Raw genomic sequence first — 576716 nt, 5'->3', positions numbered from 1 at the left:
CCTACGGCCTCGTATTCCTCTGCGGTGCTGGTACACCTGCCAAACACGGTGCCAACCACAGAGGTGACTTGAGGCCCAGGCCTTGGCAATCAGGGAGCTCCCATCCCTTGACTGCAAATTAGACCATCAGTCAGATACTTAACCCTCACTCAGGCAGGCAACAACGACAAAAAAAAAAAAATCCTTCTTTGAGATTTATCAGATGAAAAAACAAAATAAGTGTCACCTTTCTTTTCTGGGATCTGGCCATGTTTAGATGCTGGGGACCACACGAGACAACATGGCCAAGAACATGGCAAAAAAGAAGAAAAGCAGCAGAGACTAGCAGCCGTGAGAGAGAGACAGAGAGGGAGAGAGGGAAGGCAGCTAAGAGGTGGGTCCAGTGGGCTTGGCGCTGTGACAGATTACACAGTTGCCGCCAGTTTTCTCCCTGTATCCACCACTTCTGCCCTGAGACTCTGCACTTTCCCTCACCGCCACGGGGAGCATATATTTTCCCACTCCCTGCCTCTGGGCTTGATCAGGGGACTGACTTTGCCCAGTGGCACGGTAGCACACACGACCCAGCGAGGGCTCCGAGTGCCCTTCCCGTCACCAGGAAACCCTGCTGGGGGAGAAGCCGAGGGACCCCGCTTTGCACCACAGACTCCCGCACCCCATCTGCTGATGCCTGAGCACACAGTGAGACCAGCTCAGCTGGGAAAGCCACCCTCAGATGTGTAAACTAAGTCACTGCTCGCCGTCCCAGGTCACTGACATGTGTGTGGTTGTTCGTTACACAGAAATGGCCCCTGTGAGCCAGGAGATCACTCCCCGCTTTTCTTCACCTACTGTCTGCCTGTTTGTTTGTTTTTGATCACCAAAATGGAGGCTTCAAACGGGGCAGGGCTTTTTGCCTATTTTCTGCTACATTTCTAATACCAATAAAAAGGACTGGGACACTGTAGGCACTCAGTAAATATCTGATGAATAAAGCAAGTTTGAGCTGTGCTGCTGTCACCTCAAGCCCAACCTCTGACTAATACAAGCCACAGATCAGACAGGGTTTTTTCCCCCCTTTGATTTTACAGCATATATTTACGTCACAAAAATTACATCAATAGAATTTAGTCTAGTGGTTTTCTCCCATATTGAAGGATTTTCAGGGTCAACAAATCATTAATGTATCAAGGGCTGGCACAAAAGTACAGATTAGCACTTAATGAAGTCAATCCTCAACTATTTCTTGACAGAGAAAACACAAGCCATAAAGCCCTAAACGCCACACTAACACGCTACACAATGCTACTCTTTTCTTACCTACACCTCTGCGTGTTATTGAGACCAGAGACCGCCGTTTGGTTTTGGTTTCTTAATTTTTATTTCACAAAGAAAAGTTTGATGAATGGCACGAAGAGCTCCTTCGGGCCTTTTACCCAGACTCATCCACGGTCAACATTTTCCTCCATTTGCAGTATCATCTGCTTGCTCCATTTCTTCCTCTGAATCAGAGGAATTGCAGACATGTTTGTGTGTGTGTGTTCAATCGCTCAGTCATGTCAGACTCTTTTCAACCCCATGGACTGTAGCCTGCCAGGCTCCTCTGTCCAAGGGATTTTCCAGGCAAGAATACTGGGCTGAGTTGCCATTGCCTTCTCCAGGAGATCTTCCCAACCCAGGGACTGAACCTGCATTGGCAGGTGGGTTCTTTATCACTGAGCCACTAGGGAAGCCCCGTTTTCATGAGTGCAACATTTTAAAAAATTTGTAATTGAAACTAAATTTATCTGATAGGATTTATTCTTTCTTGAGCTTTGCACAGAATTACATATTTAAGTTCTCTGACTCTAATAATTGATTTAGGGTATAGTACCAAGGAGTTTTATTAATCCTAATTTTTTAAAATTGTGGTAAAATGCATGCAAGCTTTATAATCTTAACCATTTAAAAAATATATACTCAGTAATGTTAAATATATTCACATTGTTATACAACCATCATCTATGCATCTCCAGAACACTTTTCACCTTAAAAACTGAAGCTCTGTGCCTACTAAACAATAATTCCCCATTCCTCCTTCTCTCCAGCCTGTTGCAACAATCATTCTGTTTCCATCTTTATGAATTTGACTATTCAAGGTACCTCATATAAGTGGAACCAAGTGGACTCATTCAGGGCTTTTTTGAGGGAAGGGTCAACTAGCTTATTTCACTTAACAAAATGTCTTAAAGGTTTAACAATGTTGTAGCTTGTGTCAGAATTTCCTTCCTTTTTAAGGCTGAGCAATATCCCATTGTGTGTATGGACCATCTTTTTTTATTCATTAATCTTTCCATGAACCCTTGGGTTGCTTCCACATTTTGGCTATTGTGATTAATCCTGTTATGAACTTGGGTGTACCCTGCTTTAAATTTGGGTGGAATTGCTGGATCATCTAATAATTCCATGTTTCATTTTTTGAGGAAGTGTCATGCTGTTTTCCATAGAGGCTGCACCATTTTACATTCCCATCAGTAATGCACAAGGATTCTAAAGGATTCTAATTTCTATATACCCTGAACAACACATTATTTTCTGGGTTTTTTTTTTTTCCTTTTCTTTTCCTTTTTCTCCCCCTAATCATAGCCATTCAAATAGGTGTGAAATTGTATCTCACTGTGGTTTTGATTTGCATTTCCCTAATGATTAGTAATGTTGAGCATATTTTCATGTGCTTACTGGCTATTTGTTTATCTTTTTGGGAGAAATATTTGTTCAGGTCTTCTGCCTATTTTTGAATTGGGTCATTTCTTTTTTTGTTGTTAAGCTGCAAGAGTTCTTTATATATTCTGAATATCAACTTTTTATCAGATACGACTTGTAAAAATTTTCTCCCATTCTGTGGGTTGCCTTTTCACTGTATTGATTGTATCATTCTATGCATAGATGTTTTAAATTTTGATGTAGTCAAATTTATCTATTTTTCTCTTTTTTTGTCTGGGATTTTAGTGTCATATCTAAGAAACGACTGCTAAATCCAATGTCATGAAGCTTTCCTCCTATGTTTTATTCTAAGAGTTTTAGGTTTTAGCTCTTGTAATTAATACATTTAGTTAATTTTTGTGCACAGTTGTGTAAAAGCCCAACTTAATTCCTTTGCATGTGGATATCCAGTTTCCCCAGCATCACTTGTTGGAAGGCCTGCTCTTTCCCCACTGAATGACGCTGGCATCTTACTAAAAGTCATCTGAGCATATATGTTCTCTACTGGGTTCCCTATCATATTCCACTGGTGTATATATCTCTTCATGCCAGGACCACACTATATTGATTGATGTAGCTTTATAATAAGTTCTGAAATCAGGAGGTATTGAGACATCCAACTTCAGTTTTCCTTTTCATATTGTTTTGGCTAGTCAGGGCCTCAAAAATTCATATGTATTTTACAATGGATTTTTTTTATTTTTATGCAAAGAATACCATTAAGATTTTGATGGACTGAACTGATCTATACGTTGCTTTAGGTAGTGTTTGACATCTTTGTAATATCAAGTCTTCCAACCCATAAGTACAAAATTTCTTTTTATTTATTTGTGTCTTCTTTAATTCCTTGCAACCATGTTGTGTACTTTTAAGTATACAAATCTTGCACCTGCTTGCTTATGTTTATTCTGAGGAATTTTATTATTTTTATGCTATGGTAAATGGAGTTATTTTCTTAATTTCCTTTTCAGATTGTTCATTGTTGGGGTACAGAAATGCAACTCATATTTGCGTGTCAATTTCTTGCAACTCTGCTGAATTGATTAGTTCTAGTGGGTTTTTTGTGCAATCTTAGAGTTTTCTACATATAAAATTACGTTGTCTACAAACAGAGATAATTTCACTTCTTCCTTTCCCATTTGAATGCTTTTTATTTCCTAATTGCTCTGACTAGGACTTCTAGTTCTATGTTGAATAAAAGTGATAAGAGTGGGCATCCTTTTCATGTTCCAGATTTTAGAGGAAAAGCTTTCAGTCTTTCACCATTGACTGTGTTAGCTGTGGGCTTTTCATATATGACCTTTATTACTTGACCATTATATATGACCATATTATTTTCATCTATGACCTATATTCATATGTGATTTTTATTGAGATAGCTTCCTTCTATTTCTAGTTTATTGAGTATTTTTTATGAAAAGAGTTGGATTTTGTCAAATGCTATTTCTGCATCAGTTGAGATGAATATATGCTTTTCTTCCTTCATTTTGTTAAAAGCAAATGGTAAACAGCCTATTCTCTTGCTCTTTGATTAAGAAGGTAAAACAAGTTTCTGTAACAGCAAAATATATAACCTGCCTTCAAAGATAGTGCAAGTTCATTCATTTATTTAGTCAAATATTTATTGAGAAAATGTTCAATGTGTGGCAAGTGACTTTCTCGGCACTACAGTTCAAAGATTGAAAGCATATATCCTTTCCTTCAAGAGTATCTTAGTCTACTGAGGGAGACAGGCCCTTCCTCAAGCAACCCCATTAACTCTATGCTCTAATCACAACATTATATCAACCACATCCCCTGTCTGTTTATGGAGTTCCCTGAGATCATGATTTTCTGACTCTCCTCCCTTCTTTGCCTGTCAAAATCATAAACATTTTTGCAGTTCTAGTTGAAATTCTACTTCTGAGAAATACTCTCTGATCACCTTGTCCAGAATTAATTTCTCTACCTCTGCAATCTCTATTATACCCTACTTCAGTTCAGTTCAGTTCAGTCGCTCAGTCGTGTCCGACTCTTTGCAACCCCATGAATTGCAGCACCGCAGGCCTCCCTGTCCATCACCAACCCCCGGAGTTCACTCAGACTCATGTCCATTGAGTCCGTGATGCCATCCAGCCATCTCATCCTCTCTTGTGCCCTTCTCCTCCTGCCCCCAATCCCTCCCAGCATCAGAGTGTTTTACAATGAGTCACTCTTCGCATGAGGTGGCCAAAGTACTGGAGTTTCAGCTTTAGCATCATTCCTTCCAAAGAATATCCAGGAGTGATCTCCTTTAGAATGGACTTGTTGGATCTCCTTGCAGTCCAAGGGACTCTCAAGAGTCTTCTCCAACACCACAGTTCAAAAGCATCAATTCTTCGGCCCTCAGCTTTCTTCACAGTCCAACTCTCATATCCATACATGACTGCTGGAAAAACCATAGCCTTGACTAGATGGACCTTTGTTGGCAAAGTAATGTCTCTGCTTTTCAATATGTTATCTAGGTTGGTCATAACTTTCCTTCCAAGGAGTAAGCATCTATTAATTTCATGGCTGCAATCACCATCTGCAGTGATTTTGGAGCCAAAAAAAAATAAAGTCTGGCACTGTTTCTACTGTTTCCCCATCTGTTTCCCATGAAGTAATGGGACCAGATGCCACAATCTTCGTTTTCTTAATGTTGAGCTTTAAGCCAACTTTTTCTCTCTCTTCTTTCACTTTCATCAGGAGGCTTTGGAGTTCCTCTTCACTTTCTGCCATAAGGGTGGTGTCATCTGCATATCTGAGGTTATTGATATTTCTCCTGGCAATCTTGATTTCAGTTTGGGCTTCTTCCAGCCCAGCATTTCTCATGATGTACTCTGCATATAAGTTAAATAAGCAGGGTGACAATATACAGCCTTGATGTACTCCTTTTCCTATTTGGAACCAATCTGTTGTTCCATGTCCAGTTATAACTGTTGCTTCTTGACCTGCATAGAGATTTCTCAAGAGGCAAGTCAAGTGATCTGGTATTCCCATCTCTTTTAGAATTTTCCACAGTTTGTTGTGATCCACACAGTCAAAGGCTTTGGCATAGTCAATAGAGCAGAAGTAGATGTTTTTCTGGAACTCTCTTGCTTTTTCGATGATCCAGCGGATGTTGGCAATTTGATCTCTGGTTCCTCTGCTTTTTCTAAATCCACCTTGAACATCTGCAAGTTCACGGTTCACGTATGGCTAAAGCCTGGCTTGGAAAATTTTGAGCACTGCTTTACTAGCATGTGAGATGAGAGCAATTGTGCAGTGGTTTGAGCATTCTTTGGCACTGCCTTTCTTTGGGATTAGAATGAAAACTGACTTCTTCCAGTTCTGTGGCCACTGATGAGTTTTCCAAATTTGCTGGCGCATTGAGTGCAGCACTTTCACAGCATCATCTTCCAGGATTTGAAATAGCTCAACTGGAATTTCATCACCTCCACTAGCTTTGTTCGTAGTGATGCTTCCTCAGGCCCACTTGACTTCACATTCCAGGATGTCTGGCTCTAGGTGAGTGATCACACCATCATGATTATCTTGGTTGTGAAGATCTTTTTTGTACAGTTCTTCTGTGTATTCTTGCCATTCCTTCTTAATATCTTCAGCTTCTGTAAGGTCCATACCATTTCTGTCCTTTATTAAGCCCATCTTTGCATGAAACGTTCCCTTGGTATCTCTAATTTTCTTGAAGAGATCTCTAGTCTTTCCCATTCTGTTGTTTTCCTCTAATTTTTGCACTGATCACTGAGGAAGGCTTTCTCATTTCTCCTTGCTATTCTTTTGGAACTCTGCATTCAGATGCTTATATCTTTCCTTTTCTCCTTTGCTTTTCACTTCTTTTCTTTTCACAGCTATTTGTAAGGCTTCCCTAGACAGCCATTTTGCTTTTTTGCATTTCTTTTCCATGGGGATGGTCTTGATCCCTGTCTCCTATACAATGTCTCAAACCTCATTCCATAGTTCATCAGGCACTCTATCTATCAGATCTAGTCCCTTAAATCTATTTCTCTCTTCCACTGTATAATCATAAGGGATTTGACTTAGGTCATACCTGAATGGTCTAGTGGTTTTCCCTACTTTCTTCAATTTAAGCCTGAATTTGGCAATAAGGAGTTCATGATCTGAGCCACAGTTAGCTCCCGGTCTTGTTTTTGCTGACCCTACTTACTACTCTGAAAATTAAGGGCTCCTTTCTCCATGGGATTTTCCAGGCAAGAGTGCTGGAGTGGATTGCCATTTCCTTCTCCAGGAGATCTTCCCAAACCCAGGAATTGAACCTGGGTCTCCCGCATTGCAGGTAGACGTTTTTACCGTCTGAGCCACCAGGAAAATCTTAGAGAAAGCATCAAGTATTTATCCTGCCTTTCCTATACCATAATGCTTCAAGAGAGCCAAAGAACAGATGGTAGAAAGTTATTTAAAGAAATATTCCAGTCATAAATGCAGATGAATGATAGAGTTAGAAAATAACCATTTATAAAGCTCTAATGAAATGACAGATCTTCTAGGCAACAATCATCAGTGGATCCTAAAACCCTTAGATGAAAGGCTAATAGAAAAATTAAGTTGACAATCCCTGAACCCAGTCATCACTGCAATCAGCATAACCAGACATTATGTGCTTCAAGAAATGATGCCAAACAAGTACACTACAAAGTATTTCTGCTGAAATAAACTGAACCTATATCTAATCAAGCCTCTAGGTCTAATCACCAATCCATAAGAAATACAAGTAAAGGAACAGAATAAGCAAGACAACAATGAAAGCAATCCGCCAAATCCATAGAATGTGGCACATTCTACAAGGATGATAAACGTTCTGGTTTCGCTAACAAGACCATTAAACAAAAAAGGAGGACAGATAGTTATAGAATAAAAGAGGCTGCGAGTCACAATGATTTACAATGTGTAGACCTTATTTGGATGCCAGTTCAAACCAACCAACCATGAAAACGACATCAATGATACTGTTAGAAAAATGTGAATAATGAGTAGGTATCAAATGATACTAAGGTTTACTGCTAATTTTCTTAGGTATGCTAATAGCATGGTTACGTTTTTTAGAAGTCTTTATCACTTTGTGTTGCATAGCAAAGTATTTACTGATGAAATGATATGGATACGGGGATTTGCTTTAAAATACTTCAAAAATAAATAGATAAATAAAAACAATGACATAGATGAGAAATAAGAGTGGTATAAGCTAGACTATATATATAGAGAGAGAAAGACAGAGGTAGAGAGAGGTTCATTATACTAGCCATTCTTTTTTCATACATATTTGAAATTTTCCATAATAAAAAGTAAAACAAAATTTAAAGCAAACAACAGCAAGGAAAACCCTCTGATGTGGAAGGGCCCTGGAGCATCAGACAGTGGGCATCTGTGTCAAAGTTCAGATCTGCTACTAACTAGGGCTCTGGGCATCAGCTGTTTTATTCTTAGTGTGAAAAGCTGGATTTGGACTTCTAGAAGTCTCTTCCAATTATAACATATTATGACTCTGTTACTCTGAAATCCCCATCTCTGGTTCCTTCTCAAGAATCCTTTCCCAACTAAGTAACTGTAAGCAAGACAGGAGTTTCCTCTAACTCTCCCAAGACTACTCTCTCTGAGTATATGACTTGCCTACCTCACTTTCTATTCACTCATACAGAGAAAGCACCACAACTAATTTCTGTATATCTAAGTCATTCAGCACTTGCTGTACCCCATATATACATCTGCTTCTGTTTTACGTGTACATATACATGTCGATGTTGTAAGTCGGGGACTGTAAACTAGGACACTGTCAACCCAGCATATGGGTGTTTGCTTTAATCACTGTGATGACTTAGCACATTGTCAGCATGAAGCAAACATATACAATCATAATACTACCGTGTAAATAGTGACCTTTCCAAGCAATATGTTGCAGCTGGCCTAACTGTCCATAGACAGAACACAAACCTGTATATTCTGGCTTAATTTGCTTCTTTTCCTCCTGCCCAACATTATGATTTGTCATTTAGTGAATTTTATTTCCAGGGATGAGAAATGTGATTTAAGGAATAGGTAAAATAGGCCATTCAGTATTGACTTAATCCATAAGATTTCTCTTTTCCCTCATGAAATCAGAGTGTATGACCCTCTTTCCCGAGTAAGGACTGCAAACTTCTTCAATTCTGTCTTTTAGATAACTTCTAAAAAACCAAGTAGTGATCATATGAAAGCTTATGTGGATTTCTTTTCTATTTGGGGTGGGGAATGGGGTGAAGAGAGGGAATAAGACAGATGGCTGTGTTATGAGTGTTTGGCTTACTCCAACAGAATCATCTTATTTTGCCTACATGTAAATTTGCTTATAGATAAATTTTCTCTAATCTATCCTCTCAACTCTAGAGTGACCTGATCTAAGGGAATTAACCACTACAGGTTAGTGATAAAGGTTAGTGAATATAGCAGAATTTTCTTAAGGAAAAAAAAAAAAGTGACCGTAAATTTCCATCACAGATTGCAAAAGAGTAGCTCTGTACTCTTACAAGTGACCTCACAGGGCTATGTTGCTCAGGTAGTACCTCGCTTACTGAATTGCATACAAACTTTTCAGCTCACATTCTATACACAGGCTAAGGATAGTTCCTACTTTCAGGGATCTGTTACAAGTATCTAGTGAAGTATATACATGAAGTGTTTAACACAGCACCTGGGAGCAGTTGGCACACAAGATAGTTCTTTGTAGGCACTCCCTTATACCCCCTGAAGTCCCTAGAACGAAGACATTTTCAACAAACATTTGTTGAATTAATATACTGAATGATATCATGAGAATAAGTTGTTCAATAATCATGAACAAATAGAGGCTTCCCCTTAATCCAGTCATATAACTTGTCAGCAAGTTTTACACCAAGTGTTAAGAATGCCCCAGCATAGAACTTTAAAATCAAATAACTCAATTTTGAAATTTTAACAGAGTTCATAAAAGGAAGGCCCATTTATTCAGATGAATCAAAGATGAATCTAAGATATAATCATATTTTATGTGTACAAGTCATTCACCCTAGAATCAAAGCACTCACCACTATCTCATTAACCCTTGTAACACCCACAGGAGGCAGGTAGATGTCAGAGAGGATCCCCTTGTTATTGATGGAGAGAGAGCCTGAGGCCCAGGACAGTGAAGGGACTTGTCAGAGGCCACATCAAGTGAGTGAGTAATGGAGCAAGAAACGGAACTAAATTCTCCTCTTTATCCTCAGTGCACTATTAGGTTTTACCGCGAAGTTACCTAACATCTCAGTTATTTTTTATTGTAAAATCCATTTTTAGATAAACCCTCCTCTTTTAAGAAAATTAGGCAAGGGTATGTGATTCAATAAGTTAGAAAAAATGTAAATCTATTAGGTTTTTTGTTTGTTTGTTTTGTTTTAATGGTTCCATGATGTCAGTTAACAACAAGAAAATGGAAACAAACGTTGGTTCAAAAACAAACTACTTCATAAGGCAAATCGCTGCCTTTTAGGGCAATTAACGTGAACGCTAATTTGCAACTGGAAACAGAGAACTTGGTTTTGAGTTTCCGAATAGAACTGTAGAGGTTGAGCATATTTCTTCATTGATTCCCCTAAGATTCTACCTGGGGAGGGGGCGGTGCATAAAGGAACTCTTCTTAATTGACTCATTAGAACAAAGATTACCAGAATTTTCAGGTATTTTCATCTCCACATTTCCCCCAGAAACCTGCAGGATGAGTAGTTACCCCGAAGTCGGGGGCGCAGGGCCAGAAATTTGGAGTTTCCGTTCGCTCCATCGCTGGAGTAACGGGAGAAAAACGGGCTCACAGAGTCAACCACTCCATTTCCAAGTGCGTTCTCTGAATGAGAACGAGGAACTAGGTGCCAGGGCCTTGCAGCTCCGCAAGTCTCAACCCCCGCTCCCCAGCGCCCCCGCGCTCGCCCCGCCGGCGCCGTGTCCGCGAGTCCCCGCCGGAGCTAGGCGCCCAGACCGCCCCGCGGAAACCCGCGCCCGAGCTCGCCCCGCACGCCAGCGGCCGAGGGCAGGCAGGCTCTCGGTTCCCAGAGGAGTAGTTCCCAGTTTCTAGTTTCCTTCTCGACACGATTTCACCCTCGGGGGCTTCCACGGGGACTGGATGGTAGCCGCGCCCCAGGCTGGGGAAATCCGCGCCCGCGTCGGGCTCGGTCTATCTGGCCTTGTGTGGCTTATTCCTACCCGGAAACTTCGAGTCGCGTGGGCCCCGGCTGGGACTTTGGAGGGAGGGAGTCTGAGAAGAGACTTCTCTTACTCTTCTGGGCAGTGTGCTGGGCCCACGCCAGGCCCTCGTTGGCTTCGGAGCAGCTCGGCCAGAACCTCAGACACACCCGGTAGCCGAGGAAGCGCAGAAAATGTTTGACTGGCCGGAGCCTCTGGCTTTCTCTCCACCTTCAGACCTTCAGAATCCAGGCCTATTGTGCCTGAGGCTCGCGATCGTCTTTGCCTTCTTCCCAAAGGAAGGTTGGGACTTCGAGCCTGGACCCACATTGCGGGGATTCTGGCCTCTGCCCCACCTCAGCTCCACCTGAGCAAGTTACTGACTCTCACTGCTCCTCAGCTTCTCTGTGAAGCGGGAGTTTTCAGAACACCAGCTTCAGAGGGTTGTGAGAACGATATGAGATAAAACATTTACAGCGCTGGGGCACAAGGGCTGTTCTCATGTCAGGGGCTGCTTGGCAGAGATCAACAAGCTCAGTATATAAGGAATTTATTGACCCTGTATGCCAGGACCTAACCTGAAACTGGAAAGAAAGCGGAGAATGTAGCAGGCAAAAGTAGCTGTCCCCTTGGAGCTTGCCTGGCTGGGGTGGGGGGGGGGGGAAGGTTAGGGAGAGGGCAGGGGGTGATCTTACACAGCAAACATATAGTGTGTACAATGTGAGAACAGGCAGTGGGACCCAGATGCACCTTTAAACAAGGCAGGCAGTTGAGCAAAGTGAGGGTAGGCAGGGAGTCATCGGAGAAGGTGGTCCAACTAGCGGGAAAATCACAATGGACCTACTCTCCAATTTGCTTCTAAATCCTCTCATGCCCTTCCCACTTTCTGGACCTCCGTCCCCCCCCCCCCCCCCCACCTCAGCAAGCATGTAACCCAAGACCCCTCTCTAGGGAGCTCTGCCTACAGAAACAGGCTGGGTGACTGAAGGGAAGCCAAGTTAGAGCACCAGTTCCAGCCTACTGTGTTTGTCAAATGCCCCCTCTCCATCCCACCTCACAGTCTGCAGCCCATCCTTACACATCATCAAAAGAATTTCCCTGATAGAATCATAAGGGGGGAAAATTCACATTCTTGAATCCATCTTCCCCTTCTCCCTTTCCATGGAAGATGATGGTGCTGACACAAATCAAATAGAAGTGGCCCCCACCCCACCCCAGAGCTCTCAGTAGGAGCAGTGACTGGACACCTCCCAGACACTGTACCCAGAAGCATCAATAACAGAGAAACAACTTCAGCTGATGCTACATTCTTCTTCACACTGCACCATCACAAAGAGAGAAACAGCTTCTAAAAGCTAGGTAAGGCATAAGGCATGTATGCACCCTTACCGGTCAGGCGGACCACACACTATCAATCTCATATGTCAGTAAAAATCACTACCATTTACTGTGCTCTTCTTGTATGTTTAGTGTTCTGAGTGTATTCACTTATTTAATATCATTGGTAACCCTATGAGGTAGTATCTACCTTCATTTTACAAGAATACTGAGTTTCAGAGCGGTTAAATGACTTGCCCCAGGTCACAGAGCTAGGGTTTTGTTGTGAGTTCCTTCATAATAAAATAAATATTTATTGAATGCCTTCCATGTGACAGACACTATTCCAGATACTGGAGACACTGCAATTAAAAAAAATTAATCCCTGCTCTCCTGTATGTGATCGTCATTCTTGTGGAATAAGAAAGAAAAGTAAATACAGGATATGAGAAGTAAAGTACCGAGCAGAAAACTAAAGCAGGGCAAGGGGAAAAGGAGGGGATGCAGCCACCATGATAAACAGGTGATCAGGGAGAACTTCACTCAGAGGGTGATACTTGAGAACAGAACAGAAGCAGACCATGACTTTGTGAAGAAAAGTGCTCCAGGACTTCCCCGGTAGTCTAGTGGTTAAGAATCCACCTGCCACTGCAGAAGATGAGGGTTCAAACCCTGGTCTGGGAAGATCCCACATGCCATGGGACAACTAGTCCATGGGCCACCACTGATCCCAGGCACCCCAGAGCTCATACTCCTCAAAGAAGAAGAGCTCCCTGCTCACCGCAACTAGAGAAAGCCTGAACACAGCAACGAAGACCCAGCACAGCCAAAACTTAAAAAATTTTTTTTTTAAAGAAAAGTGCTCCAGAGGGCACAGCAAGTGCAAAGACCCTGAGGCATGACTAACAGGAAAGGCAGGGTGGCTGGGGAGAGTGAGCTTGGGCCAGAAGACAGGGAGAGAAGGGGTCAAGGAGGGGTGGTCACTCAGGGTGCAGACTCTGAAGGACAGAGGCTGTGACCCTGGGTGAGGTGGGGAGTCACTGGGGGCTTCTGAACTCCTAGAACAAGGTCACTCTGGCTGCTGTGCACTGCAAGGGGACAAGGCAGAAATATGCAAAGCGATTGAGAGGTTGTCATAACAACTTAGGTCCGAGAAGATGAGGGTGTGGACTAGCAGAGGTCGGATTCTGAGGATACACGGAAGAATGAGGCTCAACGTTTTCCAGTAGGCTCCAAACCAAGTGTAGAGGGAAAAGGACTCAAGGATGGTGCCAAGGTTTTGGCCTAAGCACCTCCTGGTGGGGGGGCGGGGGGGGGGGGAACCGACTTGCTGTTAAGGAGGGAGTAGGTTTGGGGTCAAAGCTTTCCAACAAGTTACATTTTAGTATGTTGTAAGCCTTTGGGTGGAGATACAAATGCAGCATGCAGTATAATAAACAAAACCGGAGGTTGGAGCTCAGGGTAGTTCTGGCTGGAAACATGTATATTTTATTTATTATTATTTTTTATACTGGGAAATATGTATATTTTAAATGGGGGGGGGAGAAGCTGGAGTTGCTGTTAACTGCCAGAGATCACTTAAGGGGTGAGGGCAGTAGGGGAAAAGAGGGCCAAGTGCGCCTCTACTTTCCCCACTTCGGCAGAACTGAAGAGTGAGGGAGAAGAGCACAGCCTTGGGGATTGGCTTACTAGGTGTTTCCACTGTTGAAGCTCTGCCTGCTCAGCTAAACAGAGATAATCCTCCCTGAGGCAGCTAGGAGGGAGCAAGAGATTGGGGAGCCCCACTGGGTATGAAACAGCCACACGTCCAGGTGTCCAGGATGCCCCGAAAGTCACTAAATCTCTCATGTCAGTATACACGGCTGTAAAATGGGGATACTAATACTCTCTTGGGCTTCCTAGTGGCTCAGCTAGTAAAGAATCCACCTGCCATTCGGGAGACCCTGTTGGATCCCTAGGTTGGGAAGATCCCCTAGAGGAGGGCATGGCAACCGACTCCAGTATTCTTGCCTGGAGAATCCCCATGGACAGAGGAGCCAGGCGGGCTACAGAGTCGGACACGACTGAGCGACTAAGCACAGCACAGAACAACATGCTCTTACTGAGTAGTAGTCTGGGTTGCGTGTGCCAAAGTAACCCAGAAAACCAACTCTTGCCTCTTTCCTGTTACTCAGGGCTCTCCCCTGCACTGCACGTCCTATCTCCCTCCACGCACTGTCCCCTCTTTGTACAGGCCTCCCCGGTGCAACATTGGTACAAAATAAGTTTTTCGGGAAAACATGAATGAAACCAGAAAAGGGGAGTGGACTCCAGAGCCCAGATCGGACGCCTGGGTACCGGAGCAAGCCCGCAGTTCACCCACCTTGAAGGGCAGGGATCGCGGGCACCGAATCTGGTGCGGAGCCTCTGTGGCGTGGCTCTGGCTTGAGCCTGGAAAGGAGACGCGGTCCCCGACACCACCCACTCAGCCCTCGGACACACAGCCCCTACGCGAGCGCCTTCTTCTACCGGCAGACTAGGCGGGAGGGGTCCCGGCGCTTCCGCCCAGCAGCGAGGGGCGCAGAGCCGGCCGCGGTTCTCCCGGAACAGCTCCGGGAGGCTGGCGGCCGTCGCGCTGCGGCTGTGCCGCCTCCTGCACGCGGGGTCAGGGTCTTGAAGAGGACCGGGAGACGGGCGCGCAGGGAACCTGGGGATCGCGGCGCCCCAGCTCCCGTCGCGCCCGCCTGAGCGCACCGGGAAAGGCGCTTTTTATATATATATTTAAAAAAAAAGGGGACTCCTCTCCTTACTACGGTCCCTCGGATTTCTAAAGGGAAGGAGAACCTAGATTTCCTGTAGCCAGTCAGCCGAGGAAGATCGTGTAGAACCCTCTCTGATCTGAGACCAGACCGTTGGTCTGGTAGAAGCAGCCCGGGCCCCCAGGAGGCATGGAGTTTGCCCGAGAGACTAGAACGTCCGGAGAACTCAAACCTTGGGACCATTTCCCATGCCCGCGGGTGAAATCCTCGGGGGATGGTGCTGAGGATCTCACCCGTTATTGTAGAAATTCATTAAACCGAATTTACAAGGCATCTTTTCAATACCTTCCAGCGAAATGGGCCTAGAAATGGAGGAATTGATGTAGGTGCTTGGCGCGGTGGTTCTTCAACTTCTGAGGGTCACAAATTTCTTCAACATTTGACGCAAGCTATGGATCCTAGCTTGAAAACACACAACACTTTGGGATGCATGTTTGACATTTCAGGAACACACACACACACACACACACACACACACACCCCTCTGTGATAGAGGAATCACACCTGGAGCCCTGGGTAAGGACGGTGCCTGACAGAGTATGCACGGACTTTGTGATCTCTGCAGAGGAAAACAGAAACAAAACATCTACAGGGGTTGTTTGGGTGGTTGTTTTTTTCCTCAGTAACAAGTGGACAACAGCTAATCAAGCGATCAAGTGAGTTTGGTGGATATGAAAGGACACAGACCTCCTGGAAAAGAAAAGATGCAATTAAAATAGAATCTTTCTCTTAGGTTGTCCTGCCCTCTCCAAACCACCAACAAAAAATGTAATTAGAGCAAAAATGTTTTGGAAGGAAGTTAGGAAACAGGGAAGATTTCCTCAAATGTAATGGTGACAGTTCTGTAATTTTTTTATTCTGTTAACCAAGATATGTCTAAGTTATAAACAAAAAGCTTTGATGGCCTCAGAGAAGCAGTCCATGTGCTGTTTTAGGGGTAGAGGAGAGAGGGTAATGGGGAATGCCTTCCATACTACTCCAAGGACAGCAGCAGCCCTCCACCATCTCACTGGCCTGCTGGTGATGTTTTTGTGTAACAGTGGAGGATAACATATCTGTCTTGTTTTATTTCACCAGATGGAGAAAATGCAACAATATTGAAAAAAAACATTTCCTGTCTTTTTGTTCTTAACATAAAAAGTACTTTATGGCTATTTTTTTTTTCAGCATATTTTCTCCTCCTCTGGGGCACTTTTTAAAGCCTCAAAGCATATATTTGCAAGGAGTCTTTGGATTTTCACAATATTCTTAACTCTCTATAACCAAGACTTGCTGGACCTGCTCCATTAGGGAAACTTGTGTTTTACAAGCTGTAGCCGATAACTGCAATAGCTAAAGCTTTTTTTTTTTTTTTTTTTGAGGGAAAAATCTAAACTTAAAACACTTAGTATTTATGGGCCATCGCTTCTTCTTTTATTACCCATTTAACCATGTCTTTTCTTTGACGCTCATCCAGAGAGACTCTCATCATCCATGGCTAGATCAGAGAAGCCAAAAGGAAAGGTCTTCATCATCTCTAATCTCCATCTCTCACCTCCCTCCAAAGCAGTTTACAATAAAGAGAACTCACTCCCACATCCTGATCCCTGTGCTGCTTTGATCTTCCCCATCATTTTCTTATTAAAAACAACTGCTCTGTTGCCACCACCACCAGTATTAAGTTGTCTGAGTAACTATTTTCATCCTTAAATTTTTAATTTTGAAAATCAAGTCATATATTAGAGTTATTATGGCAAATACAATATCCCCACTTGAAAAACAGGGGAAATCTGTAGAACACAACCTATTAATTTTCCACCAGTTAGAAAGCACTAAAATGCTACTTTCTGAATATGGGTCTCTGGTTTTCCAGTCTGGCTTCTTCCTGTCTCAGTCACACCACCTTCATGGTTTCCTGGATTATTTCTTCCACTGAACAGTAATTAAAAATGAGCAAATATTAAATTTCATACCCATCAACAACCATTTTAAAATGTGCATTCTGTAACAAGTTACCAAACTCTGCCAATGATGCAATATACCACCAAATTCCAGAGAAACAAAATAATCTGAATAAACCTTCAGATTTCAGTCTTAGAATTTAGTAACTACACGTTTCCTCTTTACAAATGAGGGGGATCAAATAATTTAGCAAATAAAACATGTAAAACAAAGGTTAGAAAGCTTATGCCATAGATTTTATACATAAAGACTATAATCAAATTTTGTGGAAAGGGCATTAACATTAGTCAAAGTTAAAAAAGAAATTAACAAAGCAAGGTTCTTTAGATTTTATATGATACCTAGACTTGTATACAAGTCTATAGGGAGTTCTTTCATTCACAGTTAGACATATACCTCCAGATTCTGAATTTCAGGGTCCCTAAGATCACAAGTACTTTCCACTTAGAATTATCTTCCTCCAGGAAATATGTTCTCATCCTACAGCTTTCACCAGGTGGGGTGGCTGGGTCAGGAACTGTTGCTACAATTCTCTCAGCCACATGTTGGCCTTTCAGCAGAGCACTGACTGAACATTTCTGCCTTTGCTCAGACAACTGTGAGTCTTCCCTGATAATGTATAAAGTGTACCAGGGAAGGGATTACATCTGTTTTGTTCACTATTGTATTCCAAAACTTACTAAATATTTAATGAATTAATAGTAGACTTGATAAGTGTCTTTTTGTTAAACCTAGGGAAGCAAAGAGCAAGAAACAGAACCAGAGATGAATTCCCTCCATCTCTTTCATTCAGTCTAACGAGGAAGCCTCATGAGTAAAAGGAAGGCTGTGTAACAACTGGCCAGACACCTGTGTTTATTTTTTTTTTAATGTACAATTCTATTATTTTATCTGTATGTATCCCTTCAAAATATACTGTAGTCACATGATTAAATCTTATACATCAATGAAAATGAATGACAACTATATACAACACAATGAATCTTAGAAACATAACCAAGAGTGAAAAAAATAAAATCCCCATAGGCTACGACACCTGCGTTTAAAACCCAGCTCAGACACATGCCAGCTGTGTGACTTTGGAGAAGTTACTTAACCTCTCTAAAGCTCATCTCCTTTTCTGCAGAATAGGTGTAACAAAGCCCACCTTGTAGGATTGTTTCAAGAACTTATAAACATAGAAAACACATGACACATGTAGGCAGTCTATAAACAAGCATTATAGAAACAACAGGGACCTACTATAGAGCACAGGGAATTATAGTCAATGTATTGTAATAACCTAAAGTGAAAGAATCTGAAAAAAGAATACATAGATAAATGAGTCACTTTCAGTTCAGTTCAGTCTCTCGGTCGTGTCCGACTCTTTGCGACTGCATGGACTGCAGCACGTCAGGCCTCCCTGTCCATCACCAAATCCCAGAGTTTACTCAACCTCATGTACATTGAGTCGGTGATGCCATCCAGCCGTCTCATCCTCTGTCATCCCCTTCTCCTCCCACCTTCAATCTTTCCCAGCATCAGAGTCTTTTCCAACGAGTCAGCTCTTCGCATCAGGTGGCCAAAGTATTGGAGTTTCAGCTTCAGCATCAGTCCTTCCAATGAATATTCAGGACTGATTTCCTTTAGGATGGACTGGTTGGATCTCCTTGCAGTCCAAGGGACTCTCAAGAGTCTTCTCCAACACCACAGTTCAAAAGCATCAATTCTTCAGCACTCAGCTTTCTTTATAGTCCAACTCTCACGTCCATACATGACTATTGGAAAAACCATACCCTTAACTAGATGGACCTTTGTTAGCAAAGTAATGTCTCTGCTTTTTAATATGCTGTCTAGGTTGGTCATAACTTTTCTTCCAAGGAGTAAGTGTCTTTTAATTTCATGGCTACAGTCACCATCTGCAGTGATTTTGGAGCCCTCCAAAATAAAGTCTGCCTTTGTTTAAAACTAGCATATTAAAAACTGTGACCAAAATTAGCACATTAAAATTAACTATGCTTCAATTTTAAAAAGGTTAATTTTAAAAACATTATCATCATTCATTCATTGATTGTGGGTCTGCTATGAGCACTGGGGATACAAAGATGAATAAGCCAAAACTCTTCCTCAAGACATCAGTCTCATAACTAATACAGCAAATGTGGTACCAGAGACAATCAAAAGGAATTGTTGGAGCAACTCAGGGGAGAGAGGGGTATAATCCAAACAGAGGGGAGCATATGATTAGAGATAGCTTCCCATTTACTGCAAAATGAGCCCCCAGTTTATTACAATGACTGATGGGAACCCATCTAAAATCACACTCACATACACTATCTTCTCTCTGACCTCATCTGGTATTATTCCCTTTGCTCTCTCCTCTCCTGGATGTGCTAAGCACACTACACCTTAGGGCTCCGCACAGGCTGTTCCTTCTGCCTAGATTTTCTTCGTCTGTTTATCCATGTCTCACCTCCTTTCCTGTCTTTGCTTTAATGTCACCTTTTCAACAAAGCCAACCTTGATCAGCCAATCTAAAATCACACTCCCCCCAGATGCTATAAAATGTGCTTGCTTCTTATGTTCATCGTCTACTGTCACCAACCACCCCCTTCCATATAAACTCCACAAGGGCAAAGGTCTTAGTTTTGTCCCCAAGGTATGCCAAGGGCCTAGCACTCAGGCTGGCACACACCAGTGTCAAAGGAATGAATCAAGTGTGGCTGGAATGTGAAGTCAGGGCAGGAAGCGGAGAGGTAAAGCTGGAGAGATGTATGGAGGCTTGAATGCTGCAGCAAAGAGCTGAGATTTTTATCTGGTAAGTAAGCGGAAGCCATTAAAGGTGAGCAGCACGTTTAGATCTGCTTTTTAGATAACTCACTCAGGGAAAGGATTTGAAGGGAATAGTGGCCAAGCCTTAGTGTTAAGAGCCTACAGCAGCAAGTGAGCTAGAGAGTTAAGACGGGAAAGCCTTATGTAAGAGCAGTGGAAATAAGGAAGAAAAGGGAGGGGCATATCTGAGACAGAATTAGGAGGTTAAATCAGGCAGTACTTGATAACTGAGTTAAAGTGCAGGGAGCGAGAGAAAGAAGACTCAAAAATCACTTGGCTGTGCAGCATGTGTGACTACCCAGTGAGGTCTAAAATATGGAGAGGGAGAAGGGTGGTGGTGGGGGAAGGGAGGGAGGGGTGATGAGTTCTTTCCATATATATCCATACATAGTGGTCCCAGTGTCATTGTGGAAGAGGAAATTTGGAGCTTAGGAGAGAGGTTTAGATCAGAGATATTCTTTCTACCTAGTGAAAATGACATTAATTTTAAAAGGAAAACAACTTTCATTTCACACACCCAAATTTACTTCCAAAAGCAACAAGAATTAAAACAGCTGTTTCTTAAAATTTTATATATTTACATAAATATCTCTGATTTTTCCACCAGATAGCAAAGAAAATCTGATTTGTTGTTTTTTAATTGACTCTTACTCCAGATTTCATTTATTGTTAGGAGATGTTTCACCTAACTGCCCTGAGAAAATAATAATTTCTCCCCACCCCCTCAAATTACCTTGTTTGGTTGTGAAATAACTAGTGGTATAATACAGAGAACATACCCTTTCATTTTGTAAAAGTGTAAGGGGGAAGTTAAAGAAATTCAAAGGCAATATTATATATGCAAAACAAATTTGAGGAAATACTTTCAAAATGACATGTAATTAGTTACTGGAAGTTACTATCACAACATATGATTGAAACAAATTGCTTTATGAGCTTTTCTTTCTTTCCAATCAAACCTCTATATAAAGCATGAAAGGGACAACACTACATTGTCACTTAAAATTACAAACAAGAGGAGGTGTAAATTGTCTCACTTCAATAATAATAATTTACTGAGCATTTACTTTGTGCCAGGCACTGTGCTAGGCAGCTGTCCAAGCTTTACCTGATTTCCTCTTGAAAAAACAACAAAACAGGACTTAGACGGTTGAGCAACTTGCTAAAGGTCACTTTGCTATCAAGTGGCGAAATCATCTTTTAAGAGAGGGGAAACAAAATTCTTTTTTCTTTCCAAGACCCAATTATTAGTTGCAACTTGCCTTGACCTGTTCCAGACGGGCCCTGTGAAAGCACTGTATGTGAAGCAGTCTAACTGGTTCACAGGTTGCTGCTATACCCAGCACCTAGCAGGGCAGGCACTTAAAAATATGTATAATGTATGAGTGAGTGAAGTCACTCAGTCGTGTCGGACTCTTTGCCACCCCATAGACTGTAGCATACCAAGCTCCTCTGTCCATGGGATTTTCCAGGCAACAGTACTGGAGTGGATTGCCATTTCCTTCTCCACGGGATCTTCTCAACCCAAGGCTCGAACCCAGGTCTCCTGCATTGTAGACAGACGCTTTACCGTCTGAGCCACCAGGGAAGTCCATCCTGTATAATGTATAATGTATAATAACTTTGTTATATAAATAAATTACCACATGAATGGGCTAAGCCCATGTAAGTTGCCCCACAGTGTTTGTAATAATAAAACTGTTTTCACTACCTCAGTATTCTGAAACAGTATCTTTCTAAAGGTGAATTTATTATTTAGGACTCTGGAGATAATGTTTTTAACTCAACAGACAGCAACTAGCCACAACCACGGAAAACAAGTGCCCAAGCACACACATTGGATGTTAGCTGGGCCTGGGTTACACAGACTCACAAGCTCATCCCTGAGAGCCAGCGCAGAGCCCTGTCCCTACAGTTTGGATGAACCGATTCCAGCCAAGTTATCCACGGATTAGGAGTGAGATGAATGCCATTGTCAGTTGTTTTTTTTAAACCAGCGCTGCGTCCTAGTTTGTGTTAATAAGCTAGCATCGGTGGTCCCTTACTTTAACCTCATAAACTGCGTGGAGGACTTTGCTCCTCAAAATGAAACGACCAAATCATTGCTCCTCCTGCTTTCTATTTTGGATTGCGATTCCCGCGGCCCTTGTAATTCGCTGAACGTTTCGCAGACCTGCTGGTTCACTTTTACCCTTGCAAGGCGGTAAACACCCGCTTCCCAGTCCCTCTCCTTCCCGGAACATGGACCCAGGATGAGCACCCCCGCCACCAGCACGTGCAACCTTTATTTCTTTAGAATGCCTCCTATTTGTACCGGTGACCTCAAAATCCTTTTTAACCCCCTCCCCTTTCCACAGCATCGCTGGGTTCTGATCCCCACTGCCGAAAGTGAAAGCCGGCGCGGGGCCCGGCCACTGCCTCGGAGCGCGCGCGGGGGTGGGGGCGGGGCGCGAGGACGTCTTCACGTGACACGCGGCTGACCAATCCCAGCCCCGCCGCGCCGCGCGCGCTGTCTGGGCCTGGGAAGCTCTTCTCTGTCAATGAAAGTTGTCATTTGGGCTGTTACCGCCTAAACGCAGTGTAAAGAGGGCTTGCACCTTTTTCCGCTTCACGTTTCCCGACCCCCCACACCGCCTGTGGACGTGGAGAGTCAGACGTCCCGAACTCGGGGCTCCTGGAAACCATCCACAATTGCTTTCATCATCCGCTACCTACTTAAGGCGGGAAAGAACACTTTCCTTTAGGTGTAAGTCCCCAGGTGGGCCCAGGAAGGACTTTGGCCTCAGTTCTCTCTATAGTTTGTTTGCTGGGGAGGGAGCTAGGACTGTACGCTTTGTTCCTCCAAAGCAGAAGAGCAAAGTGATAGTTAGAAGGAATCCGAAGCCTTTGGGCCCCAACTTGCGACCCGGAGAGTCTCCCTGTCTCCACCTTCCCTAATTTGAGAGCGGCGACCCGTGAGCCCCTGAAAAAACAGCAGATAAATGCAGACGTCAGCCCTTCTTTACAATATTTTTAATAACTGAATCTTTTTCTCCACTGGAGTCTTAATGCTTAATTCGGCATCTCAAACCATTTCAAAGAACTGGAGACCCAATAAATTAAAAAGTTTTGCCCTTTCCAAGACATCTGGGAAGCTTCACGGTTTTTGCCCCCAGTATCTACCACGAAACAAAACCCAGCTTTCCCGAAGTGAATGACAATAGGAGAGCTGGTTTAATCCTCCTCCGGTTAGGCAGTCCTCCCCTGCCCCCCTCCCAAACCCTCCTTCACACTCCAACCTGCCCTTAGGTATGTTTGTGTAATCAGAGCCTGATTGTAGCTGTCTTGTCGCTTCTCCCGAGGAAAGCTTAGTTGGCATTCACTGAATGCTTGTTTTCTAGGTTAATCTAGGCCAGCAGGGAAGATGCTACTTGGAAAACAGCCGGGTTCCTGCTGGAAGTCTTCGGGAGCGCGCCCAGCTGCGCAGGTGTGCAAGTTTTGACTGCCACGAAGAGGGTGAAGTTACAAGGTCTTTAAAACGTTACATTTGAGATTTTAGGAAATACAGTTTCCAAGACTACGATGGCTATATATACATATAGCTAGGATTTTAGTGAAGAGACTCACTCCCGGGGTTAGTAAGAATAGTGGTGGTGACTTGGCGCTCTGTTCTTGTGTCATCTGAAACCCTAGCGATGCATATGGGTAGCTCTCGGCATTTATTATTCGGTATTTTAAAACGGTGTCGAAAGAAAGACGTTAGAATTGATTATTTCAGTTTGTTTGAAGGACAGAGTTCCGTGTCGCCAACGTGTAAGGGTAAATGAAATGCAGAATCAGATACACTCTATTTTTGGAGTGCTGAACTTACCGAATTTATGAGTTGGGAAGGGGAGCAAGGATGTCTGCGTTAGCTGAACCAGGGCAAGAGCGTTTATTACTCTCCAGCCACGGAAAAGCTGCGCCCAAAGTTTTACAAAGCTTTGGGACAGTGGCGAGGGAGGCGAGGCGCGGGAGTGGCTCCGGGGACCGGGCTCCCTGCCGGCCTGCGGTGGACGCAGTTGGGAGTGGAACGTCCCCCGGAGACGCCGTGGGAGGCTGGGGGGGTCGAGGTAAGACACGGCTAACGGGGGATCCCGCTCGAGACAGGCTTTCTCCCCCAGGGTCACTTGAAGAAACACTTTCCATGGCGAATTCTACCGAGCTCAGCGTGTGTGCAACTAGCGGCTCTCGATTGGACTATGTTAGCCTAAATTGCGTAATTAAAAAAAAAAATCTTGCAGTGAAGCTTCCCCTCAAAGACAAGCGAGGACCTGTGACCGGAGATGGCTTCTCAGTTACGCACCTTTACTTGGTGCTCGAGCTCTTTTAAGTCACTCACCCCTCAAAAAAGCGGGTAGGAGAATGAGAATCACCAAAACGTTGTGTTCCTTTGGGTGAGATGAGAAGGAAGGAATTAGGGGTCCTGCCAACAGGTCCAGAGTACTCTCGACATGGGTTGAATTAGTCATTTTGTCTCGAGGTCCACAGGGCTCCTTCCAGGACAAGCTTCCAGAGAAATCCTTTCCCGGATGCCCTTTAAGTCACAAGCCCCATAATTTACTAAGAGGAGCTTTCTCGGAGTAGATTTCGCAGCTAGGATGACTGGATGTAGAAACTGTAAGATCAATTTCAGCGCGCGCGTGCCAGGCTTAGGTGGGGAAGGAATTCCCGCGTCCGGGCCCCTGGTCGCGCCTTTCGCCCCAGTCGGGGGGTAGTGGGCAGGTCTCAGGAGCTTCCGCAGACTTCGGAGCATCTCGAAGCCTTGATTATTGTTATTTTATTTACTTATTTATTTTTGGCTGGGAGAGAAGAGGGCCCCTAGATGAGAGGATTAGCGTGCGCTTTTTCTCTCCCTCCTGGCGTGCAGCCTGACTCCTTAGCAGCCGCGCACTTCCCTCTTCCCGGTTTTGAAAGCCAAAGAAATGAGTCAAACTCAAACGCCACAGAATGACAATCTGAGCTTCTCGCCCAGTCTCTTCCAACTTCCCCCAACCCCGCCCCCGCCCCACTTTCGTTTAGGTCTTGGATTCGAGGCAAGTCTGTAGGTTAGTCTTGGGCGGAAGAGAGTCTGGACAGGTGCCATCGGGGGCACCTACCCTGAGTTGTCACATTCTCCTTGGGGGTTAATGAGCCACTGACTGCGTCTCCCTTTGATAACCTGGCTGGGCACGTGAACTCAGCCATCTAGGCACTGAGGGGGACGGTCCCGTAGAGTTTCTCTTTTTCCTTTTTCTCTTTCAGCGGAGACTTCTAGGAAAAAAACATTTTTAAAAAACTTTAAATATTTTGGTGTATATAGAAACGAAAAACAAATTTCCCAAATGGGAGGCGGGGAATCAAAGGAAAAAAAAAATGACAGCGGTCATTGCCTGCGCTACCCCGGTGCAGGAAGAGGAACCCGCGTTTCAGAAGAGAATTGGTTAAGTAGATCCTTTGGGGAAATAATAAAATACACAATAGATACACGATACAGATGATTTGAGAAGTTCTGCTCCCACTGAAAGCCTTGTGGGGAGACATTATTTGGTTGATTTCACTGTATTACATCTCCTTTTGAATTTTTTTTTTCCATCAGCGTTGGTTCTTTAATTAGGAGGCACAATGGAGTTTCTAACAGATGTAGTCAGCCACAAACTCTGATCCAGAAGAATCAGTATAATTAATTTTAAGGGACATCTTTAGTTTATAAGGCCTGAAATTAAAATATGATGTGTTTTAAACACTGTGGTTCAAAAACACAGGGAAACATATTTGTTCCAGAGTCTTGTAGTGACACCATTTCCCTGCTCTGGGTTCAGTGAAAAAGGCTTCAGAAGGAGATGGCTCCTCTCCTCTCTAGCGCCAGTACCTCTTTATTCCAACTTGATTTCTTTGCATCAAGAAACATCTTAGGAAACTCTGCTTTTAAAATATTTCCTGATTTTTAAAGTCAGCAAGACAAGATGAAACCCTTTACATACCACATGGTCCTGAACAGATCACACAAATATTTTTTTCTTATAACCTGTTAGAAAGAATATGCTTGAACAGCAATTAATCTAAATATAGTTTTCAAATATGTATAGTTTAATCCTAATGAATATTGCCAAACTCCTAGTACACCAAAATGTAAGCACAAAGGTCAAATTCTTTATAACTGCCAGATAAATGTGATTATCAGTGGTTCTTGGTGAAGTGAAAATTAATTCATGATTGATTATTTCTGAATTGAACATACAGCAGCAAGACAAATTATTAAGATTTCCAATTATATTCAGTTCTTAATTCTTAAGAGTATCCTGCTTTTTATGTAGTATATTACAGATTTGGCATTATAAATTACATTTCCTAAGCCTTGGAAAGAAGTGGAAAGTTACTCTGTTTTCTAGAGCTTGCAACCCCTCCTCTGACAAAAACCCTATGATGTGGACTGTATTTTAATATGTGCCATGTTTTGAAACCCGTTTTTAACAAACTTCAGCTTCAGTGCATGATTAACTTCAGTAATCTATCAGATCTTTATGGCTATTTTAAGTAAAAGTTTTTAAAAAGTAAATACCAAGAGAGAATATTGCAAAGTAAAGTCTGTATCTTCTTAGTAACTTATATCCATCTGAGACTTCAGATTCATAAGTACATTTCATTTTATAATGATAATATCTTTGAAAGGGACACAGATATATATTATCATCTCCCTTTGACAGGGAGATGGTTCTGACACAGATGTTTCTGCTAAGTAGCCTGTCTCCTGTTTCAAGTCACATCACCAAGATTCTGGTTTGCCATATTTAAATAAATAAGAAAAAAAGTGCTAGCCTTGCAAATGCTACTGCTTATTTCTCTGCTTCTTTTATAACTGTCATTCCTTCACTTAACCTGCCCTGTGCTGTACACTTATACTATATACTCAAAGGTGGCTGAATTCTGAGCAATAAAAATCTTCTTGATGGGCAATCTAATTTAAATGACAAATGTGTATTAGGTAGCTGGGAAAGGTAAAAAGTAGAAGACTTGAAATCCAGAGATTACAAATAAAAATGCCTCACCAGTAAGCATAAGGTACTGGGATGGATCGGTGTTACTCTTCCCCCAAATTCTTTTAATAGCAGTATTTTAAGTTTTGTGCTAAGCAGCTTCTTCTAGCTGTCTAAATTGTTACTGAGCTTTGTCATGTCTCAGGGAGAGTCTGAAAGTGTGGGCCAGGATTAAAATTTTTTTAAGTAATTTCTTTCAGTCTGTTCTCTCTCTTTTTAATATTAGTACAGTTGTTCAATTGATGGTACAAGTTTAGTCCTTTCTAAACAAAATTACTTATTTGTTCTTTAGAGTTAATGACATTTCTCAATTGCACTTTATTAAGAATCTCATTATATTTGGGAAACTGCCCAGTTCTGTCTCCTGAACTGATTAGAGGTGATGTTACTGCGTGTAGGACTAAAGTTTCCCTAAGTATTTCTACCAGTCTACTTACAATTCTTTTTTATTAGAAGTAGGTTGGAAGGGTTGCAAAGGCAAAAGCTTATCTTCTCTTGTAAAAGGGATTTTTAAGTATTTCTTTACCTATTGGAAATTATAAAAGTAATTGGAGGCATTACAAACTACAGGAAATGACTGGAAAATAATTAAAAGGAGAGATCTCTGGGCTCTGTAATGGGCATTTGGAGGAAAGCTTCCAGAGTATGTATTTTGAAAAAGGGAACCCTACCATCCATTTCAGTAGTATTTTACCATTCAATAGTTAAATATGTTGATTTCTTGCCCTGCAAAAATGTACTTTAAGTCTCAGATCTTTCTTTCAAGATTTTAGCCACATTTGCTCTCGAGTTTTAAATGGTCCTGTAAACAAAGCTGCTTGTGTAAGCAATGGAAGGCTTTGTGCACCAAACTGAATGTCTTTCAACAGTTGCCTGAGTGAAATACATGTGGAGTTTTCCCTAATGAAATTTTAAATATGGCCCTGAATTCTAATACAATCTGTGGATAATACATGAACAAAAGCATGTGTGTTAAACATTACCATCGCAGAAGAAGAATATTGTGTTTCTTTTTACTGGAACACTTTAAAATTTAGTAATGGTAAAGATCATTGCTTTAAAGAAAAGATCACTGCATGTAGTGTTTATTCACATCTGACAGCCGAGAGTCAATGTTTCGTAACTAATTCACTTAGTAAAATAAAAGAGTGCTGCTGTATGCTCAGGCAGAATTAAAAAGTCAACTGATTGTTAGATTTTAGAAATACTCTATTAGGAAACTACATGCTTTTGTCGATTTCTATTATTGTATATAATTATAAAGTGCAAGGACTTTGAATACTGTGAACGTCCAGTATTTTTGTTACAAATCTAATTTGTATCTGGTTATGGTTTTCTAACTAGTTTGTTGTTACAGATTAACATTGCTGCCTCTTAACAATATTTCACACATGAAATATCTGTGAATTGCATTAGTTTGTGGCTAAATATTCACCCTTTTAGGGACATACTTATAAAACTTTCTATAATATTTATATTGGATGATAAATATTCTCTATCCCTGACATAAATTAATCTAAAAGGTATGACATTTTGGTTGACTAGAAGTTTAGACTGTAAATAAACCCATGAGTCAAATGGATACACTAAGCAGTTTCCTTTTATACCTTTGACACAGTTATTAATAATTTTACTTTATTTAGATAGTTACCACTCCCAGGATTGCCATTCAGAATCTCTTCATGACTCAGATACAGGGGAGCCAGTTCACCGAGTTTAAAATACAATGACATTAATTCCCAGTTTCTCTCAGTACGTCATTCCTTCTCCCATCTTTCCTCTGTCAGCCCAAGGACTGTTAGCCAACTCTCATCCAAAGGAAACATTTTATCATTTCCTATTCTGTTTCTGCTAGGCTGGTTAACATTTATCTCCGCTTATTGGGTTATTACAAATCAACCTGGCAATGGTTTTGCATTGGGATTTTTAAATAAAATACCCATGTACTTTTTCACCCAAATTTAGAAAACAAATTGTGATCCATTAGGGGAAAAAAAAAAAAAATCTGTGTACAAAAGTGACACATCATGCTTTTGTTTCTGTTAACCTAGGGCAAGACACCAGCTTCCAGAAAGTTTCTGGCTAGTAATTAAGTAGAAGACTGTGCCTGGGAGCCAGAGAGAATTGGTATCCCAAGTACACAGTAGACCAAATGCCCTTCCAAATGGTTTCCCATTTGGAACCTTTCTCCTTCTGGTTTCTTTCCTCAGTTTTGCTCTTCAAAATACTGTCAGCTTGATGGTCCAAGTAGACTCAATCCCAAGGGCATCCTTTGTTCGGTTGGTGACAGTCTTGTAGACTTCTGTTGCATCTGTTGCCACTTCTGTGTTACTTGCCTTATTTTCAGTCCTCTTGGACATTACTTCCATTGTGTGATGAACTTAATTATCAGGACTGGCCTTGCAGTTCTCTGCCGTCAAATACTGTGGCACTGACTCTGGGTCTTGGGTGCAGTAGACTTGGACCCAGTGTTTGCAAAGTGCTCAGTTGCTCAGTCGTATCTGACTCTGTGACGCCCTGGACTGCAGCTCGCCAGTCTCCTCTGTCCATGGGGTTCTCCAGGCAAGAATACTGGAGGGGGCTGCCATTTCTTCCTCCAGGATGTCTTTCTGACTCAAGGATGGAACCCACATCTCACCTGGGAAGACTGGACCCACTATTTACCTGCAAGCTTATGTAACTTTTGCAGTTACTTTCCTGCAGCACTTTGGTTTTCCTTGTGTGTTCAATTTGGGGAGTTGAGCTAAAATGATTTTTGAGAAAATGTCCAGCCAAATCCAAGAGCTTCAGAGTATTTTCAGAATACTTTAACTTATGCCATTTTTTAAGGTAGTATGAAGTATGTGACCTATCTTTACTTATATATTTTGTGCATGTGCGCCAAGTCGCTTCAGCCGTGTCTAACTCTTTGTGACCCTATGGACTGTAGCCTGCCAGGCTCCTCTGTCCATGCAATTCTCCAGGCAAGAATACTAGAGTGGGTTGCTGTGCCCTCCTCCCAGGGACCTTTCCAACCCAGGGATTGAACCTGTGTCTCCTACATTGGCAGGTGGATTCTTTACCACTAGTACCACCTGGAGCTATATCCAAAAGTTTGCAAAATGATGTAACTACCGCTATCTTCAATGTACTAATCTCTATGTACCTATCTCCAAGGCACATCAGAGCCAAATTTGCTTCAACTTTTAAAAAGATATACATTTTTATGTTAAAACTTTCTGTATTCTTTTTATCTTTCTCCTCTTCATGAAGGTTGCTCCCATGCATAGATTTTAGGCTTACTATATTTGTATGTATATATAACATTGTTTTGCTTATTTTTTTAAGTGATATAAATCACACCATATTGTATATGTATGTTCTTTTTAACTAAACGTTGTTCTTTTGAGATTTACCCGTCCTGATATATGCTGCTTTTGTTGATTCCATTATCAATGCTGTAGTGTTCCATCAACGAACAACATCATTTTTTAAAAAATAATTACTACTGGTTTCTTTTTTTTTTACCTTTATTGAAGTATAATTGATTTACAGTGCTATATTAATTTCTGCTGTGCAACAAAATGATTCAGTTATCTTTTTCATATTCTTTTCCATTATGGTTTATCACAGGATATTGAATATAGTTCCCTGTGCTATACAGTAGGAACATACCATCATCGATTTATTCATTTTGTAGTATTTGCTATTTAAAATAATGCTGCTCTGAAATTCTCCAACATGTCTCCTTGTGCACAGGTTGTCTCTCTAGAATACTACGAAGAAATGCAGTTATATTGTCACCAACACTTGTTAGGATCAGACTTTCAAATATTTCCCCACTTTAGATGGAGATAAAATGGTAATTCACTATTGTTTTAAATTATATTTTCCTAACTACTAGTGAGACTGTACTTTAGCTATAAATCTTGCTTTCCTCTGCTCTAAATTGCTTGTTCTTATCCTATGCTTATATTTTCATATTTGGAGTGGTTTGTTTTCTTACTGATTTTTTTCTGTTCTGGATTCTATTTCCTTATTGGTTATGTTTGCTATAAAAATATTTTCCTGTTCTGTGGCTTAGCCAGGCATTGTTTATGGTATCTTTAAAAATGCATAAGTTTTATTTTTAATATTAAGAAATATATTTCCTTGAAAGTTTATGTTTTCTCCCTCTTTAAAAAATCTTCCTTAGCCTGAAGTCATAGGTATATTTACCTATATTTTCTTGTGAGTTTCATAAAGTTTTGCCTTGTTTTTAATCTACCTAAAATGTATTTTTCTGTTTGGTATGAAGTCTAAATCTATTTTCCGTCCCCAATAGATACCTAATTGTCCAAGCACCATTTAGTAAATAACTCATCCGTTCCTTATATTTTGAATTGCCACCTCCATCTTTTGTCAGATTCATACATACATCTGTGTGTCTCTTTCCATTCCATTGGTCTGCTTGTCTGTCTATTCTTATACCAGGACAGTGGAGTCAATTACTTTATGTCTTGACACCTAGTAAATTCCTCAGCTGTGTTCTTCAAAATTGTCTTGGTTATTCTTGGCCTTTTACTCTTCCATTAGATAAGGGCTAGTATATATATGTATTTTTTTTTTTCAAAGTGGAAAAACAGATTGGGGAGTGTGCTAGTATCTGTAAACAACTTTTTGTTGAATTTCAGGTTGGAAATATTCATTTAATATTTTCTGTCTTTAAATTTTGGATCTTCATTGAAATGCATTATGTAGTTGACACTACACTACCTGCAAATCTGCTGCTGGATTTGGCTACTATCCTGAATTTTGGTACATGAATGGAGTTGGAAAAGTTTAGTTTAGTTTTGTTTTTTTTAGATTAGAGTTTGACTAAGCTGAAAAGTGTTTGGTTGCAAAAAATGAGGGTTTTTTTTTTGTTTTCTTAAGTAGCATTTGAATTGAGATGTAGAGGTAAGGCCAGGTAATCGGTTTCTTTTCTCCTTTTGTCATTAAGTTGGGATAGAACAATGGATGTTATTTGAGAGCTGCCCTTCTAACCTCTGCTGCTCTGCAAATGCCTTCGGGTCATCACAAGTTTCTTAGTGGTGTTTTAATTTTTTTAATTTAATGTTTAACTTCAGAGAGAATTGCTTAAAAACACTTAACCTTGTTGAGCTGCAGGGAAATGCTTAGATAATAGTATCTGTTGGTGACAATAAAGGATTTCATAACATGTTTGTTTCGGTGCCTGATTAACATAGGTTTGTCAAAATTTCACCTAATTATAAATTACTTTGAATTCTTTCATCCTTAAGGTATCCAACATTGGAAATGAATCATATGATCTTATCATATCATAATAATGAATCATTAAAACAGCAGAAAATTTTTGATTTTTTAAATAAATCCTACTTTATACAAACTTAGAAAGTATATTGAATTATCCTCATTGGCTATGAATTTACATCATAATTAAATAAATGTTTTGTTTTTTCCTTACTGACCTCATTGCCTTTGTCCTCTGGAAGAAGAAATGATGCTAAAACATTCAATTCTTTCCATTCTACAGTTTACCAGTAGTGGCCCTAGGTGTTGCTATGTATACCTTCAGAGTGCAGTTTCTGGTTCACAGTGCTGATTTTTCTCGATTTCTCATACACTTTCTGTCTTGAACATTTTGGCCACGTTCCTCAGCTGTGTGTGGCCAAGAGAAAAAAGCAAAAGCCCCCCCCCCTGCACCCCCCCATCCCCCCCCCAAAAAAAAACACAACATAAAGTTAGCCATTCTCCTTTGGAGGCTTCAGCAGGATTATGGTGTTTGGAAATTTTTATTTTATTGCAGTGCAATTTTGTGTGGTTATTTTTTTGTTCTTTAGTTGGTTTATTCCAGCTTAGTAAAGACTAAGACAAGCCTAGTCAGAGAATTCTTTTACACATAGAAACATATAGTTGGAATTGAAGATAGTCACTTATTTATTCATTCACACACTATACATATATAAACATGTTATGAATAGAGTGACCATATAATGTATAGTTCAAAGCAGGACACTTAAGAGTGAAAAGGGGCATTAGAAACCAAGATCTTCCCTGGTGAACTGTAATGCTGTGAGCACTGTGTATCATGCTTCCTACAATGAGGAAGTATTTTTTAATAACCTAGTTAACTCAGGATGGGAAAGGAAGGGAAAGAATTGATTAGAAGGAAGGGGAAGGCTTCTGTAGAGGCACTGCCCCTATTAATATAAAACAAACACCCAGAGACTGCAGGTTTATTGGGTGCTAAGTGTGCCCTGGCTATAATCTGGTTTCATTGAATTCACACACTCTTAGTCCTTTTCTAGAAACTGCGCCTCTGCCTTGCTTCCTTATTATCCTTAGACATTTTGGGAAATATATATAATTGACATATAACATTGTATGAGCTTTAGGTAAACCTTAGGTATTTAAAAAATTATCTTTAGCTTCTGCATATCTTTCTTTTGAACCAGTAACATACTTCTGGCCCTTGCCTTTGTTCCTAGTTTTCTTGTTTTATAGTTAGACTAGTTAGATTTCCAGGCCATTCTCTAGGCAAAATCGATTGACTGTTTCTTTTGACCACTTGAGAAGAAGGCCATGTGCTTTTCATTGCCATCCAGTTGTTCAAGTCATAGGATTTGTAGGTACTTGTTTTGGATTATCAAGAATCTGAGGAACTTCCCTGGTGGTCCAGTGCTTAACAGGTTCAATCCCTGGCCTGGGAAGTAAGATCCCACATGCTACACAACCAAAAATCAGAGGGGGAAAAAAAAAAAAAAAAAACTGAAAGGAGCACAAACTTTCACTTCCAGTCTGAACCTGGCTAATTTTTGGACCCGAGTGCAGATGATTCTTAAAGCAGCACAGCTTCATATACCTGCATTCCAGTCCTGTGGTTTTGCAGTTTGCCTCTTCCTCCAAAGAGAGAGTGAGTGTTGAGTGGAGGGAAGGTAGATGCAGGAAGGGGTTGCCTTGCCTTATGTGGCAGACAGGATTGGGAGGATGTATGGACTGTTTGGGAAAGAGTCATTCTGATTTTGTGGGTTCTACCCCTCCCTTGGCTGAAATCTATACTTGAAAGTATGAAATATGTGAGTGTGTATTTGCTGATAGCCAGATCAAAGGTCCCAGGGGGCTGATACACCGGAAAAGGGAAAGGAGGAGAGTGGCTCTCTGCAGCCTGACCTCTACTGCTCTCATTGTAACCAGGCTTGTGATGGGCAACTAGAGAGAAAGCTGCTGGTATGACCTTCCCAGGTGCTGCTGAGAGGGAAAGTGTGGCCCTGTATATGGATATGGTAAATTTGAGCCATTGGAGGTAGAAAAAAAGACAGTAACATACATGCTAACATCAGTATTAAAACAGATTGTTCACCTTTCATCAGAGCCCCTTGGTTTAGTATCCTTTTGTTCAGCAATAATGAGTGTAACTATTGACTAATACTGTTTCAAAGACTGATATTTGTGGTACCAAAGGTAAGCATAACCTGAGTAACTTCTTGACCCTTTGCAAATATTTACAGGTTGAAAGAATATAGTTTGACAAAAGAGCCAAGTGATTCTGTAGTGGTTTACTTTCTGGTTTTCCTACAGTTCAGTAGATAACTTACCTGGAGAAAAAGAGAAGATTCTTATTTATTTTTTCTTTGGTGATGGTGTAGCAGATTATTCTAAACCAACTTGCTTCCAACTTTTTGGAAACACAAAATCTAGATGAACTTTGTTTTTAATTGAAGGAAACTGCTGACAATGGTAATAGCATGACGCATTGTGCTGTTATAAATATATTAAAGCTATTTAAAATCTTTTATACCTTTTGGCATGGTGATTAAAAATATATATGGTCGACATCCCTTTTTTTTTTTTTTAATAGATGTTGACTTAAAAGTGTATTTTGATGAACTTCTCAAAACAAGTCAGGAATGATGTATTTGTGAAAAAGAGAACAACCTCCCTCAAATAAATGTTTTTATGGAAACAAACTCCTCGATAGATTTCCTCTTCGGGTTTGTGGCTCTAAAATGTCATAAGTTTACCCTAGGCCTGACACCTTTAATTCTCCAGTCCCTTTGTACAGTTAAGTGCAGGCTGCAGTCTTCGCAAGACTGAAAGAATGACACATTCAAGCAGCCTTTGACAGTGTTTAAACACCTCTTATCAAAACTTAATTTCCATGAATGATTGATTTTGGCACTTGATGGAAGGCTGAAGAATGTTCAATTACCCCATTTTCATGTGCTAATGAAGCCGAAAGTGACTTAAGGAGAGTTCTTTACATCAGGGTAGGCTGTTTGGATATGCACATGACTTCTTAGGTTTCTCTCCCAGGGTTTGTCTCTACTAAGTAGTTGTTTTATTGAGTAACTGTGGCTAATCTGTGTGCTTGGTCCCAGCCCTTGGCCTTCCTCTGCAGAAGGGACTGCAATTAGTGAAGCTGTCAAACCAGGTGTTTAATTTCCAGAGAACTTATTTTTACAAATCTTCCAGTAACCTGCAAAAGTCAATGAGGTTGGGATTTTCTGTTTGTTCACAGGCACTCCTTGGGAATCAGGGTTTGAATAAAATCAATATGGAAAACATTTTAAACTGGAGAAAAAGCAACTTTCAATTCCAATTCCAAACTGGAGATTGAAAAGTTTGACCATCAAATTCAGTTTTTCATACACTGCACTAGAATTTTTATTAGAATGTTTAATCCAAGCTTGACCAAAAGTATAATATTTAAGGATGTCCTGGCTTCTTCTTCTTCTTTTTTTTTTTTTTTTAAGAAGTGAAGGAGAGGAGAAAAATTGCACTTAAAGGAAAATACTTAAATACTTAAGATTCTCACTGCTAAAATATATGGTGGCCGTGGATTTAAATCTGGATGCTTATGCTACATGTTCTTTTATAATCATCTTCAATATAATTTTAGTATTAAGAAGCCAGAAAACTTTAGATTTAGACATCCTTCTGGGTTGAGATCCCTTGGGGTTCATAATTCTGTAGATTCCAGCAAGGTTGTTTCTCTGGCTTCTGAAGACTTCTGGGGCCTGAAGGAAATCGGAGGCTGGTTTTGTGACCCTAGATGAGCAACTTCTAGCCTCTTAAGTTCAAAACAGCAACATTCCTCATCCAAACTGCTTATTACTTCCTCTCAGGTTCCACTTCCTCCTAATGAAGGTGTCTGACTCCCCAAGCATGGAAAGCGCTGGATTCCCAGGAGATCAGATCCTTGTTTAGATTGAGGCAAACATGCTGTGTGTAAACACTTAAGCCTTTCCTTAGGAGGTATTCAGACTCAGCCAAGACTGACAGTGTCTTTTCCTTTTTTCTTTTCCTCCCCACTATGAATGGTAAGGATGACCTCTCTACATGACTATTGAGTGGCTGATTACTGACTCCTGACATAATCTTTACTTATATAGGAAGCATGGAAATTATGTCAGGGGAAAGAAACAGCTTTGCTTCCTGAAAGGAGCCCTAGTGAATGAGCTTGCAATTAGGAGATTTTAATAAATCTCCCTTCTGGGGGTGAACCTAAACTCTGATGAAGCAGAAGCTTGAGATTCTTTTAAAATGTTATTCAACTTCAGGTATCATTTTATCAGCTGCTTGTCCTTAGAAGACACCTTCTCGTTTCCTCCATCCTCCCCCTAGTTATCTTCCTCATTCCTCCACCAAAAAAGAAAAAGAAAGAAGGGAAGAAAGCAAAAACAAAACAGAGAGGGAATTCCCTGGCAGTCCAGTGGTTAGGACTTCCAGCTTCCACTGCAGGGGGCACAGTTTCCATCCCTGGGGAACCAAGATCCTACATGCTGCATGGCCAAAAAAAAAAAAAAAAAAAAAAAAAAAAACCACTAAAAACAGAGAATGAATGAAAATGAGACCATTAGCAGATATCACCAAAGTGTCCTCAGGGTTTGGCTGGTACTGGTAGTGGAGAAGTGCTTTCTTCTTTCCAGCTCTGCAAGGTGAAGGCCATGTCCTGGTCCCCACTTTGCTTCAGAAACTGCCTGTCCTTCTTCCTACTCAGGTGCTGTGTTGTGGGGCTTCTCTACTTTGATAACAGAGCAAAATCATCTCATTCCTTGGGCTAGAGTGTAAGTTTAAAATGTCTAAGGTGTCTCCTAACTCCCACGTTCAATGATTGTTTATGCCACTTGCATATAATTTGGAAGGTGTACTAACAGATGATAACATACTGCACACAAATTAATTATTATTATTTGCAGTTTCCCTGGTGTATTCAGGAGGGCTTAGTCACAGTTAGATCCGACCTGTTTTCCTTCTGGGTGTTCTCTCGTTTTTACCTTTGCTGTATTACCATCTCACATGTTCTTTAGGAGCTGGTGAATCAAAATTTATTTGAGGCAAAGGCAACCATCATTTTTGCTACTGTTTGAGCAGACAGACCATTCATGGAAATGATCTGCTCTATTACCTCTTCCAAATTGTGTGGAACTAAAGATGAGGGGGAGTTGGCAATTAAAAAGTTATATTCCAAACTAATTTTCCCGGTATTTTTAATCTTCTTAATTTTGTTAAGACTTTTTATATAGACATTTCCCACCTTGTTTGAACTTTTCCCTACTTCTTTATTCCTTAAGACCTTCTCTTAATGGCACTCTTCACTTGAACATTCACGGATCGAGGCATGCCTACCTTTGCTTTTTATCATACTGGTCAGCCTTCTTGATGTTTTCCTTGACTTGGCTACTAAAGACTCCCCAGCTCTGGGCTCTCCCAGCACCTGTCCTTCCTCCACACTGGTGTGAGCTTCAGCTTTCTAATGCACCTTATCTATGCCCTGTGAGGGCAGGGACCAGGCTGGTCCTCTCTCACAACTGTATCCCTTTCACTCACTGGGTGTTAGTTCAGTGAAACAGGTACCACTTCGGTAAAATCTCTTTTTATCTCCATAGCCCCTAATGGCTTTACATTATATACAAACTAAATTTCAAGCCCCTTAATCCCACATTCTTGTCAAAGCCTTTTAGGAAATGGCCCCAACAGTTTCTCACATAACTCACATTAGTGGGAATTCTCTCCCAAGCTTACCTTCCTTCCTGTCTTGGTGCAGAGGTGGGATACCCACTTCTTTAAATATGTGCTTTCTAGGATTTTTTTCCTTCCCCTGACTGGTGGGCAGGAAGAGACAGCCCCTTTGGTAACATCTGAGTGTAGGAGGGAGTGTGGGGGTATTTGGTGGTGCCCCCTTTTCATCCCTGTTTCTCCGTAGCTTTACCTGCTGCTTTGCTTCAAGTAAAGGTGTGCTTATTGCAACCTCTTTCCCCTCTTCTGCTCTCGCCTGAAATTTCCTCTCCTTCAACTCTGCCTTTCTCCAAAGTCAGACATCATCTTTCCTCTGAAGACCCCAGAGACTGGAATCATCAGATGCTGCCTTGCGTCTGTATTGTCCCTTGGGTCGGCTACCTTCTCTCGCCTTACTCACTGTACTAGTTACTTTTGTCTCCCCTAGAACACTTGAATGGGGGTTATTATGCTCTTGGTTTTTCCTCTCAGCATGAAATAAATTCACTTTGACAATAGATATTATTATTTTTATATTTTTGACCGTGCCATACTGCATGTGGGATCTTAGTTCCCTGAGCAGGGATCAAACCCATGCCCCTTGTATTGAAAGCTTGGAGTCTTAACCACTGGACTATCAGGGCAGTCTTCAACAAAAGATATTTGGAGCAAGGACAGTGAACAAATTCCAAATGGATGAAATATACTAGAATTATATATGTGACAATCATGTTTTAAAAATTTTACTGTGTGCTTCAAAGCAGATTCATTTCCATTTTAATTTGATTTTTTTTTTAAATTTACTTATATTTTGGCTACTCTGGCCTTTCTCTATATTTGTTGCTGCATAGGCCTTTCTCTAGCTGGGGGGAAAGGGGACTGCTCTAAAGTTGCGGTGCATAGGCTTCCCTTGTGACCACAGGCTCCAGGGCATATGGGCTTCAGTAGTTGTGATATGTGGGCTCAGTTGCTCCACATCATACGAGATCTTCCTTGGCAGGGATCAAACCCTTGCCTCCTGCATTGGCAGGCAGATTCTCTATCACTGAGCCACCAGGGAAGCCCCAGTTTTAATTTATATTGTAGCAAATATTAAGATGGGTTTTTAGGATTACTGTCTCTTCCTTCTGGTCTAGAGAGCTGTATCACACTAAGGTGAAGGAAAAAAAAAAAGAAAAACTTAGAAAGGCTATACGTTTACTTGGATGAGTAATTAGCACTCTTTAGGTAAATCATTCCCCCAGGGTTATGTTTTGTTTTGATTTTCCCATGAACGCTGCTCATTTCAAAAATTCACACATATTCAGAGCTGTAGTAAAGGAGGAAGAGGGTACAGAAGCTGTGTCTACATAGATACATATGCAGGAAGGAAAAGGCTGTATCTAGGTGAAGAAAAAGAAAGAATCAATCAGTGAGGGCTACAAATGGGAGGGAAAGCACTGAAATTGAAGAGGCTAAGAGAAGGGGAGGGAGGCTAGAGGAAATTACTGAGACTCTGCCATGAGGGGCCTGTGATTACCTGCCACCCCCTGATTATCTGAGGCACCACCATGGCAGGTCAGATGAAGCCCCCAAATGTCCTTCTCTCTGGAGAAGAGTGAGGTTGGTTTAGACCCTTTGCAAACGAATTATCTCAAGCCTCACAGCTTGAGATACCCAGGACTCTGGCAGGATACTCCTGCTTGTGTTTTCAATCCTTTTTTTTTTTTTCCTTAAGGAATAGACCTCCTATTTCAGAGAAACATTTACTCAAAAACTCTAAATAAAATATATGTAAGTGATAGCTTAATAATGTCAACAAAATGCACAATAAATTTACTTTATATATTTAAATGTAAAACATTTATTTATTATGAGATGAATCAGTTCAACTCTTACTGAATCTCAAATATGAAATCTATGGTTATAGATAATAGTTACAGCCTTCCATCAGCCTGTTAAAGTTCCACCTTTCACTCAAGGGTCATCTTCACAAAGAACCAACACTTTTCGTCTTCATTAGTGCTGCCAAGAGTTTCAGAAGAGCCCACTTGAACCAGTAGAGCTATAGATGCTGAAGTGGTTGCAGGGCTCGCTCAATGCATGATTCTTGAACCACACCCTCCATTCAGTGAACAGATCACATCTTGGAACTTAGTGGGTATTACATAAAGATCTGTTGAAATTAACGACCCAGGTTCCTACTTCAGTATAACTTGTCAGAGACCTTCACATTGCTCAGAACCCATATGAATGGTTCAGACAGCGATGTTAGATCTGCTCATTTACCATAATTTGACCCTCTATTCGTTTCCCATTTCATTTAGGATAAAATCCATGGTCTATGACAGGGGTTGACAAACCTTTTCCTGGGAAGAGCCAAATAGCAAATGTTTTTGGTTTTATATATGCATTGGTCTGCTCAGGCTGCCGTAGCATAATACCACAGATTGGGTGGCTTAAGCAACAGAAGTTTCTTTTCTCACAGCTCTGGAAACTGGAAGTCTAAGGTCAGGATGCCATGCTGATATGGTTCTGGCGAGCACCCTCTGTCTGGCTTGTAGCTGGCTGCCTCTCCATGTCCTCACCTGGAGGTGGGGCCAGCAGGAGGCGGGGGATGGGAGATGGAAAAGCAGGTTTATAAAGGCACTAATCCTGTCATGAGGGCCCCACCCTCATGACCTCATCTAAACCTAGTTATCTCCCAAATGCCATGTCTCCAAATACTACTGCACTGGGGGTGAACATAGGAACTTGTGGGGGACGCAGCTCAGTCCATAGCAGTGGGCCATCTGGTCTCTGTCACAGCTTCTCAACTCTGCCATTGTAGCACAAAAGCAACCAGAAAAAACATAAGTATGCCAAAATTTGAATTTTATGAATTTTTATATGAAAACTTGTCATGAATTCTTCTTCTTCTTGTGATTTTTTTTCCCCTAGCATTTAAAAACGTAACTGCTATCTCAGTGTTAGCTCCTGGGCCATACAAAACAAAGCAGCCGGCCAGACTTGGCCTCTGGGTGATAGTTTATCCACCGCTGGTCTATGAGGCCGAGTTGGTCTGGTCTCTTCTTGGTTCTTTGACCTTCTCTCACTGCTCCCTTCTCTTCACCCCAACTTAGCCTCCATGTTCTCCACCATTCCTTCCTAGGCTCTTTGCTGGACCCCTAAGTTCCCAGCGAGTGGCCCTCTGCCTTTATTGGTTTTGGTCACCTCCTGACAGGGGCTTTCCTGATGGTCATCTCGAAGAGAGCTTCCTCTGTCCTCTCTCCCCATTCTGTTATCCTGCTCCATGTTGTTGTCTCATAGCTCTTGTCAGTGTCTAAATATGCGTGTCTATTTCTTTACCTCTTTGTTGTCTGCCTCTCTAGCCAGAATGCTAACTCCCTGAAGGCAAGGAATTTATTTGCCCTCCTAGTTCACTGTGGCGTCTGGAACCATATCTGGCACATAAAAGATGCCCCCCCCCCAAATACTTGAATAAAAAACATTAAATAAATGACTTGAATGAATGCAAATGCTAAAATACTTCAGTTTTTTTTTAAGTTTGAAACAAGTTATTATATATTTTATCTACCTTTAATATATAATAGCTACTACCATTGTCCCTTCTAAATTTTAGATTTATCCTGAAAAGATATAAAATGTTTTGTTTTGTTTTTTTTTTTTTTTAGTAGAAACTTAAAAGACAGCAGTTGGTTTTCTGGTGACAGGTGTCTTTCTCTGTCTTTTAATAGCCAAAGTTGTAAATTACTGTGATTAAAATAGTTTGGGAAAATGATGGGCTGGATTTTGCTTGTTTTGTCTGTCTTTTTGTGAGATGGGGTTGAGGGGAAAGGAAGGAGGCCCTGGGACAAAATAGGTTTATAGAGTTCAAGGCACAGTCCCCTAGGACGCCCAGTGAACTTCTTTAAATTGAAAGAACAGAGCCTTGCCCTTGCAGTCTAAGTGGCGACCATCCAGAGGCTGCCCCCACCCCCGACCCCAAGTGTTCCCTTTTCTGGGACGGATAATTTGAGGGTGGGGAGGTTTCATTTCTTCCTTTCTTTTACAAGGTGGTAATCTCTTAGCTGCCTATGGAAATAAGGCTGCTTTGAAAGAGGAGCTTTACACCTTGTAAACTTTTCCCCCAGGGCAAGTCAGCCATCCTTAATGCTTCTTGAAGTTAAATTTTCTTTTCTCTGTCTCTGTTTTTTGAACTTTTGTTAATGAAGTAGAAAGTGAACTCCACTGCACTTGTTAAAAATTGCTACATGGGTAAAGAAAATATGTCTGTGTCCTTTTCCTCCACAAATGTGTAAAATAATCACTTATGAGGTTGCATTAAAACATTTCAACCTTCTTAAGATTTAAAGAACAGCAAGATGCTACATCATGATATAATGTGCTACCTCTTGTGTAAGAAAGAGTGGAAAAATGAGGTATCTATTTGTGTTCGCTTCTGTTTGCTAAAGAAGAATAAAGGAAAAAGGAGAACAATGGTCCCTGATGGACGGCTGGGACTGTGAGGGCCAGTAGGAGGGCAAGGCTGGAGACTGGACCAAGGCTGAGACTCTCCCTGTTTATCTTTTTTATATCATTCTGACTTTTGAATCATGTAATGTATTTCCTATCCAAAAATTGTAAAAGAAAAATTTTCCAAATTCTTAACTCCCATCTTATTTTGATCTTTGGTACTTACTATTCTAATCTTTTCCTTCTTTATTTTATTATTATTATTATTATTTTTTGGAGGGAACTGCAATTTTTTAAAAAAAAATTTGTGTTAAAATACACACAACATAAATTTTACTATTTTAACCATTTGGAAGACTGCAATTCAGAAGTATTAAGTACGTTCACAATGTTCAGCAAGTGCTACCAATACCCATTTCCAGAAGTTTTTCCATCAACTTAAACAGATACTGTATATGAACTGAACAAAAACTCTCCCTTCGCAGCTCCTGTTCTACTTACTGTTTCTTGTGTCTTTGGCTATTCTAGTAGCTGTATAAATGGAATTATACCACATTTGTCCATTTGTGTCTGGCTTATTTCACTTAGCATAATGTCTTCAAGGTTCATGCATGTTGTAGCATGTATAGAATTTCACTCCTTTTCAGGAGTGCATAATATTCCACGGCATGTATATACCACATTTTGTTTACATATTCATCTGCTGATGGACATTTGGGTTGTTTCCTTCCACCTTTTGGCTATAATAAGTAACACTGCTTTCTTTTTACCATTATATACTAATGGTGTATAATTATTTACATTGTTTCTTTAGTCCCTTCTAAACTGGGAGCTTGAGAGAGAGAGCCATGCCTTGTTTATCTTATTCATCTCTGAATCCCCAGCACTAGAGGAGTAATGAGCAAGTGTTCACTTGGCACTTGACTCTGTCAAAGGACTAAGTGGTAGGTGAAAATGAGTTTTGAGTTTACTTCATAAGTACAAACGAGAATTCAAAGGTACTTACTCAGCTCTATCAGTTTTGAAGCAATGATCTTGTTTATTTGGAATTAGTTTTGAGTTCAGTCACATTTTGGTGATGGAAAGTGGCTGCACAAATGTAGCCATTTTCTAAACACAACATGGCAGCAGACAATATTAATGAATGCAAGCTAATAAAAAACAGCCCTGCTCTGTGTCTGAGTGTGGGTATGTGACTCCACCATGAAGTGGCCATAGAGGTTGACCCGTGTGCTACCTAGCCCTGCCGGAGGGCACCGTGGTAAGAATAAAGTGGCTAAGTTTAGAAACAGGCAAAAGGGTGGCGGTGATGGGGTTTGGGGTAAGTTCACGCAGTTGCTTGGCCATTCTGACCCTGGGCAGATGCCCTCTCATCTCTGAATGATGGATGGTGCAGCAGCTTTGACCACGCTGAACAACCCTAGTTCCAAGGCCAGCTGCCAGAGTTTTTAACTTCTTGTGAAAGGACCCTGAAGGGATGTTGATTTCGTGGCAGCTCCTCACGGTTGACTCTGTCAGTCATGGTGATGATGTGGGAGCAGAGGCAGATGAAAGGTCAAGCCCACTTTTAGAACAAGAAATATAGCCTGCTGTTGGCTGAGAAAAGGGGCTGAGGTGGAGCTGGGAGAGACCTCTGTTATTTTAAATGTATGCCTCTGGCTTTCGGAGAGATGATATTGAATATGGTAGAAGTGGAGAGCTGTAAAGAACCATACTGATAATCTAGTCTGCCTTCTTGGACATACTGGTGTGGAAATTAACAGACGAGGTTGAGGTTGCTTAAGAGGTCTTCCATGTAGCCATATTACACTGAGGTCAAGCTGGGCAAATACCAAGACATTTTCATCTGGACTTCTCAGCATTTATGACACAATGATTTTCCATTGATGACTATTCCTTCAACAGAAGACCTTTTTTTTTTTAACAAAGCTGGAATGAATAGACATTTGACTCTCGGAAAATAATTTGCTAGTAATGGAATGAATAGTTATAAAAGTAGTTTTGTTAATATAATGATCTATAGTGTTTTTTTAAGAACAGACTTAGACATACATAATATTTGGTAAGATAGTACAGAGTTTCTTCTGTTATTAACATCCTACACTGGGATGGATCATTTGTTAGGATTAATGAACCAGTATTGATATGATCGTTGATATGGGCTTCCCTGATGGTTCAGTTGGTAAGGAATCTGCCTGCAATGCAGGGGACCTGGGTTCAATCCCTGGGTTGGGAAAATCCTCTGGAGAAGGGAAAGGCTACCCACTCCAGTATTCTGGCCTGGAGAATTCCATGGACTATATTAAGAGTCAGACAACTGAGTGACTTTCACTTCATTGATATGGTTTATTAACTAAAATCCATGCTTTTTTTCAGATTTCCTTAGTTTTTACCCAGTGTCTTTTTCCCTCTTCCAGGATTCCATCCAGGATACTGTTATTGTGGTCATGTCTTCTTAGGCTCCTCTGGTCTGTAACAGACTTTCTCAGACTTTCTTTGTTTTTCATGACCTTGACGGTTTTGAGGAGTCCTTGGTCAGATATTTTGTAGAATATTCCTCAATTGGGATTTAGTTTAATTTTCTCTTCATGATTAGACTCAGGTTATAGGTTTTGGGAAATATGACCCCAGAGATAAAGTACCATGTCATCAAATCATATCAAGGGTACGTGTTGTCGATGCAACTTATCACTGTTGATGTTAATCTTACCCTCTTAGCTGAGGCAGTGTGGGTCAGGTTTCTCCACAGTACTTTCTCCTCCCAACTTCCCATACTGTGTTCTCTGGAAGGAAGTCTAATGCACAGTCAGCACTTAAGGGTAGAGTCATATTGCATTTCCTTGAGGGCAAAGTATCTACATAAATTATTTGGTGGAGAGAGTTTTTATAGTCTTAAGAAAAATTTAATCTTATGTATATTACTTACTCATGTAAATTTACCCAGGTGACATCTCAAAATAGCATGAATAATTGAAACATAGGTAAATTACAACTATTGAGTTAGTTGATAGCTTTTGATTATTTCTTCTCCCTACAAATTAGAACTGAAACTTTCATAAACTTGCATTTTTGTTCATCTTTGACAGGAGTAAGCTACTTAAGAAATGGAATGGAATGGAATGGTTAGAGAAACAGATGGAAATATTCCACATATTTGTTATTCACCTAAGAAATAAATTATTCATTATGTTTATTGTTGATTGATATCTTTTCCTGTCTATTTATTTTTAAAATTTTGGAGTATAATTGATTTACAGTGTTATGTTTCAGATGTACAGCAAAGTGAATCATTTATACATATATATCCACTCTTTTAGATTCTTTTCCCGTATAGGCTGCAACAGAGTATTGAGTAGGGTTCCCTGTGCTATACAGTAGGTCCTTACTAGTTATCTATTTTATATAGAGTATGTCAATCCCATAAAGTACGGTCAATCCCAATCACCCAATTTATCCCTCCCCCATCTCGCTTTAATTGTTGAAATTTTGCTTAATGTCAGAAAGAGGAAACATTTACTTAGTACTTCTTGTATGCCAGGTGGTTTACATTTATTTACGTTACCTGACAGAAACTCTGAGAGCTAATGGGTGGTTGGAGGTGGTTAGAGTATATTTTCCCTATTTCACCTATGAGGAAGGTGATACTTGGAGAGATTAAGCTGTTTGCTCAAAGTTTACATGGACTAATCCAGATCCAGTCCAGGTGTGCCAAACCCTTGAGTGCTCTTTATACGCTACTCTTCACCTCCATCCCATGTTCTGTTCCTAAACTTCATGCTGAACTCGATTGAGAGGAAAGGAGGATTTGCTGTGATGGAGAGAACATCCTGAAGCCACGTGCATGGCATTCCACGAAATATCATTTTTCTATCAATCACTTGAATAATTTATAAACTGATCACTGACCTTTTGTTATTTGGGCAAATCCCTTTACACCTAAATCTCAGTTTCCAAATGAGTAAAAAGAACTTCAAGTAGGTCGTCTCTGAGTGCCTCCCCAGTAATCACACGGCATCCTCTTCTGGATCAGCCCTGGCCCATTTTTTTCTCTCTTCACATCCTCTGAGGATTTTGACTCCATTGGAGTGGATTGTGGCTCTTACAAAAAGCTAATAGCATTCATAAGTAGAGTAGAAATGTAGGCCATTCATAACAATAACTTAATAAAGATAGTGTTATTTGCTTTTTGATAATCGAAAGGAAACATAAGTGTGTGCACTAAATCACACTGGCAAGAGTGTGTAATCTGAGGCCAAGTGTAAACTGAACAGACTTGAGGCTTACTGACATCAGATTCTTTGATTGTGTTTTTTAAATTTCTTTTTTTAAGTACTTCCAGTTTCCTACATTTAGATGGTTTCCCTTCTCAACCTCCTCCCCTACGCCCGCTTCAATTTCAGCAAAAGATGCAGAGAATGGAGAAAAAGTCAATGAAAACTGTGTGTGTGTTGGGGGATGGGAACGGATGGCAGCGCAGCAGACTCTCCTTTCCAGTGAAATTTGCAGCTTATAAAGCATCCATGAGTGGAGTACGCCAGATAGAGTTGGTTTTCTTCGAGTTTACCTCAGAGGCCCTTACTCCTTTACTTGGGGGCAAAAGGAAGCTTTCCTGAGCTTAATTAATGGCTTAATTAAGAAGCAAAAGAAACATCCCCACTCTCCTCCAAACTGTTTATTTCTTCAAGTGTGTGCCAGCACCAGGAGATTGTCACTAAGGAGACTGATGATTCTGAGAAAGTCATTTTAAGTTGATGATTCAGTTTCCTCATATCTAAAATGGGAATTACAGTATCTGTCTTCCCACCCTAAAGGCAGATTTCATACCCTGCTGCTGCTGCTGCTGCTGCGAACTTGCTTCAGTCGTGTCTGACTCTGTGCGACCCCATAGATGGCAGCCCACCAGGCTCCTCTGTCCCTGGGATTCTCCAGGCAAGAACATTGGAGTGGGTTACCATTTCCTTCTCCAATGCATGCATGCATGCTAAGTCACTTCAGTCGTCTCCGACTCTGTGCGACCCTATGGACAGCAGCCCACCAGGCTCCTCTGTCCACATGATTCTCTTGACAAGAATACAGGAGTGGGTTGCCATTTCCTTCTCCATTTCATACCCTATCTACCTTAAAGACCTTACTTCATAAAGATGGAATAAGACAAGAAAGAGCATAGGATGTTTAAGTTGCTACAGAAGCCGAATGGCATTTCTATTGAAAGAGCAAGCTTTTCTAGCAGAATTGGAAAAATGAAATTCCATGTAAATCTTCTAGCTAGTAAGGCATGTGTACCCTTAAGCAGTGCATAGAGTTTTGAACATCACTCTGTTTCTTAAAGATTCAAGGTAATCACCAAGAATGTTGGTTATAGAATAGTTCAAATATCCGTAGAGTCAATTTTAGAATGGGGCTATGTTCTGCAGCCAACTCATTGATTATGTAAACAAGGAAAGAAGTTTATATAATTTTCTTAGGGAATTTTCACAAGGGAATGTCTTCCTACCTATCTGTTACTTATAAAAACAAACAGGAATGTTTATTTAGGTATAAGAAATATTAGCTTAATAAAAGCAGACATTCACAACCCAAAAAAGTATTGTACAGAATCTTTATCCTTTATTCTAAGTGGCTTTAGGCTGCTCTGATTTTTTTTTTTTTTGAGTTCTTAAAATTGTTTGTTCAGCTTTTCCACTTCTATCTTACTGAAAGACTGTCAGCTGCCCCTCTCATATAGTGAATGTGGTTTCCTTCATCTTTTTGATTGCTTTTTCTGATTTTCTGCTTTGGTGCTTGGAAATCTGGTAATTAATTCATTAGAATTATCTCTGATGGAAAATAAATGACTGGCAGTGGGGAGCTGCGATGATTTATGGATGCCCCCTTTGTTGCCTCCCTGTTGGTTATTTGGTCTGTTGCTTTCCATGGGCTTTACTCTATTCTTATTTTTTTCCTTTTCCTCCATCTTCTACTGTGTATTTTCTATAGTGTGTGTATGATTCTGGCACTTTTCTACAACTACCTTAATGTGTAACAGTGCTTTAGATTTTAGTGAATTAAAGTGAGTTCTGATCAGCCCTCGGCGCCTCCAAGAATCTTTCCTTAAGTAGATGAGGCAGGTCATTCCTTTTTTTTTTTTGACAGGAACTTAGCTTAATTCCTTGTCTTGTCATCTGTCTTGCGTAAGCTGGGTTCTTAGCTCTTCCTTAGGGTAGGAACCACACTAATTGTCTGAGAAAGTCTGTCCTTTAGGACAGGCTAGAAGCTCTGCATAATTCTGTCCCTGTTTCTACAAATAAGGAGACACTGGGGCTGGTTTCAGTAGCACAGGCCACATGGCTTATGGCAGGGCCAGGACTGGTGCTGATGGAATCTACTGGTATTTGACTCCACACTGTGTTTCTGCCACATATCAGTGGTGACTTGAAGCCTTATTTCTCTGATAAAAGATCCAGAAAAACCAAGCCACTTACCTACATATCCATTTAGGTTCTGGAAACCTGTTTGATTCCTTTTGTGCCTATGGGGCCATCTCTCCCTGTAGAGCATGGCCTTGTAACTGTCTTCACAACTGCCCCCCCCCCCAAAATTAAATGTAAGAATTGTGTGCCTATGACTATGACCATAGCTTTTTTCAAAATTTCAAGGACCTTTGGCCCTTAAAAATGTGGTACATACTAACATAATATGGTTTTTACATTTCCCCCCACCTAATTAGTACTATGTCCCATTCAGGGGATTAAAATACTTCAGACACCTTATTTCATTCGCTTGCTATGATGATAGCAGATTGCTGTTGAAATTTTAAATTTGTCTTGGACTGCTCTTCTATGGAAAGAAATGACTTTCCCATGAGACAAACATGTAACATTTGAAAATGACATTATTATTTTCTGCATTCTTAATAATCTACTCAGTGGAGGAAGTCACACTGAAAGGTATGGAGCTTTTAAAATTTCTCTGAACCTGAGTCTTTTTTTCTCTCCAGCAGAGTACTAGTTTTTATTCAGACTGTACCAGATCCTGGGTTTAGCTCATCCTTCCGTGAGTTTATTTGCCATGCTCCAGGCAGTGAAATCCCTCTTTCTCTTAGCCAGCAGCTTTGCAGAGAGAATATGTATCAAGTAACGTATCCATGCTTGTTTTTTAAAAAGGGAAACGGAAATGGTTCTTCGAAAAGGAAGAGGATTGAGATCTAGCACGTGGTAGTGAATCCCAGTCTCCTGTCTGCCTCAGATTCTACTGATTACCTCTGCAAAGGTAGAGCATCCTTGACCACTGCAAGAAAGAAAAGAATGTGTAAATACATGGTTTTAAAATGTCATGCTGCATGTAGCTGAGTTGTTTTTGGTGTTTCGGTTTTTTTTTTTCAAATAAGAAAACGACCTCTGGGCTATCTGGTAAAGTTGAAATATGTTATCAATCAACTTCTTTCACATTTAAAAGGAGAAAAGAAGGGGAGGAGCAGTAGAGATGGAGACCTTATGTTAAGTTTCAAAAGTAGAAGCCTAAAAAATGCAAATTGTTACAGTGTAAGTTAGGCTCTTCCACAGCTGTATTCCTTTGTGTTGTTGAATTCATTAACTTTTACCCCATATGCCGGACATAATCCGCAGCACAGAATGATCCAGAAGCAAGAGAGGACTGAACTTGCCATCAACAGTCCATAACTTTCAGCTCACAGGAGTTTCTCAGGTGTAGTGTGCTGGCAGTTTTTTAGGCTTAAAAACATTTAATTAGTATTTGGTCCCCATAGTGATGCAAGTTGAAGATTACACTTTTTTTGTTTTTGTTTTTTTTAATTGCCTTCCAGCTGAAAGGCAGATTTAGAGTATTCAGATCTTGAATCTGCTTCCTAGAAGAAACATCTTAGTGTGAGATGAAAGCTGCTTAGTGTGTTCAGGCTTAATTGAGAAGGACGTATGTAAAAGTAACTTTCATTTCTCTCCTAAGGAAAAAAAATGAATGATCTGTATCCTCCTATAACTGAAGGTGTAACAGCATGGTATTATGATGCTTTTTCTTTCTGTCAAATAGGGATTCTTTGGGGGAGTTTTGTATGTGCAGTTTTCTCACAAAGTCATTTGGCCTTATAACATTGTACTGTCTTTCTGGTGTTTAGTCATGGAGAGTAATAAGAACAATAAACATGACTAAAAGTTGGTAATCGTATATACAAGGGACTCAGAAGTTTTGAAACAGACCTCATGCATTTCGTAAAGTTAAGTGAAACATTACGAAGACATTCTTTCATTTTCCCCTCATTTCTTCTTCCTTTATTTCCTTCAACCATCTTCTCAAAAATTCTGTAACTCAGGAGAGGTTTGTTAACTGACACACTTAGGATGGGGTACGTTGCCTTGGGAGTGACATTAAGGAAATATATAATCAGATAACTGCTTTGAAAGAGGGTGGTTTTCCTTTTTGTTTAACATAGTTTTTGGTACAGAGGGAATCCCATTTGAGTGTTTGATTTAAAGAGCAGAAAACTGAACAATATGTTCTCCTCTGATGCGGCAGAGCAGAGGGAGGAGCGTGAATTTCCTGCTCGTTAGTGACAGTAAGTGGAGGGTGTGTTGAGCAGCGCCTGGCTGACCAGCACCAGATGGGTATCACCTAATAATTAGCTTTCTTATTTAGTTCAGCCCTTAGATCTGCAGGTCTTTATTTTTCCTATCTTAGAGAGAGAGGTATTTGTGCATACAAAGATGTCTATTTGTGGAAGGAAGCCTGTAGACTGAGAATGAATGCACATCCATGAGAAGCGAACAGAAAAGTCCCCATCTGTGGGAAAATATGGACCAGCAAAACCACAGACAGGAAACAGTGCTGAATCTAAACGAGTCACAGCAGTAAGTTTCAGCAAATGGGAAAGAAAATGTTAGATGTGCTGTTTTTACCAAAGACATGTGTCAGAGTTTGAGCATCGCCTACTGTAACTTCCATCTTGTCTCTTCTGGGCCCCGCTCCTGTTGAAATTCAGATCCCCACCACCCACCTTATTTTTCCACAATATGTCCTATGTGATCTATTCAGATCTCATTAAACTGATTTACTGGGCCCGCTGGCTCTGCTCACCCTCAGTTTATTCCTACTTTGTTTAAAATTCGGGAAGTGCTGGGGGAGGGGCAGGACATGAATCGCTGCACTTGTGCAAACGGAGTGCCAGCTGATTTATGGCAAAGGTTATAAAGGAAAAGTATTAAGTGCGCTTCATTCCATTTGGCAAAACCATCCTGCACAATGTCCACAGAAACCCCAAGAGCCCTGTTTTGTAGAAAGAAGGGGGGAAAAACTCCACCAAAGATGTGCTCTTCTTCTTTTGAGCATTAATTAAGACTGTAAATCACAGGCCACATGAAACAACTGTATACGACAGAACGTGGATGGTCGGGGGGATTCTGCTGGGCTTGTGTGATCAGTCTGAATACCTACACTGAAGCCCTAATGGGAGGGCAGACTTCAAAGGGCAGTTTTGGCATGAAGGAGAGGTCTGCTCCAACAGGCAGGGAGAGAAAGAGTTGTAAAGTACCGGCTGCATGGAAAATAGGTGGCAGGGACCAGGAAGGAGGTGAAGAGAGTCCTGGAGGGGAAGAGAGAGAGCAGAGTGGAGTGGTTGTTTGTTTTTAAAAGTGCCGGATAGGTATTATATGATGTATTATTCCTTTATCCTAAAATGGTGGTTTCAATTGTATCATTTGAGAGCTGTCTTCCAAAAAACAAAACAAAACAAACCTCTATTTTCAGAGAGAGGAAACTATTGCTTATATTCTTTTTTTTTAACCTGAGTGTAATGTCCTTTGACAGCTCTTTTTGATCATTTCACCATCTCTTACTGTTGGATCTCAGGCCACTTGGACAAGTGTAGTTAGCTCATTACACGTGATACCCTGTGGGGGTTTGTAAATGTGAATTTAAGTATTAATTCCCCTTCCTCAATGTAAAATCAGCCTTCGGCATGATAGAGCTGAGATACTATTATTTTCCTTGGAGAGCTCTTCTGCATTCCTCTTCCACCCCAGAATATATGTTGAAGACATGCGATGAATATTTTTTTCTTTTTTCCTTCTTTCAAGACTGATTAAACATATTCTTTGTGTTCAGAGATAATGTGGTGGATACTCCTTTTCAGCATATGTTTCTTTCTCTTCTGGTACTGCTGGATTTGTATTGATTTTTTACCTCATATTGAGTTCGTCCAGTGCCTTTTGGTCCAATTGTGTGTATTTTTAGCATAGCAGTTCAAGACTAAGGTTAATTCCAAGTTCATGGCTGTGGAACAGAACTTTAATGTTGGACCTTTGCTTCATGAGTGTTGTATTCTAACCAACAGAGGTAATGCCACTGAGAGTCAGACATGGCTGCTCATTGGAAATATTGTCTGTGGGTCATGATAGTGAGCAGTTGAAAGCAAATTGAATATCGAAGCATAAGGGTTTGGTTAAATAAATCAATATGTTCATGTAATAGAATACTAAAACGGTACAGAAACATATGCATTTGTATAGAAATGTGTTCACATTGTATCATTAACTTAAAAACAATATGTACGTTTGATTTTGTTTTTCCAGTTTATTGAGGTATAACTGAAGCAAACCAAACTACTCATATTTAAAGTGTACAATTTGATGAATTTTGACATCTACAGATACCTGCAAATTCATCACCACACTCAATGTAATAACTATTCTATCCATTCCCCTCCAAAAATGTTTCCTTGTGCCTCTTTGTAATCTTATTAATCTATTCCTCCTTCCACTCCTGTCCATAGGCAAACACTGATCTGCTTCCTATCACTATAAATTAGATTGCATGTTCTAGAATTTTATGTAAATGGAATCATGCAGTACATGTTCATCTTTCGTCTTCTTTCACTTAGCATAATGGTTTTGATGCTCACCCATATTGTTGTGTGTATCAAGAGTTCATTCCTTTATGTTGTTGAATTATACCCCATGGTCTGTTCATCTCATGATGGTTCTGGTCCTACTTACAGCTCCCTAGTAGTTTTTCTTTGCTAGTTGGCCTTATGGAATCTCACTTAAAGGATTCTAAGCCCATTCAGTCAGAGACTCAAGGAGACCCACCTGCAGATATCGAAAACTTTTCCTCTGCAGAGCTCCCTTCTGTTTGGTTCTTTGCCATACAAATGCCAACCACCTCTGCTGCCTCGTTCCTGGAAATTTGGCACCTCAGGTTATTGAGATGGCAGTGGTCTTCTTGGGGTCCTTTCATTTGCTGTAGCTTGTAGATGCTCAGGCAGAAATCTGGGAGGTGCTAGGGCTCATCTTGTTAGTTTTGCATCTCTCAGAAATCACAGTTCTATGTTATCTATTCTATATCTCAAAACATTTGTATCATATTTTTGTCCAGTGCTCAAATTGGCTTTAGTTGGAGAGATGGTTTAGAATTACTCACTCAGTTGTAACTGTCAATGTTAAGTTCACGTGTATTGTTATAGTGATATCTAACATTCAGTGTGAAGATTTGTTTTTAAGAATCTTAACAATTTTCCAAAAGAAGAAGGTGGCCCTTAGTAAGTATTGTTATCGTCTTAGTTCTCAGGGCAAGTAAACCACTTTAGTAAGATTTGGTGGGAGTGCAAAATGGGGAAGCATTTGTAGTGTAGTTCATACTCCTATGACAGGAAGAAATCTTATTGACTTAGATTTCTTTGAAATCTTTTTTCATTAGGAGCTTTCTTCATTGACTAGAGTGAACCAAAGCTAACACAGAACAATTAAACTATTTCAAATGCCCATTTACCAGATGAAACCCATGTAACTTGTATAGGCCAAGGAAGTTTGGTTTAGGATGTATGTAGTATCTGCTTAATGAAATAGAAAGAGTCCCAGCTACAACTTTCTGTTTTCCTTCAAACACATTCCCTAGCTGACAGATGCTATTGATAAAAAAACGACTTGCTTCAAAATCAGAGGAAAAAATGAACAGTCTTTATTTTTGGTGTTTTAATAATATTTGCTATGATCATCCAAAGATTTAGGTAAAGGTTACAAAAAGGAAAATGCAAATGTAACTTATGGAATAGACATACAGCTGATAAAAACCCTTGCCCTTTATCCCATCCTTGCTTTGGGAGTCTACCAGAGTTGTACCTGGCTTGATTTTTGAATAGAAACATCTAGAAAATTTCTCACATAAGTCTCAGCAAACCCTCACCAATAACTTGACTAGAACAATTCCCAGACTTTGCTTTATTTAGTTTATATTTGCTTTGTGACTGTTTTTGTATTGTGGCAAAATACACATATAACTTACTATCTTACCCATATTTTAGAGTATAGTTAAATGATATTAAGTACATTCCTATTATTTTCTAACCATCACTACCATCTATTTCCAGACCTCTTTTCATCGTTCACGACTAAAACTCTCCGCATAATGTCCTTAAGGTTCATCCATGATATAGCATATGTCAGAATTTTCCTCCTTTTTAAGGCTAAATAATATTCTGTTATATATATTTACAATATCTGGCTTATCCATTCATCAGTCAATGTACAACTGAGTTGTTTCCAAGTTTTATCTATCATAAATAATGCTGCTGTGAACAGGAGTGTACAATATCTTTTTTATATTCCACTTTCAGTTCTTTTAGGTATATACCCAGAAGTGGATTTTCTGAACTATAAAGTAATTTTATTTTTAATTCTTTGAGGAATCACCATACTGTTGTCCACAGTGGCTGCAACGTTTTGCAATCTAACCGACAGCGCACAAAGATTCATTTTATCCATAAGTGCTCCAACACTTGTTATTTTCTGGGTTTTTGATAATAGCATATTTCCTCATCATGGTTTTTATTTGCATTTCCTTGCTGATTAGTGATGCTGAGCATCTTTGCATGTGTTTATTGACCATTCATATGTCTTCTTTGGAGCAATGTCTATTCAAATCCTTCACCTACTTTTAAAACTTTTCTCATGTATCATGCTGGCTTCTTTTTTAAATATTTATTTATTTATGGCTGATCTGGGTCTTCGTTGCTGCAAGGCCTTTTCTCTGGCTGTGGCAAGTGAAGGCTATCTCCAGTCGCAGTGCTCGGGCGTCTCATTGCAGTGGCTTCTCACTGTGGAGCACGGGCTTCAGTCGCTGCAGCACGTGGGGTCAGTAGCTGCAGTCCCCGGCCTCTGGAGCATAGGCTTCGTAGTTTTGGCACACTGGCTTAGTTGCTCTGTGACGTGTGGGATCTTCCCAGATCAGGGGTCCAACCTATGTTTCCTGCACTGGCGGGCAGATTTTTCACCACTGAGCCATGAGGGAAGCCCCTTTGCCTGCTTTTGAATTAGAATTGTTTTTATTGCTGTTGAGTTTTAGGAGTTCTTTATATATATTCTGAATATTGATCTCTTTATATATAATTTGCAAATATTTTCTTCCATTTCATTTGTTACTTTTCACTCTTAATAGTATCCTTTGATACACAGACTTTAGTTTTCATGGTCTAATTTGTCTTTATTCTCTGTCTTTTGAAAGTTTGATAATAACGTGTCTCAGTGCAGATCTCTTTAAGTTCATCTTCCTTGAAGTTCGTTGAGCTTCTTGGTTGTTTTTACTCATGTCTTTCATTAAATTTAGGAAAACTTTTGCCATTATTTCTTCAAATATTCTTTCTTCCTCTTTCCCTCTTTTCCTTCTGGGACTCCCATGGTGGGTGTTGGTCTACTTGACTTCCAAAATAATTGCATCAGACAGATTTTTCCAGTGGGATTATTATTTAGGCGGGGAGATGAATTCCTGATACTTCTTACTCTACCATCTTCCCAGAATCTCCTCCAGCTGCCATTTTGAACACATGTGTTGTATTCTTCTACATGCATTTTCAGAAATCTAATTCAAATTTGCATAAACTTTGTCAATCCTCATGACCCATTGCTAGAGGAGAGCAGATGAGATGACATAAAAGTATGCTTTTTAAAAATATTTGTAAAATAACTAAGGTATCTTCTTTATTTCTCACATTCTTTTAAGAAGCCTGTGAATTTAGAAAATGAAGAAGTAGCTATGGTATAAGATTCCTTTTGATTTCTTGTGGTCATCTCTACCTTTTCAGCTTGTATTGTTGGGATGAGGGGAGACTGAGAGATTTTTTCAAAGGATAAGGACATTTCTTACAAAAGAGACAGGTGAGGAGGACTTCTGTGATATAAATTTTTAGTATATCAAGAATAGAAAATTACATTTGGTCTGTGTATTTAGAGAAGTCTTCTTAGGGTTTTCTTAAGAAACAAATGAATCAGTTCCTGTTACAGTTGTATAACGCTATAGCACATTAATTACAGAGAGAGGAATTATCCTCTATAGCTACTATTTTGGTTATTCATAAATGTTTATGAAACATCACGCCAACTTATCAGACAAGTCTACATTCCTAAGCTCACTCATTTCAGGAAACAACCACAGCTTTTTTTTCTTTTTCTTTTTACTTAGTTTTTATTTTGTAAGGATTGAAATATAAGCCACCTGGAATTTGCTCCCTTTTATCTCTCCTTAAATTCAAGTATATAATATTACCCTGATGTGTTCACTGAAACATTAAAATTTTACTGAAAAAGTTAAAATCTAGTTTGTAAAATAATAGTACTAAATGGATTAGTCACAAATGTATTGTCATATAATATTAGAATTAAGTATTTCTTGCTGACATCCCTGCCTTAATCAGTTAGCTAGTCCATCGAGGCTTAGTGAGATTGTATTTAGCCTATTTCCCAAATGTCAATTAAGAAGTGGTTTCATTTCCTAGTAAAGGTTCACCCGTGAAATCTCTCTGGCTTGTCCACCTCTGTGAATTCTGTATGTCCATCCCTCTTGCTCCCCTCCCCACACCTCTCTAGAAACTCTCTTCCTTTCCTCATCCCTAAGACCGGGGCTTTCCAAACATTCCCTGTGTGTTTGTACAGTACATAGCAAGGAAGAAATGATTAAGCAGCGAAATGTTTGAAAGTCAGCTAAATGCAAGGATTATCATCTATTTAACTCTTTCTTATCTTGATCTGAGAGGGGCTTAATGGCTGGACCTATTGTTCTCCTTTTATTGACATTAATGAAGAAATCATAGCATCCAACTGATTTCCAGAGGTGGCTCAAACTGACCTGCTGAATTGATTCATTTTTTTCCCTCCTTACAACTAGACTGGAGTAATGGAGAGCATGGTATTGTTAGAATAAATACACATGTGCCTGCGTGCTTGCACACATAATACAAGCACACCACCTCTGTCCACATTCAAACCAGTGTGTTTAGCCTCTAATAAAAGGATTGAAGGGGCTTGCAGATAGTCTGCTTAAGAGATATACTGCTAGTTTCTGTTCTACTTTCTCGGTGATTAGGAATCCCATCAGTAGCAGCCAGCAGCTTCTCTGTATAAAGCAGACTTTCCAGTTCTAACCTGTATCTTGTAGGCTCAGGTGTGGTCAGAATACATACCTGTCTATAGTGGGTCAGAAGTTTACATATTTCTTATTTTTCTTAGTTAGAATTATTATTAACTTGCATTTTATGAATTAAGAATAAAAACTCCACTTTTAATGTAAACATCATGGTGTGTGTCCTTTATTGCCTTCTTCCATAATCATATAATCATAGAGGAACATAAAGTTATACAACGTTTTCTGTCATTGTTTTTGAAAAATCAGGCTATATTGTGTATCTTGCTCTTCTCAATAAATGCGTGAGGGAACTCCTTCTAAAACGATTACAGATCCAACTTATATTTAATTTATGCCTGGCATTCATTGGTATGACTACTCAATATATTCCTCATTCTCTGTTAAAAGGTATTCATTAATTTCTTGTTTTTTCCCACTGCAAACCACACATTCTTCTAGGAGAGGTAATAGTAACATAGATGCTGAAATTGAACTGCTTGGATTAGAATCCTGTTAACACCACTTAGCAACTTTTTGATCTTAGGCAAGTTACTCAACCACTGTCTGCCTCATTTTCCTCCTCTCAAACTGGAAAGAATGAAAGCATTTATCTCCCATATCTCTTGCACAGCAAAGCTGAGCACTTGCCTAGCTTAAGGGCAAAAATAATTCAGTTCACCTGTTCAGCTCTGTTTGGAAGAAGGGGTCAACGTAAACCTTCAGGCTGTGTCCTTCTTGGGGAGGTGGGCGGGGCAGGGATGGGGGTAGGATGGGCTTTCTAAGGATCCTCTGGAGGCTAAGGACTCATAGTTGTGTATGTTTGGCATCGAGTGGGGATACCATCCAGATTTCACCCTGTCTTTCCATCCAAGTCTTAACCTCCACATCATTTCAGTTCAGTTCAGTCGCTCAGTGATGTCCAACTCTTTGCAACCCCATGGACTGCAGCACACCAGGCCTCCCTGTCCATCACCAACTCCCAGAGTTCACTCAAACCCATGTCCATTGAGTCGGTGATGCCATCCAACCATCTCATCCTGTCGTTTCCTTCTCCTTCCACTTTCAATCTTTCCCAGCATCAGTGTCTTCAAATGAGTCAGTTCCTTGCATCATGTGGCCAAAGTATTGGAGTTTCAGCTTCAACATCAGTCCTTCCAATGAATATTCAGGACTGATTTTCTTTAGGATGGACTGGTTGGATCTCCTTGCAGTCCAAGGGACTCTCAAGAGTCTCCAACACCACAGTTCAAAAGCATCAATTCTTTGGCGCTCAGCTTTCTTTATACTCCAACTCTCACATCCATACGTGACTACTGGAAAAACCGTAGTCTTGACTAGACGGACCTTTTTTGGCAAAGTGTTGTCTCTGCTTTAAACTTCCATATAGATTAGTTGAAAGCTGCCCTTCCCCCATCCAGTCCTGCCCAGCCTCAGCAGTTGCTTCCTATTTGGATTTGGGTTGAGCACTGCAAGCCATCATCTTCCTGAAATCCCATCCAGAAGAAAACTATCTACCTAGACTTGGCCTCATAGAAATATATTTTTCTGCTTAATGAATTAAAAATAAAGTATATACTTTCAATGCTGGATAATTCAATCAGAATAGACCATGATAGTTATAAAGTTCTGTGACTAATTCTTATAATATTGTGCAAGACCTAGGATTACTTGCACATGTGCTCATATCACTGGAATAGATTCTTAGTTAAACAAGAAAAAGAACAGAAATGTTTCCTGTATTGAATTCCGTCTCTTCTGCTCACAGGTCTTTGAGCTGGCTTCCCTATTAATGTTACTGTATGTCTCAGCTACTTTTCACTGATGTTCATTTGAGAGAGTCTTCTGTATGACAAAAAGCCTCCCCCTGGCCCTGTTCCCAGTGATGATATGTTTTCACATTGCTAAAAACAGTATCTCTGGCCAGGAGCAGAATGAGTTAGCTGAGGAAGGTTCTAAAGTTTAAAAAATATATGAAGCATGAAAGAAAGTGTGTTAGTCGCTCAGTCGTGTCCAACTCTTTGCAACTCTGTAGACTATAGCCCACCAAGCTCCTCTATTCATGGGACTCTCCAAGCAAGAATATGGGAGTGGGTAGCCATTCCCTTCTCCAGGGGATCTTCCTGACCCAGGAATATGAACCTGGGTCTCCCGCACTGCAGGCAGATTCTTTACCATCTGAGCCACCAGGAAAGCCCACATTAAGCCTATTAATCTTAAATAATGGTTAAGAAAAAAAGTAATTGGTTAGGGAATTACTGTTTACTGTGTTCTTTTATTTCTACTACTTCAAATTATGTGGCTTTTCCCCCTGAAAATTAAAGTGAAAGTGAAAGTCGCTTAGTCATCATGTCTGACTCTTTGCGACCCCATGGACTATCCAGTCCATGGAATTCTCCAGGCCAGAATACTGGAGTGGGTAGCCATTCTCTCCTTTAGGGGAACTTCCCAACCCAGGGATCAAACCCAGGTCTCCTGCATTGCCAGATTCTTTACCAGCTGAGCCACAAGGGAAGCCCCAGAAAATTAAAGTAATGCATACTAATTGTAGAGAGTTTGGAAGCTACAAAAAAGTGTCACAATTAGGCCATAAAGGAATAACACAAGGGAGTTTTTTGGCATGATGGGATCACCCTGTAATTGATTGTTACAGGAATCTATACATGTGTAAAGATTCATAGAATTCACTTTACTGTATGATAATAGGAAAACAAAGTTAAATGAAAGTTGACCATCCATCAATGTAATCCCTCCATTTAGCTTTAATCATTTTTAACATTTAGTGTAGTTCCTTCTATTTCTATTACTACAACTACAGATGCATTTCTCTTTTACAAAATTGCTCTTTTATGTGTATGTATATACTGATTTTAAATATCTTGAACACTTTTTGGTATCATTAAATATCATTTTGAAGCATTTTTACATGGTTCAATAATATTCTATCATGAGATATCCCTAATGTATTTAACTGTTCTCTTATTGTAGTATATTTCCACAGCTGAATGTGCCACAAAAGTTCTTAATTTAAGATAAATGCTCAACTTTTGCTCCTATTTTTGAATTATCCTCAGAAGAAAATCCTTTTCTCACCAGGAGCTGCAAAGATCTATTGCTTCTGCAGCCTCAACTCACGTCACTTAACACAGCCACAGCTGTGGTCCTTCCACCCCCAGAACTCACTGAGGACTTCCTGGCTTGGGAGTACTGAGATGCTTCTCTTCTTTCCATCCCACCTGGTCTCTGCCCCTGTCCTCTTCCTCTCTCTCCAATCTACAAGGCTGACACCTTTAAGCTAGGCTTCCCTGGTGGTCCAGTGGTTAAGACTCTGCCTTCCAATGCAGGGGATGTGGGTTCGATTACTTGTCTGGGAAATAAGGTCCCACAGGCTGTGGAGTACAGCCAAATTTTTTTGAAAGCTTCAGCTCTAAGAGTTCCCTCATAGAATGTTCTTCCTTGAACATCCCGTTCCCTGCCATTCCTCTCCTCTTTCACACAGCACCCTCTCTTTTTTTCCTTTTCTATCACTTCCCACATGTGGTCATTATATTTTTGCATTTACTTGTTTCATGTCAGTCTCTCCCTTTTAATAATTAGCTTCATGAAGGGTAAGGACCACGTCCAATTTGCTGAATACTGGACACCCAGTGCTTAGCACAGTGCCTGCTACCTAGTGGGGACTCAGTAAATCGTGGATGGCTGCCTGACAGGCTGAGTGAAAAAGGGCTGTCATGCTCTAGTAACACACAGACCTAACTGACGAAAATATGTTTGGAGAGCTTACATTCAGACTTTAGTTTTTTTAATTGAATTAATAGTAAGTAGCGTTGAGATTAGTGACTGTCAGTGAACTTAGTTTAACAAAATGGGTTGAGATCCTGTTACTGTACACTGGAGTGACTATTTTAAAACCTAAGGAAAGGCTTTTTCTCACTTGCAGTTCTTTTCTGTGTTAAATTTATTTCCTACTCCCTACCCCTACTCTTTCTCTCTCCCCACCTCCCCACACACTTTTTTGTCAATGTATATCTGTTATTTTTAAAATTACCATTTTAAGTTCTCACTTTTTAGAGAAAAGCTTTACATTTTTTTCTCCCATCAACCACTTTCTCCCATTTTGTTCTTTTTGTTGTTACTTAAAAAAAAAAAACCTCTTTCTCTACCCCTGCACACACCCCAAATTATGTCCGAATTCTTAACTTCATTTCTCTTCCTTTGAACTGTTAGGAGATTTGAAAGTTGTAATTGAGTAAATTGAATACTAGGTAAAACTTGGCACAGTAATGTAACTGTGTGTGAGTTTGCTTCTTTTGTTTTTGTTGTTGTCTGTTTGTTTAATAAATCACTTAGTATTTTTTTTTTCCAGGGGAAGCCAGAAGGCTACCATCATTGAAAAGCATAAAATATATATTCTCTCCAGGGCAAACATTTGGGTGTGGAGGGAGAGTATCCAGTGTTAAATCACATAGCCTATTTCTACCCTTCAGTTCCCTCAATCTTTTACTAATGCTTCCTAGAAAATCTTAATTGTCTAATCCAAAGTGGATCAAAAACCTTAAGGTAAAGGTTTGGATTCCTGCTACTTGCCAAGTAGGTGAATGGACCATTCTCATTCTTGTGATTGTAGAGCCCAGAATAAGCTTGGTAGTCATCAAAGTGAGTTAATCAGGTTCCTTCTCAAAGGACATCCTATCCACCTAGATAAGACCAAGGAAAGGAGAAAAGATCACTCTGATTCCCAGTGAGAACCAGAAGATAACAAAAAAGACCATGAACATCATTTCTACTGAGGATTTTTCCCCCTCAAAATGAGAGGGGAAAAAAAGGAGGTGAATATATAGACACCTTTAGAAATTTCACTTTCACTTCAAAGAGACTAGGAAACCAAATGGCTAGAAATGTAAAATCCAGTTAACCCTTAAAGATAAGATAATTGAATACATTGTAAATGAAAAATATGGCATTCGGATATTTTTCAGATAATTAAAAAAACTTTTATCTTTCTGGTATATCAATCACTATGGCTAGAAAATGCAGTTTCTCAGCTGTCTTATTAATGTTCTAACTGATTCAGGAACTATCCCAATAAAACAGCATCCTAGTTAACATAGCTCAGGTGGGTGTGAATAGCAGAATAGCAGCTTTAATCCTCAGAGCAGTAGCTGTTGCACAAGTGGCAGCAGGGAGAGAGCCGTGTCAACAGGATTCAAAACTTGGATTAAGGGTCTCAAGTCCACTCTTTTACTGCTTTCCTTAAGACACGTGATTAAAAAAAAAAAGTTTCATATTAGACTTTTTTTAAAAGCAAATAAACTTTCCTGAGTTTGGTAGCTTTTCTTCCTGGTGTCTGAAACTATGCCCTCATTTACTATGATTTATTCTGGTGGCTCAGTGGTAAGGAAGCTACTTGCCAGTGTAGGAGATACAGGTTCAATCCCTGGGTCGGGAAGATCCTCTGGAGAAGAAAATGCAACCCACTCCAGTATTCTTGCCTGGGAAGTCCCATGGATGGAGAAGCCTGGTGGGCTATAGTCTGGAGGGTTGCAAAAGAGTCAGACACAATTTAGCAACTAAACAACAATAACTCAAAATAGCATATAGTAAAGCAGTAATTAAAGTATAGATGATCAGGAAAGCTAAACATACATGCTAGGCTAAACTTTGTATAGTGTTCTGAGAAATAACTGCTGTTGTTCTCTTTTATTAGTGGTTGAAAGTAGTTTAGAAATATTTTCATTAAAATCTGGTTGACACTGAAGATATTATTCTAAGAAACAATGGAGGGACAGAGGATGAATCTCTTTTGGCTTCTGTGTGGTTTTCATTGATTCCCTCTGAAATGTGATGGATAAAATCACACAGAGATCCAAATCTATTTCTATGTGCTTCAGTCTGATGAGGGTATGGGGCAAAATTTAGAAGACCTTGGATTTTAAAAACTCAAACTAAATATAGTATTTACTAAGTGGAAGGTTAAGCAAAAGCAATGTTTGCATTCTAGACAAATGTTCTAATTAACAATCCCTTCTCCCCACTCCAGATCTTCATGGCTGATTTTATTATAAAATACATTCTCACACCCATTGCCACCAAATGTCTGATTTTTTCCCTTGAGCAAGACAAAAAAACGCACCATTGTTACAGGAAAAGAAAGTATTAGTCCTGATCCTAACAGAGCTGCTTTAGGAAAGAAAACACACAAACACACTCACATACACAAACCCTTGATAGGATGCTAATCAGGCCTATTCAGAAAAGCCCTAATTAATGTAATTAAAATCTGTCAGATCAAACTGATTAGCCTGATTCTCAAGCCAGAGCAGAGGGAGTGGAGTTCCCGGTGGGGTGGGGAGGGGAAGCAGGCACCGCCAAGGTGGGGTTAGTTTTCAGTAGAAGGAGGTGGTTGGTCTCCAAGGTGATCAAAGCAACTTGTCTTTCATTTCCATGGAATAAGGACAGTGGGCTCCTGGCCGCAGATCTAGTTTCCTGCATCTCTAGTTCCTGGCACGTCCTGAGCCTTTCAGGTGGGAGAAGCAGATCCTTTCTGGGCTGTGATGGAAGGCAGTGGAAAAGGCTGTTTGTCTTCTCTCTTTGACAGCTAGAATACAAACGTGAAGCATTTTTCATCTCCTAGCAATCCCCTGTTGCAGTCTTTGGCCATGACCACTGACACACCAGCAGGAAGGAGACAAAGGCCATGTCATGTGATCGTCCCGATAGGGCTGTTGACTCAGGCCTCTTTTGCAAAGAGAGCCACATTCTAGGGGGAGAGCCGCTCTGCACTGCTTTGCTCTAAGCAGCTCCTTCCGAGTCCGCAGGAGTATTCCAGGCCGATTGAGTGGAAAAGTGAGTATTTCATCAGCAACAGGAGAGAGGCTGGTTGTAGCCAAATTAAATTAAAGAAGAATGAAGGACAAGTAAATAGAGGGTTAGGAAATTCTGAGCTTCTAATTGTTTCCTGAAAATATATTCTTTCTTATGGAGGGAAAATGGCATTCTTCCTAATAACAGTTTTTTTGAAGCTTCAAGTAAGATCATCATAGGTATTTTTCCATTTTTTATTGATTAAGGAATTTGAAAAGCAAGACACATTGAAAGATTCATGATCGTATAGGAAGTGACCTATATGATCTTTCCTGGTTTCTTTAACTAGAAAGTACAGAGGACCAGATGTCTTGGGTCTTCATACTTCTTTATGCCCATTGCATCTATTTTCATTTCTCTGCTAATACCTGTGTCAGAAATACTAGGAAGTGAAAGAAGAGTAGCTAGTGGAGGTGAGGGAAGAATTTGGAGTTTTTATTCGTTTCCTTAATCATAAGTACTACATGTAGTATACACTTCATTTTTAGTCACAACTTCTGCAGTTTCTTTAGTTTTGAGGATGGTGAGAGAAGTAGTTACTTTGGGTTTTATTAGCATGATACATTGAAAAAATAGTCTTTTGTTTCCACCAAATAAATAGGTCTTTGGATAGTGCATTTCTTCTAGTCATTGTGTGTGGCGTAGCTCATCACACAAGAGTAGGATATAAAGAGGTAAATCTTTATTATCAGACATTCATTGGGATTTCCCAAGGGGAAAAATGTGTCTTAGGGTGGCCACTTCTTTCATCCTTATCTTCAGAGTTATGTTTCACTAGAACCTCTCATAATAGTTGCACCAAAGGAATAAGAATTACATGGACTTTCACTAAAATTGTAAAGACTAATAAGAAAACTATTTATAGTAATGGAGAGAGTAAGGGCCAGGAGTTGAGAACCCGTATAGTTGTCGGTTTCCGCTGTTGATTAGCCAAGTGTGAGCAAATCCCATCCCTCTCTGATCCTTGGCTTCCTTGGAGCTAAAACTAGGAGCTGGCTGGGAGAACTGCACAGATCTAAAAGTCCAGGACATTTTAATAAACAAACTCAAAGTAGAGGAAGAGTCTTTGTTTTTTTTAGCTGTAAAACTTCGGATTTGGCACTTCTTAAACAGCTTATACCAGAAATTCTAAAATGTAGTGGCAAATAGTAAATGGATGTTATGCCTTTGTTTATATTTTGTTTGGTCTGAATAACTAGACTTTGGAAAATGCCTCTCCCTCTTCCAGACTTCTGATGGCACGGGCTCTGCATCTCTCAAAAACATCTCTGGAAGAAGCAATGTGTGAGTGGACCTGGGCAGGACTGGGGCACTCAGAACTGACCACACTGTGTTATCCTGATGTCAGCAGCTTAGCTGTCTGTCCACAGCCATACTGATCAGGCTAGGCCAAGCCTATATCTAACTTAGCCCCCTCTTCTCGAAATTTCACAATTTTATGGCTCTTCTGGTTGTACTGATATCCTTGAAAAAGACAGCTTAGTTAGTTAGTGAACCTGCAGTAAAGTGTGGCTGCCTGGTCAGCACAGAGTCTTATCAGGATGGAAATGCGTTTTATGGGATACTGAAGGCCAGAAAGGCAAGGGAAAGCTTTTCTCTCTTACCTTGGTATTACTTTTGTCTTGCTTCAGAGTTAACCTTTTCCATTCCTTAGTATATTATAGTTTTGTGGTGTTTCCCCCTCCAAAAAACGGGAGGGAAAAGCTTTCTCCAACTCTATATTAGCACTTTTGGAGGCAGGCAGCAGAATACAAGGAAGGGGAAGTGGGGGCAGGGGTGAGTTGTAAAGACACTGATGGTAGAAAGCAAACAGGTTGCAGCCTCCAAAGCCCATTATGCTACCTCTACTCTTTCTACAGAGAAGAGCCCGGCAACAACTGTTGAAATCTATAACCTCTTTTTACCAACAACCGTTAGGTGGCTGACCAAATTTTACACATCTCATTTCTAGATGGATTGATCTTCCATGTATCTGTTAGTAAATAAACACCTCCTTTATCCCCCACCCCGCTGAGTCTGAAGCCCTGGCCTGCACTTTGTCTCCTGGCTACCTCTCTTCTCCCTACTCCCCACCCCTTTAAGTTTTGGCCAAAGTAACTTTCCAGACACACTTCCCACAATTCTGTAAGAGGCCTTCGTTTCAGTCAGAGTAGATGCAGGGAAGGCCTGTGTTCTTCCCTTCCTTTCCACCTCTGCACTCCAGCTGCGGCTGCTGGGAGTTCACCCTGGTGCCACCATTCCCCACGATAGTTTTTGAGGCTCAGCTCAGATGACACCTTCCCCTGGACACCCACCCTTGATTGGTCTTTCCTCTCTGTATTTCCTGCATCACTTTCGAGGCATCTATCATCCCACCTAGGACTGTATGCAAGTGTGCACACACACATGTGCAGCACCATGCCAAACAGGAAACGTGCCTGGCAACAAGGTCCTGATTTATTTGAGCATCTTTCTCAATGCCTGGTGCAGTGTCTGCGGTAACGGTCTGCTGAGCGAATGAATATAGGAAAGGATGATGAGGATGATGATGCCTAACTTCAATTCAGTTAGGTCCCTTCTTTTCCTGATTCTGTTTCTTGTCTTTTGGGCCTTGATAACAGAAATTGAAGTGATCAGGAATTTCAAACACATACTTCCCTACAACCCCACCCCTACCCCCACTAAAGTTTATGCTACTTCTTTAGTTCTCCAAGTGCAAAATAATAAATTATTTGCAATTCCAAACCGTTAAGATTTGGTGGAGAGGAAGGTAGTGAATAAGGAGTGCAGGTACTAGTCTCAGCTCCGAGGCTGGTGTGATGTGAATTTGCAGAAGTCACCTAATCTTATTGGGCCTCTGTTTCCGCTTCTGTAAAATGAGGGGATTGGACTGACACAAAGTGATTCTCTGACACGGGCCTTGGACCGTCTGGTTGCGTCCCCAGTCAGATTTCTGCCTTTATCTATTCCACTTGCTCAGAGCATGGTAATATTTCAATAGGTTTAACAGAAGAAAAAAAGCTAATTAGTGGTAGCTCCACTACTGGAAAAAAAGAAGTTTGGATATTGTTACACTATACTACATTATCTATAAGGTTCCATGGGTGTGTGCGAGCTCAGTTGCTTCAGCTGTTTCCAACTCTTTGCAACTTGATGGACTGTAGCCAGCCAGGCTCCTCTGTTCATGGGATTCTTCAAGCAAGAATACTGGAGTGGATTGCCATTTCCTTCTCCAGGGGATCTTCCGCACCCAGGGATCGAACCTGCATCTCCCACATCACAGGCAGGTTGTTTACCCACTGGGCCACCTGGGAAGCCCATAAGGTTCCATACAGAATTCTGAAACTGTGTGATTTTAAGAGAACATGAGGAAAATTTTAATAAAATTAAAATGAAAGCCTAAAAGAGAATTATTACACATAGGAATTTTAAAACCAGAATTATTTATGGTACTTTATTATATAAAATGTTGCAGTTCTTTCTAAATTAAAAGCAATTATCAATATTTTGCCAAAACAGATGAGATTTTTTGAAAATAGTGAGCTGTCTTCTTTCCAGGCTTGCTAGGTTTTCTCCCTTCATCTGTTTCACCTACCAAGACAAAACTTCCCTCCCTACGGAAGGCTCAGTATGGACTTGCTCGTTTTGTGTGATAGAGTTCTTATAGGGTTAGACCTTCTACAACATATGAGTCAGTTCTTAGGTGGATTTTGGTCATTCATCCTTTCTCTTTTCTTGACGTAAAATAAAGCAAAGCAGGTTACTCACACCTAAGCTACTGAGAGAAGCATTACTCCAAATTTACAAGTAGTGGAAAACATTTTTAAAAGATGTGTATTTAAGGAAAGAATTGTATACTTTTCATTCTTATAATACAATGATAAATTGTACTTAGAAAACATGTATAAAAATATATTTGGGAAAGGACACTCGTAAAATCTTTACATCTGTTTGAATGGTTTTGCTGCTGTATCTATAGTGGTTGTATCGGTTTTCTAAAAGAAAAACAAAACTTTTTTCTGGAAAATTCAGACTTCATCTGTCAAAAGACCACAATGTTAACCATTCAGTTTATATATTTTTTGCCTTTAAAATCTTTAGGCCCAACTGAAAAGAAACTTAAGAAAGGTCAGAAAGCAAAAATATCTCCTTGATTATACCTTGGAGTAAAAAGCATGGTAACAAGAAAATGTGACATGTAATATGGCCCTTGTTAATCGTTAACTCTTTGAGTTGAACCTAGCTCCTTAAGCAAACATAACCACTGTGGGATGGGTCCTCTTTCCCCTGTAGACCCAGGCTTAGGGACTAAGCTGGAGGACTGAAGAGGCCTCTTCCCCAGACTTAGAGAGTGGACTCTCAGCAGGAGGGCTTTCACTGTCTCTTCAAACAGGAAGGGAAGGAGTCATGTTACTTCAACTGCTATTTTCACATAAAGAAGACAGAGAAGGGGGACTGGTTTTGTAAATGTCTTTCAGATCAGAGGGTAGCTGACCTGGCTTTCTCAGCTGTTATTTTGCTTGTTTAAATGACCCGTTGTCTGAACAGGTGTGTGGTACAGCAAAGGGTTGCTTAGGATAGCTGGCATAACTTTCTTTTCCGGGCTAGAAGTAGACCACAACATGGCTTGTCCAGGAAAATTCTGGAGTCTGAACTCTTGAAGGGGGAAATGATGCTGAAACCTGAATTTTCTTTATAGAAGGCAAAAATTATTTTTGAAGAGGTGAGTGGATGGTCTGTGATGGTTATACTGTATTTGGGAAATTACATTGCCTTTAAGTTTCTTTTCCATATATAAATTGGATAATTAAGATTTACATTTTCTTAAAAAAATTAACATTATGCTAAGTGAAATAATCATACACAAAAGGACAAGTGTATGATTCCAGTTACATGAGTTACCTGAAACTGTTCGATTTTCAGAGACATTAAGTAGAATACAGGTTACGAAGGACCTGAGGTGGGGAGAAATGCAAGAGTTGGTGTTTAGTGGGTTTGGAGATCCTGAAAAAGTTCTGGAGATGGAGAGCAGTGAAGGTTGCATACCAGTGTTAGAGTGCCTAATACCACTGTACACTTAAATATGGTTAAAATGGTGAATATTATGTATCTTTTGCCCAGTTTAAAAAAAATAGGCTATCATAAGATTTGTTCAAAGACATTTTTATTATAAGACTTACCAAAGGGAGTCTGGAGAAGTTTGGTTCAGTGAAATGGAGATTAACATGACTAAGACATAACGAGTTGCTTGGTTTTGTGTTTTAAGTGAACCGAGTCTTTGGGTAATTTTTTTTTTCTGTTTTGTGGAAGCTTTTCCACATCCTATGTGTTAAAGGCATAGTCGCCTTAAATTTCTAGTTAACAGATGCCTTTTTATCTCTTTTAGGCTTTATGTGCTTTACATTTAATTAACAATTCTAAAAATAATTATCAACTTGATGTTAATATTTACTTCACCAGACTGTCACAGTAAAATACCCAGCATGTTAAATTCAGTAGTTATTTTGGATCCTTTGTTGTCTCCTGGTTGTTAGCCATTGATGCTGATTTGGTGGGATGGCAGATTTACATTCAAACAATTCTTAACTAGGTGTGTTTAAATCATATAACATTAAAAATTCATGGTGATCATCCAGAAGTTATTAATACTGAAAGACTATAACATATTATTTTCTACAATTTTACTCCTTAATTTAAAGGTATTGTTTAGAGTGAAATTTTATTTTAATTAAATTTGAGTTTTAGAATAAATGTATTCCTTATTTTCTTCAGTTTAGGCAAACTGGACCCAATTGCACTTCCTGCTTCCCCCAGTGATTTTATTTCCACCAGTTTTAAGAGCATGGAGGCTCCCGTCTCTCCTCTCCCTCTCTCCCCAAGAAGAAAATACTTTCTGCACTCTAGGATCAAATAATCTAATTAAATTTGTAGTCAAAACATCTTTGAACCCGAAAGAAGTAAGATCTCTTACTAAAAACTAGAACGATCAAAAATTAAGACCGCCCAATGAAAATGAAGCAGAAATGCTAAGTCATAAGTAATTTCTTTTGAGTAGCAGCCTCCTCTTTACATGTGTTTTTTTTCCTTGCACTTCATTTACAATTTAAAAAACAGAAAACACTGTTGCAATCCAGATTATAAATATATATTCTATTCTATTGTGTCCTGATTCCTTTTTATATATACCTTTTATTAGCACTGAAGGATGCTGACAAAACTTTAAAAGTGCTCTAAAATTTTGCTTTAAAGAGTCTTGCTTGTTTTCACTGAGGCCTAGCTCTTGAGTAAAAGGGTTGAAGTTAAGATTGGGTTCCCTGAACAGAGAGAGGCTTCCTGAATAAAAGTGTCTTGGCTAATGTCCTTTTTTATGGTTTATTTTAGCAGTAGCACTGGGCCTCCCCCAAATGTTTACAGTCCCCTGTTTGGGTAGAAAGTTCAAGCCTCGGAGCATCCTTAGCCCCTGGTTTACAGAGTGGTGGGGTAGTTTGAATGAGTGTCTAGAGTACAAAGGTTATGAACTACTTGTAACAACTTCCAGAATAAAAGCCCCTCTGGGGTTTCACTGCAGAGCTTGAGCATTGGGTCGGTCTCTTTTTTTTCATGGAGACTAAACTCTTGGATCACAGGTCACCTGCTGGAAGCATCAGTCTGCCTTACTGCTTGTTGAAGCAGCCGACCCCAAGACTGATAGTGTCTGAGGTGGCTATCATTATTCTATTGAAGCAGACAAATAGAGAACAAGTTAATCTAAAAGTTTTTGCACAAACAGTTATGTATAGAAAAAAACCGAAGGAAGATACGTACTCAGACATTTTGCAGAGAAGGGTTTTAAAATGCTTTTTTGCTTCAAGTAAATGAATGCCCCTTAATTCTTCTCATAAATATTTTAAAATCTTTTGTGTGTATGCCTGGTTATATTTTTGCTCTAGATTGAAAATTAAATTGCTACTTGTTCCCTTCTGTCTGTCTTACTGTCTCTCAGTTAAAACTAAGTCTGAATTGTGGGGATGGGAGGAGAGTGTGTCTTTGGCGCTATTTGGTTTCCTTTCAAGATCCTCTTCCAAGAATCTGTCAAGTATTTAAAAGACTGTTAGGTGGGAAATAAGCATAGCTCTTCAACTTTTGTGCTTTGCAAACCTGTATATGAAAGACTTGTACATTTTAGTGTCAGATAAATATATAAGCTTTAAGTAGATAAGGACTATGTGCATTTTAACTTTTTCAGGTAGAGCTAAGAATATGTGTGGCTTAATCAGTGATTTTATGGTAATTGTAATGAATCATAGCTGTACTTTTTGAAGAGAAGCAAGAGAGAAGCTTAATTTAATGCTTTTCAAACTTTTCTATGCCAAGAAAAGGTGTACATTTCTTTTGTCTTTATGGGATGAATGTATATGTGTTCCTTCATAAGCAAAGACGCACTACTTACTGATCTTTTGACAGAGGGGACATATATTTTGAATTTGTAGTAAAGATAGGGTTTTGACCTTTCTATACACACCATTTTACTTAAGATATCACTACCATAAATATTGGCACATAGTTTACACCCTTGGAACAAAATATGTTGAAATGATCCATACTGCTATAGGATTTGTGACCTGGGTTTCATCAACTAATCAGCACTTCTCAGTGTGATCTGTCCTGGATGATCTGAGCCAAGAAAGGAAACCATTCATACCCAGCAAGTCTCCGCCAGGGGCTTCCCAACAATTAATGTGTTAGGACTTGGTTCACCACACCCAAACTGCTCACCCTCCCTTCAGTGTGGGTAGCTTTGCAGAAGGGGTTGTCATGAAGGATGACTCTTCCCACTCAACATTTCTTGGTTCAAAACATGCCATGGAGTTTGGACCCAAGACTGTTCAACAATTATAAATCATTGCCAGTTAAATTTTCCTAGTACTTTGGTTGGTAGGAGACAGGGTGGATAGCCTTAAATATATATCCACTAATACCCTACTCTGCACTTTGTTGAAACAGCAAGAAGACTTCATTTCAGAAGAAGATTTCTTTTTCTTTCATTTAGTTATATTTGTGTGAACAAAATGCTGGCATTGTATCGAGAGGATACATACGTACCCTGCATTACTATATACATGAGACATATTACTAATCTGGTTAGCAACCTGATTCACAATTATACCTAGTTGTCTATACATCTCTTATGTTTTATTTACTTGTAAGAACATTTTAAGTGGAAAATATTTGTCATTTGAATGTCTGAAACTTAAAAAAAAAAAAAATGTGTCCCTGTGAAAAGCCTGCAGGTTAGATTATCAGCACAGCTAATACTTCAGAGATCTGTGTCTCCCTCATTTGCCAATATCTATTTGTTGAGTGTTGCAAGAGTTTGCTAATTAAACAATTCACAAGGTGTTTTGAGCAGTGCTTGTGGACATTTCGACAATTAGACAATTTATTGCTGCAGTTGAAAAAAGTTAGTTGCTGTTTATTAACTAACTTTCTTGCCATGTTTATAGAGAGGCATGAGTGAAACTTCTGGCCCCTGACTCAATTTTTAAAGGGCTCATAGTCATTATTGGCACTTTAGTTGCCGAGGTGCTTGTTATTATTCCAAGACACAGCCATCACTTTGCTGAATTTGCAAATTTAAGTTAAGTAATATGACTCTAAGCCTAATAAAATTAAAGCTGTATATATGGGAAGAGGATTGGGTGAGAGTTTCATTCTTAAAACAAGCATCACGTTTTTCACTCAAGGGAAAAAACTCATTGTTATAAAAAGGTAGAAACTGAGGTGTTTAAGATAGAAAGAAAACCTTTTCAAGCCAAGAATTTCCATATCATAATTCTTAACAGATGAAGCTACAAAACGCTTCTATTTCATTAGGTAAGTGCAAACTTTCATCACCAGCTCTTTGTTGTCACAGCCCAGCAGAATTTAGGGTGCTGACTTCCTACTCTGATGTGCATTGAGCGCTCAGCAGAAAAGTGGAGGAAGCACAGGGCATATGAACAGGGACCCACAGACCCCTAAGCGGATAAGGAAGGGCAAGTTTTGGTCTCTCCACCTTCCTGCCCCCTCTCCTGGGCAGGTGACTGAACTCTAACTAATTTGACCATTCCTAAAATGCAGTTAGTAAGAATATTAATCCAGCCTTGACAAAAGTGGAAAAATTGCCTCACTCACCAGATAGCATATCTAATCTCCAAGGTGTATACACTTGCTTAGGCTTGAATCCCTTAGACCCAGTAGCCTGTTTCATCAGCCGTATATGAACCGCTCAGAAGCAACAAGAGAGGCTCCTGCGAGGAAGTGGGTTTGAGTCTATTTGCCCTTTGTTGTGGTCAGTAGAGGAACTACTTGTGCTTTTTAATTACAAGGGTGGGACCAGAGTCTTCTTAATTGCAATTTGAGCTATAATGTAAAGCGTTTAAAAGAAGAATTAAAAAAAAAAGAAATTCATTTATGTTCTCTCCTTCTTGCAATCCCTGGCCTTTTCTTTGAATGACTTCTCATTTTACATGTTTTATTTAACCCCTCCACCAGCATGTATTCAGCTTTCTCATCTCTGAATATGTTTCTGAAGCTGCAGCACTGCTTGTGTTGCTTATTAACTTGAGAAGGTGCCCAAAGCATGCAAAGCCCTGGCTGGTGAGGATGCAGAAACGCTGGGTGTGCCCTTTGTTTTTGGAATGGAGACTCAAAAGTGCACACAAAATATGAATTCAGCCTTGCACGCTTAGAATAGCCAGAAAGGGTTCATCAAAAATTGCAGACAGCTGCTTGTGCTAAGTAGGATTTATCCTTAGAACTAGACAAGGAAATTTGTATTTCCTGTTTTAATTAGAAGGGACTTTCACAACATAAGAATAAAAGGCATGGTTTGCCCCAGAGACACACATCTGCTTTATATAAAAATAAATGCATTATAAGTGTGAGAAATTGCTTGAAGATGGCCATAATATTGAGAATATGCTGTGTATTTACTTTATAGCCATCTGAGGTTTTCTTTTCCAGTAAGGTTAAGAACCTCAAGAATTTTTATGAGTGGTGTAGAGAAAAGCATGTTCAAGTACTCTTGTTAAAGTTATATTTGCACAGAAAGGTGAAAAGAAGCTTTTTACCTCATACACCTGCCAAATATATTCACACAAATGCAGCTTTTTCTTGTAGGCATGAGAGGAGGCAATGTTCCTCAATTTTTCACCACAGTTGTTGGTTTGAGATGCATACTGAATAGAGTATAAGTTAATAAGAATGTATGTGTGTGTGTGTTCTGAATTTGTAGGATAATATACTGGTTTACTGTACAATGTTGATTTTTCTTTTTAATAAATCAGCTCTACATATATCTATGCCAAATTCACTGTGTATCTAAGAAAAACATATCAAAGAGCCATTTAAAATCATTTGGAGTGACAGGATTCCTACCAGAACCATAAATCATCTTTTAAAATGAAAAAATATAGTAATCATTTGACCCTTGGTTCTTACTTTATATAAAACCCAGTTTTTTTTTTTCCCATGCTTCTCTTGCTTTAAGAAAATGTGACATTTCTTAATCTGTTTTCTTCTTTAATAGACAAATAAATATAAAGGAGACGTGAAGTGCAGAGGTTGCTGAGGCCCAGGATGACCGCGGTTTGGCGCCTGGGAGGGTTCTCACAGTCCGCTCCCAGCTCCATCCTTTGAGTGGTGCAGCTGTGGTCCACGCACAGGGATGCAGGTGGTAGGGGCACTTGCAGTAAGCTCCTCCCACAGTCACCCAGCAGCCATGGGCCAGTCTTCTTTCATGTGAGTCTCTTCCCCTTTTTCTTGCTGCAGTTTTACCCCAGCCCCAAGTCAAAACCAAAAATACAGTGAAATATAGTTAAGTCAGAAAATAAGGAGAATTCATAGTTCAGCTATTACTGTTAAAATTAGGTAAACCATGAGGCAAATTAACCTGTGATCTTCCTCTCTTGCCCCATGCTTTGGGCAATAGCACTTCTGGGTTGTATAGGTTTGCATTCTTAAACTGCCTTGTGACTTTTCCTCACCTTGGCCCCTCCTGACATGACATACCATTCTGCAGCAATATCTAGCAAAAGTTCTTTTCCACTCTCAGATGCTTCTTGGAACAGCCTCAGGGCAAGTGATCCTGACCTCTGTTTGCTTCCGCTTTAGCATTCTCACATGAGTAGCTGGCATATCTCTCTAACTTCATCTTCATCGTGTCAGTGGCCCTGATCAAGAAATCACTGTGCTTCAGTTCAGTTCAGTTCAGTCGCTCAGTCGTGTCCGACTCTTTGTGACCCCATGAATTGCAGCACGCCAGGCCTCCCTGTCCATCACCAACTCCCAGAGTTCACTCAGAGTCGCGTCCATTGAGTCAGTGATGCCATCCAGCCATCTCATCCTCGGTCGTCCCCTTCTCCTCCTGCCCCTAATCCCTCCCAGCATCAAAGTCTTCTCCAGTGTCAACTCTTCTCATGAGGTGGCCAAAGTACTGGAGTTTCAGCTTCAGCATCATTCCTTCCAAAGAAATGCCCAGGTTGATCTCCTTCAGAATGGACTGGTTGGATCTCCTTGCAGTCCAAGGGACTCTCAAGAGTCTTCTCCAACACCACAGTTCAAAAGCATCAATTCTTTGGCGCTCAGCCTTCTTCACAGTCCAACTCTCACATCCATACATGACCACAGGAAAAACCGTAGCCTGCTTAACAATCACTTAATGAACCAAGTTTAAATGTGTAGCATTCAATTTCTCTATCTACTCATTCAATAATCTTTGTAGGACTATAGGTAAAAAGACCAAAAATGAAAACAAAAAATATATTCTGTGATCTTAATGGGGATTACATTCTAGTGGGAGAGACAGATAAATCAATAAGCAAGCAAATTAATTAATGCAATTTCGGGTTTTTCTGAGATAGTGATCATGATAGTAGAATTAAAACAAGAGGATGGGTTCTGGTGCTATTTTATATAAAGGTAGATAAGAAAGGTCTCCCTGAGGAGGTGGCATTTGAGTATAGACTGTAATGAAATGAGTGAGCAAACCCATGGAAGATCTGGTGAGAAACTAGTACAGAATCAAGGTGAAAATGATTTTGTTTGTTAGAGAACAGCAAAAAGATAGTGTGGCTAGAGCCTGAAGAATCAATGGGATCATCAAAGGAGATGTGATCTGAGAACTAGAACCCTGAAGGTCTTGAACCATGGTAAGTAAATAGCTTAATTTCATTCTAAGGATGATGGAAAGCCCTTGGCAGGTTTTATCTTTGGAATGATGTGATCTGATTTATGCTTTAACCAGCTCTCTGAATATTGGGTAAATAATGGATGGTGGAGGACAAGTCAGAGTCTCTACCAGCTAGTAGACTCTTTCAACAGTCTAGGCAAGAGATGATAGTGTCTGGGGCTAGAATAGTTCTGGTAGAGATGATGAGATGTGGTTGGAGGACTTGGAATATATATGGAACGTAGAGCTAGTTGACTTGATGATGGACGGGATGTAGGGGAAGGAACAGAGAGAAATAGGGAAGCATAAACAATTGATTATTCCTAAGTTTGATATTGGTGAGTGGAGGTACCTTTCACTGAGACTGGAAGACAGAGAGAAGAGTAATCTTGGGAGGAGAAATTCTATTCTATTTTGGATTGTTAAGATGGAGATTTCCATAAAACATCCAAATAAAGACGTCAAGTAGGTTGCTGGTTATAGAGATCTAAAATTGGGCATTCTCAGCGTATAGATAATTATTTAAATCTAAGCATTAGATGCTTCAGCTGAACCCTAGTTCACTCCACCTCTTGAAGGAGGAAGATGAGAATTCAACAAAGACTGGCCATTTAAGCAGTGGCCAGTGAGAGAGGATGGAAACAAGAGTGTGTAGTGCTTATAAATTAAATGAAGGATTTTCTCAAGAAGGACGATTGTGTCAAGTGCTGCTCAGAGATAAATATGATGAGAATAAAGAATTGCTGACTCATTTGACAAGATGGAAGCCACTAGTGAACATGGCGATTTCAAGTGCAATTCTGGGAGTGAAAACTTGATTGCAGTGGATTGGAGAGAAATTAGGATGAAAGAAAGTAGAGCTGGAAGACATAGACACCTCTTGGGTCCTGGAGTTTGGGGTAAGCATGACAGAAGTGGGACTATGTAATTGCAAACAATATGCAAGGGAGACTAGATCATAGACTCAAAGTTGGGTAACAAGGGAAGTCAGAACAGGAGGCAAATATCAGACAGTGAAAAAGTAGGGCGTCTTGTCGTTGGACTAAAAGATCTGATGTGATCCGAGACATTTCCAGAGTCAGGACAGTAAAGTGAATGTGCTTGGAAGACCAGAGAAAAGGAGATTGAGACAGAGGCTTAGAGGAAGGATGTTGCATGGTGCTTCATGATGTGATGTATTAAGTGGACTGGGAATGGTTGATTGGGGTAGAGTGAAGGGGAGAAAAGATCAGGGGGTCAACCAGGAGGGTCTGTGAGTGATGGCAGCAAGCAGAGGTATGGCATATGCCTGTGGTGTCCTTCAAAAGGAGGAACTGAGGGTGAGGAGAAATGGTCTAGAAGCAGTCACAAGAAGCAAAAAAAATCTTAACCTCAGTGCCAGGCAACCCGCCGCCCCACCCCATTCGTCTTGTTTGTTTGTTTTTCAGCCATTGTCTAGAGATTTAGCCAGAATAGTTAACTGGTTCCACTAACTCGGACAAAATGCCTTCCAGCAATTCATATCCTGTCCTTTAACACCTGGCTCAAGTGTTACCACCCCAGCCAGATGTCTGAATTCATCTGCCTTGGTCATGATAATTGTGTCCCTCAGGTCAGTGTTATTTCAAATCTATTTCCTACTATGCAGTTAGATTCTGAGTTCCTCTACTTCATTTCAGCCATCTCTAGCAACAAGCACTGTGGTATAAAGATACACTATTTCTTGTTTGAGTTGAGGGTCTTTAATAAGGAAATTGAGACTCAGAGACATTGAGTGATGGGCCTGAAGCTTTCAGCTAATTAGGGGCAGAGGTCTTCATACATTTCAGAGGCATTGGGAGACTTTAATGCTATCTAACAGGGAAATTCAGCCCTGGTCCATCCATGATCAGTTTCTAGGTTTTAGAGAATGGATTTAGAGTATACATCTGTCGAAGAAGAAGTGACGTGGACAGGTTTTAAAGCACATTTACAACATGTAGTCCAGAGAGGATCCATCCTGATGGACAACTAACCCATCCCATGTCATTTTGCTTATCGGACAGGCAAAGACGATTGCTGAAAAATGCCAATATAGGTAAGGGCAAGGGAAAAATAGTGATTGGTGAAGGTATAAATGCATTCATCAGTATTGTAGAGTAAGTGGGACATATATATTATAATAATAATAATTTGGCTCCATGTCTACATATCTTGTTTTATAACTCGGGATGTATATAAAGAGATTCTTGATCATTTCAAATTTGGACCTAGCTATAGCATCTTAAAAATACATTTTTGCTTCATCTATTGGAACATACTTCTGAAATGCAGTGTTACATTTTATTCTTAAGATCTAAGTATTGAGTAATTTTGCATGTATTTTTTCTTATAGCATTCATTTTCAATCTATTTTTCTTGTCAAAGGAAAGGAAAACATGTAACCCCTTCTTCCATGAGGTTAATCCGTAACACAAAAGTTTGAATCTTAAAAGTGATTTTTCCATGAATTTATACTGCGAAACAGTTTGAGATGTATTTCCAGTGCTCCGTACATCACTGCCAACACAGTTAATGTTGGAAGTACAAACAGCAGAATCTCATCAAAGTACTTGCAGTGTGATATGTACAAAAAACTGTTGGCTACATCTGGCCATTTCTAAGAGTGGACTAGTTTTTATATGGAGATATTCTAACAGAAGTTATTCCTGACAGAAAAAAGTTAGGAAGAGCTTCTCAAACCTTTTATACCTCCCAACCCCCAACATACATAGCTCCTCTAATTATGGGTTTTGACTAAGTTGTGACTTGCTGTGGTTAATAGGATGGCTGCTAATGTGTGGGGCCATGTTGATTCTTTCCCAGTTGCCCTACAAGGGTTTGGTGGGGGGCACTGGATGGAAATGAATAATCACTGCTGGCTTCTGTTTTTCAAAGCCAAAGGAAATGGCAGGCCCCCTCCTTCCACCATCCCCCTCCTAGAAAGCCTAATGAAGATGGATGGATTCCCTCCCTCCCAAAGGGCACAGAGGATGCCCTCCGTCTGCAATAAGAACGGTGGGGTGATTCTTGGGTCCCCGCAAATGCAGCCCTTTCCTTGTGCTGTTTTCCTGGGGTTTCCTGACTATGGCTGCTGCTCAGCTCTTAAAACCTCTACCTCCAGGTCAGGCTGAGGTTAATGTAAACTAACTCAACACCTCCGTTCCAGATCATTCTTCAAGTGGCAAAAAAAAAAAAAAAAAAAAAAATTCCAGGGGAAGTAAAGTGCTTGGATTCTCAAAAACTGCCTTGTACACCAAGGATTTCACCTCTTGGTTACAGACCAGGTAGTCTTGGCACCAACTAGAATGACCTAAAGTTGGTAGTGGTTACCTGATCTTAATCTATATTCTGCCTATAAATGTCCCGCAACCCTACCCCTGAGAAATGAGCAGTCACATTTTAAAACAAGGACATTAATTGCATCTACCGTGAGTTTTCTCCTCATTTTTGGGTATTTAGGTATAAAGTTTGATTGCCTGCTTTGTGTGATATTTTTGAGGTTTATTATAAAGGTAATAAACCAATTTAGTAATTCCTGGTTCCCTGAAAAATAATTTCTAAAAAATATGAAAATCGGCAATATGATCAACCCCCAAAAAATGTTTTTTGGTCAGTTCTGGACATTTCATTTTAAGTGTACTGCATGTTGAATCAAGTTCTTGATCAAATCATTTGTTAGCCTGAGATTTTAAAAAATGGAGTGAGGATAGTGGTTGAGAAGGGTAGAAGGCAGAAATATGTCAAGAAGCTTTTGTTGTTGTGTTGGTTAATTTCCCCCTTGTGTGCTAGTCTTATTTAAAGTAAATGACCTTCATTATTGTATCAAGAGTGTAGCTTGTAGGGATTTAGCCTATACTCTGTTGACTTTCACAGTTTAAAAGAGTTCAGTACAGAGGGTGTAGCTTTGAATTGAAAACTGAGAAAATTCTAAGCTCATTGACTTTGCAAAGGGTAATAAATGCCCTCATAATAAAATTTTACCCCAAATCCAGCATCTGGGAAGGACCTGAATGTAAGAGGATGTACATGTCTCAAAGATGAAAGGGAGAATTCACTGTCCTGTCTAAAAATAGCATTGTGTCTTCCACCAGTTACTATCAGTTAGAGGAAGGGTTAAAGAGTAGTTGTCTAGGAGAAAAAGACAATAATTGAGTGTGACTGATTCTTCTGCAAGGCGGGTGCAGGTGGTGAAAGTTAAGTATTGTCATTCAGATAAGGCTCAAAAAAGTGCCTCCACATCTCTTTGGCTCTTCTGCAAAATGTCTTCTCTGGGTGTTGAGCCGTAGACAGACACAATCCAGATCCATTCAAAGGGGTCCCATGGCGATCAATCGCTCTCCTGGGTTCTCAGTGAGGGGCTGAGCTGGAAGGGAACTGTGGGACTGTTAAAACACACAGACAGATGTTTTTGTGATGGATCCAAGTCCAGAGACTCAAAGAATATTTGCCAGGTGACTTAAATCTGATATTCTGAGGGACATCTGAGTAATTTGACTCCTGAGTGAAGTTGGAGCAGGGAAGCTGTGCAAGAACCAGGGACTTGTTTTCTGAGAGCAGACAGGCAGTGTCCATTTATCCTGACCTCTATGAGCAGGAAAATTCTCTCTAGTTTTCATGGCAGTGGAAGCTTAAGTTGGGTCCTGATGTTTCAGATGTTCCCAGAGCTGGTTCTCCTTAGTGAGAAGGAAAGAAAGCACATTTAGCCAGAGTTCTCACAAATGTGGGATTAAAGCTAGCACTGATCAGGGAACTTTCCACTGGGGTGGGGTGAGAGGGACAGCAGAGGGAACTGGGTACCTCACAAGTGCCAGTGGGTTCTCACTCACTGAGTTCAAATCGGCCTTTGAACTTAGGACAGTTGCTTCATTGAGTGAGTGTTTCCTCACCTGTGGAAGAGAGATGATGCTTCCTGCTATTGGCCTATCTGGTCCTCGGTAGGACATCAGCCAGCCACAGCTGCTGTTAATGTCACAGACCTTGCACAGACTGCAGGGATGGCTCAGGAAGCCCATTGAATTTATTCTCACTTCCACGTGCCTGGAGGATTTCTATGGTTTAAGGTTTCTGTCGCTCTTGTCTCTTATTTATTCAATAAGGATTTCTTGAGTCTCTATGGTGATTAGACCTATCCCTACACAGATCAGTCCACAAGAGCTAGACCCTAGAAGACAATACATTTTCAGAGAACATCCTATAACTCAGCTCCTTTTACAATGGCTTGTGTTGTTAATAAGCAGGAATGAACAGTGGCTAAAATTCTCAAAGGAGGTTATGGTAACCAACAGTTCGTTTCCTATGTGTATCATTAGTATCATGCATCATCCATAATGTTCAGGTTACTGTAATTATATACGAAGAGGGCTATACTTCTGCTATGCAAATAGTTTCAAAAGTCTGTTTTTAATTACTGCACAAATGTTCATTTGTGATTAGGCTGCCTGCCCAACAGTATCATGTCAGTATGTATGGTAGAAAATGACTATAATGTCATCTGTAGTTTATCAGTTTATTTTAAACAAAAATTGGGTCAACAGACCTTCAGATAAGAGGTTAGGATAAAAGAAGATTGAGACTTCATTGCTTCTATAGATTGAGTCTATGACTTCCAAAATCGGGGGCCGCCCAGTAATCCTAATGGATTGACTTCCAAAATTCCTTGGATTTGCCCTGCCGGACTTGTCTCTCTGGGGCTTAGCCAGATCCCTGCAGATAGATATTATGGTTTATATACAGTAATTCCACTTAGTCCAGCTGTAAATTTAAGTCTATTGTATTACTACAGCATTGAACGGCAACCTGGTTCATGCTTGTCTTGCAGACGTGTTGAACAGAAAATCAAGGATTTTCAATTAGTCGGTTGGGAGGCCCTTGGAGAAACAGCCGCTCTGCCTCACCACGCAATGGCTATGGTTTCTGCCTGCTCCTTCTAAATGGGACAAATGAAGAGATTCTGTGCGTGGTCATTAATAGGCAAGCTTTGGTGGGGGCTTTGTTCTTAAATGGGGGCTTTATTTTATCCCTGCTGGCTAAGCCCCTCTGCGCACTCCTCACCTGTCATATCTGTCATACATTTAATTCATCACGCTGGGGACAGGAACTAGCTGATCATGTCAAAAGGCAGGAGGGAGCTTGTGGAGAGTGGCTTGTTCAAGTGAGTCTTAAAACTTTACCATCAAATACGATTAACAGATTTTAATACAAAGTTGTAAATAGAATGTTAATCGTAGACAGTTTTGTAAAGGAGAATTTTCTGCTTCATGATTCTTCTTCAAAGAGGAATCTAGAATTTCTGAAGCTAGGACAGTAAAATCTGTTTAATTTTAGGAATCCAAATAAAAAATGTGGTGAATATTCAAAAAACAGCTCTCCTATCCAGTATTTTTAACTTTTTCCCCTAAATATAAAAGTAATATTCATTTTTAAAGATTTTTTAAAAATCTTGAAAAATGCAGGGAAAAACAAATTTTATTTCTACCACTTAGTTATAATTATCAATATTTTGTGTATATATTTCCAATTTTTTGGACATACATACACATTTCCACCCAAAATCATTATAGTAATGCCAGCTATAAATCCAAGTATTTCCTCCACTTTTACACATCTTCTGCAAAAGTTATTTATTATAAAATTAGGACAAGCTTATTGTAAAGTATTCTAACCATATGTATGGACATGTATTAAACACATTGTATATGCCAGGCTCTCTTCCGAATGTTCTATGTACATTAACTGGTTTAGTCTTTACAACCTCTCAGTAAATATAGTACAGTTATTATTTCCACGTTGCATATGAAGAATATGAGAAGTAGAGAAGGTCATTAATGTGACTAGAGTCAGATATCATGTAAATAGTGGAGACAAGATCTTAACCCAGCCGGGATGCCCTCATAATCAATTCTGTTAATCACCTAAACAACCTCATGGACTTTGCTCTTATAAATAATACATTTAATCTATCCTATGTGCCTTAATCATTTGGCTTGTTTCTAACTTTTCAATTTTATAAACAGTGCTATATTCAATAACCTAGTGGGTAATTATCTGGGAGCATCACAATTAATTCCCTAGGATAAATTCCTACAATTATAATTTCTGTGCTAAAATGTACATGAGTTTGCTTCTTCAAATAGCTAAACAGATTTTCCATATGACACAGCAATTCTTCTCCTAGATATATACCCAAAAGAATTGAAAACAGGCACTCAGATACTTGTATGTTGATGTTCAGTGTTATTCACAATAGTCCAAAGACAGAAACAACAGGTATCAATCAACAAATGAATAGGCAAAATGGTATATACAGATGGATAAACAAAATATGGTAATATCATACGATAGAATATTACTCAGTCATGAACAGGAATGAAGTTCCAACAGACGCTACACATGGATAAACCCTGAAAACATCACAGCAAGTGAAATAGGGAAAGAAGCTAGACACAGGAGGGCAAATACTATTGCTTTTTACTTATATGAGAAATTAGAACAGGCACATTCATAGAGACAGAAAGTAGGATAGAGGTTATCAGAGGCTGGGAAGGGGAAGAGTGGGATGGGGGGTGGGGATTAGGAGTTATTGTCTAATAGATACAGAGTGTCTGTTTCAGGTGATGAAAATTTTTGGAAATAGGTAGTGGTGATGATTGTACAACCGTGTGAATGTAGTCAATGTCACTGAATTATACACTTAAATAATTAAATTGTTTTATATACTTTATTGTAATTTTAAAAATGTGTAAGTTTGTCAGATTGCCCAGAATCAAGATTTAGCATATCTTCAGCAACATTATTTTTAAATATAAAGCTATATATGCATATATATATTTGATCTATTTCACACGAGTAAATACAGTCCCATGGTTCAGAATTCAAAAGGTGCCAAACATGTACAATGAAAACTCGGCACAGTCAGCCACCCAGTTCTCTCCAGAGGTAGCGCCTCTTGTGTAGCCTTCCCTATGTATGTCTGTGTGCAGTGTGTATATTCTTCTCCCTTCCTTTTCTTATAAATTGTATTTCATAAAGCATTCGTGTAAATTTGTATTTATGGAAACCTCGACCACTTCATTTACTTTTTAAAATCCTGATTATGTTTCCTCACTCCCATCCATAGTCAAGCAATTGAATATTGTTATTTCCCAGATATGCTGAGTTGGGGGTTTGGGTCAAGAGATGGACCCCCATGCAGTCTTGGGATAATCTTTCCAACTCTAGATGCAATGATAGCCTCATGGCACCTCCTGCAAAGAGAAGATAAGCAGCCATTTTCTTTCCCTACAAAAAGATGAACATTATGCTCTCTAGCTTATTTCCTGATGAGAACAGACAGGTTCTTGAGGAATTGGTGCTTGACATATGTTCTCTCTTTGAGAACTGTGGGATGTCCCCCGCTTTTGGCCATTATTATGTCAACACGGACAGAGCCTTCTTCAACTGCACGGGAATTCCCGTCACTCACTGGTCTCTGTGCCTTGTGGCACGGGGTTGCAAAGAGTGCACAAGGACACGGGAGGAAATACTTCAGCTCTGGCACTGGCTCTTCTGCCACTGCCACCTCTGGCAGGTCACCTAGCCTTCCTCCTACAATGAGGGAGATAACAGTAGACTCACTTCTGGCAGCTAGAGTCTACTAAGTGTTGACTTGCTTGGCACAGGATCCAACCAATTAAAAAAAAGACCTTAAATCAGTAACTTGATTCTATCTAACTCCTGATAATGTCTATATTTAAAAGAAATAAAATCACAGTTCTTCAGAATGTATATAAAGTGAAAGTCGCTCAGTCGTGTCCAACTCACTGTGATCCCATGGACTATACAGTCCATGGAATTCTCTAGGCCAGAATACTGGAGTGGGTAGCCGTTCCCTTCTCCAGGGGATCTTCCCAACCCAGGGATCGAACCCAGGTCTCCCGCATTGCAGGCAGATTCTTCACCAGCTGAGCCACAAGGGAAGTAAACTATAATTCAACAAAATAAAGAGAGAGATTTAGAAGCAATTAAATTTGAGGCCCTGAGCAAGAAACAAATCTATCAATAACCAGAATCCTGCCCCTGTGAGCCTAGAGTGTCCTTTTTCTCTTTAGAGTAGAAAGATGGATGCAGAAAGTATTAAAAAACATACAATATAATAAATGTAATGCAATTCTAGGAGACAAAAATACAAATAATAAATAGAAATCCATGTTATTAGCAATTCTGTAACCATTTTGGCCCTAAGTATAGCAGTCGGTTTTGGGATTTAAGGTTTGATGTCTACTTCTTAAGGCATTTAAAACACTGAGAAGGTGATAACAAGACTGTTAACGTTAATTAAATCTGAATGTATATATGAAGGTGCTAAAACTGCCTTATGATGCAGAGCTTTTTTTGAAATCATGGTTATCAAAAATTGTTTATAGACTCATACAACTCTAAAGTGATGTTCAGAGGAAAGAAATGGAAGCACCTTTATAATTCAGGGAAACTATTACAGGGTTATTCTTACAATGGTGATAGATAGCTATCTATCACAATAATAAAAGACTAGCCTTTTATTATTTTATCAGTCACAGAAAGAAAAGCAAACTGGAAGCAGAGTAAAGTGCTCCACTTATGAATTCAGATGACACGCTATCTTACTCCGTATGAGTGACATTACTCTTCCGATGGTTTGGCAGCCCTCTCTACTGCTTGGATGCCACGGAGAAAGAGCGACCAGCTTCTCAGATATTCCAAATGACGCGTGCCAAACACGTGGAAGGTAAATCCCCTAATTCAGTCCGTTCTTCCAGCATTCTCTGGCAGACAGCCAAGCTAAATATTTCTGCTGGATAAAAAATACACTCTTGTGAGCTACACTCTTAACTGGTTGCCTGATCCAGTGGAAGGAGTTGCCTTAGTGAGGAGAGCAGGAAATAAGCAATTGGCTTCCAATGCCTGTGTATGTTTTTTCACCTTAAAAAATTTCTCTAAGCTATTTATGGGCTGTGATTGGATTAGCTTATGCTTGCAGGAGGGAGGAAAATTGGAAAACAGATTTAATGCAATTCTTCCTCTTTCCCTCCCTCCACCTCCCCCTCAATTTGCTTTTAACGATTATCTTTTCAGATTTCCTAGGTGGCTGTCATTTTGTGTCTGTTGCCTATATTTTAGCTAAATCAATTTTCAAAGGCTGTTACATTTGGTTGACTAAGAGGCCCAACATATGGACCAGCGAGTGCGTGTCAGATGGGGATTATAGTTAATTGTAATTTATGACAACACTACTGACTTCATTAAGACTAATTAGAGGAATAGAATTGGAAATCCACTTTCATATATACCCTTCTAATTGTTTGGATGTTTTTGTTTTACATAAAAGACAGGACACTTTTAGTAGTTGTAAAAAAGAATACAAACGGAATCATATCATAATACAGTTTTGTAGCCTCCTGTTTTCGTCCCTTGGTATATCACGAGCATTCTCTCATGCAACATTTATTTAAAATCTGTTTCAATAGCTGTATAACACTCATCATGTGGCCATATTATAACGTATTTGGCAATTTCTATAAATCTGACTATTCAGGCTGTTTTCACTTTGTCATTATTCTAAATAATATTTCAACTAATATGTCTACATGAATCTGACTCTTCAAATTATTTTCTTGTCAGTATATCTCCATGAGTATAATCATTTGACCAAAGGTTATAAATCTTTAAACCTCTTCACATATATTGCTAAATTTCATTCCAGAAAAGTTATACCATTGAAATATGGTTTGCAAATAATTGGACATTTAGATTCAACTTAAAATGTCAAGAATCTCCTTTTTTTAAAATCTACGTAAATATTGATGGCATTACTGATACTTGAAAATTTGCCCTAAGGCATGCATGTTTACTGTTGGTTTATGTCACAAACACATTGGACTCTGTGTATGTTCTAGGCACCAGGCATATCCCAAGGAGTAAGTTTGGCTACTTTCAAGTATTTATTCTGAAAACAATTTTCCAGACTGTTTCTTTGAACAATCATGATTTACACTGATAGGTTTGAACCTTCTACATTAAGAATGTGTCTTTCTATGACCATATAGTCATCTTTTAATTCAGACTATGACCAGAATATAGTTTGATAAGAGCAATAATATAAAGATAAAAAATTAATACAAGAAGATTACAGTACTGACCCACTTTCAGTAGAATGCAGAATTCTGAGTTGATTTTCTGGTATTGGGTATTGCACTGAAATTTGCTTATCCACACTCTTGATGGTAGTTTCCTTTTCCAGCCACAATATTCCTCCATAACTGGGATTAGGGACACAGTCTGTGGCCACAGACCCAAGCCAGCCTAAAGGACCCCTGTGAGTACAGAACTTATGTCCTTGGCCTCATTGCCCCAGTTCTTTGCTAATCTCAGCAGCAGACTGTCTGTTACCCGTGGTCACCTCAAGCCATACATTCAGATGCCATTCCTGTGAATATTCCACAACCGTGGTACATTTCCTTTGCCAGAGGAGGGTTGAAGAAGACAAGATTTTGAATGCAGGTTTAATCTAAAAGGTGGGCATCTGATTAAGTAAAGCATTTGGTCCCCAAACTTGGCAGCATATTGGAACCACCTGTGTATGTGTGTGTATGTCTATGTGTGAGCGCGCTCACTCCTGTCTGACTCTTTGCGACCCCATGGACTGTAGCCTGCTGGGCTCCTCTGTCCATGGAACTGTCCAGGCAAGAATACTGGAGCAAGTGTCCATTTCCTTCTCCAGGGGATCTTCCTGACCCAGGGATCAAACCTGCATATCTTACCTCTTCTGCATTGGGAGGTGGGTTCTTTAACCAGCTGAGCCATCAGGGAAGCGCTAAGGATCTTTAAAAACTAGTGCCAGCTCCAATGCCTCTGATTTAATTGGTGTGAGCTGTGACCTGGTCATCAGAATTTTTTATTGTGCCCAACACCATTCTAATATGTGGAAAACTTTGAGTACCACTGAGAGAAGGCTTTTGTGGGGCATTATTTTGCGGGGGGTGGGGGTGGGGTGGGTGGGGGTCGTTGCTCCAGGTCCTAACGCCAGCATGTGGGGTCTTTGATCTTTGTTGGGGCAAGAAGGATCTTTAGTCGCAGTATGGGGACTCTTAGTTGCAGCGTGTGGGATCTAGTTCCCTGACAAGAGGTCGAACCTGGGGCCCCTGCATTGGGAGTTCAGAGTCTGAGTCACTGGGCCACCAGGAAGTCCTTGTAGAGCATATTTTAATGACCTGCTATCAGTATGTTCCAGTCACTGATTCCCTGGCCTGGGCCTTTTGCCTTTATGTCCACACCAAGTCATAGGCATCCATCTTCTTCACCTACCGTGATTAAAAGCTCTCCATCATACTTCTTAGTTATTTCTTCGGGTTCAGGAAAAGAAGAGAGAAGTGAGGAGTAAATTTGTCGTCTAAAAGGAAGCAAAATACTGCAGGCATATTTAGGGGACTAATTGAGTCTAAAGCAAGGTTTCAGATTCCAAAGGAGGCAGTTCTGGGAAATGTGGCCTTTGCTCTCTCTGCACTCAAATACAGCACATAATTGGGTGCCTCATCTGCAACTAAGGTATTTCATATTCCCCATGCTCAACTCTCCTATGCCTTGTTGTAGAGTCTGAGTATTGCTCCAATGCAGAGGGGAAGCAGAGAGAAGGAACAGTTCCCTCTTCTGTCCCACAAAGTTAGTCCCACAGTGAATCTTTTCTCTGTAACCCAGTTCTAATAAAACTCAAGACCGGATAACCAGATTTCAGAGTGTTCTATTTGGGAGCCTTTACCCAGATGTGTGAGTAGCTTCTCCCGCCGTCTGCGGTGCCGTCTGCGTGGGGGAGCTCCGGGACATCCTTCTAACCATTTGTGTCAGGAGCCCTGAGTAAATGAGAACAGAAACACGATGGGGTGGATTTAGCCCTTCCCTGGAAAGGGGATGGTTTCAATACTCTCATCCCACACAGACTTCCAGGGGATGCTTTGAAGGGAGCCTTATGCCAGCAGGCCTTTGAGCTTCCCCGGAAGACGAGGATTGTGTTGTGTGCAGATTTGATTCCAGTGGGCCGAAGAAGGGGAAGTGGAGATGACATGAGGGTGAGGAAGAAGGATGAGAAGTGGCTGCTGGCTGTTCTCTTCACCACAAGGCAGCCAGGAGCAGGCATCTTCATTCCCGGTGGTCAATGAATTTGTGGGCCTGTGTGCAGTGTATCATTCTAAACCCACCATATCTCTCTTTGAATTGCATATATTAAGAGCAATATTATATCCTAGCATATCAGGATCTTTTTCAATCCAGAAAAAAAAAAAATGACAAAGCCATTTTGTCCCTGTCTTCAAATCAGTATTAATGAAGCAGTATTAATGAGCAGTATTAATGAAGTATTATTTTCATTTATTGTTCTGCCTAGATAATGTGTGGTTAAGTATCTTACTGTTTAAAAATTATTTGTGATTTTTAAGTTTGCATAAGAAGAGAAAAGATCAAACTTTGTAACTGACTTCAATTAGTATCTTTGTTGAGCCATGGTCAGTCATTTTATTAATACACATCTGTCTAGTCAAAGCTATGGTTTTTCCAGTACTTACGTATGGATATGAGAGTTGGACTATAAAGAAAGCTGAGCGCCAAAGAATTGATGCTTTTGAACTGTGATATTGGAGAAGACTCTTGAGAGTCCCTTGGACTGCAAGGAGATCCAACCAGTCCATCCTAAAGGAAATCAGCCCTGAATATTCATTGGAAGGACTGATGCTCAAGCTGAAACTCCAATACTTTGGTCACCTGATGTGAAGAACTGACTCATTTGAAAAGACCCTGATGCTGGGAGGGATTGGGGGCAGGAGGAGAAGGGGACTACAGAGGATGAGATGGTTGGATGGCATCACCGACTCAATGGACATGAGTTTGAGTGAACTCCGGGAGTTGGTGATGGACAGGGAGGCCTGCCGTGATGCAGTCCCTGGGGTTGCAAAGAGTCGGACATGACTGAGTGACTGAATTGACTGACTGATAGAGTCACAGGCCCAGGGACCAACTGAGGAAGGTGATCTGGCTCTGGAATGTAGGTCCCACCCCTTTATCTGCATCCCTCAGGGCCAGGTGTGATTTGAACTTTGGAACTTCTGAGAATTTAGAGGGGTAATATTGATGCATATTCACTCAGTGAATTTTTCTGATTCAAACATTAGTGTTTCTGCAGCAGAAAACAGCATGATGTTTCAGTAATGAGGCAAAAATAAAAGACAGTCTTAGGTCTGCAGCAGTGGGGGCTGTGCAAGGATCTGGGCCAGGGAAGGGCCTCAGAGCACTAAGTCCAGTGGCAGTGATGTTGACGAAAATTCTAGTGAAACTAGAAATGGAGAAAGCAATTAGAAGACCATTGTAGTATCTTGGTGATGAGAGTAGATACATGGTAATAGGAATAAAAAAGTGAAACAACTTTCAATTTTCAGAGCTTTTTGGATTGAAGACTGGCAGATAAGATATTATGGACCTGGCACTGGTAACTAGGATCAAAAGAAAATTACTTGCTGTCTGTGTCAGCTTTTTTCCCCTATAAAATTGGTAAGTTAGATAAGATTTCTAGGGATTATAACTTTCCATGAACTGAATGCTCCTGAACTTTAGACTCAAATTGCTAATTGCCCACAGCATTTGGTATAATAGTTTTAAAATATTGTAAGTTTGATGATTAATAAAGCATAGTATGATATACTTTATGCTCTACACTTTAGAATACTCTATCCCAGGTGGCTCAATAGAATATTCTAAAGTGCATATTCATGGTTTATTAATCATTAAATTTATATCATTATTGTATTTTTTAACTATTATAAGAATGCTATGGACAGTTAGCAATTTGAATCTGAAGTTCAGGAAATTCCACGGACAGAGGTACAATCATGGTGTCGCAAAGAGTCAGACACAGTTGAGTGACTGAGCATCCATCCCAGGTGGCTCAGGGGTAAAGAATCCGCCTACCAAGGCAGAGGATAAAAGAGACGTGGGTTCGATCCCTGAGTCGGGATGATCCCCTGGAGGAGGAAATGGCAACCCACTCTAGTATTCTTGCCTGGAGAATCCCATGAACAGAGGAGCCTGGTGGGCCACAGTCCAAAGGGTCACAAAGAGTCGGACACACTGAGTGACTGTACATACACAGAGCAATTAAAGATGACACAGACATGGGAAGATGTTTCCAGTAATAGTTGAAAAAAGTAGATTATGAGACTATTTACAATAGGATGTCATTTAAAAATACTTGGATAGACTCAAGAATCTACAGAGTAATGGTTAACAGTGATTGTTTTGTTGGGGTTTACTTGGTAGCTAGGAATAATATACCCACCTAAACTGTCTCAGGTATAAACCCTTTTGTTGAAGATTTACGAATGGGGCACACCAGATAATCTCACGGCCATCTATCTGAAAAGCAGTGCAGCAAAGCTGCTGTGATACTGTAAGCAATATTCATTTCTTTTTAATTTAACCATGAGCATTGATTCCTTGTGTATTAAAAGGGTAATTTATTTTTAAGTTTTTAAAAACTACTGTTTCCTTTATCAGCATCACTGTTGATTCAATTCTCAGCTAGCACTTTAAGAAACATCCTGCTTCTGCTTTGAGTTCTGCTAGTAACTATTTGTTGTTAAAGCCAATGAAGGCATCTCATGACTCTACCTCTACCAGTGAAAACAAAGACATATTTTTTGCGTGATAACTCTCTTAGCTAAGCATAGGCTTTATAGTTTAGTATTACATATACTCTTTTGCTTTTTAGAGCAGAATGTTTATTTTATAGAGTCAATATTTCCAGTTTGCTAGTTATTAAAAATCATGTTTCATAGTTGAGAAGAAATGTGGGCAATATGAAAAATGAATAATATTTTAAAATCACAGCATCTTCTTGGTTGTACTTTACATTATCGGTTGCTTCAAAACAATTTATTATCTATCCCAAGTGGAGTGATTTAGAAAAATTCAATTATTGGCTGACCACCTACAAATGCTATTAACTAACCTCACTCAGTCAGCTTGCTGTGTGTCTTCATATTCTTCTTGTCCTCTGTAAACACATTGACTTTTTAATTCAAGAATAAAAGTCCAAAGATGTTTATTGCATTGTTTATAATAACTCCAAATTAGAAACTCATTATTCATCAAAAGGAGACTGCTTGAATAAACCATGGTTTATCCATAGCATTCTTTTTTAGAAATTTTTATTGGAGTATAGTTGCTGTAAACACACATTTTACTCCCATGCTTCTCTATTTGACCCTTCTCTGACATCCTTGAGACTTTCTGCTTTTTATTTTTTGATTTTATGCTTACCAAGAGATGTTTGTATATGTTCCCAAAGTTGATGGTGCTAGTTGGAATCATGTAATTTAATTAAATATTATATAAACCAATGAAATATAAGTATTAAGATTTGGTTCCATTAAAACCAAGTAGAAATCTTTGGCAAGACTTGATAAATACTAGTTGAAAAAAAATCCTGTAATTGAAATAGATGTGGGTGAAACAATTAAAAAATATTGGGGAAAATGTAAGTCTAGGAGGATTTTCCCTTCACCTTTCTTGGACTGAAAAGCACTGCAATATGGGAGGATGTATGCGGGAAAGACACTGGAAACTCCAGAAGGAAGAGGTTCATTTTGAGACAAGAGGCCTTGGCCCTGTATCAAAAGCAGAGAAATTGTCATTCATTGACATGTCATGAAATACAATGTATAAGGTTAGCATTTGTTGTTTTTGTTTGTGAGCCTCTGATTTAACTCTTTATATAATTTTAAAAATTGGGGAGGGACAAGATGGGGTAAGAGGTTAAGAAGAACAAGCTATAATCCATGTTTTATAGTAACTATAAGTGGAGTATAATCTTTAAAAATTGTGAATCACTGTGTTACACACCTGAAACCTACATAATACTGTAAATGAGCCATGTCTGTGCTCGCGCTCAGTCCTGTCCCACTCTGCAACCCTTTGGACTGTAGCCCATTAGACTCTTCAGTCCAAGGGATTTTCCAGGCAAGAATACTGGAGTGAGTTGCCATTTCTTCCTCCAGGGGATATTCCTGACCCAGGGATCCTCCTGTGTCTCCTGCACTGCAGGCAGATTCTTTACCTGCTGAGCCAATGGGGAATATTGTAAATCAATCATACCTTGATTTAAAAAATTTATAGAAAAAAACTTGATCCCAGGTGCCCTGAATATGAAAACACCAACTGTATTGATGGTCAACTAAATGGGGAAAAAAAAAAAAAATTTTGACCGTAACAGAACTTGATTTGCATTATCAGTTTCCCTTAATATATCAACAGATCTCATTTTAATTTTTTTTATAACACCAAAGTCTTACAAAGTGAGCCATAGTTTAAAAGCAGGGAAAATTTGCTATTTAGAAGAATCCTTCAGTGACTTCATTTCTCAAGCAAACTAATTTAAAAAAAAATCATGATTTCCTATATTAGATTTCTAGAAGCCAAAATAATATTTCAGTTATTTTTTTAAAATCTCTAGCTCTTCACCAATTCTATATAATTTGAGGCAATTGGATTTTTATTTCCAGTAATCTGTGTCATTCAAAATAAAGACCTGCTACTTAGCTACAATGGCTTCTTGGGAAATCCAAGAGATAAAAAAGCTTTACATAGCCTTATATTAACCGTTAAATGTCTCTGGTTCTGATAAGTCTCTTCCCTGGCCCTCAGAAGGTATTGTGTTTGTTTTCCTGTAGGGTTATCCGAATTTTAACACACTGAGAATTCTACTACTGTCAGATGCTCATCCAAACTTCTAGTGGAAGGAGAGTTTACTTTTAATTAAATGTAGACTTTTCCTTTTCAGGTGTAGTTGCAGAACGCTTCCTTCATCGTTATGCTCTTATTCTAAAAGTCAAGGGAGTTGCTATAAGACTGTCATAAAGATCACTGCAGGTAACATCGAATTAAAGTACACAGAACTCCAAAGGTATGCTTGAAATCTTATGTGGCACTAGTATTGAATAATAGGCAAAATGTTGGAATTATGCCACATTTTGGGGGTATAGGGAAAAGATTTTACAGTGATAATGACTGGGGAAAAAAAATAGACTTGAAAGCATAGTATTTTGTGTAATTTGAAAGTAATATGGATAGGACGTGGTGAGGCTGAACAGTGACAGAATGAAAAGTCCTAGGTGATAGTGTTGTTTCATGGACCTAGCTTGGGTGACTAGGTCAAAGCAAAATCATAACCACACTTGAATAGTGTGATCCCCTCACTGATCCCTTTTAAATTAATATGGCACACAAGTAAAGTATTTTGTATAGAAACATTCAGGAGATTGTATCATGTTTATAATCAATCTTCCATTTAAAAAACACACAAGAGCTATTTAGTAGAAAAAATGAGGCGTTTGTCTCAGAATCATTTAAAACTCTGTAACACTGAAAAAAATAATTTGATCTGAATATTAATTGAAGAAGCCGTAATGCTTAGTAAAATGTAGCTAAAATGTAATGGTAATTTTAGACTTCATATTTAAAATATGGAATTGTGTTTCCTACACACAATGGATTATATGCAAAATGATTGCATAACTTATTTATCTTTGTTTTAAACTGCTTTGTACATCTTAAAACAATCTTGCAATCAGAATTATCAGCCCACTAAGCAGCAAGGAGTTTGTTTTGTTAATTGCTCTTGTTAAACCTAATTACCATGGGGTGGAGTGGCTACAAAGGGGAGGAATGCCCAAAGACCAGCAAGGGAAAATTTTAGGGAGAGGTCCAGTATGGCATGAGTGGACAAAAGCAGACCTCAGAGGACTTGGTAAATCACTTAGGCTTGGGAAACTGTTACATTTGTTTTTAGCCAGTGAAGTTATTTTCAAGTGCTGTTGTCAGAGGTAGGTTCCTCCCTTCTTCCATAAATATGCACATTTTTATGTCTGTGGCTTCTGTCCAGGAGCATTTTTTAATGTCCCATGAACTAGGGCTGAGCAACTTTCTCTAGACAAAGAGCCTATGGCAGTGCTTCATTCACAGGTAGGATCCGAGAACCATTTTTTATCCATTCATGAAATGCACATTAATCAGCCATGTATACCCAGCACTGTGCTGAGTGGTGGATGTTCTAAGATGCCTGGGATTGCTTGCAGGCCAGTAGGTAGCAGATCTTAGAGACAGGTCCTCCCTCAGTTCATGGGTAGAGCATGAGCCAAAAAGTGGTACACATGAAGAAATGGAGCCCAAGGACACAGCCTGGCCTGGAAGCCAGATGTCCTAGCCACGCCTGACACTACCATCCTCCAGCAGCTCTTTAGCAAGAAGTATACTTCAGTAACCCAATATCCTGTATGAACTGTCGTGTTAGTCTTAGTTGGTCGGGGATTCTGAAATTTAAAATGTTTTGAAGAATGCCTGGAATCATATGAATGAATGTGTATATTTCATATGCATCACAATTTGAAGCATAATGTATCACACTGTGTTTTTATTTCTATTTTGTAAAAACTCCTCTCCTAAGGAAGAGAGGGACATTATCACGGGAGAAAACTAATCTGGCAGAACCTTTTTATATTAGAGTAAACTAGATGTTCATGAAGTAGAGGTCAATAAGGAGATAAATCTTTGATTTATTTAAATATATTCTGAGTAGGACATCAAGACGAATTGGTGTCACTTGTCTGATGAGTGAAAAGCTTTGGGAGAACATTGAACTAAGCAGTGAAGTAGTTGCGATTAGTTCTTTCTTGCTGGGTAAATGTGTTTATGTTTTTCCACTGGTATTTATACTAGTTAATGTGTTGTACCAGATAAATCTACTTCCTGAGTCCATCTCTCAGCTTGTTCTCCTCTCTTTAGAGCTGACAAATGATTTGACTTTGACACAGTTTATCAGTTGAGACCCTGTGGGGTGCTTCCAGCCGCTGGCTCAGAAGAAAAAGTGAGGTTTCTGCAATATTTTGTTCCCGGTTCCTCTACCTAGAAGTGCATGACTCAGGGACTGAATTTGAGGGCTGTGAGCTGTTTTATCTCCTGTCACATATTTATGTTTTCAGCTCAAGATGTGCTCTTGATCATTTCCTGGTGGGGTCACCGTAAAACTGCATCCAATGAGGCACAACTTTCAGTTTTATCATAAGGGTGAAATTAAATCAATTTGGTGACTGTTATACCTCTGATGCTGAAGGGCACCAAAGATGCCTTACACATGCCAAACGATTAAAAACAAAAACAAAACCTCGTCCCCCAGAACAACTGCAATCCCAGAGGCTGCATCTCTTGACAGGGCCAGGAGGGCAAGCTGGTGTCTTTTTCATTTTGTGTCAATGTTTCTTAATGTGCATTCACATGAACAAAAGGCAATAGACTTGAGTTCAACACCTTGGGTCAGTCAGGCAGAACTTTAAAAGTGTAATTTTTTAAGCTTTTTATTATAAAATTTTGTTTACACTACTAAAGAACATATTATAATGCACCCTTGTGACCCAGTTCAATTCAATACCTGGGTTGTTTCATCTGTACCCCAACATGAGGGGTTTTGAAGCAAATCCCAGAAAGCACAATTGCACACATCTGTATTTTAGTGTGTATATCTGAAATGCAAGCATTTCTTTCAAAAACCAAAAAAATTTGTGTATTTTTAAAAGACCGATTACTATATATACTCTTTAGGATAATGAGTAAGGCAAGAATACATGGTTCTAATAAAGATTTTCGGCATTCAAAATAGAACCTAAGGGCCAAACTGTACTGCAAAGATATCCCTGCTTCCTTCCTAAGATTCTGAAAGGAGAGCATGCACACGCAGGCGGGCACTAAACTGGCATTTAAAGCTCTGTTGTTGAGATAGAATTATATGCTTTGTGGTGCTGGGTGAGAATGAACACTTTCCTCTAAGTAGTTGGTGGTGGCAGCATAATTAGTGAGATGTCAGCCACAAATAGAATCACCCAGGCAGATACTCCGCACGCATGAGCACATGCAGAGTTGGCAGCCAGCAGTGATCTAACAGTTGGATCCTCTGTGCCCCGTGCCACTTGCGGAGTCTAATGCCAAATGCAGTTTACTCACTGGTGTGTCCGAAGGCAAGATTAGCTGTTACTGATTAATAAACTGTCTGAGGCCCCAGAGGTATTGATTTGGAGTTAGCCTTCTGTTCCAACACCCTGCTTCCCGCCAACACCCTTCCTTCTCATCTACTTGAGTTATGAGGAAGAGGGGGGAATTAGAAGAGAAAAAGAGGTCCAGATGGGAAGAAAAGAATGCTGGAAAGATCCTGTAGGAAGTAGGTCAGGTACTTTGGAGATTAGAGTAGCGTGCTTCATCCTGAATGCTGGAGCCGGGGACAAGTAGCATACAATTAGAAGGAATTAGAACAGCAACAAGTAGCTTGGGTTTATCAGCTTTAATTGTCTATTGTCAGGACAGAGCTCTCCTCCCGAGGATCACGGTGGCGGGCTACATCCTAATACTTCTAATGGACCTCCATTGTGGGATTATCTCTCCTAAAGACCAGTGCCTGTTCTTTTAAAAGGAGCCGTTGGGAAGCCAGCCTGAAAAACGCGAAGCCCTGGCTCTCCTTGTGATTGGTCCCATTCTAGGGTAATGCTGGGCTGCCCTTCTGTCCCCAGGGGAGCACCTTAAGGGGGAAGATGCCTAGTGAACATTAACCCCTCAGCCCCTGCTTCCCCTGCATATTTGCAGGAAACAATGGGCTGTAGATGGAGATCAGATAAGCCTGGACTGCAGGCTGCGACCTCCAGGATCTCCACGCTGTCTTCTTGTTAAAAGGTTTCCTTAGTCAATAACAGAGAGTTTTTCAAAAGATAAGATGTCTGCTAAATTAGGTTTGTCATTGTATTGCCTTCCCTTTCCTCCATCACCTCTCAACCCCTCAGGTGAAGAAAGCATTGGAGGGAGGGGTCACCTGTCTCCAAATCCAGGCACTGAAGTAGGCTGGTTTACTTTCATTCCTGTCATCACCAGTTTAGAATGTAAAAGGGTCTACACTAGGTGAGTCTCCTCCCTCCCCCTTTCCCAGCCCATCTGTACTTGGTGTGTTGGTCCCTCAGTCACGTTTCACTCTCTGTGACCCCATGCACTGTAGCCTACCAGGTTCCTCAGTCCTTGGAATTCTCCAGGCGTGAATACTGGAGTGGGTTGCCATTCCCTTCTCCCAGGAATTGAAACCAGGTCTCCCACATTTCGGGCAGATTCTTTGCCATCTGAGCCACCAGGGAAGCCCTGTACTTTGGGCCCCACAGGTGCTTAAGAATCTGAGGATTTTACACTAAATGGAGAGCGTAGATCTGGTTTTGCTCATTGTCTGAGCAGAGGCTTGTCTGCTGGCTGGCATGAGCCAGCTCCACAGCTTATGGAAGAGCCAAGTATGGAAGGAGAGCCAGAAGAGATGAGCTTTCTGCTTCCTGACCTCTGCCCCTCAGCTTCCTCGGCAGGAAAATAAAGTGTTGGGCTAGGTCTGGGGTCCTCAAGGTTGAAGGATTATGAAATCCCCTTTGGAGCAGAACGGGGGTGGGGACATCTTTCTGTCTTTAAACAAATTACAAGGGTCCTATCCTCCCCCCCACCCCCACTCTCTGTTTGGCAGGGTGTTCAAAAGATTTCACTATTCTGTCTCTTCCTAACTCACACTAGCACATAAAAGTCAAGCCTCCGCAACCTCAAATCCTCGTTTAGAAAGGATGAGAAGAAATGTCAATCCCGTTTTTCATTAGAAATCATTCTTCCCTGATCTTTTGCTGAACACTCTGGGGCTTCAGAGAAGTAGAGTGTGGCAGGCCCAGCCATGGGGCACATCTTTCCATTCCTTGGAGATGGTTCGTGCTTGCGTGGGCTCTCCTGGGCTCAGGGCTGCTCTTCCAGCTCCTGTGCTTCTCATCAGCCCTCCTTTGTTTTTAAGACAACTTGCCCCTCTTTCATCTCACTCTGCTGAAACATCCACTCTGCTGAAACATCCCCTCTGCAACCCTTCTCTGTATGTAAGTCCGCCTTGGATCGCCACTCCCCGCCTTCGGTGTGATTTCTCCTCCCACTGGAAGGTGCCAGAAGCAAGCTTCCGCCCCAGGCCTTCCTCCCCCTCTGTGACTGCTGCTCTTCCTCCTCCGTAAATGAAGAGAAGAGGTAAGAGGAAGCTGAGTTTCAGGATGGACACCTTTCCGGTTGCGCTCTTACTCCCTTATTTACAGTTCCTAGTTTGTCTTCTGTTTGTTTGTTTTATGTCTTTGTCCCATCAAATGCAAGATTAGGAAATGTTTTCCGGTTTCAGAAATGATCTTCCTTCCTGTGTCCTTCCCTACAGCCTTTTCAGACATTTAAATCCCCCTCTTGTCTGACTATTGGGAAAAATAGACACATAATTAGGAAGAAACACCAATATTGGAAACCCACCTTGTTTGCCCCATGAATCTCATAGGAACGATTTTAATTGCTGTTGTTGTTTATTAAGTGGCTGGATGTCAAACTCATGAATAATTTAAACATATGTAAATGATTCAATAAGAACACAACTATATGTCTGAAGGCTGAAAGGACACTTAGGTAGGATGAGACACAAGTGATTCTGTCAATCCTGAAACCTCAGACATTGTGTGGGTTTTATAAAGTCCTCTGGATGGCACTTACCGGTTCTTTATTCCTAAGAAGGGGAGGGACCTCAGCTTTAGTTCTTCAATTTTCTTAATTTCTGTTTCCCTTATTTAAGAAGTCAAAACACTGATCTCATTTCAAAACACCCACGGTCCCCTAGGATTACCATCCCAAGGTTTAGGCACTGAATAGGTTTGTCCAGAGTCTTGGAGTTGTGAGCTGTGTCACCAGAAGGAAGCCTGGTGCTGTTTTTAAACTGATGCAACCCATCACTGAAACATACCATACACATATCATGCCAATGACACATGCATTGTTACACTGCATTGTAACATAGCGTGTGTCATACATACATTCTCTCTCACTCACAGCACATCCTTGCCCTTCTTGTCCGGCTTTAAAAAAGGAAGGCAGCCAATACGCCGAGCCCAGTGATTTGAGTTGAAAGGCTGTTAACGTGTAAAAACCAAGTGCCCCTTAGTGCTCAGCTTGGCTTTGAGACATGTGGGAGGGCTTCAAAGCTGCGGTGCCCCTCTTTTAGAGCTAAGACTTGCAGTTGGTCCCCAAATGTTTACCAGCAGGAAGATGCCTGACTTACAGGAAGTGGGAAGTGGGTGTGGGGGGTAAGGGTGGGTGGGTGGGTAGGGAGTGGGGAGAGGAGGGTGGGGGGTGTTCTCTTGATGTGGTTAGTCTTTCATTGACCTTGTTTGGGTAGAGCAGGAGTTGAATTAGAAAATGAAAACACGTTTCATCTTAGGCACATTTCATCCCATTTTTTACTTTCCTTAGGAAAAAGAAAAAATTTTTTTTTCCCCCAAGTGGAGTCAGGTCTCCAAATTTGGTACTCAGTTTCCTTTCATTCTACAAGAGTCTTCACTCACACTCATCTGGCCACCTACATTGCAACTCCCAAACCACCGAGGATGGGCCAGGCCCAGTAGCTGAGACCGAAGAGCATAGACTTGTCAAGCCGTTGTGATGACACCACCAAAGGGAATAGATAGGGGTTTCTGAGAGCCCAGCTGTTTGGATCATTTATGATTTTGCTGCCATTGTGAACACTCTTAAGGAGAGAACTCTGCCTGAGAAATGCTGATTAATAAAGGTAACTGAGGTTGGTTTTTTTTTTTTTTTTTTTTTTTTGGTGTTCTAACAGGGAGGGAAATAATATAGTGACTAAAAATGCACCAAGGTATTACTTAGAAATGAACATTTTGAGACTTAATATTCCAGATAGTGGCAGCCTCTGATAGCTCTCTCTGCACAGCAGTACCAGTGCTGACATCTGCCTGCTTGTCAGCTTTCTAAATGTTATGCTCGGGCCTTCTAGAAGAGCAGGGGAGTGAAGTTCAGAAGGCCACCCCCTCTTCTTCTCCTCCAGCACTTTTGTGCTGGACATATCTAGGTGTGACTATATGAACCTACTTTTTCTTGTGAGTGGGCTTGCTTCTTTCCTTTGTCCTTTCTTCCTTTTTTGTTTTTTTTTTTTTTTTTTTGCAGCTTTCATTTTAAATTATATTATGGCCGACCTTTGACTGCTATGATTACAATAAAAATGGTTAGGTTTGTGCTTTTGGTATTATTGGAAGGATTTTCTAGTTCAACACTCTGTGTGTCTTTTTTCTTGAAAGCTCCAGTCGTGCCTGCTCCAGCTCAGCTGGAGCACCTGGAACTAATTTTAGGGTTGCCTGGCTTAAGCCCCGCACTGGTATTTGAAGTTTGCGTCCTCCCTAGACTCAAGCCCATTTCACCACCTCTGAAGGTGAGTGCAGGCTGATATTAATTAACAGTGAGTTGATTCACTGGCATCTTCAAGTCATTAAAGTAAATATTTGGTTTAAAATAGCCTCTTCCCATCTAAACTATCCAACTTTTTGCCCCTTTCCTTCCTCCACTGTGGTTGACTCACCAGCCCTTGGAGGGTGTATATGGCCTAAGAACAGTTTGATTCTAAAAGGGAAGTGAAATACTCTAACATCTGCAGGCGAGACTGACTGAACAGCAGGCCGGCCTTCAGTGTGACTACGTCGGGGTTTTTTTGCCCATTGTGGCGCTGACTCAGCATCAGTTAATAAACCCTCTCGAGAAGGCTGGATTTCTCTTGTTTAATTATCATCTTGGAGCTTTCTGAGAACTCTTTAACAAACTGTCCATTCAGTTTTACACCCCCTAGCACATTTGCCAATTCAAAGTCCTGTTTCCTCTGGGTGCTAGCGTCCCCTCTGGCCTAACATATAATCACAGGTCATCAGGCAGTGATGGGGACTGTGTTACTTATGTCCCCTAGTGGGAATTTAATTGTTCTCTATACAGAGATTGAGGAAGGATTTTAGACACAAATACCATTTCCTGCCAGATAATCTTTTACCGCCCCTCTACCTGCCCACCCCCCCCCACCAAAAAAATTCTAGAAATGTTTCCTAAAAGAGAGAAAAGAAATTTTAAAGATAAATATTTTTATAGTTGAGTTGGGCTTTGTTTGGCTTTGTTTCTTCCTGTAAACAAATACTCACATGTCCACTTCATCGTATGACTAAGTTGGTATCATTAAGCTGGGACTGGGTGTGTGTACGTGGGGGTGTGCATGTCTGTTGGGACGTGGGTGTGTATCACATGTGTACTTAAATGTTAGAAAAGACACTGCAGCCTCAGGTTGAAGGAGAGATGATTTTAAAAATCACCACGTATAGAAAAGCAGCAGGAATAGTGGGGGACTTGTGCTACAAAGATCTAAACAGTCCTTGTAATAGGGTGTCTGCTCTAAATGGACCCTTTGCATGATTGTTTCCCTGAATTAGAGGATTCCTTGCTGAAGGCACAAGACCACTGAAGGAAGTAAAGCATCTGGTTTGTTTTGTAATGAGAAGCAGGAATGCAAGGTCCACGCTCTTAATAATAAACAAACAGGACATTGTATGCCATCATCACAGGATGTCCTTCCTTCAACAGAGGACTGACTGGGGCTGGAGGAAAAGCCGGACAGGGCTCCCAACGAAGAGCTCCACTAATTACTGCCTCTGTCTGCTTTCCACTTGCAGTGATCAGTTCCACATTCTCTTTAAGAAACAGATTAATGCTCTACATTTTGCAAACACACTCCTCTGCCTGTGGGTTTGGGGGAGGGGAGAAAAGGCAAAGAAATTTCAATCTGTAGGATTATAACTTTTTCGTATTTCCCTATTTACTAAATAATTGAAAGAGGGAAGTCAGTTTTACTAAGTATGAACTGTAATGATCAGGGGAAATGGACGCTTACAAATTTGGGGGCGGGACGGGCGGGGGGTTGGGGGGAAGGAGTCCTTTATTTTCCAAGCAATAGCTTGAGGACTAGACAGCTCTATCTTATTTCATAACATGCAAATTAATTGCTCTTTTTCACGTGCTCTTTTCAAGTAAGTTTTGTAAACTCTCTAACTGGACCTGGGCCGAGGAACTCCAACAAGTTTAGATCCTTTTTAGGTTTCCCTGAATTTAAGGAATGTGCGCCCCCTCACAAAGCCGCAGCAGGAAGGAGGGCGGTCTGGAGTCTTTAGAATACAATACAGTCCGAGTCTACGCGGAGGTTAAGTGCCTTCAAAGGGAAGTCACGATTCCAAGTAAATGTTGAAATTCAGATACGGAGAGAGGAAGCTCTGGGCGCTCGCGGGCTGGGGGGAAAGCCCTAGGCTGAGCTCGACGCGGCTTGGCCAGGTGCGGCCACGCCCCCTCTTCAGGCGACTGGTAGGAGTGAATCACGAATGGGAAATCTGCAAGCTGGGAGGGGGTAAGGGCCGAGCCGCCGGCCGGGTTAACCCAGACTGTAAGCGCAGCCGTGACACTCGGCCCTCCAGTGTTGCGGAGAGGCAGAGCAGCGCGGCACCTGTCCGCGCCGGGAGCCGGGACGCGGGCGCGGGCGGCCGAGCAGAAGGGCACCGCCGCGGTGCGCGCCAGCCTTCGGCCCGGAGGGGACGCGGAGCACTGCGGACTGTTTAGGCATGAGCGACATTTATCTCAGATGTTGGATATTTGCTTGGAAAAACGTGTGGGTACGACCTTGGTAAGGAACTTGATCTTGTTTTTCATTCTGAAATTGATCTGAAAACTCTCCCCACCCCTTTTCGGCTAACGTAGTCGCAGTATAAACCAGAAATGCTTCTGCTTTGGGGCACTTAGCACTGTCAAACGTTTATAAGACTTTTTCCTTATGAATCATTAACCCTTTCAGTTCTAGGCATAATTGTCAGTTCATTGAAATTTCAATAGTGACTCCGGCCCACCCCCGTCCAACAAAGTAACTATTCCGCGTTGTCTTAATTTTAAATTTTGGTTTTATTTTAACACTTATGTGGCATCGTGACTGTACGTGTCGCAACTACGTAGACTTAAGCACGTTTGTTTCAATCGTGACTGAGGGAAGGACAACTTCGCATCTGATTTTTAAAAAAGGGGGGGTCATCATATTTAGAGAAGAAACAGAATGGGAAAGCCACCCTGAAGGACTTGGACAGTGTTGTGTTTACATTCTAACGAGGACACGTTCTTACAGGGAAATAATACCCTACTCCTTTTTAATACGTTCCTACTTTTCCCCCCGCACGTCTGTATGGGAAAACACTGCAGGCGTTGTTTACCTTTTTACCCCCTCTCTCTCTCTTTGGAAAGCACTTTTCCTGCGTGTGAGGGGGGGATTTGCGGGAATACCCTTATCACTTTACAAGTGGAAGCAGAGCTTGTCTTCTGAGTCTTCTATATTTGTTATAACTTTAGTTACAGTAAACTGTAGCCCATCAGTGACTTCTGGGAATTCGTACACTTTCAGATTTAAATGGAAAGTGCTATTTGTAGCTGAGGGCTCCCTAAAGGAATTCTCTTTAGGGAATTCTATTGAACAGTTTTATGTTTTGTTTTTGCTTTTTCAATCTGGCGTGAGATACCCACAGTCAAAAGAAACTGTGGGGAGTTTGCCCCCTGTCCCCCACCCCCATCTTTCCTCCTCTTTTCCTATGGTCCAAATGGTTTCTGAAAAGCTGCAGCTCAGTGATGCTGGCAGGATGCAGTCCTTTTCAGCCTTCCATGTGAGAGGATGAAAGAGATCGCGCTGCAGAGGGGGTGTGGGGGGGGGGGGCAAGTTGTTTTGAAAGTTGTTTTGAGTTGGGAGCTGGTGGGAAAGTTCAGTCTTCCCCATTTGGAAAAGGCAGGCTGGGTTCCGCTCCTGCACCACACGCGCTTTCCATTTTTAGCTTCATTCAGAGGCAGACAGAGCTCCTTCCTCTTCCTCTCCTTGTTTGTGACACTTTTCTGAGGCAGCTTTTCCACAGCGTTGAGGGTCTGGCGGCCATGACCCCAGGCGTCCTGGGACAGAGGACTGGGCGCCCACAACATTTTTCTGCTGTGAGAGGTAAAGCCAGGGATTGTTCGGAGGTGGTTCTTTTCTTTTTTAAACTTTGTCTCCCAATGAGGTTGCCACATTCTTTGTTGTTGTTGTTAAAGGATAGCATTTAAAAACCTTGCTTCTCCAAGGCAATCTTTATACGGCTTTTTGGCTCTTACTCAACTGTACCAAGCACTCTGCATCTGCTTTTAAAGTCTTCAGACGACTGTATTAGTCATAGCCTCTCAGAGGAGCCACGGGACAATGGGGATTAAAGGCCTTTCCCTTCTCTTCCAGGCTGCCCCCAAGTGTAGCTCCAGTGCTGTGAAGGTTCCAGGGTTGGCAGAAGGGACCGAAGGGACCATGAAAATGGACATGGAGGACGCGGATATGACTCTGTGGACAGAGGCTGAGTTTGAGGAGAAGTGTACATACATTGTGAATGACCACCCCTGGGATTCTGGTGTGGAAGGAGGCACTGCGGTTCAGGCGGAGGCTTCCTTACCGAGGAATCTGCTTTTCAAATGTGCCACAAACACCAAAGAGGTAAGCCTCTGGTTTCTTGCTGAAGAAGATTGGCACCTGATGCCAAATCTCCCTACTTGCCTTTGAGGCCTTGTATATCTGTGAGAATCTGTAAGTATCAGTAAATAATTGATCACTTAATTCACTTCTTTCATTGCCTTCTCTTCCCCTAAGTCTGTCCCTGCTTATTTTCTCCAGCTCTTGACTATTCCATATTAATTAGTAAACAGTTAAATCTTTTGGCAAGTTGACATGTCTTAGAAAAGCCGAATTGCAGCATGGGGTGGGTGAAATTGTCAGCAGCTTCGAGAAAGTTTCCTGGCCGCTCTGGACTCACTGGCCCTCATCACCCAGTACAGTTGCTTTGGAGGGAGAAAACTTTTTCTTTGAAAAAAAGTGTTTTCCACGTTTCTTTTGTCTCCTTTTGGTCACGAGATGGCTTTAGTCTCTTTTTAACGAGCCAGCTTTATTAGCTGGGTTTCTAAAATTATTCTCAAAACCTTGACGTGTTTATGAACTAAAGTGATGGTGTAAACTGAGAAGAGGTTCATGTAAAAGTGTCCTCTGTCCGGATGACTTCAGAGCTAACCAGTGTTTATCTGCAGCAGCTCCCTTGCTCTGGCAGGGCTGGCAGGCCGATTCCTTCTTAGCCTCTGAAGTGGGTACACTCTTTGTTGTTTCAAAGGGGTTGAAAACCCAAACTTGGAATGAGCGAAGGATTTGTGTTTACCCTTTTATATAATGATTATAGCAAGGCGTGATGTTTAGCTGTGAAAAACCTTGCAGAACCACTTCTTGTTTTGAGACTTCAGCTACTGCAGTTGCTCTCGTGGGTCGACTGCAGGGCTGAGTTGAAGGAATTGACCCCACCACAGACTTACCACCACCATTCCTGTGGCTCACTGTCAATCTGTCACTGCCTTTAGAAAGTCGTGACAGGGGGGTCTTGTGCTATAGGAGTCCAGAATTCCATCCTGAGACTGTTCATTACAACCATGTCAAATCACTTTCCTCCTTCCCGAAGGAACAGTATTTGAAGGCTTTGAGAGCTGATTTGGGAAATACTTTGTCTCTTTCCTGTTGGTGTGTCTGAGTTCAGTGTTGTTAGTGAGGGGTGACACAGCTGTCTAAAATTAAATAGAGCAACTCTGCTTTGGGTTTCATTAAAACTCAACTTCCCCCCCACCTCCCCGTTTTTCCTACTGGGAGAGAGGAGGCTAATTTCATGAAAAGCAAAATTTAAATGGTATTTGTATGTGAACATTACCAAAAACTTGACCCCAGAAGTCGGCCTTAATTACACCTTTTTTGTGAAAGTAACACCCTTTTCTATAGAAAGTCTCTTAGTTTGTGGCCCGTGGAATCAGTGTAGGATTTGTTTGGGTCTGTAAGGTTTGTCTGTGGCTTTAAAAAGTGTAGCATTTTTTCCCAGATCAAATTTGACCAAATACTGGTCTGTTCCCAGATTTTAATTGTGTTGTGTTGCCCTGTCCAGCCGCTTGGGATTAAAGTCAAGACCTCCACTCTGGTTCATCCTTGCCTTTTAGTTCTGTAGTATTGTCTTCATTTCAGCTCTTAGCCTGTCTTTTAGTTTTCATCATTCTATTTAAAATAATAGCTAAATAGAAAAAAAATGCCCTTAGATCATTAGTCCAAAGTTCAAAAGACTAGGCACGTACTTAAGGTGTATACTTGGAGGCAGAGCCAGACTGGGAGCAAAGTTCTTCAGACTTTCCAACTAATGCTTCGACACTGTGCTACACTGGCCCCTCTTGGTGTCACTGTGGTTTTATTTATCGTCTTAACATACTTCAGACCAATCCTTTATTAAGCTTGTTTGGCGTTTTTTCATTGCATGTTTAACTCCTTATTTCGTAGTTCAGCACTGAAAACGCATACAGTACCTATATTCCTAAGGAGGGTCCTTCAGAACAAACCTAGTAAGAAGTTAGGGTTCTCTTATTCTATTTTCTCCTATTTGATTTTACTGACATGCTTGAAGAGAACAGTATGTCTTTAGTCCTTCATCATAAAAGTAAGCAGGAAACCAGCTTAAGTGTAATACTGGCCTAAGCTCCCTCTGTAATGTGTACCTGCTTTCCTGTTTCTCCTTCCTTCCTTTTTGCATTTTGGAAAAGGACAGCTCCTTCAGGATGGTGAAAGAGAACTGTGAAATTGAGCCATTGAGAGTATGATAGCTACAAACCAGTTCTAGGACAGGAACCTTCAGAATGGATGAAATGTTTACATTATCATTATTCAGTTAGTTCTTTCAGTCCCACAAGCCGTGGAAAGAGGAAAAAAGCCTTTGTACATGTAGTTTTTATCTGACTGATGTATCTTGCCCTTCTTTAAATGTTTTCATTTAAGTAGCAGAAGATGTTACATTATGTACTGATGTGCTGACATCCTGGGGATTTTTTTTTTAACAAGACCATTTTTCATTATGAATTTGTGCTATGTGTCAGCACCTTTTTTTTTTTTCTGGTTTAAAAACAAAACATACAAACCATATTTCTGATCTTGACCCTCATTTTTAGATTTAGTTTAGAATCATTTTGCACCTTTAATGAGGCTGTTCTTACTTCCTATTTCCAAAACGCAAACCAAATATAGATGTTCTATTCAAAAAACTTTTAAAACTTTTTAAACTGCTGGGTTATTCTTTTAGGGGGATTTTCCCCTTGATCTCCTGAAATAATCTACTGTGAATATTTGAACACAGAAAGATTGATTTAAACACTTCTGTTCTAGAAGCCATAGCCTGAACTGAGCTTGCTTGTGTTGAATTCAGAGGCTCTGTGGCTCTGAGCCTGAACTCCAGCGTCGTGTGGCAATTAAACATCAGGCCAATGATGGGGACTCAGTGTCCATTTTGATTGAAGTCCATTATTAAGTCATCTGTAAAAAGTATCTTGCCATAATATGCAATTCCCTCTTCATACTGCCTTTTATTGGGAGACCATGTAACCAGGCATTTCCTTTAATATAAAGATAATTAAGGAAACTTTCCAAAAACATCTCTTTCCACTCCACCCCCTTTTAAAAAGAATGGAGTAAAGTGCAGGCTGAAGTCTTGGTTCACTACAGAGCACTAACCATCTCAATGCAAATATCCTTGTATTCAAAATAGAATTTTAATCTAATGAGTCATTTTTTTGAGGGGGAGGGGAAGAGGTAGCTAGTAATTAAAATGATTTTAATATAATTTGGGGTGAGGATACTTAAACCATCGTTAGACCTGAATGATATTTCTGCTTGAAACTCAATGAGATTCATGTGTATTCATATATTCGTAAAGAGGGAATTTGTTTAAAAAAAAATTATTCTCCTTACTATCAAACTTTCATTCAGCACTCCTAGTCCACCCATACTAAGTTGTGACATCTTCATTTCGTAAAATGGAAAACAAGCCCTATTTTTTGTTTGCAGGTCTTGGACTTCAGGGTATGTTGTGTAACTGAGGCTGTTGATAGATCTGTAGGGGTCAGCCCAGCACAGAGCACACAGCTGGGAAGAGCAGGCCGGCAGGGAAGTGGGAAGGCCAGCATCCTCTCGCTGGTAGATTTATGGGAGGCACACAGGAGTCCCGGCCCAGCAATGATGCTTTAGGACCCTGGTCAGTTCCAGTGAAGTTTCCTTCCTGAGCTTAGGTGAACACATTCTTAATTAGTCCTTCTAGTTCTGGGAAATTCAAGGCACACACCAGGTTTCCCTACATTATGTGCTGGCTCCAAGGATAGAACGTTGTTGGTTGTTGGCTAAGATTCACATTCAAATCTTTCCAGGGCCAGAGGGAGAAGTAGGACTTAGTCACTTACTTCCCATTAAAAACTATCCTGGTTCTGATCCCCGCTCCGGTTACCTGGCTGAGCTCAGGAGTCTTAGAGCTGGAATCTTAGTTATAGTAGCTCTTATGTCCTCTTTGAATAATTTCTCAGATAAGGATCTGAGATGAAGGTGCTGATTGTGAGATAGGGTGCTGAACTGGGAATGGATAGAGATCGTATATGAGCTAAACAGTTCCTTCCAGCCTCAAAATTCTATGATTTGGTGTCTCTATTTATTCATGTGTGAGTATATAAGTACCCAAAGCTCTATGGATCTCAGAACTTAAAATATTAGTGTTCTGTCTCACTTGTAAAGATAATCTGGTATTGAGGCTCTTTTATTTGTTTGGGACTTGAGGATTTCCCTAGACCTCCCTTTGCGGACAAATTGCTCTCCTGTCTTACCTGGTGAGTTGTATTTGTATGGCTATTGATGGCGCCCTTTAATGCCCTCTCATATCTTCTCCAGTGACCCTCCTATGGCTGCCCTCAAAGATGTTTGGTGGCGTATGTCTTCTGCAAATTCTTTTGTAGGAACAAGTTGCTGGTTGACTTCTTTCGGACCATAAGAAAATGTTGTATATTTTCTTAGTGTAGGATTGAGAGCTGAATACGAAGCCCATTGGTTAAAAGAATGGCAATTCAGGAGAAAAACCCTGACCTCGATGTCATACTATTTGTTGGTAATCAAGCTCTGACTCCCAAGACATTGTATGCAAGAGACTATAATTTAAAACAAAGTTGATAAACCAGTTGAGTACCTTTTTAAAAATTACTGCTTTAAAGTGGATATGTTGAAAATATCAGCTGCTAATCATTGGCTCACCAGTGAATGACATTATTTGTTTTTCCTGTTTATCATTTTAATATTATGGAATAATCACTCAGATATGAATGCCAAGTGATTTCTGCCATAAAAGCCAATTCCATGAATTTTTCCAATTCATTTCAATAATATGTAATAAACAATAACCTCTGAATAAGTCTACCTAAGCTCTCGGATGTTTTTTTTTAACTCAAGAATTTTATAAAGTACTCCTCAGAGCTATACTGCCAACATATGCCAATAACGATGAACTGTTATTGAAAGGGCAGATAGATGTAAATGAGGCAGGGGAGGAGAATGAAATGAACATCTGCTTTTTTCAGCTCTTGCCAGAAATTCATAACGGACCAAAAATAACACTCGAGCTCACCAGCCTTGTTTCAACTTATGTTGGGTATAGGAAATTTTCTTTTTTTCTGTCTTTCCAGTCTGGGTATGCTCCATTGGCTTGTATATTTAATATTAAATTTTTAAAATTAATTTTTAAGTCATGTATATGAGAAAGACTGGTCTGTCACAAGCGTGTAGGTGTGTTCTGTATCCTTTTAAACAAAGATTTCAGTTGTTGATGCGATTTAATGAAGTATCAGTGTATATCAAAACCAAAATCTTAAATTCCACTGCAAACATTTATTGATTCATATATAAAGGCCTACCGTTTCAGGTGCACAATTAGAAAGGAGCCACCAGGGATAATAAAAACTGGAAATAAATGTGTTTTTACCTCTCCTCTTGGTCCATATCAATAAGGCATTCAGTAAGTGATTTGTAGGCTGTTTTGGGTGAAAAGAAAATCAAAATGGGAAAGTGAGTGAATAAAAAAACAAAACAAAATGTACTGCAAAATGTTGTAAGGGACTGTTACAGAGTTCTTTTGAATAATGATGAATTGCTTCCTGATTAGTGGTTGGTGACTTTTTTTTAAAACCCCAACCCCCACCCTAAGAAATTTACCATCAGGGAGGAACTGGTATAGTTAACATGTTTCTTTTTAGCAAGGCCCTCCAAAGTCAAATGTGTGATCCATCCAGTCTAAGAAAGTCATTTCCTCAGATCTTAGAACCCACAGCTCTCCTAGGTATAAATTCCATTTCAAAGGAAGACTTTTGACCACTGGTTGAGCAGAAGATGCTAGAGAAGAGCAAAGTTACTTGAAAGAATTTCCTTCTACCAAAGAGAACTTACAAGTTATAAATAAAGGGGAAAAAAAAAAAAACCTCATCTGGAATGAAAAAAATATATTATGTTTTGTTTCTGGTTCCTTAGGCCTTTGTGGAACAACCAAAGAACATTACTTTGGTTTCTGAGGTTAAAACTATTTTATTCCCCTTAAGTACACTGTATTTATGGTTTGAGGGAGAAGAAGAAATAGGAAACTAGGAACGGGCTAAAATGATCTAACCTTGACTGTCTAATTCTGCAGCATTCGAAACTCATTCTAAACCGGAATAGTTTTACCCACTCTGTTCTTCTAGCATAAAAAGTATTAATAAAAAATATTGGACCCTCAGTCACCAGAGAACTAGACTGTTATACTTGGCTGAATATTTGCTGATGATCTGTGAGTTTAACAGATAGTCTTCCCCAAAAGTCAAGCTCGTTAATTATATAGGCACCATTAATGTCTGCTCTCCATAGCACAGTTTTGTTATTGGTGGTATTACCATTTGACAATTCAGTTCATTGAAATGAAAAGATCGATTCATATTTTACTGTTGAACTCACTGTTTCATGTGTTTTACCCCCTTTAGATTACTGGAGTGGTGAGTAAAGAATACATACCAAAGGGAACACGTTTTGGACCTCTAATAGGTGAAATCTACACCAGTGATACAGTTCCCAAGAACGCCAACAGGAAATATTTTTGGCGGGTAAGTAGAGAAAATTTTCCCTACTCATTAAGTATTAGGGGGAAAAAATGAAACTAAAATTGCTGGGTCACTTCCTTTTTCAACTGTCCTGGAGCTCCCCACAATATTCAGGGTCCCCATGGACACAGGGAATTCTAAGCAATTGTGACGAAACTGGTTCAAAATTCAGCCTGGGAAACACAGCTTGAAGGTAGTTGGGGTGAAGGAGGTGGTCTGTGTGAATCTTAATTTTTTCGATTCATTAGAGTTTTGTGATGAAAGGAAACAGTTTGCTGCTTGCTTCAAGGGTAAGTTCATTTGCATTTCTGTGCAAGGAAGTAGTAATGAGTCACCTTAGATTTCACCCCTTCTTGATTTCTTGCTGACTTAACTTTAATTGAATGGACGAGTAATCACAAGTGAATTACCTTGAAAATAAATGCCATTTAGGAAGGATGAATAGAAGATGGTACTGGAGGAATGGAAATGGACTACAAGGCTCATCCTGTTTAACTGTATCTGTACCATGAAACTACTGGATTTGACAATACATAAGTTATTCCATAGTGTAAGGGAGATGCTTACAACATTCAAGATGATAAACTTTCCTTTAACATCCCATCTAGTCAATCCAGTTTCCTTTGGAATATCACAGTTAGAAAGAATCTCACAGGTGAGCTAATTAGATAGAATCTTTCGGTAAAAGACCCTGGATGAGAATGAATAGATGGATGAGAATGAATAGAAAAAAGTGGACGTTTTCCATTTTCCCATCCATGTCTTTGGATACTCCATTTCCTCAATTAGAAAATAAATTTAAAAGCAATTATATGTATGTATATAGACTTGCATAAAATGTACATGATTCCTGGGAAACCTTTATTGAAATTCTTTCAAGAAACAGTTGCATGGTAGCAACAAAACCTGTATTATACTTGTTTAGTCGCTAAGTTGTGTCCTGTTCTTTTGTGACCCCATGGGCTGTAGCCCACCAGGCCCCTCTGTCTATGGGATTTCCCAGGGAAGAATACTGGAGTGGGTTGCCATTCCCTTCTCCAGGGGATCTTCCCGACCCAGGGATTGAACCTGTGTCTTGTGCGTTGGTAGGCAGATTCTTGACCACTGAGCCACCGGGGAAGTCCATTATTATACTTATTCTGGTCAGATTTTCCTAGAATGCTTATATTTTTTGGACAAGTATTTTTATAAAAGACCTATATTTTGTGATCACCTAGAAGCTGTCCTAAGAAACAAGCTTTTTTTTTTTTTTTTTTAAACCCAGGAAGTTTTGTGTTTTAAGAAATCTATTTTACTATTTTCCGAACAAAAGAGATCACTGAGAATTTTCCACTATGAATTGCGTGCTCACAAATTTAATAATTACTCATACTTAAAATACATTTAATACCTGACTAATAATGGGTAAAATGTGAGTGCACTTTTGCCTTTATTGCCAATAAGGTCTTCTGAGAAGTGAGCCATAGATGTTTGTAATTCTTGAGTCTAAGGTCTGAATTAAAACAATCCAGCATTAGTCTGGTTAATGCATGGTTCTTTCAAAAAAAATGACAAGAAATATTTAAGAACCTCCCATCTCTGTCTCAGTTCCCTAGTTTATTGAAGATTCACTCTTAAGTAGCTGAAATGCTTTCCCTGAGAGGATTTATTTGAATTGGTCCTTCACATGCAAAGGATACTGTAGGAGATAACTCCCCACATGTTGTTAAAAGCATCCTGATTTTGTTGGCAGGAATATGAACATCTGTTGTGAGGAAAGAAAAAGTTTCATGCAAATTACACACAGAAGAGAAGGGATGTTCAAGTTGAGAAACCAGTGACATTTCTTGTAACTGTGCTATGAGTCAGCACGTTTTTAATCTTCTTGATAATATATGGAAATAAAGGGAGGGTGATAGGCAGCAGTGTTCATCTGACGTATCATTATTTTATTTTCTTGTGGGTGTGTGTGTGTGTGTGACTTCATGGCATCGACATTTCTGTTTTAAAATGAGGATACAGTAAATTGTAGTCTGTGGAAGACTGACTGGAATCAACATACCCGAAGCTTTAGAAAGCAGTTTCCGCCCAGCGAAGAGTGCAAGAGTGATGGAACCCCGTGTTCCTGGAAGTTTGCACATCAGAGTAAACAAACTTGAAAACCCCTCTTGATAGCAGAATTCACCCAGCCTTGTTCCATTTTCTCTTAACAAAACACACCGCAAAAGCTCTCACAAGCTGCTTTGATGAAGCCACATGTATTTCCCCCTTCACAATTTACAGGAAGTTACTCTTAAAAGAAAGTGATTCTGGTGTTTACTGCCTGTGTTAAAGGGACAGAGTTCCTTTTTGTCTCTGATAACGTTTGAGCGAAATACAGAAACACTTTAGAGATTAACATAGTCAGTATGTGACTAAGAACAAAGCAATGACCTGCTGTCCGGTTAGAGCAAAACTGCTGTGAATCATGCCCTATGACTTGGAGCCTCCAAGATGCAGAAAACCAGGTATTGCTTGTATATGTGTAAGGATCTTTCTTAAGTCTGAAGATGAGATTGCTATATCTTAAAAAGAGGGAAAGAGAAACTTTCTGGGGAAGGTAAAGGGTCTGTTTATAGTCGTTTCAGTAAGACTACCTTTTTACTGAGTGGCCTGAAGATATCTGCTAACCAGAAGTAGTATTACTTTAGGACAAACTTAGAATTTCTCATTTTGTATTGCTTTTAAAGAACAACATGGTTTTTACCTCTTCTTCCAAAAACACAAACCCTATGGCTCTGTGAGTGGTGTCTTAGCCAACCTCCTCACAGATAAGAGGGTTCCCTCTCCCTTCCTCAGCCTTGGAAGAAAAGCGCAAGGCCGAACACATTAATCAGGAGGAAAAGTGACTTCTCAGTAGACTGACTGTCAGATGCTGGCTTCTGTCCCAGTGTTCACTTTGTTATGGCAGGTGAAGTTCACCTTGGCCCCACCCAGCGTTTCCACAAAAAGGCAAAGTTCCAAGTATTCATATGAACAAGTGTTACTGCTGGACTATGAGGCTTGGGGGTGGAGGATGTTTGCAGAGTTTAAGCCCGGGGCGGGGGTGTAGGAAACGGCAAGTACAGAGGCCATAGAAAAAGCTGAGAGACTCAGTTTGACGTACTCAGTCGGGTTGGTCTAATACCTAGTGACTCAAAGCATTAAAAGTCAGAATGATCGGAACTCAAGCCAGTAGTGTTGCCTGTGTGCCATTCACTGCGCTACCAGATAGAGTACGAGGTGCGCCAGCTCCTTAAACCAAATCTTGTGTTTCATTTTCCTGTAGCTTTTCCCCAAACATGAAAAGACCCTAAAACTGAAATGGAAAAGGTAACTGACAAAGCGTGCCTCCCCTGTTTCCTCCCTTATTTCTGCTGATTCAAGATAACTCCGGCTAAACTGATTTCCTTTTCTAACGAGGCAGTCAGGGACCAGAAATCACACTTGCTGTGTATTCTCAGAGGTGCTGGCAAGCTTTCCGTTGCACTGGGGGCTTTCTTTTCCATGTCTCTCTTCTCTTTTGCGCAGATCTATTCCAGAGGGGAGCTTCACCACTTCATTGATGGCTTTAATGAGGAGAAGAGCAACTGGCTGCGCTACGTGAACCCAGCACACTCTGCCCGGGAGCAGAACCTGGCCGCCTGTCAGAACGGCATGAACATCTACTTCTACACCATTAAGCCCATCCCTGCCAACCAGGAGCTTCTTGTGTGGTACTGCCGGGACTTTGCAGAAAGGCTTCACTACCCTTATCCCGGAGAGCTGACAATGATGAATCTCAGTAAGTGGATTACAGAAAAAAAAAAATTTAAAAATGCTAGTAATGTCAGTTCTGCCCCCTTTGCACTAATAACATGTTGTTTAATTACATGGCTTCATTTGATGGGCCAAGTAGGTGGCTTAAACTCAGCACTGGGGAGAGAAAAACAATTTTTTTCAGTCTCTATTCCCTATAATGAAACTTGATCATTTAAAATCTACTAAGAACAACTCTGAATGTACAGGAAGAAATAAAGGTCCAATGCTAATCTGTCCAAAAGGGGACAGGTAGGATTATATTGTAATAGAGATTAGTTCTGACATGCCAAGGATGAAAGGTATAGTTCCTTGTTTGTGGTAATTTGTCAGTGCTTAAAATATGCTTTGAAATGTAGATGCGCATTTGGTTATCAAGTTATGGTCTGATGTGAAACATAAATTGTTTCTAAAAAAACTTGGAGCTATAATTTTTCAAATCTTATTCAAAATGGATAACCCTGAAGATTTTATATCTTCGCTTCCTTCCTTATGGTAAAAACCTAATTATCTGATCTCCTGATCGGTATTACAGTAACCACCTATCACTTTTATCTTAACAAATTTTCAGTTCCTTAGGTTTATAAGCTTTTACTTTTCTATTGGTTAAAGTTGCTGTCATGACCTCTCTGCAAAAGGCTACTTTGTTTTAGTCATTCTTAAGTGATCTCTAGGAATGATGTAAGATTTACCATAAAATTCCAACCTGTTGTAACTATAGTTGTATATTCTCAGACTGCTTTTAAAGCAGATTTTTAAAATCAGCTCCTTTTGATTACAGAGTTTGGCATCTAAATGCTGAAATTTTTGTAAGCTTTTGTTTTGATCTCATTTCCAACATAAGGAGAAGTTGGAAGAACAGTACAGAGAATTCCCAGAAACACTTTACCCAGATTCATCAATCATCCCTCTGCTGTCCCATTTGCTTTATCTGGAGTCTAAATTGTTTTAGTTCACATTTTGGCCTTTGAGACCTTTGGGATGGATGTTAATATTAACATAAATTAGAATTTGACTTAAATTTTTAGCCAATTAACAAACCAATTACTTATCCTAGTCAGGTATAATCCAACTCTATAGCTATTTGGTACTCACCCCACACTGTCTAGTTGACTGCTCTCCCAATGATCTCAAGACTATATTTGTAGTTTTCTGAAAAGCTGAGGGTATAAAAGCTTAAAGACCTCTACCATAATATCTTTAAATTTGTGTTTGTGGTCCTTATGTACACACATATAGTGCACCCTTGAGGTTTGGGAAAAAAACCTTGAAATGTTTGGAAACAAATTGGCCTCCAGCTTGAGCATAGTAGGTATAATCAGGTCCTGGCCAATGGTGGTGGGTCTTTTCCCTCATCTCTCGAGCACTCGCAAGAGTCCCCATTGTATCACTAGTGCCCAGCGTCCCAGGAGCCCTTCTGCTCTCTCCCCCTCTGAGGTGCCAGGCCCAGTGGTAAAAGGCAGCTTGCACTCCAGCAGGCCATCTCCCAGGAACATGCGCTGCTGCTTCCTGGCTTTCTCAGCATAGCCGCAGCTTCCTCTTGAGGGTCTCCTCCTATTCCTTGAGCTCCATCATTCGTGGATTCAGAAAAAAGACTGATTTTTTATTTTCTTTGAACTGTAACTCCATTTTAAAAGACCCACCTTGGTGGCTTTTGCAGTAACCACAAAGAAGTTTTTTCACATACATCCCTCACCTCCTTCCACACAAAGAAAGGTCCTAAAGGCCTTGCATTTTTATTCCCCAGCAAAAGGCTCAGCACAGAATTTTCCAGGTTCAAATGGTTATTCTTTGAGCTTTGAAGGAACTGTTACATTCTCTATGAAATGACACCTTTGTTCCCTCAAATATCTGTTGTTGTTTATGCAGAGTTTTTTCTAAATGGTGGTTGAACATTTTCAGGTACCCATTCACTGTCCAGTATTCGTAGTACAGAATGAAAATTCACAATAACCAGTCACAGTAAGCCAAGACTCCTGCTGCCTGTTGTGAAACCAGTTGTCTTAGGTGTGGTAACATGATTGAGATGCTGATCAGGAAAATTTCCACTATTTCATCAGGCCTAACAGGTAGATTGTGTCTTCAAATGAGTTGTGTTGGGTTCCATGTTTCATGCACAGTAGAGGCCTGTGTCAGAATCTCTGTGGGGGCTTTAAACTGGCAGTGATGGTTCAGTTGGTAGAGTTTTGAGGAGAAGAGATTTGAAAAAAACTGAGGTCAAGAAAAATAAGTAGCCAGAAATCACATATAGTTATTAAAAAAAAAAAGGAGTAGGAATTATTAGGTTTAAGTCTTATCCTCCCAAGGTTTTTTTTTTCTTTGGTATATATATTTTTTCAGTCTATCTAACTAGCCCATCTAGAAAACAGTTGACCAAATTATAGACTTCTAAATGTTAATCTGCTTTCTCAGTTTCAGTTGAAAACAGACTTTGTTTTGCCTACTGCAGAACTTCTAGGTTCTTTCTTATAGTCTTGGGGGTTCTTATTATAGATCGAAAATGTGAGTCGGCATAATTAAGCCATTCAGAGCCTTCAGAAGCAGTTCACTCTTGAAATGACTCCGTCCGCCTACAGCCATTAAAGAATTAAGAACAAAAACAGATCTTGATTTTCTTTTTCAAGTTAACTCAAGCTGCTGCTGAGTGGGAGAGTCAGAAATGACACCAGCTCCACTGATTACTCAGCTACTGAAGGATGGTTTTTTTTTAAATATACCTTCATGTAGGCTCCATGAGGGCTTCCCAGATGCCGCTGGTGGTAAAGAACCCATATGCCAGTGCTGGTAGATATAAAAGATGGGCTCGATCCCTGGATCAGGAAGATCCCCTGGAGGAGGGCACAGCAATCCATTCTAGTATTCTTGCCAGAAGAATCCCATGGACAGAGGAGCCTGGCAGGCTGCAGTCCACAGGGTCGCACAGAGTCGAACGCAACTGAAGTGACTTAGCAGACACATGCACAGATTCCGTGACTGACACATTAGAACGCCTGAGGGGGCTGATACTGCTCTCCGGATATTTTTTTTTTTTAATAGGAAACAAATGTGTTTTTGTGAAGGTGTAAGAGATACTGAACATTTATCATGGAGCTATGATACACTAGGCACACTCTGCTCAGTATTTTGCATAGAAAATAATAAATTCCAACTTTTTCTTGCTGTTGGCTTGATTGTTAGCTCTGCAGCAGTTCAATAATTGGATTATGGAGATACTCACCAATAACACCTGACTAAATAGGAGGGCAGTGCTATGGACAGATTAAAACTTCCTGCTTATAACTTTAATTTATTGAATTTTAGAACCCAGAGAGCATTGACGCTACTAGAAAAAATTAGGAGACTTAGATGTAATTTGCCACATAAAAATGGCAGAAAGTTGTGATGGTGAAGTTTCTGTGTTTTCTTTTTTTTTTAGGGTTATATCTTTTTTTTTTAAACCTGAGCCTATATGGTTGCCTCCAAATCATTCTTTTTTTGCCTCAAAATTCCCTCCTGTGGCTGTGAGATGCCTTGCCTATCAGCTTTCCAACTTAGTTGTCTCTCTTCTTTTACCATTTCAGCTTTAAAAAACAAAAGTGACAATTTGAACTTCCTGCCTGCTGAGCCTCACTGAAAGACTGATATTGGCCTGATAAGGGGGTATTTATTTTGGTTTCATGGCTTCAGAAATCCCTCTCCCTCAACAAGCTTTCCATCACTGCCCCCATCAGCATCTTCCCTGATAGTGTCTGGGCTGTGTTTATTCTGGGGCTTCGGGCTCACCCGGGAGTAACTGATAACAGCCAGCAGAGATAACATTCTGAGGGGGCTCTCAAACTGGAACCGAATCCCTCAAGCCTGTCAGCCTAGAGAATGGATTTGAAGAGTTCAGACTCTGGAGTCCACAGAGTTCATTTCTAGACCTATCAGGTATCAATCAAGCCTAGAGTTCTTCTCCATTAAATCAAGCAGGGACAACAAAATGATGCTTTTACGGAGGCTTAGCAAGGTCCCCCGAGCCTGCCTTCTTCTCAGGCTGAGGCCAAGAGCTCTCCTGCCTCTCATGGCATCTATACAAACCCACAGCTGATCCTTCATCTCTCCCTACACTGAGGGCAAGTGTGCAGGCTGGAGTGCCTACCAGCCAGTAACCAGAGCTCCAACCAAGCAGCTTGTATTTTACTTTTGGTTTCCAGGGAAGGCTGAGCAGGGAGTCGTCGGTTTTCCCAGCTCTGGCTGGTTGGTGTCTTCCCGAAAGCATCTTTCGTTCTGCGAGTTTGGAGGGAGCAGTGCTTGTGGCATGGCCTGGAGAACCTGTCGTAAACAGGCTCTGTTTAAGAACATTGCTGCTGTTCCTCAACAGTCTATTTACCGAGTAATAATATGCCATCTTTTGGAATAAGTGTGTTCATCTTCGCTGCCTGTTTTCTTTGGTGCTCTAAGTAATTGAACTGGCTCGGAAAGTGCCATTTGTGGTTTGGCAGCGATGACTAGCTAACACCTTGTGATTCCGGGGGACAGCATTACTGGGAGCCTGGTGAGACCCGGAGCCTCAGTGAAATTCTGGTGTTGTCAGCAAATCCAGAGGAAGGGTTCACATCACCTTGCTAATCGGTTTGACAGAGGCAGTTTGAAAAGGATTTTATCAAATTCGTATTAAACAAGAATGGAGGTGAAAATTGATGACTGCTTATTACTTGAAATGAGTCTTCATCTTTCACATCTGGTTCACAGGGTGTGCTGATTTCCTTTAGGTAAACTGTGACTTTTATTAACCTGTGACACCCCACACCCAGTATTTCATGGAGATACGCTCCTATTCTAGATTGAACAGGACTGTTCTATCATGAGGTTCCTACCAGTGGAAACAGTCATCCAAACGATGTTATTCATTCAACTGATGCCACCGGTGACCCGGTTTTGCTGAGGAGGAACTGGAGTGGCATGAGCCTTTGAGAATGAGTGGGTGTTGAGAAGCCAGGTGGCCCTCTTGGGGAAGCTGGGGCTCAGGTTTGCTCAAGGAGAGAGAAACCTGGGCAATGTCGCTTCAATTTTCTGTCTCCCTCTGCGTAATCATCACCCTTTCTTTATTTCAGCACAAACCCAGGGCCGTCCAAAGCAGCAGAGCACTGAGAAGCATGAACTGTGCCCCAAGAGTGTCCCGAAGAGAGAGTACAGCGTCAAAGAGATCCTGAAACTGGACTCCCGCCCTTCCAAAGGGAAGGACCTGCACCGCTCCAACATTTCACCCCTCACTTCCGAGAAGGACGCGGATGACTTCAGGAAAGACGGGAGCCCGGAGATGCCCTTCTACCCGCGCGTGGTGTACCCGATTCGCGCCCCGCTCCCGGAAGACTTTCTGAAAGCACCCCTGGGATGCTACGGGATGGAGCGGCCGCCCTACGTCACTCACTCCCCCATACCGTCCTCCGCGACGCCCAGCCCCTCGGCGCGCAGCAGCCCGGACCGGAGCCTGCAGAGCTGCAGCCCGCACAGCAGCCCCGGGAACACGGTGTCGCCGCTGGCCCCCGGCCCCCAGGAGGCCCGCGACTCCTACGCCTACTTGAATGCCCCCTACGGGGCCGCCTCCGAGGGGCTGGGCTCCTTCGCCGGCTACGGGCCGCCCACCCACCTGCCGCCCGCCTTCATCCCCTCCTACAATGCGCACTATCCCAAGTTCCTGCTGCCCCCTTACGGCATGAACTGCAACGGCCTGGGCGCTGCCGTGGGCAACATCAACAGCCTCAACAGCTTCGGCCTCTTCCCGAGGCTGTACCCGGTGTACAGCAGCCTCTTGGGCGGGGGCGGCCTGCCTCCCCCGATGCTGGCGCCCGCCTCGCTCCCCAGCTCGCTGCCCTCAGAGGGGGCGCGCCGCCTGCTGCAGCCCGAGCACCCCCGGGAGGTGCTGGTGCCCGCGCCGCACAGTGCCTTCTCCCTCCCCGGGGCGGCCGCCAGCCTGAAGGACAAGGCCTGCACCCCCACCAGCGGCTCCCCGACGGCCGGGACCGCCGCCACGGCCGAGCACGTGGTGCAGCCCAAAGCTACCTCAGCGGCCGCTGCGGCCCCCGGAGGCGAGGAGGCCGTGAATCTCATCAAGAACAAAAGAAACATGACTGGCTACAAGACGCTCCCCTACCCGCTGAAGAAGCAGAACGGCAAGATCAAGTATGAGTGCAACGTCTGCGCCAAGACTTTCGGGCAGCTCTCAAATCTGAAGGTAGGCCTGGCGTGGTCACCCCCTACCCCCACCCCCCACAACGCGCGGTCTGTCCCCGGGAGGACACACAGCGCGCCTGAGTACTTAAACCTTCTGCGGGTTGTAGATTGCGGTTTCTTCCCTGTAAGACCCAGGCATGGCATCGTCGGCCACGCAGCTTGGGACCCGTTACTTCCCCTCCCCCAAGTGTCTTCTGATTAATAAACATCTGAGGTTTGGGCTAGAGGATCAGTGTGGAGTCCCTGCCTAGCCTGTGACTTTTCTTTAGCTCAGACACGACAGAGTGTTCTGAAACTCACATTGGGGTTTGATTTGTTCTAAGACTTCACCTTGATGCTTAAGAGGTTTGCATCCTAAATGCCCTGAGTCTTTGAGCCGGGACATTCACTCTCACAGCCTGCAGAGTGGGAGCCAAGCTAAGGTGTTGTGGCTTCTTTCCAGGTCCACCTCAGAGTGCACAGTGGAGAACGACCTTTCAAATGCCAGACGTGCAACAAGGGCTTCACTCAGCTTGCCCATCTGCAGAAACACTACCTGGTACACACAGGAGAGAAGCCACATGAATGCCAGGTGGGCAGTGTTTTCTGGGTAGAACTTTCGATCTTTGCAGACAGTGTCTCAGCAGTCACCCTCCTGGTGTCCTAAACCAGCACAAGAATTCTGCCTTCCTTAGGCTGCTGATGAGATGAGACAGCCAGCTTCCACTGGGTGGACAATGGTCGGGGAGGGAAACACCACCCTGTGGGAGCGTCCCCACGTTGCCCGATTTGCCTAACGCTGCGGTGAGGGGCCACAGGGAGTTTTCTTTCCCCTCCCAGGTTGTCCTGTGTGGGTGGGCAGCTGGCACCTCCCCTTGGCAGCTCTTAACCTTCTGGTCTCCATCCTCCCTTCTCTGCCTCCCTCCCCACACTGCAGGTTTGCCACAAGCGATTTAGCAGCACCAGCAATCTCAAGACCCACCTGCGACTCCACTCCGGAGAGAAACCTTACCAGTGCAAGGTGTGTCCTGCCAAGTTCACCCAGTTTGTGCACCTGAAACTCCACAAGCGCCTACACACCCGGGAGCGGCCCCACAAGTGTGCCCACTGCCACAAGAGCTACATCCATTTCTGCAGCCTCAGGGTCCACCTGAAGGGGCACTGTCCTGTGGCCCCAGCCACTGTGCTGCCTCTGGAGGACCTGACCAGAATCAACGAAGAAATTGAGAAGTTTGACATCAGCGACAATGCCGACCGGCTGGAGGACATGGAGGACAACATCGACGTGACCTCTGTGGTGGAAAACGAGATTCTGGCCGTGGTCAGAAAAGAGAAGGAAGAAACTGGCCTGAAAGTGTCTTTGCAAAGAAACATGGGAAATGGACTGCTCTCAGGGTGTAGCCTCTATGAGTCAACAGAGCCGCCCCTCCTGAAGTTGCCTCACAGCAACCCACTACCTCTGGGACCTGTAAAGGTCAAACAAGAAACAGTTGAACCTATGGATCCTTAAGATTTTCAGAAAACAAAAGGTGTTTTGTCTTGTTTCTTAACTTACGACTTGGCGAGTCAGGGTGCCCGTCGCAAGCGCTTGTACATAATTCCAGTTCTGCAAAGCTCTCCCTGACAGCAGATGGTTTCCCTCACTTCTCTGGAATTAAAGAAGGAACCCCAAAGTTACTGAAATCTCAGGGCATAAATGAGGCAAAGACAATATATATACCTATTATATATACTTACTTACACCCCATCTATATATTTGAACCTGTTGTATTTTGAATATTTGTGTGAATATGTTTGCATAGCCTCCCCATTGCTAAGACTATTGCCTAGCCATAATTATTTTTTCAATGATAATCCTTCATAATTTATTATACAATTTATCATTCAAAAAGCAATAATTAAAAAAAGTTTACAATGACTGGAAGAATTCCTTGTAATTTGAGTTAAGTGTTATATTTTTGTCTGGTGGCCATTCTTTGTAGATAATTTCTGCACATCTGTTTTAAGTATCTAAGATTTAGTAAACAGATAACATTACTTCAGTCAACCTCCCTCTATAATAATGATTTGAAAATGAGGTTTGAGTATTGCCAAAGTTAGGCAGTTGATGTGTTCATTCACAGGATTATATTATTTGAACAGCCTTGTATCATTTGAACATAATTTGGGGGTATGTTTGCAGAATTACCCAGTAATAGGTAGAAGAAATAAAAATCTTGTATGTTTCTGTAGAGAGTTCAGCATTCCTGCCCCCAGTCACGGATTTACCAGAAAGGTGGTAAGAAGGCTTTGCCAGTCTGTCTCCCTCTTCAAAAAAACAGCGTCGTCCCACCCCCAAAGTCATGTGACCATTTGGAGTGGCCATGAGACTTTAGCATCCCAATGTATTATCTGAAAATGTGAAGAAGACAAAATGCCATGTTTAAAACCACTGCAAAATGTTTCCAAAGCACAGGTGGTTTTTTATGGGTGAGGTCTGGGGGCACGAGTCCAGGTGTTTTTGTTGTTGGTCTTTTTTGTTATCACGTCAAAATTGCACAAGCATGGTGCTCCACCAGGAAGGATTTGAGTTAGATAGGTTCGGGCCACACTTTAAAAACCAAAAACCGGAAAACGGGTATTCTCGTTGTCTTAGGGTCAAAGCGGGTAATGAACATTCCTGTCCCCAATACATCAGTTGTATTTGTTTTTTCTGTGCAACTCAGACTTTCCTCAGTATTTGTGTTTTTACGTTTTATGGTTAATTTAATTGAAGAAGAAAGGGCATTGCAAAGTTGTTCAACAACAGTTACCTCATTGAGTGTGTCCAGTAGTGCAGGAAGTGATGGCATCTTTAATGATTTGCTACTCAAGAGGAGAGAGCATGCGTGCGCCAGAAAGATGGAATGCGTCCCATTCTGCCTCGTCCTCTGCTAAGCCCAAAGATGACACGTTGGCATTCAAGGTGTAGCGGACAATGATGTATATTTATAAATCTATTTATACCACTATACCATGTATATATAATATATTTATAACCACTTAAAATTGTGAGCCAAAACATGTAAAAGATCCTTCTTTCCTAATGGCAAAAAAAAAAAAAAAAAACAAAAAAAAACCCTTTCTGACTCTCTGCTTAATTAACAATGACCTCACAACTACATTGGTGAGCTTGGGCACCCCCTTGGTATTATAAGAGATCCTAAAATCTTGGTGCGAAGGTGGGGACCGCATAACAACCAGGGAGAAAGAGACATACCTTTTTAAACTATTAAGGACAATCTAAGATAGCTTTTTTTTTTTTTTTTGTCACATTCTGATGTGATCACACCCAAGTCCCAGAAATAGAAATCCCATCAACCACTGTAACTTTTCTCTCTCTTCCTCTCCTTCCTTCTTAAATAACTGATGGATCACTAATCAACCTGGTTAATTCTATATTCAGCATTTTGGTCTGTGGCAACTAATGTCAGCCTACAGAAGAGAACAACAAATTTAGGATAATCCAGGGAAACCTAAGAGCCTTACTGATCTGTTCCTTTAAATAATGAAACTGACTATGATATTTTTTTTTGAACAGTGTTTGACAAACAGTCCTTGATTATAAGTAAACAAAAGAATCATACTCTGACATTGACATCAAATACATTCTATTCCCCATCACTCATTTGTTCTCTTTTTTCCCTCTCGTGCTTTCTTGTTAGTGGAAATTTTTACTGAGACCTGCACAGTGGCTTGAGACTTCGTAATTCTCTGTACCATCTGACTTTCCCTCTGAGGCCTCTTACATGTGAATGTTGAGCCCACAATCAACAGTGGTTTTTTGTTTTTTTTTTCTTTCTTCTACTCAAAGTTAAAACTGACCAAAGTTATTGGCTTTTTACTTTGCTAGAACAAACTATCATGTTTACGTACTGGTTTACATTGTTATTTATGTGCAAATTGTCAAAATGTAAATTAAATATAAATGTTGATGCTTTACCAGTGCTTGTCCAGCGTCTTGAATGAAGGGTGAGGGAGCAACACCTTAACCGTACTGTAAGGGTGGCCTTAGGGCAAATTCTGAACGTGACAGTTTACCTCCCTCCTGTTCATGTCCCCACCCCCATCCTCCATCCCCCACAGAGACGATTCCCTAGTTCTCCCACCTCCATTGGTGACTGCATTTGTCAGTGATCTGACACAGTTGATCACCTGCCTCTCATAAATCGACAGTGTAAGAATTTAGTCTTTAATTATGGGCCATAAAAATGTCTTCTAAGAAAAGCATTTCAAGCATGAGCCAGCTATTGTTTGCTTTTGTTGGACTTTTTTGTTTGTTTTACTTAGTTGATGGGCAGTGGGGTGGTAGCGAGGTGAGGAAGACTTGGATTAAGTCCAGAAATGCCATCCTAGCCTTGATCCAGGATGTGTGTGTGGACCCAGCCAGTTCATGGGTAAGGGGCTCTGGGGAGCGCTGGGAGCCTGAGGAGCATGTTGCCCATTGGTGGCGTTATTTTTGCTTCAGCAGTCAACACCCCACAGGGAACCATAGGGAATCTTCTGCGTAGGTTTTCTGCCCTATATGCTACAGTATTTTTTTTTCCCTTCACATTTTAACTCAGGAAGTAGATTTGCCACTTGTGCAATTTAAAACAAATTTCAAGAAAGCTGTTTGACAGGCCTCTGGGCACTTTTAGTATGAAGCTCAGGGATCACAGTAGCCTGGCCATGTGGTCCCAAGGGTTATGTGTTGGGAATGGATCTACTTCTTGTCCACTGACACTTCCAGACACTAACCTTTGTCCAGTCACAAACAAAAAGCAAAAATTGAGTTTCACTTGGTAGACATGAATAGGAGAGATACTTATAGAAAAGTGTTAGTGCCCTCAAAGAAAAAAAAAACCTAAAAGCCCTTCACAAATGGTTTTCATGTTTGCTGCTTCACCCATTACCAAGTTCATGGTACCATGCACGTTAAGAAAATAATGTTGCTTATATTTAGACACTCAAAACTGCCCAGTGTTTTTTTTTAATGTTTCTTCTTTATATTCACTTAAACATCTGTGCCAAGAATTTGAAATGCTGCCAGCATTTTACTGTGGAGTTAAGAAAACCAGACCCTATTGTCATAAATGTGCCAAATGGTGCTGGTTGCACTACTAAATTCTACAGAACCATTGTGGTAATAATTTTTCAAAACAAAGCCCAATCAGATCCAGAGTATAACAGTACTACCATTAATCATTGTTCTTTACTTGGCAAAACATACCTTTTTTTCTTGAGAGTTACGTATCTTGAGAGCACACTTGTGGATTTAGCTGTTTAATGAAACTTTACGTCAGAAGGTAATATTCACTAGGAGCTCAAGTCTCCCCGGCCGTCGTCTACCCCGCTGAACAGAGACTTCAGGCAGCTGTTTTGTATGGCAAGGCAAAACCAAAGAAGCCACCTTTTTAAATCTTTCCTTAAAAGCCCTGTTCAGAAATGACACATTTAATTCTCTACCATAAGAAAACATATAGAATATAGAGTTCCATGGGAGCTTATAAGGACACTTCTAAATTTTCTTCCCTTGGGGGACAGAAAACCACTTTAAAACCTTTAAGTTTGTGTAAGTGAACTTATTCCTGTGTGTGTGTGTGTGGGGGGGGGGGGGTGTGGGTGTGTGTAGCCTTCTTTAAAAGAAGATAATGGGAAAAGGCCAGAGCAGAGAAATGAAAGTAATTAGAGGCACATGCTGGAGGATTTCTAATGTTTCTGGGATAATCTGGTCCACAAAGGAAGGCTGCACCACAGAGGGTGGCAGCTAAAAACATTAATGAATAGAAGAGAAGGTACATAGAATGGGATCAGTGAACCAACTGAAAAGACACTTCTATTTCTTTTATGAGACCATAGAGTTCTTTGTCCATAACATGTCTGTTTCATTATCAGTGTCTGGCCAGAAGAAATCAGACCATTCTGAGCACTTCTGGGTATCCAGCAGCTGCAAGAAATGTTTCAGTACACAGAAGCCTCCCATCACATCCATTTCTAAGTTTCATGTCCTTAGGACTCCCAAGTCCATTTGCTTAAAGTGCTGCTGACAGCTGCTCCTTCAATAAGTGAGAAGTGATTTTAATCTCAATATAGCTTTAATCATGTAATTTAGGCCCAAAACACAGCAAGATTCCAAAAAGTTATTTTTAAGCTGATTTACACAAATACTCCTCATGCTCAGTTTCACAGAATACTATAACAAACCCTCTCCTGGTTTGTTCTTCCTTCTAGGTTTGATAAGTAATGAACCACAGTTAGTCATGTACACATTTCCTCCTCTGAATTTGAGACAGAAGCTTTTGTTCAGCATAAACATGAGCACAACTACCTTGCAGTTTTCTCCTACTCCCATCAAGAAAGAGGAAGTGACAGGTAAATGCCAGTGGGTGGTTTGAGTAGGAAATTCTTCAGTGTGTTAACAAAAGGAAATTGTCCTCAAGGAAATGTGGCACAGCTTCCCATCTTTAGGTAATCTGAAGGATTTGTATGTAGGTTATGGCAACCAGTGTTCCTCCCTGGATGAGGGGCAGAGCAAAAGAAATGAAATTAAACTTAACAGAAGGGACTTTGGTTTATATGATGAAGGTGAACAGCCACCTTTAGGGATGGTAACACTGGGTCCTTTTGGGGGGAGGGAGGAAGTAGTCTCCTTCCTGGGATGGCCTAGAGACAAAGAGCCAGCTTGTCTAAAAGCACAGGATAGGCAAGATGCCTGGCAAGCCCTTCCCATGCTTATAATTCAAAGGCTTCCATAACCGTGTAAGTGATGGTGCACCTGGGGACGAGACAGAGCTAAGGCTCTGGTGGAGAACTTCAGTTTCCTTAATGTTCCTGAGGCCTCCAAGGAAACTGTACATGTCAATATGTAAAACCCTGTATAGAAGGCAGATCTGGAGAGCTTGTCTCATCCAGAGGAAGAGTCCATGATACCAAGAAATGAACTGTGCTGTTATGTTTGTAAAATAGTTGCAAATGTTTTTCCCATTTGAGTCCTTCCCAGGGATTCTGCGAGGGGGTGGAAAATGAGACAGTGCCACTATGACCCGACACCCGGCGCTCTGCAGAGGAGCATCCAGGCTCGCAGCCCGTCAGTGCAGTCCTGTCTTGGGAAGGGAGGGACTGTCTCCATCCTCCCTTCTCCCACAACAAGGCAGCCCTGGTACTATTTCCCATCCATGCAGGCAAAGGAAGTAGGATGAAACCCTCATCCCTTTCCATGGAACACTTTCTTGCCGCCTCAGTTTTACAATGATTAACCTGACAGTGATCTGCAGTGAGACTCACCATCTAAAGATCACGAACTGGGTGACTTAAGTCGTTCTTCGGTGCTACCCAGGGCCAGAGAGATTATGAGCTCCTAGTCTGCTGGAAAGAGTGAACCAGAGATTTTCCTAGTTCTAGGCCTGGTTCAGCTGCTAGTACCTGGATGCTCTCAAGAAAGTCCTAGAATTTCCCTGGGCCTCAGTTTCCCGATCCATAAAATGAAGGAGTCATTCCTGGGCTTTCTTTGTGCTCTTTCGGAGGTATTACATCTCTTAATATGCTAAGATTCCATCATTGTCTCTTTTTTCCTTTCAGTTTGTTTCCCTTGGAAGTCTGATTGTTGCTATAGGCAGATATTTGTAATTTAGAGAGCAGATGTCAGAGGAAAATGGAAATGAGGGACAGGCTTGTATGGAAAAAACTATTGTGGCTTCTTCTGGCAAAAGAGATTCGGCTCACAAAGGTCCTGCTAATTTGTGAGAATCATGAACTTTCCCCAGGAATTAATATGCTCATCTGAAAGGAATCAAGAGTCTTTTAATGGAAATAATGGCTTGTGCTTAAATCAAACCTCTGCTCAAGTGAAGTACCATGAATTCTAGGATGTTTAGTTTAGTGGCTTTTTGTTTTTTCTTCCACATCTTTTTTTTTTTTAATGCCAAGCTTTACTTGCATGAAGAGTAAGAAAGACTTAAGTTTGTTGCTGCAAAAAGGAAAGAAGGTAAAAAATATGGAAGCTAAAGAAGAGAAGACAAAGCCAACCAAGAGAATCCAAAAAGATGTTGAAAGGAAACATTCTGTTAGCAAAGCAATAGAGGCCTCGATACTGTTCTAACGGTTCAAGGTTTAAAAAAGGGAATAAAGACAGATGAAGCAGTCAGAGGGAGGAGAGGGAAAGGTTAAGCCAAGACAGAAACTGTGAGTAGATAGATGTGAAAGGGGCTGAAAATAAGTGAAAAGTGAAAAATTGCTTTATGAATAAACCGTTAAAAAATAGTGAGTGAAAAAGCAATCGTGCTTCCAGTTATTACTGAATCACCCGCTGGTGGCAGCCAGAGGCTGACCTGAGCTGCGACTCCACGCTTAACCTACATGCAGCAGTTGGTGCTGGGCTGCTCCTGTGGGCGGACACCGTTTTCTACTTGAGTGTCAGTTTCATTGTGATTACTTGCCGTCAAGATGCATGTGGCCCATTTTACCGCCTTGAAAACCAAAAAACATGACTTGGTCATCTCTCCAACCTGCTGACATTACAAGGCAGGAGATACAGCCTCTTGGTACATTCAGGACACCAGCTAGGCCAGGAGCTAGGACCGAGGGATGTGAGGGCAAGCAGATCTTCTACGGGAAGTTGATGGGGTGTGAAGGCTCAGCCTGCTTCTGTGTTTTTCTGAAAATGAGGCCATGAGTTTATACTCAGTGATCCTTGTCATTCCTGATGGTGTGTCTGTCAGGGCAGGGACACAGCAACCATCCCACAATCTCTTCTGGGCTCGGAGTCCACAGAATACTCTCCTCCCGAGCACATTCAGGCCAGCAAACAAAATGCCAATCATAGCAGACCCGCCCCCGCTCCTGCCTACTTGAGGAAGCACTGGAGCCCTAGGAAGTGAACCGGTTCCACCAGTTGACTCCGCCCTCCGAGCCTCTGGGAAGAGCGAAGACCGGAAGTGCTCGCACCCACCAGAAGACTGGTCAAGCATCACAAGGAAGGGCTAGTGCAGATGGTACAAGCAATTTTCCAAGCTGCAGGATCGCCCTCCTGCTCATTCCAAGTGTAGCGCACACTTCTCTTTCCGAGCTGCCTGCATGCAGAGCTAACTTTTGATTCTCTGTTTCAACAGAAAGGAGGTGGGAGATGGGTGGTCACAAATTCCAAGATAATTTTGCATGGCAGGGCTTCACTGGCTGTCTCTGGTGGACTGCAGGGAGGCAAGTGGCCCTCAAGTGTTCTAGAGCCCTGGGGAAATTAGTCCTGGGGATCATTTGACCCAAGTGACCCATGGAGCAGCGAGCCCATGCACGCAGATGGCATGGCTGTGAAATCAAAGAATGAGGCCCAATTTTAATGAAACCGTTTCATTTTTAAGAACCAGGATAAGACTGTAGTTCTGTACATCCGGCCAGTTGGGGCTAAGATTTCCTTCAAAGCCTCACACAGTTCTTGGTATCTGTTCTTGCTGTTGCTGCAAGAAGTACCTAGCCTTGTGCTGGTGGAAGGTTTAAGGTTTTCATCCTTGAGTGTTTTCATGGAGACAGGTAAGGATGGGCTTTCAGCATCTCCATCTTATAAATGGGACTGTCAAAGCATGGAAGGTGAGAAGAGAGGCTCAAGCCACCTGACAAGTTCCTGCTGGACCTGGAAACTGAATCCCAGCTTCCTGACTCTACTTCCACTTCTCACTTCCCAAGTCAGCACTTTAGAAGATGCTGCTATTGCCCAGCAGGCAAGGCCCACAGAAGTCACTGATGCTGCTTGTATTTAGGGCAGGCTTGCCAAAATGGCAGGGTTTCACAGCATTAAATTGCTGTCTTTTGCCTTGTCAGGAACTTGACTGTTAACAAGTTCCGCAGACATTTCAGGAAAGCAAGCTGGGGATGGCTAGCCTTGGAGAACCGTGGCCTGCTGCAGCCCAGTATTATTCTGAATTCATCCCAGTTCAACACAATCATTTATATCTCTGAAACCAAGCTTCTTCCAGATATCCCTTTACTGAAAGGCTTTCATCACTCTAGGGTGGCCAGTTCCCCTTCAAAGCGCCAGACTGAGCTGGCATTTCTGCGTGCATTCACAGAGGCAGGGGGTGTGCGTCAGGCTTCAGTGGTTCTGGGTCAGCCTCAGGTCAGCAGTGCTCCAAAGAGGAAACTGAGGCAGAGAGCTCCCAGCTCCCCATCAGGACAGGCCTTGGGGGCCTGGCAACTGTAGCTGAAGAGCACATAGATGCTCAGACAGAAGGCACTGGGCACTTGCAAACATTCAGATGCTATTTTGGATAAAGTGGATAAGTTCATTCCACTTTAAAAGCATGGGGGCGGGGAGGCGTGTGTTTTCTACAAAGGAGAGGAACCACATAAATGGACATCTTTTCTGCTTCAAGTGCACATAAAATTTTTTTGTTGCTTCTGAGTTTAAGGAGGTATGTTCTCTGTTTTAAATATTGCCCATACATAGTTAACCAGCATACCTGGACACAGAGATGAAAGTTGAGAAAAAGCAGTCTGTTGTGCCTTTTTGTTCCCAGGCAGTGTAATCCCAAAAGGCACGATTCCTCTAAGAATTATCTGAAGACTTGCAGTTTACCCACCTGTTAGACAGCTTTTGCAACCAACAGAAACCTTACAGATTTATAGTCATATTGCTTCAAATTGGTAGTTTTTGTCTTCTCTAGTTCTGACCTGCACGTGGATTCCAGACTGAAAATTACATTTATCTGAAGCAAACCATTCAGCCCATCTTAGATAGGTTACAGCTGTTTCATCCATCCTTCCAACTTTAGTGTAATAACCTCATATATTATGGTTCATCTATAGCCCAAAGAATTATATGTTCTTAAGAGGATTGGCTGGGGAAAAAATAAGAAAGAAAAGGAAGGAAGAAAGGAATATTTTAAGACTAGCTATATAACTCAGACATGAGAGAAGCATCTCTTCAATTCAAGTCCCAATCTTGCTCCCATCAGAGTAAGGAGTTAGAATGTGATTAGGTGGAGATGAACACCGGCTGGCAGGGATGCTGAATCCCAGCTCTCCGTGAGTTCTGCTGAGGGCCGCTGGGCACCTGGTGGACTGCTCCAAAAGAGAGGCATATATTTCTTATAAACAAACAAAAAAAAAGGCAGGGCAAAGTCTGTGCTGAAGGTGCACAGACTTCCTTCCTTCCGTACTTGGGTTTTTCTCCCTTCTAAGGGGTGTTTGAAAGTTTTTCCTGTGCTTCTAACTGAGCAGAAACCACATCACGTCTTTTGTCATCGTCTCTGCTCACCACTGGAGACCCTGGTGGTTAGAGAGGGAAAGTCCCTTTCGATGGGGGTAGAAGGTGTTGGGGGCCTGGGAAGGGGGATGGTGGGGAGAGGGGAGAGGAGAGGTCACTTGGGTTTCCTCCTGGCCTAGACAGTATACCCACCCTGACTGGACCCTCCAATCCTCCAAGCAGCAAAGCATGTCTTTTAATGCCCTAATCACCTTAGAGTGATAGAGGAAGAGACCGTTTAGTGCAGGAAAGAATATCTACTTCCAGAGCTCTGTGGTTATGGGAAGTCAGAAGAGTGGCCACGGGGACCTGTGTGTAGCCTGAGGATAGCTTCCACCTGACTCCTTAGCACCAGTCCTGGCAGACGGGTGATGGACTGGGAGGACAAGGAGGGGTGCTGGGAGGCTGGTGCAGAGCTGTATATTTGATTTGAGTTGTTACAGGGCTGTCTTTGTAGTAACCATTCTTCTTTTTATAAATCATGGTAAAAAAAAAAATACACATAACATGAAATTCACCATCTTGACTGTTTTTAAGTGTACAGTTCAGTGGTGTTCACTCTACTCACGTTGTTGTGCACAGATCTCTAAACATTTCATCTTGCAAAGCTGAAACTCTAAGCCCATGAAACAACAGCTCTCTTTTGGTCTCCCCCAAGTCCCTGCACAACAACATTTCTTGATCACAAGCGCTTTTCTTTGGTTAAATCTATAAACTTGATTTCCGTACCAAAACCAGTGCCAGGTTCACGCACCAGCTACCCTGTCTGGGGAGCAGTTCAAATTCACTTGGCCATGAATATTCATCACTCTCTGGGGATCAGGTTCCCAAATGCCTGTCCTCAGCACTTTGGGCTTTAGCAGCTTACAGAGTTGTTATTGGCACCACCAAACTGGTCAGGAATGAAAATAACAATCAACTCCTTAAATGTTCACAAGCCTGTTGGGCTATTGCTCATGTAATTTTGAGCCGCCATCTTGTCTCCTCTCGCTCAGGGGAATGGAATGTCTTCTCCAGCAGTTTGATACTGCCGGACCGTGGGGGAGGACAGGACCACTCGCCTCTCTGATGGCAGGTTGTTTGGGCTCTTGTTGCTGGGCACCACTTCCTCATACAAGTCACTTCTAAACAAATCCTCCCAGGAGGTTGTCCTCCAAGCCAGAGCAGGAGGCAGCTAAGTACTCTCACCCAATCAGCACAATCAATTTGTCATTCCCTGAAAATAGAGTCGTCTCTCCAGTCGGTCCAGTTTCCCACCCCCAGCGCTTGGTGGTGGGGATGGGGAGGAGGGGATGGGAGGAGGGGATGGGGAGGAGGGCTGGCCTTGGAGCAAAGCCACATTCCAGGGGGGAGGGCTCCTCCCAGCCACCACACTGGGCGGGCGTGTTGTGCCTCGTGCTTGCAGCCACCCTTGAAGTGTTGTTGTTACACAACAGTCATGAACTCTGGAATGTCTCTGGTCGTTTACAGCATGACTGTGTCACTCCATAAATGACATGGTCAAGCTTCAAGGCCCAGAATGAGGTTGGCTTGTTTTTCAATAGGTCATTTTCTCCCGCCCAGAACAAAGCTTCCAGGCTTTTACGATGTCCTTCTTACCCTGAGACTCCTGAGAGTGGAAATTCAGGGGAAAGAAAATACAGGAATAGATTACAAGTCACACGCCAATAGTCCGACAGATGTTTTAAAAACATACTGAACAATTTGACCATACTATCTGCAGATAAGAAGCTTTCTAGAAATTAGCTGGGCACTTCTTAGAGAAACTTTTCATCTTCTCTCACTATTGCCTTGACTTTTTCCTTCTTTGGTTCATTTCCTTCATGAGATAAATGAAGATAGCAACAGATTAAGGTTCCAAAGAACATATGATTCATGAGTCACATCTATTTTTTCTCTACTGTATTCACTTTAAATGGCATTGGTCCAGTAGAAGAAACAGAAAGTAAAATACGACTTTGGTGCTTCTGTAGTGCAATAATCATTATGAAAATAATGCCTCAATTTGATTTATACTGTATAAGTTACTGGGGTCTGTAGCCACCATTTTCTCATTTTATCTTTTAAGATGGGTTCTGTTATTATACATACAAGGAAACAGAGGCCCAGAGAGATCAATTTGATATTGAAATATAAATTGGATAATGCAGGAAAAAAACCTCTTAATCCAGTGTGCATAGAAAGTACTCTGAAACAGTAATTGTTCTTAAGTAACTTGCTTAATATCACCCAACTAATAACTATGATCAGAACCTTCCTAAACCGTGGCCACTAACTTCTCTCTCCACCTCAGCATAGTAATCTTAGTCCATAGAATATAAGAGATTTAGTTTTAAACATTTTCTGGAATCTCCACTTTGTTATACAGAATTACAGAGTTTGTTGAAGACTCACTAAATGTAATTCACACAGCCTTGTGGTTTTTGGACCCATTTCCCCCAAGGAAAAAAATGCTTAGAAAATCCTCTCTACTGTTCCTCTTATGTTTAAATCATTTTATCAGAATGATGGCGCTTTGGGCGGGGTGGGGGGGGAGAGGTTGTTTTAAACTGTGAGGCTTTCAACACAATAATGAAAGGTAAATCCAGCATTTTGACTCATGCATTCAATCATTTGTTCACTCAACAATATTTATTGCCTGCCTATTATACTTTAAATATTGGGCCAGGCTAAAGTAGCACAGCTGGCCAAACCAGGAATAAACCCAGGATCAGGTATAAATAAGACCAGGCCCTGAGACCCCTCCAGAGATAGAGAGTGCATGCTATGTACAATTTGATTAATGCTATTGACCTCTTTCAAATAAATTAGTTCTATTAATAACTGTTAAGAGGGATCAGATTGAATTAGAAACATGAATTCCTAGGTTTCCTTTGAAGCATTTAGTTTTATAGGTATTTTGGGTATCTTCTGCATATAATTCATCTTTGGCTCAAAACGATACTTTAAGTAAGAACAGTACATGTCCTGACTATATTTGAGATTGGATGAATAACAGAGAATTCCCCGTTCCACTTGTTATATTTGTACTAGCCTCCATGGGGCAATACCAGAACTGAATTTCAACATAACACATCGTTAAACCTGGCTATGCCTGTAAGGAATTTTTTAATTTCAAAATTTTTGTTATAAGTCAGTGATAATTTATGAGTAGGTGGTCATAGGACTACAGTATCATTTCTACATTAGACCTTCAGAAACATGAGTTTCTGGATGAGACCATAAACAAAAAGAGCTCTAAGTTATTTGTTTTTAATATTATATAAAACACACTATGCTGAGATGTCCTAGGTTTAACTTTTAAATATCCAAGCATCTCATAAGGATTCATACAATTATGTCAGGTCATTATTTCCTTTCAGAAAGATGTATTCCCATTATAGCAATAATGATGGGAGGTCCTGAAACAAAATGAGCACTATGGGGTGGGGGAGGGAGTTGTGGGAGGTGGGGCAGGTCATCAAGAGACCTGGGTTTATTCCTGGTGTGGCCAGCTGGGCTACTTTCACAAGAGGTATAGCCTCTCCAAGTCTGTTTCTACATCTGTAAAACGCAGTAGTAAAACCTCTAAGTCCATTTCTACAATTCGATGGATGTAAAGCTCGTTGCTCATTTTAATAAAGCTGTGTTAACATGAATAGTTCTCGGGAAACCTCAGCGGGTGGCCTCCATTCTAGCCACTCTGTGTTTAGCCAACACAGTGTTTTGGTCGGTCGGGTGGCAAAGGAAAACAGGGTGGCGTTGCCCTGCAGCTCTTGGCTCAGAGCCTTAGGAAGTATTGATGATTCAGCACGTGGCGCTCTGCCCTGTGGTCAGGACCGCAGGTGCCCAGGTGGGCCTCGTTAGGAGGAAGCTGCCAGCTCTTCGGGGTGAGGCAGGCACTTGAAATGTGGACCATTTATAAGCATTCAGATTCCAGGACACTTTACTCAAGCTTAGGAGTGTCAGCCTCCATCCCTTCATCAAACTGCCACCTCGGATAATTATGCTCCTCAAATGATTCTTGCATTTCAGTGCCATGTGGCATCCATACTTACTGTTCCCTGTTGTGCAGTTTTCTTGTCATCAAATCCATAAACGTGATGACAAGGCTTTTATATTGCTCGAGGGTGGGAATAAGGGTGAATTGCGATGTTCTTCCTAGACCCAGTGACTCTGCTCTTTCAGGTCACTAAAGAGAAAAGAGAAGAAGAACAAAGAAAACAAGCAACCCAGCACTTCCCAATCTGAGGGCAAAGGAAACTTACTTCCTCAAAAACATAGGTGTCGATACTAGAGTCACCCTCGGCAGGCAGGGGTCTTGGAAATCCTAGAAATGCTTTGTAAAAATGAATACAGCACTTATTTGTATGGAAAATTTTTTTAAGGGGGTAATAGGTTGTGAAACTACAAGGCTGTATATATAATCTTTAAGCTATGAGATGTCGACATGATTGTTTTGAGATCAACCAATCGGACCACACATTTTGTGCTACAAGGTTATAATGAGTGTTCATTAAATATCATGATAACAACACCCTCCTTGTTTGCTAACAAAGGGGCATTCTCTTCATGTGTCACTAATGACAGGTGATGTGGCGCAATTAAAGTCATCTACTCATTCCCTTTTTTCCTGATTTCTTCCAGAGCTGTCAGGTGGTCAGAGAGCATTTCTTGTTCCTCTTGATTTTTCTCCTTCCTCTCCCCTTCCTTCTTTTTTTTTTTTTTTTTTCAAACTTCCTCTGGACTGAACTAGAGCTCCTCATGTGAGGCAACATCTCCCTCCTGACCAGTCAGGCACTCTGGGGAATGCTTAACTTTTCCAGGTCACTGGGACACCGTTGGGTGGACTGGAGCCAACATTTATGGAGTGAAATTCTAGCAGCTGGAGACACCTGCCTGCCTCCCAGGATGACCAGAGGAGTTGTTTACTCCCCTTGTAGAGCTGGCCAATGGAGCGAACTCTTCCATGTGAGCATGTAAATCTGGAAAAATAGTCTGCTTTTGGAACACATTTTAAATAGCTGCAAATATTTGCATCTATCTTAATTTATTCATGTGTCCTATGCCTGACTGGTTCTCTGTGATGTTAGGCAAGTCACTGAACCTTTGATTTACCATTTACTTATCTCTGAAGTATCGCTGATACAAACAAGGAACTTTAATTCATTCTTCCAAAATTTATGAAACCCAACTGTGTGCATGGTGCTGCATTTTGAGTTTTCAGAGGCACAGGACAGCGCAATCTCTGTTGTAAATCCCTAGGATTTACGACCTAATTGAAAAGATGGGCATTTCCATGTAAAAATAGCACTAACCATATGTGATTATGTCCAGTAAGACAAATGTATGTACAAGGATATTCACTGCAGCACTGTTTATTATAAGAACATCTTGGGGGTTGTCTAAATGTCCATTAATATAGAAGACTGGTTAAATGAAGTATGATCATCTATACAACAGAATACCATGCCGCTAGTAAAAAAGAACGGGCTGGCTCTCCATGTACTAAAATGGAAGTACTATAAAACACAGCTTTAAGAGAAAAAAGGAAGAGTAATAGTGTGTCTTGTGCTATGATTTGTGAAAAGAAAAAATAGGCATTTAATGCAAAGCATTATGTATTCACTGGATATCTTTGAATAGATATACAGGAATCTGAAAAAAGCAAACAGCTTTTGGGAAGAGATGGGAGGTTAAGGAATGGGGAAGGAGGACAATCTACCTCACTTTTACAATCGTATTATCACTTGTGAGTTTTCCAACCAGGTACATATAATATCAAATTTTATACAATTTGTATAATATTATCAAATTAAAAATAATTAAAATGTGTACAATATTATCAATTTGTACAATATTATCAAATTCAGTTCAGTTCAGTCGCTCAGTCGTGTCTGACTCTTTGTGACCCATTGAACCACAGCATGCCAGGCCTCCCTGTCCATCACCAACTCCTGGAGTTCACCCAAACACATGTCCATCAAGTCAGTGATGCCATCCAACTATCTCATCCTCTGTTGTCCCCTTCTCCTCCTGCCCTAAATCTTTCCCAGTATCAGGGTCTTTTCAAATGAGTTAGCTCTTCACATGAGGTGGCCAAAGTATTGGAGTTTCAGTTTCAACATCAGTCCTTCCAATGAACACCCAGGATTGATCTCCTTTAGGATGGACTGGTTGGATCTCCTTGCAGTCCAAGGGACTCTCAAGAGTCTTCTCCAACACCACAGTTCAAAAGCATCAACTCTTCAGCGCTCAGCTTTCTTTATAGTCCAACTCTCACATCCATACATGACATTATCAAATTAAAAAATAATAATTAGAATGTGCCCTGGGACTTTCCTGGTGGTCCACTGGTTGGGACTTTCCCTTACAATGCAGGAGCTGCAGGCTCCATCCCTGGTCAGGAGTTAAGATCCCACATGACTCGTGGCCAAAAAACAAAAACATAAAACAGAAACAATATCGTAATAAATTCAATAAAGACTTTAAAAATGGTCCATATCACATCTTTGGCTTCCCTGATGTCTGAGTGGTAAAAAAAAAAAAAAAAACTGCCTGCAATGCAGGAGACACAGGAGATTCGGGTTCGATCCCTGGGTCAATAAGATCCCCTAGAGGAGGAAATGGTAACCCACTCCAGTATTCTTTCCTGAAAAAATCCCATGGACAGAGGAGCTTGGTGCGGTACACTCCAAAGGATTGCAAAGAGTCAAACATGACTGAGCACAGCACAGAAAATCTTAAAATTAGATAAAATTTGCCCTAATCCCTCCCTGGAAGATCTATTTCTCTGTCCTCCTCAAGTCAGTTCCCATCTGATGCTTCTAACATGTAGAGTGGGCTTGAAGGGATTTCTATAACCTAGGGCTTCCCTGGTGCCTCAGAGGTTAAAGCGTCCGCCTCTGATGTGGGAGACCCCGGTTCGATCCCTGGGTTGCGAAGATTCCCTGGAGAAGGAAACGGCAACCCACTCCAGTATTCTTGCCTAGAGAATCCCATGGACAGAGAAGCCTGGCGGGCTACATAGGGCCACGGGGTCGCAAAGAGTCGGACACGACTGAGCGAATACTCCATTAAACGTGGAGATAAAGGGAACTGATTCAACGCGTGATGCAAAAGGATGTGGGACAACGCTGAGGGCAGAGATTTGGAGGATGCAGGAGAGCCAGCCGGGTGTGCCCTGAGTGGAAGGTTCTTCTCTGAGAACCTCTGCTGACCCTGCCACACTCTTGGGTGTTCTTTGTCACACTTACGGGTGACACCTCTTGTCAAGGAGGGAACTGGCAGCCTGACTTCTGTCATAACGGGGGTCACGTCTTCTTGCTTCTAAGTTCTCCCTGGCACATCCTGGAGGGTATGGCAGTTTATCAGACCTTTGTTCCCATCGGCAATAACATCTCCTAGACCAGCAGAATCTCGGAGTCAGGAGAGACTCTAGAAACTCTCCCCATCTCCCTTGACTTTCCATCCATGGGGAAGACTGACCCGCCCATGGACACCTCAGGCCTCAGGGGCAGAGCTGGACTCTGCTCTAGCTCTTCTGAGTCCAGTGCTCTTTTTATGACACTACATAGAGTCTCACTCCCCTTGGATTTTCAGTTAAGGCAACGCTAAGCCATTGACAGATGTTCCTCCAAGTGCACTGAACACTATCAGGGCAAATTCAACAAGTCAGAGTCAGCGCTTCTCTTAGGCCAGGCTGCTCAGGCAAGTTTCCGGGTGGGAGTAAAGGGACCAGGGGATTCCCTCTTCCTGCTGAAGAGAAGGTGGGTGATCACACAGACTCCCAACCAATAGCCACAGGTACTCTTCAGAATATATACCACCCCTCACCCCCCAAGATCAAGTCCAACCTAGAAACTGCAGCATCAAAAATCTTCACTCCAAAGTGTAACATATCAATTTGCATCAGTGATTGGGTATATAACACCTCCTGTAGTCTCAGATCTAAAATGCATACTACAGGAGCGAAACAGTAAGAAAAATAGACGTTTGTCCTTTTTTTTTTTTCTATAGGAAAACAAAAATAAAGTCTCAGTCCTTGGATAACTTAAAAAAAAATCTAATATGGGCTGTTTGATACCAATTCTATTTTTGCTATTTGTGTGAGTCCCCTCTGTCTACGGGATGGAGCTGAGTCTCTGGGCATCAGAGCCCACAGGGTTAGGCTGGCAAATGCCTCATCAGCCCTGGACACTGACCTCTAACCCCACTCAGTCTCACCTGTGCTCTTCTGATGCCTTTTACTTTCTATTTACTAAAATAAATTTCCTCCTTTATGATGACTTCAGAAAATGGACTCCGTACTTGAGTTTATAAGGACAAGAACCAGCTTATCTCCATCCTGGCCATGAATCACTCCCTCTTCCCACCCATTTCCACAGACACCTGAGTTAATTTAGTCTCATCTAATTCCGCCTGCTGTTCTCAGAGGGATTTCCGCCACCTCGGCAGCATGAGTCAAAACGGCTCATCCGACTGCTTAACGAATGGAGCTATTTGTTTGGAGCTGAATGTTTACAACAAAAACCACCAACCATCTTGTTTTTTTTCACGTTGTGACAGCCTGGAAGCTGAGCCCCAGGGAAAGGGCCTCTCCTTTCCTGCTCAGAAGACGGGTCTTCTGATTTCTTGGCTTGTTTGGCTTTCACTGAAGCTTGGAAAGTTCTACCCAACATCCAGTGTCCCAGGTCTTGATGAATAAAAACGTGTCAGCACTAAGCTAATCTTCGGTCTTCCTTTCCAGCCACAGCTCAGGGGTTTTGGTGTCTGTCTTTGGATATGACTCAACTAACAGATTGGGGGGGTGGGGATGGACTGCACCACTGATTAATTATGTTGCAGCTTCAGGCTCTGTCCTTTCATTTACTGAATCGGTGTTTAACAACTCAAGACTGCACTTCCTCGAAGATGAGTTTGAGCTTCATGAGATCATAAAATTAAAGACAAAGTCTGCCATGCTCATTGCTCACCAGCCCTTGGCCCTGGTCTGACCCCAGCTGCTTTCATTCCCGAGTCCGCCTTGGCACTCCCCTGTCTAAAGAGGAAAGTCTCCCAGAAGGGGCAGTGGGCCACTTCAGAGCGACCTTCGGAGCACTGTCCTTGTCACTTCTGTTCCCGTGACTCTTCACTCTCACTGTTCCTTTGTCGTCTCTGCATCTTTATTTGCCAGATACTGGCGGATGGTTGGGCTGCCTTCAGTGTTTACATACAGTTCTGTTTTAGCTACTGGTCATTTTGCAAAGACACAGTCACAGAGGACCTCCATGGCTTCTCTCCATTGCTTCCTTTTCTACCATCCCCTTTTCTCTCTTTTTTTTTTTTCCTTTGCCTGAAACAAGAAGAATGTTAGTGTTGGGGGCAGAATTTACTCTTGTTCTGATCTAGAACCAGTCTTCAGCCTTGGCTCATTTTTCTCCCTGCCTAAAAATAAAAGCTCACGTTTACTAAATGCTTTACAAACACCTACTCATGTAACATCGAGCGACTGTAGGCTTGTCTCCATTTTACCACAGAGGTAGTCTGGCTCTTCACACTGCGCTGCCCCGTCACCTCTTGACCAATTATAGTCCACACACATACATACATACCCTTACATTTAGAAAGGGTGTAAAATCTGATGTAACATGGACCCAAATTTCAGTACGTTGACATCTTTGAGTTTGGGCGTTGCCTACAGAGATGAAGCCTGGAGTGGAAAACACATTAAAAATGTTGATAAAGGGGAGAAAGAAAGCAACATAATGCTCAAAATATGACAGAAATATTATATTTACCAAAACCATATAAGTTATTTTGATAATAAGACCTCATACCTTCAAATTACTGGCCTCAGATCCCCCAAAAAGGGTTTCAAAAAAGTTCATTGCTAAAATCCAGCCCTTGGCGTATTAGTTGAGCCCCCATTTAAGTCTCTTAGATTCTTCTTGCTCTGACTTTCTACGCAACTCTAAAGGGGCCAGGGATCTTCTTTCCAGTCCCTAGTAAAAGACTAGAGACCACAAATCAGAAGACAAAGCCACAGAGGAAGATGCTGGGAACCTGCCTCCTAGAGTGGGTAGAAGAGGTAGGAGGCTGATACTGTGAAGAGGAAGAGGAGCTTTACAAAAGATCATTTAGTGTAGGAGATGACAGCCCCGTCCACAGCCACTCTGACACTGAGAAACAGAGTAACTGTATTCATCATCACATCCCTAAATCACCAAGACAAGGCAGACCATGACTGACTGGAGCATGATGAAGTTCACAACTTTTTCAAGGAATTCCTATACATAATGACTAGAGTTTTACTGCCTGAAGGATATCAGTAACACCAAGAGAGAAAAAATGACTCACTCTCCAAGATTTCTGGTTGCCCAAGTTTTACTTGGTGTGTTTACATGCACGTTATCCCAGAGATAAGCCACACTGTCACTCTTAAACTAGTTTCTGATGACCATAATTTTATATCATCCAGTGACGAGTTCTCAGATTATGAAACAACCATTAGCCTGAACACTGTGTCTCTAAAGCAAGTCTGACTATTTCAAGAGACCCTGCATTTCTGCTAGTACAGGTTTCATGAATGATTCTGGAGTTAGCCCGGCACTGTGGTTATTTTGCATACGTGAAAAGTCAGGTCATTGCTTTGAAGGGCCTGGACTGTGTCCAAAGATCCCTTCCTTTTTGCATAATGGGGCTTTACTTCCTGGATTACAAAAATATTATTTTACTAAAGAGAACGGAACTGAACTTGTGGCATATTTTTGTGCAATGATTTAACTTAATTCCCTATGTTCAAAACACCTGTCAGTTACGAAGCGACTAAATGAAATCATGCATTTCAAAATCAACAGAATTTTTTATTCACTCTTCCACCTTACATAGGGTCAAAAGCTCAATATCATTGCTACCCCAGTTTCTGGTTAAAGAGCATTCTGAGCCTTTCTATTATGAAAATTTTCAAGCATCTGTAGGAATAGAGACAAAAGTATAACGAACGTCCATGTATCCATCATCTAGTTTTAACTTTTGTGCGTCTTAAATAGTACACCTTAGTGGGCTGATGTGAAACTCCCTCTATTTTAATTTTCTAGCAGGCTGGAAAGATTTGGGGTTGGCCTCCAGTGAAGCACAGCAGCCAGGCATCCGAGGACAAGGTGTGACTGGAAGCGTGTCAAAGGCTCTTTATCCCCCACCCCGCCCATGACGGCTGCTATCACTGGCACTAACCATTCCTGGTGCTAGCCACTGTGCACCCTCTCTCTCAAGTTCTGTTTTAAAATGCTCTCCTGCTAGGAAATTCCTAAAAATCTTAATAATTGGTTTTTATCAAAGTAAGTTGGGTTTTATCAAATGATTTTTTTTTTTTAAGAAGAGAAGACTTGGAAGAGAGAATCTATTATCCCTGTAGTCTGGAGACAGACAGGGCCCTGAAACAGAGAAAGGAAATAGAATGATGCAAGGTAAGAAAGCCAGATTCACAGTGCGGTACGAGATTAGTTCTGGTAGTATTTCCTTTAACAGAATGCCGTGGAAAAATTCATAACCTAAACATTAGTATGACCAATAATCAGGGTTTGGGAGTGGTAGAAAGGACAGTCATTTTATCACTTTAAAAATACCTTGAATCCACACTATTTAAAAACACTTTTTAGTTAATAGAAAATGATATTCAAAAATTTCCAATCACCTCTATTGTGAGCAGCAGGGATAACTGGCCTGTTCCCTTAGTAAGAATCACTTCGGTGGTCCTTTTTGCTGATGTACAGTGAGAAACGGTTAGTAGGACTGTTTGTGTGTGTGTACACGTGTGCATGCGTGTGTCTGTATAAAAGTGGTCCCTCTTTGGAAGCTGCCTGGCAGCCCAGTGGTTAGGACTCATCACTTTCACTGCTGAGGGCCTGGTTCAATCACTGATTAGGGAACTAAGATCCCACAAACCATGTGGGCTGGCCAAAGGAAAAAAAAAGTGGTCCCTCTTTATATATATTTTAGGATATCTCTGCAGCAGGGAGTGGACACACTGTCAGAATTGCCAGAGGAGAGAGACTAAGTTCTTTGCTGTTGATCTTTGGGGTTCAGTATTATAAGAACATTTCAGATGGACTGATGTAGCCCTGACTGAGGTCAGTTGGAGAAAGGGATGGAGCATCTGCCCTTGCCCACACTACCCCGGGCCATGAAAACTCAGCAGGTGTGAGGGGTCTGAACTGGTGACCCAGGCATGGGTCTGTCCTGTTCAGGAGAAAGTGGGTCTGGCAGCAGACATATGTCCCAACAACTCTGTATCCAGCAGCAACACCAGTAAGCCTCTTGGTTCTAGAAATTATCACAGGAAGAGACAGACTCACAGGCAAGAAGGAAACAGATTCATAGGCAGGACAGGGGCTCAAATCTATTAATTTTAAAAGAGCTGTGATTATTTTGTACTTAAACTGATAAAGCATAGCATAGGTTTCTAGGAAAAAGATTCTAGGGAAGTTTATTCATGGGTTAATTATTGTATCTATAGGGTGAGTTTGTGGTACATTTTTGTTTTCCTTATTCTTTTTTGGTTCTTTTAAAATCCACTTTTTTTTTTTTCTGTAACAAAAAGGCATTGTTTTCTATTTAGAAAATATAAGGACAATAAGAGTTTTAGTTTTTTAACCCAATTATCCTGCTAGAGTGTAATCTGCCTCTCCTATCAAGGCACCTGTTGGCTCCCTCCTCTCTCTGGGGTCTGCCACACTAGAAGCAAGCCCCTCTCTCCCCCCAGCTCACCAGAGGTGGGCACTCACTACAGCAAAAAACTCTAGAAAGTTCCAGAGGACAGCAGGATGGGCCGTTTTGGCGGCAGACAATAAGCGCCGAGGAATAGGGAAGCAGAGCACCATCTCGGGGCAGACCGAGGGCAGGACGGACAGCCTGGCACCCAGAGGCGGGGGTCGACTGGAGGGTTCGTGGATGTCCCCGGCCGCTCAGGCCGAGTGCAGATTTCTGGGTCTCATCCCTGACCTGGTTTGTAAAACTTGTGGCGAGGCCCAGGAGTCCCCAGATGATTCTCTCTTTAAAAAGTGCGACAAGGCTGAATCAGTGCATGAAGAGGAAAACGCAAGTTGGGATTTCGTAACACGATGTTCACTGTAACTCAGGAACCGTCTCCAGCAGCAAGCAAGAAAAAGCACTCCTCGTTCTGGTTCCACAGAAACTGCCCGTGGACTTGGATGACGTAATGCGGTGATGACGATGGTGTCGCACTGGTTCCTGCTCTACACGCTCCTGGCTCACAACCTGAGGGCCTGACGTGGTGACTTTGACCGGCCTCACCCACCAAACTCCCCTGGTGAGACCTCACTTTCCCGACGCCTTCTGGGTGGGGCTTGAGACACGCAAAGGGGAGGAGCCACCACGTTCCCTTCAGGGATCATCACCCTTCCCTTGGCAGGTGGGGAAGGTATTGCTGGAAGATCTAAAGTATGTATTCTTTAAGTGTAGCATCCCAATGTGCTCTAGTGAATACAATCACCTCTGCAGGATTGGGTGAACTCACAGGAGGGGTCCTGCCATTTATGCTTTGCCCAGAGCCTGGCAGGCGTCCCCTGACTCTCTCCTGCTGCTCTGCCAGGCATTTCTGAATCCTGAACCACTGAGGACAGATGCAGAGAACCACCAGGTCCCTGACTGGAAAGATAAGCTCTGCCTGGAATTCCCTGGGCACTCACTCCTGCTCAGCCACGCAGTTGGGGTGAAGGGGAGGTGTCCTTCTGGGGAGGTAACCAGCTGACTGTCCTCCAAGAGCAGTCCACTGGAGGTGGTGAACACAGGCTTAAGGAGAGCTGAGATATATGCTTCTCTAGCCTTTGTACTTGACCTTCATAGTTTCTGGGAAAATCATGATTTGTGTAATTATTTCCTCGCTAGACAGTAGACTCCAGGGGGTACAAATGGAGTCTGTAACTTCAAAGCCCAGTAGAATGCAAGGTACATCCTTGCCTTCAATCCTGGGCTGAGGAATGAATGAAATGACCCAGCAGCTGGCTGAACCCTGTGCAGAGTGCTGGGCAGGGAAGTGAGAGGCACAACCAGGGGCCAGAGGTGGGGACTTAGACAGCAGAAGCTCATGGAAAGTTTCTGAGCAAGGGGTCACATGGAGCCTTCCACTTTTTGGGAGATGAACATGGGGTGAGGCTTGATGGACAGGAGAAGGTAGGGTGTGCAGTGCAGGAGGCCACCCCAGGAGGAAAGCCTTGCCCCGGACCTCCTGCCTCCCCTTCCTTAGGAACTGTCACAGAGTCATGAGTCCCATAAGCGGGTTTCCAACCACTTCTGCATTAGAAGGGATAACACCACCGGAGCTGTTTCTGATACACCAAAGAAATGGGGTTGCATGGCCACATCTGTGGTGATTTTGATATCCGTACCAGTGTGTTCATGCCTGTCCACCCCGGAGTTAACAAACCATGGCTTGATGCTTCCTTCCTTCACCATGAACGCCGTCAGAACTTCAAGACTTCAAGTACGCTTTAGTTCCTAAAAGAGCTCATTTTCCAAACACACACTCTGGTGCCGAGTTAATGGGTGCACTTCTCACTCTCGTGGAATATTTTACTCACTCTGGCTGAACAGATGATTATTATGGTTATTATTAATATTGAGCCTAATAACAATCACAGTAATAAACATGTTTCTCAGGGGCCACTGCATGGATAGCAATTAAAGTCTAAAAGAACATAGTCCCCAGGGACCCACAATACAAGCTAATCAGGCAGTTAAGGAGGATTTCTTTTATTTTTTTTTTAACTTTCCCCCTTAATCCCATCTTCACTGTGTGGGTGGAAATCATCCCTTAAGGGATCAGCCTTAAGGCCACATTCTGGAGTTATTTCAAAAAGCCTGAGGAAAGAAAAAGGGAAAAAAAGGTTAAGGGGTGGCATTGTGGGCCCAGGAGCCCTGTGAAGTTAATGGCTGGTGCCTCACCCCAGATCAGTGCTGCCCAATAGAAATGCAATGTGAGCCACAAGTGTAATTTTAAATTTTCTAACAGTCATCTCAGAAAAGGTAAAAAAGAAACAGGTTAAGGAAGTTTAGTATTTTCTTTAACCTAAAGTATCCAAAATATCATTTCAACATATAATCCATCCATTAATGATACTTGAGTTTCTCTGTTGTTGTTGTTGCTCTAAGTCTTACAAGTCTGGTGTCTGTTTCACCCGTACAGCATATTTCTCTTCAAACCAGCCACACTGCCAGGGTAGCTACATGAGGAGGCCCCTCTAGGGCATTAACCACAAGAATTCAGTTCTGGGCACCCAAGCCAGGGAAAGCATCCAATGAGCAACCTGTCCAGCGCCAGCTGAGCAGGAAAAACACTCTTTTAGTAGAGAAGGGTCAGCGATGAAAGAAGTGTTGGGGCATAGAGAGGTGAAAGCCTCTCTGAGATTCTGAACTTTTGTGAATCCAAGTTGCGCTTTTAGGAGGCTGGGCGTTCAGAGACAGGCCCAGGCAGAACCAAGAGAAGAGGAAATGAGGGCGGCGGGAGGGGATTTGCTCCACCAGAATCTGGCCGGGAGGGATTACCGACTTTGGGGCTTCCTTACCGATGATCCCGTCTACCTTGGACTGGAGAGCTTGCCAAGGGAGGAAGGAGCCACCAACTGCACCAGAGAGACTTATCCTGAGAGATGAAAGGAATGTCACCCAACAACCAAGAGGAAGAGTGGACTCTTGGGCCTCCTTCAGCACAAAGACACAGCTTGGCCGAATGGACGGCGCCCTGTTTCTAGCCACGAGGCCTTGAGGGACAGCGGGGGGTGAGGAGGAAGGCATGTGCACTCTCCCCTCCAGCTTTCTCCCTAAATAGAATTTGAAGAAACATGCTGTAAAATGATCACCCGAATTATTATCAGATGATTCTAAGTCATTAAATGCGATGTGACAGAGAGGTGCGTAACAGGCAGTGGCTGCCAGGCTCCCCCACTGCCTGTATCACTGAAATGAATCAACCTCCAGGCTGAGTAATGCAGGGCAGGGCTGCCCCATTTGGGCTGCTGCTTCCTAAAGAGAACTGGGATCTTTCCCAAATTCCAAAGGTTCAGCCCAGGGATCTTGTCACAGGTAGAAGGGCTACTTCATGCCCAGCAGCCATAGGATTTGCCTTCTGAGGCTTGGGATGAATTTTCTGGTCAAAGGCTACATGTGTGAAGTGATGCTTTAGAGAGGCCTTTTCAAAGAAGAGTTCTGGGGTCACAATGGACCATGGGGACAGAGAGACTTCAGGCCAAATGTCAGCTTATAAGCTGTGAAGTCGGCACACTGTGTGGGCCTGGCAGGGCATGACCCACTGGGTTCTTCCAGAGCCAGGGGTCCATTAGCACATTTGGACAGCTGGAATGTTTAGGCGGCCATTGGGTTTCCAGGTGATTTCTAAAGAAATAATACATTTTTAAGGTTTGGGATTGGAAAATGACCACAAGACTGACTTCCTGCAACCCCAAGGGAGACTGCAGTCTTGCAGCATGGGGGGTCCTATCCAGAGGCCCACCCTGGCCGTGCGAGCGCTGCACCCATTCCAGGCCGGCTTGCTTGAAAACCACACATCTGGCAAACAAACAGGAGGGAAGCATGTTTCTCCTGGGTCAGCCTTGCTCTCTTCTCTCCCACAGAGGAGGTAGCCTGCTCCCGGAGTTCAAAGCATCTGCCTGCTTGGAAACTGGGACAATGTGTACTGACTTCCTGGGTTCCTTCTGCCCCATTCTGAAAGTCTGGATGCCAGGGGACAGGTAGCTGCTCAGCGATGGTGAAGAAGAAAGTCTGAACTGACAACGAAGGAGCCAGGCAGAGGAAGGCTTGCTCCAGGGAGCCTGGCCGACCTGGCAATTATTTTTTATGACATGGCAGATATTATGTTGATGGTTTCATTTCTGGTTATTACCTTCTATTAAAAAGCATCTTGAGGAAGATGATTATGGGGGCATCTTCTTCCCGCCTCAGGAATCTACTCTCAAATTTTCAGTGAACTGTTGTTTTTCCTGGACATATTATTATGATTGTTCTTGTTATGGTTGTGATTATGAAAACTGCTAGTTGTCAAAGGGCTCTTTTTATTAGCCATTGCTCACAACCCTATTGCTTTGAGGTAAACAGATGTAGAGTGATGTCCACACAGGGCATGGAGAGGTCAAGCACCCCCAGGAAGTCATCTCCTGGTGAGGGCCTCCCTCCTAGAGTGCCAGCATTTCGCCAGGGGCCAGGGATGCCAGAGGGATCCTTCTCCTCCCCTCCTCAACCTCCCTGCCAGCAGCACTCTTGGGACCTGTAAATAAATGAAGAATATGCCCAGGGTGGTGTCAGCACTTCCCAGTTCTGGGTCCAGCTCTGGTCCCATCCACTGGGCCACGCTGGTGCTGGAGATCTCCTGTGGGTCTCCGGAGCTTTTGACTGGCTGCATCCCAAACAAAGAGTCAGATCTTGGAACCACAGATGCCCCTGAATCCCGAATTGGAACTAAAATGCCACTGTCACCTGGCTGCCCCACCAGTGACTCAACAGGTCTAAATCAGATGTATTATCTTACCCCGCCCAAGCCAAAACTTAGCACCTGCTGAATTCTGTCAGTGGCATCTCCCAGTTACCCGGGGGGGGGGGACCTTAGATTTTTAAATAATCTAATTTTTAAAATTCTACACTTATTGCAAAAAAAAAATGCAGAAGCTTATAAAACAACTAAAAATATGCCCCCACCCTCAACTCTCCATCCCCTCCTTCCAATTGGTGTGCATATTTCAAGACTTTGTTCTCTGCAACCAAGACATGTTTTCTTTTGTTGTGGTTATTATCTTTGACCCTACCCTTGCCTGCCTTCTAACAGCCATTAGTCATCAACTCCCACTAATTTTTCCTTTATGTTTCTTACATCTGTCCAATCTCCCCATCTAAATTCCTACTGCCTTATGTTCAGAATATCACTGTTCCACAGTGAAACAAGAGAAGGCTTTGGAACCGAATGACGTAGCTCTTGGTTTTTTCACTTGAGCAAGTGACGTCCCTTTTCTGAGTCTCAGTTTATCTGCTGAAAGGGAATAATTCTATCTGCCTTTTTAGGTTATCAAAATGAATAAAGTTGTTAAAATGCTAGGTGCTTAATAAATATCCACTATTAATATTCTCTTTTAAGTGGCCTCAAGAGCACACTCCAAGTTAGAATGCATACAGTGGTTAGATTAATCTTTCTTAAAAACCCTCCTTTTATTTTGAAAGTTACTTGCTCATAACCTTTAAAAGGCTTCCCACTGTTTATAGTGTGAGTGGCAAACAGTCTTTAACTCACACCTCAGTTCGAATTGATTGGTAGTGTCTGTTTACAAGGTTGCCCCGGGCTTGGTGGGAGAGTGCTGGGTTAGACTAGCAATGTCTGCTCTGAGAGCAGAGGTAGGGAGTAGCAGGCAGCCCCAACCTACAGAATAAAGTCCTACATTACTTCATTTCCTCTAACCCTTGGAGGGTTCCCAGCTTACAGGAGTCTTTCCTCCCTCTGGACTGGTCTCCTGATCTGCCATACATACCATAGACCCTCGGCCAATGGAAATCTTCCCCCAGATCTTGATGCAGCTGGCTGACTTCCCATCACCTGAGATCACATCTATCTCCCTAAAGAGGACAAGCACTCTTTATAACATTGCCATTGGTTTCCTTCTGAGCACTTCTGTGTCTGAAGCAGTTCGGTTGATTTCTTTTCATGTTTATTGTTTGTCTCCCCCACAAGAATCTGAACATCTGAAGGCAGGAACTTTCTCTTCTTCACTGTGTGTCCCAAAAGTCTAGACCTGGCCTGGCAGCAGCGGGAGCTCAGCATTGGATGATCATGGGGCCCAGGGCTCCTTTGATGAGTGAATCCTGTCTTCCCAAGCAGACTGTGACTTGAGGCCAAGGACTGGGTCTGATTTTTCTTGGTGCCCTCCACATGTAGTCCAGCCAGGCATATTAACTTGCCCAATAAATCCTGGATTAGCTGATTGCTATGGCCTTCAGGGGAATTTTACTAAGGCATATTTGCCCATGAATTGCATCAGATTCTATGCTCAAAAGCTGTAGGTCGCGCCTGTGTCCAGCCTGCCTTAAACAGGCCACTTTGCACATCTGCTGGTGATTTGTCGCTGGACTTTCTCCTTGGTAGTTTTCACAAAATCACTTGTTGCTGAGTTTCCTGTTTCCCAGAGACACCTGATAATGTGCTGGTTACTTGTGCCATGTATATTTTCAATATTCTGGTTTTCTTCTTTCTGTCTTAACATCATGTGTCTATAGGAATGAAACCATCTAAAGGGCTTAGAATATTAAAATCCATCCTGCAAAGACTAGCATGGCCCTTAGGGAATGCTGCAGAACAGAAACGATGGGTAACATGGAATGTGCAATCTTTTTTTTTCCAATGTGAGCAAACTTCCAAAGAACAAATGATGAAAGATTATTAAGTCCCCTGTGTTTAAATATATTTTCATTAGTCATTTTTCTACTCCCAGACATCTTGTTTTAATTGAAGTTTTTTTCTTCAGTTTATTTATGTCTGAGATCACATAACATCAACACTGAAGAGCACATTATGGAGGAAAACTGTTTTCACATTCTACCACTCTAACAATTGTTTTTATTTTTCTCTCCTCCCTATCTTTCTACATATGCATATTTTTTACATAGTTATAAGCAGACAAGGGCTTCCCAGGTTGCACTAGTGGTAAAGAACCTGCCTGCCAATGCAGGAGACATAAGAGACATGGGTTCAATCTCTGGGTCAGGAAGACCCCCTGGAGTTCTTGGCTGGGAAATCCCATGGACTGAGGAGCCTGGCAGGCTACAGTCCATAGGGTTGCAAAGAATTGGACACGACTGAAGTGACTGAGCATGCAGGCAATCAGACATGTTTGAGAAAGATAAATGTTTTCTGCTAAAGCCAATAATAATAAACGTAAGAAAGCACCAAATAGTTTTACTTTCTATAATAAAATGCTCGTTGTTTTAAAGTCTAGGTTTTTTAATTGTTGACCTTGAGCAAAGTCCAGAGGTATTAAAGATTAAGGAAGAAAATGATGGAAATGTCTAGTAAAGGGTGCCCAAACTTATACAGAAAGACATTTTACTTGTTCCTGTCCTAGACACATTCCTACAAGTTGCAAAAGATGCTTCACTCTGCCTCAGTTACCACAGAATTGGCTTCCTTGAGTTTTAAACGCTTGGAAACGATACAAGTCAACCCTTATTATTTGCAGATTCTGTAATTACAAATTCATCTACTTAATGTTTATTTGTAATCCCAGGATCAATGCTGCTGGTGCTTTTGTAGACATTTTCGGACACACACATGTGCAGAGCAACAAAAATTTTGAGTCACCTGATATTCGAATGTCAGCTGAAGTTGAACAAGGCAATGGTATCCTCTCATTTTGGCTCTGAGGCTGTAAACAAGTGACTTTTTGCAGTCTATCTCATTCCACATTATGCGCCTCTTTGTGCTTTTTGTTAGTAATTTCCCTGTTTAAAATGGCCCCATACACAGTGCTGAAGAGCTGCCTCGTGTTTCTAAGTGCAAGAGGGATGTGATGTTCCTTACAGAGGAAATACGTGTGTTAGAGAAGTTTCATTCAGGCATGAGTTATAGTGCTGTTGGCTGTGAGTTCAGTTTCAATGAATCAATTTCTATTAAGTTAGGTGTCTTTAAAAAGAACCACACATAACCCAAAGTTGTGTATTGATCAGTTGATGAAAAATGTTGTGACCAGAGGCTGCCAGGATCCCAACAGTCATGTCCGATACTTTGTGACCCTATGGACTGTAGTCCAGGCTCCTTTGTCCATGGGGATTCTCCAGGCAAGAATATGAGAGTGGGTTGCCATGCCCTCCTCTAGGGGATCTTCCCAACCCAGGGATCGAACCCAGGTCTTCTGCATTACAGGCAGATTCTTTACCATCCGAGGGAAGCCTATAAGAGAAGTAATGCTGATCCTCTTGAAAAATCATGGGAGTGTTTTCAGATGACTGCGTGGATCAGGTCTGGACAGTCCTGGCTGTCATTCTGGTCCACATTAGTCCTAAGGGAAAGAAAACCCAGGGGGTTCTAGGCCAAGCAAAATCAGTCATGGTTCGTAGACTTGGAATGTGGAAGCACTCCGAACCAGCTAAGAATGGTATGTTTCAGTAACCCTATAGAAACAGTGCTCTCGTTTGTTCCTGTCATGTACAGGAGGTGTCCTCTTAGTAAAGAAAAACCAATATGTATAATCTAAGAACATAACAGCTGCTGTTCATCGAATGTGTATTAGGAACTAGTATTGTTGTGGATAACTCTTCAAACCATCCCAGGAGGGAGGGCATGACTAGTCCCAATTAACAGATGAGAAAACTGAGGCTAAAGAGATCAGACCACTTACCTAGGTGACCCAGCTCTAGAGGGAGGTGGGGATGGGAATGGAGCTCAGCTCAGCAGGACTAAAATGCCCACATTCCTAACCACTGCTCAGGAGGGTCATGACTTGCTTGCCCTGATCCTTCCCACCAGGTTCTGTAACCACGAGGAGCCCCAGTGTGCTGGAGGTGCGATCACTTTGCTAACATCTGTTCTGATCACTTCTCAGAAGCCTATTAGCCACGGTGGAGAGAACTGTGACTCTGCACTCCAGAGCGGTGAACTGGAACTCTGGTTCTTCTCATGCTACACTGTGGTGGCAAATTCTAGGAGTTTCTAAAAATAGGCGGCAAATTCTAGGAGTTTCTAAAAATAGCATTGGGACTTCTGCTTTGCTAGAGAAGGGATTATTCTGACCTTTCGCCTAACAAGGCCCACCTCCTGAGGGTGACAATTTCACTGCTTCGCATGACATTTGGTTTCCCTCACATGTGGCCTGTCGGATTATACTTACAGGAAGTCAGAGAGAACCTCTAACCTCCTCCTGCACTATTCTTTGCTTTTCATTCTCTTTCTCTTCTACTCCTCAGCCCGCCTTTGGTTTCTTGAATCTCTGAGAATCTTCTTGAGACCCCCTCCCCCACCCCGCTCACAGCCACAGTAAGTGTGAGCTGGGGAACGTGTGTCCTGGGGAGGGAAAGGTGGCCAAGTGACAAGGGCCTGGCTTCCACTCACTCTCTCTGTCTCTCACCCACTTCAGAAGTAGGACTGCCCCCAACCCAGCCCCAGCTTCACCAGGGAGGTGCCGCCTGAAGAAAGGCCTTTAATGAACGTCACCATGTGCCTCCTGGCCCCAGTCTATAAAAACCGGGTGGCCATACCTGCCTTCCAAGTGCAGGTGTTGTGGGGATTAATTACTGTCTGTTGGTGCTTTGAGATGGTCGGATGAAAGTCTTTTCCATAGGTAAGCCTTGTGCTTCTGAGATTCCCTGCTAGCCACGCTCCACCAATGTGACTCTTCAGTGGGGCGGAATCATGTTGGTGAGGTACAGGTGAAATAGGACCCGTGTTCAGGGCAGAGGCCCAAATTCCTAACAGAAGTTATGCAGAGATGCCTTTTCTGGTGATAGAACATGTATGTTAAATATTGCTGGGGGTGGCATGGGGGTGTCAGCCAGGTCCAGCTGAGCATGACACAGCAGCCTGCACATAACCTTTCAAATGTGTGGTGGCATTACAGAAATCCCCTTTTCCCAGCATCTGTGCCTTAGTGCTTGTCAAAACCAACTGATTAAAAGAGAGGATTTTGATGGAAGTGGAAATGGTGTTCAAATCATGGGCAACTAACACCATTCTCCACTAGTCATCTTCCATGCTGAGCCAGCCTGGCTTGCTGTGACCTGGGGACAGGGGCTCCACACAGACACTCTGTTCTTCAGTAGTAAAGCTCCTCTGTGAACTTTCTCCTCTCACCAAGAGCACCATCCCTGCTAAGAAGCCCCCATCAGGCGACTCAACCAGCCCCTTGGCCTTTCTAACATCTCTTGGGCAATTCTTTTCGGCCAAGAGATCCCCAAATATTTTCTACTTCCATTGAAACTTCAGACTGAGAGGGCTGCCTTAATTACAGAGGAGTTGATGAGATTGTGGTCTGTAAACACCAAAGAGATGAAAAGTCTGGGCTTTAGAGACAGGAGGACACACTTCAAATCCCAGTTCTACCACATGTTATCTGGGCATCCTTGTGCGGGCCTCTTAACTCCTCTGTGCCTTAGCTTCCACATCTGTAAAAGTGTGCTCCTCACTCAATGTGAGGGTTAAATGGAAGACTATACATAATTGTGCCCGACACACTATAAGTGTGCCGAAAAGGGAAGAGAGGGGTGGTGCTGGGTGATGATTCTGGCTTTCAAAAGCTCAGTTTTCTTTTGTATCACTTGGCCATGTGAATTATGCTACAGCTCATTCCAGAAAACTCCAAGGGGCGGGTTGATTTTTCTGGGATGTGCTTGCCTTACTTTAACCCTCAGCAGTGGGTCTGATGCCTCTTCCTGAGACAGACTCACCTCTGGCAGTTCTTCTCTGGATGCTGTCTCTCCTCTGCTTCTTCCAGATGCTCCCAAATTCTTTGGGATAAAGCATCTGCTCAGAAGTGCAAGAGGAGAATGGAATCTGCCAACGGTGTCCACATCACCCACCCCTGTGCCCAGGGCTGTGGCCCCACTCATGAACTGAGATGGGGCAGAGAGGGTGGAACCTGAGGCTTTGCTGGCTTCTCTGCTTTCTAGCTTCACTCTAGGCCAGGCCTGCATTCGTGCACGTTTGACCTTCGATGTATCTTGAAGCTGCAGTTTTTAAAAACGGAGCTACGTAATAAACTTATTTAAAAAAAGAAATCCCACAGCACCTCAGGCCACAGCGCTAGGCCACAGATCTTGGTTAGAAGCATGCACAGCGTGTGGTGGTAGTTGGATCTCAGTCATCGAAGGGCCCTTCAAAAGCTTTCTGAGGCTGTCATCACAGCAGCAATGGCCCTGTCTGGAGAGGCTGTGCCCCGGCTGTAGGTTCAGATCAACTGTCCCTCCCACCCCCAGGGCACATGGCCCCACCTTTGAGGGTGTAGACCTAGAAACAAGTACTAGGTCTGTTGGGACGCCTCCTTCGGCGAACTAAGCTGGAAGAAGACAGCCAGTGCTATGGTTTGAAGGTGTGTGTGCCCTCAAATTTGTATGTTGAAACCCTAATGCCCAATGTGATGTGTTAGGATTAGGAGGTGCATAGGTTGTGAAGGTGGAGCCCTCATGAATGGGATCAGTGCTCTTTAAAAAGAGGTCTCCAAAACCAGAACTAAAAGAGACACGTGTACCCCAATGTTCACTGCAGCACTGTTTACCATAGCTAGGACATGGAAACAACCTAGACGTCCATCAGCAGACAAATGGATAAGGAAGTAGTGGTACATATACACAATGGAATATTACTCAGCTATAAAAAAGAACACATTTGAATCAGTTCTAATGAGGTGGATGAAACTGGAGCCTAATATATAGAGTGAAGGAAGTCAGAAAGAGAAACACCAAAACAGTATATCAATGCATATATATGGAATTTAGAAAGACCATAATGATGATACTATATGCAAGACAGCAGAGAGACACAGATGTTAAGAACAGACTTTTGGACTATGTGGGAGAAGGTAAGGGTGGGATGATTTGAGAGAATAGCATTGAAACATGTATATTACCATATGTAAAAAGATGACCAGTGCAAGTTCAATGCATGAAGTAGGGCACTCAAGTCGGTGCCCTCGGACAACCCAGAGGGAGGGGGGGGGGAGGGAGGTGGGAGGGAGGTTCAGGATGGGGGGCCACATGTGCACCTGTGGCTGATTTCATGCTGATGTATGGAAAAAAACCACCACAAGATTATAGAGTAATTATCTTCCAATTAAAATAAATAAACAAAAAAAATTTTTTAAAAGGGGGGCCTCCACAGCACCCCAGCCCCTTCTACCATGAGGCCACAAGTCTGCAGAATGGAGGACGCCCTCATCTGACCGTGGGGGCACCCTGATTGCAGACTTCCAACCTACAGAACTGGGAGCTGTACATTCCTGGTTTTATAAGCCACCTAGACTGTGGTGTTTTCTTATGGCAGTTCAAAGCACTAAGAAGACCGGCAATGCCTCGCCCCTCTGAGCCTCCACTGAAAGATCATCTGCTCACCCAAGAAGAGTTCTGTGCTCAGGGGAGAGGAAGGCAGCACTCCACACCCGTGGTTATCCACTCAGAGCAATCATTTGCTTTCAGATTGTGTCTATTGTTTCAGAAGGAAAATATGGAAAACACCGAAAAGTACAAAGAATATGAACCCAGCTGAAGCCTCACCACTCTGAATTACAAATGGCTACTGAAGAAGGAAGAAGCCTGGTCAAAGGCTGGCCTCAAGCCTCACTCCTTCACTGGCGCTGTCATCTTAGACCAGTAATTTGACTTCTGGGGACCTTGGTTTTGTCATCTTTGAAAGGAGGCCATTGCATGGATGAACCCTAAGGTCTTGTGTTGTGGAGGCTCTTCGCCGTCTCCTGGAACATCCTGCCAGATGTCTGGGGTCTGCTGGTGGTGGAGGGCACTGCTGAGTGTCGGATGCAAGAGAGCTGGGTGCACCTTGATCCCATCACCAGGATCCAGAGGCCCCTGGCTCTTATGTCTATCAAATGGAGAAACCACCACCTGTCTTCTCCAGCACACAGAGCTGCTCTGTCAAATGAGCACATGTACTTAGGGGCATCTAGAGAAGAGTGCAGCCCTCAAAACTATACCAAGAGAATGGTCAGATCATGTGAACAAGTGAGTCCAGCCGCTAATGGAAAGTAGGGCTTGACTCTGGTATCCATCCTGTGTGCACACAGAGATGCCCTAATCACCGTAATCAAGAACTCAAATGAACTTACCAAACAGGTGAATGGGAAACAAGAGAGGCAGTTTCAGAGCCTGGCTTTCGGTAAATGTTAGCATGACAGCCGCAAAGCAGGCAGTGCTTCGAGAGCAGGTGGGAGACGAGGAGAGGTTTCCTGGCCCCTGCCCTTCACCTTGGTCACTGACTCAGTGTGAAACAGCGCCTGCAGGGAGGAGGAGGGTTCTCATCCTAGTTCACAGATCAGCCTGCGGCCACAGTGGGGGCAGTGAGCTGAGTTCAAGGCCAAGGATGACTAAACAGCCTCCTCAGCATTAATAACAATAATACTTGGCATTTATCTAGTTCTTTATGCTTTCAAAGTGCTTTATAATCATTAATCAGTTAACTAGCACTCACCAGTACCCCTGCTGTCTGCCTGCTGTGCTGAGCAGACAAAAGAGCCGCGTGGGACCTGCTGGTTTGCAGGGGTATTGCAGAGGCAGGGAAAGTGAGGGCTGGGGCTTGTGGCGTAAATGGGGGCTGGTGGTATCAGCATCAAGAACTAAATTTGGAAGGAGATGGTTATGAATCAGTGCGGACAGATGTGGGCACGTTCCTTGACAAGGATGTCAAGCACACAGGCAGGGATGTGACCTGCATTTGGACAATAGGATTCAGTCCTCGTTAGATTAAGCACGGTGCTTTACTGGGGCCTTAGGATTTCCCTAAAATCAGATTGTTCCAGCCTCTGCCGAGTGAAATGACACCGGATATGGGATGCATCTGTGCCCCTCTGTTCTTCCGGACATTCAGGGACTGGGTCATTGCAATGCCCCAGTGGGTTCTAGGGTTCTGCATGTGGCCAAGATCCAAACTTAGAACTGTTTATCCAACTTGCCCTGGATATGAGGAGATTAGCCTTCCTGCAAAGGGTTAAAAGCAGGGTGCCTCCTGGAGGCTCAACAGTGATCCTGATGCTGATCACTGTTGGCAGAAGGTGGGGTGAGGTGAGCTTTCTCTCCTTCACCGGCATCCTGAACTTTAAATGGTGGCGGGGAAAATCACTACGAGGCGTCCAGGACTAGATAAAGCAGCAGAACCCGCAGGTGTAGTCAGGGGAGCTGTATGTACCAACTGTCAGCTCCCTACTGACATGGAGATCTGATAACTGTTGTACTTAGAGTAGAAACCAAAGTCATAAGCCAAATAAGTGACCAGAAGAAAGCGATTAGTCATCTTTCTTCCTGAGTGATCACAATACTTCTGAAGCTTCTCCACCTGCAACTTGCAATTTAGGGCCTTGTGTAATGACAGGGTAAGCATCTCTTATTGATCTCCAGACTCCTTAGTAAATTAAATGGCAGGTACACAAAGAGGTGAGGGACAGGAGTGTGGCACAGCCTCACAACACTTGCCCTGTTAGAACAATGTCCTGGTAAAGCCTGTTGGTCTCTGGGCTGCCCAGGAACCCCAGAACCGAAGCCTGTGGCTGGCAGAGCCTCCTGGGGCCAGTCCCTTGCGGTGAGATATGCATAAATCTGCCGATTAGCCTTGATTTATGGTCCTCCTCACTGCCTGGGGCTGTACCTTGTCAGATCTCAGGAACTAAAAGCGAGGCAAGGGCTTGGCTTCAACTTGGCTGGAAGACCCAGAAATGATAATAATAATTATCACAGCCCAACTTCCACTTGCACAATAAACAGTAATTAATGCATACAGCAGTCTAGGGAGGTATCTAGATTTGGATTATGAGCCTTAGTTGTCAGACAGGGAAACTGAGGCCACAAGGTTAAATGGCTTTTTCAAGGCCACACGAGGACTCTGTATCATACCTGAAATAAAATTTGGGCTTCCCTGTCTCCTAGTCTGAGGCCTGGATCATGCCTGTCTGTCAACAAAGGCTTAAGAAAATCAAACTTAGACACACACACTGCAAAAAAGGGCATTTTCCCAGAGGTTTAGGAAAAAATAATACGTGAAGTGTGGCACTGACAATATCTAAACCAGATGATTACTGGAGGTGCTGTGCTCACTGTGAGGAAAGGCAATATTTTCTATATTTAACTGCATGTGAATGCATTTAACTGCATTTAATGTAAGGTACCCTGGAGGAGGCCATGGCACCCACTCCAGTATTCCTGCCTGGAGAATCCCATGGACAGAGGAGCCTGGTGGGCTACACTCCATAGGGATGCACAGAATCACAGACATGGCGGAAGCGACTTAGCACGCACGCGCACACGCTGTTGGTCTGATATACTTCCTTTCTTTTTGGTAGTGTGAACTAAGGAGTTGATACTCTCAGGTGATTCAGATACTCCCAGACACTGCCTCCCGAAGGCCCAAACCTCTGGATCTTCTCAATCAGTGTCTGTCTCCATTGTAGTGCTTGCACGATCAGTCATGTCCAGCTCTTTGAGACCCCATGGACTCTAAGCCACCAGGTTCCTCTGTCCATGGCATTTCCCAGGCAAGAATACTGGAGTGGGTTGCCACTTTCTTCTCCAGGGGATCTTTTCCACGCAGGGGTCGAACCTGCGGCTCCTGCATTGGCAGACAGTTTCTTTATCACTTAAGCTGCCTGGGAGATGACCGGGATAGTTAATATAATTGTCATAAACTAAAGAATTGAATGTTTTTCCAATAATTTGGACACTGCATGGGAATCACCTTTTCTCATGTTTAACTTGCCCTATTGTTGCCTGGGTATTATAAAATTTATATGAACTTAAAACCCCCAAATATCACTTGTACAATAATTCAAAATGGCCTCATTTGATCTCTCCTACTCATTATATCTAATAATTGATAAATTTAGCATAGAATAAACAAAATACAACTAGAAAGCCAGTTATTTTCTCAAGGAAGATATTTTTTAGTGCAGTTGTCAAAAGAATAACCTTCCTTATTCTAGCATCTTAGTTGTCAGTGACAGAAACTCCGTTCAAGTTGGTTTGGATGGAGAATTCCAGGGATGGCTTCAGGTATGGTGGGATTCCTATAAGCAAACAGTGTCACTGGCACCTAAGTTTCTCCATCTCAGCTTGGCCCAGGGCTCCTCTGTGGGGGCGAAGGTGGCCACTTGGATTCAGGCTGACTTCTCCTGGTGGAGCAGTCCTGCACATAATGTTCCTTCCTTACTGATAACACAGGCAAAAACCTGGGACTGACCCGCCTGACCCTCTCTGAGATCACTGTGATAGGAGGGCATGTTGCTGTTGTCTAGGTCTAGGTTACATGCTCACTCAAAGAGCCAGGGCATTGGGTGGCCTCTCACATACCACTGGGGTTAAGGATGTGGGAGAAGTGGTTCCCCAAAAGAGAACCGGGGCACTGTCTGCAAAAGAGGAAAGGATGTAAGGAAGTTGAAAGCAACAGGTCTCAGGAAGTCCCTGGCAGTCCAGTGGTTAGGACTCTGCTCTCACTGCCCAGGGCCCAAGTTCAATACCTGGTAGGAGAACTGAGATCCCACAAGCCATGCAGTGCAGCGCCCCCCACCCCCGCCACCCTCCACCCATCTCCAAAAAAGCAGCAGATCTCTACTACCTCCTGTGTAGAAATTTAAAAGTCTACATTTTCCCATACATAGTAACAGAATATTCTTCTAGATGCTATATCCATTCCCACTCATAAAACCCTGGCTGCGACCTCCAATACTATTGCTAAGGGACACCACCACCTGGAGGAACTTAAAAGCAAATGGGATTCGCCTACTAGTTCAAGTGTCTGCTCACATCCTGTTTATTCGGGATGCTTAAGGTCATGGACTTCAGGACCACACTCTAGAGTTGGGACAGGGAGCCAGTGCTGACAAGAAGGCAGATAGCCTGCCAAGCCAACAAGCGCCTCCTTGCCAAAGAGAGCTGGCAAATAACGTAGGCCTGGTGCATCTTGATTTTAATATAACATTGGATAAAATGTTTTCCAGTTGGCTTCTGGATCATTTGGATTTTCATGAGGAATACAGATAACTTTTGTGATCAAAAAGAAACCCCCAAATCTGTAGAATATAAAGATGAAGGCAAGTGGGTAGGATGTGAACAAGACAGCTAAAGTGGTGTGGGGCTAGTTGAATCCCCAAGGTCTGCACCCAGAACATGTTACTTACATGCTAATATTGAATGTTAAATTGACAGTGTCTGAAAGATGTCCTCCTGTGGCTGAGCTCCTGTAACCTGGACATCCCACATTCTCCTGCCCCTGTGGGCCACCCTCCTCTGAATAACTTGTCAGAAAACCCAGCTGTGTTCCCAGTCCACCTATTGCCTTCTGAGGACTCCCGAGGAGTATGTCCTGGTCCCCAGATTCATCTGGTCATTTCTTATTGTCTCTCACTCTTGGTCAGCACTAGCTGCCTCTGTTCCCCCTAAGGACCCTCAAGGTTCTCCAGAACACAGTGAAAATAACAGCTTAACAGCATCGACTGAGAACTCTGGGCTAACACGAAGGAATTACAGAGCAGAAGAAGAAAGTTCAAGTGGATATCAGCTGCCCCACACAGCACTGGCCTTCCTCATCATCACTACCTTTCCCAGGCTCCTCTCACTAAAGCACTGCTCCGCCACACCTGACCAGGATAGATCATCTCTCCTGGAAGGTTGTCCCATAACATCTAGCCCTATACTTGATATCTTTTTTAAAAAAGGAAATAATCATCAAAGTGTTCCTTCCAGAACAAAGGACAAATTGACTCCAAGAGCTACTTTCCTTCTTTCCTAGAAGGCAAAAGTCACTCACAAAACCAAAATGAAAATGTCTTTGTTTCAGCCATTTCAGGGTCCAGACTCAGCCTTCAATAACAGGAAAACAATGGCAAATTTGAAAACAGAAGTTTTGGTTCCTGTCATGTAGGGTTTAAGACCAAGAAAGCATACTTGTCAAATCTGTGGAGAGCCAAACATGGAAAGGACTGCCTCTGTCCCAGAGGACAGAATAAAGATCTTGACAGATCATGATGAACCAAGTCAAAGACGACACACTATGTCTCCAAGCTGAAGAGATGAATGGCTTGAGGAGAGACTGGGATAGACTGGGTTAATTTCAGCTTGAGTCGCTAAGTTGTGTCTGACTCTTTGCAATCCCATGGACTGTGGCCCTCCAGGCTCATCTGTCCATGGGGTTTCCCGGGCAAGAATACTGGAGTGGGTTGCCATTTCCTTCTCCAGGGGATCTTCCTGACCCAGGGATCAAACCTGCATCTCCTGCACAGGTAGGCAAATTCTTTACCACTGAGTCACCGGTGAAGCCTGCCAGTGAAGCCCAACTTCAGTGTGGGACAGAACAGAGAACCATGCAGCGTAAGGGATCCCAGGTTAGTGCACGCCAACTGTGTGGTCTATTACTAGTAAGTGGCACTAGCACAAGACTGACGCTGTGGCAGAAGGGACAGGTGTGATCAGATCAGGCCACATCTGAGGTGCATCAGTATCTGTCCAAAGGAGGGTGCTCAGCAGACGAGGGTTTATAGATCCTGCCACGAAAGGTCTCAGAGTGCTTAACCTGGAGCAGAGAACTTGGGTTGAGGGGTAGAGATGACACATGGGAGTTGCGTCAGATCTTTAAAGGACTTAAAACTTGCTCTGTGTTGACCCAGTTGAGTGCAGTTAGAAGCAGCTGCTGAAAATTACAGGGATGAAGGCTTTTGCTCAAGAGCTCAATATTAAGAACTTGCTTATACTTAGAGGGGCTGCTTGGATCCCATGGCTGGAGGCAGAGAATGCATGATCCCCCTGGAGGTTGCCTTAGCGGGACTTCTGCCTGCACGGGAGGTGGCACAGATGACCTCAAAGTCTCCTCCTACATCAGAAGAATAACCCCGAGAGGAAGAAAGACAAGAAGGCGTGCTCCAGGCCCTCTCAGGTCACGCACAGGGAGCACAGTGCTAGGGCAGAGATACTTCTGGGGGCCTATGAAACTTTAAATTTTTTTCTCACATTCAAAAAAAGAGAGAAAATTTTAGGGCCCACAGAAATCAATGAAATTTGCTCTAAAAGAGGAAAACATGTTGAATAATTTAAAGTTACATTTTAAGTATTTTAACATTGATATTATTATGATGGGAGGGGCTGACAAAGGCCCTGGTGCCCAGGGCCCTCGGAGGTCACAACGTGGCCTGGGCCCCTGGTATGAGGCCCCAGCTCCCTCCAGGGGTCCCCTTTTGGCACAGGCCTCTCCAGCTGTATGTTGTTACTTACAGCCCAACTCCTGACCTACCCACCATTCTGTGGATCTGGGGATGATCTCTGCTGTTTAAACAAAGAAGGACATTCTGTGTGTCAGAGGCAACCACTTGGTCCCAGAAAACTAAAAGCAAACAGAAGATGGGTCTTAACCACACACATCTTTCCTTCTCTTCCTCCAAAACACTGAACAACCACCAGCTGCCAAATGTCGTGTTGACGAATCGGGAACACAGAGCTGTGTTCAGTCCTCTCCCTGGCCCACCTCTACTGTCCAGGCAGGAGGAAGTTGGGGGCTTAGCACTGGCCCTATGGACTTGCTGCCCCCGCAGAGGGGACTCCATGATATCACATGCCCTGAGGCACACATATGTTCTCATTTTGCCACACTGAGAATATTGGAAATGATGGTCCCAGGCTGCAGGACTGGGCTGGAGGCAAAGTGATGTCTCAATACTCTGTGTGGAACTAGCACAGAAAAAAAAATGCCGTGCACTTATCTACCTTCCCCTGCCCTGTAGCATTTTCCCCTATCCAAATGTATGTCTTTCCCAGTGCTCTGTAACTGTGGTGTTTTTAAACTGTGGTAAAATACACATAATATTTAACAACAAAAGTCCATATGGTCAAAGCTAGGGTTTTTCCAGTAGTCATGTATAGATGTGAGAGTTGGACCATAAAGAAGGCTGAGTGCCAAAGAATGGATGCTTTGGAACTGCGGTGTTGGAGAAGACTCTTGAGAGTCCCGTGGACAGCAAGGCGATCAAACTAGTCAATCCTAAAGGAAATCAACTCTGAATATTCATTGGAAGGACTGATGCCGAAGCTGAAGCTCCAATACTTTGGCCACCTGCTGTGAAGAGCTGACTCACTGGAAAATAACCTGATGCTGGGAAAGATGGAGGGCAGGAGGAGATGGTTGGATGGCATCATCGACTCAATGGACATGAGTTTGAGCAAACTCCGGCAGATGGTGAAGGACAGGGAAGCCTGGCATGCTGCAGCCCACGGGGTCTCGAAGAGTTGGACATGACTGAGCCACTGAACAACAATTTATCATCTTAACGTTTGTTAAGTGTACAATTCAGTGGTACTAAAAGTATTTATGATGTGGTGTAACCACCATGCTATTTACACCCAAACCTTTTCATCATCCCTAACAAACATTCTGGATATTATTCTGTATCCATCGAATAATAACTTCCTCTTCCCCATTCTCCCAGCCCTTGGTAACCACCATTCTATTTTCTGTCTATGAATTTGCCCATGCCAGGTATCTTGCATAAATTGGCATCATACAATATTTATCCTTCTGTGTCTAACTCACTTTACTAAGCATAACGTTTTCAGGGTTCATCAACATGTAGCATGTGTCAGAATTTCATTCCTTTTCATGGCTGAATAATATTCCATTCTCTGGATGTACCATATCTCTTTATCCATTCATCTGTTCATGGACACTGGGGTTGTTTCCACTTTTTGGCTATTGTGGGTAATGATGCTGTGTGTACGGGTGTGCAAGTATCTGTTCAAGTCCCTGCTCTCAATTCTGTGGGATATATGCCAGGAATAGAATTGCTGGGCCATACGGTAGTTCTATGTCTAACCTTGCAAGAAACTGTCAGTTTGTCATAGTGGTTTTATTTTTTCAAAAGTAAGATCTTTTATCTGTCATCATTAAAGGACTGCATTTTAAACCTTCTTGGACTTGTTCAACTTTGGCACCTGTCTCATGCCCAGTCACTTTTTCAGAACTACTACCTTCACCATGTAACTCCATGAGTTTTCCCCAATTCAAACCTGGCATTCTTCAGCATTTTTACTTTTCTAAAGAAGACATCATGGAGTAGATAAATAGTCTGGCAAGTCTTTTCTAGGTCTTTTCCAATGCTGTTTGGAATCAATTTACTGACCACCTCTTTGAAGTCATTTGCATCTCTCAGGTCGTGATTTCCATCACCTTTGTGCACATCTGATGCACCGACTGGTGCTGGGCATAAGTGGTCTTCCCAATCTGACTGCTGCATGTTTTAGTAAAACCTACACAGAATAGATGAAGCAAGTAACCACTGGTAGGTAGTCTTGACATCAACGTGAGCTTCAATCATGGTCTGACATTTTTTTTGACCATGGAGCACATTTTGTCATGGGTAAGATCCATGTCATGGAAATTAATCAGGCAGTTTTTTTCCCCTGAACATCCTTAGTAATTGGCTTGAATTTCCTAAATGCAACTTCATCATTCTGCAGATCAGCAAGACTCACTTCAAAAATATAACCCTTGAGGCCATCAGATGGGATTTTAATTCCTTGAATTCCAGTGGCCAGTGTTTTACCAGTATTTCTTATATTGAACATAGCTGGTGCTTTCACATCATACTAATCTTTCTTAGAAAATGGGTCAACCATTTTCTTCTTGGCCCCCTTTTTGCCTCCTTTCGTATGGTGCTTGTTCTTGACAACTGCCATGGTGCCCCTGCTGCTGCTGCTGCTAAGTCACTTCAGTCGTGTCCAACTCTGTGTGACCCCACAGACGGCAGCCCACCAGGCTCCCCCATCCCTGGGATTCTCCAGGCAAGAACACTCCAGTGGGTTGCCATTTCCCTCTCCAATGCATGAAAGTGAAAAGTGAAAGTGAAGTCGCTCAGTCGTGTCCCTAAGAGAGCCAAAAGGGTGGAAGTACAACTCAAGTGGGAACTTAGGCCCTGTAATCATGTTTTGATGGGAATGCTCACAGGTAGGTCACTTTCTTGAGTAAAGATGGTTGGGACATTTGACCTGGGAATAGAGGTGAATAATTGCTTTGACATCCAGGACAAAGGACCCAAGAAAAGCCTGGCTATACCTTAGGCACTCTCTGGGCCACAGTGCTGACAGGCCACCCCAGATACTTTCCTTGTGAGGGTGGTTGTCACATGGATAGAAACTAGAAAACCATTTTACAAATGGAATTACTCACCATTGTCCCATGATCAGGCAAGCACAATACCACTGGCCATTACCCAGGACAGAGAAATGGCCTCCTTAGAACTTTGCATAAGGGCATTCATTTATATATATATATATATATATATATATATATATATATATATAATTATAAGCTATATGAACATACAAAGAGTAGATATGCACATATTAAATCATAACAAAATTATTCCATCACATCTACCAATCAGCTTAACAAATAACATTACTGACACGTTTGAAGTTCTGTGTTTATCTGTTCCCAAGCACATTTTCATTCTCCACCTCACAGGTGACCTGAATTTAGTCTACAACTTTCTTTTCTTTCTTTCTTTCTTTATAGTTTACCATAAACACATAGAAGGCTGCATTATAATACATTGTCCAATTCTGCATGTTTCTGAACCTCACATAAGTAAAAACATCTGGATTTATTTTTCTGTGACTTGCTTTTTTCATGCATCATTATACTTTCAAGACTCTTCCATACTGCAATGTGTAGCTGTAGCTCATTAATTTTCACCGCTGTGCTGTGGGCTCCATTTTATGCCCATCCTTAATGTATTTATCTATTCAACTGGAGATGGGCTGTTTTGGTTATTTCATGAGAGCTCACTCTAATCAGGGTTTTTATGCTCACAGTAATTAGCAATAAAAGATTTTAGGTGTCTTCCTACATGTGTAGGTTTTCCTCTAGATTGTTTAAGTATGAGGGAAACAGGTACAATGGCCCTTTTTTGTTGTTGCTGGATTAATAAATGTTGAGTGGTCCTACCCCATCACCCCACACTTTTTCTGAGCACTGGCTCTCTCTGAACCAGCGACCATATTTATAACCCCGACCCCATCAGAGCTGACTGGGCCAAAGGTAGATACTTCTCTCAGGCTGGGCCAATCAGATGCTCTTTCTTCTGTTACCAGAAGAGAGTGGTCTTTGTTTCTTTGCTGGTTAGCCCTGTGAAAGTGGAAATCTGGGAGCTTGGATCAGTTCTGCTTTCCCCTGCTCATGGAGGGAAAGGGGTAGGACAAGGGGAAGGGTTAAGGTATAAACGAGAGGACTGAAGAGGATGGACAGTGGTTTTAAGGAGAGACTGTGAGGTGGGCTGAGAGGCCTAAAGCCTGGTGGCCTCAGCCTCAGCACTTTGCAGAGACTTGGCTCTTGGGTCCCTTGAGGTCCTCTGCTGTGTCTTTACAATAAATTGATCTTTTTGACTTAGTCTCAGTTGTTTTCTATTACTTGTAATCAAAGACCTCTACTTTTCTATTCAATTTGCTTCTTCCTAGCCATTCAAAGGAACGGCAGGGCTGTCACGGACCCCTATTAACCCGAGTGAGTTAAATTCTTTCCTCGCCTAACAAGAGATAGGAAATTCTCCACTTTCAGAGTCAGCCAGCTTCAGGGAGCTAAACAATGGAGTGGATGGTTAGCTGCATGCTAGTTTTATGTCAACAAGGTATAAAGTAGCTATGATAGTTTTATCTCGAGTTATTTTGACCAGTTCTTAGAAATAACTGAAGAATCTTCCTCTTAACTTCCTAAAAACAGGTGCTTGATAAACATACCCCACCCTTCTCCCATTATCCTCAGGTGCTTAGAAGGGTAACCTCGAATAAATGAAATTCTACAGATAATCCCCAAACCTTATCTAAACTCTTATCTTGGCCAATAGCTCCCTCTTCTTCCTTTTAGCAGAGCTGTTGACAAGAAGCAAATGGACTGTGACAAGCTGGAGTTTTTATCTTTTTATTTCCCTCCAATGCCTCCAGTGGAGCTGTTGAAGAACAATGACAAGGACAAAGAGACCGATGGCAGGTGGTCAAGGAGAAGAAACAAAGCCTGGATGGTTTGCGCACTGGCAAGCCCAGGAGTTGTCTTAAATGGGCTGGGGGGGGGGGGGGGCGGGACACAGATCAGTGAGGAGGAGGAAGAGAAGCGGCGGGAAGGGGAGCAGGCTCATGCGGAGGGGAGGGGGCTCCACTCCGTGTTTCACAAAACACCTATCCCAAGTTGGTACAGCTGCACTTACAAGACAACGCGCTCCCAGCAGAGCCTTCAGTGAGATTTCGAAGGTGTGGGCCTCGCTGAATGGAAGGGAAGCTCACTTGCCTCCCAAGCTTGGTTTTGCTTAAAATCTTCTATCTTCTTCTGTAGATCTTCTTTTAGGTACAGCCCCTAAAAAGGCGCGGTAGTTTTCACTCTAGCCTCTGCCACGCGGTGAAGCCAAGGGCGCGCACCCCACGTCTCACTCTAGAGGTAGCCATTAGGCTTTGATGTGTAATTTGAGGCAAGCGATCTTCTGCCGCCCCTTTCTTTTTGCACTGAAAACCACTGTACGGCCACAAAGCTCAAATTCAGAGGGGGGAGGATGACTCCTCAGCAGCGCCATCTTAGAACCGAGGGGAAGAGACTGTCGCTTAAACCTCAGCCCATTGAATCAGATCAGCCTTTGCTGTGATGTTTCAACTGTAACATTTCAAACTTGCTCTCGGCAGCTGTTAGGTACTCCTTGCTGAGACCTTGAATTTGGAGGGCACTACCAGCACAGAAGCTCACCAGCAGAGGAGGACAATGGTGTTTCATTATTCATGGAAACATGCTGCTCGTGTGCTTCGGTCTGAGCTTTTGATGAACAGAAAATGCTCTGAACTTATTTTCCTTTTTGTGAAATCCTGACACAGCACTTCTGGTTTCAAAGGAAGCTGTATTAAAAAGACCAATAGAAAACCCCACAAAATGGGACCACCTTAAAATCAAGTTTACTGGCTAAATGGGATTAAACTAGAGTTATGTTTTAAAAAAGAATAAACCAGAAAAAAAAAACCCAAGTCTTTGCTGCATGGTGCCCACTTCTATCTAAACAGCTCTGAAGTGCAGATGCATGCTGTCACTGGAGCATCTCTGGAGAGAGCGTGGGAAGTTAAAAGTCAGTGTTTTTGATTAATTAATAATCATCCTCAGCTGTGTTGGCAAATGATAAAAACAAATTGTCTGCCTTTAAAGTAAGGGTGGAAGATGTGTGCTTACCCAGAACCGAGGGGGAAGGAGGAAGAGCCCTGTTGGCCTAGTCGTCCCTTGGCTGGTCTGGTGGTGGCTGAACAAAAGCGATGCTGTGTGTCTCTTAGCCGGTGTGCTCATGAAAACAATCACAGCTCGGGTGGTCAGTCAGGGAGGTGAGTGAAGGAAGCCAGTGTCTAAGGGCTCCCCAGTTGTCGTCTAGAAAAACCCAACCGAGCATTTGCAGGAATAACTATTTCTCCATGTTTGTCATTGTGGGGTTCAAGTCAGCTGGCTCCAGCTGACTGTGTGTATGTGTGTGCCTGTGTGTGTGGGTGGGTGGATGTGTGGGTGAGGGTGGGGGTGTGTATGTACTGGGATGAGATGAAGTTTCATTGGTAGTTAGAGGAGAGACGCAAAGACCCTCTCCTTTTAAATCTGTCACCTACAAGTTAAACAGTGACCCCACGTCATTTCTTCTCCAAGGCTCTGTGGCTGCAGCTGGGTGCCATCTTCCTCCCTCCTGAGCCTGTAGTTCTTCAGCCACGCTTCTCTTACAGGACTTAACATTTTCCTCTTGGTAACACAGTCATATTTCCTCAAATGTCGTGATGTTTGCCTTTGGGGCAGCACCTGGGACAGATTATTGGCTACAGGAGACATACAACACATCTTAAATATGGGAATGAGTGGAGGAAGGTGGGACTGATGGATGGACCCACGGGGATGCTATGTTTATTTTGTGGCTCCATTGGTGGAATTTCTATCTTCTCGCATGACTAGGACATTCTCTCCTTCCTCTGTCCCAACTGCCAGAGTCACGATGCAGGCTCTGATTAACTTTTACCTCTTCTTCTCCCACAGTCTGCGAACAATCCTCATTTCCTACCCGCCTCTACTTTAATCCATCCTACATACTCAGTTAGCCTTGATTCTACCTGCCCCAGCCTCTAAACTTTCTATGGCCCCCAATTTCTCACCAAGTTGCCCAAACACACTACTCCCAATGATTCAAGAGCCTTCACACACCATGGACCCAGAATACTGTTTCATTTCTAAATCACCTGATGTGTCAAATGTCGGACATACTATTTCTTTAAAAATCCACTCAATTTCCTACTTTCATCCGTAAAGTAAAAACCCCACTCAGCTTTCAGGGTTCAGCTCCAATGTCACTTCCTCTAAGAAGTTTTTGATTTCAAATACTGGATATAACTTCCCTTGTCTTGATCTACTTTGTATTATACTCTTTATCTGTTTGTTACTAGATTAGAAGCCCCCGAGGGCAGAAAGGCCAAGTTCATCGTTGTCTTGCAGCTGGCAGCAGAGTGCTGGAAACCAAGAATCCCTCTTGTTGCTGAATTATATTCAGGGAGAACCAGGCGGCCAGGCTCTTGTGCTGGGAGTCTGCAATCTAAGACTGACGGTCAACAAAGTGTGGCTGCAGCTGCTGACCTGAGATGCAGGTGCCAGGATAAAAGTGGAGAATCCACAGCTCCAACACAATTCAGTATTCACTTATATTGGTTTTCTACAGCATCACAAAAATAACTACCAGTTTACCTGCTTGGAACAATACCCATTTATGAGTCCACAGTTAAGTTCTATAAATCAGAAGGCTGGTACAGCATGCCTGGGCTCTAGGCATAGGGTGACACCATGTTGAAATCAAGGTGTTGACCCTGCTGAGCTCTTGCCTGGAGGTTCTGGGGAAACGGGGCACTTTTAGCGCTTTCTTGTTGGTGCTAGAATTTGGTCACAGGACTGAGGTCCCTGTTATGATTAAGTCAGGGCCACTGGGATAATAATCTCCCTTAAGGTCAGTGAAAGTTGCTCAGTCATATCCAACTCTTTGCGACCCCATAGACTATACAGTCCATGGAATTCTGCAGGCCAGAATACTGGAGTGGGTAGGCTTTCCCTTCTCCAGGGAATCTTCCCAACCCAGGGATTGAACCCAGGTCTCCTGCATTGCAGGCAGATTCTTTACCAGCTAAGCCACAAGGGAAGCTGCCCTTAAGGTCAACTGTGCTATAAAACATAACCTAATCACGAGAGTAAAATCCAATGTATTCAAATGGTGCACACACAAGAGGGGAGACAGGAAATCCTTGGGTAATTTTAGAATCTGGCCTATCACATTTTGAGCAATTAGTGAGAGCTGGGGCCAAACAAAGTTTGGAGGCAAATGGCAGCTGGAGAGACCACAGTGTATCTTCTGGGGGTACAAGAGGACATCGTAGAGAAGGGAACACAGGAGCTCTCCAAGAGCTGGGAGGGGCCTTGAACTCCTGAAAGAGCCCTGAAGATGCAGGAAGAGGAGGGCTCTCCAGGCAGAGAAGGAGACAAGGAAGAGGGCACAGGGAGTGCCCCAAGAAACCAGAGAGACCAGTGCGGGCGGCCAAAGCCGTCAGGGAAGGAAACGAGGCTGGGAATCCCTGGTCAGGGCTGCATTTCTGAGCCACTCTGTGTGGATAAGTTGCTGGCACAGCCAAGGCCAAGGGCACAGGGACCACCTGGTGGATGTGCTGGAGTGAGTGAGGAGGCCAACTGGGACGAGTGTGTAAGATGCCAGCTGGAGCTAGACACCCCACAAGACGGCCAAGGGGAGGCGGGAAGGGAGGCTAGGGAAGGCAGGACCTCCGGCTGTTGAGCAAACCTCAGGAGAACTGACGGTGTTAGGGCAGGAATCACAGAATGAGGGTCTCAAAGAACTCTTGCTATGGATGAAGCAGGAAACGTCTTGAGAGCACAGAAGCAGAGCCAAATGCTGGCCCAGGAGGCCAAGAGTCTGTGTCCTGGGCCCAGTCTTCTGCTGACTCAGCCCGTGCCAGTGGGTGTCTTACTTGCTCTTTCAATACCTTTGTTTCCTGATCTATAATGTGGAGACTAACAATAGCCCTGTGCTGTTCACTCTCATTAGTGCATAGGGATCACTTTCCTGGCACTGGCCACCAGGAATGTGCCTTTCCCACTACAGGGCTCTGCATTCAGCCTCTGCTCATGAATTGAGGGGACGATTCTGTGCTGGGAGAGCACAGCACAGGTGTAGCTTGGCTGGGTACATCCACACCTGGGTCAGGCTGGTTCAGGCCACCTCCAGACTGGGTCCTGAGCCCAAGGAGTTATTGCTGCGTAGTCTCTAGATGGTGTCTGACTCTTTTGTGACCCCATGGACTGTATCCCCCTAGGCTCCTCTGTCCATGGGATTTCACAGGCAAGAATACTGGAGTGGGGTGCCATTTCTTTCTCAGGGGGATCTTCCTGACCTGGGGATTGAAGCCGCATCACCTGCACTGGCAGGTGGATTCTTTGCCACAGAGCCATCAGGGAAGGCAGAGAAGATTTACTTCCAAATCCGGTTTAAATCAGATGGCCAGTCTTGCTTAGGAGACTTGCTTTAAGCTGTGTAATCATCTCTTGTTAGATTCCTTTTTAGAGGAATTCTCCCCTTCTAGAGATTCCGGGGCAGAGAAGTCTGTATAAGTCTCATTTAAATCACCACTCACTTTTTCTTCTTTTTTTGCAGTTCTTTTTTTTTTTTTCATTTTCAATTGATTATTTATTTTTTCTGGACAATGGGTTAGTCTTCCTGAGCTTTTCATATTCTAGGTAAGTTATTTATTTTTATTTTTTAATTTATTTATTTTAATTGGGGGCTAATTACTTGACAATAGTGTATTGGTTTTGCCATACAGCAACATGAATCCACCATGGGTGTACACGTGTTCCCCATCCTGAATCCCCCTCCCTCCTCCCTCCCCATACCATCCCTCTGAGAGGTCATCCCAGTGCACCAGCCCCGAGCATCCTGTATCATGCATGGAACCTGGACTGGTGATTCATTTCACATATGATATTATACATGTTTCAATGCCATTCTCCCAAATCATCCCACCCTTACCCTCTCCCACAGAGTCCAAAGACTGTTCTATACATCTGTGTCTCTTTAGCTGTCTCACATGCAGAGTTATCGTTACCATCTTTCTAAATTCCATATATATGTGTTAGTATACTGTATTGGTGTTTTTCTTTCTGGCTTACTTCACTCTGTATAATAGGCTCCAGTTTCATCCACCTCATTAGAACTCATTCAAATGTATTCTTTTTAATGGCTGAGTAATACTCCATTGTGTATATGTACCACAGCTTTCTTACCCATTCGCCTGCTGATTGACATCTAGGTTGCTTCCATGTCCTGGCTGTTATAAACAGTGCTGCGATGAACACTGGGGTGCACGTGTCTCTTTCAATTCTGGTTTCCTCACCACTCACTTTCAAACTTTGTCATTCTCTTTGTCAGGTGAAGCCCAAATGTCACTGTTGAAAATTCTGTCCAACTGTGAGGCTCCTAAGAAGTCTTTGAAACAAGAGTCAAGCACTCTGTATGCTCATAGGCGTACTCCGGGTGGCAGGAGAGATGGCAGGGGGCATCCATGGGCAAAGTCCACTCCTACAGTGGGTGCAGATCAAGTCTTAAGCACTCAGGACAACAGCAGGCAGTCATTGACATGTTCTAGAATTTTCTGGCCCCCGAAAAAGTGCTTTGAAAGAGCTAGGCTGCCTTTTCAAGGACTTTGAAAAGCAGGCAGGGGTTTGAACTGAGGAGAAACCCAAAGTGAGAGGGTTTGTCCACAGCTGCCACTTCCCACGAGAAACCAGGACAAACCTCAGCAGAGGAGCGAGGCCACTGAGGCTGCCTGACTACGCACCCATCGCTGAGAGCAGGCAAACCCACGGGGTGGTGTGGGGGCGGGGGCGCTCCTGCCTGCTGGGTACATCAGGGGCTCCTTCAGTCCAGGGCAGGGAGATCCTCCTGTGATACACATGTCATGCGGTCTGAAGGTCTCCAGTGCTGACCCCTGAAGTGTCCCCTCAGGACTGGGTCTTCTTCATGTGGAGTCCCAGTCAAGCCAGGCAGTTGGGCAGTTGGGTCCCAACATGAGACTGCTCGCTGTGTCGCACCCCCAACCCCGACTCTTAGGACAGACCCAGGCCTGTGGGTTATCCTCAGAAATAGGGGTTGGTCTGGATCAGGTCCAGAATTATCTGGAGTTTTCAGGTAGATAGATGTTTTGATCCAGTCTCCTGTAGAGTCTTGAGGAATCTTTGGTGACAACCATAGCTTAGCAGCGATCTTCCTCTAGTCTCTGTGTCCAACCTGGAAGTTTTGGCATTTTTCTAAAATTGCACAATGTCCAGCCATATCTTCAATTTCAAGTGGCTTTGTCTGCAATAATTCTTGGTGCCTAATTTAGTTTCTGAACACATTATGTTTAACACACTGAACTCCATCCTGTCCCTGCTCTGTGAATATCAGGAATTAGCCCTTTAAGAAAGGTCCTTCTACAGCTTGGGGCTCTGGTTTATTGTCTTGCTTGACTCAAGGACTGGTTTATAGGAAAGAATATTCCAAGTAACTCCACCAGTAGGGGCTGAGGGACTTTGGAGAAGTCACTGTGTGGTTTTGGACCTCACTTTCCTCATCTAGATAGTGAGGAAAGTGAACTATATCAGATCTAAGGTGCACTGGGGCCCTAACACCTCATCATCTGTGATCTAACCATCCTGGGCTTCCCTAGGGAGCTTCAGTTATTCATTCAACTCATTTTCATTCATGAATATCATGTGACAACTTCTCTGCTAGACCTGTTTCTTTGTGGGAGCTGTTTCAGATTGAAGGGTAAATTCGGTCTCTATCATTCCATATTGGTCAGAAGCAGAAGTCGCAGAAAATGTTTTTGGGTTTTTTTTTGGCTACACCATTCAGCATGATGGATCCTAGTTCCTTAACCAGGGATCAAACCCTTGCCTCCCTACAGTGGAAGCACAGACTCTTAACTGCTGGACCGCCAAGGAAGTCCCCCAGCACACATTTTATAATCATATAATCCAATCTCCCTAGCCAAAAGTAGAACCTGCATCCCCATCAGATTTATATTTGTAAATGTTACACACATGTACTTGGGAATATGTATAGCAAATATTAGTCATAGTATTACTAGTAGTAAGAACAAAGGTTAATTCCTTTCCTCAGTTCTGCATTAAAACATAGATTAAACAGAAGTTAAAATATTTCCTTCTTGCCAGTCAGTGCATTATCTGTGTACTCTATAGGTCCAGGGTAGAAGGTCTCAGAAGTCCAGCTCTGTAGACTTTCAAGACTGATTGAAACAGATAGCCAAGATACTTGGTATGGATAACATTATACATTTACCTCTAAAATAAGAGTCAGAAATAGGAGATTGACAATCTATGGCTGACATTGACTAAGGTTCTATAAAAATAGTTATTTAAAAATAGAGTTATATTATCCAGCAAAGCCACTCCTGTACATATATCCTGAGAAAACTATAATTTAAAAAGATATATGCACCCCGATATTCATAGCAGTACTATTCACAATAGCCAAGATATGGAAACAACCCTACTGTCTATTAATAGATGATGGGTTTAACAAGATGCAGCGTGTGTGTATATACATATGATGGAATACTACTCAGCCATAAGAACAAATGGAATTTTGCCACTTGCAGCAACATGGATGGACCTAGAGTTTATCACACTAAGTGAAGTAAGTCAGAAAAAGAAAGACAAATACCATATGATGTCACTTATATGTGGATTCTAAAATATGGCACAAATGAACTTATGTGCAGAAACAGACTCACAGACATAAGACAACAAACTCACGGTTACCAAAGGGGAAAGGAGGAGGAGGGATAAATTAGGAGTTTGGGATTAACAGATACAAATGACTATATATAAAATAGATAAACCACAAGGACCTACTGTACAGCACAGGGAACTATATTCAGTATCCTATAATAAACCATAATGGAAGAGAAAAAAATGTAAGAGTTCAAAAAATTGCATTCCTTGGTTCTATTTGGCAAAACTCCTATTATCTTTTCATTTTCCTTTGGCCAGGCCTTATTTAAATGTTAAAGGGTCCATAAATATTAAATGCATTCTCAGCACCATACCAGGCAATGTGGGTGAACGTAAACGATCTCTGAATACAAATGTCCCACTTGAGTTTAGCTGTATCGCTTTCCTGCCTGTGCTATGGGTGAGATGCATGGGTGGGCTTTAACCCCTGGCACCAGGATTCAGCCCACATCGCCTTTCCGAGACTTGAGACCTGACTCACTCCTTTCTTCAACCAGCCTGTTCAGCCCGGCTTTCGTGCTTGGCTCCCACAGCAGCAGCAGAAAGGCAGCATGGGGAGGTCAGGCTGGAGAAAGGTGCTGCAGAGGCCGAGGTAGCTGTGGAGGCTGGGGTGTTAGTCACTTTCACTAGGGCCCTGCTGCGCCGGCTGCTGCAGGCTCCCCCTATGCTGCCGGCAGAGGGTCCATGCAGAAAACCAGCAGGAAATAGAACGGTCAGCAGCGAGTGTAAGAAAGAAACCTATCCTTTCTCAGACAGGAGCTTTTATTTCCACCCTGGTCCACAGCTTCAAAGGGCAGCTGCCTCACAGGGAGAGTGTTTGCATGTTTGAAGTAAGAAGACCGTTTCTTGGTCTCTGAAACTGAGTTCGAGAAGGCCTGGCTCCCAGCAGCTGTGGCGCCCCTCTCCCAGCTCTGCTCCGCGGTCCAGCGTGCTTCAGCTATGCTGGTCGACCCTCTGGGAAGGTAGATGTGGCCAAGAAACAGCAGACCTGGCCTCCAACTTGGATAATTCTGCAAAACTTTGTATGAGGACTGATTGCACAAAGCTGCATGGGTGAGGTGGAAGGAAGAAAAAGGGAAGAGCATTTTCTGCTTATGACTGGGACCCTGTTATTCATTGGCCTGGGTGTTTCAGCTGAGTTCTGTGGATTAGGAGCCGAGTCATGTCAGCACTAGAAACCTCCCGGGTCTCAGTCATATGTGCTACCCCACCTCTTCCCCGCAGCCCAGACCATTCCTTTCAGAGAACCCTCCCTGTTTCGCGCTTTCACAGAGCGAGGCTGTTCTAAGTCTTGGGGTCACACCCAGCTCACATGCCCCAACAGAAGCTGAGGAAAGGTCTGGGGTCCTTCTCTGTGGCCTCCATCTTTAGCCCTGCCCTGCTTCCGGAGGTGGGCAGGAAGGAGGCCTCCCGGTGGGAGCTGCCCAGTGTCCGGCTATTGTGGAGGGTTTGTCCTGCTGGTTTGGCTCAGCAGAAGGCATCCAAAAAGCCAGCGAGGCTGTGTAATGTGGGAGCCAGCGAGGGCCATGTTCCCACACTGTAAGTCATGATGACACTGGTAAAACAGTCTGGTGGGCGGGGGAAAGTGAAAGAAAAAGAAGAGGGGGAACAGAAACCAAAGTGAGGCACACAGAAGGGTCGAGCAAGAGCAGAGGCCAGGGCACAAACGGAGGCCGGGAGACGAGACAGGCCTGGAAGAGAATCCGGGAGAGGCAGGGTGAGAGTACAGGTGGGAGGAGAGAGACTGGACCAAAGGAAACACAAGGAGACTTGAAGGGAAGATGTGGTCATTTGTTTGAGGAAATGGCAGGTGATCTGCTAACACGTATTCCAACAGAGGGGGTTGGAGGCCTGGTCCAAGGATGCCCCTGGGTGTATCACCTTCAAAGCCCCAAATACAGGACAGAGCAGCCCTGGCAATGCAGTCTACGTCTCTGCTTGCTCAAGGCCTACCTCCTGCCAGGCAGAAAGGGCCTGTGAGACACTCAGGAGAAAGGAAAGAGGATGTAAGCTGAGGGAAAGGATGGGGGAGATCCATCTGTGGGAGATCCACAGAGATTAGTTAGAGCCCTTCCGTGAGTTCATCTCCAGGCAGACCTGCCCCCAGGCTTGCGGGCGATGCAGAAAGAGAGGCAATGGCTTTCAGCTTCAAGAAATTCACCGTCTGAGAGAAGGGACAAGATGTACATATGCAAAGCAATGAACAGCACCGTCATTATTGGGACTGCTCAGATGAACACAGTAAAGAATACTGGTTGAAAGGAACAAAGAATAAGATAATCAAAGAAATGAACTACAGAAAGGCTTTCTTGACAATGTTCCCAATGTGGAAATTTTTTTAAATGCAGGAATTAAGTGAAATGATGTTGGCTGAACTGGATGGAACATTTTAAACTGGGCCAAGAAGGTGGACCTGGGTTTGACTATAGCATAGCACAGGCTCCGAGTCAAAGCAAAGAGCAGGAGGCATAACTGCCCAATCCAGTCTTCCAGGTGAGTTGGATCTACCTGACCTGATAGTCAATTCAACAGTCAACATTGCAAAACACTGGTGCCCTAGGAGTCACGCTGTTGTTCAGTCACTAAGTCATGTCAGATTCTTTGCGACCCCATGGACTGGAGCCCGCCCAGCTCCTCTGTCCATGGGGTTCTTCTGGCAAGAATACTGGAGTGGGTGGCCACTTCCTTCTCCAGGGGATCTTCCTGGATCAGGGACCAAACCCGTGTCTCCCGTGTCTCCTGCGTTGGCAGGCAGATTCTTTACCATTGAGCTGCCAGGGAAGCCCATCCTAGGAGTCATATTTAGCATTAAAAGACATTAAGAAAAGATTGTTGAGATGACCCCAGAGGAAGCCAACTTTCTAGCATGGAAGCATGACTTGCCCTAGTCTGAAATAGCTGTTGGAAGACAACTTGAGATCAAGTGTATAATTGAGACTGGGGGGAGACCCAGTAGGTGGGTTGTACATGTGTGAGTTAAAGACACAAGGGCATTTAATTTGTGACTGAGAAAAAAAGATAGTGAAGGTAGTGATAATTACAACGAATATTTACTGAGTACAAACTACGTGCCAGGTGCTGGTCTATACACTGTACGTGCATGAGTTTACACGATCCTCACTGCCACCAATGAGGGGTTTTTAACTATTATTATCATTTACATTTTATGTGTGAGGAAACTCATCCACAGACAGATCAAGCAGTTACACTACAGAGGTTAGCCCAGGACTCTGAACTCCACAACCTTCTTTCTCTGAAGCCTTGGAAAATTCAGCGTCTCTGTTTCCTCATCTGTAAGCATTTGTTATCTAAGCTGCTTGTAGAGACACAGTAGATGATGAAGCCTCTATCAGGACACTGGCTGTGGGGTCACTCTGAGAGTATCAGCATTATTAGGAAGGCCATGCTTTTTCCAAGAATGCTAAATGTATGCAAACTTTCTCACGTTAATACCACAGGGCCTTGAAGAAGTTTATAGAGACTCATCAAATAAAAAAACCTCCTCTGTGTTCACAATGGATAATAATGCCAAGTGAATCCTATCTAAAGAGGTGAAGGGTCTCTTTCTGATACCCCTTTACCCTTCTTACAATGCTTGGGGGCTGTGACTTTTTTTTTTAAATTAATTTTTATTGGAGTATAGTTGCTTTACAATGTTATGTTAGTTTTTATTGTACAGCAAAAGTGAATCAGCAATATGTATACCCCCTCTTTTTTGGATTTCCTTACCATTTAGGTCACCACAGAGCACTGAGTAGGGTTTCCTGAGTTAGGTCTCATTAGTTATCTATTTTATACACAGGATCAATAGGGGATGGGACTCCTGTTTCTTATGAAAAATTTCACACTGAGAAGAACAGCCAGGCTTTTGTCCTGGGCAAGAGCCTCTCCCATGAGGCCCAACCAGAGGACCACGCCATCTTAGAAACCAGGGGTTGAGTCTGAGAGGCAGCAGATAGAGAAGCAGATAGCAAATACATCTGTTTTTACAAGAGCCTGTTGTTCTCTGTACTAACTGCTATAAAAACGACTTGAAACTAGCCACATATTAGTTTTGGTTCTCGTGACTAAATCAAGGAATGGCACGATGGTGCTGTGTCATTAGAAATGAAACCAGTTCTTAAACAAGAGAACAGGGCCGACATTTTAATAACCTGAACGATTTCATAGAAAAATCAAAGCTGAAACTTCTGCACCCCAGCTCTGAACACCTGCTGCTTAAGTTTGGTTCTGAACCAGTGAAACTTCTTTCTTGCGATGAAGACACGAGATGGGCCCTGACTTGCCCAACACTTGACGGCCAGGGAAGCCTTCCTTCCACCTGCTATTCTGCTAGGCTCAAACGTGGGCTCGATCTTGGCTTCTCCAGGAAGGACTGTATTTGGCACTGCGGGAAAATACAAAAAGTACCTCATAGTTTATTTTTTCAAATATGTGACCTTATATATTTTGATATATATATGTGTGTGTGTGTGTATATATATATTGGATGACAATACCTCAGATATCTAAATATATATATATATATATATATATATATATATATATATATATATCATCCACATCTTCTCAGATAAAAAACTGAGACTTGAAGAAGTCAAGTCACTCACCAAGAAGCAGGCAGGACTGGGGTTCTGAACTAAAGTTTTCTTGTCTATATCTGTATCACCTCCAATTGGGCCTTTATCACAATAATGATGCTGATGTAGTAACCATATGTAGGTTGCCTCTCTAGTGTCCTTTCCCCACTTTTCCTGCCACAGTACCCACATTGTGCCTCGAGGGAACCACTCTCCTCTCTGTCTCTCCATCTGTAACAGCTGGATTGATCCAGCTCCCAGGGGAAGCCAGAGTACCCATCACCTGGCCATGGTGACTGGCTCAGAGGTGGGCATACAGCCTGATTCAGGCCAGTGGAACCTGAGGAAATGTTTCCTAGGGCTTCTGGGAACAAGCTTCCTCAGCCCTCTGTGGGTTTACCAGAGGGGGCAATCCCCCTTCTCCTGGACAGTATGTTAGCAAATACAAAGTTCAGAACTCCCTCGGCCATTCGTGTCACCAAGAGGAGGGCCAGCCTAAGGATGACGCCAACACACAGAAGAAGCAGGGCTATACACAAGACTGGCATGGGGCTGATATGGTGAGCAGGATGCAAATTCTGGACGGCATGCTCGAGTTTTTAGGCTATAGGCTAACGCAATCCCTGTTTGCTTAAGCCAGTTTGAGTTTGTTATTCTGTCATATGAAAATTCTTAACACCACTGGCATCACTCCCAGTAACATTTGATGGTTGCTTTGGTTTCTCAGTCAAGAGCATGAAACCCGTTTGACCAAAAGGACCAATCCTTCAAAATTCATCAGCATCTCCGGAGCACGCCCATCTCTGGTGCCCGACTTGCCAGAGAGGACTCATGTGTTTCTGTTCCTGGGGACTGGTTCCTTCTGTTTTCTGCCCCCTGTTGGCTCAGTCTAGGCCCGTCCTCTTCCCAGTCCCTCCACAGTGATGGGAGGTGGCTGCCCTCTGCTGAGGATGCCAGCAGCCAAGTGGGCAGCCAGCTGCAGACCTCAGGCACTGGCACTGTCAAGAAAAGGAGTGTCAAGAAAGGATTCTGCCACAATGTACTTTTAATATAACATAAAATCAGGTGGGAGAAGGGTCTTTGGCACATAGCTAAATACACAATTACCACCCTCTCCCCCCCAGCCCCAGTTCCCTGTCAGAATGTTAAAACCCAAGCAATTCTGGCACCCCTCTGAGGATCTTTATTTGTTAGTGATTGATGTTCACAGAGCTTCAGAGCATCCAAGATTATAAAGTCTCGTGGGACTGACAATCTGCGATAAGAACTGGTTTTTGTGATTCTACAACAATCTGTTTCTCTTGAAAAATTCTGTTATTTCCACTTCTGGCCACTATGACTAAGCACAGGGGTAGAAACACAGTCTAAACAGTTAAAGAACCTTGTAACTGCCCAACGCAAGCCGACAGCAGAGGAAGTAAGCATGCGTGCGCGCTGGCAGGTGCAGTGTGGGAGGGAGGGCACTTACTCCCCCCAGTCCATGTCCCCCAGACCCAATCTGTCAGCAGAACCTCCCATTTCCCAAACGGGTCTCGACTCAACCATTTCTCTCCATCTTTAACTACAATCTTGTAATTTACCCAGTCAACACATATACACCCAAGGGCTACTGTGTTCCAGGCATTGTTCTAGTGGCTGGGAGGGCAAGACTGCCTCTTCTTGCTCTGTCTTCTCTCTGGACGACCCTTCTCACTGACTGGCCCCGCTTTCCTCATTTGCTCTCTCCTACCCTCCACACAGGAGCCTAGAAGTTTTTCTTAAATATCAACACTTCCCTGTTTGAAACCCTCCAATGACCTCCCACTGCTTCCTCATTAAAATACTAAGGCCTCCTCAGCCCTGCTGGTGGGCTGCGTGCCTCCCTATGCTGCGCCTCTTCTCGCATGCTAGATTCATTCCCTACAGGCACACCTACCCCGGTTCAGATCCTCAAGTGTGTTATGGCTTTTTCTCTTTTCAGAGCTTTCATCTGCCTTTATTTCCTCCTACAACAGTGGCTTTCAAACTTTCTTCTGACAATCATCCCCAGTAAGAAATATTTTACTTCATTAACTAGTAAACACATCAACCTACACATAAAGGGAACATGAGTTCCACATGATAATACCTCTAGTATGTTCTGTTCCTTTTTAAAAAATCTAGCCGTGCCCCACTAACCTGCAGTCTGAAAAGACTCCTCCCTCTGCTCTTTGAATGGCTGAATAGTTCTTATCCTTCAACTTTCCACCTGGATGTTAGCTGCTCACGGGGGCCTTCTCCAGCCATCTGATGTAACCCAGGCCCCTGACATAGATTATTTTTCATCTCAGTCCCCTGCCCCTTCCCTTTACAGCATGTATCAAAGTTATGTATTTCTCAGCTGACATTTGCTCATTGTCTGTCTTGCAGGCCACATCACTAGCAGTTGAAGCTGTGGACCTGTCTGCACTGTTCCCCACTGTGTATTCCACATCTGTGTCAATCATCAGCACAACAGAATATACATCCATATTCCTTGAATGGCTGGCTGAGTGGGTGGGTAAGTGATGCTGAGGTCTGGATTGAAAAACAGGCCTCCCCAGTAGAAGGAACCAGGGCTCCTTGGAGAAATGATGGATTCTAGGGCTGGGGCAGGAAATCCACAGGAGTGCCAGAAAGTAAAGAAACACTCAAAAAACAAAAAGACGAGGTATGTTGAAGGGATATAGGAGTCAACCTAAAAAGAACACCCAACGGCCAAAATTGAAACAATCTGAGCCTGGTTATCAGATGATAACCCAAACCTTTAAATAAATATACACGAGAGTCCATACCGGTATAAGAGGTTGCCTAAATAAGTTTTCTTACAGAAGAACTTAAATGATTAATATAAATACTACCCTCCAGGAGGTGGAGTCGAATTCTCCCCACTCCCTTCCTCCTTGAGGGCTGGGGGTACTGCACTCAGTGACTTGCTTCCAAACAACAGAGGAGGCAAAAGGAGAACAGGGTCACTTTCAGTGCGGAAACCTGGCAAACAGTACTTTGGCCAGGTGTTCAAGACTGATTTCACCGTCCTGTCACGTGGGTGGCACATACCCCCTGATACAACGTGAGGAGGGCACTTCTGCTCTGCTGGCTTCCTCCAATAGCCCACAACCCTGGTGTAACTGTGAAAGATGCATCAGACAAACCCAGTTAGCGGGGCATTCTACACAGTACCTAACTGAAACACTTCAGACCTGTCAAAACTTCACGAAAGACGCGACAAGAGACCATCAGACCCGAGGAGTTAGGGAGACATGACAACCACGTGTGGTGTGGCGTCCTAGGTGAGACCCTGCAGCAGAAAAAGGAAGCCAGGGCAAAAGCTAAGGAAATCTGGATATGGACTTCAGTTAATGATGAGGTATCAACACTGGTTCCTTAACTGTGACAAATATACCACTGTGATGTCAGATGCTGACAACAGGAGGAGCAGGCTGACGCGTATGTGGGATCTCTGTACACCATCTTCACCACTTCTCTGTGAATGAAAAACTGCTCTAGAATTAAAAAGCTTAATTTTTAAAAAAGTCAGCCTTAATGCCAAGAGCCAGGCCTTCATTCAGTTGATTTTATGGAGTGCCCACAAAGTACTCCTGACCGTGCCAGGCACAAAGACGACATGTAGACGTATGGGAGATGAAGAGGTGCAGATGCATGAGGCAAGGCGTCCAGGGCGACAAAACCACAAGCAGAGCATGCAGTTTTGCAGGCTGACTAGAGAGGGGAGGCATGCGCGTGGCAGGGGGCGGGGCAGGCGGAGTAGGGCTGGTCATGAAAGCGATGATGAGAATGAGGAAGGAAGACAAGGACCGGCTGGCTTTGGTGAGGTGAACTTGGCTCTTCCCCACTGGAACGTCAGCTCCTTGAAGGCAAGAACCTTGTCTGTCTACCCATCACTATACTCCTATGGCCAGAACTGTGCCTAGAACACAGTAAATGCTCAAAAATGTGTATTGAGTAGATGAGAGACTGGACAAACAGATGAAGTCCTACTGAAACTTTACTTGAACTCCAGAACCACTATTGTCATGGGAGGTCTGCCAGGGGCCCACTGGATGTGCTTTTTTGTACATGGTGATGATTGTCTTTGCATCCTCAGAGGTCTTCCATGAAGCATGCAGATGTTAGCACTGGTTTGGAATGGCTCTAATGTTCACTCACAGGCATGGAAGTGCCTTGGAACATTCTTGATGGTATTAATAGATAGGTCTGCTGATACCCAATGCTTCCCAAGTGGCTCAGTGATAATAGAATCCGCCTGTCAAATAGGAGACATGGGTTGGGAAGATCCCTTGGAGAAGGAAATGTCAACCAATTCCAGTACCCTTGCCTGGAAAATCCCATGGACAGAGGAGCCTGGTGGGCTTCAGTCCATGGGGCTGAAAAAGAGTTGGACATGATTGAACAACAGCTGCTGACCCCAAGGAGTGAATGGCATATCCTCTTTGCTCTAGCATCTTGTTAAACCTAGCAGGGGCTCTTAGCATTGTAAGAATGGAGAGAGTTAGCGAGGGCTTCAAACTTCAATACAGTCTCTACAAATATAAGGAAACAGTTTAGAGGGATGTTGAATTTCCTTGTAGGCATCTATTGACATTCCTCCTTAAAGGTCCCAAATACTCAATGAATTATATTCACTTGCATATAACATTTTTTTATGAAGAAAAATTTAAATTGTGGGAATATGATGGAAAAGTCATACCCAACTATGAAACTATTAAGAATAGGGCAGACTATATGTATTAATATGAAATAGTCTCCAAAACACACAAAGTAAAGCCGCTCTCTGAAACAGACATAAGACCTCAATTAACAGAGGGGAGTTCTGGGAAGACAGCACGGGAGGGATAAGAGAGACTTTCACTGAGGGTATACTCTTGGAACATTCTGAATTTTGCAAATGTACATAGTATCATGAACGAAAAAAACTTTAAAAAGTGATCCCAGAGGAAGAAACTTTTGAATTTTGTCTGCAGATTATAATAATCTCCTTTTTTTGATAAAAAAAAAAAACACCTCCTTTTTTGTTCTATCCTGATTATCTTGGAACCTCTGCTTTCTAGAGGATCTGACCCATGCCAGGCGGTAGTCCTGGCTTCTGACATCGTCGCAAATAAGCTTTTACATGAAGTGACAAAGGTACATGAAAGAGGAAGGCACCCATCATTGTTTACACATTCAAAATTAGGAATTAATTTAAAAACTAAGTTCTATAGTTATTTTGTAAACAGCATATTGAAAACTATAAGTAGTCTGGGCTTTTGGCTCTGTGAGCAGCACCATGGTGATCAGCAAAAACGAGCAACTTACAAAAATGGCCGAAAGGGAGCCAAGAAGAAAGTGTTTGACTCACTTTCTAAGAAAGACTTGTATGCTGTGAAAGCACTGGCTATACGTCAATGTAAGAAATACTGGGAAAACACTAGTCACAAGAACTCAAGGAACCAAAATCACATCTGATGACTCTACAGATTATGTTTTTGAAGTGAGCCTTGCTGATCTGCAGAGTGATGAAACTGAATTTAGAAAATTCAAGCTGATTACTGAAGATGTTGAGGGCAAAAACTGCCTGACTAATTTCCGTGGCATGGGTCTCACCCATGACCAGACATACTTCACTGTAAAAAAATAGCGGATCATGGCTGATGGTCATGTGGGCGTCAAGACTACCAATGGTTATTTCCTTCATCTATTCTGCATGGGTTTTACTACAAAATGTAACAGTCAGATTCAGAAGACCTCTATGCACGGCATCAACAAGTCTGCCAAATCTGGAAGAAGAAAATGGAAACCATGACCCAAGAGGTGAAGACAAATGACTTGAAAGAAGTGGTCAATAAATTGATTCCAGAAAGTATTGGAAAAGACATATAAAAGGCTCTCTAATCTACTTATCTGCTCTATGATGACTTTGTTAGAAAAGTAAATATACTGAAGAAGCCCAAGCTTGAACTGAGAAACCTCATGGAGCATCGCGGTGAAGGTAGTAGTTTCGGAACCTGCTGGGGATGAGACAAGTTGTAAAGCTGAATGAGCGATGGGTATGAGCCAGCAGTCCAAGAACCTATTTACAATTCAGACTTTGAATGAAGACAAATAACAGATCTTATTTGTGGGGAAAAAAAGCACATTACTTTGTTAAATGTTAACATTTAAAAAGTAACTCTAGACCACTAATAATGAATCACACTAATACCCTAAAAACATTTGAAGAAAAGACTTGAGAAGTCCCTTTGAATCAATAAACAATAGATCCCTCAAAAATAACTGATCAATAATTCACCTCAGATAAGTATTTCATCAAGATCACATTCTGCTTTTAAGCAATTTTCTGTTTTCTCACATTCCAAAACAATACAGTTTCAAATTCTGAAGTCAACTCGTTTCTGAGTACTGAGGACACTGATGTTTGAGATACACAGAAGCATTCAGAGTTCTTCAGAACACATTTGTGAGAAGATGTATTTAAATCTTATTTCAGCTAATTTCAGAAGAGAGTTCAGTATTTCTCAAACATAAATCTCACTACCAAGGTTAAGCCAATGTAAACTATTTACATTCAGCTGCCATTACAAGAAGAGCTTCCCTGGTGGCTCAGATGGTAAAGAATCCACCTGCAATGTGGGAGACCTGGGTTCAATTCCTGGGTTGGGAAGATCCCCTGGAGGAGGGCATGGCAACCTACCCCAGTACTCTTGCCTAGAGGATTCTATGGGCAGAGAAGCCTGGCAGGCTACAGTCCTTGGGGTCACAAAGAGTAGGACACCACTGAGTGACTAAGCACAGCACACAGCACAGCCATTACATTAAAAAAAAAAAAAAAAAAAGCCTCCTGGAAGCAAGGATGGAAGGTCTCAATTCAGTGCAGTTCAGTCGCTCAGTCATGTCTGACTCTTTGCGACCCCATGAATCGCAGCACGCCAGGCCTCCCTGTCCATCACCAACTCCTGGAGTCCACTCATACTCACGTCCATGGAAAGTCTAAGACGGCAACAAGCACATCTCCAGTGTGTTTGTTGGAAATGCAGACTCTCAGGCTCTGTCCCATCTCCTCTTCACAAGACACATTTAAATAGGCAGTGATTCCCATACTTCTTACACTCTGACAAGCTGCCAGGCTAAGAAACCTTAATTATGTTCAATTCTTTAATGAATACTAGATATAATCCTTAGTAATAAGGACAATGTGACTATTTTTTTGAGACCAGAGAGTAACACTTATCAGAAATTACTGTAATAATCACTATTCCTACCCTCCTCCTTCTACCTGTGAAACATTCTTTCTCTTTTCTGAGTCCATCCCCTCCACTTGCTCCAAGACCATCTACCACTCCTTCCCCAAGATGACCACACTTTCTCTGCTGATTTCTCCCCTTTCACCAATGAACACACTGACGTCTCCCTTAGACATAACACACACACACATTTTCTTCCCACCATGCTAACAGCTCAGCTACAATCTACTTTTTTCTTCCCATCACTGAGGTTCTCAAGAGTAGTCTGCAAACAACCTGACAGCGATCAGACCCAAATTAGCTCTCTTGGAGGTGTCAAGTATTTAACTGCCAAATCGGAAGGCCTGGTCCCTGTTACTCCTCTAGATCTGTCTGCAATTTATGAATTCTTTCTCCAGCACTGCCACCTCTGGCACCTGCCCTTCTTCTTTTTGTCGCCCATGCCCCTGAGGCATTCCCCTCAGCTCAGCCCAGGGGCTTCTCTCTCCTTCCACTCTAGATACCTTTGTTGTGTTCTTCCTTCCCTCTACCCGCTCCTGCCTCAGAGGTCACCTCCATGCAGAAAACTTCCCAGACACTATCCTCAGCTCTGGTCTCTCCTCAGAACTCCAACAGCCTCGTATGGTTTTCATTTAACATTTATGTATTTGTACATAGCCTCTGATATGCTGCACTCTGCTAGGCGTCAGTGAACCAAGACCCATTCCTACCCTCATGGCGCTTATGGCCTGTCAGGTAACACAGATGTGGAGCCATGAATGCAAGCGCGATAAACACTGAGGAAATGTGAAGAGTGATTATTCAGGGGCAGGAATAACGAGATCTAGCTGGGAAGTAGAATTGCCATTTAAAATGTAAGATGTCCAGTTAGAGTTGAATTTCAGTGAAACAAATAAAACTTTTTAGTATAAGCATGCCCCATAAATAACATGGGATATAGTTATACTAGATACTAATATTTATATGGGATTTACCTGATATTCAGCTCTAACTGGACATCTTATATTTATCGACCACATCTAGCAACCCTACCAGGAAGGGACTGGACAGTTGGGAGAGGAGTCCTGAGGAACCGAGAGAAAGGATGAGTCGGAATTAGCAAAGAGGGTGGTGGGAGAGGACGTCCCAGGGAGAAGGGATAGTTGCACTAAGTGTTTATGGTGACAGAGAGCTTCATGCTTTTGAGAGCCTGAAAGAGGTGCAGCACAGTTGGATCATGAAGAAAAGGAAGAGCATCAGGGAAAAAATCTTGAAAAGCCTGTATATGGTTAGGATTTTGAAGTCCCCTAAAGATAACAGGAAGTCATTTCAAGATCTCAAGCAGAGGAGAAAATGGACCTAAAATGCTTCTGTACCAATGCCAATGTCAGGGGAAGGGGGTGTCCCCGCAACACCAATAAGCACTTTTCTGGATACCAGCACAGTGTCCTACAATTCAACTCAATTCTGACAGCATCTGCCCAGACGCGGCATCATCGTCCACAGCTTCAGGGGTTAGTTCCACAAGACTGCTTCCCTCCCCGCTGCCACACTTCAGACACCAACTCCAAGCCCAGGTTGCTGCCTGGTTTCTGGCCAACCAGCAGTACATCAGGGGGTCTCATGACTCCCTCTTCTTTTAATTCACTGCAACAGCTCACAACATTCAAAAGAGTAATATTTTGTTTTCTACATTACCAGTTTATTATAAAATGATATAACTAAGGAACAGTCAAATAAAAATACACAGGGCAAGGTATGTGGGAAGGGGTGCCATTCTCCCCAAATGTCCATGAATTCACCCACCAGGAAGCTCTCAGAAGCTTTTGGTTTTTTACGAAGCCTTCATTAACTACACATAATTGATTAAGGCACTAACCAATGGTGACTGATTCAATCTCCAGCCTCTCTTCCCCTCCCTGGAGGTCAAGGCCAGGTAACATTGAGAATTTCAAACCTCTAATCACATGACTGGTTCTCCCGGCAACCAACCCCCATCCTTGGATGTGGTTCAAACGTCAACTATAACGTGAGGAAAGACATCTTGATTGGGCTCATCACTAGGAAATTCTCCGTTTTAGGAGCTCTGGGCTGGAAAGGGGACAAAGACCAAGCATATAGTTCTTATTATAAACCACAGTATCACAGGACCTGAGCTGAAGCTTTAAGTGATCTTTCTGGCTGCAAGATGGAGAAAGGAATCGCAGAGGCTGCAGTGGATGCGGGAACTTTATTCCTGAGGTTACTGTGATAGTCAAAGAGCTGTTAGTAACTCAGTCATTGGTCTTTCTCCACTGGTCTCCTAGACTAAGACTGTACTAAACGTCTACAAGATGGCTGACCTGAGTCATCACCTCACAAGCTTGCTTTACACATATGATCTAACTGCTAAGGACATTTAGTGGTTCTTAGTGCACACCAAACAGAATCTCATCTCCTCAGCCAGGTGCTCGGGGCTCTCTATCATCTTGCCAGAATAGACCTTTTCTGTTTTATCTTTCCTTCTCCCCTGCAAGTGACTAAGCGCTGGGCTTTTATCCATACGGCTCTATCTGGCTGTGACTCACTCTCTTCCCTTCCTTCACTCCCCAATTACTTGAAGACAGAATTTCCCTTTCTTCAAGCTCCAGCTCAAAAGCCTTCTTCAGTGAGGCTTTTCCTAACTTACTCAGAAGCTGTAGAAATTTATACATTCAATAAATATTTAATAAGGCCCTGCCATGTGTCAAAGGTATGACTCTGACATAAAGCTGGTTCCAGTTGATACTTTCACGTTATCAGTATCACTGGTAACTTTCTCTGTTACACTCAAATGTCAGTATCATTATGGTACATCAGAGACACCAGGAGAAGTGAACATTTCGTATTACATGATACTTAATTTTAAAACCATGACCAAAGGAGCTATAGAAATATGAGCACTAAGATGACCAAACTCTTAAGGGAGGCCTGGTTGAGACAGCCTAGCCAGAGAAAGGCCGTAGTCAGGGCATGGAATTTTTCCCTAGGCCTGCATGCAACAGATCAAATACAGGTTATAGAGGTATGACCTGTTAGAGGAATGAGGATGAACAGAAGAATGTCCCTGCCCTCACGGAACTTACATTCTGCTCTGCAACCAAAAGTAAGCCAAGGCACCTGCAGTAAGTGGGTGAGAGGCCCACTAGAATGGGCCCACTAGGCCCATTCTGCCTGGGTTTAAATCCTGGCTTGACCACCCACCTCACGATGCTAGTAGAGAAACTTAATTGTCCTGTGCCTCAGTTTCCCTATGGGGATAGTATCAGTAACTATCTCATATAGCTCTAAAATGAAATGAGTTAACGCTTGAAAAGCACTTAGAATAGGGCCTGGGACACTGTAATAAATACTCAAAAACTGTTAGCTACATAGCCATGTACAACAGGGAGTCCCCAGAGGGAGAATTATCTTGGTGTATTTAAAGGAAATGGTGGGGAAGAAGATCAGTGCAGAAATAGTAAAGTAGTGGGGGCAGAGAGTGATGAGGCCAGAAGCAGGGACCAGATTAAGCAGAACCTCATAAATTCAGACCTATTTTGATGGGCTAGACAGTGGAATGTTTTGATCAAAGGACTGCCATGATGTCACATGCTTTAAGGAGAGACCAGAGGAGAGGCTACAGTTAAGTAGTCTAGTGAGACAATGGTTGCTTAGACCTAGGTAGAAACAGTGGAAGTGGTAAAATATACATATATATATATATTCTGGGCATATTTTAAGGTAGAATCATTATGACTTGTTGATAGACTTAGGGATGTGAAGAAAGGAATTAAAGATTACTAGGTTAGGAATAAAAGATACTAGGCTTTGGGGCTGGGTAGCATTTACTAAGATGGGAAAGAGTGAGAGAGGTACTGGTATGAACAGAAAATCAAGAGTTCTACTTTGAATAAACTTTGAACTATTAGACATCGAAGAAAGATGACAAGTAGGTGGCTGGGTGTAAGTCTGGTACTCAGGAAAAGTTAAGACTGGAGAAAAACACACAATGTTAAAACCCATAAGATGAGCTCACACACTGAGTGTAGCTAGAGGAGAGGACATCAAAGCCTGAGCCCTGGAGCAATTGCAACATTTCGGAGGGAAGAAAAGAATCAAGAGAGAAAACCAAGAAAGGGGCTGAGGGAGAAGGGAAACCAGGAGGGTGTGGTGTCCAGTGAAGAAAGTGTTTCAAGAATGAAGGTGTGATCAACTGTCAAATGCTTCTGAGAGGTCAAGCAAGATACCATCTAGTTCCCTCAAAGTAAATCATTTTCTCAGCTCCATTTCCCCACAGTGGTTTGTTTGTACTTTTCTCACTGCAATATCCAACTGTCATGTTACAGTTACTCTTCCTCTTACAGAGCTTCCTTAAGGTCAGAGACCACGCCTTCTTCCCCTCAAAACACCCACCATCCTACTCAACAAATTTTTGAATAAATGAATCATGTAGGATTCTATATAATCTGGGAGAACATGCCTAGCACACAGTTAGCAATCAGAGTTGGCTTTACTAAGCTATCCTAAGTGCTCTAAGACTAACGTATGGGCTTTGTTCTGCCTAGAAAATGAAGAGGTCTGCAATGCATCTGAGTTGATCTATGGCCAACTATAGAAGGAAAAGAGGGTATCAGAGGATGAGATGGCTGGATGGCATCACCGATGCAATGGACATGAACGTGGGTGAACTTCAGGAAATGGTGAGGGACAGAGAGCCCTGGCGTGCTACAGTCCATGGGGTCACAAAGAGTTGGACACGACTGGGCGACTGAAAACACAAAAGACCACAACCTATCTGGCATTTCTACTTTTTTACTTGAATGTTTAATGCATGGTACTATCCAAAAGGGACATAAGGTTTACCTGATTTGCTTAAATACATTCCTCCCCAACCCCTGCCCCAACCTGGCTAGACCTCATCTAAAGTTGGCTCCAGTTGATACCGTCACAGTATCAGCATCATCAGTAACTTTTTCTGTCACACTTGAATGTCCGCATTACTATGGTACATCAGAATCATCAGGATACGCTGACACTTTGTGTGTGTGCTTAGTTGCTCAGTCATATCCAACTCTTTGCGACCCCATGAACTTTAGCCTGCCAGGCTCCTCTCTCTGTCCATGGGCATTCTCCAGGCAAGAACACTAGAGAGGGCTGCCATGCCCTCTTCTAGGGGATATTCCCAACCCAGGGATCGAAACCAGGTTTCCTGCACTGCAGGCAGATTCTTTACTATCTGAGCCACCAGGGATTACATGATAATTAACTTCAAAACCATGACAGAAGGAGCTAGGAATGAATGAATTTTTAAGGAAGGCATGGTTGAGATGGTCTACCCAGAAAAAGGCCAGTAGTCAGGGCATGATATTTTCCTTTAGGCCTGCACACAACAGATCGGATACAAGTCACGTGTCTCTGTAAAAGAAAGCTAAAATCCAACAGTTGTGAGTAACAAGAATATCAATACACAAATTACAGATTTAAGCTTTCAGCAATGTAACTTCCTTGGAAAATGTGCACTAGACAACACACAAAACCACTCACCACATCCCAAACAGAAATGAGAAATGCTTGCCACGGGTGCCAGCGCCACAGAGAACCACCCACCTACAAAGCTGGCCTCTCCACTTCTAGCTCTAGTGATTATCTTCCTAGAATGCCACGTTTCGGCTCCGTGGCTCTTCTGGCTACCTTCATGGGGGCTCCCAGAGAGCAATTCTTCACCCCTGACTCCTGCTTACTCTCATACCTAAACATCTACCACTTGCCTGGTTTTTATGTTTGGATGGAAATCTTGTAAAGAGAGCTTCTGGTTCCCAGCCCTTTCACTAAATCTTACTCTGAATGTGCTGTCAAATTATGGCACTGCTGAGCACCCAGACTGTCCGCCCGGTATTACCATGACAAATTCTAACCTACTGCATTTCTTGCACATAGCCTGGCATATATTACTCATTACACACTCGGTGAATAAATTTCAAGGAGGAACACAGCTAGAGGATGGAATGAACAGGCTCAAGATATTTTGTTTGGAATCAGAAGCTAAGAGCTACTTTCAAACAGAGTGTCAGAAGAGCAGAGATAAGCCTTATGCTCTAAACTCCAGGTTACTAGTATCTAACAATTTAATGTAGCATTTCCCAAACTAGAGTTCAATGTAATGTGGTACTAGTGGGTAGGGCTTTCCTGGTGGCTCAGCAGCAAAGAATCTACTTGCTAATGCAGGAGATGTGGGTTCCATCCCTGGATTGGGAGCATTCCCTGGAGTAGGAAATGACAACCCACTCCACTCTTCTGGCCTGGGAAATCCCAAGGACAGAGAAGCCTGGCGTCCATGGGGTTGCAAAGAGTCGAACATGACTTAGCTACTAAGCAACAACAAAACTAGGGGAAAAATCCCTATAATTAAGAAAATTTCAGAAATGCGCGATCAAATAGGTCTCTTAACTTTAGAACTTCTTGAAGCTTAATGTATCAATATGCTTTGGGATCTAAAGGGGAGGTATACTGCACAGCCTTTTCCAAACTTTTATTCAACAGGTATGTAGTACAGTCCACCAAGTTTCAGGCACAGTAGTAGGTCCTAGAATACAATCCTGAGCCAAACAGATCCACTCTCTGCTCTTATGGAGTCTGCTCAGTGTGAGAAACAAACTACGCAAATACTGACCGTAAACCACAGTAAACGTTATGAAGTATTCATCAGTATTTTCTAACACATGAAGAAGACACCTCTTCTACTTGAACACCAAATATTTCTCTTAAAGCTTTTCCATGAACACGGTTCTAAGAGTCTAGCTCAGCGTGAACAACCCTGCTCACAGATCTAACACATTTCCCTTGCTAAAAATGTATTACATTTTCAGAAGTAAGGTCAACAGGCAAAAGCAAGACACAAACCACTCATTTATGAAAAGGCCAGAATTAATAAATACCTCCAGATGCTGGATGAGAATAGCTCCAGCTTTAGGGGCTGCTTAAATTAGAGTGATGTTGAAACAGAAGATCTGTGCTGTGGTCTACACTACGACTAGAATGAATGTGGACTGACGCAAGGATCCGATCCACGGCGGTTCCTACTGAAAGTGGCCAATTTGAGTAAGCAACTCTTCACCAGTGCTGCAAACCTGCACCCACTGCACTCTGTATACTGATTTCTGAACAACAAGGTCCTTTCTATTTTTACAGCCGGTATTTTTAACAGGAAAATATAACACCAATTTTAAAGTATCATTAAATAATCCTGTTGTTTTTCTTTTTTATACATAGCTGCAAAGCACTAAGTATGTGCAAGACACTCCACTAACAATCATGGAAGACAAAGAGGAAAAAGCCTGGTTGTGGTTTATTCACCCTCCTGATGGGGGTGGAGAAGCTACAGAGGGAAAGCCAAATTCATCACTTTTAGAACAATCAACTGGTATGTCAAAATCATGCTGACATTTTTAAATCTTCAAATTTATCTCATTGGTGATCATTCCAACATTCTGTCAATAAACAAGAATAGTTAAGTATTTAAAATGTTTAATACTTAATGAAACACCTCAAGGATCTAAAAACAGAGTCCTTTTTCACTGTATGCTTCCTGTGTTGTGACTACCAGATTCCACAGTAGCATTACATTTGCCACAATGAGTGTGGAGAATTAAATCTGTAATTCATACAAGAGAATGTAAAGGATTCTTTCATCAAAGAAATCTATCTGGTAAATGAATTTTTATTACAAAAGTATCATTTCATCCCAAATTACATGAAAAGAAGCATAACCCCCTTCTCTCCAACAGCCATGCAGGTAATTTTTAATACTTCCAGACCAAGAGACAATTATATTTAAAAAAATACTTAAGTGGATGACGGAACTCAAGAGATAGGTTAAGTATTTTGACTGATTCCACTCCAGTGACTGACCATGCATTGAATGGACTATAAATGTTGTCATACTTGATTTTTTTCCTAACAAACCCCAAGGTGCTATACTTCTATTTCAACTGTGTTGGCACATCTAAAAGGAAAGTCAACTTACCTCAGACCTAAATATCAACAGTATGATAAGTAAAACATGAGAACATCACTCTTTGGCATGACCCATGTAAACCACATTTCTGAAAATTGAAAGAAAATAAAATGTTATACCTTATATAGCCTACAATATATAAAGATATCCTAGAAAGGTAATCATTAAAAGTTAACGTCACTCAATATCAATTCTTGTATACTGTTTTCTTAGCAAACCATCAATTTCCACCTAGTTTCCAGTGAATGGGGAGATAAACATAACAGGAATAGTTCACTCCTGGGTTCACATCAGACTGACTGGAATTATGTTCTAAACATCACTATTCTATAAAGACTGGTAGGTCAGTTTTGACCATAAGCAGGCTATTTTGGGTCTCCAGATACATAATAGTCCTTATCAATCCATTCTATCCATGAACTTGGGTCATCCAAGTGAAAAGCAACATAACGAAGGATGAAATCATTTTTTTAGGCTGAATTTAGTCCTTCCTAGTTAAACAATGACAGTCACTTAAGAACATATTTTCCTTTTCTTAGGATGCTCGCTACCAAGGATGAGTTAAACACGTATATTGAGATTTGTGCCCCTCTCCAGTTTTCGATCATATGTTCTCCTTTATCCCTCCTATCTTTTCTTTAAGAAACTTTTATAACAGGAACAAGGAAAAGGAAACTTTAATGATTTCCTCAACAGGTAATTTGATTTATATAAATTCCATTTCCAACTTCCAGAAATAAAGACAGACACAAAATTAATTTAATTTTTTAATAAACCATAAAATTTAAATATTCAAATAAAAAGAAACAAAAATAGATATTTAAGCCCAGCACTAATTTCTGTTTTTATTCTTTCTCTGGGAATCATGGAGGCTTGACTTACCTGGGACTAGAGTAGAGTAATACAGTTATGATGCTGGTGTAGTATGAACAAGTAAGTAAAAAAATGAGAAAAGCCTTGGTAAAATTTACTTTCAGATCTGGAAGTAAAGGTTAGTAGCTCACTTGAATCCCCTGCAGAGACCTTCCATGGGTCTTGTCTGTGGAAAACTACTATGCTTACTGCTTGCTCTTACCACACTTATCTTCGTCACAGCTTAGCACTCCTGGCATTTTGATCCTTTTGCTCACTGAAGCCCACATCAGTCTGTCAAAACATCAAGGGGGAAAATCCCCAAACTGAATAGATGAATAAACACTTTTAATGTGAACAATCATATTCAGACCAACTTCTTTTGAAAAAAAAAAAAAATACAAGTCAGTGGGTTTTTTTTAAATCCTTAAGTAACTCAAATATTACTATTTTTTCTGCCTTACTAAAATGGCACTTTTCATTTTATTGACATTAGCCAATTATTTGCTACTCGCTTCTATTTTTCTCTGATCACAATGCTACCCTATGTTTTTCTTTTTGATTGAGACCTATACTTTCCATTCCAGAATATTTGATCTTTGACTAACTTTGTCTCATTCTGTGAATGTCTGCTACTGATTAGTGAAAAAATATCACAAAAGGGAAAAAGGAAGCAGTGAGCACTAGTAGGATCTCACTTCAGCATTTGTATAATTTTTTTTAATGAAAAAAATATTTATTTTTATTTTGGAATCTAAAACCATTATTGTATGATACTGTCTTTTAGAATATTTAGGTTGACATTCAATATGAACGGCAAATTAGCTCACAAGAAACAAAGTGTAATGCACAAATTATGTTCAGCTGGTAGAAACCCAGCAGCATGGTAATAAAGTGCAGCAAAAATTTCCTTATTTGAATAACAACTCCAGCAACCTCTGAATATTTTTGGTAACATTAAGGAAAAGCTACTGCAGTCTGGAGATTGGTAATCTTCATACTTCAAAGACAGGCTACCAGGGACCACAGTGAAATATTAGACCTGAGGTCAATGAAAAACACTAATTTGAAAAGGAATAGGTTTTCCCCCCAAAATGCAAAAGTATACAGATGCTTAAGATACTATGATTTGACAGATTTACAATGATAAAACAGCAATGATAAATGGTAACATTACTTCAGTACTTTTAGTGTAAAGAACACAGATTTTAAAAATCGGCAGCAAGAAATTCTGACAGCTCCTGAGACAAGTTATCCTATGCCCGACACCCATCTCATGCCAATGATGACCAGTCTGAAGGGTAACACACAGAATAAAAACAGGGATCTACTGTAGGTGAGTGAGAAAGTACTGGAAAAGTGACAAAATTGTATGTTATTAAATGACAAAACATATTTTGAGGCTTTATTTAAAAATCTCTCACTGTTCATTATCAAAGTTACAAGATTGCATACCGGAGGACAGACTGTAAACATAGGAAATTTTCATTAAGGAAAGATGGGTTTACTGTAATTTGATCTTTTACAAAAAATTACTGAAAGTTATTGATAACAGAATTTCTCTTTTACTTTCTTAAGTCTAATTCTCTTGAAAATTAAACCAATGTTTCCACTCCCTCGAGCTAAAGTTCAACCATGGTCACCTTAGGAAATACCCTTGTTTATTTGTTAATCAGAAATACAAATTGAGTGGCACATATTTCCATTTTCTTCTTAGGCCGAAGGTTTCGGCTTCATTATATTTTACAAGAAAACAGAAGACTTGCAGTGGTCCTGTAAAGTCTTTCATGTCGAAGCTGAGGTTTAATGACGGCAGTGGAGTAAAGCAGTGGTGATGCAAAGTAAGACCAGCCCTAGTGCCCTTATCTGACATGGAATCTTTTTCCTGTTTGGCTTGCAGCAGTGTTTCTGGTCAGGGTGCCTCCACCAAACCTGATTGAAGCAGAAGGGTGACATGCTCTGGTAAATCCTATTTCAGGGTGATTCCACTCAGGAAAATGGTTGATCCTTCAATCTGTTGGTTGCGGGATGATGCTAATATGAAGAAAATTATCCGGGTAGCTCAGATGTTCACTCAGCCACTGCAAAGGTGTTTCCAACATTGGTTCAATTCCATGAATCATTACTTGGTTCTTTTTTTCCCCATCTATTCCAAGAAAGAAATCCAACAATAATCGATGAGTCAAAACAGCTGAAGAAAAAATAATCTGCTGCCTTTGAAAATCCTCAGTGAATCAAATGGATTTTACTGCTTTAACAGGTAAAACCTGGTCTGTTTCCTGAGCAGGAAGTGTGGACATGGAGAAAGTTCAAATGTTGCAATATGTATCACCCAAAACAGAAACCTGAGGGTTACAATGAATTCTGATAAAAATTCTGTTGCTATATGTGAAAGTATTCATTCTTTCTTAATTACTGTGCTTACCTAAGATTGACGTTAATGAAACCATAGTGGAGAAAACAGCCCATTGTACCCACTGATCAAAATTTATTTTAGTTATACATAAAAACTGTACTATTAAAAATGACAGGTGTATGAAGTAGGTCAATACATATTTAAAACATACAAAGCAGAAATGTGTCTAGAAGTCATCAAAAATAAGATCAGGTTTTTTTAAGATCAGTGTTTAAGAAGATGTTTAATGAACAGTTGGGAGCTGTAAGTTAATTTTCAGTAAAGCTGTTCAAATATGCATGAGAAAATTTTAGAGACTATTAGGAGAGTTAAAATTTTAATGAGAAAGAACTAGGAGTCTGACTCAGGGATTTCTGTTTCGGAATCATGAAATCTGATTGATTTTTGTTGATGTCCATTCATTAATTAAAACATTGCTGCAATTCACACTTTTTCCTAAGTTCAAATTTTGTTAAAAATTGAAGATTAGCTTTGTGTCTTTTATGATTTTGGTATAAATCATTGACAATCTTTAAAGAAAACGAAGCATGCTTGGTTGCTACAGAAAAACACAGAAAGTAAAAAACAAACAAACAAACTTTTTTTGGGGAAAAAAAAACAAAATAAAACAAAACACAGAACCTTCAAGAAACTGTATCACTCTGTTAGCACAATTCTTGGATTGTCTCTTTAAGTCTCTTCAACCTGCAACATCTAAATCTCTCAGCTTCCTGGACACAGAAGACAACAAGGAAAACAAGGAATTCATGGAACTGTATGAGAGGGAAATACCCCCTTTTCCCCCCTTCTTCTCTGTTCAAAATGACTTTTGCATCCCTAGTGCTCTAATGTCTAGGCAAAATGGGCTGATGATGTATGGTGATAATGGTGTGGCTGGCACCTGAAACAAGAGACCCTTTTAAAGAAATATTTAAACTTCCTGCTAGAGGCAGCACAGTCCTGGGAGGTGACAGTCAACAGACTGACAAGGAGAAGACAAAAAACCACCAGAGAACTGCTAGAAGAATGCCAAAACTAAAGTTCCAACAAACATGCCATCAGCCCCAGAGATGACCGAATGAACGTCCCCAGAAAATGTCGTAGCTTAAACAATTCTGGAAAAGGCTTATAATACTACTAACCTAAAAAAAGTGCTTTCATTGTTTTGATTTGTCCACCGATCTCTGCTGCATCTATACATACTTACACAGTTGTGATCACAGTATTAATACAATGATTGGTTTTCATAATGATGTGAATCATTTATAACCAAACGATTAAGCTATATACAGAATACTAAAGAAAGCTCGGTATTAGTACTTTGAGAAGATTTTAAAATGTTGATACTCAAATTGGATAAACCCTCAACTATCTGGAATGATTCATTCTTTGTAAGTTCTAGATTGCCAAGGTTTTACTGTATTAAATCTTTCTTAGAATATTTAAAAACATTTCCGGTGCAGTTCTCTTTATAGTCTTATTATATATTTCTTTGAAATATCTTAATATTCTCAGAATCTTCTTCCTACTTAGCACTGAGTCAAAAAAATGAAAGAGCAGTGGTGTAAAAGTTCTTTATCTATAAAGTTCTTCCTTAAGCAGTGTCATCTTTGGATAGTATGGAATAGAGCTGAATATCCAGAATACTGTGCCTATACCAGTACGTAAACGTGCGAGCAAATGCAATAAGACGCACAGCATGTCTGAAAGGGAAAAGACTCACACATGGAGTCACAGAAAAGGACACACGGAGTCTAAGAACGGTACAGCAGAAGCTGGAGAACATAAGCACAATTCACTCTGTAAAACAAACCCAACAAATCACATTATCAGAAACCTGAATAGGCAGCACTGATTCTCGGGTTTAAACTGAGACCACTTTTAATCTGGAACATGAAAGTATCACTGAACATGGACAACTAAGGAAGTGGTCCAGGACTGTCATATCCTTCAACACAACAGCTTAAGATTTTACATATGTAATTTGGACATGGCCTACATTTGTCCTACTACTTCACCTGTGTACATTTATCTTTCTGGTTTTCTGACTTCCTCTGATAACATAACTGTCACCAGAAACACTGGAATGGGACAGTAGTGCGCTTGGAACTATGAAGTAAAGTTTCTCTCTTATGTATCACTGCAGGCTCGTGCCCAGCATGGTGCCTGACAATAAATGTCTTCAGGGCTTAGATCATTTTGCTGCTGGTTAAATTTGAAAATAGTGTCTAGTGGCTACCACTGCTATGGAGAATAAGAGCTTGACTGAAAGACTGCTTTGGTTATTAAAACAACAAAAAGTCAGAATGCTTCTGAATGAGCCAAGATGTATATATGCCATCACCAAAATTCATGTTACCATAAATAACAACAAGCACAACAGCATATTTTGGCAATATCAGAACTAGCAAAACAAAGCAGTGAAAAATTAGCAGATTCTTTTTCCCCTAACAGAAAGGAAACGCTTGATGATACTGCTACTAAAGTAAATCATGTTTTTGGTAAATATATCTTTGTGTTTCAAAATGGGAATCTAGAATTTAATACTTGGGAATAAAAAATATAGCACTACAAAGTAAATGACTCAGGAGAAAAATGTTACTCCACATCTCACCCACTCAGATTTCTAAAAACGTTAGTCTGATGCTTTAAAGTAGGCAAACGTTTGACACAGTAATCAAGTGAACTCGTTCTATGTGAAATCCTCTCATACACGGCACTTTTGAGGGGTAACTTTGTATTTGGATATAATGTCAAACTTAGAGAAAAGTTGCAAGAACAGCACGAGGACTTTCTCTTCACCCAGAGTCATCAATTGTTTACATTTTGCCCCATTTGCTTTATCATTTTATGTATATATAATTAATTTCTGAATCATTTGAGAATAAATTAGAAACACTGAGTCCTTTACCTTTAATTATTTCAGTGTATACTTTATAATAAAAATATTCTTTTATATAATCATAGCACAGTTATAAAAATTAAAATATTAACACTGACACTATACTATTATGTAATCACTTCAGAAGTTATTAACTATCCTAATTATTTTTTCTCCAGTCTAGGATCCGGTACAGGAATCATACATTGCATTTAATTTTCAGGTCTCTATACTCTCCTTTAACTTGGACAGCTCTTGGCCTTTCTTTGCACTTCCTAACCTTGACAATTTTGAAGAATACATGTCGTTATTCTATAGAATCTCCACAGAGCAATTAAAAAAACTTTTAATACATGTTGTACATATAAGAACAGTCATTCATAAATACTTTGAGTTTGTGAATTAAGGAAAAGGACAAAAAAATGTCAGAGACAAGCATTTTCTTTGGAGAGAATAGTAATTAAATTCACGTTAAGAGTTAGATGTTAAATCTAAAGAGATCATATATCTATAAAGAGACTATCACAATAAAATTTCATTTCTTATACTCATCTTACTTATAAGCCCAAGTATTATCAGACTCAACTCCATAGGTCAGTCTGTAGACCACTGTTCTAAAACAGAGGACTGGTAACATGTCTTCCAGTTCTAGTACATGAGTCTTTTATGGCTAAAAAGCAAAATATTTCTTTTTGAGTTTAAATCAGCATAATATACTAGGTTTTGAATTCGAAGGCAAATCACTCAACCTTCTGAGTCCCAGTTTCCTCCTCCTACAGTGTAGATAAAGAATTCTCATCTCTGGGGTTGCATAGAGGATCAAAGGGGATATCCAAATAAACCACTTAGCACAGGGCTGGGACACAGTAGGTATTCAATAAAGTGAGTGATATACCAAAAGTTATATGAAAACTGTGGATTCAATTAAGTCACTGGCATGCAAAGGGCTGTGAGAATGTGGCCTCATGTTAATATACACTCTGCATTACTCAGCCTCATTATTATGCAGTGTGGCACAGATTTTATGAATGTGTTAAGGAAAAAAAGAAAGAGATGGCAACAACAAAAACCCAAAGACTCAATCATTATGCAAACAACAAAATGAAATTTTAAAAATTCCTTAAGCACTCTAAGCACTCTGGATTAATCTAGTAATGCTCCCTACTTGTATATTCAGCAAAGCACAGTGTAGCCTGGAAAAATCAAATAAGCCCTACTGTACTATGGTAAAGTTACTTAATAAACTTCAGATATGGTTCTCAGTTTATTTTAAAGATGAAAAATTCAAGGAGGGAAAACAAAAAACCTTCGAAAATCTTTGCTACACAAGCTAAAGTATACCATTATTAGAGAACTTGAGTACGTGATGAATCTGCCTTTTAAAGATTTCTGTTAGCAATGGCTTGGGCTTCCCAGGTGGCACAGTGGTAAAGAATCTGCCTGCTAATGCAAGAGATTCAAGAGCCATGGGTGCAATCCCTGAGTCAGGAAGATCCCCTGGAGAAGGAAATGGCCACCCACTCCACTCCAGTATTCTTGCCTGGAAAATTCCATGGACAAAGAAGCCTGGTGGGCTACAGTCCACAGGGTCACAGTCAGACACAACTGAGCACGCATGCAAAGCAAATTAGCAACGGCTCACAGCCTTCCCCATCCAAATCTGGTTTTTAGCCATTACTTTTAAGCCAATTATCAACAAGGAATATGACCTAAATGTCTTTAAAAACAGGGTATGTGAGATTCTAGAAAGATGCATGAGTTTCACTCTTACTGTTAATATGTGTAACTAAATATGTGAAACTTCTGAATTTAAAGGAAGCTAGAGAAATGGATGATGTATCTTTTAAGGGAAAGTGCTTTTAATCAGAAAATTTCAGATTAGTAACTTGTTTTTTAGCTCACACTTATGAATATGGAGTAACAGAAATTTAAGACCAGCGATTGTAACCACTGTGTTTAGATCTGTGGCTTCACATATATATTTTATAGTTCAGCAGAAAATGCCTCAATTTGCTATCTTGGAATGTGTGTGATGCTGAAATGTAAGACTTCTGAAAAATACTTGATCATTCTGAAAAACAAAGAGACGAGCTTTTTAACTGCCACTATTCTGAACAATTTTGTTCTGTCTGACAAATTCTTTAACCTCTGATACGTTCATTAGTAAAACACCAACTAATTGAATCCATCGACATGAAAAACCACAGGCTGAAATCTGAAATGCATACATCATGCTGAAGGATTCTGACTCAGCCTCAGCGGTAATAGTCAGTGAGGTCAGGTCAAAGAGGGTTAAACCAAGCCAGGATATAGCCAAAGGAATACATCAAACGCTGATTTTAAAAGGGCAATTAATCTTAGACAGAAATGCTTCCTGGGGAATGAGATCTCAATCTTAAGAGCACACTACATGACGTAGCAGTAAAAATGAACATATACAAGCTTATAGAGCTTTTATCCTATGATCACAAACAGAAGGAAAGTGCTGTTTATTAGAGAAATACAAACCCATTTAAAAATACTTACATTAACTTCTTCCGGATCTATACTCACTTAGTAGTATAGGTTTTAATGAACATATCACAGTTAATATAGATCACATATCTTTTTCCATGCATAAATTTATATATATGTTGATTATGTCTGTCCAAAATATTGCCAGAGCTTTGATTCTTAACATATTGTATAAGATTTTCAAAACATGTCTATGTTAATTCTTTCATTGCCCTGCTTATAACCTTTGTATTTCTGAGGAAGTAATAAACCAAAATTTAAATGTAAACCCCCCAAATCAGCTATTATTATAAAAAGAACATTGCATTAAGTGACTTTAAGATCATTTAAATAAACTGATTAAATGCCTCTTAATAAGATAAAAGTGTGGCATAAGTTACAAACTTAAACTTGTTCATTTCAAACCCCACCCCCCCGCCACCAAACCAAAATACAACCTTGAAAATATAGCTCAAATGTTTTTGATTTGCTTTCATAAAAGGATCCAGTAATTCTAGTTGGGTGTAATAGGGCCTATTAATATATGTCAGGTATGAATTACAGAATAGTTCAGAACTACTTGTTTTATTTAAAATATAGGCAATAATCACGCTATTTATGTATGGTCAGATTAAGGTCTCACAGGACTTGCTTTAACAAAGACATGACTTGCTTTTAATCTCCTGAATGTGCTATTGTTTTGTTAAAGAAATTTTGTTTTCTAGTACTGAAGATGTAATGTTAACTGTGCAAGAATCCGTTCCCACTTTTGAAAAAGTCAGGTAAATTCATTTAACATCTCAGGATCTAGATAAAGGAAATCAGAAGCCTCTCCTGACAGGCCCAGTAATCCTATCTTTGCTAATGGAGAATAATGAAAATAAGCAGTTAATTATTTCTTTGATTTTAGAAAAGACATATGTCAACAGACTGAGTTATTAACAGCTTTTGTACTACCAAAATTAGTTCACGGTACCCACGAACTGGGACAAACCACAGACATGCAGGGAGAATGACACAATGAGGCAAAGGGTCTGATTCAGTTTAGAATTTGATGGCATAATGATAAATTCAAGAAAATTACCAAGTTTAAGTCTCGTAAGTTTCTTCTGTCCAAAATTAAATATAGTACATCTCTGTTAATGAGGGCTACGCTTGCAGAACTTCTTGTATTACCATTGTGTGTGACGGTGCATCATTTCCTTTATATCCGGAGAGAGAAAACAGTGAAGAGCAGAGAGTGTTAGGCTGTGACTGCAGTCCAGTGACCATTCCCACGCGGCAGGCTCATGGTACCTTAGCAAGGTTACAATGGGCCTTCCACAGTTTACTTGCAATTCTTTTTTCACTCATTTAAAATCTGTTTTCATTCCAGTATCCTTTTGTACCTTCACACTGTCTGATTTAGAAAATCATTTAGTAGTAGGTTTTTCTTTTTTTTTTTTAATGGTTCTTACTCTATAAAATAGAAACAATTACCAAAACTGAAAAATGATTATTATTCTTACTTCTAAACCCTCGTCCTGATGGAGCCTGAAGGTTTCATGTCTCTGTGGCATGAACTGGCAAGTCTGAAATGCCACCTCTTTGGGCAGTCAATGTCATCATGCTGACAGAAGTGCCAATTTGAAGTTCAAACTTCAAACTGAAGGATCTGCCTCAGATGAATACTGTGAGACCTGGATGTTTCTCTTTTCTAATTGCTTTATGTATGAAAAAAGTGCTTACAAACAAAGAGTTAATTCACTTTATAAATAATCTAATCATATGATACAGAGCTAAGGAGAAAAAACATGAATACCCCATCTTTTCCTAATTTTATAGAAACTGTTCTGTGGTTTCTCATAAAGCATGTCAAAAATAAAACAGTGTAATTTTCAAGTTAGATGACCTAGATGGGGTATTGTGACACCCTAGCCTCAGTTGTTAAAATTATCTTCTAATGTCCTAACCAAGCAAATAAAAGATTAGTTCCTCAACGCTTTCTCCCACATCTCTGACCTCACTAAAAATCTGTACTTTTATAGGAGAGAAGTACAAAACTAAAGCGAGTCTTTCAGCAAAATGAAGTAGGGACGTTTTAAATCAGCATTTCAGAGTAGATGTTACCCCTCAGCAGCCTGCCCCTGGGCGAAGGATTCTATTTCAGTGGTCATGTGATACGTGTGGCCTGGTCCCTCCTTTGCAACAATTTCTGCTCATCTTTTAAGACCTGGCTCAGTCTTTACTATCCACTCCAGAATGGATAAGATAATATTCCTAATATCCTTTGCACATCTCCATTCCAGCAGGGATGCTATCTTACACATCTGAGTAACGCCAGTGTCAGAAGACAATATGATGTGAAGAAATTGCCTGATGAATAATGAAAGCTACAACATCAAAGTGAACCCAGAAGTTCAATGGAAGTTGGGAAGGGGCTCAAAGAGTAAATAAAATCCCGGGAAGCAGGGCAGAAATGGAAGGCGGCGAGAGGCAAGAAGACTGCACTTGCTCTAAGAGCGATGCTGGGAACCTGAACTCACTTCCCATCAAATGTAAGCCCTTCTCTTAACATACACTCCAGTTGTACAATGTCAAATACAAATTCAGGCTCACAACAGCCCAACTGCTACAGAGGACTAAAACAGACAGCCAAAGAAAATTTGCTGTAAGACTCAAGAAGCTCAAACCAGGGCTCCGTAACAACCTAAAGAGGTGCGAAGGGGAGGGAGGTGAGGGATGTTCAACCGGGAGGGGACGTGGGTAAACCTATGACTGATTCATGTCGATGTTTAGTAGAAACCAATAGAATACTGTAAAGCAATTATCCTTCAATAAAAAATAAATAAATAAAAAATACAACAACAACAAAGCAAGAATGGACACTTTTATTTTCATAATCCTAACTTACTAGGTTTTTATGCATTACATTAGATAACTGGGAAGTAAGGTATGTTTGGGCAAAGCCTATTAGTTTTTTGTGTTCTTAAAAGAACACAAGTTAGGATTTTTAGATTAAAAAAAAAATTTTGGTTATATTGTTTCTAATGGACAAAGAAATACTTCGCTTCAAGCCTGCTACAGAAGCTTAGCTTTCTGAGTCATTTTAACTATTGCTGACATCACAGAAAAAATTTACCTGAGTTTACCTTTGGTTATTTCCTGTTACCCTGGCTAACTTCTCAAGCCACTTGAGAAACAACAAAAAAAGAATCACATAAATCACCTCATCATTAATTGTAAGAAAAAAGACCCAAAGTATGTCTTCATGGGTATTAGTACATTCTACCTTCATATGATGAAACAAGGCAAAATTCCTTCATGCATGAATCACTTGTCATAAGGAGCAATAGACAATGGTGCCACATAACTTTTATGAAGCACTTTCTCTTTTAATCATGTGATGACAGCGAGTTCTTATCCACACACACCCAATCTTACAGTCTTTCGCTTTCAACTTAAGTTGGGTGCAGGTGTTTGAAAATGCTTCATGGCTGACAATATTACAGGTGTGCTAAACCAGACAGTAAACAGTTCTTTACTGAAAGAACGACTTGATGTTTTGAATACTTCCCATAGATCCTGAAATGACAGTTATTTTCCAAAAAGGCGACAAATGGAAGAGGCAAATAAAAGTTTCTCCAAAGATAAGATACTGGTGTGAGAAAGATGGCCTCCTCCTGGCATGAAAGGTGCCATCAAGAGGACCTCAAAAGTAGAGGCACTACTTATAGCATTTTAGTGAAGTGTGTGCATGGCCCCTGACTGACACAGCATGCAAGAGTTTGGGAAGAAGTCTGTCACACAAAGATATTCACCTAAGAGGCAAGTTTGTGGATTAAAGTTGTGAGTGTCTACCTCATTGCCCTCTCTTTAAAAAAAAGTGGGGGGGGGGGGTCATCTTGTGTATTCCTTAAGAATGGATGGGCAGGTAGGGCACGTTAGAAATTCAGGAGAGAACAGTGTTTAAAAGAATAAAAAAGCCTCACAAATGTGCGTGCCGTTCTGGTGCGGGATGGAATAACTTGTCTGTGCTGTGACCTGGGTGTGGGAATGAACAAAAACATGAAGGTGTGTTCTCAAAGCATATGACTGCTTTTCATCTACATGCTGAATGTCACAGATGTCTTTTCATAGAAAACAAAAAGAATAGCCAGAATTATACACAGAAACACTACAGCAACAGCAGAAGCTCAAGTCCCTAAGATCATACCAGCGGTAAAAGAGAGCACAGGCCATGCATGTAGGCCAGATTAGGTACTGAACACAAACCAGAAAGGGTTAAGAGAAAGTAGAGATTTCAGAATGTTATTTTAAAGTATACAAAGAAGCGAAAAGGTGAAAATGAAAATAAATGGCAGCACAGTAAAGTGAAAAAACCAATGGACCAGGAGATGGAGACTTGACTTCCAAACCTAGTTCTACAATGAAGCAGCCAAGAAACCTTGGACCAATCATCTAAAAAACTAGGAGAATGAACTAAAATAACTTTAAGTTCCAACATTTACACCATTCTTTAAAGATGTCAAATACAAAATTAACATCCAACCAATTTCTCCTGCTCTCCCTCCATTAAGCTTCTTTCATCTTCCTGTGGATTTGTTGATAACTGTGCTGTCCATTGTGAACCTTACAGTACAACAGCTTTAAGATTTTGAGTCTCATTGTGATGTTCTCACTCAATGTCAAAGATCTTATAAAGAAATATATTTACATGACACAGTGTTTTGGAAAGTAGATTGTCAAAAAAATTTAAGGAAAGTACAACAAGATAGCCATTTCAATACTAAGCTTTAGCTTAAATTTCATTTTTTCAACAATTTTAAATTTATTTTTTAATTGAAGGATAATTGCTTTACAGAATTGTGTTGTTTCTGCCAAACATCAACACGAATCAGCCATAGGTATACATATATCCCCTCCCTCTTGAATCTCCTTCCCATCTCGCTCCCCATCCCATCCCTCTAGGTTGTTACAGAGGCCGAGTTTGAGTTCCCTAAGTCATACAGCAAATTCCCACTGGCTATCTATTTTACATATGGTAATGTAAGGCATCTGGTCCCATCACTTCATGGCAAATAGATGGGGAAACAGTGGCTGACTTTATTTTTCTGGGCTCCAAAATCACCGCAGATGATGACTGCAGCCATGAAATTAAAAGACGCTTACTCCTTGGAAGGAAAGTTATGACCAACCTAGATGGCATATTCAAAAGCAGAGACATTACTTTGCCAACAAAGGTCCGTCTAGTCAAGGCTATGGTTTTCCAGTAGTCATGTATGAATGTGAGAGTTGGATTGTGAAGAAAGCTGAGCACCGAGGAATTGATGCTTTTGAACTGTGGTGTTGGAGAAGACTCTTGAGAGTCCCTTGGACTGCAATAGATCCAACCAGTCCATCTTAAAGGAGATAAGTCCTGGGTGTTCATTGGAAGGACTGATGTTGAAGTTGAAACTTCAGTACTTTGGCCACCTCATGCGAAGAGCTGACTCACTGGAAAAGACCCTGATGCTGGGAGGGACTGGGGGCAGGAGGAGAAGGGGACAACAGAGGATGAGATGGCTGGATGGCATCACGGACTCAATGGCCATGGGTCTGGGTGGACTCTGGGAGTTGGTGATGGACAGGGAGGCCTGGCGTGCTGTGGTTCACGGGGTCGCAAAGAGTCGGACACGACTAAGCAACTGAACTGAACTGAATGTAAGTCTGCATGTTACTTTCTCCATACATCCCACCCTCTCCTTCCTCCCCCACCCCTGTGGCTATAAGTCTGTTCTCTATGTCTGTGTTTCCACTGCTGTCCTGCAAATAATTTCATCAGTACCATCTTTCTAGAATCCATATATATGGCTAGTATACAACATTTGTTTTTCTCTTTCTGACTTACTTCACTCCATATAACAGGCTCTAGGTTCATCCACCGCATCAGAACTCACTGAAATGCATTCCTTTTTACGGTTGAGTAATGTTCCATCGTATAAATGTACCACAGCTTCTCTATCCACTCATCTGTCGATGGCCATCTAGGTTGCTTCCATGTTCTAGCTATCATAAATAGTGCTTCAGTGAACACTGGGGTACATGTGTCTTTTTCAATTTTGAGTTCCTCAGGGTATATGCCTACTAGTGGGATTGCTGGGTCATCTGGTGGTTTTATTCCTAGTTTTTAAAGGAATTTCCATACTGCCTTCCATAGTGGCTATATGAATTTACATTCCCCCCAACAGTGCAAAAGGGTTCCCTTTTATGCACACCCTCTCCAGTATTTATTGTTTGTAGACTTTCGGGGGATGGCCATTCTGACTGGTGTGATTTCAATTTACTCTTAATTGATAAAAGCATTTTTTAATTAAAATACTATAAAGTACTCAAAACGAGAGAAAAATATAGTGCAGAGAAGTGAATAACTGAAGGCAAATGCTTGCAGTGGGGGCAGCCTATGGATCCCATCTCTGTCAGCAATAAAAATGATTAATCTCTTAACTTCAAATGGGAAAACTAGTCTATATGCCCAAATCTTTAAGAATTTGGCAAAACTGACAATAAATAGATTAAAACACACATACACTCTTATAGTATGGAGAAAACGAACTGCAATGCTAAGATTATTCCTAAAGTTACTGGGACTATCCCAGTCTAAATTTCTACAACTTGAGTTCAACAAATAAAAACTTTAACTATCCCTGTGAGGATTTACAGGAAGATGGCAACACTGACTGTGTCCCTGGAGAGGGGAACTGAGTCAGGGTTTTATGTATAGGAGCTGAGATAGAGGCTTTTCACTAAATTCTTTTATATACTTTTGGATTTTGGAACTATATAAATGTATCATCTACTAGAAAAAAATTTTGATGATTTAACTGAACACAATATGTAAAAAACCTTAATAGGATTTCATCAAAATAAAATATTTTTTACTCTTCAAAAGAAAATGAAAAGATTAAGTCCCAGACTAGGAGAAAATAATCACAAATCATGTCTGGTAAAAGACTTAACAGGCAGAATATCTAAAATAACTCTCAGAACTCAGTAATAAGATACAATGAAAATTAAGAAAAGTATTTACACGAAACATTTCATCAACTATATCCATGAATAACAATAAGCACATGAAAATACTCAACATCAACAGTCATTAGGGAAATTTTAAAAAACATGAGCTACCACTATACAACAAACACTAGGATGGCTATAATAAGACAAGAAAAATATGTACAATGGTGAGAATGTGAAGAAACTGGAATCCCCATTCACTGTGGGCAGAACTGTAAGATGATGCAGCCACTTTGGAAAAGTTTAGCAGTTTCTTAAAAAATTAGCCATAAACCTACCATAAAACCCAGCCATTTCACTCCTAAGGATCTACTCAAGAAAATGAAAATATACGCCTGTATATGGATGTTTAGAGCAGCATTATTCATAAAAGTGAAAAGGTGGAAACTCAAACGTCTATCAACTGGTGAATAAACAAAATGTGTCATCCAACTGGAACACTCTTCAGCAATAAAAAGGAACAAACTAGTAATTTATACAATATGAATGAAACCCAAAAACATCAAATAAAAGAGAAAAACAATTGCAATTTTGTGTAACTCCCTTATGCGAAATATCCGAAGGAAGTGGATTCTAGAGAGAAAGCTGATCAACAGTTGTCTATAATCGGCAGCAGGAGCAGAAATTAGCTACAGACACACACGGGAACTTTTGAGGTGATAGAAGTATTCTAAAACTAGATTGTAGTGATGGCTTATAAATTAAATAAAAATCACTGAATGACAGAACAATTACTTAATGCAAGTTCTTACTGAAAATGAAAACTAGGTAGCAATAAAGATAGATTAGGATTCTAAGATAGTATTACAATCAACTTACTGTTAATTATGTCATGATTCAAAGATCATAATGTTTCAAGTAATGACACAAAGAATTCAGGAATTGAAATACTGAGTAAACACTTACCTAGCATTAGAGATATGAGGATGTGTATGACAGTAACAGAAACTTTGCCTAGTATAGTATTCTTCTGTGCCTAGTTGCTCAGTCGTGTCTGACTCTTTGTGACCCCATCGACTGCAGCCTGCCAGGCTTCTCTGTCCTTGGGGATTCCCCAGGCAAGAATACTGGAGTGGGGTGCCATGCCCTCCTCCAGGGGATCTTCCCAACCCAGGGATCAAACCCAGGTCACCCACGTTGCAGGTGGATTCTTTACTGCCTGAGTCACGAGGGAAGCCCAAGAATACTGGAGTGGGTAACCTATCCCTTCTCCAGAGGATCTTCCCGACCCAGGGATCAAAGCAGGATCTCCTGCATTACAGGTGGATTCTTTACCAGCTGAGCTACCAGGGAAGCTGACAAATGACATAGTAAAGGCCTTATAAACTCTTTTTCTATTTATAAATATACACATGTATTTCATACATACATACACATGAAACATGCTGCTTTTTGGTTGCACCGCATGGCCTGTAAGACCTTAGTTCCTTGACCAGGGTCTGAACCCACGCCCCCTGCAGTGGAAGCGCAGTCTTAACCACTAGATTGCCAGAGAAACTTACTCCATTTTCATAGCTTTGGGTAGTGGTCAATGATCTTTTTTATCAGTCCCTTCTGGAACTGGCTCTGGTGGTATTTAGAAGTCCCTCTTCTTCCCTCCTATTGAGCCTTTGTGTATTTTCAAAGTGCTAGATACACATAGAAATACCAGGAAAAGGAAGCATATTTGATTAACAGGCCCAACGGCACATATTCTGAGCTCTATATTCTTTGTTTAGTCTTTTAGGTTGGAATGTCAATATTCCTCCCAATCCTATTACTTCTAATTCTGAGTAGGCAAACCATTTCCATAGATACTAAATGCTTCTTGAACTATGTGATATGGTTACAAGTCATGTAAATAATACTGCCATCATCCCAACGTAGGATATATTAATAAGAAACAGCATGACCTACTGAAGTATTTCCCTTTGCATTTATTAATGCCTTACCTCTTACCATAAAAGATTTAAAGTGGTAAGTTTTTAATGTTTTTCTATATAACATATACAAGTCTAGGCAACATATTAACAAACACACCAATATGCCACTGAAATTTCTCCTACAGCACAGTAACCAACAATAAGACAAGTCACTCAGTGATAGGGTGATGGTCAAATTATGGTACATAGTTAGCAAGGGCCATGGCATTTTAAAAAATGGCTTTAGAGAATTTTTAAGAACTATCAGGTGAAAAAAGGAGGACATGTGAATTTATGCACATACACCCTCTCAAATATTCAAGTATATATCTGCATGTGTGTATCAATAGTAGTCTCTATGAGTTAGGGGTTTACACCTTTTTCCCCCTAGTTTTCCGCATTTTCCTTGTGTTTCTTATGCTGCAATTAAGCGATTTTTCCATTTTTTCTCTGCTTACAGGAAAACAATTTTAACCTAAGTTACAAAATAAGGACTATAAAATAGGACAAGTTTTTGACTAGCCTTGTGAAATGTTAAATCCTAAGAGAATAATGTTCAGTAAAACATTAAAGAGCAGCAAAAACTTCAAATAAAATATGTACCCATTACTCAATATTTTGAACTTTAAAATATCAACCAAATGTAAGACTGTTTTTAAAAAACCTCTCTTATTTCTTTAGAATGATGAAACACAACGCAAGATTAAAAATACAACGTTTACCAGAACTGAATTCACAAATGAAAAACACAGGGCCCCAAAATATAACGGGGGTGACTTCAAAACCATATTTCGGTTTGCTAAAGAGAATGAGTTTCTTATTCTGTTAGTATCAATAACTTATGAAATAGTTGAGTATTAAGCACTTCTGTTTCAAAATATTTTTCCTTACAAGATAATGAAAATATTTTACTGAAGTAACTAATAAATGTTATTTATAAATATAGAATTCTTACGTTACTTCAGTAACAAAGAGGAAAGAAAGAAATGTTTTAATGTTGTCAATTATATTACCTTCAGGAGCAACTGCAGAAGGACAGACTTCTTTGAGGAGATCTCCTAGGGTATGCAACTGTCCATCTGTAGACACAGGTCGAAAAAGCTTCTGAATGAAAGGCCGTTCAGTTGTTGTCTATTTGAGAAATCAAAAAAAGGGTCCAAACAATTAAGTCTCTATTGCTACAAGCTATGAATGAATACATTAGAAATTTAAAGGTGGCATGAGATGCCTTCTGATACAGATTCAGTGTAATCAGAAGCCTACAACATCACACATGTGGTATTATGGCTAAAAATGCTTAACACAAACCCAAGAAATCTAACCACAGGAGGCAATAAGGCAAATTCAGAACATGCAGCACTTTAAACACAGCTGACCTGGACACTTAAAAATAGTCAGAGGCAGCAAAAAAAAAGATTAAAAGGGACTGACAAGATATCACAACTAAATACAAAATATAAACTTTGAGTGAATACTGGATTGAAGAAAGGAATTTAAAAAGATCAGTTATAAAAGACATTTTTGAAATAACTGGGGAAATACCAGATGAACATTAGATAATATTAGATTAATGATAAATTTCTTAGGTGTGGTAGTGTTTATAAGGACAATATCCTTACTGTTAGGAAACTCATGATCAGGTGTTCAGGAATTAGGTACCATGATGTCTGAAACCTACAATCAAATGGTTAGGGGAGGGGAGAGAGAGCATGTGTATAGAGAAAGAGACAACAAATGTGAAAAATGCTAATTACGGTGAATCCAGGTGAAGGGTCTTATATGGTCTTAGTTGTTTTACTATTTTAAAACTTTTCTATAGGTTCAAAAATTTCAAAATAATAGGTACATTTCCTCTGATAATTGTTATTATTAGCACTGTCATAACTGACTGGTAACAACTTCAACATCTTACTCCTTCAAAAAATTGCGTTTAATTTTCTCAAACTCCCTCTCTAGAAGCACAGCAACGATGATGGAAGCCTTCCTGGGACAGAGCGCAGAGGCTCTGGAGTCAGCCCATCTGTGAGTAACAGCACTGTCGTTATGAGTTCTATGATCTCGCACCCAGTGTCTTTGGAAATTTGGGACATTCCCCATCTCTGAAGTCTGTTCTAGGAATAACAGGAGACCTGTGCCAAGTACTGAACAAATAATAAAGAGAATAACACTCATCATAACTCTTAACTGTCTTTTCATTTTAAAGATGCTAAGTTTTTGTTTTAAGCTTCTTGGAATGAAAAATCATGAAAATCTACAGGAACAGAATAATACCTTATATTTTATAAGAAAATAATTTCAAATACCTACCCATTAAAGGTAACTTTTTTTTTGTCTTGTTTATTTTTATATCACAGAGGCACATCTCAACTTCTTCAAGATAACTTTAACCAGATTTGGTTAAAAAAAAAAAAAAAGAAGAAGAAGAAAACCTGATTTTAAGTATAGACATGAAATAAAATGTAAGAAAAGCTAAATGTGGTGCAAGTATGTGACTACTCCTGGCTTTATACTGTGTGTTCAGTGAATACATAATAAATATCAAAATAATACAGTTGAACGTATATGGAAAGCATGAGAAAAACTAAAATTTAATAAATATGCATTAAATATAATGCAATTCACTTCACTAATGAACCCTTCATTTTTTAGAAGTATAACTGAACCGGGAACTCTACTCAATACGCGATAATGGCCTATATAGGAAAAGAATCTAAAAAACAGTGGATTTATGTATATGTATAAGTGATTCACTTTACTGTAGGAAACTAACAGAAAACTGTAGGTCAATTATACCCTACTAAAAAAAAATTTTTTTTTAAGTGTGATTGATACCCTTCAATTTAGGAAGCTCATACTTTTCCCACAGGTGAAACTGAGATTATTGTGAACAATCAAGGATTCACTATGTGAAGATGATACAGGTTTGAGGAGTTCAGAGAAGAAAGAAATGAATAGGGGACAGCCGTAATCATTTCAAGTAGCCACCACCCACTTAGGGCTTTCTATCTTCCAGGCAATGAAGAGGCTTTTTAGCAGAGGAAGTGACGTGATGAAAGAGGCTTTTTTCTGAAGGCTAATGGAAAGCAGCATTGTGTACAATGACTTGGGGAAGAGGTAACATCAGGATGACCGGTGAGAGGCTGTCTGAATGATGCAAGCCTATGCGATGACAACTGGGACTTGAAGGAGAAAAGGAGGGGCAGGACTGCACCCACAATACAAAAACTGTTAGAATGTATCATCCATACTCTGGTCTGATAATACTAAGGTTTTCAGCAAAGTCAAATCTTTTCAAGATTCACTTGCTCCTTACTGAGTGACAGAATTATGAGGTGGCTTAGCTATACTAATATACATTATAGTAATTTGAAAACAATATGCTAAACAGAAAAGGCCAAGTAGTCTTAGCTACGTATTAAAAAAACAGCAATTCTCCTCTATTCACATTCCTAGAAAAAATGGCCTGCAATTTCTCTGTACTTCTCTTTTTTTCAACTCTTTCCCAAAATGGAGCAGTTATAATAAAGGTATAACTTCAACAGTCTTTATAATATTATTTGCTTGGGGGAAGGATGAAGTTCCAGAACTATTAACATATACTCCAAGTAAATCCTATAGACTATAACCAAGAAAACTTTCATCAAAGTAAATTTCTGTTTCTCATATAACAAAAACCTTATTAAAAGACAAAGACCTAAAAATACCCCAAACAAAAAAATCTAACAAATAATTTTTTGTTTAAATTTTGTTCAAGTGCCTTTAAAAGCTTATATTCTCATTCTTAGAAAACACTCAACTTTGAGAGCTATTTATCTTGAAAACAGAAGCTGGCCACAGACAGATTATGTCAAGTACGGTACAGAGGTTCTGAAGGGCAATGGGAATGGAGGGTAAATTCATGCAAATTTCTTAAAGATCTCATTAAACCTAAATTCGAGTTCAGCAAAGACTAAATTATGCTAGGATATATTTAAAAGCTATCTTCATTTTGAATACAGCAAGTATTTTTAAAATACGAAAACTCCATGAACATGAATTCTTTAAACTTTGATTTAGTATACATGAAACCAGACAATATCCACAGTAATCTGAATCCTTGTCTGATAGATAAGAAAGCCACTATAATAGAACTACACCACAACACTTAATCTAGCCATATATCTGTAAATCTGCAAACTATTTTAGGGACTTCCAAGAAACAGAATTACTTTCTCATGAGAAATGACTTGGTAAAGTCATCTTTGAAACGGCCCCTGTTAAGTTTTTCAACTGTTATGTTAGTCCTTTCTTAAAACATCAAATGATAAACCTGGAGTGCTATTGGCTGGCTGTGCCTCAGCCTTTCTCTACTCAGGCACTTTCACCACTGTAATAATAATTCTCCCTTACGTGCAAAAGTTATGCTGTTGATTTACCTTGGAGATAAACTGAACAGAAGCAGCACGAATCAAATTTGTAAAAAATTTTAAGTTAAGTTTATACAATTTTAGTGAATCTAGTTTGAAAACACGCATGAGTATGCTGCTGCTGCTGCTAAGTTGCTTCAGTCGTGTCCGACTCTGTGCGACCCCATAGACGGCAGCCCAACAGGCTCCGCCGTCCCTGGGATTCTCGAGGCAAGAACACTGGAGTAAACGGAGGTAATAACTGCCCTGCACAGTTTTCAAGTTAATAAAATATGTACACAGTACAACATGCTGAGCCACAAGGGAAGCCCAAGAATACTGGAGTGGGTAGCCTATCCCTTCTCGGGGATCTTCTTAATCCAGGAATCAAACCAGGAATTCCTGCATTGCCAGTGGATTCTTTGCCAACTGTGCTATCAGGGAGGCCCTCATGGTACACAACTGAGCCACATGGTATACACACCCATCTAAATACACACTAAAACACACGCTACAACCACCACACCACCATCACCATGATCAATAGTTTTAGAGCGCTGTAGTGAATTAATACTATCCCAATTTAGCAAACTTGTTTCCTTTCTTTTTAATCTATTTTCTCTAAATTCACTTGTCTAGTTATTAAAAGGTCCAGAATCATGACATTCAGCTTTTATACAGCAAAGTAAAAAAGGCAAAGTCACTTGAGGGCTAAATTTGGAACTAATCTAGAACTTAATACCAAAAGCAAGATCCATGAAAGGAAATATTGATAAATTGGATCTTTATCAACAAAACAAAACAAAACTTTTGCTCTGAAGGTGAAAAGACAAGACTGAAAGAGAATATCTACAAGACTACATATCCAACAAAGTTCTTATATCCAGAATAAGTAAGAGCTCTAAAAGTCCAACAATAAAAAACACAAAGAATTCAATCAGAAAATAAGCAAAAGATAACAATAGACATTTCACCAAAGAGGATATACAGATGGCAAATAAGCACATAAAAAGATGTTTGACATGTCATTAGTCATTAGGGAAATGCAAATTAAAACCACAATACAACATGAGTACATATCTACCATAATGTCTAAAATAAAATATAGTAATAATATCAAATGCTGGTGAGCATGTGGAGAAACTAGATCTCTAATACCATTGCTGGTAGAAATGTAAAGTGGTTCAGCTCTTATGGAAAAGAGTAAGGCAGTTTCTTACAAGACTAGACACACATTTAACATATGACCCAGCAATTGTACCCCTGAGTACTCCCAGAGAAATGCAGACTCATGTTCTCAGAAAAACTCTACACAAATGTACAGTTCGTACAATTCCAGTGTCATTTAACAGGTGAATGGATAAACTGTTTGTGGTATGCCCATACCACAGAATACTACTCAGTAATAATAATGCAAAAACCTATTAATAATACATGCAACAAACTGCAGGGAGCTCAAGGGAATTACACTGCACATAAAAAGCCAATCTCAGATTACACACTATATAATTCCAGTTATATAATATGGAGTTTGTTACAACTCCATGTGAAGATTATACATGTTAATTCATGTAAAGCATTTAGAAGAATGCCTCAGGTCAGTTTAGTTCAGTCACTCAGTTGTGTCTGACTCTTTGTGACCCCATGAATCGCAGCACGCCAGGCCTCCCTGTCCATCACCAACTCCCGGAGTACACTCAAACTCATGTCCATTGAGTCAAGATGGACCATCCAGCCACCTCATCCTCTGTCGTCCTCTTTTCCTCCTGCCCCCAATCCCTCCCAGCATCAGAGTCTTTTCCAGTGAGTCAACTCTTCGCATGAGGTGGCCAAAGTATTGGAGTTTCAGCTTTAGCATCAGTGCTTCCAATGGACACCCAGGACTCACCTCCTTTAGAATGGACTGGTTGGATCTCCTTGCAGTCCAAGGGATTCTCAAGAGTCTTCTCCAACACCACACTTCAAAAGCCTCAATTCTTTGGCACTCAGCTTTCTTCACAGTCCAACTCTCACATCCATACATGACTACTGGAAAACCATAGCCTTGACTAGACGGACCTTTGTTGGCAAAGTAATGTCTCTGCTTTTGAATACGCTATCTAGGTTGGTCATAACTTTCCTTCCAAGGAGTAAGTGTCTTCTAATTTCATGGCCACAATCACCATCTGCACTGATTTTGGAGCCCCCAAAAATAAAGTCTGACACTGTTTCCACTGTTTCCCCATCTTTTTCCCATGAAGAATGCCTAATGCACACTAATTGCTCAATAAGCGCTATTCTGTTATTAAATGTGACTTGACATGCAACAGAAATTTATTAAATACATGTATTTTATATTCAGTTGTAATATAAAACAGGGATTATGATAAGAAGACATATTACTCTTGTTGTCTCCCTGTTACTACATAACATTAGGGCTTATTTTTCTGTTTGAATCACATATAGTATATCAATATGAGTTAGAAATGTTGGTTTGTTAAAAATGGCAAGTTACAGCTGGAAGGATACACATCTGATTCAATGACCATGGAGTCAGTGACTGTAAAGAAGGGGAAGAGTCATATCCATAGTAAAAGGAGATTCTATTCACTGAAAGGAAGCAATTAAAAGCTATGAAAGACAAAAACATAAAAATTCAGAAAGCATACAATTAAAAAAGACACCCAATAGACGCAGGATGATTCACTTGTTTGTGAAACTTATAAATGCCGTTAACTAAAAGGCCGGGGTGGGGTGGGGGGTGGGTTCTTACTGATACATCAGGTAGTACTTGATGATTAAATGGACCCCATTTGTTAGAATAGCTGGGACAGAATCATCCCAGTAGTAGTATCCAGGTTCAGGATTTTGATCTGAAATATGATCAAAATCCACTTTTCTGAGGATATGAATTTGCACGGTGACGAAGAAGATGGATGGAGTGGATACAAAGGGATATGGATAAACTGTGTGATCTGCAGATAGATATGTTTCATTCATTTATTCTTACTTTAACTCATCTCTTTTACTATATCAGGCAGTTATAAAAGGCATTCAGGAGAAAATGAGCAGAGCTTCTGCGATCACAAAAATCTCTGACCAGCCCTGAGTAGCAACTTTAATCTAGCAACTCAAAAATTAGTCCCACCCCCAGTGAGTGCTCACAGCCTCCATCCAGAACCACTTACCCTACATCCTTTCAAATTCTGCTTTCTAGCCAGTTGACAAATCTCCCAATTTCTGATCACATCTTCTTTTCCTGACTGTGATTCCACCTCAGCCCCTTGTCAGTTCTCATCTCTGACTTTACTTCTTAGATTCACTTCCTACTTCCTATTTTGAGAGAGTAAGGCTGATTTCATATGCTTTGGATAAATTCTTGCCTATTCCAGTCAAGCCCAGTCATCTTAGCAACCAGGCACAATCCTCATGGTTGCCGGATTCCTCCCCCCACATAACCCAGACTCAGACAGTAAAGAATCCAGCCATAACAAAACAAAACAAACATAAAAGAACTATCCCAACAGTAGTACACAGGTCCAGGATCTCTAACAACCAGAGGGCAGGGGCAAACCTATCAGAAATCATCACTCATTAAACATCTACGGAACTTTAATTGTAACACAGTGTTACCGATATATGTATAAGTGATAACAGAAATATGTACAAAGTGCTATGAGAAAATGTAAACCCAGCATAAACTTGGCGGCTAGAGCAAAAACAAAAGTTTTTGCTATAATTGGTGACATAATTTCATTTTATAAGAGTGGAAGACATATCAATAAGTACAAAGTACAATATGCTAAGTGTGGTAGAATGAAATGTACTAAAGTGAAATTGTAGGGGGTTTCCAAAGAAGATGAAAACGAAGTAGAAAACATAGGTCTTCAAGCTTTCATCTTGAAATAGAGTATTTTTTCTTAAAACTGAAAAAGATAAGGACATTTCAGGCAGAGTACAGAAACAATCCTTCCCTTTCATAAGCCCTCTTCCCACTAACGCACACAGAGGCAGATGAAATACAATGGTACCTGTCACGTTAGTGGATAAGGGGAGAAAAATGGGCTACAAATTTAGCATGTGAAGTGTCGAACGTCAAATGCAGTGGAGTTAGCAAGGGTTTGGTTGGAATTCTAACTCACAACACAACTGACTGGAAACCTATGGCAAATTACATCAGTCTTGGAAGTATGTTTCTAAATCTGAAAAACAGGAATAATATACATATTTGAATGACTGCTGTAACAATTACATGAGATATACAAAACACCTAGTGCAACAGGTGTTTAACAGTGATTAATTCCCTTCATTCCTCTCTTTAAAACCACAGTTAAATGTGGAGCCAAAGAAAAGTAATGCTATTTAGTCCTTACAGAACCCAAAACATAGAGAATAAAAAGTAATTGATATTCAACCATCAGTTGTTCCCTTTGAAGTCTTGTTAATCAGAATAAATATGGGGCACAAAGAAAAAGAAAATAGGGGTTTACACAGGATATGCTGCCAGACTTTACCAACAATGACACATGATGCGTGCTTCAAACTGTCACATGCATATCTGGCCTGAGATATACTCATGCATGTCAAATTTTGCATCACATGCTTTTCAAAAGAAGCCTCATGTTAAAATTAGCTTAAGAATATACACAATTACAATACCTCATTAAGTACAAAGAACAAACCATTTTCAAATGAATGCTTTTAGACCTTTACAGTAAATAGTCCTTTCAATGGTGGGAAGGAGGGGGACAGGGAGACAGCGAGAGGGGAGTCAGGGCCACTTAATCAGACCACTTTTATCCTTCATGTAGGGAAATAGGAGACTTGAAAATAAGCACTTTCTGTAGTTATGCTACCAGAGTCTGAAGTCCACTTTTAATATTCCCGAAAACTCTAAAAAATAATAATTAACATTTGAAAAGCTGTCATTATTATAGTTAGGGACACTTAATCCTCAAAGCAGCAGTGTCTTAATTGAGACTATGATTAAATGAAAGCACCCATCAGAATTATATCCACACATCTGGTTTGAAGTTTATGTCTTGTCTTCTTTAAACTGTTATATTTATTATAATTCTGTCTAGACAATACCAAATATATTTTGCCACATAAATAATTAAGGCAAATTGTCTTCAAACATAGGCAACAGTGTGTGTTTTCCTCATATCCTTTCATTGAATAAAATGTGTTATAGGGAAGCACCATTTCTCTCTTGCTAAGGCTGAGAGAAATTCGGTGCTGTTTATAAGCTGATTTACAAAATAAGTTATATTGCTTTAAAATGTTTTATTTGAAATTATTAGCAGAGTGGCCAAATGAGAGGCTTCTTATAGAAGTGCTAGGATTGATGTGTTTAGTAATAATTATCTTACTTCTAAGGTTTCTCCTGAAAAATTTCAAAACCATACCTAGGGAATCATAGTTTAAATTTCAGCATCTATAAAAATGTCTTTGCTAATTTTATCCAAAGCCATACTAAAAAGGTAAGCTACTGTAAGAGTAATGGGATAAACGGTTTTTGACTGACAGTTCAAAGGACATGTTTATACACAGATTATTTCTATCTTTATGGTATACTCACATAAAATAACTATGCAGCACTTTTAATTTGTACAAATATAGAAATCAGAGTAGCAAACAGCAGTACCTGGGTAAAAGAGGTTGTGTCGACCTCAGAATTGAAATTCTGTTCTCCTGATGATCAATCAAGTGACCTTATCCACTAGAAAAGTGTTTCTAAACTTGGGCCAGGAGTGAGTAAAGCACTACAAGACCCTCAGCCCTTTGTGTAAGGTCTGTAGGCTTTATAGTGAAAAGTAAATAAAGTTTATAATATGAAGATGTTGATATTTTTATTTTGATACTAATCATTTAAAACATTTATTCACTGAAGTATCATTGAAAGTAGATTTCATAAATTCCTGTGAGTTTTCTAGAAGTAGCACATAAAAACAAATGATAAATATTTTACAGATCTCACTGTTGAAGTCATATGTTGATTAAGAAATCAAAAAAAAAAATAGCACTTGACTACCCTAAAAAATATATGAAGAAAAACAATATAGTAAAACTATACAACTCTTAGAGGAAAACACAGAAGGAAATCTTTACGGCCTTGGATTTGGCAAGGCAACCTGAAAACACAAGCAACCAAAGAGAAAATAAGCTAAACTTAACTAAAATTTAAAATCTTTGTGTTTCAAAGGGCACTATGAAAATGAAAATAAAACCAAATATAGGAGAAAATAAATGCAGATCATGTATCCAATAAAGAATTAGTGACCAGAAGATATACAGAGCTCTTACAACTCAATAATAAAAAGAAAACCCAGTTTAAAAAGAGCAAAGGATTTGAAGATATCCTGCCTAAGATGATATCCAAATGGTCATTAAACATAATGAAAAGATGTTTAACATCATTAGTAATTAGGGAGGGGCAAATTAAAACCAAAATACATATACCCCTTTATACCTCCTAAGATGGCTATAATTAAAATGATAGAAAATAACAAATGTTGGCAAGGATGTAGACAAATTGGAACCCTTATACTTGGTGAGTGAAATGTAAAATGGTATATATACTTTGGAAAGTAATCTAGCAGTTCCTCAAAAGATTAAACACAGAATTACCACATAACCCAGCAATTCCATTCCTAAATATCTACCCAAGAGAACTGAAAGCATATGTCCACCAAAACCTTGTACATTAATGCTCATAGCAGCATTTATTCATAACAGGCAAAAGGTAGAAAAAATCCAAACAACCACCAATCAGTGAAGAGATAAACAAAAGGTGGTATTTCCAAGCGGCGGAGTATTACTTGGCCATAAACAGGAAAGAACAGAAACGTGCCATAACATTGATGAACCATGGAAATATAATCCAAGTGAAAGCAGCCAGACACAAAAGGCCATATACTTTAAAATTCCATTTACACAAAATGTTCAGAATATACCAATCTTGGGTGTTGGGGAAGAGGGGGAAGACCAGTAGTCACCATGAACTGGAGGGGAGGGAGAACTTGTCATAGGCTGGAAGGAAGGAAGAATGAGGTGTGACTGCTAATTAGGGATGGGGTCTTTCCGGGGTGATAAAAATGTTCTGAAATTACAAAATAGTGATGGTTGCACCAACTCTGTGAATATTCTAAAAAATTAATAGCACACCTAAAAGGGTGAACTTTAGAACTTCCACGATGGTCCAATGGTTAAGACTCTGTACTTCCACCACAGGGAGCATGGGTTCAATCTCTGGTTGGGGAACTAAGATCCCGCTTGCCTTGCAGCAGAACCAAAAAGACAAAAGGATGAATTCTGATATCAAAGTTATACTTCAATGAAGCTGTTATTAAAAAGTCCTCAAATGGGTGGAAGTAGGAAGAGGCCTTCTAGAGTGATAACGCAGATTCATCATAGTCTGATTTATAACTATTCATCATTCTATGTTTATTTCATGAGTTCTTAAGAAACAATAATTATACCCTACCAATTGAAAATTTCCAAATGAGGTCAAGAGCCTCCAAATAATGTTAAAGAAATATCCCTGCCCTCATCAATTCAGAAAAATTATAGATTTTTCTTTAAAAAGTTATAAAGCATCATGGCAATCTTAAAGCTGTTTGTGGGAATTTAAGTAAGTTTCCCTTAATTTGTTTAACTCACTTAAAATTCATGTTCTGATACTTAAAATGAAGTCTCAAGTTTTGAAATTATAAAACCTAGTTTTAAAGTGGATGGCAGTTTACTAAGATGGATTCAGAATTTAACAATAAGGTGTTATATAAAATAGAACTAACCAAATACATACCAAATACAGTGTCTGGATTATAAAAAAAATGTCCTTATTGATCAAGGACAACTGCCCAGCTTGTAGACTCCTTATGTCTACTATTTCTGAGCTTTCCCAGAACCCTCTCCACCAGTCAGGGCAGCAGAGAAACAGCCTCTCCTTCCTTGGAGAAGAACGTCTGATTCCAACCTACATTACCATGACCTGAACAGAAAAGAGGGACTCTTCCTCTCACAGTTTCTTGACTTAAGATTTTATGATAAGGAATGATATTCTAAAATGCAGGTCACAGTTTACAGTACCAATATCATAGTTCAATTTCATTACCAATTACATGGCCTATCCTAAATTTTTTTTTTTACTTATAATAACAAGTCCTATCTCCTTCACAAATTCAAATTTTTAGAACACAATATGTGAAGAGAGTACTGTCTTTAGAATCCAAAACAGGCTAACATATTCCAACAGAATTTTAGTTTAAGATAATTTTTCAATACTGCCAATATAGCAAGTCAAAATTACAGGTTTCTTTCCACTATGGAGGTTTTAAAATCGCATAAACATTTTCTTATTTAGTAGTAGAGTAAAGCAGTGATTTTTAAAGTAAGGTTCTAAGAGGGCCACAGACAGTAAAGATTAATTCCTGGCTAACTTACTGACAGCTTATCCATCTGCGAAATGGAAGACTGTGATGAGGCAAAAGAAGATACACTATGGCTAAAAGCTATTGTCACTACACTTATGAACAGTTATCAGCCAAACTACAGCATGAGTGTATTTCAACTTAAAATACAGCTCTATTATGTAAGGAATTTTACCTATCATTCCAAAAGCAGATCATTATTCTCCAGGATTAATTACAATTAAAGGAAACCTTCTTTGCACCGAGCATGAAATAGGATGACATTTAATGTGGATATTGTTAAAACATTCTGAAATTATAAAACTATCCAATTGTATGTGCTATGGCTTCAGAGGGCACGGAAGAAAAAAGGTTTTAAAGCTTTAAAACGATAATGTGTTAGCGGGAAGAACAAATTTGTTAGTTCTACTCCATTAAGGATTCCTTAAGCAACGTAAAAACCAGAGTTCAAGTTACACTTTGATGTGCAGATCCTTTTGAAAGCTACTCTACCCTGTTTTATATGAAGCATCTGTAGCTAAAATGAACACCTAGTGAAGAGTATGAATGCTGCATTACACAAGCAGACGTCAGAACTGTCCCCAGCTGATTCTAAGTCACTTTAAACGTGGATGCAGAGTCAGAAATTAGCTATGGCTTACTTCTTAGAAGTAACAGATAATTACCCTCATCATGATGAAAAGGATTTTAAATGTAAGCTAATAGAGGTATTTTTCCTTTTAAAAAGCTCTGCTTTTAAAAGTAAACTTCAAAACTTTAATTGAAATAGGAAATGCTTTATTACATAGTAAAAACTTTTCAATTAGTGAGGTAGAGAAAAGGGAGGGCTCTGTATAAGAAGAAGGTAGGACAGAAAGATGAAGAAAAAGAAAAATAGAGGAGGAAAAGAAAGGAAGGAAAGACTAAAAGGACAGAAGTGCCTAATGAAATACATTATTTCTTTCAAATTTTAAATGAGCAGGACAAACTCTTCTCATCCATGTGAAATGTTTCCCTTATCCAAGTTTTGAAAAATCTAGACAAAATGTTAAGAATACTACATTGGATTTCTGAGTCTTTAGTTCTAAACACATGTTATTTCTTAGTATGTTAATTTTCTACATTTCAAATGTAATAATCATTTACAATGTTTTGAAGACAGATTTAATACGGTGTAACACATGGTTAATGAAGTTCAATAATAAGTAACATTAGTTTGACTTCTCAGAGTTTCGTGCACATGAACTCAGCCACACATCTAATATACAAATCATTCCTCAATGAATTCAACAGTCATTTGAAATCCTCACCTTGCTAATTCATACAATTTCACAACTAGTATAATTTTAATTAATTTATGTCATGTACATAACTGTGTCACAACATAGCAGACAGGTGACTTTCATGGAAAGATCATACCCAGCGTAGACGCATGGTCTACTCATATACAGTTTCCAAATGTAGATTCAATTCTGTGGAACCTAACTGTGATCAAGACTCATCATTCCACTGATAGAGAGCTCTCACTACCCACTACCTGCTTCAAGCAACACACTCAAACAGTAGCTCTTTGAACCAGCACTGACATTCCTTTACCTCTATAGGGTTTTTTTTGGAAACAGACCTTTGAGAGATACACCTTGTTTGAGACAAGATATATTCTGTAAAATGCTCCCAAGGCATCAAAAGACAATGCAATTGACTGTTTATATCAGACTATATTTCTTAACGGAGAATTAACATTTTAATATAGCACAATCCTCTGCAAAAGCAGCAACTTGCTTAGCTAATGATTCAAGAAATTTCAAATATGTACATATCAAGTTCTGCATTTATATGTAATATCAATACAACTGATGTACACACATCAATATATCTATATAAATCTCTGTATTTATATCATCTGCTTAGTACTTGTCTTATTATAAACAACCTGCAAGACTCATGAAGCAAATATATAAACTCCTGCAAAACCTTGACAATTAAAAACAAAATTAAAAAAACATGGGTATGATCCAACAACTAAGACACAAACTTCACCAAAGAGTAAGACACCAGGATATAAAATGCCAAAACAAAATCTTCCAGGCTCAGGCCAGAAATAATAGGAATATTAGCCTTTGTGTTTTTGAATTGGTTTTTCCTTCTAATATTCCTAAACAATCACACATGCATTACCTATTTGAAATTATTAGTAAGTAGTTATTTTAGAAGTATGAGTAATTAGACCAAAAGCAATTCTCATATTTACCCAAAAGAAGGAACCACTACTAAGAATCAAGGCCTAGTAATTCTGTTCTTAACAGACAGGTGGTGTGTCTTCTGGCCTGTTACATGAAAATCATTTATGAGAAGAACAGAAAAAAAAAATCAGAAGGTAGTTTTCACTATTGGAATAGATAAGTGATTAAGCAAATTTTCTTACACCATGAAATTGTCAACAGATTAAATGATCACCCTACAGAGCATCATTTCTGGACGGTAGCATTCTCTGAGACGGAAACAGACTGAAAGAAAAATGTGATAATGACACACACAGAGATGATCTGGGTCTTGGAAATCTTTTTGAAAAGTAAGGCTGAAGAAATAAACATTCTTTAGACAGGGACTGAGCTTAGCATCTACCAAGACTTCACTAGGCCAGAAGTAAATCAAGAAACCAAAACCCATGTCAGTTAGAAAAAGATGGGAAGGCTATATAATAAATCTACTCATTAAAGCAGCTGATAACCATCCTCAGGTATAGCTTAACCATAGAATAGGGTGATTCCTCCAAGAAACTCAAATATTAACTGTAATATGAGGTGCCTTAATAAACCAAGGAGTAAACAATTTGATAATATTTTCTTTAAAAAAATTACACACTAAGGTCTTATTTTGTGATATGAATACCATTGAACACTTAGGTATGAAACAGCTCTACTTTCATTTTAGCCAAATTATCATTTTTTTGTCTGTCAGTTAACCTAAGCTTTTTTCAAATTGACTAGATGGAGTCTAATTCATTTTTACCATGTCTACTCATATTCTCAGAGTGTTTAAGGAAAGCTGAAATTATGGAAAGGAAAGAATGAGACAGAAAATACATACCAATAACTGGAAGTAAGGTTAATTTTTACATATATTAGAATACCATAATAAAATATAAGGATCTTTGCAAAGGGATCTAAAAAATCATTTTTAGTGAAATAATTAAGACCATCTTATCACAATCTATCTTTTAAAGATAAGATATTTAATATTTCAGTTCTTAAAATTATCCCATAGTACTACATGCTTAAGCAGGAAGAGAGAAGTTCATTCCATCCCTAAATTTGAGAATTCGTGTTTTACTGTGCTCACTAAAAACTGCTTAATTGGTAATTTGAAAAAGAACATTCTCTAAATAAAAGAGAAAGAAAACCACACAACTTTAACTATCTGTTTCAATCTCTTCACACTAAAGGGAGGATGTCATGTTTTTACTTTCTGTCCATGCATTTTCTCTACTAGAAGAAGAAGAAGAAAAAAGGCAGAAAACAAAAGAAAGGGTGGAGTAATAAGAAGCCTGATGTGTGTAAAAACTGGAAAACAGTCTCAAATGGAAAGTTGTGATAGAAAGGAGTAAGAAAATAAAAGTAATGAGCTTAACAAAGTACCAAAGGCACAGTGATGAAGGGTGAGAGCTTTGCAGCCAGACTGCCTGGGTTCAGACCCCAGCTCTTCCACTTACTGAGTAATCCTGGGCAATTTTCAATAATCAATCAATTACTTCATCCACACAATGGGGACAGTACCAGCATATGTCCCAGAGGACAGTAATGAGGAATAAATGAATGAATACATGTAAAATAGTATTTCAAATAGTACCTGCACACAAAGTACTCAATAAATGTTAGATATTGTTGTTATTTGTCTATAGCTTACCTTAATTACCAGCAATCTTTTTTATTCTTGAAAATAGTAAATGAAACAATGACCTAGCTAAGTGTAACAAATTAATAAGAAAATACAGACTTCATTTAATAATAACTAGTAGTTTCCGACTTCACTTTCACTTTTCACTTTCATGCACTGGAGAAGGAAATGGCAACCCACTCCAGTGTTCTTGCCTGGAGAATCCCAGGGACAGGGGAGCCTGATGGGCTGCCGTCTATGGGGTCGCACAGAGTCGGACACAACTGAAGCAACTTAGCAGCAGCAGCAGTAGTCTGCGATAATACTATTAATTTGCATGCTTTAACTTCTCTAACAATAAATTAGGGACAACATTTGCCATTATATTATCTGTGCTACTGTGGAATTAAAGGAGTTCGCTGGTGGCTCAGATGGTAAAGAATCTGCCTGCAAAGTAGGATTTGACCCAGTTGGGAAGATCCTCTGAAGAAAGAAATGGCAACCCACTCCAATATTCCTGCCTGGGAAATCCCATGGACAAAGGAGCCTGGTGGGTGACAGCCCTGGGGTCACAAAAGAGTTGGATACAACTCAGTGACTAAACAAAACAAAAACACAAATGCTTTAAAAACAAAACAGCGTATCATCAGCATCAAAAACTTTCCATTCCTATACAAGACAATTAAAAAAAACACAACCCACCAAATAAGTTTGTCATTAATCGTTGCTTTCGTTTTTCAAAAATCCACATAAGAAGCAATTTAAGTCGAAAACGATCTCAGAGAATAGTAGGCAGCTTACTAAGGGCAATCAAAACTTGCTGTGTTGGGCTGCCCCCTACAGGCCTCAATGTATCAATTTCTTTCAGAAGGTATCTAAGGGGGTATCATTGGAATCTTATATTAAAAATATTAATTCTAAACCAAAGCATTATTCATTTATTGATTCTAGCAGGAAAAAGTCTCTGAGAAATATTTATAAAGATACAGAGAGAAATGAAACAACTCCTTGACCTTCAGGAATTCCCAAGGTTACATCTTACAGAGAAATTGTACACAGACTTTAACAGATCCATGGTGAAATACTACAAAAGAGCTTAAGAAATGCCTATGTTACAAATTCTGTGTGTAGAAAAAATAATCAGGCTGGAAATGCAAGACTCAAGTTCTACTTCTGTTTCTGCCATTAAATATCCAATTGAACATTTGGGTAAGAGCTCTGTGCAAGCTATCTGTTATATTTCTAAAATTAGGGGGTTACATGAGATGATTCTTCAGGTTTCTTCCTAATGTACACACTTGCCATAATAAAAAGTAGAAGGGAATGCTTTAAAACAAAATTCAGAGAAAGAGAAAATAATTTACACATGGTGTGAAAGATTGGGGCACATATGGAGAAATCAAGGAAGACTTCTTGGGGGAAATGACATCTGAGCTGAGTTACGAAGCACTTTGGAAGTAGAGGCTATTCCTAAGAGGAATGAACAGAGCAAGAAAATTTTTAAAACATTCAAGTTTTGGGGATTAAAGACCTAAATGAAAGAAACAAAACTACAAAACTTTAGAAGGAAATGCACTTTGTATTAGGCGAAGTTTTCTTAGATATGACAATATGAAAGCATAAGCAACAACAACAAAAAGACCTGGACTTCATCAGAATGAAAAACTTCAGTGTTCAAATGACACGACCAAGAAAGTAAAAAGACAGTCCAAAGAACGGGAGTAACTATTTACAAAGCAAATATCTAGTGAAGGTCTAGTATCCAGAATATATAAAATATATTCACTCTATGACTGAGTGAAGTCGCTCAGTCGTGTCCTACTCTTCGCGACCCCATGGACTGTAGACTACCAGGCTTCTCTGGTAGTCCATGGGATTCTCCAGGCAAGAATACTGGAGTAGGTTGCCATTTCCTTCTCCAGGGGATCTTCCCAACCCATGGATTGAACCCAGGTCTCCCACACTGCAGGCAGATGCTTTACCCTCTGAGCCACCAGGGAAGCCGGGGCTTCCCTGATAGCTCAGTTGGTAAAAAAAATCCGCCTGCAATGCAGGAGACCCCGGTTTGATTCCTGGGTCGGGAAGATCTGCCAGGCTACCACCTCTAGTATTCTTGGGCTTCCCTTGTGGCTCAGCTGGTAAAGAATTTGACTGCAATGTGGGAGACCTGGGTTGGATCCCTGGGTTGGGAAGATCCCCTGGAGAAGGGAAAGGCTACCCACTCCAGTATTCTGGCCTGGAGAATTCCATGGACCAGGACATGGCTGAGCGACTTTCACTTTCATATTATATATATATATATATATATATATATATATATATATATATATTCACAACTTAATAGTGAAAAGACAACCCTATTTATTATTTTTTTTAAAGACAACCCAATTTAAAAATAAGCCAAGAAAAGATACTTCTCCTAAGGAAATATACAAATGGTCAGTAAGTACATGAAAAGATGCTCAGTATCATAAGCAGTAGTAGTTTAATCACTAAGTTGTGTCCGCTTCTTGCAACCCCACAGACTTGTAGCCTGCCAGGCTTCGTCCATGGAATTCTCCAGGCAAGAATACTAGAGTGGGTTGCCTTTTCCTTCTCCAGCTCAGTATCATTAGGGAAATGCAAATCAAAATCATAATGAAATATCCCTTCATAGCCACTCAGGATGACTAATCAAAAAGGCATATAATAACAAGTGTTGGCAGGGACATAGAGGAACTGAAATTCTCACTCATTGCTGACAGGAACATGAAATGGTGCAACTGATTTGGAAAACAGTACAGCAGTTCCCCAAGAGGCTCAGCATGGAGTTAGATTGACCATTTTCACTCCTAGGTATACACTCAGGAAAACTAAAAACATATGCCCACTGTCAAAATTTGTACATGAATGTTCATAGAAAAATAACAGCTCTAAAGTGGAAACCAGCCAAATATGCATCAACCAATGAATGGATAAACAAAATGTGGTATATCCATACAAAGGAACATTGGTCATAAAAAGGAATGAGGTACTACATGCTACAAGACAGATGAAACTTACATCACATGAAAGAAGGCAGACACAAAAAGACACATGTAATATGATTTCATTTATATGTCCACATAGCACATTCACAGAGACAGAAAGTAAACTGGTGGTTCCAAGGGGCCAGGGGAGAAGGAAAGAGAAGTGATTGTTAATGGGTATGGAGTTTCTTTTAGAGGTGATGAAAACGTTTTGAAACTAGACAGTAGTGATGACTACACAACTCTGTAAAATGCTAAAACTGTCACTTTAAAAGGGTGAATCTTATGGTCTGTGAACTACATCTCAAAAAAATAACCCATTAGATAGACTATTTGATCATAAGATTTTGTGGTGTGGAACCATAAAAGACCCTGAATAGCCAAAGCAATCTTAAGCTGAACAAAACTGGAGGCATCACACTCCCTGACTTCAAACTGTATTACAGGTCTACAGTAATCAAAACAGTATGGTACTGGCATAAAAAGAGACACACAGAACAATGGAATAGAACAGAGAACCCAGAAATAAACCCACAGACATGTATATGGTCAATTAATTTATGACAAGAGATCAAAGAATACACAATGGGGAAAGGACAGTCTTTTCAATAAATAGGGCTGGGAAAACTGAACAGTCACATGCAAAAGAATGAAACTGGACGACTATTTTATACCATTCACAAAATTTACTCAAAATAGATTAAAGACTTGGATGGATGTAAGACCTGAAACCATAAAGCTCTTAGAAGAAAACTGAGCTCGTAGATACCAGTAAGCGGTAAGAAACGTGGTGAGCTGCTTGACAGGGTCATGCAAATAATTTCTTTGGATCTGACACCAAAAGCAAAGGCAGCAAACAGCAAAAAGAAAAGATTGTTGGACTCTTATTTTTTTAATCTCTTAAAACTCAATACCCCCAATTAATTCTTCATTAACTGAACTAACCTATGTCTGCAAAACATTCATCTCATATTCAACTGCTAAAGTCTCAATACATATTCATGCTCTTGCAAAAAAGAGATTCTTTTAGAATATATGCACATGTATATACCACACAGAGCTAGATCTGCACGCTAGTCCTTGCTCCACTGCTTACTAGCTTTGTGTCCTTTATCTGTTCATTAACTTCCAGCTTAGAAGAGACATTAATATTTGCTCTGTCCACACAAAGATGTTGTGAAGATCAAAGTATTTCACAAAACATAAAGTGCTGCACAAAAATAATTTATTACTATATTTTCATACAGCTCTGTTCCACCTTAGAGCAACAGTAGAGAATGATAGAGAATAGTAGAGAATTGTGTGTGTGCATGCTGTATCACTTCAGCCATGTTCAGCTCCTTGCAATCCTATAGACTGTAGCCTGCCAGGCTCCTCTGTCCACGGGATTCTCCAGGGAAGAATACTGGAGTGGGTTGCCATTTCCTTCTCCAGGGGATCTTCCTGACCCAGGGACCAAACCCATGTCTCTTAGGTCTCCTGCACTGACAGGCAGGTTCTTTACACCAGAGCCTCCTGGGAAGCTCAATGATACTTTACTCAACAGAACATCCAGCCCAGAATTCTACAGTAAAATGTATAGTATGAATGTTACATCTAATTTATTAAGAGACCAGAATGGCCACCACCTTCATAGATAATGAGAACTTCCTTAGCTTGTTAGACATAGTTTGTGTGTTTTGTGAGCACCTATTATGTGCACAGCATTGTGAAGGGAACAAAGATACAAGCACAGTACAGAGGCTCGGCTGCTTCTTTGCATTTACTAAAGAAGAAATTCTCTTTAGATGTTTAATAAATGTTTAAAATACTTTGTAAAGAAATTAAATTAACTTCATAAGCTGTATCTCTACAGAAAGGTGAAAATGAATGATATGCCTTCAACTTGCAAGTTATCGTTTTTTAAATGTTGTCTTCACTTGAATCAGAAGTGAAGTTACTTTGAGAACTGATCATCCATTCTATACTTTCTTGTCTTTACATGTGAAATACAAGTCCTGTTTTTAAGCACAGGTGTTTCATTGTAGTATGCTACCACCACAACTAGGGCACGAATTTAGCATTATACCTTGCCCCGAGAATTACTGCTATAAATTCTTTACATGAAAAAAATAGCATAATAACAATTATATGTGGAGAGGATTCTGGGAGCATGGAAGCTTAATGGTTCCCTTTCTTCCTTCTATTCCCAAATCTGTCTCCTAACAACAAAGTGGCTCTCTGAGCTAAAGTAACTACTAGAGAGAGCAAGCAGGCAAGATCTACATGGGGGAACTACAAACCTCTACAATATTTCCCCTCTGGGTGGACATGAGCCTGAGGACCAATGAGTTTACAGATCCCAAAGGCTAAGGGAAAAGCTGGGGAAAAGGCTGATTACTGCTAGTAACATTATTATTTAACACAGTCTTGGCAACACAATACTAACAATGCAATGCCGCAAGAACAAGAGATAGCTGACAAAATGGTGGGAAGAGGGGTTTCTTGTGTGTTTTTTTGGCTGATGACATAAATAAATATCCAGAAATGGAAATGAAATAAAGAAAAAAAAAATCTAAAAAAACACCTAGAAATAAATTTAAAAGAAAAACAAAGGCCCTCCTGGAAAACATAAAACCAAATCTGAATAAGAAAAATGTACTGTGTTCTTACATGGGAAGATTTAATGACATAAAAAGGTGAATTTTACCAAAATTAAAACAGAAATGTATTTCCATTTATTAACCATGAAAAGACTGGAAAAAAGGTAAGCAGTGAATTGCCCCAGCAAATATCAGAACGTTAAAATCAAATAAAAATAAAACTGCCATAAAAATAAACAAATAAACCAATGGAATGGAGGAGGAAATTCAAAACCAGATCCCTACAGTCAAGCTATTTTAATGTAAAGCAGAAGTGGCACTTTTATCTAATAGGAAAAGAATAGTTTATATCAGGAATCAATACACTACAGCCTGCAAGCCAGACTGTGCCTTTGTCCTGATTCTGGAGATAGAGGTTTAATTGGAACACAGCCATGTCCGTCAACTGCAAGTCGTCTATGGTTGCTTCCAAGCTACAGAACTGTACAACTGCAACAGAGACCATTTGCTCTACAAAGCTGAGAATATTTATTTTCTGATTCTCTACAGAAAAAAGTGTGCCCACCCTTAGTTTATATATTAATAAACTCACTACAGCTAGCTATCACCTGGAAGAAAATAAGGCTGTATGCCTGTATCTCATACAGCACATAAAAATAAGTTCCAGATGAGCTAAAGAGTTACATATTAAAAACCAATCTTACAAGCTAGGTAAAACTATGTATAACCTGCAGGTGTATGGGGAGGGGCCTTCTTAACAAAGAAAGAAATCCATATATGACTAAGAAAAAGATATATTAATAATTGGGCATATAAAGCATTAAAAACATTTTTTTTACAGAAAGATACTATAAAAATCAAGATGAATTTTAAAGTTGTGATTATATTTTACAGTTTGATAGAAAATGGTTAATATCTATAAAAATAATCTTTTGTAAAATAACAAGATAAATAACCCAAAAGAAAAATAAGCAACATATTTACTTTGCCCCCAACTCTGTGCTCAAGAGCAACAGGCTGTCCTCATACTTACATCCCCTCTGCCTACAGAAGTCCTCTCACTACTCTTTGCCTACCTAATTCCATCCATTTGTCAGACCTCAAAAGACAGGACATTTCATCAAAGAAGTCTTCTCTGCCCTACTAAAACAGATCAAATTCCCCTCAGCGGAACTAGCCTTTATTGCACTATATACCTCTCCTTCACAGCACCAATCACAGTTGTGATTTAAAATTTGATTGTACACTTCTTTCTTTTATTATTTTATTATAAATTCTTAAAGGGTGATGTACCATATTAATCACCACTTGTATCCCCTGTGCACAGTACAAGCACAGCATGCAAATATTTGTGAACAAATGAACTTGGTGAATGATTAGAAGAATGAGACAACTTTTTCCTACATGCAGCATACCGGCAGATAACACTTATAAACCCACTGCTTCTTGAAAAACAGAAATTATGTGCCTAATTTTCACACTACAACCTAAATATCAATGCCTGAGGACGTCACAGTCAGTTTACAAATCTTTTTCACAGATACCCTCATTAATGACATCTGTTTATGTGCTAGGCTAAATAACATTTTAGTTACATTTCTGAGGCATTTCCTGCCATTAACCTCATCTCTAGAATACTAGTTAATATGAAGCACCTGGATTTCAGGAACACAGACCCGAAACACACACACCAAACCAAAGTGTTATGTAAATGACAGAAATGACACATTCTGGTCAATAATGGATATCCAAACTACTTTTGGTCCTATTTTACTTTTACCACTAAAATTCTGTCATTGGATGACAGTCATTCTGAGCCTACTGACAATCAAATCACAGATGAAAAAGAACTAAACTTTTCCAACAATCTGCACAGAAGTCAACCTTTAAAGAATGTTGATAGTTAGGGATTTTCTAGGTTTGGTCAAAGTGGACTTCATGGACTTCACTTTATGTGATAATTATGTCTTGAAAATTCTGTAAACTTAATTTTTAGGAAGAAAATAATATTTTGTTTGTAAGTCTCACTTAGGTCTGAATTCTAGTCTTCACACTTTTTATATGTGTGCCCCTTGGCAAGTCATTTAGAATTCCTCAGCTTCAGCTTCCTCATGTGGGAAATCAGATAAAGATCCCTACCTCATAAGACAGTTGTGAGGCCTCCAAAGATGAAATGAACCTCAGTCAAGTATACTCACTGTCCTTCCCTTTTTATCCCCTGCTATATAGGAATTCTGTTAGAATTCTAAACAAAGAAAAAAAGTTTAGCGAAATTATGCCCTTTGTTTGTCTTATTAATAAACCTGGATTTCCAGGTTTTATTCAAATTTACTAATTTGAGGTCTCAAACAGTACAGAGATCTATTAGTATATTAAACAAAGGTACAGATTAATCAAAATGCCACATACATTAAAAGCTACACTGAATCAATGGACTATCCCAACCATACAAATTAAAGAGCTATATATAAGGGAGTCAATAGCAGAAATCTGGTATTATCTTTAGATCATATAATCTAGGAAAACAGCAGATCCCATCTTCCTTTGGTCAAGGTATATATGAAGACTCAAAAATATAAAATAGGGAAATGGAAAAAGCCAGCCAACAGACAGTGGGCAAAAACTGGGACTCCTAAATTTTTATATTCACTTATGCATCTCATGTCTAAAATTTTAATCAAGTTCAAAACCAAACCAGCTAGAGGTAAAGCCAACAGCAAAGTTACGTAGGTCAATAAAGAGTTCCGATAAAACCCTGAGGCTCTGTCTCCACCTGCTTGAAGAAAAAGTGCCACTGCCATGACTAAGTAAAGAACAGGCAGCAAGCTCTGCCCTAACAGAGTCCCCACCTGGCAACCAGGATTTGTCAATCAAATTTTGAGAATTCTCTAGCTTCCCACTTTCTGTCTAATTATAGAAGTTTATGAAAACCATTCTCTCTCACATGTACACATTCTCTTTCTCTTTCCCTCTCTTTCACATACATTCTAAGTATCATTGTATTTATGATATGGCAGTAAGAGGTATGGACACACCTGATCATTTTCCCCAGGAAAGAATGGTAAATGAGAAAGAGAAGATCTACATTCTGTACATCTGCACTATTATTCTAGCAACTGTAATCCTACAATTCCTACGTTAGGTAATAGTAATACCCACTTTCCCTAAAGGAGCTTCAAGCATTTGCAATCTATAGTTAAATACACATGCTGGAACTGAACCATCCAATAAGTGCTGGGAGGTATATATCTCAAATTAGTTTCGGAGCTCCCGTTTTTTGGAAATGTCTTTAGAATCTCTGTTTTATTCAACTAAATTCCACAAATAAGGTACTTTGCTAGGCTTCAGGTATGCCTTATGGTATGTTACTATGGTGCTCACGGTACAATAGTCCCAAACAACTATTAATGACTGCTGAATGATTTAATGAATTTTCAAGATGAACCATTTAAGAAATTATTTTAAAGTCATACAAACAGTGACATAAAGGAAAGAACTATGTTTACTATAAAGCTGATAAATTTGCTCTGAAACCAGGAGTATACAACATTTTAAAAAGAACATCACTGATACAATTAGATAAACCTGTAATATGGCTTCTTTAAAGAACAATTCCAACCAGATGTATAAGTTCACTCAGTTATGCCCTTTTCGTTTTATTGATGAGGAAACGAAGGCCCAGCAAGACTGAGGAAGCACCTGTGGACACACAGCTAGTCAGTGTCATATCTCCCACAGAGCCTTAGGGGCCTCCCTTCCAGTGCAGTGCTGGAATTCAGGGGTACATACAATGCCCTGTTTTTTCCATGCAACCCTTCCAATAGCTCTCTTCCACTTGCTCCTACTAGTCTCTAACCATTTTAATTAACTCTAAAAGTGTTTTTTCTTCAGCTATTACAACAGCACTATCCTTATTAAAGGCAGCTAGCTTTTTCAGTTTTGGATTATTTGAACTATAATTTTTTTTTTCAGCTTTAGAATTATGAAATCTTTGGTGCTTTAATACTGTAAGATTCAATTAAATACCTGTGAAGCACTTACAGTGTACATAATAACACTGTACTAAATCCTACTACACAGAATCAAAAAGGAAAAAAGAAAAAAGAAACCCTAACCTTGCCTTCAAAGATACCACCAGCATGCTGAAGGTATTAGTGTATCCAGAGTGCTAGCTAGATCAAGAACTTCCTAACCTGGGCAAATCACTAAACCTGTCTTGGCCTAGATAAAGAGTAGTTCTACAAACTGTGCTTTAGAATTCCCATAAATATGTGACACTACAACTACTGACCCTAGGAAGACAGAGTCAAGCCACCGGAGTCAATCTCACTTGTCCCCATCCACACCATCCTAGTTCAACCCCAAAGTAGGTTCCCGTATTCAAAACAAAAAAAAAAAAAAAAAAAAAAAAAGGAGAAATCCATTCAGAAAACATAAGGACCACTCTTAAAATTCTGTAATAGGCCGTTACTGCTTTTAATCTGTATTTTTATCACCAATATCTATATTTGTGATGGTGAAGATATAGCCTTTTCCTATGAGACTTATACACCACATAAAACATCCTACCCACTAGAAGTACTATTGTTGCTGTGTTGTGCTTAGTTGCTCAGTTGTGTCCAACTTTTTGCGACCCCATGGACTGTAGCCCACTAGGCTCCTCTGTCCATGGGGATTTTCCAGGCAAGAATACTGGAGTGGGTTGCCATGCCCTCCTCCAGGGTATATTCCCAACCCAGGGATTGAACCCAGGTCTCCCACATATACTTAGTCCATAAAATCTTACTCAATTCTGGCTTTTCTCTTTGGGATAACCAAAGCATATCATTCTAGTTCTATAAAACCACTCTGGAAGTTTCTCTTACGGAATGTCTAAGCAATCAGTACCAATTCGTGTAATAAGAGACAGTTTTTCTCTTAATACAAACACGCAGACCTCCTGCCGCCTTTTCCCACGTTACTTTACACAAGCACAGGCACTGTCCTGTGTGCCCGCTGTTGAACGTAACAGGTGCAAAGCGGTTCTACCTCTCCTGTGCCGTACCTGAGATTCTCCCATGCCAGAGGCAACACTGCTTCCTGCCCTTTTCCTTAACAGGTCTCCGAAAACCTCTTCCTCCACTGGATTAACCTTTACTGATTGATCCCAACCCTCAATTGCCTTGCTCCATCAGTGACTTTCCTTCTTATTTGATAAACAGCATTCTTCCATAAAATAACCTAGAATTTTCTTTTGTCTTTGCCTTCCGATTACTTCACCAATTCATTATTGCACTGTGGATGATCCATGGCTTATGATACACTGTCTTTAGTTTAGTTTATGATACACTGTTTTAGTTTAGTTTAGGAAGCAGTTTTATTGAAACTATTATTGTGTTTCTAAGTATAGGTGAGGTATAAAGGATATTGCCCCGTTCCCTCTAAATGTGGTCACATGAGAAATTTCTTTCCTATGTGGTACCCAAGAAAAGTTAGCTTCTCTGATACCCTAGTAAATTTTCATCATATATAAAATGAAAAAAAATCATATCTCATCACATTTCTTTCTCCCTTGCTCTGGCTGCAAAGAAGCTTTGGGTCAAATTTACAAGGCAATTTCAGTAAGTTTAAAAATTTTAATAAATTTGAAGATCTCACTTATTCATAGTCTAGGTAATTTCATGCTGAGTTTCCATTTTATATTTTCAGTGGCTCTGATTTTAAATTTTTTTCTATTTTGCTTCTGTACAAAATATATTCCTGTAAATTGCCTCAGATTCTTCATAAGATATGGTATAAATAAATAAGATATGGCATTTCCAAATCCACTGTGTAATATCTGTGCTTAACAAAGACTTACAGAATTAAAATTTTATTTTTCTGAAAAAAAAAAAAAAAAGGAAGCAGAAGAAGGTGGTTAATTAGATTATCTGATTTCACGCCATCAGTCATTTTTCTCATTTTATTTATGTTGTATGTATTATTAATCTATGATCTAAATAGACTATTTGCCATTATCTTTATTAATAATTGAGAAGCAACCTTATTAAAGTCATAAAAACTTTTCATGAAGTACACTGGGATTTTTGGTTTTTACTTGTTTTCAGTTGGATGGTTTACTTTCTTTTTGAACACACATTTATATGATGGCTCTATAAAAGATTAAAAAATAACTGTTGAAGTAACTGTAAGTAAAGACTATGAGATAGTAAAAATGTCTACAAAGGGAAGTTATGATACAATCTCTTGAATTTGAATGGAGGTCCTGCTAGATGAGGGTCTATGTCTATGATACTATTTCTATTAATAGTTTCTATTCTTAACTGCTTTTTCCATGATAGTAGGCAACTTGCTTTCTGGATACCATTCATTCAATAAAAATTCACTCTGTATTGCTATATAGGAAACATATGGTAGTTTTAAAGTACTCTACAGAAACATGGAGTTTTTTAAACCCATGAAAGGGTATGGCAATGAGAAGCTACCATTTATTTTGTTGTACAGCACTGAAGACCCATCATCGAAAACGGAGTCGGTTCTCATCTGCAGTATTCATGTTCTGTAAAGTCACTGCAAACACTGAGCAAACAAATACTGAACCACGGGAATACAAGGGTTACTGCAAGTCTCTGCTCATGTATTCTTCAACTCATCAATACATACTCTTGTTTTATGTACATTTCTAAATAGAGACAACACTTCAGCACTATGCCTGGGAATCGTTTCTAACATCAAAACTACCAATAAAAAGCACAAAAATGTGTAGAATGTGGCACTAAATAGACTGGGAAGTCACTTGTTTATGGTATGAGAGCACATTTTATGGTTTAAGAAGGCATAGCATCACTGGAAATGTGCATATAGGGCAAATCAAAATTTTCATCACTCTGCACATGTCCAGGGTAGTACTGTTGAGTGGTGACTCTGAGGTTGCAAATAAATATCAGCAAGCAGGCTAATCTGCCAATACAGAATCTGTAAATAAAGAGGACTGACTATATGAGTGAGGACCCACTATATGAGTCACATACTTCATAGTGCAGTCTCAGATCTGACTGCCACCAAAAGAAAGAGATCTGGAAAGTCCTAATAAGTATTATTCAGCTACTATGTAAACTTAAAAGACATTGGACAAAAGTGTTTTAAGAAGTAAGATGTTCAAGGCTTTCATAAGTTGGTATTGTAAAAAATGTTACTTCCTACCTGGTATATTCTAAAAGGGATATAACGAAATCCATTTTCTTCTGCAGGATATTCCATGAGTTTCCGATTGATGGCCCAAAACTGGTCAAATCTGTCTGTAACGATAAATTATTTATTAAAGGTGTATATTATAATTTAATATCTCATATGAAGAGATGAAAACTTATTCATCACTCCTCATAGAAATTTCTGAAAGGGCATTATTTATATATTATTTCTTCTTAAACTTACCTTTCCATAACTAAACATGAAGCAAGATATAAAATTAATTTTTTCTACATTATTGCTCCTTCTTCTTCCTAGATTAGACATTTTTTCTCTTCCATTAGACATTTTTTCTCTTCCATTAGACATTTTTTCTCATAAGAGACACCCTAAACAGATTATGATTACTTAGGGTATCATGGCAAAAAACATCAGGTATTGATGAATGTCTTGATTCCCTTGATCTTATTCCTACTACCTAAACTATAAAGGCACAGCTTCCAGTGACCTAAAGTTGAATCAGAACTTATTTAAGGAAAAATGACAGACACTGCACATGTTAAACAGCAAAAACATAAAATTATAGGACAGGCTTTGAAAGAAGTTAAAGCTGACACTTGAGAAATAACTGTCAGTTGAACTTTAATCTCAGACTGATTAAACAATTCCTTTTTTAAAATGTTAGGCTTGATTTTTAAAAAACAAACTTTACTGATATATAATTCATATACTCTAAAATTCACTGTTTTGAAATATATAACTGAGTGTTTTTTAATACACTGAGTTGCTAACATGTAATTTCAGAACGTTTTCATCATTCCCAAAGAAACGCATATCCATTAATAATTATCCCCTCCCCCCATCTGCTGGAAATCACTAATCTCTATTCTACTCCAGACATTTCATATCAATGAAATCATATAACACGTGGTCTTTTGCATCTGTTTTTTGTTTTTTCTCTTACTATGTTTTCAGGGTTTAGTGATGTTGTAGCATGAATCAGAACTTCATTTTTATGACCAAATTATATTTCGTTGTATGGAGATACCACACTTTGTTTACCCATTATCAGTTTGTGGACATTTGGGTTGTTTCCACTTTCTGGCTATTATGAATAATGCTACCATGAATATTCACATAAAAGTTTTTATGTGGATGCATATTTTTAATTTTCTTATATACATTACCTAAGAATGGAATTGCCGAGTTATATAGTAAACTGTTTAAGTGCCACATGGTAACTATGTTTGGAGGAATCACCAAACTGTTTTTCAAAGAGGCCACACCATTTTGCATTTCTACCAACAACATATGAAGGTTCTGATGTGTCCACAAACTTGCCAACACATTATTGTCCATCTTCCTTATTACAGTCATTCTAGTGGATGTGAGGTGGTATCCCCTTATGGTTTTTATTTCCATTTCCCTAATTATGGGCTTTCCAGGTGGCTCAGTGGTTAAAAATCCACCTACCAATGCAGGAGATACAGGTTTGATCCCTGGGCCTGGAAGGTCCCCTAGAGAAGGAAATAGCAACCCCCTCAAGTATTCTTGCCTGGGAAATCCCATGGACAGGAGTCTGGCAGGCTACAATCCACGGGGCCCACAAAAACGTCAGACACAACTTGGTGACTAAACAACAATAAGGCCTAATTATGCTAAGTATACTTTCATTTGTTTACCAGCCATTTACATTTTGTCTTTAGAGAAATACCAAATTCTTCGTCCTCTTTTTAATTGGTTATCTTTTTGTTGCAGAATATTGTTAAGAGTTCTCTATGAATGCTGGATATAAGCCCCTTATCTGATAAATAATTTACAACTATTTTTCCCATTCTCTGTGTTGTTTTTTTAACACCTTGAACTCACCCAGAATTCTACATTAAGATATTTTTTATATATAGAAATTCATCTCAGTTAAGTCTCTGTAAAGTACATGAATACTCCAGAATTTCAGATAAGCCTGTATTAAAGCATATTCTCTACTACTAGACTCATCTCAACCAAATTTACTGGATATCTATTCATACTGCTTGAGCCATAACAGTTATACGTAAAAAAACAAAATTTAGTTGTTTCTTCTTATAGCCCTTTCCTAAATGACTGTGACAGCCTCTAGGCCTTCTCTATTCTCATTTTTAATCCCGATCTGAGGAAGGCTCATATTACAATAGAACTGGTAGCATAGGGAATTTAGAACCCAGTCAGTCCAGGGCAATTTCACAGACAACAACTAAGGTCCAGCCTGTTATGAGTTTAGGTAAGAACCAAAACCAGACTCTTGGTCTTCTGATTCAAAGCCCACAACCGTTTCAATAGTTGGAACCACAAAACTTCATCTTAATGCTAAGACTAGCTCCTTTAACCACAGTCATTTCATATATGAATCAATCATTCATTCAATATCTTTTAAAAATTATTTTTCTACTATCAAATATCAAACAAGAATGTGATAACTAAATAAAGTGATTCTTAATGCATTGCTGAAATTTTACTACTGCTTCATCATTAAATCCCATGAATGGAGGAGCCTGGTGGGCTGCAGTCCATGGGGTCGCTAAGAGTCGGACACGACAGAGCGACTTCACTTTCACTTTTCACTTTCATGCACTGGAGAAGGAAATGGCAACCCACTCCAGTGTTCTTGCCTGGAGAATCCCAGGGATGGGGGAGCCTGGTGGCTGCCATCTATGGAGTTGCACAGAGTTGGACACGACTGAAGTGACTTAGCAGCAGCAGCAGCATCATTAAATCTCTAGCACCTACTACAGTGCGTGCATAATATATGCTCTTGAATGAATAACAGAATACTAAATACATGATTTTCATTAAAAATTTCTGGATTCTAATCCTAGACCTCCAACAAAATAGCTAGATGTCTCAGTTCAGTTCAGTCGCTCAGTTGTGTCCGACTCTTTGCAACCTCATGGACTGCAACACTCCAGGCCTCCCTGTCCATCACCAACTCCCAGAGTTTACTCAAACTCATGTCCACTGAGTCCGTGATGCCATCCATCTCATCCTCTGTCATCTCCTTCTCCTCCTGCCTTCAATCTTTCCCAGCATCAGGGTCTTTTCCAATGAGTAAATTTTTCGCATTAAGTAGCCAAAGTATTGGAGTTTCAGCTTCAGCAGCAGTCCTTCCAATGAATACTCAGGACTGATCTCCTTTAGGATGGACTGGTTGGATCTCCTTGCGGTCCAAGGGACTCTCAAGAGTCCTCTCCAACACCACAGTTCAAAAGCATCAATTCTTCGGCAACTCAGCTTTCACATCCATACATGACTACTGGAAAAACCATAGCTTTGACTAGACAGACCTTTGTTGGCAAAGTAATGTCTCTGTTTTTGAATACGCTATCTAGGTTGGTCATAACTTTCCTTCCAAGGAGTAAGTGTCTTTTAATTTCATGGCTGCAATCACCATCCGCAGTGATTTTTGGAGCCCAAAAAAATAAAGTCTGCTACTGTCCCCACTGTTTCCCCATCTATTGCCATGAAGTGATGATACCAGATGCCATGATCTTAGTTTTCTGAATGTTGAGCTTTAAGCCAACTTTTTCACTCTCCTCTTTCACTTTCATCAAGAGGCTCTTCAGTTCTTTGCTTTCTGCCATTCAGGTGGTGTCATCTACATATTTGAGGTTATTTCTCCCAGTAATCTTGATTCCAGCCTTTGCTTCCTCCAGCCCAGCGTTTATCATGATGTACTCTGCATCTAAGTTAAATAAGCAGGGTGACAATATATAGCCTTGACGTACTCCTTTTCCTATTCGGAACTAGTTTATTGTTCTATGTGCAGTTCTAAGTGTTGCTTCCTGACCTACATACAGATTTCTCAGGAGGCAGGTCAGGTGGTCTGGTATTCCCATCTCTTTCAGAATTTTCCACAGTTTGTTGTGATCCACACAGTCAAAGGCTTTGGCATAGTCAATAAAGCAGAAATAGATGTTTTTCTGGAACTTTCTTGTCTTTCCAATGATTCAATGGATGTTGGCAATTTGATCTCTGGTTCCTCTGCCTTTTCTAAATCCAGCCTGAAAGTGTGGAGTCCACGGTTCACGTACTGTTGAAACCTGGCTTGGAGAATTTTGAGCATTATTTTACTAGTGTGTGAAATAAATGCAATTGTGCAGTAGTCTGAGCATTGTTTGGCATTGCCTTTCTTTGGGATTAGGATGAAAACTGACCTTTCCAGCTAGGGGACTATACCAACTGAAAACTCTGCCCTAATTCACTTACAGATGAAATAAAGAGAGTAAGACTAAATAGTTCTAATAACTTTTCTAAAAATAAAATTTTGTAATTATTTAAGACAACCTCTTTATTAAAATAAAACATTTAAGAACCACAAGCAAATCTTTATTAATGAAAGATATATACTGTTTCTAATAGAGAGGGGGAAATGAGCTAAAGGAGTGGTCCTTCAGCAGGGAAGGTTTTGCTCCCCTTGGGTTTGGGGATATTTTTGGATGTCACCAATATATTTGCGTGTTACTAACATCTAATGGGTGCTGCTAAACATACTATAATGCATAGGACAAAGCTTCCACAACCAAGAATTATCTGATTCAAAATGTCAATAGGGCTAAAGGAAGGAAAGCAAACACAAATAAGAAGTACAGAAAAACAGTAAAAAGCTTTCACATACCCATATCGCAAAAAAGTAAACTGGAAAAAGAGACATTACTATGCACATTATCAATTTACTCTCAGCTCCAAATCTGGCTTTCAATATATACACTGGCATAATGGACACAATTTCTCTGAGCATCTCTAGGTTCGAACCATGGGTCAGGAAGATCCCCTGGAGAAGGGCATGGCAACCCACGCCAGTATTCTTACCTGGAGAATTTCATGAACAGAGGAGCCTGGTGGGCTACAGCCCATGGGGTCGCAAAGAGTCAGACACGACCAAGTGATTAACAGACACACTACCGTGACAATCACATTAAGCTTTCTCAGTAGAGAACTGGAAGGACACTGCAGGAGAAAGCGGCTCCTTCTGCGTCTGCACACTGTAGTCCCCTACCCCATATCACTGCCCTGCTTTCCTCTGCAGGCCTGACTGGGTGGCTGACCTAGTTTCCCAGAGCCACCACTCCCTCTGCTTGCCTGTGCCACTTGCTGCTGGTGGCCCACACTCCAGGTTTTCCTGATTTCCCAGCAACTGCAGACCTGCTCCAGCCTGGCAAAACAGAGACTTTCTCTACGAATCCAATGTGCTGGAATATACCTTCTCTAACGATTTCGAAACCCAGCCCTGGGAAGGGGCTCCTGCTAAATGTGACCTTCCTCTTTAGCCCTAGGGTACCAGGTCTGATTTTCTTATATATCCAGTTACTCTTTTATCAGAGCTTAATAGTTCTGTATATAAAACAATCTATTCAACCCTTTGTGTGCTTTCTATCTCCTGACTGAACCTAGTCTGATACAACTATGTTTAAAAGGAATAAAGACATAATAAAGGATCTGTATTAATTTATATTAGTTTAATTGTCTTATAAAAATAATATGTTCTTACATAAGATTAGCATTTCCTTAATAACATTGAAAACATTCTAACCAAAAATAATCTAACTTTTCTAAGTCAAAGTTATTAACAGGAAAGATACAAATAGAAGAAATTAAAAGAAAATCAGTGCTGAGTTTAAGTATATAACCAAATGTCTTTCACACTGGGTTTTGTAATAGTAGGATCTCTTCTAACCCCTAGCCAATAATTAAATAAAACTGGAGTAAGGATGTACTGTTAAATTCCTACATGTTAATGAATCAAGTACATATTAATTTGTTACCAAGCAGTTACTGGTGGCTCAGAGGTTAAAGTGTCTGCCTCCAATGCGGAGACCCGGGTTTGATCCCTGGGTCAGGAAGATCCCCTGGAGAAGGAAATGGTAACCCACTCCACTATTCTTGCCTGGAGAATCCCATGGACAGAGGAACTTGGTAGGCTACAATCCACAGGGTTGAAAAGAGTCAGACATGACTGAGCAACTCCACTTCACTTCAAGTACTCTGAATACTGCAACTGAGTTATTACTGGCCATGAAAACAGAACCTACAAGTAAAAGAAGCTCAGTGGTCTTTAGCTACTCATTTTTTAAACAGTAAATTTAGGTAAATGCACATCTATTTCAATAGTTTTCAAACTAGTTCTAATTCTAAAGCAAAACAAACAACTAAGTATTGACAGAAGAAAATTAAAACTAGCAGTCACTTAGCTCATCCAAAGAAAAACAGAAAAGAAGGTAACTCACACACTTCTCGCCAGAGTTATTGCAAATATGACTGCTAAGTTGATTTCTGTATTTTAAATTTAACAATCATTTAGGATGGCTACCCAATCGACAATCACAAAATGGAAGGCCTGTGCTACAGAATGTCAATCTAATTTTTTAAAGATATTAAAAATAGAATTTCTCGGAACTCTGGTGTCAACCAATTTTTTTTTTTTCCACTCGCTGATGAATTAAGCTTTTATTTTAGTCTTGGAAATTTTAAAAAATCCAGAAAAAAAAAATTAAAACCAAGATCTTTCTAAGCAGCACAGAAATAAACTGATTAATTTGTATGCTTCGTTCCTCACAGGGAAAAACCTGCAGAAAAAGTGGCAATTTTAAAGGACGTATCTGTTTTTCCACTTAAGCTTTATTAAGAACTCAAGGCAAATAATATTTTAATATTTAAATGCCACGAATAACCTATCTATTTCCAAGATCCCATGGGAGACATGGAGGTCCTCTAAAGGACAGCACCCCAGCCTCAATTCAGCACTGTGGTATTGCTGGCTGAGACAGAACCAAAGGTAAGGGCTGAAACGGCCCCCACATGCATACCATTCCACTTTCTGCTCTTCAAGTCTTGATGTCAGAAAGAACAGATTTACAACACCCTAAATAAGTGTCAGATCTTGACGGCTCATAAAACACAGGCTTTGAGCTTTTCTTGGAAGAGAAAAGCAAATGGTTGAAAATTACTGCTGAAGGGAACTCATTTCTCAGAAAATTATGGATTTATCAACAGTATTATTCAAATCAATACTACAAGCGGCCAAACAGATGTAGTGTTTTGACCAGAGGCTTTCAAGCTTTGCAACAGAAAGCATATCCAAGTATAGATCTATTTGAATTAATTTTGTCACCTCTGTGTGTGTGTGTGTGTGTGTGTGTGTGTGTATGTGTCAGTTGCTCAGTTGTATCTGACTCTTTGTGACCCCATGGACTATAGCCCACCAGGCTCCTCTGTCCGTGGGGATTTTCCAGCCAAGAATATTGGAATGGGTTGCCATTCCATTCTCCAGCGGATTTTCCTGACCCAGGGATCAAACCCAGGTCTCCTGCATTGCCAGGTGGATTCTTTACTGTCTGAGCCACCAGAAAGCCTAGTTTCTTCACATTGTAATATAGTAAACATCTTTATGAAAAAAAATCAGAGGGCAAAAAACCCATGTGTGTTAAATGAGTGACCTGTATCCTCAAACTCATTTGTCCTCTGAGTCACATAATAATAGCACAGTCAGGCTGACCAACTGATGGCATCGCCAACTCAATGGACATGAGTTTGACCAAGCTCCAGGAGCTGATGGACAGGGAAGCATGGCAAGCTGCAGTCCACGGGGTTGCAAAGAGTCAGACACAACTGAGCGACTGAACTGAACTGACAGGCTGACTCAGGGAGGGAGCATCTATACACTGCAGCACGCCCACTGGTGCTCAGATGCCGCTCAACAGAGCCACACCCACACATTTCCAGGAGCCCTTCTGTCTGAGGCTTTAAGTTACTGAGATATATCTGGCGGGGAGCCCCTAATCAAAACAAAGAAGCCTTGAAAACTCTTCGAGGACCCCTGAAAATTCATCCTGAAGACAGAAGCAGGCTGGCCTTTGTAATGAGGCTGAGAGGAGAACCAATCCTTAAGGCCAGTCCTTAATTCTGTTCATAAACACTCATCTTGGCAGCAGGACTGTACTCTGGGCAATCTGCTGTTGGAACTAATCAAAAGAGCAATAAAATCTGAATCTGAGGAAATTTGTGACCTGGCCTATCACTGTCTCAGAATAAACTGAGAGAAGACATTTCTAGTAGTCTTCCCTTCTCCACTGGGGATATGTCCCAAGACCTCCAGTGGACACCTTAAACGGTGGAGAGCACTACGTGTCCATGAGTCCCATAGGTACTATGTTTTTTTCCTGTACCTACACACTAAGATTAATTTATAAATTAGGCACAGTAAGAGACCATCTAGCTGCCAGCATCACTAACAATTTGGGACCATCATTAAGTGAAATAGGGTTACCTGAACACAAGCACCGCAATCCCAATACCGCTGATGTGATAATGGTGATGGATACTACGAGACTCATGGGAGGGTAGAATGCATAGTGTGGATATGCTGGAACCATCCCTTACACCTCACATGCTGAAGTCAGACAGCGACACTTCACCATGCTGCTCAGGGCAGCACACAATTTAAAACTGATGAATAGTTTATTTCTGGAATTTTTCATTTAATATTTTCAGATCACGTATGCCCACAGGAAACTGAAACTGTGAAAACAAAACCATGAATAAGGAGGGACTACCATACCCCTTTGCCCTAAAAAAGAAGTGCTATTAAAAAAAAACCAATTACTGGGATTGGCTCTTGGAATAAAGATGTTGTAACTCGCAGTCTAGAAAACTGGCATCAAGGAGAGGAATCAATATATATTTTCACATTGTAATCCTCTCTATATTCACTGCGACAAATTTTACCTAAATCACTATCATCTCTCATCTGAACCATTGTGACAGCCTCCTAACTGGTCTCCGCTCTTCTACTTGCATCCCCCAAACAGATCCAGAATGCACTTCTCATACAAATCAAATCATGTCATGAATGAATAAACTTCCAAATATTTTTCTAAGGGACCATAAGGAATAATGCTTTGTAATATACTTCAACAATATGATTATTGGAAGCTAAGTACCAGAATTGTCATTAAAAAGAAAAAATCCATTGCATCTCCTTACTGGCTATGAACGGGGCAGACTGCATCCCACTCAGAACTGCATGCAGGCAACCAACACGTTGCTGCAGATGAAATACTTCCTGCCCAGGAAGTGTGTTTCTTTCAGCCAGCTCCCACCCCCTAGGAATGCAACGGTTTCTGCATCTCTCTGAGACCTCACTGTCTACCAATCTGCTTACTGACTAAAGCCCCAAATCATGCTACTTTTCTGTCTCCGGAAAGCACCAAGCTTCTTCCCATGTCACAGTTAGAGGCTAGGAATCCTCACTTTTCTGATCTTCACAGAGCTGCTTCTTTCTCACCATTCAAGTCTCAGTGGAAGTGTCACCTCCTCAGGGAAGACTTTCCTTATAATTAATTCTAGCTAAAGTATTTTTTTATTTTCTTCTAAACATGTCTCTGTCCCCCAACTAAAATGTAACTTCTATGAGGGCAAGGCCTTTGTCTTCAGCCCTAGAAAATTCCTGGCACAACGGGCATGCTCAGTGAATGTTTGCTAAATGATTAAACAACCAAATACATGACTGACTTTGATAATGTGGAGCAACAAAAAGGAGGCATCGCCAAGTGCGGCAGAGCACAATGGGAAAGCAGACGCTGTGGAGCCACACCGCCTGGGTCTGTTTTCTGGCTCTGCCACTTAATAGCTAGGCAGGTTGAATCATACACCATGACCAAGTGGGCTTTATCCCAGGGATGCAAGGATTCTTCAATATCTGCAAATCAATCAATGTAATTCACCACATTAACAAATTGAAAAATAAAAACCATATGATTATCTCAATAGATGCAGAGAAGGCCTTTGACAAAATTCAACATCCATTTATGATAAAAACTCTCCAGAAAGCAGGAATAGAAGGAACATACCTCAACATAATAAAAGCTATCTATGACAAACCCACAGCAAACATTATCCTCAATGGTGAAAAATTGAAAGCATTTTCCCTAAAGTCAGGAACAAGACAAGGGTGTCCACTTTCACCGCTACTATTCAACATAGTTCTGGAAGTTTTGGCCACAGCAATCAGAGCAGAAAAAGAAATAAAAGGAATCCAAATTGGAAAAGAAGAAGTAAAACTCTCACTGTTTGCAGATGACATGATCCTCTACATGGAAAACCCTAAAGACTCCACCAGAAAATTACTAGAGCTAATCAATGAATATAATAAAGTTGCAGGATATAAAATCAACACACAGAAATCCCTTGCATTCCTATACACGAATAATGAGAAAGTAGAAAAAGAAATTAAGGAAACAATTCCATTCACCATTGCAACGAAAAGAATAAAATACTTAGGAATAGATCTACCTAAAGAAACTAAAGACCTATATATAGAAAACTATAAAACACTGATGAAAGAAATCAAAGAGGACACTAATAGATGGAGAAATATACCATGTTCATGGATCGGAAGAATCAATATAGTGAAAATGAGTATACTACCCAAAGCAATTTACAAATTCAATGCAATCCCTATCAAGCTACCAGCCACATTTTTCACAGAACTAGAACAAATAATTTCAAGATTTGTATGGAAATACAAAAAACCTCGAATAGCCAAAGCAATCTTGAGAAAGAAGAATGGAACTGGAGGAATCAACTTGCCTGACTTCAGGCTCTACTACAAAGCCACAGTCATCAAGACAGTATGGTACTGGCCCAAAGACAGACATATAGATCAATGGAACAAAATAGAAAGCCCAGAGATAAATCCACACACATATGGACACCTTATCTTTGACAAAGGAGGCAAGAATATACAATGGAGTAAAGACAATCTCTTTAACAAGTGGTGCTGGGAAAACTGGTCAACCACTTGTAAAAGAATGAAACTAGATCACTTTCTAACACCGCACACAAAAATAAACTCAAAATGGATTAAAGATCTAAATGTAAGATCAGAAACTATAAAACTCCTAGAGGAGAACATAGGCAAAACACTCTCAGACATAAATCACAGCAGGATCCTCTATGATCCACCTCCCAGAATTCTGGAAATAAAAGCAAAAATAAACAAATGGGATCTAATTAAAATTAAAAGCTTCTGCACAACAAAGGAAAATATAAGCAAGGTGAAAAGACAGCCTTCTGAATGGGAGAAAATAATAGCAAATGAAGCAACTGACAAACAACTAATCTCAAAAATATACAAGCAACTTATGCAGCTCAATTCCAGAAAAATAAACAACCCAATCAAAAAATGGGCCAAAGAACTAAATAGACATTTCTCCAAAGAAGACATACGGATGGCTAACAAACACATGAAAAGATGCTCAACATCACTCATTATTAGAGAAATGCAAATCAAAACCACAATGAGGTACCACTTCACACCAGTCAGAATGGCTGCGATCCAAAAATCTGCAAGCAATAAATGCTGGAGAGGGTGTGGAGAAAAGGGAACCCTTCTACACTGTTGGTGGGAATGCAAACTAGTACAGCCACTATGGAGAACAGTGTGGAGATTCCTTAAAAAATTGCAAATGGAACTACCGTTATGACCCTGCAATCCCACTGCTGGGCATACACACCAAGGAAACCAGAATTGAAAGAGACACATGTACCCCAATGTTCATCGCAGCACTGTTTATAATAGCCAGGACATGGAAACAACCTAGATGTCCATCAGCAGATGAATGGATAAGAAAGCTGTGGTACATATACACAATGGAGTATTACTCAGCCGTTAAAAAGAATTCACTTGAATCAGTTCTGATGAGATGGATGAAACTGGAGCCAATTATACAGAGTGAAGTAAGCCAGAAAGAAAAACACCAATACAGTATACTAACACATATATATGGAATTTAGGAAGATGGCAATGACGACCCTGTATGCAAGACAGGAAAAAAGACACAGATGTGTATAACGGACTTTTGGACTCAGAGGGAGAGGGAGAGGGTGGGATGATTTGGGAGAATGGCATTCTAACATGTATACTATCATGTAAGAATTGAATCGCCAGTCTATATCTGATGCAGGATACAGCATGCTTGGGGCTGGTGCATGGGGATGACCCAGAGAGATGTTATGGGGAGGGGAGGTGGGAGGGGGGTTCATGTTTGGGAACGCATGTAAGAATTAAAGATTTTAAAATTTAAAAAATACTTATAAAAACAAAACAAAACAAAAAAAATAGCTAGGCAAGTTGAGAACACTTTAAAACTTGTGTACCAATTTCTTCATTTGTAAAATCAAGATATTATTAATAGTATTTGTAGAGTCACTGGAAGGAATAACGAGTTCATATGTACCAAATACTGAGAACGGTACTTGGCACAAAGTCAGTGCTACGTTAAGCATTTTGTCTCTTAGGCTTCTCAACAAGAGAAGACACCAAGCCCCTATACATAGATTCAGTAACAAGGTAAGTGAAGGGTCAAAACCAGTATGAAAAAGTGGTTCTGCCAAAACCCCATCATCACAAGATTGCTGGAGTGTTCAGTCTGGCTCACAACCAGGGAGTCTGCAACATTCACATGAAATTCTATGTGAATGTTGCCTCTGTAAGTTATGCAACTGAGGGCCTTTGTTAGCCACAGTGGGAAGAGTAAGAGCCATAATGCAACCCAGCTGTAACCCTCTACAACACTGGATTCCTTTTATAGCCCCTTCACTCCCTCCAACCCTTTCAACTACCCTGTAAGGCCCTATCTTCTCACTCCATGAGAACAACTTAATTGCCATTTACCTGCCATCAATTTCCAATGCATCAATCTCCAGTCATATCAAGAAACAGTGGCGGGAGCAGGACAGGTGGTCCAAGAACATCTGAGTGGTCCTCCAGTCTTGGCAGGCTGGAATGAATTCCACCTCTGCTAACTTTACCATCTAATAACCATTCCTTCTCAATCCCTCTCTCTCCTAATAAGTCTTAAAATATTAGGGGAGAGGAGATAAGCATGATGAAAAAAAAAAGGTTTCTTGTTAACCTAGGTAGACAAGAGGCTCATAGTTATATACTCTATAGCACAGGTCTATAAATGGAACCAGTCCAAACTAGTTACTGTATAAATGGTTTAAGAAATACTGCTGGAAACTTAGAAAAAAAAAACTAATCTTACTAAGTATTGAAAAAGTCAGAGTTGTAAATTTTAATTTCAACATCATCAATCAGTAAACCATAACTGCAAGTTACATCATCTTTAATGTGTTCCAAGAAGCAATCCCAGTAACAGACTATTTTTAACAGACATAATTCAATTACTGTATTCTAACCAATTAAGAAACATTTACTTCAAATTTATTTTCAAACAGGGCCAATAACAACATAAAAAGGATTCAAAATTCAAAAATTTCATATGTAAAAAAAAAAACAACTTATTCTATGTGCTCAAGTTAGAAATTAAAAAAGGGAAGAATGATCTTCAATTATATTCAAGTCTTCACTAACTCTAAAAGACAATTTTTAAAGTAGCTTGTTTTCCAAAAAGAGATTTACAGAGCTATAGCAGAGTGGTAGGCCAAGACTAATTAATGAAATGTACACCTGCATGAATCACCTATAGACTGTTAAACAGATTACCTTTCAAAATGACTATAAAATAAGAAAGTACTTTTTCTCTCAGGCTGAATCACAGTTTATCACTTTCCCAAATTGAGACAGCCAGAAACAACTTTAACTTGTTACCAAGCCCATTTTCACTTCATCAGAGCACTCCAAAATCGTAAGACAAAAATAAAAATCTATTTTGATTTTTGAAAGACCAACAGAGTAAAGATACTCCATTATACTCACTATATCTTTGTAATGTTTATTATGCAGGATATTCTCTTTATTCTAACACAAATTCCTCATGCTTCTGATAAGAAACTGTAAATGAGAAAATTTTATTAATAATTACTCATAGACAAATAAGGAAAGATTAAAAAGGTGGGGGGGGGGCACGAGTGGTCACTGGGGATGCAATATACAATGCAACACCTCTCATTTTTAGCGGCCTACCTGAATCACTCGAGGAGCTTTTGAAAAAATACTAACACCAAGGTCTCACTCCAGATTCCCTGGAACTGTACTTACTGTAAACTCCCAGATGATTCTAATATGCAGCCAGAGTTAACAGCCTCCAGATGTAATAGGAAAACTTTTGGATTGAAAGATCTAGGATCAAATCCTGGTCCCATTTCTTACTAGCTGTGTAAGCTCATCTTCTCATTTTAAAAGTTGATCGTGTTTATCTAATTCTTGTGAAGAATCACTAAGAATGCTTGGAACATCACAGGAATTCAGTAAATGTAATATAATTCCAGGTAAATTCTGTTCTATTTCAAATCCATTACATCTGTCCAAGACAGCGACATGAAAAGTATCTTTTTAAAAGAAGTCCCGGGACTTCCCTGGTGGTATAGTGGATAAGAATCCGCCCCTCAATGCAGGAGACATGAGAAGATTCCACACACGGTGAGGCAACTAAGCCCACGGGCCACAACTATTGAGCCTGTGCACTCTAGGGCCCCCAACTACTGAGCCTGTGTGCGGCAATTACTGAAGCCCACACGCCTAGAGCCCACACTCTGCCACAGGAAAAGCCACCGCAGTAAGAAACCCTCAAAGAACACCAGAACTAAAGAATGCCCGAAAAGCAAGGAAGATCCGCTGCAAAAAATAGTAGTTAAAAAAGAAAAGAAAAAAAAAAAAGCCCCCAGTTTGCAAGGAGTTCATATTATGAATCTCTAGTTTAACTCTAGGCAAGAAAAAGAAAAGGAAAACACTGATAGAAGTAACAGTGTACCCAATCAAGTTTTTACTTTGTCAGATGTGTGTTGAGTGAAATCTACCAAACATTTATTTACTCCTATTATGTACCTAATTGAGTACTGGGAGATGTAGAGAATAAAAACAAAAAATAAAACAAGTACACAGAATCTTCCCTTTACTTAATATGTAGGGGGGAAGTCACTGACATACATAAAGTTATCACAATTTCTAATAGGTCTGACTGTCTGACTGGTCCTTTATCAGATATTAGTACTGCTTGACGGAGAAGGCGATGGCACCTCAATCCAGTACTCTTGCCTGGAAAATCCCATGGATGGAGGAGCCTGGTAGGCTGTAGTCCATGGGGTCGCGAAGGGCCGGACATGACTAAGCGACTTCAGTTTCACTTTTCACTTTCATGCATTGGAGAAGGAAATGGCAACCCACTCCAGTGTTCTTGCCTGGAGACTCCCAGGGATGCGGGAGCCTGGTGGACTGCCATCTATGGGGTCGCACAGAGTCGGACACGACTGAAGCAACCTAGCAGCAGCAGCAGCAGCAGCAGTAGTGCTTGATGGTTCAAGTCCCCCCTACCCTCTTCTTTTGTAATTTAGATGACCAAGTGAGAGATGCTTAAGTAAGAAGCATATCAGAAGTTAGGCTGATGAAAGAAGTGGAAAATAACTCAAGTGATGCTAGAATGAAAAATCAGGGGTTCTTATTATAGCAGAACCTCAGAGATCATATTAATAACACATCTGAACAGAATTTAACTGTTCTTTTAAAACCCTAAATGAATTTTATGCTTTCAAAGCAACTTACTGAGGGAAACTGGGGCTCAAAGCAGGTAAATAAATGGCTTGAGGTCACTGGGCCAGCAGACTCAGGGATGCTACCATATCACAAAAATTTCAGTTACATTTCTATAAATAAAAACACTACTTGTTTGTTAAAACTCCAGGTTGAGTCAATTCAATGACACATGATTAACAGGAATCTGAGAAACTATTAATGAATAGAAAGTTCATATTATCAAAAACTCCTGAGTCCTATACTTCAAAATTCATGGGTAGTGCCAGGTATAATAGTTAGCCAGATTTCATCTTTGATAGTTACATATTACGAACTGAACTTAGCAGCAGCTGCTACAGAAATAAATATTTAATATTTACTTCAACATGTACGAGGGGCTTTCCTCATAGCTCAGCTGGTAAAGAATCCGCCTGCAATGCAGGAGACTCCAGTTCGATTCCTGGGTCAGGAAGATCTGCTAGAGAAGGGATAGACTACCTACTCCAGTATTCTTGGGTTTCCCTTGTAGCTCAATTGGTAAAGAATCTGCCTGCAATGTGGGAGACCTGGGTTCAATCCCTGGGTTGGGAAGATTCCCTGGGAGAAGGGAAAGGCTGCCCGCTGCAGTATTCCTGGCCTGGCGAATTCCATGGACTGTATAGTCCATGGGGTCTCAGAGAGTCAGATGTAACTTTCACTTTCACTCAACATCTACATTAAGGCATTATTTTTCAATGAGAACGAGGAAAAAAATGCAACAGGATAAAATTGAAAGCATCACTCAATTAGGAACTACCTCTTAAAAGCAGACAAGGACAATAATGAGTAAAACTGGAAAATTCAAGCATGGTTTAAGTTTCATCTACTAGGATTATTCAGGTGGCATTTACTACAAAGTTTATTTATTATAACTACTCATTCAATGTCAAAACAAAGTTGATTTATAAAATTATACACATACCTCAAAAAATAGTGCCCGCTCAATATTTTATAAACTACTTTATTACTTTTTATAGTGAATTTATTTTAGACTAAATACTATTATTTTAAATGTATTAAATAGCTTTTAGTAATAAGTGATATATACAATGTATTCTAAAAGCTCATCAAGATGTCTAAGAATTTCAGTAGAAACAAGAATAAAGTTATTAATGTTTGAAATGATTCTATGAGTGTTTCTCAACTCATTCATTTACAGTTCAAATATCTGAATCCCACAGAGTATTATTCTCAGAGAAATATAATATCTTGAAACAAATGATTAAAATTTTAGGGGAAAGCTTCTGTATGTAAAGTCTTTCTCCTTTGCTCAAGGAGCCTATGCAAATTGCTCCTGTCTCTCTCTCCTTTCCAGGTATTAGATCTCCACTAAAGGTCTTTTCTCCCTTGCTCTTCCTACCCTATAGTCTGAGTGAATAAGTAGCAATGTTTTCTTCTTGCAAAAATGTTTTCACAGGGTTTGAAAAAACCCACATAAAAATAATTTCACCTTAAGGTAAGTGAAAAGTGTAGGTTAATATACTTGTAGGAAAAAAAATATGAATTTATTAACAAAAACAAGAAGCTAGTTTAAGGAAAAAAGGCATATATCGTGTAGTTTAGTTCTGAGTGTGACTTATAGTAATTTGAAATAAAGTGAAATCTTTCTAGTTAAATCCTTTATGGCAATTAACTCCAATTAAAAATAGCATTTGGGATACTTTATTCATACTCCTCTACTGAGAAAGAGAGAAATAAGCTAGATGTAGAAAAGCCAGGGAATCAAAGATAGTATGGATCATAAAAGGACCCTGTGGGAAGAAATGCTTCTTAAATAGAAAGCCATTTTGAACTTCCCTGGAGTGGGAAGATCCCCTGGAAAAGGGAAAGGCTACCTACTCCAGTACTCTGGCCTAGAGAATTCTACAGACTGTATGAGACTGCAAAGACCTGGACACAACTGAGTGACTTTCACTTTAACTTTTTGAAGATAATGATCAGAACTTGACTGAATACTCTGCGTCTTAGATATACAAGTTTGTTTCTTTAGCTCTCATTTTTTTATGGGGTGCTTCTTTTCTAGCTTTCTAGCATTTGGGTTAAAATCTTGCAACTCTCTGAATGCTAATTAAAACACTGGAACAGTTTAATATTTAAATGCGTAAAAGATTCAGAAATCCCTTTATGCCAAAATTTGGCATAAAAGGATTTCTGAATCTTTTACCGTTTCTAAAGCAATAGAAGAGACAAGCAATGAATAATAAGAAATTGCCTGGAAAATCCCACGGACGGAGGAGCCTGGTTGGCTGCAGTCCATGGGGTTGCTAAGAGTCCGACATGACTGAGCGACTTCACTTTCGCTTTTCACTTTCATGCATTGGAGAAGGAAATGGCAGCCCACTCCAGTGTTCTTGCCTGGAGAATCCCAGGGACAGTGGGCCCCCATCTATGGGGTCACACAGAGTCGGACACGACTGAAGCGACTTAGCAGCAGCAGCAGCAGCAGCAGCACTGTTAGAGAACTGCAGTTACTTCTTTCATTCAGAAAAAAACACAGAGAACTGTGATGTCTAGAGCTCATTATCACAGCCATTAGTCAGAACAGGTCTGCACAGGCAGATGGGGGTAAACAGAACGTCACAGGGATAGGACTAGGAGAGTAGAAAGGGAGGGGCTTGAAATTCTAAAATTCTCAATAAAGTCATTTCTAGATCTTTGTTTAAAAGTGCATGAAATAGATAACTAGGAATAGGTAACAAACTGGGCAGCATTAACTACAGACTATTGAGCTGAAATGTTTATCTGGCCATTCAGGCCCTAGAAAGATAATACAGAATTGGTCAGAGAGTAGGTAAAAGTTTAAATGAGTGGGAAGAGAGGGAAAGAAGTGTTTATCAACATATGCAGTACTAGGTCAAGTACCATAGAGAAAACAGGAGAGGAAGACGAAAGGCAACAGCAGAAGAAAAAGGGAAAACACAGAAGACACATGTTACCTCCAAAAATGTTAACAGTCTTACTGAAATGACAGCATACTGTTGATTCATTTGTCATTTAACAGTCATGTCAGCAAAAATAACCCTCAGCATCCAGAAACAACTAAGTTTACAATAAGAAGGTTCACATGGTTATGTTTACATACGAGCAGAGTTAACAGATTAAAATAACTTTTTAATTTGTTTATACGTCAAAGTCCTTTTGTTTAAAGAATATAGTTCCAAATACAGCCTAAATGAGTCACTGCAACAACTGAACACACTAGTTCTCAAAGCTGAGTTGGTGGAACAGATGAGAAACTTCATACATAAATTGGCCCCGGCTTTAAACTTTCAAACATATCTTACAAGGCTGCTGTAAAGCACCCAGGACAGAACTTGGGGACTCAGTAAATAGCCACTGCTACTCTTAATAGAGAAGCAGTTTTACCCATTAATTCTACATCACCCCTCTCAGCAGTCATACTCAAATGGAGAGATTTTGCCGTTGAGGGGGTATCTGGCAGTGCCTGGAGACATTGTTTAATGTCATGACTGAGAATGGGGAGAAGTGCGTTACCGGTGTCTCATGAGTGGGCAGAGACCAGGAAAGCTACCAAACATCCTGTAATGCACAGGCCAGCCCCTTCCCCACCGCCACCCCAGCATCAAAGAATTATCCAGTCCAAAATACCTAACAGTGCCAAGGCTGAGAAAGCCTGCTCAGGAGTAGTGGCTCTCACACTGCAGAGCACTGCAATCACCTGGAGGGGTCCTGGACCAAACACTGCTGGGATCTACCCTAGACTTTCTAATTCAGTTGGTTTAGGATGCATTTCTAATCAGTTCCTGTGAAACACTGATGCTTCCCACTGTCCACACTTTGAGAGACACTGCTCTAGAGAAAAGCAATCAGGAGACAACTGACTAAGCAACTGGGGTTTTCTGTTCTCTGAAGGAGAATTACGATATTAAGCTTCAAAACAAAAGATTCACTCAAAAACAAGTTAAACTATGCATGCACATATACCCTGACTTAGGTCTTGGCAATCTTTTTCAATCTGACAACAAAAGCAACAAAGGTAAACAAGTGGAACTGCATCAAACCAAAACAAAAGAAATCCTCAACAAAATGAAAAGACGGCCTACTGGATGGGAGAAAACATTTGCAAATCATGTATCTGACAAGAGGTTAATATCCAAAAACTAAATAAAGAACTCATGCAACTCAACAGCAACACCCCTCCCCAAACAATGGCAGAACAGACAGTTTCAACAGGTTGAAAAGAAGTGCTCAACATTGCTAATAATAAGGGAAATGCAAATCAAAACCACAATAAGGTATCACCTCACACCTGTCAGAATGGCTACTGTCAAGAGACAACAAGTGTTGGCAAAGTGTTAGTCACTCAGTGATGTCCAACTCTTTGTGACCCCATGGACTGTATGTAGCCCACCAGGCTCCTCTATCCATGGGATTCTCCAGGCAAGAATACTGGAGTGTTTGACCGAAAACAACAAAATTCTGTAAAGCAATTATCCTTCAGTTAAGAAATAAGTAAATTAAAAAAGAAAAGAATACTGGAATGAGTTGCCATTCCCTTCTCCAGGGGATCTTCCTGACCCAGGGATCAAACCTGAGTTTCCTGCATTTGCAGGCAGATTCTTTAACATCTGAGCTACCAGAAAAAAGGGAACCCCTGTGTGCTGTTGATGGGAATGTAAACTGACTCAGCCAGTATTGTAAATATTTTTAGTTCCTTTACAATTGGTAACATACAGAATGGTGACTATGGTTCATAATACTGTATTGCATATTTGAAAGTTGCTAACAGAGTGAGTCTTAAACATTCTTATCACAAGAAAAAAGTTTATAACTGTAAAATGACAGATGTTAACTAGACTTACTGTGGTGGGGCTCACTTTGCTATGTATACAAATATTAAATCATTATGTTGAAAACCTGAATAATATTTCACACCAATTATACCTAAGCCTAAGAAACTGAAAACTAAGATAAAAAGTTAAAAACAAAATAAGTTAAACTTTATATGCATATATGTGTGCATGTGTATATATGGGGGTGTGTGTGTGTGTGTGTGTGTGTGTATATATATATTTTTTTTTTTTTAAAGAAGAGGAATCATGTTGTAAATTAAAATAATAATTACAGGTCATGACTCCAAGAGCGAAAATCATTGATGCAACATATGTTTCTCTGCATTTTCTTATATAGGGTACCAACATTCATAAGAAAAAAACTTTTTGAACTTTGCCAAACTTAGCTTACAAAAAAGTAACAGTAGATTAGAAAGCATACATTATTTTTTTAAAGTTTTTTAACTGGACCAGAGATAAATAAAAGATATGATAAGGTAGTCTTTTCACTGGAGATGATTTGAAATTTTATTTAAAATGACATTACAAACTAAACCTTTGTATTCCTGCAACACTAAGAATTCACTAAAAATATTTTCAAGTACTGATCAGCGTTTGTATGTGTGTGCTCAGTTATATCCAATTCTTTTGTGACCCCCATCGACTGTAGGCCACCGGGTATAAATCTAGTCTTATAGACATGTACATTTATTGATTGCATCTCATACACAAAAATGTATTCTCTCTACCACTGATTAACTCTACAACACATGACCATTCACTGTTATCAATGAGCACTCACTGTTATCAATACACTTATGCTAGTATAATTTGTAGTGTATTATGAAATAACTAAACATTTTCACCAAGTTTTATTATTGATTATGTTTACTGCCAAGTATACTCAAAGAACTATAGCAGGCTATGATCCAAATTATTACCAAATTTATTTATTCATTCAAATCATGTAACTCCCAAGAGCAACCTTTCTCCAGAAGGCAAGTAAAGTATCTTTATGGTTTTATATTAAAACACAAATGCATAAACTTTTTAGATTTCCATCATTATTTCTAATTACAGAAAGCAGAATACCAAAAGATTGATGTAAAACACGTAATATAGTAAAATGCTTGTTTGTTCCACAATAAAACTTAATTGAATGCTCAAGCAAGTTATACATTTTCTCTAAGCAAATTCTTGAAGCCACACACACAGTTTCAGACTGAACTTATTAACCTTACTGTATTGCACACAAAACAATAATGGAAATGACTAACTCAGCCGTATGCATAAAAAAAAGCAAGCCAGTTAATGGCTAGAAAGAATTGTCAAACACCGAGAACACACTGGATTGCTCTGTATTCACTGCCTTGTATCACTGGGACATTAACTGTCCTATCCTTCAAGATAAAATAGTAAAGAGGGTACTCTTTATTATTATTACATGGTGAAAGTAAGTAAGAATGAAACTAGATGCTGCTGCATTTGATCCAAAAATGGCAACCCACTCCAGTATTCTTGCCTGGAAAATCCCAAGGACGGTGGAACCTGGTAGGCTACAGTTCATGGGATCACAAACAGTCAGACATGACTGAGCGACTTCAAATCTACTGACACACACTCACAATACTATCAACATCTAACTCAATGCATCTTGACATGAATGTCTCAGAGACATTTCAAACTTTTCTCTTCAAAGCTGACCTTCTCAATTTGGCTTTGCTCCTCATCCCAAACCTATTCTTTAACTAGTTATTTCATATCATGGTATAAAGTACCACTACCCATCCAGCTGCCCAGGTCGGAACTCAGGAATGATTCCTTTCTTTCAGTCTAACCTTGAAACCGTATACAAGCCCTTGTGTCCCCATCCTTTGAAGTAAAAAGCTTTTGTTTTAGGTCTTCCAGGCCTCACTTGAGTCTCTAAAGCCTGACTCAAGAGTTAATGATTAGGAAATGTGAAGATGTGGAAACAAAGAATAGTAGTTGTTGGGCTGGGAAACTGTTTAGACCATAAATCCACCACATAGTAGAATCATCCAACTCACAGTTCCCTGAAAGATGGAAATACTCCTAAGTTGTTTTTATAGGAAGAAAACCCCCACCAGATTAAAACTGCTGACTGCAAGAATATAGAGCCTAGGCTGGTCAGAAACAGAAGGCTGACAATGCTTGCAGCTTCACCTCGATGTCAACCAGTCTGAGAAGTGTGCACAAGCTAATCACGCTCCTTGCAGCCCCCTCCCTCACACTGCTTTAAAAACCTCTTCCCTGAAAGTCAGCAGGGAGAAGGGGTCTCTGGAGCATGAGCTGCCCATCCTCCTTGCTCTGGTGCCCTGAAGTAAATGCTGTACTTTCCTGCACCACAACCTGGTTGTCTGTCGACTGGCTTTACTGAGTGCAGGGGAACAGACCCAAGATTGCTTTGGTAACAATCTTACTATCCAGTCTAACAACAGATTCTGTCAAGCCTTGCTCCAAAATAAACCCCAGATTTATTGATGCTTCTCCATCTCAATCATCATGACCCTAAAGACCACCATCACCTTATACGGGACCTGCTACTACAGACTCTCCCCTTCTACTCCTGGCTCCCTCTATTTCACTCCATTCAGTAGCTAGTTCTTCCATCACATTCTGTATCTCATCACTCTCCTGCTTAAAAATCCTCCTACAGCTTCCCACTGCACTTAGTATAGAAATTCTTTTCCTTGACTTAAAAGGCCCTATATCATCTAGCTCTTTCCCATCTCTCTAACCTCATCCCACGTCACTGGCCAAGACACAGTGGTCTTCTTTCTATTCCTTAAAATGTACCAAATTCAATATGCCATTCCTCAATTTGACTAGTTTCCTCTCATCTTTAAGACTTGAGCTTAAATATCATCTCCTCAAAAAGGTCTTCTATAACTATCTTAATAAAAACAGGCCCAATTCCTAATTATCTCTATTCTCAGCACTTTGTTTATTGCTTTCAAAACAGAATAAGATCACTGCCAAAAGGAAGCTGTCACACAAGACTCATGGAAAGAACCAGATAATAGAAAAGTGACATTTTTGCTACACAGCATTTTTTTAATGGTGAGACTACGTGATAGATTGGTCTCACAAGTAAGAGGAGAAATCTGACAAGCACACTAGAGGAGAAGGGTATCCCAGGGGAAAACATTTATGTTCTCTCTCACTTTTGGTGAAAGCTAAAAATAGGATTGTTCTTCAACAGTACCTAGCACTTTCCCCCATCTGAGGGCCCTGCTGTTCCTTCTGCCTAGGAAGGTATTATTCACCCCAGATAAAAGCACGGTCCTGCTTCAGACCTTCATTTCATCCAACCAGTGATACCTTCTGTGACCACCTGATTAAAAACAGCAATGCCCTCTCCTAACACAGAACGTTCTCTCTCTGCATGCTTTTTCTCCCATAGCACTCATCATCATACGGTGTATAATGCATTTTACTTTTCTATATACTTATTGTCTACCTCCCCCACTATAATGTAAGTTGCATAGGGCAGGAAATTCAGTCTATTTTGTTCATTACTTTATCTTAAGTATGGATTCAATAATTACCTGTTCAATGGATTAATATTAATGTGATACCCATAAAAGATGAACCAAGTTACAGCACGAATGTGATGGTATTTTTTTATGTGTCAATTTGACCAGCCATGGATGCCCAGACTAAACATTTCTGAGTGTGCCCGTGAGGGTGTTTTGTGCTGAGATTAGCATATGTGAGTATGTGGCATTTCAGTAGATGGCCCATGGCAATGTGGACATCATCCCATCAGTTGAGATCGTGAATAGAACAAAAAGTAAGGCAGAGGAAACAGGAATCTGCCCCCCCCGCTTTTTTCTGCCCCATATCCTGAACTGAGACATTTCATCTTTTCCTTCCATTAGACTAGGACTTATACCAGTAGGATCCTTGGTTCTCAGGCTTCGGACTTGGACTGAATTACACCATTGACTTTTTTGAGTCTTCAGCTTGCAGAAGGCAGACTGTGGGACTTCTGAGCCTCCAAAATCACCTAAGTCAATTCCTCGTAATAAACCTCCATGTGTGTGTGTTCATTCTATTTCTCTGAAGAATCCTAATAAAAGGGACATGTAAAAAGAGTGGGAGGGGGCTTCCCTGGTGGCTCAGTGGTAAAGAACCCGTCTGCCAAGGCAGGAGACACGAGTTTGGTCCCTGACCCAGGAAGATCCCACATGTTGTGGAACAGCTAAGCCCCTGCACCACGACTACTAAGCCTGTGCTCTAGAGCCCAGGAGCCGCAACTGTTGAAGCCCACATGTCCACAGCGAGAGGAGCCACCAGTGAGAAGCCTGAGCGTCACAACTTCAGAGCAGCGCCCCATCGCCAAAACTGGAGAAGGGCCCCCGCGGCACCAAGACCCAGCAAAGCCAAGCACAAAGAAATGAAGTGGAGACTAAATACTAACAACAGATGAGAGTCTCTATGAGAAATTACGTCTGTGACACCTAAGGCACATTGAAAAAAGAAGAAGAGTGTAGGAAGGTTAACAAAGTATGAGGTGCTGCTGCTGCTGCTGCTGCTAAGTCGCTTCAGTCGTGTCCAACTCTGTGCGACCCCACAGACAGCAGCCCACCGGGCTCTGCCATCCCTGGGATTCTCCAGGCAAGAACACTGCAGCGGGTTGCCATTTCCTTCTCCAATGCATGAAAGTAAAAAGTGAAAGGGAAGTCGCTTAGTCCTGTTCAACTCTTCGCGACGCCATGGACTGCAACCTACCAGGCTCCTCTGTAGGGATTTTCCAGGCAAGAGTACTGGAGTGGGGTTTATTTAAAAAAAAAAAAAAAAAGAGGAAAAACAAACAAGCTTCATAAACCATGCACGGCAAAGGAATGCAAGGAGAACATTATTGGGTAAGACACTATCATATTAAGAGACAACAGAGCTCAACTATCCAGCTTCTCTTTAATTTTCATTTTCAACAACAGAGTGATTTTCAAAGAAGAAATGTGTGAAAACATAGCTAAAATTAAAATGATGCTTCAAAAAACTCAGACCTAACAGCAGGTACTCTGCTTTAAAAATTAATACAAGCCTTCAGATTACTTCTGTGAACACGAAAAGAACTTAAAGATAGGATTACAAAACCAATCCCAATAATCTTATGAAACAATGGAAAATGGGAGAGATGCCTGAGGTCAGCAGACAGACAAATGTTTCAACCTAAAAATATGAATGGATTTTATCAACTGGTAAGCCTGACATCAATCTTTAGCAAAGTTTTATGTTTTAGAGCCTTCAGAAAACAGTAATTAGCAGAAACCAGCATAAATTTTAAAATATGAGTAGCATCAAAGTGACTTATGCTTCTTTTTATGATGGTATTTAAGGGTCTGGGTATCAAAAAAATTACTTATCTTGATCACCATGCCCTAGTCAGAACAGCCTTCTTAAGCACTTCCAGAATTTATTAAGCTCTTTTCTGCTCCTCAGCCTAACCCATATCATTCCCTGTTCTGGGAACACTTTCATCACAACCACTCTGCTCCCTATCCTTTCCTCTACAGCCCAAAACATAAGTGTAATAATTATTCAAAGGCTGTCTGTCTAATGTCTGCCTCCCCCACCAGGCTGCAAACTCTGAGGGGAGCAATCATGGCCGTTGTACTTAGCCCGGTGTCCCCTATGCCCAGCACAGTGCCTGGCACATGGTGGATTCTTATAATGGGCTAATCCATACTACCAGGATCTGGGCATAACTCTCCTGTACAGAAAGCTGTTTCCAAGACTTGATTAAATATCAGAGTATAAAGTCTATGAAGAATATAAATCTGTGAACAATCTTAGTGGCACTAATCTAATTTCTATAAACTCTAAAGTGAAGGAGGGGTGAGAATAACTAATAACTGCTGAGGCTGGGTGATGGATACTTGGACACTCATCACGCTATTTTCTCTGCTCTTATTTATACAAAATGATTCCAGTGTTTTCATAACTGATTTTAAAAAACTGAGTTTTTCTAAAGAAAGGAAGCTTACCAAATAGTGACCTTTCATTAAGACAAAAGGTTCAAGAAGAGTACTTCTGCTTCCTACTGACAGTTCAACTTAGGAATCTCCTTCCACACCACTTACACACTGGAACAGCACTAAGATAACTGCACAGAAAGGAAGCTTCAAGATAGAGATTTAAGTCCAAAAATCTCTTGTCTTCCTGTTTTAGTAGTCTTTCTATGATACCCCATTTATTTCTAGAAAATTATCTACTGCCTTTTACCAAAGTCCTGCTTAAAAAGGCCAAGGAGGAAAGGAGAGGTAAAGTAAGAAAAAGGGAGAGAGAAATGATAAACAATAATTATTCTTCCAGGAAATCCTCTGCAAGTATCTAATTACCAGAATTCAAGTGTAAGTGATTACCACTGGACAGTCATGAGTTTGAGTCTTGTGAGGTATAACCACCTCGATATTTATAAGGAAACTCCAGTTTAGAGAGAAGAGTGATCTACTATGGGCACACAACTTTCTTTGCAGATAAGCAAAGAAAGACCAGGCCCAGTGGTCCTTCTTGGACCAATAGACTCTCAGTCCAATATTCAGTCTCAGTCCAGCTGACAAAAACCAAGCAATGCAAACACAGCCCAGCTATCTCTACTGTATAAGCCTGCTAGAATCACTGTTTGTTTTACATCACCTAACAAGCCAAAGTATTTTCAAAATGCTACAACTTATCATAAAATTCACCTTTGGTTAATCACTATTTTCTCTTAAAAATCAGTATTAAGTTAAAATGGTACATTACCAAATAATGCCTCTAAAACATAACTTAGCTCAAAGGATTTACCATACTTTATAAACAATGTAAAATTTCAATAATTAAAGGTCAAAAATTGCATTTATTTGAAGGTCTATGGAACTTATTTGATGTCATCTTTTCTTTTTTGGTATACCCAGAAAATCAAAGCTAAAAACTGTCATATATTAGGTTAAAAATATTTTTTAGAGATTTCCTCAAATCTCTAGCTTATAAGAAGAACCTTCTGACATTTAATAGAAGATAGCCTGCAAACACAGTGACAAGTGCCTCATAAATAATAAAAATGCTACTTTCTTTTCTTTTTTTGTGGTCATTACCTTTGTTTCAAGGAGAGGTTAGATACTCTTGTAACTAAAATGAAAACCGGTAAAAAACACTGAAAGGCACAGTATGTCTTAAATGAGTTTTCTTGGTTTCAAAAGCTTTTCTTATTTCTCTTTCACAGAGACCTGAAAAATTAAAATTAGCATTTGAAAGTATTCAAAAATTGTTTAAATTGTTTAGTTGCTATGTTCTACAGGTGCAGTTCTGAATGAAATAAACTTACCATCTGCTTTGTCTCAGTTCTGCCAATTTACAATTACACTAACCAACAGGTGAAACATCTTTGCCCTAACAAATTTATAAGACTTTCTTTTGGATGGAAAAATTCTTAAATATAAAAACCCACTTCCATATTAAAATTGTTACAGGTACTTCCTCTTTTTTACACTAATATTAATCTGTTTATGAAAAGCTGTTAACATTTCCTGGCTGTACTAGACAGGATTAAAATAAAGGAGTCAGTCAGTCAATATTTATTTTGTCCATTCTATGCCTAAAGGTATACTTGGTACTGGGGATACAGAAAATGCATGATATACTCTAACCAAGAGAAAGTTATATTCTAGCAGAATACATAAACCGTAACTATATCAGAGTGTGAAACATGAGAGCAAAAATGCAGATGAATGGACAAGGAGCCATAACAGCGTGAAAAGATAAATGGTTCTGCCTCCACCTGGCTGTAAGTTTCATCAAAACAGGATCCATGTTTGTTCTATCGCTGCTGGGTGATCACTAGCTCCTAGCATAGTGTCAGGTACATGATAGATGTTCAAAAGATACTTCGTTTGGCTAAAAAAAAACAATGAGAAAGAGGCAAGATTTCATGTAGAGGGTGATAACAGAGAGGAACATTAAAACATTAAGTAAAAAATTAAATAGACTAAAAGAAAGGAAAAGGTTATTCCAGGAAGAAGGAACAGAATGAACTACTACACCCACCTTTCACCAATTTACCTTAATGCAGGCAACAGTCAACATTTTACCCCAAACTATATTTTCTACAAACAACCTTTACCCAGCTGAAGATTTCCTAAAGGTATATTTCACCTTTAAAAAGTTGAGTTTCATAAGTTGCTTGTATATTTTTGAGATTAGTTGTTTGTCAGTTGCTTCATTTGCTATTATTTTCTCCCATTCAGAAGGCAGCTCAATTCCAGAAAAATAAACGACCCAATCAAAAAATGGGCCAAAGAACTAAACAGACATTTCTCCAAAGAAGACATACGGATGGCTAACAAACACATGAAAAGATGCTCAACATCACTCATTATTAGAGAAATGCAAATCAAAACCACAATGAGGTACCACTTCACACCAGTCAGAATGGCTGCGATCCAAAAATCTGCAAGTAATAAATGCTGGAGGGGGTGTGGAGAAAAGGGAACCCTCCTACACTGTTGGTGGGAATGCAAACTAGTGCAGCCACTATGGAGAACAGTGTGGAGATTCCTTAAAAAATTGCAAATAGAACTACCTTATGACCCAGCAATCCCCCTGCTGGGCATACACACCGAGGAAACCAGAATTGAAAGAGACACATGTACCCCAATGTTCATCGCAGCACTGTTTATAATAGCCAGGACATGGAAACAACCTAGATGTCCATCAGCAGATGAATGGATAAGAAAACTGGGGTACATATACACAATGGAGTATTACTCAGCAGTTAAAAAGAATTCATTTGAATCAGTTCTGATGAGATGGATGAAACTGGAGCCGATTATACAGAGTGAAGTAAGCCAGAAAGAAAAACACCAATACAGTATACTAACACATATATATGGAATTTAGGAAGATGGCAATGACGACCCTGTATGCAAGACAGGGAAAGAGACACAGATGTGTATAACGGACTTTTGGACTCAGAGGGAGAGGGAGAGGGTGGGATGATTTGGGAGAATGACATTCTAACATGTATACTATCATGTGAATTGAATCGCCAGTCTATGTCTGACGCAGGATGCAGCATGCTTGGGGCTGGTGCATGGGGATGACCCAGAAAGATGTTATGGGGAGGGAGGTGGGAGGGGGTTCATGTTTGGGAATGCATGTAAGAATTAAAGATTTTAAAATTTAAAAAATAAAAAACTAAAATAAAAAAATAAAAAAAAAAATAAAAAAAATAAAAAGTTGAGTTTCCACAGGACTCCACGTGTAGGATTTTGAGTGTGTAAACTCAATCATTACCAGTACCAATAAAACCAAACATAATTGCTACAAAAATAATTTATAGCTAAAAAAGGAATAAAGTATAATTTAACCACATACCATTTCAAGTTGGAGTTTATGAAACTAAATTTGAAAAGTACTTTAATAAAAGTGAAATGAATAAAAATAACTTTAAAACAGTCACACAACCAAGAAAGACTATATAAGCTAAGACAAAAACAGGAAAAAAGGAATTTTAGGCCAAAACATTGCAATGAAGGCAGTTATTAGACTAAATCTGACAAGTTGATACCAAGTTCTGAAAGTGTGACATGATGAGTCACGCTCTGCATGCGTGTGTGCTAAGTCACTTCAGTCGTGTCCAACTCTTTGCGACCCTGCGGGCTGTAGCACGCCAGGCTCCTCTGTCCATGGGATTCTCCAGGCAAGAGTACTGGAGTACTGGAGGGGTTGCCATGCCCTCCTCCAGCGGATCTTCCTGACCCAGGGATCAAACCCACATCTCTAATGTCTTCTGCATTGGCAGGTGAGTCCTCTACCACCAGTGCCACCTGGGAAGTCATGCTTTAGATCAATGATAAATAAAAGCTATTGGTTTAATAACCTGTAGGCTCACAAGTGTTTTCTAAAAGGGTTAGAGAATAAATATTGTAAGCTGTGGGCTACATGGTCTCTTCCAAAACTATTAACTCAGCAGCTGTAGCATGAAAATAGCTATAAACAATACTTAAATGACCTGGGGTGGCAGGGGTCTAATAAAGCTTTATTTACAAAAACAGATAGTTGGCTCATGACCACAGTTTGCCAACTCCTGTTCTAGAGTTTCCAAAGTGACTTCTCAGTACTTTATCAAGACAGCTTTACTTCCTTTCAAACTCTTTCACGTAAACTATGTTAGTGTTTCATAAAATCTTCTAAAGACACATAAGAAAACAAAGCAGATATTCTTTTGTTTTACAGATAAAGAAACTGAAGCTAAAGGGATTGAGTGACTTGCCCTAAAGAGCTGCCAGAAGAACTGAGACTAAAAACCACACCTTTGTTGTTTTCACAACTCTTACCCATCACCTTCTGTACCCAATTATGCAATGCCCCAGCTGAAAGAGTTCAATCATTTTTAGAATCTTCTGCAGAATCCCTGGGCTCTCTATAGCTGACTCATCATCCTCATGATAGATTTCAAGAACATCTATTTAAAAGTCTATCTAAATTATTTACTTATATTCCGAAGCCAAATTACTCTCAGACCCCTTCTCTCTTTAGGATTTTTCTGTCTTATTCCATTTAAGTAATCTTATTCACAAGCCTCCTAAAACACCACTTCATCTACAAACAGCCAGTCAGGAAAAAGAAAAAGTACTCCTTCTTAAGAGGTTGTAAATTCTTTTGATCACTTAATAAGAATATGTGTACTCAGTAATACAAATGAGGTGAAAAGCCTGGTGCCTTCCTTTTGCAAAGCTTACAACCTAACTGATACATATGAGAGGTACAAATACAAAACTAAGGAGCAACTCCATGTAACCTGGATCAAATATAAGAAACTTGAAATAAATGAGAAAATTTATAGGACACGTCATAAAATGTATACCTTTTGTACTACAGAAGTCAAAGACAATGCCCTGCAGTTTTCATAATGAAAGTTTAATAAATACTAAGTAACTACAGACATCTCTTTGACATGGTAATTATGCAGTACAAAAGATAAAACTGTATCATATTTTTTCAACTATTTTTTTAGGGGAGTAAGAGGGGTTTCTCTTATTCTAGTTGTTGCCATGAAAGGGCAGCTTTCTTATTGTACTAAGTTGGTACAATAACTATCAAAGATGGGAGAAATATAGACAGTCCTTGCTCTGCACAGTAGTACAGAACTGGAAAAGTGATCATGCAAGATGAAACCATGCAAAGTGATCCTAATAGTTAATGAGAAAATGTACAACTGTCTATGACCTTTTAGAAAACTGTCAAAACATTAAAATCTCTGATGGTTATAAAGGCACAGGAAAATGAAAAAAGTAAATAAAACTAATATTTATTTAGTATGCTGTGTTATTTATAGTGCACCAATTAAAACATTAGGCACATGGAGTATCGAAGGACTTTATTTGTAAAACTCAAGCACAGTTTAAACAGTGCTTGCTTTCTTGACACATAACTTACAAGCAAGCATCTTTCCTGAACCTTGGCAAACTGTCATACTCCTTGCTAAGCTTGGATCAACTTCAAACATGTTACTTGCACTTTCATGGTAAGAAATATCCCTGTTCCTTTAATGAGATATTTTTGCCGGCATCATTCCCTCCAGGGTAACTTCATCCTTTTCAACACAACCAGTTCACTCATGTGTGTGGAAGAGTTTGCCTTTACTAAGTTCCTATGGGTGCATTTCTGAAGTCCCTCAATCTGGTAGTGTCAAGAGTCTCACAGTTATATCTTCTAAAATTCCACCGCATTTTATTCAAATTTCACTTCCAGCACTATCACTTTTTGTTTCTTTGCTACACTTTCATCTTTCTTGGCTAATTCCCCCTTTCAATAATCCAGTTTTACAAGTGTTACATGGGTTTATCAATGGATACAAGGAAGCAACAATGCTTTGCTGTCTGTGAGTGAACAACATAACAGCTGCATAAGGACCATTCACTGACAAGACGCTGAAAGGAGTGGCATGACTGGTCACTGATTATGATGTGTATCTGCTGTCACATAATTACTGAAGAACTTGCATTATTTAACTGAAGCATGTTAACTGAAATGCATGCAGATTTGACCCATGCAAAGTGAGAACTGCCTGTACACAGAACTGCGTGAAGACACGAGGGCAATCAATTGTAGGCAAGGTTAAGGAACTATGATCTCTAAGAGACAGAGAACACAGCATAAGGTGCAGACTGCCCTCAGCTTTTCCCTTGAGTGTATTTTCTAAATCCCAGCCAGGAGAGGAGAATCTGAGCACAAAGCAAGGCTTACTATTCTGAGAAAGCAGAGACTAGAGTCTGTGCCTCTACGCAAGTGGAGGTATTTTGGTACATTCAGAGGGTATTCAGTTGCAGTTCCAGAAAGATCATGACTATAAGTAAGGGCACTTTTTCCAGAAGCTAAAGACAGGAAGTTTATCCTGTCTTATGTCATGGCCAAAGCAATCTGTCTAATGCTAGGAAATTCAGGAAGAGAGGATGCTAGAACAGTACAAGATAAGTAAGGGATCACCAAAGGTAGCTTCTTTGTGAAATTTTGTGCACAGAGGCTGCAATTTAAACTTGTACCACCAACCCTAAGATGTACCAACTACTCACAGGATACAGTTACTTTATACTTCATAAAGTGGTATTGTGAAATTAAACACTGCTATATTTACCATTTTGTAAACCCATCCAGAGTTGCTTGTGATCTTTTTTCTGCATTTCATTGATTACTTGACTTTTGTGCTTTAAAGCATCAGCTTCTTTCACACAAGACATAAAATGAGCTTCAATTACATCCTTAGATGGACAGTGTAGAAGGTCCTTTTCTGGAAAACTCTATCAAAAGAAAAAAATACACATATTAAACAGGTATGCACATTACAAAATTAGTGCCTCAAAGAACTGTTATCTCCCACAATTTTTCAATATTTTAAGCAAACCACCTCATACCTTCACAATAGAAATTTTGACATAACTCCAAATATTTTAAAAGTTAACTTAAGAATCTTTAGCTATCTGGCACAGTCTGACTTTTCTCTAATCCCTGTGTGATATGATATGAATTTATACAACTTGAAAAATGATATGAAAGAGCAATTCTAAAAATATTGGGATGGCCAAAAGGCTGGTTCAGTTTCCCTTCCCTGAACAAACTTTTTGGGCATCACAATAACTTTTTGACCGACCATACCAAGTACTAGCAAGAATGAGGATGGAAAAACAAAATGGTACAACCACTTTGGAAAATGGTCTCGTAGTTTCTTTAAAAAAGCAAACAAACATTTATCATCTGATATTCTACAACTAGTATTTACTTAAGAGCAATAAAAGCATGTGTCCACACAAAGAACTGTATATGAATGTTCATAGCAGCTTTATTTGGAGCAGTGAGAACACAGGAAACAACCTAAATGTCAACAGGTAAACAAATATACAAACTGCGGTATCAACTTATCCAAGTGTGCACTTTTCACATGTATAATTTGCTTTACGTCACTTAGAGCTTAACAAAGCTGTTAAAATGTAAGGTCAAATAGCTAAATTTACATTCTTTACCTTCACTGAATCTTTTAGGCAGTTGAGGCAATGATCACTGGACAAATGAGCATTTATGGAAATGAGATGACTAATGCACTTTTCACCAAAAAAAAAAAGATATTAACAATAACTCTAATATAGAACACTTAGTATGTGACACTGTACTTAAGACTTTTAATATGGATATTAAAGTTTTCATAACAACTTGAGGTAAACATTACTGTTACTGCTATTTTACAGATTAAAAAATATATAAATAAAGCTCTGGGAGTAAATACAATTGCGCAGCTTGCAAGTGGTGGAGCTAGGATTAGTCTGACTCAACAGTCCCAGCTTTTAAACCACTATGCAATACCACTTCCTCCCTAAGACCTAAATATGTATTTAATGATTATATTCAAACATTATCTTACCAAAAAAAGATACTGTTCTATAAGTCCTTTAATAAAAATTGAATCAAATATTAATGGTAGAAAATAGCATTTAGTTACATCCTACTCAAGCTATTGTATTAACAGAAAACACTCAATTACCCAAGTCACAGATAGCTCCTAAATGACAAGGAAATTTACCACAGATGCCTTCCTACCAAAAGAAAAGGCATTTGATTACCTATGCTGCTGCTGCTGCTGCTAAGTCGCTTCAGTTGTTTCCGACTCTGTGCGACCCCAAAGACAGCAGCCCACCAGGCTCCCCCGTCCCTGGGATTCTCCAGGCAAGAACACTGGAGTGGGTTGCCATTTCCTTCTCCAAGGCATGAAAGTGAAAAGTGAAAGTGAAATAGCTCTGTCATGTCTGACTCCTAGCAACCCCACGGACTGCAGCCTACCAGGCTCCTCCGTCCATAGGATTTTCCAGGCAAGAGTACTGGAGTGGGTTGCTCTCCTAAATCACATTTTTAAAATACAAATAATCAGTCACATCTCCCTCTATTCTCACAGAGTTCAGGCCCATAGCTTCTGCTGAGTAAAACATGAGCCACTATATAACTACCCATCAGAGCAGAAGGAAACAGCTGAGACCACCAAATTGTCTCTCTTAGGTACAAAAGGATTCCAGATTCATGGTGCTCTTGAACTAGAAGCCCATGAAGAATTAAGATGGATGCTTTCAAGAGACACAGGCACACAAAGGCAAAGAAGAGGAGAAAATATAAAATTTCATAACAATGAGAAGGCAAAAGAATATGAGTGACAGACAAAACTAAAAGATGAGAGAGATAAGGGCAATAGAGAGACTGTCCATGCTTTAATCAACTTTACAGTCAGCTATATTTGCTTCCTACCAGCTAGATTGAAGGGGTTTATCCTGGCTTCTGGACCAAGACAAAGAATTGAGTGCATATCATATCAATTCTATTACAGTCAAATGAACAAGCATTATGATAAGTATTGCTATTTTAAAAAAATTTTAGTTTTGTTATACTTGATCTACAAAATTACATGGGCTTTATTCAGATATTATACAGTTCACTGTGCTGCAAATTATCCACTCTGGTTATGAATGTGTGGCAGAAAATATAAAAGTTCATACTCCAAAAAAAGACTTTCCATGTAGTTTGAATTATGACCTGAAAAGTTCAAGTGTTAGTCGCTCAGTTGTGTCCAACTCTCTGTGACCCCATGGGCTATAGCTCGCCAGCCTCCTCTGTCCATGAAATTCTCCAAGCAAGAATACTGGAGTGAGTTGACATTTCTTCCTCCAGGGATTAAACCCAGGTCTCCTGCATTTACAGGCAGATTCTTTACCATTTGAGCCACCAGGGGAAGACCTAGTTGAGCTCAGAAACTGTTAGAATTTCTTAAAATTGTATGCAACTTGATTATGAAAATAAAAGGAGTTAGGATCTCTCAAACCACCAATTTGAGAAATCAGGAGAGAAAAAAAAAAAAAGTGTCTGGACATATTCCAGGCTGCCTGGATTAATATTTTCTCTAAAGGACGCAGGTAATATTATATAAGTAAATGGAACCTTTGAATATGCTGTATAGCTTTGTCATAGCTTTCCTTCCAAGAAGCAAGCGTCCTTTAATTTCATGGTTGCAGTCACCATCATCAGTGGTTTGGGAGCCCAAGAAAATAAAATCTGTCACTGCTTCTACTTTTTCTCCTTCTATTTGCCATGAAGTGATGGCACAGGATGTCATGATCTTAAGTCAACTGTTCCATGTGAAGTTCTAACTGTTGCTTCTTAACTTGCATACAGGTTTCTCAGGAGACAGGCATGGTGGTCTGGTATTCCCATCTGTTTAAGAATTTTCCAGTTTGTTGTGATCCACACAGTCAAAGGTTTTAGCATAGTCAATGAAGCAGACATTTTTCTGAAATCCCCTTGCTTTCTCTATGATCCAATGAACACTGGCAATTTGATCTCTGGTTCCTCTGCCTTTTCTAAACCCAGCTTGTACCTCTGGAAGTTCTTGGTTCACATACTGTTGAAGTTTAAAGGATTTTGAGCATAATCTTACTAGAATGAGAAATGAGAGTAACTGTATGGTAGTCTGAACATTCTTTGACATTGCTCTTCTTCGGGACTGAAATAAAACTGAATTTTTCCAGTCCCATGGCCACTGCTGAGTTTTCCAAATTTGCTGACACTTCAATAGCATCATCTTTTAGGATTTTAAATAGCTCAGCTGAAATTCCATTACTTCCACTAACTTTGTTGGTACTTAATGCTTCCTAAGGCCCACTTGACTTTATACGCCAGGATGTCTGGCTCTAGGTAAGTGACCATACCATCATGGTTATCTGGGTCATTAAGACCTTTTTTGTATAGTTCTGTGTATTCTTGCTACTACTTTCTAATATCTTCTGCTTCTATTAGGTCCTTACTGTTTCTGTCCTTTATCATGCCCATCCTTGCATGAAATGTTCCCTTGATCTCTCCAACTTTCTTGAAGAGATCTCTAGTCTTTCCCATTCTATTGCTCTCCTCTACTTCCTTGCATTGTTCATTTAAGAAAGCCTTCTTATCTCTCCTTGCAATTCTCTGGAACTCTGCATTCAGTTCAGTATATCCTTCCCTTTCTCCCTTGCTTTTCACTTCTCTTCTTTCCTCAGCTATTCGTCAAGACTCCTTAGACAATCATTTTGCCTCTTGCATTTCTTTTTATTTGGGACCCACAAGTAAGTAATTGAGGATTTTACAGATTTATCCTTTAGACAAATGTGGTTACCTATTTTACTTACACATATTATTAACCCTTCCTTAAAATTATATTGGTGGTGGTGATTTAGTCACCAAGTTCTGTCTGGCTCTTTGTGACCCCCATGGACTGTAGCCCACCAGGCTCCTCTGTCCATGGGATTTCCCAGGCAAAAATACTGGAAAATGGGTTGCCACTTCCTTCCCCAGGGGGTCTTTCTGACCCAGGGACTGAACCCACATCTCCTGCACTGCAGGCAGGTTCTTTACTGCTGAACCACCAGTGAAGCCCAAAATATACTATTATCACCTTAGGTCATTTCTCTTTTAAAGAAGAGGTCATCTTTTCTACTTATCATTTATTTACCATTTCCAATGCTCTTCATTCTTGCCCATAGCTTCTTTCAGTGCTTTAACATATCATTCCATTTTCCTTCGTTCTCCACTATTTGATGAAAAGTCAGCCATCGTTTACATTCTGTTCTCTTTTATGTGTCATTTTTTGGTGGCTGCTTTCAAGATTTTCTGTTTATAACTGGCTTTCAAAGGATTATAATGTGCCTAGGTGTAGTTTTCTATGTAGTTATTTGCTTTAGATTTGCTGAGCTTCTCTGACACATAGACTTGTGTTTTCTCCTCCAAATCTGGAAAATTACTAACCATTGTGTCTTTTTTCAAAAAAAAAAACAAAACTGAGATATAACTCATATACAACTCATTTAAAACTGACCATTTTGAAGACTAGAACCCAGTAGTTTTTAGTATGCAATTTACTATCACATTAACATGGTATCTGAAACCACATCAATAAACATTCGACCTCTGTTACATTAAAAATTACGGATGCTAATCGTACTTTGAATGAATCTTTCACACATGCATAATTTTACAACATCATGCATTGGTTATTTGGAATATAATTGTTTACTGAGTTAAGGTTAAATGTTCTCCAAATGTTTTCACATTACTCTATATAAAATCTCTTAAAATCTGACATGACGGTAAACCAATCATAAAGATTCTAAGCCTTTCCTATCATTATTACAATCCATCAACTAATTTAACCAATAATTACAGAGAGCCTAGCATCCAATGCCAGCTAGCTTCCATAAAATGTGTGCGAGTGTCTTTGGGGTATTTCACTTATATATCTCAGGCTCCTAGAACACTGCGTGGCTGGTCCACAGTAGACTGAATATTTGTTGAATGAATAAATAAATAGGTAGATATGATGTATCTTAACCTAGATTTCAAAGTTTTTTAGTGTATCACACACACACACACACACACACACACACACACACATAATCCAACTACCAGAATTACTTGGCAACATAATGGGAAAGACCTGCTAGGCAACATGGAACCTCTACACTTATTATGCTTGAAGTAGTTTAACCTTCATACTATCCTAAACATAAATTACTATACATGCAGGCACTTGGCTTTTCACAGTAACTGAAACTCATGCATATCAGAACCATGTCCTCTCTCTGTATGGTTTTGTAGTAACTAACATCTATGGGAACACGGTGCATGTGAAACATTTTAGTCCAAATAATACGGATATAAATGTCAATGAGCCACAAATTCAATTTTAGAAAAATGGGAAGGAAAGCAACTTAGAAAGATATGGCAAGCCTCTGGGCACTCACTTTGAGTAAGTGTCCCTAATGCAAAAGCAAATCAGACACCTAAATGACTTTTCAAATTCTTAACGTGTTTCGCTCCCACTCTATCTCACATTTGAGAATCACTGCCTAGTGATCAACTAATAGAAGGGGTCCAGTCCTTCAGCAGTACTTGTGAATTGCTTATGCGGTGGGGCATGGAGAATCAGGGTGGTTAGAGAGAAAGAGAGATGAGATTTTTATAAAACACTGAGATAAAATTAAGTTACAATAAAACTAGCCTGGACTCTTAAAAAACTACAGGAATTAATATTTCTCAAAACAGACTTACATCAAGTCTTTGGCTTTCTGTCTCCTAACACTTCTCTTCATTCCGTCAAAATAGCCTTAGAGTTACTCATTGTTAGGTTGCCTCCTTCCCCATTCTCATGCCCACATGCTCTCTGGATTTTGCTCTCCCTATTTGAGTTTTTTTTTAATGAAACTAATTCCAAAATACTTAATTTCAAACATGTCTAGCTCCAATAAAAAACAGGCACTCATACATTAAATGTTTAAATGGTTGTGCCAAAAGTAAAGAAGAAATCGAAGGACATCTTACACATAAACACATAAAATGGTAGCTTGGCAAATAAAAGTATCATGGGAAAGCATAACAACTTAAAATTCTACTCCAAGGCTATTTACTAAGTAGTACCACAATTGAGACAAATGGCATATGCTATATAGACTATACCTTAAAATGTACTGTGATGTTCCAAGGAAGAGCTGAACTTGATGCAAGGAGATCAAACAGCAAACCAATTGGATAATGCCTAAAAGTTAAAGAGTACATTATAAGAAAAAATAAATATTTAAAGTTAAACTACAAATGCAAAATAAATTTCAAGTACATTTTAACATCAAGTATTAGGGGACTTTAACCACAAATCACAGGAAGCTGATATTTTACACAGTTACTTGCTTGGGCTAGTATAGCAAGTTTTCAGGCATCAGGGTTTTATTCCCCTCTAGCCATTTCATTCCCCAAGAATTTTCAATATACATAATGAAATTGTACTAAGGAACCCTTTATCAGGCCTGAGCACTGTCATGTCACAGTACTGCAACACTTAATTATCATACCAGTATTCATTTTGGATGATGAGCTTTTTTTTTAAACAACTTACATTTTACAATTTTAAGAACTGAGAAGAGCACCTAAAGGAGCATGAAATCACTTATTTTGTTCTTATTACTACTAACATTACAGCATATAAATTTCCAATCTTCTCTTTATGCAACAATTCTAAATATAGATTAGGCTTATCCTTTACAAACTGTTATAACCTGTTTTTTTTAATGTCAATATTTTCTAAAGTCACTGAATATTCTTCTATAACCTAAAGTTTTTAAAAATAAATAAATAAATTAGCAACTTCTAAATAAGAGAACATTTCATAATATAATCATTACTCACAGGGAAGCAAATTATTTAGTAACAAACAAGTTAACAATACAGATCTTGCAGACTTCAAAGAACAAACCTTATTTTTTATACCCTTTTAAAGAATCTAAAGTAACTTAATTATCAAAATTAAATAATCCCTCCAACAAAGGCCAATAGAGGACTGCTTGGTTTTATGCACAGTCTTGTTCCTTCCTCCATAATAACTATTAGCGAATTACTCCTAGGTTTAAAAGTGGAAAACTTTGAAAATACATCAGTTTACTTCAAAATGAGTGATCCAAATACATCACCTGACCAAAATTCAAATTTTAGTTAACAGTATTTATGTTTTCCTACTATACAAACAAAATTATAATCTACATAATGTAATTGTGGAAAAATCATCAGTCATTAGAGATCATATTTTTATTTAAAATGAATTCAGGATGAATGCCTTGCTAGTAAAATAAAAGTGAGTAGCTTCAGTCATGTATGTGTTATATCTCTTAATAAAACCCTCAAACTTTTAACTGAATGTAACTAACACAAATCTTTGAAAACTAGAAATGAACATAATTTTGGATTAACTAAATTACAGAATGCTTTCTTTAGTAAATTCTGAAATCAGGAAAAAAATCCAGCCTCAGTTAAAAACTGAAATAAAAACAATAATTTAAAAAATATTGCATTATAAACAAGTTATAGCTCCTATATACTTCTTGTCCTTCTCTCTGACCTCTTAAAATTGTACAAGCTCTATGTAACACCATACATTTTCACAAAATAGAACTTTTTTAAGTCCTCACATCCCTCAGAGGTATCTGTAATCAGATTAAAAATGAATGTGCGTACTTAAACTAAAAGAGCATACTGTCTTCCCAACTATATGGGCTTTCCCAGTGGCTCAACTGTGAAGAAGCCATCTGCAACACAGTAGACACAGGCGATGAAGGTTTGATCAATAGGTCTGTAAGATCCCCTGGAGGAGAGCATGGCAACCCACTCCAGTCTTCTTGCCAGGAAAATCCAATGGACAGAGGAGCCTGGCGGGCTATGGTCCATGAGGTCACAAAGAGTTGGACATGACTGAAGCGGGTGAGCATGCACGCATGCACATAGTTAACTTATTGGACAGATTCACAATAATCCAATAAAATGACTAGCAATTCAGTGCTGTACACATTTTCTACTGTTCAAAAATGGAACTATACACAAATCAAATATTATTTTAAAACAACCTATACTAGCATACAAAAATCAAATACAATTTTAAAAATAAGTATTTGAGTCAGAATACAAGTTAAATGTAGTAAGATTCAATAATCAATTATATTTTTACCCTCAATATTTAAAAAAAAAACTGTAAGTGTACAGAATCTCAAACAGGGTAGATAAGAGCTGCTGAATGCATAAATCAAGATCCATAGAATAGTTCAGTTCAGTTCAGTTCAGTCGCTCAGTCGTGTCCGACTCTTTGCGACCCCATGAATCACAGCACGCCAGGCCTCCCTGTCCATCACCGTCTCCCGGAGTTCACTCACACTCACGTCCATCGAGTCCGTGATGCCATCTAGCCATCTCATCCTTGGTCATCCCCTTCTCCTCCTGCCCCTAATTCCTCCCAGCATCAGAGTCTTTTCCAATGAGTCAACTCTTCGGATCAGGTGGCCAAAGTACTGGAGTTTCAGCTTCAGCATCATTCCTTCCAAAGAAATCCCAGGGCTGATCTCCTTCAGAATGGATCTCCTTGCACTCCAAGGAACTCTCAAGAGTCTTCTCCAACACCACAGTTCAAACGCATCAATTCTTTGGCGCTCAGCTTTCTTCACAGTCCAACTCTCACATCTATACATGACCACTGGAAAAACCATACCCTTGACTAGACGGACCTTAGTCAGCAAAGTAATGTCTCTGCTTTTGAATATACTATCTAGGTTGGTCATAACTTTTCTCCGAAGGAGCAGACATCTTTTAATTTCATGGCTGCAGTCACCATCTGCAGTGGTTTGGGAGCCCAAAAAAACAAAGTCCGACACTGTTTCCACTGTTTCCCCATCTATTTCCCACGAAGTGATGGGACCGGATGCCATGATCTTCGTTTTCTGAATATTGAGCTTTAAGCCAACTTTTTCACTCTCCTCTTTCACTTTCATCAAGAGGCTCTTTAGTTCCTCTTCACTTTCTGCCATAAGCGTGGTGTCATCCGCATATCTGAAGTTATTGATATTTCTCATGGCAATCTTGATTCCAGCTTGTGCTTCTTCCAGTCCAGCGTTTCTCATGATATACTCTGCATCTAAGTTAAATAAGCAGGGTGACAATATACAGCCTTGACGTACTCCTTTTCCTATTTGGAACCAGTTTGTTGTTCCATGTCCAGTTCTAATTGTTGCTTCCTGACCTGCATACAGATTTCTGAAGAGACAGGTTAGGTAGTCTGGTATTCCCATCTCTCTCAGAATTTTCCACAGTTTATTGTGATCCACACAGTCAAAGGCTTTGGCATAGTCAATAAAGCAGAAATAGATGTTTTTCTGGAACTCTCTTGCTTTTTCCATGATCCAGCGGATGTTGGCAATTTGATCTCTGGTTCCTCTGCCTTTTCTAAAACCAGCTTGAACATCAGGGAGTTCACGGTTCACGTATTGCTGAAGCCTGGCTTGGAGAATTTTGAGCATTACTTTACTAGTATGTGAGATGAGTGCAATTATGTGGTAGTTTGTGCATTCTTTTGCATTGCCTTTCTTTGGAATTGAAATGAAAACTGATCTTTTCCCATCCAGTGGCCACTGCTGAGTTTTCCAAATTTGCTAGCATATTGACTGCAGCACTTTCACAGCATCATCTTTCAGGATTTGAAACAGCTCAACTAGAATTCCATCACCCCCACTAGCTTTGTTCGTAGTGATGCTTTCTAAGGCCCACTTGACTTCACATTCCAAGATGTCTGGCTCTAGATTAGTGATCACATCATCATGATTATCTGGGTCATGAAGATCTTTTTTGTACAGTTCTTCTGTGTATTCTTGCCACCTCTTCTTATCCAATGGGCCCAATATTAGATTGTAAACTTCTTTTCTGTGCAGTTATAACTATTTTAAAATTAATATTTTATAACTTTAAATCTTTCTTAAAAGTCTTCCAAAAATCACAATGAAAACTCACTTGAAAAAAAAAAGAATAAGATTAGCAATTGCCATATGAAGTCACTGGACCTTTTTATAAATCTAAGATATACTGTGACATCTTAGTGATCTTATTTTTTTTCCTCCATCTTGAAAGATTTTGCTACTTCATTCCAGGAATTATTTCACTGTTATCAATTATTCCTAACTGAAAAAAAAATTGATAAGATTAGTAAGAATGGGAGAATAATGTTATACCTATAAGAAAGATATAATATGTATCTTTCTTCCATTTTCTTACTTTGTCACCTAAAACATTATATCATATTTCAACAAAGTATAAAATAAGGATGCAGACCTCATCTTTGGAGTCTGCTTTCAGCTCTCATTAACACAGGTAAAAATTCAAAATGTCTCATTTTCCACCTATATTGACAGAGAAAGACTACACAATTAGATAAATCAGAAGAGTTTTGCGAAGAGACACAAACCAGTACTTTAGACTTTAATGACATTGGTAAAATGATCATTTAAGTAAAATCTCAGGCTATGAGTCTTTAGATGATGATATCCTTTTGATGAATTTCATAAAACTTGAGAACTAATTAATGAACAGTGTATTTCTAAGGACATATGGCATTCTTAACCACATAATCAAAGAAAGCATTTCTTCATATAGCATGTTATGAGTTTCAAAAATGAAACTATTTCATTTTTGCTAAAAGCAAGACTGTCAGTATTCTTATCTTTAATGCTATATGTACACTGCAATTTTCTTGACAGTAAGTTCAGTTCAGTTCAGTTGCTCAGTTGTGTCCAACTCTTTGCAACCCCAAACTGCAGCACGCCAGGCCTCCCTGTCCATCACCAACTCCCGGAGTTCACTCAAACCCATGTCCATTGAGTCGGTGATGCCATCCAACCATCTCATCCTCTGTTGTCCCCTTCTCCTCCTGCCCTGACAGTAAGTTGGCAAATGTTAAAGGCAGATTTGTAAACAAATTGACTGGAAGGAATTAGATGATGTAGAAATTACAAAGAACTGGACTGGATATTTACTCATATAAAGAAGAAATTATTTTACAATAAAATCATGATATAAAGCTTTAATAATTTTGCAAAGCACTGCTGTTAACCGCACAAAGAGCCAGAAGTAATGATAAGCCAGAACCTCATAGAGGTCTATTAGAACGTTTGATAACTAATGAACAGTTATTTGCATTGAGGACACTGCCCATTTTTGATATATATACATTCAAAACCAGTGAAAACATGGAGCGAAAATTTGAATTTCTGTATTTAAATGCTTAGTAAAATTTCTAATAAAGTTATACACCATTCCTTTATTCCTCTCTAAATTATTTATAAAGTGACTTAAATATACATATATACACACATATATAAAGTTTACTGCTCTCAGTAAATGCTGATGATTTTTCCTGATATACTAAGGATTAGGATGGAAATTTAAGTATGATAATTTCTAAAATATATTAAAATTTAAAACATGTAAAATATTACCAAAAAGCATTCTAAATAAAATAATATCTAATAGTTAACCTGTAACAAACATTAAAAATAAAACTAAGCCAGAAAAATATAGGAATAAAATAACTATTTACTTATATATATTGTCAAAGTATACAGATCATATGTGGATCATCAATGCAGCTGTTTATGTCAGAATGATTTTGATGCAAGTATACTAACTTTAAACAAATACACCACCAGAATTAACTGGTTCCAAGATTCCTTATTTCTGGTGAATCTATTAATATGCAAGAAAATCTAAAGAACAGAACTGGCTAATACTTAAAGTACTGACTTTTTCTTACACTATAATCTGATTTATGTCAAAAATTTCAAAAGTAGTAATTTGCACAATTCTTCTAAATGGATATTCTATATAGTCTTGTTGCTGTTGCTGCTGCTAAGTCACTTCAGTCGTGTCCAACTCTGTGCAACCCCATAGACAGCAGCCCACCAGGCTCCCCTGTCCCTGGGATTTTCCAGGCAAGAACACTGGAGTGGGTTGCCATTTCCTTCTCCAAAGCATTAAAGTGAAAAGTGAAAGTGAAGTCACTCAGTCGTGTCTGACTCTTAGCAACCCCATGGACTGCAGCCTACGAGGCTCCTCTGTCCATGGGATTTTCCAGGCTCCTAACCTATAATACAGAAACCACATAAGCCATAACTATGAGTAAACTGTAATGTAGCCTTTTGGCTCTTACATTGCTATTCCCGCCAGTTTAACCTAAATTTAATAGAAAAGGAAGTAGTGAGGACTTGAACCTGAATAAACCCAGAAGAAGACACAACCAGGAAAGGTTCAACCTACTGTGCAGTAAAAACTGACTGCACCAGAATAGTGTTACACCTACTTTCACATTTTATCCTTTTTTTTCTTCCTTAAATTGCTCTAGCCTTTTCTAAATTCAATCCTCAAAATGAATTAACAATTTTTCTGCATAAGTTGTTGCTTCTTTACTCTTTCATTACTGGTAAAACACATGGACATACCGTACAAGGTATAGCAGTAACAGGTACACTCTGAGGTCAGCCAAGGGTGCTCATTCTAGTCTAAACATCTGAATTAAATAGCAAACCAGTATTTTAAGACTAGCATTGAAAGGAATGTTCCCTATATTCTAGAGCACTATTGTCCCACTCCATTTCATTTAAATAAATGCATTCTATTCATAAGTTTGCTACATTAGTGATTCACTGAAAACAGGAGTACATTTTAATAAATAAAAAAAGGTTTAACTCAAATGCAAACCAAAGTAATTTAATGAATACAATCTATTTTGCCTTTCTCTATGGTACAAACAATTACAGGCTAACACTGTGTGTCTCAGCTTTCCAAGTCTATTCTTTTGCATGAAAAAGTATAGAAATAACCAACTAAAGGAATACTACATGTATAAAATGCTAATAAGTAAGCCACATTTCAAAAATCTAGTTTACAGAATAATTTATAAAATTCTAAAAACTCACCACCTTAGAAAAATGACTAGATGTAAGAGAAGAGCCTGTACAGTATTTACAATTAAGATGTAAAGTTGTTTTGTTAAATCCACTTTTGAAATCACATAGGCACAATATTAAATTCTGAGTCAATGGATAAAGTATGTCTACAACTTCAGACCTACATCAGTTATTTGTTGCTTTTCTTTAAATTCAAAAGGTAGTTTCAACAACTTATTTCCAATAGTCAGTCTTGAAAATAAGTCAATTTATACAAAACAATAATATCCCAGTAGAGACATGTTTTACAGTTGACAGAGAACTTTTTCTAAATTTTGTACCTAGAGGCCTAAGATCTAACTAGCATTAGGATATACTAACAAAGTATTCTTTAAAGAACCAAGGTCTTTTCTCTTAAAATAAGCCTAATATAAAAGTAACAAATTTGAACACTTGAGTTACGGTAACAAGAAGAGAAGTGAAAGTAGCTCAGTCCTGTCTGACTCTTGTAAGAAACTCTCTCTTAAGGTGTAATGTTAGAGCACCCTCTGCTGACTAATCAACTCAAATACTCTTAAGAAAAAGATCCTTAATTTAATATCAGCTTTTTTCATTTCCCATATAATTTTTAAATATTAAAGACATAAAGAATGTAGAGGATAAAGCACTAACCAGAGAAAGCCTCCCTGGCACCTCTTTACAAATCGACAATATATTAAGTATTCAGTATACGCATACCACTGTTCTTAAATATTTTTCTATTCTAACATGGACAATTTAACACGTAATGAGAACATATAGAATCAGAGAAAACAACAACAACTAACAAAAAGAATTATCACCACATATAGCAAAAAGATCCCTGAACTGAGAGCCTCAATGTATGGTCCTACTTGCTCATTTGAGTAAGTTATTTTATTTATCTGAGTCTCAGTTTTATCAATAAAAAAACTTATTTAGATTCGTTTATTCATTCAACAAACATTTACTTAGCACCTCTTCTGAGCCACTGCTTAAGCTACAAAGCACCTGCTCAAGCACCTCACATAGATGATTAAACATCTGCAAAATAATTAATATAAATAGGAGAAAGCATTATTATAGAGAGAAACAATATCAATTTATACTTTCTTCCTTCTTTTGGGAATTGTCTAAACTGGTATTTGATTTTCTTTCTCACTTGAATCTACTTAAAACTTCAAAGAATTAAGCATAAAGCAGATATCATCCTCCTCCTCAAATAAATGTTCCTCTACTCTTTTTTCTTGATAATTTTAAATAATTTTATTTATTTATTTTTGGCTGTCCTGGGTCTTCATTGCTGCGTGGGCTTTTCTCTAGTTGTGACAAGAGAGGGGTACACTTCATTGCAGTACTCAGGATTTTCATTGTGGCGGCTTCTCTCATTGCAGAGCATAGGGTCTAGGATGTGCAGGCTCACATGTGCAGGCTGGGAGCAGTTGAGGCTCCCAGGCGCTAGATCACAGTATCAACAGTTGTGGAGCACAGGCTTAGCTGCTCTGCACCATGTGGTATCTACCCGGATCAGGGATTGAACCTGTGTCTCCTGCACTGGCAGGCCGACTCTCCACCACTGAGCCACCAGGGAAGTCCTCCTCTACTCTTTAGACATCTTTATGGTCTCAAAAGTCCAAGTCTTACAAAGTTGCAGTGATAGCAGCTTCTCTACAATGATTATCCTATCCAATGAAGCCTACTGCTTAAATGCTAGGTAGATATTGACAGCCTAATTCCAGGAAAATAACTCGTATCACACAGGAGAAAATTGCTATGGTTCAGAGCAAAAAGAGAATAGGTCAGAACTTAGTCCAGAGGCTTTGGATTACATTCATGCCTCAGTAAATTATTCATTCCTCAAATATACAGAGTACCTAACAATACTAAAGGCAACGTTGTATCAAAAGCAGTTAAAGCGCTTCCCTGGTGGCTCAGTGGTAAAAAATCCAGCTGCCAATGCAGGAGACATGGGTGTGATCCCTGATCCGGGAAGATCTTACATGCTGCGGGGCAACTAAGCCCATAGGGCACAACTATTGAGCCTGTGCTCTTGAACCCAGAAGCTGCAACTACTGAGCCCACGTGTTGCAATTACTGAAGCCCACGTGCCCTACAGACAGTGCTCAGCAACAAAAAAAGGCCACAGCAATAAGAAGACTGTACACAGCAATGAGAGTAGCCTGGCTCTTACAAAGACAGAAAAGCCCACATAGCAATGAAGACCCAGCACAGCCAAAATAAATAAATAAAACTATAAAAAAAAATTTAATAGCCATTAAATGAGCACACAAGACATAGCTATGAAACTGATTTCATACATAAAAAGTGAACACCCCCAAAACTAAGACGAAGACAATGTGAACACAACTGCTTTCACATAAGCTCTCTAAAAGGAAAAATAACTTCGCTCTTTAATAAAAGATTTTCAGAAAGGATAAATAATGACAAAGTAGGAACACAAATCTTGAAGACAATATAACATGGAGCTGCTGCTGCTGCTGCTAAGTCGCTTCAGTCGTGTCCGAGTCTGTGCGACCTCACAGACGGCAGCCCACCAGGCTCTGCCGTCCCTGGGATTCTCCAAGCAAGAACAGTGGAGTGGGTTGACATTCCCTTCTCCAATGCATGAAAGTGAAAAGTGAAAGTGAAGTTGCTCAGTCATGTCCGACTCTTTGTGACCCCATGGACTGCAGCCTACCAGGCTCCTCTGTCCTTGGGATTTTCGAGGCAAGAGTACTGGAGTGGGGTGCCATTGCCTTCTCCGCGTAACAGGGAGAAATGGGACCAAATGTCATTTACTGATATCATATATAGAATACAAACCTACAGAAGACAAATCACATCAAATACAAAAATAATCACCACACAAGATGAATTAAAATAGCAGCTGAAAGATGAAGACTTAATAACCATTTACTATAAAAGCTAAGTTGAAGTTTCTCATCGCTTCCAAAGTTTCTCAGTTGGAGGTGGTTTTACATCCCACGCCCTGCAACATTTTTATTATCACAACTGGCAATAGTGGGTAGGGGCCAGGGCTGCTGCTAAAAATACTGCAACATACACAGTAGCCCTTCCACAACAAAGAATTATCTGGCTTCAAACATCAATACGGCCCTTGCTGAGAAACTATGCTTTACAATGATAAAACTAAAAAGCCCACTGTCAGTCACATCAGTTCTTCTTATGGTAATAGATAACCGTAGCCCGCCAGGCTCCTCTGGCCATGGGATTTCCCAGGAAAGAATACTGGAGTGGGTTGCCATTTCCTTCTCCAAATCGACAACTAATGCACATAAAGCAATACAATTTCAATATCCAACTATAATATAGATAGAACTATCAAGAACATAGATCTATCCTATTGCTACTCACCCACAATCTTTCCCCCTCCTTCCTTTCCCTCTACTCTCCTGATCCTTGCTGCTCTTATACTTCTTTTAAGCCACCTTCCCATTCCAAAACCTCCAATTCTTCTGAGAAATAAAAAGAAAACAGAAAACATTGACTTATCTATGCTGCCTGAGGTCTAGAATTATTCAAGAGTCATGAGTCTGATAATGTGATTATGAAGATCCGTATTGTTTTGATTAAAAAATGAACATTATACCAAAAAAAAAAAAGTGACGTGACCCATGACTCAATACAAGATATTACCTTGTATGTTTCTGAATCATTAAGAGAAATCTAGCTACTTGTGGAAATTAATCAGCACAAGGTGAGTTCCAAAAGTTCACTCCTTATTTCTAAATGATCCTTGGATTCAAGACAGTTGTACTTATTACATACCTACTAGCTTTCTTTTATTTGCTTTAAGCCTCTTTTAAAATTCTTCATTTTTTACTATTCCCAGATTCAGACAGCAAGTCCATTATTAAACTATTTATATTCTTCATATTTCACTTAAAGCTTGACTCAGTCTGTACCTTTTTCATTTAACTACACCTATATGGAAGCATTTCAACACCTATATCCCAGCATATCTTGGGTCATTTTATTCTTCTTCCTGTAACTTCTTTAATTTCCTTAAATATTTTTGGAAGCGCAATGACCAAAGCTCCCGGTAACAGAGGAAGCACAAAATTACATCATCTGTAGATAGATAAGCCCAGATTTGGGATTTATTTCCAGTATGTTTCTGAAAAAGGATATTTATTTTAAATGTTTCTGAAAAAAATAGTACTCTGATATATCATCAAAATTATTTTTCACATAAAAAGGAAATCAATATACTTTAACTACTAGACCAAAGCTAAACAACATAACACAGTGGTCAAACTGTATGTGGCAATCAGTTTGAAAGATGCCCCTTCAGGTAATCATGTGTATATAAAGATCTGTTTATAAAGATTTTAGAGACAGAAACAAAACTGATTAGTATCACAGACTGACTTATCCATATTTTAAATATATGTTAAAAAAAACATAACCAAATATACTATTATCATGTCATATAAAAAATCTATTGATGAAATATATAAATCTGTCCCATGCATCCAAATAGAAAGCAGAAATATTTCCAATAAAATATTTTAGCATTGATTTAAAATCCACTGTATTATAGAGCTAGACTAGTGATTTCTTGCACAGAACTTTTAAAAAACTGCTTCAAGGCACTATATTTTCTTAAAGCTATCATATACTCAATGCTTAATAATGCAGAAAAATTCACTCACCATTTCAGTGGTGTGCCTTCATATTCAAACCATATCTCACTAATGTCTTCTTGTCTCATAACCTTCTGAAAGTGCTTTTTCACTTTGTCAGTTACCAACGTCAAATAACTTACTCTTGGCAAAAGCAACTGAAATGAAAATTTATAAAACCATATTTATTTACTATTTTTTTCAAAAAGAAATACACTATATGCTTTTAAACTACATTTTGAATATTCTGAAAAAGTCATGTTTTTTGCATTATTTTGAATATTATACACAAAGCAAATTGTTTTTTATAGAAAATCAAAGGCTAAAGGTTAAGATGACTTAAAATTTCTTATGAGGTCATTACTTGATGTATAGCTTATAGGGTTAATGCCTAGAATAAACAAGTCTATGTGTAATCCTTCTGTAAAAGTTTTTTCCAAATAAAAATACAATGCAATCAGAAGCCATACTATTTAGGATACTTATCAGTTCTATCAAACTTAACCTGAAAATCAGTATGATTCACCTGAGTTAATTCAACTTCTGGGAAGATAATCACCTCAGTGTAATGTACACTTTGACTTATCAATTAAGACTTCTCAGTTAATCCATCGTATTTTGATAATCTACTGTGTACTGAATCAGTTGTGTGAAGAACACCAAGGCAAGGACATAATCTATCCTCATCTACAAGGCTAAAATAAAGTGGAGGTTAAAAAAAAACCTCCTAAAAAGTACTTACAAAACTACTTCATGGCAGCAACAGAAAGGCCTTTAAAGGTCAGCTAGAAGATTTCATTCGATAAACAATGAAGCCCACTATGATACCACAAATAAAATGATATGATGAGAAATAGTGAAAAAAGTGAAAGTGTCAGCTGCTTAGTCATGTCTGACCCTGCAACCCCATGGACTGTAGCCCACCAGGCTTCTTTGTCCATGGAATTCTTCAGGCAAGACTACTGGAGTGGGTAGTCATTCCCTTCTCCAGGGGATTTTCCTGACCCAGGAATCAAATCCATGTTGCCCACATGCAGGCAGGTTCTTAACCATCTGAACCAGCAGGGAAACTCCAAAGAGAAACAGTACTTGAGGGTTATTCTAACCATTGTATACAAAAGACTGCAATAAGATTCTAGACAGGAAATCTCTTAAGGAAATACTACATGAAATGAGAAAGAAGGAATGGAAAAGTAGGAGAGACCTGGAAATTAGAACAAATTTTGGTGAGTGAACTCTGGGAGTTGGTGATGGACAGGGAGGCCTGGCATGCTGCGATTCATGGGGTCGCAAAGAGCTGGCAACGACTGAGCGACTAAACTGAACTGAACTGAATGAAGAAATCTGAAGGAGGTAAGAGACGTTAGATGACTAACTTTTGAGCTACACATTCACATCTTTAAATGCAATAAAGCACAAGCTTAGAATATAATGCTGATGAACTGGGGTCCTGGTAGTGTCAGTCAACACTAATCTGTCCTATGGAGGCTGGACCTACTTGGGCTTTGGAGAGAGAAAAGTCTGGGAAGGAACACTGAGGATGGTATAGTAAGAACCGGAATAGTATGAAGGCCATCAGTGTTATTCCCCCCAGGAAAGGAGCCTAGAAAGAAAACATAAGAAAGCAATGATTTATTTAAAGAACCTACAAGTAGATAAAAGGAGGAACTTGGCAAAAAATTCATGTATTCTCCTCCTTTGCAGGAGAAGCTCTAGCCATTTCTTGCTTTCCTAAGGTTCTGTTTTCTTTTGCTGGTAAAATGGTTTGTTACTCTCTTTCAGCTGCTTCTGTGAATGGAACTCTGCATCACTTTTCATGTTGCTTATTCAAAGTTATGTTTTTTTGATCAGTGAATCAAAGAGAATTATGTACTGGGCTGGGACCTATATACAAAGATAAATAGTCTGGTTCAGGGATCGATCTTAATCAATGAAGATAGAGGGAACAGGCTCCAGTTAGGTAAGACAACATTACAGTGGTCCTAGGGGCTACAAGGTAAAGGGTGTGAGTGGTAGCTGGAATGCTCCAGTATGGAAAAAAGGTGCCCATACTAGGAATAAGCTGTAGGATAGCAGTGTGAATTGAACAGAACATGAGTTCCTCTCTTTAAAAAATTTTTAAATTTTTTGGTCATGCCACACAGCAAGTGCAATCTTAGCTACCTGACCAGGGAGGGATCAAACCCACACCCTGCTTTGGAAGCATGGAATCTTAACCCCTGGACCGCCACGGAAGTCCCCAGAAGCTCTTCTTTTATTATATAATGAAACAACTAAAATGTGATTAGAGAAGAAAAGAAAAAGGAAACTAAAAGTTACTAAGTATAAGGAAAAGCACTAGTTGTTTTACAGGAAGTATTATTATCACTTCTATTTTACATACAGCTTAAATATTAGTAACTTGTCAAAACTATATTCTATTAAAGAAATCACAAAGAAAAATTCATTAGCATCACAAATGACAGAATCAAGTACAGATGTAACATGGACAGTCTCTAAGAAATTAAAATATCATGGTAAATTAGCCATTTTTAAAAAATAAATAAATATAATCTATTCGTCCAACAGTTCTGTATTATTAAATCCAGGACTTTAACCAGTCTGTTGGGCATTACATAGTTATCTACTCTGTAGAGAATGATATTCACCTACGGAGGAAGATATTCACCTACAGAGGAAGATAAATCAGGAACAAATGAGTGTGGGTATCAGCTCTTGATTTTGGAAAGACCTATACTACATGTACAAGGTTCAGCTAGAGTTGCTGGAAAATTCACAGAAGATTTTCATGATACAAACATTTATTTCCAATAAGGAATGAGTAACATTAGAATGTAAGCTCCATTAAGACAAGGGTTTTCATCTGTTTTGTTCACAGCTAACATTCCAAATGGCCAAAATAGTGCCTGCTTTATAAGAGGCGTATAACAAATATTTGATAAAGAATCAGAGATGCCAAAGGTTAAAAGTATAACAAAAGGTCAAAAGTGATAAATTTTAAAAGAATGCTCATTCTTAAGACAGAATCTACACTCACACTAAAATGTAGCTGGAATCTTCTGTTCTACATTGCCTGTGGGAGTAATCTGTAACTAATATAAATATAGTAGCACTAAGAAAAAACTAGAATAGGTACAGATACAGTTTATCCAGTAAGTATTTAAATAGGTAAAATGGAAAGAAAATAACAACAAAAGCATCACCCTGCCTTCTACATTAGGATTGTATCACACAAGAATTTTCTTTGGTGTATTTCATTGGTTTACTTCAAGCTCATTTTTTAAAACTGTGTTAAAATATACCTAGCATAAAATTTACCATGTTAACCATTTTAAGCAAACAGTTCAGTGACATTAAATACATTGACACTGCTGTGACTATCCCAAATACACTGACACTGCTGTGTCATCCATGTGACACCCATGACTATCCATCTCCAGAACTTTCCGTCAAATTCTGTACCTATTAAACAATAATTACCTCATTCTCTTCTTCCTCCCTAGTGGCTCAAACAGTAAAGAATCTGCCTGCAGTGCAGGAGACCCAGCTTCGATCTCTGGGTCGGGAAGATCCCTGGAGAAGGGCATAGCAACCCACTCCAGTATTTTTGCCTGGAGAACTTCATGGACAGAGGACTGGTGGGGTACAGTCCATGAGACACTTCTGAGCAACCATCACTTTCCCTTCTTCCTCCCAGCCTTCCATAATCACTTTTTAACTTTACGGCTCTGAATTAGACCCTTCTAGAAGGCAATGGCACCCCACTCTGGTACTCTTGCCTGCAAAATCCCATGGACAGAGGAGCCTGGCAGGCTGTAGTCCATGGGGTCACTAGGAGTTGGACATGACTGAGCGACTTCACTTTCACTTTTCACTTTCATGCATTGGAGAAGGAAATGGCAACCCACTCCAGTGTTCTTGCCTGGAGAATCCCAAGGACAGGGGAGCCTGGTGGGCTGCCATCTATGGGGTTGCACAGAGTCGGACACGACTGAAGCGACTTAGCAGCAGCAGCAGTTACATCTAAATGGAATCATAAAATATTTGTCCTTTTGTGTCTGGCTTATTTCACTTTCATTAATGTTTTTAAGGTTCAAGTTCTTTTAATACAAAAAGGATTAACCCCTCCAGGGATACTCTCCACTATATGGACTCTTATTCTTTTATTCCTCATTCACCACTCAGTATGATCCACGTGATACATTTTTCTTCCCTCTGTATAGCCAATAAGGAATACATGTTTTATATAATTGTATAGATTACTTGACTTCCGTGGTGGCTCAGCAATAAAGAATCCACCTGCAACACAGGAGATGCCAGCTTGATCCCTGCATCGGGAAGATTCCCTGGAGAAGGGAATGGCAATCTACTCCAGTATTCTTGCCTGGGAAATCCCATGGACAGAGGAGCCCAGTGGGCTACAGGCCACAGGGTCGCAAGAGTTCGACATAACTTAGCAACTAAACAAAAACAACAGATTACTTATGTTTCAGGGGAAAACTGCCTGTAATATTATTTGTTTACACTAAATCCTATTTTGTCCAAGAATTTTCTGTTATAAAATTAGAGATTCACTTAACAAACAAACATAGAATTAAAATACACTAGAATCCTCTAGCAAACAGAATCCAACAACATATTAAAAAGATCACACATCATGACCAAGTGGGCTTTATCCCAGGGATGCAAGGATTCTTCAATATTCGCAAATCAATCAATGTGATACACCACATTAACAAATTGAAAGATAAAAACCATATGTTTATCTCAATAGATGCAGAGAAAGCCTTTGACAAAATTCAACATCCATTTATGATAAAAACCCTCCAGAAAGCAGGCTTAGAAGGATACCTCAGCATAATAAAACCCATATATGATAAACCCACAACAAACAAATTATCCTCAATGGTGAAAAACTGAAAGCATTTCCCCTAAAGTCAGGAACAAGGCAAGGGTGCCCACTCTCACCACTACTGTTCAACATAGTTTTGGAAGTTTTAGCCACAGCAATTAGAGATGAAAAAGAAATAAAAGGAATCCAGACTGGAAAAGAAGATGTAAAACTCTCACTGTTTGCAGATGACATGATCCTCTGCATAGAAACCCCTAAAGACACCTCCACAGAATTACTAGAGCTAATCAATGAATATAGTAAAGTTGCAGGATATAAAATAATACACAGAAATCCCTTGCTTTCCTATATACTAACAATGAGAAAACAGAGAGAGAAATTAACAAAACAATTTCATTCACCACTGTGATGAAAAGAATAAAATACTTAGGAATAAATCCACCTAAAGAAACAAAAGGCCTATATATAGAAAACTATAAAACACTCTTGAAAGAAATCAAAGATGACACAGATGGCAAGAACCAATATAGTGAAAATGAGTATACTACCCAAAGAAATCTATAAATTCAATGCAATCCCTATCAAGCTACCAATGGTATTTTCCACAGAACTAGAATAAATAATTTCAAAATTTGTATGGAAATACAAAAAAAACTCAAATAGCCAAAGCAATCTTCAGAAAGAAGAAGAATGGAACTTGAGGAATCCACCTGCCTGACTTCAGACTATACTACAAAGCTACAGTCATCAAGACAGCTTGGTACCAGCACAAAAACAGAAATATAGATCAATGGAACAAAATAGAAAGCCCAGAGATAAATTCACACACCTATGGATACCTTATCTTTGACAAAAGAGGCAAAAATATACAATGGAGAAAAGACAATTGCCTTAACAAGTGGTGCTGGGAAAACTGGTCAACCACCTGTAAAAGAAAGAAACTAGAACATTTTCTAACAATACACAAAAAACTAAATTCAAAATGGATTAAAGATCTAAATGTAAGATAGAAACTATAAAACTCCTAGAGGAAAACATAGGTAAAACACTCTCTGATATAAATCACAGCAGTATCCTCTATGACCCACCTCCCAGAGTAATGGAAATAAAAGCAAAATAAACAAATGGGACCTAATTAAACGTAAAAGCTTTTGCACAACGAAGGCAACTGTAAGCAAGGTGAAAAGACAGCCTTCAGAATGAGAGAAAATAATAGCAAATAAAGCAACTGACAAAGAATTAATCACAAAAATATACAAGCAGCTCATGCAGCTCAATATCAGAAAAATAAACAACCCAATCAAAAAATGGGCCAAAGAACTAAACAGACATTTCTCCAAAGAAGACATACAGATGGCTAACAAACACATGAAAAGATGCTCAACATCACTCATTAACAGAGAAATGCAAATCAAAACCACAAAGACGTACCATCTCATGCTGGTGAGAATGGTTGCTATCAAAAAGCCTACAAATAATAAGTGCTGAAGAGGGTGTGGAGAAAAGGGAACCCTCTTTCTTTAGGAATAAATCCCACTGTTGGTGGGAATGCAAACTAATACAGCCACTATGGAGAACAGTGTGGAGATTCCTTAAAAAACTAGAAATAGAACTGTCATACGACCCAGCAATCCCACTGTGGGGCATACACACTGAGGCAACCAGAACTGAAAGAGACACAGGTACCCCAGTGTTCATTGCAGCACTGTTTACAACAGCTAGGACATGGAAGCAACCTAGCTGTCCATCGGCAGACGAATGGATAAGAAAGCAGTGGTACATATACACAATGGAATAGTACTCAGCTATTAAAAAGAATGCATTTGAATCAGTTCTAATGAGGTGGATGAAACTGGAGCCTATTATACAGCGTGAAGTAACTCAGAAAGAAAAACACCAATACAGTATATTGACACATATACATGGAATTTAGAAAGATGGTAACAATGACCCTATATGCAAGACAGCCAAAGAGACATAGATATAAAGAACAGACTTTGGACTCTGTAGGAGAAGGCAAGGGTGGCATGATTTAAGAGAATAGCATTAAAACATGTATATTACCATATGTGAAACAGAGAACCAGTCTAAGCTCGATGCATGAAATAGGGCACTCAAAGCCGGTGCACTGGGACAACACTGAGGGATGGGATGGGGAGGGAGGCGGGAGGAGGGTTCAGGATGGGGGACACACGTACACCCATGGCTGATTTATGTCAATGTATGGTGAAAACCACTACAATAAAGTAATCAGCCTCCGATTAAAATAAATAAGTTAAAAAACACACTAGAATTCTGCTCCATTTCAATGTGTGAGGCATCACACTAGGTGATGAGGACAGAGCAGTGAATGAGACAGAAAGAGCTCTTCCTCTCATGAAGCTACAGGCTTAAGAGGAAGACAGTAAAGACAAAACTACAGATGCGATGAGTGTGAAGAAGTAAAGGGTGTCACAGGCACAAACAGCAAAGAAATTTGCAGGAAAGCTCAAGGAAGGCCTTTACAGGAAGTAAATTTTAAGGCAAGAGTCAAAAGGGAAACAGGAATGAATCAAACATGGGTGGATTTGGATGTCTGGGTGTGAGTAGGGTGGGAGATACTTCTGTTCATTCTAGCAGAGGGAACTGCAAGGAAGGTATGCCGTGAATACAGAAGGACAAAGAATGGCATATGAGGAACTATGACAATTTGAGTATGACAGGACTGTAGAGGTTTAGGACAGAATAGTACTGAAGGAGTAAGGGACCAGACCATGAAGAACCTTGTAAACTACATTAAGGATCCTAAAGGCAATGAAAAGCCACTGAAGGTTTCCAGCTGGCAGGTGAAAAGATTAGATACGTGTTTTTAAAGATTACTCTAACTGTGCAGACTGGAAAACGCAAAGAGGGCAGGACTGAAACCAGGGAAATCAGCTAATATTATAAAACCCCTCAGTTTTCAAATGGTCTGAAATCACGGCATATGAAAGGTATAAGAAAAGTGTGAAATATCTGAGATGTAGAATCAGACAGACCCAATTTTGGCTGAATGTCAGGGATATAGGATAAGTCACTATCAAAGGATGAGTTCCATGTTAACTGCTATAAGAGTAATTAATTAATAAGTAAAATAAATAGAGAAGGCAGAAGATGGGATCCAGATGGAAGGTAGGGCCTTGCCCGAGAAGAAAGGGCACCTCTTCCATTAAAACAAGTGAGAAAAAGTGAATCTGTGCAGATATGCTTTCACCTCTCTATGCAGATACGCTTTACAGACTTGTTGGCAGAAAGTTAAGGAAGGTCCTGCCACATGGTTTCTGTTTTCTTTATGAAGTAGGAAGTGAGGTGAAGGCTCAGAGAAGGAGTCCTAGCAGAGGACAGACACAGTTGATAATGGACTGCTGGGAAAAGTTTAGGGTCTACTCAGATCAATTACCACATATCTGCGTGATTACCTCTGGTAAAAAGTCACAAAATATGAATGCAATTTAGTGTGTATGTTTTATATTGGATAATCTAAAGGAAAAGTAACAGTTCAAATGAATATAACAGAAACAACAAAAACTGAAAAGTTGCTTTGTTTCTAGGAAAGTTCCTTGCTAATACTCTCTGTAATATAAGATACAATTCTCAATGATTATGACACACAGAACTGGCTGAAAGATTTATACAGAGCCAACAAATCAAAATGCAGAAATAAACAGAAATATATCTAACATTAATAAGCTTTTCCAATTAAAACAGAAAATCCCAGAAGACTCTTTGAATAAAAATGATTTAATTTACAAATTTGGTACAGAGTGGATATTTTAAAATTCAGTTTCTAAGAAAGAAGCTATAAACATTAATAAAAGGAAGCTACATTCCCATTCACCCATCCTTCTTGCACCTCTACCTGAACACAAATGGATGCTTCAGGTCACAATGACAACCCTGTTATATCACCTCACCTGAACTCTAAGAATGTTTGGGAAAGAGGTCTACTAGCTCTCAGGCCAAATTTTCATCCCATTTCATCTTCCTCTATAAAACAGTATCATTATTATAACTCAAAGGAATTAAAAATACATTCAAGCTTAATTTACAACAAAGAGATATGTGAACTAAAATCATATTGGCACTAAAATGTTTACCGATAATAATTCTAATACTAAAACCACTGCTAGTGGTTTTGTATACAACATTTTCTTTCTTCAGTTCCATTCAGTAGCTCAGTCGTGTCTGACTCTGCAAGCCCATGGACATGGGCATGCCAGGCCTCCCTGTCCATTACCAACTCCTGGAGTTCACTCAAACTCATGTCCATTGAGTTGGTGATGCCATCCAAACATCTCATCCTTTGTCATCCCCTTCTCTTCTCGCCTTCAATCTTTCCCAGCATTGGGGTCTTTTCAAATGAGTCAGCTCTTCGCATCAGGTGGCCAAAGTATTGGAGTTTCAACTTCAACATCAGTTCTTCCAAAGAACACTTAGGACTTATTTCCTTTAGGATGGACTGGTTGGATCTCCTTGCAGTCCAAGGGACTCTCAAGAGTCTTCTCCAACACCACAGTTCAAAAGCATCAATTCCTCAGCACTCAGCTTTCTTTACAGTCCAACTCTCACATCCATACACGACTACTGGAAAAACCATAGCCTTGACTAGATGGACCTTTGTTGGCAAAGTAATGTCTCTGCTTTTTAATATGCAGTCTAGGTTGGTCATAATTTTTCTTCCAAGGCATAAGTGTCTTTTTATTTCATGGCTGCAATCACCATCTGCAGTGGTTTGGGAGCCCAAAAAAATAGTCTAGCACTGTTTCCACTGCTTCTCCATCTATTTGCCATAAAGTGATGGGACTGGATGCCATGATCTTTGTTTTCTGAATGTTGAGCTTTAAGCCAACTTTTTCACTCTCCTCTTTCACTTTCATCAACAGCCTTTTTAGTTCCTCTTCACTTTCTGCCACAAGGGTGGTGTCATCTGCATATCTGAGGTTATTGATATTTCTCCCAGCAATCTTGATTCTAGCTCATGCTTCATACAGCCCAACGTTTCTCATGATGTACTCTGCATAGAAGTTAAATAAGCAGGATGACAATATACACCTTAGACGCACTCCTTTTCATATTTGGAACCAATCTGTTGTTCCATGTTCAGTTCTAATTGTTGCTTCCTAACCTGCATACAGATTTCTCAAGAGGCAGGTCAGGTGCTCTGGTATTCCCATCTCTTTTAGAATTTTCCACATTTTATTGTGATCCATGCAGTCAAAGGCTTTGGCATAGTCAATAAAGCAGAAATAGATGTTTTTCTGGAACTCTCTTGCTTTTTTGATGATCCAGTGGATGTTGGCAATTTGATCTCTGCTTCCTCTGCCTTTTCTAAAACCAGCTTGAACAACTGGAATTTCATGGTTCACATACTATTGAAGCCTGGCTTGGAGAATTTTGAGCATTACTTTACTAGCGTGTGAATGAGTGCAATTGTGTAGTAGTTTGAGCATTCTTTGGCATTGCCTTTCTTAGGGATTAGAATGAAAACTGACCTTTTCCAGTCCCATAGCCACTGATGAGTTTTCCAAATTTGCTGGAATACTGAGTGCAGCACTTTCAGAGCATCATCTTTTAGGATTTGAAACAGCTCAACTGGTATTCCATCACCTCCACTAGCTTTGTTCGTAGTGATGCCTCCTAAGGTCCACTTCACTTCACATTCCAGGATGTCTGGCTCTAGGTGAGTGTTCACACCATCATTTCTTCTTTCTTACACTTCAGTATTTATCTGACTCTTTGTGACCCCATGAACTGTAGCCTGCCAGGCTCCTCCACCCATGGGATTTCCCAGGCAAGAACACTGGAGTGAGTTGCCATTTCCTTCTCCACACTTAAGTATGCATGCGTTTAAAGAGCAAAATCTGAATTATGCTGCATGGTTTTAAAGTTCGTTTCTTTGGTTAATATTTATTATATGCCTGTCACCCAATAATCTGCAAAAATATGACCACAATGAAGTTACTTTTGGGTGAAGAATTAGGAAGAATTCAAGGGAAAAAAAATCAATTATTACTAAAAACAATCTTCCTCTAACAGTTAATCTTATTATTCTACCATTTTTAATTCTATTAGAAAACTTACCCTCTAGTTCTCACAATGGTCTTTTCATACTTAAAACAGATTTATAAATAAGGAAGGAAAAATATTGTATTCTTTACTCGCTTTTTTTAAGTGCAGAAAATGTGTCAAACATCATATTCTGATTTAAAAGTAAACAGTCTTAAATCATATATCTCTTAGCTTTCACTACTTTGACCAACTGGACACACATACACTCCTTCATGTAAGTACTATTAGAAAGCTGCCCAAGGTTAAAAGTTTTCATTAAAATAGCAAAAGCTAGTTTAGAAACAAATAATATCCTAACCCAAGTTACTGAGGGAAAAGAGTAAAAATACATCTAATAAATGAAATGTCTCTAAAAATAAACTATGATCACTTCTCATTTTTAACCATGGAAGTTTTTCTAAAGGTGGAAAACTGCTGAGTTTCCAAAGTAAAAATGATTCAAATTTATATAATCAGTTATGATTATCTGAAAAAGTACAAAAGACTACCCAATTTCTCTGAAAGTATCATTCAGTAAGAAAACCCAGAGAATTTAAACAAACCCCCAACATGGGGGTGGACAGACTTTCATGCACTGAGTATCTAGCATTTGCGTGACATATTCCAGATTCAAGGATGCACAGAGAAAGACGAAACAGTTCCTGTACCCAACAAGTCAGAGGACGGGCCCCTAAAGGAGCTTCCTCCAGCCATCTGACTATCCCCAGCTAGGGCAGGCAGGGGACGAGCGCTGCCTCACCAACACATAGGAGAGAAAGCCAAGGGCAAGCTCTACTAAAGTGAAACAAGAGATGGTCCAGCACCACAGATGTATTTCCACTTCTCCAGATCTTCCTGAGTAAATAATATTATGTGTGCATGCATACTAAGTCGTTTCAGCTGTGTCTCACTCTTCACAACTCCATGGACTGCAGCCCACCAGGCTTCTCTGTCCATGGGATTCTCCAGGCAAGAACACTGGAGTGGGTTGCTATGTACTTCTCCAAGGGATCTTCTCAACCTGGGAATCAAACCCGTGTCTCATGTCTCCTGCATTGGCAGGCGGGTTCTCTACCACTAGCGCCCCTGGGAAGACTGTGTACCTGAGACACAAAGGAAAAGCTGAACTGACAGTAACTGAGAATGTCTTTTCCTACTGGGGACTATCTAGTGAAAAGGCAAGATACTATTATCGCTGACTGACAGATGCTTAAGTCTGGATCATATCGCCAACTGGAAAAGGAAAAAGAAAAGCAGACTAAAATCAAAAGATAACTGCTACTCTCATTTTAGAACAGATAATACACTAACTCAAATCCACAAGCCTACATGCGACAATTTGTGTTATTAAACAATATATTTCATATTATCTATATTAACTCATGAACATATGAAGACACACCCACATCCATATGTTCATTCAGCTATCAAAAAAATTTTTAATAGTTGCTTTGAATACAAAAGAACCAAATCTGAACCTATCATTTTCAAAACATCTTCCTGTTAAAAAACCACACATAACTTATGATTCATTATCATATACTATAGATGTGTAAGAAAAAGAAAGTCAACACGGTCCCGTATCAACATGTCAGCAGTGCTTTTATCCTCTGAGCAGTAGGATTAGAGGTGATTCTTACTTCTTTTCACAGATCTGGGTCTCCTAATTTTTTTTCCATGATGAGCACATATTAATTGTGTAACAAGAGTTGAAAACCAGCCTCCTGGTTCTTAAAAGCTTTCTTTACAGACATGGACAAAGTTCCGACATCCCATTTGCCATCATCAGCATACTTACATAATATGGTTCTGCCTCACGTTCAGTTATCTCATCCTGATACAGGGTGAAGCAAGTTGGAATTCGTCCAAACCACACATCTCGAAGCACATCTTTGTCATCTGTCATTCTTCCAGTGATGAAAGCAGTACATATAGGCTAAATTATTTTCAGCCAAAGCCAAACTGAAAATAAAATGAAGAGTACTGGTCTGATCCTTGTAAGAATAAACAAACGTGCTCCAAAACAAAGATTATAGGAAATCAAGAATGCCGTAAAGATTATTCCCTTCAAAAAACTAGATGATGGCATTCTTTAGAATGAATGCAAAAATCAGTACAACAAATTCCAAATGTGAAGCTATTATTTATTTAAAGAGATCAGGGAAGTAACCATTTCAGAATTACATATACAACTAACAAACCACAGCCAAAGTGAAACTATACTTGCAACATTCTCTCAAGCCCCAAAAAAGTACACTGCTTATCTAAAGTGAACTCTTCACTGTAACTTTTGTCTCAGTTTTCTCATCTATAAAATGGGAATAACAGCACTGACCATGTAAGAGATATGAAAATTAAATTCATACATGTAGAATACTTACAATAATGCCTGTAACACAGTACTAGTAGTATAAGATGTATCTGTCATCATAATTTATAGAACCAACAAGAGCATGTCTCAAAAAAGGTTTAAAAGTCGAAAACTTCAAGAACTTAGAATAATCAAAAGCATTATCTAGTGTAAACTGGAATTAGTAAAGGAAAATACAGCCAAAAATTGTGCAGTGAGCATTGCTAGCAACACTCTCGATAGAGTCACAGTTTGATCTGTGGCAGATGCTGAGGGCTTCACGATGATGATGACAATGACGATGAGGGTGATCATTTTTTAAAAACCTCAGGCATATCTGACTCCGCAACCCAATGGATTGTAGCCCACCAGGCTCCTCTGTCCATGGGGATTCTCCAGGCAAGAATACTGGACTGCGGAGCTATTCCCTTCTCCAAAGGATCTTCCAGACCCAGGGATAGGACCTGAGTCTCCTGCACTGCAGGCAGATTCTTTACTGTCTGAACCACCAGGGAAGCCCCTACAGGCATTGCCCAGAAGGTACTATTTACAGATCTGCTAAATATCCCATGCACTTTCATGTCCTTTCCATAGCTGTGCTCATGCTGGTGGTTCCTAACCCTAAAGTAGCCTTCCCCACCTTGTCTTCAACTGGGACAGCCTTCCGGATCCTGCTCAAAACAGCCTTTCTTCTATGCATGAATCAGGCAGAACCTCACTGCAGCAGGATTTTCAATCTCGTATTCTTTCCACCATACCATATTAACTGCCAAACATCCCTTTCAACTCCAAAATGTCCATGGTTATACTTAAATGTTACTTTGGGAGTGCTTTCATAGGGAGGAGGGGAAAAAGTTAAATATTAACAGAACTTACAGTGTTCAGGAAGAATTTTAAAAGATACTGAACTTGAAGAATGGGTAAAATATGGACAGAAGAAAAGAAGACAAATAATCAATACAGCATCAGCAAAGACAGGAAGTGGCAGGAGCAATATATGAGCCACCTTTTTAGGAAACATATTGGGAACAGCAGTAGACAATGAAAGAGCTGACACTGTGACGTGGTCTACTACCACACATGATTTTAAGCAAGTCACTTTACTTTACTAAGTCTCAATTTCCTTAACTATAAAAGTTACCAGGGTTGTTCTAGAGAAAAAAAATCTATAAAGTATGTGACATGGTACTGGACACAGTAAGTGCTGAGACATAAAAGCAATTATTATTCCTTTAATGTCAAATTTGTAAATATATAATGTAACTAGATCATGAAAGTGAAGTGAAAGTGAAAGTGAAGTCGCGTCTGACTCTTTGCAACCCCATGGACTGTAGCCTACCAGGCTCCCTGTCCATGGGATTTTCCAGGCAAGAGTACTGGAGTGGATTGTCATTTCCTTCTCCAGGGGATCTTCCCAACCCAGGGATTGAACCTGGGTCTCCCACACTATAGACAGACACTTTACTATCTGAGCCAACTAGATCATGAAGTATACCAAATAGATAACTGTAGGTTTTCAATTCTATCCAACAAGCTGTGAGGTTCTGTAACGGTGAAATAAAAACAGTTATCTGGTATAGTCAGAACTATGGCTTTTCCAGTAGTCACGTACAGATGTGACAGTTGTACATAAAAAAGGCTGAGAGCTGAAGAACTGATGCTTTTGAACTGCGGTGCTAGAGAAGACTCGTGAGAGTCCCTTGGACTGCAAGGAGATCAAACCAGTCAATTCTAAAGGAAATGAACCCTGACTATTCATTGGAAAAACTGATGCTGAAGTTCCAGTACTTTGACTACCTGATGGCAAGAAAAGACCCCGATGCTGGGAAAGATTGAGGGTGAGAGGAAAAGGAAGTGACAGAGGATGAGATGGTTGGATGACATCACTGACTCAATGGATGAGAGTTTGAGCAAACTCAGGGAAATAGTGAAGGACAGGGAAGCCTGGCATGCTGCAGTTCACGGGGTTGCAAAGAGTAGGACATGACTTAGCAAATGAACAGCAACAACAAATCTGATGGCAGTGCACAAAAGGCACAAAAGGAGATCTGAGTCAGAGAAAGGATAGCCAGGAAGCAACGTCTGCAACTAAGGCATAAAATAATGACTGCCTGACCTAGACTGGTAGCAGTGGACTGAAAACAGATAGGAGGCTTTTCCAATGAAGAACAGAAGCTGGTAAAATGACTGGCTGAGGGATAAAGACAAGGACTGAAAAGATTTAAATGCTTACAGCAGGCAACAGAGTAAGGTAGTTAAAGAGGTTTTGAAACTGGACTGACATGGGTTTCAACCCTGACTTCCTCATATAAGCTGTGAGTCCTTGGACAACAAACCTGACATCTCCAAACCTCATATCTGTAAACTGAAGATAATTCTAATGTCACAGGTTGCTCTGTGTTTAGCACCTAGTAACCAACAACTGGAAAAATGGAATATGTATTTAATTCCATGGCCCCTCTGCTTGCATACCCTTTGCCCCTTCTCTTGGCGAATTCTTAATCCTCTTTTAAGAGTGAACCTAACATCAGTTTCTTGAGAAGCCTTCCACTAAGCAAACTACAATCTAATTACTTATTATTTATCTTTATTGTTATATGGTATAACAACACACTGCAGTTATGTTTATCTTATCTGACTCTTGCCCCTCCCAAAACTGAACTGTGAATTCCTGGACAGCAGAAATTGAGTCATATATACCTTTGTATCAGGGAGGGTAGCACAATTAGCACATAGTAGGTTCTGGAATTTTTGTTAAACACTGGAAAATATATAAATAAATAAAATACATAAACCCCAAGGTTACCCTAGCTATTGAAGAAACTTCTCCACCTAAACTCTTTCCTAAATTGGTACAATCACACTTTAAATTCAGTGAATTTTATCATTTTAGAAAAACATGTTTCCCTCTCATACATACACAATGATATCAAACCATGCATCCAACTTGAAGGTAACATTTTCGAAGAACAGAAATCTCAGACCATGATACAGTCTACTAGAAATAAGCTTCTTTAGGGCAATGACTACTACCTGACTGCTGCTGTATTTTCTGCATCTAATTCACAGCCTGGAAAAATGGTAGGTGTGTCCAAAGACAAACACTTAGCAAACAGTATAGTGAGTATAAGAATGTAACGCACAATTAACCATCCCTTTTACAAACCAAGAACGGCTAACCTACTACCTGAAGCTGTTTTTTTGCTGACAAAATCCCCAACTATCCACAAATTACTTAAAATATCAAATACCTACTACTAGTAAATTTGTAAACATCTAAAAATCTGCTGGCTGGTCTCCCTTTAAAATCGGAAGTGGGCTCTGGGTACAGCCCAGGGTTCTCAAGTTTCCCTAGTCCATTTATTCTTCCACTGTCCCAGATCAACTCTCTCGTCTCAACTTTTCACATCTCCTTCCTTACTCTCTTTCAGCTAAAGACTTGGCTTTTTAACTATTTCCTTCTATCTGGTTACTAAGGATCACTAGTTTTGAACAGGGGTTTTAATGAACAGGCCCACCCCCATCCTGGGGGATATGGTCTGTAACTCACCCCAACCTCCAAATGTTGAAATGTCCTGAAGTCCTTGAACCCTGCCTTTGGAGATCTCTTAGGGTTTTAAAAATCATTTACACATTAGCAATTCCCACATTCACATCTTCAACCTAGACTTCTCTTCTGAACTCTGGTTCCACATACACTACTGTATACTGACATTTCCTTTGGAAATTCAGCAAGTGCCAAACAGAAGATGATTTCAGATCTCCCTCTCTCCTCTTCCTAGTACTCTGTGATCCTCCCCAAACCACTAAGCGGTAACTCCATTCTTTAGTTGCTCAGGCCTTAAATCTGGGAGTCAACCATGAGCCCTCTTCACAGCTGACCAGCTCTAGCTTAGACACCAGTCTAGAACCTGGCTATGTCTCACCGCCTCCACTATTACCACACTGATCCAAGTCACTGTGACCTTTAACTCAGATAAATGTCACAGTCTACCAACAGAGGTCTCAACATTTCTGCAGAGAGATAACATAATCAGAAAAAAAAAATTTTTTTAAACACAAGTCAGATGAGTTCACTCCTTTATTCAAAACTTGTGTTGTTTAGTCCCTCAGTCGTATCTGACTCTTTCGCAACCCCATGGACTGTAGCCCTCCAGGCTCCTTTGTCCTTGGAATTCTCCAGGCAACAGTACTGGAATGGGTAGACATTCCCTTGTCCAGGGGATCTTCCTGAACCAGAGATCCACACTGCAGGTGGATTTTTTTTTACCACTGAGTCACCTGGGAAGCCACTCAAAACCAGACCATCTCATTCAAAGTAAAAAGTAAAAGTGTTAAAAAAAAAAAAAAAAAGTATTACCAGGCCCTTATATGACCTGGGGCTTCCCTGGTAGCTCAGTAGGTAAAGAATCTGCCTGCAGTTCAGGAGACCTGGGTTCGATTTCTGGATCAGGAAGATCCCCTGGAGAAGGGAATGGCAACCCACTCCAGTATTCTTGCCTGGAGAATCCCATGGACAGAGGAGCCTGGTGGGCTACAGTTCATGGGGTTGCAAAGAATCGGACACCAGACTGAGCAACTAACATTAACTACCTACTCTGACCTGCTTATCTACATCTCTCTCCAACTTGCTCCCCCGGTGGAGCCAAACTAGCTGATATGCTCCTGCCTCAGGGACTCTGGCTGTTCTCTTGGTCTTTTCCACTACATCTACATAGCACCCTTCCTTATCATTACTAGGTTTCTGCTCAAATGTCATCTTCTCTTAGGCCACCACTGTAACTTCCTACACATGACATCAGCATGTCCCATTCCCCTTCATTATTTTTTCTCCACAGCACTTTCCACCACTCCACTTCACATATAATTAACTTTTAAATTAATGTCTCCCCACCCCAAACCTCAAAGTGAACTTCATGACGGCAGCGATTTTTATCGTCTTCTTCACTGTTTATTGTTTTGTTTATTTTTTGTTCAGTGCCTGGCACATAACTGGCACTTCGTATCTGTTAAATTAATAAAGTGAGTCTACACTTGAAGCTTGTACATTATTCTAAAATCTCTTATCCATATAGTATCATTCTGTTCGTTTTTCCCCAATTTTAATCAGCATACCATGGTGGATCAAAGAACATGGTCAAATCCAATATAAAATCCTAAACTTTCCCTCAACTGCTGCCCTTAGCCCAACATGTTTACTTTCAAATTCAAAATTCAATCAACAACTCCCTTTATGGAAATCACAAAATAATTCGGTTCAGACCCAAGTACACACAGTCCCCAAAACTCCGAAATTTATCAAGTAAATTCTAGAAGGCTTTAGAACCAGTGCCGTTTGACAGCCTCTGGGTTCTGATTCTTGCTAAAAACATGCTGTGCCTCCACACCCTTCAGAAAAATCTAGAACCAATCCAGTTTCCCTAAGCTCCTCAACTTCAGATGTGACTTGAAAATAATCCAAAGTATAATTAAAGTATATGAAAGTGCTTTGCCAACGGGAAATTGATTTTTTTGGGCACTAAATATTATTAAAATGAGACTTAATGAATGCTTTGAGGAGATAAACTGGGGAAAACTCCACCGATTTCGGATAGAATCGAACTGCCTATGAAATATCTACGATCTAAATAACTACTCCACGAAAAATGCAGGTCCTGAACTAAACTCTAGAGCCTGTGATGAGACCCAGGCTTCCTACCTTAGAAAGGAACGGACTTATTCCCTCCAGAGATCACACAGGCTACACCCTCCCAGCCGGCGCTAGGGCTCCGGGGACGGCGCCTGGGCAACGCCACCTTCCTCGGAGGAACCACCTTCACCCGCCACCACCGCCCGGGGGAGCGCTCCTCTCAATGCACACGCCCCTCCTTTTTACCACACCTACCTGGCACTTCCCCAACCCTCTTCCTGCGGGCATTTCCTCACACTGGGGTGACAGACACACACATACCCTACTAGAAGCGCCGGCTTCTCCTCCGGCTTCCTGCACAGGTGAAGACGCTGGGCGGAGGAGAGAGCCCAACACACTATCCCGCCGAGATGCACCAGCCGGGAGTCCCGATGGCCCGCGCAGCCGCAGAAGGCACCTGCGCGGAGGTCGGAGTAGAGCCTAGCTACACTTCCGCCCTCCGGTATCCAGCAAAGACGGCCCCCAGCGCCGCGGAGCCCTGAAAGCCCACCGCAAGTCCAGTCACCCTCGGCGCCCGGAGATGACGTCACGAGACCCCACGTGGCCCGCACTCCGCCCCCCGAGTTCGGCCCAACCCTGCACCGAGGCTGGAGCCAGACTTGAGCATGCGCGGACCGAGCGGTCAAACCCCTGGCAAGTTCACAGATGCTCTGCCGGCTTGTCTGTGCTTTTGGCAGTCATTGGTATTTAAGAAGGTTATAACAGTTCTGTGAGAGCAGAGACTTTTACAGATACGGAGACACTGCCTCCCTGGAGCTTGATCGCGGCTTCTGTCTCCTGACTTCCCACAGTAAAATTAATAAAACGTTGGTCTTCAAAGTGTTTTCATATCTGTTTTCTCATCTTCACTTTGTCAGAGCCACAGCATGAATTAACAGTTATTTAACAATAAAATACCTGAATACTGAAGCCCTCCATCCATCCAATTGTATATACCTTTGTCTTCCTGTTGGTTAAAATAACAAGCAATTAGTAAACTTACTCTTAAAAGCTGTTGGCATTGGATCTATATAGAAGCCTTACCAGACATTTAAAGTTAGTCTTTTAATTACACATTCCATCAAAATATTATTCTATGCATACCGAGTAAATACTACTTTATCGTTCCTGATAATTGGGAAGATTAGGAAAATCCTAGTATTAACCACAGGATACTTTTAAATTAAAAGAAGAATCTTCTTAGGGGCTGTTGTCTATAGTTTAATGATTTATTAGTGGTGAATCACACCTTATTGGTGGGTCATCAAATCAACTTTGTGGGTCCTGACTAGCATTTTTTTAAGTGAAAAAAATTAGAAAATATCAGCATGCTTCACACACGTATGCAGGTCAAGAAGCGACAGTTAGAACTAGATATGGAACAACTGACTGGTTCAAAATTGGGAAAGGAGTGTGACAAGCTTGTATACTGTCACCCAGCTTATTAAACTTCTGTGCAGAGTACATCATGTGAAGTGCTGGGTTGGATGAATCACTAACTGGAATCAAGTTTGCCTGGAGAATATCAACAACCTCAGGTATGCAGATAATGCCTCTCCAATGGCAGAAAGTGAAGAGGAACTAAAGGGCTTCTTGATGAAGGTGGAAAAGGAGAGTGAAAAAGCTGGCTTAAAACTCAACATTCGAAAAACTAAGATCATGGCACCTGGTCCAGTCACTTTATGGCAAATAGAAGGGGGAAAAGCGGCAGCAGTGACAGAGTTTGTTTTCTTGGGCTCCCAAATCACTGCAGATGGTGACTGCAACCATGAAATTAAAAGACGCTTGCTCCTTGGAAGGAAAACTGAAAAAAACTAGAGAGCATATTTAAAAGCTGAGACATCGCAAAGGTCCACATAGTCAAAGCTATGGTTTTTTTCAGTAGTCCTGTATGGATGTGAGACTTGGACCATAAAAAAGGCTGAGCAGCCAAGAATAGATGTTTTCAAATTGTGGTGCTGGAGAAGACTCTTGAGAGTCCCTTCGACATCAAGGAGATCAAACCAGTCAATCCTAAAGGAAATCAACCCTGAATATTTATTGGAAGGACTTATGCTGAAGCTCCAATGCTGTGGCCACCTGAAGTGAAGAAACAACTCACTGAAAAAGACTCTGATGCTGGGAAAGACTGAAGGCAAAAGGAGAAGGGGACAGCAGAGGATGAGATGGTTAGATAGTTTCACCAACTCGATGGGCATGATGAGTCCATTTGGTAGACTCATGAATTTGAGCAAACTCAGGGAGATAGGAAAGGACAGGGGAGCCTGGAGTGCTGCAGTTCATGGAGTCACAGAGTCAGACAGAACATCGACTAAACAACAACACGTTAAGGTACATATTGTTTCCTGAAATTTTTATTTTAATACATATGTGGTATACACTGGATAGGGCTTCCCTGCTGGCTTAGAGGTTAAAGCATCTGCCTGGAATGCGGGAGACCCAGGTTCGATCCCTGGGTTGGGAAGATCCCCTGGAGAAGGAAATGGCAACCCACTCCAGTACTCTTGCCTGGAGAATCCCACAGAGGGAGGAGCCTGGTAGGCTATAGTCCATGGGGTCGCAAAGAGTTGGACACGACTGAGCAACTTCACACCGTCACACACCATACACTGGATAGGAATGTGAAATACATTTCTTGATATGGGTAGCAGTCAAAAAAATTTGAAAGTCACAGTCCAGTCCACTCAACATAATCAATGCGGAAATCCTCTCTATGCATCCTCAACAGACAACCATTGGCCTCTATAAAAAAGTTCTTGGGATAAAGTTGCCCTTCCTTCCCAATGGTAGCCAAAACTAAATGGAATTTACTCTGAAGTGTATCCAAAATATTAATGAATGGATAGAGGGATGGATATATGGATAAATATTTGATAATGCAGGTATGCTGCTGCTGCTGCTGCTAAGTTACTTCCGTCATGTCCGACTGTGCAACCCCATAGATGGAAGCCCACCAGGCTCCCCCATCCCCAGGATTCTCCAGGCAAGAACACTGGAGTGGGTTGCCATTTCCTTCTCCAATGCATGAAAGTGAAAAGTGAAAGGGAAGTCGCTCAGTAGTGTCCGACTCTTAGCCACCCCATGGACTACAGCCTACCAGGCTCCTCCATCCATGGTATTTTCCAGGCAAGAGTACTATAGTAAAATGTTAATGGTAGAATCTATGTAGTAGAATGGTAGAATCTAGTATTTGGGTGTTCACTATAAACTCCTTTCAACTTTGCTGTTATGCTTGAAATTTTTCCTGGTAAAATGTTGAGGGGGAGGGGAGAAACTGTGTTTGGAGAACCCTAATAGGTGGAGAGTTATTAAACTGAACTAAAATCCAGCTTCTTATAAGTTTAGGAATTGATCCTGATTACTTCCTTCCTCCCCTTGTGCCTCCTCTACTCCACTTACAGCCTACAGCACACATAGCTAACCTTTGTCCTAACAGCATTTCAGCTATGTAAAGGTAGCTCTCATACCTCATAACCCACTCAGTATAATACTGTCAGTTCTTTCAGCCACTCTTCACATGACATATCTCCCTTCTGGATAACTCCAGTTGTTGGACTCTTTCCCATCTCATGATTATGATCCCTGAGCAAAAATTTGGACATAAGAAGAATTTTATATTTGTTCTTTGTCATTTCCATCATTAACATTATGTCTTCCCTCTTGGTCAGTAGCCCTGCATCTTTTTAATTTTTTTTTCAATGAACATAACTTTTAAGAAGCCCTTTCTGGTTGGCCTTACCATTTCTCCCAAGCTTCAGTGCATTCGGAGTGACCCTCAGGCAAACTTGTGTGAATTTACTTATCAACCTCCATTCACCAAAGGGGAGTACACAAGTCCTCTTAAAATTCTGGGTTCAAAGGAGAGACTCACAGAAGTCTGTCAACAATATGATTTATTTTCTTCTCACTATACTAGTTTGCAGTTGTAAAGACTTTTATTTTTGCATGCATTACAACTTGTAGGACTCAAAGTTGTGGGATCACAACTTTATTTGCTCTAAATTTACTTAAATCTCCCTTCCTGAACTCTAAGGTGTCTCTACTAACCCCATGAACTCTAACATGCCATTACAACCTGATCTCAAGTTCCCATCTACTCTCTTTCCTCTCCAGCCTACAAGTTTTATAAGTTGTTGTTGTTCAGTCAATAAATCGTGTCCAGCTCTTTGTGACCCCAGGGACTGCCACACACCAGGCTTCCCGGTCCTTCACTATCTCCCGGAGTTAGCTCAAATTCATGTCCATTGAGTTGATGATGACATCTAACCATCTCATCCTCTGTCAAGTTAGTGAACCCAAATTTGATTCTTCTACTTCAGTTCTAATGCCTCTGATTGCATGCCAACCAATTAACCTGTCTTCCAATTCCCCTCACTACTGGTTTCTTCCTTCTGCCCATAACTATGCTTCAACCATTCTCCCATCCTACTGAAATCCTTCCTTCAACCATCATCACTTCTTACCTACACTATTGGGCTAGCCTGCTAACTGGTCTCCATGCTGCCAGTCTTTCTCCGTTTACCCCAGGAGCCAACTATCTTCGATTTAGATTTCAACCAGAGTGGATTCTCTGAAATGAATTCTTACCATATAATTCAGATGCCTCACTCGTTCCTTCTGAACAGATTTCTAGTTTCTCAGCATGATCAACAAGGCCCTCTATGACTGGCTTTTCCCTTTTTTCTAGCCTTATTTCCTAATGTTCCCTGCCAAGCACTTTAAATTACAATGGTATCAAAGTCTGGCAGCTCTTTGTACTCAGGTTAACATGTTTGTGTTCCCACTGTGCCTGCTGCCTAAAATCCTGTCCCCACCAGACCCATTGTTGTATCCCTTTTCCCCACTTCAAATATAGCACGCATTTCACAAGACAGTTCAGGTGATAGAAAGTTTTCTCTGATCCACTTAATCTAGGTTAGGTGCGCTTCAACATTTCCTCAATCATTTTTTTCAAATCCCTAATGTCAGCACAATGCCTGTCATTCAGTAAATATGGAAATAAAATAAGCAGAACATGAGCTTTCTTCTATGATTCCCATCACTTTCCCCTTAGGAACTAAATTCTTTCTCATGGCCTAGAGTTTAGGTAGAAAGTGATTTCCTTTATTACTTTGTCAATTTCCAAATGATCAACAAGGAAAGCTGAAAGTGATTGAGATACTCTGTTGTTAGTGGAGTGGGAGTCCCACAGTGGCCTGTGAATCAGGGTCTCCATCACTGCTCCCTCCTGTCTTGGTGCCAGTTGTGTAGTCTGCTTGCAGAAGGCGCTTTTGCTTCTTCCGTACGGTCTCCAGCTCTGCAGTGTATTCCCAGAACACAATCATATGTCTGTTCTCCCAACCTTTAATCTTTACTCAAGCAATACCCCTCAGCTGGTGCTACAATGGAAACTCCTAGAAAGCAGGGATGAATATGAATCTGCATCTATGAACAAATGCAAATGAGTCCTACAGGTGGGCTCTGGACCACTGATTTGACATCATGATGTACTCTAACCTGCTTTGGGATACACACTGTGATGCTATGCATATGCTAGTTTAAGCTTCATTGAAATGGCAACCCACTCCAGTGTTCTTGCCTGGAGAATCCCACGGACGGGGGAGCCTGGTGGGCTGCTGTCTATGGGGTCACACAGAGTCGGACATGACTGAAGTTACTTAGAAGCAGAAGCAGCATTGTTGCCCAAACTGAGAATGCCATACTCCAGAAGTGTCAAGGTACCAACACATCAGAAAGACCACACTCCAGAAGCAGCTGTTGCCAAGAACATCTGTCATCCCTCCACAGTCCTGATCCATACCACATGGCCTGCTAATTAGCATAGTGCTGTCAGAAACAGGTTTTTATTTTTGGCTCCTCAAAAGTAAGATAAATGTTAGAAATGAGATCTCATTTATGCAATTAGCAATATTTAAGATATGTGGATTGACTAAAACATTTTAGAGATTCTTGCCACCCTTGAAGGAACAAAGTGTGGGAATCCATGAAGCCTGCAGCTTGATCCCTGCAGCTTGATTTTGTCTTCTATAGAGATTACAGAATTCAGCCACAGGAAGGATGTTAAAGCTGCCTCAAGATTAGATTTTTCAGAACAAAGTGCTGAGAGCACCGTAAAGGGCAGAGAGTTGGGATCTTACATAGCTTATACAGCCGGTTGTATTAATGAGTGTCTGTGGGTGCACTGGAATCTGATCTAAAATTGACTTTCATTATAATCCCATATCCAGATTATGGGAAATGATTAATCCTCGCCAGCCTCAACTTCTTTAGTAGCTATGTTTATTTATGGAAAAAAAACCTAACAGTTATACATGATCAAATTAATCTTGGTCAGTAAGGAAGAGTGGCAGATATCCACTCTGTCCCTGAAAATGTTTCTTTATTTAAAAAAAAGTTATTTATTTATATGGTCTTAATTTTGGCATGTTCACTGGGGGTGTAGTGTCTTAGCCACCAGACCACCATGGAAGCCCCTAAAATGTTTCTTAAATTCTAAAAAAGAAAAAAAAAAGGTAATGCTTTAAAAAAATTTGGATTTCTGGCTTCTTCTGGAATCTGGAAACCCTGGGCCCGCATTCTCACATGGCACCCGAGTGCTAGAGGCGAGATATAGTTGCCTCCTTTCAGACTGGGAGTGACCTCGCCAGTGTCCACTGTCCCCATGCTATCACTCTACCTCAGTTGAACATAAATATTTATGTTGAACAAAAGACCAAAACAACCAGGCCAGAATGCATTAGACTGAATAATTTAACACACATTGTGATCATATTTATGGTTCTAAGTTTTTGTTGTTGTTCACTTGCTAAGCTGTGTCCAACTCTTTGTGACCCCATGGACTGCAACACACCAGGCTTCCCTGTCTTTCACTGTTTCCCAGAGTTTGCTCAAATTCATGTCCATGGAGTTAGTGCTGCTATCTAACCATCTCATCCTCTGCTTCCCGCTTCTCCCTGCTTCAGGGTCTTTTTCAATGAGTTGGCTCTATACATCAGGTGGCCAATGTGTTGGAGCTTCAGCTTCAGCTTGAGCATCTAAGTTTTTACCTTTAGAAAATTCTAAGGACACATGCTTGGAAGTTGGGAAAGTATCACTATATAATATTTGCTCCTATGAGATGAGAGAACATTTGGAGGATTCAAATATTACTGTGAGACTTTCAGAGCTCAACAATCATAGGCAGTCCATTTGTGTCCATTCAGCTGGCATTCTAAAATGAATCCAGGAACTGGGCAGAGAGACTCCTTTAACTTTAGTGATAGCTTTTCCTTCACTGTGACAAATTTTCATTCAGTCATTTAAACATTTCTTGAGTTCACATAATTAGGTGCTTGGTAAAGTGAAAATAACTCTTAAGCAACAGCAAAGGAACCCCTCAAATTTCAATACATGAATATATTATTATACTTTAAAATCGCAAGTTGGATCAGTTTTCCTATGATTACCATGTCAACTATTTAGTACCAGATGTAATTCCATTGCTTCAGATAAAATGTGGGTTTCTGTTGAAACTATTATAAGACTATGATTCTAGTTAGTACTATCTACTCGCCTACACAGATTCTGTAGGAGTGAATAAAAACAACATGCCAAATATTATTTGGAAACATATATACATTCATAACTAGTATGCATTTGTGTTTTAATTTTTGGTCTCCTCAATTAACATTATTCTTAAAAAATCTTTGAATTAGATTATGTGATGGTTCCTATAGGAATATTTCTCTATGAACAGCTCTTTTTAAAAACTGGGGCAAGTCAGTCAGGCAGTTTTTCAATTTGTCTTTTCAAAAACAGAAAAATAGTCTGGGAAGTGTAAAATTTAAGGGGAAGTCTTAAAAAAACACAATCAGGCTAAACAGCCTGATTCCTGAAACAGAAAAAGAAATCCTTGCAATAACACGTTGCTGTCACCAGGTGTCACAATCAACCTGATACAAAGCTCAGAGCTCTCCTACCTGCAAGGCCAGTCAACAGCACCCTCAGTGATGTAATAGCCTGTTTCCCAATAGGGAACTTCTGGTTATTGCAAGAGGTTTTGTGAAATCCTTAAAAAGTTGTCACAACAAAATTATTTTAATTAAAAAAAACACTTTCTAAACTTTGTCAGTATTGACAAAATTCCTTCAAATCCATTCCCTTTGTTCTTGGATCATAAGCTAGGGCAGTATAGCACAGCTGAGGACGTGCAGGCATGCCCAGTCGTGTCCGATTCTTTTTGACCCCACAGAACTGTAGCCCTCTAGGCTCCTCTGTCCATGGAATTTTCCAGGCAAGAATACTGGAGTGGGTTTTCATTTCGTACTCCAAGGGATCAAAACTGCATCTCTTGCATCTCCTGTATTGGCAGATGGGTTCTTTACCACTGTGCTACCTGGGAACCTCTATAGCTGAGGACTTGCACTTTTAAATCCCATGTCTGACATCTGCTACCTGTATGCTGCTGCTGCTGCTAAGTTGCTTCGGTCATGTCCGACTCTGTGCGACCCCATAGCCCTAGACAAAATTATTTAATAAAGGCTACAAAATTCCACAGAGCTAGTGCAAAATGAAAATGAGGGCCCTTCATTAAGAAAAGGGATTTCAGAATAGTGACAGCAGGCCCTGCGTGGTACAACAGGTCACACGCGCAAGAATTTGACTCTTATGTAACTTCTCCATGTCTCCACTTTTCCATTTTCCTCATGGTTGAATGAGAATAATGGTAGCACCTGCTTCACAGACTTGTTATGAAGATCAGGTAGGATAATGCACATAAAACATTCATCACAGTGCTTAGTACATAGTGAGCTCGCAATAAACAGGAGCTGGTGCCTTTATGTCCGTCAGACGCTGTGCCTCCCCTCCCCTGCACCAACCCTTTTTACAATCTGCTGCCAGAATAATCTTCTTTAGCACAGTTCTAATGTGTCACTGCCCTGTTTTTTTTTATGAAAACCAAGTGCTCACTGCCTACAGAATAAAATCTAAATCTCCTGGACTAACCTTATCCAGTTTTCAGATTCGTCACCCATCACTTGTCTGGTTCCCTGGTCTCTCTCTGACCTCTGTCCCACATTCTGTGTCTTTCCTGACCCTGTTCCTTCTGCTGGAAATGCTCTCTCCCCCCGACTATAAGGAAAACACAGGAATTGCAGTCACAATTCTTCTTCTATCTTAGAACTGCTTACTATGTAGTCTGGGAAACAGAATATTACACCGAGATTCAGCAAGAATGCAAGACAAGGTGAAAAGACTAGTTAAGGCGGGGGGAAATGTCTTAAAAGTTTAGAATTAGAAGTCATAACTGCAGTGGCACTTTTTAAAGCATTTTGTTTCATAGTTTATTAATGATTACTATATTATACATAGACTCTATGTTATGAGTATTAAAATGATGGATTCTTTTTCAAAAATTTAATTCATATCCTTAGGTTATTAAATGCTAAACTTAAAATCAGGGAAAACATATACTTTTAATTCATATGTTTTAGAACAGTTTTAAGTTTACCCCAAATTGAACAGAAAGTCCAGGAAGTTCCCATATACCCTGTCTCCACACATACACAACTTCTTCCACTATGATATCCTGCAACAGTGCATTTGTTACCATTGATGAACCCAGCTTTACACATCTTTTTCACCCAAAGTCCAGGTTTACATTACGGCTTACTCTTGATATAGTCAGAGGGGCTGAACATGAGTTTGTTCAAATGTATAATGACAGGTATTTGCCATTATATTTTCATGCAGAGTTGTTTCACTGTCCTGAAAATCCTCTTCACTCTGTCTGTTCATCCCTCCCTCCTCCAAACCCGTGGAGCCACAGATCACTTTATGTCTCCACAGTTTTAAGTTTTTGAAAATGTTGTATGGTTGGCATAATAAAGTAAGAGGCCTTTTAGATTGGCTTCTTTCAGTTAGCAACATCTATTTAAATTTTTTCATGTCTTTGCAGGTTGCAGTGTTTTTTAAATAAACTTTCAAATGAAAGTCATATTTAATTACACTGAGTTAAATATTTAGAGGAGTTCTCTTTTTTACTTTAAAAGGTACTATTTTTTTTTTAAGATGCACATTTATCGACAACTCTTGAGACTTCTCGAACAGTCCAGTGGTTAAGACTCCACCTTCCAGTGCAGAGTGTGCAGGTTCCCTGGTCAGAGAGCTGAGATCCCACATGACTCTCAGCCAGAAAAGCAAAACATAAAACAAGCAATACTGTAACAAATTCAGTAAAGACTTAAAAAAAAATTGTTGATGGTCCACATCAACAACTCTTGTGTTGGGGCCTTTCTGTGGGATAATTTGTCCACATACATTAAATATTGGAATTGTCATCCCAGAGATGCTGTATTCCTAAAGGCTCTCTCAATTTTAGGGACAAGTGTGATAGTTTAAAACATTGATTTTTTTTTTTCGCTTTAAGTATTCAGTTTGCCTAGAAATAAAGTTGTGGAATAACTGCTGAATTTTTTTAAAGCCCATTTTATAACCATTACCCTTTCACATTCACCTCCCAGATCTGATGGCATGGTCAGTCCATACCTTTCTCCTTTATCTTTCTTCTTAAGTGGTGTCACTACCATACATGCCATGTTTTTCTAAACACTACCACTGAAATGCTCTGTAGCCATCCTTGTGTTCTATGAGCCACTTATTGCCTTGGGCTTTACAGGATTGTCATGATTTAGGGGAATGAGAGAGAAAGGGAAGGTACAGGTATTTCAGGAAAAGAATAAAGAATGATCGAAAGCAGGGATGAAACATGTTCATGCCTGAGTGCTCTGAGTGTATTTTATTCTGTAAATGTAAGAGGCCCTATGACAGGAGGTTAGACAATTCATCATATACATTGGTTAGTTAGCTGGTTAATGTTTACAGAGCATACTATGTGCTGGGCACAATTCTGTAATGTTTTTCTAATCCTGTAACTAGAATCTTAGTGCTTATACAATTTGGGAAGTCCTCTTTGGAAAATATACATATTCACAAAGAAATTACAAATAACAAAATTGCAAGTGACCCTAGAAAGGGCCCGTGTAAATGAAGAGACCTGAAAATTTAGCCTCACAGTAAACTCACCTTCGTTTCTAATGACTGAGAAACCGAAGTGAAGAAGCAAGCTCCAGGCAGCCCAGTTCTTCACCTCTCACAGGTCTCCAGGACTGCTTCTTGTTCCATGATTCCAGTTTCTCCCTAGAAAAACAGTTCATCTCGGCTATGTTGCCATTAGAGCAAAGGGCAAAATTAAACAAGAAGCTTTCATGTTCTGATTGCCACACACACATTTCCACCCACCATTTATGCACGCTGATTTTATTCACTGCCTTGTTCTAGGCAGGTTTTCTAACATTCTTTTCACTGAACCATAACAACCATAATATGAAATTTCTGTATCCCTGAAAGACACATACAAATAAAGCATCATCTTCTCCCCCACCTCTATACTTTCCCAGCAGTCTATAAAGAGATTAGTGTTCTCACAGAACAGTGTGCTCACTCACTTAATAGGCTTTATGTGCATGGCGGTACCAGGTACTCTTGATGCTAAGATGTATCAGAAGTAATTTCTTCCCTCAAGGGACTCACATTCCAGTTTGGTAGAGAACTGATAAGTAAACACATGATAACAACAGTTCCTCACAGGCTGTAATAGAACTATGTACAACTGTTATGGGAACCTAGCTTTGTGAACACATAGTAACGTATAAAATAAATCTTGGAGGATAGCTACAACTCATGGACAAGGTAAGAAAGGGCTTTAAGCAAGGGGCTCTATCAAACAGTCCATGGTTCAAATTAAGGGCCTTGAAGAATTGGGAAAAGAAAATGAGTATGTCTTTATTTTCACTAACCTCCAGTTTGAAGTTTAACATTTTTCTCCATTATAAATATAGGTCACAAACCGGTAGTATTAGCAATACTTGTAACTTTTTACCAGTAGAAACATAGATATATTCATATTTGCAGTCGACTCAGATTCTTCAAATATTAATTTGCACACATTGCTACTTTGAAATTACTATAGGAATTAGACTCACTGTAAGAATTTGTGATTTATGGCATACTGCTGCTGCTGCTAAGTCACTTCAGTTGTATCCGACTCTGTGTGACCCCAGAGACAGCAGCCCATCAGGCTCCCCTGTCTGGGATTCTCCAGGCAAGAACACTGGAGTGGGTTGCCATTTCCTCCTCCAATGCAGGAAAGTGAAAAGTGAAATTGAAGTCTCTCAGTAGTGTCCGACTCTTAGCGACCCCATGGACAGCAGCCTCCCAGGCTCCTCCATCCATGGGATTTTCCAGGCAAGAGTACTGGAGTGGGGTGCCATTGCCTTCTCCGTTATGGCATACTATATAACACAAATTTGTTTTCCTAATATTCTGATAATTGCATAGGTGTCTGCCTGCAATGCGGGAGACCCGGGTTCAATCCCTGGGTCAGGAAGATCCCCCGGAGAAGAAAATGGCACCCTACTCCAGTATTCTTGCCTGGAGAATACCATGGAGGGAGGAGCCTGGTAGGCTACAGTCCACGGGGTTGCAAAGAGTCTGACATGACTGAGCTACTTCACTTTCTTTTCTTTCTTTCTTTATACAATTAGCTCTTCATAGTAACATGTATGTCTATGTAATAATATGTACATTTATGCATTTAAATATATTATCCTGAGAAAAGTTCATAGGCTTCACCAGATTGTCCAAGAGATTCACTGTGAAAGAATAAATAAGTAAGCTGAAGAACTGTTCCAAGCAAAGGGAACAGAAGACACAGTGTAAAGATGAGGACTTGTTCAAGAATTCAATCCCCCGTGCTGTCTCTTCCTTCTCTTGACTCTGCATTGCTCCCAGTCTCCTTTCTCCCAGTCTCACCCCTAGTTTGGAACACCTGTCCATTTGGCCCTTCTCAGATCCATTTTCCACACTACCCAGTATTGGGAATTTGTGTTCCCAGTGCTGACGTTGTGTTGCTGCTACGCTGGTTGAAAAGGATCAGGAGAGCCCAGCCTGCTTGGCCTTGACCTTGCCTCTCCCTGCAGTGCCAAGGACCTCTGTGGAGCCCTTGGGATACCTGGGATAGATCTGGAAACCCTGGCTTAAAAGAGCAAGTGTCGCTTTCAACACACTCCATGGGGCATTCCACGCTCCTCCATCCTTATCTTCTTTCATGTGCCCCTGAGCTCTGTCCAGCCCCACAGAAATGCTTTACTCTTCAAAAAGGTCCTGCCACTCACCTCAGTGGTATACAAACTGTTCTTCTGCTTAGGACTCTACCTCTCACCACTTCTTGTTCCTGGTTAATGTCTATTTTTCTGTTAGGTGTCAGTTTAGAGGTGTGTTCCTCTGGGAAGTCTTTCTACTCCCCCCACCCCCAGCAATGCCCTAAATGTCTCCACTATGTGCTGCCTTAACAGTCTGTGTTTACAGCTTTTTCTTCTTTATGTGGCACAAATATTTTGTTACATAGGCTACAAAAACAATTTCACTTTTGGTTGGTTTTGAAATTTGAAAAGAAAGATGAGCCATGGCAGGGGTGGGGGTGTGTGGGTGGAGAGAGAGGTAAGCAAACAGGGCAGAGAAAGGATGTTCTTAACTGGCTGCTGGCCCCTCTGAGGAGGAGGAAGCAGAGGACCTTGATTATTGAAATGACCAAGAAAACGTTCTCCCTTGGCTGGGTGGTCCTTTCTGTTCAGCCAGGAAGTGAGTGGGGTGGTGAGGGGTGCTGGCTGAAGGGTGCTGAATGGAACTAGCTGCAGGACTTGGTCCTCACTGAGGTGGGCTGGGTGCGGGGGAAGGATGTGGGGAGAAGGGCAGGGAATGATGAACCCTTAGTGGTCAGGACCTGTTGCTATGGTGACACAATGTGAAAACAAACAGTGCACCCACATCCACAAGTTTAAGTGTCTTAATTCATGCTGGAAAACATGCAGGATTAAACACTTGGTGTCTTCGGGGTGGAGCTGTGGGAGCAACTTTGGACTGGGGGTCAGGTCTCTGAGTTGGGTCTGGGTGTCTTCCCAGGTGGCCCTAAAGAATATGCCTGCCAGTGCAGGAGACTTAGGAGATACAGGTTTGATCCCTGGGTCAGGAAGATCCCCTGGAGGAGGGCATGGCAACCCACTCCAGTATTCTTGCCTGAAAAATCCCATGGACAGAGGAGCCTGGTAGGTTATGGTCCATAGGACTGGAAAGAGTCAGACATGATTGAAGTGACTTGGCACAGCAGAGTGCTGCAGGATCCTGGTGAGAAGACCATGAATCCTACCATGAGGCCTTGGAGAGGGACTTGTGGGGCAGGGAAGGGCTGGGGAAGAGGAGAGAAAGGACGAAGGAAACAGTCTACTGAATCAGGCTTAAAATTCAGTCTTCAGAAGAAAGGTGCAGCTCTGCCAGGCCCGGCGCCTGGGGGCAGTGGAAGCTCAGGGCAGCTTCCTCCGGGTGGGGCCGGTGGGGGCCGGTGGGGCCCGGGCTTGCGCTGCGGTGACAAGACTGAAGAACTAACAGAACTGACCAAAGTTCCATCCTCGCAGGTGATGTCAGAGGAAGTGTAGCAGCACCAACCTGGGCATCAGTTTCTTCATCCTGGAAACGGGAGAGTGCCACCTGACCTGCCTTCTCTGAGCAGCGACAGCTGGGCAAGTGAGCGCAGCAGGTGAGATGGTGGGGGTCAGCTCCGTGGTGGGCAGAAGGTAGGGGGCCCTACCCGCCCGAGGATGCGGGCACTGGGGGGTCAGGTCTTAGGGGTCGCATACGCTGAAGGGCGCTCCAGGGCAGGCTGGGCGTTGGTGGGATTTGATGTGACCATCAGCTTGTTCTTGGCGGTCTTGGTGTTGGCTTTGGCAAACTTTAGCCTCAGGGTCTGCGGGTTCTCAGGATCAAAGCGAATACGGTTCAGTGCGTTCTGACGGCTTCTGCTCCGGCCGGGCTGTCACGGATCACAACACCTGCAGGCTGCTCTATGAGAGCTTGGTCAGGGACCCTTCATACCCCTTGAACGCCCTGAAGGGCGGGTAGAGTCCTCTGGGTTTAAAGTCCACAGAGAGTCCCCTGGCAAGCTGCGTCCGGGCCTCCTCCTCCAGGGTGCGGGGCTTCAGGGTGCTGGGGTGGGAGGGAGTGGGTGGCGAGGGGAAGGGAACGCGGCGCGAGTGCTGCGCGGGGCTGCGGGGAGGTGGGAAGGGGCGCTGAGAGCGGTGCGCTCCGGGGTACGGAGCGAGCGGGGTGGTGGCGGCGGGGGCGGGGGCAGCCCTAGTTGGAGTCACAGAGTGGGAGGCGGGGAGGGGGTGCGGCGAGGGAGGCCCTGGGAGCCCGAGCCGAGCCGGAGCGCCTGCAGGCGAGTCTTCTTTTTTTTGAATTTAAAACCAAAATGTTTATTGGAGTGTTGTACAGAAGCCTTTCCAATCATAAAACGCATATTAGAAATCACTAGAGGAAACAAAAGTCCATAACGTTGGCGTGTCCCTTAAAAATCACCGACAGATCTCTGAAATGTGTTTATAGACAGCCGGGTGCCTGAAGCTGAGTCCGCTAGCCTGTTGTGCTGATGATCCCTTTGGGGTCGGAATTAATTGCTTCCGCTGAGTCTTACCTTTATTTCATCACTAAATGGTAATAGCCTTTGTGCTGGTCTGTGTTCCACAAAATACTGAGCTCCTCTGGTCAGCCCTGAGCCTTTACTCACTGGGGCCTAGGGCCGGACAGGTAGTGAGTGAGTAAGCTTTGGTCAGCTATTTATTGGTGAGATAATGAATGAATGAACCCAAAATTGTCATCCAGATCTATATCAGAAGAAGGCTTGAAAACAGAGGTAAATAGTTTAAACTTTATCCTCTAGACCAGCATTTCTCAAACTGTACCTTATGATCTATTAGTGGTTTGCAAGATCAATTTGTTATTGTTGTCCAATCACTAAGTCATGTCCAACTCTTTGTGACCCCAGGAACTGCAACACACCAGGCTCTCGTCCTTTACGATCTCCCTGAGTTTGCTTAAACTCATGTCCGTTGAGTTGGTGATACCATCCAACCATTTCATCCTCTGTTGTCCCCTTCTCCTGCCTTCTATCTTTTTCAGCATCAGGGTCTATTCCAATGAGTCAGCTCTTCTCATCAGGGAGCCAAAGGATTGGAGCTTCAGCATCAGTCCTTCCAGTGAATATTCAGGGTTGATTTCCTTTAGGATTGACTGGTTTGATCTCCTTGCTGTTCAAGCGACTATCAAGAGTCTTCTTCAGCACTACAGTTTGGAATCAATAATTTGTGTGTGTGTGTGAAATTGAATTTTATAGAACAGAAGAATTGAATAAAATAGGAAATATCAGAGTGCATCACAAGAATTAAGGGTAAGTTCGCTCCATAAAACTTCTACTTCAGTCATGCATATATATGCACATCATGAATTAGTATGTGTGCCTTGTGCTGTGAGTATTGCTTCCAATTGGTTACGTAAAGAAGGTTCTAAAGCTCCCGCTTTAACAATAGGGGAGGCATTTTGAAGGGTTTCAATTGTGGATGTGATATGATTAGATTTGTGGTTTGGGAAACTTCCTCAGACCATGGCATGAAGGGGTTTTTGATCAGTATTGGTGATGACTGGAGCATCTGAAAAGCTACTGCAGCAACTGAGAAATGACAAGAAAGATACTGGTATGGGATGGAAAGGAGGGGGTGAGAAGGAGAAACAGTGACTGATTGGAGGGAAGGCACTGGTCAGTGGGGGTTGAGGTTTAAGATCTGTTACTATGGGCTTGATCTGGAATGCCATGATTTAGACAATGGGTACATCACAGAGACAATGTCAATTCAGTAGGAGGGAAATCAAAATACTAACTTTTGGGTTGAATTGATGGATCCATTTAGTCAGAATAATTAGCCCACATTGACATGAATTGCTGAGGATGCTAAATATAGTAGCTGATGGGCTCGATTGTCCAATATGTACATTACTGTATAAACTAGCAAGCTCAGTGGGGCTTCCCTGGTGGCTCAGAGGAAAGAATCTCCCTGCACTGCAGGAGACATGGGTTTAGTCCCTGGGTCAGGAGGATCCCCTGGAGAAGGAAATGGCAACCCACTCCAGTATTCTTGCTTGGGAAAGTCCATGGACAGAGACCCCTGGCAAACTACAGTTCATGGTCTCACTAAAGGGTCAGACACACTTAGCAACTAAACAACAGCAAGCCAGGTCAGTAGTGTTTGAATCTGGTTGCTACTTTTATTATGCTTTCACAGTGTATGAAATTATATTTTTGAGTGGGAAAATCAACCTACACAGCCTATTGCTTATGAGTAATATAGTTTACTCACCTACCTTAAATCCTTTTCTGGAATAATATAAATATGAAGAAAAAAATCCAGTGCTATATAATGAATATAATTTAATAAGCATTGCATATGAGAAGAAATAACTTTTTCTGTTTCTTCATATAATAATTATGTCTTCTCTTGCAAAGTCTTTATTCAGCTAGATAAATTATATAATATTCCTAATTTATTACAATGAGCAGTGCTTAACTTGGGTGGTATGTGGATCACCATATTTTAGTTGCAGGACAGGACTGTCTCCAAGCAGTTTGAATGTAAATCAGGTATTCGTGTTGTCCTGATTATTTAGGCCACAATTCAGGATTAAGGAACAGAGGAAAAATGCTGGACTAAGGCACAGCCAAGAAAAGACACCAAAATACAATGTATTCATTTTTATGCATTAGATTAGTAGGCTAATAAAATAATTATTAAAGGCTCACATTAAAGCAGCAACTTTTAAATTTTGACCCTAATCATTTAATATTTATTAGTTTTCTGTGTTGCACTCCTCAAGCATGTTTCAGGTCCCATGTAGCCCTGAGACCTGCTTATTAACTGAATGAAGGATATATTTATTAATAATAACAGTGTTGCCCATCAATAGACAATTGGCTTAAGAAGATGTGATAGATATGTGTGTGTGTGTGTAATGGAATATTACTCAGCCATAAGAAGAATTTAATATTGCCATTTGGAACAACATGGATAGACTTAGAGAACATTATGGTTAGTGAAATGTCAGACAGAGAAAGATACTCTGTGATATCACTTATATGTGGAATCTAAAAAATAATAATAATAAAGAATCTGTAAACAAAACAAACAGATTCAGGAGGGACAAATTAGGAGCACAGGATTAACATATACAATCTACTAAACATATAGCACAGGGAATTATACTCAATATCTTATAATAATCTATAATGGAATATAATCTGCAGAAAAATATGAATCACTGTACTATACACCTGAAACTTACATGATATTGTAAATCAACTATACTTCAATAAAGATAAATAAAATATATTTCTGAGCTGTCAAAAAAGTTCCATTGTTAACTTCCAGTTAGCACTAAATGCTTTTTATAGCTAAAATGAATTACTTGAATTGAAGCCATTAGCTAAAAGGTACAATTGTAAAGTTAGGTGAGTTCTAAAAAAACATAATGAAATGTAAATTATGTTGTTCCTCAAAGTTGAAACTCCATAAGGCTACACATTTGTTGAACAATAATGTAATTACTGGAAGCATCAATAAAACTCTGACATTAGTCTTTAAAACCAGTTAAAGAAACGTAGAAGAAAAACAATTCACATTACTTTATAATTATAGCTAATTTCTATCACCCCCCTCTACTGGAAAAAATACATATTTGGGTCATTTACTTTATTTATTATATTTGCCTTTGGATAACTCGTGGTTGTATGTTTTTAAAAAGTCCTTGAAGAATAAATTTGTAGCCATTAAAAGTACTGAAATAAACATGACATAGGATCACTGTAATAAACTAAATCTCCATATTGAGAAATCTTTTCAAAAAATTTGATTGAAGTATAGTTGATTTACAATGTTGTGTTAATTTCTGATGTACAGCAAAATGATTCAGTATTACATATATATATTCTTTTCAATTGTTATTTATCACAGAATTAATATAGTTATCTGTGCTATACAGTAGGACTTTCTTGTTTATCCATCATATATATAATAGCTTGCACCTGCTAATCCCAAACTCCTAATTTATCCTTCCCTTACCCTACTTTCCCCTTGACAAACACAAGTCTGTTCTCCATGTCTTTGAGTCTGTTTCTGCTTCCCAGATAGGTTCATTTGTATTGTATTTTAGATTTTACTTATAAGTGATGTCATGGCATTTGTCTTTCTCTTTCTGACTTACTTTTCTTAGTCTCATAATCCCTAGGTCCATCCATGATGCTGCAGATGGCTTTATTTCATTCTTTTAAATGGCTGAGTAATAGTCTATTGTATTTATATATCATATCTTCTTTATCCATTCATCTGTTGATGGGCATTCAGGTTATTTCCATGTCTTGGCCATTGTAAATAGTGCTGCTGTGAACATAGGCATGCATGTATATTTTCTGACCTAAGAAAGCATTTGAATGATTTATGTCAGAGAATGTTTTCTTATGTTCTGTTTTAGGAGTTTTATTCTGTCTTGTCTTATATTTAAGTGTTTGAGTCATTTTGAGTTTATTTTTGTGTATGATGGGAGGGTGTGTTCTAACTTCATGGATTTACATGTGGCTGTTCAACTTTCCCATCACCACTTGCTGAAGAGATTGTTTTTTCTCCATTGTATATTCTTGCCTCCTTTCTTGAATTGATTCTTGAATTGATTAATTGTCCATAGGTGTGTGGGTTTATCTCTGGACTCTGTTCTGTTCCATTGATCTGTATGTCTGTTTTTGTGCCACGTATCAAGAAATCTTAAAACTGTATACACAGGCTTAAACTATGTAGTGAGGATTGTCTATAATTAACCTATGAACCACTCTCTTGAGGCATTCTTAACTTTGCTCAATCATTAGTGCTAATAATATACCAATAAAGGGAAAATTTTTTACTATATATCTCCTAGGACTCAAAATTGGTTAATGGCAATCATGTTTGTAATACTAGCATCACCAGCCACAACAGAGGTTTGATTGAACATGGACAAGAGAACAACTAAATTTTGTGACTATAAGAAAACATCTAGATACAAAGATATCTGTTAATATGGATACATATTTAACTCAAAGCACAATGGTTTCAGATTGTGCAATGGAAATGTCTATTCACTCTTAGTGTTAAAAATTTTCTTGATAAAATACGGTTTTAAGTAAGGGTTGTTAGCTTATATATTTCAAAAACTAGCTAGGTTTTCATTGATAACTAATTATTTACTTCCCACAGGTTGAGGCTGACTTTATGCAGTGGTATCTCCATAAGGCTGACTCTCTGGCTTCCGTTGCTTCTTCAGTTCTACAACAACTGGTAGAGAAGTTTTTGGAAATCAGGGAGACCAGAGCAGAGCCAGGGTCTAGCTACAGCTACATTATGTCAGAATTCTAAATAAAACCATTGTTCTTTCGTCGCTCAGTCATGTGTGACTCTTTGCGACCTCATGAATTGCAGAACGCCAGGCTTCCCTGTCCATCACCATCTCCCAGAGCTTGCTCAAACTCACATCCATTCAGTCGGTGATGCCATCCAACCATCTCATCCTCTGTTGTCCTCTTCTCTTCCTGCCTTCAATCTTTCTCGGCATCAGGGCCTTTTCCAATGAGTCAGTTCTTCGCATCAGGTGGCCAAAGGATTGGAGCTTCAACTTCAGCATCTGTCCTTCCAAGAATATTCAGGATTGATTTCCTTTAGGATTTACTACTTTGATCTCCTTACAGTCCAAGGCACTCTCAAGAGTCTTCTCCAATGCCACAGTTCAAAAGCATCAATTCTTTGGCACTCAGCCTTCTTTACACTCTCACATCCATACGCGACTACTGGAAAAACCATAACTTTGACTATACAGACCTTTGTTAGCAAGGTAATGTCTTTGCTTTTTAATACACTGTCTAGGTTTGTCATTGCTTTTTGTCCAGAGAGCAAGCATCTTTTAATTTCATGGCTGCAGTCACAATCTGCAGTGATCTGCATGAACGAGGATGAGATAGCTGAATGGTTGGAGCCCAAGAAAACAGTCTTTCACTGTTTCCATTTTTTCCCCATCTATTTGCCATGAAGTGATGGGACTGGATGCCATGATCTTTGTATTTTAAATATTGAGTTTTAAGCCAGCTTTTTCACTCTTTTCTTTCACTTTCATCAGGAGGCTCTTTAGTTCCTCTTCACTTTCTGCCATAAGAGTGGTGTCATCTGCATATCTGAAATTATTGATATTTCTCTCAGCAATCTTGAATCCAGCTTGTGCTTCCTCCAACCTGAGATTTTGCATGATGTACTCTGCATATAAGTTAAATAAGCAGAGTGACAGTATTCAGTCTTGTTATACTCCTTTCCCAATTTGGAACCAGTCTGTTGTTTCATGTCCAGTTCTAACTGTTGCTTCTTGACCTGCACACAGATTTCTTAGGAGGCAGGTAATGTGGTCTGGTATTCCCACCTCTTCGAAGGCTTTAGCATAGTCAATGAAGCAGAAGTAGATGTTCTTCTGGAATTCTCTTGCTTTCTCTATGATCCAACAGATGCTGGCAATTTGATCTCTGGTTCCTTTGCCTTTTCTAAATCCAGCTTGAACATCTGGAAGTTCTCAGTCCATGTACTGTTGAAGCCTAGCTTGGAGAATTTTGAACTTTACTTTGCTAGCATGTGAAATGAGTGCAATTGTGTAGTAGTTTGAACATTCTTTGGCATTGCTTTTCTTTGGGATTGGAATGAAAACTGACCTTTTCCAGTCCTGTGGCCACTGTTGAGTTTTACAAATTTGCTGTCATGAGTGTAGCACTTTCACAGCATCATCTTTTAAAATTTTAAATAGCTCAGCTGGAACTGCATCACCTCCACTAGCTTTGTTCATAGTGATGCTACCTAAGGCCCACTTGACTTTGCACTCTAAAATGTCTGGCTCTAGGACAGTGATCACACCATCATGGTTATCTGGGTCATTAAGATCTTTTTTGTATACTTCTTCTGTGTATTCTTGCCACCTCTTCTTAATATTTTCTGCTGCCTGTTAGGCCCATACTGTTTCTGTCCTCTATTGTGCCCATCTTTGCTTGAATTGTTCCGTTGGTGTCTCTAATTTTCTTGAAGAGATCTCTAGTCTTTACCATTCTATTGTTTTCCTCTATTTCTTTACATTGTTCATTTAGGAAGACTTTCTCATCTCTCCTTGCTGTTCTTTGGAGCTCTGCATTCAATGGGTATATCTTTCCTTTTTTCCTTTGCATTTTGCTTCTCTTCTTTTCTCAGCTATTTGTAAGGCCTCCTCAGACAATCATTTTGCCTTTTGCATTTCTTTTTCTTGGGGATGGTTTTGATCACCTCCTTCTGTACAATGTTATGAATCTCTGTCCATAGTCCTTCAGGCACTCTGTCTATCAGATCTAATCTGTTGCATCTATTTGTCATTTCCATTGTATAATCATAAGGGATTTGATTTAGGTAATATCTGAATGGCCTATGGTTTTCCCTACTTTCTTCAATTTAAGTCTGAATTTGGCCATAAGGAATTCATGATCTGAGCCACAGTCAGCTCCTGATCTTGTTTTGACTGATTCTATAGATTCTCCATCTTCGATTGAAAAGAATATAATCAATCTGATTTCAGTATTGACCTGCTGGTGATGTCTCTTGTGTTGTTGGAAGAGGGTGTTTGCTATGACCAGTGTGTTCTCTTGGCAAAACTCCGTTGGCTTTTGACCTGCTTCATTTTGTACTTTAAGGACAAACTTGCCTGTTACTCAAGGTATCTCTTGACTTCCTGCTTTGCATTCCAGTCCCCTGTGATGAAAAGGACATCTTTTTTTTTTTTTTTTTGGTGTTAGTCCTAGAAGATCTTGAAGGTCTTCATAGAACTGTTCAACTTCAGCTTCTACGGCATTAGAGCTTGGGTCATAGACTTGGATTACTGTGATATTGAATGATTTCCCTTGGAAACCAGCAGAGATCATTCTGTCATTTTTTAGATTGCACCTAAGCACTGCATTTTGGACTCTTGTTGACTACGAGGGCTACTCCACTTCTTTTAAGGGATTCTTGTCCACAGTAGTAGATATAATGGTCACGTGAATTAAATTTGCCCATTACTGTCCATTTTAGTTCACTGATTCCTCAAATGTCGATGTTCACTCTTGCCATCTCCTGTTTGACCATTTCCAATTTACCTTGATTCTTGATCCTAACATTCCAAGTTCCTATACAATATTGTTCTTTATAGCATCGAACTTTACTCTCACTACCAGACACATCCACAACTGGGCGTTGTTTCTGCTTTGGCTCAGCCTCTTCATTTTTTCTGGAGCTATTTCTCCACTCTTCTCCAGTAGTATATTGGGCACCAAAAGACTTTGATGCTGGGAGGGATTGGGGGCAGGAGGAGAAGGGGACGACAGAGGATGAGACGGCTGGATGGTTTCACTGACTCGATGGACGTGAATCTGAGTGAACTCCGGGAGTTGGTGATGGACAGGGAGGCCTGGCGTGCTGCGATTCATGGGGTCACAAAGAGTCGGACATGACTGAGCAACTGTACTGAATTGAACTGAACCAACCTGGGGACTTTATCTTTCAGTGTCATATCTTTTTGCCTTTTTGTACTGTTCATGAGGTTGTCAAGGCAAGAATGCTGAAGTGGTTTCCCATTGCCTTTTCCAGTGGACTACATTTAGTCAGAACTCTCCACCACAACCCCTTCGTCTTGGGTGGCCCTACATGGCATGGCTCATAGTTTCATTGGATTAGACAAGGTTGTGGTCCATGTGATCAGTTTGGTTAGTTTTCTGTGATTATGGTTTTAAACTAACCAAATAAAACCATAATTCAGGTAATTGTTTCTTCTGTGAAATTTGATGGTAAGCTACCTAAGGACAGGAACTGTCTGAGTCTGACATGTAAGGCAGCGATGAACTCCTAAATCTTGCCCTAGAATAAAAAATTTTAAAGATAATTGATTATTTAAAGAAAAATAATAGAAATGGACTGAGAGGTTTATGACATATTTTAAAGTAAAATATGTGACAATAGCATAAATGAAGAGAGATGGGAAATGGAAGGAGAGAGAGGATGGTACAATAAACAAACATATACTCTTCACTCTGATTCATCAAACTGTAAAAATTTGCCACTTTTATATCTGCTTACCTATCATCTTTATTCAACATTATTTTTGTTGAATTATTTGAAAGTATTGTGCTGTCAAGGCACTTACCTATAAATATTTCAACATGTCTCCTAAGCAAAAGAATAATCTCCAACATAACCACGGTATAATTACAACACTCAAAAAACTCAGCATTGATATGATATCATTATCTAACATAAATCAATATTCAAATATCCCCAATTGTCCATAGATCACGTTTTTAAAAAAAATTTATTATTTTTAATTGAAGGATAATTATTTTACAATATTGTGCTGGCTTCTGCCATACATTAACATGAATCAGCCACAGGTATACATATGTCTCCTCCCTTCTGAACTCCGCTCCCATATCCCTCCCCATCCCACCCCTCTAGTTTGTCACAGAACTCGAGTTTGAGTTCCCTGAGTCATACAGCAAATTCCCACTGGCTGTCTGTTTTACATATGGTAGCATATATGTTTCCATGATGCTCTCTCCGTTCATCCCACCCTCTCCTTCCCCCATCCCCCGTGTCCATAAGTCTGTCCTCTATGTGTACATAGACCACATGTTTTAAATCCAAAATTGAGAATCCCTTCTAGAAAGAATTTCTCTACCACTAGAATTCTATCTTTCACCTTCTTATCTGCCATATTCCTGCACCACACACACACAGAAAACAAACTCTTGGTTTGTTATCTCTGCTGAATTTCAGGTCAGCTGTCTTTTCTGTGATATTTCCAAGCCAGCTGAACATTTGTATCTATTTTTGAGACTTTTAATATGTATTAGGGTAATTCTTGGGTGAAAGTCCACTTCTCCCAGGAGACTGATTCATAAGGATAATAATTATCTCCCCTAGTTCCAAATATATTTCCAAGTGCAAACGTTTGGCCCATAATCGACATTCAAAAGACAATTTTGGAATGAATGAACATAGATTAAGTGTTTAAGATGGAAGAACATATGTATTGTGTTTATATCTCTCTGCATCCCATAAAGTCTGCCCTCAATGGGAGTTTAATAGATATTTGTAAAGTGAAAATATTCAGCACTGTAGCTGGAAGTATTCTTTGTCTGTTCCTTTGCTGTTGTTTAGTTGCTAAGTCATGTCCACCTCTCTTGCAACCCCATGGACAAAGGAGCCTTTTCCAGGGGATCTTCCTGACCCAGGGAGTGAATCCGAGTCTCCTGCTTGGGAGGCAGATTCTTTACCACTGAACCACCTGGGCAGCAACTGTTCTTTGGTACTTTCCTTTGATATTTAATAACTTTTACAGAGCAGAAGAGGTATACAAGGAATGCTAAATTTGATCTTCAATTCAGTATACCAAGATGTAGGATTTTAGTAACTATGGGGAGAATCATTGCTGTGACAATAGAAGAATAAATGTTTCATAATTCTGATATAGCCCCATAAAACTATAATTTATTATGTACTTACTAAGTGTCAAACACTGTGCTAATTACTTTATATGCTTTTAAAATTATTATTATTATATTTTAAAAGTAAGGCTTACTGAGGTACACTTGACATTCAGAAATTCATACCTTTTGGTGTACAGTTCCATGAGTTTTGACAAATGCCATTGTCATGTCACTAATTACCATTACAATCATGGTACAGAATAGGAATATCTCCATCACCCCCAAAATCCTCTTATGTCCCCTATTACACACATTATTTAATCCTCCTAATTACTTTAGTGGAAAAGGCAGAGGAACCATAGATCAAATTGCCAACATCCGCTGGATCATCGAAAAAGCAAGAGAGTTCCAGAAAAACATCTATTTCTGCTTTATTGACTATGCCAAAGCCTTTGACTGTGTGGATCACAATAAACTGGAAAATTCTGAGAGAGATGGGAATGCCAGACCACCTGACCTGCCTCTTGAGAAACCTATATGCAGGTCAGGAAGCAACAATTAGAACTGGACATGGAACAACAGACTGGTTCCAAATAGGAAAAGGAGTACATCAAGGCTGTATATTGTCACCCTGCCTATCTAACTTATATGCAGAGTACATCAAGAGAAATGCTGGGCTGGAAGAAGCACAAGCTGGAATCAAGATGTCGAGAGAAATATCAATAACCTCAGATATGCAGATGACACCACCCTTATGGCAGAAAGTGAAGAGGAACTAAAAAGCCTCTTGATGAAAGTGAAAGAGGAGAGTGAAAAAGTTGACTTAGAGCTCAGCATTCAGAAAACGAAGATCATGGCATCTGGTCCCATCACTTCATGGGAAATAGACGGGGAAACAGTGGAAACAGTGTCAGACTTTGTTTTTTGCGGCTCAAAAATCACTGCAGATGGTGATTGTAGCCATGAAATTAAAAGATGCTTTCTCCTTGGAGGGAAAGTTATGACCAACCTAGATAGCATATTCGGAAGCAGAGACATTACTTTGCCAACAAAGGTCCATCTAGTCAAGGCTATGGTTTTTCCAGTGGTCATGTATGGATGTGAGAGTTGGACTATGAAGAAAGCTGAGCGCCAAAGAATTGATGTTTTGGAAGGAATGATGCTAAAGCTGAAACTCTAATACTTTGGCCAGGAGGAGAAGGGACGACAGAGGATGAGATGGCTGGATGGCATCACGGACTCGATGGACGACTGAACTAAACTGAGCTGAACTGACTCCACCCCCCGACACCTTTTTTTTAGAAAAGAAAAACTGAGGCTAAGAATCAGTTCAGTTCAGTTTAGTTCAGTCGCTCAGTCGTGTCCGACTCTTTGCGACCCCATGAATCGCAGCACGCCAGGCCTCCCTGTCCATCACCATCTCCCGGAGTTCACTCAGACTCGCGTCCACCAAGTCAGTGATGCCATCCAGCCATCTCATCCTCCGTCGTCCCCTTCTCCTCCTGCCCCCAATCCCTCCCCAGCATCAGAGTCTTTTCCAATGAGTCAACTCTTCTCATGAGGTGGCCAAAGTACTGGAGTTTCAGTTTTAGCATCATTCCTTCCAAAGAACACCCAGGGTTGATCTCCTTCAGAATGGACTGGTTGGATCTCCTTGCAGTCCAAGGGACTCTCAAGAGTCTTCTCCAACACCACAGTTCAAAAGCATCAATTCTTTGGCGCTCAGCCTTCTTCACAGTCCAACTCTCGCATCCATACATGACTACTGGAAAAACCATAGCCTTGACCTGACGGACCTTAGTTGGCAAAGTAATGTCTCTGCTTTTGAGTAATTTATTCAGAGTTGCATAATTAGTAGTAAGTGGCAGAGCCTGGACTCCAACCAAGGTCTGTCTGACTCTAAATCTCACAATTTAAATACACCACCCTGCCATTACTACTTTGTTGTATTCAGTTTGTTCAACAATGTATTTCCCATTTTGTTACACAATGGCCATAGAGCTGTAACAAGAGGAAAATAAACTGGCCCTCTCAAAAATACTAAGAATAGGCTAAATGAATTACAAGATAAATGTTTTGTCAAATTAGAGGCGTACACTTTATTGCCTGAGATTAAAAGTGAGTAAATGTTTGGTTCATTGATATGGAACTAGATATTTCAGTAGTTGTGAGTTTTAACTTTACTTCATAACTAAGGACTCCTTTAGCCACTTGAATCTAGAAATATCCTAGGATAAACTTTGGGAGTTCATTGCTGCCTGACACATCAGACCCAGATGGTTCCTATCATCAGGTAGCTTGCCATTGAATTTCACAGATAAAATAATTACCTGCATTATAGTTTTATTTAGAGTTCTGACATGATGCATCTTTAGCCTGTCAGCTGCAAAGTGTTTTACTGTATTAGATAAATTAAAAATTTACTTTAAAATAATTTTAATAGAAGGAACAGGAAATCCTTAAAGTGGCCTTAATATAATAAACATTTTGTGTTTCTACTATATTAAAAAGAATTGAAATTAGTGTTCAATTTAACTACTAAATTTGGGGACGGGTTTTTACGCAACAAGAGTCAACAGAAAACTGATACAGATACGAGAGTTCTGAAGTTTGGTCTGTTCAAGTATGAAGATCAAGTCATATTTTTGAAATCTCCAAACTACAAAATTAGCTGCATTTTTTAAAGCCAGTTTTTTAAAATTCAGAATATATTGCCTCATAGAAATAGATGCATTTTCTTATTAAGTAGTTTGGACATATGGAATCTTTATGTGGTCCTTCAGGATTTTTCCATTGTCTACATTCATTGTGTGTCTCTGAGGTTAAGAAACAAAAGGTGTTCACAGCTGAGTTGGCTGTTTATTGACCTTGTGCTAGGTCACTGATTTTTTTTTTAACAAATATTTTCAGACAATAACTTAGTGGCTTAAAACTATACTGTTTATTTGGCTCTTGAATCTGCTGGGCAATTGTGGTCTGGGATGGCCTTAGCTGATCTCCAGTGGGCTCTTTCGTGTGTCAGGGATCAGGCGGTGGCTGGTCCCAGACAATCTCACTCATTTTTCTGATGGTTGGGGGTGATGGATTTGACTTAGCCATACATCTCTCATCATCCTGCAGGCTAGTTTAGGTACATTCATAAGCAGCAAGATTCCAAGAGGAGCAAGGAACTAAGCCTTGAAGTGCATGCATGCATGCTAAGTTGCTTCAGTCATGTCCAACTCTTTTCGACCCTATGGACCGTAGCCATCCAAGCTCCTTTGTCCATAGGATTCTCCAGGCAATAACGCCAGAGTAGGTTACGAGTGTTACTGGAGTGCTCTGCTCCAGGGGATCTTTGGGACCCAGGAAAGTGCAAGCTCATGTCAAATATTGCTTGCATCACATGTGCTAATGTTTCATTTGCCAAAATAAGTTGATGACTAACCTAGATTGAAGGAGTGAGTAAATGGATTCTACTACTTTATAGGAAGAGAGGAGAATTATGGGCATTTTTTTTTTTTTACAATTAACTACAATGTCAACTTATATTGAGATAGAAAATATCACAGAAGCCTAAAGAAAGAAAAAAAAATCAGTGTAAGTTAGAGGGAGTTGGCCTTTTGGCCTCATTCTCTATTGGAAAATGAGGGCAGATGTTAAATGGACCTGAGACTGCTGGATAGACGAGGAGTACAAAGGGCATTATAATATATATAGAGGACCCAGCCTCTATCCATCTATTAAATCTTGAAGATAGACACCACATGAGCTTGCCAGAGGAACAGATACACTCTGCCCTTAGACAACCTCCTACCTCTTTTTTCTGTTTGTTTACTTTTAATTGAAGGATGTTGTGTTGGTTTCTGCCATACAACAGCATGAATCAGCCATAAGTATACACATGTCCCCCCCCTCTTGAACTTCCCCTCCCAGACCCCACCCCATCCCACCCCTCTAGGGTATCACAGAGCACTGAGCTGAGCTCCCTGTATTAGACAGCAACTTCCCACTGGCTATCTAGTTTACATATGGTAATATATATGTTTCAATGCTACTCTCTCAATTCATCCCCTCCTCCTTCTCCCACTGTGTCCATGAGCCTGTTCTCTATGTCTGCATCTCTGTTCCTGCCCCTCCTATCTCTTTAACTGCTCTATCTGGCCTCTGTTGTATGTGGGCTTCCCCTTACCTGAAAAGCACATGAATGTCGGTGTTACTCAGGGGTTTGTCCTTGATCCTCATTTATCCTTATTTTACACAGTTGCCCAAGGCAGTTTCATCTGATTTCATGATATCAGCTCTCACCTATTCAAGCTCCCACCTGTTCACTAATGATGTCCAAATCTTCGTATGTAGCCCTGACCTGTGGCCTCCAGAACCATATTTTTCAATGAAGTCTTAGACATCTGTGTCTCTACAGCCTCAAATCACTTCAGACTCAATATGTTCAAAACCAAACTTATTTTCATGCCCTGATCTTTTTCCTGCTTTCCTGTTTTTAGTTAATGGTTTCACCTTCATCCATTTACCTAAGCTGGAAATCTAACCTCATTATCATCCTCGATTACCTCTTTTTTATTCACTACCATTCCTGGTGATTCCATCTCCTACATGATTTTGTATTCAACCCCTCCTGTCTGTGTCCACCCCATTGCCTTCGTGGGAGCTCCCATCACCTCTCCCCGACCTCTTGCTGTGTCCTCTTAACTGGTCTTCCTTAAATAGTTGCCCCTTTCTAGCTTCTCCCTACTCTATTCCATTCAGGGAACACTTCATGAGGCCCCAAGTTTGCTCATGTCACTCCTCTACTTAAAAATGTTAGCTGAGTCCCTATCACCTACAAAGCCAAGTCCCCATTCCTTAAAAGCATGGCTTACCAAGCACTTAGTAATCTGGCCCCACCTGATCTTAATAACATCATCGCCTGCCATCCTGCCCCACCCCGTCCCCTTTTATCCAACCGCACTGAACTTCTCACTATTTCCCACCAACACATGCCCTTTCACAACACTGGGCCTTGGCCCATGTTGTTTACTCTTTCTGGATTGCCAGCCTTCTTTTCTCCTTCTGATAAATTCTTATTCATCAGCACAGCTCATCAACCTGTCACCTCCCTGCTGATGACTTCCCTGAGCCATCTAGAATTAGTCACTTTTTTGTGTGTTCCCATAGCCTTTTGCCCTTTCCTTTGGCAGTGACCATCTTTCATGCTTTTGGCTGCCTAGATTCTTCTGAATACCTGTGTTATCTTTGGCAATTTTTTAGCCACATGAATTTCATGTCTCTGAAGTTGTTGTTGTTCAGTCACACAGTTATGTCTGACTCTTTGTGACCCCATGGACTGCAGCTAGGCTTCCCTGTCCTTCACTATCTCCCAGAGTTTGCTCAAACTCATGTCAATTGAGTTGATGATGCCATCCAACCATCTCATCCTCTGTTACCCCATTCTCCTCCTGCCCTCAATCTTTCCCAGCCAGAAAACTCAAATTTCCCTTGCAGCTAGGCATGCATTAAATGATCTGAGCTCTCTGATCAGATGTACCTGCATGGGACTTTTTTTTTTTTTTTAAAGAAGTTAGCATTAGTGTGTAAGAGGGTGAATCGAGGGCTGGTCTTCAGTCAAGAGTGACCAGAACAGGCCTTTGATTCTTGGCATGGCAGTAACAGAACTGCCCGTATGTAGCCCCTACTGCTGAGAGGTGATAAGAGTCGTGTTTGTGAGACCAGCTATCAGGGGTGGCTGAGCATGTTTGGACTTCAGAGTCTGGCTCACTGGCTTGTGGGATATTCTATGAGCTGTTGAACATGGCATGATAAGTTAATTTATTGCTTAAACAAGCCTAAGTGGATCTGTTTTTGCAATGACTAGAAAACAGTGAAACACTTTGGTTAGAACACATGAAGTTTTATTGTACAAGTTGTATTTTATCAAGTTGTATTTAAGTATCTATTTCTAGACTTCCATGTGTGGTTCTAATTTCTTACATCATTCATATAATAAATATATATTGAGTTCCAACTCTGCACCATGCACTGTGCTAGTCATTGGGGATATCATAGTAAATAAGACCCACATGACCTTTGCTCTTGCAAAGTATACAGTCTACAAGATCTGTGCCTGAAACATTCTAGGTGTCTAATTAGGTTGATATACCAATTCATGTCGTTAATTGTTTCCATGAATAGATATTTATATTTTGAAAATGTAAAAGTAAATGAGCAATGTTCTTAAGTTGCTCTAGGACTAATAGGAGACACATATGTAAACAAATAATGCCCATGTACTATGAACAGAAGCTTCCCTAGTGGCTCAGATAGTAAAGAATCTGCCTGCAAGGTGGGAGACATGGGTTCGATACCTAGGTCAGGAAGATCCCCTGGAGAAGGGAATGGCTGCCCACGCCAGTATTCTTGTCTGGAAAGTCCAATGGACACAGGAGCCTGGTGGGCCCCAATTCATGGGGTTGCAAAGAGTTGGACACGACTGAGCAACTAACACACACACACTCTATGAACAGAACTGAAATATGTTCCAGATTCCCTGGTGGTACAAAGAACAGGTAGCATGAAGAATTCTGCTTGGAAGAGTCACAAATGAAAGAATGAATAACTGAGCTTGTAAATATGTGAGAGAATGTGCATGAGGTGTCCTCTTTTTTCCTCTTTCCTTTTTCCCTTTTGGCTCTCTGTGCCCTCTTTCCCTCTTCCCTTTTCCTTGCTGATCCCTTTGCCTTTTAAGATTCAACTCAAGGGCTACTTTTATAATAAACCTTTACTGACTGCTCTTTTTCCTCCCTCCCAAACTTGCAAGCTGGGTTAGTAATGTTTCCGAACTCCTTTAATGCCTGGCATATACCTCTGCTAATTCTCTTACCCTTTGATGTATACCATCTATGTGTCTGCCAGTCACCCTTCCTCTCCCTGCATGCAAGTCAAGGCCCAGCACATAATTAGTACTCAGTGAATTCAGTAAATGTTTCTTGAGGAAATATAAATTAAAACTGCAATGAGATAACACTACCCCTCCATCCAAATGGCTACAATGAAAAAAACTTGATAATATCAAGTGTTGATGAAAATATAGAAAAACTGGAAGCTTTAAACATTGCTGAAAGGAGAATAAATTGATACAACCATTTTGGAAAATATTTTAGCAAATCAGTTGCAGTTGAACAGCTATCCACTGTATAACCCAGTGGGTGAACTCTTGGGTACACACCCTAAAGAAATGAATGGTTATATAGAAATAGGTTCATACCAGGTTTATTCATAATAGCCCCAAACTGGAAACACCTAAATGTCCATCCACAGTAGAATAGACAAATGAATTGTGGTATATTTATATCATAAGTGTAAACAGTTTATACCCCAACTACATAAATAAGTAAAAATTTTAGTTACATACTTAATGGTTTGTGCTTTTTTTTTTTTAACTATATGTAGAATTTTTGTTGTTGTTTTTTAGTTGCTAAGTTGTGTCCGACTTTTTGTGACCCGGTGGACTATAGACTGCCAGGCTCCTCTGTCATGGCATTTCCCAAGCAAGAATACTGGAATGGTTTGCCACTTCCTTCTCCAGGGGATCTTACCAGCCCAGAAATCAAACCTGTGTCTTCTACATTGCAGGCAGATTCTTTACCTCTGAGCCACCACGGAAGCCTTATATGTAGGATTACGTCAATAAAAATGTAAACTTAAAATTAATTCAATAAAAATTAATGTTTCTTGAATGATTGAGTAAATGAATGAATGAATTAGCTGGATCTTCAACTTGTGGCTCAGTTGGTAAAGAATCCACCTGCAACGGGGTTCGATCCCTGGGTTGGGAAGATCCCCTGGAGAAGGGAAAGTCTACCCACTCCAGTATTCTGGCCTGGAGAATCCCATGGACTGTATAGTCCATGGGATCGCAAAGAGTCGGACACGATTCAGCGACTTTCACCGACTCAAAGAGAAAAGAAAGAAGAAAGTATTACTGTGTAAGAGGAACTTATACTGCACTGAGTTTTAAAGTAGTATTTGGTTCTTGAAATCTTTATAGTCTAACAATGCCTCAAATGAAATGTTCATGGATTTTTTTGCTTAAATATTAGTTCCCTTTGCTATTTAACCACAGTTGTGAGGTTAAAAAAAGGAAGTCATTAACAGTAAAACAGATGTCGGAGAGGCCTGTGGGACTGGGGTTTAGTCCACAAGGAGGGATCTTTGAAGCCCTAGGGAACTGGGGAATATGGCTCATTCCCTTCTGTTTTCTATCCTTTTGTGTTTTATGAAGTGCAAGTACAGATTAATTATGCAGACATTTGAACGGAGAGGACAGCAGTTGACACTTGTGATTACAAACAAGAACAGAAGTCACCCAGCACATGACATTGCCCAAGATACCTGAAGGTCAGAGTAGAACAGTCCTAATTGCCTGGCAGCCTGGCCATGGGATGCGCCTCTCCCATCCTTCTTCAGGCGGGGTTCGTGGCTAAGCCATTCTTCGCGCTAGCCTTGGACAGGCCAAGAGTGACCGACAACTCCGCAGACGACCTATGGCACATGCACCGGAGGGGATGTCAAAACCCGACCCAGCTCTGGCTCCCACCACAGAACAGAGGATGCCGAGACAAGAGACGCGGGCAGTTCCCAAGATTTCCAGTAGGTGTCGCTACCCCGCGGCCGCCGCACTCCCCGAGGTCCGGGACGAGGGGGCGTGTCCTCCATACCTGCGGCCCCGGGCTCCCGCCTCACCTGGGCTCCCGCCGCGGGCCTGCTGCGCCGTGGGGGCGGCGCTCTGCCGCAGACCCGCGACGAGGGGGCGGGGTCTCCCGGCGCGCGGGGAGAGGCGGGCCAGCGGGCGCCCAGGTGAGTTCTTTTATTCATACAAGGACCGGGCGACCGAGAGGGCAGCGTCCGAGCAGCCAGAGGAGGCAGACGAGAAGATGCCACTGTCGCTGCCACCTCAGGGTGACCACGGCGAGTCCAGTCCGTCCAGGCCCCCCAAAAAGCACACCTCTTTCCATATCTGGCGCTCCAAGAAGAAGCAGCAGCCTCCGCGGTCTGACTGTGGGGTGTTCATTCCACACCCGCCCCTGGCGCCCCTCAGAGAGGACAGGTAAGCCCCTCGGCGAGCGCGCCTATCCCCGACTCACTTCCCCCGACCTTCTCCACTCCGGCCACCCTGACCCTCGAGTCTGCCCTCGGCCTCGATCGACCCCTCTCCGAGGAGGGGAAAGGCCCAAGGTCGGTTTCGCGCGGCAGGAACGTAACGGGGTCCAAGGAGGGGACTGTGGTGGTCGCTGTGAATGAAGGGGTTCCTCGCTGCTTCTGGCTCAGACCAAGCACCAGTGAGAGGAACTTGCGCCCGCCCATGTAGACTTTACTTTGACTACAAAGTAAGTGCAGCAAAGACAACACCAGAAGTTATCAACCTGCTGACAAGAGCAGGTGGGTTGCGAAGGGTTGTTACCATAACGAGGTCGGAACTCCACCTGGGGATTCCTGCAGACTTCTGACCGCGGTGCCCTAGTTGTGAAGATATCCACTCGTGGTATTATAGCTCCACTGTCCTCACAGGATCCGAGCAGAGGAGGAAGTGGCAGGGATGGTTATCCCAATTTAATGGGTGGAGAACTTGAGACCAAAGGGTGCATGACTTGTCCCCACTGGAATCAGTGGTAGAAAAAGGCAGCACCTAGTTATTCCAAGTGTAACTGCCATAGTGCTTTTAAATGTTTTGCCGTGGTTTTGTGACGATTTTATCTTTCATGCGTAAGTATTCAGTTATACTATCTGAATTGGTGCGTTCGTTGAGCAATAATAAATTTGACATAATGGCATATTTAAGAGGTTCAGGTGTGTGAAAAATCTATTGGAGGACAGTTGGCAATTTCCAGTATATCCTATATAAGTGTGTGTGGTTTTTTTAAACAAAACATTTAGTTCTTTGGCTTTGCTGGGTCTTCACTGCAGCATGTAGGATCTTTTATTTAGGGCATGTGGACTCTAAATGTGGGATCTAGTTCCCTGACCAGGGATCAAATCTCAGCCCCATGTATTGGGAGCGTGGAGTCTTAGCCACTGAACCACCAGGGAATTCCCCTTCTGTATTTGCTTCTAAACACCCACCTTTATGTGTGTTTAACACACACCTTTGTGAACAGTGAGAATAATATTATACAAGATTTGCATTTTAGAAATGTTTTTCCTTTTATTTCTAAAAGAGTCTTTGCAACGTAATTTCAATCATTTCACAAATATTAACTAAGTGCTGGGGTATCAGAAACAATGAGAGTGGTCTCTGTCATCAAAGAATTCTTTGTGTCTTGAGAACACCAAAAAGTGAACAGTGGAATAAGTGCTGTAATAGATGTTAGAATAGAGGAAGGGATCTATGGAGGCTTCCTGGAGGAGGATGACTGAGGCAGTTTAGTCAGAAAAGGGAAGGAACAATGTGTTCCAGGCAGAGGTTGCATTATGAGCATCCTCAATACTTGGAAGAACATGGTACTTCCTGAGAAGTACTTCCTGAACAAGTGGTTCAGGGAAGTCTGAGTATGTGTGAGAACATAGACAGTGGAGTGCTGACACAGAATGCATTTTATTTTTTCTCATATTTATCATTCACAGTAGTAATTGCTTGTAATAGGACCTATTTTTTGCCACCTAAAGACTTAATGTGCTTAACTATGAATTTCTAACAAAATGTTACTTAATAACAATGTATCCAACATAAAAGTATTTTTCCTATTACATCAGCAAATAATTTAAACACTTCCATAGTAATGGTCTTATCTGACCTGGTCCCATCACATTTTCCCTATCAAATGACATGATACACAGCTATAAACAATTTTGTTGTTCAGTTGCTAATTTGTGTCTGACTCTTTGCAACCCCATGGAGTGCAGCACACCAGGCTTCCCTGTCCTTCACTATCTCCCTGAGTTTGCTCACACTCATGTCCATTGAGTTGGTGATGCCATCCAACCATCTCATCCTCTGTTGTTCCCCCTCTCCTCCTGCCTTCTGTTTTTTCTGGCATCTGTCCCTTTGCATCAGGTGGCCAAAGTATTGGAGCTTCAGCTTCAGCATCAGTCCTTCCAATGAATATTCAGGGTTGATTTCCTTTAGGATTGACTGGTTTGCTCTCCTTGCAGTCCAAGGGACTCTCAAGAGTCTTCTCCAACACCACAGTTCAAAAGCATGAATTCTTTGGTGCTCAGCCTTCTTTATGGTCCAACTCTCACATCCGTACATGACTACTGGAAAAACCATAGCTTTGACTATATGGATCTTTGTCGGCAAAGTGTTGTTAAATGAACAACTTATTCAAATCCAAATGCGTTTTAGACTAAAACTTAGGAGTTTTTATTTCTCTCCTTGAGCTTCTTGTATTTTAGTTCAGTCTTAAAGCACTTTATTCTTTCCTTTAGAATTATGATGAACTTTGTACTAACAAATGTCCTGAGAACTAAGCTTACTGGTCTATCTCTTGGATGTTTTTCTAGTTATATCATCTTTATACATATTTTGTTTACTCCTGAGAGGGTGTACCAGTTATTAGTAAAGACAGCAGCTAAAGCACACTTAGATTTCTGGCCCATCTTTGGTCAGTCTCACTCTCTTGAGCAATCTGCCCTGTTTGTTCATTTCTGTCCAGGATTTGGAGGTGTTTGTGGGCCTCAGCTGGAATGTGCAGCACTCACTGGGACCTTCGTTTCTATATAAGGATGGGACAGTCAGGTGGCCACACTTATCTGCTGGGTATTCACCATTAATTTTTTGCGGGCTTTTAGAGCAAATGAAAATGAATTTATGACCTGGATAAATGACCTTGGACAAGTTACTTCACCTTTCTGAGTCTCCATTTCTTCAGATGGGAAATGGAGAACATAGTAATACTAATTCTGTAGGACTGTAGTGAATATCACATGCTAGTTTGTTATTAAGTGTAAAACTCTTATCACACCTCTGGATGCAAAGTAGAATCTCAGTAAATGTAAAACCATCACCACCACCATCACCATTATCATTATTATAAATGCTAAGCTCTAATGGGAGGAATGGGAAAAAATAGGGTTGGAGGGGAAAAAATGCTTCCCCTCTTACAGTTCAATGATGGTTTAAAGTTTACTGATGTCTGTATTCTGCAAATATTTGCAACCTTTAATGCCTATGTTCTAAAACTTAGTGACCATTGCTTGCTTCCTTTACATAAAATAATTTGAACATGGCAGTCTCTTTCCCTAAAATGCACCCGCAGAGTTTTTTTTTTTTTTTTCAAGCTTGGTTTTGGTAAGCATCAGTTCAGTTAAGTTCAGTTGCTCAGTCGTGTCCGACTCTTTGCGACCCCATCAATTGCAGCACGCCAGGCCTCCCTGTCCATCACCAACTCCTGGAGTTCACTCAGACTCACATCCATCGAGTCAGTGATGCCATCCAGCCATCTCATCCTCGGTCGTCCCCTTCTCCTCCTGCCCCCAATCTCTCCCAGCATCAGAGTCTTTTCCAATGAGTCAACTCTTCGCATGAGGTGACCAAAGTATTGGAGTTTCAGCTTTAGCATCATTCTTTCCAAAGAAATCCCAGGGCTGATCTCCTTCAGAATGGACTGGTTGGATCTCCTTCTAGTCCAAGGGACTCTCAAGAGTCTTCTCCAACACCACAGTTCAAAAGCATCAATTCTTTGGCGCTCAGCTTTCTTCACAGTCCAACTCTCACATCCATACATGACCACAGGAAAAACCATAGTCTTGACTAGACGGACCTTTGTTGGCAAAGTAATATCTCTGCTTTTGAATATGCTATCTAGGTTGGTCATAACTTTTCTTCTGAGGAGTAAGCATCTTTTAATTTCATGGCTGCAATCACCATCTGCAGTAATTTTGGAGCCCAAAAAAATAAAGTCTGACACTGTTTCCCCATCTATTTCCCATGAAGTGATGGGACCGGATGCCATGATCTTCGTTTTCTGAATGTTGAGCTTTAAGCCAACTTTTTCACTCTCCACTTTCACTTTCATCAAGAGGCTTTTTAGTTCCTCTTCACTTTCTGCCATAAGGGTGGTGTTATCTGCATATCTGAGGTTATTGATATTTCTCCCGGCAATCTTAATTCCAGCTTGTGCTTCTTCCAGCCCAGCGTTTCTTATGATGTCCTCTGGATATAAGTTAAATAAGCAGGGTGACAATATACAGCCTTGACGTACTCCTTTTCCTATTTGGAACCATATGTTATTTTCCATAGAAACAGAGCCATCACCCTCCTGAGTCAGCCTCATCTGCCGTCTTGTCCATTCTCTCGCCATCTGAGGGACCACACTGGTGTGTGTGGAGAGGGCATGGTGAGTTTTGGTTAGCTTTTCCTTAGCAGCCTTCAGTGGCACCATCATTTATCAGGTTTTGAATTATACTTCATTTGTAAACATTTTATTCAGAGTGTGAATTCTCTGTGTTGTGCTTAGTTGCTCAGTCATGTCTGACCCAGACTCTTTGCAGACCCATGTAGACCCTTTGTAGCCTCCTATAGCTACTTTGTAGATAGCCAGTCTCCTCTATCCATGGGATTCTCCAGGCCAGAATACTGGAGTGGGTAGTCTTTCCTTTCTCCAGGGGATCTCCCAACCCAGGGATTGAACCCAGATCTCCCACATTGCAGGCAGATTCTTTACTGTCCAAGCCACCAGGGAAGCCCATGAATACTGGAATGAGTAGCTTATCCCTTCTCCAGGAGATCTTCCTGACACAGGAAGCAAACCAGGGGAATTCTATATCTAGGTTTAAATCCCTGTTCTACTTACTGTGACACTTAGCTGTGTCATCCTGGGAAAGTTATTATCCTTTGTGCTTCAGTCTTCTCATCCATAAAAGGGGCATAATAAGAGTTGTTATAAAATATAAGTTAGTGGCTGTCAAACACTCAAAACAGTGACTAGCACATTGTGAGCACTCAGTAAATGGGAGCTATTTCTCCTTTTTCTTATTACTATCTTGCCTATAATTTTGAGTGGTTATTTTATGATTTATTTTCTGCTATATGATGAAAATAGTGCTTCACTTTTATTTTCCTTAGTCAGTGTTGTTTTAATTAGAAATGAGTTCTGAGCTAAAGGTCAATAGAGTGAATTAAAAACGATCACTCTCCATCTGAACTCCAAACCTAGAAGCAAACATTAATGCTCTCCACAGGAAGCCAGACTCAGGTGATGGCCGTAATCCTCTGAAAATCAGCAGACTTGATTTCATGTGGAGGAAAAATGCAACCAACACCAGAGAGCAGAGCATCCTTGTTTCAGGATGCATAGGTTCAAGTTTTGAGATTGTCAAACATTGCCTAGTTTTTCTGTCTTTGCATGGACATTTTCCTACTGTAACAGGAAAACAACTCACTCCTTAGACTGTATAAATCACTAGAGGGTTGTGAGGATAAACTGTTTTATTTCACGAGAAAAAGAACCATCATTGGAAACATTCTGAAACTGTAGAGTGTTCATGACTTGATTGATTTCATTTTTCCATCTTTTGTGACTGATTTAGTGTTTAGAACTCTAAACAGGTTTAATTATTTTCTAACAAAAAGGACATAGCTAGATAAGCCTGCTGCTGCTGCTAAGTCGCTTCAGTTGTGTCCGACTCTGTGTGACCCCATAGATGGCAGCCCACCAGGCTCCCCTGTCCCTGGGATTCTCCAGGCAAGAACACTAGAGTGGGTTGCCATTTCCTTCTCCAATGCATGAAAGTGAAAAGTGAAAGTGAAGTCGCTCAGTCTTGCCCGACTCTTAGCGACCCCATGGACTGCAGCCTACCAGGCTCCTCTGCCCATGGGATTTTCCAGGCAAGAGTTCTGGAGTGGGGTGCCATCACCTTCTCCAAGATAAGCCTAGGTTTGTTTTATCTAATAGTGCATCTAAACTGGTTAATAGGTACCAGGTTACTTCCCTTATTTAGTTTATGCCAAAAGCAAGACTTTGAAATTTTCGGTTTATATTCTTTCACCATTGATAAAGCAGGTATTTAAATTTTAGCCTTGTCACTTACTACCTGTGAGCTCCTGGAGGAGTTTCTTTCCTGCTCTAGCCTCAATTTCATGAGCTGCTACCTACCTCTTGGCATTGTTTTGGAGACTTCTAAATATATATTTAAAATTACTAGCACGGTGCCTGGAAGATAACAGAGGCTTAGAAATACCTCTGAGAGCAAGTTGCAGTGACAGAGCCCTCGGCTGTGGTATAGGAAAGACTCAGCTTCAAGTTTGCCTCTGCTGTTGGGATAAGTTCTGTAAGCCTCAGTCTTTAAGCCTCAGCTTCCTCACCTGTAAAATGGAGAAAACAACATCCCGTCTGGGGCTTTCTGAGGGTTAAATACTATCTATATGAAACACCTGGGCCAGGGCCCAGTGCAAAGCAGGTGCTAGACAGATGCAAGGTAGAGCGGGAGCGATTATGGCGGTGGTGTTGTAATTGTTGTCTGCTTAGTGATGGTGGTAGCGTTCATAAAGCCACTTGACCTTGTAAGTGGAGTTAAACAACTTCAGAAGTCCAGAAGTTTATAACCAGGTATGTCAAGACCTGAAGTACCTTTGGGTGTCTGGAAATACCTTTGTAGTTGTAAAAGGGCGGCCTTTGTGCGTTCAAGACTTAACAGTCTTAATATATCTGACTTATGAAGTCAAAGGTAAAGTTTATATTTGAAGTTGGTGGTATTTCTCCTGAAGCAGTTTTGGAGTCTGAGTTTAGTATAGGATAATTCTTTGCCACCTTATTGCTTTATCTACTCTATTTCTACACTTTTAGCCTTAATCTTCTTAGTCCACATCCAAGTGACATGAACACTTTTGGAGACTGTTAGTACTTCTGTGCTTGGGTTTATTTCCTTTTCCTTTAGTTTTCACTTATAAATCTTATTTATAAAGATGAGGCAATGAATCACTGCTTTATTATTCATCCATGATTAAAGCAATGTAGCAAAGATATTGATATTGAAACTGTCTAGCTCCTAATATCCATTCAAAATGCCCATCTTACTATGAACATTAAGAACACTTACCTGTCTTAACTCTTCACTCACCTAAGTGGTCAGTTGTACTTTAGGGATGTCCTTGCAGAAAAAAATGATTTAGTTCTTTGAAAAAAATTGTCTGGTGAGATTATTTGAGTCTTGAACTGTATGCATTTCTGTTTACCTTGAAAAAATTTATCAAATAATTGTTTAATCTCCCTTTCATGTTTTACCTATTGTAAGAAGATTTAGAGAACCTGTTCATGAAAAGCAATGCAACCTGACTACTGAATCATTTTTCTAGGATTAATGCTAATTATGCTTTGGTAAAACATTCCCTTCTGTATCCTATTGAAATGATTATCAATCAGAATTTAAAGAGAAGTTTAAGTCCAACAAACACTTACTGAGGTCTTACTCTGTATCAGACATTGGGGAAAAAGAGCAATGAAATTAGAGATGATCTCTGCTCCAAAGAAACCTGTAGTCTAGTGGAGGAGGGGTGTGTGCATGAATAAAGCAGCATATCATGCATTAAGTGTAGAAACAGAAGATTTAGTCCAATGCATTGAGGTCAGGAGAAGGATTATCTTCAAGGAGCAGAAATTTTTTTCTCTCGTTAAAAAGTTTTACTCATACTGAATAATTAATGAGAATTTTTATTCTCTCATATAGAGATCATCAAAGGCTCTAAATCTTCTTAAATTTTGATTGTCTTAAACTATATCCAATACTGGGCCAAAAGGAAAATCACAGAAACTTATTTTCATAGTGACATTTAAAACAAAAGAGAATTGTGTAGTCAGGATTATGCATAAATAATTTTCTATTTAAATATTAAATATTTAAAATATCTAGAACTTGAGATTATCTCAGCTCTTCTGTCATATTTTGGCACCTAGGAATAAAGATTGGGCTTCATAAAAAATTTTAAAAAGACTGGCTTCAATTATGACATTGATTTGAAAACCTTCACTGAAATGATATGTAAACATGATATTGATACTCTAAAATTACAGACTGAAAATGAACGGTTCTTGTAACTTGGTGTCTACACAGTTCTGTCAGGATGATTCTGGAGCCTCTTTTAAGAAGAATCTAGCATTGCTTGTGTTCTATAAGCAAAGTGTTCTTCCTTAAAACAACCTATGTTTATTTTCATCCCAAATTGCCTGGCATATCCAACTGATGTCTTTTCATATATTCACTATGCAAAATGAATTCTGGACTTTTACCCAAGAGAGGGTTGAAATGTGAATTCAGTATCTTGTCCCAAAGTGAGTTTTAAAGTATATTTCAATAGCTGACACTTGTGTGGATGTTGGCAAGAAAGGCCAATTGTTTACAAGTCTCATTAGTTCATTTATTGTTTCCTTAAAGCACAGCTGCATTGGGTCAACCCAAATGCCTCATCAGAATACCTCTACAGCTTCAGCTTCATAAGATGCCTTCATTCTAGAGAATGAACACTTACTTAGTGCTGTCTTTACAGAACTGTGTGCTTTCTGGATTGGCCTATGCAATGGGAGTGAAGCAATGACAGACACCCTTCACAACAAGGGATCATTTTGACAAAGTACCAGGAGACCCTGAGACACACAAGTGGGGCAGATAATCCTAAATCCATTTGTGGTATCCCCGGTTTCTCTCATCTACAAGTTACAGACAAGACAAAGACAGGTTGAACCTGTCGCTGACACAGAAAAATGAAACACAGAATTAACAAATGCCTTTTGTTTTTTTAACCTTCCCATGTATGGAAGTGAAATGAGTAAAAATAAGTTACTGGTAAGCTTGGCAAAATATTCTGTGGTGAAGAAGTTGGCTGCTGACTGTATTTCTTAATGTTCTACCCCATTTCAAGTCACCCCCCCTGACTGAGTGTCATCTGTTAGAAGCCAGGGTTGTGGCAATCTGAAGATTGAGAGATTCAGATAAGAGATCTGGCCAGCAGTTGCATAAAGATACTATGCTTAATACATATCTTAAATTTTCCAAATCAGTTAATCAGCAATAGCATAAATTCCTGATAGGCCTTTGGATTCTCTAGTTAGATAGTTCTTTATCTTAAAATTGGGTTCAAGAAGCAAAATAATATGTGCTATGAATAAAGCAAGAAAATACAAGGAGCATTCAATTTATAATAATTTTAGATCATGTCTATGAAAACACTGTTTTCCATCAAGATTTTATTGAAAGATGCAGTTTATTTTACATACACTGTTTCAGACACTGTTCTAAACATTTTACAAATATTAACTCACCACAGTTAATTCATAACATCCTGGGGAGGCAGGTACTATTATTCCTATTTTGAGAAAGAATGAGGCACAGAGGGGTAGGGTAATTTGACCATCACAGAGCTCATAAGGGTTGGGCTGCAGTCCTCCAGCTGATGGTCATGAGTCCTGCAGTTAACCACTACAAATTAAAAGCACTGGCTAGTGCTACCTTCTTTGTATTCCCACAGTAAGTATAGTTAAGCTCTAAATTTGGCAAGCAGAAATTATAATGTACATAGGAAAACAAATTAACTTTTGATACTAAACAATTTCTATATTAAGTAGTGAAGAGAAAATATATATAAATACATTAAAATATAAGTGCACTAAAATCTTGGAAGAAAAGCAATTTTAAAGCAGAAATTCTAAAGTGTATATTATATACAAAAGGAACATGACTAAAGATCTTGAGTCTGGAGCTTCTGCCCAAGCTTTCTCAAGAAACAGCATGACCTGGAGGGGGGCTTGGTTGGTACACCCTCTTCCCTCCCAGTACAGTCTAGGCCAGGACAGTGGTTTGCACGCACAGTCAAAGATAACTAGCCAGGTGGCCTGGAAAATTTGCAGTTGCTGCTTAGGCTAAGTGGGGTGTCAGAATTTCTCAAGGAGAACTGCTAGGGGTGACCTTAATTAGGTCTCTAGAGGTCCTGCTGCTTGAATCTTTCATTTTAGTTTCTGATTTATCACTGAGTATTCCCTGCTAACCAATACAAGTTTCACCTTATGTTGATCTTACACATCAAGGATTATAAACTATGGCTGGTATTTTATTCTACTTGAGGCTTGTAATAGTTCCGTGCAATAGCCCAGACCCCCCTCATTTATAGATGAGGAAATTGAGGTTCAAAGAATGCAATGTAAGTGGAGGAAGCAGGAATAAAATCAGGTTTTCTGGCTTCTGTTCAGCGGTCGGTCTGGGTCCTCTTGGGTTATAGACTATACTTCTCTATTCCTGGACTGTACCCACCTTTGATAGGAGTCCAGCTGATTCATTTGACTTCCTGATGACTATTCTCCTGGAAATCTTTCCCTGAATTCATAAACCAGTAACTATGAGACTGTCTGATCCCCAGATTGAGTTGTTACCATAGTCTAGTTACTGGCATATTGAATACTTACAGAGTTCCAGAATTCAGACATAATTAGTATGTCACCTACCATCTAAAAGAAAATACCCCAGAACCCCAACACACACACAATAACTTGAATCATGTTTTCAAAAAAAATGTATAAAGTTTGCATAAACCATATTTTATAATAGTAAAATATTCTTTATAGAGTCTATCCATATTGTACCCATTCAAGAATGCCCTTTTGGGGCTTGACAAATTGATGGTGCTCTGACAGGTAATATATTTTATTTGTGATCTTATTTAAATGTTTTGATAATACTGATGAATTTAAAAAATATCCTATAAAATCTCAACTTGATTATTTTTCCATCTGCTATTTGAAACAGTTAAGATATTTGAATCACACTGATGAAATTTAGGTTGAAATACAGTGTCTCCTTTATCACACCTGCCATGTGCAAACCTAGAACCAGCCCTTTTCAAGCCTGTGCAGTAGAGGCACCCCCAGGCCTTGCAGACATTCTTGGCTCTGGTCCCTTGCAGAGGGTGGCTCCCATCCCTACTGTTTTCCTTCTGAGAACTAAGTGATTGTTGTTTATCTGTAAGAAATATTACCTTGCTGTTATTATCTGCAAAGCAAGCAAATGTAGTTGCTCCAGGGTGGGGTTACAAGACTATACTCTCTTAGTATTAACTCCCCAAAACAAATTTGACTGGAATAGACTCAATTATCAATCAAGAATTCTTCCCTGGAGCCTACTTTCGATAGAAACAAGAACATTTGTATTCCCATGTGTGTCAGTAAACATGCTTAAACAAGTTAGTCTAAGCCTAGAATTTGGATTTTGTTTTTCAGGATAAAAGCAAAGTATGACTGAATATCTGGCATTGGTTCAAGTTTTGACTTTTACCAGCTGGCATGTTGTGATTGTTCTAATCTCACCCCATGAGAGGTTTCAAGTACTTTGACCTAGAAGTCATAGTAGCTGGTGCATTGTTGGTGCTTGATTGTACCCTTCCTTGTTATTTCACTTATTAAAGCTCTTTTTTATGCCCATAAGGGAACAACTGGTCCTAGATCTAGGTGATAACCATTGATGCATTGAAGCTGTGTTTGCTTCATCTTGTAGTTTCCCTGCAGAGGTACTCCTCAGGAATTTATGCATCAACTTCCTTATTCTCTACAGAACTCATGGTTGCTTTTCTGTGTGTATAATTATACTCTGGTTAGAAGTCCACAAATTTACAAAGCCAGCAGATGTTAAACAAAGGAAAGCAGCAGTGTCTATCTTCATGCCACCCAAGAACTAATCAACAAAAAGCAAAAGACAACCAATTGTGTTTGGGTATGTTTTCAGAGGAAAATGGGCTTGGTGGGGGGTATGAAGGAGGACAGTTCTCCTCAGATCAATCATTCCCAGCCTCTCCTATAAATTAAGTAAATATAAGAACTTCTGCCAAGAATACATAGGTGAAAGGGCTTGAATTATTGATTACCTGTCAGGTGGCAGTTGCTTTTATATTTGGTGTGTCTCATTTAATCTTCATAATAGCTCATCTAAGTAGGTGATTTTACCCCCATCTTTCCAATTGTGAACACACAACCTGAAAGAGGGGAAGTAGCTTGCCCAAACTGATTTATCTGGTAAATAACAATGTAGTATTTGAACCCAGGTCTTTCAAATTCTGAAGTTCATAATATTTTCACTATGCCATGAGAAGACTAAAGCTAATTGAACAAATGATTGGTTGGGGGAGAGAGAGAGAGAGAGAGAATAGGGGAGGTGGTTAGCTAAAGAACAGCAGCATCCAACAGAAATGTAGTTATGCATTTACACTCAGAACTGTCACTTTTTCAAAGACCGGAAGAGAAGAATTTCTCCTTATTAATTATCTGCACTCTACCATGTCCCATTTAGAGAAGGGGAATATCCAAGAATGAAGAATTCATGCTGGGAAGTCTATAGGGCATCATGGTTTCCCTGGGAACTTTTGAGATAATTCTGCTGAGAATCAGTGACTCAGTCCTTGAAGTGTTGACTAAACTTGTTGCACCTGATTTCCAGTCTACTCTCAAAACCACCAAGTCTTACTGCCTGTTGCTGGGATGATTCACAGAGTATGCAAAGGAGTCTGAAGTGGCAAATGTTGAGGATTTTCACTTTGCACCAAGATTAACCATAGCCCTAAAAGAGGAAAGAGGTGCTGATGACCAAAACTCCAAATTTATAGGAAACACTGTCTTGAAAATTGTAAAGCTAGAGAGTTTGATGTTAAAGGATTATGAAAACCCTTTAAATAATCTTTCTTTATGGAAGCTAGTGAGTTTGTCTTTAGTGCTCATTTCTCTGAAAACTGAATTTTGACATTTTTGTATTGGAGGTACTTTCAAAATTATATTTAAGAATGTTCACTAATTTCTATGAGTATTATTACATGCACAAAACTAACTTAGAGTGAATTTCTTTTTCCAGTTGTTGTTTAGTCACTAAGTCATGACCAACTCTTTTGCAACCCCGGACTGTAGCCCACCAGGCTCCTCTGTCCACGGGATTTCCTAGGCAAGAATACTGGAGTATGTTGCCACTGCGTGTTAGTCGGTGTTAGCCGGTTGGTTGTATCTGACTCTTTGTGACCCCATGGACTGTAGCCCATGAGGCTCCTCTCTCCATGGAATTCTCCAGGGTAGAATAATGGAGTGGGTAGCCATTCCTTTCTCCAGAGGATCTTTCCAACCCTGGAGATTGTCCCAACCCAGGGATCAAACCCAGGTCTCCTGCATTATAGGCAGATTATTTACTGCTGAGCCACCAGGGAAGCCCCCTTTTCCATCTGCTCTGGTATTTAGATTTATTGTAGTTATTTTAAAGCATAAATTACTGTAGTTATTAGTACTGCCTAATTTCCAGAGTAAAACCGGAAATTTGGTGCTTGATCTTGAACCACACTCTCAGTTCAGTTCTGCTTATTGTAAAACCTTCTCCAACTCTAAAAACAGTTATCCAGTGATAATGGTAATTGAAGCATTGAGTTTGCTTGTTTCATGTGACTCAAGTAATTAAGCAGATGTTTGTTACCTCTATCAAAGGCTGTCTTAATGTATGGTCTTCAGTGTCTGTGTCTGTCACACTCAGGAAGGCAAGTGACAGTGAAAATGCATTTGTGTAATTCATTTATTAAACAAACATATATGGACACCTGCTAGGTGTGAGGCTCTGTAGAATGGGCTGGCAAACTAGTTCAAGCTTTATTGTTGGGAAACTCAGTCTCATTCTTTTTTCTAAAGACTGTAATATTCACCATTAAAATAGTGAAAAGTTTGCCATTAAAATAAGGGAGAAGAGTAAATGTTCAAACATGTACATGACCAAGACTGAAAGAGAAAAGAATTAAGACTCTTGGAGATGGAGGAATTATGATTTTTGAGCACTCTCAACACTGATATGGCTGAAGGGATTCTAAAGACTACTTGATAATGTTCTATCTCTTCTATGGGTATATATTCGTGGACATATATACACATTTATAAATACTTTCTTCTGTGGATATATATGTGTAAGTACTTAGTGCTGGAATGTATGTGTGTATATACACACACTCAGTGTATCTGTTTACACACATAAATGTACGTATATTTACTTAGTGTGTATGCATACATGTATTGTAAGTGTGTATAGGTGTTAGTCGGTTGGTTGTATCTGACTTTATCTGACTGTGGCCCACGAGGCTCCTCTGTGCATGGAATTCTCCAGGGAAGAATAATGAAGTGGGTAGCCATTCCTTTCTCCAGAGGATCTTCCCAACCCCGGGACTGAACCCAGGCCTCCTACATTGCAGGCAGGTTCTTTACCATCTGAACTGCTGGAGATGCCCATGTATTGTGTATACACACAAATATGTGCTCATATCTATAGTCAGTGCTAGATTACTTACTTGGTAAACTGTGCATGTGCTTAGAACGTCAACAAAGCAGGGAGGGATGAGAGAGAGAAAAATCCAGAATATGCCTACAAATTTTATGTTATTACAAGATACCAAAATTTCGTTTTAGGGTTTAGAAATGTTTTCATTTTGAATGACTTGGTGAGGGAGGCATACTCTAGTGGTTAAAGTGGTCATTATACAGACCTCTCTTTATACCTTGTTTAAAGAGCTGGTAGGGGGAGGAGGAAAGTGTGATACAAACTATGGAAAGTAAGAGAAATGTGCCTAGGTCACTCTCCTGTTCTTCATATGAATTGGATTCCAGGTCCGCAAAGTATCATTTTACCTTCCTTGAAAAGGCTTGATTGGTTGATGCCCGCTTTTAAAATGTTCTGTCCAGTTCTACGGAAGCAGTGAGACTAGTGAACCTTCAAAGGGACTGTTCTTTTGTGACTGAGACACTAATTTGATTTGTTGCTGTAGACCACATCTGCCTTAGCTGTTTTGGCGGCTTTAATAACCATATGAATAACACTTTCTTTTCTTTTTCTGTATGTATTTTCATATAATGTAGAACTAAAAATGAAATTACAAAGGCAGCAATTTAGATGTTTTTATATCCTGTTTTATTTTTCACTAAGATAAAAGCACATTTTCACTTCATTGAAATATGTAAAACAATTTTCTTAGTCATTCCCCTGTTGCTGGGCATTTAGGTTCTTTCTGATTTTTCATCATAAATGCGGCAGTGGGCATCTCGGTGAGACCTCAGTCTCTGGCTGGTCTCTGTGTGCCCTTCCAGCTCCACTCTCCACCCTCCTCTGTGCTCCCGAGGGCTTATTTATAGACTGTGTGGACCCAGCTCTCCTGCTTTCTGGTTTCTAGTTAGGTTCAGCCAGTGGGAGGCTTTGGAGGAGAGGGCAGGAGCAGGAGGTGGTACTGGAGCGTGGTGGTGGCTTTGCTACTCTGCTGAAGGCTACAGCCTCTTCTATAGCTCAGATCTACCTGATCCAGAACTCATGCTCTCCCTTGCCTATCTGTCTAGAAGTAGTAATGATTTCCTGCTGTTGGGAGCCCTGGGCTGCTCCACTGTTTCGTATTGATTTTCCTTCACCGGCCCTCATCTTATAAATAGTTCTTCAAACACTTTTCTATCATCTCTTCTGCGTGTGCCATCTGTCCCCTTCTGGAATCCTGTCTGACATCATCTAAATCTGAGTGATATGTTCTTTTTATTATATTTTTTTATTTTTTAACTGGAGTATAATCACTTTACAATATTAGGTTTTTCCATATAACACACGAATCAGCTGTAAGTGTACATATATCCCCTCCCTCCGCCCCCCACCCCACCCCCAGGTCATCATAGATCACTGAGTTGAGCTCCCTGGGTCACACAGCAGCTTCCCACCAGCTGTTTCCCGCATGGTAGTGTATGTATGTCAGTGCTACTCTCTCAGTTCATCCCGCCTTCTTCTTTCACCTGTCGTGTCCACCAATCTGTTCTCCACGTCTGCATCTTTATTCCTGTAAATATTAATAGGTTCGTTAGTACCGTTTTCTAGATTTCATATGAATGTATTAATATATGATATTTGTCTTTCTCTGTCTACCCCAGTGTTCATTGCAGCACTGTTTACAATAGGCAGGACACGAAAGCAGCCTAAATGTTCATGGTCAGAGGAATGGATAAAGATGTGGTGCATATATGCAATGATACAAACAGTCACAAAAAGGAATGAAATTGATTCATTTGTAGTGATGTGGATAAACCATCTGTTTTTATTATTATTATATTTAGAGTTTTGCACTGAAGAAGGGTAAAAGACCATTCAGAATTGGAATAGGGAGTTTAGTTAGGTCAGGACCAAGCTGGTGCTAGATTGAATTAAATTACTGTCATAAAGATACAAGCAAATTGCTTTTGGAACAGAGAGAAGGGGGCAATAAAGTCTTCCATGCACTGTGTTAAACACCTGTACTTAAAAGATAAGGAGGATGCCTTAGCTGCCAAATGTTCTTTTGGCGGTTCTTTTCTTGCATTTGAATATTTTTGGTTCAATAGTTTCATTTCTCTTTTCATTCTGGGATTTTGTGGTTCATCCCTTATGTATTTCCTCCTGTTCTTGGCAGTTTGAATATTCATATGTGTATGGCCATCTATATCCACTTATATATTCCTTCTCCATCTACATGTTTCTCATGATCTCTTCCTTATAGAAAGCATTCTCAGAATATTGTGAGTTGAGTAGATGCCATGCTTTTGGAATTCCTCCTGTATGAGTGATAATTTTCTTAGTCTTTAAATAAAAAGCAAAACATGTAGCAAAGTTAACTTCATTTGCTTTTGCTTCATTTCAAAATCTCAGTGTGTTATTTTCCTGAACAAATGCCAAAAGGTTCAGCAAACTTACCAGGGACTGTTATTACTTCACAAATCTTTTCAGTTGAATGACAATGTCATCCATGGCTAATGGGTCATCACTGACCAGATCCCTGACTGACACTGTATTGAGGCTTATCCAAGGACTCAACGGAGTTGCTGAAAAGTTTAGTACCTTTCTAAAAAATAAATTTTATATATATTAGGAAATGTCTCTGTTGATTTGATATTCAGTCTATATTTCATGCTCTTAGAAATGTGAATTGCTGTGAATATATTCTACCACAGGTATAGAGTAAGGATAATTCACATAAAATTAAATGTATAAAATTCTCGCCATTTAGTAATGACCAGTGATGGCAGAAAAGAAAAAAAACCTAGCAGTAGAGAATTGAGAGGGCTTTGGTCTTAATCCTGTATTTCTCAGTTACAAGTTAGAAAACTTTAGGCAAGCTATCTAAACTCTTTGAACTTCCAGCTACTAACCAATAACATGGGAATGTTACCAACCTACCTAGGTACCCACAACCAGGCTGTTGAGAGACTCCTTGGAAACAGTGTGGGAAAGTGTGGTGAGAACTGTGAGACTTTCAGTAAACTCTATCATCCCTTGACTCATCCCTTGGTTCTCACCACATCTTTTCTGGAAGCCTTGTAAATTATTTTTCCTTTTCCTTTGGTCTTTTCAAAAGTGAGTGGACACATGGCAGTCTTCACTGTGCCCTCTCTTTTCTCCATCCCAGTCTCCTCTGTGTTCATTCCTCCCCATCTCTGGGGTTCTGGTCTGAAGCTGGTACAGGGGGCACTCCCATCTATATCCATCCAGTTCCCTGTGTAAAGTGATGAGGTACAAGTGGGGACTCTGTGGATCATGGTGCCACTGTGCAGGGCCCCCTCCTCCTTGGCTTTCTTCCCTTTTTCCGTCACACTGTACCACTTCGGTGCCTGTGGGAATTGTGGTAGCCAGATGGACACACCCATATTTCCTCCTCAGCCACTGCCAACCTTTATCTTACAGACACAGCATATTTCACAGAGGAAGCTCATTTGGGGATTCCCAGATAATTCTGAGAAGTAGTTGGGTCTGGTTGTCTCCATTTAGCAGATTAAGCAATTGAGGCATGAAGTTGTTTAGTGAAAGTCAGCGCTGTATCCCAGGACTCCAGAACTGTAGTCAGTGCTCTTTCCACGGTAGCTCCACAAATATCCCAGCACATTTGATAGGGGAAAAAATGTTTGTAGCTTTATTGGTTTATTGTGATGTCCTTTCTTTTTTTCCCCTTTTTAAATTTAACATGCTCGAGCTAATGGAATAAAATGATGTATTAGCAGAAAAGGAAATTAAAAAATACTTACTTGATTAGTAGAATAAGATATTGATCTTTACATTCTAGTTAAATATTACACTATTATAAATATTAAATTTCTAACATAATCTTTGGAAAAGAATTATATATATAGAAAATAATGGACTTTATGTTAGTACCAAATGGATGGCTGTTGAATTGTCGTTTGACTCTTACCTACTTTGTGCTCTTCTGAAAGACAGTTGTCTCTAGGACATTTCAGTGTTTGGAGTTTGATAGCCAAAGATGCTGTCCTCACTTGTACAACTTCAGTGAAGCAAAATCTCAGTTGTTACTCCACCAGACACATTTCCCAGCAGAGCTACTTGTATTCAAGTCTCAACACACACCTTCAGTTCCATTTTTTTCTCCAAGTGGAAATTTAAGTCTCATTGAACACAATATATTTAGGAAATTCAAATATTTAGCAGTTAAAAACATCTCCATGGTAACTTCTTGGGAAGGTGTTATTTGAAAAAGTCTGATTGAATTCTCTGGTTCTGGAGCCCCAATGCTAAGGCTTGGGCATGGACAGGAACCTAGAGAAGCTATAGTCAATTTCCCTGAACATTAAAGCCTGGAGAAGGATCACAGGGCTGATGGACCAGCCACCTACATGAGTCTGATGGTTTATTAGTGCAGAGAGGAGAGTGTAATAAGGCAGTGTAGCTATTTCTGTCACAACTTTTGTATTTTTGTACCAATCGTGTAGGTGAATTTTTTTTAAAAAATGATTAATAATGAGTTGGGAAAAGAACCAAAGCAGAAATCTGAAGACTTGGGTCTCTAATTATTGGTCATGCTGGTTCAGTAAAATCATTTGTCTTTTCCTGGGGCTTAGATTCCTCATTTATATTAGGAAGGGTGAATTTGGTCTTTTATAAGGTTTGTTCTTGTCTAAGTCCTCAAATTATATATTTGAATTTATCATTTTCCGGGAAAGTTGGTCAAGATTTAAGTATAATAAATAGCAGTGTCTAGCACATATGGAAACGGCATTGGTTCTAATGATAAGTAGCTATTTCTACCCTTTTCAGTGAGCGTGTCCCTTGATGAAAAGTAGAGAGCCATCAAAGTCAAGAGGTAGGTTGTCAAGATTATGGTTTCTACACCTCTTCTGAGAAGGAACCTTGTACATCTTGAATATTTGCAAAAGGGAAAAGAAGAAAACTTTAAGAAGAGTTATGTATTTACCTTAGACATATAACATAAAGGGTAAATCATATGAATACTGTTTTGAGGAAAATCTTAAGATGTATACATCTGTGTATTTATGTTTGATCATCATTTCACTAATGCAGCACTGGATCATAAAATTCAAACTGAAGAATCTACAAACACTCTGATTTGCAGCCTAGAAGCTCTATATGTGCTTAGTCGCTCACTCGTGTCCTACACTTTGCAACCTCTTGGACTGTAGCCCACCAGGTTCCTCTGTCCAAGGGATTGTCCAGGCAAGAATACTGGAGAGGGTGCCGTTTCCTTCCAGGGGATCTTCCTGACCCAGAGATCGAACCCAAGTCTCCTGCATTGCAGGTGAGCCACTGGGGAAGCCCCCAGAAGCCCTTACTAACAACAAAAACTTGGGAGAAAATGTAGAAATTTTATGTCTGGCTTCTACATAGTCATAACGTCTCTTTTGACTTCATAAAATAGCATACTACTTTATTTACAGGGATGAAGTATTTTCAGCCCTGAGGTTGTGGCCAAAATGTTTAAATTCTGCTCCTGATTCAGCTATTTGCTGATTGTGTTACCTTATGCAAATCATTTCACCTCTTTGGAGCTCAGTTCCCTCAAATATGAAAAATGAACCAGTGGGACAGTTAAGGGATTTTAATTAACTCCTTCCCTATTCTATTTGTCTAGAGCTTTCCAGCTTGCTACTGGGGAGGTTGAAGGACATAAACACATATGTTATCTCCAACATTTACACACCAGTCAGTCCCAAATGTTAAAAAACCACATCCAGGGGACACTAGATTGACTGTGGGAAGGTTCCTAGAAGATGGTTTTCTTAGAAGCAGACTCTATGACAAGGATTCAAGTACAGATAGGATTTGGGAGTGAAGAATGAGTAGGAAAGAGAAGCCAGCCAGTAAACGGGGAGTGATCACTCTCATGGATGGAGGTTAGTCCCCTTGGGAAATCCTGAATGTCGCTGTAGAAGTCAGAGCTGCACCATCCCTGGGCCAGGGTAACTGGAGTATTAGAAGAGCAGGCTCTGCCAGTCACTGATTGAGAGCTGCTCCTACAGGGCACTTTCTGCCTCAGGCAGTGTGGGCTCCTGGGGCCAGAAAGCCCCCTGGTGGTGGAAGTCCAGGGTCCCCGGCCACCACATCCTGAGGGGGTTGCAGTGCCTGCCATTGTCTGGTTACAGTGGTACAGCCAGAGCAATACAGCCAAACTACTGCCCTCTGGTGCCCCAACTGAAGGTAGATAGGCATTCACTTAAAAAAAAAAAAATTTATTTTAATTGGAAGCCAATTACTTTACAATATTGTGGTGGTTTCTAGCATCCACTTTTGGAAGGATGCACCACTCAGGGACACTGCAGCAGTTCACCAGGAAGTGATCAGCAGCCCTCCTCAGCTGCAGAGACTTCCTGTCTGCCTCTAAACACAATGGCATGTAGCAGCCAGGGAGGGGCGGGCTCCTGAGTGCCTATTAACCTTAACCGTGAATCTGGGAGGCAGGCCATAGACGTTGCAAAAAGACGTGTTGACAGTGCACATGCCATCAGTGTAGTCAAAGCTGTAGAGCCTGATTGCTGGCTGGCGACACCTGGGACACTTTAAAGGGAGTAGCATCCCTGAGAACTTTGTGATGCAAAGGGTGAAACTTCACAAGGAATATGTTTTTATTTTGTAGAAGCTATCTTTCTGATAGAGAAAACACATTCTCTGAGGTGTTGTTAAAGCACACTAGGAGATAACAGAATTTTTTCCTATCAGGTTCTATGGAGAGTCAAGCCAGCTGTCAGCAGTATCCCTGACTGATCTTGAAACTTCTGGAATTTAAAATAGAACGTTTGGCATAAGCATTAAATTCTTGTTCTTTCAGCATCACTCAATTTTATGAAAACTCTATTACTTTCTAGGTGAAGTTGGCTTTTAAAAATCAATCTTTCTACATAAATGCTATTTGTTTGTTGTTGTTCAGTTGCTCATTTCAGTGCAGTCGCTCAACTGTGTCTGACTCTTTGTGACCCCATGAATCGCAGCATGCCAGGCCTCCCTGTCCATCACCTCCTCCCGGAGTTTACCCAAACTCATGTCATTGAGTCGGTGATGCCATCCAACCATCTCATCCTCTGTCATCCCCTTCTCCTCCTGCCCTCAATCTTTCCCAGCATCAGGGTCTTTTCAAATGAGTCAGCTCTTCGCATCAAGTGGCCAAAGTATTAGAGTTTCAGCTTCAGCATTGGTCCTTCCAATGAACACCCAGGACTGATCTCCTTTAGAAAGGATTGGTTGGATCTCCTTGCAGTCCAAGGGACTCGAGAGTCTTCTCCAACACCACAGTTCAAAAGCATCAGTTCTTTGGCACTTAGCTTTCTTTATAGTCCAACTCTCACATCCATACATGACCACTGAAAAAACCATAGCCTAGATGAGAGGGACCTTTGTTGGGAAAGTAATATCTCTGCTTTTTAATATGCTATCTAGGTTGGTCATAACTTTCCTTCTAAGGAGTAAGTGTCTTTTAATTTCATGGCTGCAGTCACCATCTGCAGTGATTTTGGAGCCCAAAAATATAAACTCAGCCAATTTTTCCACTATTTCCCTATCTATTTGCCGTGAAGTGATGGGACCAGATGGCATGATCTTAGTTTTCTGAATGTTGAGCTTTAAGCCAACTTTTTCACTCTCCTCTTTCACTTTAAAGAGGTTCTTCGATTCTTCTTCACTTTCTGCCATAAGGGTGGTGTCATCTGCATATCTGAGGTTATTGATATTTCTCCCAGCAATCTTGATTCCAGTTTGTGCTTCTTCCATCCCAATGTTTCTCATGATGTACTCCGCATATAGGTTAAATAAGCAGGGTGATAATATATAGCCTTGACGTACTCCTTTTCCTATTTTTTTTTAATTTTTATTTTTACTTTATTTTACTTTACAATACTGTATTGGTTTTGCCATACATTGACATGAATCCACCACGAGTGTACATGAGTTCCTAAACATGAACCCCCCCCCCCACCTCCCACCCCATATCATCTCTCTGGATCATCCCCGTGCACCAGCCCCAAGCATCCTGTATCCTTCATCAAACATAGACTTGCGATTCATTTCTTACTTGATAGTATACATATTTCAATGCCATTCTCCCAAATCAAAAAATATGGAACGCTTTATGAATTTGCGTGTCATCCTTGCGCAGGGGCCATGCTAATCTTCTCTGTATCGTTCCAATTTTAGTATATGTGCTGCCGAAGCAAGCACCCTTTTCCTATTTGGAACCAGTCTGTTGTTCCATGTCCAGTTCTAACTGTTGCTTTCTGATTTGCATGCTGGTTTCTCAAGAGGCAGGTCAGGTGGTCTGGTATTCCCATCTCTTTCAGAATTTTCCACAGTGTATTGTGATCCACACAGTCAAAGCCTTTGGCAAAGTCAATAAAGCAGAAATAGATGTTTTTCTGGAACTCTCTTGCTTTTTCAATGATCCAGCTCAGTTGTATCCAATTTTTTGCAACTCCATGGACTGCAACATGCCAGGCTTCCCTGTCCTTCATCATCTCCCAGAGTTTGTTCCAATTCATGTCCATCGAGTCAGTGATACCATCCAACCATCTAATCCTTTGTCATTCCCTTCTCCTCCTGCCCCCAATCCTTCCCAGCATCAGAGTCTTTTCCAATGAGTCAGCTCTTCGCATCAGGTGGCCAAAGTATTGGAGCTTCAGCTTCAGTATTATTCCTTCCCATGAATATTCAGGGATGATTTCCTTTAGAATTGAGTGGTTTGATCTCCTTTCAGTCTAAGAGATTCTCAAGACTCTTCTCCAGCACTGTGGTTCGAAGGCATCAATTCTTTGGCACTCAGCCTTCTTTATTGTCCAGCTCTCATATCCATACATGACCTCTGGAAAAACCAAAGCTTTGACTATATGGATCTTTGTTGGCAAAGTGATATCTGCTTTTTAATACAATATCTATGTTTATCATAACTTTTCTTCCAAGGACCAAGTGTCTTTTAATTTCATGGCTGCAGTCACCATCTGCAGTGATTTTTGGATTCCCAAGAAAATAAAGTCTGTCACTGTTTCCATTGTTTCCCCATCTATTTGCCATGAAGTGATGGGACCAGATGCCGTAATTTTAGTTTTCTAAATGTTGAGTTTTAAGCCAAGTTTTTCACTCATCAAGAGGCTCTTTAGTTCTCATCTTCGCTTTCTGCCATTAGGATGGTGTCATCTGCATATCTGAGGTTATTGATATTTCTTCTGGCAATGTTGATTCCAGCTTGAGCTTCATCCAGCTTGGCATTTTGCATAATGTGCTCTGCATGTAAGTTAAATAAGCAGAGTGACAATATACAGCCTTGACATACTCCTTTCCCAATTTTGAACCAGTCCTTTGTTCCATGTCCAGTTCTAACTGTTGCTTCTTGGCCTGCATACAGATTTCTCGGGAGACAGGTAATGTGGTCTGGTATTCCTATCTCTAAGAATTTTCCAGTTTGTTGTGACCTACACAGTCAAAGGCTTTAGACAATGAAGCTGAAGTAGATGTTTTTCTGGCATTCTCTTGCTTTTCCTATGATCCAACAGATGTTGGCAATTTGATCTCTGGTTCCTTGCCTTTTCAATAAATCCAAGTTTTACATCTGGAAGTTTTCAGCTCACATACTACAAAGCCTAGCTTGAAGGATTTTGAGCATTACTTTGCTAGCATGTGAAATGAGTGCAATTATATGGTAGCTTGAACACTCTTCAGCACTGCCCTTCTTTGGAATTGGAATGAAAACTGACCTTTTACAGTCCTGTGGCCACTGTTTATACAGTGGGAAAACGTGTTAGAAATATGGCTATATTTCTGTTAGGAATGTAACCTTGTTTCATATTTTGTGATCATTAAAATTAAATATTTAGCCCAGAATTAAAAGCTAAGTGTTTAAAACTGATTTCTGTACTACTGGTGTGCAGAAGCTAGCAGAAGGCCTTTGATAATCTGTTTACTTATTATTTTTAAAAAAGGTATTATTAACAGTAATATGCCCTAGTGAATAATTGTCCTTGATTTAGTCATATTGTGAAAGAAAATGATAATGAAGCCATCATGACTATATTGCTATTAGGTAATCTGCTCACTGCAAGGTTATTATTACTTTTTAAATTTATTTTTGGCTGCACTGGGTTTTCGTTGCTGCATGCAAGCCTTCTCTAGTTTTGAGTGGGGGCTACTCTCTGGTTGCAGTGTGGGGGGCCACTTCTCATTGTGGTGGCTTCTCTTGCTGCACAGCAAGGGTTCTAGGCACATGGGCTTAGTTTCCCCACAGCATGTGAAATCTTTCCAGACCAGGGCTTGAAGCTGTATCCCCAGCATTGGCAGGTGGATTCTTAACCACTAGACTACCAGGGAAGTCTGTTACAAGATTACTGATACCCAGGTAGGACTAATGGGAAATTCTTGTGATCATTTTCTTATGTCTTCAAGTCCATGAAAGGCAGACAAAAAAAATCAAGAGGGCAGATGGACTCTTGAGGTAGGATCTTTGGGAAAAGGATGCTGAAAAGTCAACTTGAACTAATTATGAACCAGAATATTCCAGATTTTTTAAAAGTATGCGAGGAGGTCTTCTCCTCTAGAGTTTCTGAAAATGTGTTGCTTAGATATCCAAATCAGAATCACCTGGAGAAAAAAGCCGACTCCTGTCTCCACCTTCAAGAATTAAAATGTGGTAGCTTTTGAGTAGGGCCTAGGAATCTGCTTCCCTAGTGGCTCAGTTGGTAAAGAATTTGCCTGCAATATAGGAGACCCAGGTTCGATCCCTGGATTGGGAAGATCTCCTGGAGAAGGGAATGGCAACCCACTCCAGTATTCTTGCCTGGAGAATCCCATGGACAGAGGAGCATGGCAGGCTACAGTCCATGCAGTCACAAAGAGTCGGACCAACTGAGTGACTAAACCTAGCGACTAAACTGAGTGACTCTACCTACCTAGGAATCTGCATTTTAACCCACCTGTCATTAATATTTGAGAACCACAGGTCTATCCCAAGGAGAACTAGGATATAAAAATCTCAGAAAGGTCTTCCCAAGGGCACCCAGCTGCCTGGGGCCAAACCCAGGTCTCTTGAGTTTAAAGTTCATTACTTTATGCTTACAATTTTTATAAATATTTGAGTGCTTCCCAGGTGATGCAGTGGTAAAGAATTCGCCTGCCTATGCAAGAGACTCAGGAGACCCAGATTCAATCTCCAGGTCGGGAGCATCCCCTGGAGAAGGAAGTCACAACCCACTCCAGTATTCTTGCTTGGAAAATCCGTGGACTGAGGAGTCTGGTGGGCTACAATCCATGGGATCACGAGAGTTGGACATGACTTAGCGACTAAACAGCAACAAAAATCATTGACTGCAGAGCCAAATATAGCAGGTGTGTAAAGTCTTGATCCTTTTACATATATAAGTGTTAGTTGCTCAATCGTGCCCGACTCTTTGCGACCCCATGGACTGCAGTCCACCAGGCTTCTCTGTCGATGAGATTTTCCAGGCAAAGATACTAGGGTGGGTTGCTATTTCCTTCTCCAGGGGATCTTCCCAACCCAGCGATCGAACCCAGGTTTCCTGCACTGCAGGCAGACTCTTTACCAACTGAGCTACAAGGGAAGCCCATTTACATATACATATGTAAATGAAATTAGGCAAACGACAATAGTAGGAACGGTTTTGGAAGGCCGGACTTTACCTCCTAAAAAAATGCAAAGCACAACAGATGAAAAATTCTGGTATGAATGGATTTCTAACAAGACTCTCTGATATGTATCATATGGTTTGTCACACATATTTTTCCTCTGATCAGCTCTTCATTTCCACATCTGTTGTTCATATCTGTCAGGTTTGCCACAGGTAACTTCCTCGTGCAGTTTTTCATAGTCAGTCTTCTACGTGTTCCAGTGCATAAAGTGCTCTGAGCCAGGTGGTTGATGATTGTCTGGACTGGCAAGCTTGAGAGATTAGTTGGAGTTAGGAAAGCTGTCATTGTGGTTCTTGTCCCTGTGTGTGACCTAAGCTTTGCTCTAAGAAAAAAAAATGCTTCCTTGCTCATAAATTGCATTTGTCACAAGGCAAGTATTCTTGTGTGGGAAATCGCATGGACAGAGGAGCCTGGTGGGCTACAGTCCATGGAGTCACAACTGACACAGGGTCGGACACAACTTAACAGCTAAACTACAGCAACAACAAAGTTTTCCTGAAGATGTGCAATGTTGGCCATGCAGCACCAGGTGAGAGCAAGTGTGCAGCTCAGCTTGGCACATCACTTCTGGGAGGAGGCAACTTGCAGGGCACTGCCTCCTGATGGTGGGTGGTTAGTGTCCCCTTTGTTTAGGATGGGAAATAACATGAGTTTAAACAAGGCCACAGAGAATCTTTTGTGACCCTCTGGCCCCGTAGGAGCTTCTCAGACACCTGGGCCTTGTTCTTCAGAGGGGACAGAACTGAGACAGGTTGATTTGGAACCAGATTTGATTCTGACATTGACTAAAAGCAAAAGTAGCATTTGGAGACAATTGCTCTGTCTCCTCTGTTCCCATTCCTTCTTGTTCTTGTAACTGAATCTTAATCCAAGAAGGATTTCAAGGACTTAAAGAGGCATGAAATATTACAAAGTAGCATGATTTACAAATACAGTAAAACAACAAGGAAAAAACAAAGGTGGGACCCAGGTTAATAAGAAATAAGACTAAATTTGCTGATCATAATGACCCACCCACTTGTATGACTGGGCTTCAGATTTGGCACTGAGTTTTCTAATACTCTCAGTAAAACAAGAAATGGTCTAAGTTACACACTTCAGTCCTTAATTTAGATACAGACCCATAGGGAGAATTATAACACTTCTTTTTACTCAGAACAGATTCTCTCTGGGGCATTCTTATAAAAGAGAATTCTATAAGGAACACTGTTATTGAAAATTTCTTAAAATAGATTGTCTCTTAAAGCCCCTAATTTGATTTGGAATATAGTTTAGTTAAGGTAGTTTTGCATGAGGCCAATACAAAGGCTAGAAAACTGGCAAAGCAATAAAATGGCAGTATGAAGTTGTAGGGATTTTTAAAATGTGTTGAATTATCAGAATTTCCACACACAGTGAGATTAATTATAACTGGAGTTGCAACATGCTTTGAATTCTGAATGGAAAGAAGTATCTTGATATAAGAGGTGAGGAAAGAAAAAAAGGCCAAGGAAGCTAAGCTGGTAACCTGCCTTTCATATGCAGGAGAGATGGAAGTCTCCAGTTTCCACTTCCCTCACTGGGCATGGAGCATGATGCTGCTGCCCCTTCCTCTAAACTCATAGCCGACCCTCTCTCTTCTCCCCTGCCCAGTAGTCTTATTATCAGCACTCTCTTGTACTCTGAAAAGTTCCTTGTTTGGATGATAAGTTATAAGGTCACCCCACCAAATCTGAGGCCCATCTGTTGCCAAGACTGCTTTTTTCTAAGTTCAAACTTAAGCTACAGGAGACTGGTGAATTACATGTACTTCTTTTCTATATGTGTTGAAAAACTTCCCTGAAAGTCTGAAAATCACTTTATGGACAATTTTGCTACCTAGATCTTTGCACTTCCAAATATTTTAGGGGTCCTGAACTATCTTGGGGCTAATGCAAGAGCTAATGAGCTTAAATGCAAAGAAGGGAGGGGAGATTTGATCCCCTTTTCCACCCTGTCCCTTCCCTCTATCCCAGCTTGGACCTAAATATTCTTCATAAATTGTTGGCCATTGTTTCTTCATTCTAGCTCCATTATTAGTGATTTCAGAGCAAACTATCTTTATGGTTTAAAAATATCTTGAGTATATAATTTTATCTGTATTAAGACATTTCACTTTCAGCAGGAGACTCATAAACACAGAATACACTTCTGTTCTAGAGTAGAGTAGTAGTATTTTCTGGTATCAACCATCAGTGTGCAGAGAAAAATGCCATCTGATATATGGCCTTGTGAATTATGCTTTTCACTTTATAGGTTCAGATTGGCAAGTTTATTTCTCAAGTTGTTTATTTCTATGTACTCTCCTAATAATCAGAGTAAGATGCCACCATATAAGAAACAGTATTCAGTTATAGCCATCTTATAAAAACCCTAGCTTTATACCATAGAAGTGGCTATCTAAGAGAAAAATCAGTGTCTTTTATACAGTTTTATCCATTTTAAAATAAAAATAGAATTCTTTACTGTGACAGCTAGGAATGTTTAGTACTTCTAAACTTAAAAAAAGTGATACCTAAGCATAAAAATAAGCACTGGCATGGAGTTGGTACCAGTTTCACCAAGTTCTAAATTGCCCAGTGTGTACTTTATATTTTTGCTCATCTATTTACCCTTTGTTCAGTACGGAAGTTGCACCTCAAATTAAAATTCCTTTCCCCAAATCTTCCTTCATAGTTTTATCTGTCACTTTCATAATTTAAAAAATATCTTTCATATTATAGATTAAAAATTGCTTTTTCTTGATGTATGATTTGTATTTATTTGATTACTAGGGAAGTAGAAGTCACTTTATGTGCTTTTTGGCTATTTATTTGTATTTCTTCTTTTGTGGAATATCCTTTGCCAATTTTAATACTAGTGTGTCTGTATTTTCTAGTTTAGGAGTTAAATTAGAGTGGGCAGAGGGCTTTTATTGGCAATATGCTTTTTCTTTACATGATGAATGGAACCACTTTTCTTTTACAAAATCCAAGTCTATGTGTCCAATTAAAAATTTTTTGTGAACCTTAGTAGTGTATCAAATTTTGCCAAAATTAATTTCCTCTAAAATATGCTATGAAATAAATGAACCAATTGCTTCAAAATTTAATGCATTCTGGTAAGACAGAGATCACCTATCTTTTTTAGTTTGTCTTAAATTGTATTTTAGAAAAATAGTAATTATTTACCTCTTATATGCTCTAAGTGTGTTTTCTTTCTTGAGCAGGAATTTGAAGTAATTTGTACAACATGTGTTAGCTGAATTTTTTTTGTGTGAGAGATGGTTGAGTCCTTTTTGACATTTATTTTTATGAATTATATATCTATTATACATATGGGCATATTTTATCACTTTGTTTTTTGCTTGATGAGAGGTAGGTTTCTGTTGGATTGTGATTTGGGGTTTTTTTTTCAGCTGCCGTAACTTGTCATTAACGTGGAAATTGACTTTATTTCATAATTACTATTAAAATAATTTGGGGCTTCCCTGGTGGCTCGGTGATAAAGCATCCACTTCCAGCGCAGGAGACATGGGTTCAGTCTCTGGGTCGGGAAGACCCCTGGAGGAGGAAATGCAACTCACTCCAGTATTCTTGCCTGTTTAATCCCATGGACAGAGGAGCCTGGAGGGCTACAGTCCAAGGGGTCGCAAGTAGTTGAACACGACTGAACACACGCCACTACCACACACCACCACATTAAAATAATTTAAGTGCTCACTCTTGTGCCAAAATAAGTTATTTTTTTATGTCTGTGATTTTAATGGAAAATAATCTCTATATCAAGGTAAATAGTTTAATTTTATCCCCAAAGTCTGTTACTGTTCAAGAACAAATAACATTAAGATGAATTGTTTGTAAGATAGACCTATAAAGAAAGCTGTAGTCTGATCAGAACTGCCAAAGAACAAATATTCTACTGTTCAGAGATGCTGGATTATCACAGCTTGGTAACAAATCAGAGAATATTTTTACAGAAATTACCGCAGGTTCTATGGTGCTTCCTTGTTAAATCACAGTGTCTGAAGCAGTGGCATGTTGTAAGAGTGCTCATCTGCTTTCTTGCCCCCTCCTCTCCCTTTCTATCCTCTCTTTCTTCACTTTACTTTTCTCTTCTTTCATTTCTAATTGTGGTATAGCTTACAGAGAGCAAAGTAGCAACCTATACAGCTATTACTTATTACTAGTACAGCTGGTTTATTTTCTATGTATTTATGCACCCAGGTAATCACAACTCAGATAAAAATACAGAACAATGAAAGCACCCAGAAGGCTTTCTTGTGCAATGCCCACTTCCTCCCCCAATCCCCAATGTGAAAATAACTGCTGTTCTGTTCACCATGAATTAATTTTAATACTTTTATGTTCACATCATTGGAATCATATGGCGTGTGTCTAGCTTTCACTCAATATTACATCTATAAGAACTGTCCATACTTTGCGTAGCAATAGTTGTATAACATTCTATTATACAGCTATGTCACAGTTTATTTTATATCTTCTATCATCATGGGACCTTCAGGGTGTTTCCAGTTTTTTTCACTTTGATGAATAAAGCTCTTATGGACATTCTTGTATATGTCTTTTGATGAACATAAATATGTACTCATTTCTGTCTGGTATACTCAAAATTCAAATTGCTGGGACCTAAGGCAAATATATGCTTTGTTCAATAGCTGTTTCCAAACTATTTTCCAAAATGATTGTACAAACTTAATTTCCCAGTAGTAGTGAATTAGAGTTCTGGTTGCTTGTTAGTCTTTTTGTCCTTTTCATTTTGATCATTCTGATGTGCACTGGTGATTGAGAGTATATCTCACTGTGGTTTTAGTTTATCTTTTGTCCTTGGTGACTAATGATGTTGAGCACCTTTTCATAAAATTACTGGCCAGTTGATATCCTTATTTTATGATGTGACTATTTAAATATTTTACCTGCTTTAGAACATGGACTATTTTTTAAAAATTATTTATATGCATTCTTCTATATCTTTTACATATGCCAAGAATATGTATATATATATATATATATAAATATATTTATCAATTTTTTTCTTTCATAGTCCTTTTATGTTTGCTGTTTTGGAAATCTTTGCCTACCATATAATAGACATGCAGTGAGTATTTAATAGATGAATGAACTGTGGGGACAAGTAGTATTTTCTACATTTTATAAGTAGTATTTCACAGTGCCAGTTACTTCTATTTGAGGTGGTCTATCTAAATTATTGGTGGTGTTTTATCTTCAGTCTTATTTCACGAAACTAAACTACGTTTTATAATATACTGATTGCTGTTTCCCTCACTCTGCGCCACTGCCGCATGAGAATGTCTCCTGCCTTCATCAGAAGGTTGAGAAACACCTATTGAGAACAGCTGACAAGTCTGGGTGAGGTGCTGTATGTGTGTGCTGCGGAAGATAGGCAAATATTTGTTTATTTGCTCCTGATGAATCACCCAAGATTGCATGGCTCTGGTTGAGCAGCCAGTGCCCTCCACATGTACACACTCCATACTTAGATGTCTTCTGTAGATTTCCTATTTCTTCTCTTTTTTGGCCACTCTTTCTAGAAGCATCTTACTAGGAACTTGTACACTTTATACACATCAGCTTCCCTGACAGCATATTTTTTGGGCATCTCTGAACCTTGCTAATAAGTGTCTCTAACATTGTTTATCTCTTTGTCTTCTTTACTCCATGTTTTCTGAAGGTTCTGCGTCTTCTATCTTCCAAGTGCGAAATAGCATCTTACACTCATGGGTGTTTGCTGCTCATTGTTCATTAAACAGTTATCATTTCTGCATCTTGTCATTTCACTTTATCACAAATAATTCAGAATGTGTTGGTCAAGATTTTCATTTTCTTCAAACCTCCAAGCTTCTCTTATGCTCTGATAAGATTATCTTAAAGTTGTTATCAAGGGATTGTTTTAAGTGACCAAATTCTGCAAAAGCTGAGCATTAGAACACCACAATTTTCATTCCTGGCATTGGTAAGCACCCTATCTGGTAAAGAAGAAATAAAGTAATGTTCATTATTTCCCAGCTACAAGTTTGTTTTCTAAAGGAGAGCAATTTCTAAACAAGTAAGTTGAGTTTGTTTCATAATAGTGCATTCAAGTTAAATGAACCATGTAATTTCTGCTTATGAATGTTAAGTTAAAAAGGAAACATTATTTTGAAGAAACTTGAGAAGCTTAATCTTTCAAAGAAGAAAAAAAGTATTATTTGGTAGTGCAATGCCTTAGGGAGGTTATAGCAATAGTGTGTTAAATGCACACAGCAGGAATTTATAGTAATCATATTTTAAAGTGCTCTGTCTAAACATACTAAGACTTCATAGGAAAAGTGTAAAAGCACTGAGATCTTAAGTATAGCTCAGTGTATACCTGATGATTTGTAAAGGACAACTCAGAGGAAAAGGAATCACCTATATCTACTTCTGAAAAGTGAAAACCTATAAACTATATTTCCCTGAGTTACTCTAAGATATTAAAATAAAATATTATGTGTTATTATTATATCTTATTTTTAAGAGTGTTTTAAATATTGAATCTCCTTTGAAATTATGGGTATACTGTGGAGTTCCAAGGAGTGCTAATAATACCCATCTATTTGTAGTTCAGTTGCTTAATCATCTCCAACTCTTTGCGACCCCATGGAGTACAGCATGCCAGGCTTCCCTGTCCTTTACTATCTCCCAGAGTTTGCTCAAACTCATGTCCATTGAGTCAATGATGCTATCCAACTATCTCATCCTCTGTTGCCCTCTTCTCCTCCTGCCTTCAATCTTGCCCAGCATCAGAGTCTTTTCCAATGTGTTGGCTCTTCCCATCAGGTGGCCACAGTATTGGAGCTTCAGCATCAGTCCTTCCAATGGATATTCAGGGTTGATTTCCTTTAGGATGGCCTGGTTTGATGTCCTTGCAGTCCAAGAGACTCTCAATAGTCTTTTCCAGCACCACATTTTGAAAGCATCAGTTCTTCAGCACTTGACCTTTTTTATGGTCCAGCTCTCATATCTGTACATGGCTATTGGAAAAGCCATAGCTTTGTCTTCTTTAAAAATTGTTTTTGTTTTGGGGGAATTCTTGGTGGTCCATTGGTTGAGAGACCACCTTCCAATGCAGGGGACACAAGTTCAATCCCTAGTCAGGAAACTGAGATCCCACATACTACAGGGTGACTAGGCTTGCATGCCTCAACTAAGACCCAACACAGCCAAATAAATAACTACTAAAATTTTTTTTCGTTTTGAATTGTTCAATATGTTTTCATGCACAAAAATCTTTTTTAAAAACACATTTTATAACTATTAGCAATGTTATATCTGTCTCCTTTTTTAAGAAAAAAAATTGCCAATGTATTTTAAGGCTATTCCCCATTCATTCCATTTTCTTCCCTTTTAGTTGTTATTTTAAACTGAAGTTGGTGTGTATGCTTCCCACACATGCTTGTGTATGTGCTCATAGGTGATATATATTATTGCTTTTTAAAAATTTTAAATGTAGACAAATAGTATAGTATTTCTTTTACCTCTCCTTTTATGATCTGCTTTTTCAAATATTTCATCCTTACATTTTTTTGAGATTTATCTATGATGGTATAAGTAGATTTAGTACTTTTTAACTGCTATAGAAATGTACACTTTTTGTGACACTATAATTTATTTATATCAAATCTCTTCTGCTGGATATTTAGGTTTTTCTGATATTTCTAATTTTTTACCATGTGAAAACACCACCCTGTTTGAGTGTAAACACTGAATAAGCTACCAATTCAGAGGGCAACAAAGAGCACATGACAGTCTTCCATATTTAAACACCAAATAATGATAGTATTAGCGTCTGTGTATGACTTCACCAACCTCTAGCAAGGAAGAGTTCTATCACTCTTGCCAGAATATATAATTTTGTTTCTGATATTTCAAGAGAGACCATTTTTCCTCATTGACAGCTTTGGCACCAGACACAGAAAAACTAGCACCGAAAATCTCTGGCATGCCATTCATAGCATGGGTCAGTGGAAAGGCCAAGTCTAATGATATTTTCTTTTGACCAAATATGCAAACTATGTGGCAATGAGCACACTTTCTTTATAGCACATGTATGAAAGTTTCTCTAGAGGAAAAACCCAGAAGTACACTTGCTGGATAATAGTATATGTTAAACTTTACTAGAAAGTAGGAAATTATTTTCCAATGTGGATTTATCAAAATGTGTGAGTTCCCATTTCCCACATCCTCACCAACACTTGATATTATCCAACTATTAAATTTTTGCTAATCTGACAGGTATAAAACGGTATCCGAGTGCAGTCGTTAAATTTTAAGAAAATTTTAATTTGGAAACATTTTCAAACTTAGTATAAACATTTTCAAAATAGTACAAAGAACTGTCATATACTCTTTATCCAGATTCACTAATTGTTAAAAGACGTTGCCTGATTTGCTCTATCATTCTCTCTATATATGCATATTTTCTGAGTCATTTCAGATTAAACTGTTTGCATTGTGCCCTCTTATACCAAAATCTTTGAATGCATATTTCCTAAGAATAAGAACCTCTCATCTTATCCCAGTATAATAATCAGCTTCAAAAAAATTAACATATAATACTTTAATCTACCACTCACAATTTTGTCCATTGACTAATGATGCCCTTTATAGAAATGTTCTTCTTTGTTCAGAATCAGGTATATTATTTGATTGTCACAAGTCTTTGACCTTTAATCTGGATCAGATCCTCAGCCTTTCTTTACTATAAAGAATATAGAATACAAGAATATAAGAATACAGTCTTCATGTGTTAGCAGAATGTTCTTTGAGTTTTACTGTAGTTTAATCTACATTTTCCTGTTGAAATTTTTAATATGTGTATTGGTTATTTAAATTTTCTGTGAATTAATGCATGTATTTTTTGCCCTTTTTTCTGCTGAGTCATCCTTGAGTTCTTTTCTGTATTCTGGATACTAATCCTTTGCTTGTTATATGTATTGTGAACAACTCCTCTCAATTTTGTTGTTATTTTGTGCCTTTTTTGTTGTTATTGTTTAACTTTAATGGTTCTTTGTGTAATATAGAAGTTAAAAAAATTAATGTAATAAAATTTATCAATATCTCCCGTAAGATTTCTTCTTAGTCTTCCTCAAAATTTCCTTGGCTATTTTTGGCCTTTTGCTCTTCCATTATAAAATTAGTATCAGTTTGGTAAGGCTGTTGAAAAGCTCTAATGGCATTTCTCTTAGAAAAACAGTGGGTTTAGAGGACAATTGGAAGAAATATTTGACATTTTTGTGAATTATTCTTATCTGTAATTATATCTCTTGATTTTTACCTTTATTCCTGTCCTTTAGGAAAGATTATAATTTATTCTTGAAGGCCTTGACTGTTTTTTGATGCCTAGATAACTGTAGTTTTTGTTGTTGTAGACAGAATTTAAACAATTTTTTTTACATTTTCTAATTGTAGTTTGGGGTATGTAGAAACTAACTGATTTTTATACAATGGTCTTAAACGTAACAACCTTGATAAGCTCTCTTTTTACTTTTAGTAGTTTGTAGATTGCCTTGGATTTTCTTACAATCATTTAATCTATGAATAAAAACAATTTTGTTAATTTTTTCCCAATCTTTATACTGTATTTCTTTTTCTCATCTTTTGCACTGACTAGAAATTCCAGGTCAGTGATGAATAGATATGGTGATTGGAGCATCATTGTCTTAATCTTGGCTTTAAAGAGACTATTTCTAACATTTCCCTGTTGTGTGATGCTTGTTGTTCAGTCGCTCAGTTGTTTCTGACTCTTTGTGACCCCATGGACTGCAACACACCAGGCTTCCCTGTCCTTCACTATCTCCCAGAATTTGCTCAAACTCATGTTCATTGAATAGGTGATGTCATCCAACCATCTCATCCTCTGTCATCCCTTTTTTCTCTTGCCTTCAGTCTAACCCAGCATCAGGGTCTTTTCCAGTGAGACAGCTCTTTGCATCAGGTGGCCAAAGTATTGGAGCTTCAACTTCAGCATCAGTCCTTCCAATGAATATTCAGGATTGATTTCCTTTAGAATCAACTGGTTGGATCTCCTTGCAGTCCAAGGGACTTTCAAGAGTCTTCTCCAGCACCACAGTTCGAAAGCATCAGTTCTTTGGCACTCAGCCTTCTTTATAGTTCAGCTCTCACATCCATACATGGCTACTGGAAAAAACCATAGCTTTGACTATATAGACATTTGTCAGCAAAGTGATGTCTCTGCTTTTTAATGTGATGTCTGTGTTTGTCATAGCTTTTCTTCCAAGGATCGAATGTCTTTTAATTTCATGGCTGCAGTCACAGTACACAGTAATTTTGGAGCCCCAAAATAGGGTCTGTCACTGTTTCCATTTCTTCCCCATCTATTTGCCATGAAGTAATGGGGCTGGATGCCATGATCTTTGTTTTTTGAATGTTGAGTTTTAAGCCAACTTTTTCACTCTCCTCTTTCACTTTCATCAAGAGGCTCTCTAGTTCCCCTTCACTTTCTGCCATTCGGGTGGTGTCTTGTGCATATCTGAGATTATTGATATTTCTCCCAGCAGTCTTGATTCCAACTTGAGCTTCATCTAGCCTGGCATGATGTTCTCTGCATATAAATTAAATAAGTAGGGTGACTATATACAGCCTTGATGGACTTCTTTCTCACTTTTGAACTAGTGCGTTGTTCCATGTCCGGTTCTAATTGTTGCTTCTTGACTTACATACACGTTTCTCAGGAGGCAAGTATTGTGGTCTGGTATTCCCATCTGTTTAAAAATTTTCCATAGTTTATTGTGATCCACACAGTCAAAGGCTTTAGCATAGTCAGTAAAGCAGAAGTAATGTTTTTCTGGAATTCTCTTGCTTTTTCTATGATCCAATAGATGTTGGCAAATTTGATCTCTTAGTTCCTCTGCCTTTTCTTTTAAGGGATTCTTGCCCACAGTAGTAGACACAAGGGTCATCTGAGTTCAATTCATCCATTCTCGTCCGTTTTAGTTCACTGATTTCCTAAAATGTCAATGTTCTCTCTTGCCATCTCCTGTTTGACTACTTCCAATTTACCTTGATTCATGAACCTAACATTCCAGGTTCCTATGCAATATCATTCTTTGCAGCATCAAACTTTACTTTCATCACCAGACACATACGCAACTGGGCATCATTTCCACTTTGGTGATGCTTTATGCTTTTTGTAGAAATCATTTGTCAGGGAAGAACTCCAACCTCATTGAGAATTACAAAAAGTAACAAGACTCCAAAAGAGACGCAAGGCATCAGGTTGTCTTGCCATCACTCCGTAGATGCCTAAAGTCAATAAGGAGACTCAGTGGATCAGAGCAAGACAGTTTGTTATTCACACAGAGCAAACAGCATGAGCATCAGCAGGGCAATGCCAGTTCTCCTGACCCCCAAGGACCTCAGTGTGGGGTGTGCCAAGCTGCAAAACCCAGGGCTGAGAACTCAGCACCTTTTATATCAAGCAGTAAATGAGCCAGTCGTCCCCCACAGAACAAGTTGTTGTCCTGAAGTCTTGTCACAATTGCCTCAATCTATTTTAATTGGCTGTGTGACTAGCTGCAGAAATGGCTCAAGAATAGGCTGGCTAAGACCGTGAGATTTGGCCTATTCAGAAACATCCTATAAGGATGTTTGGAACCAATAGCTGATTGCCTTTCACAACAAGAATTTCTATAGTTTGCTAGAGGATTTTAACATGAATGGCCACTGAATTTTACCATGAGATTTTCTGTGTATATTTAAAAAACACAGATTTTCTCCTTTAATCTGTTTTTCACATTTGTTATATTAATAGTAACATCAATTGTCTCATGTTAAATCAGGCTGGAATTTGTGGAGTAAATTCTTGGTGAAGATACATTTTATTTTGTATACTTGGAGAAATTCATTTTGCTAATATTTTATTTAAGCAGTTTTATGACTATACCTATAATTGAGTTGGCCCATAATTTTGTTTTCTTTATAACCCATGTCTGTTTGGATATCAAGGATATATGAGCCTTAAAAAATGTTGCCAGAAGCTTTAGTAAAGGTTACCGTAAAAATATTAGGGCCAGTGAATTTTTGAGTAATTTTTAGAATACTGTTTCAGTTTCCTCACTAGGGCTTTACTCACTGTGTCTGTCTTGAGTCAATTTTAGTTATTTATATACTTTTAGAAAAGTTTCTACTCTTTACATTTTCAAATATATTGGCATAATATTTTAATGATTTAGAAAACCATTTCTGTTCCTGCAGTTCAGTTTCTGTCATTATTCCTCATGTTTTTAATTTTCTTTTTCCTCTCAAGTATGTGTTTCCTATTTCATTAATTTTGAATCTTATCTTTATATCCCTTTTCATTTAAGTTTATACTGTTCCTTTTCTAATTTATTAGGTGAATGCTTAGTTCATTAATTTTTAGTCTTTCTTTCTTTATATACATGCACATACACATATATATTTAAAACTAAATTATCTTCCAAGTACCGATTTATCCAAATACCTTTCATTTGTTATACAGTATTTTTATTGTGGTTCAACTGTGTTTTATAGTTCTAATTATGACATATCCTTGGGCCCATGAATAATTTAGATATGAGATTACAAATTTTCAAAGACACAGGATTTTATTTTCTCTGAGTAGTGGTTTTGCTTCTGCTTTACCTGCCAGAGTTTCATCTATTCAACTCTTATTCAAGTCAAGTATTTGCATTAATACCTCAGCTTGTGATTACTGTATTACAAAGGTAAATGCAAGGTCTATAAATTCAGACTTTGGCGTTGTGTTTTTCATGGGAGACTCTTTTCCCTATCCTGAGCGCTGGGCATGTAGCAGGCTTTCTTAGTCTTTCCCTGGGTCAGTGGTGGTGGGGGGTGCGGTGTTTATCCTTCCCTTTTCATGGAGGATGTATCCTACCCATGGATCTGATTTTATGACCAGGTCTTATTTCCAGCTCTCTGCCTTGCATGATCCCAGGGCTATGCGACTTGTTTCCTCAGGATCATTAAAGCGCTAATCTCTAGATGTTAGAGCTTACTTCTGGATTTGCTCTCCCCGTCAGGATGTCTGAGTGCCAGCTTGTGCACTCATTTATTTTGCTTTGAGTTCTGTATTTCTGAGGCCAAGATATTTGTTTTTCTTTCTCTTTCTCTCTCTCTTTTTAGCTCAGCTGTGAATTTTAATTTGGTAAAATTTATCTCACATTTCCGTGTTTATAGTGAGAGTGTCAACCTTTGATTAACCTCTCACAGATCTGTCCAAACAGAACTGTGACTCCTGCTTCAGAGTGGACAGAAAATGAACTCATAAATTCAGTGGGAAGTAAAGAGCACGTCACAGTTCTTCTATAGTTAATACATTAAGTAATTATAATATTAGCACCTGTGTGTGTGACTTTACCAACCTCTAGCAAGGGAGAATTCTACCACTCTTACCAGAATATGTAATTTCATTTCTAGCATTTCAAGAAGGACTGATTTTTCCTTGTTGACATCTTTAGCACCAGAGTCAGAAAAACCAATACCTGAAATCTCAGGTATGCCAGTTGCAGCATATGTAAATAGAAAGGTCAAGTTTAATAATATTGTCTTTTGACCAAATATGCAGACTGTGTACTTGCTGATTCCCTGTTCTACCAGAAAAACAAGACCTCGGGGCAACACCCACTGCTTAAATTTTGATTGATTATGTCATGGTATGCAAAGACATCCAAACTGAAGTTGGCTGTGGTATTACATGAAGTCATTGTATTTAAGTGCTATATTTTTCCAAATGGCTTTAATCCTGGCTCACTTTACTTTTAACATGTACATGACTATAGATTTAAAGAGGACTTGAAATCATTGTTTTAGAAGTTGCCTCAAATAAGACAACACCAGATTATAGTCTAGGAACTGTAAGGGTTAGATATTTTTAACAAGCTGCATTCAGATCATGGCCTGCAACATAATCCTTCTATAATCCTCAGCTTTAGGTCCCTCATTTCTGATAAAGAAGAGGGTGTGATCAAGGAACACAGAGTGCAGAAGTCGGCATTATGCCCAGAATGAGATGGCTTGGGGTCATTGGAAGGTTATTTTCATACCTGCCTCTATGAAATCAGTGGGGCGTATCACCATCCACTCTCTGACCACTGAGTGATAATCTCTACATTCGGAACATTTCTAACAAAGGATTGACTAGGGATAAATTGTTAATACTCACCCACTCCCTGTTTAATTCCAGGAAATACTGTGATTTTTACCCTTTGCTTGTATAAATGCAGGAATTTGAGCTGCTGTACCTCTGTATCAGTGAAGCCTTTGGGTATCGACTGTCTCTGAATTAAATTTATAGGGCCCTACATTCTCTGGTAATTAGTGTTATCATGAGACGTACCATAGTTTTTCAGTAAGTGCCCCAAATACCAAGTCTCATTGCTCTATCATACAAATTCTTTCGTTTTTTTTTCTCCAGGAAGTTATGAAGTACAATATATAGACTGAATCCTTGCCCATCTTCCCTGCTTTCAAGGATCTCAGACCTAGTAGACATGAGCATACTAAGCAGAGGGAAGAGAATAACAACTATAAAAATTCAACAATTTTTTCAGTGAATTCAGAAGCCATTTCAGCAATTGATGGCAAAATTCTGTCTCCTATACAATAGACAGGAAGTGTCTTTTTTATTGAGGTATATAGTTTATTTATAATATTATGTTAGTTTCAGGTGTACAGCTTAGTGATTCAGCAATCTTTTCTGATTATATTCCATTATAGGTTATTACAAGATATTGAATATAATTCCTTGTGCTATACAGTACATCCTTTTTGCTTATCTGTTTTATGTGTAGTAGTTTATATCTGTTAATCCTATAGTCCTAATTTGCCACATTCCTTTGGTAACCATAACTTTATTTCCTGTATCTGTGAGTCTCTTTATTTTGTTTATAGATGCATTTGTATTATTTTTTAGTTTCCACATATAGATGATGTCATACAGTGTAAATCTCTGTCTGACTTCACTAAGTATAATACTCTCTAGGTCCATCCGTGTTGCTGCAGATAACATTACTTCATTCTTTTTTATGGCTAAGTAATATTCCTGTGTGTGTGTCATAACTTCTTAAGCTAATCATCTGTTAATGGCCACCTGGGTTGTTTTCATGTCTTGGCTACTGTAAATAATGCTGCTGTGGATATTGGGATGCATGTATCTTTTTGAATTAGAGTTTTTATTTTTTCTGGACACTTACCCAGGAATGGGATTGCTTGATCATATGGTAGCTATTTTTAGTTTTTTAAGAAACTTCTGTACTGTCTTTCCATAGTGGCTGCACTAATTTACATTCCCAATAAGGAGTTCTCTTTTCTTCCCACCCTCTTCAGTCTGTATTATTTGTAGACTTCTTACTGCTACTGCTAAGTCACTTCAGTCGTGTCCGACTCTGTGCGACCCCACAGACGGCAGCCCACCAGGCTCCTCCGTCCCTGGGGTTCTCCAGGCAAGAACACTGGAGTGGGTTGCCTTTTCCTTCTCCAATGCGTGAAAGTGAAAAGTGAAAGTGAAGTCACTCAGTCGTGTCTGACCCTCAGCGACCCCATGGACTGCAGCCCACCAGGCTCCTCTATCCATGGGATTTTCCAGGCAAGAGTACTGGAGTGGGGTGCCATTATGACAGCCATTCTGACAGGTATGAGGTGGTACCTCATTGTAGTTTTTAATTTGCATTTCTCTAATAATTAGTGAGCATCTTTTCATGTGCTTGTTGGCCATCTGTATGTCGTCTTTGGAAAAATTTCCATTTAGGTCATCGTCCCCTTTTTTTATTGAATTGTTTGTATATTTTGAATATTAGTCCCTTGTTGATTGTATCATTTGCAAATATTTTCTCCTAGTCCATAGCTTGTCTTTTCTTTGTGGTTCCTTTGCTGTGCAAAGGCTTTAAATTTGATTAGGTAGATTTGTTCATTTTTACTTTTATTTCTTTTGGATCAGGAGACTGATCTAGGATAACATTGCTACAGTTTTTATGAGAATGATTTGCCTAGGTTCTTCTCTAGGAGTTTTATGGTATCATTTTATATTTAGGTCTTTAAACCATTTTGGGTTTATTTTTGCATATGATATAAGGAAGTGTTCTGATATCTTTGATTTATCTATAGCTGTCCCGCTTTCCCAGCACCACTTGTTGAAGAGACTATCTTTCTTCATTTTATATTCTTACTTCTTTTGTTATAGATTTAACTGTAGGTGAGCAAGTTTATTTCTGGGCTCTCTATTATCTTCCATTGATCTATATATTAATATCAGTGTTTTGATTACTGTGGCTTTGTAGTGAAGTCTGAAGTCTGGAAGGGTTATGTCTTCAGCTTTATTCTTCTTCTTCAGGATTGCTTTGGCAATTCTGGGTCTTTTGTGATTCCATATAAATTTTAGGGTTATTTGTTCTAGCCTTGTGAAAAATGTCATGGGTATTTTGATAGAAATTATATTAAATTTGTAAATAGTTTTGAGTACTATGGCCATTTTATTTTTTTATTGGAATATAATTGCTTTACAATGTTGTATTAGGTTGTACAGTGTTAGGTTTATACACATGAATTAGCCACATGTATAAATATATCCCCTCCCTCTAGAGCCTTACTCCCACACACCCCCATCCCACCCCTCTAGCTCATCACAGAGCACTGAGCTGAGCTCTCTGTGCTCTATAGCAGCTTCCCACTATGATATTAGACATCAATTATAGGAAAAAAAACTCTGTAAAAACACAGACATATGGAAGCTAAACAATACACTGCTACATAACCAAGCGATCATTGACGAAACTAACGAGGAAATAAAACATACCCAGAAACAAATGACGATGAAAACTCAATAACCAAAACACTATGGGATGCAGCAAAAGCAGTTCTAAGATGGAAGTTTATAGCAATACAATTCTACCTGAAGAAACAGTCTTAGTGTTTTTTTTTAACCTAGGTTTTGTTAAGAACTGTAGTTCACATTGCTATTAAACCTTTCCAATGAGAAAGTTTGCCCAGGGAGCCAATTTATTTTCCATAGTAGAAGCACTCAACAAATATATATGAGTGCTTTAAAATATCAAATTTAATTTCAGTTGAAGTCTATGCATTTACAAAATAACTGAAGAAGCCTGGTGAGTCACCTTGCTATCTCTTGTCAAAGCCTCTTCGCATCAGAAAAACCTTTGGGTCAGCACTTTGATAATTCAGTATGTAGAAAATCCTGACATGAGTCAAACATTGTAGTCAGTTTTCACAATATGTTTAAAAGGAATTTGTTTTTCACCCTTTAATTATCTAAATTATAATTTAGTTTATGCTTTAGTTTATTATTCTAACTTTCTGGACCAAAATAACTCACTACTACCTTACAACTTGGTGTCCTTGTTGCATCTCAATGATTTAATACCAGGAAGTTAAAAAGTTACATTCATGACTGACAAGGGATTAGTCTCCAAAATGTACAAACAACTCATGACAGCTAACAGCATCAAAACAACCCAATCAAAAAAATGCACAGAAGACCTAAGTCGACATTTCTCCAGAGAAGACATACAGATGGCCAAGAGGCACATGAAAAGATGTTCAACATTGCTAATTATTTGAGAAATGCAAATCAAAGCTACAGTGAGGCATCACTGCATACTAGTCAAAGTGGCTATCATCAAAAAATCTACAATCAACCACTGCTGGAGAGGGTGTGGAGAAAACCTCCTGCACTGTTGGTGGGAATGTAAATTGGTACAGTTACAATGGAAAACAGTATGGAGGTTTTGTAAACTAAAAATAAACCTACCATGCGACCCTGCAATCCCACTCCTGGGCATATATCCGGAGAAAAACATGATCCAAAAGGATACATGCATCCCAATGTTAACTGCAACACGGTTTACAATAGCCAAGACATGGAAGCAACCTAAATGTCCATTGACAGAGAAATGGATAAAGAAGATGTGGTACAGACATACAGTGGAATGTTCAGTTCAGTCACTCAGTCGTATCCGATTCTTTGCGACCCCATGAATCGCAGCACGCCAGGCCTCCCTGTCCACCACCAACTCCTGGAGTTCACTCAGACTCACATTCATCGAGTCAGTGATGCCATCCAGCCATCACATCCTCTGTCGCCCCCTTCTCCTCCCGCCCTCAATCCCTCCCAGCATCAGAGTCTTTTCCAATGAGTCAACCCTTCGCATGAGGTGGCCAAGTACTGGAGTTTCAGCTTTAGCATCATTCCTTCCAAAGAAATCCCAGGGCTGATCTCCTTCAGAATGGACTGGTTGGATCTCCTTGCAGTCCAAGGGACTCTCAAGAGTCTTCTCCAACACCACAGTTCAAAAGCATCAATTCTTCAGTGCTCAGCTTTCTTCACAGTCCAACTCTCACATCCACACATGACTACTGGAAAAACCATAGCCTTGACTAGATGGATCTTTGTTGGCAAAGTAATGTCTCTGCTTCCAAATATGCTATCTAGGTTGGTCATAACTTTTCTTCCAAGGAGTAAGGGTCTTTTAATTTCATGGCTGCAATCACCATCTGCAGTGATTTTGGAGTCCAAAAAAAATAAAAGTCTGACATTGTTTCCACTGTTTGCCCATCTATTTCCCATGAAGTGATGGGACCAGATGCCATGATCTTCATTTTCTGAATGTTGAGCTTTAAGCCAACTTTTTCACTCTAGTCTTTCACTTTCATCAAGAGGCTTTTTAGTTCCTCTTCGCTTTCTGCCATAAGGGTGGTGTCATCTGCATATCTGAGGTTATTGATATTTCTCTCAGTAGTTTTGATTCCAGCTTGTGCTTCTTCCAGCCCAGCATTTCTCATGTACTCTGCATATAAGTTAAATAAGCAGGGTGACAATATACAGCCTTGATGTACTCCTTTACCTATTTGGAACCAGTCTGTTGTTCCATGTCCAGTTGTAACTGTTGCTTCCTGACCTGCATATAGGTTTCTCAAGATGCAGGTCAGGTGGTCTGGTATTCCCATCTCTTTCCGAATTTTCCACCGTTTATTGTGATCCACACAGTCAAAGATGAAATAATGCCATTTGCAGCATCATGGATGGGCCTAGAAATTGTCAGATTGAGTGAAGTAAGTCAGTAGAGAAGGAGAAATAATGACATTCCTTCCATGTGGAATCTAAAAAGAAATTATACAAATGAACTTACAAAATATAAACAGACTCACAGAGAATGAACTTATGGTTTCCAGGGGTAAGGGAGGGGGGAGGGATAGTTTGGGAGTTTGTGATGGACATGTACACATTGCTGTATTTAGAATGGATAATCAACAAGGACCTACTGTATAACACAGGGAACTCTGATCAATGTTAATGTGGCAGCCTGGGTGGGCGTTTCCGGGAGAATGGATACATAAATATGTATGGCTGAGTACCTTCACTGTTCATCTGAAACTATCACAACATTGTTAACCAGCTATACCACAACACAAAATAAAAAGTTATTTCAAAAAACAAGTTGTATTCATGTTTCTGTTAGTTTTGAACTTGTTGAAAACATGCATTTGAACAACTTTTTGGATATGTAGTATAGAGATGGTAAAATCTTTAAAAACATGTGGACCCAGGGAAATAAGCTTTAAATATTCTCTTATAGTTTGGAAAGAAATTTTTCTATGTGATAACTTTAGTTTGGGTTTTCCAGATATGTCCTTTAAGATGGAATATTTATTAAAGATATTGCTTGCACATATAAAAACAAACATTGCCAAATCTTACTTGAGGAAGTACCCATTTTCTTTCATTTTTTATATTAGTGTAATTGTGTTTCCAAATTTGCTGGCATGTTGACTGCAGCACTTTAACAGCATCATGTCTTAGGATTTTAAATAGCTCAGCTGGAATTCCATCACCTCCACTAGCTTTGTTTATATTAATGCTATTTAAGACCCACAGACTCCAGAATATCTGGCTCTAGGTGAGTGACCACACCATCATGGTTATCTGGGTCATTAAGACTTTTTTTTTTTTACAGCTCTTCTGTGTATTCTTGCCACCTCTTCTTAATATCTTTTACTTCTGTTAGGTCCATACCATTTCTGTCCTTTATTGTGCCCATCTTTGCATGAAATGTTCCCTTGATAGCTCTAATTTTCTTGAAGAGATCTCTAGTCTTTCCCATTCTATTGTTTTCCTCTATTTGTTTGCACTGTTCACTTAAGAAGGCTTTCTTATTTCTCTTTGCTATACTTTGGAACTCTGCATTCAATTGGATATATCTTTCCCTTTCTCTTTTGCCTTTCACTTATCTCCTTAGCTATTTTCAGGGTCTCCTCAGATAACCATTTGCCTTGTTGCATTTCTTTTTCTTTGGGATGGTACTGTTAAAGGACTGCACTCAATCTGGCAGCAAATTTGGAAAACTCAGCAGTGGCCAGAAAACTGGAAAAGTTGTTTTCATTCTAATCTCAAAGAAGGGCAATGCCAAAGAATGTTCAAACTCCAGTACAACTGCACTCATTTCACATGCAAGCAAGGTCATGCTCAAAATCCTTCAAGCTAGGCTTCAACAGTACACGAATTGAGAACTTCCAGATGTATAAGCTGGATTTAGAAAAGGCAGAGGAGCCAGAGATCAAATTGCCAACATCTGCTGGATCATAGAAAAGCAAGAGAATTCCAGAAAAACATCTACTTCTGCTTCATTGACTGTGCCAAAGCCTTTGAATGCATGGATCACAACAAACTGAGGATAATTCTTCAAGTGATGAGAATACTAGACTACCTTACATGCCTCCCAAGAAATCTGCATGCAGGTCAAGAAACAGTTAGAATTGGACATGAAACAATGGACTAGTCCCAGATTGGGAAAGAAAGTGAAGTCGCTCAGTCGTGTCCAACTCTTTGTGACCCCATGGATTATAGCCCACCAGGCTTCTCCATCCATGGGATTTCCCAGGCAAGAATACTGGAGTGAGTTGCCGTTTTCTTCTCCAGGGGATCTTCCCAACCCAGGGATCGAACCCGGGTCTTCTTCATTGTAGGCAGATGCTTTTACTGTCTGAGCCACCAGGGAAGTCTTAAATTGGGAAAGGAGTATGTATATTGTCACCCTACTTATTTAGCTTATATGCAGCGTACATCGTGCAAAATGCCAGGCTGGATGAAGCACAAGCGGTAATCAAGATCACCAGGAGAAATATCAATAAGCTCAGATATTCAGATGGCAGAAAGTGAAGGGGGGAACTAAAGAGCCTCTTGATGAAGATGAAAGAGGAGAGTGAAAAAATCTGGCTTAAAACTCAACATTCAAAAAATTAAGATCATGGTATCTGGTCCCATCACTTCAAGGCAAATGGATGGGGAAACAATGGAAACAATGACAGACTCTATTTTCTTGGGCTCCAAAATCACTGCAGATGGTGACTGCAGCCATAAAATTAAAAGACATTTGGTCCTTGGAAGAAAAGCCATGACAAACCTAGACATCGCGTTAAAAAGCAGAGATATCACTTTGCTGACAAAAGTCTGTCTAGTCAAGGCTATGGTTTTTCCAGTAGTCTTGTATGCATGTGATAGTTGGGCCATAAAGAAGGCTGAGAGCCAAAGAATTGATGCTTTTGAACTCTGGTGTTGGGTAAGACTCTTGACAGTCCCTTGGACAGCAAGGAGATCAAACCAGTCAATCCTAAAGGAAATCAATTCTGAATATTCATTGGAAGAACTGATGCTGAAGCTCCAATCCTTTGGCCACCTGATATGAAGAGCATCAGGAAAAACCCTGATGCTGGGAAAGATTGAAGGCAGGAGCAGAAGGGTATGACAGAGAATGAGATGGTTGGATGGCATCATCGACTCAGTGGACATGAGTTTGAACAAACTCCAGGAGATAGTGAAGGATAGGGAGGCCTGCCATGCTGTTAGTCCATGGGGTTGCAAATAGTCAGTCTTGATTGAGTGACTGAACAACAACAATTGTGTTTGTGTTTTCCCTATCTCTTATTTTGCTTTATTGGGCCCTAGAAATGAATGGAAAAAATATTCCAGAAGCATAGAAATAAAAACAGATGCAGGAGGAGCAGCTTGATCACATGTGAGGGCAGAATAGCTTCAAGTAGTCTTGCAAAGATTTGCCTTGGTGTTGGAAGAAATCAAATGATTTGTCAGAGCCCTTTAAGTGTAGACTCAGAATGAGTAAAGGGCTGATGGCAAAAAGCAGCCAGAACATTCTGAAAACAAAGGTGGCTTACTTTGTGATAGGGTCCCAAACAAAATGTGCTTTATGGTCACGCTGTGCTCCTGAGTTTGCTGTTTGTACCTGACCCTGCTTCTCGTCCTGATCACAGAAACAAGTTAGTACAGTTTCCCTGGCTGTTGGTTCAACATTTGTCACCTGATTCCATATTCTTCTACTTATGACTAAAAACCTAAAGCAAACACACAAAAAAAGAGTAGACTCTTAAATATTTATTGAATACTTATAGAACACAGAATAAACTTTGATAAGTGCCAGGCATTGTGCAAAGAATGAGAATAGAAATAGATGAATGTCATACAGTCCCTGCCTACATGGACTGCATTATCTAGTAGTATAGACAGACACTGACCAGCTATCTATAATGTTATATGAAAATTATGACCCACACAGTATTTATGAGGAGATAAATGAGGGTGGTCAGTTCTTTGAGGGGAAGTCAAAGGTTTCGCAAAGGAGATGTGAGCTAAATCTCAAAGTAGGAGCAGGAGTTTGTTAGGTAGAGGAAGGTGAGAAGAAGAGCATTTTAAGCCAAGAAAAGGTGAGCAGAGTTATGAGAGTTGCTGGTGCTTTGGGGAACTGTATGTCCTGCTAGCTAGTGGAGGTATTGATCAGTGACCCAGGGCTGTGCTCAAACTAAGGCAGTGCCTGCAGGCACGACCTCTCCTCCTAAATTATCTAATGTCTTTCTGGTCATAACTGAGTTTTCAGGTAAAAAGAGGTATGAAGAATTTTTTTTCTTGATATGAAATCTAAAACTGTGAAGACCCTCCACCTCTTTTCAACATATAGAGCAAATAATAGAATTGGACTCATTTGTAGCAAGTAACATTTTTTTTTCAGAAATGTGTGGAGAGGTGGTTTGGGGAAAGTTAAAGTTGTACAAGCATAATGTGATACCTAGTAGAGGAACCTCTCCAATAATTTTACAGACATAATATTCTTTCTTTATCCCCGGCTGAGCCAAAAAGGAAGTTCATCGCTTCCTGCTGGAATTTGCTACATATTTGCTATTCTACAAGACTAAGACTCCAAGATCTGAGTTGCCAGGTCAGAGTCCTGCTTCCCAGGGATGATTCTGTTCAATAAAGCAAAGAGGAGCCTCTGTTTACTCATCTGTAGCAAGGAAATCTTCAGAAAGAACTGGTGAATGCTTTGGACATTACTTGTATTTTGTGTGTGTTATCTAGCATCAAGTTTTCCCTTCGTATTTCTTTTTTTTAAATAGAAAACTCGTTTCTGAGAATTTTTCAGTCACATTTTATGTCACTAGTAGATCATTCTCTTATCTTGTGAATGAGTCTTTGACACTCCTTCAGAATCATTTGATAAATGATGGAGACTTGTCATGGAAAGTGACCCAAAGGAAATGGCACCTGAGACCTTTGTCTGTGGCCTGAAGAAGGGGTAATCATTATGGATCTTCAGTTCAACAGTATGCAGGACGGGAGTGCTGCGGTGGGGCTAAGGGGTCGGGGGCAGAATGCTGAGCAGGCCCACCGGTGGCAGGGAGCATGGAAGACCCTAATTGTAAGCTCTGTGGGAGCAGGGGGCTGGTCTCTGCTAGCTTATGCTCCTGGAGCTTTGTCTGACACGTGACAGGTTCTTAACCAAACAATCACCACCTAAAAGAGGAGGAATTGAAAAGGTCTCCTTGTGACTGGAACACAGAGAACAAGGGGCTGCATGGAATAAACTGACCCTGAGAGAAAGAGCTATACAAGGCCTTGTGCCTCTTAAAGATAAGGGGCTTTGTCCTCGGCAGTGGAACACCAGTAAAGGATTTTAAACATGACTGGTTTGCTCTACAGTGTAATGCCAGAGCTTCCCAACTCTTTGACTGTGATCAGCAGTGAGAAACGCATTTTACTTGGCTCTTGTTGTTCAGTCACTCTTTGCAAAGAGTTGTGTCCAACTCTTTGCAACCCCTTGAACTGCAGCATGCCAGCCTTCCCTGTCTATCACCAACTCCCAGAGCTTGCTCAAACTCATGTTCATTGAGTTGGTGATGCCATCCAACCATCTCATTCTCTGTGGTCCCCTTCTCCTCCAGCCTTCAATCTTTCCCAGCATCAGGGTCTTTTCTAATGAGACAGTTCTTTGTATCAGGTGGCCAAAGTATTGGAGCTACAGTTTTAACATAAGTCCTTCCAATGAATGTTCAGGCTTGATGTCCTGTAGGATTGATTGGTTTGATCTTCTTGCAGTCCAAGGGATTCTCAAGAATCTTCTCCAATATCACAGTTTGAAGGCATCACTTTGACACTCAACCTTCCCTGATAAAACACACACGCACATAACTAAAATAATTTTTATGAACAATGCTTATCCTTACTAAACGTGATGTGTTCCATTATTTTCTATTTTATTTGTTGTTTTTAAAAAGTAGTGGTCAAAGACTGCTATATATATTTTTTACTTTATTTTTAAATTGAAGGATAATTGCTTTACAGTATTATATTGGTTTCTATCAAACATCGACATGAATCAGCCATGGGTTTACTATGTTTCCCACCGCCTGAATATCCTTCCCACCTTCCTCCCATCCTACTCTGCTACATTGTTACCAAGCCCCAGATTGAGTTCCCTGAGTCATACAGCAAATTCCCATTGGCTGTTTATTTTACATACAGTAATGTATGCTTCCATGTTGCTCTCTGCATACATCCCACCCTTTCCTTCCACCCACCACCACAAGCTGTGTCCATAAAGTCTGTTCTCTATGTCTATGGCTCCATTGCTGCCCTGCAAATAGGTTCATCAGTACCATCATTCTAGATTCCATACATATGCATCAATATACAATTTGCTTTTCTCTTTCTGAATTATTTTGTGTAATAGGCTCTAGGTTCATCCACTTCATTAGGACTGACTCAAATGTGTTCCTTTTCTATGGCCGAGTAATATTCCATAGTATATATGTACCATAGCGTCTTTATTCATTCATCTGTCGATGGACATCTAGGTTGTTTCCATGTTCTAGCTACTGTAAATACAGCTGCAATGAACATTGGGGTGCATGTGTCTTTTTCAATTTTGGTTTCCTAAGGGTATATGCCTAGTAGTAGAATTGCTGGGTCATATGGTAGTTTTATTCCTAGTTTTTTAAGGAATCTCCATATTTGTTCTCCATAGTAGCTGTTTCAGTTTACACTCCCACCAACATTGCAAGAGGGTTCTCTTTTCTCCACACCCTCTCCATCATTTGTTTGTGGATTTTTTGATGACGGCCTTTCTGACCATCAAGTACCGCTATATTTAAAATGGATAACCAACAAAGACCTATTGTATAGTACATGGAACTGTTCAGTGTTATGTGGCAGCCTGGATGGGAGGGGGTTATGGGGGAGAATGGATACACATATATGTATGGCTGAGTCCCTTTGCTGTTCACTTGAGATGATTCAGTTGGTACAAAAGTAATTGTGGTTTTGGACTGTGAATTTTAAATCATTATAACTAGACTCAAACACATCTTTATTAATCAAAACAGGGACCATTATAATCAACACATTTATTCCAAAGAGAAATAAGTTTGTTTATTTTTGTAGTGTAAAAATCTATGGTTCATGATTTGATGAACTCTTAGAAAGCATTTTCTGCCTCCTGCTGGTTGTGGAAGCATTTTCCCTGCAAAAAGTTGTTGAAATGCTTGAAGTGGTAGGTGGTTGGTGAGAGGTCAGGTGAATATCGCAGATAAGGCAAAATTTCATAGCCCAGTTTGTTCAGTTTCTTTGGTTGTGTATGTGCTATCAGGCATTGTCATGGAGAAGAATTAGGCCCTTTCTGTTGACCAATGCCAGCTGCAAGCATTGCAGTTTTTGGTGCATCTCATCAATGCTGAGCATACTTCTCAGATGTAATGGTTTTGCTGGGATTCAGAGAGCTGTGGTGGATCAGACAGACAGCAGACCACCAAACAGTGATCACGATCTTTTTTTGCTGCAAATTTGGCATTGAGAAGTGCTTTGGAGCTACTTCTTGGTCCAACCCTACTAAGCTGTTCATTGCCAGTTGTTGTATAAAATCCACTTTTTGTTGCCCATCAAGAACTGGTTTGTTGTTGCTGCACAGAATAAGAGAAGATGACATTTCAAAATGATTTTTTATTTTCAGTCAGCTCATGAGGCACGCATTTATGAACTTTTTTCACCTTTCTAATTTGCTTCAAATGCTGAATGACCATAGAACGGCCGACGTTGAGTTCTTTGGCAACTTCTCATGTAGCTGTAAGAGGATCAGTTTTGATGATCCTCTCAGTTGGTTGTTGTCAACATCCAATGGCCAGCCACTATGCTCCTTGTCTTCAAGGTTCCTCATCTGCTTTGCAAAATTTCTTAAACTACCGCTGCACTGTACCTTCTTTATTAGCTACTGCGCCAAAGGAGTTGTTGATGTTGCAAGTTACCTCCACTGTTTTACGACCCATGTTTGAACTTGAATTAAAAAATTGCTTGAATTTACTTTTTATCTAATATCATTTCTATAGTCTAAAATAAATATAAAATAAACAGCAAGAAATAAGTCATTAGAAAAAAAACCCATAAAGCAAGAAATGCACATTAAAAGAATGTATAACATAACCACATTTATTTAAGAATGTATTCTAAATGGCGATGTGCAGCAATGAAAAACCATGATTACTTTTGCACCAACCTAATATTGTTAATCAGCTATGTCCCACCCAGTACAAAAAAAAAAGTAGTGGTCAATACCAGTATAGTCGACTGATGGGTTGTAAGTACAGTTTGGAATGGATTCAATTCCGTGGAAATAAAATCTCTACCAATGGAGGCTTTTTGCATAAAATTATAGAAACCAGCAACTTTAAGTGATCTAGAAAGGTCAGAAGATACTAGCTTCAAAACAATATGCAAAGTAGAACTCTGGAGAGATGCTAGTTCCAGGGAAATGCATAACAGCATGTCAAGTGTGGGAAGGATTTGAGAAGTTACCCAATCCAGATGGAAAGTACCGCCCTAGAGTAGGCCTGCTTCAGGGCACGGGGGAATACCATCGGAGGGGCCCAGTGCCCAGGTTTCTCCATATCTGCTTTCTTTCCCTTCAGCCTCCCCTGCCAGTGCTTCTCACAACAAGCTGAGGCATGGACGCGTGCTGATCTTATCACCATTTTGTACATCTGGATACTGAAGCCTAGGGAGGTCATGTGACTTGCTTTGCAAGGCTACTTGGCTGAGAAAACAGAGCAGAGCTGCGTTCCAAGTCTCTCTTCACTGGTCTGGCCATCTTTCCATCACACTGTACTGTTTCATACACATATATGAAAAAAAACTAGGCTTGAAAGTAACAGTGCAGCATTTTGACAGGCATGCATTTCTGTGCTAGAACTATGAGTCTTCTAACACTATTCAATCAGTTTGTTATTAAAATTATGTTATTAAAAACATAGTTAATCTGTATCATAAAAAGAATGTTAATATCCAGACATTCAAACCTCAGTCACATAGTATCTTCATTGATATTTTGGCTAAAAGAATGGGAGAGTAAATCAGGAAGTATATTAATCATAAAAATACTAATTGTTGAAAACCCCTAGGAGACTGATTTTTAAAACTGAGTAAAAAGATGAAAGATAAAATATGGTTCATAAGTAATGTATATAAATTAGAAAGCATTTGTGTATGTTGACTTGAGGTAATAAAACCAGTTTGAAATATGTTTTCTGCTGAGTTTCTAGAGGCAACTGGCTTTTGAACTATCACAGGGCACTTTAGGGTATAATACAATGTCCTGAAAAATTTTTTTTTTTTCATAAATATGACTTCCTTGGTGGCCCAGGTGGTAAAGAGTTTCCCTGCAATGCAGGAGCATCAGTTTCAGTCCCTGGGTTGGGAAGATTCCCTGGAGGAGGGAATGACAACCCACTCCAATGTTCTTGCCTGGAGAATTCCATGGACAGAGTTGTCTGGCAGAGTAGTCCATGGAGTCTCAGAGTCGGACATGACTGAGTGACTAACACTTTCACTAACTTTCATGGTGACAGGATGTTAACGAAACTTCTTGTGGTGCTCATTTAGCAATGTACACAAATATCAAATCATGTATACCTGAAACTAATAGAATGTTGTACATCAATATACCTAAATTTAAAGAAAGGAGAAATCAGGTACACAGCAAAAAAAGTTCAACTAATATTGACCTTCTTTTGATTCGGGAATGTTTCTGAGATGAGCTCATCTGTAATAGGGGTTGATTTCTGTGGGAGCCCAGTGTGTGCCCTGGCCTGTTGGGGTACACCCAGGAGGCAAGCTAGCATCTGCTGGTTGGTTTCATCAGGGCTCAACAGTTCTAATGTTAGTGTTTTTTTTTTAATTTATTTTTTATTGGAGGAGAATTGCTTTACAGTTTTGTGTTGGCTTCTGCCAAACAACAATGCAAACCAGCCTTAATTTTACACATATCACTTCCTTCTTGAGTCTCCCTCCCTCTCTGTATCCCGTCTTTCTAGGTCATCACAGAGTGCCAGGCTGGGCTCCTTGTGTTAGACAGTAACTTCTCATCGTCTGCTTTACACATGGTAGTTTATGTGTATCGATGCTACTTTCTCCATTTGTCCCACTCTCTTCTTCTCCCACTGGGTCCACAAGTCCATTCTTTATATCTGAATCTTTATTTCTTTCCTGCAAATAGGTTCATCAATACCATTTTTTCTAGATTCCATATATACATGCATTAATATACAATATTTGTTTTTCTCTTTCTGACTTACTTCACTCTGTATAACAGGCTCTAGCTTCATCCACCTCACCAGAACTGACTCAGATTAGTTCTTTTTACGGCTGAATAATATTCCATTCTATATATATAATGTGTATGTATATATGTGTACCACATCTTCTTCATCCATTCATTTGCTGATGGACGTCTAGGTTGCTTCCATGTCCTGGCTATTGTAAATAGTGCTGCTATGAATATTGGGGCTCACGTGTACTTTTCAGTTATGGTTTTCTCAGGGTATATGTCCAATAGTGGGAATGCTGGGTCATATGGCATTTTATTGTTATTATTTGTTTTTAATTGGAGGATAACTGCTTTATAATGTATTGGTTTCTTTACAACAGTTGTGTTGGTTTCTGCCATATATCAGTATAAATCAGCCTTAGGCATACATATGTCCCTCCCTCATGAATCTCCCTCCCACCTTCTATCCCACTCCACCCCTCCGAGTTATCACAGAGCACTGGCTTTGAGCTCCCCTCATTATACAGCAAATTTCCACTGGCAGTCTAATTTTGCATATGGTGATGTGTATGTTTCAGCGCTGCTCCCTCAGTCCATCCCACCCTCTTCTCCCCCTGCTGTGTCCACAAATCTGTTCCCTGTCTGGGTCTCCTTTGCTGCCCTGCAGGAGGTTAATCAGTACCATCTTTCTAGATCCCATATATATATATGTATTAATATACAATATTTTTTTTTGTCTTTCTGACCTACTTCACTCTGTATAATAGTCATTAGGTTCAACTATCTTATTTGAACTGAATCAAATGTGTCCCTTTTCATGGCTGGGTAATATGTACCATATTGTGTATATGTACCACATACATATGAACCATAACTCCTTTATGCATTGATCTGTCAATGGATATCTAGGTTGCCTCCATGTTCTAGCTATTATAAATAGTGCTATGATGAACATTGTGGTATATGTATCTTTTTGAATTATGGTTTCCCCAAAGTATGTGCCCAGTAGTGGAATTACTGGGTCATATGGTAGTTTTGGAGAAGACAATGGCACCCCACTCCAGTACTCTTGCCTGGAAAATCCCATGGACAGAGGAGCCTGGAAGGCTGCAGTACATGGGGTCGTGAAGAGTCGGACATAACTGAGTGACTTCACTTTCAGTTTTCACTTTCATACATTGGAGAAGGAAATGGCAACCCACTCCAGTGTTCTTGCCTGGAGAATCCCAAGGGCGTAGCCTGGTAGGCTGCCGTCTATGGGGTCTCACAGAGTTGGGCATGACTGAAGCGACTTAGCAGTGGCAGCATGGTAGTTTTATTCCTAGTTTTTTAAGGAATTTCCATACACTCTGTGTTAGTTTACACCAACAGTGCAAGAGGGTTCCCTTTTCTCCACATCCTCTCCAGCATTTATTGTTTGTAGATTTTTTTAATGATGGCCATTCTGCCTGGTGTGAGGTTATATCTCATTATAATTTTGATTTGCATTTTTCTAATAATTAGTGATGTTGAGCATCTTTTCATGTGTTTACTGGCCATCTGTATGTCTTCTTTGGAGAAATGTCTATTTAGGTCTTCTGCTCGTTTTTTGATTGGGCTGTTTTTCTGATATTGAGCTATATAAGTTGTTTATATATTTTGGAGATTATTCCTTTGTCAGTGGTTTGCAATTATTTTCTCCCATTCTCCCATAAAAGGATTGTTTTTTTTAAATCTTGTTTATTGTTTCCTTTGCTGTGCAAAAACTTTTAAGTTTAATTAGGTCCCATTTGTTTATTTTTATTTCCATTACTCTGGGAGGTGGGTCAAAGAGGATCTTGCTGTGATTTATATCAAAGGGTATACTGCCTATGTTTTCCTCTAAAAGCTTATACTTTCTGGCCTTACATTTAAATCTTTATTCCATGTGAGTGTATTTTGGTGTATGGTGTTAGGGAGTGTTCTAGTTCTATTGTTTTACACATAACTATCCAGTTTTCCCAGCACCACTTATTGAAGAGGCTGTCTTTTCTCCATTGTATTTTTGTGTCTACATGGGCTTAGAGTTTGGGGATATAAATTGTTTTTGAGTGATTTTTTCCCCCACAGTTTTCTATGCATCTTATTGCCAGGGCTGCAGGTAAAATTCTTCTAGTCCTTGTTCACAGAGAGGGCAGCTCTTCCAGTACTCATATCTGTGTTTGAGGCCGTTTCCCCTTCCTCACCATGAGGCATGAGGCCTCTGTGTCTGTCCTGGTACCTGTGTTAAAGACCCAGCTCTAGGAGGTGTATTTTTGGCCCCAGTACGTCCCTCCCCCATGCCAGGTAGCTTCACACTGCATTGGTGATGGTTTGAGTCTCCTCTTCTTTTTGGCACTGTGAAATTCTTTTCTTTCTTTCTTTCTTTTGAGTGTAATTACGTATTTTAAGTATTTTATTATGATCTATCCCGATTTTCTATGTGTTTGAAATAGGAGGAGAATGGCTTCTCAAATTTCCTCATTGCATCATCTAAAGTCCTTCTGAATTACTTTAAAGTTTGTTAGAAAAAAAGAAGTATGTTATTATAATACTGTCGTACCTCACATGTGTGCAGGGTGGCGTGGCCTGTTGTGGATTGTAACGGATTGAGTGGTCACTGCTGCTAGAGGAGCTTAATGCTGACAAACACATGCCCCGCTCTCATGATTGGGAACATCTGTCTCTAATTTGTCATCTGTCATGTGTTTGCATTGGCCTAACAGAAGTTACAGAGAAGGCAATGGCACCCCACTCCAGTACTCTTGCCTGGAAAATCCTATGGACGGAGGAGCCTGGTAGGCTACTGTCTATGGGGTCGCACAGAGCTGAACACGACTGACGTGACTTAGCAGCAGTAGCAGCAACAGAAGTTAGGGAATGTTAAAACAAAGAACATAGGACAGTTTATTCATTCTCTCTTTTCACCTTCAACTCTGAACCTGATGTGGCTCCAATTTCGGTGCTTTCTTGTTCTGACCAGTAAATTAAGCCAAGATTTTGGAGAAATTGGCAATTTTCTCTTTCCTTTTAGCATCCACCTGGATGAAATTACTGACACCTCTTGGTACAATCAGCTCCTGGTTTTCCTCCATCCTGTGTATGCTCTTTCATCTGAGAAGAATTTCTTGTTTGTGAGCCTCTTTTAGATACTGTAATGCAGGAGATCCCGTTCAATCCCTGGGTTGGGAAGTTCCCCTTGAGAAGGGAATGGCAACCCACTCCAATATTCTCACCTAGGGAATTCCATGGACAGAGGAGCCTAGCAGGCTACAGTCCATGGGGTCACAAAGAGATGGACATGACTGAGCTACTAACACTTTCACTTTTTGGGTATTACAAAGACTTCCATTGTCTTTGAAATATCCAAAAAGTTTCAAAAGCTACTTTTTTAAACAACCACTTCACATGGAAGTGAATCTTGGCCTTCTGTTCTCCAGTGGAATCCTTTGAACGTGTAGCAACATACTTGGTTTGTTCCTTTGGTGGAGAAAAACAAACTCCACAAACCATGCTGGCTTGCTGGTTTCTGCCTTGGTATGGATCGTCAGCATGGGCCTGCCAAAGAAAGGCTGGTCCACTGCTGATTTCTCCTCCAGAGCCAGCGCCTAGAATTTCTTCCCTTTTGAGAAGTTTTTGCCAAGAACTGGAGCAGGATATCAAGTTTTTCTCTACTCCAAAGAGGGCCATTAGTTGTGGAAGACAAGTTGAAAGTGCTAAATTTTTTTTTTCCATTTGCTGGCTGTACTGCTAAATTGACCTTTTTTGAAAGTTTCACTTTTCTTCTGACAGAGAGATAAGGAAAGCCCACTTTCAGAGCAAGTTGACTGGGAGCAGTAAATGTTTGTCTTGGCTTAACTGGTACTTGGCTTTATCAGTCATGTGAACCTTGATATCAACAACCCTGCAGGCAGTGTTAAGGATGCTGCTACTGGAGCAGAAGGAAACCTGGGGAGATTAACTGTGAGTTCTAAGCTATCCCTCAGAAGAATTTGGAGCCACACGATTATGCGGGATTTTCAGGACTGGAGGCAGACTTTCATCACTTTCTGTAGGCAAAGATCACACTCTTAAGTATTTTGTAGGGTACTTTTCACCCCATGTGACTTGAAAATTGAAAGTGGATTTATGATCTCGTCCTTTGATAGAACCAACATCAGCTACAAGTCCTGGCTGGTTTTCTTTCCTGTTTTATTGAGATGTGATCAACATAGAATGGAAACTCTGAATCCACCTGGTTCTATAGCATTTATTCGCCCAGGTTTTGGCTGTGGTTGCCCTTAATATGCAAAGTTAAAATTGATGGAATGTCAGAGACCATCTCATGATTTCAGCTTCTGACTCAGGTTAAATAACTTTGGGATATTTCTTTATATATTTTAGATATAGTTAATTGTTCTTAGGAAGTAGCCATTACTTTTTTACATAAAAATAGTAGATGACACAATTCTACCTTTAAAAAATGCTTTTAAAAAAATCTGTTTATGCAAAACTAACCTCTACCGCCCTTTCTCCAGCTCTACTCTCAAGATTGGGCAGGGAAAGGAGTGGCTGGAGGAAGAGGTTTTACCGCTTGGCTGGTGAAATCTGACCGTCTCCTTTTGGCCTCTGTATATGACAGGCATTCAAATGTAGGCTTTTTTCCTCTGTTTTTCTCATGGTTCACTCTTGGAGTACTTCTGTGGATTCGTTAGAGGCTTCAACAAGCATTTAGACCCTGTTGCATTCCCTGATATGGACAATGATGTGGCTTTCCACTTAGCTTCCCTTCCATGTACTCTGCCTAGAGTCCACCCCACAGCCTCTCATTGTCAAGTTCCCTTTGTCAGAGCAGCTGTCCTCTTGTGGAGCCCAATTAAGAGAGCACAAGTCTAGCAACTTTGCAGTGCAGATCTCTTCCTAGGAAAACTGCAAACTTACCAGAGACTACTCTCTCTGCTGCCCCCTTTCTTGGTCTCACTGATGAATGATTCTAGTCCCTCAGCTTTCAGACTTCTCTGGTAAGAAGCCAGCACTGCCCTCTGCCCATGTATGTCCCCAAACTCCAGGGTATACTGGCAGACTTTCCCAAGAATGCTTCTACTGTGGACCCGTGGAACCTCCAGGACCCAAATTCCATAGTGCAGTAAACAATTTTGGGGAGAAGTAATGTCTTTCTTTCTTGCAGGCACTGCTAATTTCTGTTGATTTTGGGGGGCTTCCCTCACTTTGATTGCTGCAGTAGGGGAAGAAGCACTCTCTTCTTGCCATGAGGGAGGGGAAGGACACCCAGGTGTAAGCTTTACTTTGATGGTGCTTTTAGGTCTCCCCTCAGATTTCTAGTCTTGTTTTATTTAAGCCTAAGGTAAAAGGCGGAGGTTGATAGTTGCCAGACTGGTTCTTCTGTTTAGTCAGTCTGGCACAGGATTTCCTGATACCTTTCTTTAGAATGTGTTGCCCATTGTTCTCAAATGTGGGGCTTTGGCTGAAATTTTGAGAATAAAAAGAAAAATTACAAATATTTGAATAAATAAGTATTTATCTCAGAGTGATTTAGAAAAGCAAAAAAACTGGAACCATCCTCAAAGTCCTTCAGTCCAAAATTTTGTAAAAAATTATTATTATGGTATTTTAAAAATACATTTTGTTTGTTCATGGACATAGAATTTACTCATGATACACTGTTCAGCTAATAAGAACAATGTGTATAGTCTAATCTCATTTTTTTTTGAGAAGGCTGTGTGTGCATGTGTGTGTGTGCATGTGCACTGAATAATCTTTATAATGGTTATCTCTAGGTGTGGCAGTATGAAGATTTTAATTTCCAACTATTTCTGTGTTTTTCTTTCTCCCAATTTTATTGAGATATAACAGACATAGAGAACTATATAAGGTTAAGGTGTATAGCATAATTACTAGACTTAACATACACTGCAGAGTGATTACCACAATAAGTTTTGCTAACATCCATAATTTCATATAGAGAGGGAAAGAAAATTAAAAACTGTTTTCCTTTGTGATGAGAACTTTTAGGATTTACTCTCTTAGTAACTTTCTGACATGCCTTACAGCATGCATGACTGCAGTTGTCATATTATACGTGACATCCCTAATACTTTTTTAGCTTGTAACTGGAAGTTTGTACCTTTTGACCATGTTTATTCAAGTCCCCCATCTGCTACCCTCTGCCTCTGGAAACCACAAACCTGATCTCTTCTTCTATGAGTGTTTATTTTTAAGATTCCACTTATACTAAGTGTCTTGAATTGTTTTTTACTTTAAGGATGTTTTCTTTAACAAACAGAAGAAAGCAGCAGTGAAATTTACATTGTTTTAAACTTGATTTTTAAAAATTTAATGAAAAATTATTTTAAAAGGAGGGCTACAAATTTGCAGCTGAGATGTTGAGGGAGAGAGAGAATGTGGCAGCAGAGCTGAGACAGGGTGAGTCAGAAGAGGTAGCTAGGGTATAAAACTTAGAGATGCTAACTCTTAGAGTCAGGCAAGTAGCCTGAGGGTGGGTACTTCTTTACAGTTGGCACCATAGTTTCCCCTCTTGCTCACTCTAGTCCTAGCCCTGTGTGTCAGAAAGAAGCCCAAGCATCAAAATATGGAAGGCATTACTCTGACCCTCAGACCACCACCCTAGACACACGGCATGTATGTCTCCCAAAATCGAATTCCTATAAAGATAACCAATGGCTCTTAACTTTTCTCTGCTGCTTTATCTTCCATCATTGGTATAGGGATGAAGCAGACATCTTATCAGTTCTTTACTAGTAATGACTGAAATTGAATTCTAAATTCCTTTTCCAAACTCCCACTTTTGTTTCAACATGAACAGCCTCATGATCAGCTTACAACTATTTTACAAGTGCCATCATGACAAGAGTTTGGTTCTAACTTGAGTTCATAATTATGGAGTCAGTAGACATTTATTACACATAAACAGTAAGCATAGTACCATGAGAAAGATTAATAATAAGAATTAAGGTTAGTCCTCCCAAGTTTTAAAGTGATAAGATAGTCATACTGGAAAAGTTGAGTACAGAAATATTACTTCACTAATTCAAAAGACCTCCAGTAAGCTCAACTCTGATTTATAATTAAAAATCCAAGTACAGATGAAAACACTCTCTGATTATCAACTATAGCTGTGTTGAAGTCTGTTTCTTTCTGTACAGGACGTGAAGCTATCCCTAAGGCCAGACCACATTGATTTAGAATTGCATCTATAAAGGTGCTATCTAGTAAGCTTTGCTCTCTGATTTATGCAGTATCTCCTAAGACTAGCAGATCAGAAAACATCAGCTTACAACAGGAGATGAGACCATACAGAAGTCCTCCCACCTGGCTCAGACAAGACACAGTAGTTATTTTGTATATTTCAATGTGATTCCAAACATTGAAGGAAAAGTAAGTTACATTCAGCATACTCAGGGTGAAGAAGCACATATTGCATTTGGTAAGAATTGCTGTCAAAAATGGTTATGCTTTCAGTAAAGTTACATTTTGGGTAAGCTACCATTTTCTAGGACCTTCATTTACAGGGAAAGCCTCCTTTGCTGATAATGCTAGATTTTGGAGAGGTTAGAATAAGAATAGGATGTGCCAACAGAGCAGTGAGGAGAGTGAGAATGTGGAAATGAGTAAAAAGGAGAGATCTCCAAAGAGGCTTCCTGGCTTTGTGGGGAGGCTACAAGGGGGGCTGAGTCTGTGCTAGAATGGAGGTAGAAACCATCCCACCCGGGAAAACGGAGGGAGTCAACACAGCCAGGAAAGAAGCAGCGATGGGGACTGGGAGCCAGGAAGGTGAGCAGTAGAGGTGGTTGTCACTATTCGGGCCTCGGGGTATAAGATCCTGGATTTGGTAGGCTACCGTGGCAATGGAAAATGAGAGGCATACATCAGCATAATAATGGAAGCAGCTTCATTGTGCATTTGCTGTTGACTAGATATGGGTAATGAGAGTGTAACAGAGTAGAGGACAATTTCAAAATGTCAAGTTTGGGCAATGAAGTTACCCTTACCATATCCTTCATAGAACTTGATGTAAAATCTTTTTTGGCCTTGGAGATAGGGTGGTAGAAACCATCCTTTTTTTAATTGAAGTATAACTAACTTACAATTATATGTAAGTTTTAGGTGTAAAAACATAGTGGTTTGATATTTTTGTACATTATGAAATGATCACCTTGATAAATCCAGTTACCATCTGTCACCATACAAAGTTACTACAGTATTCGCTCTGTTGTACATTACATCCCCATGACTTAATTACTTTATAACTGAAGTTTGTACTCTTCACTCCCTTCACCTATTCACCCATCCCCCTCACTTCCCTGACAACCACTAGTTTGGGCTCTGTGTCTACCATACCTTTTTGTATGTAATGAGTTTCAGATGGCAGATACTCATACATGTGGATGTGTTTCTTGGGAATTTGTGTCCCAGTTGCCTTTAGGACCACTGGAGCTAAGCCCAAGAGAATAGGGGTTCTAGCCTCCATGAGAGATTACGCACAGGGCATCATTCAGACCCGACCTCACATGTGCTTGATGTTTTGTCCTGTTAGTCTATGGACTAGGGTCTCAGCATTCTCTTGGTTTTAGCTTCCTCTCTCACCTTGTCCACCCTAGATACAGTTTTCTTTGTGTTTTGGGGCTTCGTGTCAGCTCGTGGTTTTGTCTGACCTCTTCTCATTAGAATTGGTTTTCCCCATCTTTACCCTACTGCAGTCTATACATATGTACATCCTTTGTGGCCCCACAACCCTTTCTGCACACAGTTTTTACATGTTTTTCTCCTTCAGTAGTTGGTAAACTCTGAACAGTGGAAACCATGGCTGCTGCTTTTTTCCTTGGCTGCGCTGGGTCTTTGTTGCTTTGTGTGGGCTTTCTCTAGCTGCGCTGAGCGGGGGCTGCTCTTCTGTTGTGGTGCACGGCTGCTCACTGTGGTGCCGTCTGTTGTGGAGCCCAGGCTGTAGGTGCACAGGCTTCAGTAGTTGCACAGGCTTCAGTAGTGGCAGCACTCGTGCTCAGTAGTTGTGGCTCTCAGACTCTAGAGCATGGGCCCAGTAGCTGTGGTGCATGGGCTTAGTTGCCCCGCAGCATGTGGAATCTTCTCAGATCAGGGATCAAACCTGTGTCCCCTAGGTTGGCAGGCGGATTCTTATCCACTGCACCATCAGGGCAGTCCAGAAACCTTGGCTGTGAAGCTCTAGTGCCTGGTTATTTCCTGGTATCAGAGGAGCTCAGTAAATGTGTGTGTGTGTTTATCCTTCATTTATCACTCAATATATATTTTGATTCCTTGAGAATAAATTTGCCAGAGTCTAGGATAGCCCTTTGTGTTTCCTCATGATGTTTTTGATTCTGGATGGGAAGAATCAGTTTAGGATAGGAGTTATTCTTTGTTTCCCTGGTACTAAACAGTCTGCTTTCTTCTATCTGTTAGTCTAACAAATGAACTAATATATATGGTATTCAAATTACAGTAATATCCTACATTCATACATCACTTTATGAAGCGATTTCATGAAAAATATTAGACTAATCCAATAACAAATTGGCCAAATAAATGCTTTAAAGTTAACAAATGAACAATTAAAAAGATAAACTTCTGGGTAATTAAAATACATATCAATTCAGTTCAGTTGCTCAGTAATGTCCAACTCTTTGCGACCCCATGGACTGCAGCATGCCAGGCTTCCCTGTCAATCACCAACTCCTGGAGCTTGCTTAAACTCATGTCTATCGAATCAGTGATGCCATCCAACCATCTCATCCTCTATCTTCCCCTTCTCCTATTATTATGTGTAAAAATAAAATATATATTATGGTAATTTTCCATGCAATTAGTTCTCTCTCTCAAAAAAGATTAATGGATTATTAAAAGATTATTTCATGGTGTGCAGAGCTGATATATAACAGATGCCCATCAACAAAATATCTTTGTCTACTTCCATTTGGATTGATTGGATATATATTTTAACTAGTTGACATCTAATAGTTTCTTAAATATTTTGAATATCATCCCTAATTATATTTGTAGATTGTCTACTAGACGATGAAATATAACAACTCAGGTAAATCCAAACTTAAAAAATATTTAAGACTTTTTATTTCAGTTTAATATCCATTTATTCTATTTCCAGTTGTGGTATCACTGTTTTTATGACTTGAGAAAGTTGATATCCCATATTTAATATTTTTGAGAAGTTAGGTAGATTTTTGTATTAATATCTTCATGGTTGAGCCCTTAACTAGCTATCCTGTCAACATTATTTCTATTAGTGTTTCAAGCTTTATTTTTATGAATTCAAAATTGTAGGGCCTCTTTAAATTTTTTCTTTTTTCTGAATAATGCTTCTCTTGTTTTGGACTCTGATTGTTCCATTTCTCCTTCATCCCACTCTCCTTTTTACTTTTTAAAATAATATGGAAACTTGGAATTCCCTTAGAGTCACCAACTCCTTGCTGAAAGAGCGTGTCAAGTATTACTTGGGATAGCAAGATACTTGGGAAGCATCGGCAAATAACACTCTTTAGGTGGCAGCATTGTCAAGAATCTAGTAGACAGACTTTTGTTTTGTTTTTTCAGGAATATAAAGCAATATTTCAGTCCTTCTGCACTCTAACCTGGGACAGTACATGTTTCCATTTGCTATTTATCCCATAGTGATTATTATGTAAACTACTGGGGATGATGAAAAATGGTCCCTGCCCTCAAGGAGTTCTTTACAAGTAACTGGACACAATCAACAGCTAGATAAGAATGTGTTAATTCTATCAACAAGTGGTATTAGATGCCTAAACGAATGTGACTGACATTATCACCTTTTTAGGAGCTTCATTTTAGAATAGTGCTGTTGCTGTGGTAAAGTAGGTGAAGCCCAGGTACTCTTTAAAGCCCTCAGAGGTGGATGGTGACTAGCATACTCTAAAGTGAACTGACCTATATATAAGTTCAACAGATTCTTAAAAGGACACCATTTGGTCATCTTCTGCCCTGATGTAGTTCTTGGTGTGTTGCAAGAATTCATTTACTTTTTAATGAACCCTTGATCTTTGAAAAACAATGAATTGATCTTAAAGAATCATAGTGTGGGTTAAAATAATCAAGGGTCTGGTATCCTCTTCAGACTAAAAGAAGCTTTACTCATCAAAGTAATGCTGGAGTTGTTTTTATGAGTAAGACTTTTTCATCACAATTACATTATGCTAAGTTACCTCCCAGCCACAGTTCAGCCATTCCGTTTCTTCAACTATTTTTTTTTTTGAAGTTTATTTATTTATGGCTGTTCTGGGTCTCGGTTGCTTTGACAGGGTTTCTCTAGCTGTGGTGAGTGGGGGCCACTCTGTAGGTGCGGTGCTAGGACTTCTCATTGCAGCGGTTTCTCCTGTTGCCGAGCACAGGCTCCAGGTGCTCAGGCTTCAGTAGCTGCAGCTCCTGGGCTCAAGAGCACAGACTCAGCAGTTGTGGCACATGGACTTAGGTGCTCCATGGCACATGGGAGCTTCCCGGACCAGGGATCAAGACCGTGTCTTCTGCACTGGCAGGCAGATTCTTTACCACTGAGCCTCCAGGGAAGCCCTATCGCTTTTGAATTAATTTGGTAGGGGAAAAAACTGATCTTTTGAGCAGTTTTCATGTAAAACTCAGCAGCAGAAACATTTTTACTTGTTAAAAATATAGACACAGCATAACATTCAGGCCTATATATGTCAATACAAGAGGTGTATTGAAACACGTTCCATCTGAACTACTGGGGTACTACTTTAAAAATACTGGAAGATTTAATTTGCTTAACTTTCTCTTCTCCCTCTTCCTCCTCCCTCCTCCTTCCTCTTCCTCCTTCACCTCTCTCCATTATATGTTGTGATTTAAGATAATCTAGTATGCAAAAAGTAAAATTACATAAACAAGCCAGAGCCACTTGCCCTGCAAAGAGTTCTCAACTTTTCAAAATAACTTCCTTTACCTCACAGGCAATAGACAATATTTGGTCTATAAGAGTCCATATCCAAACAACTTTTCTAAGAACACATAGTACAAAGCATAATAACAGGTGTTTTATTTTTTGTTTGGTGCTTTCTTTGAAGGATAATTAGTCAGCCAACTGTCTTTTCCTCAGCTTCCAAATTAAAATACAAAAGTGATTAACAGTGTACATTTTAATAACAATCTAATGATGACACAGGACTCACAAGACTCACAGTAGTGAAAAGCCAGAATTGTTTCCATTGATTCAACCTCTCACTCATTCATTCACATACATGAGGAGCCTGTGGAGCTTAAAGAGCTCCTTGAACACCACCTTCTCCTCCCCCAGCCCCACTGCATGTGGCCCAGGGGACCAGCCCCAGAAGGAGGCTCTAGTGAGAACCCAATTATCCACCTGCCTTTAAGGGGCCATCAGCACTAATCTGCCTGGTGCCTGCATGTTGTTGGCCTCAGTCATCACCAGAAGTCTGCTCACTCTAGTCACTCTGACATTGGGCTTTTCCCTCCAGACTCTCTGAACTTCTCCCCAAGCACTTCCACTGTGCTCTCTGTAATTTTAGTTGCATCATCAGGAAAATTCCTACAATCTCTCTCTGAGGTGTCCTCCAGAGCAAGTACCCTACCCACCCTCCCAAACATTACGTTTCCTGCATCACTCTCCTGTATGGATGCCTGCTTTCCTACAGTTCTACCTCTCACCCTGTGGGGGACCAGCTTTCCTTCTTTTGTTGCTGTTTCCAGACCGTTGTTCTACCTGCCTTCTCAGTCCCGTGGAGACATATGAGTTCCTTGCCAGTCTTTCTGCTCATCCCTCCCCACCCCCCTTCTCATTCACTGAAGATTTTAGCACCAGAATCACCTGTTCTCTGGTTGGCAGTATGCCTTGCCTGGCTGTTGATGATTTTAATATCCATGAGGGTGACCCAGCCTCACTTTGCTGTCCTAACCTCCACCATGCCCTCCATTATGCCGTACGCCTTGTCATTGCCAACATTTTCACCATCGCTACCAGCATTTTATTCAACGCCTTGACCTTCTTCTTTCATGCCTTCTATCGTTCCACCTAACTCCCTCCAATGTAGATTTTTGGCCCCTTACAACCTCAGCAACCTCATACAACCTCAGCTCCCTTGCCTCTGGCTCATCACACTCACCTGGGAAAACCCCAATACTGACAAAATACAGTTGTCTAACTGAATACATTTTCTAACTGAAGTGATTGGAGGAAAACTCACAACTGTGCCAACTGGTTTCACTTTACAATCATGACTGTATAGGCTGGGTGGGCACTAGGTGCTGACCAGCAAGCCTGTGGTATTTCCATAAGTCCTACATTCCCCCACATCATTGCCTCTCCTCACATCTTCAGCCCCCACACTCCCATCTCAACTGGTGATGTTGCTTCTCATTTGGAGAAAATTCAGTCACCACCAGTTGACCCTCATTTGTACCCGAACCCTGACTTTTCTCATCCATTGCCATGGATGCCCATGCTCCTATCTAAAGCCAAGCCTTCCACCTGTACTCCTGATCCCATGCCTTTTCACCTGCTCAAGGATTTTTGTTCCATGAATACCCTCTCTCCGACCCACTTCATTATTCTCCCTACCTTCTACTAGGTCATTCCCATCAGCATACAAGTACTATAATACCATCTATCTTAAAATACAGACACTTTCTTTGGCCCCACTCGCCCCCTTCATTTCTCTGCCCTTTAACAGAAAAAAAACCCCACATAAGTTGTTTATTCTTGCTATCTCCCAGTTTTCTCCCATTTTTTTCCCTTCTGAAGCCTACTCCAACCAGGCTTCTCTGACACTGTGAGGCTCTGGAGGTCTCCCAGGGCTGCCTCATTAATAGCACTCGTTTTCTTGCCTGGTCTCTGTACAGATTATATCTTGGGCCTCCTCACCTAGAGAAGCAGAGATCCTGGCCCTGGAGAAGCAACCTGCTCCTGGCAAGCTGCCAGCTCCTGAGAGGAGAAGAGATGAGCCAGGCACGCCCAGTTAATTCTGCCGAGATTTACCACCTGGAGAAGTCACTGTCACTACAGAGGCAGAGTGAAGAAAGGGGTACACGGGGCCCAAGGGTCCCTCTAAATGAATTCCTTCCACATGGAAAGAAACATCAAATTTAGGTGCTACCAGGATGCCAAATTCAACAGTTTGTAGACCTTAGTTGACTCAAATTATCAGCATCATTTTGCACACCTCCAGCCTCCTCCTTTCACTGGGCTCATGTGACACTAATACCTTGTCCTTTTTCTCCCGTCTCCATAGAATCTCTTTTTTTTCCTTTGGCTGTTTATTCTTCCTGTTCCCAATATTGGAGGTTACTCTTTCTCTTCTAAATATTGGAAGCCCTCAGGGCTCAATCCTTGAGCCCTTTTCTTTCTCTGCGTCTACATTCTAGGTAAGCTGTCTAGTCCTACACATTTAATCCTGAGTGTGCTGAGGACTCTCATATTTTTATCTCCAGTGTCAACCTCTGTCCCACATCCCAGACTCTCATATCCAATAGCTTTCTAATGTCACTACATAATGTCTAATGTGCCCTCCTAACAGAAGAGGTCCAAAACCCACCTCTTTCCCAGTGCTCACCATCAAAGCAAACCTATAACCCAGTAATTTAGGGCAAAGAAAAAATCCTGTAATTGTCTTGAAAATCTTTGTCTTTCTCATATGGCACATTCATTTTATCAGTCAGTTCTGTTGGCCATAGTTTTAAGATATGTGTAGAGTCTGACCACTTCTTAGCACATACTCTCATCCTGGTCTATATTTCTACCATATCTAGCTTGGATTGTTCCAGTGGCTACCTGTCTGGTCTTCCTCTTTTTATTCTTACTCTCTCTACAGTCTGTACCCTTACATATAAGTCAAGGGATTCTTGAAAAACTTGGTCATATGGTATTAACATTTCTCTGCTCCAGTGCTCCCAGTTGCAATCAGAATAAAATCCCAAGCAACTGGTCCATGACCTAGTCCCTAACTGCATCACCACCTACCACTGTCTGCCTTGTTCACCCCTTCCATATACCCTGGCCTGTTTTACTTTCTTAGACCACATCAAGCTCAAGTCTTTGTATTTGTATTCCTTCTGTTTAACGTAAATGCAGAGGACATCATGTGAAACGCCAGGCTGGATGAAGCACAAGCTGGAATCAAGATTGCTGGGAGAGATATAAGTAACCTTAGATATGCAGATGACACCACCCTTATGGCAGAAAGTGAAGAACTAAAGAGCCTCGATGATGAAAGTGAAAGAAGAGAGTGAAAAAAATCTAGCTTAAAACTCAACATTCAGAAAACTAAGATCATGGCATCCAATCCCATCACTTCATGGCAAATAGATGGGGAAACAATGGAAACAGTAACAGACTTTATTTTCTTGGGATCCAAAGTCACTGCAGATGGTGACTGCAGTCATGAAAGTAAAAGACACTTGCTCCTTGGAAGAAAAGCTTTGACAAACTCAGGCAGCATATTAAAAAACTGAGACATTACTTCACCAACTAAGGTCCGTATAGTCAAAGCTATGGTTTTTCCAGTAGTCGTGTATGGATATGAGAGTTGAGCCATAAAGAAGGCTGAGCACCAAAAGATTGATGCTTTTGAACTGTGGTGTTGGAGAAGACTTTTGAGAGTCCCTTGGACTGCAGGGAGATCAAGCCCATTAATCCTAAAGGAAATCAACCCTGGATATTCATTGGAAGGACTGATGTTGAAGCTGAAACTCCAGTACTTTGGCCACCTGATGCAAAGAGCTGGCTCATTAGAAAAGACCCTGATGCTGGGAAAGATTGAGGGTAGGAGGAGAAGGGGATGACAGAGGATGAGATGGTTGGATGGCATCACGGACTCAATGGACATGAGTTTGAGCAAACTCAGGGAGATGGTGAAGGACAGGGAAGACTGTTGTGCTGCAGCCCATGGGGCTGCAAAGAGTTGGACATGACTGAGTGATTGAATAGCAACTGCTTAGTAATGCTCTTACCCATTCGTCTGTGGATGGGCATTTATGTGGTTTTCATGTCTTGGCTATTGTTAATAATGCTACAATGAGTATAGGGGTGCAGACATCTCTTTGAGATAGTGATTACATTTCTATCTGATATATACCCAGAAGTGGAATTGCTATACACAATTCTGTATAATTCTTGTGGAGGTACTGGGTTTTCTCACACCACCAAGCAATTCTCCAACACCACCTGGGTGTCCTGCAATCTAATTCAGTTCTGACAATATCTACCTAGAGATCGAGTCAGATTCCACAGGTAAAAGGCTCAGTCCTACAAGACTGCCTCTTCCCCACATCATCCCTCCTCACTGCTTCATATGCCAATTGAAAGCCTGAGTTGTTATCCATGCTTTTGGCCAACCAGCTATAGATTAGAGGTCCCGATGATCACCTCCTTGGGTTTGATTAATTTGCTAGGCTAGCTCGCTGAACTCAGAGAAACATTTATTTTTCCAATAGTTCATTGTTAGTGTATAGAAATGCAACTAATTTTTATATGTTTATGTATCCTATAACTTTATTGAATTTATTAGTTTCAACAGTTTTTTGATTGTGTCTTCTATCTATAAGATCATATTATCTGCAAACAGACAATTTTACTTCTTACTTTCCAATTTGGATACTTTATTTTTTTTCTTGCCTAATTGCTTTAGCTAGGACCTCCAGTACTATGTTGAATAGTAATAGTGAGTGAGGACTCCCTTGTCTTGCTCCTGATCTTAACAGGAAAGCTTTAAACCTTTCACTGTCGAGTGTGATGTTAACCGAAGACTTGTCGTATATGGCTATTATTATGTTGAGCTTCATTCCATCTATATGGAACTCCAATTTGCTAGGAGTTTTTATATTAAAAGGATGTTGAATTTTGGCAAATGTTTTTTCTGCATCTATTGAGATGATCATATGATTTTTATCTTTCATTCTATTAATGTGGTATATCATAGTTATAGTGATTTGTGTATGTTGAACAATCCTTGCATCCCAGGGATAAATCCCATTTGACCAGATATGAAGATTAAATATCTCCACTCTTCTGGTTTTGATGTGTCTGATTTAAACAATATGATGTATAATAGTATTATAGTACTTTTTCTTTGGAAAGTTGAAAGTAGTACACTCATATAATATATTGTAAAATGTTCCTGTAAGATAGGAGACCTTATGATAATTAAAATTTGTAATGAATTTTATAATTTGTGAAGTCCCTTGTGGTTCAGACAGTAAAGAATCTGCCTCCTGGAGACCTGAGTTCAATCCCTGGGTTGGGAAGATCCCTTGGAGAAGGTAATGGCTATCCACTCCAGTGTTCTTACCTGGAGAATTCCATGAACAGAGGAGCCTGATGGGCTATAGTCCATAGGGTCGCAAAGAGTCAGACTCGACTGAGGGACTAAAACTTTCATAAGTGCTATCTCATTTAAGTCTTATAACAATTCTGGGTCATATTGTATCATTATCCTTATTTTACAGGTAAAGAATCTGAGAATCAGATTGTGTCATGCCCTGGGTGATACAGTAAGTTGCGGCAGAGATGATATTTTAAGTAAGGTCCTCTGATATCAAATCAGATTCTCCTTTTACTCTAAGGATGCAAATACACACTGTTTGTCCTAGGACAAGCATATCAGTCCTTCAGGTCATTGTCCTTTCCACACATCAAAGCGTCATCTTAAATTCTAGTGCAATTTGGTAAAACTGAGAGGCTGTGAAGGTTCTTTGTGAAAGTAACATATCAGGTATTCTGAGGTATGATAGATTCTCCTCCAATTTTTGCTCAGATAAACAAGAGTGTCCTTTCCCTTGGTCTTTTGTGAAAGCAAGCTGCTCATTAAGGTTCTAAAGCAAATAAAACTAGCCATTCACTTGATTTTAGAGCAACTCTTTTTGGGGGGATTTTTACATCATTTTAAAGTCTTTGAAGTAGAAAAATATTTTGCAGGACTTGATAATTTACCCTTTGACAAAATTATGTTTCTTTCATTTTCTTCTGTTTTCTGGCTTTGTGTCGAATATATTGCCATCTGCAGCCTTGCAAATCAGGGTCATTCAATATGGGGCCTTTCAGAATAATAAAAGGATAGCATGGGCTTGTGAGGGGGCGGCGGGCAGGGAGGAGTATGTTTTTGAAAGAAAAGAAAAATAGGTGAGATGAGCAGGGCCAGCCAAAGTAGAGAACAAATCAAATGCTACAGTTCACAGGAGGGCTAATCAAGATAAATCCTCAGTATCAGATGGTGATGTCTCAGTCCTCCATTTTATATAACAAATAATCTTTTAGGAAATATAAGCTAGGAAAAGGACAGACGTCCATGCTGTATATGAGAAGTTTCCCCATATCTTCCAAGAATTATATCACATGAATCTAACCAAATACCAGAGTAAAGCAAAAGAATGCCAAATTGCATGTAAAGCTACTTATTTAAGGTCAAAATATTGGCTTTTATGTTTTGCTACTATTACTGTGGGCTTCTGCTGTAGCTCAGGAGATGAAGAATCCACCTGCGATATGGGAGACCTAGGTTCTATCCCTGGGTCGGGAAGATTCCCTGGAGGAGAAATTAGCAACCCACTCCAGAATTCTTGCCTGGGAAATCTCATGGACAGAAGAGCCTGACAGGCTATAGTGCATGGGGTCGCAAAGAGTCGACACGACTGAGTGACTAACACTTAGACTTTGGCATTATTACTGTCAGACGCATTCCTCTCTGACCATAAAAGTACCTGAATAATGAAACTATTTTACTATTAAAGCTGCAGACTGTATTGTACATTATGGTTAAATGGCTTTCATGTCAGGCTGGCCAAGTTCAGATCTCAGCTCCAAACCTTCCTAGCTGGGTGACTTTTAGGCAAATTGCTTAATCTCTTTGAGCCTCAGTTTCCTCATCTATATAAAGTACAGATAATAACACCTATCTCACAGGTTCATTGTAAGGATTAAATGAGATAATAGCTGTAAAATACTTAGCATAGTGCTTGGGATATAGAAACCACCCCATAAAAGGTAGTTATTACTGCTCTACTGCTGCTGCTGCGTTGCTTCAGTCGTGTCTGACTCTGTGCGACCCCATAGACGACAGCCCGCGAGGCTTCTCTGTCCCTGGGATTCTCCAGGCAAGAATACTGGAGTGGGTTGCCATTGCACAATTATCTTGAATGCTTCATACAGCTGAATTAATTTTCTATTTTTCCTCCCCAGTGCTTTATTCATTTAAAATAAGATAAAAATGACTATATATATTAGTTTTTAAAAATTATTTATTCATTTATATTTGACTCTGCTGGGTCTTTGTTGCAGTGAGGGCTTTTCTCTAGTCGTGGCAAGTGGGGGCTACTCTGTAGTTGTGGTGTGAGAGCTTCTCATTGACATGGCTTCTCTTGTTGCTGGGCACAGGCTCTAGGCATGCAGGCCTCAGTACTTGTGGTTTGCTGGGTTGTAGAGCACAGGCTCAATAGCTGTGGCTCAGGGGCCTAGTTGGTCCATGGCGTGTGGGATCTTCCTGGACCAGGAATCAAACCTGTGTCTCCTGCATTGTATTATTTTAAAATGAAAACTCTCCCTGAATCATTCCATCCTTTCTAGAGTGTATCTATTCAGAGTCCAGGTTCCATCTAAAAAGTTCTTAGTACAGTTGGATTTACTGTGGATGATTTCTGCAAGAAATAACCAAGTGTGGCATTAAAAAAAAAAGATTTTAGCAGAAGGCTATTTGACATTAGCCTGTTTCAGTTGTCTATTGCCGCATAACATCTATTGAAAAATTTGCTTTATTGTTTCTAATGGTTGGAATTTGAGTAGGGCACATGGAATCAGCTTGTCTCTGCTCTATGTGGCATCTGCTGAGGCTGGAACCTCTCAGATGGCTCCCTCAGTCACATGTCTGACAACTCAGCTGAAACAGCTGGGAGCTGGTGGGGACTGGTCTACTGGGGCCTTGTGTCCAGGGCCTCAGTTCTTATTGTTGGTCAAGTTTCAAGGTTCTCCCCTACATCCTCCCTCCATGTGGCCTCTCCCCCAGGGTAGCTGCACCTCTTAGGAGACAGCTCAAAAGAGAGTGGAAAATGACTTCACCCTCTAGTGTGAGGTAGGGGTAGGCCTGAGAGAGAGGGAATTGTTGGGGCTGTCCCCGAGACAAGTCCCCACAGCCTGCTAAACACATGTCCATCTGGCCCTCTGCCATTTAGTCTCCTAATCTCTACCTTGGAATAAACCTCTCTAAATAGTCTCTAACTTTCCTAAGTGATATATAAGTACATTCTTAGGTGGACCCTTAAATATTTCATTCAGTCCAGATACTTTCTTCACACAGTCTTTTGAAAAACATTCAGATTCCAAAGCACCTTGGAAATTATGTCTGAAATGGAATTTAAGACAAGGGGACTATAGACCCAGATGAGCAAACAAATTACCTATTTTTATTAAGCAAACACATCTAACTGCAAAGGGGATATTGGGTTCTATTTTATTGACTTAATCTTTCTACCTGTGAACATGAATGTGTTAGTCGCTCAGTTGAGTTCTGACCCCATGGACTGTAGCATGCCAGGTTCTTCAGTCCATGGAATTCTCCAGGGAAGAATACTGGAGTGGGCTGCCATTCCCTTCTCCAGGGGACCTTCCCAAACTAGGGACTGAACCCAAGTCTCCCACATTGCAGGCAGATTCTTTACTATCTGAGCCAAATTCTAAGAACACTTCTACCAGTAGGTGGGATGAGGTCCCCCCCTCATACCAGGATGAGGGGAAGATATATGCATAAATGGCCACATTGCTTTGTGGTTTGTTGAACTTTTTGTTTTGAGCACTTTAACATTTTGTCAGCTTGTTCTGTGAAGGCAGCCAGGTGTCCTTGTCATGTTTCTATAGCCTGTAGCGCCCTCTATATGAAGGCTTGGCTGGCTCCCCGGGAGTCCGTCAGGGCAGAGAGCTGATGTGGGTCCACTCTGGATTCATAAAACCAGATGTTATTAGTGAGTTCAAATGACATGAATGTGCCACCCACAAGGGTGTCTTGACGTGAAGGGGCCGCTTTTCTTTGTTTGCTGAGTCGTCAGTTACAGGTGCTGGTGGGCAGGGCCCTGTTTTATGGGTAACATTGCTATAAATAATGATCATGTTCCCAAGGCACCAGAATATTAATTTCAGTATGACAAAAATCATTACTGTCTTCTTCATGTCTATTGAAGCTCTTTGAGAGTGAAATACTCCAATAAACACAATCTCTTAATTGTGCCTCGTAACCTAGATTTCTTAGGAGATGAGTCACTGTTAATTCAAAGAAGAGCTTTTCTCTCCTCCTTTGTACTTCAGCGAATGTGTTCTGCCTGATTTTTGTCCACTTCAGAAATTTTAAATAGAAATAAGTCCGTTGAGAGAAATTATTCAGCCCTGTTTAAAATACTTTAGAATGCTGTAGGTTTTATAGGTTGAAGAAAACAAGAAAATTATACTTCACATCCCTTTTTTATTTCCTCTTTTCCTCCCTCCTTGCCTTTCTCAGACATTTTCTGAGGACTTTCCGTGTGAATTCACTGCACTACTGAATACATACTGATGGGGATACAAAGATGAGTAGCTGCTCCCCGAGAGTTAGTATGTTCTCAGGGTAACCAATAGGTTCTTGGAGGGCTTGAGCAACTGAAGGTCAAGGGTGTGATTCTCTAATCCAAACATGGAAGTTAGTCTAGAGAATATATCCTGAGTACTGAACCAGTGAAAAAAATGGAGTCCCACACCAGGTATACGGCAGTCTGTCCCCATTTGACCTCTGATTTGACCTCTGAGGCCCCTCGTTAAACTTCTTGGCTTTACACATTCTCTGTGAAACATCCTACTGCTTCACAGAAATAATTAGATGTTATTTTCTATTCTGATACTAATATTCTCTGTCTTAAATGTTAATTTCTCTTTAATGTTTTCTCTCATCTAATCTTAAAGTAAGATGACTCTTTTGTTATTGACGTATAGTTGATTTACAATATTATTTTCAGGTGTACAACATAGTGATTCAGTTTTTTAAATAGATTATACTGTGTTTAAAGTCATTACAAAATAATGTCTGTATGTCCCTGTGCTGTACAATTTTCAAGTAAGATAACCCTTACATTAAACCTACAAGTCAGCATTGCTGTGAGAATTAAAGATAGATTATGATATAAAGTTGCTACTTTTCAAAGTGCTGCATGAATATGAACACTGCTTATATCATTCCCCTCATCCACTGAGAGTAGAAAGGAGGCTGAAAGCTGTTTGGAAGCCTAAACTGATCTGAGAAGTTTGAGCTCAGGTTCCCATGACGCTTTGGGGGTTTGTTTGTTATGTTTTGGTGAGTTTTTGTCCTTCTGGTGTGAACATGGTGTTGTTTCCAGGGCCCTCACATGACGTCAGTCATTTCAGTCTTTTGCTAGTGTCTTTGTAGCAGTAGACAGGAATAATTAAGAGCTGCTTTAATAGCGGATGTAAACCTGGAATTTTTATAGTATAGAGAAAAGTTTCCACTCGGTTTGAACCTCGTGACATTTATATTGTGACCTGATCTAGAGCCAATTCATGATCCATTTCAAGGACCGTGTCTTATGTCTGACAGTCTTGTACAGAGAGGTTTCCAAAGCTAGACACTGGGATGTGTAAGTGGAGACAGAAGAGAGTATATCCATTATCTGTTGCTGTGTACTCAAATTATCCCCAAATTTAAGGGCTAAAAAAAAAAAAAACACAAACATTTCTATCTCACAGTTGCAGCAAATCAGGAATTTGGGAGCAGCTTTGGTGGCTGGTTGCAGCACAGGTTCTCTTAGGTGGAAATCGAGAAGTTGGCTAGGCTACAGTCGTATGAATGATTGGGGCTAGAAGACCAATTTCCGAGGTTACTTGTATGGCTCTTGTGAGGAGGTCCCAGTTCCTCACTGGCTATAGGTTGGAGGTCCCAGCTCTTGTCGTGTGGGTCTCTCCATGATGTGATAGGAGTAAGTGATGAGAGAGAGAGACAGAGGGAGAGAAAAGCGATGTCACGAGTCTGAGAAGCAAGATGCCGTCACATGTGTGTGTGAGCGGGAGCTACCCAAAGGCTTAGCTACCAGGAGGAGCAGATTACGGGGGCTGTCGTGGAGGATGGCTATAAAAGTAGTCAGGAAAGCTAAGGAAGTCAAAGACTTACGCCACTCTCAGCCTACATCCAGAATTGTGGGTGAGTTTTTCCTGTCTTTGAATTTATCCAGATTTTGAGTAAGCTTGAGCTTATCTTATATTTTAATTATCTAATAATGTTTATTAGAATTCTAGTTCTATGCCTCTTCAATGAAAGTGCAAAAAGAAGACTCTTTGGCAAGCAAGCCTGTAGGAGTTTGTGATCTAAAACAGGGGTCAGCAAATAAAGGGCCCAAGAGAGTGACTATTTTAGACACTGTTAATCATCCAGTCTTGTTGCAACTACCCAGTTCTGCCATTGTAGCACTGAAGTAGCCGTAGATACGTCTGGGTTGCAACTACTATGTCATTGTTCCAATAAAACTTTATTTACAAAAATAGGCAGTGGACCCAATGTGGCCTGCAGACCATAGTTTGCCAACCCCTGATCTAAAAGAAAACTATAGAATACTAAATCAGAAGATTTTATCCAGGATCAGCGTGAAAGCAAACCTTCGCCAGTTTCATTTTGTGGGTTTGCTGACTTGTGCTGTAAAATGTGTGTAAGTAACAAAAAAGAGCAGGAGGAACAAAAAGACACAGAGCCCTGGAAAATGAAATCAGAATACTCTTTGGTTATTGGTACAATGTTCCCTTTGAAGAAGAAGAAATGATGTTGGAATTATGTGCAGAAGGAGATAAAACAAAATCATCCTCTTGTCAAGTTCTGTGCTCTCCTGGCCCTCGCCTCAGTCTAGCTGCCACCACTGCAAACTCACCTTTCGATGATTACTTTCTAATTCTCTGACAAACTCAAAACAGATGCTAATTGCCTTAAACAGAGTGAGGTTTTAAAAACAAATGGTGTCTTGGAAACTATCCAAGAAAAAAAATGTGACTCTCTTGAGATAATTGACAGTCACTCGGGGTATTCCAAAATTTAGGTTAGGAATTATTGGCCAAGGAAACTGGGAAAAAGAAATTGAGACTGGCAGGTAAAATCTGCACATTAATATTTTATTAGATTATGTTAAAAGGTCTGTCTCATCATTTGGGTTTTACCTTCTGTTACTGCCACTCAAAATTGTTACTTAAACTTCCCTGATGAGGCTATTAGGAGTTTTAAAACTTTTTAAATTAAATATTTTCTCATGATAAGAGAGTGTATGACAACGTGAAAAATACAGTAAGAACATAAATTATTCTCCAGGTAGCCAGAGCACTAAAGATTTAGTGTATGCTGTTTCCATGTGTTCTTGGATATTTAACACAGTTTTATTCTACTTTTCAACTACCATAAAGTTACAAGCTTTACTCCATGCCTTAAAGAATAAATGGCTTTCTATAATATGGATGTTCCATAACTTATTTAATCATTACCCAAAGTGGTTGAGTTGTTTGCAAATTTTATTATAAATAACACTGCCATAACATCTTGGTTAAAAAAAAAATTGAGTACTTCTTTGATTATTTCCTTATAAATCTTTCCTAGAAGTAGAATCACAGGGTACAGGTATACTATCATTTTAAAGTCTCTTGATAAATACTAATAAATTCCTTATTAAATGGATGTGGCAGTTAATATGCCCCCTAGTAGTATGTGGGTCTCCTGGTGGCTCAGATGGTAAAGAGTCTGCCTGCAATGCAGGAGACCCAGATTCGATCCCTGGGTTAGGAAGATCCCCTGAGAAGAGAGTGGCTATCCACTCCAGTATTCTTGTCTGGAAAATTCCATAAATGGAGGAGCCTGGTGGACTACAGTCCATGGGGTTGCAAAGAGTCAGACATGACTGAGCGACTAACCCTTTCACTTTTAATTTTAAAATTGTATCTATTTTTTATTACTAGTGAATTTGGGGAAATACCTTAACAATTTTTTCCTATGGAAGTTATTTATTTCCCTTGCCCATTTTACCAGGTTTGTTAATATAATACAGTTTTATATAATTTTGTATGATTTCTTTGTCTACTATGACTCTTAACCAATTGTTGGATGTTTGTGTTGCAAATATTTTCTTGGCTTATTATTATCTTTCACTTTAAAAAAATATGGGAAAATTTAAAATGTTGGCACAGTGAAATTCCAATATTTTTCTATTTTATTTCTTCCATTTCATTTAATCTTAGGAAATTGTTTTCCATCCTGTGTTATCTTCTAACATGCCATATAATGGCCTTCTAATCTTTGTGATTTGATGTTTTTACATTTAATTCTTTCACCTGACACAAACTTTGCTAAATGTTGTAACTTTGCTAGGATTTAAAGGAGCTGGTGGTATACAGATATACAGTGGTATTTACTAGAGATTCTCTCTTGGTATACCTGTTGTTCTTGATTTTATTTCAGGTATAGAGATATACAATGGTATTTACTAGAGATTCTCTCTTGGTATACCTGTTGTTCTTGATTTTATTTCAGGGTTCCTGGTCACTCGAGGCAACCTGTTTCATCTCGGGACTTTTGGTGTCTTTCGAATGCCCTGGAAGGCAAAGTGCATGTGTCCTTTTCATTTCTCTTTCCTCTCTTCCTAAGGCTTAGTAAAAATGCTCCACTCAGACTAGCCCAGGCTCACATCTCCACAGAGGAGGCTGCATGCCAAGCTTTATTTAAAAGGAACTCCAATGGCCCAGTTCCCTATAAATGTCTTCTCCTCTGAATTATTATCTTGCCAGAAGCACCTTTTATTTCACCACTTTGCATTAAGCATTGCCTTCATCCAGAAATCATCTTAAAAATATACATTCAGCACAGTGGAGTGGCACAGTGTTTTAGCAGCCATCACATATTACCAATTATCACATATTGCTGGCTTTAAAACAACAGAAATGTATTCTGTCACAGTTCTGGAGGCTAGAAGTCTGAAAACAAGGTGTCGGTAGGGCCATCCTCCCTTGAGTGCTCCAAAGAAGATCCTTCCTTACCTCCTGGCTTCTGGTCATTGCTGGAAATTCCTAGTGTCCTTGGCTAGCAGCGGCATCTCTCCATCTCTGCCTCCAGCATCACATTGCCTTCTTCCCTCTGGACCTGTGTGTGTCTGCATTTGTGTATCCAGATTTCCCTCCTTTTATAAAGGTCCACCTGAATATAGTATGATCTCATCTTGATTTAACTAATTGCATCTGGAAAGACCCTGTGTCAAATAAGGTCCTGTTTTGAGGTTCTAGGTGAACATGAATTTGGAGGGACACTATTCATCCCAGTACACACAGTGAGCAAATAGTCCTTTCATATTAGTTTTACTAGATCACTTTTCTTTTTTACAGTTGATGTGGAAACATAGGAAAACCCTAGGATCTGTAGTAAGGAGGCAAAGGGAGAAAACGCAGGGAGAGCTGAGAGGGAGGGAAAAGGACAGTATCAGATTCCACTCCTTTGTGCTTGGCAGGTCCTATAGCCAGATGAATGGTAAACCCATGTGTGTTTCGCTTTCTCAGTAACTCGCTTGCATTTTAACTGGGGAATCCAAGCATTTAGTTAGGTTAATCAGTATTTTCCTTTTCTATTAGTGACATATATAAACTGTTTGATGGAGAAGTGAAAGAAAAATGAGTAATCCTTTAGAATGATTAAGATTCATGTCAAATCTTTTCTGTTTTCAAAAATTTGAAAATGATCAATGATTTTCTCATACTTGAGGTCTAGTGATTTGAGTTGTAACTACTAAATTTGGTAAGAGGAGAAAAATACTTTGACCATTTCCTAAATGGGGGAACCTTAAGATTCTGTTAATTTAAAGGGAAATTAATTTTGCTAAGAAAGTTATTTTGATTCTTTTAGTGAAAAGAATTTCTAAAGCTGATGAAATGCCAATAGCCCTTTTCATCCATTTAAAACAATATGCCAAATGAAAAATTTTAATAAAATTTAATATCTACTGTTTGTTTTTATAACTTAGTCATTTTTTGGAAGCATTTTAAGACCCACTATTACCTGATTTATGAAAAACAAGTTTATTTCCTTTTTGAAGGATTGGCAATATTTTTTAAAACATTTTTTATTACTGCTTAGAAGCAGTAGGAAAATGTTTTTAAGTGAAGAAAATGAAGGTAGTTCTTCTTTTCTGTTTTTCTGTCCCTGATTTCACAGCCAAACAGTGAGAGTTTCTCCCTTCATCCTGAGTGCAGAAGTAAAGCTCTCCTGTATACACAGAGCTTGTTGACTCACAAGTCCTCATTATACTTGATGAGATAACACTCCCTAATTTAAAACCCTATTAGACAAAATAAATATTTTCTTGGGACAGAATGCTTTGTGGTTTAATGACTCAACTTTCTCTCAGTGCTGGAAACCTGGGTTCTTAGTCAGTGCCACAAGAAAAAACTTGTTTTATATTATCCCTGACTTTTAAAAAAAGGCATTTATTTTATACCCATTGAGTTCAGGTTATAGGGTAGAAGAAAGTACTTTTTAACTCTCCAAAAGCTTATAATGGAATTGAGAAATGACATGTGTTCCCAGAAAACCTAATTGAACACTTAACAAATAATACTAGGTTGAACCATATGAAGTTGGCATATCTGACTTGTTTTGACTCACACAAATGCTACTTCGCAGTGTTAGTCCCTCAGTTGTGTCCAACTCTTTGCCACCCCAGGGGCCTGGCAGGCTGATATTCCATGGGATTTCCCAGGCAAGAATACTAGCGTGGGTAGCCATTCACTTCTCCAGGGAATCTTCCTAATCCAGGGATGAAACCTGGGTCTCCTGCATTCTTTACCATCTGAGCCACCAGGAAGACTTGATACTTCATAATGTCCAACCTGAAAGTTCAAAACCAGTTACTGTCACTCACCTGGATTTTCTATGTCCTTTAGTCCTTTGTGTGTTAAAGCTGTTGTGCACAGAAGCCTGTCTGGAGCATTGTACCTCAGCGCTTAATCCCAGGGGATGTGGGGCCCATGTGTCTTCCCTCAGAGATCTGTGCACAGACTGTGTCCCTCTTTTCTTCTGCCCTCTGCTGTCTCTTCTCAGCCCTTTTATTTCCACACATGAGGATTTTCTTTCCTCCTAAGCATCGCCTCACCATATTCCTCTTTCTTGCTAGCTTTGGCCAAGGAAGGTCTCTCCCTGTTCTCCACTCCTCTTTCTTTTTTTCTTTCCATTCTTTGTGTCTCCTTTTTTCCACTACAAATCATGATCATGCAGTTGGTGGTTATAAAACCCAGGAATAAAGCTAGTGATAGATTTGTGTGAAGGAAAGGGAAAGAAGAAAAACCATGAGTTTTGATGTAAAATAATAATAATCTAGATCTGGTGATAACAAAAGCCCTGTAAAGTCACTTTATAATCTCTGAAAAAATCCAACCATTATCTCTTTTCAGTTGAATCTGCTTTTTCTCAGTGATCCTTATCCCAAAAAGAGAATAATCTGTACTCAAAGAAAAGAAAGACTATTCCTCAGATTGTCTTATTGCTTTCTTGTTCCTTTTTTTTTCTCAACCAATACTGAAACAATTGTGATTCATAATGGCATTCTTTTTTCCTTTCTTTTTTGCTATGGCATACTTGCTTCCCTGGTGGCTCAGATGGTGATGAATCTTTCTGCAGTGCAGATCTCCTGGAGAAGGGAAAGGCAACCCACACCAGTATTCTTGTTTGGGGAATTCCACGGATGGAGAAGCCTGACTGGCTACAGTCCATGGGGTCACAAAGAATTGGACATGACTGAACAACAAACACACTATCTCAGCTACATGAAATTGACTTTTAGGGTTTATTTGGTAATCAAAGCACCACTTACAATGTAGTATTACAGAATAAATCATTTTTATTGTTAAAAAAAACTTTGTAACACAACCCTTTGGTAAATTAGGATTTACTTTAGTATAAACTGAATAGCTAAGAGATGAGGAAACACAAGTTTCATTACAATCGGCGACATTCTGGAGTAAATGACTTCCGTAATTAGGTTTAATAGAAATTGATCACCAGAGATTACAAAGAGGGAAGGGAAAAGGATTAGTAGGCAGCCCAAGCAAAAACATACAAACAGTGAAGCAAGGTGTACCTAAGGGAAATGTGGATTTCCCTGACCATGACTGGAAGGCTGAGTCTGGGGAAAGGAGAGGGGCTTAGGGTCATATTGGAGAACTCCTCAGGGGGGAAATATGGAGATTGTTGCTGGGACCTCTGAAGAACAAGTTATTAAGCTAAATGCAGAGCAGGGACCCAGTGACCATCTGTTCTTGCCTCCTCTACGTGAGAGATGTTCATTCATGAGAGCTGAGATGACCAGTATTAGTCTATTCTGAGATCCAGCCTCCCATCCTCTTCAGTTAGCACATCGGTATTCCTGATGTGTTGGTTATGTGTTTTGCATTATTACTTGTTGTTAGGGATGATTTCTAATTAGAGTTTTCTTTTGTAACATTATCACAAGTTGAGGACAGTAATTGAACTCATTCATTAAGTAAATGATGACATTTCTAGTCACTGCCAAAGGCTGGGTCTAGGAGGCCCTTGTGGCATTTGCCCACCTGATGCAGGTGATGAACATGGAGGAAGCCAAAGATGTAATTCAGACAATTATGAAAAAATTATTATCCGTGTTACATTCATCATCAAACAACTGCCAGGCATTTGGAAGTCCAGTAAGTCGAACATGATGAAATTGACAGTTATGAAAATTAAATGTAGAAGCTAACCTCCATAAGAATTATCTTGAAAAAGTAAAAAAGATATATAGAGACTCATCCTCATATTTTAAAATATTTTTTTTTTGTTTCACATTATCACCAAAGGTGGTTTACTACAGGCACCGGATTGTGTGTTGGAATGTTTTACTGTCTTACAAGTAACATTTGTATAACGGACTTTTGGACTCAGAGGGAGAGGGAGAGGGTGGGATGATTTGGGAGAATGGCATTCTAACATGTATACTATCATGTAAGAATTGAATCGCCAGTCTATGTCTGACGCAGGATGCAGCATGCTTGGGGCTGGTGCATGGGGATGACCCAGAGAGATGTTATGGGGAGGGAGGTGGGAGGGGGTTCATGTTTGGGAACGCATGTAAGAATTAAAGATTTTAAAATTAAAAAAAAAAATAAATAAAGACTAGATTCTCACTTCTAGTTTTATGAGGCTTATGGATCATCATATAGCAAGAACATATTGATTAGAGCCTTTACATCTCTGAATTACAGGTGTGAGAATTTTGAGAATATCTGATTTGTAAGAAAAATTAGTATTTGTGAGTTCAGGAAGTACAGCAGATGCTAAACATTTTTGGTGCAAGGAACAAATTACACAACTTCTCTGGAAACTTTACTGCTTCTAAAAATACTACAAAGTAATAATGTTTACAGCAACGCAATTATTATAAAAGCTCTAGGTTGACAAAGATAATTCTCTGAGTGCCTGAAAGAACTAACTAAGGCAGAGAAGTTCAGAGCCAGGTTCTTTAGGGACTCCAGAGTTTCATAAACTCTTACGAATTGTGGCTGGCACCACAGTCCTTTTGGACTAGTGAGCTAAGTGGGGCAAAGGTGAGCAAAGGAAGCAGATGATGCATAGTAAAGATGCTATAAAGTTGACCTGATGCTATAAAGGTGTGTGACATCACCACAGACTTGTGGAAAATAATAGTAGACATGCTAGACCAGCCTAGGAAGGAAGAGGAGCTTTTGAACCAAAGCTTTACATTGACATTATTTGAAACAGTCATAAATAGCAATAGTCTCTGCAAGCAGCTGTTGTAGTTATGAGTCAACCCCTCTTTGCAAAATGGGGCTTTGTATTCTTTCACCCAGGAAGCCCTTGCTAAATGTCTGTAATGTGACAGATGTTGTTGATGTGACAGAAACAGAGGGAGTTAGCCACATGGACCCCAAAAGGACTTACTGTCTGAGGCGAGAGAGTCGTCATGATTATGGTAAAGCTAAAATGTAGTAAAATTGCCTATAACATGAGGTGTGTAGGGAAGCTATGTTTGAAAAGGTGAACTGGGTCCAAAAGATGGAAGGGCTTGAATACTAAACTGTGGAGTTAAAACTCTTCTGTACAGTGTTGAACCATCTAATGGTTTTCAAACACAAATGTACACCAGGAAGATCAATCTATTTGTAACGTTGGAATGGGTTGGAGGATGCAGGAGAGACCCGATAGCAAATAGCTGGAAAACTCTCTAAATTGAAGAGGTAATGAAGTTAGGAAGTAGATGGTGGTAGTTAGAATAGACAGGGATAGATGGACCTCATACTGGTGAGGTGAAAGTATGTTCCATGTATTTATAACTGCTGCCCCATCACTTCTTCCTCCAAGGCTTATAGTAGTTTATCTTCAGTTAACAACGTAAATAAAGGAGGATTAAAAAAAAACTAAAGGAATAGTAGTGTCATAAGCCAGAGAGATAATTACTTTACAGATTGCATATTCATAAAGTTCTATATAATTCTATGTAATTACATTTATTCATGATCAGGTATACAGTCCACATTGTCTGAAAGACAACTGGTGAGGAAAAGGTTTTTTTTTCTTTTTTTTTTCTTTAACATATAAGAAAGAGAGAAACTTTCAGTCACTATAGGGAGAGTATTAAATAAGATGGTAGCTTACACCCTTCTCAGTTTTTCTGCAGTTTGCCTGACAAAGCGGCCCATGTGGCTGCATCTTTTGTGTCTCTCAAAGCAAGCTCAGGTGTGACGACAAAGCGCCCCTCACCAGTGACTGGAGGTTGAATGATGGGAGCAGAACTCAGGGTTGACTCCCAAGAGCTGTCCCTGGTGGCTTGGGGCTTGGTTTTCTGCCCTTGTACACAGAGCCATATTCTGCCAAGTTTCCTGCTCCTTGCCTGCTCCATGGTTATATAATCACCATTAGTTTTGTTTTGTGTTGCAAAAGATAGCAATTTAAAATTCTCTTGCATTAGGTATTTGTTATTTATGACCTTAGCAAAGGCATGAGTCTTTCTTTGGGGATTATACGTGCCATCAAAAGAAGACCTACATTTTCTCTGCCATTAGATTATAGGAATTTGACAGCCTTAGAAGAAAAATGCCAGCAACCAAGAAACTTTTTTCTATTTTTACAACTAAAAACCAACCTTGTTCAATTTGAATATTATAAAGAGATGTGGGGGAAAAGGCCAGGATTTTTAGCACCTCTGAGTGAAAGTGAAAGTTGCTCAGTCATGTCCGACTCTTTGCGACACTATATAGTCCATGGAATTCTCCAGGCCAGAATACTGGAATAGGTAGCCGTTCCCTTCTCCAGGAGATCTTCCCAACCCAGGGATTGAACCCAGGTCTCCCACATTGCAGGCAGGTTCTATACCAGCTGAGCTACCAGGGAAGCCCTCAGTGACTCTAAGAGAGATCATGTGCAGTCATTAATGAAACACAAGATTTGTGATAAACCTAAGCCCTTCCTTGAGACCCAGACCAAGGTCCTCAGTTCCTCAGGGCTTAGGGCAGTGATTCCTGGGTGGTTTGGGTCCCTGGTCCTCTGTTCTTGCTCAGATTGAGACTCTTCTTTCCTCTGGAACAAATACTAATAAAGCCAAACTTGACTGAGCTCATCCTGGTTCCAGGGGCAGGAGTGAGGGAGGGGGGTGCTTCACAGTTTATTAGTCTTGGGAAGTGATCACAAATGACAAAAATTGACATATTATTTATTGGTCCTGAGACAGCTTGGTTAAATTTCACTAACTCTGCAGCACCCAAAGCCTAGATTTCACAACATGGAATTATAAGGGCAAAAGTCCCCAGGCTCTGTTGGAGAGAAAGTGATCTGCATTCCCAGTGGTCAGATAGGAGGGGAACTTGGACAAATATGAGGGGAACTCTCCTACACGGCACATTGGGAGATAGCTCCCAGCTTTCTAGCTGCCATTTAAAACATCTGGTTTAGTGATATACACTGCACTGCGGTTTTATGGCCACTGGTTTTTTTTTTTTTTCCCTTGGTTATTTATAGTTGGGTTTATATTCTGTTTCAGAAATGATAACTGAAAAATGGTTTGTTTTATGGAAATAATGAGCTATAGAAAAATGTTTTATTATTTGTTTGTGGCATCTGCTAGTTTGCTTGGCAGTGCATTACAATAAATATCTATCTTGCTTTAAAAATAAAAAAATCAAGGGGCCCGGAAAGTTAGAAACAATAGAGACGAGCCAGACCAGGGAGTTTTGTTGTTGTTGTTGTTTCGTTGCTATGTTACATTCAACTCTTTGCGACCTCATGAACTGTGGCCCACTAGGCTCCTCTGCCCATGGGATTTCCCAGGCAAGAATACTAGAGTGGGTTGCCATTTTCTTCTCCAGGGGTTCTTCCCGACCAGAGATTGAACCTGTGCCTCCTGGGTCTGCAGCATTGTCAGGCAGATTCTTTACCACTGAGTCACCAGGGACACCCCCAGAAAGTTTTTACAAAAACACGACTAAAAAAGATGATAAAATTGAAACTTGTGTAACACTAGATGGCAGCGCTTCTGCATTAAAAGCTATTACCATTTGCTGACACAAAATACTTGGATTAATGATGTAGTATTTTTTATATGTCTTAAACTATCAGGGTGTTTTGGATTTTCAAAACGTGGATGAGCATAGAGAGTTTATAATTTATCCATCCAACTGAGGATTTGTGACCATGAAACTCGTCTGCAGAGAATTTGAAATCAGTCTCTAAACTGGGAGTTAGGTTCTCTACCCTTATCAAAATAGCTGATACTTATTGAGCACCTGTTATGGAGCAGTACTAGACTAAGTGTTTTGTGTTACCTAAGTTAATTCTCATGACAATCTGATTATAATCCCTGTTTTGCAAATGAGGAAACAGGCTGCAAGAAGTTAAGGAACGAGCCAAGATCACATGGGTAATGGCTAGGTTGGTATGACTGAAATCTGTTTATACATTGCTATATTTCATGTCTCATTTACATGAGAAAAATACAAACTTGAATACAACATTGCTTTTGAAGGGAAAACCCATTCTGTAAATCCAAAATCCTTGGTTTTCCAAGAGAAATATATTAGTTTTTTGTTTGTTTTCCGGCAGTGGGATAGATTGGTGTGGTTCTATTGTCACACTGACATTAGCTGACTCTTGGTGAGCCTTGGCAGAGAAGCCTAGCATTAGTTCCACGCACATGGGTAAGCAGCAGGCCCAGAGCCCTGCCAGCCTCGTGGTTTCTCAGAGCCAATGTCTCCTCAAATGTGCAATGAGGGACTGCACCAGGTAATCACTAGGGGCCTTTCCAGGCCTAGAATTATCTGACGGTATGTCCATAATCTGATACAGGGCCTCATATTAATTAGCAGGATTACTCCATATATGTTAGCTCCCTACCATTTAGCAATTGCCTCAATGAAATATTAATACTACTACACATTCTATTTAGTGCTGCTTGTTAATAAATTAAAAGTTTCCTCCCTTCCTTTCTGGCCAGCAAACTTATGTAGCCTTATAACCACAGTCTTAATTCAGAGGAGTGGCTCTAATATCTGGTGTTTTCAGCTCTCTTGGCCGCACCTTTTTTTGTTCAAGTTACAGCTCTGAGGCTTATTAGAACACACCAAGAGTTCTTTAAGTAGCCACTGGATGGCAGTAGAGCATCAATTTATACCCTAGTTGTTGAGTCGCTAAGGCCTGTCCAGCTCTGCAACCCCATGGACTGCAGCACTGCAGGCCTCCCTGTCCTTCCCCATCTCCCAAAGTTTGCTCAAACTCATGTCCATTGAGTCGGTGATGCCATCCAACATCACAGAGGTGATCTCATCCTCTGTCACTCCTTTTTCCTCCTGCCCTCAATCTTTCCTAGCAGCAGGGTCTTTTTCAAAGAACTGAAGCTTCAGCTTTAGCATCAGTCCTTCCAGAGTCTGGTCTTCAGGGTTGATTCTTTTAAGATTCACTGGTTTGATTTCCTTGCTGTCCAAGGAACTCTCAAAAGTCTTCTCCAGGACCATAGTTCTAAAGTATCAATTCTTCATTGCTCAGCTTTCTTTATGGTCCAATTCTCACATTCATGGCCTAGAAATCTTTTGTGCCTCATTTGTTTTACATGTACATTATCTTTGAACCAAGAATTATTAGATAGAGAAACTCATAATTTGCTTTATATTGGGCTACATATGTTAAAATGCTCAAGGAGCAGCTTGATGAAGCCGACCTGATCAGGAAAAACCTGAGGTGGATTTATAGGAAACAAAAGCTAAAGTTTCATGGGCAACTTCAGCGCATGGGACCCTAGTGCTATATATTTTGAAAAAGTAGGATACTTTGTTTTCTTTTTCAAGAGGGCCCCAAAATTATATTCTCCTCAAGCCTCACAAAGCTTGTATTTGCCTGGAAATAACCATAAATAACTTTTAATTTAGGAAAGGGCCAACCATTGTATTATTATTAATTTTATACCAACTTAGTCTCCAAGGAGAAGCATAGTAGAAAAGCTTTTGTGATTCATATATACAAATAATATGTATAATATATGTTTTAGAAAACTTATGAATTTTTGACATTTGAAAAAATGTCATAAAAATTTATGACATTTGATTCCACTTGTTTGACTTGATGTGAATAGAATGCTAGATTTCTAATTTAAAAACTAGATATGCAATAAGCAACAAAGGTTTACTGTATAGCACAGGGAACTATATTCAGTATTTTGTAATAACCTGTAATGGAAATAATTTTAAAAATAATGTATGTGTATGTGTAACTGAATCACCTTGCTGTGCACCTGAAATATTGTAAGTCAACTATACTCCAATAAAATATATATATTAAGGAAAAAACTCCAAGAAAGGAAATATGGCTTTGAAAGCAAACCAGATAAAAAAAGGAACAGAAAATAATGCAATAAGTGGGCCAGTATTCCACTTATGAGTCTGAGTAAAATAAAGTACTTAACACCGAAACTCCCTTCACTCTGGCAGGATAATACCTGTACTAAGAGAAAGAAAGACTGTAAACTAGCCAGTTAGATTTTCCACTGATAAAACTCCAGACTAGTATGGCAATTTGGGGTGGGGAGGGGGATTTTATTTTGTTTTTTAACCCCAGAAATAATGTGCTTAATAACAGACCAGTAGTGATTATTCAGAAAGGAAGCTCTATTTCCATTTATAAATCTTAGATTTCTCCCAGGGGGCCATACTTAGCCTTTCTTACAACCACCTGCAGCCTACTCATCAGGAGTTAAACTGAAAATATATCCTTTGAAAAAGAAAAATGAACTTTTCAATTGGTCTTTCTGGTTGCAAACACTTGTTAAGATCGCCTTTTAAGCTAGGGAAACTTGAGCCAACTCATTTGAAAAGACCCTGATGCTGGGAAAGTTTGAGGGCAAGAGAAGAAAGGGGCAACAGAGGATGAGATGGTTGGAGGGCATCGCTGAGTCAATGGACATGAGTTTGAGCAAACTCCCAGAGATAGTGAAGGACCAGGAAGCCTGGCATGCTGCAGTTCATGGGGTGACAAAGAGTCGGACACGGCTTAACGACTGAACAACAACAACAAGGGGGATTTATCTATGTCTAGCTTTGTCTGTAACTGTTATTCACGATTGAAATATTTTGTCCACATGATGAGCTCCTATGTCTACTATATCTTAATGTCCTGAGGGTTTGGAGTGGGTTTCCTAACCTTTACTTTGTATGATACATGAAAGGAGATATAAAAATGGTTGCTGAAACAATGAGAGCTAGATATTACTTAAATTACTGTAGGGCCCAGGGCCCCCTTCAGCACGATTCTAGGTATTTTATGTCTGTGTAATGTTTTGTGAAGGTTGCATTTCAGGAGACAGACTTGTGTAATATGTTTGCTGGGAGTAGAAATTCTGTGCCTGACACTAGAGAGGAACTAGAAAATGTGTCTGGGGCGAGAAGCTCCTAAAACGGAACTCAGCTTGCAAAACCCTCTGAGCCCACACACCCTGTGGCCTTTCTTTACCTCCCAACTGAGCCCTGGAGCCAACTTCGAATTAATGATGCCTGTTACCACGTGGTCAGCAGCCATGCTTGGATCTTGGTTTAGAGGAAAAGAAATTCAGCCAACACCTCATCCCCCTCACCTCCAAGGGAGGTCAGAAGTTACTTGCTGTAGCACAACTCTCTGCAGTTAATGGCTTGGGAATTATGAGTGAAGCAAGGACCTTGCCTGGACTACGTATGAGGGTCATCCCTTTCCTCAGGCCACGGAGAAGCTAAATCTGCCTTCTGAGATCATGACCCCAGGCATATAGATTGACCCTTGGAGAGCAGGCTAAGTCTTGTTAGTTTATCCCCAAGCCAGGAGAGCAAGCAAACTGCCTGGGTTTAACATGCAGTGAGGCCAGAATCATGAATGTTTCTGCTTTGGTAATTCAAATCCAACCGTGAATATATCTCAACTCTTTATCTAACAACAGTGTACCAAGTGTGGGGGACATGTAATTAGACAGGGAGGTGGAGTGACACACACACACATCTGTATCCACTCCCCTGCCCCTTTCCTAACAGAGCCCAGCTTGTTCTGGTGCCCACCCTGTGCACCGTGATGTCCCTCTGGCCCCAGCCTCTGGGGGTAGGTCCCCCAGTGGTTTTGCTGTAGACATGAGATATGCAGAGAAGTCTGCTAGGTGGTTTCTAGAGAAGACTTCCTTACTTCTGAGAGAGAGATGCAGGAAGAGATAGTCTTTTCATCACCTGGAATTATCATGTATCTATACATGATGACCAGAACTATAGCAACCACTCAGTTCAGCAGCAATGGAATAAACTGACTAAATGAACTCAGTCCACCTCTCTCGCTTTATATTCAGTGATTTATATTTGTCTTTGATTAGGCTTCTGTGGGAGAAGGCAATGGCATCCAACTCCAGTACTCTTGCCTGGAAAATCCCATGGATGGAGGAGCCTAGTAGGCTGCAGTCCATGGGGTTGCTAAGAGTCGGGCACGACTGAGCGACTTCACTTTCACTTTATACTTTCATGCATTGGAGAAGGAAAAGGCAACCCACTCCAGTGTTCTTGCCTGGAGAATCCCAGGGACAGAGGAGCCTAGTGGGCTGCCGTGTGTGGGGCCTCACAGAGTCGGACACGACTGAAGCGATTTAGCAGCAGCAGCAGGCTTCTGTGAGTTGGAATTGCTATTACTTGCAGGCAAAAGAATCCTATACTATAGGCAGGGGTTGGATCACAAGAAAAATACATAAAAAGAGCACCCTTGCTAGCTTTTAATCACACGATACAAAAGTATCTAGCAGGAAGAGAGAACTCCATTTTGGATCTCTGCCCACCTTCAACAATACACAGCTTAGGAAGCATATGTAGTTCAAGTTTATCACTTCATCTCTAGATTCATTCAATGGGCACATATTTTTCCCTTCAAAAAGAAAAAATCTTAAAAGGGGTAGACTTTCTATACTTTTCTTTTTACTTTTACAATTCATAAAACTTCAGTGGTTGGAATCCATTTTCAAGTCTTGTTACCAAGTCCAAGCTCATACTACTCCTTGCACAACAAACAGGCCAATAAATTGAGACACCAGTTGTTGGGGCAGAAATAGCGACTTTATTTGGAAAGCCAGCAGGCAGAGAAGCTCTCTGTGTCCCAGAGAGCCATCTTGCCTGGGTTTGGATGCTAGCTTCTTTTATAAAACAAAGAGTGGGGGATGAGGAGGTAGAGTTTAAAAAGGTAATAATTGTTGCAAATATTTCCTGGTTCCAACCAGACTCTGGAAGAGATGTGTTAATTGCTTTATTCTGGCAGTCATTTATAGGTGGGCCTTGGTGAGGATGTTTCCTGTGAGCTAAATGAGGGTACAGGTCAGGCTTAGGGGGCAGGATTCCAAGATATGGGCCATCGCATATACTTGAAGCTATAGGCAATCTCCTTTTAGTGATTAACTGTAGCAAAAACAATAGAGAAGGAAATGGCAACCCATTCTAGTATTCTTGCATGGAAAATCCCATGGATAGAGGAATGTGGCAGGCTACAGTCCACAGTGTCACGAAGAGTCAGACACAGCTGAGAACAAAGACAACAGAACACAAAAGTTAAAGAAACAGATCCAGTATGGCGTTATATTTGATTTTCTTTGCTACAATCCTAGTGGTCTTCACTTGCTTGCTGCTCTTCTTGGCTTATTTGTGAGCAGAAGCAGCACAAGGCTGTGATTTAGGGTCAATGTCCAGTTAATAAAAATAAATCGTGATACAAACATACATCTGTGGTAAGTGTTTAACACCTTCTCAATCATAAGATACTTTTCAAATGTTATATAATTCTTTGAAGCTAGGTGTATTTTTCTATCCCTATTTTTCTATAAATGCCATCTATAATTCCTAAGGAGAGATTTTCCTCTAAGGTGAACTTCAACACTTACTTTCAGAGGGTAGAAATTTTTAAGTCCTTATATATGGCATGAGCATCGCAGGAAGGAAACTGTTCAGAGTGGTTACTTATGCAGAGAGAAATATAACTGGGCTAAAGAAATTACTTTTTATTTCAGTTCGCTTCAATATTGATTGAGTTGTATTTACTCTGTACAAAAATTACTTTTAAACAAAATTGGGAAGGAAGACAAAAAGAAATTGTTGCTGTTGAAATACCTTCACATTTTCTGTAACACAAAGAATAATGTTTTCCAAAACAAAGAGGTACAAGATGGATTTCTTATAGTCACTCCCATACATTTCTTCCTTGTTGATATTACCTCATTGATTTATGCCTCCTCATCTCTTAAAGTGTTAGTGCTTTGCCCTACTTTTTATCCTTGGTTCATTGTATTGATAGAAATTCCTCATAGGCTTTTATTTCTTCTGTGAAATATTAAAGACTTTAATTTTTAGTTATCTTCATGAGCCGCCTTCTCCTGGTCCAGTATCTTCTCAGTCTTAAGTATATGCTTAAGAAATACATCAACCCTTGTATCAGTTACGATGCTCAACTGCAGGTAACAGAGAACATTCGACTCAAAAAGACTTAAAGAATGGGACATTTATATGCAATGTAATAAGAACTTCAGAGCTAGAGCAGGTCTGCTGCTGCTGCTGCTGCTAAGTCACTTCAGTCGTGTCCGACTCTGTGCGACCCCATAGACGGCAGCCCACCAGGCTCCCCTGTCCCTGGGATTCTCCAGGCAAGAACACTGGAGTGGGTTGCCATTTCCTTCTCCAATGCATAAAAGTGAAAGTGAAAGTGAAGTCTCTCAGTCGTGTCCGACTCTCAGCAACCCCATGGACTTCAGCCTACCAGGCTCCTCCGTCCATGGGATTTTCCAGGCAGGTCTAGGATTGGTTAATTCAGCTACTCAACAAAGTACTTGAAGATGCAAATTGCTCTCACATTTCTGCCCTGCTTTCTTCTCCATCACTTCTCCAAAGCTAATGCCACTCCTGATTCCAAGATGCGGTCACATTCATCACATACAGGCATGATACTGGCCTACAGGGAAGGACTATTACTTTCTGTAAACTGTCTTTTAAGAGAAAGACCTTCTCATGATTCCTTCAACAGATGTCCCTCACATCTAGTGGCCAGAATTGCCTGAGATATAAGGTGAAGTACAAACACTGGAAAATCGCATGAATGGAGGAGCCTGGTAGGCTACAGTCCATGGGGTCTCATAGAGTCAGACATGACTGAGTGACTACTTAAGTAAATACAAAGACTTTAAGGATCAGGGAGACCTGAATCAATGTGATGGTATCAGCTAGAGAGATAGATGTGGGCTTATGTCTTAGTCAGTTCCTGGTGAGGGGATTCCAGGATTAGACCAATCATGATTGATTACCAGGACAAGAAGCAACTTCCTCTGAAGCACATGGAAAATAGCTATCTGAACAAATCAGAGTTGTTATCAAAGAAAATGTATGTTGGAGGTTTGACAGTTAGGCTTTGGGTTTGGATAAAGGAAATGGTTTGAGGTTAGGCAACCACCAGTGTCTGCTAAAACACTGCCTTTATTGGTTTCCATTGCTTTTAAATCTAATAAATATGATAATCCTGAGAACAGATTCCTTTGCCTGGCATAGCCTAGATTCTTCCCCTAACTGGGAGGAATCCGTTTTCACTTTATTTCCAGAGTTCAAAAAACATACAAATGCTTTTTCTTTTTTCCTTAAGAGCAATGACAGCAGAGCAACCAAGCAAATATAAAATGAATTTGTATTGCTTTCGTATAAAAATCTGTCTAGCCATCTCACAATTTACTTACTTACTGTCTGTCTCCAATTTGTTTTCTGCACAGGATTTAAAAGAATTCTGTTAGCCACATAGGGAAGTCAGCAAAGTTTATTTATAAATGTGCTATGAGAATACCAAGTTATCTACAATTCTTTGTAGGTTTTGAAGAATGATTCATTATTTTGACTGATTGGAAATATACAGAGGGAAGTGTGCCTTTAGCCTCTTGTGTTTTTAGTGTTCTTGAGAAGTTGTTGTTTCCACTCTTTACAGAGCTTTGGAGGTAGTGGACGGAGCACGTGTGGCTGGAGAGTATGAAGAATGTACACTATACTGCGGGGAGTCCCAGTTCTTTCATACCACCTGTGAGATGCCTGGTGCTTCACCTACAGAGTCTGGAATCTTTAAAAAGGTAATGCTTCATTTCCGATATTTGACTCCTGGGACTAAACACTTTACTGAATTAAAGCAGTGTAAAATAACACCTGTCTGGTTGAAAAACATAGTTAAAAAGATCGTAGATGGTTAAAAGGTCATTACATGTCAAAGCACCGTGATAATAAATCAGGATCAAAGGAAGAGTTTGAACCTTTGCTCTTTGCTGCCTTCAGAAGTTCTGTGTGGTTGTCATGGGTGCCTTTTGCTGCCTTTTCCCCTTCATATACCTTTAACTCAAAGATATACAAAGTAAAATGATATCAATATTTGGAAACAGTGATTCTTTCCCATAAAAAGCATTTTATTTACTTACATTTCCTTCCTACTGTAAGGCATTTAGAGTTGTTACCATTCTATCAGCAGTTACATTTTAATATCTAGATGTTTGCATAGAAAGTTCTAACAACTATATTGCTTTAAGAGAAGCTTTTAATTGTGTTTCTGTAAAAGAAACTTTATTTTACTTTAAAAGTTAAGTTCTAACTTAACTACATCGCTTTAAAAGTTTTCCCCCAGGTGGGAGATAAAAGTATATTCTTATTAACTGCATCCTTTTACCCATGAAAGGACATGGCTTGTGCACTTGCCTGCAAGCAGCAAGATAAAATAAAGTCTTGACTCACAGTGTGAGAGCTGGTTTAGCTGCCAGACTTTGAAGGCTGTATAATACAGTTCTTGTTACAACTTCTTAGAAGATCACTGAGGGTTAGCAATGAGAGATAGTTTGTCATGAAAGAAATCCCCTCCCCAAAGGAGTTTGTTTTAGTAATGTTGTATATTAAAAGTGAAACAATTACTTAGTGCAAGATGAAAAATTTGGAGATTGGATATACAACACTGTGAATGTATTTAGGACTACTGATGTATTTAGGATTAAATGTATTTAGGACTGCTGAGCTGTATATTTAAAATGGTTAAGATAGTAAATTGTATGTATGTGTATTTTACCACAATGAAAAAATTTTAAAAATATCCTTGGTGATAAGCTGTAAGAAAAAAAGACATGATGATATCATAAGCTCATATTTTAGTTTATTAGAAAATAAAAGTGGGTAGAGAAATTCATAGAAAATACTTTCTAACTCAAAATAGCATAATTTATCAATGAGTACCAGAAGTATAAAATTAAGTTTTATAAAATGATGAAATGAAAAAATCAAATTTAACTTTAAAAAATTAAGTAACCTGGCTTACTATAATTTATATGTACTTTCAAATTGGTTTTACATTTTGTTCTTCTTTATAAGAAACAGTTTGTAACTGGAAACAAAACCTGATAAATCCAGTCACTGGCCGTGAGTTTTGAGTTGTTTTCTATATTTTTCCCTTAATAATTATAATTCTGCAAGTGTCATGTCATTAAGTATCTCATGATATTTACTGAAGTCCAGGAAACAGTTGGTGGCAGCACGTAAAGTTGGGCCAAAAGTAACTTCCCTGAGAGGGATGACTGTGAAGGGTCTGTGGTACTTCCTCCCTTGGTCTACAATTCAACAGCAGCCGTGTCTTCTTCACGATACTCCCACTCTGTCTAGACATGCTCTCTCGACACTTGCTTGCTGTCCCAGGATACAGTCAAGGAGGGCTGGCAGGGAGAAGGAGGCCAGGCAGAACACCCAGGAAAGGCAGACACCAGGGACCAGAAATGGATGAAATGGGCACCCAGTGTAGGAAGGGAGCCAGGGCAGATAGAAGACAGGCAGGAACTTGAAGAAGGGAGGCTAGGCAAAGTGTCGTTCCGGCTACAGTGTCTCCACGTGTCTCCTGAAATGGGGTCAGCCAGGCACTGCACCACACCATCCTGCTCAGAAATGGTCAAATGCCCACAACAGGAAGAACAGGCTTTCAGGTCCACTTCTGGATCTGCCGGTTGTCTCTCCCTCCCCCTTTTTCTCCCTCTCCTTCATCCCTCATGGGTCTGACTCTGGATCTTTCTCATCTGCATATTCTATAAGGACTGGAAGAAAAGAAGAGGCATAGTGCTCTCTTGCCTACTGATGGTGTTCTCAATTTTATGTCTCTTGAGATCATAGCTGAGATGTGTAACTAGGCCATTTTCAGAAGTGTAGTACAGCTCTATACCACCAGTCTGACCAGTATTACTGAGAAACAGAAATTAGCTCCATGTAGATTCTGGGTAATTCATACCTACTGTAAGTGCCAGGGTGCCTCCCATACCTTTCAAAGAATTCTTCTTAGTCTACTCTCTACAACGAGCCTGGGCATTTCCTACAGGATTCAGCAGATTTACTAGGCAATTGTATCAGCATCACCCTTGGTATCTTTCCCAGGCAGAAGGCCATCAGTTCTTCTTAAGATCCCAGAGTTGATCTAGCTCTCTAAGTTATATCTGTTTATTCAGACAAATGTTTCAAGTGTTTTTTTTGGGGGGGGGATTTGAATTATTTTTTAATATAAATTTATTTATTTTAATTGGAGGCTAATTACTTTACAATACTGTATTGGTTTGCCATACATCAACATGACTCCGCCACGGGTATACACGTGTTCCCCATCCTGAACCCCCCTCCCACCTCCCTCCCTGTACCATCCCTCTGGGTCATCCCAGTGCACCAGCCCCAAACATCCTGCATCATGCATCAAACCTGGACTGGCGATTCATTTCATATATGATATTATACATGTTTCAATGCCATTCTCCCAAATCATCGCACCCTCTCCCTCTCCCACGGAGTCCAAAAGACTGTTCTATACATCTGTGTCTCTTTTGCTGTCTCACATACAGGGTTATCGTTACCATCTTTCTAAATTCCATATATATGCTTTAGTATACTGCATTGGTGTTTTTCTTTCTGGCTTACTTCACTCTGTATAATTGGCTTCAGTTTCATCCACCTCATTAGAACTGATTCAAATGTATTCTTTTTAATGGCTGAGTAATACTCCATTGTGTATATGTACCACTGCTTTCTTATCCATTTATCTGCTGATGGACAGCTAGGTTGTTTCCATGTCCTAGATATTATAAACAGTGTTGCGATGAACATTGGGATACACGTGTCTCTTTCAATTCTGGTTTCCTCGGTGTGTATGCCCAGAAGTGGGATTGCTGGGTCATAAGGCAGTTCTATTTGCAATTTTTTAAGCAATCTCCACACTGTTCTCCATAGTGGCTGTACTAGTTTGCATTCCCACCAACAGTGTAGGAGGGTTCCCTTTTCTCCACACCCTGTCCAGCATTTATTGCTTGTGGATGTGGATAGCAGCCATTCTGACTGGTGTGAAATGGTACTTCATTGTGGTTTTGATTTGCATTTCTCTGATAATGAGTGATGTTGAGCATCTTTTCATGTGTTTGTTAGCCATCTGTATGTCTTCTTTGGGGAAATGTCTGTTTAGTTCTTTGGCCCATTTTTTGATTGGGTTGTTTATTTTTCTGGAATTGAGCTGCATAAGTTGCTTGTATATTTTTGAGATTAGTTGTTTGTCAGTTGCTTCATTTGCTATTGTTTTCTCCCATTCAGAAGGCTGTCTTTTCACCTTGCTTCTATTTTCCTTTGTTGTGCAGAAACTTTTAATTTTAATTAGATCCCATTTGTTTATTTTTGCTTTTATTTCCAATATTCTGGGAGGTTCATAGAGGATCCTGCTGTGATTTATGTTGGAGAGCGTTTTGCCTATGTTCTCCTCTAGGAGTTTTATAGTTTCTGGTCTTACATTTAGATCTTTAATGCATTTTGAGTTTATTTTTGTGTATGGTGTTAGAAAGTGATCTAATTTCATTCTTTTACAAGTGGTTGACCAGTTTTCCCAGCACCACTTGTTAAAGAGATTGTCTTGATGACTGTGGCTTTGTAGCAGAGCTTGAAGTCAGGCAGGTTGAGTCCTCCAGGTCCATTCTTCTTTCTCAAGATTGCTTTGGCTATTTGAGGTTTTTTGTATTTCCATACAATTTGTGAAATAATTTGTTCTAGCTCTGTGAAAAAATACCGTTGATAGCTTGATAGGGATTGCATTGAATCTATAGATTTCTTTAGGTAGTATACTCATTTTCACTATATTGATTTTTCCAATCCATGAACATGGTATATTTCTCCATCTATTAGTGTCCTCTTTGATTTCTTTCACCAGTGTTTTATAATTATCTATATATATAAATGTTTCAGTTTATATTTGCACTGAAGTTAAGCCATGTGTCTTCCCAGAAACAATTAAGATTTATTCATTCTCTTTATGTGTTCCGCACACTCTGTTATTGTGTTTGTTTACTTATTTAACATGTTGTTAAAATTCCTTAGACTTTCTTTAGAGCTGACAATATTGTATTGAATCCTTTAATTAAAAGAAGACATTTGTTCTACCTGCTTGTATAAATGGAAATGGATTTTTAAATACTAAGATAATATTGCCTCTCAAATGAGTATATACATCAGCTAGGAAAAAAAGCTTGTGGGTCCTCAGACATGTCCGACTCTTTGCAACCCCATAGAATGTAGCCCACCCGGCTTCTCTGTCCATGGAATTTTCCAGGCAAGAATACTGGAGTGGGTTGTCATTTCCTAGGTAAAAGAGCACAACCACAAATCAAAGCAGAATATTACTAGAATTTAAATCTTATATGAGAAAAATCACCAAGGATCTTATTTATTTACACAAAACAAGTTTTTCCCTTAAGGTGAAGGTGAAGTCGCTCAGTCATGTCTGACTCTTTTCATCCCCATGGACTGTAACCTACTAGGCTTCTCCGTCCATGGGATTCTGGAGTGGATTGCCATTTCCTTCTCCAGGGGATCTTCCTGACCCAGGGATCGAACCTGGGTCTCCCGCATTTGAGGCAGATGCTTTAACCTCTGAGCCACCAGGGAATATTTCCTTTAAACAGCTACGTAAAACCTTTAGTCAGCTTTAGAGTAGATATTTATGTTAATATTTATATTTGTAATAGACTTTTCATATGAGAGAAAAGCACAAGAAAGCGGTATCATTAAGTGAAAACATATATCATCTATGATAATCATATTCAATAATTCTTTCTTTGCATGTAAGAAAGGATTAACCTTGTACATTAATATATCTTTTTGCTGTATTTTTTTACTTCTTATATTTACTACTTAGTTCATTTGTAAATGAAAATGTCTTAATTCTACTACATAAGGATATTTCTGGGATGTGAAAGAATACCTTTTATTTTTACTTTTTAAATTATGAAATATATGTACAAAAGACTTAGAACATATCACATATAATGGTTACATATAATGCCACTATATAATTACAATTATTTTTTAAAGTAGATGAATTAAGATTTTAGGTGAAGTTTCAATTTCAAACTCTCAAAAATTAATAGAATGAATACACAGAGAAGTAGAAGGATATAGTAAACCCTTTATTAATTAAAGTGTTTCTTAAAAAAAAAAGAATAAGAATACCATCATCAAAAGAATAGCAGCATCAAAAAGGGTAATTACCTTAATGAGAATTTCAGTGATCTCTAGTAGGAAAATCTCTTAATTTTCCTTCAATTCTAATCACTTTCTTTGATCTAGAAAATTTCTCGAACAATAGTTATGATAAGTGATACTGTCACATTTTCAATCATTCTGGAGCCAAACTTAAGCAAGTTAAAGGGAATAAACGGGTACAGCAATTGTTTGGTTAAGGGGAAAAAGCTTTTTCTTTTTTTAACCGTTTGGATATTTTATTCTGAACTTGGATAAAGCCTCTATTTCCCATTGCCTGTGTGTATGCATGTGTATAGTGTGTGCATACATACTTTTTAAAAGAAAAAGTAAGCCATGCACCCCCAAACCAAAGTAACTATAATCTATAGAACAGAAGGAATTTTGCCAAATCAGGGCTGCTCCTCTAGTAGTCGCACGTACAGATTTTGATTCTTGTCTATGCTTCTCTGAGCCATCATTCAGAAGACATCTGTGAATCTTTCATCTCACTCTTGCGATTGGGTTGCTCCCAAATCATCCAAAACAGACAGATATTTGCTTTAGTCTCAAGTACCTCAGAGGTGTTTCTGCCACCATCACATTTGACAGCTTTTTCATCACCCAATTAATCTTATAATTGTCAAGGGGGAGTGTTTTCCAGCTTCCACCCTGGGTATTCTAGTTTAGTCAATACGGATAACAATTCAGTTCAACAAGCATTTGTTCAGGTAGTAAAGAGGACAGAACATTTCCTAACATTTACCATGTTCCTCAGGTAGCTGACCACACTGAGAGGCAAGGTCCCATTTCTCTTCCCAACCCCATCATTTCCCCCTTTTCTCTCTCTCCCTAGCTCTTCTATGTGGCCAACCAATTTTCCTCTGGATGGCCAATCCCCAGATTTAACTTATTTCTTAGACTGGACCAAGTTCAAAATATGAATTACTTAAGAAGCCTCCCACAATGGAGGAGACCCTGGTTTGATTCCTGGGTCAGGAAGATCCACTGGAGAAGGGATAAGCTACCCACTCCAGTGTTCTTGGGCTACCCTTGTGGCTCAGCTGGAAAAGAATCCACCTGCGATGCCGGAGACCTGGGTTCGATCCCTGGGTTGGGAAGATCCCTGGAGAAGGGAAAGGCTACCCACTCCAGTATTCTGGCCTGGAGAAGTCACAAAGAGTCGGATACAACTGAACAACTTTCACTTTCCCACTTTAAGAGGCCTCAGACTTGTCCACTCAGCCCAGTCCCCTGGTGCCCAGTGTTGGGTCTTCTCCACTATTGGGCTGGCCTAGGACACAGTGCACTAACATTGGTCACTTGGCTCCTACACTTTGTCTTAGATCACCCAGGTTACTAATGCCACCCAGAGCCCTTCTGAAGTTATCCTGCAAGAAGTAAGACCTTTGAAATCCTGAGTTCCAACTCCCTAATGCTAATCCTAAGAATGAGGTATTTACTTACTAAGTTAAGTCTTTCCCAATAATGACTTCCTTGAAGGACTTACGAGTATCATCTATCCCTTCCAAAACTGCATTTGACACTCCTGGTGGCACTTCATCTTACCTGCATGTGTGATTAGAGATTGCTGGGCCTTAGAACTACCTTGTCCCAGATCTCTGCTTATATTGTCTATCAGATCTTGATGTCACTTTACCCACCCCACCCTGGGACCCTGTCTGTACTGGCTGCATGGCAGGATTCTTCCTGTGCTCTATAAGTACTATTCTAAAAGGCTAAATATACTGTTAGGAAGGACTTCCCTGGAGGTCCAATGGTTAAGACTCAACACATCCAATGCAGGGGGCACAGGTTTGATCCCTGGTTGGGGAACTAAGATACTGCGTGCCATGTGGCCAAAAATAAATAAATAAATAAATAAATATACTGGTAGCAAAAAAATAGTCAACATAGAGAGCAATGTTTACAGTATGTTACATTTTGTGTAAAGGGGGAATTGGAATATACACATATATCTTTGTAGATGCATTAAGAAATTATGAAAGGATACATGAAAAACTAGTGATAATTACTTAAAAGAGGCAGATGGGATGCAGGTGGGAGGGAAACATCCTACTGTGTTTTTTCTCATATTTTTAGTTTTGAACCATTTGAAAGTGTTGCCTATTCAAAATTTTTTGATGATAGAGGAATGAATAGATATGATTTAAGTTAAATTGTGAGTAAAGGTCATACCTATTCATCCCTTCATCTTCAAAAAATTTTGAATAGGCAATACTTTCAAATGGTTCAAAATTCAAAATATGTGATTAAAGTTACACTGAAATGGTTTAGGAATGCATGTGTGATTTTTTATGGTTCTCTGATTTGCTGTAAATAGTACCAATCCTGATTGCATTGCCCAAGGGGATGTCAGGTTGTTCTAAGTTTCTTATTGCACCATTCTACTACCTTTGCCTATAATCTTTCCCATGCCTAGGAAGTCTTTCCACTTGTCTACTTGCAAAATTCTCATCCTTTAAGATCCTGCTCAAACACCTCTTTCTTTGTGATCCCTGCCCTGGAAAGCATGTTCATTTACCATGGATGTATCACGAACTCGGCACTTACCATATTGATTTTCAAGTCTCTTTCCTTATCAGACTAGGAGGCCCTCAGGGTCAGACTGCATCTGTATGGCTGGAACGTTATCTATAAATTTTGCATGAATGAAATACCGTCAGTTCGTAATAAAAGGTAGTAGAAAACAATGCTGTTGCAAATGTGCAGCATTTCAGCTCTAGTTTGGTTGAATTTTTATTTGTGCTTTCAAAGGCAGAGTTTTAAGTCCACCGAATGTGTATATATATGTAGGCAAGCCACGTGTGAGCAGCAGAAAGGCAATGTGACTGTTTCCAGAGCATGACTCCACCTTCCTTCTTCAGCACGTAGGCTGCGGGGTTGCAAAGATCAAAGTGGATCATGGTGGCATAGGGAACATTTTTTCTCTGAAAAAGCTTGGTATTATTGGATGTAGCAAGAGCTGCCTTTTCTGCATAAGAAGTTTCACATGTTGGGTCTTCTGTAGGCTGGAGAATGTTGCTCTAGTATCCTAAGAATAGTGATACAAAAGCAGGACATGGTATACCAGTTCTTTTTCTCTTAAAACCTAAATATCTGATCTTACAAGAAAAAGACTGATTGCCTGTGTATAGCTAGCTCTGGGAAAATCAAGCCTGTATATAGCTATCTGTGATACTGTACATTTAAATGTATCATAGTCACGAGGAGGTAACAGGAAATCAATGAGTGATTTGTTGTTGTTGTTTTTATACACCAAGTACATGTGTTGTCTTCCTTTGAGGTAATAACTATGGGTGCTGTTTATTTACATATGTATAAATAAACATATTAGTATATATTAGCCAGTCCATTTCCCTGTAACCTATAAAGCTTTGTCTCTAGTCAGGTTTTATTTTGTTTTGTTTTAAAGCTTGGTAATATATTCATTATTTTTCTTCTAAATATTGTTTATTGCAAAAAATATCAAAGAATATGAAACATTCAAAATAAAGACAAATTCTCCCATTACACTTGAAAGTAGCTAGTTTGGTATATATCCTCTCAAAGCTTTTTGTTATGCATTTATAGAAATAGAGTTAGTTTATTCATGCTTTTTCCACCAGAAGGGATCATATACTGCATTGTTGTTCAGTCATTCAGTAGTGTCAGACTCTGTGACCCCATGGACTGCAGCATGCCAGGCTTCCATTTCCTTCACCATCTCCCAGAGCTTGCTCAAACTCATGTCCATTTAATTGGTGATGCCATCCAACCATCTCATCCTCTGTCCTCCCCTTCTCCTCCTGCCTTCAATCTTTCCCATCATCAGAGTCTTCTCCAGTGAGTCAGTTCTACACATCAGGTGGAAAGTATTGGAGCTTCAGTTTCAGCATCAGTGCTTACAATGACTATTAAGGGTTGATTTCCTTTAGGTTTGACTGGTTGGATCTCCTTGCAGTCCAAGGGACTCTCAAGAGTCTTCTCCAGCACCATAGTTCAAAGCATCAATTCTTCTGTGCTCAGCTTTCTTTATAGCCCAACTCTCACATTCATACATGACTACTGGAAAAACCATAGCTTTGACTAGACAGACCTTTTTCAGCAAAGTAATGTCTCTGCTTTTTAATATGCTCTCTAGGTTTGTCATAGCTATACTGTATGCAGTTCTCTGATTCGTTTCTTTTTACTAAGCAGTCTTTGTGATCACCTTTTCAAATCAGTATCTATGCATTTGCCTCTTTTGAACAATTAGTATTCCATATGTAGTATGGAATATAGTAGTATTCCATATGTCTATTACAATGACTCTACTATTCTCTAGTTAACCAATTTTTATGAACATTAAAGTTATCTGCACTTAAAAAAATTTTTTTTTACATATTTCCATCTCTATGGGGTTTTTTGATCACTATTTCTATGGGATAAATTCTCTAGAAGTGAAATTACTAAATCAAAAGCACACTTATTTTTAGATGTTACAGATATTGTCAAATGACCCATAAAAAGTTTTTATCAGCCTAAGCTCCCAGCCAAAGTGAATGAATGTGCCTATTTTTCTACCACTTTATAAATGTAATTGATGTAATGTAATTGATCTTTTTCATTTTGCCATTCTGTTGACATCTCATTGTTTATACTTGTAGTTCTTCAATTAAGAAAGAGGTTAAACTTTTTTTTTTTACATTTATTGGCTATTTGCATTTCTTCAGTGAATTATCTTTTCATGTTTTCTGCTCATTTCATGTTCTTCTGCTCATTTATGTGTTGGGTTTATCTTGCTTACGACACTGTGACAAAGTGATAATCATTGATATTCAAAATGGATAAAAATTGTTTTTACAGGGAACATTTGAACCTTTTGCATTCTTTTAAAAAAATAATTTAGTGTTTGGTTATCCAATTAGGGTTTAAATTTGCTGTTTGTTTTTGGAGTTGGGAGTTCTGTGTAGGAGAAACTGTTAAGTTGTGAGAAACCAAAATGCTTCCCTGCTCTTACTAGAGAATGAGTATCAGAGGAGATGGGAACAGGAATAGGGCTTCTGAAATTATACTTTGTGGTCATTCATGCAGTGGAACTAAATGACAGTCTCAGAAGAGTCCCTGAGATGTTTTTCCCTCTCATTCAATCCAGTTCTACTCCTGCATGTCTTTCAGTCCCTTTGTTCAAATGAATTTCTTAAACTTACAATTTAGAATATTTACAGCAGCCTTAGATTCAAACTACCAAGGACTGAACATTTAAAGTCCTTCTGGATTCTATTTCTAGTTCTGTCAGGAATCCCTGGCTGATAGTCATCCTTACCAGCATGCCTGTCTTGTAAGAAATCGTTAATGATTGTAAAGCCCAGGGCATATACAGAGCTCTCTGTAAGTAGTAATTACAGTTATTGTTCTCCTGGCATCCTTAAATTTCAAACTGAATTCCTACCAGCTAATGTAGTGCAAGCGAAACTTAAACTCTTGTGACATCATTCCCATAATAAAGAGGAGTGGCTGGCCAGTGATGCTCATTTGTTTTCCTGAAGACATCAGGAGAGGATCATACATCATTTTGGTTGTAGAGATGAAAATGTAGGGCTTTGTCTTCTTTTGAATATTCTAATCATAGAATATTTGTTTTGATCAGAAATCCCTCATTGGGGATCCATCTTTAGTCAGAAACAAAGCCCTCTGGCTACGCTCAGTGACATTTGGGCCAATTGGAATCATATCTGGTTGCTTAAGTAACTCTAGACACCCCACTTCTTCTGCAATTACTACTTCTGTCCGGAGGAAACTCTGAAGACTGGTCCGATCCAGAACCTCGATGGGGGGTCGAACCTGCTGTGGGTGTGGCTGTGGCAGTGGCAGGTGCGATGGGTGTGCCAACAATCGCAGCAGGAGTGTGGACCCTCGGAACAGATACTCTGCCTCCCGGAATAGATATGAAAATTCTAGAAACAGGTACTATGCCAGGGATCTTGAGGTAAGTCCTTGCTGAGGGAATCCTTCTGAATCATTGATTTGTCCAATGTCTCTTTAATAACAATTGAGCATGGGTTACATGATTGTGAATGGGAATGTGTTACTGTTTCACTAGGCTAATGCCATGTTCATCTTAAATATTTGAAAGTATCTAGAGCACTATTTATTCACATACTAAGATACTTTTTCTTAGTGTTAAGCATTTTTGGTTTGTTTGTTTTGCAGTCGGTTAAAGCTTTACTCAGAAGGGCAATGCCAGTGAGGGTAGCTCCTGCTGCACACTGTTCTCTGGGACAGTCCTCCCTGCTTTAAGCTTTTTAGAACTCCTTACACTGTAAGAGAACCATGCTGCTTCACATTCTCCCCAAAACCACTTTTGTTTGCGCTGAGCTTATTTGCAGTTAGTAATTGAATCAGATATTAAATCATATAAAGGTGTTTTGAGCAGGAGAATGTTTTAAGAGTCTGGATCAACTGCTCAGAACTGCTTTTTGTGTACCTAATTTGACAGGAGATGCTGTCTTAAAATTGAGAGGTGACTCGAGGTCTTAAACCCAGTGGTCACTCACTATTCCCAGTCCCTGCTTGTAAAAGTCAGTGTGTTGCTTCAGTAGATTTTCTGTGCTACTTTGTAACATGTAGGGTAGCCAGCCCCCGCCAGCATGAGCCTGCCTTTGATGCTTATTCATCCCCCTCTTCTCCACCTGTAATATTATACATCTGCTTTGTTTTGCCCAGGAAAACTCTGAAGCTACTGGAATGGAATGTATAGAATGTGTATGTCAGACTAGTTTTGTAATGTGCTTTAGGAAAAGCAAGCCGTGCGTACTTCTGACCTGCTGTTTCCCTCAAGATGCTGATTAGAGTGTAACCCATAATCTATTGAAATGGTAATAGATTTAAATGTATAAATATGTGTTTGTGTGTATATACATACATATATTTATGCTTCTGTGTTGCACACACACATGCACACGGACTTTTGAAAACTATCTGAATGCTAAATCAGCAAATGAAGATGGAATAAAACTTTTGAAGTTTAGTGCTCTGCAGACCATATTGGTCAGATGGATCTCTTAGCCATTTCTTATATTCAAGTCTGAAGAGAAGGGACTTAATATTTTCATTATTCTGTGCTTAGTCCCGTGATTATTGATTTTACTGTCTTTTCTTCTTAGTAGAGCTTTGATATCTCTCCGCCATTGTACATAATGACTTTGGTTTTTGGAAGCTTTAGTCAAACATCATCAATAGAGAGGTCAAAATTTTACAATGTTTCAGTTTGTGTCCTTTGCTAATTAGTGGTTCACTATCAGCTACCAGGGGGTATTTTTAATGACTTTTAACCAGCAACATGGAAAAGATGTTCAGAAGAACATGGGGGAAAACAAAACCTTGTGACTGGAGGACAACAAGATAACACTAACTGAAAGCGCTTAGAGCCTTTGAGTAGCAGGTGATTGTGAGAGATCTCTGTGATTGTGATAATTAGAACCTAAGAGAATTGCTCCAAGGCAACCTCGGTCATCTCAGTTAACAGTAGGCCATCTCACCTAATTCCTTGCTGACTTTGAATGTAGATCTTAGAAACTTGAATGTGCTGTTAACACATCAAGATAATCTGAACAAGAATCCCAAATCATGTGGAAATTTTTTTACTAGTTGATTTTGTTTTAATAGTATCTTAAAATGAAGATCGACCAATTTAGAAAATGAGGGAAGTAGAGACTGATCTGTCATTGATAGTGAAACTCCCAAATTAAAGCATCTCCCTGCTGGTGATAATAGAAAGAAAGTGAAGTCGCTCAGTCGTGTCTGACTCTTTGCAACCCCATGGACTGTAGCCTACCAAGCTTCTCTGTCCACGGGATTTTCCAGGCAAAAATACTGGAGTGGGTTGCCATTTCCTTCTCCAGGGGATCTTCCCGACCCAGGGATTGAACCCGGATCACCTGCATTGTAGGCATACACTTTACTGTCTGAGCATTAACGGACCAGGGAAGTCCGTTGGTGATAATATTCAAACCAGTGCAGAGGACTTGCCCTTGGGTTCTCTCATAAGCTTTTTCCAAAATAGCTAAAGAGACTATCAAAATACTTCTAATAATTAACTTCTGTGAGTTTACCAATTAAGTGAAGTTTCATCATAGTGTATATGTTAATTCAAAATATTGAGTTTTGGGGGTATTTTACAAAATGACAATTTATTACAATGATAAATACCTTTTAAAAAGAGACCTCTTTGATTTTCTGTTTTATTTTAAAACTGCAATAGTCCAAACCGGCTAAAGTAATCTAGTAAGTACCTGTGAATACAAAAAATTATGCCTGATCAATATCTATTCATCTTTAAAATTCAAGTTAAATATTATCTCATTTGTGAAATTTCCCTGAATCCTCAGTTGATATTGCCTGATGTCTCTCATGTTCTCATGGAGTTTTATAATATCCCAAGTGATTTCTTCATATTATTATTCAGAAATTTTATCTCTTCTCCACTACTCTACTCCCATTCACATTTTATTTACACCTAATGCTGTGCCTGTGGTATAGAAGACACTCAAAACCCATAATTGCAATAACTGGAAAAGTGAATTATAAATACAGAATTATTAGCCCAAAACCAGAGCTCTGATTTCAGCTCTGCTTTAGACCAACTGTGTTATCTTGGGTGAGTTATTTATCCTTGTTGGGCATCAGCTTTTAATTTATAAATTAGGAAATGAGAATTGGATGAGACAGTGCTCTGTAGAGCTCTTGGGATCCTCTGAGGTGCCCTGGAGGCTACAACAGCAAGAAGGGGATGGATGGAAAGCTGGATGGGAGAGGAACTCAGGCCTGCAAGGTTCATGCCTTGTCTTCATTCAGAGATGCTGACTTATTGATATGTTTGTTTTCTATATGACTAAATTCCTCTATCACTTCTTTTGAATAAAATGCTTTACTGTTGATAAAATCATGAAAACAGCTGGACTAGATTACTGATAATGTTTGTCTAATTCTAATGTCTGTAACATTTGCATTAATTTATTATCATATTGCCTTTTAAGAGAAATTTAATTACATTGCTCTCACTGACTTGTTTATATGTTCACTGCCCTCCCCATATATGTCTTTTCTGTTCTGTTTGTGCTTAGCCAATTTGTCTATTACACCTTGTATTTAGTTTTTAAATCTGAATAAGCTGCTTGTCCCTACCAAATGTTCTTTCATTTGTAAAAAATCATTCTTAAATTTAATTAATTATTTTGAAATTCATTCTTATCTATCTGAGCATAGAAACCTTGAATATCTAGTTTTATCTACAAATCTGGTGAAGATATTCTTAATTACTTCCTTCTGGTCATTTATGAAGTCACTGTGTAGAATGATATTCAGGTTGGAGTTATTGTGTGTTGGGGGGATGGTGATAGTTGAATAAATTGATATTCTGACTTTCTGTGGTGTTAGCTGATCTTGCAATGAGTTGTCTTCTCTACCCTCACCTTTTTTAAAAATGATATTTGAAAGAGCAAATATTATGAAGTTTGTGAGTAAATATTGGTTGACAGTCATCTAAAGTACTAAATAGAACAACACATATTTTCACAGCATAAATAATAATGACAGAATTAGCAGGTAGCTTACAGGAGGAAAGAAAAGAAGCAGGAAAAGGTCAAAGTATACAAAATAAGGAAAGAGATTCAAATACTGATGCACTCAGCATTCATTCAAGGCTCATTAAACGTCCCTAGTGCTCCCACAGTTTTAATGCTAATATTCTGCCAGTGGCTTATCCTTTGTTCCTTATGTTTGGTACATGTGCTATTTATTTATTCATTTTGTGCTTGTTAATGAGGTACCTTGGGAGTTTCTCCTTTCAACAAAAATGGAAGGGAATGAAAAGGGAATTGTTGGAAATACACTGACTAATTCAGTCCCACAAATTACCAACAGCTTACCTTAAAACCAGCCTAAAAGAAATGACAAACTGATTTTATTTAAGATAAATAACATCCAGTATATCAATTACATTTGACTCAGTGCTGTCCTGTCTTAGAATTAGGAAAGGCATTAGAATCAAGGTGATAGTTAAACATATGAGATGATATATTAAGCAAAGCAGAATGTATTTGGTTAGAGAATGGTACAGAAAGAAAACTTAGGAAGTAGAATTTTTTTTTCAGGAATAAGTATGTGGTGGTATCCAATTTTTAAATACAGAGAAATTGTTGTAAAGTCTTGAGCAAAGAAGCATTCCTGATGAATGTACTATTTCAGAAGTAGAGGCATTGATATTCCTGGTGTGATAGAATGGCAGGGTTGAGGGGAGTAGAAACCTGTGAACACAAATGGGGACTGAAATCTCAGAAACCGCCCAGGAGGCTTTGAAACCAGCATGGGCTTGTATTAACTTAGAGGCTGCTTAATGGGTGAAGTCAAGAGATCTGATGACGGGTTGCATGTAGGAGAAAAAGTGGGTGGAATGAAAGTTTTTCAGGTTTTTAGTTTGGGAGGTTAGAAAAATGGTATTCCTTGGTGACAAATGAAGTTCTTTAGAAAGGAAGACTGCTTGCAAGGAAAAATGATTTATTTTTTAGAAAAGGTCATCTTTGAAGTAGTAACTTGAAAACCAGGTAGAAAGTTTCAGAATCATAAGACAGTATGGAGAAATAGATTTGGACTACCATCAGAGAATGGAAAATTTTCAGTTGTTTTAATTTGCTTTCTCTTTTCTCTTTCTCTCTCTCTTTTTTTTTGTTAGTAAATTGACATCAAAATTCATTTGGCAGAAAAATTTAAGCTAAACTCTTATGAGGCAGTTTATTATCTTTAATTATCCCATTTACAACTTCTCCAGTAGCTTGGTGGTAAAGAATCTGCTTGCCAGGCAGGAAACTTGGGTTCAATCCCTGGGTCAGGATGATTCCCTGAAGAAGGAAATGGCAACCCACTCCAGTATTCTTGCCTGGAGAATTCCATGGACAGCAGAGCCTGGTGGACTACAGTCCATGGGCTCGCAAAGAGTCAGACTTAGCAAGTTAACAGCAGCATCCCACTTACAGTGAATTATTATACATATTTGCTGCAGAAGTATTAATCTATTATGGTACACACAGATGCTACCTTTCCAAAATCTGAAGATTCTTACTTTTAAATACTTCTGGCCCCAGTGGGTTTTGCATAAGGGATTGTGAACCAGTAGTAAAAGTTTGAAGAAAGAATGCCAGTGATGGGATAAGACAAAATCATCCATAACTAGGAGTCATCTATAAAATCAAATAAATAATGAGAGAATGAATGATTGAACTTAATAAGGAGAAACATTATAATTCACAGAAGTAGAAAGTAAAATTGAGATAGGGAATTCAATAAATAAGTTGAAGGGGATAGTGGATTTGTCAAAAAAGAAGGATAGGGCTGAATTCATAGAGTTCTTGAAGATTATGGGAGTAGAGGAGAATGGGCATTGGCAGCTAGAAAAGGACCTTGAGGTTTTATTTACAGGTTGAAGACAGCAATGAATGGATGGGGAAGATTAAGGAGAGACTGTCAGTGAGGTAGCGGCCCAGAGGGAAAGTTTGCTTGCTAAGATAGGCCAAGGCAGTTGTAGAAGCTGAAAAGAGAAGGGGCTAGAGTAGAAGTACTCCAGAATAAGGGAATCTTTGGGGAGGTATAAATTTATCGTGAGGTAGATCTTGAGCACTAGTGGACCATAGTTTTGGAGATGAAGGGAGACAGACTAGGCACAGGGTATCAGAATGTGAAACTAACAGAAGAAGGAATTCCTGCTGAAGAGTTTCACTTCTCTTTGTAGAGAAAGAAAGTCACTACCCACCCACCCCCACCCCCACCCCCCAAAAAAGTGGGTCTTGGGGAGAATTGATGATTGAGAACTATGTGGTTTCGGCATAATCACTGATAAAAGCATGGTAGGAAGTCAGCAGGAAACCGAGGGTGTCAAAAGGGCCAGAATGAGTAAAGCATCATAAATCTATAGTCCAGATGTGCAGAGTACTGTTTGGCTGTGGCTCTGTTGTTTTTCAATGTGATCTGTAATTTTCCAGAAAGTAGGATCTCTCATATGTCCTGGCAGACATGTAGATGTGATATGTGAAGTGATGCACACAAAATGATCAGCTGTCATTGGTTATCCCAACAGTGAGCAAGTGGTTATCCCAGGACTATCTAGGGGCATAAGTGCCACACTGCAGTTGTCTCCTTACTGGTCTCTCTGCCCCCTTCTTTTGCACTCTTACCCCCACCATTCTTTCTGCACAGAGCAGCAGTGTCATATTTTCAAGGCATAAATCACATCCTACTATTGTACTTCTCTGCTTGTAACTCTCTAATGGCTTCCTTCACACGGAGAAAACTCAGGTCTCTTTTTGATAAATTTTATCGAAGTATGGTTGCTCAGTTATATATATATATATATATATATATATATATATATATACACACACACACACACATATATTTATTGTTTTTCAGATAATTTTCTCATATGGGTTATCGCAGAATGCTGAGTAAGGTTCCCTGTGCTATACAGTAGGTCCTTAATAGTTATTTATCTTATATATAGTAGTGCGCATGTGTTCATCCAAGTTCCTGATTTATTCCTCCCCATGTTTCCCCTTTGGTAACCATAAATTTTCAATATCTGTAAGTCTGTTTCTGTTTCATAAATAAGTTCACTTGTATCATTTTTTAAAATTAGAGTCCACGTACAAGTGGTATTATACAATGTTTGCCTGACTACTTACTGTGATAATCTGTAGGTCCATCCGTTTTGATGCAAATGGCATTATATCTTTTTTATGGCCTTTTTATTAGTATTCCATTGTATATATGCATCACATCTTTATCCATTCCTCTACTGATGGACATTTAGGTTGTTTCCATGTCTTGGCTATTGCAAATAGTGCTGCAATGAACATTGGGCTGCATGTATCTTTTTGGATTATGGTTTTCTCCGGATAGATGCCCAGCAATAGGGATTGCTGGATCATATGATAGTTCTGATTTTAGGTTTTTAAGGAACCTGCATACTGTTCTCCCTAGTGGTTGGGCCGATTTACACTCCCAACCAACAGTGTAGGGGGTTTCCCCTTTCTCCACATTCTCGACAGCATTTGTTGTTTGTGGACTACATGATGATGGTCATTCCGATTGGCGTGAGGTGATAACTCACTGTAGTTTTGATTTGTGTTTCCCTGATAATTAGTGGTGTTGAGCATTTTCATGTGCTTTTAGACCATCTGTATGCCTTCTTTGAATAAATGTCTACTTAGGTCTTCTACCCATTTTTTGATTTGGTTGTTTATTTTTTTGACACAGAGCTACATGAGCTGTTGGTGTATTTTGGAGATTGATCCCTTGTTGGTTGCTTTGTTTGCAAATATCTTTCTTCCAAGAAAATTCAGTTCTTTATACAGGTTTACAGGTCTTTCTTGAATTGGTCCCTGCCCCTGCTCAGCTCAGACTCCCCACCCTCCCCCCAACCCTGTTTGCTCTACCTCAGCCACACTGAGGAAGTACTTGTGCTGAATCCTTTTCTGTCTTGAGAACTAGACCCTACCTGTTTGCCTGGCCGGAAACTCACTGCCCCCAGGCTCCACAGGACTGGTGCCTTCTTGTCTTTCACAGCTTAAGTGTCACCTCTGCAGAAGGGCCAGTCATCAGCATCTCAACTTTCATGACTTATCTGCATAATACATACTGCTATATATTTTTTGCCTATTTGTTTGCCTGTTATTTTCTATCTTTCTCCCCTACAGTATAAACTCTGTGAGGCAGAACCCTTTGCCTATTGTTTGCTCTTCTGACCACCTTCCTGAGACAATGTCTGGCACACACTAGGTACTTGATAAATGTCTGTTGAATGAATGACTAAATGTTTCACTGTACCTTTTATTTTCAAGTTAACTTCCTTAGCCCATTTTGTTTTTTAGTGACTCCCTAACAGTAGGTATTGAGCACTTTGTTCAGTCTTCTTTATTTGATTTATTAATTTCTTGTTTTTATTTTTTATTATTTTTAATATAAATTTATTTTAATTGGAGGTTAATTACTTTGCAATATTGTATTGGTTTTGCCGTACATCAACATGAGTCCACCACAGGTATACACGTGTTCCCCACCCTGAACCTCCCTCCCTCCTCCCTCCCCGTACCATCCCTCTGGGTCGTCCCAGTGCACCAACCCCAAGCATCCAGTATCATGCATCGAACCTGGACTGGCGATTCATTTCATATAAGATATTATATATGTTTCAATGCCATTCTCCCAAATTATTAATTTCTTTAAAAAAATTTTAATATAGTTGCTTTACAGTGTCGTATTAGTTTCTACCATACAGCAAAATGAATCAGCAATATGTATACATATAGCTGCTCTTTCTTGCATTTCCTTCTCATTTAGGTCACCATAGAGCATTGAGTAGGGTTCCCTGAGCTATACAGTAGGATCTTGTTATGATTTACTAATTTCAGTTTGACACTGTACGTACAGGACACTGCTTCTCTTTCCTACTGTTCTGTAACTTGAGATTGTCCCTACAGTGTTTCCTAGGCAGTCAGATCTGAAACCTGTTTTGTTCCTTTGTGTCACAACCTTCCCATCCTCTGCCCTAATTAATGGCATCAAAAGGGGAAAAAAAAAATCTTTCCTTGCAGCTATCTTACATAACAGAATATCAATATTTTTGGTCAGGATCCAGTTTTGTAACAAACAGCTTTGGCAGCTCTGCCCCATGGAGGCCCATGGAGTCTACCCATATAGAGATAGTAAGCTGTCACATGTGCTGCTGGGGATGGGAGGGCCATGGGGTGTGTGTGTGTGTGTGAGTGTGCGTGTGTGCAGCACTCATGCTTCCAGGCCATGTCTGAACTCTCTTCAGGGACAGGGAGCTTCCCTTTGTCCCCAAGGTGTTAGTATAGTCATTCTTATCCAGTCTGTTCAACTGAAGCCTGATAAACACAAAGCTCTGAAGTGACTGAAAGCCAGTCATAGGTAAGAACTTAACAAAAAATATTAATAAAATAATTCTGCACCATGAAAAGGATGAATCTCAAATAGAAAACCAAGAAACAAGTATGTAGTCATAAAGAAATGGGGTGGGTCTACTAAGATCACCTTCCTCAGTGATTGACGTGGTTCTGCTGGGCTCTCACAGGGTATAATTACCATGTGTCACTCCTAAAGGGACATACTACCTGCCTATACAGGAAGCCTCTTTATAGTTAAGCCGGTGTAATCATTAATTAGCTCATATGTGAGCACCTGAGTTGGTATCATTATCTCTGCTTGGTAAATAAGGAAAAGCAAGGGGTTATTTGTGCCCAGACTCCAAGTAGTGTGGACTTGGAGTCTGGGCTTAATAGAGAGTCCTGGAATTCTTGAACTTGAGTTTCCTGCACTATAGAATCAATGTATTACTTTGTTGAACACAGTCAGATGGAAATGACCCAAATACATGTTGTTCTTGCAGTATTTTGGCCCTACCCTTGTGGTTTTCTTCATGATGGGAAGCTGCTTTCTACTTGGCCTGGTTGGGGCTGGAGGAGGGGACATGGGCATGAGGAAATGGAAGGAAAATGCATCCTGTGATTTCTAGTCTTTAGACAGAAGTTACTTGAACTAAGCTTTTTGAGGATATCTCTTAGGTCCAAAGGTTATATTGGCTTTCAGTGAGCAGGGTTGAACAGGAAACTTGCTTTCTCCTTCCAGAATGTTTCTGGTAAATCCTGTAAGCAAAAAGCAGATGAATCTTGACCTTATAGGCGGTATCCTAGTATCAAAAATGGCAGAGCTATGAATGAGCAATGAAAACAGATGCATACCAATGGGAACACATGTATACCAATGAGTGGATTTTCCCTGAAAGCATTTCAGAGTACCTGCCTGGCCTGCTGATAGGTGATGCGGACCTGGATTCACTGTTCATATTTCCACAGGATCATCTCTATTTTTAATCTTCTCTGTATATTATTCAAATGAGCGCAGAAACCTTTCCTTACCAGATAGGTGAAAAGTACTTGGGGATTAATTTCTAGGACATCATACCCCAGGAAGAGTCCTCTTAAACAAGTGCTTGACACAGTCTCTTGAAGCAAATTACTCTCCCAAGGAGACAACAGCACTAAAAAGCAGGTGACAAGCGAGGTGTGGGTCAGGAGTGAACAGGAGCCTCTTCCCTTCCCAAAGTGTGTTTTAGCTCTGTTAGGTGCTCTGTGTGCCAGACTCTCAGAAAAGAATCCTCTATTTGCATACCATAGACAAAAAGGATAGAATAAACAGATAGATAATAACTAACAGAATAGACAAAAAGAAAGTATTTTACTCTCTGTCTCTTATTTTTGGTCTGGTTTAATAGTAACTGTCAAAACATTTCTTTCAACAAGATGGGCTGACCAATAAAGTGTTTACTGGTTCAGGATATTTTTAAGCAAAATATACTTACTCTGTGAACACAAGGCATATCAGTATGAGTTTAGCTTCTTTTTTGCGGGGAGAGAAAAAGGTCACAGTATTCAATAAAAAACTTTGCAAACATAAGATATCTGCTTTATATCTTTAATCAGAAGTGGAATTTGAAAAAATGTTTTTCCTTCAAAGAGTTATCAGAGTAGGAATTGATTTTGTTGAATTATGTTTTTTCTTTTTAAGATAAACTTGAGACTGTCATGAATACTGAATGTGGAAATATGTTACTTAGATATTTTGGAAACTGGATGTCTATGCCTAAATTGTGGTACTTGGCTGTCTGGACCTTTGGGAAGTGAGTTGCTCTAGACAGCTGAGTTTTATAGACCACTTAGTGTTTATCCTTGTCAGTTGGAATTTTCTTTTTTTTTTTTTTACTGTTTTGAATAAAAACCATCTGAAGATATGTTCATTCATTTTTCTTATTTAAACAGAACATGCTGAAATTATTTAGCTTTTTTTTCTTGATAAAGCATGGCTATTATGGATAACAGCTTTTTTATGGAAATGTAATAATGTTCTGATAGCATATTGAAGTATATCATTCTGTCTGCTATTGCAGCAAATTATCATTCCTGTATTATTCTTAATGGCTTTTTCTAGAAGTTTTCTTATTACTTGTCATTTCTTTTGTCACTGTGTACTTAAGAAAAATCTTTTAAAGTACTTACAGTGTTGCGATTAGTTACATGTTTGGAAATTAGCTAACCATGCTCTTTAGAACCTTGTATAAAAGAAGAGTAAATGGGCTTGGAGAGAGGCCAAGACTACATTCTCTAATGGTTATTTTTTTTTAATTTTTATCATGAATATTTTAAAACATACAAAAGTTGGGAGAAAAGCATAATGAACCACCACACCATTCACCAGTTACCAACTTCTGGGCAATCTTGTTCCCTCTATACCTTCCCTACTTTCCCACCTTACATCTGGACTAAAAGCTGATTTCAACATTAATATGAACTCATATTTAGCTTAATACAGGTACAGATAGTTACACATGGAAATATTTAGACATGTTTGTATATACACCAGGTAGTACACACACACAGATTTTCTTACCCAGTCAGCTGAGGGGGCCTAGAAGCAATGACATCTCAGTAGCAACAAGTACACCTAGAACCCAGATCTTGTTTCTAATATCGTTCTCCAATAAAACAAACCAGGGCTTCTTGAGAAAGTGGCTGATTCTAGGAGTGAAGCACAAAATATACAAGACTTGGAATGTAAAAAAAAAAAAAAAGTGCCACACAAATGCACGCGCACACTAAAAGAGGTATGTTGCTGCTGCTGCTGCTGCTAAGTCGCTTCAGTCATGTCTGACTCTGCGACTCCAAAGACAGCAGCCCACCAGGCTCTCCCGTCCCTGGGATTCTCCAGGCAAGCACACTGGAGTGGGTTGCCATTTCCTTCACCAATGCATGAAAGTGAAAAGTGAAAGGGAAGTCGCTCAGTCATGCCCGACTCTTAGCAACCCCATGGACTGCAGCCTACCAGGCTCCTCCGTTCATGGAATTTTCCAGGCAAGGGTGCTGGAGTGGGGTGCCATTGCCTTCTCCAAAAGAGGTATGTTAAAAGATCCTAGAAGCTAACTGAAATACTACCAACAGCCAAATAGTTCCCAACAGCCAAAACTGGAAAAATTTGAGCAAAAAATAAAGAAAGCAGCATTGTATTATAACTCAAAGTATAAAATAAATATTGTTGTATCTGTACTGAAAGAAATAAGTGAGTGAATGAATAAATAAATGGAGGAGAGGAGACAAAGCTCCTATGCCAAAAAAAAAAATTACAAAAATTTATGAAGATACTGCACCTTTGAGGAGGGGAAGCATACTACCCCCACTCCACACAGTGACTTCCTTACAAAGAGTATACTAAGGGAAGGGGATGAAGGAGTACTTTCACAGTGGAGAAATTTGACAAACTTTACCGAAGTCAACATCAATAACCATAAGTCATATTGACAGTATGTACTTGATATAATATGATGGAAATAACACTGACCTCTGTATTCTTCTTCATCAAAACCCATAACCCCTGTCTAATCATAAGAAAAACACCAAATTTCAAGAAAGGCTCATTTTGCAAAAGATCTGAGCCTTACTCCTCAAAACTGTCAATCATCAAAACCAATTAAAGTCACTCTCGGCCAAGAGGAGTCTAAGGCGACATGACAGCTAACTATCAGCATATCATATTTGTTGTCTGTGCTTTAATTCCATCTCTGAAGAAAGGAAGGGAATATTAAAAATGAAAACCATCAATTTATTAGGCTTATATGACACTGGCAAACATTTAATCTTTAAAAGTGTATATTCATAATATCAAAGTCAATTATAGAAGAGAGAGAGAGCAGGAAGGGGATTACATTTCTAGTAAGGGTGACTTATCACAAACAAGAGGAGGAAGTGAGAACCAGGTGATGGATACAACAGAACTGAATAAAAAGGAACAGAAAAACAGGAAAGAGAGGAAGGAGGGAGGGGGAGAGAGAGAGAGAGAAAATGAAGAGAATGTGGGTAGTATTCTGTGTTCCAGTAATGATAATAGCTGATCTAGACAATCTGTTTTGCCATCCCTCTTTTGGATTCTTGATTTACTATGAATATTAAACATTGTCAGAATAAGACTGAGTCCTCTTTCTTGACATTTTTTTTCTTCTGTGGTGTATAAGACGTGTAATTTCAAAACATTTTGGTCAGTTATCATCTTCTGCACTAACCATGAAAGATTTGTCCCAAATAAACTGAGACAAGCGTGTATTTACTTATTCACTGAAGATCTAATTCTTGGGAAGTTTGCTTTTGATTTTATCTTTATAAAAAGAACACTGCTTGCTTAGAAAAGATGGAGACTATGGTTACATTTGCCAAATTACACCATGACTCAGAAGATAACTTGTGGTTGGAGAAGGATTGGAAAAAACAAACAAACAAACAACAATGGAACAAAGGAAGCCGTGTCTTGTTGCTCATTGAGTAATATGCTGCTGCTGCTGCTGCTGCTGCTGCTAAGTCGCTTCAGTCGTGTCCAACTCTGTGCGCCCCCATACACGGCAGCCCACCAGGATCCCCTGTCCCTGGGATTCTCCAGGCAAGAACACTGCAGTGGGTTGCCATTTCCTTCTCCATTGAGTAATATATCTGTGGCCATTTTTAAAGCTCTGTTCAGATATTGTCAGTTGTGACTGTGACACTTTTGCCAGTGTGTTTTTAATGTTAGTTGTCCTGCTGTTCACGTACTGATATGTTCCTGGCAATAGTTACATGGTGTAGTGACTTGCAGATTTTTATGCTTGTACTATATGGCTCAGAGGTTAAAGTGTCTGCCTGCAATGCGGGAGACCCGGGTTCGATCCCTGGGTTGGGAAGATCCTCTGGAGAAGAAAATGGCAGCCCACTCCAGTATTCTTGCCTGGAGAATCCCATGGATGGAGGAGCCTGGTAGGCTACAGTCCACGGGGTCGCAAAGAGTCGGACATGACTGAGCGACTTCACTTCACTATATGTATCTCTTTTTTAAATGCTTTTACTTCTAAGAAGATGAGACTTAACTTATTTTTAAAGGTTTTACTTTTCGTTTGGTATTTTGAAGGCAGCTAAAAATCCTGAATGAATTTATGTTAAGAAGTAAAAAAGAATAGATTCTCCCCTAGACCCCTACAGTGGAGGCAAGAATCCCCCCACTTTAAAAAAGGGGCTCTTCTTTGCCTACCACCCCAAGGACAAGCCCTGCTACCAGGGTGTGCAACCCCAGGCCTGAGAGGTGGCAGGAAGTACGTTCAGAGGATGAAGGAACAAGCTGAAATATCCACTTACAGACCTGGGAGGCCACTCGCAATGCAGAATGGAGACAGGAGGAAGAGGAGGAGGCAAACCTGGGTTTGACAGCATTTGGAAGGTGTATTTTTAAAGACAAGAAATAAGAACATGCTTTAATAGTTAGCTTCTTTTATAACTTTGAAATATTTAAACATACAGTATGTGAAGTGAAAGTCACCCAGTCATGTCTGACTCTTTGCGACCCCATGGACTATATAGTCCATGAAATTCTCCAGACCAGAATACTAGAGTCGGTAACCAGTCCCTTCTCCAGGGGATCTTCCCAACCCAGGAATTGAACCCAGGTCTCCCGCATTGCAGGTGGATTCTTTACCAGCTGAACCACAAGGAAAGCCCATACAAGAGTGGGTAGCCTATCCCTTCTCCAGCAGATCTTCCTGACCCAGGAATCACAGGAGTCTCCTGCTTTGCAGGCAGATTCTTTACCAACTGAGCTATAAGGAAAGCCCACAGTATGTTAACTTCCATTTATACTCTTGTTCCCCTTTAGCCACCAATGTTGGGCCAAATTTGGTTAGATTTTTAAAATAAAACAAGATTAAGTTTATCTGTTCCTATTTTCTTGATCCTGGTATCTCCCCTGCCAGGTAAGTATGTTCCAATTTTCTTAATTCACTTAACCTATTATTAATAAATACTCTAACAGGTGATCTTTGAATTTAATAAAAAATTATAGGACAAAGGCTCTACCTATAGATACATTCTATAAGCTTTTCAGTTTTAAAAATAAGTGTATAAAATCATCCCAATGTTCTACCTTCTAGGACTTCAAGGAGAATATTGGGGGAGGAGGGAGAAAATGGAAAAACAAATAATCAGCTATTGATACATAGTTCTTTATGTAGAACATTTTTATGTGTGTTCTTTCTTTAATGCAGAGGAAATAGTTTTAGTCTTAAAGGTATCTTTCCAGCTCTAAAGAAGCTTGTAAACCGGAAGGGAAGGCAAGAGAAACACACATGGAAAAATGAAAATAAGACAGAAAATAGGAAATCAATGCTATGGAATAAATGCTTTCAGAGAAAGAATTCAGGAAGCTTGGGTTGTCAGGGAGGTCTCCAGGCTGGGCCTCATGGTATGAATTGGAATTGGCACAGATAGATGAGGCTGTATCCTGGCAAAGCTAAGGTACAGAGACAGGTAAGCACTACGTGTGTTTGGGGGAACTGGAGACTTACTAATTTGGTTAGAGAGGACATTTTATATTGTATGCAAAGGCAGATGGCCTTGAAAGATACCTAGTACTGCCTGTGCAGGGCTCTGAAAGTTTGGGTTTTACCCTGAAGACAGTGGATATTTGTTGAAGGATTCTGAGATACAAATGACAAGATGAAATCTCTGATTTGGAAAGAACGAACAAACAAATGTGTTCAGATGGACTGGCTGAGAGAGATGAGAGAGAGAGGGGCCATGGAGGTCCTGAGGTCACGACCAGAGAGCAGATAAGGGACCCAACATTTTGGAAAGAGACATTTTCTCTTTCACAAAACTTAAAACATTTCTTGGTTTTCAGAGATACAAGCAATGATTTCCACCAGGTACAAAAGATTGATGATTAAATATAATGGAATAATAGAAAATAAAAAGTAATATACATTTTCTACTTAGCACATTTCCTAGCGTTTTGTATTTACCTGTTGGCTTCTCTAAATGAAGAAAGGTAAGCACCACCTAGCTCATATTTTAAGCAGATCAAGTATATTTACAAAATTCAACTGGTGGAATATAATTGTGTTAACCTTGTCTGTACAGAGTGTAGGAAAGTGTCTTTAGCCCCACATAATGAGAACATGCCATTTTTATATAAAAATGTCCCATGGGGTGAGGCAAGCAGTGTGGTAAAGTGGAAAAAGACATTGGACCCAAAATGAGCTTGTACTGTTGACAATCTTTCCACTAAATGGCTGTAGGACTTGGGGCAAGTCGTTTATCCTTCTGGGACAGCCCCCCTTAAAGAGATTAAATTCTGTAAACTCCAAGGCCCTTTTCAGCTCTGTCATTCTGTAATTATGTGAATTAGATCTCATACCAGCAGAGCATTTCATAAAATGGATTTCTAATATACTTTGAGTCAGACTCTCTAGTTGAATATCCTGGTGTCTGTGAATGATGCAAGTATGGATTTATCTATGATTAATTTGAAGGAAACTGGAGGTGGAGGTTTTTTTTTTTTTAATGCTGAATATATATCAAGGTTATTAGGTCAGTCAGTATGTGAAATGATTTCTCCCCTTCCCCTGAACCACCATTAAAAACAAGTTAGCTTGTAGATGTAACTTAATGGATGATATTCCTTCTGTGAAATGTTTACAGACTGCCCATGAGGGACAGGAAGTATCGACAGTTCTCTTTAGATAGTGTGGTAATTTGGTTAAAAGCATGCATTCTGGAATCACATCAACTCAGGTTCAAATCCAAGTTCTGCTACTTGTTAGCTGTGTGACCTTGGGATAGCTACTAAACCTTTCTGTGCTTCTGTTTACTCATCTGCCCTGTTGGGTTGCCGAGGGGTTTAAGTGAGTTTATTATGCATAAAGCACTTAGAACACCACCTATCACAAGCATTTGGTAACATGTTATTATTAGACAAGGCAAGAAAAAAGATATTATCTAGGAAGACACCCAGGCGTTAGAGCTGGAGGCATAATTATGTGGAACAGCCTATCTCCTTCAAAATCAGTTCAGCTACTTTTGTAATGTTTTTTGCTATTGGTCAGATTGTAACTCCAAAGTCAAAAAATGACTCATTGTTTCATCCTATATGTGGTTTTCTAAAGATGAATGTATTTTTTCTGAATGGTTACATGCCTGCTTTCAGGAAGGAATGTTCTATCGTACACTGAGGTACAGGAAGAGGAGGTTTAGAGGCAGGATGAAGGCAGCTGAGCTTATGTTTGCCTTGTGCTTTCAACCATTGTTGTTCCGTCACTCAGTCATGTCCGACTCTCTGTGACCCCATGGACTGCAGCGTGCCAGGCTTCCCTGTCCTTCACCATCTCCTGGAGTTTGCTCACTCACGTCTATTGAATTGGAGATGTCATCCAACCATCTCATCTCTGTCGTCCCCTTCTCCTCTTGGCTTCAATCTTTCCCAACATCAGGTTCTTTTCTAATGAGTTGGTTCTTCACATCAGGTGGCCAAAATATTGGAGCTTCAGCTTCAGCATCAGTCCTTTCAATGAATATTCAGGACTGATTTCCTTTGGGATTGACTTGTTGGATCTCCTTGCAGTCCAAGGAACTCTCAAGTCTTCTCCAACAACACCACAGTTCAAAAGCATCAATTCTTTGATGCTCAGCTTTCTTTGTAGTCCAACTCTCACATCCATACATGACCTCTGGAAAAACCATAGCTCTAACTAGATGGACCTTTGTCAGCAAAGTAATGTCTCTGCTTTTTAATACACTGTGCTTTCAGTGGAGAGTGAATATTCTTTGTTATTTTTCTTTTTTAAAATATTAGGCTTTATTGAATACGTTCTTTTAAAAGATTTATTTATGGTTGTGCTGGGTCTTTCTTGCTGCTCTTGGGCCTTCTTCAGCTTCGGCGCACGAGAGCTACATTTTAGTTGTGATGCACAGGGTTCTCGTTGCGGTGGTTTCTCTTCTTGTGGAGCACAGGCTCCGGGCAAGCAGGCCTCAGTACTTGCGATGTGTGGACTCAGTAGTTGTGACTCACAGGCTTAGTTGCTCCACGGCATGTGGGATCTTCCCAGATCAGGGATTGAACCTGCATTGGCAGGTGGATTCTTTACCGCTGAGCCACCAGAGAAGCCCTTGAATTTGTTTGATTCACAGAAAAATAAATTTTAATCTATGATGACTGCCAGATGATACAGTAAAAAGCAATTTTCCTAAGTTTCCATACTAATGGAAAGGTTTCTACTGAATGAAAACAGCCATAAAATTATATTCACAAATATAGTTCTCTATCTCACATATTTCACATGATTATTCACAATGCTGATACAATGACATAAGAATCAACCATAATGTCAGGTTAGATGAAATATAAAAGTAATGAAAAATGCAAAATCTTCTAATAAAAATTACATTAAAGCTTTGTTACATCAAATTTTAAAATGCAAATCTGGCGCTGAGTATAGACAGGATGATAAAATACACTTTTATAGTAATTTTAAATGGTGAATATTCTTTTAAAAAATATTTACTTATCCATTTTTATCCATTTGGCCATTCCAGATCTCAGCTGTGGGACACAGGATCTTTAGTTGTGGCATACGGGATCTAGTTCCTCAACCAGGGATCAAACCCAGGGGGGTGCCCCCCTCCAACTTCCACCTCCCACATTGCAAGCACGGAGTCCCAGCCCCTGGACCACCAGGGAAGTCCCATGAATATTCTTTAAAGGTGTTTTCTGGGTGAAAGCTCTGCTATCTTGAGGAAATAACATTTCAAGTTCAGCTGAAGCAGTGAATCAGAGTTTCTAAGACCAGCCCTATTCAGGCAGCTTCATCTTAGATAACAAACTGGGGTTGATTTTTAACCCATAGTTAATAAATTACCTCAGATTATCTCAAATTAAAAGGGTTTCCCTGGTGGCTCAGACAGTGAAGAATCCGCCTGCAACACAGGAGACCTGGGTTCGATCCCTGGGTCAGGAAGATCCCCTGGAGAAGGAAATGGCAACCCACTCTAGTATTCTTACCTGGAGAATTCCATGGACAGAGGAGCCTGGTGGGCTACAGTCCACAGGGTCACAAAGAGTTGGACACAACTAAGTGACAAACACAACACATCTGGAATTAAGCCTCATTTATTTGGGTTTTAGAAAACTTTAGTAAACCATCTCTCTTTCAGTCATCTGTGACGATCCGAGCTGCAACCAAATAGCCAGAAATGGAAAAAAACAAAAACAGGAGGGAGGTGGACAATGGGCTTTCTTGTGGCCCCTCCCTTCCTTCAGACCCTTGGCCTATTGGAGAGCAACTTTCTGCCAAGGTTTTCCTGAAGTCTCTCTCTGTTCCTCAGCTGAGAGGGAACCACGTTTATGGAGCTCATCAGAAGTGGGTGTGAAGGCTCTCTTCCTGTCTAAAGGATCTCAAGCCATGAAAAGGTCTTTTCATTCTCCGTTTATTTGAGCCAGAGCAGGGCACTGGGCCTTTTGGGAGGGGTGTGCCAAGGCACCAGTTCCTTCCTTCAGGGCAGAGGAAGCTCCGCAGGAGTTCCTGTCCCTCCACAAAGGAGGAGGACACACTGTGCTCCCTGGCTGGGGGACGATAGCAGCTCAAGTGCCAGGACCATCCCCCCCCCCCCCCTACTGTCTCCCCCAGCCCTGGGGTGGCCAACATGGTGTGAGACAAAATGGTTTAGAAGAGTTCAGGAAAACCCTTCACACACTGCTCTCTGAGGTTAGATCTGAATACCATGGAAGAGCTACTCTATAATGAGGGTGCAAAAGAAAATGAACAGGAAAATGAGCATGTGTGCGTGTGTGTGTTTTCTTTTATGTTGTGAAGATGAGCTCTATCTTATCTTTCCTTCTAAACCTTTAATTCTAATTATGCTTGTAATAAGACAAAGCCAGTTAACCTGTGGTTTGGGCAGAGGCCGATAACAGCTACAATCTAGAAACTGATGCACAGGCTGGATTGTAAAATCTTGTGCAGAAAGTAATTGCCGTGTGAGACAACACCTGAAGGTTTGAGTCATGCTTCTCAAGTCTACTAAGGACACATTGACATTTGGCCGAGCGAAGATCGATAGAAGGGGCTTCCCTGCTGGCTCAGACGATAAAGGATCTGCCTGCAATGCAAGAGACCTCGGTTTGATTCCTAGATCAGGAAGATTCCCTGGAGAAGGGAATGGCTACCCACTCCAGTATTCTTATCTGGAGAATTCCATGGACAGAGGAGCTAGGCGGGCTACAGTCCATGGGGTCACAAAGAGTCGGACATGTCTGAACAACTAACACTTTCACTTTTTTCAAATCAATAGATTGGGTGCCCACATCAAGTGTATTTGCTACCCCAAACATAGCATTTTTTATGGGACACATGTAAACTCCACATGCATACTTTGAATACTGACCCCAGCTTTACCTTTGGACCCTTTGTGGCTGAGGAGCCCATGCCTTTCCCATCTTCCTGTGAAGAGGCTTTTTCTAATCAGTGCACACGTCTAAGTAGACATAAACACAGGACAAGAGAAACCTTGCCCGAGTAACAGTTGATGCCCAGTGAATGTGTGAATGAATGAATAAACCCAGTTCGCATGGGCTTTAACACTAAGAGCATATACTTTAATCGAAAATCATTTCCTAATAAAAAAATAAAAAATAAAAAAAAATTTTTTAAAAAAAGAAAATCATTTCCACCAGTGAGACAGTCACATCCTCCCTGGTGTTCTACATATATTCTCTGATGGCACGTTCACTCTCCTCTTCCCACTTTCAAAAAGCAAGGGGGCAGCAGAGCGGTAGCTATAATATGTTATACAGATTTCACCTTGTTCTGTTTGAATCTCATACCCACCCCCTCCTTATAATCTAGAAGATACTTCCACTATCATTTGTGCATTTCTCATGTTCAGCTCATCCCCTCCACCTGGACCCCACCTCAACTCAGCTTTCTGAATTGTGAGCAGGGCTACTCATATGAGTGGCATTACTTGGATTAGGTGGGACTCAGTATATAAAAAAGCAAAAACAACCAAAGATTATTCTTGTCATCATCATCTATTTTAAAACATTGTATGAACTATTTCCTTTCCATCCCCTGGGTTTATCACTCACTGTTAGAAAGTAAAACCTTTAATCTCACTGATTTAAATGTCTGGCCCAATGTAGTAGTTAAATTCTAAGTGTCATGCAACTGATCATTCCTGCCTTTGCCCAGCTCAGGTGGGTTTCTGATGGCCGCCTGCAGCGAGGGAGCAGAGTAGCGGGCTTCTGCTTTGTTTCTCCCACTCCCTGATTTTACTTTTTTACTCTTCAGTTCCAGTTCACATTCCTCATTCTTTGTGGGTTAGGGCCAGAAGGAGTGGGGATTTCAGGGGGAAAGGGTTACTGTCTTAGGTTGAAGGTGTTGTCTGGCTTAAGTGGATATTTATAGCTGCTTCTTTCTCTCCAGGGACTTTTATGGTTTTCTCTAGGGCTCCAGCTGGACATATTGTTGTTGTTAAATTGCTAGGTCATGTCCTACTCTTTGCAACCCCACGGACTGCAGCAAGCCCGGCTTCCCTGTCCTTCACTATCTCCTGTCTCTTCACTCAAACTCATGTCTGTTGAGTCAGTGATGCTGTCTAACTGTCTCATCCTCTGTTCCCCTTTTTCCTTTTACCTTCAATCTTGCCCAGCATCAGGGTCTTTTCCAATGAGTTGGCTCAATGCATCAGATGGCTAAAGTGTTGGAGCTTCAGCTTCAGCATCAGTCCTTCCAATGAATATTCAGGGGTGATTTTCTTTAGGATTGATTGGTTTGATCTCCCTGCAGTCCAAGGAACTCTCAAAAGTCTTCTCCAGCACCACAACTCGAAAGCATCCGTTCTTCAATTCTCAGCCTTCTTCATGGTTCTACTTTCACATCTATACATGACTACTGGAGAAAATCATAACTTTGACTATATGAACCTTTGTTGGCAAAGTGAGGTCTCTGGGTTTTAATACACTGTCTAGATTTGTCATACCTTTCCTTCCAAGAACCAAGCATCTTTAAATTTCATGGTTGCAGTTACCATCCACAATGATTTTGGAGCCCAAGAAAATAAAGTCTGTCACTGTTTCCACTTTTTCTCCTTCTATTTGTCACGAAGTGATGGGACTGGATGCCATGATCTTAGTTTTTTGAATGTTGAGTTTTAAGCCAGTTATTTCACTCCCTTCTTTCACCCTCATCAAGAGGCCTTTAGTTCCTCTTCACTTTCTGCTATTAGAGTGATATCATTTGCATATCTGAGGTTGTTGATATTTGTCCCAGCAATCTTGATTCCAGCTTGTGAGTCATCCAGCCCAGCATTTTGCATAATGTACTCTGCATATAAGTTAAATAAGCAGGGTGACAATATACCACCTTGTACTCCTTTCCCAATTTTGAACCAGTCAATTGTTCCATGTCCAGTTCTAACTGTTGCATCTTGTCCTGCATACAGGTTTCTCAGGAGACAGGTAAGGTGGCCTGGTATTCCCATGTCTTTAAGAATTTTCTACATTTTGTGTGATCTGCATAGTCAAAGGCTTTAACATAGTCATTGAAGCAGAAGTAGATGTTTTTCTGGAATTCTCTTGCTTTCTCTATGATCCAACAGATGTTGGCGATTTGATCTCTTGTTCCCCTGCTTTCTCTAAACCCAACTTGTACACCTGGAATTTCTTGGTTTATGTAGTGCTGAAGCCTAGCTTGAAGGATTCTGAGCACAACCTTGCTAGCGTGTGAAATGAGCTCTATTGTGTGGTAGTTTGAACATTCTTTGACAATCTCTTCTTTGGGATTAGAATGAAAACTGACCTTTTCCAGTCCTGTGGCCACCGCTGAGTTTTCCAAACTTGCTGACATACTGAGTACAGCACTTTAATGGCATTGTCTTGTAGGGTTTGAAATAGCTCAGTTGGAATTCCATCACCTCCACTAACTTTGTTCATAGTAATTCTTCCAAAGGCCCACTTGACTTCATACTCCAGGATGTTGGGTTCTAGGTAAATGACAATACCATTGCGGTTATCCAAGTCACTAAGACATTTTTTTGTTTAGTTCTTCTATGTATTCTTGCCACTTCTTCTTAATCTCTTCTGCTTCTGTTAGGTCTTTACCATTTCTGTCCTTTATCATGGCCATCCTTGCATGAAATGTTCCCTGATTATCTCCAATTTTCTTGAAGAAATTTCTAGTCTTTCCATTATATTGTTTTCCTCTGTTTCTTTGCATTGTTCACTTAAGAAAGCCAGAAGGCTTTCTTATCTCTCTTTTCTATTCTCTGGAACTCTGTATTCACTTGAGTATATCTTTCCCTTTCTCCCTTGCCTTTTGCATCTCTTATGTCTTCAGCTATTTGTAAAGCCTCCTCAGACAACCACTTTACCTTCTTGCATTTCTTTTTCTCTGGGATGATTTTGATCACTACCTCCTGTACAATGTTAGGAACCCTCTGTCCATAGTTTTTCAGGCACTCTGTCTACCAGATCTCAGTATAGCTCACTGTAATTCCCAGGAGGGCCAGAACTCACCCCTTAGCTCTCAGGCATTGAGTCCACCCCACACTGACCCTATCAGAATCGTACCCTCCCCCTACAACCTCCCTCTCTGTGGCGGCAGAGTCTTGCTTAAGACTGCCCCAGGCTCACTTTTTCCCACAGGGTGCACATCTGTTCCATGGAAAACTCTCACATTCTTTGGCTCTCTCCATTAGTCAAAGTACCAATGCCTCCTGCTTTCTCTCCAATAATCTCAGTCCAATAATCTCAGTCCCTTGCCTTTAGATTTCTCAAGTGTGAGTCAGACATTTATCTTCTGTGACCCCCAACCTCACCTGTGAAGCTGTCCTGGCTGCCTGCCCTCCTCTCACCAGGCTTGAAGGGTGGGGAGGAAGCACCTGTGTTCTTTCTTCCATGGGGATGTGTTTGGGGGGAGAAACATTCCACCCTGCAGCAAGCTTCTCCAAATACTATCCCTTTCATAGCTTCTTTGGCTCAAAATTTCTTACATTGGCTCTGAGACATCACCTCTGCAAATCCTGGTATAGGTAGTCAAGCACCCCACTTTGGAATATGCAGGTACCTGGCACTATGGGTTTCATCTCAGAATTGATGTTTATCTGAAACTGAGCAGAAAGCACTCCATTTCAGCATCCTGTTATGTATGTATTAATATACATAGGATGGGCATTTTACAACCCCTGCTCATTGTGCTGCTGATCTAGAGAAATTATATAAAACAATAATAGCAGATTCCTACATAGCACAGCATTTATTGTATGCCAGGTACTATTCTAAGCCAGGCATTGTTTAGGTTTTTTCAAAATCAATATTCATGTATTTATTAAGAGGTACAAAATATATGTGGTTAATGTTGTTATTTTCATTTGTAAACGCAAGTGTTAGAACCTATATATAACTTTTTATCGAGGTTATCTGCCATCAGACTGCTCACCTTGAGGCTTCTGCAGGTCTGGAATTCTCTTCCCACTGGACAGGAGTATGGAGTAGGAACCCCAGTTAATAGCTTGTTTATTACAAAAGAAAAGGAAATAATCAGCACAGTCAAGTTTCTTAGTCTTAAGGATTGTTAGATTTTGTCCTTGAAAGAGTCAGGATCTTCCGGACTCCTGGGTCCTCAAATGTTCTTTCAGTCATCAAAAGTGGAGTCCTTTATTTTCTCATTCTCTGATTCTAATGACCATTCATTCATTTTTAGCTTTTTTCTTTTTCTAATTCAAAGTCCGTTTTTTTGAGAAAGGATATATCTCAGGAACAGCCAGATGGAACAGATGCAGAGGGCAAGGTGTGGGGAAAGGCAAGGAGCATCCTTGCAGTCTTAGAGCATACTGCTGTCCTAGCACCTCCACGTGTTCACAACCCAAAAGCTCCATTTAACCCTTATAACAACTCTATACATACAATTATAGAGGAACATACAATTATTACTCCTGTTTTTCCAGGTAATAACCTTGAGGAATAGAAGTCTCTCGAATTGCCCAAAGTCACTCACTAGTAAGTGTCAGAGCTGGGATTTGAACCTGTGTAACAAAGCTACATGCATGCTCCCAACCACTGCATTATGCTGCCTCATGTGTTATGGTGGAGGGAGCCAGGCAGACCTGGCATGAATTTCAGCCAGCTCTGTTTGCAGTGTGACTTGGAGAAGTTATTCTTACCTCTAGTTTCTTCCTCTAGAAAATGAGGGTAATGAATCTGGCTTTTTGCATTCATGCATCCAGTGAGGTTGTGTCCTCCCCATTTCTTCTCTACTCTCCTTCCACCATGCTAGCTGAAGACAGAGTCTCTTCACATCAGGTGCTCCAGTTGGTTTAAGATCCTCCCAGCACGAAGATATTAAGCCCTGCTCTAGTTTAGCAAGCAATGGGAGATAGCATTTCTGCGCTATTTAACAGGTGGTCCTTTCTTTAAAGGGCTTCTCTGATGGCTCAGGGGTAAAAATCTGCCTGCAATGAAGGAGACTAGGATTGGATCCCTAGGTAGGGAGGATTCCCTGAAGGAGGAAATGGCAACCCACTCCAGTATTCTTGCCTGAAAAATCCCATGGACGGACGAGCCTGGTGGGCTATAGTTCATGGGATTGCAAAAGGTCAGACACAACTGAACACCCACATGATCATCTTTCTTTAAGGAAGTAGGGAAGGTCTTACAAAGGTATTTCTCTATTTCTGGTCAAACGCAAGCCTTGATTTAAGTTTCTCAGTTGTCTGTCCTTCTTTAAAGGCCGCATTTTCATGAGCAGCAGAGCTTTATGGGAGGATTCTAGCAGGATGTGAGAAGTTCTTCCAGCAGCCTGTCTGTTAAGCAAGACTGTACACAAGAGTATGCCATGTGGTCCTGGGGAACTTAGGAAGAGGGGTTGTCTGGTTCTAATTTACCCATATCCTTGCCAAAACTGATTGTCAATGGTTTGATTGTATCTGTCCTAGTGGATGTGAAGTAGTATCTTATTATGGATTTGATTTATGTTTGTCTAATGACTAATGATGTTGAGAATCTTTTCATGTGCTTATTGTCCATTTGTATATCTTCTCTAGAGAAATGTCTATTCAAGTCCTTTGCCCATTTAAAAATTGGATTATTTGTATTTTTTGCTGGGTACTAAACCCCCATATGTGGTTTATAAGATAAGTGGTTTGCAAACATTTCCTTTCATTCTGTCAGCTATCTTTTCCATTTCTTGCTAATATTCTTAGAAGAACAAAAGTTTTTATTTTTGTTGAAGTCCAATTATCTCTATATATTTTTGATACTTTACATGTTATTAGAAACCACTGCCAAATTTAAAGTCATGAAAATTTACATTTATGTTTTTGACTAAGAGTTTTATTAGTTTTTGCTCTTACATTTAGGTCTTTGACCAATTTTGAGCAATTTTTAATATCCAGGGTAAGATGGGAGTCATCATCCATTTTTTTGCTAGAAATATAGTTTATTTTCTCAGTGGCTGGATATCAGGAAAGACAATTGCAGAACTGATTGCCAGGACTTAAAGGAAAGTACAAAGCTCGTAAAGCCTGGGCTGCAGTGCTTCCAGTTAGGGCCAGGCAAAGATAGTGTGGGCCACAGGAGGGCCTGGCTGACCATGCGACCAAGCTAGGATTGCTCACTGCAACCTGGCATTTATCAGGAGGATCATGGCATGAAAAGAAACTTGGCTGCTACAATGGAAGTGAAAGTTCAGCTTAGACGAGTTCTGTCACTTGGACAGAGTAAAGTTGTGAAGAGAATAATGAAAGCCCTTACCAGCTGGTGACTATCAGCCAGTGGCATTAGAGCATGACTCCTATGTCTGCAGTGCTCCATGCTGGTCTTTGCAGTGATGAGGCCTGCAGCTCTTCCTTTCCTTAATCTCCTCTACCCCTCCTTCAGAAACAGCAGGAGGCAGAGGCCAGGCTTACTCTTGCCCCACAGATTCCTTTTCTTTCTTGGCTGGGGATGCTATACTGGACCCTCGGTGTTCCTGCCCACCGTTCTGCACCCTGATCTGGGTGTGACTTTGGCCTCTTGGCTTCCTGATTGTTGTTGTTTAGTCACTCAATCCTGTCTCTTTGTGAACCATGGACTGCAGCACACCAGGCTTCCCTGTCCTTCACCGTCTCCTGGAGTTTGCTCAAATTTATGTCCACTGAGTTGGTGATGGCATCCAACCATCTCCTCTTGCCTTTGGTCTTTCCCAGCATCAGGGTCTTTTCCAGTGAGTCGGCTTTCACATCAAGTGGCCAAAGTATTGGAGCTTCAGCTTTAGCATCAGTCCTACTAATGAACATTCAAGACTGATATCCTTTAGGATTGACTGGTTTGATCTCCTTGCTGTCCAAGGGACTCTCAAGGGTCTTCTCCAAAAGCACAGTTCAAGGGCATCAATTCTTCAGCACTCAACCTTTTTTATTGTCCAACTCTCACATCCATACATGACTACTGGAAAAACCATAGCTTTTAACTATATAGACCTTTGTCAGCAAAATGATATCTCTGCTTTTTAATATGCTATCTAGGTTTGTCATAGCTTTTCTTCCAAGGAGCAAACATCTTTTATTTTCATGGCTGCAGTCAAGTGATTTTGGAGCCCAAGAAAATAAAGTCTCTCACTGTTTCCATTGTTTCCCCATCTATTTGCCATGAAGTGATGGGACCAGATACCATGATCTTAGTTTTCTGAAGGTTGAGTTTTAAGCTAGCTTTTTCATTCTCCTTTCACTTTCATCAAGGGGTTCTTTAGTTCCTCTTTGCTTTCTGCCATAAGAGTGGTGTCATCTGCCTATCTAAGGTTATTGATATTTCTCCTGGCAATCTTGATTCCAGCTTGTGAGTCATCCAGCCTGACATTTTACATGATGTACTCTGCATATAACTTAAATAAGCAGGGTGACAATATACTGCCTTGATTTACTCTTTTCCCTGTTTGGAACCAGTCTGTTGTTCCATGTCTGTTTCTAAATGCTGCTTCTTGACCTGCATATAGGTTTCACAGGAGGCAGGTAAGGTGGTCTGGTATTCCCATCTCTTTAAGAATTTTTCACAGTTTGTTGTTATCTACCCTTATGGCAGAAAATGAAGAGGAACTAAAAAGCCTCTTGATGAAAGTGAAAGTAGAGAGTGAAAAAGTTGGCTTAAAGCTCAACATTCAGAAAATGAAGATCATGGCATCTGGTCCCATCACTTCATGGGAAATGGATGGGGAAACAGTGGGAACAGTGTCAGACTTTGTTTTTGGGGGCTCCAAAATCATTGCAGATGGTGACTGCAGCCATGAAATTAAAAGATGCTTACTCCTTGGAAGACAAGTGATGACCAACCTAGACAGCATATTGAAAAGCAGAGACATTACTTTGCCAACAAAGGTCCATCTAGTCAAGGCTATGGTTTTTCCTGTGGTCATGTATGGATGTGAGAGTTGGACTGTGAAGAAAGCTGAGTGCTGAAGAATTGATGCTTTTGAACTGTGGTGTTGGAGAAGACTCTTGAGAGTCCCTTGGACTGCAAGGAGATCAAACCAGTCAATCCTAAAGGAAATCAGTCCTGAATAGTCATTGAAAAGACTGAAGCTGAAGCTACAGTACTTTGGCCACCTCATGCAAAGAGTTGACTCATTGGAAAAGACTCTGATGCTGGGAGGGATTTGGGGCAGGAGGAGAAGGGGATGACAGAGGATAAGATGGCTGGAGGGCATCACTGACTCGATGGACACGAGTCTGAGTGAACTCTGGGAGTTGGTGACGGACAGGAGGCCTGGCATGCTGCGATTCATGGGGTCGCACGAGTCAGACTCAACTGAGCGCCTGAACTGAACACAGTCAAAGGCTTTAGTGTAGTCAGTGAAGCAGAGTAGATGTTTTCCTGGAATTCTCTAGCTTTTTCTGTGAACCAATGATATTGGCAATTTGATCTCTGATTCCTCTGCCTTTTCTAAATCCAGCTTATACATCTGGAATTTCTCAGTTCACATACTGCTGAAGCCTAGCTTGAAGGATTTTGAGCATTACTTTGCTAGCATGTGAAGTGAGTGCAATTGTGTGGTAGTTTGAACATTCTTTGGCATTGTCCGTCTTTTGAATTGGAATGAAACCCAACATTTTCCAGTTCTGTGGCCACTGCTGAGTTTTCCAAATTTACTGGCATATTGAGTGCAGCACTTTGACAGCATCATCTTTTAGGATTTGAAACAGCTCAGCTGGAATTCCATCACCTCCACTAGCTTTGCTCGTAGTAGTGCTTCCAAAGGCCCACTTGACTTCACACTCCAGGGTGTCTGGTTCTAGGTGAATGATCACACCATATTGTTTACTGGGTCATTAAGATCTCTTTCGTATACTTCTTTTATGTATTCTTGCCACCTCTTCTTCATATCTTCTGCTTCTGCTAGGTCCATACCATTTCTGTCCTTTACTGTGCCCATCTTTGCATGTAATGTTCCCTTGGTATCTCTAATTTTCTTGAAGAGATCTCTAGTCTTTCCCATTCTATCGTTTTCCTCTATTTCTTTGCATTGTTCACTTAAAAAGGCTTTCTTGTCTATCCTTGCTATTCTCTGAAACTCTGCGTTCAGGTGGATATATCTTTCCTTTTCTTCTTTGTAGTTCGCTTCTCTTCTTTTCAGGCTTCCCTGATAGCTCACCCTGGATTGGGAAGATCTGCTGGAGAAGGGATAGGCTACCCACTCCAGTGTTCTTGGGCTTCCCTTGTGATTCAGCTGGTAAAGACTCCACCTGCAATGTGGGAGACCTGGATTCGATCCCTGGGTTGGGAAGATCCCCTGGAGAAGGGAAAAGCTACCCACTCCAGTATTCTGGCCTGGAGAATTCCATGGACTGTATAGTCCATGAGGTTGCGAAGAGTCTGACACGACTAAACCACTTTCACTTCTCTCTTGTTTTCTCAGCTATTTGGACAGCCTCCTCCAACACCCATTTTGACTTTTTTGCGTTTCTTCTTCTTGGGGATGGTTTTGATCACTGCCTCATGTACAGTGTTACAAACCTCTGTCCATAGTTCTTCAGGCACACTGTCTACCACGTCTAATCCCTTGAATATATTTGTTGCTTCCACTGTATTGGGCTTTCCTGGTGACTCAGTCAGTAAAGAATCTGCCTGTAATGCTGGATACCTGGAATGGATCCCTGGGTTGGAATGATCCTCTGGAGGAGGGCATGGCAAACCCACTCTAGTGTTCTGCCTAGAGAATTCCTATGGACAGAGAAGCCTGGTGGACTATAGTCCATGGGGTCACAAAGAGTCAGACACAACCGAATGACTAAGCACAGCTGTTAACTGTAAGGGATTTGATTTAGGTCATACCTGAAGAGCCTAGTGGTTTTCCCTATGTTCTTCAATTGAAGCCTTAATTTTTCAATAAGGAGTTCATGATCTGAGCCACAGTCAGCTCCCAGTCTTGGTTTTGCTGCTTGTGTAGAGCTTCTCAATCTTCTGCTACAAAGAATATTATCAGTGTCATTTTGGTATTGACCAGCTGGTGATGTCCATGTGTAGAGTCGTCTCTTGTGTTGTTGGAAGAGGATATTTGCTATGACCAGCTCATTTTCTTGGCAAAATTCTGTTATCCCCTGCCCTGTTTCATTAGCTACTCCAAGGCCAAACTTACCTGTTACTCTAGGTATCTCTTGACTTCCTACTTTTGCATTCCAGTCCTCTATGATGAAAGGCACATCTTTTTTTGGTGTTAGTTCTAGAAAGTCTTATAGGTCTTCATAGAACCATGCAGCTTCTTTGGCATTAGTGGTTGGGGCATAGATTTGGATTACTGTGATACTGAATGGTTTGCCTTGGAAATGAATCGAGATCATTCTGTTGTTTTTGAGATTGCACTCAAGTATTGCATTTCAGGCCTTTGTCAACTATGAGGGCTACTCCATTTCTTTTAAGGGATTCTTGCCAACAGTATATATATAATGGTCATCTGAATTAGATTTTCCATTCCTACCCATTTTAGTTCACTGATTCCTAAAATGTCAACGTTCACTCTTGCCATCTCCTGTTTGACCACTTCCAGTTTACCTTGGTCCCATCACTTCATGGCAAAGAGATAGGGAAACAGTAGAAACAGTGAGAGACTATTTTCTTGGGCTCCAAAATCACTGCAGATGGTGACTGCAGCCATGAAATTAAATGTTTGCTTCTTGCAATAAAAGTTATGACAAACCTAGACAGCATATTAAAAAGCAGAGACATTACTTTGCCAACAAAGATCCATATAGTCAAGACTGTGGTTTTTCCAGTAGTCATGTATGAATGTGAGAGTTGGACCATTAAAAAAGCTGAGCACTGAAGAATTGATGCTTTTGAACTGTGGTGTTGGAGAAGACTCTTGAGAGTCCCTTGGACTGCAAGGAGATCAAACCAGTCAATCCTAAAGGAAATCAGTCCTGAATAGTCATTGAAAAGACTGAAGCTGAAGCTACAGTACTTTGGCCACCTGATTCGAAGAGCTGACTCATTTGAAAAGACCCTGATGCTGGGAAAGATTGAAGGCAGGAGGAGAAGGGGAAGACAGAGGATAAACTGGTTGGATGGTATCACCAATTTGATGGACATGAGTTTGAGCAAACTCCAGGAGTTGGTGGACACGGAAGCCTGGCATGCTGCTGTCTATAGGGTCACAGAGACTCGGACATGACTGAGCAACTGAACTGAATTTTCCTTGATTCATGAACCTAACATTCCAGGTTCCTATGCAATACAGTTCTTTACAGCATCAGACTTCACTTTCACCACCATACACAGCCACATCCTGGTGTTTTTTTCCACTTTGGCTCAGCTTCTTCATTCCTTCTCGAGCTATTTCTCCACTCTACTCTAGTAGCATATTCACCACCTACTGACCTGGGGGTTCATCTTTCAGTGTCATATCTTTTTGCCCTTTCATACAGTTCATGGGGTTCTCAAGGCAAGAATGCTGAAGTGGTTTGCTATTCCCTTTTCCAGTGGACCACGTTTATTCAGAACTCTCCACCATGACCTGTCCATCTTGGGTGAACCTATATGGCATGACTCATATTTTATTGAGTTAGGTAAGGTTGTGGTCCTTGTGATCAGATTGGTTAGTTTTCTGTGATTGTGATTTTCGTTCTCTCTACCCTCTGATGGATGAGCATAAGAGGCTTGTGCAAGCTTCCTGATGAGAGAGACTGGGTGTAGGGAAAACTTGGTCTTCCAAGTTTTCAGTTCAGTTCAGCTCAGTTCAGTTTCTCTGTCATGTCAGACTCTTTGTGACCCAGCGGACTGCACGCTAGGCTTCCCTGTCCATCAAAAACTCCCAGAGCTTACTCAAACTCGTGTCCATCAAGTTGGCGATGCCATCCAACCATCTCATCCTCTGTCTTCCCCTTCTCCTCCTGCCTTCAGTCTTTCCCAGCACCAGGGTCTTTTCTAATAAGTCAGTTCTTTGCATCAGGTGGCCAAAGTATTGGTGTTTCAGCTTCAGCATCAGTCCTTCCAATGAATATTTAGGACTGATTTCCTTTAGGATTGACTGGTTGTATCTCCTTGCAGTCCAAGGGACTCTCAAGAGTCTTCTCCAACACCACAGTTCAAAAGCATCAATTCTTCAGTGCTCAGCTTTTTATATAGTCCAGCTCTCTCCATGGCCATATTCAGTAAATCTTTAATCCAATTTTCTGCTCATGGGTGGGGCTGTGTTCCCTCCCAGTAGTTTGGCCTGAGGCCAAACTATGGTAGGGGCAATGGCGGTAATGGCAACCTCCTTCAAAAGGACTTAGGCCAGCACGCTGGCCTGCCAGGACTGTTGTAGCCAGTGCCCCTGACCCCGAGGCAGGCCAGTGTCGATCTATGCCTCCACCAGAGACTCCCTATCACACACAGGCAAGTCTGGCTCAGTCTCTTATGGGGTCATTGCTCCTTTCTCCTGGGTCCTGGTACCTTCAAGATTTTGTTTGTGTCCTTGAAGAATCTCTGTTTCCCCAATCCTGTGGAAGTTCTGTAATCAAATCCTGCTGACTTTGAAAGTCAGGTTCCCTGGGGATACTCGGTCTCTTGCCGAATCCCCAGGTTGGGAAGTTTGTTGTGGGGCCTAGAACTTTCACAGCAATATGAGAACATCTTTGGTATCATTGTTCTCCAGTTTGTGAGCTGTCCTCCTGGTGGCTGTACAGTGGAGCTAATGGCAACCTTCTTCAAGAGGAGTTATGCCACACAGCGCCTCCCAGGACTGTGGTAGCCAGAGCTCCTGTCCTTGCAGTAGGCCACTGCTGACTCATGCCTCTACAGGAGACCCTCAAACACTCAGAGGCAGATCTGGCTCCATCTCTTGTGGAGGGGTCACTGTTCCTTTCCCTTGGTCCTGCTGCACACAGGGTTTTGTTTGTGCCCTCCAAGCGTCTCTGGTGGGTATGAGGTTTGATTTTAAATGCAGTTGCGCCCCTCCCACTGCCTTGTTGTGGCTTCTCCTTTGCCCTTGTTGTGGGTATCTTTTTCTGGTGGGTTCCAACATTCTCCTATTGATGGTTGTTCAGCAGCTTGTTGCAATTTTGGTGTTTTCAAAGGAAAAGATGAGTGCACATCCTTCTACTCCACCACCAGGAAGTGGCTTCTTGATGGGCTCAGTCCAGGGGGATACAAGGAGATCAGAGGGAGGGAGGGAAGGCGAGGCATTTACTCACCCTGATCCCTTCCGGCAGAGTGGCTGCAGGCTCCTCTCAGTGCCCTACTGAGCATAGTCCTCCACTCTGCCTATCCTGCGATTTGCTCTACATGCTCTTCAGACCAGTTAGCAGCTCTGGATCACGACCCCTGGGGGCCTCTCCATGCCCTATGCACACCCTTATCCTGTTGTTAGACTCTCTTTGAATCCTCCCACTCTTCCTGTATTTGCTTACACCTGGCTGATACACCTTCTCTCCCAGTCAGCCATGTATGCACTGACAGGTCTGAGTCAAGCCTTTCACTCTCTGTAAGTACATTTATTCATTCAGCAGACATCTTTCAAATACCTATTTTCTGTGTGTGTACCGAGCATGCATGCTCAGTCATGTCCAATTCTTTGCGACCCCATGGACTGAAGTTCGCCAGGCTCTTCTGTCCATGGGATTTTTTTCAGGCAAGAGTACTGACGTGAGTTCCCATTTCCTTCTCCAGGGGATCTTCCCAACCCAGGGATCAAACCCATGTCTCCTACACTGGCAGGCAGATTCTTCACCACTGAGCTACCTTGGAAGCCCATTATGTGTATGAGGTGCCTCTTATGAGCCACTTTTTATTTTTTTTATTTTTTAGTTTTTTATTTTTTAAATTTTAAAATCTTTAATTCTTACATGCGTTCCCAAACATGAACCCCCCTTCCACCTCCCTCCCCATAACATCTCTCTGGGTCATCCCCATGCACCAGCCCCAAGCATGCTGTATCCTGCGTCAGACATAGACTGGCGATTCAATTCTTACATGATAGTATACATGTTAGAATGCCATTCTCCCAAATCATCCCACCCTCTCCCTCTCCCTCTGAGTCCAAAAGTCCGTTATACCCATCTGTGTCTTTTTTCCTGTCTTGCATACAGGGTCGTCATTGCCAGCTTCCTAAATTCCATATATATGTGTTAGTATACTGTATTGGTGTTTTTCTTTCTGGCTTACTTCACTCTGTATAATAGGCTCCAGTTTCATCCATCTCATCAGAACTGATTCAAATGAATTCTTTTTAACGGCTGAGTAATACTCCATTGTGTATATGTACCACTGCTTTCTTATCCATTCATCTGCTGATGGACATCTAGGTTGTTTCCATGTCCTGGCTATTATAAACAGTGCTGCGATGAACATTGGGGTACATGTGTCTCTTTCCATTCTGGTTTCCTCGGTGTGTATGCCCAGCAGTGGGATTGCTGGGTCATAAGGTAGTTCTATTTGCAATTTTTAAGGAATCTCCACACTGTTCTCCATAGTGGCTGTACTAGTTTGCATTCCCACCAACAGTGTAGGAGGGTTCCCTTTTCTCCACACCCTCTCCAGCATTTATTGCTTGCAGATTTTTGGATCGCAGCCATTCTGACTGGTGTGAAGTGGTACCTCATTGTGGTTTTGATTTGCATTTCTCTAATAATGAGTGATGTTGAGCATCTTTTCATGTGTTTGTTAGCCATCCGTATGTCTTCTTTGGAGAAATGTCTATTTAGTTCTTTGGCCCATTTTTTGATTGGGTTGTTTATTTTTCTGGAATTGAGCTGCATAAGTTGCTTGTATATTTTTGAGATTAGTTGTTTGTCAGTTGCTTCATTTGCTATTGTTTTCTCCCATTCAGAAGGCTGTCTTTTCACCTTGCTTATATTTTCCTTTGTTGTGCAGAAGCTTTTAATTTTAATTAGATCCCATTTGTTTATTTTTGCTTTTATTTCCAGAATTCTGGGAGGTGGATCATAGAGGATCCTGCTGTGATTTATGTCTGAGAGTGTTTTGCCTATGTTCTCCTCTAGGAGTTTTATAAAAAATATGGAACGCTTCACGAATTTGCGTGTCATCCTTGCGCAGGGGCCATGCTAATCTTCTCTGTATCGTTCCAATTTTAGTATATGTGCTGCCGAAGCGAGCACTAGCCACTTTTTTAAACACTGAAGATTTGGAGTGAGTGAAATGGAGAAAGTCCCTGCTCCCTAGGAACTTCTGTTCTGACAGAAAGTGTTAGCCACTCAGTCGTGTCCAACTCCTTGCGATGGACTCTAGCCCACCAGGCTCCTCTGTCCATGGCATTCTTCAGGCAAGAATGCTGAAGTGGGTAGCCATTCCCTTCTCCAGGGGATCTTCCTGACCCAGGGGTGGAAACTGGGCCTCCCATGTTGCAGGCAGATTCTTTACCATCCAAGCCACCGGGGGAGCCCACAGGCAATCAAACAGATACATTGCATGGTTAGCTAGATAGGTGCTCAGGGGGAATAGCACAGGTGAAGGGAACACAAACAATGGCAAGGATGCTGTTTTAGACTGCATGAGCCCTCACAGGAGGCCTCCCTGAAGGGAGTGAATTAAGTGAAAAATGCCCAGGAGGCTGTGTGGGAGGAAGTCATTCCAGAAGAAAGAGTAGGAGGCATGGAGGCTCTTGACACAGTTGAGATGTGGTAAGGAGAGCAGGAGGCCTGCAGGGGAGCGAATGAAGCCAAGACTAGGCAGATGGGAAAGGCAGGGGCCAGGTCACACAGGGGCTTGACGGCCATGGTCAGAACTTTGAATTTCAGAACCTCATGGAACACACTGGAGGACTTTAAGCAAGGGAGTGATGTGATTTGACTTGTGGTTTTAAAAGGATCATTATTCAGCATGACCACAAGAAAAAGGCCCCTAGATAGCATGGTCAAATGACAAAAATAACACAATTTAGTAACAAGTTTGTCCTTTATTCAAGGGAAAACAGCTGGGGGAGTGCAGTGCCTCACGGGCAGTAGACCTCTCTTCCTGAGGGGTTTTGGGCAAGAGGGAGATTTATGCAGTGTTAGAAGTGGCAACATGGAAATAGCAGGTCTGAGTTTCTAGCGTAAGGTGATCTAAAGCTGAGTTGGAGAATGGTGATTGGCATGTGTTAGGTTTCCTTGACAAGTGTTTCCTGTAAAAGCAGGCTGACTTAGGTTTAGGTTTAGGTTTGTGATGAGGGCTGGGTTACTGGGGCAGCCTCTATTTTATGGGTCCCAATATACGAATTACCTTTATCAGCAACTAGCCTTGCCTCTTCCTATGTGGCCTCAGCCACATCTCCTGTCTCCCTGGCCATTTTTTCTTTTAAGTCTCAACCTTTTTTCTATTTTTCTCTGCTAAACCCAGGGTCACCTTATTTGAAATGTCTATCTACTAAAATGCACAGATTTTGAAATTATTATCTTCTTTTTCTCATTATTCGATTATTGTAGAGGCCCATTCAGTATGCATCTCCTAAATGGAAGAGGGGCTTCCCTGGTAGCTCAGCAGTAAAGAATCCGCCTGCCAATGCAGGAGACATGGGATGGATCCCTGGGTTGGGAAGATCCCCTGTAGAAGAAAATGGCAACCCACTCCGGTATTCTTGCCTGGGAAATCCCATGAACAGAGGAGCCTGGTGGGCTACAATCCATGGAGTCACAGAGTTGAACACAACTTAGTGACTGAATGATAAAAACAAAATGGAGGAGAACTTATCGATTGATGAGTCTTGCTGCTGTGTGACCCCTCCTAGGAAGTTTCCTTCTGTTAGTGAACAAGGTATTTGATATTCGAAAGCATAAGGGGGTGCCAGGGGTGGGAGCGGGGAGATGCCCTAGTGTTTACCGCATAGTGAGGAGCAGGGAAGATAACAGCATCTGAAAAGCCAGGAGAGAGCAAAGGATCTCCCTTATCTCCTTCTGAACCAAGAAAGTGGTCAACCTTTCCACTTAGAAGGAGAACTAAACATTTGCTACCTTTGTTAACTCCCAAATGTGCTATTCTCAATCCCTTCAATGGCTGCCTATTGATCACCAATAAAGGCCTAGGAAATCCTGATGGAAACCCTGTGTCCCAGCCAGTGTTTTCATTTTGCTAAGTCACTGCAGTCAGGTCCAGCTCTGTGCAACGCTATGGACTATAGCCCACCAGGCTCCTCAGTCCATGGGATTTCCCAGACAAGAACACCAGACTGGGTAACCATCTCCTTCTCCAGGGGATCTTCCCAGTCTTTCCAGGGACTGAACCCATGTCTCTTAAGTCTCCTGCATTGGCAAATGGGTTCTTTACCACTAGCACCACCTGGGAAGCCCATTGGCTCCTCCCTAGATGGACATCTCACTTTTCCATCTCTGCTTTGCTCACACTCTTCCTTTGTCCTGGGATGCTGATCCACCCCATTTCCACCTAACAGAACTGTTTAAACCCCAGCTTGTGCCATCACTTTCACAAAGGCTTCCGTGATTGCTCTCCTTCTTTGCATTCCTAGTTTAAGAATTTCTGTGACTTATTAGATACATGCTGCTTTATTTTGTCCCCACAGAGGTGCCTATATTATGGTCCCCAGTAGGTTAGAATATCTCAAACATGTATGACTCCTTACACCTTTAAAAAATCTATTGGAAAATATGCCCCAGTGAAAAGTGGCCAATGAATATTGATTTGAATTAGTTTTCTATTGCTGCATAATATCACAAATTTATCAGCTAAAAACAACATACATTTGTCTATCTTATTCTATTGGGTCAGGTGTCTGAACAAGGCTTAACTGGATTCTCCACTCAGAGCTTCACAACCTGCAGTGGTGGTGTCAGCTGGGACTGCAGTTTCATCTGAGGCTGGGAGTCCTCTGCCAAGCCCCTGTGGTGGTTGGCAGAGTCCACTTCTTTGCAGCGATGGAACTCATAGCAGCTTGCCTTTTCAAAGCCACCCAGGGAGAGTCTTTGAGGCTTCAAGTTTCTGACCTATGGATGCTCTTTTAAAGGGCTCACTTGATTGGGTCAGGTCTACCTAGATAATCTCCCTTTTGGGTAACTCAAAGTTAACTCACTAGAGAACTTAATTACATTGTCAAAATCCCTTCACCTTTGTGGCATAATGTACCTAATCACGGGAGTGACTTCCATTGTATTGAGCACCTGCCCACACTCAAAGGGAAGGGATCACACAGGGTGCATAACAGCAGGGAGTGGGAATTTGGGGGACCATCTTAGAATTCTTCCTACCACAAATATTCTTTGAGCAGTAGTCTTAATAGAGTGTTTTTTGAGTTACAGAATCCCCAAATACTTCAAAATAGTAGAAAAAAATTAAATTAATTACTAGTTTAAATATAAAAGTCTGTAGTATCTATGAGAGAAGACACTTCCCCGATCTCTCTCGTTTTTTGATAGATTGAAAAGGGAAGACAATATTTTGAATCATTTTAGTTTGCTTGTAGCTTATTTAGAGTTGATTTCAGTTCATTTTATCCAAACTGTATACAAGAACACAGAGTTATCCTGTGTAAAAGTGACAGAATTGGGTTTGTTAAACTGTCTGAAAACAGCATAGGGTAAGGAACAGGTAAAGAATGATGGGAAATTTTTGTGTGCTATGGAGAAATTAATGCCTCCACCAGGACATGGAAAGTCAACCACAGGGGAGTCCTTAGTTTAATGAGCTCACATTACAGTGTTGTTTGCCTCTCAGAACACTATCCAGCTTTTTATTCAAATATATCCGCAGAGTTGGGGTTAACGCTGCTGGTTTCTTAATACAGCTGGGGGAATCCCTAGTTCACGCTGGTGTGAGTGAACACTCTTCCCCTGGAAGAGTCTGAGCTTTGGGGAGCCATGGCATGACCCCCTTTCAATCCGATTTGTGCCTGGGCTGATGGTTCCTGAAGGAATAAGGACAGAAAGAAAACGCTGCAGTTCAGCTGGCCTTCCCTGGTGGCTCAGATGGTTAAGAATCTGCCTTCAATGCGGGAGACCTGGGCTTGATCCCTGAGGTAGGAAGATCCTCTGGAGAAAGGAATGACTGCCAGCTGCAGTATTCTTGCCTAGAGAGACCCATAGACAGAGGAACCTAGCAGGCTACAGTCGATGCGGTTGAAAAGAGTCAGACATGACTGAGCGACTCACACACACACAGTTCAGTTAGTGAGGGGAAGATCTCACCAGGAGCACTATGAAAGAGGAATTGGAACCTAAGACAATAGATTGAGCAGATTTTGAAAAACAGTGGAAGGCAATTTAAAAATTAATTTCTTTTGCAGAAATTTGAAGTTTCTATATTGAATTTTTGCACTAAGAGTTGTCAGGCCCTGTGAACACATGCTCTGTATTTATTCACGTGCATACTCCATGACTAGTAACTGAAGTATGTTGATGTGAATTTTTTCCAGTGTGATCCAGAAGGGCAGGGCCAGTGAATGTGGGAGGAAAGTCAGGCATTGGCAGTTTTGCTTTCTTTTGCATCTGGTTCTGCTCTGTGCTTTGCACAGACCCAGCCATAGTGTCAGGGCCAGGAATTTTTCACCATATTCCTGCCTCCCTGCTCCCAAATTCAGATTCCCACAGGTAGAGAGAGAATGAGTGGGTGAAGAAAGGCCCTGAAGAAGAGGAGAGGCCCTGGGGAACTGGGGAACTTGACCCAGGGCAGGAACGAGGCATGCCAGATTCTCAGGCCTTCCCCCATGCCCTGTAAGGAGTCCTGTTGCTGGCTCTGAGCATCTAGCCCCTCCCCCCCTTTTTTTTTCAATTCACACTTTAAAAAAATGTGTAGTAATGAAACAGTACAGTGCCTGCAGTGTTGCTGGAAAGTAAATGAAACTGGCAACTCTTCCTCTCATCTCTGGGTGAAGTTAATTTAATGAAGTTTCCTCTTGCAAGAGGATTTCATTGGTTTAAAAACAAAACTACGTGCTTGCTATTTTTACTTCATTCATTATGATAATCACAAAGCATGACCCTTTTTCAAACACTTGATTGAAACAAAATGATGTCATGTCAGAGTGGTTATTACTTATGCTGATTAATGAACTTCCCACTACAAAGATGGCTTTGCCGGGGCCACATGTGGATGAGGCACTGGTGGAGAGACTGACTCCCCACCCAGAGCTGTAAAATGCCGGAGAGCAGCTGAGGACAGACACTGGTGCCTTCTGTCTCTTTTACAGGGAATAAGAGCACATCTGGCTCTTCATAGAGCCAGCGATGCCAGTTACAAACTGTCACTTACATCTTTCCCACCAGATTGTGATCTGATAGGTGACTGGTTCAGCCTTCAGGTAAAGCGTAGAGGTAGAGCTTTGAGAATGGAAAGGGGTTCCAGTTTGCTCTAGGTTCGAGGACATGGTTTGAGGACATTTCCGTGTGGACATATTTACTGTGCTGGGCTGGAAGAAGCACAAGCTGGAATCAGGATTGCCGGGAGAAATATCAATAACCTCAGATATGCAGATGACACCACCCTTATGGCAGAAAGTGAAGAGGAACTAAAAAAAAAACCTCTTGATGAAAGTGAAAGTGGAGAGTGAAAAAGTTGGCTTAAAGCTCAACATTCAGAAAATGAAGACCATGGCATCTGGTCCCATCACTTCATGGGAAATAGATGGGGAAACAGTAGAAACAGTGTCAGACTTTATTTTGGGGGGCTCCAAAATCACTGCAGATGGTGACTGCAGCCATGAAATTAAAAGATGCTTACTCCTTGGAAGAAAAGTTGTGACCAACCTAGATAGCATATTGAAAAGCAGAGACATTACTTTGCCAACAAAGATCCATCTAGTCAAGGCTATGGTTTTTCCTGTGGTCATGTATGGATGTGAGAGTTGGACTGTGAAGAAAGCTGAGCACCGAAGAATTGATGCCTTCGAACTGTGGTGTTGGAGAAGACTCTTGGGAGTCCCTTGGACTGCAAGGAGATCCAACCAGTCCATTCTAAAGGCGATCAGCCCTGGGATTTCTTTGGAAGGAATGATGATGAAGCTGAAACTCCAGTACTTTGGCCACCTCATGCAAAGAGTTGACTCATTGGAAAAGACTCTGATGCTGGGAGGGATTGGGGGCAGGAGGAGAAGGGGACGACCAAGGATGCAATGGCTGGATGGCATCACTGACTCGATGGACACGAGTCTGAGTGAACTCTGGGAGTTGGTGATGGACAGGGAGGCCTGGCGTGCTGCGATTCATGGGGTCGCAAAGAGTTGGACATGACTGAGTGACTGAACTGAACTGAACTGAGTTAAGGATGACCCACACCAGACTCCTGAGCCTCTACTGAAGCTCCCAGGGTTCTCTGAGGCATCACAGGTTCTTTGGAGTCATCCCTCCCTCTCAGTGTCTGTTTTCCCACGGCCCTTTCTTTTTTCCCCCTATTCCCACATTTGGTGGTCACTTCAGGCTCCTCAGTCCTTCATGTCTCAACTGCTGAGTCCAGGTCCCCATCCTGTTGGGCCCACTGAAGCCTGCCGTGGTTGTCTTCCTCCAGCACTGCTTTGGATCATGTCAAACACGACACATCAAACGTTTCCTGCTCAGACACTGGCCAATAGTTCTTATTTCTCATAACATCACACCTAGTCTTCTTGACTGGCTTCTCAAGGCCCTCCCAAAACTAAATCAATCTTATTTTTCCAACCTCCTACTTGCTTACCCCAGTAACCTCCACGTCTGGTCACTCCAGTGAACTACCCATGCCCATTGTCACCTCATTGCCTTTCTTCTGCTGTTCCCCTTGCCTGGAATGCCATTCTGCGACCCTTGCCTCATTGCATCTATCCTTCAAGGCAGTCCCAGGTCTTTCCTGCAGTCTTCTGACACATCCTCACTGATCTCTTGCTCTTTGAACTCTTGAAGCATTACAAATGTCTCTTCTACACATATTAGTGCTTAATTATATGTCTGCCTGTCCACTAGTGGTTGTTTTATAGACAAGTCTATAAACTTCTAGAAGTCAAAATAAGCCTTATGTTCTCCACCTCTCACAAAGTGAGTCCATGGTAGGTACTTCATAGAAGATAGTAATTGTTTCATGGTTTTTCTGTCCAGGTTGAATCAGTAAAAGGAGTCTTATTTTCAGATTAGGGTTATCAAATTATATATGTGTATGTGTGTATATATGTATATATTTCCCCAAATGTTTTAATATCAATTATTTATGTTAAATTACAGAATTAAAGTTAGATTATAAAGACTTTATCTGTTACCAACCATAGTACCATAATTAGGATACATGTATTTTGAGTATCAGTTCATATGGCTCCCCTTCTATAAAGTACTACCTTTTCTACACAGGTTATCCATTAATGGTAACTGTCATCATATGCCCACTGCATCCTATATATACGTTTAAACAATAACATTGCTTTGTTCTGTCTTTTCACACATCTGCCTTCTTTCCTTCTCATTTACCCAAAACTGTGAGTTCCTTGATGGCAGAGACTGTCTTTTAATTCCTGAATCTATAGAAACTGACAAAGTTGGTAACTGATAAATTGTTGAATGAATAAATGAACTGTAAGAGCCCTCAGGGAATCATGAGTGTGACATTCTATAAATACAGTCACAGTTGGCACATGATCATTGATTCTTTCATAAATTTTTAATATTTTTAAATGGTTATTTAAGATCATTTTTTTAGGAGAGTCTAACTCTCAGTCTATTCAAAAATTTATCTTTTTACATAGCTGATTACAGAGGAAATTACAGCTGAGTTTGCCAAGCCTAGAGAAATTTATATTTTAAAAATAAGTGTGGCTATCTACTTCCTATAACTTTTCTTTAGAATGTTGTTGTTGTTCAGTTGCTGAGTCATATCTGACTCTTTGCAACCCACAGACTGCAACATGTCAGGCTTCCCTATCCTTCACCATATCCCTGAGTTTGCTCAAACTCATGTCCATTGAGTCAGTGATGCCTCCAAGCATCTCATCCTCTCTCATTCCCTTCTCCTCCTGCCTTCAGTCTTTCCCAGTATCAGGGTCTTTTTCTAATAAGTCAGCTCTCTATTAGTTTAGAATAGCACTCTTAATCAAAAACTGCTGGGAGCCAGCATGAGGAGCCCCGCCCACAGCAAATGTCATGAGGTTAAGGGACCCGACAGGCAAAGGCGAGTCGGGCCTTAAGGGAGCTTCGCTGGATCTGCTCGTGCATCTGCCCCCAAACCAGAGTCTGCCTGCTTCACTGTGTTATGCTTTCCACCTACTCTTCTGACATTAACAGGAGGCTATCCCCCCACCACCTTTTTCTGGAAAAGGTTAACTTAGAGCTTTTAGATAATAAATCTCCTGGGCATAATAAGAGTGTTTCAATCCAAAAACCCCTCTGATGGCTTTCTAGCCTGCCTGGCAGACTCTTACAGCTGCACCTGTGATTGTTTGCAGCCTCCTGAATGCAAGAGGCACAGGAAGCTTAAAACATCCTAGGAATGTAGGGGCTTCCGAGGAGTCAAAATCATTAGAATAGGACTGATTAAGGGTTTCATTTGTTGAGCCAATACTTACTGCCAAGTTTTCATATCTTTTATTTGTAGATATAGTTGGTATATAGAAAAAACAGGTAGTAAGTAGCCCTGGTATTAGCAACATTAGATCTTTGAGTTAAATACTTTCTTTGTTATAACCCACTGCACCTTTGTTCTACAGGAATGTAACTTTATTTAGTACTTTGAGAATTATACAGATTAAAGAAAAAACACTTCAAGGGAAAAGAGTTTTCTGGTTGATAGACATTTATCTAGGAAAAGAGCCACAAAAATGTTAACAGGCCCCCTGGCCAGAAGATGATGTAAAACCACCTAAGACCTTTTGTATACGGGAAGGTATGCAAAAAGAAAGCCTGGTCTCAATAAGGGTCAGGACTGCTGCTCCTGCATAAATCTGCATATTCCATTATTTCTTTATGTACAACTTAGGGTATGTAAGCTGCTTTTGAAAATAAAGTTGTGGATCTGGCACTGATGCTTGGCTCCTCCATGTCATTTTTTTCTCCCTTTTCTGGCTGAATTCCCATCTGGAGCGTGGAGGCTCACCGTGTCTACTTATTTGCCCTGGCTTCTAAGACCCATGGGAGAGGGAGCCCAAGTCGGGGCACCCTCTGCTATTCAAGTGGCGCCAGTGGCCTACGTAGACAGTGCAAATTCCTTGTCTTGGAACTTTATTGGTTTTCCACGTAAACCAAGTTATTCAGCCTCTTTTTTCCACTAATTTTCCTACTACACTATTCTTTCCTAATCTCTCTTTATATTTCTAAATAAATCAGTTTTTCCTCACCGACTCCGTCCCTGCTTCGAATTCCCTGGATCCACCGGGGCTGGACCCTGGCAAAAAACCAAAAAAAAAAAAAAAAAAGTCTGATGTTTAAAAAAGGCAAAGGACTTGAAGAAGTGTTTTTCCAAAGAAGATATACATTCTTTGTTTTTATCTTTTCATGTGAAAGGATCACTAGTCCTTAGAGAAATACACATCAAAACCACAATGAGATGCCACTTCACAATGAGGATGACCACTACGAAAACCCAAAATGACAAGTGTTGGTGAAGATGTGGAGAAATTGGAACACTTATGCCCTGTTGGTGGGAAAGCAGTATGATGGTTACTCAAAAAATTGAATTGTAGTATGATCCACTTCTGGATATATATCCAAAATAATTGAATGCAAGGATTTTGAAGAGAGATTCGTACACTCATGTTCTTTGCAGCATTATTTACAAAAGCCAAGAGGTGAAAGCAGTCCAAATGTCCATTAGCAGATGAATGGATAAAGAAAATGTGACCTATATATACAATGGAATATTATTCAACCATAAAAATGTGGAAATCCTATCATATGCTACAACATGGATGAAACTTGAGGATGTTATACCAAATGAAATAAGCTAGTCACAAAAAGACAAATACTGTTTTACTTTATGAGGTACCTGAATAGTCCAACTCATAGAGACAAGGAGGAGAGCGCAAAAATCCCTTGTGGTTTCCAGGGGCTACAGAGAGGTCAAAATAGGGTGGTTTTTTTTTGTTCTTCCAGTAGGTATAAAGCGTCAGTGGTTCCAAGTTCTAGAGATCTGTGCATAAAAAATGATGTGAATATAGTGAACACTTTACTAACCTGTACACTTGAAGATGGTTAAGAGGGTGAATTTTATTGTGTGTTTTTTAACCATCATTTAAAATTTAAAATATACGAAAGAATCATAGTACCTCATACATACTCGCCATCATCAATATAAGCTTGCACATTGAAATGAGCCAGTAGATGTTCAATAAATGTTTCTAATACTAATGCTCATGATGAAAAAATTAGGAGAGCACTTTTTTATGATTGATGTCAACTAATAATACTTAGGACTTGCCAGGTAGCTCAGTGGTAAATAATTTGCCTGCCAAGCAGGAGACACAGGTTCAATACCTGGGTCGGGAAGATTTGTTGGCGAAGGAAATGGCAACCCACTCCAGTATTCTTGCCTGGGAAATTCCGTGGACAGAAGAACCTGGTAGGCTACAGTCCATGGGGTCACAAAAGAGTCAGTCATAACAGCGGCTAAGCAATAACAATAATACTTAAGTAATTAATTGGTCTAATAGTAGTGTGTCTAGTTCATTGAAGAATAAATTGCCACCAACTTCTGATAAGACTTTTACAAACTAGAATCCTTTGGTGCAAATGTTATGATGAGTCATAATTATTGAATTCTACTTATTGAGGAAGATAGGTGTCAAAAGGTGTCAATTATTGGTATTTTAATGAGGTGGGCATAGTTTTTACCTTTTCTGTTATTCTTCATGCTTACATTTTTGTTATATGTGGCTTATGGGATATCATTTATATCTTTTTTTAAAAGCATAAACAAAATACAACCTGGGGTAAAAACAAGACATAACCAAAACTCAGCATGAAAGAAAGTTGACTTCATTCACCAAAGAAAGAAAATCAAAACTAAGAGATCCTTCTCGCTCTACTTCCTATCAGGTTTTCCAGTTTAATGGGTACAGGGCAACTTTCCCCAAGGGCAACTTTGCCTACTACTTCCTCTGTTGTCTTTTCAGCAATTTTGGTTCAGTGTCACACCCAAAAAAGGGCGCACCTCTTTAACCCTTTCAACTTTTGAATCAAACACGCCCTTGTTACATGTGCTTTTCACATAAACAGTCAGTATCTGTCATTCGGCTCTGGCTCTGAGAGAGCGCAGCCCTGCCAGGAAGGTGAGCTGTTGAGAGTTAAACAGAGTCATCTGAAAGGAGGAGGATAGACAAGGCTTTTCTGAGAAGTAGGAAGCTTGATCTTCGTAATGCCCGGGCAGCTACACTGCACTTCTCATATTCTTTTGGTGTGTCTATAGAAAGGAAAAAAGAAGCCACATCATGGTAAGAAACTAAGTGAAGTTTTGTTATCTCTTCATTGACTGACACTTTGTTGCTTTTTTTTTTTTAACTGAGATTTTGTTTTGAATGTATATAGTATTATTATTCATGACATCAGTTAACTTCACAATGTGTTTATTGTCTAGAGCTGGTAAATTCTCTGAGCTTAAAAATCATGAGCAATTGTGAGTAGAAAGAATACCATAGAAGGCTGAGGAATACAATGAGGGCTGAGTACTCTTGAAGAAACTTTGAACTAGAAATGAAAATACTAGTATATTATCCACTGTGTCTCCCCTTTTCTAGGTTCTTTAAATTATTGCAGGTAATCATTGACAAGCTTCCCTTGCTGAATATGTTTGAGTTAGTTCCATCAGCCATTCCCTTTTTCCTCCTAAGGTGAAAAAAATCTGTTTCTCCGTCCCTTTTCCAAATATCAAAGGCAACTAGTTGGAAGCAATTAGTTGGAAAACATCGTGTCTAGCGTTAAGGATTGATTTTTATTTTCCTCATGGCAGGGGGAGGTAAATCTCTATTATACTTTCTTTTAAAATGTAGGTTATCTTTCAGATTCGTTCTTCACTGGGTGTTGGGTGTTGCTGCTCGCACTGGCCTGTCCCCACAACATGTTACTATGTGTTATGCATACTTTCCCCAAATAAGATTTTATTAGGACACAGAAATTTATAGGAGCAACTCGGCTTCTCACAACCCTACCATTCTAGAAGTGCTGTGGCTTAAAATAAGCCTTCCTTCTTGTAAGGAAAAAAAAGCAATCTTGTAAACTTTTTAGGAAAGGGAGTTTATGTAAGAGTCTGTTAAACTTTGCTTCTCTACTTTGCTCAGAGAGGCAAATATAAATTTAATAAATGTAAATATAAATCCTGGGAAAAGTGTTGGGTATTGTGGCCATCATTCTCTCTGTTAATTCGTATCTCTTTCCCCCATTCTTTGACATTTTAGACACAATGGCTTAATAACTACATGGACAAATAGTCCTTACCCTAAGATAAGAATGTCTAATCATCCCCTAGGAATCTTAACAGAATTAATGCCTGTATTTTACGACAGGCATTTTCAAGGTAAATTTGCCGAATTTAAAAAAAGTAACACTTAGGTTTAAGGGCATTATGACTGTAAGCCTTCAGAAAGCATTTTAAGTTTAATAAAATTTCTGATATTTTGGTCAACCATCTTATTAAGGCCAAAATGCACTAAGCTGATTAACTATAGCCTATGTACGCACCTTGGTTAGTAAGCTTGGGGTGGGGTGGGTGTGGGAGGAGGTATGGTGGCCAGGCTGGGAATTTTGAACGTTGCTTCTCCCATGAGTTTCTCTGTGATATGAGATAAAGGTACGTGGAAGCCACTGTGGGTCCTGAGAGCCTGGTGGCTAGTGAGCTGACATTCTCATTTTAATTCCAATGTTGAAATGGGCAGGAACCTGCTGCTTGTGTCTCCAGGCGTAATCAGGACTAGGGCAGTGCTCAACCTGGGTGCACAGGCTTGTCCGCCTCAAGTCTGTACAGGAGCAGTGTTTGCAAAACGCGAACCAGACTTGCAAGCTGAGGCAGAGAGCAGTATCTGAGGCTTCTGCCGCCCGCCAGGAATGGAGTTGTGCGAGGTGATGAAATGCTTGAAGGAGCAGCAACTTTCTCACAGTCTTCCCACTCCAACACACACAATCACACTCTCACTCACTCCCAATCCAACAGTCTACTGCAGGCAGTGAAAAGTAAGGCTAAATTCCCTGGGACAGTAAAAACGAAGTGAGAAAGTCAGAGACTCAGAGAGTGGGAAAGGTGTTTGAAGGTGGATGAAAACCCAGAATGGTATAGGCCATGGCGAGTTAAAGTGTGAATTACCTGCAACACCCCACCACCACCACCCCTCACCCCCCGCACCGACTCCGGTTTGTTGGTTCCCCTGGAGCTGCCTCTCCCAGTCATTTCCTGTCCTTATACTGCTCCTCCTCCCCACCTTCCTTAGAAGCACATGTTCCTTCTCTGTTCATATGTAAGTGTGTGTGTGTGTGTGTGTGTATGACAGTCCAACATAACCAAAAGGAACAGAGCAGGAAAGGGGAGGAGAGAAATAGCACAGACATCACAGTGTATCTTCTGGTCCTGCCAGCTGTGTGTGGCGGGCACACTATTATTCACATTACAGGGTTCTCAAAATGAGGATGCTAGTTGCCACTTCACGGGACTGTTAAGAGATACCTGGCACATGGTAAGTTCTTAAGAAATGTTAGTTGAAATAAATCATAAAGGAGGAAAAATAAAAGGCCAATAAGAATATAAAACATGTTCAGTGCCATTGAAAAGCAAAGAAATGCATATTTACCTAGTCACTGTAAAATACAGCATGCAACAGAAGCGTATAAAACATAAATGTGAGGTATAATGAATAATTATAAAGCAAGCATCTCTAATAACTAGGCGTAGGTCAAGAAATAGCTTATTGCTGCCACCTTTTAAGTCTTCTGGGGGTCTCTTTCTGATCACATCCACTCTCTTCCCTCACCACTGGGCCAGTAGTAGGGTGAAGGGAGTGGGGCTTTTGCCTCAGGAGCAAAGTTTAAGGGGATGTCAAAAAATTCAGTAATCAAGATAAATAATATTTCAATTCATTTTATTATAATATTTCGTAAGTACTTTTATGTATTTATTTATTTTTGGCTGTGCTGGGTCTTTATTGCTGTTCCCAGGCTTTTCTCCAGCTGGGATGAATGAGGACTACTCTTCGGTTGCGGTGCACAGGCTTCTTATTGTGGTGGCATCTCTTGTTGCTGCGCCCAGGCTCTAGGGCGCTTGGGCTTCAGCAGTTGCAGCCAGTGGGCTCCAGAGTGTGACCTCAGTAGTTGTGGTTCCCAGGCTTTAGAGCACAGGCTCAATAGTTGTGGCACACCAACTTAGTTGCCCTGCGGTATGTGGTATCTTCCCAAACCAGGTCTTGAACTTATGTCCCCTGCATTGGCAGGCAGATTTTTTTTTTTTTTTTTTTTACCACTAGACTACCAAGGATGTAAGTCCTTATTGCAATATTTTTGAAAGCAAAAGTTCATGAAAAAAAAATCCATGATGAACAAAATGTCAGTTTTTAAAATGAACACAGAATCTGCACCACAAGTGGTTAACTACTCTCTTAACTGTTATAATCATTGTGTGTGCAGGCGAAGTCACTTCAGTTGTGTCCGACTCTTTGTGACCCTGTGAGCTATAGCCCGCCAGGCTTTTCTGTCCTTGGGATTCTTTAGGCATGAATACTGCAGTGGGTTGCCATGCCCTCCTCCAGGGGATCTTCCCAACCCAGGGACTGAACCTCTGTCTCTTAGTTTCCTACACTGACAGGCAGGTTCTTGACCACTAGTGGCACCTGGGGGGCCTGTTAAAATCAACATATCTCCCTCTGCTTTTCTTTATAATTTTACTACCTATGAATGTATCCCAAGACAGTGTGAATTAATTTACCTGTTCTTAAATTTCATAGGAATGGAATTATGTCCTATATTCTCACGGGGGTCTGGATTCTTTCCGTCAACCTTATGAAATTCATCCACGGATTGTGCCACTGACGTGTTCATTCTTTCTGTTGCCGTATTCTGTTTTATGAATGAACCACAGTGAATTTATTCATCTTGCAGTGGATGGGATCTGGGTCCGTTTCTTTGAGGGGTTTGTACAGGCAGCCTGCTGGGAACATCCTAGGGCACGTATTCTGGAACAATGTGCATGAGCCTCTCGAGGGACAGCAGTTCTCAAAGTGAGGTCTGGGGGCACTCCAGGGTTCCCAAGATCTCCCCAGGGGAGTCCTTAATGTCAAAACTATTTTCATAACAATGCTAAGATGCTATTTGCCTTTTACTTTCATCCTCTCGTGAGTGTACACTGGAGATCCAGAGGTAACGTGACATGCAGTGCTGTCTTGCCCTGATGACTAGTGGAATGTGTGTCATATTGTTGAACTTTAAAAATGGCTCAGTTTTCATTTCTAACCCTGAGACGTGTTGATGGATATAACCCATATAAACAATGGCTCTTGGGGGCCTTAATTCTGAAGAGTGTCGAGGAATCCTGAAAGCAGAATTTTGAGAACTGCTTGCTGCTCTAGGGACTATACTGATAATACTCATAGGATATACATACCTTCTGTTCTATTAGATAAATGCCAAGGTGTTTTCCGAAGCAGTAGTGCCCATTTACACTCACAGCAGCAACATGTGAGCGTTCCTATTGCTCCACAGCCTCTCTCATATTGGAATTATCACTCTTTTTAATTATTTTCCAACTTGATGGGTTTGTAAAGATATCTCATTGTGGTTTTGTTTTTCATTCCCTTGATTACTAATTAGGAACATATCCTGTGGGAATAATTAAGGATGTGTGTAGAGATAAGGTACAAATATTTTTTCTGCAGCCTGCAATGCGTTGAAAATAACATAAACAAACTGTAGGCATTGTGGTACATTGACATGATGGAATTTAGTGCAAGCATTAAAATATTATTATAGAAATGTATTTATTGGGGCACTAGTGGTAAAGAACCCACCTGCCAATGCAGGAGAGTTAAGAGATGCTGGTCTGATCCCTAGGTGGAGAAGGTCCCCTGGAGAAGGAAATGGCAACCCATTCTAGCATTCTTGCCTGGAGAATCCCATGGACAGGGGAGCCTGGCAGGCTAGTCTATAGAGTCGCAAAGAGTCAGGCACGACTAAAGTGACTTAGCACACACACATTTATTGGCATGAATTCAGTGAAAGAATAATACACCAAATAGGAAGTGCAAAATGCTATTATACAATGCCCTGACAAACAGCCAGAAAGAGACAGAAAAAAAGAGCCAGACAGAAAGAACAGTCATAGTGGTATCTTAGGATAGAAAAGATAAAGAATAACTTATATTTTCCTTGTTGTACTTGTTTATATATTCTGAGTTTTAAATATGAATATATATATACACACATACACTGTATATATTACTATATACACTCTATATATGTGTGTGTGTGAGTGTGTGTATGTACTTTAAGGTTTCCTTTCCTATTCCTTGTCTCTTCTCCAGAGACAGACATTTCATTTGATCCTCAAACAATCCAGAAGATGAGCATTTTAAAAACTGGATTTTGGGGGAGTCATTTGAGAAGAGGGCCAAGACTAGAGACAGGCCTTTTTTCCAGTCTGAGAATTAACTGAGGGCTCCCCAAACTACTGGCTGTTCCATTGCACAGTGTTGTCTGGCAACGTTGCTTGTAGGAGACTGAGCGATTTCTGGAAAATACGGTTGCTGTGTTCCTTTGATAAGTATTTTTTGAATGCCTATCGGTACCCTACATTGAGGAAGGAATAGGGACATAGTGGTGAACAAAGCTACATTCTTATTTTCATGAAACTTATACATTCTTTGAGGAAAGACAATGAAGTAAACAAATAAATACTAAGTACGTTCAGTTCAGGTAGTAATAAGTGCTATGAAGAAAATAAAGGGGCATAAGGTTATAGGAAGTGACGTGCTTATCTACATAGGGTGATTGCAAGGTGTTCACTCTACCTGGTTGCGTATTTCCAGTACATTATGATCTGGAAGGGATAATGTTGATAGGAGAGGGTAGGCTTCAGTTTTCCTCCATTCTGGTCATGACGCATTGAAACAAGTGCTTATAATTAATGATATGCCCAGTACTGCTTGTCTATCATATTCTATTTTCATCTCCATCTCTCTGGGAATCATAAATTAATCCTGTTAGTTATCTACTCAGCTACTATAATTTAAACTTGGATTATGAAACATCGGCAAAATATCAGACTATTACTGATGGCAGCCATCACTTTCTTAGGCACTTGTTGCTTTTCAAAACATGTTCACATATATCACTGCATGTGAATTTCTCAGTATCCTCAATGACACAAGAAGAATTTTTGAGAAGGTAAATTATTTGATCCCCATTTAGTAGTATTCCTGAGTTCTTTTCATGAAAGCATGCATTTTGCTTCTTAATTTGAAATGAATTACCAGGAAGTCAATTAATTCTCACTAGAAATTGCAGAAAACTGAGATATTTCTGGGAAGTACATATGAACTGGAAAGATAAATTCATTTTCTAGAAATAAATCTATTTTCTGTCATACTTTTAAATGTGGTTAAAATAACCTCAGGTTATAAGGTTTCAAGGTCACTAGAAGTCTCAGAGGCAACCTGGAGTCAACAGTGCTGAGTGGGAGAGGCTTCTTCATTCTTTATGGAGCTATAACCTCTGAGTTCCCTCCCTCCTCCTGGTCCCAGCCACCATGGTGGGCTTGGCTGCCAGTGTTCCTGGTGGAGGCAGGCATGCTGCGTCAGTCTCGCCTTGGCTGCCTCACCCTTGTCTCCCCAATATCTCTATCCCCCTCATCACATCATCTATATATGAATGACCTAACTGGAAGTTAGCCCTTGGGAGTTAAGTGCTTGCATTTTGCAGTACGTGATGGTTTTCTAGTGTTTTAAAGTACTTATTCTTGATCTCTGATCGGATTGTACGAGTCATTCTTTTTTTAAAATACATGAAGAACGTAAGAATATGCTTTCTTGGTTCCCAGTCAATAAGAAAGGAACTAATTTGACAATATACATTTCCATTTTTCAATTTGGCTAAGCTTCTTTACTCCAGTTTGGAACTAGTTGGCCAGTGATTTGATTATACACTAATCAAGATATTGGGCTTCCTTCATAGCTCAGTTGGTAAAGAATCTGCCTGCAATGCAGGAGACCCTGGTTCGATTCCTGAGTGAGGAAGATGCCCTGGAGAAGGGATAGGCTACCCCCTCCAGTGTTCTTGAGCTTCCCTTGTGGCTCAGCTGGTAAAGAGTCTGCCCGCAATGCGGGAGATCTGAGTTTGATCCCTGGGTTGGGAAGATCCCCTGGAGAAGGGAAAGGCTACCCCCTCCAATATTCTGGCCTGGAGAATTCCATGGACTATACAGTCTATGGGGTGGCAAAGAGTCAGACACAACTGAGCGACTTTCACTTTCAATCAAGATATGTGTACAATCCAGGAGGTAGCAAGAAACAATTGCTATCCATTTCAAATTCCCATATCTTCTCTAAGTTATACATTATATGCATTTGGGAAAAATAATTACCAAATTAGGATTATACATCTTTACTGCAAAGCAAATTAATTCAGCATGATAGAGAAAAAGAAAGTATTCAGGAAACTGTTCAGTTTACATGGAGAGAAGCATTGTGAGTTATCTGTTACTCATGGTTGAACATGTAGTAATTATTAGTCAGGATCCCCACATGGGGAAAGGCAGGGCACATTCAACCTGGTTGATTGAGTAAAGCAAGAGGGGCTACATATATAGCGTGGCAGAGTTTTAAGGAGACCACAATTTCTTCCCTTGCAAGCCCTCTTCCAAGTCTCTATCCCTAAATCTGTAATCCAATATTATGTCATCTTCGTAAAGAAAACTCTCAAAATCATATGCTTCATGCCCTCCCCCACCCCGGTTCCATACCAAGCAAAGGATGGTGAAGCACTGCTGGGCCAGCACCACCGAGACCCTTTCCATCACAAGGCTAGAGGGGTGAGAGGAGGAAGCAATTCATGGGATCTGAAAACAGAGTGTATCTGCAGAGGTGGTTCCTGACAGAGACCTTGGCCAGGCTGGACCACACCCAGCCCAGAGCCTACCCAGGAGAGGGAAAAGTGGGAAGAAAACAGCTGGACTTCACTCTAGTCCCTCCCTTTGATCTCCTGTCAGTGCCTTTTAAAGGCCGAACCTACCGAAGTCAAAGGGTAAGGGAGTCTGTTTCCATATTCCTCATGGTCCAAGGCCTGAGGGTGAGGAGAAGGGTGAAGAAAGGCACATAAACAGAAGTGCCCACTGTTTACACAGGCGCCTGATTCTACAGCCAGTACTCCATCATAAGTGAGAGTTCCAGCCCCACCGCTATTATATTGCAGGGTCCAGGCAGAAGCATGTCACACAGGTGTAACATACTCTGTGTGGTCTGTACGAACATAAAAGTGGTATGTTAGTCATATTCTGGGCTTCCCTGTGGCTCAGCTGATAAAGAATCTGCCTGCAAAGTGGGAGACCTGGGTTCGATCCCTGGGTTGGGAAGATCCCCTGGAGAAGGGAAAGGCTACCCACTCCAATATTCTGGCCTGGAGAAGTCCATGGACTATATAATCAATGGGGTACAGTCCATGGGGTTGCAAAGAGTTGGACACGACTGAGTGACTTTCACTTTACAAGTCATATGCTAGGAAACAGAATCTTGTTATCTTGAAAGTAAAACTGTTAGCTGCTCAGTTGTGTCCAGCTCTTTTGACCTGGTGGACCATAGTCTGCCAGAGTCCTCTGTCCATGGAATTTTCCAGGCAAGAATACTGGAGTAGGTTGCCATTTCCTTCCCCAGGGGAACTTCTCGACCCAGGGATCAAACTCAGGTCTCCTGAACTGCAGGCAGATTCTTTACCATCTGAGCTAATATACTATCAGTTCAAATGGGAAAAGTTACTGAGCTAACTTTAAAAAGCCTGACTCATGTCTTAGGAATATTATCTAGATGTTTTGGACCGTGGTTTGCATCTTTAAGATTAAGAAGAAAATCTGGCAAAAGGCAGATTCTCAATGATTACTAGTGGAATGAATCAGTGAAATACACACATACTTTACGATCTTACCTTCCTTTCTCGTTAATCATGTGTCAGTGACTTTACAACCAGGTTTCATTTTGTTTCTGACAAATAGTAAATGACCTAAAGACAATTCTTAGCTGGAACTGGGAGTAACTTTTTAAAAGAAACTCTTTGCTTCTTCAAACCCTCTGAAAGGGTAGAAAATACTTTTGGAATAATGAACTTGCAACTGTTTCCTAAATTATGACTTTCATATTCAGTAATGCCTCTTTTTCAGGACTCTGTTAAACCTGGAAGTTAAAAAAAAAAGTCTGCTCCTATTCTTTTACACAATAGTATACCTATAATTCTATTAATATACAACAGGATATGATTGTCATTTGTTTTGAAGTGACATCATTAGAAAAAACAAATATATTGAGGTTGTAAGTGGAGAAGTATGTGTTACATGAAGTTGAAAGGACAGAGACATTAAAGAAAAACCAAGGAGAACAGTGGTGAGCAGCAAATATGGGGTGGGCATTGGGATGCTGACAAATATTGGAAGCAGCACAGGGGCAGGCAAGCACTGCACCCCAAGAGACTGGGGAGCAGCGAGAGGCTCTGAAGTTCTGGGGCAATGTATTGCTGGTTGTAGCACATGAAATTGTACATAGATCAAGACTGAATGCAGTACTTTTCTATGCCTTTTTGAAAGAGCCCTGCTTATGTCTAAACAGTGGGTCATTTAGTGCAAACCTTAGTCTACACTCGTATCAGCCATGGAAGAAATCACTATTATAGTGCAAATGTAGTAACAGGGGTCCATAGTTTGGTCTCTAGAACTGTTAAGCTGTAGCTTAATTATACTTAGTATGCTATAAGAGAAGGAACTTGATAGTATGTGGAAAAAATATTTTAAAAGATAAAATGAAAAGTGTCAGTGTTTAATAGACCGGGGTGTACCATGTGAACATGTCTTCCTTTGCATTTTGTGTGAGTGTGTTCTATTATTTAGAATGGGCCGTATATATTAGTACAAGCATTATCAAAAAGGTAGAGTGATGAAGAGGAGAGCAGATCATTACCCCCCACCTCCACCCCGCCCAGGAGAGTGATTGCTTTACAGTGTTGTACAATGCTTTCCATTGTGCAATGAAATGAATCAGCTATATGTATACGCATATCTCCTCCCTCTTGGACCTCCCTCCCATTCATCCCGCCCATCTAGGTCATCTCAGAACAGAGTGGAGCTTCATGATTCTTTGTCTTGTAACCTAATTCAACGTCAGATTTTCTATTCAGCTTTGACTATTTCTTTTTTCTTCCCCTTCCCCACTCCTCATTTTTGTCCTTTACTGACTACAAAGTTCAAAAGTATATCTTGCTTTTATTGAACAGAATTTTCTAACCCTTGTTTTTACATTTAAAAGTTGGTGGGTGAAGTGGTTTAAATTCCCATATTTTTTAAGCCACACGATTAAGGCTGTTTTTACAAAACCTATGCAGAAAAAAAGTTCCTTGCCAATGCAAACACATACACACACATGTGCTGTGAACCTAAAATATTATCAAAGTGACAGGGCCAATTTTATCTTTCATAATAATGACCATTAGATTCACTCCTCATCATGGCTGAACTGGAGTTAAAGAGCTAAAATATCTTTCAGAATCAACAAAGTGAGCTTATAGGGAATCACAGTGTTTTCCCCCCAGAAAAGTTACTTGTGCACATCACTGACCACATTTTAGCAGGAGGCACATGTGAATACATGTAAAAAGATCTTGATCTGCTTTCTCAAGTCATACGCAGGCTGGGAGCCAGCAGTAAACCTGAAGAAATGCAAGTTTGTGTGCCAGCAGTCATTCTGCATCACTGGGCAGAATCCTCCCATGGACAGAACAGAGCTGCACATTCTTGACCACACTGAGTCTTATGCAGAAAAAGGTTTCCGTTCTGTTCTTGTTTTGTTTAGACCCAACCATGTTTACAGTTGTCGAAAGGGTGTTGGTGACTCCCTTTTGGAGGGAGGGTGTTGTTACTAATTCTTTAGTAGCATCAGATAGTTTATGTCCACCTCTCCTGAAAGTCCCTGTGCTACGTGTTGGGAATACAAATAGATCTTTTTCTTGCTTAAAAGGAGCTTATTCCACTGGGCAAGGAAAAGGTGGGAAATATATGACTTATTTTCAAACAGTATAATGCATTAGATACATTTTCAAATAATATGCTCAGCATATTTTTCTTCAACCTCCAAATATGATTTCAGGTGCATGCATGCATGCTCAGTGCTGAGCGTGGACTGTAGTCCGGCAGGCTCCTCTGTCCATGGGATTGGGCACTGGCAGATAAGATACTGCACGCTCTGCACCAGTAACTAAGATCAAAGAAAATTACTGTCTCTGTCTGTGTCAGCTTTTATCCCCTACAAAATTTAAAACTTAGGTAATATTTCTAGGGATTGTAACTTTCCATAAACTGAATGCTTCTGAGTTTCAGACTCAAATTGCTAACTGCCCACAGCATTCTGTATAATAGTTAAAAATACACTAATGATATGAGTTTGATTTCAGGTGAAACACTTCTAAATTTAAAGCAATGCCTTCAAGTTAATCTGAAAAAAAAAAAAAAAAGAAAGAAAGCAACAAACTATCTGGCTTGAATGTCCCAACATTTTGGCATATTAACAATGTATCCTGTATTTCCTGATTTTTGGTTCCCCACCAGTGAGGAGACAGAGATCTCTGAAATTATGTATAACAATACAATGTAGCTTTTATTTAGTGGCAGCTGCTGACGCTTAGAGTCAGACAGGACTGAGTGACTTCACTTTCACTTTTCACTTTCATGCATTGGAAAAGGTAATGGCAAACCCACTCCAGTGTTCTTGCCTGGAGAATCCCAGGGACGGTGGAGCCTGGTGGGCTGCTGTCTATGGGGTTGCGCAGAGTTGGACATGACTGAAGTGACTTAGCAGCAGCAGCTGATGATAGGTGCTGCCATACCAAGAAGGTTGAAAATCAGAGAACAGCACTGCAGTCTCCTTACTGATACACACCCCTCCTGATGAGCCACATGTAATGTTTGCCATAGCTGGATGGCATCACTGACTCGATGGACGTGAGTTTGAGTAAACTCCGGGAGTTGGTGATGGACAGGGAGGCCTGTGTGCTGAGATTCATGGGGTCACAAAGAGTTGGACACGATTGAGTGACTGAGCTGAACTAAACTGAATGTTTGCCAACAAGAACACTAAAACAGATCGCAGCACACAATCCATGGACCATTTCTAACACTGTCCTTTTGTGGACTGAGCTCGTCCCAGTAGGGCAAGGGTGGAAGGAGGAGTCCAAGTGCATGTTCTGCACAGTCAGGTGGGCAGAAAGGACAGAGTCTAAAGCTCTCCAAAGGAGGTTGCAGGATTTCAAGGCTCTGCTACAGTCTGAGAGTGCTCAGGACCCTAAGTGAGGAAGAGAGCTCTGTGGAAGCAGGAAGGAGTCTGGTGGACTCCATGGCCTCTTTGCAAAGCATTTCCCTTCATAGCAGGTGACCATCAAGGTCGAGGCAGAAGATGCTGGGTCCCTGGCCTCCCATTCTATAGGTTTAGGACTCTAGGTGCAAAGGCTCCTACTTAAGGAGGCACTCAGTTCAGTTCAGTTCAGTTGCTCAGTCGTGTCCGACTCTTTGCGACCCAATGAATAGCAGCATGTCAGGCCTCCCTGTCCATCACCAACTCCCGGAGTTCATTCAGACTCACATCCATCGAGTTGGTGATGCCATCCAGCCATCTCATCCTCAGTTGTCCCCTTCTCCTCCTGCCCCCAATCCCTCCCAGCATCAGAGTCTTTTCCAATGAGTCAACTCTTTGCATGAGGTGGCCAAAGTACTGGAGTTTCAGCTTCATCATCATTCCTTCCAAAGAAATCCCAGGGTTGATCTCCTTCAGAATGGACTGGTTGGATCTCCTTGCAGTCCAAGGGACTCTCAAGAGTCTTCTCCAACACCACAGTTCAAACGCATCAATTCTTTGGCACTCAGCGTTCTTCACAGTCCAAATCTCACATCAATACATGACTACAGGAAAAACCATAGCCTTGACTAGACGGACCTTAGTCAGCAAAGTAATGTCTCTGCTTTTGAATATACTATCTAGGTTGGTCATAACTTTTCTCCGAAGGAGTAAGCGTCTTTTAATTTCATGGCTGCAGTCACCATCTGCAGTTATTTTGGAGTCTAAAAAAAATAAAGTTTGACACTGTTTTTACTGTTTCCCCATCTGTTTGCCATGAAGTGATGGGACCAGATGCCATGATCTTCGTTTTCTGAATGTTGAGCTTTAAGCCAACTTTTTCACTCTCCTCTTTCACTTTCATCAAGAGGCTTTTTAGCTCCTCTTCACTTTCTGCCATAAGGGTGGTGTCATCTGCATATCTGAGGTTATTGATATTTCTCCCGGCAATCTTGATTCCAGCTTGTGTTTCTTCCAACCCAGCGTTTCTCAATGATGTACTCTGCCTATAAGTTAAATAAGCAGGGTGACAATATACAGCCTTGATGTACTCCTTTTCCTATTTGGAACCAGTCTGTTGTTCCATGTTCAGTTCTAACTGTTGCTTCCTGACCTGCATACAGATTTCTCAGGAGGCAGGTCAGGTGCTCTGTATTCCCATCTCTTTCAGAATTTTCCACAGTTTATTGTGATCCACACAGTCAAAGGATTTGGCATAGTCAATAAAGCAGAAATAGATGTTTTTCTGGAACTCTCTTGCTTTTTCCATGATCCAGTGGATGTTGGCAATTTGATCTCTGGTTCCTCTGCCTTTTCTAAAACCAGCTTGAACATCAGGGAGTTTGCGGTTCACGTATTGCTAAAGCCTGGCTTGGAGAATTTTGAGCATTACTTTACTAGCGTGTGAGATGAGTGCAATTGTGCGGTAGTTTGAGCATTCTTTGGCATTGCCTTTCTTTGGAATTGGAATGAAAACTGCCCTTTTCCAGTCCTGTGGCCACTGCTGAGTTTCCCAAATTTGCTGGCATATTGAGTGTAGCACTTTCACAGCATTATCTTTCAGGATTTGAAACAGCTCAACTAGAATTCCATCACCTCCACTAGCTTTGTTCGTAGTGATGCTTTCTAAGGCCCACTTGACTTCACATTCCAAGATGTCTGGCTCTAGATTAGTGATCACATCATCATGATTATCTTGGTCGTGAAGATCTTTTTTGTACATTTCTTCTGTGTATTCTTGCCACCTCTTCTTAATATCTTCTGCTTCTGTTAGGTCCAGACCATTTCTGTCCTTTATACTCTCTAGATAATTCCCAGAACATCTCATTTTGTCTTCTATCTACTATACTCATTCTTTCTCCATGAACACTGGGGTGAAATCACCCCTGGCTGAAAAGAAATGTGTGTCCTGTTTTAAGAAGAGGTGTTTGTTCCTCAAAGATATAACTGTGAACTTAGGAGGAATGATTCACTCTGCACTCTTCTCAAAAGATCCTGCATAGAGATCTGATGCTAGAGAGGCAGGGCCCCTCAGGGGAAGACAGCATTCCCCTGCAAATAAAGAAGTAGCTTTTGAAACAACTCGAAGCCCCCATTGATTAAGAACTATGAAATGTGCACCTGAGCCAGATGGACCGTGTTTCTGCTCTTTACTTCCCAGGGAAAAGGCTTCATTTTTAAGTCAACTTCATTAAGATAATTTACATATGAAAATTTTACCATTTAAAGTCTACAGTTTGAGTTTTGAAAGATATGTGCACATGTGTAACCATCACCACAATCAAGATATAGAACACTGCCCTTATCCCTGAGAGTTCCTTTGTGCCTGTTTCCAGTCACACCTCCTTGCCCACCCCACCCTCAGACAACCTTTGATTCATTGGTACTTTCTATGATGATAGATTGGATTTGCCTAGACGTTGCCTAGAATGTTATGTAAGTGGAACCATTCTATACCTTTTGAGAAGGCCATGGCACCCCACTCCAGTACTCTTGCCTGGAAAATCCCAGGGATGGAGGAGCCTGGTAGGCTGCAGTCCATGGGGTCGTGAAGAGTCAGACACGACTGAGCAACTTCACTTTCACTTTTCACTTTTATGCATTGGAGGAGGAAATGGCAACCCACTCCAGTGTTCTTGCCTGGAGAATCCCAGGGACAGAGGAGCCTGGTGGGCTGCTGTCTTTGGGGTCGCACAGAGTCGGACACGACTGAAGCGATTTAGCAGCAGCAGTTGGCCTCTTCCAGTAAGCATAATGCTAATGAGATTCATCCATGTCATTACATGTTTTTAAAGTTCGATCCCTTTTATTGCTGAGTAGCATTCTGTGTCCAGGTGTGCCACAATTAGTTTATCCTTTCACTAGCTGATAGACATTTAAGTTATTTTTCAGTTTATTATTATGAATGAAGCTATTGTGAACATCCATGTCAAAAGTTTGGAATTCAAGTAAGTTCAATAAACAGAGCAGCTTGACAGTTGACAAACTGGCTGCTCCTCTGGGGGAAGGAGGCGTTGAGTAGTTGATGAGACCAAGTTACAAAGAACAATTGATTTTGTAAAAAGCAGTTATTAGTCAAAAATGAAAAAAAAAATGTACTGAGCAGAGAAGACTGCTGATCAGACATCTTTCAGCTGTATGGGAAAAAATGGATTGATTGCAACATCATTGGCAGGACAGAATAATTTGTACAATAGTTTTCTTTGGACATGGGCTAGAATTAAGCCAATAAGACTCAAACCTATTCCTGGCTACTTCTTTGTGCTATGCTTAGTTGCTCAATCCTGTCCAACTCTTTTCAACCCCATGGACTGTAGCCCACCAGGCTCCTCTGTCCATGAGGATTCTCCAGGCCAGAATACTGGGGTGGGTAGCCTATCCCTTCTCCAGCGGATCTTCCCAACCCAGGAATCGAACTAGGGTCTCTTGCATTGTGGGCGGATTCTTTACCAACTAATCTATCAGGGAAGTCCATAGGATATGTTTAAAGGCCTGTCCAGGCACCAGAGACAACGAGCTCCATTTCCAGAGTTAAAAAGACTACTAACTGTGGGACCTTAAGCAGGGATAAGAAAGATTGGCAAATGAGCATAAAAACACCACCTATCTTAAGGACAGTCTCTGATAAGAATCTATATAAATCACTTAGCAAGTCTAGCACATAAGGATTTATTATGTTTAAAAATCATGTAATACCTTTGACACATAGTGAAAGAGTCCAAACATATTCCTTAAGAAATGAATATTTTAACTTTTTTTTCCCCCTTAAATTACACTGTGAATTCTTCCTATGTTGTTTATATAACCACTGAATAACTGAATTATTAATCAATTTGGCTAGATTTTAAAAGCATATCAACTCAGTAACAAAATCTCTCTGTGGTCACAACATTCCATTGTCCATCTCCTCACACTGTAGCTGTTTAGTTCCAAAGTTCCCACCAGTTGCTTCTCCAGCCTGAAGAATCACCTCTGGAGTTTGTCAGTAAATCTGATTCAGTAAAACTTCCTCATGAGCTCCTGTCGGAAGTGTGGTCTGCAGTCTACTCTCTTGGGCTAACTCTGGCTCAGGGGTGCCCATTGCACCATCCTGTAGGGTGGGGTTGAGGGAGGTGGGGTTGGAAGATGAGGACCTGGGCTTGAATCCTGATATTGCCCCCACACGTAATATACTTGAAGTCTCTCAGCTTGGATCTTTCCTTTCCTCCTTTCGGCTGTAGGGTAACAAGCACCTCACATTGCCGTTACAGAATTATATGATGTTACTGTAACAGGGGGCTTCCCTGGTGTCTCAGTAAAGAATCTGTCTGCAATGCAGGAGACCTGGGTTTGATCCCTGAGTGGGGAAGATCCCCTAGAGAAGGGAATGGCAACCCACTCCAGTATTCTAGAGGAGCCTGGCAGGCTATAGTCTATGGGGTCACAAAGAGTCGGACACGAATGAGTGACTAAGCACAGCACAGCATATAGTAACAGGGCTGTCTCAGTAAGTGCTTGTGGACCCTGTTAATTCCATGCTTTATCTTAGTCTTTTTTGTTTACCACCATCTCCAAAGTCCACTGGCTGCATATACTTCAAATGAAATGGAGCAAGCTTTAAAGAGTGATTCAGGAACCTCTCTTGTAAACAGTCAATATGTAAAAACTGCCCTGTGTGTTCACCTTTCTGGAAAGGTGGGGGTCAAGCTAGCTCCTGGGTTTCAGGTGAAAGAGGTAATCTTAATATTAAATCTGTTGTAGCCAGACGTGTGTGGGGTTGGGTTTCAGTGGGCTTGTCACCAGGATAGACTTCCCTCCGCTGGGAGCCAGGCTGGGTTCCCGCTTGAGCTCCCTCCCTCCGTCCCGCAGGCGGGCCTCCTCTTCCTGCCTGCCCGGCCCCTTGGCTACCAGCTCTGCGCTCGCTGGGCGCCCATTGGCGGATTTGCTTTTATTGATTTGTTCTGAGCGGGCTCCTGGCTTCCCGCTCCAGTGCAGGCGCCGGCCGTTTTGCCCCAGGCTATGGAATAGGAACGGGTTTTCCCCTTTATGGGCACGGGCACTGGGCGGCTCTCGCAGGTGGTGGGGGCTGTGGGGGGGGAGGTGGTTCCCTTCCCATGGATAGGTCGGACCCCGAGCCCATTGGGTTGCTGAGGAATCGATCCCTGGCCGAGGTCAGCGTGGGAGAGTCCTGCGCTCTTCTGTCCTCCGTGACGCATGGCGGGGGACCTACAACGTGGTCACCCTGCACCTTTGCCCTCCCTCCAGCACCTGCCCCCATATTGACACCCAGGAACACCCCACGGGCAACAGCCTCTTGGGTGAGCTGGGCAGTGGCCAGCTGTGTTCCCTGGGGACCAGCAGATGTTTGAATGTCCACCTGCTTCTCCCATTGGACGGGCACGGCCTGGCCAGTTGAGAACCTCCGACTTGGCTGGGGGCACACCCACGTACTTGAACTCGATTTCTTAAGGTTTTTCAGTTGAACCCAAAGTGGCTTCTTTCTGTTCTGGAAGAGAAGACTGTTTTTCCTTGTTCTTCTTCCTGCCTAAAGAAAGAAGTGGAGGTATTTGGGGGGAGGGGGGTGGGGAATTCCACTTTAACATACTTTAGCATGTTTACTGCTGCCCTATAGGCAGACATGGCTGTTTGGAATTACATCTTTATGGGATTTCCTGGTGGCTCAGACAGTAAAGAATCTGCCTGCAATTCAGGAGACCCAGGTTCAACCCCTGGGTCAGGAAGATCCCCTGGAGAAGGGAATGGCTACCCACTCCAGTATTCTTGCCTGGAGAATCCCATGGACAGAGGAGCCTGGTGGGCTATAGTGCAAGGGATTGCAAAGACTCGGACACTACTGAGTGACTAACTGAGGTATAAAGCAAAACAGAACTGGGAGTTATTTATTTTGCATGTGTGATTATTTGGACGTTCCGAATTTTCTCTCATGATTTTCCTTCTATAGATAAAGGAAATGTTACTCTTCGGTAGCACCGAGCAGAAATAGTGTTTGAGAAAAATTCAAAAAGTGAAAAAAAATTATTTTGTTGGAATGAATGCGAAAATGTAACTCTCGCTTTCAATTAGAAACTCAAGCCTATTTTGGCTTGTAGTTCCATAATGTACTTACTATTAATACTAATAGGAAAAGCAGGATTCTCACATCTGTGTCTCCCATCCCCTTTTATTTTTCAGTCCAGAGCACAACCACCAGAAGAGAACAAAAGGAAGCCAGTTTTGGGGAAACTTGGCACTCTGTTCACGGCCGGAAGGAGAAGGAACAGCAGAAATGGGTTAGAGAGTCCCACCAGCTCAAATGCCAAACCAGGCTCTCCCAAAGAAGTAACCTCTTCCAAACTCCCAGAAAGGGAGACTGAGAAGAGTCAACCTCTGGGCGGCCAACCAAGGCCGACAGACGTGTGCGAGGAGGGCTCCCCACAGGAGAAGTGCCAGGAGCCGGAGGGTGAACACCCCGAGGGCTGCATGCAGGCAGCCCCCCCGGACGCCACACGATCACCTGGCCGGGGCAGCCATGCAGCGGCGGCTGTGCAGCAGGGCTGTGAAAGTGATTCACCCCAATTAGAACCTCTGGAGGCAGAGCGAGAGACCTTCCCAGATGCCACCGCCACTGCCAAGCAGCTGCGTTCCTCATTAGAGAACTCCTCCAGGCGGGAGAGCGCAGAGGCGCTCATCCGCAGTCCGGGGGAGGACGCTTCGCCCGGCGCTGGCAGCGAGCAGGAGCCCACCCAGGGATCGAGGGGCGTGCGGGGCTCGCCCGCTGGGGAGCATACCGCCGAAGGGCCCCACCTCGTGTGTGTCCACGGAGGCTCTCCGGAGCCCCAGGGCGTGCTGAGCCAAGTCCCGGAGGACTCTTCGGCTTCGCCCGGCGACCCTCCCGCCGAGGGTTCGGAGAACCGGGCGGGCTCAGCACCAGTCAATGGCAAAGCCGAGTCCCCGGGGCAAGACTGCCGGCCCCGCGAGCGCGCCCACCCAGCAAAAGTGCTGACTCTGGACATCTACTTGAGTAAGACCGAGGTGGCACAGGTCGGCGAGCCGGTCGTGATCAGCCCCGGGGCGGAAGATTGCGGCGATTGCGACGACATGGAAAAGAGGTCGAGCGGCCGCAGGTCTGGGAGACGGAGGCGGTCGCAGAGATCCACCGACTCCCCCGGCGCTGACCCACCGCTGCCCGACTGTGCGCCCCGGGACGACACGGTGTTCGAGGACGAGGTGGCGCCAGACGCGGCTGCCGAGAACGGCTGTGCAGAAAAGAAAGTGAAATCTCCGCAGGCGGCCCCCAATGGGGGCGTTGCCTCCGCTGCCGGCCTCGAGTCCAAGCCCAGCCCCAGCCCCAAAGGGCAGCTCCGAGGGGAGCCGGAGCGAAGCAAACAGCCGCCGCCCACCTCGTCCCCCACCAAGAGGAGGGGCCGGAGCCGCGTCCCCGAGGCCGTGCCCACCTCGCCCGCCGGTGGCCCGCGGGCTCCGGCCAAGGACTCCCCTCTCAAGAAGGCGCCAGACCCCGGCCCCAGCCCGGCCGCCAAGGAAAGCGGGGAGGAGGCGGCCCGGGTCATCCCCCGGGAGCTCACGGTTAAGAGCAGCTCGCTACTGCCTGAGATCAAGCCCGAGCACAAGAGGGGGCCGCTCCCCCACCTCTTGGACGGCCGGGGAGACGGAGGTCGAAGCAGAGACTTGGGCAGATTGGCTGGAGGTTCTGACGCCTCCGAGGGCTTGAAGCCCAGGAACCACTTCGGTGTGGGCAGGTCGACGGTGACCACCAAAGTGACCCTGTAAGTAACTGCGGGGTTACTTGCTACATTATCATCATAAACTGAACAGACTCATTCTATTTGAATTCTTGGAAAAGTAAGCTTAAGAGTTGGGCTGGGCCAGCCCAGCTGCTCTTGAGGGGCTCGGAGTCTTTGCATTCGTGGAGGAACTGCCTGTGCATTGAATTTTCTCCTGGGTGGTGAAATTGAGATGGTGAAGGAGTAATTGACACAATTAAGGTTTAAGAAGATGGCCCGTTCAGGACCCTAGTCGGTTGTTATTAATAATTCCTATTAATAAAAGGCTTGTAAGTTCAATGAATGTAAAAGATTCAGTATTTACGTAACTAATAGACAACCACGTGGCTTGACTGGAGCTCATTCTATTCTTTATTCAAAATATACACCAGCATTCCTGGGTGGAACATTCTTAAAATGCAAATGTGGTGAATTTGAAAACAGGGAGCAAACTCTAGTGTGTACAGTACACCCAGTAGCTTTGACCTGTGTGTGTTTACAAGAATTCACAGAACCTTTTATGGAACTTAGTGCATTATTGGCCTAAAGCTTAAAAAATAATAATCTCTAATACAAGTATCTTGGTTGTTTCTTCCCTTTTATGATGTTAGGAAGTTTGGTGATATTTTTGCTCCCAGATCGAAAAGTATTTTTCAGTTATTGACATGAAGAAAGATCAGTGTTTTTACTGGGAGGCTGTTTGACAAATGAAAGGACACATTAGAAGGATCAAGTTCAACAGCTGACTGTGACCACTGTGCTGTTAAGTTTATTGATTTTTCAAATATTTATTGAGTACCTTCTGTGCATGGTAGTGTGCTGGGAACTATGTGGGGGAAAGCCACAGCTGTGATTCAGTATATTGCCTTTGAACAGTTTATGACACAGTCCGGCACCCAAGATGCCGACAAATCAAATAATTATATGAGGTGATAATCTGATTAAACTGCCACATGAATGTTACCATCCCTAAGACTGGGGTGTGGAAAGGAGGAGGAAATCACTGTTGATTTTTTTTTTTTTTTTTTTTGGAGGAAGTGGGATTGTGCCTTGATGGTGAGTGAAGTCTGTATAGGCAGATAGGACAGGGAGGGCACCCTATAAAACTCAAGACTCTCCCCCTTTCCCCACCAACTCTCCCCTATCTCTCAGTCAGCAAATGTGAAAATGAATATCTAAACTGCTCAAGGTGTTTTCCTATATTCACACATTTTTTAAAGAAAGCCGAGACTTTCCCAACATTATGATTCATAAACTGAACAGATTCATTCTGCTTGAATTCTTGGATAAGTAAGCTTAAGAGTAGGAGGTCTGCTTGGTAAACACTTGCAAGGAAAACCTGCTTAATGAATAACTTGAGCTACCTCACCCAGCTGCCAACCTGGAGAACTTTGATGGAGTCAGCAATTTATTCTGTAAGAGCAGCCTTGGAGAAATAACCTGAGTGAATGATGCCCATTATTTGTAGAAGGCCAATGTGACTGAATGTTCAGACCTCCTAAGTGTGAGCCTTAGAGACATGTTGTTGCACTGATTAAGGACGCTTCTTGACTTCCAATCAGAATACACCAGTGGAAAAACCAGAAATGTTACACTGTTAAGGGATAGGGTAAACAAACAAAGCATCTTATAATGAAAGTCTTCTTCATGTGCTGTTTCCTGTAATAGAACTAAACCAAATGTCCTTTTCTAAGGAATAATTATTTTCTACCTAAAATTTTCCTTTCCCAGAGGCTCAGTTTAATTCTGTTTTGTGCATGGCCTTGCACTTGGTGAACTGGCCAACTATTGGAATGGAGACTTAATAATTCTTTCTAGTCCTTTGACCCATTTCCATTTGACTGATGGATTTTTTTTTTCAGACCCTTTAGTTTTTTCTCTGATTGTATTTCAAGTAGAAGTGATACTCAGATTATTTATAAAAACAACTTGAATCTGAAATTTTAGAGTTAAAACCATTTCATATTCCCAGAAAAATAATCACTATGAAGAAGCATGTTTCTTGATGCTGTTAGAGAAATTATGTTTTCAGTTCTCTACCAAGTATTGAATGTTGAGATTCTTAAAACGGTATGTTTAGAATAAGGAGAATTTTCTTTTCATATTACAGCCACAGGTTCTTAGACTTCAGGGTATTTTCCCTTCTCACATCTTAATGAAGGCATTACAACATGAATTATAGGAGCCTTCCTTTTAATCAGTTTGAACCAGGTTAATTGTAGTGACTCTCGGTAGCAGAAGTTAATAGCACAGAAAGTTCGGTTGTGAAAGGTATTTTGATCTTCGTGTAAATCTTTAATGTGCACATATGTGTGTCCTGTCCCTAATGTAGCTTCTTGGCTAACCTAGAGTGTTTTCCTTTTATATCATGAGGTCTGCTTTGATGTTTGACTAAGTTCCTTGAGCTGATCAGTGAGAATTTTTAAAGCGTATATTCCCTGATATGTGAACATCCCTTAGTAACTGATAGCATTTGTAAGTTCTCTTACTTATACTCATCTCACTGGTTTTAGAATTTAATCTTTAAGGAAGTGCTTATAAGTTAATTTTGCTTTTAAGTTTCAAATATGGGTCCACCATGGGAGAGCCTAGATATCTCAAGATACAGGAGAAAGCAATGCCTGGGAGAAATTCATGAGACTATAGCAAATTTAGTATTTAATTTAAAAATTAAAAAATAAAATCTAATTCTAAATGTTGTATTTAGGAAGGACCTCTCAAGTCTTCTCAGTCTTCTCATTTTATCTAGAAGGATAAGGTGTCTTCATCCAAAGTCATCCTGCCTGTTCCTTCAAAAGGCTCATCAGGGCCAACCTTCTTGAAGGCCAGTGAGTCCATGCAGGAGACAGTGTGAGATCTTAATACTTCTCTACTTTGTATTCTCTTTATCAAGATGGCCTCTAAAGTATGATTATCTTATAGATCTCATGATAATTTATTGGCTCCTTGGCTCATAAGACTGGAGAGAACCAGAGGAGGTTACTGAGGTTATTGTTTTCCTGGGAAAACAGGATAGAAGAGTTGTTAGGAACATGGGATCTGAAACAAGAACATCTGGGTTCTGTCGCTTAATAGCTGTGTGACTTCAGGCCAATTACTTACCTTTTCTAGACCTCAGTTTCCACATCTTGAGAGAGAATGTGCAAAATTGCACATGAGGCAGGTATAGAAAGTGCTTGGCCATTAGTGAATGTTTGTGGCTGTTATCTCTTACCTTTTTTAATAAACCACTAGACCAATGATTTGGACATATTTTTGTTTTGGAGTCTGTTCTTCTTGGAAAGCTTATGTAAAAGTGACATATGTGATAGATAAGTCAGAGTGATTCTAGTTGAAAGGAGGGTTGCTGGCCAGCAGTTCCATCCTCCAGTCTCTACTGTCCCCAACTGCAACCCTTGAAGAGAACTACAAGGGTGTCTTCAACCATAATGTGTGTGTGTGAACCAACTCTGTTCTAAACTATCTAGTTTTTCATTTGTTTGTTTTTATAGATAGAGAAGGTAGAGTCCAGAGAGCTAAAGTAACTTGACCAAGTTCACCCAGATAATTAGCGTAAAAGCCAGAGCACATTTTTTTTAACTCAGAAAGCAAACTGTATACATTCAAAGACTTTTAATTTCATGGGCTTCCCAGGTGGCCCTAGTGATAACCCACCTGCCATTGCAGGAGATGTAAGGGACATGGGTCGATCCCTGGGTCAGGAAGACCCACTCCAGTATTCTTGCCTGGAGAATCCCGTGGATGGGGGAGCTTAGTGGGCCATGGTCCAAGAGGTCACAAAGAGTCAGACATGGCTAAGGCGACTTAGCACTGCACAACACAATTATACCCAAGAAATGTGAGAAAGAGAGGATGAAGGGCGGCAGAACCAACAACTGAGTGATGGTGAGTAAGTCACGGTACATCTATGTGCTGGACTTTTGTGTGCAGACATTATGAAGACTTTTCAAATAAATTTTTAGTAACTTGAAAAATGTTAAATTCAAGGTGAGGTGCCAAGCTCTATGAACAGACTAATCTCAATTTTGTTGAAAAGATTTCCCTATGCATACAAAAAAGACAGGAAGGGTACTAGAATGTTGACAGGGATATTGTTTGAGTAGTTAGGATTATGAATGATTTTTTGTCTTTATATTTTGCAAATGGTCTATAGTGAACACACTTTATGTAATCAGAAAAATTTTATGGAGGAAGGATGATGGGAATAAACTGTTCAAAGAGGTAAATAATAAATTTTTTTATAATCCAGCTCTTTGAGATAATATAAATTAAAAAGTTATGATAAGTAGTACAGTTGGTTCTGGGGAAAGTCATTTATATATTTAAAGTATGGGAGTGCATGAAATATTCAAATTTGTTCCAATGTTCTTTGGGTCAACTCTAGTGCCAAGCACTGTACTTATGATAAACTTGTTAACCTGTCACCTGTAGAGTCTCTTAGCTGTATAATTTTCTCATCCCTCATAAGAAAGTGAAACATCCATTAAAGATAATTGACAGTATATCTAGGATGGTTTAAAAATAATTTCATAAAAAATGTTACCTATCAGATGTTGGCTTTTCAGTTTTGTAGTAAATTGCGGTGTTTGCTTTAAAACCTAGGTTAATAAACTTATCTTGATACTGTTTTATTCTTGCAGCCCTGCCAGGCCCAAACACGTGGAACTAAATCTTAAAAATCCTAAGAATCTTGACAGTTTGGGAAATGAGCATAATCCATTTAGCCAGCCGGTTCACAAAGGAAACACTGCCACCAAAATCTCCTTATTTGAAAACAAGCGGGCAAACAGCAGCCCGAGACACACTGACATTCGAGGTTTGAAGAACACTCCTGCCTCTAATAAAACATTTGTCGAGAGGGCAAAGCTGAATTTAGCCAAAAAAGCCAAGGAAATGGAGCAGCCTGAAAAGAAGGTGGTGCCAAATAGCCACCAGAACAGTGTGCCGGGGAAGCCATCATCTGCAGAAGCCAAAGGGACGCTTCCTGAAGAGGAGACCCCTGTTTCTCAGCTTCCCCACGGTGATAAGGTAGATGTGCAAACAGATGCTGGCTGCCCTTCCGAACCAGTGGTTGCTGCCCTGACTCCCCTTAAGGACCAGGAGCTCTTAGGAGAGAGTGACTCCAAGGCTGCTAACAGCAAAAGACTTGAACTTGAAAAGATGACTAATACAGCAGAAAACACCCCCGCCATTCTTGATACCAAAGATCCACCTCCAACAGCCATAGCAAAGCCGCAGCCTGGATTTCCTGACTCACAGCCCCCAGCTGAGTCATCTAATGGGCCTTCTCTGTCGCTGGCTGCCCCCATCCCTGCAGATGATACCAAAGACACATGTGCTCAAGCTCCTGTAAGCAGTTCTGTGTGCACTGATCTCAGAGTGTCAGAAAGCCATAATGGATGTACTCTGCCTGTATCTCATCAGAATAATGAGACAATGCCTCCCTCCAAACTTGCAGAAGGAAGAGAAGGAGGAGGGGAGACAAGCCCTCCTTTGTCCCCAGAGCACAGCCTGCAAGCTGTGGGAGATGAGTGTCCATCCAAGGTCCTAGTCCAGGTCAGGTCCTTCGTGCTCCCTGTGGAGAACACGGAGGGGGGCTGCTCCCGGATCATCACAGATAGCTCTGAAGTTAGAGAAGCACCGTTGCCAAGCTGTCACAATAATGAACTCCAAGTGGTTTCCGTTGCAAGTGGTGCTCCCCAGAAAGAGGAAGTACAGGGCAATAAGGGCACATCACCCAAACACATTCACTGCAAAGAGGAACATGTAGTAAAATCTGGCGCACAAGTCATGCCACCCGAATCAGAAGCAACTCTGCCTGTCCAGGCTCAAAGTGAGGACAATGGAAAACCCCTGAAGGCTGAATCCACCGCCACCAGCTTCCCTGACAACAGAAGTCATTTAGAAACCCCTCAAAGACCTAGTCAGAGTGTTGTGAATGGCCAGGGCAGTCCTGCCAGTCTTTTGAACATCTCTGCTGGTAGTGATGATAGTGTATTCGATTCTTCTTCTGACATGGAGAAATTCACTGAGATTATAAAAAAGATGGACAGCACTGTGTGTATGCCCCAGAAGAAAAAGAAGGCCAGGCTGCCAAACTCCCCCGCCCCTCACTTTGCCATGCCGCCTATTCACGAGGACAATTTAGAAAAGGTGTTTGATCCCAACGTGTTTACCTTTGGTTTGGGGAAGAAAAAGGAAGGCCAGTTGGAAATGTCACCAGCTTTACATTTGATGCAGAATCTTGACACCAAATCCAAATTGAGGCCCAAACGTTCATCCACTGAACAGAGTGTCCTCTTCAAGTCCTTGCAGACTCATACTAACGGGAAAGATGAGCCCCTGGCAGCTCCAGAAGTCAATGACAAAGAGAACAAGGATGTCCAAAACGGTGGAGTCAAGAGATCGAGGCTAGAAAAAAGTGCACTTTTCTCAAGCTTGCTATCTTCTCTACCACAAGACAAAATCTTTTCTCCCTCTGTAACATCAGTCAATACCATGACCACATCTTTCGGTACTGCTCATAGCAGTTCTCTTTCTCGACCTTCCGTGTTGCAGCCCGTGGCTGAGAGTGCCCCACCCTGTAGTTCAGAGAAAGAACAACCAAGTCTGCCAGCCAGTAACTTAAAGGTCTTCAATTTCAACTCGTCAGATACATCTCATTCGGGATTGAAAAGTCTGAGCCCCATGGAAAAGTGCCTGCAAAAAGAGGAAACCAAAAAGGATCTGGATCTGCAAAGCAACCATCCCATGCCAGAAACTAAATTTTCTGAATTTTCAAAACTGAAGACCAACGGTGATACGTCTAATCATACTGAAAGTGTTCTTAAATCAAACTTGCCAAGCTATGGAAGCAGTGACACAGACTTCACTGGTCTCTTCAAAGCCAGCCGGTTTGACCCAAGCATTTCTTTTTCTGGAATGGCATTATCAGATACAACAGTAAGTAGCAACTTATCAGATACAACAGTAAGTAGCAACATAGTATCATTTATTTGAGGTAGTTAAAAAAAAATCAGAGGAAAAGCAGGGTGATGAGCAGTTCATGTTATTTGTTTAAAAATGGTTATGCTCCTATACAATAATTTCTTAACTCATTCATCACATTTGAAAACTTACTATGTACAATGGAGGTTAAAGTTCAAGAGAAAAGGTACTTGGATACTGTTCTCAAGGCATTCATACTCTAGCAGGGAAAAATATGCTACAGATATCTTAAGGCACTTGTGAATTTATATGTTGTATTGTGAAAGGTATAGAGAAGGTACCTTGAGAATTCAGAGACAGGGTGTTTTTTCTTCCCTAGTTCTGTTTTACACAGATGCTCAACACTATACTTGGAACTTAGTGGAGATTTGTGAAGGCTTCATTTATCTTGAACCCCCACCTCTCTGCCCCCACCAAAGAATCTTATTCCTAATCCTTTGTTTTGCACTTTGAAATTTGCTCTTTCTTCCCCTACATAGGAGTCCATGTTTATCCCACATGGCTGAGAAAATGTTTTCTCTTAATTTGGAATTAGTTTTCATTAGGGAAATATTTTTTCTTGCAAAGCTGTTGGGGAGAAGAGTTTGGTTTACATTGGTGCTTTCCTGTAATACATTAGAGAGGATGGCAAAATATGATTTTGATTTCTCCATCTTTTTTCTGACTGCTATAAGCTGTTTTCTTTACTCAATTTTTGACATAAATTTGTGGTTTTCATTTACGATGCTTGATACTCAAGTTGAAAGAGGGAAGAAGATGATAAAGTTTAGAACTCAGCTCTGCTAAGCCCAGAAACAGAAGTGGCAACTGTATTCCTGTTGCCCACCCTGTGAACCAGGCTACCTGGCAAGTGAAGATGAGAACCAGGCAGAAAAGATCCTGCCGCCTTCCTCATTTCTACAGGGCACTGCCCCACTTAAATTTGTTGTATTGTTTTTTGCTACAAGCCTATCATGGAATATAATTCTGGAACCTCTTTCAAAAGGGTAGTTGAACTTTCAGTAATAAATCAGATCTCTTTTTTCATAAGATTTCAAATTTTTTACTCCTAGGATGCCATAGACACACACCTACCCAACCACACACACACGTCTAGATGTAGATATACAATGAAACTTATTGAGGATCCCAAAGAGCTTTTGTTCACATGGGTTATGCCTATTGGAAAATCTATTATATTACAAATTAATACTGAGGATTTCCCTGGTGGTCCAGTGGTCAAGATTTCACGATTCTATGGCATGGGGCGTGGGTTTGATACTTGGTTAGAAAGTAAGATCCTATATGCCACGTGAAGGAAAGTTACATGCCTCAAAATTGCCTGGACTTAAAAGTCCCCTCCAGGTCCTCCCCACCATTCTATGCAAAACAAAGAACCCTCTTCTAATTATGAAAATCGTTTTGACCTCATGGACTCTGCAAGGGCACTGGGGACCCTCCAGGGACTTCTGGATTGCACTTTGAGAACCACTGCTATAAACAAATAAAACTGAATCAGCCTATAGCACTTAGAAATCATGCAATTTTAAAGTGTTTGTCTCAAGCACAAAATTGCCACTGGTCCACTTCTCATTCATGACAGCCTTATTCTCTCTCCTTAATCATTCTTAGATCACTTCTCTTATTTGACAACAATCCGGTGAGTCTGACAACGGAGTACACAGTTTCACTATGGAATCTCTTGAAAAATCCAGTCAAGTGGAGTGAAAAAGAGAAACAGAGTACTTTATACTTTCTCTAGGCCTTTTTGTGATTAAAAAAATTTTTTTGTTTGTTTTTCTTTAGGTCTTGGGCTTTGTTGACTGTATAAGTATTCTCTTTTTAATGTCTGAAATTTTATTTTAATATCAGGCTTTCTCTTTAGCTTATTTTCTTGGAATGTGCACATATAAATAAGCACATGCCATTTTAATCTGTAATAATGCTCTACTGAGGCCCTTCCTGTAGCCTTTCAGTCATAGCCCACCCTGGTGTCATGCAAGAGCCATCAGATCCCAGGCAGTCCTTAGAATGGGCCTCTTGGTCAGCAATGAAAGTAGTCCATGTTCTATCATATTTTTACAAGTGTAATTACATTTTTATTATCTTAAACATTTCTAGTTTTACTGGTCTTGCCAGCTGGGCTTGAAAATGATTAGTTTTGTAGTTTATAAAAATATATTTTGTTCCTCTAAAAGGGATTAAATAACCATGTGCAGTGAGCAGTGTGAGATATACCATAAACATTTTATTTAGACTAGTTGTTATGTGATGAAAAAACACTATTTATAGATTCAGATAAGATATGTATAGGAACACACAGAACTGATTCAGCTCATTCTGGATAAGTGATTGATCCATTATAATTTCTCTCTCTATTTGAAATTATACTGGGATGGTTTGAATTATGATCTCTTAGCTGAATTCTGGTTCTGTGAACTAGTGTAAAACATAGGTCTGACTCTTGGGCCCTGAGGTTCCCAGGTTGGTGAAAATCTCCTAAGCATATAAATGAGGAGAAACTGAAATGGCAAAATCAGTTAGAGGGGGGGAAAAGCCCTTACCTTTAATAGATTCAAGTTTTAAAATGACTTTGGTATAGATCAAAGTAGATATGTAGATATGTTTCCAAATTGTCAAGTGTGAGGCAAATATGATCTTACTTAAAGGATTATGTGAGGGGAAAAGAGGACTTTCCATGAAGTTTAATTATTTGTTGTGTTTTTGTTCATCTGATTACAGACACTTAGAGGAAGCGTCCAGAATAAAATCAATCCCCGACCTGGAAAAGTAAGATTACTTTCTGTTCCTTGTCTAGAATCATTTTGACCTGACAAAGTGCAACAGCAGCACTTGATACCACTCTCGCTTTCTTAGGTGGTGATATACAGCGAGCCCCACGTCTCAGAGGCATGTATTGAAGTGTTCAGTGACGTGGAGGATTGTAGCGCCTGGAGCCTCTCTCCTGTGATACTAGTAAAAGTCGTTAGAGGATGGTAAGAGTGGCACTTTGTGTTCCTGACTCAGAGCATGTGTGTTTCACATTTTTAATTTTTAACTGTTCGGTCCTCAGTACTTATTTTAAATTATGCCCTTAACAATGTAAAGGGCAGACAATACTAGTCTTAGTGAATACTAAAAGTGTATCTAAGAAAAACATTTTTTAACATTTCTGATTCTAGGAATGATGCATGTTGATGCTAAAGGAATCAGAAAAATGCAGCAGTATAAATTTCTTTTTCTCATTTTTCCCACATAATGTTGGGTTGGACTAATGATCACCAGAGTCTGTAATATACTTTTGATTTTTTAATTTTCCATGAGGTTGCTAAGAATTGTACTACTCATGTTGATAGGCCATGCACTAAGCATGCTGATAGGAATTTTAAAAATTCTATAAGGGAAAACATCTTGGATAACTTTTTAAGTAACAGTTCAGTTAAGGGCTAACCTAAAATTTATTTTCTAACTTTTTGACAGCAGATAGTTTTTGTTAAGTAAAGAAACTAGTGAAAAAAAATTGTTTTACCAGCTTAACTGCTTCAAGGAAATACACAGGAAATTGAATAAAGAAAAGCGGTTTAAAAAAAAAGAAATCACTTACTTGGCATAAATATGAATCTTTGTACCTATTTATAAACTTGTTTAAAAAGAAGATGTAGGGCTGTAGGCATTTATGGTTTAAAAAATTAGTAAGCTTTTCTTTGGGTCTCTCCATTTGATTAAATATGCAGCATTTTCCTTTTAGGCTTTAGATATTTTAATATATTTTTCTGTATATTTAACATATTCATTGGGAAAATACAATTAGCTTTTGTTCTTAAATTTGAAAACTGAAAATTATAATTTTGTTTTTCATGAAATACTGATTCTTCAACTTAGCATCTCTTCTTAGAAGTATGAGCACTTAAGACTACCACTGTCATATATTGTCACGAGGTTTTTATTTAGTGTTTGTATGTTGCTGAGAAGAATACTTTAAATGTGTTTTCTGGGTCATTAAATAAGTATTACATAGTATATTTGAAAGTTGCTTACAGAATAGATCATAAAAATTCTCATCACAGGGAAAAAGATTGTTTAACTGTGAGGTGGTGGGTTTATTAAATAAAGTTACTATGGTGATCATTTTGTAACATACACACACATCTAATGGCCATGTTGTACAGCCAAAACTAATACAGTGTTATGTGTCAATTAGATCTCAATAAAACTGGAAAAATGCTTTCCATTAGCATGCATGTAGTAGTCCTTTGTGTCAGTATATCCATTGATATGGCTCTAGTATATAAGTTACAACCCTCAAAAGTGTTTTTTACATATATAAGAAGAAAAAACATTACAATAAAAGCCCATTTATCTGACATTACTGTTTCCACCAACTGGCAAACTTACTATACTATAGAGCTACTATAAAAATTAGTAGCTTTATAATGTTCATACTGATAGTCAAAAGTTCTGTAAAATCCTGATTGTTGTTTTGTCTTAGTTGCTAAGTCATGTCTTACTCTTTTGCAACTCCATGAACTATAGCCTGCCAGGCTCCTCTGTCCACTGGGATTCTTCAGGCAAAAATATGGAGTGGGCTGCCATTGCCTTCTCCAGGGGATCTTTTTGACCCAGGGATCAAACTTGCGTCTCCTGTTGTATCTCCTGCACTGGCAGGGAGATTTGTTACCACTGAGTTACTGGGGAGAGAATTGGCCCCTAATATATTATTTATAAGGGGTTCCTTGGTGACTCAGATGATAAAGAATCCACCTGCAATATAGGACACCCAGGTTTGATCCCTGGGTCAGGATGATCCCCTGGATAAGGGAATGGCTACCCACTCCAGTATTCTTGCCTGGAGAATTCCATGGACAGAGGAGCCAGGTGGGCTATAGTTGATGGGGTTGCAGAGTTGGACATGACTGAGCAACTAACACACACACACACACACACACGTTCACAGTCACACACACACGTTCACAGTCTCACTCACACACACACACACACACACACACGTTCACAGTCACACTCACACACTCTATTGGCCAGAATATTTGACTAATCAAAATCTCTCTCACCAAGACTGGCTAATAGTTTTGCTGTATTTTATTCTTAGTTGGATTTTGTATGAGAAACCAAATTTTGAAGGGCACTCCATCCCTTTAGAAGAAGGAGAATTGGAACTCTCTGGTCTCTGGGGTATAGAAGATATTTTGGAAAGAAATGAGGATGAGGCAGTGTCGCCTAAGCCCATGGTGATTGGTTCAATCAGACTTGTGGTCCAGGTGGGTAAAATTAGTAAGCTTAATAAAGGCAAACTGGATTTCATCTATTCATTCAGCAAATACTTATTGAATGCTGGATGTGATTCTTTTGAGAGTTTCATTTTGTGATAAAAGTGATTGGGAAAAATATTTTGTGTTTTATGGATAGGTTTTCTATATTGTAAATATTTGTGCATGTTAATTAGAAAAGAAACATTCTAATTAGTCTTTTTTTTTCAGAATAAATCCTGAAATATGAATTTCTCTTTCCTGGCCCCCATTTCCATATGCAAATGTATTTTATTTAATAACCTAGTTTTGATGAACTCTGTAAGAACAGATTTTCCTTTTACTTATCTTTTTGGTTGCTCTGTGAGTTCTTATTACCTTTAGTGGCTTACAGGACTATTTTGAAAGCTAAATAATCCAAAGATAATTCAGTTATTAACTCTGGGATTTCATGTGGGTTTTAAGAAAATGAGTATTTAAGGCCACTTTATGGATTGGATAAACATTTCTTGGTTATTTATTCATTAATGAGGAACTTGAATCAGTTCTTTGTGGCTCTTGGAATTTGATGATTCTTTACCTTTTAAAAATGTAAAAGGTATCTTCCAAGTGAAAAAGCTCCATTTGTGTATTAGACTTGGGTATCAGAGTGCAACAGGGGAAAAAGACATGTTCCAAAATGAGAATGAGTAAGAATGACTAACAGTTTTTGGCAGAAGAAAATGTTATTTCCTGGGTCAACATTTCTGAGTGATTGGTATTCTAAATGATTTATCTCTTAATAATTTTAAGTGCATAATGTGATAGACTTTATGCAAGATGTAACAGACACCATTTTGAAATGTCATAGTGGAATAATTTATCTGCAGTTTTTATTTATTACTCATTATACAGCAATGTTTTAAAATGTCATTCAAATCCTATCTCTCAGGTGGCGTCTCTCCTTCATTTTTCTGAATTCTCTACTCTTTCTTTGACATATTATAATCTGCTTTTTCTGTAATTGTGATCATTATACAAGTACCTGTTGTTTTCCTTTAACACTGACTCTCAATCTCTTTTTTACTCTCTTTGTATCGCTTGCTGATGGTTAAACCCCGACTTGTAACATCTCCCAGTGATTTGCAACTGTGAGAGATATGAGAATCTGGTGGGGTGGGGATTTAGGGTCCAAGAAGGTGGGCTGGGGGAAATGAAGCATGCTGGTACAGAGACCTCCTGTTTTGGCTGATGATAGCAGGCCTCATGCAATTAGTGCTTTTCATGGTATTACATGGTTTGGGGTTTTACTGAGCATCATATCCCACTGATATGATGTGCTTTCAATTATTTTACCTTTCTTCTTCCTATGGTATTTAAGCTTTTTCCCTGTCTTAAATAATGCTTCATGAATGTTTTTGTGCATTTAACAATGTATACATTTTATGGTTCATTTCCTTGCAATAAGTTTTTCAGAATGGTGTCATGTTAAAGAGAAGGAACATTTTTATGGTTCCTAATACATGATGAATTTTTTTTTTAACAGATTGCGTTTATGGTTCCTTGACACATAAAAGTCACAACATATATTCAAGGAAGTCACCTTTTCAGCTCATTAACTTTGTTCCTTTTGTTAATATTTGAAAGAGTTGCCCCTGAACTGACCCAAGTGTTACCATTTTTTCTGTACCTCAGTTCACCTTGCTCTGCAGCATAGAAGAGGTTCAATAAATATTCGATCGGGGCCCAGGCACTCAGCCAGGAGAGGCCTTTTGTAGTGTGTCTCATGGACATGCAGGGCATGGAACAGTGATCAAAGTGCAGAGATTTGTAAATCACCATAAACGTGCACCTTTGCCTTTATGACTTAGACCAAACCCACATCATAGTCAAGGAGTGTTACTGCAGGGGCCCGTGGGCACAAAACAACAGTTGAGGAAGCAGCCACTCTATAGACTAGTGTCTCTGCATATGGATGGTCACAGGAGAGCAAGGAACTAAAACTCAGGTTGCCAAGGAAAGCCAGGCAGGTTTTTCAGTGAAGACAAGGGAAATAATGTTCCAAAACTCTTGAGATGCATTTCTGGTGGTCTTTGCTTGAATGTAATGTTGAGATACAGGACTAATGCAATGTGTATGCCCCAAAAGATCACATATTAGGTCACGAGTGAGAACAGGAAAGGGATAAAGTGGCAGATGATCTGTGCAATGTATGTGTGTATTTAAAGCTTATTTTAATTATTAAAAAAAAGGAATGAAGTGAAGTGAAGTTGCTCAGTTGTGTCCGACTCTTTGCGACCCCATGGACTGTAGCCTATCAGGCTCCTCCATCCATGGGATTCTCCAGGCAAGAGTGCTGGAGTGGATTGCCATTTCCTTCTCCAGGGGACTTTCCTGACCCAGGAATCGAACCTGGGTCTCCTGCATTGCGGGCAGACACCTTACCGCGGGAGCCATCAGGAAAGCAAAAAAAGGAATAATGAGCTTAATGTAGAATTTAATACATGGCATTACTATTATAGATATATACTGTATTCATGTAACTTTTTTTCTCTTTTAGGATTACAGAGTTAGTCAGATTGACTTATTTACGGAACCAGAAGGGTTAGGGCTTCTAAATTCCTACTTTGATGATACCGAAGAAATGCAGGGCTTTGGCATAATGCAGAAGACTTGTTCCATTAAAGTACATTGGGGCACGTGAGTATTTTATTTGCAATACAGGTTTAATGAAGCTCTTTTTTGAGTGTGAAAAGATGACTTCAGATAATCTATCTCTAATTTGTTATCCTGTTAAGTAATTATTGACTAAAAGCTTGTATTATTTTTTATAAGGCACATAAAAATCTGATTTTTTTGGTTACTGTGTTACTATAACTCAGCTTTCTTGTAAATGATAATGATTTCTTGGAGGAAGTGCAGGGAGAAAACTGCATTTTTAATGTGGAGATTTCCTTATCGCAAAGGAACCTGATTCATTCAGAGCTGAGTGCAGATTATACCTTCATGGTAATTCAGAGGAGGTGATTCAAAGTGTGTATGCCCCTGATATTTCATGTGGGATGGAGGCCAACACGCATACTACTTCCTTTAACAGTCACACAATGCTTTCCAAAGCCCCTAGGATGCTGATTTCAAAAATTACAGGAAACTGCAAGAGTGTTTTGAAGGAAGCGGGAATATTTCAGCTAGGGGAGAAATTAGGCTAGAAAGTGCAGGCTGCGGAACTGAAGCTGGTGGCCTCCGCAGTGGAGTGCACAGCCCAGGGCATGTGGCAGGCATGCACCGGAATGCAGGAAGAAGCACTCAAGCTTCTGCGCATTTTATTTAAAGTCTCCTGTTCAGATGTTGTCTTTGTGTATGTTTTCTAATAAGTTTATAGTATATTCAGCAGTTATATATACATAATTTATAAGTATTCATATATTCAGAGACTGCTCAAGAGTTTATATTAATGGAATATGAGTAAGATAATACATATGTAATGAATCCAAAGGTAAATACTACAAGAAACATAAATTATGGAGAGGGACCGTGAAAGTGCTGCTTTAGAGAGTAGTCAGGAAAGTCCCTGGTGACTTTTAAACAGAGATCGGAGGACGTGAGGGAGTCAGCTGTGGGACATCCCGGGGAGGCAGGGTAGAGAAGTGTCCTAGGCTGGAAGCACAGTGTTTGCAAAGCCCTCCAGGGGATGTTTCAGCAATTGAGGGGAGGTCTGGCTGCAATAGAGTGAGCCAGGAGGATTGGTGGTGGAGAGGGCTCATATCATGTCAGACCTTGTAGGACTCCAGAGGGATTTTAGGTGACTCCAAGGAACATAAGAAATCATTGGAGGACTTTAATCTAACTTGTGTTTTAGGAGGATCACTCTAGCTTCTGTGAAAAAGTAAATTGTAAACAGCTAAGAGTAGAAGCAAAGATTTGCAGTTACATAGGCAAAAAGTGTTTTGGTGACTTGGTGTGATGGTAGTGGTAGAAGAACAGTCAGATTCTGGATACATTTTGAAGACAGTACCAACAACATTGGTTGACAGATTTTAGGTGGGTTATGAGGGGCAGAGAAATGTCCAGGGTTTGGGACCACAGCATTTATTGGAATAGAAAAAAACAGGGAGGGGAAGTGAAATCCAGGTGTTTTGTTTTGGAGGTTAAATGGGAGATGCCAACTACCCGTTCAACCATTCAGGTAAGAGGTCAGGAAGGTGACTGGATACATGACACTGGAATCTCAGGTGGTTAGGGAGGCTGGAGATGTAATCTGGAGTCATGGGCATGGAGAAGGTATCTAAACCCCATGCTGGGTGAGATCTCCATGCTTAACCTCACTCATTATCAGAGAAATGCAAATCGAAACCACAAGGAGGTATCTTCTCACACCAGTCAGAGTGGCCATCCTCAAAAAGTCTACAAACAATAAATGCTGGAGAGGATGTGGAGAAAAGAGAACCCTCTTACACTGTTGGTAGGAATGCAAACTGAAATAGCCATGACGGAGAACAGTGCGGAGATTCCTTAAAAAACTGGGAATAGAACTGCCATATCACCGGCAATCCCACTGCTGGGCATACACCCCGAGGAAACCAGAACTGAAAGAGGCACACGTACCCCAGTGTTCATCGCAGCACTGTTCACAATAGCAGGACATGGACGTAACCTAGATGTCCATCGGCAGATGAATGGATAAAGAAGTTGTGGCATGTATACGCAATGGAATATTACTCAGCTATAAAAAGGAACACATTTGAGTCAGTTCTAATGAAGTGAATGAACCTGGAACCTATTATACAGAGTGAAGTAAGTCAGAAAGAGAAAGACCAATACTGTATATAATGTATATATATGGAATTTAGAAAGACAGTACCAACAATTCTACATTCATGGCAGCAAAGGAGACAGAGATGTAAAGAACAGACTTTTGGACTCAGCGGGAGAAGGCAAGGGTGGGATGATTTGAGAGAACACCACTGAAACGTGTATATTGCCATATGTAAAAAAGACAACCAGTGCAAGTTCGACGCATGAAGCAGGGCACCCAAAGCCGGTGCTCTGGGACAACCCAGAGGGATAGGGTGGGGAGGGTTCAGGATGGAGGGACACAGGTATACCCATGGCTGATTCATGTTGATGTATGGCAAAAACCATCACATTATTGTAAGGTAATTATTCTCCAATTAAATAAATTAAAAACAGCAGGAAAGTCATCTGAGCTTTGGGCACTTTTATATTTAGAGATTAGGAAGAAAAGGTGGAATCTAAACAAAAGTTTCTTCATCTCTTGCTGCTTTTGAGTTTTTCAACATCAAAGAGACCTATAAGTCTTTTTTCTCAAAGTATTTAAGGCTGAGAAATATCACTAACTCACTCCAATATTCATCCCTGGAAATTCCATGGACAGAGGAGCCAGGCAGGCTGCAGTCCATGGGATTGGAAAGAGTTGGACATGACTGAGTGACTGAGCTCGCACACACGCATCATATTTTTATCTCCATGTCTAGATGATTTCATGACTCAGGCTTGGGCCATGTGGAAGCGTAACGAGCTACCATTAAATAACATTTCTTACCTTGACAGTGAGTTTAACCTGGTCTTCTTACAGGTGGTAGTTACAAACCAGTCATATTTTACACATTTTGATGGGTTTGCATGGTGGCAGACGCTTTTTTTCTGGTTCTTCATTGCCATCAGGGTAATAGAAAGCTGCTTTAGATGTCAGTTCAGAGTTTGGGCTCACTGAACTCAGTCAGTTTGGTACCAGGTCAGTAGTACTTTTACAGATCTCCAAGGGGAGTCTTGATGGGTTGGGAGAATTCAGCTGATCACAAGTATTCAAGCTGACACTGCCTCTGTTGGTGCAGCAGTCCTGTGAGCTGATGGAGTAGAAGCCTTCGCTGTGCAGGGGTGCTTCTTCAGATTCCATGAGATTTACTCCAGGGCCTGTTCAATCTGCATTAGGCTTTTCTACACGTACACACATTCAGAGTGAAGTGAAGTGAAAGTGGCAGTGTTGTGTCCGACTCTTTGCGACCCCAAGGACTTTTCCATCCATGGAATTCTCCGGCCTAGAATACTGGAGTGGGTAGCCTTTCCCTTCTTGAGGGATCTTCTGAACCCAGGGATCAAACCCAGTGTGTTACTTGCTAATTTCTTATTTGGGAAAATGAGAACTTTCTAACAAAATTTTCCTCTCACATTGTGTTGAGTGTGATTTGTCTTTAAGCAGCTGGCAATGCCAGCACCCATCCTTGCAGAAGTGACAGTGTATCTTATCTTGAGTCTATTTCTAATAAATAAAATTGAGGAATTTTAAGACTTCAAAGGCAGCATAAAGAACATCTGTTCCAACACCATCATTTAGTTAAGGAAGACAGGTTTTGGCCACTTTATCAAGTTGGATTAGTTGTTAGGATTAGTTGTCAGAAGAACAGGTACTAGAATGCAGGTGCTCTGAAGTCAAGGGACATTTTTTTAATAGCCACATATTCTTTGGTCAATGCTAACATGAAATACTTGATACATAAAAATATATGTAGGTATGTGAACTATGAAGCCTAGTAATCAAACAAGCCCCTCATCACGCAACTGAGAACCTCACCATTACCAACATTGCTGCAGCACCCAGCATAGCCCACCTGTGCACCCCCCCCAACTTCTCCACATGTGCGATCCCTCTCTGGAATTTTGTGTGTTTCTCAGCCCCTTGTTTTGTAGTGTCACCATATAGTATCTGTCCTTGCACTATTTTTAAATTTATAAAAATGCTTTTGAAATTTATAAAAATGTTATTAAACTTTTAAAATAAGGAACTGTGGCTTGTTCCTTTTTCTCCACATTGTTTCTGAGAGTCCCCACATTGATGAGTATATGTATACTTATTCTTTTTCATTGTTATTTAAGAGTCACTGCATATATTTCCTTATGGAGTATACTGAAGCCCAGCTTTTTATTATGAAAGTTTTCAGACATAAGCACGAAAGTAGAAAGGGTAGCAAACACCCATATACCCTCCACTTTGATTCAGTAATTGTTAACATTTGCCATGTTTGCTTGATCTTTTTTTCTGAGCACTTGAAAGTAAGTTGCAGGTATTGTGACCCTTCATTCCTATAAGCTTCATCCCATCTCTTCTATAATGACATTTTCCTACAAAGCTACCATTATCACACCTGAGAAATTTTCAGTATGGCCATGATGATATCTACCCAATAGTCCATAAACAAAATTTCCCCATTGTTTCAGGAATGTCTTTTATAGATGTTTTTAATTAGTATCCAAGCAAGGTTCATATATTTGGTTGTCCTATCTCTTTGAAAAGTCTCTCTTAATCTCTTGAATACCCCCATCTTTGTTTCCCATGCCATTGACGTTTTTGAAGAATTTAGGTCAGCTGCTTAGTGTATGTGCCATAGTCTGGATTTTCTGAGTGCTTCTTCATGGTATCATTTAACTTGGTCTTCTGTCACCTGAAATTTCTATATACAGGCAGTTAGGTCTTCATGTATAATCAGATGTAGATGGAAGGGTTTTGTCAAGGATGTTACTTCTATGGGTAGGGACACATACTCATGCTGTGTTAATCAAACCAAGTTTGATTGCTCGGTTACACTGATGCTTCCCACCCCTCTCCATTGTAAAGGTACCAGTCCCCCCTTGAGATTCAGAGCCTGCTCTTGTTTGAATAACCTCAAAGCTGGCATATTCATATTTAAATCTTCTGACTATCCCCTTGGTTGCTATATGTAGCCAACATTCATGTGCAGCCATATCTAGAGAATAAGACAGGATCCAACTGGAAGAACTGTTTTTGGTTTAAGAGCAAGTGAACAAGATAAGAACGGTTTTTCTTGTCTGATTCAGAGGGTGTTTCTGAAAGAGTAATTACATGAATGATTTTCATGAATGTATGGATGACCATTGTTATTAGTTCAACATTAGTTCAACAGTATTCCTCTGTATGTATACACTTTTTTTTAAATAAAAATATGTTTATTCACTTATTTATGGCTGTGCTGGATCTTTGTTGCTTGCAGGCTTTTCTCTAGTTGTGGTTCCAGGGCTTCTCATTGCACTGGCTTCTCTTGTTGCAGAGCACAGGCTCTAGGGCACGTGGCTCAGCAGTTGTGGTTCCTGGGCTCTGGAGCACAGGCTCAGCAGTTGTGGCACACAGGCTTAGTTGCTGTGCGGCCATATGGGATCTTCTCAGATCAGGGATCGAACCTGCGTCTCTTGCATTAGCAGGCAGATTCTTTACTACTGACACCAGGGAAGCCACATTTGTTATTGTTTTTTTAAACTCATACTTTATAGACATACGGAGAAGGCAATGGCACCCCACTCCAGTACTCTTGCCTGGAAAATCCCATGGATGGAGGAGCCTGGTAGGCTGCAGTCCATGGGGTCGCTAAGAGTCGGACACGACTGAGTGACTTGACTTTCACTTTTCACTTTCGTGCATTGGAGAAGGAAATGGCAACCCACTCCAGTATTCTTGCCTAGAGAATCCCAGGGATGGGGGAGCCTGGTGGGCTACCGTCTATGGGGTTGCACAGAGTCGGACACAACTGAAGTGACTTAGCAGCAGCAGCAGCAGCATAGATATACAGTTTATTCATAATATAGGCAAAGGCTGAATACATGAGAAAATAAAAGAAAATGAAATAACACTGCCTGAAGGTAGTTGATCTCCTGATGGCCTTGTGAATAATGTATCTTGTTGGAATCGAATTTAGGAAAGGATCACACTCTGTATATGAGTTTTCAGATTCCAAAGTCCACCCACATTCACAAATGTCTATTTGAGTTCCCCACCAGGCCCTCAGCATTTACTGAGGAAGTTCCCCAGCAGGCCCTCAGAATTCACTATTTGCAGAACAGCAGTCTTCAGGTGTGCCAGTTTATGTGTTCAGGTTTTTTGACAAAGCCCTCTTTATCCCAGATTACCTTCCTTATATAAGTGTTAACATGACTAAGCTATATGCTTCAAGGAAAATGAGATGTTTAGTAGCAGATGAATACATACCCTTAGAACGCAAACCATAGAAGAAAAGGCTTAATGAAAGAGTACTTCAGTAAGCACCATGTTGGAATCTCAGAATCACTTGTTGATGAGCCATTGTCTGTGTTTATAAAAAATTCAGACTGTTCATTTGTGAAGAGTCAGACCTCAAGGCCCTTGGCTTGTTATTGGCCAAATAGCACACTTTATAATAAACTGCTGTTATTTAGCTAGGGCATGAAATCAGTGTGTGATGTGCCTTTTGAGAGCTTGGGGCTCCAAAAAAAAGATGTAGTGCATTCTCTTTTTTTAATTTATTTTTAATTGGAGAATAATTCTTTACAATGATGTGTTGGTCTCTGCCCTACAACAGCGTGAATCAGCCGGAAGTATACATGTGTTCCCTCCCTCTTGAACCTCCCTCTCAGCCCTGCACCCCATCCCACCCCTCTAGGTTGTCTCAGAGTACTGGGATGAGCTCCCTGTGTCATACAGCAATTTCCCACCTACCTGCTTTACATACGGTAAAGAATGTGTCCACGCTAGGCTCTTAATTTGTCCCGCCCCCTCCTTCCCCGCTGGGCCCACAAGTCTGTTCTCTGTCTGCATTTCTGTTCCTGCCTTCCTGCTGCCTCCCAGTCGTCTCTGTAACCATTATGCTGACTTTTAACACTGTGGATTAGTTTTGATTCCCCCACCCACACACCACACACAGCCTCTCAACATTGTGTGTGTGTATGTGTGTGTTGGTAGGTCTCCAGTAGGATTTTGACTATAAATCCCTGTATAATTAGTAAGTCTAAAGAAGTTACTGATTTATCCAGGACAATCTGTAACAGAAACTATCACCAAAAATGTGCCCTTGGGCCAAAATTGTGAACAAGAGAAAAGCAAAGAGGGGAGAATCAGAATCATTTTGTAGGTAAAAGATTACCTTTACAGCCAGCTTCCTCTTGTGGCCTGTGCTCTGGGGAACTTGGCACAGGTAGCCCAGCTAGGATGCTTTAGCAAGACTAATAAAGAATTGGTGAGTATAAGTGATCACCAAGAATTCCACATTTGCTTGTCAAGAGGGTATATTACCATCTCTTTTATAAAGAAGTCACTTCTCCAGCAACAGCAACTTCACCAGAACCCTCCAAGGAACCAAGAAATTGATAAGACTGCACAGTCTTTAGGGACAGTTCATGTGAGGTATGGTTTTCTGGTTTCCTGGTTTCTAGCACATTAGAGGAGGGTGAGGCTTCTGGTTGCCTGACCACAGCAGACGTGACAGCTGACAAGCATGATAGAAAGGTGTGGCATTGAAAAACCATAAAAATCAATTCCAAGGACTCAAAAAGCATTGGGCCTGGGAACAAGCAATCTTTAGACTTTGAGAGCCCCCACAGACATCACTGTGCATTAAGTCATGCTCCCAGTCATGATCCTGAGCGTCTGTGAAAGCAGAAATTATGTTCAGTGCACTCTCTGGAATGAGAAAGACTGTTGTTCAAGAATGACTAGGAGCTTGGTTTTGGGGTCAGCTTGAATCAGCCCTGCATTTAGTACTTGTAGCTGTGTGGCCTTGGGCAATTTAACTTCACCTGTAAAATGGGGACTGTGTATTTTACTTGTAGCATTGTTGTTAAGGATAAGATGGAATTCCTTGTAAGCTCTAGATATTTGTTAGCTGTTCCTAATTTTTGATACTATGACAGATGATTAGGTAGAACATCCTATTTTTGGTTACAAATGAGATATAACCTATTAAAGTGTAAAATCCCCTGGCTGGAGCCTCTCTGAATACATACACAGTGCAAAAGATAACTACTTTTATTACTTGGAAGTAACAGACATTTAAACTTTGAAATAGTTCATAATAGAAAGTAAAATCAGTGGACAAAGCTAGCCAAGCCAAGGAAACAAATAAAAGCTCAAGAGATGCATATAATGGCCTATTCCTCCTGGAGCCAAACTTTGCTCTACTAAGTGCATCCATACATCATCCAGACCCACATCCTCCCCTGTTCTGGTCCTCCCTCATCTGTGGGGTGCAGTGTTCCACTGATAGAAATGATGAATTGTCTGCTTCTTCCTTGGTACTTCTTTAGATGGCTGATTTATGAAGAGCCTGGATTTCAGGGTGTCCCTTTTATCCTGGAACCTGGTGAATACCCTGACTTATCCTTCTGGGATACAGAGGAGGCATACATTGGATCCATGCGGCCACTGAAAATGGTAACGATGGAATCTGATCATGTGTTCTTAGAGTCAGTAATTCTTTGCTTGACTTTGATAATTCATGGGATGTGACTTTAAAGCAATAAAGCAGAGTTTTAAAAGATAAATATGTAGAGGATGGGACTTATTGCTAGATAGAAATAGTAGAAAGGATAACTTGATAGTTGCTACAGATGGAAAAAAAATGTGGATAAGTCCATAGGTGTTCTTGGCCATGCAGAGGCACTGATGTGTGTGCACAGCTCAGCCCAGGGCAGATGTGAGAAGTGAGAAAGTGAAGAGTTAAATCAGGAGGACAGACAAAGTCCAGCTTGTAGGTGTTAGAGAAAGGGGATGATTAGGAGAGCATCACGATAAGTCAGGGCTTCCCTGGTGACTCAGATGGTAAAGAATCCACCTGTAATGTGGGAGACCTGGGTTCGATCCCTGGGTTGGGAAGATCCCCTGGTGAAGAGAATGGTAACCTACTCCAGTATTCTTGTCTGGAGGATCCCCATGGGCAGAAGAGTCTGGTGGGCTATAGTTCATGGGGTTGCAAAGGGTTGGACACGACTGAGTGACCGAGCACAGCATAGCACAATAAGTCAGGTGGATCTTAAAAACCAAGCAGGATTATTTTAGATGGCGATGTCAGAGTTAGACTGCATGAGCCAGGTCAGAGCTGGGAAAGGGTAGGGCTTGCTGAGGACCAGCTTGCTGTAATGACAGGAGGCCAGGCTGGGTGACTGCACTGGGGGCCCTGGAGTCATGTCCAGGTGAGTGTTGTCCTCCAAAGCCCTCCCCTTAGGAAGGATCCCGTGCTTCCTTCCCCTGTATTTTGCCTGGTTCTCTGTTTCTTCTGCGAGACTCTAAGCCTTGGAAGTCTCCAAGATGCACCTGTTTTGACTTCATGTTGAGCTGTGTCATAGGAGGTGTTCACTAAACACGTACAGCATGAGTGAGGCGCCTGTTACAGACATGTTCTTGAAATTCCACTTTGTGGTTGTCTTCTGAGTCAGTTGGACACAAATTAGAAAGTTAGGAAGATAATTTTTTATCTTAATTTTATCCCTCCTGCCACAGGTTGTGGCTTAATTATCTAAATGTCTGCTTGTCTTCATGCAAATAATTCTGGGCTTTTTTTCTAAAATTAAATCCTCTTTCGAAGGGTAAAGTTTTGTAAGTTTTCTGAATATGTAAAAGAATTGCCTCAAGTTTTGAAGGCAGTTTTTAATGATGACCTACAGAGTTGTAAAGTTCACAGAATTCGAAAAGGATCCCTTTTGAAAAGGATACCTAGTTGATTGTATGATCCCTGGTTTGTTGATTAAAATCAGCCACATTCCTTTATAATTATAGTTCATTTGCTGTATTCGAGATCTTTGGTTATACTTTTTCACTTATATATGTAACAATCTTAAAAAAAAAAAAAAAAAAGCCTTCCGACTTTCCCACTGCTGATTTAAACTCTTACCTTATTTAATACTTCTGTGTGACACCTCTTCTATGATTTTAGTAAGATTTTTGGATTAAAATTTCTTTATTCTAAACATATAGCAACCCTCATAGACCCATCCTCTATGGGATGTTTTAAATTTATCTAAGAGTTTACCTAATTATTTCAGGAGCCCTTCAGATCATATTGTGAACCTGAGTGAACTTCAACAGCTTTGTAAGCCAGAGGTTGCAAAATCAAATGCCTCCAGGGCCAGGCAGCAAATAGGCGTGAACAGGCTGATCCGGGAGCTGAAGCCCGGAAAAGGTGGAGACGGGCAAAGTGGAGCTGGTATCCCTGCTGGAGGGCGAGCCCAGTGCAGGGTTAATAAACACAGAAGGTGAGGGTTGCTGCCTGTGAGAATCTGAGTCTAGAGATGTAAAATCTTAGACTGCTTTTTAAGAGAAGTGAGAAATAGGCCTTTTGGGGAGAAGTTTACTGAGTTTAAAAAACAACCACCAAACACCTATTTGGTTAAAAAGCACAGATACCATGCAGATTCAGCTTGTAGACCGCCTCTGTGAGACTTCCTCATATCTTCCCTGCATTTTTCGCAATTTTAGAACTGTCTCCACATCAGTTAAACAAACCAGAATGTAGTTGCTCTGTGTGGTTCCGTGGCTTATCACTGACTGCCATGGGTAATAGCAAATGGTAACTTATCAGCGACAAGCCACTATTCTTATAATATCATTTTTCTTTTCAGGGTGGCCGTAAAGTTGAATTCCCTACAGATCCTAAGGTAAGGTACATTTTTAAAGAATTTTACTCCCATTCCATCTTCATGAAGATAATACTTGCATGATTTTATGTATTACTTCCATGAGACATAACTGCAGTCAGCGGGAGTTGCCCAGCTTATGCATGCCATCCCCTTCAGGTGGAAGGCAATGCTGACCACACGCGTTAGCACGAACAGTGTGTGCAGCCACGGCTCAGAAGGCTCACTGCTGTATTAAGCTGTAATTTGCAGTTGTATTTACTAACTGCAGGGCCTGTTGCTACTTGTCTGAAAGGAAAAACCTTACTTTTCAAAACAAGTTCTCCCTACCCTAAAATTCTCCTTCTGCTAGTTCTGCTTTGCACATCTGTGACACACAGTTTGATCTACAGTGTGTTTCATTTTTAAAACAACGATACTTTGGTTCGTTAGTTTGGCCTGAGAAAAATTCTAAATATCAGTTTTAGACATTGAACAAAAACCAATTGTGCACCTGTCTTTTGAACCTTGGCTTTAGGCTATACCACAGCAGGAGAAAAATTCTGATTTTTAAAATTATATTACAAGATACTTTTATTTAGTTAATTTAAAAATGTGATTATAAAATTTGTGTTCCAGGACTTACTGATATTAAGTGACTGATTTAGTGCTTAGCTATTGAGATATTTAACTTCTTACAACCTCCTGGCATATCTTATTTCTATTATAGGTAGTTATTTATGAAAAGCCTTTCTTTGAAGGAAAATGTATGGAGCTAGAAACAGAGATGGGTAGGTTTATCATGGAAGGAGGTGAAACAGAAGAAACCACTGGAGATGAACATATGTCCTTTGTATCAGTGGGATCTATGAAAGTTCTACGAGGCATGTAAGTAGACAGGAGTGACCTGTAAGGATTCCTTTTTATTCCCTTTAATAACATTAAAAACATGGTCTCTCTCCCCCAAAGATAGCATTCCAGATTGCAGGGTGGAGTGAATAAACATGTTTTCTTCAGCTAGTTGTGACCTGGATTTGATGGGCTGATTTGGGATCAGTCAGCTGGGCAAGGCTGATAAATTGGGCCATCTAGATTGATCAAATCTACAATCTTGTTTATTGATATTATGCTCCAAATGATTGAACTGTTAGTTTGCTTTCTATTTTTTAGGATCATATTCTGTACTTTATAGAGCTTACATATTTTCTTTAAAGTTTACACTTGAAAATGGCTTATAAATAGCCCAAAATATACAATATATTAATTATTATTGGAAGAAAGTTCATCCAGTTTTATTTGTTAATGTTCTTTTGAGTCAGTTCTTAAACACACTTAGACAAACATGTACACATACATGCTGGGCTCCCTATAATCCTTTAAGGAACATTGGTATATACTTCTTAGGTTAATTTCTTGGTGAAGTGAAGTGAAAGTTGCTCAGTCATGTCTGACTCTTTGTGACTCCATGGACTGTGGCCCACCTGGCTCCTCTGTCCATGGAATTCTCCAGGCAAGAATACTGGAGTGGGTTGCCATTCCCTTCTCCAGGGGAATCTTCCTGACCCAGGGATTGAACCCGGGTCTCCTACGTCGCAGGCAGATTCTTTATCATCTGAGCCACCAGGGAGGCCATTCTACTAATCTCTTAAATGCTAGGGAAGAATTCCAGTAGTCATAATGCATGGGTCCATGTCTAGCTCTATAGCTATTTACATTTGTCAGTGACACTGATATTTTAACTACTGAAAATTTCTACTCTTTCATGTTCTTTCTGTTGTAGTTGGGTTGCTTATGAGAAGCCTGGCTTTACAGGTCATCAGTATTTGCTTGAAGAAGGAGAATACAAGGACTGGAATGACTGGGGAGGCTACAGTGGAGAACTGCAGTCTTTACGACCTATATTAGGTGTAAGTTACAGAAAAGCTAATGGGTAATACTTGGGCGTTTTTGAGTAATAATTGGCTAGTCTTTGAATTTTGAATTTTTTTTTCTCAACAGGATTTTTCAAATGCTCACATGATAATGTACAGTGAAAAAAACTTTGGATCCAAAGGTTCCAGTATTGATGTATTAGGAATTGTTGCTAATTTAAAGGAGACGGGATACGGAGTGAAGACACAGTCTATTAATGTACTGAGTGGAGTGTAAGTGAAATAACCCAAAGGGGATTTTAATAGTGAGCTTCACTTTGATTTGTGTTAAAGTAATGGAGTCTTTGACCCAGAGTAGACACTCAATAAGTACATATCTCAAAAATGAAACATTAAATTAGCCATTTAATACTGCTACAATATTTTTATAACTGCTTTTTAAAATCTTTCTTATATAGTATCTTTTATATGTAATATAATATTGGAGCAGAATTTGAGTTGCATTATGAAATCTATAGATTCACTTCCCTTGTCATTCTTCATGAAAAGAACTCATGAATTTCTTAGGATCAGACACAAATAGTAGTGATTTAACATTAGAAACCTGAAGTTGGGACAAAGTCCCATTTGATTTTCTTATGGTCCTACACCTGCTCTATTATATTTCCTATTATTTTTTTCTTCCAGTTATATTAAGATGTAGTTGATATACAGCACTCTGTAAGTTTAAGATGTGCAGTGTAATGGCATATTCATCATGAAATGATACCAGAATAAGTTCCGTGAACATCATCTCATAGATACAAAATAGAAGAAGAAGAAAAAATGTTTCCCTTGTGAGGAGAACTCTTAGGATTTACTCTCTTAACAATTTTCATATATAGCACAGAATTAATTATATTAATCATGCTCTACATCATATCCCCAGTATTTATCTGTATTATAACTGGAAGTTTATGCTTTTTGATCATCTTCATCCAACTCCCCCCACTCCCCCGCTCTGTAACCACAAATCCGATCTCTTGTTCTATGAGTTTGTTTGTTGTTTTTGAAGTACAGTTGACTTACAGCAGTATGTCAGTTCATGGAACACAACATAGTGCTTTCATATTTCTGTGCATTTCAGAATGACCACCATGAAAAGTCTGGTTACCGTCTGTCACCATACCAAAATACTGCGTGATTATTGATAATATTCCTGATGTTGTACGTTTCATTCCTATGACTCATTTATTTTGTAAATGGAAGTGTGTGCCTCTTAATTTCCCTCGCCTATTTCACTCATCCTCCCACCTCCCTCCACTCTGGCAGCCACCTGTTCTCCGTATCTACGACGGTTTTCTGTTTTGTTTGTTCCTTTTGTTCTTAGATTCCACATATAAATATGTGGTATTTGTCTATTTCACCTAGCATAATACCCTCTCAGTTCTCCCATGTTGGGCAAATAGCAAAATTTCATTCCTTTTTACGGTGGATTACTATCCGTTGTGTGTGTGTATGTGTATACACACTACATCTATCTATGTTAGATATATAGGTTGCTTCTATGTCTTGGATATGGAATGCAGCAGTGAATAGAGGGGTCCTTGTATCTTTTTGACTTAGTGTTTTTGTTTTCTTTGGAAGAATACCCAGAAATGGAATCGCTGCATTGTGTAGTGCTATTTTTAACTTTTTGAGGAACCCATGTTGTTCTCCATAGTTACTGCACCAATTTATATTCCTACCAACAGTGCACAAGGGTTCCCTTTTCTCTACATCCTTGCCAACACTTGTTATATGTTGCCTTTTTGACGGTAGCCATTCTGACAGGTGTGAGACTATATCTCATTGTGAGTTTGATTTGCATTTTCCTGATGATTAGTTATGTTGAATATATTTTCAAGTGCCTACTGGCTAACTGTAGGTCCTTTTGGAAAAATGCCTGTTTAGGTCCTCTGGCTATATTTTAATCAGATGGTTTGATTTTTGGTGTTGAGTTGTATGAGTCCTTTGTTATTTTGGCTATTAACCCTTTATCAGATACGTTGTTTGCAAATTTCTTCTCCTATTCAGCAGGTGCCTTTTGATTGGTTGGTGGTTCCCTTTGATGTACAAAAAGCTTTTTTGATGTAGTTTGTAGTTTGATGTAGTCCCTTTTGTTTATTTTTGTTCTGTTTCCCTTGCCTGAGGAGACATATCCAAAAAAATATTGCTAAGACATGTCAAAGAGCATACTGCCTGTTTCCTCTAGGAGTTTTATGGTTTCAGATCTTAAATGTAAGTCTTTAATCTACTTTGGGTTTATTTTTTATATGGTGTGAGAAAGTAGTCCAATTTGATTCTTTTCTATGTAGCTGTTGAATTTTCCCTGCACGATTTATTGAAGAGTCTTTTCCCCTTTGTATTAATATACTATTGCCTCCTCTGTTATAAATTAACCATATAGGTGGGTTCATTTATGGGCTTTTATTTTAACATAAAAAATAATTGTTTCAGTGTACCTGGAATTTGCTACTGAGTGCTTTACTAATGCTGAAGTAAGTTTTTATTGAAAGATGACTAGTCAAGACTCCTTGGGATGCAAGTGGCTACAAGTCAAACTAAAATGGCATAAGTGATAAAAATGTAATATATTGGCATGCATAACTGAAAAGTCCTGATGGTACAGGGGTTTAGACACTGTATGAGAACTTGATCTCCATCTCTTGACTGGGCTTTTGCTATGCTGGCTTTACTTTAGGCAGGTCTTTTCGTTACCAAGTTCAGGGTCATACTGCTCGCCATACTATAGGCCAAAAAATCTAGAGACGAGGTATTAGGGCAAGAAATAGTGACTTTTTTGGAAAGCCAGAGGACTGAGACTAGTCTTCGACTTGTGTCCTGAAGAGCCATCTTGCTGGGGTTTGGATGCTAGTTTCTTTTATAGAACATAGAAGGGGAAGTGAAGCAGTAAAAAGGACAATAAATTGTTGCAATTATTCCCTGGGATGTGGAATACAGACTCCTCAGGGGATGTGTTAATTTTTACTTTCCTGCAGTTAGGTGGGCCTGGTCAGGATATTTCCTGTGAGCTCAACAAAAAGTATTCTAGGTTAACACTTGGGTGTGGCAGGCAGGGTTCCCAGAAGTTGGCCATTATGTTTAAGCTATGGCAGCATCCCTTTAGTGATTAACTTGCAGCAAAAGCAATAGAGAACACAAAGGCTAAGGTGGAATAAATGGATTAAATATGGAGTCACATTTGTTCTACCCTGGTGCCTTAGCAATATAAAGAATCCACCTGCCGAGACACAAGAGATAGGGGTTTGATCCTTGGTTTGGAAAGATCCCCTGGAGTAGGCAATGGCAACGCATTCCAGCATTCTTGCCTGGAAAATCCTATGGACAGAGGAGCCTGGCAGGCTCCAGTCCATGGGGTCGTAAATAGTCGGACACAACTTAGTGACTAAACAGCGAGAACAAAGCGCATTTTCTATCTGGGGCCTGTGGCAGCAGCACCTGGTTTCTGTTCTTGACTGCTTCCACTGGAAAGCTTCTCTTTCCCACAGAGGTTCCAGGTTTGACTTTGATTCTGTAACTTAGGTCATATGGATGTATCTGAACCAATTACTGTAGCCAAGGAGAAGGCCATGCCTGTGATACATGCACAGCTCTGGAGCTGAGATGTAGGGTCAGTACAATGGGGGCATGTTATATATGATTGGACTGAGGGGTTCCCCAGGAACATCAGATAGAGTGGAGGCAGATATTGGATTGGCAGGAACAGATGTCTGTTAAAGTGAGCTATATGATTATTTTTATGGTCCAGGCTGATGTAAGTTATAATTTGTTATGAGAGTATCCTTAAATGGTCATATGAAATCGACATTGGTTCTGTTGAAAGTGTTTGGTATTAGGTTCTTATGGCATGAGTAACATAGGCTACATAAATCACTCTAACCTCAACTCTATATTGTATTTCAAGAGACTTTCCACAGACGCCCTAGATATTTTAGATGCATCTACAATGTAATATGCTTTTAACGTTAGTCATGTCGTTAAATTCTTGTGTTGGTTGTTGTTTCTGGCACCATCTCGGCAGAATGACACAATGACTTCTGGGGCTTCCATTCTTAGCAGGAAATGCCTTCTCCTAGGTCCTGTTCTGGAACCCTAATGTATTAGAATCTTCCATAGACAAAGGTATGGTGTTCAGAAGTCATCTGAAATATTGCTGTGGCTATATAGTATTTTTGACTGCCTTTAAAGTAAACTATTTAGAGGGAGAATATACAATGACCAACTCAGTATGGGGAAACAGTTGAACATTTTGATACTCACCAGGTGTGTTGGGTCCATTAGTCAGAGCCCAGTCATACACCCTTGCAGAGGAAGCAAAAGGATGCTGGGTGGATTCCTGTCGGGCATGTATGTAGATTATTCTGTGAGCACAGGTAGAATTACTGTGCCTGGAGCCAGTCTCTTTTTCACCCAGCCCTTGTTTACTTAAAATCTGTTTCCTTTATAAAATGTTGCTTTTATGTTTCTATTTTTAGTCGGTTCTAGTTACATTTCCCGGCTTAGGCTTTTTCTTTTCAGTTGGGTGGCAGCAGTTGGGTTTGTTACTGGGGGAAGTTGAAAGGAGGCGTGCATGTGCGCGCACACACACACGCAGCCACTTCCTTTTACATTCTGGGTTGTAGAAGTGCTTCAATTTGCCAAGGCCAGCTGCTTCCTCATATTTCACTCAGTTGATCATTAGACAAATATTTATTGAGGTCTATTATGTGCAAAGCACTGTATCCTCAAAGAAGTTATAGTATTTATATAAAACATAATTATTGCTACAAAAGATGCAAAGATTAAGTGCTCTGGGGACCTACAGCGGAGAGGAGTGAATTTCCAGCTTGGACAGAGGGAAGACTTCGGAGGAGGTAGCACGGGAGTTGAGCCCTGCAGGACAGGAAGGTTGAGATGTGCCAGCGGCACATGCGCGATAAATTCCCTGGGTGGTAAACTCATTATTAGTAACTCTGAAACCGAGAACAGCCTTCAGGAAGGGCACCCGTGAATCCAGCAGAAGAGGTTTTAGGAACTACATTTCATTTCTTGTTGAAACATCAGAAGAGTTGGCTTTACACATCCCCACTCATCACTTCCTAGTTCTTATGCTGTCCTCTTGCTTAACTAGTGAAAACTGGGCTAATTTTTTAAAAATGAGCAAAATGAAATATTTCTTGAGTCCAGATTTTTTTCAAAAAGTGTTGTTGTTTTGACTCAACAGAAGGGCAGGTTTGCACTGCTGCCCTTAAATTCTGAGCAGTGATCCCAGCAGGCTGAGATCTGTTCGTACTTGCCCACCCTCCACCCCTTCCAATCTTGTAGACAGAGAAGTGTTGATTCACATGTGCTTAAGCAAGGACAGGAAGGAGTTTTCTTCCTAACAGTTTCAGGTATAAGTTATAAATAGACTCTAGATGATAGATATACCAGAGCATCTCAGAAACGAATTTTGGATTTTTTACCCCCATATTCATGGGTGATTAATCTGGGGCTGCATCTTGGAAAGAAAACAACACTACTGTCAATTCAAGTGACATTTTAATAAATGGGTTTCCTGTTTCAACTTCAGTGAGTTAGAAAGGTTTACTTCAGTGTTGGGTGTTTTCTTTTTTTAAATAAATTTATTTTTTTAAACTGGAGGCTAATTACTTTACAATATTGTAGTGGTTTTGCCATACATTGACATGAATCTGCCACAGGTGTACACGTGTTCCCCATCCTGAACCCCCCTCCCCGCTCCCTTCCCATCCCATCCCTCTGGGTCATCCCAGTGCACCAGCTCCGAGCACCCTGTCTCATGCATCGAACCTGGACTGGGTGTTTTCCTATAAGTAATGTATTTTAGTTTTATAGGGAAGTACAGTACCCACACTTGTTAAACAAACACCAACAAAAGCACTGGCTGAAGTGTTTTTCAGAGCTTGCTCGACTTGTCTCCTGAGTTTTCTGTCTTTCCCTCCTCACTGGCTGTTTTCCTTTCAAACCTTAAAGTCAAACAGTCAAGCAAAAAGGACTCTAAGCCTCTTGACCCTCTAACCTTCTGTGCCTCTCTGACTTGCTATGGACCCAGAGCCTTGTCAGGAGAACTTTTTTGTGATATGTCTTAACCTCTTTGATTTCTTTTTAGGTCCTGGCTTTTGTAAAGTAGATTTTCTTGCTCTGTGGAAATTCCTCCTCTGTTGCAGCGTTCTGCGATCCCTCTGTTTTTTTTCTCTTCATGACTAAGCCAACGGCTGTGTGAACAGAGGCCACACACTCAGGCACCCATGAGCTGTACAGCCTTACCCTGTCAGCACTGGGATCCTGGTCAATGCCCTTACTTAAAAATGAAAATACAGACTTGTACGAAGGTTAAGGGATCTCTTTGAAGTTATCTGAAAGTTAATGTCATGACCATATTTAGAACCAGCCTCCTAATCCTTCATCTCACAGTGTTGGAGAATAGAATTTTAAAATTGCTTAATGAGCTTCTGAAGTGGGAGAGCAGTATTTTCTGAAATAGACTGTGATTAGTGCTTATAGCAGTTTCTCCATTCAGATGGCCAGAAGTGAGTCCAGATGTTAGCTGTCATAACTAATTATCACTTGAGGTTTTTGCAGTGTTCTCTTTGATGGCTGTTTATTTCCAAGTAATAACTGTACTTGAGTTTTTAAGTCAAGCCCTTTAGATAAGTTATAATCTGTTCTAATCGTGAAGCATGTGAGCTGTATTAAGTAGAATAGTAAATGAAAATATACTTTACAGGGTAGGTGGCAGTTCAGGTCAAGAAATGAGACCTGATGAGCCTCAGGAGCCTTGGACAAGGGTTCATTCATCCTTGGCCACTAACTGATTGTGTCACCTTGGACAGGTCACATCCCATTCAGAACAAACAGCAACAAATAATTCCACGTGGTACTTCTTACCCATCTCTGAACTTTTGAGGGCAAGAATCTTGTCTTTTTCACCTTGCGTTCCTAGTATCCCAGCACACATGGTAAATGACCTGTCTGTTAAATGAGTAATTTTTTTTCTGTGTCTTTAGGTTTTCCTTTCTGTAACATGTGAAAAACTGTCCCTCCCTGTTACTGACTCCAAGCTCACACTGCTCGCCACACAACAGGCCAGTTAACTGACAGACAAGGCGTTAGGGCAAGGAATAGCTACTCTATTTAGAAAGCCAGCAGACCTAGAAGATGGTGGGCCATCTTTGTCCCAAAGAACCATCACCAAGTTAGAATTCAGGCTGCTTTTACTCTAAAAGGGAAGGAGGCGTGGCGGATTGCTGCAAACGTCTTGGTACTGCAACCCTTTGTTGGCAGCTATCCATGTAGGTCCAGTCACAGTGTTCCTATAAGCCTCCACAAGACAACTATACGTTTTTGTTCTAGAGATATTTATCTCTATATGAATGGGAAAGTGTTACACCTTTAAAGGTCAGAGTCTTGAGAATCAACTATGATGTATATTTCAGTGTATAAGCAACATTCCTTTACGGAGGTGCTTCACCAGCATGACTAAGCGCGGCAACAAAGCACAAAGGTTAGAGCTAAAGGAACAGATTCAATGTGGAGCCAAGTGTGTTCTCTTTTGTAGAAGAATAAATGTGATAACAGATGTAAAAAGTGTTTTGGAAAGTACTTTTGGAAAGTACCATAGGCATAAAGGTATTATTCCTTTAAGCTGTGAGAGGACCAGTGCAGAGCAGTGAATTAACTGAGGGGGAAACATTGAGCATCTCTTGAATGTAACAAAATTGAAAAACTCTTTTTCCCTTCAAGGACTGTATCTTTGGATAGGAAACAGCATCAATAAGGTGGTTTTGTTGACTTTCCTCTCTGAGTGTGGATCATTTAAAAGATAAAAAATGTGAAAACATTCCAAGAGATTGTTTCTTAGTATTCCTGAGAGTTTGCTCAGTTTTGCTTTTTATGTAGTTGTGTTATGTTGGAAATCCTGATTGAAACAAAATTTTCATTATTTAGCTATTTTATGATTATTTAAAGCATTTTTTTTTCTGTCAGCTTCCCCCGCCCACCCCCAGTGTGATTTGCTGTGTAATAAGAGACAACTTCTGTAATATCTTTCTGGAAAGATAACTTTTTGTTATCAACATTAAAGAATCCTTAGTTGTTTATTAGAAGAGTTTTTACAGGTTATTTCTTGAAAGTCCAAACTGTCTCCTTAGAATCAGAAATATAGAGAAATAATCTCATTGGAGCTTTCTCCGGGAATAGGATTTGGTAAGCAAGAACATCGAAAGGTTCATGCAAAGATATTCTTTTTCTTGCCACTTTGATTTGTCCTACAAATTATCTGCTCCTAAAAGATCAATGGAGAGCAAGAAAAATTAAGATTACTAATTAGTAAAACAAATGAAAGTTGCTCTATGATACATATTTGCCCAAATGTGTGATTTATTACAAATGTAGACTATGAACTATAATGAGTCAGTGCTTTTGTTTTTTTAGATGGGTAGCCTATGAAAATCCTGACTTCACAGGAGAACAGTACATACTGGATAAAGGTTTCTATACCAGCTTCGAGGACTGGGGAGGCAAAAACTGTAAGATCTCCTCTGTTCAACCCATATGTTTGGTAAGGAGTTATATTTTTCTATGAGAACAGTTGCCTGAATTTTGGATTACATTAATGTGTGCTTCTGGTTCATGAAACATTTTATTATAGAAACTATCCTGAGGTTATTTTTAATGGTAATTGTTAATGATCTAGAGAAAAAACTTTCAAGATGTCTACCCTACTCATTTCCTTTTCTTTTCTCTCTAAAAATTCTTAGGATTCTTTCACTGGCCCAAGGAGACGAAATCAGGTAATTTAACAAATTCTCTGTTTTTAATAATTAGAAACCTTCCATTGAAAAGCTGAATTTATGTGTAAAACATAATACATTTAGGGACATATTGTTAGTTTTACCCATTTTTTATGCCTGAAAGCATAACTGTATTTTAAAATTAGATTTAAGTTTACAGTAAGGCTTAATTAGGGGTCTTCCCAGGTGGCTCAGTGGTAAAGAATCTGCCTGCCAGTGCAAGAGATGCAGGGAGTTGGGTTTGATCCCTGGGTTGGGAAGATCTCTTGGAGGAGGAAATGGCACCCCACTCCAATATTCTTGCCTGGAAAATCGCATGGACAGAGAAGCCTGATGGGCTACAGTCCATAGGGTCAGAAAGAGTCAGACATGACTGAGCAACTGATCACGCAAGGCTTAATTGATAACACTGACCTATATCTAAATACTTCTTATAAAATGTTTTTATATGTAAAGTTAAATTTTATATCATTACAGTGGATTATTTATATTAATGTACTGGGATTAGTATTTCAAACAATAGCATATAGTTATTGTGGTAAACAATAAAATATATTTTCATATTTGCTGTGTCTGCATTAGACATTTTATATGGCTTCTTTTACATGGTCTCTCACTTAAGCCTTTGGAGTGCTGACTCTCTACATCAACTGAAGTGTTAATTTCCTTATTTAAGACTTTTTAATGTAAGTGTTCAGACAGCCATAATTACAGAGTCACAAACGCGACTGTAGCCTCCTTTATTGGCATACACAGAGTCTAACAAGTCAGCAGGTGACTTCCACTGAGGGAGGAAAACTGTACTACATGTTTCCAAAATATAGTTTCTTATAAATGTTAGACCTGTCAACAATTACTTTTGGCCACAATAAAGCTTTAAAATGCCTCACAGCTTGTTAGGACAGGGTAGGATGTTCTGTAGAAAGCTGCCTCTCTTGTTGGACTGTCCTTTGATGACTCTGAATTAAACAGTCGTGAATGGTGCAGTCAAAATACTTCTAATTAATCATTAATATAGATACAGAAAATTAAAGGATTTATAAAATTCACACCAGTTTACTGTAACAAAAGTTAATAGGCCATGTTTGGTCATTTCAAAGGCTGAATGACTATATTTAGGAATATAATTTTACTTGTTTCTGTTTACTTTTTTCAAAGATTCACCTGTTTTCGGAACCACACTTTCAAGGTTGCAGTCAATGTTTTGGAGAAACAATAAGTCAAATTGATGATTCATTCTCTACGAAGTCTTGTAGAGTTTTAGGAGGCAGGTAAGCAAAACAGTGGACTGGAAGAGCCCAATCAGTGTGGGAAACAGGATTCATACCAGCACATAAATATACCTGTAGATGCTTGGCACTATAAAACCACCAAATAGTGAGTACTGAAGTATACTTTAGAGCACTGGGTGCTGGACATCAGAGGACACAGGCATCAATCAGTGTGGGCGGGAGAAGTTCAACATCATCCCCTCGTTGTGCAGTGGGATTGGGACCAGGTTCTTAGCACTGTAGGTCTCTCCTGTCATCTGTCAAGGGATTCTAGGTCATCTCCAAGGCTCATCCCAAGGTATATTTGTTTACAGGTGGGTAGGAGGAGGGTAGACATTCTGAATGTTAGGCAAGTGCATGGCTGGACTGGAGTGCTGATGAGGGGCACACCAGAGGGTGGTCTCTGTATTTGGGGAAGGGGAAGTGACTTTGGACAGGGAGGGTGGACTCAGATGATGACTTCCCTCAGCATGTGAGCTTAGACAGACACCACAGGATACACAAGACGGGACAAACAAGGAGTCCAAGCCAGGAGATGGGATCAGGAAGCCTTTAGAGCAATCTATGCAAAAGGTGATGAAGAATTAAGTCAAATAATAATAATAGTGTTAGTAATGCCTTTAATCATACACTGAGGATTAGTGTATGAGAAGCTTCAAGGGCTTGGCAAAACCACCTTGGCCTGTAGTAGAATGGTGGCACCAAGAGAGGAGCAAGGAATGCTGGAAGGTGGAAAGGGGAAAGCATGAATCACTTCATGGAGAAAAACAAATTTATTTCCCAAATGCAAAGTTGCTATGATTATTCATTTGCTACAAGATGAAATGCAGTAAATATATCCAGATATTTTTGAAGAGAAAACCCCATTAGCCATAAGAAGCATTGTGTTTATTGAATGGCAGGTTACCTCTAAAAATCAGACTTCTAGACCAGGAAGACTCAGATTATACACTGTACATGTGTGTGGTTTTCCCTTTGTAGCTGGGTTGCATACGATGGAGAAAACTTCTCTGGTAATCAGTATGTGTTGGAGGAAGGCCACTATCCTTCGCTGTCTGCAATGGGATGCCAACCTGGAGCAACTTTCAAGTCTCTTCGTTTTATAGATGTTGTAAGTACATCAGGGTGAATACAGCGCTAACAGAGATACAAAGCTGAGTCAGAGCAAGGGCACCAGCAGGTAGATGTCCTCATGGACAATTTGAGGCAGAAAAAAATAATTACATAGTCTCTTTGAAGATCTTTTAAATGTAAATTGGTTTCATTTGCTGTTTTCTCAGACTTGAGGAGCAGGCAGTGTTGGGTCAGTCCTGGTGCACTCTCATGAGCTAGTTCAAGGCCCTCTGGCTTGTTTTTCCATTTCATACCTGACCCCTATGTCTATACCATTCCCTTTACAGGCACCCATTCTAATGTGTTTGGGGTACAGCTTAGATATTCTTATAAAATGTATGTTTTATAAAAATATGTATAAAGGCTTTTATTTTATATGCAGTATTATGCTATAGTTCTCATTGTGTTATAAACATAACTACTTACATTAAAAATGTTTGAGTCATCCATTATGCTGTATGTACATCTAGAGTCTAGTGTGTGTACATGATGTAATATGTACGTAGAATATGTAGTCAATAACCAGATGTACATACAGCATAATGGATCACCCTGAGAGGGAGTCTTTGGGGAACATAGATTACAGGGGGATTTACTGGATTTCATGTGCACGAGTATGCAATTTCACTAAGTACTACCCAATTCCACCACTTTACATTGTGGCCGGCAGTGCGTGTGGGTTCCTATTTCCGGTATCATTGTGATTACTGAGTATTCTGACATTCTAACTTTTGTCACTTTGAAAGAATGGGGTAGACAGTATTATCTCATTGTTAGTTACTAGTCACTTGGGTTTCTGCTCAGTGAATTGCCTACTTATATCTTTTTCCCAGCTCTTTAGTTTTCTGTCATTATTGATTTGCAGAAATTCCTTATAGTTTTAAAATCTATTTATTCTGTTTTAGAGATTTGTAATCAAATTACTTCCCCCAGTTTATCATGTATGTCTAATCCAGATTATAGTGCACCTTTTTGACCAGAAATCTTTAATTCTGACACAAAGCAATATTCAGTAGAACAAAACTATAAGATAATGTTCAGATGTTTAAAGTCTGGGGTCTGACAGTTTGGGAAACATGTTAGTATTTGGTAGCTGATAAAAAGCTTGCAGTTGGTGATTTTAGTGTTAAAGGTAGAAAGAACATATGTGTGAGTTGGCTTTTTCTCATCTCCTCCTGCCCTTTCATATAACAAAAATGTTGACCTTTCTTGAGATGTGAAAATAGTAGCAGTGGAATATGGGATGATGTGGTAAGATTCATTAACTTACAAATAACAAAAAACCTAAAAACTGGATATTTAACCTGCCTGGAGTTCTAAGAGCTACCTACAGATATTGTTAAAAATAATAAAAACAAACCCACTTCAGATGTAAAGCTTTCAAATGTTTTCCTTCAGCCAGAGCTTAGTACATATATGCTCACATAATTTTTGGCACTGATATTCTTTTAAGTTTTGATTATGAGGAAATGTACATTTTACACCTACTAAGAACATATGTTTTAACTGTGACATAATCAAAATCGTTAGGTGGCTGTCACTAAATTAGAGTGCTTGGCATGTTTTGGCATGCCATCTCAGACAAAAGTGCAGTGACAGTACAAAGGAGTAATACTGCTACAGTTTTCCTTCTAAGTTTTACATAATGCAAGACCATACAGACCACCTCTGCACAGATCTGTTTATTGGTCTTTCTACACATCAAGGCACAGCACATAAACGAAGCAGTAAGATACCACACCCTTGGCACAAAACTTTTAAGCTGGAGAATTTTTGATGTATCGTTTTATGATTTTAGGATTATTATCACTGGAGCTTAGTCTAGGGTCATAAAGATCTGTGATTTGAAAAACAAGCATCAACAGCCAACTTTTCTGAAAATCAGTGGACTTCTGTGCTGTTGTCCTTTTTAAGTGATCATCTGAACATGGGGCTCCCATCTTGTTTTTTCCTTCTTCCTAACAATTATTCCTACAGGAAAGTTTGGCAGCATACAGAATCACTGTCTCATTGACAGTTAAAAAAACACCACCAAAAGACATTTGAAAATGCATATAAGTGGAAGGCTCCTTCATCAGGCCAAGTTGCCACTCAACCCCAAAGATCACTATAGCCCCCAGCCTCTCACCATTTATATCTCCTTGGCTTTCTAGCTCCTCCTAATCTCAACAAAGAACAGCCAAGTTGAAAATAAACTCCATTAGAATTGACAGTCCAGGTGCACACAGCTGTTTCTTTATGCCTGGGCTGTCTTCCCCACTTTAGAACGCTTTACAGTCACCTGCCTTTTTCTACAAGGGGAAGCTTTCTGGCCTCCATTTTTCTTCTCTCTAGCTCCTGAGCACATAAACACCCAGACTTTCTGGGAAAGGGAACTTACGAGCCATCAACCTGGCCAGATCTTGTGCTTTGTCTTTGAAACAAGATGATTTTCACATGAGCTCAAGTTACCATCAAGGGGGAGTAATAAAACATTATTTTTGTTCCTAAATAGGAATTTTCTGAGCCAACAATTATTCTTTTTGAAAGAGAAGACTTCAAAGGAAAAAAGATTGAATTTAATACCGAAATAGTTAATCTCCGATCCCTAGGATTCAACACGCACATACGCTCTGTCCAGGTGATTGGTGGCATGTAAGTGAGTTACCTATTTGTTTATTCAGTAGACTTTAAAAATTAAGTTTGATCATATTTCTTTTCTATGTCACCTTAACCAAATTGATGTATAATCCCTTATTTTCTGTAAGGGTTAGTATTTATGCTCCTTCATAGTATACTTTTCCCATTTGGAAAAGCCATGTGTGTGGCATCATCTCTTCATTCAGATTTTCAGTTGACTTAAGGTAAGAACTTTAACATTTCTCGAAGTTCCTAGGTGAATACTGTAATAAATTATTGAGTATTTTTTTTAGCAAGTAGGAAAAAAAACAAACTGATTTTGCTTACTCCTTTGAAAGACCAAGTCATTTAATTTTAGAGTAAGGGTTGAGATTTTCCTTCAGCCAGGAGTGACCAACAGATGCTATATGCTAAACGATTAAAGGTCAACACGGAGAAGATTTTTCTCAGCTTCGAATAATTCTGAAATTAAGACATAAAAAATGAACACAGACTATCAGTGTAATATGTTTTTAAGAAGGTGTTTTTCGTTCACTCGCCAAAACAATAGGTATGGTCTGAAGGCATCCAACACTGGAGTGGACTATGGCTATTTAAAAAACAAATTCAGGTTATTAGGGTGGTAGAGTTGTACGTGACATTCTTCCCCAACAGGTTTAAATTAGTATTTTGTTTTTATGATAAAATGGCTAAGATGATAACATTTTAGAGTTCCGGGATTAGAAACAGAGAACATTCCTCCTTGATATATAATACATCGACCCAAGAGGAAGGTTGCTTGCCCGCTGGTCTGTGCTGGAACCCGTACTCCATGTGTGCGTATCACAGCACTCCTGGGTGGAGCAGACCTGAGCAGGTCTTTAGCAGTTTTCTGGACTGAGGAAGATTATTCTCATTTTGAACAAAATTTTATTATTTATTTTTATCTAACCCTTATAGAACACTTACTATGTATACGAACTTTACAAGTATTAATCATTTAAAGCTCACAGGAAGTACTGGGCTGTCCTGCTAAAAGACTAGCTTTAGCTCATTGCCTTACTGGAAAAAAACCCTACCGACTTCTCTTTAAGAGTGGAACTTTGGGGCATAAATACTCATGTACCATGAATTTGTTTTGTCAAGAAATGGGTGCCGTAACTGTTTTTGAAAATAAGGTAGTTTCCTTTTGTAAAAAAAACCTCCAATGTATATTTGAAGTATTATATAAAAGCTCAGCCTAAAAATTGAAACATTCTGAAATACAATTGAAGCTCATTGTCAAATAGACATTGCCACTTACTGCAGTCGTCTCCTTTTGTTTTCCAGATGGGTTACTTACGAATATGGCAATTACAGGGGCCGACAGTTCCTACTGTCACCAGCAGAAGTACCTAAGTGGTATGAATTCAGTGGCTGTCACCAAATAGGTTCTCTACGACCTTTTGTTCAGGTATTTTCTTCTTGTGGGTGTTCCGAATAGACTTTTCTCTGAAATTTTTTTGGTAAATATATTTAACTTTTTAGTTTCAATTAGTTTGAAATTGGCTTCTCTCCCACCCCACCCCCTGAGAATTTCTGAATTTGGGCTATGTTTCTGGTGCTAAAAAGGTTATGACTGCTTCAGAAATGTTATTACATCCGACATCAAAACGTGGTATGTCCCAAGCCCTGGCTTGTCCATAGGCAGCTCCCAGCCCCAGGCACTCTGAAATTCTGTCAATCTCTCTTCATTGAGAAAATCCTAAAGCCTCTGAAACTCTGACACAGCCGTTATTCCTAATCCAGCCTCATTCTGGATTCTGCCCCTGCTGTTGATGCTGTTCAGTGCTTCTAAAATACAACGTGTCAGTGACTATTGCTTGGGTTCTTATCTTCTAGAAACGAATTTATTTTAGACTTCGAAACAAAGCAACAGGGTTATTCATGTCAACCAATGGAAACCTAGAGGATCTGAAGCTTCTCAGAATACAGGTCATGGAGGATGTCGGTGCTGACGACCAGATCTGGATTTATCAAGAAGGATGCATCAAATGCAGGGTGAGATTTGGGGCTAGACAAGGGTCTGTAAGGGCGTCTCTCTTCAAGTAGATGCTACTTCACAATTTCCAGAGCTCTTTTGGAAATAAGTTGGAACGTTTTTCATGAAAACACTTCTTAGCTCTGATAGAAATAGTCAAGGAATCTAAAAAGGAAGTAAATCTAACACTGATCCAAGAAACAACTTTATACTTGATTTTTATACAGAAATGGAAAGGAAAAAGGAAGTGTCTGTTACTCTCCCATTTTTCTTTCACCTTCTTGTTACAGAAATAAACTTCTAAGCCTCATCACTATCAACACAGATCTCTCTTGGTCTGCATTTTGAAGGACCCCATAGACTAGGTGAAGAGTGAAGAGATACCACCCTGTGTACCACACACTCCGTTTCCTAGTTGTCATGCCTTATAATTTCCCTCCTATTTCTCCCACCATAATGCATGTTTAAATGCTGAGCAGAGTAAGATTTATGAGAGAACTCATGCTTCTATTGTAGATAATCTTTTTAACTCTTTGATTTTATGGGCTTGACTGTTTGCTCCTGAATTTTTTTTTTTTTAATACTGGTGCCCATGAGTCAGCAGGTAGCATACAGCCTTGTGAAAGGAAGACAGCTTGTTAACTAGGTCTGCTGTGCTTGAGGAAGAATCATCCTTTCTGTAAATAGACGTATACCCTTTAGACGTTTAGAAAAGAGCACAAGAAACAGAAGCAACTAATACAGAGGCACTGAAAAAGCCAGGGAACATTTCATGCAAAGATGAGCTCGATAAAGGACAGAAATGGTATGGACCTAACAGAAGCAGAAGATATTAAGAAGAGGTGGCAAGAATACACAGAAGAACTGTACAAAATAGACCTTCATGACCCACATAATCATGATGGTGTGATCACTCACCTGGACCCAGACATCCTAGAATGTGAAGTCAGATGGGCCTTAGGAAGCATCACTACAAACAAAGCTAGTGGAGGTGGTAGAATTCCAGTTGAGCTATTTCAAATCCTAAAAGATGATGCTGTGAAAGTGCTGCACTCATTATGCCAGCAAATTTGGAAAACTCAGCAGTGGCCACAGGACTGGAAGAGGTCAGTTTTCATTCCAATTCCAAAGAAAGGCAATGCCAAAGAATGCTCAAACTACCGCACAATTGCACTCATCTCACACGCTAGTAAAGTAATGCTCAAAATTCTCCAAGCCAGGCTTCAACAGTACGTGAACCGTGAACTTCCAGATGTTCAAGCTGGTTTTAGAAAAGGCAGAGGAACCACAGATCAAATTGCCAATATCCACTGGATTATCAAAAAAGCAAGAGAGTTCCAGAAAAACATCTATTTCTGCTTTATTGACTATGCCAAAGCCTTTGACTGTGTGGATCACCACAAACTGGAAAATTCTTAAACAGATGGGAATACCAGACCACCTGACCTGCCTCCTGAGAAATCTGTATGCAGGTCAGGAAGCAACAGTTAGAACTGGACATGGAACAACAGACTGGTTCCAAATAGGGAAAGGAGTACGTCAAGGCTGTATATTGTCAACTGCTTATTTAACTTATATGCAGAGTACATCATGAGAAACGCTGGACTGGATGAAGCATAAGCTGGAATCAAGATTGCTGGGAGAAATATCAATAACCTCAGATATGCAGATGACACCACCCTGATGGCAGAAAGAAAAGAACTAAAGAGCCTCTTGATGAAAGTGAAAGAGGAGAGTGAAAAAGTTGGCTTAAAGCTCAACATTCAGAAAACTAAGATCATGGCATCTGGTCCCATCACTTCATGGCAAATAGATGGGGAAACAATAGCATCTCCAAAATTACTGCAAATGGTGACTGCAGCCATGAAATTAAAAGATGCTTACTCCTTGGAAGAAAAGTTATGACCAACCTAGACAGCATATTAAAAAGCAGAGACATTACTTTGCCAACAAAGGTCTGTCTAGTCAAGGCTATGGTTTTCCAGTAGTCATGTATGGATGTGAGTTGGACTATAAAGAAAGCTGAGCACCAAATAATTGATGCTTTTGAACTGTGGTGTTGGAGAAGACTCTTGAGAGTCCCTTGGAGTGCAAGGAGATCCAACCAGTCCATCCTAAAGGAAATCAGTCCTGAATATTCATTGGAAGGACTGATGTTGAAGCTGAAAGTCCAGTACTTTGGCCACCTACTTTAAAGAAATGACTCATTTGAAAAGATCGTGATTCTTGGAAAGATTGAAGGTGGGAGAAGGGGACGACAGAGGATGAGATGGTTGGATGGCATCACCGATGTGATGGACAGGGAGGCCTGGCGTGCTGCAGTCCATGGGGTCAGAGAGTCAGATATGACTGAGCGACTGAACTAAAAAAGCCAACTTCTGTCTGTGAATTATCTTAATTCAAGGAAATGGTATCTTTCAGCAGTTATTTTTAATGAACATTTCAGTGATATTATTTAACTTTGAATTCAGTAGTTCAGTGAGAAAAAGTATACTAGATTATCAGAATCCTTTTATCTCAACATAGAATACTACACTTTTCAAAAGCATTTTCTACATCAACTTGTGTGAATGTCATATGAATATGGCTATCATACCTTGTCTATATGTTAAAGGTAGATTCACTTCATAGAAGAATCCATAAGATTTTTGCATTGGAACACACTCTTTATAGTTGGATAGCATGCCTTTTGAAGAAAATTTTAGACATTTCTCATGAAGGAACACAAGAGAATAAATGGAATTCCAAGTTTTTAAAATGATAAAATGCCCTTTTGGCAACTTCAATGCCACAACAACCTTCAAAATTAGAGATAGTCATATGCTGGAAGGCTCAGGCTGAGCTGAGCATGGTAGATACGTCAGAGAGGATTTAGCTACAGACCCAGAAGCAGATCAGTCCTTTGTAGGGGGGAGAAGTAAACGATGGGCACTGTTCTGAGGCTTCCCTTACTAATAAACCAGAGGACCTCACAAAGGGCTTAAGTCTCCCCTTACAAAGGACAAAAACTGAGAACTTTCCATTACTGATGTCATCTGAAACGAAGGGCATAAATATTTGTTTGATCCCAGTTACCATGACTAAAAGCTGAAATACTCATGTGTAAATGAAGCTGGGAACTAAGGTAAGTTTAAAAATCAGCTTACCCAGGGGATTGCTTACAAGGGTACTTGAATGTGTGTCCCTCCATGTGTAAGATACCTTGTCCTTTCTGCTGAGCAGATAGCAGAGGACTGCTGCCTGACCATCGCAGGGAGCCTCGTAACCGCTGGCTCGAAGCTGGGCCTGGCGCTCGAGCAGAACGCTGACAGTCAGTTCTGGAGCATGAAGCCCGACGGCAGGATCTACAGCAAGCTTAAGCCCAATTTAGTTTTAGATATCAAAGGTAAGGATTGTTTTCCCTATCTGCCTTGTGTCTTTCTTTAGTTAACTAAGAAGCTCTACTTTTGAAATCGGGAGCACTATTAATAGTAAGTGATCCCTTACGCTGTGCCAGCCTCAGTGCTAAATAAACACGTCATCTCATGTGATCTTCACAGCAGCCCTACGAGGCCTGTGTTATCCCTCCTCTCCCCATTTTACAGCCCCTCAGAACTGAGGTTCAGAGGGGTGAGTCAGTTTCGCCACACCCACAGCGCTGAGGTGGAATCTGGACATGGGGCGACTTTAAACCATTTATTACAACAGACTAAAAATCGCAAGTTAAAAGGCTCAGTCTGTATAGCTGATGACGCTCATGTACATGCATGTAACCTAAAATCTAAGACTGAAAAGGAATTAAACAACAAACACAGCCAAAGAGATTTCAACTGAACATTTGTTCAGTGAAGTTACTCCGGAGTGAACTGATTGATGGTGCTTGGAGAAGACCAAATACGTTTACTTAGGCAAGTGGTTTCCCAACTTTATCTGCATCAGAGTCTCCTGGAGGGGCTGTTGAAACACAGATTGCTGGTCCCCTGCCCTCAGAGGCCCTGATTCAGGAGGTCTGGGGCAGAGCCCTGCATGTCTGACAGGGAGGACTACTGATGATAATTTTTAAATAAAGAAAAATTACCAAATGTAGACATGGGAATTTAGTAAACTCTTGTTGCTGTTGACAAGCAAATGAAGACAGTGCATTTTATTTGTGTCATATGGGGTAATTTTGCTTTAAATTATTAAGAGACTTTCTACTCCATATCAGGGAACCAGTGTGGTGATGTTTGTAAATTTAGTGGAACTGTATAACACACACACAGTTTTAAATTATGGCTAGAAAGTTGGCTCAGTTTTACTTGAGTCAGGGCTCTAGACCAAAGATGTCATTAAAAATTGATACAGGATTAAAGAAATAGCTTGTAACTTTTTAAACTAACTTGTGGAAAATGGAGAATAAGCTTGAACATTCCCATCAGGGGCTTTGGTGGCCACTGATTCTGATCTGCGGGTGGGGAGAGTGTTCAAGCCACCTCACAATGGGGTCTGAGGTCACAGAGACTCAGAGGAGCCAAAGGTTCTCAGAGGCAAACCGAGTTCACTGAGACAGAGGCAGGGCACTACACTTAGAGCAAAACTAAGCAACGTCTGACTCCAGGCTGGACGGGGCCCAACATCACACCTGGTATAAAATGCACGCAGGTGAAGGCACTGTGGGCTGGCACAACAGACTTGTCAGTATGTGCACAGGTGAGATGCCCATTCTATAGATGACCAGCCTGAGGCTCAAACTGCTGAGTCACTATCTTAATCCTTATTTGGATCAACTTGTTAAACTGGAGCTCCTCAGTCTATACAAGATAGTTTTAACACTTCCAGGGAAGCCAGAGAAATGTGACTAAATTGGAAACACGGATGTGCAGGAAAATATGGACTAGTGCCTCTCACGGTGTGATCCGCTTCCTGTGTCCAGGGTTAAGGTCACTGTGATCTTCCTGAGCAAGTCTCTTAGAGCATTTCTTTTATTCTTTCAACATGTATTTGTTGGGTACCCACTTACCCACAATGTGACCAGCTCTGGGCCAGAGACTGGGGATACCAAAGTGGTGGGGTGGGAAAAGACAGTACCATGGCTTCAGAGAGCTTACTCTCTTGAAGCTCCAAGCATATGGGATTTTCCCCACTTACTGTGCTGGCAACTGACCAGGAGTAAGGGTACCTGGCTTCTGGTCTTGACTCTGAAAAGGACTGTGGGGCTTCAGGAACTTTCTCCTTAGGGGCTTTGCTTTAAAGCTCCAAGGTCACTTCCTAAAATGCAACACAAATTAGTCCAGTGCCTTTGGAATAAGGATACTGTTCTGGTCTATTTGTGACCTCTCTGCGTGTTGAGCCCAGTAGCTGCAGTAGTCCCTTGCTATCTTGGTCAACTGGGTTTAAATGTCTCCGAATGTGGGAGAATGATGCCATCTTGTGGACAAGACAGAGCAGGGCCACAAACCCACATCCTGCACAGACAGGACAGAAATACATCTCTCTCCAGGGCACTTCACAGGAGACTGCGTTTCCTTGGCTACAGTTGTTGACCATGTGTTACCTACTAATATTACAAGATTTATTCCTTTTAACCCACCTCCTGATATTTTGATAGACATCTATATATTCAGACCAAAGATATGACGACAGTGTAAGCTGATTCATGCTAACTTTGATCTTTTTAAAGTTTGGGATGATTTTAATTCTCCCCAAAGGCGGCAGAATGAATCAAATTATTTTTCAAGAACTTTCTAGTTGTCATAACTCTAGGATTATGATATACACAAAAAGTATGTTTAAGATACCATAATCTTGAAGAATGAAAAAGTGCATTGTGACCTTAAGATAATACTTCCTGACATCTCAATGGAGTACAGTGTGTGTGCCTCAGTGGAGATGGTAGGATTTGTGGTGGTGGAAATTTTTTCTCTCTCTGCAAACTTAAGCATAACAAGCCCAGGGCACCTTGCTTTGTATTCTGTCCTGTATCGAGCTGTGCAGAGGTGCTCAGTTATCATGATGATAAATCAGTTTCTTCCAAGAGGGGCACGAGATTTTCTTCCCTATCAAAACCTATAATGTAACTTTTCAGACCTTTTGGGGGCTTTAAAAGACAATAAGAATATTTGATTCCCCTTGGCTTAAGGCTGCAGTATGATTTCAATACCAGTCACACTTACCCTGCATTAAGATGAGCAGATTTTAATTCTGACAGAGTCCTAGGTGCTATAACAATTGGTACAGAGGCTTCTGCTGAAAAGTACCTGAAAGGATGTTTACGCCACACTAGGGGAAAAAAACACCACCACATGACCCTTTCTTTTGTCCATGATACTTCGCCATTGAAAGCAGAGGTCATGAGGCTATTTTTAACACTAAAGAATATGAAATATCTGGTAGGGGAAAGGGAGCATATGGAAACTGTATTGGTTTTACAGTTCAGTGGAACTCAGCATATTAAATGCTGTGAGTTTTTATGCACCACAGCCGGTGGGTTCCCAGCAGTGGGAATGCTGCTCTGCCTACTATACTTTCGGGTGGCACTCAAACCTCCCCTTTGACCTAATACCACCACTGTTCATTGTTGATGCAAAATTTGCCCACTGACCATTCCACCGCTGAGGCCTGCCTGCTTTCTTCCACTGCGATCTCAAATCCACGATCCCTCCGCTGAATATTTGTCACCATCTTTGCTCCTTTCCCATCTCTAGCTTCTTTCCTGTTCCCCCCAGTTTCACAGATCTTAAGAGGAACCATGGACTAGATTTTAAGACTTGAGTAGGAAAAGGAGCCTGGGGAGGTAGGACATCAGTATGGAGCTGCTGCTGCCCTCTGATGGGGCTTTAACACATCACCCCCAGTGGGTGGAGGCAGTTCTGGGCTTTCCTTCCTGTTTGGTGTCCTCAAGGCATGTAGTTTTACACCTTGTTTACCTTGAGACCCTGGTGGTGTGATAAACTGTCTTGCTACAGCTCCTTCACATGGGCACCTTTCATCATTTTCCTTTTTTCTTTCAGGGGGTACACAATATGATCAAAATCACCTTATCCTCAACACTGTCAGCAAAGAGAAGGTAACACAAGTGTGGGAAGCCATGGTCCTGTAGGCCCGAATAAAGAACACAGGAAGAATATTTCTGGAGGTCCTCCAGAGCTACCTGACTTAAACAGAAAGAAAAAAAGGCCTGCTGCTGGAAGCGCGAAGAAGAGAGCAGACCACCTCCTTCAACTCTGAAGTCTCTCTTGAATCACGTTCCTGTGACCAGGACAACCTCTCATCTTAGCAAAAGACTGTGATCATTTTAAAACAAGCATCTGTCCTCTTGTTTCTTCCCCTTCCTTTCAGGAGCTGCTTAAACAGGTTGCCTCCTTAGCAGCTTTAGTGTAACTTTTTCCAAAAAGCACCCTAAGACCTTAAGAGACGCTGTATGTTTTAAATTATTTCCAAAGATAGAGAACAGGAACAAAGTTACCGACCTTGCAGGGCTACAAGTCCTGTACATGTTAAAGGGAAGGACAGAAGCTCAAGTTTGTAAGGTAGGAGACGCTTCAGCATCTGAGAAGAAATCATTTATTAGGCCTGCAATTTTGGTCCCTGACCCTCTGTTTTCTGGACTGATTAATTATGCTGTAAAATGGGGAAAGCCTTAGCTGTTCAGATATATATTTTAAGGAACTAAGTATGAACCAAGTATGTTTCTGTTAATATTAAAAATTAGCAAATTTACAAAGCCATCATGTCCACGTCCACTAACATTTACTAGCAGGATCTGCATTATTCCCACTCCCTTGTGGGCCACCCTAGACTGTCACGTGTGAGTACTGATGCTTGTCCTGTGCATCTACTGAAACAGTGGATTATGACCTCATCTATTAGCCCAGCCTCACGCGCCTACAGCTCGTTCTACAGTGTCAAGCAGGCCTTTGCTCAACTCAGAGCTTTTAGCCCAGTTTCCCCCCTCCTGACCAGCTGCACGGGCGTGAGGCCTGCACGGGGCTGCCTTCCCTGGGAGGCCCCAGGGCCCCACAGCTGCTCTGACCACTGGGGGCGGCCTCACGTCACTTACTTCAGGAAGCAGACACTTGAGGTGCGGAAGGCTCCAGAGGGTGACCAGCGATTCTCTCCAGAAAGAAGGGAAGGGAAGGAGGCTGTAAGCAATCCCTGTTGCCTGAATCTTGGGACTGAGAACCCTAAACCGCAGCGAGCAAGTCAGTGAAGACTGAAAATGCTGAGCCGCTCACTGCACACGCAACTGGCCAAGTTGTCCTCGGCACTGAATACCGGTGCTCCCGTCACATACCTCGTTTCCGTTTCCAGTTAGGCATTGTTGGTCCTCTGGAGTCTGTGGTGGGCACTGGCGGTCACCAGCAGCTTGCCCTGCAGTATTTAAGTCCGCTTGCACGTGTCCAATAGCGGCTGCCACGTCTGTCCTGTTCTCGGGTGCAGCGCTGGCCTTAGGCCTCTACGCATCTCACTACCTACAGTACAGTGGGGGTAAGACCGTCTAGTGTGTGTTCAATTTCTCTCTCAAATAAACTTGGTTTTGGTTAACTGTATTGATAAAATCTGAGAGGATCCATTCAGGAGCCCTCCAAACACTTCCAAGAGGGTCAGGGGCAGATCAGAAATAAATGTCTGACATGGCGGGCTTCAGAGCTGCTACATTAAGGGCAGAGAGAGATTTCTGACTGCCCTCACTTCAGAGTCGGTGGCAAAAGGGCACACGGCACTCTTCTGAGTAGAGATGCCCCCTCACTACCACCTGGGAGCCCTCAAGGCAACAGGGCTGGCGTTTGTTCAGAGAAGTCAAAAGTGGCTTATTTACAGCTGGAAGAACCTCTTTCTTCTGAGGTAAATTTGTACTGGTGGGAACAGTAATTCTAGAGAAGAGCCCTCATCCAACACACTACAAACGGGTGTCTACCAGGAAGAAACAAAGGAAAAAGCCGCTCACCCAGGTCTCTGTCAGCAGCTGAACGCTAGTGGTGGAGAAGCAGCAAAGCAGGAAACGGTCACTTTCCGCCAGTGAAGAGGGGGCAGAGACTAGAGGCTCAACAGCCGCGACGGGCCTACTGGGCAGTCAAAGCCCAAAGCTCTGGGCCCCAGTGGAAGGGTTGGCATTTTCACGGAAGAGTGCCCAGAGAAGCACGTTTCCATTGCTGAGACAGGACTAGCTCGCTTATTTACAAAAGTAAGGTTTTAAGAAGTTAGAAACTCGAACATCTCCTTTCATTCTCTAAGAGAGGGATGAACCAAATTACCGGCTCGATTCTTCTATACGCCCCTAAGCGATTCAGAACTGAGGGCTGAGGACTGCTCTAGAGCAGAGTAATAAAAGACGAAGGGAACCCTGGCCGCTCTGAAAAGTGCTCGCTGATGAGTCTAGAAGCTTTAGTCAGCTCTTCATGCTGCCACTCCTCCACACGTTGGAAGTTTTAACTCTCTCACAAACATTTAGATGGTGAAAACAGTTTGAGCTACCAGAACAGAAAGTGCCACAACAATTTGCAAATATGCTGTGAAAAAAAACAGACAATTTTCACTGACTTTACAGACAAGCCCAAGTGCAGATATTTTCATATCGTGTCCTTACTTACATGCGTGTCCCTTGCGCTTGGCACAGAGAGAG

General features: G+C 40.4%; 3 protein-coding genes, 1 long non-coding RNA gene, 4 other non-coding genes and 2 pseudogenes across 28 annotated transcripts; 4 read left to right on the top strand and 6 right to left on the bottom strand.

The window, feature by feature from the left end:
* Window positions 1–104024: 104024 nt before the first annotated feature.
* Window positions 104025–126536, top strand: PRDM1 (PR/SET domain 1). The gene is made up of 7 exons (XM_004011238.5): window positions 104025–104244; window positions 105856–106104; window positions 112491–112610; window positions 116136–116388; window positions 121478–122598; window positions 123040–123168; window positions 123514–126536. Exons 1-7 carry the CDS (start codon window positions 104203–104205, stop codon window positions 124084–124086), a joined length of 2487 nt encoding a protein of 828 aa, XP_004011287.2. The 5' UTR covers window positions 104025–104202; the 3' UTR covers window positions 124087–126536.
* LOC121820168 (uncharacterized) lies at window positions 126340–158424 on the bottom strand. Its single transcript, XR_006060607.2, has 2 exons — window positions 137847–158424; window positions 126340–135418 (listed from the first exon to the last, which is right to left on the bottom strand). It is a non-coding gene; the product is annotated as an uncharacterized LOC121820168 (long non-coding RNA).
* An 8395-nt stretch (window positions 158425–166819) lies between these two features.
* On the bottom strand, window positions 166820–168790 carry LOC114116069 (small ribosomal subunit protein eS1-like; annotated as a pseudogene).
* A 1628-nt stretch (window positions 168791–170418) lies between these two features.
* Window positions 170419–349907, bottom strand: ATG5 (autophagy related 5). 20 transcript variants are annotated; one of them, XM_060419533.1, is made up of 11 exons: window positions 349799–349895; window positions 348708–348857; window positions 325949–326062; window positions 315803–315851; window positions 308665–308828; window positions 295979–296106; window positions 284500–284578; window positions 278120–278282; window positions 245152–245246; window positions 216742–216859; window positions 198926–201169 (listed from the first exon to the last, which is right to left on the bottom strand). In XM_060419533.1, the coding sequence occupies exons 5-11, from the start codon at window positions 308770–308772 to the stop codon at window positions 201033–201035; spliced, it is 828 nt and encodes a 275-aa protein (XP_060275516.1). In that variant the 5' UTR covers window positions 308773–308828; window positions 315803–315851; window positions 325949–326062; window positions 348708–348857; window positions 349799–349895; the 3' UTR covers window positions 198926–201032. The 20 variants fall into 20 exon arrangements, 19 of the variants coding, with proteins under 19 accessions (XP_042109292.1, XP_042109291.1, XP_012038088.1 ...); XM_042253358.2 differs by lacking the exons at window positions 198926–201169; window positions 315803–315851 and adding an exon at window positions 170419–182744 and having other exon boundaries at window positions 349799–349907; XM_042253357.2 differs by lacking the exons at window positions 198926–201169; window positions 315803–315851 and adding an exon at window positions 170419–182744 and having other exon boundaries at window positions 349777–349890.
* Window positions 188225–189107, top strand: LOC114116070 (small ribosomal subunit protein eS1-like; annotated as a pseudogene).
* TRNAS-GGA (transfer RNA serine (anticodon GGA)) lies at window positions 317277–317348 on the top strand. The gene has a single exon. It is a non-coding gene; the product is annotated as a tRNA-Ser (tRNA).
* Window positions 349189–574821, top strand: CRYBG1 (crystallin beta-gamma domain containing 1). Of its 2 annotated transcripts, none has more exons than XM_060419523.1 (22): window positions 349189–349422; window positions 445683–445821; window positions 522243–523834; window positions 528472–530800; window positions 533540–533587; window positions 533675–533793; window positions 535905–536073; window positions 538601–538740; window positions 547126–547252; window positions 549436–549471; window positions 550160–550317; window positions 551210–551336; window positions 551428–551573; window positions 559776–559902; window positions 560102–560134; window positions 561293–561405; window positions 562387–562516; window positions 565013–565152; window positions 566446–566569; window positions 566998–567156; window positions 570359–570521; window positions 574105–574821. In XM_060419523.1, exons 1-22 carry the CDS (start codon window positions 349250–349252, stop codon window positions 574191–574193), a joined length of 6381 nt encoding a protein of 2126 aa, XP_060275506.1. In that variant the 5' UTR covers window positions 349189–349249; the 3' UTR covers window positions 574194–574821. The 2 variants fall into 2 exon arrangements, with proteins under 2 accessions (XP_060275506.1, XP_027828199.2); XM_027972398.3 differs by having other exon boundaries at window positions 349210–349422; window positions 528472–530773.
* Window positions 371650–371756, bottom strand: LOC114116256 (U6 spliceosomal RNA). The gene has a single exon (XR_003590245.1). It is a non-coding gene; the product is annotated as a U6 spliceosomal RNA (small nuclear RNA).
* TRNAL-CAA (transfer RNA leucine (anticodon CAA)) lies at window positions 450601–450673 on the bottom strand. The gene has a single exon. It is a non-coding gene; the product is annotated as a tRNA-Leu (tRNA).
* LOC114116251 (U6 spliceosomal RNA) lies at window positions 492650–492756 on the bottom strand. The gene has a single exon (XR_003590240.1). It is a non-coding gene; the product is annotated as a U6 spliceosomal RNA (small nuclear RNA).
* Window positions 574822–576716: the final 1895 nt, after the last annotated feature.

This window comes from Ovis aries, chromosome 8 (assembly GCF_016772045.2).
Source record: "Ovis aries strain OAR_USU_Benz2616 breed Rambouillet chromosome 8, ARS-UI_Ramb_v3.0, whole genome shotgun sequence".
In the NCBI taxonomy this organism is placed as follows: Eukaryota; Metazoa; Chordata; class Mammalia; order Artiodactyla; family Bovidae; genus Ovis; species Ovis aries.
The sequence above is the reverse complement of the archived record's forward strand: the minus strand, read 5'-3'. Positions and strand labels throughout refer to the sequence as shown.

Excerpts from the sequence above, each read along its gene's own strand:
- PRDM1 (XM_004011238.5), top strand. The coding sequence starts at position 104,203 with ATGTTGGATATTTGCTTGGAAAAACGTGTGGGTACGACCTTG. Across the intron at positions 106,105-112,490 it reads GTGCCACAAACACCAAAGAG|ATTACTGGAGTGGTGAGTAA; the intron begins GTAAGCCTCTGG and ends TACCCCCTTTAG. Across the intron at positions 123,169-123,513 it reads AGAAGCCACATGAATGCCAG|GTTTGCCACAAGCGATTTAG; the intron begins GTGGGCAGTGTT and ends CCCACACTGCAG.
- ATG5 (XM_042253358.2), bottom strand. The coding sequence starts at position 308,772 with ATGACAGATGACAAAGATGTGCTTCGAGATGTGTGGTTTGGACGAATT. Across the intron at positions 284,579-295,978 it reads GAAGGCACACCACTGAAATG|GCATTATCCAATTGGTTTGC; the intron begins GTGAGTGAATTT and ends TTTAACTTTTAG. Across the intron at positions 182,745-216,741 it reads TTCTGCAGTTGCTCCTGAAG|TGCCAAATACAGTCCTTCCT; the intron begins GTAATATAATTG and ends ATTTTCCCGCAG.
- CRYBG1 (XM_060419523.1), top strand. The coding sequence starts at position 349,250 with ATGCCACTGTCGCTGCCACCTCAGGGTGACCACGGCGAGTCCAGTCCG. Across the intron at positions 530,801-533,539 it reads GCAACTTATCAGATACAACA|ACACTTAGAGGAAGCGTCCA; the intron begins GTAAGTAGCAAC and ends ATCTGATTACAG. Across the intron at positions 562,517-565,012 it reads CTCTTCGTTTTATAGATGTT|GAATTTTCTGAGCCAACAAT; the intron begins GTAAGTACATCA and ends GTTCCTAAATAG.